This window comes from Helicoverpa zea, chromosome 6 (assembly GCF_022581195.2).
Source record: "Helicoverpa zea isolate HzStark_Cry1AcR chromosome 6, ilHelZeax1.1, whole genome shotgun sequence".
Taxonomy (NCBI): Eukaryota; Metazoa; Arthropoda; class Insecta; order Lepidoptera; family Noctuidae; genus Helicoverpa; species Helicoverpa zea.
In genome coordinates this window covers 7,847,341-8,303,426 of record NC_061457.1, presented here as the reverse complement: position 1 = coordinate 8,303,426, position 456,086 = coordinate 7,847,341, and the positions used below count along the sequence as shown (strand labels likewise).

The 456,086-nt window shown below is 36.7% G+C and overlaps 13 protein-coding genes and 1 long non-coding RNA gene across 24 annotated transcripts; 6 read left to right on the top strand and 8 right to left on the bottom strand.

Moving 5' to 3' along the window:
* Positions 1-24,105: 24,105 nt before the first annotated feature.
* Positions 24,106-51,829, bottom strand: LOC124630935 (serine/threonine-protein kinase tousled-like 2). The gene is made up of 17 exons (XM_047164978.1): positions 51,359-51,829; positions 42,743-42,828; positions 40,348-40,401; positions 31,510-31,600; positions 30,415-30,567; positions 29,979-30,139; positions 29,283-29,372; positions 29,054-29,194; positions 28,763-28,968; positions 28,207-28,450; positions 27,458-27,609; positions 26,623-26,766; positions 26,140-26,287; positions 25,730-25,980; positions 24,975-25,194; positions 24,580-24,688; positions 24,106-24,471 (listed from the first exon to the last, which is right to left on the bottom strand). The coding sequence occupies exons 1-17, from the start codon at positions 51,429-51,431 to the stop codon at positions 24,440-24,442; spliced, it is 2,355 nt and encodes a 784-aa protein (XP_047020934.1). The 5' UTR covers positions 51,432-51,829; the 3' UTR covers positions 24,106-24,439.
* A 9,414-nt stretch (positions 51,830-61,243) lies between these two features.
* Positions 61,244-69,828, top strand: LOC124631075 (late secretory pathway protein AVL9 homolog). Its single transcript, XM_047165234.1, has 8 exons — positions 61,244-61,445; positions 61,699-61,896; positions 62,098-62,314; positions 62,567-62,756; positions 67,035-67,765; positions 67,857-68,040; positions 68,174-69,013; positions 69,243-69,828. The coding sequence occupies exons 1-7, from the start codon at positions 61,377-61,379 to the stop codon at positions 68,511-68,513; spliced, it is 1,929 nt and encodes a 642-aa protein (XP_047021190.1). The 5' UTR covers positions 61,244-61,376; the 3' UTR covers positions 68,514-69,013; positions 69,243-69,828.
* LOC124631073 (kinase D-interacting substrate of 220 kDa B) lies at positions 69,817-132,933 on the bottom strand. Of its 5 annotated transcripts, XM_047165227.1 has the most exons (27): positions 132,724-132,933; positions 130,809-131,350; positions 102,610-102,747; positions 101,341-101,538; positions 98,901-99,010; positions 98,016-98,236; positions 95,356-95,513; positions 94,426-94,629; positions 93,251-93,394; positions 92,228-92,525; positions 91,126-91,333; positions 90,366-90,503; positions 89,865-90,035; positions 89,346-89,462; positions 88,688-88,895; positions 87,918-88,097; positions 86,204-86,398; positions 85,664-85,922; positions 85,043-85,208; positions 84,406-84,584; positions 77,872-77,987; positions 77,211-77,405; positions 76,837-77,001; positions 76,337-76,439; positions 76,149-76,249; positions 73,019-73,115; positions 69,817-71,230 (listed from the first exon to the last, which is right to left on the bottom strand). In XM_047165227.1, the coding sequence occupies exons 2-27, from the start codon at positions 131,115-131,117 to the stop codon at positions 70,314-70,316; spliced, it is 5,295 nt and encodes a 1,764-aa protein (XP_047021183.1). In that variant the 5' UTR covers positions 131,118-131,350; positions 132,724-132,933; the 3' UTR covers positions 69,817-70,313. The 5 variants fall into 5 exon arrangements, with proteins under 5 accessions (XP_047021183.1, XP_047021186.1, XP_047021184.1 ...); XM_047165230.1 differs by lacking the exon at positions 130,809-131,350 and having other exon boundaries at positions 132,724-132,932; XM_047165228.1 differs by lacking the exons at positions 130,809-131,350; positions 132,724-132,933 and adding an exon at positions 116,845-117,225.
* A 179-nt stretch (positions 132,934-133,112) lies between these two features.
* LOC124631076 (tRNA (guanine-N(7)-)-methyltransferase) lies at positions 133,113-134,824 on the top strand. Its single transcript, XM_047165235.1, has 6 exons — positions 133,113-133,353; positions 133,426-133,541; positions 133,842-134,026; positions 134,108-134,221; positions 134,309-134,410; positions 134,626-134,824. The coding sequence occupies exons 1-6, from the start codon at positions 133,271-133,273 to the stop codon at positions 134,740-134,742; spliced, it is 717 nt and encodes a 238-aa protein (XP_047021191.1). The 5' UTR covers positions 133,113-133,270; the 3' UTR covers positions 134,743-134,824.
* Positions 134,758-140,134, bottom strand: LOC124631074 (tetratricopeptide repeat protein 37). The gene is made up of 2 exons (XM_047165233.1): positions 139,974-140,134; positions 134,758-138,762 (listed from the first exon to the last, which is right to left on the bottom strand). Exon 2 carries the CDS (start codon positions 138,760-138,762, stop codon positions 134,944-134,946), a length of 3,819 nt encoding a protein of 1,272 aa, XP_047021189.1. The 5' UTR covers positions 139,974-140,134; the 3' UTR covers positions 134,758-134,943.
* An 869-nt stretch (positions 140,135-141,003) lies between these two features.
* On the top strand, positions 141,004-183,492 carry LOC124631082 (rotatin-like). Its single transcript, XM_047165245.1, has 33 exons — positions 141,004-141,145; positions 141,221-141,408; positions 142,034-142,230; positions 144,564-144,677; positions 145,026-145,224; positions 145,337-145,474; positions 145,738-145,968; positions 146,198-146,367; positions 146,684-146,891; positions 147,030-147,476; positions 147,786-147,930; positions 148,254-148,403; positions 148,658-148,782; positions 148,969-149,183; positions 150,220-150,356; positions 151,042-151,254; positions 152,907-153,153; positions 153,315-153,487; positions 153,743-154,012; positions 154,804-155,024; positions 155,961-156,105; positions 157,296-157,426; positions 167,055-167,163; positions 167,570-167,798; positions 169,428-169,594; positions 170,503-170,670; positions 171,003-171,275; positions 173,130-173,308; positions 178,083-178,284; positions 178,904-179,082; positions 179,328-179,574; positions 181,121-181,224; positions 182,836-183,492. The coding sequence occupies exons 1-33, from the start codon at positions 141,103-141,105 to the stop codon at positions 182,977-182,979; spliced, it is 6,108 nt and encodes a 2,035-aa protein (XP_047021201.1). The 5' UTR covers positions 141,004-141,102; the 3' UTR covers positions 182,980-183,492.
* Positions 160,223-165,652, top strand: LOC124631083 (cytochrome P450 6a2-like). The gene is made up of 4 exons (XM_047165246.1): positions 160,223-161,782; positions 162,339-162,779; positions 163,009-165,383; positions 165,613-165,652. Exons 1-2 carry the CDS (start codon positions 160,474-160,476, stop codon positions 162,503-162,505), a joined length of 1,476 nt encoding a protein of 491 aa, XP_047021202.1. The 5' UTR covers positions 160,223-160,473; the 3' UTR covers positions 162,506-162,779; positions 163,009-165,383; positions 165,613-165,652.
* Positions 167,287-185,646, bottom strand: LOC124631086. The gene is made up of 2 exons (XR_006984475.1): positions 185,511-185,646; positions 167,287-167,762 (listed from the first exon to the last, which is right to left on the bottom strand). It is a non-coding gene; the product is annotated as an uncharacterized LOC124631086 (long non-coding RNA).
* LOC124631084 (inositol-trisphosphate 3-kinase homolog) lies at positions 185,646-266,182 on the top strand. Of its 5 annotated transcripts, XM_047165247.1 has the most exons (5): positions 185,646-185,970; positions 193,777-193,878; positions 196,450-196,518; positions 264,649-264,813; positions 265,035-266,182. In XM_047165247.1, the coding sequence occupies exons 1-5, from the start codon at positions 185,893-185,895 to the stop codon at positions 265,965-265,967; spliced, it is 1,347 nt and encodes a 448-aa protein (XP_047021203.1). In that variant the 5' UTR covers positions 185,646-185,892; the 3' UTR covers positions 265,968-266,182. The 5 variants fall into 5 exon arrangements, with proteins under 5 accessions (XP_047021203.1, XP_047021204.1, XP_047021207.1 ...); XM_047165248.1 differs by lacking the exon at positions 193,777-193,878 and having other exon boundaries at positions 185,681-185,970; XM_047165251.1 differs by lacking the exons at positions 185,646-185,970; positions 193,777-193,878; positions 196,450-196,518 and adding an exon at positions 238,300-238,435.
* Positions 266,183-270,406: 4,224 nt separating this feature from the next.
* On the bottom strand, positions 270,407-273,868 carry LOC124631355 (protein claret segregational). 2 transcript variants are annotated; one of them, XM_047165718.1, is made up of 3 exons: positions 273,832-273,868; positions 273,088-273,151; positions 270,407-272,828 (listed from the first exon to the last, which is right to left on the bottom strand). In XM_047165718.1, the coding sequence occupies exons 2-3, from the start codon at positions 273,097-273,099 to the stop codon at positions 270,930-270,932; spliced, it is 1,911 nt and encodes a 636-aa protein (XP_047021674.1). In that variant the 5' UTR covers positions 273,100-273,151; positions 273,832-273,868; the 3' UTR covers positions 270,407-270,929. The 2 variants fall into 2 exon arrangements, with proteins under 2 accessions (XP_047021674.1, XP_047021673.1); XM_047165717.1 differs by lacking the exon at positions 273,832-273,868 and adding an exon at positions 273,295-273,434.
* A 924-nt stretch (positions 273,869-274,792) lies between these two features.
* Positions 274,793-278,883, top strand: LOC124631324 (7SK snRNA methylphosphate capping enzyme bin3-like). The gene is made up of 5 exons (XM_047165667.1): positions 274,793-276,267; positions 276,543-276,733; positions 277,033-277,391; positions 277,607-277,831; positions 277,950-278,883. The coding sequence occupies exons 1-5, from the start codon at positions 275,219-275,221 to the stop codon at positions 278,502-278,504; spliced, it is 2,379 nt and encodes a 792-aa protein (XP_047021623.1). The 5' UTR covers positions 274,793-275,218; the 3' UTR covers positions 278,505-278,883.
* A 60,575-nt stretch (positions 278,884-339,458) lies between these two features.
* LOC124630914 lies at positions 339,459-340,370 on the bottom strand. Its single transcript, XM_047164958.1, has one exon. It carries the CDS (start codon positions 340,368-340,370, stop codon positions 339,459-339,461), a length of 912 nt encoding a protein of 303 aa, XP_047020914.1.
* Positions 340,371-355,235: 14,865 nt separating this feature from the next.
* LOC124631422 lies at positions 355,236-356,819 on the bottom strand. Its single transcript, XM_047165803.1, has 2 exons — positions 356,639-356,819; positions 355,236-356,203 (listed from the first exon to the last, which is right to left on the bottom strand). Exons 1-2 carry the CDS (start codon positions 356,760-356,762, stop codon positions 355,236-355,238), a joined length of 1,092 nt encoding a protein of 363 aa, XP_047021759.1. The 5' UTR covers positions 356,763-356,819.
* Positions 356,820-375,594: 18,775 nt separating this feature from the next.
* On the bottom strand, positions 375,595-427,423 carry LOC124631391 (G-protein coupled receptor dmsr-1-like). Of its 2 annotated transcripts, none has more exons than XR_006984505.1 (6): positions 427,243-427,423; positions 405,680-406,549; positions 399,118-399,301; positions 392,376-392,542; positions 384,275-384,352; positions 375,595-376,277 (listed from the first exon to the last, which is right to left on the bottom strand). XR_006984505.1 is itself a non-coding variant. In XM_047165760.1 (6 exons), exons 2-6 carry the CDS (start codon positions 406,439-406,441, stop codon positions 376,228-376,230), a joined length of 1,251 nt encoding a protein of 416 aa, XP_047021716.1. In that variant the 5' UTR covers positions 406,442-406,549; positions 427,243-427,423; the 3' UTR covers positions 375,595-376,227. The 2 variants fall into 2 exon arrangements, 1 of the variants encoding a protein (XP_047021716.1); XM_047165760.1 differs by having other exon boundaries at positions 392,366-392,542.
* Positions 427,424-456,086: the final 28,663 nt, after the last annotated feature.

Sequence of the window (456,086 nt, the reverse complement as noted above, 5' to 3'; positions counted from 1 at the left end):
GTTTAGACATAAATGTGTTGCTATGTCATGTTAATCCGCTAAGGGGCTTCTCTTGGACAAACAGCACTATGTGCTGTGTACATAGGTACTGTCTCGTCATGTTAGCTTGCACAAACACAAAACCAAAATTGAGGTTTTATTATTCATAGCAAATATCACGGACATATGTACATAGGGTTATTTTTGTATGATAGGTAAGTACTTACATTGTTAGCATGCAAGAGGAAAGATTTATTGTATTGTGGTATTTATAAAAATTCGCATAAAGGATTAATCTTTTATGCGAATTTTACTATTAATAGTTAAAATGTAAAACTTTATTGTCACCTCGGCCTCGTGGGCTCAGTACAGTATAGTTAAAAGGATCACTAAACTGAACTCAGATAGGCAATAGGCATAAGCTTTGTTAGAAATTTTCTAAACAAGTACCCTTATATCGTTACTTACCCTAAAGGAACTTGTACCGTTATACCGTTCTAAATTCTGTGGCATAGTGCCGCAAATAGTTAGTTGCTAGCTTCAAATACAGGGCTAAAGAGTAATTAATACACAACTGTTCTCAACGACATCGTGCGCACGCATGTTTTCCAAGTATAACATTATTAGTTCACACTACCGCACACATTATACTCGTGGAGCACACATTTAGAGATCTCAATTTGCATAAACAAACTGTATACAAACCACCACGTGCTGTTCGCCAGTTAAGCTTATTACTTGTTCCGTATGCATTTAATTAATGGTATCATTGCACCTTAGTATCTCTGTTTATTTTCAATTTCGAAAGTGGTAAAGTGATTTCTTTAAAACCATCGAGATTACCTTTGACCTGACGGATCACTACTTTATACAGTCGCTATGGGCATACTATTGATAGAATACCTTACTTCTTTTTAAGAGACTAGTGAACTACATAGGTATGTATCTAACAAGTAGCATAGGTCATCCAGGCAAATTGAGATATAAATCTTGACGCCAGCCAGATAATTGATTAAAAATGCGTAAGATTTATGGGCAACTACCGAACTAGCTCACATTGAGGAGGCTCGAACCTTGTCCGGATATCCTCATTAATCTTTTGGGCCGTGTCCCCTACACTAGAGGACACACGTCCACGTGCGCGATCCACCTAATTGCTAATCCGGCGTCGTTTGCCCCACGAAAAGCTTTTTGGCTGAGAGTTTTATCGCCAGTCGTTAACCGATAGTTTTGTTAAATCATTGTTTCCTTAACTTTTCCTGTACGTGGATTGATTGCCAGCTATTAGTAACAGACGATGTTAAATACGCTGTTTCTAGGGTTGTTTTTCGCAAGGCTCGTATCGTAGTTATATAATCGCCAATACCTATATTTTTACGTTAACTACAGCTTCAACTAATCGACACGACACTCAGTTCTTTTTCACAGAACTATCATATTTTATGTTATAATTATATTAACATTTTCTAAAATCCTGATTCCTAGACGTATCGCAAAGGGTAAGGCTAATTCACAGATCAGATATGTCAAACGGCCAAACCCACGAACAAGATTTTAATAATTTTCATTATCACGATTTAGTTACAGCATTCACAAATAATAACTTTACGATGAAGAAAATATGGCATAAACGATAGTTGGACAGCGATGTTAGAGAAATAAGGCACCGAATATTCCATTTTGGCTTATACAGGTAGGACATGTGAAAATAAAAATACGATTCGTCCCGTAAAATGCGATGAAGACAGAATTTACATCACAAACTCTTAAAGAATCTTTTCTTCTCACACAGTAGGTAAGCTTTTGTTATCAGAAATGTATCAGAAGAATAAATAAATCTTCCAAGTAGACGTTGTTTTGTCCATCCAGGTTCTTTTGTTCCAGATAAATCAGTGGATTTAAGATACTCAAGTAGTCGGGACTGCATGTGTCTGAGCAGTGCACACGATCGATGGCGAGGCCACACTTGCTTCAAATAATACAAACACGATTGAGGAAGGTTACCGAACATTGGCACAAAACTCTCATTAAAGATACAGTATTAACGTCGACCTTGTTTCTCATGTAATAATAAAAGGTGGCTGACCTAACATTTAGGGGTGTGAACAAGGAAAATGTAATAATAACGTGCACTGACGTGGCTTTTTTGCCAGGTTCTCAATGTCAAGTTTCCATTATCGGCCTTAAATTAAACATTAAATTATTCTAACAAAATGAAGCAGGGTTACAAAATGATTTTAATATTTACAGCAGTGGTTCTTAACCGGTGGTCCGCGGACCACTGGTGGTCCCTGAAGGCATTCCAAGTGGTCCGCGAAGCTTTGCTTCGCGACGTTGCCATACGTTATCCAACTTTATTTTTATCAACTTATCTATGCGAGCGGGGGTTTTCGCATGGGCGTATATCGGGTGTGTCGTACCTAGTCCCCCCATTCATGAAAATGTATGTTTGCTATATTTTACGTAAATTTGGTTTTGAGTCTTAAAAAATAATTAAAATTTCGCGCTCGCTTCGCTCGCGTATTCAGAAAATATATGCCCTTATTTTTGCATTTGTCAACAAACAAAAAGTTAAGTATAAATTTTACGTAATATTTGGTTTAAGTCCGATAAAAATTTCGCGCTCGCTTCGCTCGCGCATTTGGAAACTACATAGGCGTGTGTTTTTCTTTCTTTGCATTTGCTTACCTACAACTGCCGACATACGTTTAGCTCGAACCAAAAGTTCAAAAATTAGTAAAGAGAATGCAGTCACAAAAATCTCACTAAATTAAAATCTGTAACTTTTAGATTTTTCCTAAATAATAAAGAAATGAGTGCTAAAATAATTATAAACGTTATAAAGTATGCTTGTATTCTTTATCAAAGAACTCTCAATTTAGGTAAACCGATGGGGTGGTCCCCGGCAAGACAAACTTTAGTTAAAGTGGTCCCTCATGTCAAAAAGGTTAAGAACCACTGATTTACAGGAATACATGTTTAATCAATGTCCTCCCACGGATCTGAAGACTGCACTGTATCATTCAGTTCGATTTCATATTATTCTTTCTGGAGCTTATTTGTAAATGTTTAACATTATTTTCTCAGACAACGTCGGATGTTTCACTCAGAGCAGCCATTTTGAATGTGCGAACTACAAACATTATTTAATATTGGAAAATTCGTAGCAATATTTTCCCATTTCAGAACGTCAGGAAACGTAATAATAGGAAAACATTGTACTTTCTAGTAAGTGGTGGTACGCCCCAAGCTCATAAACATTACGGAGGCGGATCAGATAACATTGACATTGGAGGTGTAAGGTCAGGAGGTTTCAGCCTTATGCACGCGATCAGTCAATTTTCGAGGCCACGGTGAAATGGATCTGTTCATTGCAAACATCAAGGTGAGTACATGGGCTATCTATCATACATTATGGACCATAATTCGAACATGATATAAGAGTTAGGTACCTTTATATTAAAGTTTCATTATGAAGTAACAAAGAAAATTGCAAAGTTAAAAAACAATGCACGTAGGTATTATAAACATCTCTAGGTTTACCTTACGTTATAAAAATCAAAAACTCTCATAACATAGCATAACAGAGAAAAATTATGACGCAAATGTGTTATAAAAACGTGCGCTAATTATCAGCCAGCGTTTGACTCATTTTCCATAGTGACGTAACCGTTTAGAGATGCGCTTTCATTGCGCTAACGAAGCTCTAGCTAGCGCAAGTGACAAGTCGTTATAATTATTAAGTGTCTACGTAGCGCTTGCTATAGTGGCGTAGTGCCGTAGCAAGTAGCTACGGCAGACGGACTATTATTTTTGTATTATGAAGATAAAGTGCATTTTAATTTTTCAGAAAATAAATGTATCATGTTAGGTTTGTTGTAAAGATACTCACATACTTTTTTTTTGTTGCCTTGAATAAAAAGTACTTAATTCTTTGCTAGCCTCTTGCCAGCAGTTAATTGGTAAATAATTAAACTTCTTAATGTAGTAAACGACGAATTTGACTGAAATCTTACTATGTACTTAAAAATACCTAGGTATATTATTAACTGCTCTTTACAAATTCGTATTTTTGTGAAAATTAAAAAAGTTTTTTTGTACACATGGCATATAAGTAACATGAGTACGAGAGGAATAAAGGTCAAGTTGTTGGATGAAGAGTCCGCGGCTGGCGACGAGCTCACGCTTCGCCGCATGCTATTCCAAGGCCGCTGAACATCAAAGCCCTCGGGACTCGCAAATTATCCCCTTCGCCGAGCAGGCCTCTCGTTTTATAATTATGCCTCCCTAAATCCACAGCGTTTTAGATTTTTCTGTTTAATAAAGTTATTGGGTTCATCTTAAATTATTCAAGAACCATAATATCCCTTGACAGTACCTATACAATATTTATTCAAAGTCACGAGAAAGCCTGAAAGGTTTTGTTTGAGTTAATTCAAGTATTTGTTTTGGAAAATTATGTTACGATTTTTATGTTCTTTGTTATTGGTTAGAAATTGAGTATAATAGTATTTATTGACATATGTTACCTTACTTTAGCTATGCTCATAGGTATATGTTTAAATTTTGTTTTTTTCCCATGTTTCTTATACGAAAACCTACCTGTAGATACGCAAATAACTAAATGCAGACTACTTATTATGCCTCTCCTAAATACATAGATCATATCGCATGAGTTAAAAAAACGAACTGTATATTAGGTACCTTTAAACAGAATTAATTCTAAACCTGGTCTCGTAAACCGTTCAGTGAATATGCGTAGTCAGTCATATAAACTTACCACGTTACTGCCGCCGCGGCTACGTTGCAGCTCATAGGTAGGCACTAACTCTAACTCGTGGTCCTATTAATTTATTTACGAACTTTAAACTTCTCTTACGTTAAACCGGTATAGGTAGGCTTACTACCTATACCGCGGAATAAAATTAATGAGGGTTTTCCAAACTTTGCATGCAGTCAGCGCTCCGTATGCGTCACACCCAGACAGCTGTCAGACAGCACAAATTCCTACCCAAAAGTACGTATATATTTTTTGTGAAATTCTAAGTATTTAAAGTGTTACTCATTTTATTATGGATAGCGACCAGAATATACTAAGGCAGCCTTGAAAGAACTGAGAAAATAAATTGCATCTAATAAGCTTACCATTAACAGCTTAAACGGTGTCCATTCATAGCCCATGCCAGAGGACATTAATTAATTGAATAAAACGAGTGGCGAACATTCCCATTAGCCGGCACGTTAATCATCCGTTGGCGTAGGGCACACTGGCACTAACTTTAATTACGATATGAGCAATAACTTGTCACAATGCCGGCCAAACGCTTTCAGGCAAATTGCTCGTGGACTCGTGGAACCGACCAATTAACAGTCAATCAGGAAACTAGGACGAATTTACGAATACAAAATGAGTCAGATGCTAAGCCATTGTCATATAAACTGACAGGCCCGAATTTCATTTAAATCTTGATTTCCTAATCCAGTTAGTTTGCTCTCGATAATTTCCTCTTTTCACATTCTCCCCTCTCCTCTCGTTGTAACGTTTGGCAAACAAACAAATCGAATTTCGCTACTCGTCAATTTTTTCCTCAAAACGATGTTGATTCGATTTCTTCAACAACCTACAATGAAGTTCGAGTCGCACTAAATCAAAAATAATGCCGTATTTACCCGTCGCACTTCCTCGGGTTAATTGCACGGTTGAAGAGTTTCTCGTCCGTAATTAGAACTTACAAACATTCCCACTCCAGCTTCTATTCAAATGAAACTTCGGTAAACTGTTTTGAGTAATCTTATTCGACAAACATCGTGTCCTATTTTATATCTATACAAATCGGTAAGGAGTAGAATTTCTCCGAACACAAATATTTAAAAAGCCCTATTTTATATCCAAAAGCTGTCATCTAAATAGTCAAAAATAGTACGAGATGGCAAGATTGGCGACGGCTTTTTTAATTCATAATTTAATTTTATATTACATAACTAGCTGACCCAACAAACTTCGTATCGTTTATTAAACCTTCCCTGGACCTCTACGAACATTTTAAAACCAAAATAAGCCAAATCGGTCCAGCCATTCTCGAGTTTTAGTCAGACTAACGAACATCAATTCATTTTTATATATAAGATAAGAAGAAGATTTACCTTTTCAGTTGCCTTACAGAGAACCCGTTACCTAGACATCCACATTCGCTACACATCCACATTTATTTACTTATAACGATAGTGCAATAAGCAGCTGAAGTTTGTAGCAAGTTTGTTACACAATCCTTACAACTTTGTCGGTTCTCTTGCCAACACATGTTTAATTTGAATCAGAAACTCGTGTTCAGTTGGTAAAGCGTTGGACTTGAGAGGAAAGATTCATGCCTACTTTAGATAACAGCGTCTACCGAATAGTCACTATCAATAAAGTCAATTTTAAAACGACCAGAAAAAATTGTAGATTAGTACTGGTATTGAAAGCCGATATAGCTTCTTTACCCGAAATTAACTTCAAATCCTAAACTAATGACTATTTATTACGAATGCTACCTAATTACCTGCCAGTATGTACCTATGTAGAGATTATTCATGGGAGTTTTCCTATTGTAGGTTTAGTAACGATGAAGTCATTACGGCACTGATAGTGGTTTCTCTTATCTAATCTACGAAGCTGATTTAAAAATAATGACTTAATTAACGTTTGTAATAAGTAGGTGTGCAACTAGGAAAACCTAGTTTCTACTATCGTCCGTATTTTGACCTTTCATATATCTACATAAGTCAAAACCAGCAAAATATGTCGTGTTCAATTCAAATACATGTATCAAAAGGGCCGAAAAGTTTTTCTCCATCCAAAAGTACAGTTTGTTATACAGTTATGAAAATTCCCGTTGTGAGTTAGTAACTCATGGATTGCAAACAAAGGACGTGAAATAATAGAAAAGCATCCTTTATATAATAACAAAATGTTTTCATAAAACACTTTTTTCACACTCGAGGAAGGCCGAAGTGTTAGCAACATATAACTCGCACAATAAAGGCGCTCTTCACGAGCGTTGCACAAATGCAACGAGCATTTTATCCCGCAGGGGGCGGCGCTCCCCACCGCTCTGAAGCCTTCCCACGAGGACCATTCATGCAGAGGAAAAACAAAGCTACCCTTTCTACTCCGTGTGAAACCGTAAATGCAAAACATTTTTTTTTTCTTATTGAAGAGGACCTTTTTCCAGGTCAACTTATTTTTTACGCTTTCCAGAGTTGCCAATGTAGCTATAATTTTCATCTTTTCGACATAGGTGTAATCCAAGAACATTAAAATAAAAATCAACGTAATTAGTTCTATAATAAAGTAAAATGGGTTGAAAAGAGATACAAAAGAGGAAGCTTTCAACTTGAGCTCTTCGTCCTGTAGGTACCTATTGTTGGTTGCCGATTCCATTGTCAAGGCCCAGCATGTAAAAATCTATTAATAAGTCAAACGAACTGTTATTTTACGAAAACTAACGTTTATATTGAAGGGTAACTGGAGCCTTAATAATATAGCATAGCGAGTAATCAGTAATCGGGTGTTTGACCTGTGCCCTGAGTAATTGTGAGCAGATTAAATTAAAATGTAAAAACCATGCTGAATGCTGTTATTACGTGTCACTTGGGACAGGCCAATTTCCAGCAAGTACTGCCTCATTTAATTGATTAAAAAACAATATATTGGTGGGAAGGGAGGCCAATTTGTTGCTGTGATATTATTAAGGTTAGTTAGTTCAAAAGGCACAATAAATTGGTAGGCTGTCAAGTTGTAATTTTTTTGCGGTCGTTACGGGTAGTCAGAGTCTAGAAAATCTGACAACCAGTTTTATCAAGGGGTATCGGATTGCGGGGTTACTGAGTTCAGGAGATCAGCATCAGACTAAAAATTGATACTCTCCATGCTTTCAACCTAAAAAAACAGGAACAAACTATGAACAGTTCTCGCAGGAGAAGTTGCTGCCGTTGAAACCCAGGGAAGTGGGCAAGTGGACGTGGAAGGATCCACCAATGATGAGGCAATCGATGCAGGCCGGCCAGCGAGAAGCTTCCTCCGCAGTTTCACTCGCATGTTGGTCAAGCCTTTGATTCCTCAGGTCTGCTTGGTACGGGTACGGGCACTTGCGGACAGCTACCTTCTAGCGAAGTTTTGGTTAGTGATGAGATATTCCGATATATTTTTTATATCGCACGACTGACAGCGGGCGACAAGGATATAAATTTGACAGACCAAGACAAAGGCGAAAACCCTTCGTGGCTTCGTTTATTTTTATTTAATTAGGGAGTGACCAAGAAGTTTGTACATAGTGGTTATTAATGTATTTTTAGCATCTATAAACCAAAATTTGATATCACGTTATTATTGCGAAGTTAAGCTCCGTGAAACCTTTTGATTCACCATCCTTACAAACCCAGTTTACCCAGGAAAGTTTTGAATTGAAGTTATTCCCAGCGTGAGCTTAAAAATTTCCTCTAATTAAAATCGCCAACGTCAACTAGGTCACAGTTAAAAGAATCCGTTGAAAAGAATATTGCCGACAGGTAACAAAGCGTCGAGGTATAACGCACAATTTCTTTTGTTGAAACTGTAAATGATTTAGGGATTGTTCACACCAAACGTATTGTCCGCCGCTGACTGTGAGTATACTCACTGTCTGCCCCAGTGTGAACGTCGACTCAATCTGCAGTACGCGTACTCACCAAGCCGACAATAGGCTATAGCGTACGATGCGCTACATGTGTGAACAAAAGAATAGGCTCTTGTAGGTTCACACTAGATGCGTACGCTGAGCGGCTGACTATTCTACACATAAAAGGGCTCAGTATTTGAAGTTGCACTTAGTATTTTATAAACGATAAAACTAGCGTAATTTATTTTTTCAAATCAGACGTTTTACTGATATTTCAATTAAATGATGCGCATTCAGATAGTTGCCATTTGCGAAGCTCTAGAGGAAGACGAAAATAATAAAAAGAAGAGATTGTGGGTACATCCCTTAAATTTGAAGAGATGTTTTCTTGGTCAATTTCATACTTTATATTTCGAATATAGACTTTATCCAAATAAGTTCAAGAAATATTTTCGTATGACAGTAAAACATTCGATGAGTTACTATCTTTAATACGTTTAAGTTTATATAAAAGGGACACTAATTATCGACGTGCTGTACCGAGGCGCGGCGGTGCGTACGCGGCGGAGCGGCGCTATTCGGCAACTGCGTCCGCGTAGCCAATCCGCGTCCGCCGTGCATAGTCGCGTAGTAAAATAATCGGCCACTGAGAGTCAGCTACAACAGACGACGTAACAGCGTATAGTCGGTTCGGTGTGAACGACAATTTCAATATATATGGAAAAGCAATAAACTGCGTAACGCGCGCTCACAGTCAGCGGCCGACAATACGTTTGGTCTGAACGATGCCTTATGTAGATATTTCATTACTTTTTTTATCGAGGTCGTATGGTACGTTTGCAACTGGTTAACAAGTTGATTTCTGACACTTACGCGAATATTAGACTTAAAGTAAAACTACTTTTACGGATTTTATCGCGATTAGGTATAGGTATTAATATTATTTGAATATCGAAGTTTCAGATCCTTTACAGCATCCATGGTCACGGGCAGACCAAAGTGTTGGTCGTCTTGATTTATATAGGTAAAAACAGCTATCTGCCCTACATTTTGTTGATTATTGACAATCTGCTTCACGCAGAACTGGCAGAACGAGCTCACTGTATCCTTAGGTCTCAAATCTGATGTAATACTAGGCTTTGTCAAGCGTTTTCACAAACTGCTTCTTTCTGGAACGGTGGTATTTGACATCGGCGATGTGTTCTTTTACGCGAGTATATACACTTCTTTTAGTTTGGCCTATGTATGAGAGACCACAGTCATTGTGGTCTCTTCTTCGCATCTTGTAGAGGCATGTGACAATTGACAGGTGGTAAGCTCTGAACCAAGCACCTCCGCGCATCTTTCCTTACTCCATGGAACTGCACTGCATTCCCAGTGACCGTACCGCCAGCGCCATCTGCCGGCGGTGTTCCAGGAGCCCGATTCTCCAAGTTTTTTATTCCTAAAACCGACATGTACCCGTCCACATTGGTAAAACCTAGCATGTAGGTACTGAATTGGCATGGAAAAAGCGAAAAAAAATTACATTTATAACAAATACTTACATTTACCAACTCATGTCGGTAAATCATAGGTTTTACTGAAAAATCTTTGGATTTACCGTAGTTCGAGCTTTTACAGTAACATGGGCATTGAAACATGCGCAATAGATGTCTAATAACGCCATGTCTCTTGTCCCATAATATTTCCCACACAACGATTTGGTTGTTACTCCATGCAGAAGAGTATGTACATACGCCGCGAGTGTAAATTTTCTGCGCATTCGAGTTCGTTGTACCCCACCATTGCCAGTACAAACAATGATGCCCTTAACAATATCTATAAAATGACATGAAATTTGACTTTTATTACTTGATTTGTTTGCTTTTGTGTTGATTATGAATAAAGAAATTGTAATCGATTTGTGACTTTTACTTTTATAAAGTATCCACTCTCCCTAAAAAAATAAAATGTGAATAAATTTCGAAAATGTGAAAATTCATGGACACCCTACTCTCATACAGTTTCAGACCACTGTGAATTTGTAAAAATATTCTAAAATATGAATGTTGCAGTTATATTCGCTATATTTATTCAAACTAGGTTTCGTTACCCATCGATTAGTACTCTAATTAAGCTTAAACCTGCTTTTAGTAACGAGATAAACGAAATTGTATTTTAGGCATATTGCCGTCCGAGCGGCCAACTAAAATCGACTCTAACATATTATTGAACCTACTCTCTAGTAGTTTTTGTGTTTTTTTCGCTGTAATAGATTAAATACTACATTAGCCTCCATTAATTTGATACTTATGGTGATATACCTACCTACTCATAACCTGAAAACTAAACTTTGCATAACTTTTTGTTTATTTACGTTTCGAAGTTTTATAACAAAAACAAAGTAAGACCTAACGGCCAACTATTCTTTGTCATAGTGTCGTTTTTTTGTAACAAATTCACGAAAAGATGGGTGTAAAGTAACAAATTACTACTAATTCCTGGCAAAGTTTCATCAAATATTATGAGTTGGCCGCGTGGTCGAAACGGACATTTGATTAGTAGACGTGAAGATGTGTGAAGAATTCGCAACATTTTCGTCGTAGGTATGTTCGTCGCTCGCAATAGTCGCAATTCGCTTCGTGCCTTCGTCCTCACAAGTCTAGTATTTCAATGAGTTCCTGTCTACTATTATTTTGTTTCAAAAGGATCTACCCTGATCTAGTATAGGGCTCTATTTATATACCTACCAACAACATGACTGTATTTTGACACTTTACACTCGTGATAAATACTGTTCCACCTACAAGGGAAATGAAGTCTATGAAAACATTGTTTTTACATGATTTTACAGTGTCATCATATAATTAGAGCCCAAAATAAAACGCTTGTCTAATATTTTAACTTTTTTAATAGGGATAACTTATATAATATGCAAGGGATAGTCCCAAGGATTCCTCTTTAGTGATAAAAGGATAAAACCATTCACAAATGGAGAATCACAATTTATCACCTGCTCAATAAATACAGTCAACAGTAAGCATAATCTTAAACAATTTATCTGTAAATGATATTTAGTCATTTTACAACTCTGGATATTAACTGACAAAGTTTCAAAACTAAAAAGTACGTCTACGAGAGTCGAGCGACACCGGCGTGGTGATCGCGCCGGCCCTCGCCGCGCCGGCCGCGTCCCGTCCAGCACTACACCAGTATGTACACCGCGGTCACTGCGCCGCCGGCTGGCGAGGGCGGCGGCGGCGCGGCTAGGAGGACGAGCCCGCGCCGAACATGTTGGAGCTGAAGGCGCTGGGCGCCGCCGCGCCGCCCGCGCCCGCGCCCGCGCCGCCGCCGCCCGAGCCGCCGCCCGCGCCGCGCGACTTGGGCATGGGCGGCTGCAGGTACTCGTGCCGCGCCAGCCCGAACACGTCGATGCGCTCCTCCTTGCGGTACGCCAGGCACGCGCGGATGAAGCTCTGCGGACATACAACACTCATCCGTGAAACTCCGTGAAACCTTTTGATTCACCATCCTTACAAACCCAGTTTACCCAGGAAAGTTTTGAATTGAAGTTATTCCCAGCGTGAGCTTAAAAATTTCCTCTAATTAAAATCGCCAACGTCAACTAGGTCACAGTTAAAAGAATCAGTTGAAAAGAATATTGCCGACAGGTAACAAAGCGTCGAGGTATAACGCACAATTTCTTTTGTTGAAACTGTAAATGATTTATGTAGATATTTCATTACTTTTTTTTATCGAGGTCGTATGGTACGTTTGCAACTGGTTAACAAGTTGATTTCTGACACTTACGCGAATATTAGACTTAAAGTAAAACTACTTTTACGGATTTTATCGCGATTAGGTATAGGTATTAATATTATTTGAATATCGAAGTTTCAGATCCTTTACAGCATCCATGGTCACGGGCAGACCAAAGTGTTGGTCGTCTTGATTTATATAGGTAAAAACAGCTATCTGCCCTACATTTTGTTGATTATTGACAATCTGCTTCACGCAGAACTGGCAGAACGAGCTCACTGTATCCTTAGGTCTCAAATCTGATGTAATACTAGGCTTTGTCAAGCGTTTTCACAAACTGCTTCTTTCTGGAACGGTGGTATTTGACATCGGCGATGTGTTCTTTTACGCGAGTATATACACTTCTTTTAGTTTGGCCTATGTATGAGAGACCACAGTCATTGTGGTATCTTCTTCGCATCTTGTAGAGGCATGTGAAAATTGACAGGTGGTAAGCTCTGAACCAAGCACCTCCGCGCATCTTTCCTTACTCCATGGAACTGCACTGCATTCCCAGTGACCGTACCGCCAGCGCCATCTGCCGGCGGTGTTCCAGGAGCCCGATTCTCCAAGTTTTTTATTCCTAAAACCGACATGTACCCGTCCACATTGGTAAAACCTAGCATGTAGGTACTGAATTGGCATGGAAAAAGCGAAAAAAAATTACATTTATAACAAATACTTACATTTACCAACTCATGTCGGTAAATCATAGGTTTTACTGAAAAATCTTTGGATTTACCGTAGTTCGAGCTTTTACAGTAACATGGGCATTGAAACATGCGCAATAGATGTCTAATAACGCCATGTCTCTTGTCCCATAATATTTCCCACACAACGATTTGGTTGTTACTCCATGCAGAAGAGTATGTACATACGCCGCGAGTGTAAATTTTCTGCGCATTCGAGTTCGTTGTACCCCACCATTGCCAGTACAAACAATGATGCCCTTAACAATATCTATAAAATGACATGAAATTTGACTTTTATTACTTGATTTGTTTGCTTTTGTGTTGATTATGAATAAAGAAATTGTAATCGATTTGTGACTTTTACTTTTATAAAGTATCCACTCTCCCTAAAAAAATAAAATGTGAATAAATTTCGAAAATGTGAAAATTCATGGACACCCTACTCTCATACAGTTTCAGACCACTGTGAATTTGTAAAAATATTCTAAAATATGAATGTTGCAGTTATATTCGCTATATTTATTCAAACTAGGTTTCGTTACCCATCGATTAGTACTCTAATTAAGCTTAAACCTGCTTTTAGTAACGAGATAAACGAAATTGTATTTTAGGCATATTGCCGTCCGAGCGGCCAACTAAAATCGACTCTGACATATTATTGAACCTACTCTCTAGTAGTTTTTGTGTTTTTTTCGCTGTAATAGATTAAATACTACATTAGCCTCCATTAATTTGATACTTATGGTGATATACCTACCTACTCATAACCTGAAAACTAAACTTTGCATAACTTTTTGTTTATTTACGTTTCGAAGTTTTATAACAAAAACAAAGTAAGACCTAACGGCCAACTATTCTTTGTCATAGTGTCGTTTTTTTTTAACAAAATAACGAAAAGATGGGTGTAAAGTAAAAAATTACTACTAATTACTGGCAAAGTTTCATCAAATATTATGAGTTGGCCGCGTGGTCGAAACGGACATTTGATTAGTAGACGCGAAGATGTGTGAAGAATTCGCAACATTTTCGTCGTAGGTATGTTCGTCGCTCGCAATAGTCGCAATTCGCTTCGTGCCTTCGTCCTCACAAGTCTAGTATTTCAATGAGTTCCTGTCTACTATTATTTTGTTTCAAAAGGATCTACCCTGATCTAGTATAGGGCTCTATTTATATACCTACCAACAACATGACTGTATTTTGACACTTTACACTCGTGATAAATACTGTTCCACCTACAAGGGAAATGAAGTCTATGAAAACATTGTTTTTACATGATTTTACAGTGTCATCATATAATTAGAGCCCAAAATAAAACGCTTGTCTAATATTTTAACTTTTTTAATAGGGATAACTTATATAATATGCAAGGGATAGTCCCAAGGATTCCTCTTTAGTGATAAAAGGATAAAACCATTCACAAATGGAGAATCACAATTTATCACCTGCTCAATAAATACAGTCAACAGTAAGCATAATCTTAAACAATTTATCTGTAAATGATATTTAGTCATTTTACAACTCTGGATATTAACTGACAAAGTTTCAAAACTAAAAAGTACGTCTACGAGAGTCGAGCGACACCGGCGTGGTGATCGCGCCGGCCCTCGCCGCGCCGGCCGCGTCCCGTCCAGCACTACACCAGTATGTACACCGCGGTCACTGCGCCGCCGGCTGGCGAGGGCGGCGGCGGCGCGGCGAGGAGGACGAGCCCGCGCCGAACATGTTGGAGCTGAAGGCGCTGGGCGCCGCCGCGCCGCCCGCGCCCGCGCCCGCGCCGCCGCCGCCCGAGCCGCCGCCCGCGCCGCGCGACTTGGGCATGGGCGGCTGCAGGTACTCGTGCCGCGCCAGCCCGAACACGTCGATGCGCTCCTCCTTGCGGTACGCCAGGCACGCGCGGATGAAGCTCTGCGGACATACAACACTCATCCGTGAAACTCCGTGAAACCTTTTGATTCACCATCCTTACAAACCCAGTTTACCCAGGAAAGTTTTGAATTGAAGTTATTCCCAGCGTGAGCTTAAAAATTTCCTCTAATTAAAATCGCCAACGTCAACTAGGTCACAGTTAAAAGAATCAGTTGAAAAGAATATTGCCGACAGGTAACAAAGCGTCGAGGTATAACGCACAATTTCTTTTGTTGAAACTGTAAATGATTTATGTAGATATTTCATTACTTTTTTTTATCGAGGTCGTATGGTACGTTTGCAACTGGTTAACAAGTTGATTTCTGACACTTACGCGAATATTAGACTTAAAGTAAAACTACTTTTACGTATTTTATCGCGATTAGGTATAGGTATTAATATTATTTGAATATCGAAGTTTCAGATCCTTTACAGCATCCATGGTCACGGGCAGACCAAAGTGTTGGTCGTCTTGATTTATATAGGTAAAAACAGCTATCTGCCCTACATTTTGTTGATTATTGACAATCTGCTTCACGCAGAACTGGCAGAACGAGCTCACTGTATCCTTAGGTCTCAAATCTGATGTAATACTAGGCTTTGTCAAGCGTTTTCACAAACTGCTTCTTTCTGGAACGGTGGTATTTGACATCGGCGATGTGTTCTTTTACGCGAGTATATACACTTCTTTTAGTTTGGCCTATGTATGAGAGACCACAGTCATTGTGGTATCTTCTTCGCATCTTGTAGAGGCATGTGACAATTGACAGGTGGTAAGCTCTGAACCAAGCACCTCCGCGCATCTTTCCTTACTCCATGGAACTGCACTGCATTCCCAGTGACCGTACCGCCAGCGCCATCTGCCGGCGGTGTTCCAGGAGCCCGATTCTCCAAGTTTTTTATTCCTAAAACCGACATGTACCCGTCCACATTGGTAAAACCTAGCATGTAGGTACTGAATTGGCATGGAAAAAGCGAAAAAAAATTACATTTATAACAAATACTTACATTTACCAACTCATGTCGGTAAATCATAGGTTTTACTGAAAAATCTTTGGATTTACCGTAGTTCGAGCTTTTACAGTAACATGGGCATTGAAACATGCGCAATAGATGTCTAATAACGCCATGTCTCTTGTCCCATAATATTTCCCACACAACGATTTGGTTGTTACTCCATGCAGAAGAGTATGTACATACGCCGCGAGTGTAAATTTTCTGCGCATTCGAGTTCGTTGTACCCCACCATTGCCAGTACAAACAATGATGCCCTTAACAATATCTATAAAATGACATGAAATTTGACTTTTATTACTTGATTTGTTTGCTTTTGTGTTGATTATGAATAAAGAAATTGTAATCGATTTGTGACTTTTACTTTTATAAAGTATCCACTCTCCCTAAAAAAATAAAATGTGAATAAATTTCGAAAATGTGAAAATTCATGGACACCCTACTCTCATACAGTTTCAGACCACTGTGAATTTGTAAAAATATTCTAAAATATGAATGTTGCAGTTATATTCGCTATATTTATTCAAACTAGGTTTCGTTACCCATCGATTAGTACTCTAATTAAGCTTAAACCTGCTTTTAGTAACGAGATAAACGAAATTGTATTTTAGGCATATTGCCGTCCGAGCGGCCAACTAAAATCGACTCTGACATATTATTGAACCTACTCTCTAGTAGTTTTTGTGTTTTTTTCGCTGTAATAGATTAAATACTACATTAGCCTCCATTAATTTGATACTTATGGTGATATACCTACCTACTCATAACCTGAAAACTAAACTTTGCATAACTTTTTGTTTATTTACGTTTCGAAGTTTTATAACAAAAACAAAGTAAGACCTAACGGCCAACTATTCTTTGTCATAGTGTCGTTTTTTTTTAACAAATTAAAGAAAAGATGGGTGTAAAGTAACAAATTAATACTAATTACTGGCAAAGTTTAATCAAATATTATGAGTTGGCCGCGTGGTCGAAACGGACATTTGATTAGTAGACGCGAAGATGTGTGAAGAATTCGCAACATTTTCGTCGTAGGTATGTTCGTCGCTCGCAATAGTCGCAATTCGCTTCGTGCCTTCGTCCTCACAAGTCTAGTATTTCAATGAGTTCCTGTCTACTATTATTTTGTTTCAAAAGGATCTACCCTGATCTAGTATAGGGCTCTATTTATATACCTACCAACAACATGACTGTATTTTGACACTTTACACTCGTGATAAATACTGTTCCACCTACAAGGGAAATGAAGTCTATGAAAACATTGTTTTTACATGATTTTACAGTGTCATCATATAATTAGAGCCCAAAATAAAACGCTTGTCTAATATTTTAACTTTTTTAATAGGGATAACTTATATAATATGCAAGGGATAGTCCCAAGGATTCCTCTTTAGTGATAAAAGGATAAAACCATTCACAAATGGAGAATCACAATTTATCACCTGCTCAATAAATACAGTCAACAGTAAGCATAATCTTAAACAATTTATCTGTAAATGATATTTAGTCATTTTACAACTCTGGATATTAACTGACAAAGTTTCAAAACTAAAAAGTACGTCTACGAGAGTCGAGCGACACCGGCGTGGTGATCGCGCCGGCCCTCGCCGCGCCGGCCGCGTCCCGTCCAGCACTACACCAGTATGTACACCGCGGTCACTGCGCCGCCGGCTGGCGAGAGCGGCGGCGGCGCGGCTAGGAGGACGAGCCCGCGCCGAACATGTTGGAGCTGAAGGCGCTGGGCGCCGCCGCGCCGCCCGCGCCCGCGCCCGCGCCGCCGCCGCCCGAGCCGCCGCCCGCGCCGCGCGACTTGGGCATGGGCGGCTGCAGGTAGGTACTCGTGCCGCGCCAGCCCGAACACGTCGATGCGCTCCTCCTTGCGGTACGCCAGGCACGCGCGGATGAAGCTCTGCGGACATACAACACTCATCCGTGAAACTCCGTGAAACCTTTTGATTCACCATCCTTACAAACCCAGTTTACCCAGGAAAGTTTTGAATTGAAGTTATTCCCAGCGTGAGCTTAAAAATTTCCTCTAATTAAAATCGCCAACGTCAACTAGGTCACAGTTAAAAGAATCAGTTGAAAAGAATATTGCCGACAGGTAACAAAGCGTCGAGGTATAACGCACAATTTCTTTTGTTGAAACTGTAAATGATTTATGTAGATATTTCATTACTTTTTTTTATCGAGGTCGTATGGTACGTTTGCAACTGGTTAACAAGTTGATTTCTGACACTTACGCGAATATTAGACTTAAAGTAAAACTACTTTTACGGATTTTATCGCGATTAGGTATAGGTATTAATATTATTTGAATATCGAAGTTTCAGATCCTTTACAGCATCCATGGTCACGGGCAGACCAAAGTGTTGGTCGTCTTGATTTATATAGGTAAAAACAGCTATCTGCCCTACATTTTGTTGATTATTGACAATCTGCTTCACGCAGAACTGGCAGAACGAGCTCACTGTATCCTTAGGTCTCAAATCTGATGTAATACTAGGCTTTGTCAAGCGTTTTCACAAACTGCTTCTTTCTGGAACGGTGGTATTTGACATCGGCGATGTGTTCTTTTACGCGAGTATATACACTTCTTTTAGTTTGGCCTATGTATGAGAGACCACAGTCATTGTGGTATCTTCTTCGCATCTTGTAGAGGCATGTGAAAATTGACAGGTGGTAAGCTCTGAACCAAGCACCTCCGCGCATCTTTCCTTACTCCATGGAACTGCACTGCATTCCCAGTGACCGTACCGCCAGCGCCATCTGCCGGCGGTGTTCCAGGAGCCCGATTCTCCAAGTTTTTTATTCCTAAAACCGACATGTACCCGTCCACATTGGTAAAACCTAGCATGTAGGTACTGAATTGGCATGGAAAAAGCGAAAAAAAATTACATTTATAACAAATACTTACATTTACCAACTCATGTCGGTAAATCATAGGTTTTACTGAAAAATCTTTGGATTTACCGTAGTTCGAGCTTTTACAGTAACATGGGCATTGAAACATGCGCAATAGATGTCTAATAACGCCATGTCTCTTGTCCCATAATATTTCCCACACAACGATTTGGTTGTTACTCCATGCAGAAGAGTATGTACATACGCCGCGAGTGTAAATTTTCTGCGCATTCGAGTTCGTTGTACCCCACCATTGCCAGTACAAACAATGATGCCCTTAACAATATCTATAAAATGACATGAAATTTGACTTTTATTACTTGATTTGTTTGCTTTTGTGTTGATTATGAATAAAGAAATTGTAATCGATTTGTGACTTTTACTTTTATAAAGTATCCACTCTCCCTAAAAAAATAAAATGTGAATAAATTTCGAAAATGTGAAAATTCATGGACACCCTACTCTCATACAGTTTCAGACCACTGTGAATTTGTAAAAATATTCTAAAATATGAATGTTGCAGTTATATTCGCTATATTTATTCAAACTAGGTTTCGTTACCCATCGATTAGTACTCTAATTAAGCTTAAACCTGCTTTTAGTAACGAGATAAACGAAATTGTATTTTAGGCATATTGCCGTCCGAGCGGCAAACTAAAATCGACTCTGACATATTATTGAACCTACTCTCTAGTAGTTTTTGTGTTTTTTTCGCTGTAATAGATTAAATACTACATTAGCCTCCATTAATTTGATACTTATGGTGATATACCTACCTACTCATAACCTGAAAACTAAACTTTGCATAACTTTTTGTTTATTTACGTTTCGAAGTTTTATAACAAAAACAAAGTAAGACCTAACGGCCAACTATTCTTTGTCATAGTGTCGTTTTTTTGTAACAAATTCACGAAAAGATGGGTGTAAAGTAACAAATTACTACTAATTCCTGGCAAAGTTTCATCAAATATTATGAGTTGGCCGCGTGGTCGAAACGGACATTTGATTAGTAGACGCGAAGATGTGTGAAGAATTCGCAACATTTTCGTCGTAGGTATGTTCGTCGCTCGCAATAGTCGCAATTCGCTTCGTGCCTTCGTCCTCACAAGTCTAGTATTTCAATGAGTTCCTGTCTACTATTATTTTGTTTCAAAAGGATCTACCCTGATCTAGTATAGGGCTCTATTTATATACCTACCAACAACATGACTGTATTTTGACACTTTACACTCGTGATAAATACTGTTCCACCTACAAGGGAAATGAAGTCTATGAAAACATTGTTTTTACATGATTTTACAGTGTCATCATATAATTAGAGCCCAAAATAAAACGCTTGTCTAATATTTTAACTTTTTTAATAGGGATAACTTATATAATATGCAAGGGATAGTCCCAAGGATTCCTCTTTAGTGATAAAAGGATAAAACCATTCACAAATGGAGAATCACAATTTATCACCTGCTCAATAAATACAGTCAACAGTAAGCATAATCTTAAACAATTTATCTGTAAATGATATTTAGTCATTTTACAACTCTGGATATTAACTGACAAAGTTTCAAAACTAAAAAGTACGTCTACGAGAGTCGAGCGACACCGGCGTGGTGATCGCGCCGGCCCTCGCCGCGCCGGCCGCGTCCCGTCCAGCACTACACCAGTATGTACACCGCGGTCACTGCGCCGCCGGCTGGCGAGGGCGGCGGCGGCGCGGCGAGGAGGACGAGCCCGCGCCGAACATGGTGGAGCTGAAGGCGCTGGGCGCCGCCGCGCCGCCCGCGCCCGCGCCCGCGCCGCCGCCGCCCGAGCCGCCGCCCGCGCCGCGCGACTTGGGCATGGGCGGCTGCAGGTACTCGTGCCGCGCCAGCCCGAACACGTCGATGCGCTCCTCCTTGCGGTACGCCAGGCACGCGCGGATGAAGCTCTGCGGACATACAACACTCATCCGTGAAACTCCGTGAAACCTTTTGATTCACCATCCTTACAAACCCAGTTTACCCAGGAAAGTTTTGAATTGAAGTTATTCCCAGCGTGAGCTTAAAAATTTCCTCTAATTAAAATCGCCAACGTCAACTAGGTCACAGTTAAAAGAATCAGTTGAAAAGAATATTGCCGACAGGTAACAAAATGTCGAGGTATAACGCACAATTTCTTTTGTTGAAACTGTAAATGATTTATGTAGATATTTCATTACTTTTTTTTATCGAGGTCGTATGGTACGTTTGCAACTGGTTAACAAGTTGATTTCTGACACTTACGCGAATATTAGACTTAAAGTAAAACTACTTTTACGGATTTTATCGCGATTAGGTATAGGTATTAATATTATTTGAATATCGAAGTTTCAGATCCTTTACAGCATCCATGGTCACGGGCAGACCAAAGTGTTGGTCGTCTTGATTTATATAGGTAAAAACAGCTATCTGCCCTACATTTTGTTGATTATTGACAATCTGCTTCACGCAGAACTGGCAGAACGAGCTCACTGTATCCTTAGGTCTCAAATCTGATGTAATACTAGGCTTTGTCAAGCGTTTTCACAAACTGCTTCTTTCTGGAACGGTGGTATTTGACATCGGCGATGTGTTCTTTTACGCGAGTATATACACTTCTTTTAGTTTGGCCTATGTATGAGAGACCACAGTCATTGTGGTCTCTTCTTCGCATCTTGTAGAGGCATGTGACAATTGACAGGTGGTAAGCTCTGAACCAAGCACCTCCGCGCATCTTTCCTTACTCCATGGAACTGCACTGCATTCCCAGTGACCGTACCGCCAGCGCCATCTGCCGGCGGTGTTCCAGGAGCCCGATTCTCCAAGTTTTTTATTCCTAAAACCGACATGTACCCGTCCACATTGGTAAAACCTAGCATGTAGGTACTGAATTGGCATGGAAAAAGCGAAAAAAAATTACATTTATAACAAATACTTACATTTACCAACTCATGTCGGTAAATCATAGGTTTTACTGAAAAATCTTTGGATTTACCGTAGTTCGAGCTTTTACAGTAACATGGGCATTGAAACATGCGCAATAGATGTCTAATAACGCCATGTCTCTTGTCCCATAATATTTCCCACACAACGATTTGGTTGTTACTCCATGCAGAAGAGTATGTACATACGCCGCGAGTGTAAATTTTCTGCGCATTCGAGTTCGTTGTACCCCACCATTGCCAGTACAAACAATGATGCCCTTAACAATATCTATAAAATGACATGAAATTTGACTTTTATTACTTGATTTGTTTGCTTTTGTGTTGATTATGAATAAAGAAATTGTAATCGATTTGAGACTTTTACTTTTATAAAGTATCCACTCTCCCTAAAAAAATAAAATGTGAATAAATTTCGAAAATGTGAAAATTCATGGACACCCTACTCTCATACAGTTTCAGACCACTGTGAATTTGTAAAAATATTCTAAAATATGAATGTTGCAGTTATATTCGCTATATTTATTCAAACTAGGTTTCGTTACCCATCGATTAGTACTCTAATTAAGCTTAAACCTGCTTTTAGTAACGAGATAAACGAAATTGTATTTTAGGCATATTGCCGTCCGAGCAGCCAACTAAAATCGACTCTAACATATTATTGAACCTACTCTCTAGTAGTTTTTGTGTTTTTTTCGCTGTAATAGATTAAAGACTACATTAGCCTCCATTAATTTGATACTTATGGTGATATACCTACCTACTCATAACCTGAAAACTAAACTTTGCATAACTTTTTGTTTATTTACGTTTCGAAGTTTTATAACAAAAACAAAGTAAGACCTATCTTTTGATGTATCATTCGTCTACCTGCATTGTATAGTTTCTGTGCAATCACGGGCGGTGACTACGGCAAGTGGCGGTTCTAAGGGACCCCCCACACTAGCGTCTTTCGAGCGTCGTCGTCGTGCCAGCGTCCGCGCAACGTCCACCCGACGTCGACGTCGCGGCGACGCGACGCCAGCGCTGGCCGGCTGCCGAACGCCGAGCGTGCGCGGCGCTGGCGTCGCGTATATTCAACGTTTTTTTGCGAACAAGTACAATGCTCAACGCAATCTATTTGCCCCGCTCCCCACCAGTACCTCGCCCTCTTCGTTTCCTTTTTCGTTTCCGTAATTTTTGGATCAGTAATATCAGCAGCAGTGCTTCTTCGTCGGAATCCATTTTCACACTGCTTGTACGCGACAGGAGCCGCGGCTACGCGACGCCAGCGCCGCGCACGATCGGCGTTCGGCAGCCGTCCAGGAGCCCGATTCTCCTAAGTTAACCTTTTCACCGCCACGCCATATCGGTATTCCTATGCCCTGTACGCCAAGCCCGAAAATCTTAATTAAATATCTACTAAAAAATACATAAAAGTAATGATTTAATAGGTTTATTTTGTATTTTTCTGCGACCTGTTTTTTGTCGAGTATAGCCGTCGTTGGCGCACAGGGCACGCTTGCTCATGTCGGCTATAGCCGACATTGGCGTTCAAAAGGTAATGTCAAAATCGAATCGCAATACGATCGTAATAGCAGTTTTAACCATATCGGGCATTCTGCTACTAATAAAAGACCAATCGTATTCGATTGACATTTGATTGGTATGCTATTTTGGTAATTTTGGTCTATACGGTAGTTTGCCGTGCAATCATTTTGCAATCGTAAAACATTTGCAGACAAAATGATTCATTATTGAATGACAGAAAATAATAAAAACGTTTATTTCAAAGAAAAAATAGCGGAATGCCACATACGCTTCAATAGTAATCGAGTCGGGATTGGATCTCAGTCGAATCGAGTCGAACGTCAATCGAAGTTCGCTGTAAAATTAGGAGAATCGGGCCCCAGCGCTGGCGTTGCGTCGCCGCGACGTCGACGTCGGGTGGATTTTCTATTTTATAATTGTCGTTTCATAGACATCCATCTGACGCAGGTGTCAAAATCGCTCTGATTTGCCATTTTGGGCAATGCATAGTCTGCAGTGCATTTCAGTGTGGTAAGCTTTTTGTTCGGAACGTTATATCTAGTACGTAGTACATATATATCGATGGGCTCTATTTATATACCTACCAACAACATGACTGTATTTTGACACTTTACACTCGTGATAAATACTGTTCCACCTACAAGGGAAATGAAGTCTTTGAAAACATTGTTTTTACATGATTTTACAGTGTCATCATATAATTAGAGCCCAAAATAAAACGCTTGTCTAATATTTTAACTTTTTTAATAGGGATAACTTATATAATATGCAAGGGATAGTCCCAAGGATTCCTCTTTAGTGATAAAAGGATAAAACCATTCACAAATGGAGAATCACAATTTATCACCTGCTCAATAAATACAGTCAACAGTAAGCATAATCTTAAACAATTTATCTGTAAATGATATTTAGTCATTTTACAACTCTGGATATTAACTGACAAAGTTTCAAAACTAAAAAGTACGTCTACGAGAGTCGAGCGACACCGGCGTGGTGATCGCGCCGGCCCTCGCCGCGCCGGCCGCGTCCCGTCCAGCACTACACCAGTATGTACACCGCGGTCACTGCGCCGCCGGCTGGCGAGGGCGGCGGCGGCGCGGCGAGGAGGACGAGCCCGCGCCGAACATGTTGGAGCTGAAGGCGCTGGGCGCCGCCGCGCCGCCCGCGCCCGCGCCCGCGCCGCCGCCGCCCGAGCCGCCGCCCGCGCCGCGCGACTTGGGCATGGGCGGCTGCAGGTACTCGTGCCGCGCCAGCCCGAACACGTCGATGCGCTCCTCCTTGCGGTACGCCAGGCACGCGCGGATGAAGCTCTGCGGACATACAACACTCATTACTAACATATCTTCACAGATATTGACATTGGTTGTACAAGTCGGACTTGTAAATTATTAGCATATAAGAAAGAGTGAACATATTGAGGTAGAGCTAAAACCATTTAGGAAGAGAAGCTATGAAACTTCTCAAAATTCTGTTTGTTCTTCGTATCTGGAAAAACAGACACCACAACCGATTTCACAGTCTCCTTTATGGAATTTGTTACCGAAGCATACATAATGTTTGTTACGTGATGTCCCATATGGGAAATACAATACACACCTTAGCCTCATTGCTGACCGTAGGTTTGTTAGCAAACTGCACCTCGGTAGCCTTCAGTATGGTGTTCTCCTCCAGTATGGTGGCCTGACTCTGGTTGTGGCCAAACGGCTTCTTACCGTACAGGCACTGGTAGAAGATCACTCCTACACTCCATACATCCACCTTGCTACTGATCTTTGGTGGGTTTTTACCGACAACGAAGCACTCGGGTGGCAGGTACCTGGAAGACAATGCAACTTATTAAAACCTTAGAATTATAAATTATTGTATTACTACTTATTTTCATTTCCGGTTTTGTTTTTTTGTGTTAGACTTAAGTCAATTTAAGGTATTATTTCGTATTTGTAGCTATTGTGGACACCACTATCGAATTGGTTAAACTGTGATGGTAGTGTGTATGTTTTAAATAAATAAATAAATAAAATACTTGCTAAGATGGTATAGTTATTGCATTCATTTATTTATTTTCGATTTTCTAAGACTATTGTTTGATAATCCAATAATGAGGCATATTTTTCTAAAAAACAAAAAACATTAAAGATAAACATTTCCCTATGGAGTATTCAGTCCAAAAACACTCAGCACTTGTTGTATACTATAAAGTTTATAGCATATAAGAAATTCAATAATATTTACACTCAATAAACTTAGATGTTTTGTGAAGACTATTGAGTGTAAATCATTATACAAGCCACAATAATCTACAGCTACAGCACCTATTTGTACCGAATGAAGACAATGTTCTTGCAACTTACCAATAAGTGCCTGCTCCCTGGCTCGTTAAGTCCATCCCGTGGTCGGGATTATAGTTCTCCTCGTCCATGACCTTGGAGAGGCCGAAGTCAGTGATTTTAATCTCGCCGCACACGTTGCCCTCGGTGAGCAGAATGTTTCCAGGCTTCAAGTCGTAGTGGATCACCGGCGGCTTGATCTCGTTCAAATACTTCAACGCTGACACGACTTGCATCACGATTGAACGAGCCTCGCGCTCTGGAATAGTCTTATGCTGAAATTTGACACAGCAAAATAAGAATAAGAAGATTGAATACAAAAACATTCCAGTTTAAATAGATAGTAAGATCAAAATGTTATCAGGAAAAGTCCTGATGAGTCATTTGCCCAATTTTATTATTACAGTTTTGAAAACACAAACTACATTAGTTACCTGTTTGAGATAAAAGTCGAGATCATGTCCGTTACAGTACTCAAGGACTGTACAAAAGGAGTTGCCGTCAATTTCAAATACGTCATATAACTTAACAATGCGCGGGTGATCGAGTGCTTTGTGAATGTTGTACTCCCGCAGCGCATGTCTGGAACAACCAATCAAACACAATGAGTTTTGTACAATAAATAAACGCATTTATTGTACTTCATAATGAAAATATGGGGTCGAATGTGTCGTGAAAGCACTCTTATTAGTTCATTCGTAACATCGCACAGAAAAGCAGAATAATATTTTAAAGTTCTTGCTTAGAAAGCTACAGAAGAGTGTACAAATTAACAAAAATATACAGAGCTTATTGCCCTCTGTAAGTTCTTCGTCTCCAACTAAACATTTTTTTCGAATAATAGAAGCGTTACTGTAATATATTTTAATAGAATAATAATAATAAGTAATGACTCAGGCCATCATACACAGACTCACTTGATATAGTTGGCCTTCTTGTCTTCCTTCCAGTCTTTGTTAAGTTGGTGCACCTTGCAGGCGGTGTACCGTTGCTCTCGCAGGTCGAACGCCTTGTGCACCTCACTGAAGCCGCCCTTGCCGAGTAGCATTAGCAACAGGTACCTGATACAAACATTACTTACTTAGTACTTGTACATACTGTGCATCCTGTGCTCTTAAGTACAGGAGTACGCCAAAAATATCCAGTGAAAGAATAAATCTTTCGTTGGAGATCATAAATAGCTTCAGACAATCTTTTGCAAACATAGACTTCCATATGGGTTAGGATATGTAAATCCATAAAATAATGAGATGGTAAACTGTATTTATAGGTGGTTCTAATATTATAAACGCGAGTTTCAAAACACCACTGATTGGATTTTGATGAAACCTGACAGTATACCTTATATATCAAATAACATAAAGCCTACTTTTTATTCAGTTACAGGTAGTTGTAATTTCCTATACTTAGCAAGTGAAACTGCTGGCAAAAGCTAGTATGTCATAAAAATTTAAACTGTGCACAATAATTATAATTTCTGTAAGTACATAAATTAGATCAGGGTTACATTATGTCCTTATCACATTATCTCCTACCAAAACATTTTATCTTACGGGTGACTGTTTGATTTTAGATTTCCTGGTGCTCATAACATCGCTACTTATAATCTGAAGATTTATACATATATACTGCAATGCAATTGGAAGGTTTTTGTGCTATGGGTTTACTAATCCTACAACAGAATACTTATGAAATATACATCAACACCATAGAAAATAAAATGATTTAAGTAATAATTGCTGGTTAACTCACCGATCAGAGAGCACAGGATGTTGTGAGAACCGGCTCTGATCCTCATTGTGTATCCGCTTCAGTTCCCTAATGTGAAGATTTCTTTCTCTCTCTAACTTTTCCATCTCTAGCTGCAAGTCTGCATCTTCCTTCTTAAGCGCACTCTGTCTCAACTGCAATAAATACAATTATGAGAACTACATAATAACTTTGTCCAAGCAATCAGTGTCGCTTCCTATTTATATCTTGGGGCATCTTTCACTTTAATCTCCGTTTAAAGCATAATAACTGAAAAAAATAAAATAAAAATATGGTGGTATAACTATTACAGAGTACCAAGTGAGATATTAAATGCCTTGCTTGAAGATTGCCCTGCAGCGTATTATACGAAGCTAAGAATATCCCACACTGCGCTCAGCAAATCTTAAATCCCAGAGCTTGGGGCTTTGTTCACGGTGTGGCTTTGACGACGAAGACATCCTTGACATCGCAACTTATGCCACAAGATGTAAATGTATCTGAAGAACTTTCAATCTTGACTTCTATGAGTACTAATACATAATCAAATACCTGTAGCCCAGCAATATTTGTAAAGATACAACCACAGCTAACGGTTTTTATGAAATTTTGTTTGGAGGGTTACAAGGGTGATAAAGCAAACTGATGATCAATCTACCTAAGTATTTTTGTTTAAAAACTTCATATAACTTTAATGTCGGCATAGTAACCAAACATGGGTGAGGGAGGAAAAGTAATGAAGGTGTGTGTACCTTGAGTATCTCATCAGCCTCGTAATACTCCTGGTAGGTCATGCTGGGCAGCGGGTCGGGCTTGAGGAAGGTGGGCGCGTCGGTGCCGTTGTGCAGCGGGCTGGGCTGCGGCGTGGCGGGCGCCGCCGACACCGTGCGCTTGCCGCGCCCGCCGCCGCCCTCGTTGTTCACCGGACGCTTCTTGAATAGCAACTTCTTCTGCCGGTCTATTTCCTCCTTTTCTGCTGTTATTTCTTCTTGCCGCCTGGTACCATTAGTAAATATTGTTAGTTACAATTCACTGTGTAGAAACTAGACCGAGCGATGATGATTCAAGAAACCCCAAAACGAATATTTAACAGATTGGATTGTGGAAATTGTGTTTAACAAGTGGCCAAAAACTATTTTTTCTGTCTGTGGCCGATGGCAGTTAGTTCACTCTTAGGCGATTTTCATGAAAGTAGAAGCTCTTACCCTGACAACACCTTAAAATTATTCACATTTCCTTCGATTTACTTGCTTTCATATAACTTTAAAGTACAGAGAACACCATATAGATATAAGTTGATTAACATACCTCGTTAATTCTTGAAATGCATATCCATCAGTCCAATTCTCTTGAAAGGTAGCGCCGACGCGCTGCGTCACAAACTGGCCCAGCCTCAGTCTGTTTTGCATGCACCGCTGTCGAGCCTCTTTCTTCTCAATTGTGCTTTTCTCATTTAACAGCTTTTTTACAACTTCTATACATTTATTGATGTGTGATTTATGTTGATCTATTACCTGAAACAGTACATTCTTCGTTAATTTCTGAATTAATTGAATCTAAAATATTAATTGTATGTTATCAACAAAAGCTCTGCAATACCTTGCTCTGCGCTTGCACTTGATGTTTCAATTCTTCATTAGATCTTGTTAATTCTTCTATTTTATTATTTCTTAGTTCTAAGTCAGAAGATGCTTGAGTTTCTAACTCCTGTATCCTCTGACATGTCAGTTCTGTTTGAACCTACAGACAATGATAAATGAACATGAACTTACAGTTAAAGAATATCATAATAAAAATGTATTTTTAATGATGTTTCAGTAATGGTTACCTGTTTAACAGATGTGTGTGGTCGTTGCTGCGACGCCGAACGTAAAAAATCGGCACCAGAAGGCAGTAACGATGAGGGTGACGGTGGGTACTAGACAATACGATTATTATTATTGTTACTTGTATACAAATCAACAATATCATCTGCAGTTCATACAATTACATCATTTAGAATAATAATAGTTCAATACCTATGATCTTGCAAGCAGAAAACTAGGAGGAATATTTGAATTGGCAAAAATATTGGGCACTCAATGATAAATAACACACATACTTAGTTTGTGCACGCAGAACATTATAATTTTCTATCAAGGAAAGCAAGCTGTTTGAATCTGCACTGAATGAGTCATATGATGTAATCACTTATAAACATGATTATTAACTTCTGTGGATGTATTCATAACATCTCACACATACGATTTTCATTGGTGTAAAGTTATAATTACAATGTAATATGTAGAAAATGTTTTCGCTGTACCCAGGTAACTGGGTTGAGAGAGTCAGATAGGTAGTTGCTTCATGTAAAACGCTAGTACTCCACTGTATCCGATGAGACTCTAACCCAATACAGTTGGAATAAGGCAAGGCAGATATTTTTAGATTTCTCTCTTCAAGCAAGAAGCTAATCTCTTAAGTAAACTCTCATTTGAAGATTTATGACTAAAATTAATCAAAATAGTAGTGTAAGCATATTCACCATAGGATAATTTGCGCCCTGCGGTGATGGCGACTTGGCGCCAGCATGCCTGACAGGACTTGATGAGGGGTGTTTTGAGAAGTATTCCCTAATGTTTTTGTCTGATGAGTTATGCCTCTGCTTGCCACCACCGCCCCCACCGCCGCCAACACCTTCTTCTCCTGCAAATCATAAAAAGTTACGTTAATACTTTAGCGAATCTATGGCAAAGTTAATTTTTGTTATATTGAGTCATTAACCAGCCCTTTACAGAATAAAGTTTGGTTGGGTTTGAAATACTGAAGTTATTCACAAATAATTTGAGAATCCTTTTCATGATTGTGTCAGTATGTATTAATAAAAATATGTTCTCAAAAGTTATTGGTGAAAATGTTTCAAATTTAAAATATTGTCACTAAAAAGAACTTAATATAGATGCAAGCATTCTCATAATTACCTTTCCGTTTCCTTTTCCTTTCTGGCATGGCTATAGTAGGTGTGGCACCGCTCGGGGGCACTAGAGCAGTGCCGGGTGCAACTGTTGAGCCTCGCATAGCAGCAGACTTTTCCGGAGTTAAAGCGTCAACTTCTTTATCGCTATGAGATGACCCTGAAAGTAGTTGTCCCTTTGATTACTCATTACTAGCAAGCTATATAAGGCATTCAAATAGATAAAGCCAATAATATGGAACACTTGACATAGAATAGCATTAAATGGTGAGTGATCAACAGTAACGTGCCAGCGAGTATTTCAACAAGAGACGTATTTCACTTGAAAATAGCAACTAACTATATTATGCACTTGGCTTATAAAATAACATCCCCATAAAAAGATTTAAAGCTGGATCATCACTGAGTAACTCGTAGGTAGTCACAAACCATTTGTCTTATTAAAAGTCTGATTGAAACATTGATTGCATGCATAAACACTTAAGATCAGAATTACACGAAACCAATGAAGCATTTTCAAAGCAATATCTTATATGTTTTACTGTTATTGTAGAGAATTATTGCAAGTGAACTGTGGAGGCATTATCCTCAGATATGTATAAAATGTTTTCATACAAAATTAAGCTTAACAGTAAGTCATATTATGTGGTCAGATTTTAAGTGTTTCAATCATAATATTGACCATAAAACAGGGCTGGTTTTACAGAATATGACATATGTCAAGAAGTAAACACTACAGTAGCTCTATTAAATGAACACGTCAATTAAATCATGAGCAGTTAACTCACTTTTTGACAAGGAGCTCAGTAGGCCGACGTGGTTTATGTTAGCTCCACTTTTATAGTCATGCATTGTGGCACGCAATAGTCTCGGTTGTCGAGAAGAAATACGGCACTTTCACGGTTCCTATCCGGCATCATATACACGATAATGACGTCACAATCCTTCGTTTGATGACAGTTTTTCACACAAGTGTTCTTCCCTCAAGAGTTTGTAAGAAAAGGTTAACCTTTGACGGCAACCCGGCGTGAAGTAAACACTGAGAGCACTGATCACAAATCACAAACATTTATTGCACTTTTATCACTAAATCACAATTTACCTGTGCTCATATTGGAGTCCTGATTGTGTAGAGGTTGCCCCGTGTTGACAGTGGTTTGTGGTGCCATCTGAATTTGTGACCCAGCTGACATCTGTAAAGAAAGATGGCGTCTTTACATATGACTCGCCCAGTTTCATTCGATATTACTCTTGCTCTCACTCATTTCCGACACAAAACTACCTATACTCACAAATTACGTGTAAGGTAATGTATCCATAACAATTATTTTACTATTTCTCACTTCATCCAAATAACCTAACTAGTTTGACAAGTTGTAAACGAAATGCCAGTCGCGACAATCGGATACGCATCCGCGGGGAGCGCAAGGGGGGTGGAGAGTAGAGATCGTCACGAAGTTTGCTTCGAATGTAATAATAATAACGACGGGCGAGGCGCCATTTTACAAGGATACAAGGCCAAAAGCATTGTTATATCCAGTAAATATCTGCCTGCAGTTGTGTGTTCGTATTTAACCACAAATAAATTAACATTCGTAGTCTATAATCGAATGTTTCTACTACCTCGAAGGAAAGAACGTTGTGCGTTCACTCGCATTTGCACTGCGCTAGCTACAGGTCAACAGCCCGCGATTGCGATCGTGTTGTTGTTGACTAATTGAATTTTTGCACAAAACAAAAAGTGACAATAATTTTAAATAATAGCAAACTTCAGGTTATAATGGTAAGCTAAATAAAGTATTCACTTGTATTTGAGCCTAAGCAATGTATACGAAATCCAGTTGACCGATTATTCCCGCAATGAGGTGGCGGTGGCGACCGCGGTGGCGGCGGGTGGCGGGCGGCGTGCCACCGACCGAACGAGTAGGTACGTGATATCGGCGCTCGTGCCCCACAACAAACTGCTTACTGGACGTGTTACGTAGGCGTCTGTGCCGACTGCCGCGATGTACCAACATATAAACACAGATAGGTCTACTATACAGTATCCACTTTGAATGTGCGCACCTATAGTTAGATATGTATTTTGTATTATTCAACCCAGCTCTAAGCGCGATAAACTTATGTGTCGCAAAGCAGTGTTAGATAAGCAAGCATGTATTGTATCTCTCTACCTAGATTATGTAGGAATGTAAGGTAAAAAGCAAGTTGGTAGGTACATATTTTAAATGAATATACAATATTTAAGTATATTATTATTTAAGCACGTAGGTCAGTATTTTTATTTCGCACTTAGTATTAGGTAAGTATTATATACAATTACAAAACATAGGTAATTTGTTTAGATTTAAAGATCTTACAATGTGGCGGGTTTTGAATGATGAACACACTATATAACAATAATTTATTATGCTATTTGATTCATTAATCTAATAAAATAACCAACAAAACAGTGGACAAAATTTGACCTCGATAATGACAGGTTAGCTAAGGTTGGTAAAAAAGCTCTGTGAACTTTAAGTTATTAATACTTATTTCATTATAGGTACAGTATTATTTTTTATAACGTGCGCAGAATTGGGGGAATCTATGCATAATTTTACAAAAATATAAAAAATAATCAAAAGTAGGTCATGTTTGATTTTTTTTTATATCGATCCTATTTGTGACCCATGTGTATACAAAAGAGTGTAAACTTTAAACTAATTAATCCTTCAAAATGATTGGAATTGGGCGTGTAATGACTATTTAATACCTCAGTAGGTAACGATTTGGATAGACTCTATTAATCATAAATAAAATAGTTACTGAACTGGAATGAGCTTGAAAACTATTGAAGTTAAAATGCATAGAGAAACGTCATATAAATGAACTCATATCAGCACAATGCCAACCAATGCATAATAAATATGAATGCAATATTTACATTAGAAAGTAACAAGTACTATGTAGGTACTGTACATTCAACATAAAATTGGTAATCTCATGCTGTTACAAAAGGCAATTCAAACAATGATGGTGAATGGGACAGAGCGTCTTTAAATCGCACAACGTGGCAATTTTGCAGGGCCACAGGTAAAGAAAAACGACAATAAAAGCCATAGGCATGAGCAGGGTGTCAACATGACGACAGTGCATAGTGGCAGCAGAGGGAGACACATAAAGTGTATTAGCATTGTCGCGGTAATGTTGCCGCACTGTGCGAGTATGTACTCCCTTCGGTGCCTCTTGCCCCTCCTCTCCCGTTCGCAGCGAACACCTCCTGTATTAAGCTAGCAACAAAAGTCGCCTGCGAACACAACGCAGTTTGATTGGATCAAAACGATAAGGAAAAATATAAGGGACAACACGTGACTTCGTCTCTCGGTATTAACAACACACACAATACATGTACTTTATTTTACCGATTGCCTAAGGCTAAGTGACGTGGCGTAGATAAGAATCAAAGTTCTTATTCTAATCGAATATTCCTATATAATTGAGCAAACATAAACAAAGCTAAAAACCGGAAAATACGTCAAATTTCATAATCGACGAGCAAAACTATTAGATAACGTGTCTAATCTAACTAGCAATTTGATATTCATTTTAACATAATATCCTACCCATTCAATTAGCGAAGCAAAGCATGATTTGCTTGCAGTATGCATACTGACGCCTATTTTTAGAATACAAACTACAGCAGTAGACGAATGGAAAGTTAGTGAGCTGGCAACCCGCGTGTTCTTGTATTATGTACAAATAATAATTCTGCATGGGCCATAGGCACGTAGTGCACCAATGAATTCAATTAAGATATTTATGAAATAAAAGACTACGATACTTTGGCACGCTATGTCAGCGCCGCATACGTGGCAACCAACTGATGACATTAGAATTTCATAGATAACAGAAAGTGAAGCGACGTCATTAAACATCAGGTACTGAACCTCAATCACCTCTTTCATTTGATAACTTTATACATACTTAAATTTTATCATCTGCACGGAAATGTTTATCTAATAACTATACTTAAATGTCTATTAATATTTTAAAGCTGAAATGTTGTTTTGTTTGCCGGAACCAGCAGTTTTAGATAGCCCATTTATCAAGAAAGGTTTCTTATCAACCGGGTAGCTCGGAGTAGTTCCCAAGGGACACTGGTGAAACCGCTGGTGGAAGCTAGTAAAAAATAAATCAAGATTCATCCGATACGTTACCGCATCAGTCGGATTTGCCTGACAGACATCCGTGTCTTAAACAATAATCTCTACCATACACCAGGATACTCACCCATAAGGTCGGCGAGTAATAACATCACACGTATGCAACATTTTATGGAATAGCAAATTAGCAATTAAGACTAGATATCATCAACCTACTGGATAATTGAAGTTAAACGTGCTTAAAGATTATTCTGTTTAAAGTCAGCAATCACATTTGTATCCCTATTTAGTATTACGCCGCAAAGTTGCAAAAATAAATAAAACCAGTCTTGCCACCGAAACATTCTCGATTTTTGGTACCTTTTATAAAACCATGCTTATTACAAAAAATACTAAAAAATAACTCACAGCTATAGTTGTACCTTCCTACATAGAGATTGAAGATTCAACAATGGAAGTATTTGCGAGGGGATCTTTGTTCGGTTCGTCCATATAGCTTAGGTAGCTACGTTGATAGCGTGCATTTGCGCCGCACGAAAACTGCGTCTCCAATGTGAAAGACAATCAATACTCAGTCACATCTCTGTCCCGCATTCATTGTAGAAGCGCAGTTCTGCGGACCCCAAAATCCCCTCTTCCGGTACGGGCGTTCAGCCGCGTGCTGTTTAACCCAATTTTCTAGTGCGAGGGTGTGCAGGGCGCGAGGTACGAGGGGGAGGGCGGCGCAACTTCAGCCGCAAGTGTGCAACATAGACGAAGCGCCACGAGATTCGAACCAGAGCCTGCAATATTGATTATTTCTAGTGCCGACAGCGCTGACACCCACACATTTACTAAATTCACTTTACTGCGTATCTAACTATGGCACTATGCGCGGCTGAAAGTTATTTTTTTAAGCTTGAGCTTAACGCCGTAGATATTTGTACCTGTTAAACGATTGACCAGTCATAGTTTTTGCCCAATGCTGGTGTCACTCACACAAAATAATATAATGTGTCCTGTAGCTATTGGATCGTACAGCGCAGGTCTCTTGAAGGTTATGTTTATGATTCAAACTTTCGCGTTGAACTGAACTGTTGTAGATTATCAGCGATTTTTATAAGCAGAATATCACGAATATCATTGTATATAATTTGCCAGGAGAAAGCTGGAATAGTTACAGTTTAAAAGTATAAATATGCAAATTTACATTATGATTTACATTTCTTTTTAATGTTTCTGATCGTGACTAGCTAGTTTCAGTAGATTGAGCAAGGTCCCAGCTAAAAGAAGTGGCAGGACGATTTGATCAGTGGCTAAGAGACACTAAGAACTATTTATTGACCTTTCGTTCAAAGACATGACCTTTCAGGAAGATGTTCTATGTTCAAGACCTATATTTTTCATGGATATGTGCGACTTTTCCTAAATTTTAAAACGGATATTTGATTTTTGAAAAAAAAAAACGTACTTAATAAACACCGAGTCAGGGTCTGAAGATGGGAACCGAACGAAAACGAGGCGATCTCTCGGAAACTGTTTGCAGGATTAGATTTCGAGCTTATCTGATGATGCGTATAGGCGCAATGGAACTCGAGAGAACTCTTCCTTCTTGTGTTTGGGCTTATTTTGTTTGTATTATCGAAGAGTTTATACTGTGGCATTGCGGACTCGCTGATGGAGAGGAAAAATAGTTCCTTGAGGGTTTATTTGTCATCATTTTATGAAGCCACGGGTAGGCATGTGCTGATAGGCATGAAAGTGTGAATCGACACTTTATTGAATACTAGCTTTCGCTCTGCACGGACCCGGATAAAAAGTAGCCTACAACCTTCCTCGATAAATAAGCTATGTAATGTAACACAAAATATTTTTTCAAATCGGACCTGTCAATTTCAATCGGACTTCCTGAGATTAGCGCGTTCAAACAAACAAACTCTTCAGCTTTGTAATATTGGTATAGATTCCTTGTTAGTTCCTCGATAGCAAGTGAGGGACAAATACTGTATTCTATTTTTGGACCATGTCCTGTGGTATACTTGGAGTTTGAAACTTTGTGATGAATTGAAAAAGGATAATACTGATGCTGCAGCCAGAAGTATCTTCTTTTTTTATTTTAATTTTTGAGGGAACTCCTCGGCGGCTAGAAGTACAGATACGCAGTTTTGTTTTATATTTATGGTATAACGAGTATTAGAACAATAGTTACGGAGTACGTAGATAGAGATACAAACAAAATAATTGTTTACTTCTATATTGCTTTCATTTAGGTCCAGGTAAAATTTTGCTTTTATTTACTTTTATTGTCTGCTTTTAGTTATCTAAATATATAAAACTCAAAGGTGACTGACTGACTGACTGACTGACATAGTGATCTATCAACGCACAGCTGAAACCACTGGACGGATCGGGCTGAAATTTGGCATGCAGGTAGATGTTATGACGTAGGCATCCGCTAAGAAAGGATTTTGATCAATTCTACCCCCAAGGGGATAAAATAGGGGATGAAAGTTTGTATGAAACTTTGTCAATTTTAAACCGATCGGACTGAGACTTTGCATGGATAAAGCTACTATGGCGTAGGCAACCCTTAAGAAAGGATTTTGATAAATTCCATCCCTAAGGGGATAAAATAGGGGATGAAAGTTTGTATACATCTTCTTAGATTTTATGAAGAAGTCCTGATGACGAATCCGAATTTTATGATGACGTTCGCTTAAATACGATTTTGAACCTTGATCAATGAATCTATGCGACTGCTAAGTGCTAATCCTAATTATACTGTCACGTGAAGGAATGCACCTACGGGATAAATAAGTAGTATTTTGACTATTCTATATTGCCCACGCAGACGAAGTTGCGGGCAACAGCTAGTTGTTTTATAAAACTTCAGAAGCGTTTTTTTTTAAATAAATAAATGTCCACGAAAATACATACATAGCTTGCTGACGTTTTGTCAATATTTATAAAATATCTTTTATTTACGCCAAAACCACTGAAAGGATTTAAATTAAATTTGGTATTAATGGTACATCAGAATAACATAATTATTATTATGTGGTGGCGGCGGTTCCCTGAGCAGCTGGGTGAAACCGCTGGCGGAAGCAAGTGATACTTTAGTTCTGTGCGAAAGCTCTTTTGAAATTTTGGGTTCGTAGTGCTTACTTAGTAGTAAACGAACAGGTAAAACTTTAATTTCGCTAGTAAGTCAGATGGAAACAGGTAGACCCTAGGTGGGATATGCCGGCCGGCGCGAGGCGCGGCGGCATGGCACGACGCGCGGCGCAGTGGGTCAGGCGAGGCAATACGGGCGGACCTTGCAATGTCGCGGCGTGACGCTCAGCTGACGGGCCGCCTGCCGCGCCGCCCCGCCGCGCGTTCATTGCCTCCGTGGCAGCGGACGAGAGCAGTCGCCTCTATGCCACAGTTTTATTTACTACAGTATTTACGATTCACATATTCTTAGCGACGATGATCTTAAATTTTTAATTATTAGGAAACTTGCATGTAGTTCGTTAGTAGTTATGTGCGAAAATTGTGGATATATACGAATATATTATGCAGTTGTCTATATGTGTGTGCGTCGTGAATATAAATTTTGTTAATACTGGAGTGCGGTGACGACCGGTGCGAAAGGTCGGCCTGTGTAAAAATAACTGCGGAACCGGGCGGCTAAGCGGTGGAATGAGGTTTGACGGCACATTGTAGCCGAGGCGGGGCGAGGCCGTGTGCGCCATGTTATAATTTCCCTTCGCGTCGAATGTGCAAACCAACTGACTGAACACTGCGCTGTGCCTACTTCTCTTTCTCTCAGTGCGGAATAAGCATGCTTGTTGTGCGAGACAAGCCGCAAGTCGCCCACCTCTGCTTGCCAATCTGCCTCAACTTCGACGCTCGCCATTACATTAGCCACTTAACGATTTTAAAATGAATTGTGTTAGCCAGTGAATTCTTCCACACAATGATACTGTGAGCTTGAGTGAAAGATTTATAAGAAGACACCAACTTACGTACCTAAAGACATTATTATTTGTATGGTACTACGCGATTCACATTAAAAAAAAAAGATCTGTAATTTAGTGCCAAACCTAAAGCTGATTGATATTTTTTTAAAGATGTTGTTTATTGACTACAATAAATTAAAAGAATAGGAGGAATTAAATGTGTAACAATAAAATCTAATTAGAGTAGCAACAAAACTACAACTACAAGTTACACGTACGGTGCAGAGTAGTAAGCTCCACCCGCTTCTCAAGGGAACTACATCCTGGACCCGAATAAAACGTGGCCTGTGTCTTTTCTTAGGCTGTAGCTAGACTAGGTAGGTATGTGTTCGGAATTTCATTTTAAATCGGTTCAGCAGTCTATCGCGAGAACACGACAGCACGCTATACAGACAGGACTGGACAGACCATACGAGTTACTTTGCATTTAAAATAATATTAATAAGTATTTCTATGTTAGTTGTGTCAAAAATGAAATACACTGTGAAAAAAAAAATAGTTACAAAAATTACACGGTTAGTAAATGACACACACACATTCTGACTGACATATTTAGTACTTATAAATAACTTGGTAGAGTTACGTAGACCCGTATCCATTAGGCAGAAAGAGTGGTGCGAAAACCGCGATTTCATTTGAAGCGTTCAGTGATAGGGACGCGCGGGGCTGCGGGGCGGGCAGCGGCGCGCTGCGTGTCGGTGACCCCGCGGCCCCGACTTGCCTACACTTCGAGGCCGGCATACTTCCCTGCCGCTTTATCAAGTTTATCGTATTTCCACTTTTAGGATACTCTCTACCTTTCCACGACACACAAGTTATCTATGAAAACTATGAGGATAAACTAATCGAATCGCAACACATGAAACTACCGTCGAGTTACCCCAATTTCTATACTATACATATTTAAAAATTACAAGATATATTAATTGAACAATGGGCTTGGGTATATAATATAATTCGCGTTATGATTAGCGAACTTGATAAACAGTGCCTTTGATAAAACTATTTGATCTAGTACATAAATACCTACTAGCGAATCTCTCATGAATGGAAAGTTTTTAACAATGGAGGTGTGATCATTAATAGAACCGTTAAATTCGTTATTTGAGAGTAAAATATTGTAGTGATGTTCCATTAATTGAGAACAATTGGGTTCATGAAACCATGACAGACGTATGAAAACCTGCTAGCCGCGATGCATTGTACCGCGTACCGTGGTCCGTGACATGCGAGTGGAAACTAGCTGCGTACGGTGCGCTCATACATGTACGATACGAAAATGGTCTCGCTGTTATTTTGTAAGGCTGCTATTTATAGGTGTGTTTACACTACACGCTGTTGTATGTAAGTACGAACTGAACGCGCCACGATAATAAATGTTCTTAGGCAACTGATCATGAGAATGTTTTTTGAACGCACTAAAACGTCAATTAACTGTTGAACTACTAGAGTATAATACAGTTATGCAAATACATTTAAATACTTACTCATTATACGACTAAAATCAATTGCCTACCTACATTTGATTTGAAAGCAGAAACTTGTGAAAGGATCGATATTCGCTTTGAGTCGACGAAAGCCTAATCGATATCAAGGTAACCGACTTCCTAAATGTAGCATGAAACGTAATAGACCTTCTATTAATAATGTATGCCATCATGCAATGGTTGGGCGTACGAGAGGTTGAAACAACCGTCCCACGTAAACGTGAATCGCTAATGCAGGAAATTAAAAATTTGAGTATTCTAGTACCTACATCAATGTAATGCCGGTGAATGCAAATATCTACAATGAATCCATAAAACAACTCACCGTTTTGTATTCGGGCGTCCGCCGAGTTTCTACTAGTATCTCCCTTGTGCTGACCTGTAAACACGCGATCAATGCGCTCAATGTAAACCAGCCTATTAGAAAACGTCTCCCCACTATTATAACTGTTTGCCGTTTACCTATATTGTGTATTGCATTAAATTATATTGCAAGTTAAACTACAATTTTTAGTCGTCTCTGAACGTTACTGCATACAAATCGATAAGCTTATCACAAATTCATAACGTATGCCAGTCGACATAGATACAACAGTTACCTATCAACGTATCAATACGTTTTTTTCTTGTCTGGTGTGGTCGTGCTCTAATTGCTCACAGGTAGCAAAATGTTTTTAGATCGATAAAGTCACAACCGTACATTTGCCGAGAAACTATTTGTGTCCGTCCGCCATTTTGTCGTTGAATGACGAAATGGTACATTCGTAACAAGCTAGTCTGCCACCATCAAACGCTCATTAAAGCATTTGTGCAAATAAATCTCTATTGACTTTGGATTGAAGTTGGTATGATACATCGAGTTCTCAAATTGTTGTAATATTTAATTTCTCAATTTAGTCATCAGAATGATTTTGAATAAGGTAAAGGTAAAGATTACTCACTCAGAATCTTTCCGGTGAGCAACAAAGAGAACGTGATCAATAACACAGATCATTTGAATAACAAATATAACAAACCAACGAACAAAACCGATGCCCTAGCTCGGCCAAATGACGCGTCATTAGGATGAAACAGGGGAGCGAAGTGTGAGCGGGGAACGGACGGAGACGAGACACATAATAGAATTACATATCTACAACATCACTTGGTCGGTCGAGACGACGATGTGTGCACATACATGATGTTGCCGGCGACCGCGTACAGAAAGCGGGGCGGCGGTGGCGGCTGCGGGGCAGGTGGGCATGCCTACTGGAGCTGCCACATTATCAAAGATCACGTGATCGACTCGTTGCATGTCAACATCTACTCGCCCGCTGACTGGTGCCGCACTGATATAAATACCTATCTAAGTATGGTCATATATAACACTCGGTATGACGTGCTTCCCTCCCTCCTCTGTAACGTCAGTATGTACCTCCTCTATGATTTTACGAAGCTTTGGAGTCGACCTTATTTAAGAAAAAAGGAACGGAAAATCTTCCATTAACCCATCCATGCGACTGACTAGGTGTAATGATTAATTAAGGCACCGACGTGTAAACACCTAAATAGTGAAAATTACGTGGCAATCCTGAAACCTGAACTGGTGATATTTGAAGACTTTCGGTTTTTACTATAACAATCACGAAGGATTTAGGATGATGAGAATGTGTCAACAGAACATTTCATTCTCCTATGCTCTAACTGTTATGTACGCTATTTATTCCCAGTAGTTTTAACTATCAAGTAGACAACAGTATTGTCAGTTGTATTGTAGCGTTACTATTACCAATAAACCAACTAAATGAACCTAACCAGCGCAGGAAATGTGAGAACAAAAGAATCGTTTCGAAAACAACATTGCATTCACTTCTGATTTAACAAAGACATTCCTATACAATTCGCTGATGGAATTTATACAGATGTTCACTACACTACAGTAATACCTGCTTGATTACTACCAAATACTAAGATAATTACTGAAATGTTATTCTATTATATTCCGTACTATCTATTACAGGTTTAATTTATACGGGATGAAAGTGGATGAAACTTATTTTCAGGCGTACGTAAGTTCATTTCAAATTTTAAGGTGCCAGAGCGAAATTTAACGAAATGAAAATCATTGAGCAGGGCAGAGTTCAACAATATGAAAATCGTTGAAGCGATGGAAACCTGAAGACATATCGTGTCTCACCCAACAAAACTTGTTTGTAAAGAAACTAAGAATAGCATTCAATGAACCACTTGACTAAACAATCCTATTCTTCTATTATTAGCTCAGAAACCCAAATAGATTACCTAGGGTATCCGCATCTATTCAATATCCATCAGATTATATCTTCGTTTCAAAGGGCTATAATAAACATAGGCATAGCCTGGTGTTTTACTCGAACATAATATATGGTTCGTATTCTCCCACAGTTATTGCTGTAAAATGTTGCGAAACCTATGTTTAATAAGAATAATAAATAATGAACTTGATCAAAATCTGGCAACGTAGTCATTATGGTACGTAAACAAACAATACTTTCACTAACAATATGCCCAGAAGTGTATGAAACCTCAAGAAATCTTTGTAGTTTTTCTTAAATAATGAGAACTTAATAACGACCATAGGTACTTAGTCTTGTTTAATTTTTTGACGTATCATAAGAATATGAGCCTCTCTCTAAGTTGAAAAAGTGAGAAAGTGGGCAAACAAAGTAATGGATAGGTAAATGAAGTAGGAAGAAACTGACCTTGGCGCCTAGGAAGCGCGCTTCCAGCAGCTCCTGCTTGCGAGGATCCAGCGCCGCTTGGAAGTGCTCCATCTTGACGCCAGCACCTGTTGAAGATGCATGTTACAACTCATGTCTCTATAGTATACAGGCCAGGCGTTTTATGGCACGGCGACGATGACATTGTACCGTAAAAATGGAAAACGAACTTGAAAAAAATGCTTGATTGGTAGGTGTTTGTTATGACTACGATTCGTTCCGAGATTGAAAATGGTCTTGATCATTCAGTACTTCAGAACCAAAGATTTAATCACTAACATTATAAAGGGGAAAGTTTTTTAATGTGTGTTTGTTACTTCTTCACACATCTGAAGGGTTTTGTTATGTGTAAATGTTGTAACTTTTACATACAGCAGAATAACATATAAACGAATTATTTTTTATTTGGGAGGAAGCTAATAAAATTCAAAGTCATTTCTTCAAACTTGAGTCCAAAACAACAGGAGGGATCCTGGTCACGATCTCCCGAGAGGAGTTTGGCAGTCCTTAAACAGACTCCGAACACAGGTCGGCCGGAGCAAAGACAATCGGTCCAGGTGGGGTTTCACGGACGGGGTGGAGTTTGGGTGCGACTGCGGGGCTGCTATGCAGACCATGTCCTACCTCATCGCATGTCCACTGTGCCCTGAAACTTGCTCGCGGGAGAACCTAATAAGCGCTTCCGGCCGTGCTCTCGCTGTGGCGGCATATTGAGCGGCAAACAGCATTTTGAACGTTAAAAATTACATCAGAACAGTCCCCAAAACGAATTAAATGGGTTGGCATTCCAGTTTCAAATATATTGTTTTAATTTCTGGAGCTACTTCAAGCACAGCCTCTAATTAACCTAGCATCACTAGTAGAATTTGAATTGACTACAATAGATAAGTACGGAGATGAAAGGAAACCAATAACACGTTTAAAATTAGTTTTTGGCCAAATTTTTCAAGTTACTTCTTGGGCATAATATTAATTTACTTTCTAAACGTTTCTCGGACAAAATGACTGAGTAAAATGAAGGAAAAATATCTTGAATAAACTTGGACTCTAATGTCAGAAATTACAATCCACCATGTAGCGAACGAGGTTATTAAATGGGTATAATTTAGGCGATCACCAAAAATATTTTTAAGACTCTAGGCTGAGGCACCAAATAAAATAAACAACTCCAAAAAAAATAAATTGACTTTATTAAAAGGGCACTAAAGTATATAATATTATGATCCAAAAAAAATAAAATAACATCAGAAAAATCGCAAATCTCGCACAAATATTATTTTTGGTTCCCAAAATGGATTAATGGTCACCAAATTCTATCCAACTAAAAGATTAATATTACTACCAAAATCAAAGTTAGTGACGAAAACGAATCGCTGCAAAACCGACTCCACGTAGTCTTGTCTGCCCTACCCCTAGAGTGCAATTCAAAACCGCGTAGGCGCGGAGGGGCGAGGCGCAGGTAGTTTTTAAGGCTCGCCGCCGCGGCTGAGGCTGGCCGGCGAAGCCGGCCAGCAAGCCGAAGCTGCGGTGGTGAGCGTGAAAACCATCTGCGACGATAAGCTCGCATGGGACCGCCGGAGCCCCGCAGTGCCGGAGCCGTGACAGAAGCCATGCTTGCTGCATGTTGCGTGCTTACATTTTACTACTGAGTTACACACAAATTCATATAACAATAAATAAGCGACGTACGTTTGGTAACCCCAGTATATTAATTGGTATTTGGGAAATATTCTAGCGATCGTTAGCTTTTTTAGTCTAACAAAAATGACCAAATTAGGAGTCATGGTATTACATAATTGGTAACATCTAAGTAGTGACAATATATAATATTTGGTCTAAAGTGTATTTTAAAGGCGTCCATATATTTTTTTAGTAGTCGATAATACGAAAAAATGGTTTTACCTAATAATATTTTTGGAAACGTTATTTGGTGACCATTTATCCATTTTGGTAACCGTTTAGAATTTTTTTGGTAGTAAAATAGGTACTTTTTTGGGTGGTGTTTAAACACAAGCCTTATTAAATTCTCATTCCTTCTTTGCTTGACAGGTCTGTACTCTGCCATGGGTCAATAAAAAAAGGCAGATGACGGCGATGATAATGTAATTACTCCTAAATTCGCGATAATTACAAATTACCTACGTTGTAAATAGAGGCGCATCCTAATATTTTACTAAGTGAAATAACAGATCAGTGAGTGATCAGTGAACTTTGAAACTTTGGATCTGTGTTTTCTTTGAAAGTTTTTTTTAACTTTTCACATCTAAGTGTATTTGGATGGCATTTGGTATATCAGTCTCACGTTCATGTATTCTTTGTTAGTCCAAAATAGAGCTTTCACGTATAACTAAGTTATTGTTAGTCATGTCATAAGTCATAACAAAGTAACAGTTAGGTTTTACACTAACAGGTAAGCAAGCTATCTCGTAATTATGTAGTCCTGGCCAATTCCCTAGATCTTCTTAATATTATTTTTCAGAAGCTGTACTTCTGAAATATAAGAGCACAATCTTATTTTCGGCTTTTGATGTTGTCGCGCTTACACATCCAACAACAGACAGCTACTGGTTCGAGCCATGACGCTCGTCAAAATCCGCTCGCGATTGGTGTACGCGCTCATTTATTAAATTTCAATGTATTTTAGAAGCTGTCCTTTTGAATAGTAATCTGGGCACAGATTGTATAAGGTAGGTATTCAAAATAACATAATGTGGGCTACATTCAATCAATTTAGATAATGACTAAAGGACTCTGGATGTGGTTATGTCACCACATCCTCTGAGTAAATATATAGGTACGTTATTGAGTTGCGTGAAGTACCTGTTAAGTATTGCTTTTTTTCAGAAACGAGAATTTTAGTCTAATCATTATTTCGCAGGAAGAAACAATTCAGCCGATTAAAGTAGGCGTTCGCTGATGTGTTCTCTGTTTAAAAATTGATCTTTTTGTTAAAGAATAGGCAAGGTGGGGGTAGAGGTCGGAGGGGGACAGGGTTTTGGCGCAGTATCTGGAGCAGACAGTCGAGTTGCGAGAAGTTAGGTACAGTTATTTATATAGATACGTATGTATGTTCAATGTACATATCGATCGCCTCCCCGGGCCACTCGCCACTATGATCTCACCTCCATCCTTTGCGACTCCCCTCGTCCCCCTCACCTCACCCCTACCGCATAACCCCAGAGGCCTTTAACGAATGTCGTAGCCAAGTGAAACCTGCTACTGATTCATTACCACAAACACCGGAAAAATGTTTTTTGTTATGAGATAAAACGTTATTATCTAATTTTTCAAGAATAGTTGTTAATTTAACATTCATACGTTGAATGGGAAATAAATACGTGTATGTGTAAAATGTGCGACGTGGCGGACACGCAGACAAACCTCATATACTGCCTGATCTAACGATATTGCTACACATATTTAATAAGCCAGTATTCTCATAACAAGTACCTAAAATTACTTAATTACACATGATCATACAAGATCAACCTACATTCCACTGATGGCCAGCGTTATGTTGAAGATCATTGATTCAGAGTTTATACCGTATTCATTACTAGCTTTTGCCCGCGACTTCTTTCGCGTGGAATAGTAACTTCCGGTAGATTTTTGGTTTGACCAATAGGTGGCGCTATATGTCCGGAATAAATTTTATTTTTATATTTTTTTGTAATAAAAACTATCCTATGTCCTTTCTCAAGTTTCAAACTATATCTGTACCAAATTTCACACAAATCGATTCAGTAGTTTAGGCGTGAAGAAAAGACAGACAGACAGACAGACAGACAGAAAGACAGACAGACAGAGTTACTTTCTCATTTATAATATTAGTTAGGATTAGGATTTTCAAATTTTTGTACACACACATAATAAAGGAAGATGACAGGAAAGAAAGAATTTGGAAGAAAACAGCTGTATATTGTATATTATACCGTATTGTCTATTGCATAATTATATCATTATCACACAAGTAATTGATAGCTTTTACAAAATTTTCCTAAGTGTCCACTCGCAACAGCAAAAACTTTGTAAATTAAAAGCTAAACGAATGCGCCTATTCTCTTTAATTTGGCAAGTTTTCAGTGTGAAAAACCATATGTATGTAATATTCCCTCCAATCTTCAAAAGGACTGAACGGATTTTGACAATCAGGCTAACTAAGGGTAACGCTGGAATTTTCTCGATTACCCAAGTGGAAAAACCAGCATAGCGAATGCAAGGTGCCATGATACATCATATTTAAAAAAATACTATATGACATATAATCTTTATTATCTAAACAAAGTACACGTACGCGAGGAAATGTCTAATTATTTACAAAAGAAGAAAAAGATCGATATGGGAAACCACAAACTTTGGCATGTTCTTTTTCCTGACTGCTGAAGTTTTGCATTTTCGCCAATACAAATAAAATAAGACTAAAAGCAAGGTATTTAATTTTTAGGAGCTGTCAGAAAATTTCGTCTCCATTTTCAATCCCGCAATGGCAGTTTTACCTCATCATGTTGTACAGCTCTCGTCAATATAATGAAAATAATCCCAACGAGCTGGCACATATCGTTGTGGCTTCGGTTTGTGAACTTTAAATTGACAAATGTAGGTGGACCAAAAAATCCAAAAATAGAGTAAGTTCATTATTTATTACTAGCTTCTGCCAGCTGTTTCACCCGCATCCCGTGGAACCTTCTGCACGAACCCGGATAAAATAGCCTATAGCCTTCCTCGATAAATGGGCTATCTAACACTGAAAGAATTTTTCAAATCGGACCAGTAGTTCCTGAGATTAGCGCGTTCAAACAAACAAACTCTTCAGCTTTATAATATTAGTATAGATTAAATACTTCAACAAGGAAACTAAAAAGATTCAAATAAATAAATTCCTGCCTTCATATGAAAAACGTCGACTAACGAACTGAAAAGGAAACAAGTCAAGAATTGCAGTTGCGGGACTGGTCTATGAAACTCTTTCTTATTTTATTTTCACTTCAGTCTATCAGATAATACAGATACTTAAGTAGATTTATCAAAGACTAGCTTCTGCCAGCGGTTTCCCTTGCATCCCGTGGGAACCTCGGCACGAACCCGGATAAAAAGTAGCCTATAGCCTTCCTCGATAAATGGGCTATCTAACACTGAAAGAATTTTTCAAATCGGACCAGTAGTTCCTGAGATTAGCGCGTTCAAGCAAACAAACAAACTCTTCAGCTTTATAATACACACATCAAAAGTGTCTAGGGATCAACATATATTTTTGCAATAACTTTTCTCCTGATTGATATTAATTAAAATTTTCTTTAAGGATTCATCAAATAAAGTGTTTTCGTTTGTCACAGTAACGATAAACCAAGTCACCTTTGCACTAATAAAGAAATTTGCCATTTTCCTAATAAAGGGATTTTTGACATTTGAAACACTAACACAAAAGTTCGAAAAAAAAGACTGAAATAACAGTTTTCTTTAAAAGTTTATTGGGTAACTTAAACAATTAATAATCCGTGTTTCTACCGCGAACACTAACAACACAAGAACATCGGTTTGGCATACTCAAAATGAGTTCATCCAAATCACGATGTGGAATGGCCGCCCATGTTCGTTGCAACAACAAAAAAAGGTCTTCTTGCGACTGGATACCCTCCATATTCGGCAGAGCTCTTCTCTGTAGCATATCCCATGCATGCTCAATCGGGTTCAAGTCTGGCGACTGAGCAGGCCAGGGCAGGACATTGATGTTAGCTGCCGCGAGAGTCTGTCTTACAACTCTTGCGGTGTGCGGTCGTGCATTATCATGCATTAACTGAAATAAGGGACCGATTTGCACTTGTAGAGGAACGATGACGTCTGATACAATCGTCTCAGCATAAATTTGAGCGTTGAGGTTGCTTCTGATCCAAATCAACTCAGTTCTTCCGCCGATCCAAATACCCGCCCATACCATGATGGTTCCACCACTATAAGGATGGACTTCCTGGCAGGATTTTAATCGCTGTTGGCGTCCAGGGGTTCTCCAGTGTCGTATACGTCTTGTATCCGGTCTCATACCAAAACGAGACTCATCAGAAAAGCACACGAAACGCCATTGTTCTTCTGCCCAATTTCTGTGTTCAAGAGCCCATTGATATCGAATCCTACGATTGTGCATTGCTATAGGTGGTACCCGTAGCGGTCTTCGGGAATGAAGGTTCACTTCATGCAAGCGGTTTCTGACTGTTTGGTCGCTAATTAAGTTCCCTGAAGAGTGATGAAGCCTCACGGCTAACATCATGGCGGTTATTGTTGGAGCTCTTCGAGTTAAGATTTGAATGTATCGGTCTTGTCTCCGTGTGGTGCAGCGATACCGTCCTCCATGGCGCTCAGCTACGGTACCAGTGCTTCGGTAACGTGTCCAAAGTCGACTGATAACACTCTGACTTGTATTCAGAGCTAAAGCCACAGTACGTTGCCGGGAACCAGCTTCTATCATTCCCACGGCTCTGAGCATTTCTTCCCTGCTTAAATGACGTCGCCGCTCCATAATAACGTTGGTTTTAATCAGTAGTAGGGAAACAGTAGCACTAATAATGTCTTCAATGCGTTGTATGTGTTTATAGGGAAAATATTGACAGCTGATTTTCATCTTTTACTCGAATTTGATTCACAGTTCCTGATTCAAATTATGAAATGCACCAAAAAGGATCCATATAAATTTATAAAATCATAAATTTATTACAAAGCCACATCTCAATCTCAAGAAATCCGCATAAAAATGCTTGATCCCTAGACACTTTTGATGTGTGTATTAGTATATTTTTTTATAGATCCAATGAACATCAAGGTCGGAGTTTGATGACAGGATCCTCGAAAAATTGAGCGCTCCTGAAAATTATATGTGTATCTTTGAACTAATTAAGCAATTAAGATTTAGAGTTGATCTGGTGATGAATATCAAAGAGTCGAAGGAACGCCACAACGATATGTGCCAGCTCGTTGGGATTATTTTCATTATATTGACGAGAGCTGTACAACATGATGAGGTAAAACTGCCATTGCGGGATTGAAAATGGACACGAAATTTTCTGACAGCTCCTAAAAATTAAATACCTTGCTTTTAGTCTTATTTTATTTGTATTGGCGAAAATGCAAAACTTCAGCAGTCAGGAAAAAGAACATGCCAAAGTTTGTGGTTTCCCATATCGATCTTTTAAAGGAGCTTAGCGAAGCGTTTCAATTTAGACTCAAGGTGGTGGGCACGGCTAGCTAATCCACTGTTTACAGCTGTAATTGCGGCTGTAAAGTGAAATATGAATGATGGTGCACAAATTAATATGTATTGAAAAAAGAATATCTATACCTCTACGAGTATGGAACCAAATAAAATATTACCAATAACTTTTTTTTACTTTCACTTTATTATGTAGATAATTCCAATCAATGTTTAGCATCGTCTTCTAATTTAAACATTCTAGCAATGAGTTTTACCAGTATTTTATTTTGAACCGACTAACTGAATACACGATATTTCTTGATAGTTTCTGGCTTCTGACTAGATTTCTATATCGATGACCTTTCAAATATTTTTAACTACTATCGAATCTGCGAATCACAGTCTGGCTCAAGACAGCGTGAACTTAGCTTAACCTTGGCTAATCGACCATTGCGGCTGTTCCAAGTAATGTTCTCCGAATCTATAAACAAAGCTTTACCACCTTCTGCTACATGGTTTCCTAGTCCTATCCGTCATAAATAAGCATACAGCATCAACATCATCCATAACATACAGTTACAAATTGAATTATGTATGCAAAAGAAATGTGATAATTGTACCAATAGACGTCTTAAACTAAGCTGATGACTTGTAAATCGTAGGTGTTTCGATGTGTCAAAAGAACGATGCTCCTGATCTAACAAGTAGGTAAGTGCTCCACGTGCCCTTGTTAATAAATGACCATAAATAAATGCAATCAGAAGGAGCTAAACATTGGGCAAAACTTATAAGCATTTCTATTGACACGATAAAGTAAGACGAAAAGCACCATAACTATTGTATGAATCACTGTTACAATAATTATATTCACATTGATTTCAACAATAATGTGAAAATCAGAGACATTTTGAGTATAAATAGAAAATTAGAGAGTGTGTCAAATGCACTAGAATTCAGAAAGACGCTACAGCTGATCGCTTATTGATGTCAACAGCAGAGACGACCGATAATTGAAATTGTTTCCAACCAGAATTCCTCATCGATTATAACACCCCTTTTCATTTGTAATGTAATGTATGTAATGTCGCTAGAACAGAAGTGACTGTATCATTTTAATATGTAAGTAATATCGACAAGAATGCACAAAACGTGACTGTGTTCCAATCCTGTCATTTAATTTATCAAAAGTATAAACACATCAACAACGAATGTTCTAAACATTAGCCTTCACGTCTACAAAATTCAGCTAAAAATTGTACAATCCATAGGGGTTGTGACAACTACGTGAGTGTCTTCTTAATCTCTCAGGAAGAGTTTGTAGGGACAGGCGGCAGTCCACACGTTATGTGTAATGTTATGGTGTGTTGTGATTCACGAGCGCAGACGACTCTGAGCCGTCATTGCAAGCAGACACCCACCCTTGCAGCGGGAGTTGCGCCGGCCACGCTCGTTCGGTCGATCGCTCATCGCGAACGACTCTTTGAAATGCATCTTCCAACACCACTCCGAACTCCATCCACATTCACGTGTATCATCGGCAAGCCAATACACAATCCACTCACTGTCACCAAACACGACACGATACCGACGAAATTCAAACCGCGGCCGGGCGCTCTTCACCCTCCGTGATACGCACTCGGAACGTGCCGCATTTTCAATTTCAACACATCGACGACAAACACCAAACGTTTTGTAGGCACGGACCAATGCGACAGTCGGCCTCGGGCGTGGACTGGCGCGCGATGCGAACGGCCGTCGCCGCCGCCTCCGCCGCGAGACCGGACCTCGCGTCTCGGGGGCGAGGATGCGGGAATCGGCTTCGGCGCAATACCCGTCACGAAAATAATAGGAACACCGAGTGCACCTCAGAGGCGCGACGCGACGCGGTCGGTGCGAGCGAGACGCGGATAAACACCAGACTGTTTACTTACGGTGTTCGAGCGCGGGGCTGCGTGGCGGGGCGAGGGGCAATCGCCTGCAATCCGCACGCTGCAATTACTGCTTTGTACTACACTATTTCATCCCAAGCTAAACGAGATCAAATACTATAATATTTACTTATTCAAATAATATACGACACCAACTAAAGAAAATTAAGCACCTTTACAACTTTATCAAAACATTAACTCTCAGCGTCATAATTATTATGTTCATAAAACCTAGTATACAGAAATACTATAACAAGCAGTTTTTTTTAACCATGATAAGATATAAGGAAGAAAGTCACCGCCATAGTGTGCTTTACAGTTTTCAACAGACATTTTCCCACATAATATGATTTATGTGTTGTGCCTTACACTCATATTCGTTACAATTCATGAAAGTGTGTTTTTTTTTATCATGACGAAATTAATCCAGATTATGTTAACAATACTTTCTTATACAAGATATTCACTTCACACCAATGTGATGAGCATCATGACTGATGACCTTATCACAGTAAATACTTCATTGTATTTCATAACAGCAGTAGTTTGGTAAACAAATAAATGTGTACCTAGAGTTAATTGTCAATCAATAGTCATTGGGATAGGATAGCACATTCAACTGTAACTGTGGTTTATTACCTTGTTATATCTATGTATCATGTTTATCATAGTTAATTTATAGCGCTCATTAAATACGTAGGATCCTCATAGAAAAGTACAAATTTATACGGGGTACCTATGTTAGAAAAGCGGCGAATTACGTTAGGCTGGGTAAAATTCATTTGGCCAGTGCGTGTGTAAAGTGGAGCAAGAGCTTGACTTGACGATCAATCGAGCAGCTATGCTGGGTGTGCATCGAGCGGTGGTGACTGCATTCCGACTCCCCTGCCCGCGGCCCGCGGTGCCAACCCGCACCCCCCGTCCTTCCGGCGCACGTCACGTGACGCGCCGATTAGCCGCCGAGTGCGCCTCAAACACCGAAATAGAGTCAGCACATACTAAATATCTGCTACAACTCGACTAAAGAGTCTAGATTTCCATGACCAACGCCTTCACAGTTCCGGTACCAATAATATTTAGAAGCAGAAGTTGTCCTAATCTTGCCTAACTATCTATATTCTTAGTACATTTGATAACTAAACTGGTCCATAAAAAATACATACTATTTTACTGCAGTGTATCTGCTGTAGGTAATACAAAGTGCTAGAAAATTAGTAGGATTACTAAGTTTCGCTGCGCGATGTAATCATGTTTAACAACAAGAAAAAGACGACAGGATCAATACAGGCTGCAAAATGTACACGTGATCGCGCACTATACATATAAATCCCTCCCACAACGGGCGCCCCCTAAACACCCAGTTTCTCCCTTCCGCCTATGTCGACACTAAATATTTTTTTCCTCCTTCTAATATTAGAAACGTCACTAAATTGGAGACGAATCACGACGTTGAAAAAGCATGATTACGTATAAAATATTTATTTTTAAACAGAACAAAATAAATTATATGAAATAGGTGGTAATGAAATAAAATTGAATCGAATCAAAGAGTCCACAAGTTGACAAGCGCTGCGTGAAACCAGTTCCCGTGGGCGAAAGGCGACGCGTACGTAGCCCATTACCGCCGCCGCGCAACCCGACCCGCCCCGAATAACACGGTTGCCATTTGCCCGGCTTACAACTCCAGACAGAAGCCCGACCAATACTTTCAAAAGAAAATTCTAAGTTTGATTGCTCCAAAAAAACAGGTATAAACGTTCACTGGTATTAAAAAAAGTAATAATTAAGGGTCATTCAGCTTCAAGTGACATGTAAGCACCTGTCCTCTTGCAAAAATGTTTTATTGAGCAGAGATCGATAAATCAGACCAATCGCATTTTATTACTAAATGTTTATTTTATGAAGAGGCAGTAATCGCGAGGAAACCCTGTACTGTAGTTATTTTTACGTTAATATAAAAAAATACAGTGAATGTTGAGTTGGGGTCGGGCTTTAACAAGGGGCTGATTGCCAACAGCTATCGGTCATGCGATCGATATTTTGTGTTCATGGCCAAATGTCGTGAATTTTGTTTTCGGACCTATGCACCTCGCGATTGTTAAAGTTCGAAATCTCCCAATTGTAATAATAATAACTACTGTGTCGCAAAATTAATTTTAAATCTTATTTTAAAGAGGAGAAATATTAATTAATTAATTAAATCATTTTGATTAGGTACCTATAATTTTATTGTAAAATGATGACATAATTTTATATACTGACATTAATAACATCATACATAAGCATCGTCCATCGTATTCACATGACGTTAAGCACATAATACCTACCAGCAAAATGCCCATTAACAATATGAGTATGCGACACAGCACTGTTTTTCGCACAGTAAATTATAATATCAGCTAGCAATAACAACAGTAATCATAACATTCATAACAAGAGAACGCAGTGGTTATAACGCGCGTACAACTTTCTATTGGCAAGCCAACCTCAGTTGTAGTTTCTTTGAAATCCAGACCACTTTTTACTTAGTTAAATGAAAAAGTGGTGTATTCAGTCGACAGAATTGGTGGCGGCATCGATGCGCCGCCGCGCAGTATTTGCAACGGATGCAGCAAAATGAACAGTTCGTTGACCTCAAGCGGACCGGGTTTCACTCGTAGCAGCGCCCAGTTCAGTGGCCCTATTACGAGTTACCACTTTATCATCATGGTCATGTTCTAGCCAGCTAAAGAAGGAAATCCGAGAAGACCTTCAATGCGATTCCTGTCACTTACATAACGCAAATTGAGATCCTACGGATAAAGAGAGAAAACTACAAATCTGCCAAACGTGACTAAGAGTATTAGTTTTGAGATTTGCTAAAATGTTTCAACTTTCACTCCCTCGAAAACGGGTCATGATTATAAATAGTTTTTTTGTAATGATTTAAAATAAACCACTGGTGTAGTAGTATTCCGAAACAACGAGTAGGTCGGTACCTCTGTGAAGCAATGACGTTCAAAACATAATTCTATAGTGCTGGTCGCAGTCGGCATAAATCTATTCAGTCCTTTTCATGCGTTACGTACGGGTATTGGCGTGAGCGAGTTAACAACATGAGATTTAAATTAGAATGGATTGAATAGGTTTGGCTGGTGCAACTCAGCGCCACATTCATAGCGCGAATTAATCGTAACGCGCAAAGGTAAACGTGGCAACAACGCAGACGCCATTTCGCTAATTTCGCCCAACCATTACATACAGCATAGTTTTATAATCCACTAGCTGTTGCCCGCGACTTCGTCTGTGTGGGCAATATAGAATTTCCAATTTTGTTTATTTAATCGTTCATTGCTCAACCCCCTTAGGTGATAGCGTGATAATACATAGCCTATGTGTTAAACCGGCCCCCAGGTAATAGTCATGCAAAATTTGATTTAAATCCATGCAGTACTTTTTGAGTTTATCCGGGACAAACATACAGACAAACAGACAAAAATTCTAAAAACTACATATTTGGGTTCAGAATCGATTACGGATCACCCCCCAAGTATTCTTAAAAAAAAATATTCAATGTACAGTTTTAACTTTCCTATAATTTTATTATATGTATAGATTTGTCATTTGAGCGCCATTTCTATTACGCCCAGCTTTGCTCTTATGGTTTTTTCTTTTACGGTTAATTTGATAGGTGCCTTTGTACATTATTTGAGAGCTTTTTAAACATCTAAGGCACTGTCTTCGAAAAATATTTTAAAATACTAGATAATTTCGATAATAGCTTAGGAAGACTATGGAAATAATTAATTCAGTTATAAATTTTAGACTTGGCATCTGTCTGCCGACTTTGTTCGTTTCATCACAAATCGTCAAGGTCAACAAAATGCGCATGTGCTGTGGGCAAGACTAGGTATTGTAAAGATTTTTCAAGTTACTTTTATTACAGTTTGTGTTGATTTGTTTGTTGGTGATTAAAAACCTACTTATCTCTACTCAAATCTATTAGTTTTATAATGCCGATTCCTTTAAACTTATGTTGTGCTCACAAGGCATTTACCAACCTCAAATGAATTTCTATTTTCAAAGTACCTACGTCATTAGTTTTATCATCAGTATGTGCAGTAGGAGGTGGGTGTCGGCTGCGGCATCGATCCACGTCTTATGTACACCTTTTTACATACTTCCTCGCGTCCTATGTGGGGATTCAACCGCGATGCGTCAACCGATGCAAGGCACATGCACCTCGGGCCGCACACCCCGCCTCACCTCCCCTCTTACCACGTAACTGCCTGCTATACACGGACAGATCTCACCAGAGACACGCTACTTTACTTGATACTTATTGATTCCGATCGCTTTGTAGTCTTCAACCTTGAAACGATATGACCTTTCATAAGTGTAGAAAAACGCTCTTGTTTATTTGCACACGTGCATTGATGCATTTATTATTTTATAAATTGTAATTTCATAAATTTTATTTTGCATCAGGGGTATTATTATCTGTGGACTTCTAAGATAGCCTTTGCTTACTTTAATGAAGTACGTATGTAGGTACCTGCGCTATAAGAAGTTATATCGGTAGGTACATAGTCCCTTAGTTACAAGAGGTGAATGACACCTTACGATCGCATTTGGCATCGCGTTAGGCTTTCTTAGCTGGCTAGTTCGGAGCACAGATGAGGTACTTGAGATTAGCTGAATATTTGCAGGACTGGGCGTGGCACTGATCTGTTATATATTATGTACATAGGTGTAACAGAGTAGAGTGTTAACAATGGATACCTTGCAATTGCGTTGCTCAGAGAATGAAATCAATTGGAGACACAAATAAATGTGTTTGTGTAGCACTTCTACGCCAAGGTGTGGGCAATGATCCAAAAATATTGGGGGTTAGTACCTTCTGTACCTTTGGCAAAATATGTATATGTATGGCCGGCACACCGGCAAAGGTAACACATTACAAGTAAATTCACAGGTAGGTAGGTATGCACCTATTGAATTGAATCTGCCGCAAATCGTATCTGTAAAAGGCGAGATGGCGTATTTGTCGTGCCAGACTGGAATGACCTCGAGTCCTTATTGATCTGGTGACTACTCGTCTGTGACGTCACTGTCACGTGACCCCTTGTATTCAACATTTAACAACAATCTTTAAAAAAAATTTAAATCGTAAAAAATCTGTTGCCAGTGTAATTTTTTTTATTACACTAAGTATTAATTTCAGTACGGATTAACTACTCGAAATATGCAAAATATTTAATTTCATGAATATTATTAATAATTTGGAACTCACTTGGGTGTAAAACCTTTTCCGTCATGCCTGCGGATCTAACGAGCACTCCTTCGAATCCTGTAAAATTAAAAAATACTCTTGTTTAACACCACGCGTATTCTCAAAAATAGGTTCTTATGCTCTATTTTTTAAGTAGGAGATAGGTAAGTATTTCAAGAAATGATTAATTAAGGTACTAAATTGTAGAAAAAAATCACCTGTATACTATTTAAATTATCATTAGGTTTTTCTATCGACAATTTTCACGACAGTTTGTTACTTCTTCACGAACAGACGAAATTGCAGTAATATAGGTAGTACCTACGTACTTCAAATGGGCATAGATTGCTTTTTATCAGAGTGCGTGTGGGCTATGAGGTGTCAATAGGAAGAATCTGAATATTGCTCGCTTCATCAACGTATAAAAAGATGCGTCACAAACGCTTTGTGTTGTACCTACGTCTTAAACTACCGGTGTTGTAAAATTCCATATTATGTATTATTTATTTTTATACTCCTCTAATGTCAGTCCGCTCAGTACCTATTAACAAATATTTTTCAACAGCTTCAATGCGACTGGATGAGCACTGTTTTGTTCATAGCACTCCATTTTATTACAAGAAGGCAAATCACCTATCTACCGTTTACGAATATAGGTACATATATATAAAATACCAGATCGAACCTCTCTGTCTAACTAATCCGTAAGTTAAGGCGTATAAAAGGATCATGAAGAGCAGCCAATATAATGCTGCCCACGGGGAATAACGGAATAGCGCAGGTATGGAGTACGACGGACCGGGCCGCGTGTGTGCACACCTCACTAACAAAGCACTAAGAACTCATTGGTAATGTTTTGAAGGTCATCACACAGAAGACTGCAAAATCCAGAGACAAAGGCGAATACGAGTTTGAGCAATGCGCTCGCGCCATGGAAAGATTGAAATAATAATGGGGAGCATAAAAATAATGTGATTTAATTTTGTCCTTCTGTTGCGTGAAGTAGCTGCGAGTGCGATTTATTAGATATTCTGTAACAGGCTTTAAACAGTTAGGTACTACATATTTTATTGAACTTATTAAAATGGCATGGTAATTTATTTTTTTACTACGTACCATGCTTGTGGTCGCGCGACTTTTGTTTTCATACTACGCCGATCGTCCGTTTTTATGGTTTTGGAAGTTTAAAACTGACGTATCTGCCTAACTTGTTTTTGCACATTACGTAATCGATAAGAGACGCGATAAGCGTGAAAAAAGGTGGTGTATTCTTAACTGTCTGACAAAAAAAATATCTTAAGGGATTCCTAAAAGTGGATGTGGCAGAAGGGAAATTTGACAATTGATACACCCACAACATATTACATAGGACTTTGCAGTCAGTTATGACTCACTAAGACCTTGGCAGAGAAGAGGTGATTTTTAAAATAATATTATTTCTACCAGTAATATTAAAGCAATCAAGTAAATAAGGTGTCTTATTTTGTGTTGAGATAGTTTTAAGTTAATTTGCTGCGCCCTAACAGGGTAATGTATACCTAGGATAAGGATGCATTTCTGTAACTGTATACATTTTTGCAATAAATAAATAAATAAATATTTTAACTGCACCATCAATTCGAGTTTATTCCTGCAAAGATAAGAATTAACACATTTCTATTTGCAATATGTTTTTGGACCTCAATTTTGCAGACTTTTGAAGTACTGCCCCAGATTAATTTACAAGTGAGTGTAAATTACAGGCAGTCAAAATGTTGAGTTACCTAATTTAATCAAACATACTACATAACACCAACCTAGTCCGAACCTCTAAGCAAGTTAGCCAACCTAGTCCAATCCTCTTAGCCAGTTGATGAACAAAGCTATTAGAAAAAGAAATATTTAAATAATAGTTCCAAAAACTATTGAAACTACAATGGTAGAAGCACAGAATGGTAGTAGATAAATCTAGTGTAGTTTGTGTAGTCATGTCTGTCTGCCTGCCGGGATGGCCAGGGTGAAAAGAGTTCTAAAGACATGAGCAGTGCCACAAGGTATGTTTTGAATTCTAGCAGCTGACCTTAAGAAGTTCATTTTTATACATCATTTGAGTAGCCACATAACTAAATGTAAACAATCTTTACAGGATTTTTAACACAAATACACATCAAAGAAATAAGCCACTCGTTAGTGTAATTATTCAATTCATTAAGTAATTGTTACCATTTGTATTTACATTGATTTTTAGCTGCATTTTGTTTTTAAACTGAGTTTTTGAGTAAAAATTCTTATCAAAAATGATTATCCTAGGTGAGTGTACTGGAAAGGAGTTAAGAATCAAATATAATAAAATTAAGTAAATACAGCTCAGTCATATTTTACCATTCTGCTAATGCATTTGTAAAGCCATTAATATTATTTATGAACAATTAAATTTTTAAGGATTATTGTTGTTGATGTGTTCTAGATTTCTTATTAACCGTTAAATAGATAAAAATATTTGCTACTGGCAATAGGAATACCCAACATATCCAAAGATAATTTATATTATGTGGAGTATGAATGTTTACATCTAATATTTCTTGTAAAAAAACAATAAATGAAAGTAAGTTTAGAGTATGGCTCATGACAGTTGCCTAAAATGACCCATCTATAAAAGAATGACAGTGTTTTCCATTTCAAAGTCATTATTTTTGTAATAAGGTTTTCTTGTTAATACTTGTACGTAGAACAGGAAAATTATTTTTAAACCAATTCTTTGATTAATATTCTTACACAGTTCCACAATGTCTCCTGACAACACATCGAAAGAAAAATAATGGTTGATTACCATTTATTCACAGATATTTGTATTGTGCACCAATGCAGTCTGTCATGCCAGCAAAGTAAAACATCCAAGAAACGTAATACAGCATGTAGATTAATATCATCACACAATATATCTGCCTACGATGAGTAGGTAAAGGTAAATCTTAACACAAACGAATAGATGAAGATTCTAACCTTGGATGCGAAGTAATGTCCAACCATGTTATATTAACTGTAAAAAAGTTCACTTCAAAATCCAAGCGCTATAAATTTATTGTGTTCACTATCATGCGACATTAAAGTTTTAACAAACAAATCAAAAAGTTTCACAGCACCGAGTATGAAAATGGCGACTAATTTAAACACAAATAATCTAAATATTACAAACGTAACAGTTTATACACAGTCAAAAGTTTAAAAACACTGATTCACAAACTGAATTCTTTACAATAAAATAGTAATTCGTGGTTAAAAATAAACTTTGCAGTTATGGCTAAAATATGTATATTTTTTCTTCAAATTCGCAACCATAACCCATGACCATAATGTTGTTTTTTTTTTACACCTGTTTAATTTGGTGAAGTTTATCGATATCTATGTCGCATCTCTAGCTGATGCAAATAAAGGATACGGGGAGGTCTCATACAGCCGAAAGAAAAAAAAATCATAACGTTCAAAGTTATTCACTTTTCCCATTCCGAAATCATTAATTCGATCCGAAAATAAAACTGAGTGGTTATGTCTGTAAATCTAGTCGTAAGCAACTAGTTCACTATGAAGTACTACTTTAAAAATAAAATTTTATTCTATTATATTCTAAAGGCCCTACAGACTATCAATGAAGTGCACTGGATAAGTCTCATGTAACGGAAGATTTTACTATTGTTCTGGGGTTTCACTTGATGGTAGACTTGGCGCACATTTAAGGTGAGGTATTTATTGTTTCGGAGGCCCCTAGACATACAATAATATTGTGCATAATGGGAGATTTCGAAAACAATTTTTCCAGAAAGTTTCTTGGGTCTCGGCTCAAAGCAAAGGGCTTTCGGTGCAATGCTTTTTTTTTAACTTGGCACTAACGTCGTAGGTACAATACAATACAACGCCATCTGGCACTTTCTTGGGAATTATTTTTTTAATTCTCAAAAAGAAAACCTCCCATTGTTATCCACTCACACATTCTTCACATATAAGTAATTATTACATTGAATTATTAACACCTAAATCGAATCAATATTTTTCTATGACGATGGAAATGGAGCATAGACACGATTATCGGTGCTTTACTTTATCTGTTTCAAAATTGCAAATCACAATAAAAAAACGTCAAAACCTAAATGTCACGTACGGATGTCAAATCTATGGGGTGCAGAGCAAATACCTACGTAATGTAAAATGCAAGTTATCGCTAGGAATTAAGCAAAATTAAGTTAATGTTTTATCTAACTGAAATGTAAAAGAAAAATAATCATGTCGGTCATAAATGAACCAGTGCTCAACATCATTGTGGTAGGATTCCATCACAAGAAAGGTTGCCAAGTAAGTAGGCGTCATTACTTTCATTAATCGATAACATGTTTTCCATTGGCGAGATGATACAGAAGATTTTTGTAATGCTAGTTGCTTAAAACGAAATTAAATCTTGCCGCATGGGTACTCATTGGTAGCTATATGATTCGTTTATCGAATTAAATATGCTTGATTAAGAGTGGCAGATTGCGTACTTGAATAAATAAATATGTACAACTGCAGTTCAAGATAGAATTTAACTGTTATTGCTGGTATCTTTTAGGTGGAACATTGTTATCCGGAACTAGTGCCTGGTCACCCATCAGAGCTGCCTCCCGCTTGGCGACATTTGCCAGCGCTGGCACTACCAGATGGCTCTCATAACTACTTATCTGATACAATATTCTTCAATTTGCCTGGACTGACAGAACCAGCGCACACCGTCTATGGAGTATCATGTTTCAGACAAATTCCTGTAGAGGTAATTTTTTTATGTTTTGTTAGGTATCAACTTGGGAATAGTTAAGTTGCCGAAAACAAAGTTAGCTAAACACTTCAAATTATAATAAAATAAAATGTATGCTTTTTCTTAAAAACATAAAACTTCAGAAGGTTAAATCATTTATTGTACTTATTAATAAATCTAGCTAATAAATAATTGGACAATATATTGTTTGAACAGCAAGTAGTGCAAAAGACTGATGACATGACTCGCAGCTCGGTGCAGAAGAGTGTATGTGTGGTGTGCAGAGCTCCTCTGTTTGGTCGGCTGGCTGTCAAGTTGGAGCTGGTGGTACGAGCCTGGTTTCTACAAGGAGATTTCTCACAAACGAAACTGCTAGAAGATGCATACATTCATTTAAATAGTTGCCCTGTTCAGATGGATCAAATTGTTGAAGGTATAAAAAATGTATATCTACATTGTTTTGATGCTATGTCCTTCATGACTAATAACAATTATGACTCATCTGGTACCACTTTAGTTTTCTTGTGCTACTTTAGTTTAACTTAGATAATTATTGATTATTGATCTTATCTTGGAGTCATATAAAATGAGAAATACATACCTGGCAAAGACAATTAGGTACTTGTCTTTGTTTTTATTGTATATGGTAAATTTTATATAAATAATATTATTTATTTGTTTGTAGGTTTATCAGTGCAGAGATTAGTGGAAAACTGGAGGCATAAAGCTTTGTTGCTGTTCAAACTGTTGTTGTTAAGGCGGAAAGTTCTTATCTATGGTTCACCAGCTGGGCCACTGTCAACAGCTCTATTGACACTGGTGTCATTACTACCATACTGTTTAGAAAACGGACTTGTGCGTGCTGCCAATGTTGTGTAAGTGATTACATCGCTCAGAAATTTGAATGTGTTAACCAGTGGTTCTTAACCTTTTAGTCATGAGGGACCATTTTACCAAAAGTTAGTCTTGTCGGGGACCACCCTATTGGTTTACCTAAATTGAGAGTACTTTGATAAAGAATACAAGCATACTTTATAATTAGCACTCTTTTCTACATTATTTAGCAAAAAAGAGATTTTAATTTAATGAGATTTTGTGACTGCATTCTCTTTATTAACTTCTGGTTCAGTACTACTCAAAGCTAAACGTATGTCTTCAGTGGCATCCATCAGATTTCTATGCTTGTTTTTAACAATCAGAAGTGTTGAAAACCCACGGACTTATTTATATAGTTTTGACAAGGGGGGGGTTCACTGGGTAAAGACTAAATCTTTCATTTACAAACGCAATGTTTGGTGTTTACAAAAATAAAAAATCTTATTGAAAAATAATAAAATAACTCAAAACCCCCGACTTTTACCACCATAATACATAACCGAGGAATATCCGTCGGGGGCTGCCAACCAGCTAAAGGATTTCTGGTGTCATGAATACAATTATTGAAGAATTGGAGATGTTTAACGATGACATAAAATACACTCATGAGTATGATTAATTGTTGAAATTTCATATAGAAAAGGCAGCCCCCGACGGTTATTCCTCGGTTATGTATTGTGTTGGTATAAATTGGGGGTTTTGAGTTATTTTATTATTTTTCAATAAGATTTTTACCGTCGTGGGTTTTTTCAAAATTTTTAATTTTGCTTAATTTTATTTCAGACTTTTTAAAGAGCATATATACGAATTATAGTCCATATAATATATAGGTAAGATCTCGCAAAGATACGTTTTAGTTTTAATAATATTGCAATATAATCGTTTCACACTAATACAGCAGCGCCCCCTAGTGAGTTAATATCGTAAGACTATCTTAAACCATGCACCAATCAACTACGAACCCATCGCTGAAAACCGCATTGAAATCGGACAATTCGTTATAATTAGGGCATGCAATACCGGTTAACCGGTTTCGTTTTTACCGGTAAATCGCCCATTTTTGCGAGTTTAAAATTACCGGTAAAAAATAATATGAAACCGGTAATTTACCGGTTTTTACGTTTTTTTTTTAATAAAATATAGCAATTGTTCATTTAACGTCAAATCTTTGTTATATGTAGCCTGAATATAATGTTGCATACATTACGTATTGTAAGAGTGTTAAAGTTGCTGTTTTTTAGGAAAGTAAACTTGTGTGTCGTTAACTATCTCTAGGTTAGATACAACTCTTCTTTCTCATCTTAATTTATAAAATCTAAACAAATTGTATTCATCCGGTTATTCTGTTTTTCCTGATAGCTGTCAGCTCATACTAGGTACAAATGTAGCTAATGCTTATTTTACCTACTCTATGACCTTACTGAGCAAGGGCTTTTACTTCACCACCATGCAGGACAGCTCTGAGGACACGGCGGAGCACACAGTCCAGGTGTGCACTGCCTGGGTGAAAGGGCAACACGGGGGGTGTTGTCGTCGAGGCAATAGGCAGCGGCGACCTTTCGCGTCCTTCCCTGGTTCAAGCCATGGTCCGGAGCTAGAGGGAATGGGAAGCCGTCGCCTCCTTCTGCGAAGCAGTCATGCTCGAGAAGGAGACGGCGGAGCGACTGCGAGTAGCACCTCTCATCCCAGCCGCTGTAGTGGACCAGGAAGACACCACGGGCGCCAAGGGTCGAGAGACGACTCCCGGCCACCGTAGGCGTCGGTCTGTGGGCGGTGAGTTCGGGTGGCTCATCGTTCCACCGTCTGCATAGACAACAGACCCGTGTCAGCGGCGCGCGTTGTTCCACGGGCTCCTCAGGGAGATGTCAGCAAACCTAGTGGGGCCCAGCAGGGCCAAGGTCTGCCGGGGCCGCGGGATTGTTCGAAAGAGTAACCGCGACCCTGGTCCATAAAACGTCTACTAAAAAACTATGGGTTTTAGACAGAAAGAGTCTGTCATTTGATGATTTACCATAAAAAAGGGCTTTCACTTCAATGAAAAATATATTTTTTTACGGTAATTCTTAGCGTTTATCCCGTCTTGTGACGGGGTCCGCTTTCCGTATCTTCTTTCTTCCACTTCACTCTATCCTCCTGAATAGACAGTTTCCTCTTCGAGTTCGCAGATTTTCATGACATTCATTACGACACTCAACCACCACGGTTTCGGCCTGCCTTTGCGCCTTTGACCGGGTATATTGAGATTGAGTATTACATACACACTGCCGATGTCCTCAGGTGTCACTCCATTTTACATGTCTGTACCATCGCAGCCGTTTCTCTTGCATTTTGTAGGCGACATCGCGTACGGATGGTACTGACATGTTTTTTTTTGTTACGGCCCACGTCACAAAAAACGTTTACCACCTTATACTTTGCATATTTATTTAGTTTTTGCTTTAAGACTACCCAATCTTATTGTTATAATAACACATTTTTACCGTTACCGTCCGTACAAAAATTACCGTTTTACCGGTTTACCGGTAAAAATATTTTTATTACCGAATTTTTACCGGTAATTTTTGTTTTACCGAAATTGCATGCCCTATAGTTATAACATTATTGCAATATTATTTTGCACTAATATTGTAGCGCCCTCTAGTGACTTACAGATGTAATTTTTATTATTTGGGAACATGTATTAAGCACTCACACATCGCTGATGAAAACAGAATTGTAATCGGACGTTTTGATTATATTGCAACATTGTTTTGCACTAATATTGTGGCGCCCCCCAGTAAGTTATAGCCATCACACCTATCCAAGGACATGAACTCATCGAATACAAACCCGTCATTGAAAACCGCATCAAAATCGGATCATTAGGTTAGAACAGTGGTTCCCAAACTTATTTTGTCTAATGCCCACTTTGAGAATAAATATTTTTGTAGCGCCCCCATTTTTTAGGGTTCCGTACCCAAAGGGTAAAACGGGACCCTATTGTTTTCACTCCTCTGTCCGTCCGTGCGTCCTTCCGTCTGTCACCTGAACGTATCTCATGAACCGTGATAGTTAGAGAGTGAAATTTTTACAGATGATGTATTCAGTTCCGGTTTTACTCTACCAGCGCCCTGGGCGAGATTTCTATGGCGCCCTCCAACTGCAATTCAAACCCATACGAAAAATAGAGACATATGTAGTTACGAGATTGCGCGAGCGAAGCCGAGCCCGAATTTTTTTTAATAGTTAACAAGTCAAAGCATAGTGACGTAAAATGTAGCCCAATTGTACGTAAGTTATTGCTAGTTGGTGAATGTAAAAACACGGGAACATAGCTTCTGATTGCGCGAGCGAAGCGAGCGTGAAAATTTTTGTTATATGTTAGAACTCAAAACAAAAATTAATTAAAATGTAGCTCTAACGTACATAACTTTTTGTTGGTGTTGGCGCAACTTTTTGTTGGGTTAAAGTAGTAGCGTAAATAAGGAAGTTCATATGGAAACTAGAAGATACTTTCTCTTTAATAAAAGGACTTAACAACGACGTTACCTTTTTGCTGGGGTAGACTTAAAAATTTGGAAAAATAAAATCAACTGTAATATGAAGCAAACCCGAAAATTTTTGAGTTTTGGCTCACTAAAAGTCCTAAACATATATAATAAAAGGCAACTGTGAAGTGAAGAAGCCGCGAGCAAAGGGAGCGTGAATTTTTTTGAGAAATGGGTCATTAAAAGTAGCTGTATGTGATAAAAAATTCAAGAGTATAAAGTAAATAAAGACATCGCGAGCGAAGCGAGCGCGAAAATTTTTGAGTTTTGGGACATAAAAGTAGTGTTTGTTCGAGAATTTCTCAAATTTAAAGCGGAATTAAACACAAATTAAAAGACTTGACTGGATCGACAGTCAGCTGTATGTGTCTTTGTTTCTTCGGTGCTCCAACTTTCCGAGTTTGAGCAATCTTTTTCGGACTTGGACGTACTTACCTACGAGAAAAAACCGAGGATAATGGGATGTTGTTTCTGAATACGCGAGCGAAGCGAGCGGGAAATTTTAATTATCGTTTAAGACTCAAAACCAAAATTACGTAAAATGTAGCCCAAACATACATTTTTTTCTGTTGGACAAGTAAGATGGATAGCAAAGTCGCGAAGCAAAGCTTCGCGGACCACTTGGAATGCCTCCAGGGACCACCAGTGGTCCGCGGACCACCGGTTAAGAACCACTGTGTTAAACAATCAAGATTTATTAAAATTCAATTTCAATTTTATTGTTGTTAACATGTTCTTTTACTACTTTAGGCTTTCCAGGCCACTATCACCAATCCCAGCAGCAGTAATTGATAGCAAACTACAGTTAGAGCCTGATTGTAATGCTGAAATAGCACAAGAGCCATTGGGCAATTTACATAATGGTTCTCACCATATTGAAGAGCTCTCCCCTAAAGAGACTGGGAACCTTCTGGAAGAAAAAGACAGAGTCAGTCGACAAAGTTTCGATGAGACGTTACTTGGTGATGTAGTTGACAGATCGGAGGTGTCAGGGACTAGAGAGAAGTGCCACAGCATTGGAGAGAAATATAAACCTCAGAAAAGTGTAACAGAAGCACAACAGAGCCCAACCATGGCTAGAGACATGAGTGTTGATGGATTGCACAATCTAACAGGGCAGATTGATCAAACTGAATGTGGATTTCCTTTACCATTATTTGAGGAAGGTTATCTCTGTTTACCTTATCTTTCTTTGCAGTATTTAGATCTTTTGTCAGACCCTGCTGTTCAAGGTTTTGTTGTTGGTGCATCAAATGTGCTCTTCAAACAGAAAAGGCAACTGTTTGATGTTTTGGTAGAATTAAATGAAATGAGGATTGAGACATCTGACATGATGCTTCGAAGGCAGTTAGCCCTTGGCACAGAAGATCTACGTTTTGCTGATCATGTTGTACGTCATGGTCCTACACAAGGAGATGCGTGGATAAGAGAACAATTCGCAAGTTACTTAATTTATTTGTTAAGGACATCTTTGTTACCAGGTATCTATGGCATACAAATTCATAGAGATTGACTTAATACATGCCCAGTTAACTTGAAATTAACAATAAAACAATATCCATTTCTTTACAGAAGGCAGTCGGGAGATTGATTCCTACAATTCTCAATTTATGACAGCTTTTAAGTCGACTCCTGCATACCAACAGTGGTCGCAGTCTACAAATAATGGAGAAATTGAATCTTTTATTAACCTCATACCTATGCACCCATTTTCTGGACAGCTGTCCGTTGCTGATATGAAATTAAAATTTGCGCAGTAAGTTACAGTAGATATCTTCTAATTTTGATTTCCTTTGAGTCCAATAATACATTTAGTTAGTCCTTGATTAAATTATCTGGAAAATTGATGTGTTGAAATATGCTGTAAGGTGTTTTGTATGTGTTTGCAGCACCATGTCTACGACGGAGGGCGGCAGGAAGGTGACGGCGGCGGTGGCGAGCACGGGGCGGGCGGTGGCCACCACGTCGCGGGCGGTGGGCGGCGCGCTGTCGCAGGCGCGCGGCGCGCTGTCGGGCTGGTGGAGCGCGCTCACGGCGCCCGCGCCCGGCGCCACCGACGCGCCCGACGCTCCCGACCTGCCCGACGACGCGCGCGGCTCCGACGCAGAGGACGCGGCGGAACAGCTCGACGGCGACAACCGGACGCAGCTGCGACCCGACACTCCGGAGCCGCCCGATAAGTCCATCGACGACAATACCATAAATCTCAATAAAATACAGGTCATTTAGTCGGCGCCAGTGATCGAGTATCTTGTTATGTAATGTTATTGAATCTTTCTAGTTGGTTCCATAGATTTTTTAACGATTTAGTCAAGGGATGATAGTAATCAAAATAGTAATTATTGTAAATAACTGCTTTTCTTTATAACAAAACTATTTAGGATAATAATTTACCTTTGATTTGAGGTAAATATTAATATTATATCTGTTTGTATCCAGGATATCACTGATATATTTTGGATGAAGACATTTAACTTCGTCGCATAGGTACATACCTACTTCAGATATAATGTAATTGTGTATTCACAGTAGACTTGCTTTAAAAAAATAAAAATAGCCTACAACGAAAGTCGCTACCCACAACTTCTATTATATCTTTTGATAAAACTACGCAAATTGTAAATATTTAATCAAGTATGTCTGGCCTGTTGTAATGTTTTAATTTATTGGTGCTCTAATTTATTTAATCTCGAACATTCCTACTTATTTTATATTAGCTTTTAGGTGTTATAGTTCGGCCATTCAGAGAATGCGTTCCTGACACGTCGCGATTGAACTGACGACGTAATAACATTCATTGATTATTGATATAATAATGTTGTTTTAATGCTCCTCAATTGTTAAAACGGTAAACAACCAGCAAAAATATTTTTATCGTAACTGCAACGCCATTGCAAAGTTACGTCGTCAGTTCAATCGCGACGTGTCAGGAACGCATTCTCTGAATGGCCGAACTATAGTATTGTTTCTTAAAATTCGTTATTCGACTTCCGGAAGTTCATCTATGAACATACACAGTCCAGTGATTTAACTTATGATATAATTTTATTGATGTGCATATACATATTTATCGAGGCTATTTCCGAGATTTTAATATTCAGTTAGCATCTTTTTTTGCGCTTCCGTTTGTTTGTAAGTTTAATTATGTATATTATTGTATATATTAATCTTGGCAACTGTAGATACTAGCTATGCTGGAATATATACCTAGTTTGTGATCTCTTAAACACATAATTCGTTAACGTAGTTACTACATTATTTATTAATTGATATTCGAATTAATCATGTTGTATTCAATTCGTTTTGGCACGTTTACAATATGAGAAATTATGCTCTCTGTGTTGTAATCAAACTTTGTAACTTGATAAATTATGCAAATATAAGGGAGCAACAATTACATACGATTGTAAATTTATGAAGTGATAACTTGCCACAATATCAGATATTGTAAACAAATAAAGTATTATAAATGTGACATACTCAAGTGTTTTTTGTTCTGTAAAAGTGAAAATAGATGTAAAAGGTAAATAACTTCAATAGCGAATCTTTGTTTTATTTAACATTCTGCAGACGTGGATAACAGAAATCACTGTGATGACGTATGAAAAATAACTACAAATCGTACATTAGGAACAAATAATACAAATACACTTAAGGTAATAATATTATCACAATACTGGGTCAATAATTATATAAATGCAATTTTATTCTGTCAAAGTGAAAATTGTCTTCATTTTGCTAAGGTATAGGGTAAGTACTAGGTTTTTCTATTTCTGCTACAGCCATCATAAATAATAATAACATTCGGGAAATAATTATTTTTTCTCAATTTCTTACCCATCGTCTTGCCAATTTATTTCTAGCTACGATTAAATTAAGCCGAGATTGATAAAATACAGCTTTCAAATTGAAATAAAGACTCGGCGATTTGCGACTAAACATTATCACACCCTGATCGTCTCGAACGCGGAGCCGGCGCGCGAGGCGGGCGCGAGAGGACGACTGAGCTCCGGGCACGGGCACGTCGCGTCACACGGCCGAGTCGGGCTCGTCCCAGGGCCAGGGCGGGCCCGCGTCCAGCGCGTCCTGCCGCCACAGCGCCCGCGCGCTGTCCACCGTGCCGTGCGCCAGCAGCCGCAGGTTGTAGGGCTCCACCATGTTGCCCAGCGAGCTGCTGCTGTCCGCGCGCCGCAGCCGCCCGCCCCGCGCCTCGCTGCCCGCCCCCTTGTCGCCCGGCAGCAGGTCGAACGCGGCGCCCACGTCCCGCGGCGACTCTAGCTCCGTCAAGTCGGAGCGCGGAGACAGCTCTGCGCTGCCACTCCCTGCCGCGCCCGCCAACGTGGACGCCTCAGACGGGGGTCCGGGCGAAGCGACAGCCGGCACGGCCACGGGGGCCGGGCCGCCCGGGGGCGACACGAGCGGTGCGGACTCGTCGTCGCTGACCTCGTCACGCGGCGGGCTGCGGTCGCGCGAGCCGCCGCCGCGAGACATGATCTTGTCGCGGAGGCGGGTGAGGCGCTCGGCGGAGCTGACTTTGCGCAGCATCTCGGCGGTGCGGCGCAGGCCGCGCAGCTTGAGGTCGAGGATGGGCGAGCCGGTGCGCGTGGAGTCCTCCACGGAGAGCGAGCGCGGCGGCGGCGCGGCGGGCGCGTCGTCGGCCACCAGCAGCGAGGAGGGGCGCGAGCGGGGCGGGGCGGCGGCGCGGCGCGGCACGTCCTGCACGCGCGTGCTGTGGCGCGGCCGCGCGCTGAACGTGATCTGTCCGTCGTCGTCGGAGTTGTCCTCGTTCTCGACGTTGAAGGTGACGGCGGGCGGGTCGCCGGGCGGGCGGCGCCGGAAGCTGCCGCCCTTGAGGATGGAGGGGTCGCGGCGCAGCGCCCGCGGGCTGCCGGCCGGCGTGCCGCACTGCGACGCCGGCAGCCGCAGCTGTAGAGTGCTCTCCTCGTCTGGAAGAAAAACCTTCATGTATTAAGCCGGAGCAAACAACAATTATAAAACACAGCTAGGTGCAGGAGAAGGGCGTTAGGGACGCAGGTAGAGGACGGGAATACCGACGTTTTATGCTAGATTGAATACCTGCACATGACGCGGACCCGCTGCGGTCCGACGCGAGTCGCTCGCTGTGGTGCCTAGAAAGTGACGAGGGGCCGAAATCAAACTACGGTCTGTAACTATTGTATATTTATTACACCGTAAATAGTGAAAATTTTCGCCTAATAGGAAAAGGAATGACACAACAAGTCTATAGTAGTACAGTATCTAAAAGGATCGTTTGTGACCCAATTTTAATATCACAATCCAAACATCCTATAACAATGAATTATTAGAATGCTCAAAATCCTAACTACTAGTAGTAGGCTAAAGACTCTTAGGCTAAAGATATGTTACAAATGACAACAATAATCTTAAAGAAATGTTTCAATAACAATCCAGATTTCACATTAATACCGAGTACAATAAAAGCATTAATATGTTTATTGAGTGTAAGTAACCCACCAATATAAAATTACTATAAAATTCAGAGATATTGAAAAAACTCGGGATATCAAATATTAAGTCCATAAGTGAATGTAGATGGCACAAGATATGTTTAAATTAATTAAACATATTTTAAAATCAAACAATTATTGTGGTCACTTGATTCTAAAATATGCGTGTGTTGCTTATAAGTATGGAATATATTACAATGAATGTTTAGAAAGGCACAGCCTACATTGCTAACATAAAATGGCATTATATATTGGAATGCAGAATTAATCATTAGCCAATTTCAACTAACAGAGTAGCACCTGAGCACCATTCATCACTACACTATTTGTCTAGTTTTAGTTCATATTTATATAGTTTATATTCAAATTACTACGTTATGTCATACAAAACAATATTTTAGGATCAAACTCATATTTTAACAATGTTCGTTTACAAATGATGGTCGTCGTAAACGTATGGCGTAAAAGTGACAAATAGTATAATTCTTGCTAACATCATCGATAGGTACTTAGCAAATTATGAACAAATAAATAAATTAATACATAAATTCCAAATTAATGAATAATAATACTTTTCATAAGAGATACGCATCATGTCTTTTAAAGAATAGAGTGAAATTTCTTGGATGCATATTTCTTATTTCACTACATTTAATTTTCGATTAGCTTACAGGCACTCTATTACTAAAATCACATCACAAAACATGTCTTTTTTAGTTCTCATATGCAAATACAATAAAATTCAAGTTTTACAATAACAATGCAAATCATGCATGAACCATTTTAGGGAAAGCATATTATGTTGCTAAGCAAGTGTTGTCCAGGCTTAGTATTTTGCCAGAACACTATTCTAAATACATCATTTATGTAATGGTTGCATTTGCAAATAATAATAATTATTTGATATTTAAATGCCACCGGATCAAGTATGCGTTTAAGAATAAGAAAGCACTTTTTTCCTACAACTTTACTAAAGTTATAAATGGTTTGAGTGTTATTATTCGTCGCATACTTGATAGTCGCCGCCTACCGGTCGAATCGTTCGCCTCGGGAACGGATAGGTATCGGTACAGAGTTTGTAGCATTGAAGCGTTGCGAGTATGCGAGAGGCTTATAGGAAGACATCATCGGTGAGGTTGACGACGACGTGGTCGCAGCGTGGCTCGGGCGCGGGGGACGCGGGCGGGGTGGGTGTGGCGGGGCGGGAGGCGGGGGGGTGCTCGCGGATGGTGCGGAGGGGCTCACCTGGGTGGGAGGGGGGCTCCGACTGCAGCACGTCCTCGAGCGCCTCCTCGTTTAGCGTCTGTAGTGCGCCGCAGATCATTTGCTCCTCCAACGTTACCTGCACCAAAACGGCATCATCATAATTATCACAGGTCAGTCAGCGAGTAAGATGTTCAGTTGGAAAAAATAGGAACTACGTCATGAAAGCTATACATGGCTATACCTACCGCCAGATATGGTAATTTCAACATATTAATTAATTAAGTTCTACACAAAAATCTAATCTAATACATAATATATTCATATAATATTACTTTGCTGTGTTGCACAGTGTCGCAGCACAAAAAATAACATTATCTGAGAGCAAAACTAGCAGTTGATATGAACTGCCCTGTCGGTGGGTGTATCAAATTTCCTTACGTTTATTTCAAGATTAATTTTACACACAAAGGAACTCGGACAGTTGAAAAATTATTTTCTCGAAAAAAAATCACATCTATTTGACCGATATTAACACATTTGCCCAAGCAGAATAGTAGAGGTAGGTATAAGAAAAGTTATCATAAATAATCTATTTCGTATATAAATACTGAACATATTTGGCAAATTAGAACAGTGCAAAAAATATAATTATAAATGTTCTACCAAACGCAATCGTCGTGGAGTGCAAACATACAAAAATAATAAATTACATAATGTTATTGACTAGACATTCCCAATCACCGTGTACAATTCAGCTAACACTCATTGATTTGACGTCGGAGCCAAAACCGGAGGAATGTCAACTCGAATACAATACCAGTTGCTATTTCCATGGGCGTAGCCACACTGGGGCAAGCTGGGGCACTTGCCCCACCCTGGGCCCTGGCTCTGACCTCTATGGTGTCTGATTAAACAATGTTTTTTTTACTAACTCGAGCGAGGGGGTTTTCGTATGGACGTAAATTGGGTGTGTCGTACCTAGTCTCCCCATTCATGAAAATGTATATTTGGGCGACATTTTACGTAGTTTTTGGTTTAAGTCCAATAAAAATTTCGCGCTCGCTTCGCTCGCGTATTCAGAAACTATATGCCCTTACTTTTGGCTTTTGTCCTGTGTGTGATTGTTTATTTTCTGTACCTGAAAATATAAGTCTTAAAAAATAATTAAAATTTCGCGCTCGCTTCGCTCGCGTTTTCAAAAACTGTGTTATTTTTGTATTTGTCAAGAAACAAAAAGTTAAGTACGTTTGGGCTAAATTTTACGTAATATATTATTTAAGTCCGATAAAAATTTCACGCTCGCTCCGCTCGCGTATTCAGAAACTATATGCCCTCATTTTTGCATTTGTCAACAAACAAAAAGTTAAGTACGTTTGGGCTAAATTTTACGTAATATATTATTTAAGTCCGATAAAAATTTCACGCTCGCTCCGCTCGCGTATTCAGAAACTATATGCCCTCATTTTTGCATTTGTCAACAAACAAAAAGTTAAGTACGTTTGGGCTAAATTTTACGTAATATTTGGTTTAAGTCCGATAAAAATTTCGCGCTCGCTTCGCTCGCGTATTCAGAAACTATATGCCCTTATTTTTGCATTTGCCAACGAATAAAAAGTTAAGTATATTTGGGCTAAACTTTACGTAATATTTGGTTTAAGTCTGATAAAAATTTCGCGCTCGCTTCGCTTGCGTATTCAAAAACTATGTCCTTATTTTTGCATTTCTCAACAAACAAAAAGTTAAGTACGTTTGGGCTAAATTTTACGTAATATTTGGTTTAAGTCCGATAAAAATTTCGCGCTCGCTTCGCTCGCGTATTCAGAAACTACATGCCCTTATTTTTGGCTTTTGTCCTGTGTGTGATTGTTTATTTTCTGTACCTGAAAATATAAACCTCTCAAATTAAGAGATTAACGGCTCAAGATACAAAAAATCGGAGGGCCCCCGCCCTCCCCCGGGGATAGGTTGACTGCTGCCCCACCCTGAGCCCAAAGCTGGCTACGCCCATGGCTATTTCTACGATCATAGTGACAATATATAGGGTCACTGGTAATTAGTGACCGAATGTTTAAACAAGTGATTTGACTCATGATTACCAGTACTTTTCCAAAGAAACTTTTTCTATGTTAATGAGGGTTTTCTAAAATGGCGTCCACGAGGTGGCAGCACCGAGTCGTCAGGTCCAGGTAACTGTCAAAGTGCTTATATTTACTATGAATAGTGAACGATTTTAGTGTTTTTTTTATTTTATAATTAAAGCACTGCATTATTGTTTTACTATTGCGGTTGCGGTTGCGGTTGAGTAAATAAAAAAAACTAAATCATATTGTGTTAACAAATTTTTCAACAAGCTTTTCCTTAGTACCAGTGACTTTTGCACCCTCTCTCTTAGCTCAATTTTTAGTTCGGAAACCTTATTCTGACCGTAGTCCATAATAAAATCAATAACACTTCCAATATAACAGAATTTCAATAAACAATAAGTTCGGACCCTACAATTCCATACTATTTGACAGCTGTTTGGACCAGACGCATACGTGGCGCCACCCTGTGGCAGAAAAAATTGAGAAGACCCTCATTAGTTTAATCGCAACAGTAAAACAGATATCTGAAAATTCGGGCTTTGAAAGCTCAAAGTTTGAAACAGCTGTCAAGTTATTGTGACGAAACCAATGAGCCTAAAAGAAAATATTTGCGTAAAAAGTTGCTTTTATTGAGTAGAATCACGTGTTCCTATATCGGTCACTAATGATAGTCACCCTATACAGGTACTAAAACATAGACAGAACTACAAAATATCCACCAATGAGTGAAGTTAATCCAACAGGAGGTAAACAAGATGTTTCAATGGTTGTGCTCTAAATGAAGTCTACGTATTTGTGTTAATGATACTTATAATCACCTGATATTCCGTGTATGGCTGTAAAACATACGTTGCATTAATGTTTTGATAGCTGAGAAGGCACGTAGGAGCGTTTTTTTCTTATTAGGAAAAACGAGTTGGGCATTTCAATTGGAACATGTTACAATCACTTTTTAAATATTTCTTGTGTACATATTATTTTTAACACGACTGCCCACAAAAATGACCTTTTCAGTTCTTTATCTCAAGCTAATATGGCAATATTTACGTAGCATTAGTATGAACAAACTTAAATAGTAAATTTACCTGTTTCTCAACATTTGAAGGTCGGCTGCGTTGTGTTTCCAATGTGTGTCTTGGTTTGGCTGTCGAGTCGATTTCTACTTCAGCAGATTTTTCTGACATCACTGCAAAAAAACACGAATTTATGTATAATGTTTTTTTTTTTGATATAATTAATTCGAGATTGAGATATACAAAACCACAAAACTTACCTGCAACCGCGGGAACAGTAGACGGCATATTAGCTTCCAGTTCTCGGAGATTCACTATAAGTAGCTTGAACAGTTCCCAGTCACCGAACGGCAACTCTAAAACCTGTTAAAACAATAATAAAAATAAGATTAAGGAGAAGAAAATTATGTGGCAAGCAAAAAAATAATTGGGTATGTACTGGTACATATTGAGGTAGTAAATAATCTAATAGCGTATTCTGTATTATAAGTGAGCAATAAGATTATTTGATTTTTATAGGCACATGTTGTAACCACAAAGGTTCTACCTAACTTTATTTAAAAAAATACTGTTATAGCTGTATGTAAAACTCTCTGGTCATACAGAAACACAGACAATATGTCCGTATAAATAAGGTACAAAATCCTACTGACCGGATCCAAGTCCTGCAGACAGCGAGCACGAGGCCGCAGACATTACTTCGCAAACATTCAACAAACGACCTAATCTTCCTACAAATAAGGTACATAACACTACTGACCGGTTCCAAGTCTTGCAGCTTGCAGACAGCCAGCACGAGCCCGCAGACGTTGTGCCGCTGCAGAGCTTCGGCGGCCGCCTGCCCGCCGGCGCCCAGGGCTTCGCGAACCATGCTGCATACTCGCTCCACGCTTAGAGTTGATAGTCTGATGTTTGGTACGTCCGTCTGGAATTTAGGAGGAGATTTAAGAAAACGTAGGTAGATTATATTTTTTAGGAAGAGATGGAAAATCATCTTCATTTTACCGACTCTGAACTTGTTCTTGGTTATGTTTTTATGCATCATGTCAACTCATGCACTTTTATTGCTACACTAGTACAGTTCTTTACATATTATTTAACAGAAGTTCAGTTGTCCATTTACAGTAAACTTACCATAGCTGGGAAAGCAGTCCTAATCATATGGAAGGGGTTCATAGCGGGCTGTTGTGGCGTGAACTGTGGCTGCGGGAAGTGTTGAGGGTTGAGTGGCTGCGGCACGAACCCGGTGCCCGTGTTGGCCCAGCCCACCCACATCGGCTGCGGGGGCACTGGCCCGGCGGCTGCTGGTTGAGTCGGGGGGGATGAACGCTGGGAAAAATAACATATTTTTGTTACAATTTGATGGTTTCGCTAAATCATCATCATCCTCCGAGCCTTTTTTCCACTATGTTGGCGTCGGCTTCCAGTCTAACCGATTGTAGCTGAGTACCAGTGTTTTTTGATGGTTTCGTTAAATATATACCGGTTTTATTTGGAGTAGCCTGAAAACTGGAAGTGTGAAAATTTTCCATGACGATTGTAATATACAAATGCATTATTGGACTTCCTTGCTGCATCTGCTAGGGACTTTTTCCATTATTTCCTCTTCTCAAAACATAAGAAGTGGGGCAGGACAAGCTTTTTGGAGCTTTCTGTCCTTTGTAAACTTGATTTTCAAAAGATCTGATTTTCAGAATACTTTGAAGAAATTACTTTTTATCTGCAAGCTAGTGAAAATAACAGAATACACTTCTCTTTAATAACTGATAGTACAATTGAGTTAGCTTTTACTTACGTGTTTCCTAGGGAATAGTTTAGAGTGCGGCTGTCGGGAATGCGGCTGTCCCCACATGACGCCGGCCGCGCCACCCGCTCCTGTGTCTTCTTCTACGCCACTTTGCATTTGTTCCTCTGTGGGAAAAAGTGGCAAAATGTAGTAAATGCAAACCTTTTGTCACATTTATGATTATTCTTAAGTAAGCTTTCTGTATCAGTCACTCAAAAAATAATATTTTAGTACAATCATTCTTTTACTGAAATGTTTGTTTTACGTGCATACGTATAAGTCGTACTACGTCAATTAGCCTGTAATCATCATTCTACTCTAAATCATAAGACCTAATGTAAATAGAGATCCATAAGGGTAAGACGGGAAGATACTAAATATGTACTTTTTATCTAATCCATGTTTAATTATTTATTATATTTTTAGATGTCAATCCTCCTTGCGCCCATCCTGCACCGAGCAGGCTGGCAAGAAGAAGAAGTTAAGACGTCGACTGCGATGACAGACCTTCAGAATTGACATGATTTCCAAATTATCTTGAATGCTGTATTTTTAATAACTTCGTTTTGATATCGTTAAATCATTTATAAAAGTAATGTTCGTAAGCAATAAAACTTGCACGGTTGTATGTCTATGAATTATGTGTTTTTAATGTTTGTCTACCCCTTCTGATCTGTCTTTTAAGATCAGAAGTGGGATAGCCACGCGTTCTTTACCGTTTCGTTTGCCGTCTAAATTGAGTAATTATTTGTTCTGTTATTGAAATTACATCTCAACCGTAAATAAGTTTTATTCTTACGCTCGAGAGTATTCTGAAGAAAAAGTATGAACTATACTATAGTTATAGTTCCGATACCGTTGCGATTCTATGAATGATCCCTATGTACTGTGACACAACCACGATATAACCGACAGCACATTGGAAGCCACAACATCAACATTATGGCAAAGAACTGGTCGAAGTCTTGACTAGAAATTGCAAGAGGAAAAGTGACAGCTGCTGTGTCTTGTTTGTAAAACAAAAAGCGATCGAATACTGGAGATACTGAAGATAGCCCACCAGCTGGAACTGCCTCAGTTCGATCTTACGAAGATTCCTTACAGCAGCAGATTTGTGTTTTAGAGTGAAACTCTTGGATTTCTTTTTCAGGATGAGTAAAGCACTGAAGCTCGAAGACAGTGGCTCTGAAAAGCCGTGTTGAAGTTTTACAAATTGCAGATAATAAATTTATGACCAATATTTTATGATTTGGACAGTTTTGGATTATGAATTTTGCAGATAGGGCTGAAACTTTTCAACTTATCATAATACGAGGTATAAGTATGTCTGGCGTTGAGAAGGAAAGAAGAAGCGTTGTATCGTGTCGCTACCTTTTACCACGCTTTTAGAAAATGACTTCAACAAAAAGCCCTAAAACTGCCAACTGTTAAAACAAATTGAATATTCTGTGCGATGCATGATTTGCTGTACTAAAATTTTGTTGAAAGAAGAGTATGGGTGTTGTTTTCATTATTCTTGGATACATTTTAAGAAATAATGGGAAATAATTTCTACTTATATAAAAAGGCCGGTTGTAGCTACAAAAAAAAAAACATCACCGGTTTCCATGGTGACATATCAAAGTTGTTATCCAGATATTGTGTTTTATCTTTCATGTGGTTAATTTGTCTTATGGCGAGAATAGTATCTAATACGTGAGCTGGAAACATGTATCCTGTCTGTCGAGTGAAGCAGCTCATCAAGATATCGCGAGGTCGCTCGTGCTTTTCGTGTGGAAGGAACCTCTACTCTTGTCTCGCTGTGGTGTCACATAATGTGACTCCCTGCTGATTATAAAACGCTAAGGCCTAGCGCTGTTTGCAGAGATATTACAAGAAGCATGGAGTGATAATGCTTGGTGAGATCAATCCAGTTCTTATGTATCTTATCTGTTATAAATAGTTAAGAAATTCAGTCATACGCAACTATAGTAAATCCTCTTATTGGCTTGCAGTGCGCGACGACTCGGGTTCGATTCTCGAAATGCGCCAGAAATATTCGATTAATTTTAGTTCTTAATACAAAACCTATGTTTTGAAGTTTGCGAAAGTGTTTGCATGACAGTGGAAACTGCAATAATGATGGCTAAATAGTAGAAGCAAAGAGATACATCTTCTATCTGCTTTTGAAATGTTTTGGCTTATCACATTTAACTAAATGTCTTTGCATGCAAGCTAGACTAAACAGAGCTCAATGAATTTGCTTCATATACTACCCCATTTATGACACTTTCTACTAAATACAGAAATATCAGTTTGCTGCTACCATGGTATAACTACGTTGTTTTAACCAATTGCTTACCAGTTTTGAGCAATTACTTACCTATTATTTATAACGTACACTGACTGAGTATACCTCAAATTGTGCGTCAGACTTCAGATTGTGGTGTAGAATTAATTACCTATACCTTCTCAGTACACAGTCACAATCGTACACTCACAGTCACACACTCACACACTCACAATCACTAAACAAGTTTGTTCTTACGACATCGCTTGCTAGGAAGCTCACAATTTAGCCTTACTGGTTCTTCACCGTTTAGCCACAGATTACTTTATAGTTGACAAAGGAAAATGTCAATGGCCTTAGCAGAAGTGTGCACTAAGTTGCGCGAGTTCTGGAATATTGAAATTGGGAGCTTAATTTTCTAGCAAATTTATAGGTCTCACGTCCAGTACATTACCAACTACTAATTGTTACGAGTTTTTACTTTATTAACATTTAACCTTATAAATCTACTTAACATTATGTTTTGCTGTACCTACGTTTAATTAAGGAGTGACTCGGAATATACCCCTGTAAGGCCTTTGCATTGGCATCGCGGCGACCGGGAATAGACCTAGCATTAAACAGTCAGTGCGCTTCCTCCTCTCTCCTACCATTGTATGTGCTGTGCCCGACAGGGTCCATAATTGTGACATAAATTACCTATAGAACAACAACTGTAAACATTATGGTGTGCATTAAAGAATTGAGTATTGAGTATAGAGCTGTTTCATATTTGTAATACTCTTGCTCTGATGCCTCCCGGGAAAGTCCCTGTAAGGTTTGGAGGACTGATAGCTGAGGCATGGAAGACAGCATTAATGTAAGATTTGTTTAGAGGAAGGCATTAATTGAAATGACTACTCCTAGTAAATGGCAATGATTCTTAACAATCTGGAAGCCTGACTAACAATGACAGCTTAGTTTTCGCTTTCTTATTAAAATGATTATGTTCACTTATAATCCTTACTAATAATGCATGAGAGTTCGTCAATTAATGTTTAAGTACTCAGATGTCTGAATCTAGCCCAAAGCCTACTTCTTTAACCTTCTGTCTACAGATATCGGAGACAAACTGAAACCTAAAAACACAATGAGATTAACTACGTGAGAAGCACATAATTTGACGACGTATGTGCTGCAGTTTCACACTTCTTGCGCTTGCTTTATTCCTGCATGCTGTACGGAGTGCCGACGGTCAACACATCGCACGACATTGCTCGCATGATGAGAGCGAGTGGATAGTATGCCTGGTATATCATGCATTCAGGCGATCAGGTGATCTGTTTTATTTTCCATGTGGTTCTCAAGTTGAGTTCGCATTGGCCTCATTGGTCTGGCAGACGCACAGCACGACTGCTGTCCAGTTTCGGGTTCGATCCCCGGGTCGGGCGGAAATCACTTTGTGGGGAGAAAAACTCCCAAAAGTAGCCCGAAATCTATAAGTTCGTGATAGACATCTATCCATCAGTGAGTTTATAAATGTTGATCATGCGCTTGATATCTCTCCGGTTGTATTGGTTTACCGTCTCAACGAAATGTGAGAGTAACAGTGCATCTGTGTCTGCCCAAATGCTTGTGAGCTATAGTGTGCCCTGCGCGGCTGGCTGATCTCCTTAGAGAGAATCGCTGTTATGACCAGCAACTGGTTTAGACGCTATTCAGTCATACATCCGAGACAATTTTTCTCTTAGCTGAAATAAGTATTTCAATTGTGATACCCGTGAGATGACGTCACATAATAATGCATTTACGAATAAGACTTATTGAGCCGAGCTCAATTATGGAACAGACTAAGTTAAGCCTGGTAGTTAAGTCCTCGTAATTCCTCGTGTGGCTCGTACTGGCACTGGTAAATATTGTGCGTTACATTGGATCAATGCTCAGCAGCAAGTACCCATGCGAAAACTACTGTTAGTTGCAAGTGTTACTAGTAGTTAAGCGACGACGAGTGCCTGTGTGGCTTTAAAGATAATCTCGCTACGTCCGACCTTTAGAGTTACGTTTTTGCTGACTACTTAGTGAACACCGTGTGTTTACGGTTCTTTCGAACAACTGGAAACGTACTCGTTTGTTTGTTCTAGTGTGTCCACAGAATGTGGAACTGTTGGGGACTATCAACCAATCGATATTTTTTTATGGTCAGAAGTGACCGAACGAAAAGATTTTCCTTGGTATTATTTCTGTTACAGTGCACTTACACGAGGACGTGTAGAGCGCAGAATGGCCGTGTCGGCGCGGCCCAATATTGCTGGCTAATTCCTTGTTGGTGGTCGTCATGGTGTTGTAAGGTGGCAACGTCAATTGAAATAACCTTATATGGAGTCTTAAGGGAAGTCTGATCTTATATACTTTCAATTTGTTGGTCCCATCATGACCTTTTACCATTATTTTATAAAAAAAATGATTAAAACTACATACGTGTCAATTTTAACCGTTGATCACTTATGTTTGTTGGTACGTGATTAACGATGAGTAACGATGATATTTTGGATTACTATTTTGATTTTATGTGTCAAAGTTATGTGTGTCGTGCAGCTATTGGCTTATTTAGCCATAAAAGAAAGTGCTTGCGGCACTAATAACCGCATAGACAAGCACTGCCACAATCATCTGACCAAGATGCTATGTGGCCAATGATGATGATGTCAAAGTTATAATTAAGTCATGGATTTATTTCTTTGAAAACTTAAATCGTTCAAATGAATGGTCAGCAGTGGCCGAGCGAAATGCACCTCTCATAAAAGTTTGTTAGAACGCCACTGCTTCCGCTGTGGCGAAGCAAGTGGACACCTCCTCAGCTTTCTTTGAGAGCTGCGAGGCAATTTGACAAGGACAAGGACTTTGAGGACGTTCGAATGTACATGCGTGAGTCTCTGTGTGCGTGCCATGAAAGGGTGCATGAATATTGATGTGTTGATCTAATTGGCCTACTTTCAATGACTGATTTTGACCTAGACTGTGATTTTAGCTTGGAAATGGTCTTTTCTTTGATTTTGACTTTGACGTGCTAGTTGTCTAGACCACTTTGAGAACGTATGAATGTACGGGTCTCTGTTTATACCGTGGCGGTGTTACCCTGGAGGCCGCTGAGAGAACATACGACGGTATGGGTCTCTGTTTCACGTCGTCATAGTATGCAACCTAAACGGCTTAATTGCGCGCCTATGCTATGAAGGCGTCAAATGACATGCAAACCTTTATGACGTTGAGCCTCTATCACGAATGACACGCAAACCTTTGTTGAGCCTCTGTCTCCAATGACACGCAAACTTTGGTTGAGCCTCTGTCTCCAATGACACGCAAACTTTGGTTGAGCCTCTGTCTCCAATGGCACGCAAACCTTGGTTGAGCCTCTGTCATCAATGATATGCAAACGTTGGTTGAGCCTCTGTCACCCGGCAGTGTATGGGGAGTGATGGAAATCCGGATTCTGTCATTCACTATGCACTGAATCACATTTTTCCATCCGTGATAAGTCTGAAGCTACTTTTTCTTTTTCTTTTAATATTTTTTATACATTTTTGTCTGTGGGCGCTTGAAGTGCACACATGCGCCCATGGTACGTACGAGTAACAAATAAAAGTAAAAGGAAGTTTTATTTTATTTTCTTCAAGATGTATGCTTCAGTCTTATTCACGACGCCGGGCAGAATATTGATATGTTTCCCACATATGTTTCAGAATACGAGCAACCTCATGCTGGTTCCCTTGGGGAAGATAGACCTGAGGCTAATGACGCGAATGATGGTGAAAGCGTGGATGAAGGTGCAGTCAACGACGTGGATGAAGATGCGGTCGAGGACGCCACGCCGTCAGGAACGGCCGTTTTAGATGTCAATCCTCCTTGCGCCCATCCTGCACCGAGCAGGCTGGCAAGAAGAAGAAGTTAAGACGTCGACTGCGATGACAGACCTTCAGAATTGACATGATTTCCAAATTATCTTGAATGCTGTATTTTTAATAACTTCGTTTTGATATCGTTAAATCATTTATAAAAGTAATGTTCGTAAGCAATAAAACTTGCACGGTTGTATGTCTATGAATTATGTGTTTTTAATGTTTGTCTACCCCTTCTGATCTGTCTTTTAAGAATATAGTTTTTGTGAGATATAAAAAAAAAAAAAATGTATTCTGCATAAACAAGACAGATACAGAGCACAAAAAATAGGGAAGAAAAAAGAGGGAACAAAGAAAGAATGTAAGCTTAAGATAAATCAGTGTTAAGTTCCAACTCACCTTTAATGAGCTTCTTAATATAAGGGTCGAGGTTGATAGTGAAAGGCAGGAATATCTTGAGGTCTGCAGCGGTGAGGGTGGCGCGGTGGAAGCTCAGGAACACTTCCAGTTTGCGCTCGTCGCGGTCCAACTCCATCAGAGTGCTGGCTTCGCGGAGACCGCTCATTAGGGGTTTTACTCTGGCAGGAAGAACATTCAATTTATAGATAGAGACATCTTTTGGGGAAACTTAAATTGAATGTTTTTTATTTGAATGAAACTGCAGATTCTTGGGATACTTTACGAGCAATTTTAGATAATTCTGTGTTGTTCAATTGAACAGGACAAGTTGTGGATTTAGCGAATCATATTTCTTTCAGATCTGAGAATCGGAATGGTATATAGGTTAATATGGCCCAGATTCACTGGTTACTGATAAAACATCTCAGTCTATCAGGAACATTCTAATAGATAAACTATAACTCTTGGTTAGAAAAAACTCGGATATTAAAATCTGGAAGAAAATATGAGCAGGCTTTACATGAAGAAAGCATTAAGTATCAGATAAGTAACTGACAATGTCGGTAAACAATTTAATCTCAAATCAAATCGTTTATTTATTGTACAGCCTGCACCACTAACTTGGAAATAAACTCACTTCTCATAAATATGTTTGAGCGAAGTGGAGTCGTCGATATGTTCCTCGTAAGTCTCGTGATGGTAGATGATCCACGAGGTGCGGAAGGGCCACTGTTCCGTCAGGTTCACCCACGACGCCAGCTGGTACCAGTTGAACTCGATTTGGAATGCCTTTAGAAGACGACCTGCGGGCAAAGAGGGAAATGGTTACATCACTGGCGAACGAGTTTTTGGCTCCACATAAGATAATGAAACAACTACATAACAAAAGACAACATAAATTAATTAAATATTCTGTTAAACAGATTATTCCATTCCCTTCTTTCTCAATTTCAACTGCACTCTTTTGAGTCGACGTACTATTTATTTATCTGTAACTTTGTCTTAGTACCTATGTGACCTTAAGGCAGTATGGCTCAGATCTTTTATTTAGAACTTTGTTACCACAATCTATGATTCTTTTTCTATAGCAAATACTCCGCTACTAACGATCCAATTTGAGAAAAAATTGCAACTGTCACTGTTGAGAAGCTACATTATCCCCGAGTCACATAGGCTATATTTGGACCAGTTCCATCAGGACTAGGTCTCAACCACGGGAAACAGCCAGTATTATACAAAACAAAAATCTCCAACTTACCAGTAACGTAAAGCACATTCATCAGCCTTCTCATGCTCCTAGGATTGACATCACTGAAGTAGTCGTCCGTCAGCAGCACTCTATTAAGATCAGCAGCCCCGGCGCCGGCCGCGCCCGTAGCGCCGCGGTGCAGGCCCGACGCGACGGACGATGCTACTGACTCTGACGGACGCAGGCGCCGTTCTCGGGCCGCTTGACCTTTGATCCGTTCTTGGCTTGACATGAGCTCTGATGTTGATGAAAGGCGCCGTGCTGATACCTGGATTTTGGTGAGAATGGAGTGGTATTGAATATGTTTGTTTTAGAATAAAACGTTGAAACTTATTTTTTGATAATCGAATCCAGCTAGATAAAGTTGGAGATATTAATAAAACCTACGGTCTTTTCAATAGCTATCATCTAGTTCATCATCTCCAAAAAATAAGTATATATAAATAGTTTGATAGTCCTTACACTAGATTCATTAAATTCCACTTAAAGAAAAGGTTCTTGATTCGACTGATATTTCTAAAATTGAGTTAAAAAATGATCAAAACTCACAGATCTCTGCAGCGACGTCGAGAAGTCGTCAGAAGTGATAACTTGCATCCTCCTCGCCGCAGTCTGCTGCGCAGTCTTGACTCTGCGCAGCGCAGAATTCTGTAGATAGAAGGGCAGCTGAACCATGTTGCGCAGATAGTCCCAGCCGCCGATGTTGCTCTCGCTGAACGCCCGCCGGCTGTTTATTTCCACTGCCTACTCGGAATTGAGTGTAAAATATTTAGTAATTTCTATGGCAATATAGTTTTTAACTTCGGTACAGTATTTTGAAGCAATGTTAGCACCCACGTTTCATTATTATTGAGAAATCTTACAATGAAGCTACTTAAAAAATATTAGCTCGACTATAAATCAATTTTAGAAATGCTGTGGATCAAGGACTATTGGTCAAGATTGGACAAGACAATCAGCGCCTTTTCATGTGGTCCAAATCACATGTGACAGATTTATATTAAGCTAAAAATGTACACTATACAAAGGCAATAAAGTCTCATTTTGCCTGGCAGTTCTCTCACACAACACTTGAAAACTAACATCAACCTTCAAATAACTCTATGAAACATGTATACTGTATTTATATAACAGTTGCAATGTTTTCGCGCGTAATGTATATTTATTAAAAAAAGAAATAGATGAACTTTTTTCTGACAAAGTTCAGTTATTAAGTTGAATATATTTTGTATTCTCTTTCCTTAATTTTTTTGAAGTATCCGCTGGGATTAAGAGTTTGCAATTTGATGTCTTTACTTCCACATTAAACATTAAAAAAAACATAAAGGATAACTAAGAAGAAGACACAAATAACATGACACGAATTGGTAACTCTCTAAGAATAAGAACAACGAAAACTAAAAAAATCTGACTGGCACAGAAAAATTACGCACGGACTGATATGAAAGAAACGTATAACATGAAATTATCCTAACAAAATGTCATGCAACACTTACGGCCAAGTGCATCAAATATGCAATATTCAAAATGTCTTTTATTAGTAAGTCCAGATGACACGATTATGTATTAATTTTGATGCAATCGACCGATAACAATGGCTATAATATACAAGATATACATCTGACCAATTTGTATGTATGTATAATTCGTTGAAATCATGCAGATACATGATAGAGAGGGGACACAACATCGATTTTGAAAGCTAAGGGGAAAAGGTTAACACCAAACACATGAGGGGCTTAACTGACCTCCATCCAAGCAACCTGTATGAAATGCATAATACTAGTAAGAAACCGTGGCTATAAACTTCTATACTAAGCTTACACTATGTTAATCAGTCGACATAGTAGACAAACATAACCAGGGCGGGGAATAAGTAAACGCAATACCGGCAAATCAAATTAAACAAAGCAAAAAATATATGAGGATAACCCTTCGATTGCTAGTTATAGAGCTTGGTCATTGCAGTGACAATTTAAGATGACAATAACAATATTAGCTAGATAAAAGAGCTGCATTAATCAATCACTCTTTTGCAATTATTCACGCGGTATAGTTTTATCGACATATCAATATGACATGTCGATGATTGATATTATCCAAAATATCGATACAGGCTTCAGGAAAATTAGTTTTAATTTAATGCTAGTATTTTAGTGCAGTTTTTGAGCCAAAACTCAATCTTAGAATTTCAGAGTGTTTTTTCAAGCTTTACTCAATTTAAATATGAATATTGTCATAAATTTTGAATTTCCTTTCTTACCTTGCTAATGATATGTGGGTCGATAGCTAACAGCAGTATGAAGGGGCTCTTGGGGTCTGAACACAGCGCGTAGACCGCGTTCAGTAACGCGAGCACCTTTTCTTGTTCGCAGCTGTCTAACGCGTCCACTACTACGACTAGACGAGTTTGTTGCCCGGTGAATGCGTCTAGACATGACACCTGGATAGAAATATTTGATTTTAGATATGCTGTTTTATGCACAACATATTTTAGTGAGATAAATTGATTGAGAATCCTTAATATCCATGACTGAGTCAATGGAAGAATTTATAGGATAAGATTCCATATAGTTAATGAGATTCCATTAGTAAATTTTAAACATCTTTGGCAGTCTTTACGAGTCAGTAGAAAGCAGCAAGTCTGACAACCAGTTTTACCAATGCGCATTGGGTTGCCCGGGTAACTGGGTTGTGGAGATCAGATAGGCGGTCATACCACATATTATAGTGGTACTCAGCTGCATCGGGTTAGGGCCAGGCCACAACAGTGCGTTGCGGCGTCGCATCGCAAAAATCAACGACGCATATCATATTAATCGCATAGCTGTGCAATGTTGTTTTTGCGATGCGACGCCGCAACGCACTGTTGTGGCCTGGCCCTCAGACTTAAAGCCGACCTCAACATAGTCGGTAAAAGGTTTGACGCAGATGAACTGAGTTAATGCAAGGATTTACCTACAGAAAACCAACTGATATCTCATTACATTAAATCAAAAATTATTCATCTTAAGACTTTCTTTACAAACTCACCACATGCGTAAGAGCCTGCACCTCAGGTCTCAACGCTAACGTAGGGGCATGCGCATGCGCCGGTTTCTTGGTGGCCCGGGCCAGCCTCGCGCGCGGCGGCTGCGCGAGCGCGGCGAGCACGCGGCCGCAGGTGTAGAGGTTGGCGAGCAGCGCGGCGCCGCTCACGGCACACGCGCCGATCATCAGCCCCTGCTGGATGTCGCGTCGCCTGCGGGCCGTAATCAGTGAGCCTTCGGATGGCTTCTGACTTAGGTATATCTAACTTATTTATCTACCTACTCCTTTTTAGGAACATCATGAATTTTCTATTTGTTTGTACCATGGCTTGAGCTTGATACTTTATTTGGTTGGGAAATGAAAACTTTTGGAACAATGTTATTACAAAGGTCATAAATAGTTAAAACAGTCTCTGAAGTCATAAACATTTCAAACGTTAACTAGACCCTTTATTTGGTTGAGAAATGAAAACTTTTGGACTATTTGGACCAATGTTGTTATTATTACAATAGACAGAAATAGTTAAAAACAATTTTTGAAATCATAAAATGTGAAACGTTAAATGGAACTAGTAATAAATTAATGCATTTTGGATGAGACAATAAAAAATTAATGCATTTTTAGATATTACCATAAAGTACAGGTTAAATCTAATACTCACTGCGGATCCACTTCTCGGTCAGTTAAGTACATAATAAGTACACACAATCCAACAAGTATACAAGTAAAGCACAGCTCGAATGTGACGATGTGAGGAATACAGCATACTCGGCGCCATCTGAAAAAACATATTACAATGTCTTATTCCAAACACTTTGAAAGAAAATTTTAGGACTATACTTATGAAGTCTTTGTAGGATCATTAAATTTCATAGAACATTTCATTGGCGAGCTTCTTTTTTTAAACCAGCTTTCAAAAAAGGAGGTTTTCAATTCGGATATTTGTATACAATTTTTTACTACTTTAGAGACTGGGAGTATTTTGATTTTTTAGCATCTATACTTTTTTAAATTAATGTCTTAACCAGATTCATTATAGTTGGTATAAAATGTTAAGAAGATATATGTAGCACTAATTCCACGCGAGATTCTTGATTATTCTTGATAACGCTTGATTCAATATTTTATGTTAAGTTGGTTATTTATTTTTATTTTTTATTCCACAAACAGCTTAACTTACTTCCACCCAGAAGTAGAAGACACAGGCTTAGGTCTGAAAGCCCTGGCTAGCCTCGTGCAGACCCGCCCGTACTGACACTCCAGCGCCTCGCCTAGACTGGCGATCATTTGTACAACCATCGCGTCGCCTTCTTGACCGCCACCGCTCTTCATACCTTCCGTGAAGTGGAACCTGGTAAACGATTATGATTATCACAATTTGCTAAGCCTTTTCCTTACTATTTTGGGGTCTGAAAGTACTCATTCAATAACCTATGGATTTTCTAAGCATAAACATCTCTAGATACATTTTTCCTATTTGTGATAATTATACATTGACATTTGTTGCTGTTGTTATAAAAACACATAAGAAGTGGTGAAGGGTGAGCGTTTTTGAGGCTGTCTTTTGTTTTTTTTCCGTTCGTTTAAGTAAAGTACTGATTTATCAGACTAATTTTAATAAAGATTTTGAGTTTGGAAACTAGCACAATATCTTTCAGGTTTTACAAAGTATTATTCGTACCTTATTGGAGTAGCTGGCAACGCCCTCGGATCGTTCGGTCCAGGCGGATGACAGAACACGACTTGCAGCGCCAACAGTAGAGAACTGAACTTACGACCTAACGCCGACAGAACGCCGCCGGCCCACCACCACTCATATCTGTGAACAGGTTGTAAAAGTTTTTAACAAAAATAGGTATAATACCTACGGACTTCTATAATATACCTGAAACCATCTCTTAACTCTGACAAATAATATGCTGACCGCATCAAAATCGTTACAAATGTATTGAAATTGAGAACTAATTTTTGAAGTCGGTTAAAAAATTATTAATATTAATGGATGTATTGAGATCAACAGCCAGTTGAATCCAATGAAAATAAACATAGTCGAAATCCTGCGGTTCATGTACCTACGCACATGAAAACAGATCAGAGCGTAGCGTAAAATACTTGATTTATGTATGTCGATCTGATTGTCGGATCGCCAGAGTAATACGTAAATCATTTAAATTTTATGTGCAATTGAAGATATTGTGTAAATACTATAAAACGAAAATGGTTGAGAAAAATCGTTTTTTTGTGTTTCGTTATATTAACTTATAAGATACTCAACACACAATTTATTTGTTGGTCTTTCTCAGCCCTATCTTTTTATATGGAGCAACAGCCTATCTTATTTCTTCAACTCTTGGTAAGACTACGAACCGTCTTACCAAGAGTTGAAGAAATCGACTTTTATGTCATAACATTATTGTTTTGTCGTAAGTAAAAGGACTCACTTATTCCCAGTGTACCAGAGTATATACAGGCCTATATAAATAAGCGCGAAGAGGGCGAAGCACAGGCCTACAGCGACGTAGGGCGGAGCCCCCGACACCGCTGTTATGGCGGCTACGGACAGGGCTACATGCCACGCCCCCCACGACACCGCCCACGACCACGCCCACCCCGTCTCGCTCCACTGACGAGCGAAGTTCTTCATCTCCTCTGAGGAATATAGGCAAACGGTTACAATAGTGTAGCTGTGTAAGTATTTATGAATTTGTGGTGCCAAATGACTAAAGACATCAGCAGGTCAACCTACACGAATCTGTCAAATTTTACCAATAGAACATTAACCTTCCACTATTGTGATAAGGTTGAAAATCTATTAACGAAATGTGAAAGATTGGGGTAGGTTGGTGTGCTGTCGTCTGTATTTGACACAAAGACCTAAAAACAACCAAATAATATATATAAATAATATAGCAACAATAATATGAATACCTAATGCATAAAATTCAATGTGTGAACCCTACTCAATTAGTGGAATACATATGAGTAATATCGACCGTTCAGGCTGGTCATAATATTGTCAATGAGCCGGGTAGCAATTCATTTATTTTCGGGGACACACTTATAATGAATGTATTCTAAAATTAATAAGTGTAATATAACAACATAAAGTGTGTCTATTTTGGCTTGCAACCGAGATGCGTTCCTGTGGATTCTGCGGGAAATAGTGGGAGTGACATAGTGTTGATAGATTTGTGTGGCCCTATTTCAACGTTTAGTCATTCATTATAATTTATATGAAGCGACACGCTGGGCATGTCGTGACAATGTGGGTGTGCCAAGACCACATGGTACACACAATCACGGTCCAAACTTTCAATAAACGATTGTTTATTTACTAATTTTATGACGCCATAGATCAGTCAATTGACGCACTTCATTTTTAAGCTTGTCTTCATCCTTGTTTATAGATGTCAGAACAGAATAATAATACTTCATAATATGCACTTATTATGATAATACTAGATAAAAAATGTATCCTCAATTAATTTTGATTTATTACTTTGACATCAATTATGATAAGGAAAAAAACATTGATTTTCTCACCTTTAAGTTTATTGAGCAAAAATGATTTTCCGGATCCCCACCTCGCGTAAAGTCCCACAGTGATGGGTACTGAGAGACTGGGCTCTGAGAGCATGTCAGCCAGCGCCGCGCTATACAACTCGTATCCTAACATATTCTCGTTATCTTCATTCGTGTTCAGTTTCCGGGCGCCAAAGATCTGTCCTAGTATCGTCTTGTTGTAACTCATGTCTATGTTGTAAGGAGTCTCGTTGAGTTTGTTCGGTTTGTACAGAAGTTGACTGTGCTTCGGATTGCGAAGGAGGATTTCTACAATTTGCTGCAAAAGAAATTATGAAGTATGTTGAGATCGAAAACCGATTACTGTTGTGTAATGTAGGAACTTGATAAGGAAAATGCGATGAACCGTGCATGATAGTGAATAATGACAATAATCTTATAAGACGTGAACATGATTTAATATGCCATTACTTGTTTATATATTTTGATATTTTCCTGTTCACAATCAAGTTATGCTTTAATGGGCAAAAAACTATTTATATTATAATTTTTATTGTTCTTTTATCTACTAATTTGCATTATTTTGACACAATTTTTACAAATCATTTATAGTAAATCTATTATAATTTATTTACTTTGGAGATACCTCATATTTAAATATTATCAACAACTGAATGAAAACGGGCAAAATTCTTACAACTTGATAATAGCTACATTAGAATCATATCAAATTCTACGAATGTAGCCATGGCCTAAATTCCAATAAAAGTATGACACAATTTTCTAAAAGCATCTGATCATCAAAAAATTACATTATATCATTATATATTTTTTTGTAAATACAGAAAATCATTGTCACCACAGTGGATACCACAAGACGGCCACCGCAGACGGGGTAGGCCGCGGAAATTACGCCGGAACCACCTGGACACCTACCTAGAGTCCTGATAGGTCGGATCACTCAAGGATCGATAGATGTGGAAGCTTTTCCCCAGTAGTTGGACACTTTAGGCTATGAAAAAATATATAAGTACAATGTATTACCTTAGAGCGAGCTCTCATAGCGATATGCAGCGCGGTGTCGCCCCTGACGTCGGCGACGTTGACCCGCGCCTTGCGCTCCAGCAGTAGCTGTACCATCTCCGCGTGACGCGACCGCACCGCTCGCATCAGTGGCGTGTCGCCAGTCTGTGTTATTGTTACATAAATTAATTAAACAATTGTTCTTCGTAAAATATTTTCTATGGATACACTGACTGCTTGAAGCAGACACAATTGACTGTGCAGTCGACAGCTTGAAGCTGTCGCCCCTGACTGCTTCAAGCGGTCCGTTTATTGCCGGCCTAAGATGTCTTGGACTAATTAAGAGGTTTATGTAAAGAAATTCACAAAGAAAATTGTAGATAAATTCACCTTTCACCTTTAAAGCGAATCAATTTCCCTATATGTATAACCCAATCTAGTTATTTTTGGTACTGTTTTGAGCATTGTATGTCAGATAGAGGAATATATTGCAATCGAAATAATTTAATTTTCCACAACAGTTTTAGTGTGTTTGTAGATAAAATCATTAAACTTGATCAGTTTAATAAAAGTTTCGTAACAAATCAATCGCTTGCTTCGATTATTTTTTCTAAGAAAACATGAATAAATGAATATTGGCAATGTCTACAAAGTATATTTCAAGTCAGCTGACGGTGACTCATACATAATTATAATTACGTAACACAAATCACGTTATGGTTACCAATATGGTTGTTTTTTCTTGTTGTATTCCCCGTCGTGGCATCCGTCTGCGCACCTATACATAAATACGCAGTTGAATCGTAAGAGTCAATTAGAACTGAACATTTCTTAATAGGCTGTTCCTTTTATTTTTTCATAATTGCTCAGGATACACTATTAAACAACCGTTTCTTGTTCAGAGGATGTTAGACATTACAAAGACGTTCTTAAAGTACCTTCAATAGAGTTCAAAATTGCCTGACAAAATCTGTCAAATATATTTTTACTGTTCCACCCAAGTCTGATGCGTTACCCTTTCATAAGGCATTTTCTTACCAGTTATCGCAGGTCTAAAGCTCTTTCAAGTATTATCTACCACAGGACATACTTTTGTTATATGCTATGCCCGACAGGGTTAATTGTGACATAAACTACCTGTATGCCAACAACTGTAAACATTATGGTACACACTAAAGTATTGAGAGTTTACTTACAACAGTGCTATGTTCGAGATCAGGATTGGAAGCCAGCAGCAGTTTGAGTATGGAAACATGTCCCTTCTCCGTGGCCGTGTAGACTGGAGTCTTCTTTTCTTTCCCCGGTAGGTCCACATCAACGTGTTTCTTTAGTAAAGCTTCTACTATGTTCTTGTGGCCGCCCTTTACTGCGTGGATTAGAGGCGTGTCTTTTGATTGGTCCTAGAATCGGAAGAAGTTTGTTGTGGATTGATCATATTAAAAAAAGGATACTTCACATTACTTATTAATTACTAGCGTGCTCTACATCATCCTCCGAGCCTTTTCCCAATCATGTTGGGGTCGGCTTCCAGTCTAACCGGATTCAGCTGAGTACCAGTGCTTTACAAGAAGCGACTGCCTATCTGACCTCCTCAACCCAGTTACCCGGGCAACCCGATACCCCTTGGTTAGACTAGCGTGCTCTACATACATCCAATATGAAGAACTTTGACAAAATGCAATAATTTTATGGTGTGTGGTGTAACAGTTCAAAATCTTTTTTATTGTTATAGACTTGCTGTGCTTCTATTTCATCAAGACAAGATGTGTAAAGTATGAAAACGTGCACAATAACGCTTGTTTAGACATTGCATTCATTATAGTTTAGAAAGAGAAGGATTTGAATATCACAGATAATATAATAGATCATTCGTATAAGTCTACAACAAACACGTACACAATCAAAGCTTTAATCGAACTATTAATACAAAGAATTATCGCCAGTTTCACTGGTGACTGATAAAGTCTCTGATAGCCTATCAGGAACTTGTCTAAAACTTTTGAATTTACAGCTCTCGGATAGCAATATCTGGCAGATGTTGTAAACAGACTTTATCTAACAGATAACTAAATGACACTTTATTGGTAACCAGTGAATCCGGGCCTGTGTGGCAATTTATAAATTACCTGCACGTTAATATAAGCGCCGGAGTTAATAAGTGCCAAAGCGATATCGTAGTAGCCCTCTTTACATGCGATGGCTAGAGCCGTGTAGCCGTCCTTGTCTAGCGCGTTCACGTTCGGCTTATGTTCCAACAGCATTTGTACGATCTCGAAGTGATTACCTGAAGATAAACAAAGTTAAAGTTAGTATTTTTTATTTCAAATAGGCCTATAAAAGCTCTTTCGAAACGTCAAGCTAGTTACACGGTTCCAGAGTTGGTCTCATGGAGAAGAACCGGCAAGAAACTATGGATTTTTTAAAAGAAAATTAATCACAATAGCTGTTGCAATCAAAAATTAATATTTATGATTATTTACATATAAAAAAAATATTCTGTTACATGATCTGATCATAATTGATCATAACTGCGTCATGTCCTACGGTATTTTGTTGTGGGGCAAAGCCGCTGATATAGAGAATATATTTATTATACAAAAACGTGCTATTCGTGCTATATACAAATTAGGTACCAGAACTTCCCTCAGAGAGTTGTTTAAAGAAATTGGTATTCTCACTGTAGTATCACAGTTCATCTTTGCCAACATTATGTATATTAGACAGAACCTACATTTATATACCAAAAAAAGTGAAGTCCATAGCATTAATACTAGAAATAAGCATAAACTGTGTGTACCCTATCACCGGCTTCATAAAGTGCATGACACATTTCTGGGTTTAGGTATTCGTTTTTATAATAAGCTTCCTTTGACCTTACAAGAACTGTCGTTTAATAAATTCAAAGAACAAATTAAGGCTGTTCTTATAAAAAAGGCATATTACACCATCAATGATTATTTGAATGATAAAAATAGTTGGTCGCCATGATGAACGCAAGACAGCTATATTAGCTATATTATTTAGATAATTTAAATTTCTCCCATTCAATCTCTTGACTCAATGACATTTATTTTATTTTGATTTATTATTTAATTATTATTTTTTAATGTTTTTACATTATTGACAAGATACATTCTTTGTATTAATTTTCTGTTTTGGATTTTAGTAAATAATACTACTTAGCGGGAACTGATAATTTAATCTTGATATTGAGTTGTGTAGCAGTGAGTACGTCATGCTCCCTTAGACGGCACTGCTTGCGGTAGCGTCGGCGGTCGGGTTGCCTCCCTCCCTCAAAAATGTGCGAGGGGGGCGATGGCTGATCCTCGCGTTATGCTCGTGAACGGGTGCTGCTTGTGGTGCCAGGTCGTCTTACTGACTATCTATTAGTTTTTTTGTTTTTATTTGTAAACTCTTTTTATTTTACGTATGTTCTGGCTGAGCGGTCTAATTTACTAGTTTACAAAAGAATAGCACATGTAGGTGGGCACTCCCTGATATTCTATTAAGTGTAAATATTTGGAGGCTATAATTTTCTGTTCATCAAACATATTCAATGCTTGAGTTAGTTAAGGTATGTAGGGTGAGTGCTAGCTAGCATGTGGTGTATACATTATTTTTACTGTATTGTCCTCTTTTGTAATATACAAATTAAATTGTATACAAATGTACATATCAAACAATGTTTAAGGTTCTTCTAACCGAACAGACAGACATGTGTTGCTGGGGAGTTTGTTGCGCCACTTCTTCTTCCCAGCAAAAACACATAGGAAGTGGTGAAGGGTGGGCGTTTTGGGGGCTGTCTTTTGTAATTTTTTTTTTTGACGTTCGAAAAGTGCTGTTTTGCAGCCAAGTTTGAATAAATGACTTTTGATTTGATTTGATTGCAAATATATTCCTTAGTTTATTAACCAGAGTAATCGATTAGGCTTCTATAACAATAACTATTTAACTGTGAGGCTAATACGCAGCACTTATTATATTACGTATATTTGTTTATTTTCTAATAATATGGAAAAGACTAATTATACTTAAGCTTACTAGACTTTGACTAATGAGTTATTTATACGTTTCCACCCGCAGCTCCGTTTATCAAATAACAAGTCTCTATGACATTTAAAATTATTTAGTTTCTAAATCCATCAGTAGCAATTATTTACAATTTAACAAGCTTTAGAGAAACATGAAATATATTTTCTGTTAATCTTTAGCCAAAACTTAGCAATTAATTATCTAGGTGTAATAATTTTGAGTTATAATCTACGTTCCAGCTCATAACCCAAAAACACCAATTACGATGGAAAATTAATATGACATGCGGCATCATTATAGGATGGAATGTCACTGGAATCTGGATAGACTCCAGTGTGGCAGACATGTAGGATAGCATAAATATGTTTGTAGGATCGTTGCATAACGTTTTTTTATCTAAGTAAAACACTATGTAAAACCCTATTTTTTCTGTGTATCTATGGAAAACTGTTGAAAGCCCTATATTTGTGACGAAAAGACCCTTTTTCCCATCCCAATCGGTATACTTGTCATTTGACACATAGTTGAAACTTGTTATAGAAGCTTACCAGTAAGCAGGGTAGTCAGAAGCCAGTAAGTCTGACACCAGTCTAACCAAGGGGTATCGGGTTGCCCGGGTAATTGGGTTGAGGAGGTCAGATAGGCAGTCGCTTCTTGTAAAGCACTGGTACTCAGCTGAATCCGGTTAGACTGGAAGCCGACCCCAACATAGTTGGGAATAGGCTCGGAGGATGATGATGATGATGAAGCTTACCATGTGTAGCCTGCAGCAGCGGGGTCCAGCAATACATTCCCGCAGTGTTAGCATCAGCCCCCGCTCTCAGGAGCACTGCGCACGCGGCGACGTCGCCCGCCCTTGCCGCCCACGTCAGCGCCGACGTGGCGTACTTGTCGCAGGAGTTGGGCCGAGCGCCCGCCGCCAATAAGCGTTGGACCACGCCGCTGTGCTTGCGGCCTGCAGCCCATACTAGAGAGCTGAAGTGTTTTTTGAAATAAGAACTTGTAAAGAAGTTTTAATACTTAAAAATCTCAAGTTTTTCTTTAAATAGTTCTACCAAAATGAACCATTTGATGCCTCGAGCATAAGCTGTAGTTGTTCACACATTTTGACCATCATAATCGACTCACTATCAGTAGTATCAATATTCGGAAACAAAAAAAAAACCAGCTAAGGTACACAAGAAAAGCTTGAGATTCTAAGTATCAAAACTTTTTGGTACCAAAAAATATGAACCATTCAAATAAGGTCTGTTATGTAGCAGTTGACATTTGGGAAACGTTCAAGTTGAATGTCATTTCAAATAAATGACAGCCAATGATAGTGCCTCATTGTTAAGCTAAAACATGCAATACCTTTGTAGGAATTAGACATGGAACTAACCGCAAACAGATATTCGTATGATTATTGTGTTTAACATAACAATCTTTTCTGTATTACATACTTGTACATGTTTCATGTGTTAACAATTTATCTTTCGCGGTACCAATTCCGTACACAAAGATCTTAAAACTTGTCTGTCTGTCTTGAAGCCTGTTCAATGACGAAATAGAATTGTTTTGTTCTACTATATTCGTTGGAAAACCTCAAAAGTGATTTTTGGAGTTTTAAGATTTGATAAAATGAATGTAGGAAACATACTTGATGTTATAATTGCCGTGAGCGTGAACATCAGCTCCCTTCTCTAGTAGCAACGCCACAATCTCTTCGTGGCCCTTGTACGAAGCCCATAGTAATGGCGTCCATCCACCCTGTGAAATAAAAAATATTCGATCAATATTATATTCTATATCTATATACAGAATATAATAAAAAGGAAACATTTTTTTGTTTGTTGATTGTACCATAAATACTCCAAATCTACATTGTCCCTGAATAACATAGGCTATTCTATCCCGGATAAAAGGATGGGTAGTAGTTTTCACGGGCTGCGAATAAAACCGCGGGAAAACAGCTAGCGTTAAATAAATAAAGTTTATGACAAAATATGCTACAAAACGCATGAATAGTCATTAGTGTACCTAGTACCTAGGTAACCCACTTCAAGTAATTTCTTCCTTATTGAATTTACTGCAATATTCCATTAGCATGAATCTATGTATTTTTTCTTCAAAATGCGTGACCATCAAAAACTGAAAACTAATAGATTATAACAAAATTATTGGGCCACGATTTCCGATCGTTGCAATATATTTATTTATAATGGTTCAGAAAGAATGATATATTTGTTTTTTATTGAATCAGCAGCCGTTTCTCTTGTCAGCACCTAAATCAGAAGCCCCACACATTCCCTAATTACGTAGATCTTGACCCCATTTGTATGTTTGGCCTCTAACTAAAAATATTCACGAAAAATACTATCATCATAAACTATTTGCTTTGTCACTTCAGAAACATTTGCAATAAATAACAATCTCCACTAACGTGGGATAAACACAGACTTGTTACATAACTTCTACGCGAAGTAACGATCACTCGTGGAAACCTACAACAAATAGTTTTCCACCAAAACTAAACTACATAATATTGAATGCGAAAACAGTTACTGTAATGGTTTTTATCACCCACACCGTACAAAAATATTTTTTCTACGAAAACTGAATATAGTGAAGTAGGTACACTAAATAAACTAGACAAGGCATCAAATTGTTTAATAGATATTGGTTCTGGCTGGACGAAGACATTATATTTTAGCCAGATTTTAGAATGTGCCTGCATGTCAGTGACATCTTGGCAGAGATCCACATCAAGTATAAATATACTAATTTTGAGCACACAGTCCAGAATACATTTTGGTCATTGCTCTATTATTGTTATTTGGGTTATATAATTGTGCATGTGCATCGGTGCATAATACAAAAATACTAATAAAAATAAATGAAATTGATTAAAATACACTTTGGTATTTTATCTGATGAGGGGTCTGTACAATAATTTGCATAAAAATATGTTCAATATTCCAGTCACACGCAACATAAACATCTGTCAAAATCTATGACGTCAAATACCGTCTTTGAAGAAAAAAGAAGCCCAATAAATACCTCTATAGTGTGAAGTGTTTTGTGTCCATAAATGAATCATTTTGAACATGTGCCATATGATATTGTTTATATAACATGTGCAGACGCTATCGCTATAATATATTAGAAACGTCTGTTCAGTGTAGACACTACAAAGACTTTGTAAAAGAAATTCAACAAAGTTTATAATTACCAATATTTCATCTTCACGTAAGATTTTTTCATTTTGTTTACACTTTTTTCAAGTGTCATTTTGAATCAATCAGAATTGTTTCAAATAATCTTTATTAAATACACCATCGCGGGTAACATACTGGTGAAAGAAAACTGCGTCAATATTTCGAATACTTTGACGTCTTCTTTTTAAAATATCGTAAAGTAGTATTATCGTAATTTACGATTCTTGATAGTAACTCGTATCGTAACTCTATTCTAAGAATACACAAAATAACACAATGCTTTGATACAGAAATAGATCAAAGTGGATACATTGATGATGTTAGGTCATTGACAGTTCTCCTTTATGATAACTGTTACACAAATGCGTTGGCAAACACAAGACCTATTCCTTTATTCATGATGTAAATAGTTTGCAGATTAAGAGGAGTGTCAGCTGTCTACGAAAGTTTTCATTTGTCTGATGCAGCCATTGTTATAATGGCAAGTAGTTATAGTTCGGCCATTCAGAGAATGCGTTCCTGACACGTCGCGATTGAACTGACGACGTAACTTTGCAATGGCGTTGCAGTTACGATAAAAATATTTTTGCTGGTTGTTTACCGTTTTAACAATTGAGGAGCATTAAAACAACATTATTATATCAATAATCAATGAATGTAGTTACGTCGTCAGTTCAATCGCGACGTGTCAGGAACGCATTCTCTGAATGGCCGAACTATAATATGAAATAGACGATACATACATATATGCTAGGGCACAACAATGCATGATCAAAAAGACAATGATAATTTTTTAACTTTAGGATAACCAGTTTTTCAAACAGCACACTCTTCGATTCGAAGAGATACAGTAGGTATGATTTATCTTTTGCAAATACTCACGCAATCCCTCGAGTCCACTTTAGCGCCTGCATCTAACAGCTCTTTAGCTATGGAAAGGTGTCCACCGCGGGCCGCAAACGCCAGCGGTGTCCAACCGTCTGCGTCTGCGGCTGCTGCGTCCGCGCCGGCTGCCAGCAACATTCGTACCGCAGACACCCGGCCGTTCTCACTCGCACACATGAGCGCTGTTGTGCCGTTCTGTATAGCAATAAAAAATAGGTAACATCCTGTTTTTGGGAATAGAAGATTCTGACGGTTTCTCATTCACTTCTGTCCTGAGCAACTCCTAAAAATCCTTTATAACACATACTCAATAAAAAAAACATATATGTTCAAGAATGAAGCTTCTAAAAATGTTGCTCGATAATGCTTACATCCCGAACTTTACTAGCCCTACACTAGACATAATAAATAATGACTTACTTTCGAGGATCGTTAAAAGATACTTATAAGGTTGAAATACAGTTTTCAATACGGATTTATTATGATAAAGAGTTAGCGCTTTCTATTACTTATGAAAGTTTGAATGCTGGTTCTTTGATGTATTTATAGATTTTTACGAAATATCTCCACTGCGGCGTTTACTTTTCTAGTTTTGATACTTAGTAAAGATTTATCTAGTTTCTTATAATATCAGTATGGGTAAAATTCTAAGAATATTAAAATATTTTTTATTTCGGCAGTGACTCATTGTTCCGTCTAATTTTGAGATAAGATTAAATTATGTGCTGGTACATTTCCCACTAATTGAATGACTTATATTTGGAATGCATAACCCTATTAAAATTCCAGTCCAGGAATATCTCAGATTAAGTACACCTTTTTTCTTTTTTTGTGGTACTTTGTCAGTTTCGTAATAAGTGCGTAGTTATGATTAAAAGACAACGAAAATGAAATAAATGATGTGTAAAGTTGTCGTTAAAAATTAATGCATAGTATCTAATTACTTTCAATCGAAAACATACTTTGGAGAGAGCATTGGCCTGTGACAAAAAAAAAAATCTAATCATTTAAAACTGCGTTAAGGAATATTTCCGGAATCTACTGAGACATAAGGTCTCAGTAGATTGGCCCAGACTAAACAATTAAAAAAATTAAAGCTTTTTAAACGAAGTGGGCTTACTGTCCGCCACTTTGATCTAACTCCTACCGATTATTGCCTGTGCTTTGGGCAAATCTGAAAACTTAATCGCAGTTCCACTATCCCTACACAAAAAAGAAATTCCCAGAATTGGGGTTGTAAAAACAGTTGAAAAGTGTGAGTCTAACCTCATCTTTGTCGTCGATGGTGACATTCTTGTTGTTTGCGAGGTACTGCTGTAGTTCTGCCAGGTTGTCGCTGTTGACGAGCTGAGAGAGCGTCCTGAAGCACGCCAGCGATACCATGGACTCGCTGCGGTGCAGGCTCTGCGCACAAACATCTTCATAAGACACACATCTCCCACACCTCATATTTAAAAAGATTTCATTAAACACTTTTCTTGGTATCCACTCTAACAAGGATTTTGTACTCTTCCGCGCATCCAAACCGATGCTTTTCTTTGACGTTCTTGTTTACCTTACTGATTAGCAAAGTCAATTTGTACGGACTATCAGTCATAAACGGATGCAAAAATTTTAGATGTACAAACACAATTATCTACTACTTATACAGCAATTATTGTCTAAATGAGAAATAGAGAATAATGGAATTTAATACATGAAAAAGTTTGTTACAGCGTACAGCCACTTTTTAGTTTGAACAAGCTAAAACCAGTAAGTACATAGGATAAAACCCTAGCTAAAACCACACAAATGAATGTCAAGGAAAGGATTAGCAGTATGGAACCAAAAACACGTATCTGAAGCTCTCACAATGCTACGAGATCATTTGATCATAAGGAAAGTGACAGCAAAGAACCGGTCGAATCTTGAGGCCAAGTTAGATGTTTATGTATTGAATGAGCAAAATTGATATTTATTATTATTTACACAAATAATAATAAATAGCTCACCCACTAACACATGCCTAATTAATGAAAGGAAGAAAGCTTTCAGTTGTCGCTGTTCTGTTAGCAAAGAATGGTGTATTATCGCAAACAAGCAAATCGATTAGATCAAGATGTTGGTTATTTAGACACGCAAAACTAGAAGACTGGAATAACAAAATCAATAAAAAAATATTTTATTAGACACGATAATATTAAAAGCAAGCACAAATAATATTTTTATATACCTCACTTTGATGTCCTAAACTAAATCGCATTGTAGTAACTATTGATTTTAGAAGAAAAAAAATATTGTTTTACTGTATTGCCGTAATGACGCTTTATTCAAAGGTATCACAAGAACAAGTAAACGTTTACTCGACACAGTTCGCGACTTATAGTGAACACAATTTATAGATATAGTGATAACGTCTGATATCACTAGGTAGCCCATATAATAATAAATAAACGCATCTACGTTCTGCTATTAATGTCAACAACTTATGCTAAATCCGAGTACGCAATTCTTTCAGGGAAATTGATAAGAATGTTTATTAAAATCTAACGTCACAATATTAATGTTTTGTTATGTTTATAGTCATCTAAGATTTTAATTTTTTGTTGTTGTTGCAATTACACAATGAATAGTAAGATATGTCGACTAATATAAAAGTAAAGATAAACAACGTTTAATCATTAGCAGTTAGGTAATACTCCTCAATTAATAATATTAGTGCAATAACACGACGTTTCATACCGTCTGGTATTATTCTCTATTTGCTTTTATATTTTCCGTATTTGTACAGTTACAAAGTTAATATAATTTAAAATATTTTTCGCTTTCAGGATATGCTTTATGCACTTACAAAATTTATAATTGCTTTATCATTGAACGCTAATTTATTATGCAGACATATAATCAATATTATCCTTTAACTTAAAAATAAATGCCATGCATGTAAATTGCGAAAACATACCATTCACACGGTGCATTAATTCTGAAATATCACGTGAAAACTAAACTATGTAAATAATGATATTTAGCAACAAAACAGTAGTTATGGTCACAACACTTGTTTACTCTACTTGTTATCATTGGGCAGACCGTGTTAGAATGTCTTCGTAGCGCGAAACCGGGGAATGGAAAGCCGTGGCTGAACCGGCGCTGCTCCCCCGGGGGCGCCGTAACGGTGAAGCGCGGCACGTTGAGGTGCACCCCGGCCGAGTGCGGCCCGTCGTGCTCGCCCGGCCCCACCTGCAGGTGCAGGAACGACGGCCGCCGCCGCTTATGCATCTTAGGAGGAGCCAGCATGGAGCCTGCAATGCTGTTGCTCTTGGCGCGGGGTGGCGGCGTACGCATCACATCTTCAGTGGACACAGCTTCTGATCTTTCTGACTCAGTGACACTCTGCTCTGTATCTGAGGATGTCGGTGATTCCAACACCATCTCCAGCGACGGAGTGGCAGAGGGCGGGCGCGCCACATTTTTCTGTTTGTGTATGTTTGCAATGAGGCATCGTATGTGAACGTATTCGTTATCCCCGCTGGTAGACGCATCGGGCAGCTGCGGGTGGAGCGACATGGCGTCTCGTCTCCCCGCATAATAAGACGCGCGAACCGCTCGGCTCCTGTGAGAGATTTGTGAATGTGGTGATCGAGCCGCTCTACGAACATCGTGACACGTCTCGTGTTGGGCGGTTACTATTTAGAGCGCGCCGCGGCGTGGAGATGGGCGGGCGGAGTGGAGGGCGGCTATGAATGAACTCGTCTGTCAGTGCGGCCAACGCGAATAAAGTAGACAAAACTTGCAATTCTTATCAAATAGTTATTTTTGACAGTTATAGCGCAATTATCAAAAGTTTGTTTGTAAACAGTTTTTGTTAGAAAGATTTCGAAACAAGTACGTACTTAAAATAATATGCGTGTTATTATAACTCCATATTTTTTATTCAATTTGCCTGCGGGATTCAAGAAGAGTGACAGATTTTGGGCGCTCGGAACGTGCTGCGCTTAGTATACGCTCGGTTTTACTACCCGGTGCAAAAATCCGCTGGTGTGAAAGCGCTTATACTGGTGTGTGAGCATCTGAAGGGTGTCCAATCATAACCAGCTAAAGAATTGAATTTACCTGTAACCTACCTCTACGAACATGAGTTTTTGAAGTTTTTATCAAAAGTATGTATCACGCACAACACAACGCATAATTTGTAACGTAAAAGTCTTTTTGATTTTGTTTATAAATATTATTATAAGTAAAGTTCCTAGAGCCTCAAGTCAAATAAAAAAAAAGAAAATGTGATATGTAGTTAAGCTTATAATTAGACATGTAGAAAAGATCATATAAAAGCTAATTAATGTTCTTTTTGAAGTGATGACTTCTGTTTTCTTATTTTCACATTTTTCTTATCTTCTATCAAGAGCGTAAAATAGAGCTTCTTTTCGGTTACACTGAAATGTTGCAAATATCCTGTACTTACAATAAACTCCATTTAAGATGTAGAGTTTTCATTACAAATCACAGTCGTAAACTGATGTTGGAAATTTAATTTTAAATGAAAAATATAACTATCAAAATTGTAAAAAAATAAGATAAAGATTTATAATGAAATTAAGAAATAAATATATGAAAACATAAAATGCCACCTCGATCAAAAAGATTATTAGCAAAAAAAAAACCTGGGTCAAACACTCCAGGAACTCCACTATATTGTAATTACCCTAGAATTTAAATTAATTGATCTACTATAACATTGGTACCTACGGTTTCCAATTTTAATTATAGGTACCTAATTTAAAATATCATCACCACGAGATAAACAATTAAATTATATTTACCTATACTATTTTAAAACCTCACCCACTCACCTCTGCCTTAATACAATTAACTGAAGAAAATTGAAACAAGATTGGGCAATTTTTGTAGAATAATCCAAAACAATACAAATACAATTGTCCATTTTAACTAAACGCCTGAAATGTAAGTAGTTTATTTCACGCATGCTTTACTTAAAAACGTTAGTTATAAATAATCTAATAATCCGCGCCCCATTCTCGCTTTAACATATAATCAAAGAGGGGGGAGACATGTAGGCAATGGACCGTAATATTAGTTCGTTGAAATAGAAAAAGCCTGCGGAGGCTATTTATGGCGTCGCGTATAAAAGCAAACCATTCCCGGTCAGTAGAATACATACAAGCGAGTAGGTGCTGTATGAGCGCAGCGAGATGCGCTTGAAGATCGCGGACGCTGAGCGGTGCGCGGCGCGCTCCGGGGGCAGCATGTTGCGCGGCGGCTGACCGGACTGTGGCGGCCCAAGCGCCTGCTACCCATCAACACAGCCACTCTCCCCGCCGCCGATACCCATTAAGTCAATTATCAATACAAAACTTACTGATTATCAATTAAAAAACATTGAGACCGAAAATGTTTCATTATCTTTGCTGAAACATCAGTTCAGCAATTTTCAAAAATGTTTAATATGCTTCCTATGTAAGGTATTTTTTAAGTTTTCTCCTCAGTTTGAAGGGTCCCATTATAAATATTTTCCAAAGTGCTCCAAGATGTAATCGAAGAATCATTGGCCAGAACAAATAAGGCACAACACTTAAAGCGCTACGCATGATATGAAAATCTAATTCGTCTTATCATAGTTAATAATATGTTAATAAAAACCATTTCAAGTTCCCACACGTGATTTGATGCTGTCTCAAACCACAACATTGTAAGTCACATGTCAAAAACCGGCCGAGCGCAATTTTGACTAATCTGCCGCAGTTTCCTCTCTAAAATCGCAATAGTTTAGCTAAACCAGTCAATGACGAATCAAATCAGTATTTTGAAAACTTTGCTTAGAAAAACTATTAGGTGTCTATAACCTATCAGGATGAAATTAATGTACAAGGAAAAACCAGTGTCTGTCAGCGACGCTCCACAAGCCTAGCCTACGAGCTACGGTGTGTTGGCTGCGGTTTTCATGCCTAATTTCAAACAATACAATTAAACAGAGTTCAGGTAACGTATTTCCGTTACTACTATTTAATACTGTACTTTTTTATAGACTAAACGGTACACAGCAAGAGTTCACAAAACTATGTAAAAAGGGGTACCAATCATGTCACTTTTTGGTACAGTCGACGGCAAATATCAATGAACACTTGGGTTTTTGCACGATCGACTGTCGAGGTAAAAAAGCACATGTATAAACGAGTAGGTACCTAGGTATAATTATGTTCAAGTCGATTTTCATGCGAATAGTTCACACTTTAAACTTAGGTTGAAGCCTTAATTTTAAGTCGCATGATTTGATATTAGTTTTTCTTTCCTTTAATATTTTCAAGTTTAAGTATATGTTATCTAAAACTAAGATTTAATTTAGAGTAAATCTACGTACCTACACGTTAATTTATAAGATAAAATGACGATCAATAAATAATCCATTTTCAACAGTAACCAAGCGGGTGTTTGTTATTATCTAATTACATATGTCAAATCACAGGCGATCTATTACGATTTTTTTTTACCGACGTCAAAAATCATCAAATGACCCCTCTCGCTGAGGGTTAGCAGCGGTGAGGGAGTGTCAGACTCTTACTGACTAAAAACCGTCGTGTTCCGTCATAGGCCTTTTATGTACCAGGGCCGCGGTATCTCTTTCGAACAACCCGCAGCCCCGGCAGGCCTTGGCCCTGCTGGGCCCCGCTGGGGATCTGTTACGAATGATTGATCTTTTAAAAAACGGCAAATAATAGATACAACACGTCTTCCTTCATGATAACGTAATTATGATATAAAAACAACCTTAAGATAAAAATACGTCTTTCTGTATCACAAGCGTATAATGACCCCGAAGGATTACTGTCCACATAATGCGTTTCATACTAGTTTACATACATAGGTAAATCTTAATATAGCTTAATCATATTATCTCGACTGATTGATGTGACAGTACATTATGACGCTTAGAAAATAATAACAATTAATTTTCTATCAAGACCTAGGTTGTATCGTATCTATCCAATTTAGAAAAATAAACATGTTAACATATTATGTTAATGTTGTAGTGTTCTTACATTACCTATTTGTATTATTATTGTTACATAAGAATAAGGAAGAAATCCTTCTCGCGTAACTATCTAGACATGCTATGGTACACGTCATACCTATGGCGATAAAATTGAACTCTACATGCGTAGATATTCGCTATTTAAACTTATCATAACCGGTCCGGGATCTACTCAAACGTGCATAACGTTCAGTAAACAAGAATAGTGTACTGAGGTTAAGATCCGCGGTCTAAGTAGAGTAAAAAGATTAACGGGGTTACAGGATTCCATGCAGCCAAGCGCCACACGGCTGCGCCTGCGTCGCCCGCGCCCGCGTTTCTCGAACAGATCACTTCATTTTTTGCCGCATACAAATCATACAAGAGATTAATGATTAAAAGCCTCGAAAAAAAGTTAAATACCTGTCCGTAAGCTCGTATAAAAGATGCTGCGCGAAACATCTTGATAAACGAACATTAAATATCACTCGAACTAACGAATTGAAATAATTTTCTTAAATACCAGTGAACTTTAAAAGCAATATTATTCTATATCGCCACAGTTCATCACACAAAATATACTGCAAGCAATACAGCTTCTGGTCATACTTATAGCCTCTAATGTTTTACTTAACCTTAAGTTGAGCTAATATTGGATTACAGGCGATTGTTCTCTAAACAAAAGATTAATGAGATAACGGGAAAAATAAGAATGTTAGGTATAACATAATTTGTACAGGGTCATAAATACGAGGAGATAAGGCAGATTACCGCATTTCGTAATTCTGTGGTTACATGGGATTATATCGCCTAACTGCGATTTTGGTAATAAGAATCACCGCGGTGGTAATGGTAAACATAATTAGAATTTTAGAACAATTCAACAAATTAATATCGGGAACAAATATAATGACCACCATAAATTGCTTTGATACCCTTAGTTTTGCAACCAGAAAAATCTACTGAACACCAGAAAAATAAAGTCTAAAAATGTAATAGTACCAGCTATTTTAGTCACGACTTCACTTTAAATTGTATTCGACCACCAAATTTAGTAAATGATCACCAACTCTTGACGACCAAATTAATGTATTATTTTTGCCTAAATAAGTCACTGTGATTGCCATAAAATGTAGGCTTATTATCAAATAAAGTATTATGATGCCATATTAAGTTATGTGTCCGGCTTGCAATGTATGCGTGAGTGTCAGTATGACGAGTGACAGGGGAAAATGGAAGAAAATGACATGTTGCGCCGACCCCAAGTAAAATTGGGAACAGGGCAGGAGAAAGAAGAAGAAGAATGTGTTTCTCAATACACTACCTCGAAAACACACACTTATCGCACTGTTTAGAGGCATGCAATAGACAATTTTCCACCCTAGTGCAGGAAAAGGGTCCCCATAATGTTATTACATTTATTAACAGGATAGCAAGATGTAAAAACTTTGATTATCATTTTATATTAAAACGCTGGTATAATTTTGATGATCATTCACTACTTTTGGTGATCATTTACTACTTTTGGGATAACAATGATTTATTTGGACTCATTTTGCTTAAATAGGATAGCAGAATGTAAAAACTTTGGTTATCATTTTACTTTAAAATGGTGGTTTAATTTTGGTGATCATTTACTATTTTTGGCTTGCGTATGATTTATTTTGGAGTAATTTCACTTAAATGGGATAGCAAAGTGTTAAAACTTTGGTTATCATTTTACATTAAAATGCGAGTTTCATTTTGGTGATCATTTACTATTTTTGTCTGCTATTTGTTACTATTTCTGGTGATCAGTTAAACATAAGCCATTAATATCGAACACGCCACGAAATCAAAAAACCTTAAAAACAAACGAGACATAAAATCGCATAAATTATTTCCCCTCAATAATATTTCATAGCCGGTATTTTATTATTTGTGCTTTCAGACTTCATAATCGTTATTCCCTCGATGAGTTCACACGGGGAGGTTATGTTTGTGTTGTAGAGAAAACAACGTGACAACGCATATATTCTCTTCAGGAAATGGAACGTGAATTAAATGTGTCGGTATTCGGGAGCAGGCTTTCAACGATCCATCAATTATAGATGTGCCAGCAAGGCATCCGAGTGGCGACGTTGCCAACGCAACGTTCTGGTGCATATAAACGAAAGGTGGACTAAAGACTGACTGTCATCACTTGCTATTTACGTCTTAAATGACTGATTTACACATTAGCACGTCAGTGCCTCAGGGTTTAGCAGAAACTAGAAATGAGTTAAACTAGAAATGAGTTGAATATTAGATGCAAGATGCTCGTCTTATACACAAAGGACATATCACTAAGCGGTCCCTATTCCTAACAAGAACGTACCATAAAATAGTATATTTTAAAAGGGGGACTAACATTAGCTATCTGAGAACATACAATGTATTAAACATAAGGTATATCAAATGAATAGAACGGGTTGCCATAGTGGCAGTTAGGAGCTATGATGTTTAGTATCCAACCGGTCAATACTGCGTAGGTATTAGGTATGCATAATTGCGACTTTTAAACCCTAGATGCTATAAGCTGTATACAGTTTGCTAACTTATCCTGAAGCGGTATTACCGCATTTGCCACACACGCGCGAATTTTCCTCAAAAGACAATTAAACTAAAGTAGATAACTTACACAATTCTTTACAAAAAATATTTTGTGCTGTTTATCATTTTGTGCGTTTGCAAAAAAACTTGCCGAAAATGTTCGATAAAATTAACAAGTTTTCCTTTTACTTTTTTAAATATTTTTCAATCGACGTGTCTTTGTGCTAGGTCGCGGAAAAACCAATATAGCGTTCATTTCAAATGTTTAACTTGTAAACTATAAATAAACTTGAACTAACAAAGATAGCTTGCAGGTTTATAAATATACATGCGAGTTAGCAACAGGCTTCAAAGTGACCTATAGATAGCTATGGCATTAGATAGGGTGTAACATTTATGCAAAAAGTCTTGCCGTAAAACACAAGAAGTATATATTACCTAGACTCATTTATTACTGTTTTGTTCTGGGCTATGATGTTAGAATCAATCATATAGAATATTAACTAATGTAAGGTGATAAAAGACTTTTCCAATGAAAAAATACTAATATATTTGGCGAAGAATTTGTTACACTTTTATGAAAGTGAATGTAAGTATGATTGCTGACACAGAATAATAGAAGAGGAAAATATATTACGGCGACGACAACGCAGGGTGAATTTGTTGGGCTGCGGGTTAAGAGATACCGCGGCCCTAGCACATAAAAAGGCCTACAACGGAACACGACGGTTTTTAGTCAGTAAGAGTCTGACACTCCCTCAGCGCTGCTAACCCACAGCGGGAGGGGTCATTTGATGATTTTTGACGTCGTTAAAAAAAAAAGGGCGAATTTGTTGCTTCATAAAGAATGAAGAACATATATAAGTTAATCACGTTGCCCGTAACATATACATCAACTCAAAAGTTAGAAAGTTAGAAGCTTTTGACGTTTTATAATTATTACTCCTCAAACATCCTGAACATTACTCCGCACCAAAATAAGAAGTGGAAGATGCTGTACGGACATCTCTTATAATATGTGAAAATAAAACATCTAAAGTTCTAAGTATCTAAGCCACAATTCCTTAGAAACTGCATGCCACTTTAAAGACTATTTTTATCCTTGCCAAAGAAACTAAGTGTCATCGACACTTTATAATCAATTATGTTATTTATATCATGCTCAAATGACGTCATGTGGGTTTATAGCAATCGTAAAGGGTTTATTTTTGAAGATTTATTTTTGTCACAACTTTTTACAACAGGTTATCCCAGGACCCAGACTAATTACTGATTAGGTCATCAATAAGAGGAAGTTGAAGTTATATATCTGTCTCTTTGGATAGAATATCATTATTTTTTTACAGAATATTATTTGGGGATTGGATAAATTAGCTAAAAAACAGGATTCCGAGTCACTAGGAATTATAGATCATATTGGGTACCCCAGACTATTAAGAGCACTTAAGCAAATTGTTTGTTAAGTAATGAATGGAAACGAACCTCTATTCTATGATAACTAGTGACAGCACCTAACTATGATAAACGAACACACTGTTTAATTAACAGAAATACGTATGCATTGGAGGTGCAATCATTTAAATTTTTCTTATGATTTCACTTTAGCAGTTCCCGCATTGGACTACAAAAAAAATGAAATTCCAAGAGCCGTAATAAACTCAACTTTTTAGTACAGCAATAATTTCACCTTAAAATAATTGAGTAACGAACAAACTTACGCTTGCAGTTTTCCGATAAAACAACATCTGACACATTCGAAGAAAAACTTTAATAATTTTTTATAATAAATTTAGTTATTCCCGTGGAAGATGGGTAGGTCTTTAGTATGGGACGCGACCTGTGTCGATACTCTTGCTCCATCCCACCTTCCTAGCTCGGCGCGATGTGCTGGTTCCGCTGCTGCGGCTGCAGAGAACCTCAAACGGCGCAAATATAGCACCCTGGTTGGTAACTATACCTTTGAGCCGTTTGGGGTTGAAACCCTCGGGCCGTGGGGTCCAAGTGCTCATCTGCTTTTTAAAGATCTGTCAAAGCGACTTGCTGACACTTCAAGTGACCCAAAGGCTGGTTTTTATTTTGGTCAAAAATTAAGCATTGCCATTCAACGTGGCAATGCTGCCAGTTTCTTGGGTACACTCCCGGTGGGCAGTGATGAGGAGTTTTTTGATGCCATTTTATAATTGTTTTTAGTGTATAGATTAGGTAATAAGTTAGTTGTATGTTGTACGTAAGGCTGCCTTTTAAGTTCTGTCGTTTGGTAACCTCCCGCGATTTTTAAAAATATATATATATGCTATTTGAATCTTTTTGAATTTAGAATTCGAAAACAAAAGAATGTTTTTAAATAGGTCGAATAGTTTTATTGTATCGTCCATTCAAAGGTGACAGGTCGGTTGCAAAAATGGAAATGTGTAAGGAAAATTTGAGTGCGATAATTTTCTACAACTTTAAAAGGGGATTGTCGCGACTTCAGTACTAGAAAGAGATTAATTCTGTATTTAGTGATGTAGCACCATTCCTTAGGACCGCAGAACGCTGATATTTAGAATTTCAACCTGGGCACTCTAGCTTCAGTGACAAGCCTCGTGAAGGTCGTCCAAAAACCGCCATGATGCAAGTTTATATCGAGGCTGTGCGGCAGCTAATCCTCGCAGACGGACATGTAGCATATGGTGAAATAGAGGCATCCGTGGGCATTTCAGGGACCACAGTCAAAAATATCCTACACGAAGAACTTGGCGTAAGATAGATGATCTCTCCATGGATACCACATTTTCTTAGCGACGACCAAGAAACAGCCCTAGTAAGTTGGTGACGTCAAACTCTGCAGCGATTCGACCGAGGAGAGTCAAAGCAGGTCTATGATATAGTTAGTGATAACAAGTCCTGGATATACGCTTATGATCCGGATTCTAAGCAGCAGTCAGCTGTCTAGGTCTTCCAAGACGAGCCAAAACCGACCAAAGTCGTACGCTCGCAAAGCACTTAAAAAAAAAATGGTTGTCTCGTTTTTGGCAAAGGGTGATCGTGTCGCCACTATTGTACTAAAATATCGCGACATGGTTACCGCTGACTCGTATACCATTGTTTGTTTGCCAAAAGTCATCACCGAATTTAGAAAAAACTATCCAAGACTTCGAATGATACTGCACCATGACAATGCAAGTTCGCGCACCGCCCGCCAAACACCGATGTTTTTGAGTTCCCAAAATGTTGTAATATTGGATCATCCACCTTACAGCTGTAACTTAAGCACTAATGATTTTAATACATTAACCAAAATTAAGAAAATTCTTCGTGGACTACCTTTCAGCACACCTGAAGAAGCTGTTGACGTATACAAATCGGCCGTTTTGACTACCCCCACTTTGGAATGGAATAAATATTTAAAAACTGATTTGAATGCATGCAAAAGTGCATTGAATATCGCTAAGTATTCTTAAAAAAATAATAAACGGTAATAACCTATTGGATTATCTATACTTATTTCAAACGACACAACTTAAAAGGCAGCCCTCGTATATATATTAAATTTGTATGTCTCTAACCGACCACGGGACTACGGAGTCCCGGATTTTTGGAAGGCGAACGTGGGGCCGAAGCCAACATGCTGAAGCCCTTTTGAGACAACTTTGATGATGATGATGATGTCCTCCTAGCCGATTATCGGCTACGGCGGCTGTTCTCATGTAAGGAGATTAGCCAACTACGCGGGACATATTATAGTGCACGAGCATTTGCGCAGACACAGGTGCACTCACTATTCCTTAACTCTCATAGCCCGATGGGACGGTAATCCGACACGACCGGAGAGAGATCAGACGCAGGACCGACATTTACGTGCTCTCCGATGCACGGGTGTATCAATCACCAGCTTCCAGGCTCCGGGCTGCTTTGTGAAAGTCTTCTAAAACCCACAAAGCGATTTCGGCCCGACTCGGGAATCGAACCCGAGACCTCGTGCTCAGCAGCCGCACTTGCGACAGATAGACCAACGAGGCAGTAAATGAGACAACTTTAATGAAATGGCGACACAAGTATATATATTTATTATTAAGATAAGATATTGTAAAAAGTTATTTGTAATTAAATGTTCCTTTATAAAACTTATAATTTTAGAAAAATGGTTCACAACGTCAAAAAATTTACGAGATAAGTTTAAAAATAAATAATTATTTTACGACGTTTAGTTTTAATTAAGTCAGCTGGCTTGAGCTAACTTAAGTGGTAAGTGGAAAAAGTAAAAGCGAGTATTCCCATATACACACTATGTACCTAACTCCTCGTTGCCTCGTTGGTCTAGCTGTCGCAAGTGCGGCTGCTGAGCACGAGGTCTCGGGTTCGATTCCCGAGTCGGGCCGAAATCGCTTTGTGGGTTTTAGAAGACTTTCACATAGCAGCCCGGAGCCTGGAAGGTGGTGATTGATACACCCGTGCATCGGAGAGCACGTAAATGTCGGTCCTGCGCCTGATCTCTTTCCGGTCGTGTCGGATTGCCGTCCCATCGGGCTATGAGAGTTAAGGAATAGTGAGTGCACCTGTGTCTGCGCAAATGCTCGTGCACTATAATATGTCCTGCGCAGCTGGCTAATCTCCTTACATGAGAACAGCCGCCGTAGCCGATAATCGGCTAGGAGAACATCATCATCATCATCATGTACCTAACTAGTACTATATAATACTTCCTGTGCTTTTACCCATGAAAAACATGAGGTTGGTAACAAAATGTTAATTATGTACTTGCGTACACATAATGCCTGCTTTATATAGGTACCCAGCTCGTAAGTTTTCTTTGAAATATTTAATATGCGGGATTTTTCATTTAATTTGTTCGTGGTAGTCAAGATGAGGCCGTTTTGTGGTCAAAATAACTTTATTATTCTACCGCAAAAATAAGCCTCGTTTAGTGGCCTATGTTTGTTTAAGTTATCTATATTATTTACACCCTAGGGAAAATTCGGAATTTTAGACTGTTATTTGCATTTTTTTTCTTTTATGACATTGGAGTACTTTCTCACCTGCTACCCATTGCAGGTGACATCTAACGCAAGTGAGAACCATATGCAAGCTACATCCAAATATTACCGGCCACCCTTTTTTTATGCTTATATCTTCTATTTTTCCTGGTCCAATGAAGCTTTATATTCTCTAATTAAAATAGTTTAGATTAAAAAACCACATGTTTAGTCACCAACAGGTTTTTAGGATATTGACACGAAAAATATAATAAAAGCTAAAGTTATTGCATAGATATTCATTGCTTGATTGACAAGTATTTTTAGATCGATACCTATTGGATTGTCTTGAAATGTTTAAAAAAAAATCTCCTGACTGTTCTTTTGCTGTCAAAGAAGGTCCTAAGTAATATTTTTTGTGTTTTTTTTAATGCAGATTAAAAGAAACCATGATGGCGTTTAAATTATACAATATAATCAAGAGCTGACAGCATAATTACAAAATATGTCCTTTTCTATTTTAAGTATTTTCATGACAGAAACTAACTAATGCTCCATATTATAAACCACTACTGACTAAAAAGGGCAAAGGACGGATACAGACGAGAGGAGGCGGAAAAGCAAGTATTATATATAAGCCTGTGAAATCTTTGAATGTCACTATTCCACCTACATGTAAATTATACATAGACATAAATGAAGGCCCTGCCTGAATAATTTCTCCAATTTTTTATCTTTACATAATATATTTATCTGTCTTTCATGATTAATGATTATTACACAAAATAACTAATGTAAGGAAGTAGTTGTTAAATAATTGTTATCTTGTAATCTATGCACACCTACAATAAAACAATTGATATCGAAACACATTATCATCTGCACATTAAATAGTTTTAATTACTATGAGAACAAATTTTAAAAAATATATAACGGAAAAACTGTATCATGGTAAGACTGATGAAATACCTCGCTACGGAACGTTTCAGAAGCTGTGTCTTTCACAAATTTGTAGTAAGGAAAGAGACTGCCGTAACTCCTGGGCACTCGCAGCGCCAACATGAGCGGTCGGCGCTCGGCCAGCGGTGTGGAAGGGCCAGATTCACCCCTCCAAGACATAACGTCTCAGTAAACACTAACACAACACTAGTCCGATAAATCTTAACATAAAACATTGTATGCCATCTCCACATTTGCCTCACTTGCAAAAATCTACCAACGTTTAATTTAAACACTAGTAATCACTTGAACTGAGGGTATTTTATAATTTTACAAGTCAGTCACAAACGACGACGGCGTCTCGTTAATAGTAAAAGAATGAACTATGCTTACGGACTGCGTCAAACTGAGCTCAGCAAGAATGATAAGATTTGTTTGAAGTAATAGAATTAAATTACACGAGGAGTGCTTATCAAACTTATCGGTTTATTTACCGAGTCCTGTGCTTCATATTTACCGAAGTATCGTAAACGATACATTGTAGAAATCTACGTCAGTTCGAGAACTAAGGTTGAATATTTGAAACCTACCTATATAATATTTTAATAACACATTACTGAATAGGTGAGTAATAAAGGCATGAAAGAACATCATTGAAAATGTTCAACAAATAATTTTCATTTTGTACTGCTAACGCCATCTAGCAGAGAATCACGATACTACTTAATAAAAATTGTGCAAAGATACGATGCGCATGAGCAAGCCTCGTATACTACAAAATAAAGTCGCAGTTTCAAGTTTGACAACACAGATGGCGCTGGTTGCGACCAACACAACAGCAGATAATGGTAACACAAGATAAATCTCGATTTACATTGAATAAGATGAATAGTGCATTTGTCCATTCCACCAACTTATCTAGATAAGAACAAAAATATTCATAGATGTTGTTGAAAGTTTTTCTTATCTACCACGAATACAGATTATCTTGCTTTGGTACATAAATATGTTTTATCTTGATTTGACGTGACATTTCAATTATCATCATTAATATGCTTTTTTAGGAAGTACGTACTAAATATGATATTTAATCAGAAACTGTAAAGTCATTCGGTTAGTAATAGGATGTCAAGTATGGCGCCACGACCACAGCAACTCAAATACAATGAACAATTGATTTTCCTCTCCTTGACTGATTTGAATTTTCTGTACTCACATAGGTACAATCGTTGATATATGGTACAATGCGAATAATTCATATCGAACTTGTATCTGGCTGGATAAGATTCAAATATTAAATTGATGTAGACCTGCTAACTACTGACATTAAAACATACACCTAATTGTATTATTTTGTTTTTGTTATTTTAAGTAAATAGGTTAATTTGCATAACCTCTGCTATATTAAATGTTTTTTTCATGGACCTACCTACATACATATCAATAGAATATTTGGATAAGATTCTATGATAAGAAAAACCAAATATATGTATTTACCTACTGTCATTGAAGCCTAATGATAAAGTAAGGAAAATAATGTGTAAACTTGAACATGCCATGCTTTGTTTTAAGGACAACAATTCTACGATTTGCTCTTAAATATTTACATCAATAAAACAAATATACTTGACAATAACTTTCACTCTTAGTAAAATATGTAAATAATTTATCATGATTAATTACTAACTATGCAGTATGTTTGAGTTTTTGCCAACAATTGCACCGGGCACATTTACAAGCCGGAAAAAATCCCACTCTAATAGTGTAAGCAAATTGTATCACGAAGTAATATGTCGAACAGCATTAAGGGTCTTTGAATATTCATTTAAGCTTTGGCGGCTGAAATTTCAAAAATGTATTCACCAAAAGCAACAAATTATCAAAATATTTTTTAAAAGAATCCAACACATTCTAGGACTCGGTTTGCACCTTGCAATCAGCTTTCGTCCGTATATAATTTAGCTGTTAGCCTTTCTAAAACGCCAGCCAATGGTCCTTAAATAAATGTTGACTCGTATTTACTGTTCGCTCTAATGATCCTACGTTTAACAGCTAAATTCATATTTACTACACGCGTAATTATGACTCGAGGCTATTAAAAGCGTTTACAATTCACACATTTCCCATGCAAATAACTTTGACCTAAAATGGTGACGTTTAACTAGGCAATCGAATTAACGCCGAACCAATTTACATTACTCATGTGACATGTCCTCACTAACCAATTAGTAACAAATCTGTAAGTTTACATTCGTACCGAAATAAATCTTTTTAGAGTTCTGACAATTTTGAAGGACATCGGTGCCATTATTGTACGCCGTGTAAATAAAAAATAATGAGCAACATTGCAGAACGCTGTGCATGCGCAACAATTAAAAGACGATAACCCATATATTGCTCAGTCATTATCAGTAAGTGAAATAGGATTGTACAACAATGCCATTACTTACTTATTTATAATTCTAATAGAAAATTATACTAAGTAAGTACTGCACGAATTACTATTAGGATTACGATATTAAGCAATAAAGTCAATGTTTACCGAATAGCTCCATTAAATCAAGTCAATCGCATGTATGGGGAGACGTGATGATGTCATAATCAGGAATGACACAAAGCTAGATAACGCGAAGACCTTGGACGCTTAGTAACTGTTCAAACAACCACTAAGCGCTGCTTGGGTGATTGAAGCGATCTTATTTACTCGGTTAATTACGAAACCTAGTCTGCAAAACTCCGAAGAGATACCAACCTCGCCCTAATAAAAGTAAAGGGGAAGTCATTCTACAATTCGTATTATTACCTAGTACCTTAACGTCGAAGTAAAACATAGCACTCAAAGGCAGGTGCACCTTCAAATACATTTCATATCCATACAAGTGAGCAAATCCGAGCGTAGCGAGTAGCGAGTGATTGTAGTATGAAATCCTGAGGGAGTCGAGGCATTCGAAAGCACTTTGCTCCCGTGTGACGCTTGTAATTGTTCACTTCAGTAACGAGAACAATAGTTATTCGTGATAGTAGTGTGCAAAGTTTTTATTTGCAAGTGCAGATTTCAAATCCCGAGCGAAGGGAAGGGTTCCGTTTGTATCGCGATCGCAGGGAGTGATTCCAGAGAAGAAACCTGAGCGAGTCGAGGGATTTAAAGGTACGAGATGCAAAAAAGTTTGCTGTCTTGTGACAATTTACATTTCATCAGCTAAAACCAAATTTTGTTCCCACCGAACGTGTTTTGTTTTCCTTCGGGGTTTGCTAGTGAGACAAGCTAACCATGGCCATATTGAGCCATTAGTATGGCCATGAGATTGATTGGGATGGCCATGCTTTATCTCACAAGTGAGTAAAAGTCAATTTTGCAGCAAAACTGCAAAACCTACATGTTTGGGCTACTGAGATGTAAAATATAAAGAAGGACAGGTACCTGTGGCCATCGTATAGATCTCAAGTATTCAACTTCGACCAACTTACACCAAATTAATTTAACTTTGTGGAATGTTATTAAAATAAGGAGGTCGGATTTACCCACTTAATGCATTTATGGCTTTTGCATATTATGTAAGGAATTATTTTGTAATGATTACATCGACGGTGGCGGTAGCCTGTAGCGGTTAAATGTATGCACATTTTACGTAATGATCATAAATAAAGGAATTAGAAGGAAAATAAATATAAATAAATACATACATTACACATTTTTGAAATATCTTTTAGACATTACAAGAAAAGGTAAAATACCCAAGAACCCAGATATTTCTTTTAATAACTCGGGGAGGTTGCAGGACAGATAACGACCTCGATGGCGCAATGGTCACCATGCCGGACTGCCGAACCTGAGGTCCTGGGTTCGATTTCCGGTTCGGTCGACATGTGTGTGTGATGAGCATGTTTGTTGGCCGTGGTCTGGGTGTTACAATATGTATTTATCAATATGTATACAGGGTGGCCCATCCATAGGCGTCCAAAAGAAAAATTTAGAAGCTCTATGCTATGGGGTATCCGAATCACCCCCATGTATGTTCAGCGATTTTTTGTAGTTTAGGAGCTAGAATTGTTTTTAATTTTTTTCCGTAATTTTCATTTCAACATTATTTTTTTCTATTTTACCTTTTTTTCCTAACGTTTACACATGTTTTTTTTTGTAATTAATCATCATGATAATAGCTAACACCTGAAAAAAGCAGTTTAGCTAAACATTCTAGAACTTACATAAAATTTTATCTGAAGTTCAAAATTACTGTTGGAGTTCAGTAACCAAAAATGTTAAGGGCTTAAAAAAAATAATAAGGGGTTTCTAAGCAGGTTTCTAATTTTGAACTTCAGATAAAAAAAATTTAAGTTCTAGAATGTTTAGCCAAACTGCTTTTTTTCAGGTGTTAGCTACTATCATGATGATTAATTACACAAAAAAAAAACATGTGTAAACGTTAGGAAAATAAAGATGAAATAGAAAAAACAATGTTGAAATGAAAATTACGGAAAAAAAATTAAAAACAATTCTAGCTCCTAAACTACAAAAAATCGCTGAACATACATGGGGGTGATTCGGATAGCCCATAGCATAGAGCTTCTAAATTGTTCTTTTGGACGCCTATGGATGGGCCACCCTGTATATGTAGCTATATGTAATTTATCAATTGTGTTAGCACCCATAACACAAGTTAATTAACAACTTACCATGGGGCTAACCTAACCGACCGTGTGCGAAAATGTGTCTGGACATTATTTATTTATTTAGATAAGCATTTTATCTCAATAACATACATAGAAAACCTACAACAGTAGGCAAAGGTGTTTACCCTACTTATTGGAGTTTAAATTAATATTGTTTCCATGAAACGGCTTTTTACGAATTCCTTGGCGAAGCAACGCCCTAGGGTATGGAAGAAATGTGGATTATGATACTTAACGTGTTTTACTTCCACAGGCTCCAAAAACAATAGAATTCTTTCGATTGGCTCCTTAGGAAATGTCAATAAGAACAAACGATTCAACAGGCGTTTCTGGTGTGCTCAGTCGTAAATAAACCTAAGTGGCACTCCTCGAGTCACAACCCACAATGCGTCATATTTACACGACGGCTAAGCTATGCTTAGGGATCTGCTTACGTTGCGTACGGATTGGTTTACAATTTTATTCGCCAGTGAAAGATATCCAGCGTAATCTGACGCTAAAGCAGGATTTCAAAACGAATTTGATGACGTAGTATATTTTATGTGTGAAATAAAGACTAGTCTTTATTTTCCCTGAACTTATATAATTCCATAATCAATGCCAGGATATTTATTTGTCAACGAACAATTTGGTCTGTATTTTAGGGAGTTAGTTTTCAGGAAGATTAATTGGAAAACTCGTTGAGCTGCTTCAAAATTTATTTCTGGGCAAAATGTATTACTTTTGCTATGCACTCTGAATAGCTATCCTTGCTTATAAAAATCGAATCATACTTTACTTTTTTTTAAATGGCCCTCTAATCTTAATTGATTAAGTTATCCATCGAACTATTGCCGTTATACTTTCATACTTCTACATCTCGTGCGCTAAGCTATAAACAGTATTAACTTTTATAGACAATTAAGTACAGGTACATAAATTACAATTTATGTAACTTAATGTGGCAGTTTAAAGAATTTAAGTACTTACTTCATTTACGTTTTAATAAATCATTGCACGAAACAATTGAAAAAGTCCTCAAACAATTTGCAATATCACCCAATAAAACTTGTTTGAAGTACCTATAGAACACTAATCTACATTCCATTATAGGTTTTCTGTCATGCACTCTCTTGATAATAACGAGTTAGATAGCAGTACCTTTCGATATGACAAAGGTCAGGGACTAATAACGTGGGTACGTTACAACACGCAAAACAGCTTCCTTGAAATGGATATGGTTAGGTCACGAAACCTCGAAAGAGCGGTATAACGTAAGTCTATTACACCTACTTTCTATATAACATTGAGCACAACAATATGGAGGCTACATAAGAAATTGCACGGAATCCAGGCAGCTATGCCACACACCTAATGAACCAATAAAAAGTGAAAGGTCAAGCCAAATAGGGGGTTTACGTGAAGGTTCACAAGTGACCTATTTCCCAAGGGGAACACAGTTATTTATAAATACCTAATTATAATCATGTAGTTAGTATCAAAACATGATTTAGTTGACCTAATCATAAACCTTGTTATATGCGGAAGGTGCAGATAATAGAGTAGACATGTTATATCGATCAAATCAGAGAAGTTTCAACGTGCATTTTCCAAGTTCTTCCAAACGAGGAGGAAGTCTTCATTTGATTGATTTTTATATGTTGTTAGGCAATTTCTTAAAGACGTCTGGTATAATTTGGAAAATTATTTTTCATGAAAATGTTTGTGCACTTTCCACGTACGTATCATGACGACCCTTTAATCTGACATCATTATTGAGGAATCAAGAAACCAAAGGAAAAAGTTCTTTCACTGCTTTGTGAAAATAAATATAAGGAATTATTGAAACCTTGAGGTTTATCTGAGCGACCTCCATTGATTTTTATAGTAGAATAATACCTTTTTTTAATGTCATTTGGTTTTATTTTATGCGCTAGGTAAAAGCAAGACTTACGTTTATTTATTTTCTTAGTAAGTATCTTTCTTACTAGCACTCCAAGTGAGTGCTATGAGTGCTCTCGGTAAGCAATAACGTATTATTATAAACAGTCGACAATCACTCTTCTAGAATAATCAAGCAATTATGTATTATGTGAAAATGACAGGGAAAACATCGATGTGGCAACTATCACGAATTTACGATATATTCTTACCTAGTTACCATGCTTATAATAGTTAGCTAGTCTACAAAAAATAATCCTATAGGTATATAAATTCCTGAAAAGTAATGAACTGACGACACAGTGAACAAAGTAAATACCAAGGCAAAGTACCTACACTGAAAAAAACTTTGTCGAGGATAGATCATTATCTCAGTCATTATTTTAGTTATTGTGAACATACTGCCTATTATCTGTACAATACGGAGAACAAATAACTCGATATGAATAGTTGTATTGAAAAGCTAAGTATGTCCTTGATATTGCTGCTGAAGTTATTCAATAGAATGGTTCACGTAGAGACCTGAATTTCGCATGATTAGTTTGATCGCCCAAGGCTGAAATAGATTGATGTTATTTTGCTAAAGACGTGCACAGGAATTATTTATTGAATGTCTCTTCAAAAGGTTTCACGATAAAATTATACCTTTGCCCTTTTCTTGATAAAACGCTTCCTCTCTCCATTATCAGTTTATAACTAGAATACTTATAACTTGTTCTTCAGGCGCTCCCTCGTAACCTGATATACGTGTCTACATAAACATTTTTGTTAGTCAAACACAAAAACTTGTAAAAACACTGTGTTTATGCAAAGTTGGCAACTTAGCCTTTCAATACAATATACTTGTATAATTTTGGCATTAAATAGACAACCAATTTTATCGTTTTCTAGACTTCCCTGAAGCTACAGACCTTGGAACGAAGAAAATTATGTTGATTCTAGAAAGATAATAAAACGATAGGTCCACATGAAAATATTACTCGAGATGTTATTGTTGTCCGCACCAAAATAAACAATAGTACCCAACAATTTGAAGACATTAGTTACATGCGTTCCGGGTGGCCTTACGTTAATGTGTTTGCACTAGTAAACGAATGAATGACAATCCAAATAATGCAGTTCACACATCAATCTAACAGTCTTCGTGCCAATAAAATTACAATTAAATCTGTCTGACATGGACAACAACTAGATATGCCTTATTATTATAAATTAATTTTCGGCAAATGAGACATGAACAGACAAGCACTAATCAAGAAATTGTGACTGCGATACTCATGTCAAATATCTATTTATTGATTCTCTAGTTCATCAGATTTCAACCGTACTAATTGTCTAGAATTCGTACCAACATTATTAATGTTTTATAATAGAAACTAGCTGTTGCCCGCAACTTCGTCTGCGTAGGCAATATAGAATAGTCAAAATACTACTTATCCCGTAGGTGCATTCTTTCACGTGACAGTATAATTAGGATTAGCACTTAGCAGTCGCATAGATTCATTGATCAAGGTTGTGTTGTGGATGTGACCATTTATCTAAACAAAAGAAGTAAAGTTTGTGACGTTGTGAATATCTCTGGATCTAGTCAGCCAATTTGGAAAATTATTACATATGGTGCGTAAGTAATTTTCACAGGAAACAGTTATAATCTATGTCTATATGCTTTGAGTCTGACAAAGCTGTCATTTGTAAATTTTCTGCAGCTGCTGCGACTAATCAGAAGCCAGAAAGTCTGTCAGTTTCACCACGGATATCGTCTTGTGTAGTGAGACTGGATTGAAGATAGGTAGATAGGTAGTCGCTCCAAGCAAAATATTGGTACTCAAACAGATTCGGTGACTGGAAGGCAACACCAACATAGTTGGGGAATAGCTGGATGGATGATAAAATGAGTCATCATCATCAGCAGGCGCATAGGGTAGGATAGTTACACTACTGGGGAGAAACACTTGTATGACGGGGATTTTCTGTGCACTTACTCACTATGGTAAGGCTGACCCCACATTAGGCGTGCGCGATCCTCCTGCGTGTGAGTAGCGCGGGCGTCGCGAGCACGCTGCATGAACGTCGCGTTTTGCTGCCCTGCGGCATGTGTGAAGAGTGCAAGCGACGCGCTCGTGGCGAGCACGCGGCGCTTGAGTTGCGTTCTTACCCCTTCGCCCGCTATCCCCGCCGCCCGCTAAACGCCTTAGCAGTTAAACGTCAAGGAGAGCGGCGCGTCCGCGCCGCGAGCGCGCTGTAGGTAAATGCCGCAGGGCAGCAAAACGCGACGCACGCGCGGCGCCCGCGCTACTCACACGCCCGAGGATCGCGCACGCCTAATGAGTGAGTGAGAGTCCACTTCATGTGTTCGTACTTGAAACCTGCAGCTTTGCCAAGATTTTCAAAATGTACGCTTGCAATTTGTCATTTCTTGGTGGAGCCAGCAAATCGAAAGAAACATAAGTGTTGTATACTGTGCGTCACTACCGCACACCGGGAAAATTTCGCTCTTGCGGAGGACGTTTATATACCATATTTTGTGTCACACAGGACGACAGTAAGTATCCACCGAAACACTTTCAAAGATCTGATGAACGAACAAATCAGACCTAACTTGGTCACGTGGGGCCAATCAGAGCTCTATGAAGCGATAATACGCTTTGGCTCCTACTGTTATTGTGGTTTCTGAAAATTTATTCACCTCATTCAACGATGAATGTAATTCTGATGGTACTATTAAGAACACTTGCTTAGCGCAGAAGCTGACGTTGGCAGGTCGACTCTTTTGACTTCTCGAATAGGATACCATTGGTTTTTGTGTAATGCACACCTGCAATGCATGCTGGATTAGGATAGGATACAGGTGGATAGGATTTGCAACAGAAAACAATTTTGTCTTTGTGATTGAATGACATCAAACGTAGTTTTATATAAAAGGTGTTTTTTTAGACTTGGCTCGGGTCTTACTGAGACTGTTCGTAATCGTGACCAGTGTATTTGCGATCAGAAGTTGAAAGTAAGCATGTCTCTGGTATGCGACGCGCAATTTGTACGTTTTCAGACTCATAAAGCATTTTACGTGTGTATGGTATTAAATCGAGAAAGCTCCCATTTCTTATCTGCACTTTGTATCTGGGCTTGTTCTTAAAGCTACAGAATCCTACATTACATACCTACCTCACGCTTAGCAGCGCTTGCGAGATACAGATCCTCCTTTCTTCTAGGATTAAGTTTACATATTTTGCATCAGAAAAAATAATTAAGGTCTACTTAATACTACTCACTCAAAGTAATTTGTTTTAAGGCCACCACATTAGTGGAAGATAAGCTAAGGCGATTATCACACTGCCCCGCATGATGCAGCGTAGTGCGTGGATGCGTTTTTTTCCGTTGTATGGAAATATCTCCGTTTGTATGGAAAACACGCATAGTCCAACACACTGAAAATGCATCCACGCGCGTTCATGCGGATCACGCACATACATGCGGAGAAACACGCACCCCCGCGCGTAGGTGCGGGGCGAGACGCAAGGTATGGCACACTGAGGTGATCTTCACACTGCCCCGCATCACGCTGCATCTTGCGTGTCGACGCACCTACGCGCGTTCCTGCGGGAGTGCAGATCTGCATCATCGTGCGGGTTTTTCACGCACTCACGCGCGTAGGTGCGTTTTGTAAATTCACGCACAGCGAGTTCCATTTTCAAATATACACGTCACGCCCATTCAAAATCACGCGCGGCATTGCGGGATTCAGTGTGCCATACCTTGCGTCTCGCCCCGCACCTACGCGCGGGGGTGCGTGTTTCTCCGCATGTATGTGCGTGATCCGCATGAACGCGCGTGGATGCATTTTCAGTGTGTTGGACTATGCGTGTTTTCCATACAAACGGAGATATTTCCATACAACGGAAAAAAACGCATCCACGCACTACGCTGCATCATGCGGGGCAGTGTGATAATCGCCTTAATCCCGCAATGCCGCGCGTGATTTTGAATGGGCGTGACGTGTATATTTGAAAATGGAACTCGCTGTGCGTGAATTTACAAAACGCACCTACGCGCGTGAGTGCGTGAAAAACCCGCACGATGATGCAGATCTGCACTCCCGCAGGAACGCGCGTAGGTGCGTCGACACGCAAGATGCAGCGTGATGCGGGGCAGTGTGAAGATCACCTTAACTATGTTTATGAAAACATCCTGATATGAACTCCATCTGTAACTTTAAATCATAATTAATTGTTATACTAAAGTCATCATTTTTGACATAATGTTCAAAAAATAATTTAGATGGCACCGTTTTAAATTTGGCTGAGAACTATTAATTTTCCTTTCATCAAGGTAATAATTATAATTGGATTTTGATGTGGCACGGCAAACTGACAAACACTATTGAAATGTCTATCGAAAAATTACACTACGTGTTAAAATATGGTGAATTACGGAAAATACACAACTCCATCTGTTGAAATAATAATCCTCTATAAAGAATGTATGGTAATTTATTGTCATTTACCACCTCTCTCCTTTGACAAATTTTATGTATTTTATTTAACACAGATTACCACAGATGGAGCTACTTTAACCTTGGCTAAACAAAATTTTCATATTTTTTTTTTCTTCCGAAGTTACTTATGAAGGTATGATTTTCTGTGTAAAGGTTAATCTTTAATAATAGGTCGATCAACTAATATAAGTACAACATTCAAATGTACAGTTTTGACAAACAGATTGCGTGTCGTAATATTTTACATCTTGAATTCACAAAATTAATCATATCTTTTGATAGAGTGAATCGATTTCGATGAAACAAAAACTAAGTAATACCCCAAGTTACGTAGAATGTTTGTATATAAGCATTTTCTGCATTGAATTCGTAGATTTTACGTGAATCCCGAACGAACAAACAGATAAACAGATAAACAGACAAACAGACAAACAGACAAACAGACAAAAATGACAAAAATGATGGAAATGGGTTCTGTTAGTTATCCTTTAACATGCTGGCTATTTTTTTTGTCAATTTCTTCAATGTACAAAAATTACTTTTCTACAGATTTATTATATGTATAGACTATAAAGTTGCTCCTTGGGCTCGGTCTGATAGAAAAGTTCTGAAGAAGACATGCAGTGCACAACTCAAATAAAGGGAGGACTTAGGAGAAAATCCGTATTTTTGTCGTGCAAAGCCCATTGGACCAAAAGCCAGAACTAACGGTATAACTTTCCCACGATTAGAAACATGGACTGGAGTTTCATTTTCATAAAGATATCATTTGGAATTCTCAGATGAGTGAGAACTATGTCTTAAAATATAAACTGCATGTTACGATTGCCAAAAGCGCTAAGGACCACAATTGATGGCAAATGATCATTACTTCTGAACAAATTATTTCAGGTTAGAAATAAGATTCAGCGTACACGGGTCGTGTAGTAATACCATGGGAAAATATTGTAACAACTGTCATTATGTAGTTATTCAATTATAATTTAGAAAAAGCCTTAATAACATCCGTGATGACTATGTTGTTTCAGCTACCGAATAAATAAGTTAAATCAGTGATCTGCAATACCTAAATAAATTTGAGTTTGATCTGATCCAGAATGTTTCGATTGGGTCTAGCTCGAGACGTTCACAAGTTGATATTGGAACAACAGCATACCGTTCTATGCTGCTCGGTGAGTTTCCCTCAGGGATATTTTATCTTGATTCCTCCTTTCCTATAAGTTTACTAGGTCAAGTTCTGTATCTGCAATCTATGAATTTTGCCGCATTATGAATAGGAATCCGGATTACGTAAGCTCTGAGATCTCAGCTAGTGTCTATAAGATTTTGTTTCCCTATTTTCGCTTAATTAAAACTTTTGGGTCGTTGCTTCGCGTTTTTTGAGTTGTATGCTGTCTAAATTTTGAATGTCTGTTGTCTTATTCTACGTGGCTTAGGGATTATCATTGGCTTTTTCCAGTAGTTATATTCTTCAAATATAGGTGGTGTTCTGTGGTTTTAAATGTTTTGCTTCGACGTACTTTGTACAAACGTACTTGATACAAACCATGACATGACAATATGTTTCGGTTCAATACTTTTTAACATTTAATTGAATCGTTACATAACACATCATGACACAGATGTAACCGCAGCTCTCGTGATGATAGTTGATTGTCAGAATTAAATTGAATGCACGCGCGTCGTTCTTGGTAATTTATCAGACTTACGCCTTGTATCATACGTCCGAGTGTTATTGCGTACAGCTGTAACTATCTCCGCACACTGATATCCAGATGTCTTGCGATTTAAGTAAAGCTGACGTCGAGATATCTTAGATAAATACTATTTCTACCTAAGATAAAAAGTGTCATTTCGATTTATGTTTGAGATAGTATATTTTGTTCAAAATATAGAGACTAGAAATTCAATGTTATTAAACATTGTTTTGAACAAAAGAGGAAAATTGACGAATGTTATCATTATAGCAGTACGCTAATCGGCCACGCATCCGCTAACAAAGAGTGTTGACATACATTTAAGGCTCTTGAATTAGACAAGACTCTGTTAGGTCAATGGCAATTGATTCGGGTGTAGGGCGTGCAGTTTTCTAGTTCGACATTGAAACAATTTGATATGGTAGGTGCACGGAATTTTACTCGGCTACATAACGCACAGCAGACTTAAAAATTACAAACACGTGTAACCAGAGAGTGTTCATGTGTCAATAAAGTTTGTAGGTGACTCATATGAAATTACGATCAGAAAACTTGATTTAATAAATACCAAGTTGAATGTTTTAGCCAGAAGTATATTACAGTCTAAAAGGTTGAGGTCTATAACTGCACCGACTTTATCACTAATAGCTTTTATAAATAACACCAGGCGCAATCAGACCGAGACAATGCATATTTTTTCCAGTTCACGTTTATATCGATGACCTCTTTCAACACCTAAGCTGTCACAGTGAGATAAGTGAGGAAAGACCTTTAGAAAATTAGAAACCGCAACCTTATTCTATGTTACAGGTGTGCATACAAGACAGGTTTACACGTACCTAAACACAAAAATTCTCAAAATTCATGGGCAGAAATGGCAATTTTCAAATACATAACAATAATGTTACTTTTTGCCATAATATATTTTAAAGAAATCGTAACTATGTATAATATATAATATCGTTTAAAATGAAATGATATGGCGAAATTATATTTTGCAAGAAAATAATGAGAACTGCATAGAAAGAATAGTTAGGTATGCACAATCCACATGTTATGAAACAATGGCAAGACTTTCTTGCACGGTGCGACGACTCATTGCACAAAACAACAACAAACGACAACAAACAGTGGGTAATAGACATGCGCTATTTCAAAAGTGGTTATTATTGCCGTCTAGGAGATATTATTGTATAGAATATTAACTTCTATACCTCGTGACCTTTGTTGGGCTCCCCGCTCCAGATATCCCTCCAGTGGATCAAGTGGTGCAAATGGTTCCGGTAGTTGTGCTGACGGTGGTGATGGTCTCTCTTCTTGCGGGACTCGGTGGGAGAGGGCGGCGCGGTGAGGGATTCCCGCCGTCTCGTCACCGGGTTCACCACCACCGCCTGCAGCTGCGCCGTCAGCAGACATTCCGTCTCCGGGCCCTCGTCGGATGATATACTATCCGTGAGCAACCTCGCCGACCTCGACCCGCGTACACCTTTGCTAGGTCCACACGGAGAATCTTCATTCTTCATTTTAAAACTGATCACACATCACAGATGAAGGTAACGAAATATTTCACTAAGTAGTGGTGACGGTCTCGCATTGATAGGATTTCGCAAAGAGAACGGTGGCGCATACGGCGATGTAAGTAACGTGTGGCGCGGACGGCGCCAGAGACAGACTGCGGCGCGGTGGCCGGCGGCGGCCGCACGTGGGTGACGACGCAGCGACGTCAAAACAACGGCGCCGCCGAGACTCTTCAATCCTAAAGTTTGCAAATTTCTTTCCTTATACTGTAGGCTTTGGTACAGTTCACAATGAGTATCTTTTTCGTCAATATGTTGAGTTATGTATGATTTCAGTGAGCCAACAATATTTTTTACGGTTTGAAGATGTGCTACTTATGATGAACATGGGGTACATTTGATTATTCAAATTATAATTTAGGTATGTATTTGTATGTTACTATTTATGAACCTTCGAAATTGAAACATATTTCTAGCTTGTAAATATTTTTTTTTTAATATGGGAAAGTTGTGTTAGTTACACTACTTATAACTCAAAAACAGCTGAACTTATTTGCCTGAAAATTTGTGGGGATGTAGCTTAGAATCAGGAGACGAAAATAGGACACTTATTATTCCCATCCACATTTGGGAAGTAATGAACTCGGGGGGCAGGTGAAACCACTAAATGACTTATTGTCATTCACAAAGAAGGTTAGTAGTACCTAAGTATATCAGATTCTTTATCAATAAAATTACAACCCAAAGAGTCATAATGGATTACAATACTATACAAACATTCCATTCTGGATAAAAATATATTTTTAAGTCTATATGCCTACCCAACTATTTATAAGAATAAAAAAAAACATTTCCCTGCAGACTTTTTCATGTTAATAATTTTGTTTTCAGAATCAGTATTTCTACTTATGTAGCAGATATTATGACCAATTAGGAGAATTTATAATCACAATAGGACTATTACTTTTTAAAATTATATTTTGCTGAGCAGAAGTTACCTATGTAACAGAGATAATAACAGCTTGTATATTGCTAACTATGAAACAATAGAAAATAAATTGTGTCTTGTGTTCAACAGCACAGCATACAACAAAGTAAATTAGAAGTTTTTAATTACATTTTTTCGAGCAGAAGTCACACTTTGATTTTGTAGTATGTATGTACCGTAATCAGAAGTACTTATAGTCATCAGTAAAATATTATAGACTACCTAATTTTTACACTGTGAGAACAGTAGGCCAGAGGGAGACCCACAGGGTTATCAGAAGAGATAACAAAAATTATTAACATTACAACAGGCCTAAAAGAAAAGACCATGGACCAATCTTGGACCACATTATAACAATGTCTATCGTAAAAATGTTTAATACGAATTATTAATATAACTAAATAAGTTCCATCTTATAAATTCCTCTGCCTTTTAAACCACAGAATTTCTCACGAGAATTATTTTTGGGAAACTAACGTACTATTACACTATCCTGTGTCCGTGATTGTAACATACCTAAGACGACCCATTGACCAAATAAACGCATTTTAATATTAACCAAGTGCATTTGCCATTCAATTTAATAATTAAATTAATATAGTAATAGGAAAAATCTCTACTTACTTGTCGTGTGATCAATATTAGATGGAAAGGTGACGAACTGTTACCACTACATTTACATTATTATGGCGTTAGAAGGGATTTGTTGTAAATAACACTTTTTATTACTCAAACACAACGGGAAATAAATTACTCATTCTTTGTTCTGCTGGTCAAACAATACAAATTGTTGCAGCAGTGCGCGCATGTTTTTTTTGAATTTTGACATTTATTTTTTTATTTTAGAGAAATCCCGACGATCTGTGGCATAAAAAAAAAATATCGATATTTACATTTTGGACTAGAAATGTAGAGCTTCAGGGTTTTGCGCTTTACTGGAGGAAGTTTTAGGCGATTGAGCAAAAGGCCAGGACTCTTACAGCTCTTCATAAAAAAAGCGTGTGACGTTGTCAAATCATATTTTGTCAATTGTCATACTCATATGTCCGAAGAGTTCGTCGTATTTTATTTGAGCAATTTACAGACAAATATTTGTATTTATAAATGAACATAGTCTTCTTTTAAAGTAGGTACAACGAAACTATTCAATTGTTCCTAATTATTCTTCCCAATGGCGTTGCCAGTGCTACCACAGAAAAAATATTACAGACAGCGTGCACATTCTAACCCAATCGCCGACCATTGTTTTGAGTAGTAAGTTTCAATAGTAATTGATAAATAATGATGTAGTATTCAGAAGTTAATTAAATTCTACGCATTTTACAGCCCCACTCATCCAGATGATTATGATTGGTCGGTGTTGTACCCTACAATTAACAATGAAAAAAAAGATAAACAAGTTGAGTTCCTGGATGTTGGCTGTGGTTACGGAGGTCTTTTAGGTTCGTTAAATTATATAGTTTTACTATTTCACACACATTTTTAATCGCGGTCAGTGTAACGTTCTAGGCTGATGATCCACCACGAAATAGATTGCCTTTCATACACTGTAAAGCTACAAAAAACTAAATTATACATTAAGCCGCCCAGTGTTTTAAATTAGACTGAGTAATTAATAGTATATAGTAACCAATAAGTAACTCAGGTTGCTAGTTACAGCATTACAGGTACTGCTGAAAAAAAAACAAATTGTACTCTTTGTGCCGTCATGTCTACATAATAGAATTATTATTAAATTGCAGTTACACTGTCACCAATGTATCCGGAAAACCTTATGCTGGGGTTGGAGATACGTGTGAAAGTTTCCGATTATGTAAATGACAGGATTCAAGCGCTAAGATTGCAGCACACTGACCAGTACCAAAATGTAGCTGTGTTAAGAACTAATGCTATGAAATATCTGCCAAATTTTTTTCATAAAGGACAAGTAAGGCTGTACATCAACTTGCTTATTAGTTACTGGCAAGCCATATAATATTTATAATAAGTAAATCATATTTTATTTCAGCTCAAGAAGATGTTCTTTTTATACCCAGATCCACATTTCAAGAAGGCAAAACATAAATGGAGAATTATCAATAAATGGTTGCTCTCTGAGTATGCCTACGTGCTTGCTGAGCAGGTTGATGTTTTGTCAAATTAATTGAAGTTGTAGTTCACAATACAATTGAAGCACTTGGAATTTAAATATTCATTTATTTCTTTTCAGGGTATAGTTTATACTATAACAGATGTGAAGGATTTGAATGAATGGATGGTGTTTCATTTTGAAGAACATCCATTATTTGAAAGGATTCCTGATGAAGAATTGGTATGTATTGTATAGAAAATATTGATATTTAAAAGACTAATGTACTTAATTATATGCCTACATAATTAAAATTCAACTGCACAATTTAATGCTGCATAAGTGCATATTCTTTAAATATTTGAGTATACATATAAAAAAATAATTTTAATTAATCATCACATTACTTTGTACAAAAACATTTGGGAATTAATAAATGTAAATAATTACAATTTCAGAAGTCCGATCCAATAGTTGAGAAATTATATGAGAGTACAGAAGAGGGGAAAAAAGTTACACGAAACAATGGAGATAAATTTGTAGCTGTATTCAGAAGGATTGCTGATAGAGTATGAAATGTTAAATGCTTGTTGAATGACAAAATCACTTTATTTTGTTACACTTATTACGTAATAAAGGGTTATGATAACAGAAAAATATATGGCTATATTAATGTTCTACATTCTGTATAAATTGGGTAAAGTAATTCATTAGGGATAATATGTAACATTGTAATACAAGTTAAATGCAAAAGAGTAACAAAATCCTCTCATAGATTATTTACCAAGCTTCTTTTCCATAAGGATGACCCACCTGCCAAGTGGTCGAGATATATTTAAATGTTTCCGCATATGGCCTGATGCCCCTAAAAGCCAAGTTTTATTTTCCATCCACAGTTTATGAGATAAAAGTGAGAATAATAATGCTGCCCAAATTTCTGCTTGATTTGGATACATGTGAAGGCCCTGTTTAGCCAATAAAAAGGCCTTTATGTGATCTCCTGCCAAATGCTCTGCAATACTTGCAGAAGCCAAAATATTTCCAAAATTACAATTATATTCTCCATGGTGAGCAGAACATAAGGCTTTTTGAGCACAACAACTTGCAACTTTAGCCTTGGTATTAGCAGTTCTAAGGCAATACTGGGCCATACAAAACCATAAGAGAGCATTACTTGGATGATCGTGAAGGCTATCACTCAACAGCTTTATAGCCTGGTCCATGTTGTTTTCACAGACTGAAAGATATGATTTCAAAAAGCCTATATCAAATCCATATTCACTATCTCTCTCATATTTTTTTAACTCTCCTAAAGCTAGCTTTGATAAACTTTGATCAGAATGTATCAATCCCAAAGAGCATATGGCAAATAAACTATGTGCTGTTGGCTTTTTCTGTGATATTTGTATGCTATGGAACAAAAGTGTTTTGGCATCATCTGCACCTTTGTACATGTACACAATGCCAGCCATAGCCACCAGGAGGTCTGCCTTTTCAGAATCTTCATTACTCAACCAATGGAGGGCAGTATCGTAAACTGAGTAGGACTCCTCATATAGGCCTTTTTTATAAAGTGCCAATGCTAAGCTAGTAGTAGAATCGAAGCTTGCTTCAGTTATTGCTTTGAATATTTTTATTGCCTCATCATATTCCTCCATCCTCACTAAAATTCTCCCAATATTCAAAAGTGTTTTGTTCTTGTTTTCTTCTTCTGCATATTTAAATGCTTTTTCATAAGATTGTATCGCAGAACGAAGCAGGCCATATCTTTCTTGTAAAATTCCCAGTATGTTAAAGGCACATGCATTTGAAGATTCAAAGTTGCAGTACCATTCAACCAAATCTATGCCATATGGAACTGCATGAAGACCTTCTATTTCATATTTTGCTTCTGAATTTTCTTTATATTGATTATTTTTTAAGGTCCTGCAGACCCAATCTGCATATCCTAGTGCACTCTCTGGATGGTAGCCCAAGCGTGATGCGTGTCTGAATAGATCCATGGCTTCTTCTTCACGTATTGCTTCAGCAATCAATGCTTGACCTATCCAGCTTTGTGGGTGTGATGGTAGCGCCGATTGCCCTCGTGAGAAACAGTAGTTAGACAATTTATATAGTTTTAGTTTCAAATAAAGTGTACCTAAGTTACACCATATTTTTGCGACAGACCATTTTCGAGTAACCAAGAGGGCCTTTATGAAGCAGTGTTGGGCAATTTCATATTTCTTGATGGCTAAACATATTTTTCCAAGCAAATTCCAGTTACGCCAAACAGTTGGCTTTTCTTTTATACAATTTAACGTTAAGTTGAATGATATGTGACAGTTAACGACTTTTTTGGTTTCATGATAAAAGGCCAGATATGCATATGCTAAATCATATGATGATATTTGCTGCTTCTGTTTAGCAATATGTGAATAACAAGCAATTGCTTGAGGAAATATTTCTAATTTATCTTTTTTCATGGTTTTCCCAATATTACCATCAACCTTTGTCAACTGAGGCATATAGACATAAGCATATTTATTTGGCAATTTAGTAATAAACATCAAGTTGTCTGCTAACAACTTCCAAAAACATAAATATTGATTTTGTTTGGACAGTGCTTTTGTTATGTAGTCTATGGCGTATTGTGCACAATCTCTAGCAGTTCCATATATTTTAGCTTCAACTTTTTTCTTGGCAATTCTCATCCATGTTTCGGCTATTCCCTTGAGGGCTAAGTATGAGTAAGGTTCTATTAAAAATACCTTTTCAAATGTTGATATAGCTTCTTCATATTGTGTTAATAGTGAATAAATGTGGCCAATTCTAGTAAGACAATGTTCAGACTTGCCTGGATCTAAAGTCATTACTCGGTTGTAAGCTCGCAAGGCAGATGTATATGATCCTCTTGAATAGTAAGCATCAGCTAGGCACTCAAAAGCAGTTGTATCATTGTGATTGATTTTAATAACATTCCTGAAATTCAATATGGCATTTTCCCATTCCCTTTTATTTAAATAATGCAGCCCCAATCTAAAGTAAACCCATGGTTCGGTTGTGGAAGCATTTTTTGATAATTCTTGTAGTAACTCAAAATCCGCTTCCTTTCGATGTAACTTGACATAAATTTCGCTAAGACTCTTGACAATATTGGCGTTAATTGGGTTTATACTATGAGCTTTCTCATAACATTTTCTAGCCTTCTGTAAGTCTGATTTATGATGATGGTAAAAGTGACCTAAATACAAAAATGTCTCAGCATGATCAGGGTTAAGCTTAGCAGCTTTTAGAAGATTTACCAAGCATTTATCATACTGCTTTAATTCCCAGTATGCTTTTCCCAAGTAGAATACATCAAGGGCATTATTTGAATCTTGTAGTAAATTGACCACTTCATCATACTTATTTTGCTTTTGTAGTAATAAGGCTTGAAGTGGCTTGTAATAATCAGTTTCTTCTAAATGCTTCATGATGTGTTCAGCAGGTTCATTGAGTTCCATGTAACACTCAGCAAGGCTGGCCAGCTCAAATGGTTCCATCAAATCAGTTGCTACGTCTTTGGCGCTGTTTATAGCCTGTTGCCATTTCTGTTGTTTGGTCAGAGATAAAAATAAAAATCTTTTGAGGACAATACCAAATTCTTGAGTCTTTACTTTGTTCAAAAAGTTTGTTGCAAGCTTTTGTGTAACTGACCACTTTTTTAACATAATTGTACATTTGATAATGAATGTTGCTTCTGTGACATCTGCTTCATGGTAGTTCACCAATGGTACACACTGTTTGTATGCTTCTAGATATAAACCTTTATCATAGCATATCATACTTCTCAGCAGGCTAGGATATTTGGAATTCATAATGCCTTCACTGATTGTATCAATGTGTTGCTCTATATCAAAATTACAGAATGACATTTTCTCAACATACTTTATGCATAATTGTTTGCACAGCCACTCTCTTAGCAGAACATTTGAGGAGAAAAAATTAAGATTTATTATTTCTTCAACAGCAGATGCAAAGTCTGATTTCTGGATAATAACTTTGCATTGCAATATCTCAAGTGAATCCCTTGGATCTTCATTGTAAATTTTGTGCAAAACATTTAAAATTACTGGTATGATTTCTTCATCACATGGTATATCAGCTTTTAGAAGTTCTAGGAATTGTTTTTCAGCACATTGAAATAATGCACCCCTAAGTTCTTTAGTTGTGTAATTAGCCATATTGTTTAAGCATTCTTTGCTTTTTAGTGCACATCCTAGTTGACCAAGTTTTGATATAATTTCTATAGTTTTTTCTTCTTCCATTTGTAGATTAAGCATTTCATTGTAAATGCTTATTAATTTTACTTTATCTGCATTATTTTCCTTTCTTTCATAATAGTTGGCAAGACCTTGCCAAGCAAGAGCATGATCAGGTTTACTAGCTATAGCTTTTTGATAGGCTAATGGTGCTTGGTCAGAATCTTCCAGAGCTTTTCCAAGTAACACTAGACCAAAGTAGTTTTGTTTGTCTTTACGTAATATATTTTTACAGCATTCCTGGGCTTCTTTGAAATTTTTCTCATCTATCAGTTTTCTTGCGTCTTTTAGTAAAGCTTTTATATCAGCCATCTGAAAACAATATAAGTTGCTTGTCATAAGTCAGTACAATTAAAGAGGAGCTGAAAGTTGTAACATATGAGAAACTTCAGGAGTCAGGGCTTGATAGGCAGAAATGGAAAGTATGTTAAATGTTTGTGGTGCTTAAATATAAAAGATAACAAAAAGGGTTGGCTTTAGTATCGTTTGGCAGGCGGACGGGGCTAAAAGTGGTTAAATCTGGTAGAGGGTGGGTCTCCGATTATAACGCTACCACTCTTGTTACAAGGTAATGGATATTTTTCGAGAAATTTACAAAAAATGTTTCTAACCTCAAATCAGATAAAACGCGTAATGTCAACGTTATTCGGTAAAACGGAACGTTAAAATGGGCGATCGACAACCGAATGTGTTTTAGTATATCGTCTGTGGTGTACAAATCCGGTGAAAAGGAACGCAAAAAATAAATAAATGTCTCTGGTTTTTGCGTTAAGTGTCATTTGTGATTAGCTGTCATTAGTGTCATTCCGTATCTCTTCGAGTTGCGTGAATGTACTATGATGTTATTTCAAATAACATCTTATTCCTCTTAGTATGCACGAGCGAGCGAAGCGAGCTCGCGACTTAGGGCACCCCCGACTCGGATAGGTTAGGTTCGAAGGGGATGGCGGGGTCTGCAAGACCCCGCCATCCCCTTCGTGGTTATTTTTTTATAAACCACCCAGAAGTAGCCACCCACTCCGTCGACTTTGCCTTTGTTCGTATTGACTAGAAGTACTTGCACTTAATTTTCCGACCGTAGTGGGTGATTATAGTGTTTTGAGGTTAGGTTACAAATATCTATTTTTCTCAAAAATTATGCGTTACCTTGTAACGGGAGTGGTACCAGAGGATAGGGGTGGAGCCCCCCACCACCCTCCCCCCCTTTTCCTCCCCCTCCGCCTGCCAAACGATACTAAATTTTTACCAACAAAAATAATACAGCACCAAGGGAATTAGAGATACCTACAGTATGGAGTATGTTATAGACAACGACTTATAAGTTTACAGTTTATATAGGTAATGAAATTTTTAGTAATCTGGGCATAATTAAGAAGGTATTGTGAATTTGTGATTGGATAAATTCAGATGTTGATGTAGCGAGTCAGGTCACGAAAGAGCTCGTTTTGCTCTTTTTATCTAAAAATAATTTGTGGCTATAACCAAGAGTATTTATGCAGAATAATAAAATAACGATACTTTACCGTACTTCCTTGATTATATCAGTTTTATTTAAAATATATAAACATTCCAAATATAGGTGGTGCTAAAATACACAGGGATTCTGCTCGAAAAAGTCTAAATCTGGATTTTTTTTCAAGTGTCGGCAAGTTGGAATTAATAACAAGGTGATGTCAAAAATCTGTCACTTTTATTATTTCACTGATTTCACTCTCTGACTGTCACTTCAAAACTGGTCTATAAAAATATTTAAAATCGACTAAATGCAATCCAATAATAGTTTTATGGTTCCACCGAACAGAAAAGATGCTGTATAGCATATTGCATGTGATCACTCTTGACTATAAACAAAGGGCATCAGAAGGAAGAAGGCTTCATTTGGTTTCAGTGAATAGGGTGATGGCACCTACTATAATTAATAAGATTGTACAATATTACAAAAAAAAAATTGTATAACTATATAGTCTGTTTTTTAATCTCGTAGACTAAATTGACACTTACAAAATGTCAAACTTTCTAATAATTTTGCTAGCTCTGTGGTGCAGTGTTGTACTTACGATACCGGTTCGTTGAATCGTAACTTTTTATCTATAATAGACGAATTTAATATTCATTCAAAGTTTTATATTTAAAATTCACGTACGTACACATGGCTGTACGACGTGCTACAAACTGCCAGGGATATCTGACCACGCAAAGCCATGCGTAATCATCAAGGATAAGCCCATTATTTCAGGATGACTTATTGTAAAAAGTTACGATTCAACGAACCGGTATCGTAAGTACAACACTGCACCACAGAGCTAGCAAAATTATTAGAAAGTTTGACATTTTGCAAGTGTCAATTTAGTCTACGAGATTAAAAAACAGACTATAGTCGCTGAAAAACATTGCGAAGTCTTCAATATTAACTCTGTTTAGTCAATTTATTGAGTAATTTAATTGATTGTCTGAGGAGTCCCTAAAAAGCAAAACCAAAGACAACCAAATTTTTTCACTTATTTTTATGTTGGTGGAACTGCTAATACGTCAGAGATTAAATAATGTCAATTTCTTCTTTTTCAAATCAAATCGACTTTACAGTTCAGAGTTGTAAACAAAACAATGCTTTGCATGATTACTTTCTATTCTGTTCATTAAATACGTAGAATTATGGCTAACTCTGAAATTCTTTCCATGTACATCAAAAAGCTGAGTAAGTAATTTTTTTGCTTACTTCTTTCACTGTAAAATGAGATTTAGTTACGAAACAAAGTTTTAAACTTTTCAGATCATCCTTTAAAAGAAATTCGCGAACGTTCGCTATTGTTATTGATAACCAAGTTGAAATTGGGCTGGGAGCTTGAGGATGAATTGTCGGGCACTAGAGCGTTGTTAGAATCACTCCTGGCTTGGTTCCATACCCCACAACAGAGCCTACAATGTGAGGCATTGGAGTTGTTACTGACAACTATAAAGGTACACAACATTTCAACATTTTATTTATTGGCCTTAAAACTAGGCCTGGAAAGGGTCAGTGGGTCGTCTTAGGGAAGGTTATAAACATAGGTAAAATATATCAAAGGTATGTAAACCATGAGCCCATTTAAACTCCTGCTGGTCTGCAGTATTGTTCGAAATAGTTACTGCAGCCCTGGTACATAAAGGGCTTAAGAAGGATCATGATGGGGTTTTAGTCAGTAAGAGTGTGACCCTCCCCTCATGCAAGAATAAATTGATATAAGAAACCTATGTTCTGCTCGGCTTTGTTTGTATTTTTTTGCTTTTACAAGCTATGAAACCATGTGAAATAACTGACAGTTTATTTCCATAATACAGTTAAGTTGTAAACACATACGTATAGAACTAAGCAACTATACTTGTTTTGATGTTGTTGGTTTGCCTGAATAAATAAATAAAAGTCAGGTGAATTTTGGTGTAGAGATAGTCAAAATTATAATAGGCTAATTTTTATTTAGAAGTTCCCACTTACAGTAGTTCCTTGGAGATAAAAGTAGAACAACAGAAATCATTCCTCAGTTACCTATCCTCAAACAATTTCAAACTGTATGGCATTTAAAATGTAATTTCATTTCAATTTCAGACAAAAGCAGGTGCTTACATAGTCAGAGAGTTTGGCATAGATACCATTTTGACAAATCTGAACAAAGACAAACACAGGATTTCAGAAGAAGCCACTGAGTTGTATGAGGATGTCATTGACACACTCAGATTTCTTAACACTGTTGAATCTGATGTCAATGTTGATGTACCTCGGCTGACCATACCTGATATCACAAGGTATAAGAATACATTTATTCAAATGGAAAATTAGAACTGTTTCATATCACTTAGGCACCAGTTCACCAACAACATAACTGCCAATTTGTGTCCCTTCGTCCAGCATACTCACCATGGAATCCTGATATTTCATGAATGTCAAAAAACTGTTCTGAAATAGTGCTAAATAGTGCCCAAAGGAAAAAAATAGTGCTCTTGTACTTGCGAAGTTATAGCCATAGTTCGATGAGTATGCTGGACGAAGGTTTCGCCCAGCATACTCACCTCCGTCCGGAGAATCTGTATACGCTTCAAACATAATTCATACTTCAAAAAATAGTTCCCAAATAGTGCCAAACGGTGCCCAAAAAGAAAAAACAGTGCTCGAATAACTTCGGAGTTATAGGCTTCGTTCAGTGAGTATGCTGGGCGTAGGTTCTACGCCCAGCATACTCACCTCAGTGCGCGAATATCGAACGAGCTATAGGTACAATTTACGTCTCAAAAAATTGTGCTTGAAATAGTGCCCAATATCAGTCCAATTTTTGCTTGACTTTTGACCTAGAAAACCATTAAATTTGATTGTAAACTTCTACATACTAACGTAAAATGGGGTACAGTCGTCGACACATGTTTTTGGACAAAAATATTAAACTTTCTAATTGTAGACTTCATGTTATTGGAAATAATTATGGTATTTTCTCACATGTCAAAAACTTTCGATTAAATGCATTATTATATATTTTATAAATAATAATAAATGAATGAAACTTTAAGCGTAAACGAAGTCTATTACTTCATTGCATTGTGTTTGTCTGAATAAAAACAGTCATTTGCAGCCAATAAAATTAATATCTTGAAAAATTGTAAAAAGGAAATTATACAGTTTCTTTTTGTATATATGTTGCAGGCAAAACTTATAACCAGTCAAAACTAGTACTGTGACATAGTTATACAAATTTTTAAAACTCTTTCCAATAGTTTCATCAATGAAAGGTTTAGCAATAAAAAACATTTTAATTACTTACGTTATTTATTACTATTTAAAGGGCCAAAGTAATCAGAATTCTAGTTAACTCGCGCTTCGCTTTGTGACACAAAATGGACCCTTATCACCTTCAAAATACAGATCAGTCTTGTCTAATAATCGTAAGATGTTAGGGCAGCGCCATCTAGTATTTAAACTTATACATATTCATTTGCGTCGCGGGCGCCGCGCGTCGTAATCCCCATACCTATTGACCGTACGTGCATCCATTACTGCCACACTATATTGAACTTTATCACATGAGGAATACAGGTCAATTCCGTAAACGTTGTGGTACCGTCCTTGATCCGGAAAATGATTATTTTGAATAATTTTGTCAGTTGTAATGTAAGCATTAATAACAGCAACTTTATTTTTCATGCATGATTTACTTCATTTGATATCTTAATCCTTCAAGCGCCGTGATCTAGACAAAATATATAAAATCATTGTTCCTAGCTACCGGGGTCCCATGCGACGCGCGAAGGCTTAATCATATTATTATAAAGTATTATTAAAATAATGTGTAATTAATAATATTGCGATTCTAAAGTAAATACTCCCTTACATAGACAATTAATAATTTACACAAGACAAAAATTGTTAGAAAGAAAGTTAATAATATTGTATTCGACTGTACTCAATGTAATGTATGTAGAAGTTTACAATCAAATTTAATGGTTTTCTAGGTCAAAAGTCAAGCAAAAATTGGACTGATATTGGGCACTATTTCAAGCACAATTTTTTGAGACGTAAATTGTACCTATAGCTCGTTCGATATTCGCGCACTGAGGTGAGTATGCTGGGCGTAGAACCTACGCCCAGCATACTCACTGAACGAAGCCTATAACTCCGAAGTTATTCGAGCACTGTTTTTTCTTTTTGGGCACCGTTTGGCACTATTTGGGAACTATTTTTTGAAGTATGAATTATGTTTGAAGCGTATACAGATTCTCCGGACGGAGGTGAGTATGCTGGGCGAAACCTTCGTCCAGCATACTCATCGAACTATGGCTATATCTTCGCAAGTACAAGAGCACTATTTTTTTCCTTTGGGCACTATTTAGCACTATTTCAGAACAGTTTTTTGACATTCATGAAATATCAGGATTCCATGGTGAGTATGCTGGACGAAGGGACACGCCAATTTTCTTAAAACAACTGTTTAATATGGATTTTTATGTCCAAATTTCAAAGTGAACAGTTGTTTTAAGAAAAATGGACATAAATGTTGTTTTTAAACTTGAGTCTTACTCTGAAACATTAAGAAAAAAAATCTTTAGATTTAGAGAAAGGTGTATAAATCTTTTGATTTTGTAAATTCCAGTTCGGAAAGTGATGGAGGATCATACAGTGGCTATTACAATTTGGACCCTAATGGACAGTCCTCAAAGGCTACATCAGTTTCCAATGATGACCCTGACACAAATAGGTACAGGAGGTATGTATGAAAGAAATACATATGATTTTATTGGTAAGACACAATAATGTCCGTCAGCACAAGATTTTAAGTAAATTAGAATAATATATTGTCATTGTCAAAGGAATGTTTAGTTAATATGTAATCATTTTTTTATTCTGGTAGATGATGATAATGCTTCATTTGACAAAATCACTATGAATTTTTAACGAAAAAATAAAAAGTCATTTATTCAAAGTAGGCTGATTATTTAAGCTAAGCATTTTGAAGGTCAAGTTTACAAAAACAGCTTCCAAAAATGCCCACCTATCACCAAAGAAATATTTTTTTTCCTTCTTTTAAAAGCTTTTTATTAACTATCTGTTTCAGCCTAAACACTACAGACAGTATTAGAATATTACTCTTTCCCTGGGTGGAGCTATGCCCATCTGACAAGAAGACGTTGCTCCTTGTAGAGGATGCCTTGAGATTGTTAAAGTCTACTCGAAGATGCTGCCGGTTTATAAGGGATGTATTTATTCGTGACTTTCCTGCTGAAATATTCTTAAATAGACCTGAAATTATAAAGGTACCTTAATTCAATATTTTTTTCATACATTTTGTACCTAAAAGTTAAGGTAGAATGTCATCAATGTAGTTTATAAGCCATAATTGTAATGTTTTTAACTGTTAATTTTCAGAGCCTTTTAACAATAGCAGATGGGAATCATGGCGGAAGACCTGGTGAGGCTCTATGTGTATTGCTGTACATAACACGCGCCCTTCGCATGAGACTTCTACAATTATCATCTTTGGACTTAATTCATGAAACAAATAAGGTGATAACAATAAATATTTTTTTATTTCTTCATCAATAACTAGCTTCCGCCCGCAATTTTACCCGCCTCTGGATATAACTAACTTCTTTCCATATCAGATGGTGACAAAAACTATGTCTTATCACCCCTTTAATTTTCAGCTTAAACTGTCCAGCCATTCATGAGTTATAAGCAGTATAACTTCACGACTTTTGTCAATATAGATTTAATCCAGGCGCTTTAATTCAGAAAAGAAACATAACATGTTATATTATTTATGGCAGGTTTCAGATGAACACACACATACAATAGACGACGGAGTCCACATGGAACTAACAGAGATAGCCGGAGCAAGTCAGAGGCCTCGCTCCCCAGTAGAAGAAGACGGGCTGGTACTGCTGCGGCAGCTGCCAGCACCATTGTATGCGCTGGACACCTTACATGCAGTCCAGAGCATGATGGCACGAAGCATTGTGTTGATCGACCCCTTGGATAAGGCTGAATTTTTAAATATTGTAAGTGTGATTGTTTAATTGAAAATATTAAGGCTCCAAGTTCACCAACAAGAAAAACCTAAAAAAAACTTTTTATTTTGAAAATTGAATGTAAAAATTCATACCAAACAGTAGTGTAATAAACTGAAGTTTTTGTAGTCAGTTAACTTGGGTCTTAGTTGGCTATGTCGTTCGATATTCGGAAAATAATTTTGTTATTCATAAATATTATTATTAATATTCCTTTCAGAGAGAACTAAACACCTGCCTCTGTTTGATAGAAAGTCTTGTTGAGCTGTTACTAGACTGTGTAAATGACAACTTTTGGAGTATGGACCATAATGCCAAAACTTACAGAGATATCTCACATAAGAGTTGTATGTCAATGCGTTTGATGGGAGATCTATTGATCAAATACAGGTAATATGCATAACATTACTATAATTATGTAAAACTAGCTTCTGCCCGCGGCTTTGCCCGCGTGGTGTGTTGATAAAAAGTAGCCTATGTGTTAATCCAGGGTATCACCTATATACATACCAAATTTCAATCAAATCGGTCCAGCCGTTTTTGCGTGAAAGAATAACAAACACATCCATACGTTCTCACAAACTTTCACATTTATAAGATTAGTAGGATAGTAGGAATTAGTAGCATTATCAAACTTCAGCGAAGTAATTCTGCGATTATTTTTTTAGAAAATTTATTCATTCGTAATTTCCGGCTCCCTTTTCAGAAAATCATTCCTAGATGATACAGACCGCAGTCACCACCGCGTAGCATGGCTTCGTTTAACCATGTGTGCTGTGAAGTTGCTGCACTGGGCGCGAGACTCGGCTCTGCCGCCAACGTCGCTTGTCACCGCTCTACAAGTAGCTCAGTTGGACCCCGCTGTACAACTGTTTTACCCAAGCTTGAGTAAGAAAATTGAATCGGTATTGCAGGTAAGTCCAAGAAATAGTTGTGACTCCTCCGCACCTTGTTGTGTTGTCTTGTGAAAACGAATCTGGTGTTTTTTTTTTTTCAATTTGGCTTAGGTCGAGTAACGAGTAAGGTCTGACCCTATGTTTTTCTTCTTTTAGAATTCCAGAATAACTGTTAACCAAGAATACAAAAGCAAATACAGAGAAATGAAGAAACTCTTCGCGAGCATGGATGGAGCAGTCCAATTCATGAACAATAAGGATCTGCATAAATCCAAAGAGGTTCTCATTAGCATGAAGGATTCACTCCCAGTTCTAGAGCTTTTCCAAAGTGAAAACTTTTTGGGCGATATTTCTGATATATTGCTGAAAAAGGCCAAGGAAATGGATTTTAATGATAACGACTGGTCGATAGCTCGAAGCATTGCCTTGACGTTGATGGGTCACAATGCAGAGTGGGTTCAAACTACATTTTATAAAGCTTTAGCGGAAATGGTGAAGTCTGTCCTGATGGGTGACGAGGATCAGAAATGTCTCACTATACTGTGCGATGTTGGTGTACTGACAGAAATATGCTGTCATGGACTGTCTTCTAAATTGAAAGAGGTAAATAAACCATTTGCTTATACGTTACGTTGTGATGATGACATCTTTTTACCTGTCGTAAGAGGTGTCGAAGGTTCGTAGAAGGGTTTTGCACTCGCTCTAATCTGAGCAGAAAGTTGTCTTTCGAGTCCTGAGGGTGCTACTTTTTGCAGCCGGAAAACAGCCTATCTCCATAGCACATTTTATTTCGAACTTTTAAAAGTTTCACTGTGAAATAGTATCGATTTTTACCCGTCACTTCGATTCTGGACAATGTTATTTGACTTCAGATGTGTAGTGCTGTAATATGTATTCGTCGTAACATTTCAGGTAGAAGAAAGCGCGTCAGAAATAATGGTGTTCTTACTCCGCGGCCGACTGGTGCTCAGTGAGAGCTGCTGGTGGCGACTGCTGGCCAGTCTACTGCCGGTCTTGCCACTGTTACACGTATACGCGGCACATGAGACTCTATTAGGTAACTCAATATGTTATTACTTAAAAGTATATACTTTTTATAAGGAAAGCCATAGCTCATACATAGAATTTGTCTGCAAACATTTTTAAGTAATCAGTGTCTGCTTTTTTATAGTAAACATTCACTTTTAATACTGACCATGAGAAATAAGCTGTTCAAAGCTGGTATCAAAGAACGAAGAATTTTCCAACAAAATTTGTTTTTTAAGTTTTAGTATGAGATCCATTGTTTCATGGAAATTATTGGAGATGTCTATTATTTTACATGCACTTCTAGGGAGAAATATTGATATGTGATGTTATTTCGGAATTCTATTTGTGCAGGCAAAGCAATATGCAAGTCGCTAGAACGGGACATAGCGGATTGTTTGGGCGTGTCTATAGCTGAGGTAATGTCGGGATTGGTCCGACTTCTGTTTGTAAGATGCGTCGCCGTACAACTCGACTCAGCACATAGCTTGTGTCGTATGTTAGGTAAGTCATCTGTCTAGCCTTTTCCTACCTTTTTAGCCGGGGGTCGGATCCCTGTCTCACCAGTGTTTTACATAGAGCGACTGCTTATCTGACCTCCTCAAGCAAGTTACGTGGGTAACCTGATCCCCTTCGGTAAGATTGGTTGTCAGACGATGTGGCTTCTTACTACCCGTAACGACTGTCTAAGATGTTTTATGTTAGGTAAGTAGAAGAAACCTTTACTATGTTCAGTAATATTGTTGGATATTTTTTAGATGACGAACGTTATTTGCCGCCAAAAGATTCTTTGCGAGCTGATATTTTAATGAGCGCGCTAAGAAGGGTACAGCGACAAGATTTCAACGTAGACTACACTAGTTCACCGTCTAAAGTACCACAAGTAAGTAAAGATTTTTGCTTTTTATTCTAAAGTCTTCGGAGACGGTTGGCTGTCTGTTTATTTGTGGTAAAGTCTAGAAATGCCAAGTAAATTTTCTAGTTCTTTTTATCAAGAGGATATAATGAGAGCTTTGCATAAATAATTTCTAAACTATTAAAAGTTCATATTATGCTTATGTGTTTCTAGGCAACCGGTATTACCCAGATCTTGGATGTGTTAAAACAAGACATAATTCTGGACCAACACGGTGAATACAATTTGCGTCCGACTGCGCAACCGGTGCTAGAACCTTCGTTGCGACGGAGCACGTTGCAGCAGTTGGCTGTTATGATACGACAACAGAACTTACATGATGTGTTCTTACAATATGATGGAGTGAAGATTATTGTGGCTACACTCAGGTAAATATTTAAGATATATTTTTTAAATAAGGTCTTGGATTGTATGATGACGTTAAATTATAACGATATCATACCTGTTTGTTTACTGTATAGTCTGGTTACCTTGTGCCAATGTTTCAATTTTGTGGTATCAAGTAGATGAGATGATGACATGTCGTTATTGTTTTTTATTTAAATAAGTCGGCATGAGACATAAAGCTTACAAGTATCGTAGTTTTCCACTATAAATAAATTTGTAATAGAAAATATGAGCTATTTTTGTCTTTTAAAATCGGTGATGAATAAATACATAGTTATGTTCGAAAACAAAGATTTTTCAATGTCTCATTTGGAAGTCCAAAACATTACATACCTATTCGCATTTCAGCATGAGATGGGATATCGTCTTATCACAGTTGACTTACGACACGAAACTGTAGCAAACTCATCTTAGTATTAATTAACTTTTGACCAAACTTTACATTAGCAAGTTGCGATGACTTTGTCACTGTATTGGATCATACCTTGTTTATTATTCGATACTAGCCGTTTTCCTGCGGTTTCACTCGCGTCACGTGGGAACTACTGCCTGTACCCGGATAAAATATAGCCTTAGATGTTACTCAGGAAGAGTGTAGCTTTTCAACAACACCTTTAAAAAAAAACAGATCGGTTCAGTAAGTTTGAAGCCACAGGGTACAAACAAACAACTCCTGCTACCTGCATTGCACGAGCTGCTGCTGAGATGGATCGCCAGTAGATGGAGGCGACCAGCCACTGCCGAGAGGTCACGAAAGTCGTCTTTGGTCCTCGTGGCCCCTCTCTAAAAGGCAGAAGACGGCACAAACGCTGAGGTTTTTAGTGGGTGCAAGCCCCACATAACCTCACCGTCTCCCCGGGCGGTGTGTGTATGCGTCAGGCATTTTCCTCAGCTGAAACAAAAAAAAAAAAAAAGGTACAAACAAATAATCAAATAGTTTCCTCTATATTATATTAGTGTAGAATTGTAGATGAAAATGTTGCTTTATTGTTATTTATAAAAATGTTTGTATTTCAGAATGTCGCTGGTGGTAGACGACTACCTAGCCTTCCCGGAATGCGCAATAAGTTGCGTGTCCATTCTAAACAGCGTTTGTTTCGCCAGTCGCCACAATTTGGCCAAAATAGCCGATTTACCCGCACTTCTCATTAGAGGTAATTTTTTGATGGCTGCATCACATGATTGATGTACTATAAATGGACTTTTGATGACATAATGCATTTGTTTTTTACTGCAAAAACGTACTGTTTACCCGAATTTTAAGAGCATGTTGGGTTTTTATATTTGCACACTGCTTCGAAAACGCCAGACGGTTCAAGTTTATACAAAAACATTTGCTCATGCACGTGTTTCTACAAAAATGTGAACTTATGTTTACGTAGGCTATTTAGCCGCCAAGATAGTATAGGAAACGAGGTTTTTGCCGAGTCTCGTTGTTATGATTTTTTTTTAATTTTCAAAATCATACTGATTGTTAGAAACAGGCATTTTATATTAGGTACTTGTATGGGGCTAATTCTATCTTTAGCAACCAATAGATAGAATATTGGGATTGACCCTATGGAACGGTTGGACCATTTAAACATAACGATATGAAATGAAATGAAATCGTTTATTTTGCAAGTTGGACATAAAATCACTTTTACACGTCATTTTTAAGAACGCTGAGGTGATAACTGAAACATACCCAGCCGTTAAATTGCCGATTTGACAATGGAACCCAATTTCACGGCTGATCCATATTATGGTTAAATTGTGCAGTTTAAAGAATTTTAGTAATTACTGAGGTTAATACGAATAAGTTAGGCAGAGTAATAATAATTATAAATTTTGTTTTAGTGATCCTAGTGTTTCCCGCGAACGACTCACTAGTACTAATGGCGGTGCAAGTGCTAGCACTAGTGGCGTGGTCCGGTTTCGCCCTGCAGGAGTTGGATTCATCTCGCCATAGAGTGCCGGCGTTACCTCTGAGTGTTACACAAAGAACGTCTTTGCCGTTCCCAGTGAACAGTTACTGGAATACGAGCCCTAATGCTGAACATTCGTATGTAGGTTTGTATGTTTTTATATATTTTGGGGTACTTCTAAATTGTAGCGTGGACTTAAATTATAAAGATTGTCGATTGTTAAATCAAATATTTTTAGGAACCTGACTTAAGCCGGGGATTTTTTATTTTAAAAAATCTACACGATGTTGATTCGTATTCGTATAATTTCGGGAATGTTTTGGATGGTATGTTACACTAGAATAACATGCTATCAGCAGAGGTATGTAAATAAAAAGAAAAGCACTCCTGGTTCCTCGGAATTAATCTAAAGATTATACACCGGAAATACCTAAATACATCTTAGTTTTTTCTTTTTCCTTTCTTAGGTATATTCGTAATTATTCGGTGACCTCACCTACTCGACATTGTTTTCAAAAATATAAAAATATGATAAGTGATAACTATACACACTTTCTCTCATGAATAGATTCTGCCTGAATTATTTAAATCAACCTTCCCATAGTGATTGAAACTTGAAGAATATTTGAATACATTTAGTTTTGTTGTTCGAGAACATTTTTAAATTGTTATTCGTTTCACGTGGCTGCAGTTAACGATTCTCAAGGACTAACAGAATTCCAGTTTCCTTACGTAGTTGGTAGTGGCTCTTGGATTTATAATTAGGGCTCCCAAGTATTGTAATGTGACGTCCGTCGTCATTGACGTCACGATCAAGATCAATTGCTTCCCTTGGATAATTTGCGTTGAATTTCAATTAGGTATGAACCGTTCTTCTTTTAAAATTGATGTTTTTTAATGTCATTTATTCTGAATCGCTTTACATATTATAATTGCTGCAGCTCATGCGGTATTAGTTGTATCATGATGATTTATCATAAAAAGAATCATGTATTAAAAAGTAGGTACAAGCAAAGTGATAGCTGTCAATATTATAAAGGACGTGATCCATAATTTGCGTCATAGTTATATTACCTACTAAATTTGATCCTTACGAATTTGTAATGTCTGAAACTGATTCTCTGGTTCTTCTTTCTGGTTATTTGAACCCAGAGTGGGTTTAAATAACGCATTAAGCTGGTTATTATGCTGGTATATAAGATTTGATATAAAGCTCTCATCTAATTCTCCTTGATAATAATATACAAGGCGTGTAAAGCTATGAACAAAAATAAAATCAAGAGTCATGTTTTGCACAAATACTTTGCAGTTTTTGCGCACATACTTAGTTTTTGCGACTTAGGCTTGTCAATTGACATTTGGAGAGTCATTCGTCATATTTAAGTTTTATACGCGTTAGTCTCATGTCGGAAACTCAAATGTCACTACGGTTTGAGTTAGTATCAGTGCTTTTAAGTTTTAACATACACCTTAACGATAGAATGATTCCCTAACTACGAAGTAATTGCATTTAGTGCGCAACTGATCTCATAAATTAAAAATGTATTAAATATATTATTTTACTTTTTCTACTCATACAATAATTTATTTTCTTTTGTTTGCTACACTTGGTTTTTATGATATGTACACGAATTACTATATGAGTTACACTATGTTCGAGGGGGGCCTGGTAATCTGCGTGACAGGGTTTCCTAGTACGGATACCAGTCTCCCTCAAAGGACTGGTCTGAAAAATGCAGTGAACTTAATTTTACGAACCTTTGTGAAAGAGAAATAAAGCGTTTATTGTTATTATAGAATGGCTACTATCAGACGAAGAATGGCGTACTGCAGTGAGAGTTCGTTGGTGGTACACACACTCTGGTCGTTCGCGACTCCTGACGGACCCGCCCCCGTCCGCTCCGCTCGCTCTAAGGCCCACGGCTCGAGATCTCGCGAGCTTGAGAGCATCTTGCCCACTGTTTAGCTGTACCAGAGCATTGATGGCCCTGCAAAATGCTACCACGCATAGACAAGTTACTGAGTCACTTCATTTGTTGGAATGGTTTGTTATATTTTGCTTTATTTTTTTAAATAAAATTTAAGTCAGCTTTTTAGAACTATCTAGCGTTATTTTGTCTTAAACAATGTATTAATTTAAAAGTCGACTGTAGCTTTTATTTTGCAGAAGTGTAGCATAATTTAATGTGACAATTTTTTTTCTAGCTATGTATATTTAGTGCACTCGTCGTGCGTCGATAAGAAAGAGTTCAGCTCGTTGCCATGGCAACACACGAAGAGGTTCTTAAACGCACCTCCCGCTTCGACCCGCGACACTTCCCTCCTTTCTTCCTTACTGCACTTCATAATCGCATACATGGACAATGTGCCTAATTGTGGTAAGTTTGATCCTTAAGCCTGGCATTGACGGTAATCTTGTCACGCACGTATTTATTATGTCGTGAGTACTTTGGTGATGCGTAGATATGAAATACGTGAGATAACGACTTCTTAAACTCCACCTGTCTGGTGCTAAAAATATAATATTACTATCGACCTTTTTTTTTCCTCAAAGTAAAATCGTCAAAATTATGTTAATTTGTTGATATGCTATTAAAAAAAAATATGCTATTTCTTTTATTCTCTTTTTGTAGATGATACAATGGTGTGGATAAAGTCTTCCTTCATTGGGAACGAAGCGACTATAATTTCCCTGCTCAGTCGACCCCAACTTTATCCTCAGCAAACTGTTCAGGAGAGCATAGAGGTGACCCAACTTCACATACAAATCGTCAAAGTACTGTTACGTTGCGTCATGATGTTGGAACATTGGGAAGATTACGACAGCCATAAGTTAGAGAGCTTAATCAAAATACTACTCGCATGCTTGGATAAAATTGATCTGAAGAATTTTCATATGTTGGGTAAGTTCCTCCTATCAGACGAATTCGAGTGTTCACACAGTGAACTGCAAGATAAGATTGGTTGGTTCTCAAAGTACGGCTGATTAATTTCGGCCTGCACTAAGATAACGTACTGACGGAAAAAAAACTGATGTAATGATATGCCTCTATTGTTTTACTTGAATATTATTGCACAATATTGGCACAGATGATAAGATAGAAAATGAGGTTTCAATTCTAGTTGAAATAAATGTCCTGGTTTATTTATTATATTAGCTGATTCCCGTGGTTAATGTATCTTCCTAACACTGAAAGAATTTTTCAAATCGGTTCAGTTGTTTCGGAGCCTTTAGGATCAAACAAAAAAACCTTTTCATTTTATTCGTAAGCATAGATTGAACGAACACAGGGGTCCACACAAACACCGTATAATTATGTAGAAAAATAATAAGTACATGACACTATTTTACTTTAACGAGCTGATGCGCTGTATTCGCTACTCTGTCAACTCTCGCTACTGTAAGTTATCAGAAGATACGTTGATCCAGTGTCTCCGACTGGTGGCGAGAACTTTGAGTGCATGTGCCTGGGGCGGCGGGTGTAAGGGCCAGGCTTTAAAAATCTGATCAAATGATAGGCCTCCATTGTTTTACTTAAATATAAACACAGGTGATAAAATAGAAAAAGTAGGTGTCAATACAAGTGAAAACAAATACCCAGGTTTTTTTTATTAAAATAGACGAAATAAGTCTTCCTAAGTTTATGTGAGGTCCATATAAATGTTTAAAAATAATAATAATGCTCCTTTTTAGGCTACCTAAACGAGCTGATGCGCTGTATTCGCTATTGCGTCAACTCTCGCTACTGCAAGCTATCAGAAGATACATTGATTCAGTGTCTGAGACTGGTAGCGAGAACTTTGAGTGCTTGTGCCTCGGGCGGCGGGTGCAAGGGCCAGGCTTGTAGGCTCGATGCCATGCTAACCCTGCTCGCGTTGATGAGGCAGATACACCATGAAGCTATCCCTGTTCAGGTAACTGAGAATGATTTGACATAATTATTTTTTAGCTATCGATAGCTAACAATTTTGTGGTTTTCTGATGATCTGCGAGATGGTAGTGCTATTTATTACATGGTCATCAATATAGAAAGGCTTACAGAGATTCTCTGCCAACTAACACACCCATAATCCACTTTTAAGTCTCAAACATAGGGTTTCGAAATGTGAGCCAGGAGAAAATGTGGGAAATCACATTTACACATATCGATACTTGATGTGAAGTACGCAGGAGCATAAACAAATTATTCTAGAAAGTTCTTTAATGATGCTGTCATTAATTAAACTACATAAATGAATTAAAAATATAATAAAATAACATTGGGAGTTTCCGCATGACTTTGATGAAGTCATTTATTGTCAGGTGCTATGCAGTAGATAAGTCTTTAATCGAATTACGATTATCCAGATGATAAAATAAAAAAAATCTCTGTCATGTCGGTTTGCCTTATCATATGAATGAGTCCGTATGTGGTGGGCGTTGAGTAATTCTTCATATCAATGGAATGTTACCAAATCCGTCTTATCCTGTTTTCTTGCTATGAAAGCTTTCGGAGAATAGTGTCGCGAGGCTAAGGGAATGCTGCACAGCCAATAACATGCGTCCATATTATTCAACCAAAAACCTTAATCTTGATGAATACCAAGTATGTAGTCATAAAAGGGTACCTACATATTTATAGGTACTGCCAGATCGCTAGGGAATGTTGTCTTATAAAGGATGGCACTTGGCAGCTAAGAGCTGGTCCCATATGTGGTGTGGTAGCTAGGTCAGTCTTGTTTAATTTGTCATATCAATTTAAAAAAATATTGTAAGGACAGTAGTTGGTTCTGTGAACAGCATAATCTGTAAAGAAACATTTGTTCCTTTATTATACATCACTTAATTGTATTTCTTTTGCTTCCCATCAGAGATGGAGCGAGATGTTCAACAGTGAAGTAGTGCGGGTGATAGTGAAGGGTAGTGGCGGCGCTCGCGTGGTGCTGAGAGCGGCCGCAGTGCACGTGGTCGCCGCGCTCGCGTACTACGCGCAAATGATGCCGCACTTGATGCAAGGTAACACTCTATCAGAGATGGAGCGAGATGTTCAACAGTGAAGTAGTGCGGGTGATAGTGAAGGGTAGTGGCGGCGCTGGCGTGGTGCTGAGAGCGGCCGCAGTGCATGTGGTCGCCGCGCTCGCGTACTTCGCGCAAATGATGCCGCACTTGATGCAAGGTAACACTCTATCAGAGATGGAGCGAGATCTGCCATTTATTTTATTGGATCGATCCTCTATTTATTTTCTTGGTGGAGAAAATAAAGGGGTTTTCAGATTCTTACTGACTAAAACCATTACCTAAGTTATTTGTGCTAAAACTTCTGCCATTTTCTTTCCTTTCTGTGTTACCTGGCCGCGTTCTTTCTTCTGGATAACGCTGTACGTACGACGCATATTTTTGAACGTACTTATCTTTTTTATTTTATATCTGGTAATTAATAGCATGTTAGTAATGGTGCTCCCACATTGCCGTTATAAAATGTTTGTAAACATTTTATAACACCAAAACATTTACTAACAAATGTTAACAATTGTTGCACTTTGTTAGAAACTGTTACATGTTATAGGTGCTCCTACATTGATGGAAAATGTTTAAACATTTTATAACATCTAGTATTGGCTCGCAGTTTGGTTTCGCCTTCTGAGGGCCGAGGACGTCTACACGGAAATGGAAGAAGATTTGCTCATTGGAATAGCTTTTATTTTTTGTTTAAAAAAGAAGAAAAAGCGCTCTTATTGGATGCGTTAAACGCTAAAAGCTAGAGGAAAATATAGTGCCACAGACTATCTCAAGGATTTGGGTATTGACGGTTGCTTAAAAGATTTTATAAGAATGAACAGTTCCGAATTTGAATATCTACAAAATTTGATTGGGGCAAAAATAGGCAAACGAGACACTACATTTAGAAAATCTTTAAGTGTGACGGAAAGACTTGCGGTAACGTTAAGATTTTTGGCAACTCTAACCCCCACCGCACCGCACCGCCTATCTCGCCATCACCCTTATAAAATGTTTACTATAATAACATTACTAAACATTTTCTAACATGAAAATTTATTTGTGATTAAATGTTTGCTTACAAATGTTTACTAACGTTATTAAACATTTTCTAACGGCAATGTGGGAGCACCATAATAAATAAATAGGTTTATTACTTATTCTTCAGATACGACTTATTAACTAACATTTGACTGTTTTTCCTCAAGCGATTGAAGAGTCATCGCTCACACAATTTGCTGCCAATATATTTGCTCAACGGAACGAAGCGAACGCGGTGCGTGCAGCTGCAGCCGATCTCCTTGCATCTATAGCGTCGCGGGCATCACCACGGTCCGATGTAAGTGAACAATATTATATTTACATCATCTGCCTAGCCATTCCCAACTATGTTGGGGTCGCCTTCCAGTCTAATCGGATGCAGCTGAGAACCAGTGTCTTACGTGGAGTGACTGCCTATCTGACCTCCTCAACCCAGTTACCTGGGCATCCCGACCACCCCCTGGTAGGACTGACTGTCGGACTTTCTGGCTTCTGATTATCCGAACGAAAATATTATAAAAGTTTGTCAAACCTTCCCTGCTCTTGAAAAACATTGAGGAAAAGAGTTCTTTTGTTTTCGGCATTGTAAATTGTCCTCTATACGTTTTTTACTCATTACATTAGCACACAAATGTAAATCATTTTTGAAATATGCCTACACACGGGGAAATCCAGATTGATGACACGCTCGTATTCGTGTTTATTGTCAGGTATGCCATATAACCTTAGAAATTGGTTATTCTAAGACCCACTCATTTTATTATGTATCTATCTTTTACTATCAGCTTGATCCATTTCGCACAATTCAAATGTCGTAAAGAGATGGACTGATAGTACTCGCTTATTCATTCATTTCTCCTTACCTAATCATTATCAATTCGAGAAGAAATATTAAATAGTTCCCTACTTATAACATCCGTGTTTTTGAGATTTCTGGAAATTATACGCAGGTATCTATTTTATCTGTCATGTACACTGTACAGTCACAACTTATCGTGTTTCCATCATTTTCTATAGACTTTTCGAATGAAAATATCAAGTACGGATTTTTGTAACAAAGATAATTATTTATAGTATGTTGATGATCAGTGGGTTCCAGTGGGTAAGTTGTCAGAACAGTGTCATGTCCGATAAAAAGACCACACACCGCGATAAGTAAGAAACGTTGCGTCGGGTTTTGTTAGGCCTTTTTTTATTTTCGCCCTCTTTATGTCAGATAGAGAGAATTTGTTGTTCTAAATATGTGTCAGTGAATTTTGCAAAATTACTGGCTATCTATGTCGAGTCATAAGTATTTCTTATTTGCAATTATAATTGAGGATGCACCGTAGAATGTATTCCTGTACATTACTCACCAATTATTAATATAAAATTATTATCAGATCGCCGTTTTAAATAAAGTAATCTATTGCCTCCACACAAGGTGTGCCAAACAAGCTTAGGGCCATTGAGCACGTGCTACAACGAGCTATAAATTACTTATAGCAACTCGCGAATACGAATGGGACCACACGCGGCCGCCTATCTACTCCGTGGTGGAAATAGCATCATGTTACTACTTAAGCTATGTTGCGTTAATAGTTAACTGCTCGCTGGAAAACACGCACTTTATCCTTATATCTTTCCAACTATTTTGCATAGAAATTCATATGTATGTGAGTCATTGTAATTAACTGCCAACTATTTTACCGTTGATTATTTGTAGCTGTATCTGAATTCAAACGACTATGACGCAATAACTGGATTCGTATTTTGTGATAGTTTGTATGTCAGTAACATGAGCGTTTTTGCGAAATATTCTCTAGCGCTACCTTCACGGGAATAAACAAGATCTTTGCAATAAATCTAAAATCTAATTTCGTCATGCTTACGGCTGTTACAATCATAGGTGGTTGATGAATCAATCTCACGTAAACTATGTGCAGAATCTTTTCAATAACAAGTGATTATATATTACCTTATTCACTGTAAAATATAACGCATTGTTAGAAGAAAACAAAATATAAAAACACATGATTGATGGCCAGTTGTTAATTCAAAGTGTCATTCAATTATTTCCCCCATCATAATATAACCCCTAAGGCCTCTGCCTCGAATTTTGCGGGCAGCGGGGCGGCAGCGGCGGCGGCGCGGGAGCGGGGCGGGCAACGCATACCTGTTCTCGAAACTAGCGGGCAGATCGCGCGGCAATATAGCAGTGTAGTGTTGTGTTCTGTTGTGTTTGCTGTTCCATATGGGTGTCCTCTCAAAGATGGCCGAAATAATTAGCTCTTGCACGTCCGAAGACATTTTGATACGTCGCAAAAAAAATGTATAACACTATGCCTACAATGCAGACGCCCAACGCGGGCGGTCACCGCTTGACTGGAGCGCACCGCTCGTTGCCCGCCGCCGCGCCGCTCCCGCGCCGCTATATTCGAGGGCCGGTCCATTTGATTATACGCGTAAGATCCTGCCGCTCCCGCGCCGCCGCCGCCGCCGCCGCCGCCCCGCTGCCCGCAAAATTCGAGGCAGAGGCCTAATGGACTTGTTCTACTTGGCCAATGAGGGCGATAGAGACTAAACTAGAACATGGGTAATGGTACCTTAAGTGATATACGACTATGTATATTATGTTACATGTCGTGTACAGAAATTGACTCGAATTTATTTATGCATTCTCTTCAATTGTCTTGGAGAAATTGAATTGAATGTGGTCATGGAAGTACTCGCCCTGACCCTTAAAACTTATAAATATTCATGAAACTATAATTATTTATTTATTACACTAACAATGGATATTCTACATTTTTGTTCTATTCCATCTAGTTTTGTGAAATTGAACTATTATTAGGCGGAACATGGTTATTATTATAATTTACCACGAGGCTATTATGGGCACCGGCCGACTATGGGGTTAGAGACCGAGGTCAAGTTTGTTGTTTTTTCAGATTTATTGAACCTAAGCGGTTGAAGACCGGTTAAGTTTGTTTTTTTTTGGTTTGATGTGACTGCGTAAAAGCGTAAAAGGTGTTTCTTATTACAATCGACGTTTCGGAATACAATGGTTATCGTAAGCAATCGATATGTGGATACATTCGAGTCACGGCCGCAGTACATCAACACGCATGGCCTTGAGTGCATGGCGTCGTGCGAGCTGCTCTAAGTGCGGCGCGTAGGGCTTATCTTAGCTCGCGCGGCCGATACGCCTCACTTGATCACTGACCGCCGCCGCCTCCGCAGGCGCTGCCGGCTCTATCGCACACCGCGTTGTTTACATACGTACGAAATGCCGGCTCATTAAATACACCACTCTAAACAAACACTTTGATTCAACTTCTAACAGTACAGTGAACAATTTTAAAAATGTGGCTCAGTGGTATTTTACTAGTGGTTTTACTATTCCTAACAGCTTTGTTAGCTGTTTTTCACTATACGTCCAGAGGAAGAAAGTATTGGTTAAACAGAAATGTGCCTTACAGGGAACCTTGTCCCTTATTCGGGAACTTTGGTGCGACGTTTACGATGAGAAGGAGTTACACGCGAATGTTAAAGTTTTTTTATGATAACTACAGAGGCTATAAATTTGTTGGACTGTTTCAAGCTCGTAGACCAACCTTAATGGTGTTAGATTTAGATGTGGCTAAAACCGTATTCTCTAAGGAGTTCCAGTGCTTCAGCGATCGCGTGTCGGTGTCAACAGATACACAGCGTGAGCCGCTGCTTCGTAACCTGGCCAACATGAGCGGAGCTGAGTGGAAGGCAATGCGACACATCGTAACACCAACCTTCTCGTCTGCTAAGATGAAGGCTATGTTTCCTTTGATAGCTGAATGTGCTCAAACATTGAAAACCATCATGTTGAAAGAAGCTGTAGAAGATATGAATGTACCCAGTGTCATGATGCGATTTACTACCGATGTTATTGGCAGCTGCGCTTTTGGCGTAGATCCTGGAGCCCTCAAAGATCCAGAATCACCATTCCTCAAGATGTCGCAGAAGATGTTTAAGCTCGATCGTAAAACAATCCTCAAACGATACTGCCGCGCGTTCTTCCCCAGATTATTCAAATTATTGAATCTGCGATCTTACGAACCTAGTGTAGAGACTTTCTTCACCTCTATCATTAACCAGGTTTTGTCAGAGAGAAGGTCTGGAGTTCAAAGACACGACTTTCTGCAACTTATGTTAAACGAACAAAAGACAGATTCAGGATTCTTAATGACGGATGCCTTAATAACGTCTAACTCATTCATATTTATGCTTGCGGGATTGGAAACGTCGGCGACCACTTTGTCTTTCTGTTTGTACGAATTAGCAAAGGACAAAGAAATACAAGATAATTTAAGAAAGGAGATATTGGAATGTTTGGAAGAGCACGACGGGCTGAACTATGAAGCTGTGACTGCGATGCGGTTGGCATACCAGGTGGTGGCGGAGACGCTGCGGCTGCACCCGCCCACGCCGATGACCACGAGGCTCTGCACGGCGCCCTGCACGCTCGACGGAGAACTCACGCTCAAAGTCAGGGACCCCGTGTTAATACCCATACATTGCATTCAAAGGGACGCTAGATATTTCCCAGACCCAGACAAATTCGATCCAGAGCGGTTTAAAGATGATTTAAATCCTCCTGGATTTATGGCCTATGGAGAAGGACCAAGGAGTTGTCCCGGTAAGCAAACTTTTAAGATATATTATATGCAATTACAATACTACATGCATTGCATACATACATTAGGCATCACTATTTAAAAGAATGTTAATAATATTCTTACGTCTGATATTATAGTTTAGTCGCGGGAACGTAACTTTTAGCCTAAACATTCTTTTGTTCCCATTGTGCAGGTAGAATACTAATATTTAAAAATCTTGTCATTGTTTCGTTAGTATCTCTATGTTTACAAAACTTTAGTCTGCGTTCACATAAACAGGTAACAGACAAAAATATCGGTTGGTAAAATAGTCCCACAGGCATGTTCCAAGTTCCTATTAGCTAAATTTCGCTTACATATTGTGTAGAATCATCATAAGTCACGCTGATTAAAAAGTTGACTTAAAGTAATTATCGTGGATGTGTATATTAAACACCGCATTCCATGTCCTATTTTAACATGACGCGTCTTTGATACTTACCTAATTATTATTGTTTGATAAGGTAATTTAATTTAGTAGCGAAGGAAGTGACTGAATATAATAATGTGATGTATTGATAAATGTTTGCTTTGCAGGTGCACGCTTCGCGCAGCTGACGGTGGTGGCCGGCTTAGCTTCAATCCTCAGTACCTTCGCGGTGGTTCCCTGCGAGCGAACCACTCCTCGAATCCAGTACGACCCAAGAAGTGTCATGCTGAAGAACAAAGGAGGAATATGGCTGAAATTTGAAGCTTTGCAATAACAAATATGACTAAACTAAAACTAAAACTTTTGGTATAAGCTCTAAGAAGTGCAAAATGATAATTGCACTGGTGAATGTGTATGCGAATGTCAGAAACATTCTTTATGCCACATAAATGTTGCAAAAGCTGTATGATACATCTTCTAGTAAGTTGCTGACCCAGAAAAAGACGAGGAAAATTGAAATATAACTATTTGTCTCTATTTAAATACGGTCAATGATCTAATTGTAGTTACACAAAAAAACCCAACGTTCCTCCAATAAATATGTATGTATAGTTCGGCCATTCAGAGAATGCGTTCCTGACACGTCGCGATTGAACTGACGACGTAACTACATTCATTGATTATTGATATAATAATGTTGTTTTAATGCTCCTCAATTGTTAAAACGGTAAACAACCAGCAAAAATATTTTTATCGTAACTGCAACGCCATTGCAAAGTTACGTCGTCAGTTCAATCGCGACGTGTCAGGAACGCATTCTCTGAATGGCCGAACTATAGTGAGTTAGAACCTTACAGTTTTAAAGTAAAGAAGATCGTGTATTTTGTTCTAGGCGCTGTATGTGGTCCGATTGTAAGCCAAGTCGTGATTTATATTTTAAACAAAATTATGTTGTTGTTGGGTTCTAACTGATTAGATTAGAAAACTACTCTCCCCGTTAGAGATATGAGTTAAAGTTTAGTTATATCATAAAAGTCATGTGATATTATCAACTCACAGTTACTTAACCAGACGCATTGCTCTGATTCATCACTACGCTCCAGGGTAGCTTTAATGTACATATTCATTTCATAAAAATGGATATTGTATTTCAATTCCCAAGTAATATTGTCTTACTGAAAAGTCCAGAATATTGCACTTGGTACCTGATGCTTGTGGGATGCTAAAAGTTATATCACGGAACACTAACCACGAGGCGTGGCTCCCACCTGGCTGGGATTTTTCTACGCCATAAGACTTAACAATAACTATATAGTGTTAATTAACACAACTTTATTATTTGTGGTTTGAGAGCGTGTAAATTGTTTGCTAAGAATTCTCTTATTTATTTTATTTTAGGTGTGACTTGTAAGTCTATTATATAACTCGGATAGAATAAAATATAATTCGGTTTTTCAGCTAAGGTGTTAAGTTGATAATGGTTATAAACTTGCAATAGTTATATATTGCAGTGGAAGTTCGTTCAAGATTACCTATGTAGCTACTATTATCGTTTATTTCTGTTTACTGAACTGAGTCCAATAGAAAGCTTCGCTAAATTGTTTCTAACTGCTAGGTTCTTCAGTAAGAAACTGTCGAAGACGACGCCGCAGGCTCAAGCCTGAGGTATTGAACTTAACTCCAGGAAAACATTGACGTGACAATTAGAAATCACGTTCATATATTATGAATACTCAATAATTCATCATATCATTGTCTTTCTCTTTGAACTGTGTGAATCATCCGGAAGCAGTTATCGTAAACTATAATACTTATATTCTATTGTTTTAGTTACAAACTACATTCTTGTATGCAGAATAGCATTTGAGTCTACTGTGACATGTGAATAATCATGTTTTTAATCGATTTGTCATCGTGCAATACAAACCCATTTTTAATTTCTAGTTTATTTTTCCTCGAGTTAAAATTTTGATTGACAAGGATAAGATAACATATTTCAGCTGGAAAATACTTTGAGATTGAGAGAACAACACTTTTCTGACATGGAATGATGAAATGAAATGCTTAAATAAGTTATAGCTAATGTAACAATCTATAAATATTGTCTGGATATTGTCTGATGTTGTCTGCAAAAATAATAAAATGCTTCATTAAACATTCAGACAGAAAGCTGTAAATTATATAAATAGATTAGAAAACGTAATCACGCTTTAAACTATCTTCATTTAATGTTATCTAGCTAAATTGAATTTTTTTTTTAAAACAATGGACTATAAAGTTTACCACATAATTTATTTGATGAATAAAATATGAAGCGGATCTTCTGCTATTGATTATGTGTTTGCCGAACCGCAGAGCCGATATTTATCGATCAGCTGCATCAGTAAGCAATCACTGAACACACGCTGCGGCTAATTGCTCATGTAATTGCACTAAATATCGACCGACAGCAGAAGGGTCTTTTTATTAGTCTTTATCGTGGTTAAACGACGACTCAAATATAGAGTGCGCTCCGTGTCTATTTTTAAGTTACTTTGTTTTTTTACACTAGCTATTGTATGTACCAGATATCTTCGAACCCATCGCTTTCTGCCGTATCTGATACAGAAAACTGGTTTATAATGTTTAAAATATTACACTACGTTTTATGGTTGGCATTATTTTTTAATGAACTCCGTTTTATTCATAGTTTATAAGCGTGTTGTTAGTGTATCTAGTTTATGTTCTCTATAATGAAAGCATCTGGCAATCTAAATGCAAAGGTATTATTGAATATCCAGGCTACAACAGCTCTGCGGGGCTTGATGACAAGTCTGATAGCCGCCTTCTTTATCTAACATCAGATAAGTATTTCTGAACGAACGAAACACAACAGACAGTGACCTTTTGTTAGCAACTAGCTATTTATTAACTGCTAATGAAATAAATAAAACAACTTTTGTAAATTATGGACTCGACCGTTTAACAAATAGACACAATAATTTTGCACCTTGTGTTGAATGTTTACTGTGAGAATGATTAAATGTATAAGTTTTACGTCATTAATTAAAAGTACTGTAGATAGTCTCAAATGCCTAAAACTTATTTAAATTAATGCTACTTAATTAATCCTTATGTGTATAAATAGACTTGAATTTCTAAGCTAGATAGTATTAAACTATTTTGTCAACTTATGTTTAATTTTGTACCTGCGTCTTATAGTGTATAGTATTATAGTTCGGCCATTCAGAGAATGCGTTCCTGACACGTCGCGATTGAACTGACGACGTAACTTTGCAATGGCGTTGCAGTTACGATAAAAATATTTTTGCTGGTTGTTTACCGTTTTAACAATTGAGGAGCATTAAAACAACATTATTATATCAATAATCAATGAATGTAGTTACGTCGTCAGTTCAATCGCGACGTGTCAGGAACGCATTCTCTGAATGGCCGAACTATAGGTATGATGTACTTTATCAATATACGCATCAAAGCACAATAATGTTTCTTTTTATTCCTTATCAGTTTCCTACACTTGTGTGGCCTAAAAATACCTACTTGTTTACGTTAACTTTTCACTTGTATTATCTGCGTCTGAATTACGCATCAGTCTATTGTTCAAAAACAAGTAGATACATAAAGCGGTATACAAGCTGGTTATTTTTATTATTTTCCAGGTCATAGTCACAAATGGGACTTTATACATATTATAGCAATCGTAGTTAAAACTGGATATTTTTTATGAAAAAAATAATACGATATGAAAACAGACACAAAAGTTATAGTATATACTACGGTAACGGCTGATCAAATAGCAATAACAGTTGATTTATCGTGGGGATGACAAACGTGCTTTATCCACCGTGCACTTTAGAAAACTAACAAAGAATGGCGGTTGTCTATCTCCCGTGTTACCTACCCCAGGGGACAGCTTTAGTTCAGTCCGTTAAAATAAATCTGTTTCTGATAAGTACCTACATAAGTAAACAGTAGGTATACGACAGTTTTATCAATAAGTTTTATAAGGCCTTTTAGTACATATTGAAAGGTCTGACATCTGAAAACACACTACGCATTTTTTACAATATGTTTACATCTCATGTTTGATTCATAACTATACACAAACATTTTGCAAAATAGTTTATGTAAAATCTTTTGTTTTGAATTTGCCTGAATATTGACATGTATAACGAGATATTTAACCAAACTCAGTACTCTCACAGCTCCACGAATTACATATGTTTTAATGTTTATTCTCATCTCTATTTGGTAGGGTGAATTTATAATGCAAATCCTATTAAAATTCCCTTATCCAATACAAATACTTGATTTGCTTGGTCGCAGTTGTGTTAATTAAAATGCAAAGTGCTAATTAGTCTTCGTACATGGTATTATCTACATACATTTATTACACTTACTCACGACTTGTCAGCTGGGAACACAAGTATTTACGTGCTATTTTAACTTGAACAATACAAACTAGTTGAGTGATTCCTATTGTATGCAGAAGCAGTGTCGAAACCGACTCGCACCATTTTTGATAACCCACTCGAATAAAAAACAACACACCCACTGCATATTTGCAGTTTTATCTGTATGTGTAATAAAATTTTATGTCTCCCGATTAAAATATCTGGGCTTTTATTGAGGTATTGTTTTTTTTGTACACATTCATAGTATTGAATTTGTATGCAAGTGGCAGTGCAGCTGGTTTAAAGTACAGTGCGCTTATAAGTTCTCACGTTACAATTTAACGCTGCATACTGCAATAAAATACCATTTCAGATAGTTAAATGGTGGATTAATTTAAACTCTATTAAGATAACATGAATTTACTATTTTAGATTTTAACATCTTTGTTATCAAATATGAGGTTTGCATGAATTAATTTAATTTTCCAGGTGTTGGAGTCCGATGTGCTGGAACAGCTGCAAGACATCCATTTCGTGGAAAATTGTATAGACATTCTAGTAGACTTCTGCAATGTGAAAGATTATAAACAATCCTTCGGTGAGTGACTATCATCCGAGCGGCTTGAGTTCATCCTTGTAAGATAAAGTGAACCAAACACATGCGTAACGTATTGATTCGCAATTTATTTATCAATGATAATAAATAATAACAACGTTAAGATTAGATTATGTACCTTTTATGTAAGTATAACTGTAAGACGAGTAAATGTTAAGATCCGGAACATTGGCTTGCCTTGTTTCTTAATAGATAAGCATGCCAGTAAATGCAAACGGGAAAGCTATGCTAAATCTAAATCATATTCATGTTTCAAATATTTTAATCACTATAAATATTTAATCACTAGCGTCCTGTTATCAATTAAGTGCCTACTGATGTATAGATAGGGAACTATATTGATTATCAGTATTGTGTTTACCTAATATAGTTGAATGTTATGTTCTAGAAGCGAATGTGTCGTTAACTCTATTGGAGCGTCGGGCGGAGCTAGAGGTTCGCGCGCAGAAGGGTGTTGATGAGTACGTGTCGCCGTCGCAAGAGTTGCTGAAAGCGCGGCCGCCGCCCACCGGCGCGCTCGTCACGGCGCTCGCCAACGCACTGCACAATGTTAGCGCGTTCACACACTGCCCCGTACAAGCCTGGAACGAACGAGGATTATACAGACTCTTGTTCAGGTACCAACATTCTCAGAACACGAATGAAACCATTACAGCTTCCAAGCACCCGTTAAACAGCGGATGCACTGCAAAACTTTAGTGTTACAACTACAACGGAAATAGTTCGAAGAAATTGTGTGAAATCCTGTTGAAATTACGACTATGCACTTGTTCTCAGAAATTACCTATGTTTTATCAAAGATATTGTTATGAGAAGTGCTATAGATAGCAAGCTTCTGAGTAGCACAGGTTTAGAGAATATTTTCAAGTGGTTCCTGAAGAAGAGGGACTTCCCCAATAGTTACTCGCCTCTATGAATCTACCTACATTTTTGTTGAGTAGTAAACAAAGAAAACTATTCAAACAATACAAGACATGAGTAAGAGTTATTTATGCACTAACCACAAACATGTACTTGCCTAGCACAGAAATAGTGTTCACAAACGACAACAATAGCACAAATTGTTTTAGCGAATTAGTGTTTTTTGCAAAGAAAAAAATTGTATTAATGTTATGAGCCTGTAACATGCAATGGGCTCGGAACAAAAACATGTCTAAAGGATAAGTCTGCAGGCTTACATGATTCTGCTATCTACAGCTCAATACTTTGTGATTTGCACTCGTTAATATAATTTGATGATTGATAAAAAAAGTGGATAAAAGAAATTTTATTATTTTTTCTGTGACATTCTTGTATAATGAATTTACGTCCCTTAGGTCTATGACCAATCGTTACAAGCAGGCGAGTACAAGCTAATTAGATACGCCGTCGATCATCAAGCGTCTAAGTCGCAAAGCCATTAGAAGGTACTAATACTTCCGCCCTTTTATCGTTTGCCGCAGGTTCTATTTCTAGTAACTGCAAAGATCGCATTACAACGGTACTGAAATAATTTTAAATAGTTTATTTTTAAAACTGATATTTAATGACATATTTCTGCAATCTTGAAATCATACGATACTCTTTTTTCTGTAAAATTGTAAACATAAAGCTAACTATAAGTATTTCATATTGAAAGTAGCGGAGGATTACAATTATAATAAAGGAATAATAAATTCTTTAATAGGTACCTACGTGCAACTTGGTGCAACGTACGTCTTAACATTGTTGACTAATGAGTCGCAAGTACTAAGTAATGATAAACATTAGCCCGTGCGAATATTCGCACTTGATCGCAGGTATACATATTATGTGGTCGGTCTTAAAACCGAATTAAAATTTGTTGTTTGTCAAATTAAATACGCAGTATATAAATATTTGTCTCTTACAAATACCTATTCATTTTTCCTGAAGTAAGTCAACTGTCGCCGTAAATGGTGACGAAAATACAAAGGGTCCTTTTCCCTCACAGTAGTGGTATGTTGAAAGATGATAAAATAGTTATTGTTCAATTTCTTATATGAATGATCGATCATTCTGGTGAGGTATAATTATTCTCTAGATCTCTCTTTTGTGTTGTTTTGAGCACCATTAGTTAGACTACGAGGAAAGTGAAGGAATGTAGAAAGGCTATGAGTTTTGCGCACACACTTGGGCGCTTATTAAAAATTCTTCCTATTGATCACCCAATCAATCTATCTGATTGGCGAAAATGTACCTACTAGTATAAGGCAGCCGCTTTAATACTTTTGATATAATCTCGACAGATGTGTTTCGTGGACCGGTGATGACAATAAAGAAACATACGAAGTTCGTGGCGCGACTAGTCGGTGTCTCTTGGCTGTGACGGACTACAAATGTGTCCGTCTATCGCTCGCCATCACTAAGGACTGTCTTCACAACTTGCTAATGACTTTAACACCTCTTGGAGAAGGTGAGTTACTTTCTTTAATGAGGTGTGTTGTTCGTAATTATCTTGGGACACGAATGATGTGAGAGGAAAAGTTAAAACACCTACCTAATAGGTATCATTATTGTAACTTATCTACCCCTACCGGATACTGAACTGTGCCGGTATATGGACCCCGGTGTTTACGATTTATTCGTATTATTTACATGCAATAAGTGGTAGAAGAATTGTACAAAGTTGAATAAATCCTGTATCTATCGACTATCCTCGGAAATGTACATAAATGTTATCAGAATCTTTCCGGAATTATGACGGACTGTTTAAATATGCTGAGTTTTATCAATGTAGTCTTAGGTTTTAAAAAGAACACTTAAGGGATAGATTTCAAGGAAAACACTTAACTTTATCGTGTACTTTGGAGGAGGGATATTAATCCTCTTTGGCAAATAACGTGTGCCTTCAACAAAGAAAATATTGTTGTCTTAGGTCTTAGTTTATTGACTTGTGAATCAAGACATGAAGTTGACTTAGCAGTCGTGTATTTACCTTGATAAGCAGCATTTTTTTATAATGCTGAGTTTGATGTAGTTGGTTACTATGGGAACAAGGAACCTACATAGATATTTTATGCTATATCATTTTAATTTTCAACTCAAATTATTCGAAGAGATCTAATATGAAGCAGTTCACCCATCGATATCGTGCTCAATTATAATAATCCTTTCAGTTTTTTTCTATTGCACAATATATAATTAGTAACTGCGTCAAACAAGTCAATTAAATCGGAATGGCAAACAAGTCAATTAAGCTTTTTGATTCTATTCAAAATAAAAGCATAGAATATAACCAAATCCTATTTTAGATACAAAATTATTAGAAGACTTATTATTATTTTTGCTTAGTTACTAAAAATATATCGGTCTCTTTTGCAGGTGAGAAGGAAGAGGACTGCTTAGTTGCGCGTGCGCAGGGCATGTCACTGCTGGCCTCGTTATTGGAGGAGAAGGCAGCAGTTGACACCGTGTGGCAATTCCTCAAAGACATGCATTCCACAGACTTCTTCCATTTACTGCTGCAGTGCTTGGAAAGTGATGAAATTGGTAATTTGATGAAAATACATTGTCGTATAAAAAATGAGCTTAAGCTTTTTCTACGCGGTGCCGGTCCCAAAACCAGAAAAATATAAATAGCTTATAAAAGTATAGTTACGGCACTATTTCTATAACTGGGATTTCATCAGATTTTTTTTCTCTACGGCTGTACAGTCTGTCTTCACGATGGCGCATTTGTTGTGAAACCAACCAATACATATAAAAAAATATTTTTCCGTATACATAGGTACAACAACATCCAATTCTGTAATTGGACTTCTGTATCGTATGCCTATCAAACAATATCATACCTTCTATATATAATATCTCTAACATTACAGAACTACAAGACGCAGCACTCTACTGCCTCACTCACCTAGCACAGTCCATGTCACAAAAGAAACACGCAGACAGAACAAACGACGACACATGTTCAGAATTCTACGATAACCTAAAGTCCCCCTATTGGGAGGGACCGCAGAACCGCGGTGATGGGGACAGTGTGAGATCCAATGAATGTCAACCCGAGTACTTGGCAGAGGAAATGTTCAAAGCTTTGATAGTGCTGTACCAGAAGTTGTCGACGGAGAATAAGACGTATGAGTCTAGTGAAGGTATGGTATTTTGAATTTTAATTTGGATATATTTTAAAGAATTTATGCAGTGAGCCAGTAAGCATGAAGTGTCACCGTCATGTGAGATGGCATTTGACGGGTTCCATTTACGTATCTGGCCGAAATATGGACTCGGGACCATGAGTTTGAGGAAATAGAGACCACCTGTGTAGACAAACGTTTGTGCACTATAATATGTCCTACGTGGCTGGCTCAACTTGTTTCAGAACATCCATTGTTCCCTAATATCATTCGGATTATAATTCATCACTTCATCAGGCACTTAATTATTACACACTAGCTGATCCCGCGAACTTCGTTATCGTTTAAACCTTCCCTGGCCCTCTACAAACATTTTAAAACCAAAATGAGCCAAATCGGTTCAGCCATTCTCGAATTTTAGTAAGACTAACGAACAACAATTCATTTTTATATATAAGACTAGCTTTTGCCCGCAACTTCGTTCGCGTGGAATAGTGACTACCAGCAGATTTTTGATTTGACCAATAGATGGCGCTATATGTCCGGAATATATGTATATATATATATATTTTTTTTGTAATAAAAACTATCCTATGTCCTTTCTCAAGTTTCAAACTATGTCTGTACCAAATTTCACACAAATCGGTTCAGTAGTTTAGGCGTGAAGAAAAGACAGACAGACAGACAGACAGACAGACAGACAGACAGAGTTACTTTCGCATTTATAATATTAGTTTGGATTAAAAAAACTACTAATTTAACTGGATATATGTAGGTATAGTAGATTTAATCAACAGCACATTCCTTATACAGCTTTTGTCTTACGAAATAATAGGAACTTCATCAAAACGTAGATAAGAATAAATGAATTGCGTGTTTATTTAGTCTATTGTTGTTTATGTCCGTGTTCTAAATGATATCGGCATGCTAATTGAATCTAACATAATTCAAAATAAACTGATGTGCGCATGGACATCAACGAGTCTTGTTAGTGTTCCATTTACGTAGTACTCTAGAAATATTAATTGATAGACATCGGTAACTTACAGCTATTACATGGCAGCGACAGAATGGATCTTCTTTATGTAACGATAAATAATAAATAATCGTAGTATTTAATCTGATTTATACTGTCTGCTTACGTTCATGTTGTTGAATGACTGTAATTATATTTTCTTATGGACAAAGCTATCTATTTATAATGATGGTTATCATGTTTCATTGGTCAGTTACGTTTGACGTCTACATGTATTGGGTATACGATTTGTATTAGACTGAAAAAGGCTTTGCAGATCTTGTTATATAATTTAACTAAATAACATGGTGTTCTTAAAAATATGTATTTGTGAATCATATTCCAAAAAGAAAATAAAACGTTTTATAGTTTTGTATGAAATTAGAGCCTAGCTGTGTGGGATCATTTACCTATTTCGATAACTTTTACCTAGCCAACCATGGGTATTTAAAAACATTCTTTAAAAAATGGAATGCATCTTATGGTTATACAAAAAGTTAAACAGACGTTTGACACTTGATTAAGAAAAAAAAACCCATTCCATTCAGAATGCTCCTACACATACATGCTCTTATAATTTGATTTTAGAAACATAACTTTTTGGAACTGCACTGGCCGCCAATTTGCTGATATGATGATGGTGATGAAGATGAACTGACTCTGTAATCTGTATATACAAAAATGAAACCCGCTTTTCGTTGTCACGACATAACATGAAAACGGCTTGACTGATTTGGCTGAAAATTAGAGGGGAGGTAACTTAGACCCGGGAGAAGGTTCTAGGATAGTTTTTGTCACCATCCGGCTACGGACCGCGGGCGAAAGCTAGTATAAAGAAATAAAATTGCTCTCCACAGACGAGCGCTGGGTGCGGGTATGTTCGTGCATGGCATCCGTGCTGTCTGTGAGCGGGCGCAGCCGTCAGTATGCGGTGCACAGACGCCTGCCCGAGATGCTACTCGCTACTCTACAGGCCGTGAGGGACCATCTCACCATGCTGGGCAAGCCGCTCGATGTTATCAAGAATGCTAATCATGTTAGTGGTGTTTGTATTAATAAAAAAAAACCGGCCAAGTGCGAGTCGGACTCGTGCACGAAGGGTTCCGTAAATTACAGTTAAATCAACCTATCTCAAAAACTATAAGAGATACTTTGATCAAACCAAAAATCGTTGAAAGAGTTAATTAGCATGCATCACCTCTATTTTTTTTAGAATTTTATACCCCGTAGTTATAAAAATAGAGGGGGGGGGACATACTTTTTACGACTTTGAGAGCTGATATCTCAAAAACCGTTCACTTTAAGAAAAATGTTTTTTAGAAAACTTTATATCATTTTAAAAGACCTTTCCATTGATACCCCACACGGGTATGTACATCGAAAAAAAAAATTTCATCCCTCAGTTACATGTATGGGGGGCCCCACCCCCAATTCTTTTTTTTACTATTTAGTGTCATATTTTTGTAGCGGTTCATACAACACATATTCCCATCAAATTTCATCACTGTAGTACTTATAGTTTCCGAGTAAATCGGCTGTGACAGACGGACAGACGGACAGACGGACATGACGAAACTATAAGGGTTCCGTTTTTGCCATTTTGGCTACGGAACCCTAAAAATGGGAGCTTATGAGAGAGAATCTTCTATGAATATTTAGCTTTTTAAATGGTTAGCCAGACATCAATTTAGGTAGGTACTCCAAGTGTCCTTTTACCAAATATGTGTAAATTTTCAAAAATGTTTTGATGTAACAGAAAGGTCAAACTAATTAGTAATTAAAACTTCTTAAAATAATAATCTATACATATAATAAATCTGGAAAAAAACTGTGTCTGTACATTGAATATATTAAAAAAATAATAATTGGGTGGGGTTTAGAAACAGTAATGGAGCACAAATCCAAAAAAAAAATTCTGTCTGTATGTCTGTATGTCTGTTTGTTTGTACACGCTAATCTTCCGAACTACTGAACGGATTTCAATGATTTTTTCTTTGTTGTGTCAGTATTAAGCCTGGTCAACATATAGGCTATAATTTATCTTCGAAACTTGAAGACCTGATGCAGAACACCAACAGACCAACAAAACTATAAGAGATACAAAAATGGTGCCATGGCAAAAATTGTTTCATGTGATGAGCATTTTCAGCTGAGATAATAAATTTGAAGATCTGGAACACCTGATGTGGAACCCCAAGAGCCCAGCTTCTCTGTACCATATACAGGTATGCCGTTTTAGCAAAAGTTGTTCAATTTGATAAGCACTTTCTATTGACTTATACAAATTGAAGATCTAAAACACCTGATGTGGAACTCCAGGGGCCCAGCTAGACTATAGCATATAGAGGTACCTATGACGTTTTAGCAAAAGTTGTTCAATCTGATAAGCACTCTCTGTTGACTTATAAAAATTGAAGATGTAAAACACCTGATGTGGAAACCCAGGAGCCCAGCTAGACTATAGCTTATAAAGATATGACGTTTTAGCAAAAGCGGTTCAATCTGATAAGCACTCTCTATTTTGACGTATAAACATCGAAGATCTGGAACACCTGATGTGGAACTTCAAAAGCAATACTACACTTGAAATGTATAGAAATGAATGTTATGAAATAGGTATGGTGAATCAAAAAAAGTAATTAGTCCGTCTTTTAGATAACCCTAAAATAATGGACACGTATTTTTTCTTTTTTCCTTCTCACAAACAAATAATAACGAAGATATAACACGCTTGAATTTTGTGTTAAGTCACTGCTTAGTACAAATTTTACATACCTAGACGTGGCGTCACGAGCCCCCACTCTCCGAATTTTTTGCGTTATATATATCTCATTATTATTTTGTATGTCTCTTCCAGACCTCGGGACTACAGATTTCCGAATTTTTGGGAGGCAAACGTGAGGCCAAAGCCAACACGCTGAAGCCCTTTTGAGACAACTTTAATGAAATGGTGACACAAAACCGACAATTATCCCTTTATACACTATAGAAATGAACCCAAGGACAATCCCCGGCGAACGTCGTTAAAAAAAAGATAATCTGTGCTGTACCATTGCTAACTGTGGATGAATACTACTTGGGCTATTGTGATGGGATGCTAATGGACTAGGAATGGGGAAACTACGGGAACTATGGCACCTGCCGATGACAATGTATTAGATACATGTAAAAATGGCAGGTGGAGACTCGCCAGCTCACTTACTGGGCCCCCGGGAATCTGTAACTGAATAGCAACAAAAGGGCAACAGGGAATGAGCGGCTGAAGTGTGAGGATACCTCGGCGGATTTTAAACGCAGATTACGCGCTCCCTGTGGGTCACTTACCACGAGGCACCTATCCTCCGAGCAGGGCTACTAACCCTGCTCAAGCGACTCCACTCTGGATGGTCAAGCCAAGCCAGAGGCGTGAGACCTACCCCCGTCATGGTTCACTCCGACCGGCCGGAGATGGGGGACAGTATACTCTCCCTGGAGAACTCAGTATATATGCCCCGCGGGGTCGCTACTCCCCGTCATCAGCCTCAGATGTCCGGCGATGCTTATATCTCATTATTATTGTCGTTATTATCTCAAGAGCCTTTGTCCCAATTATGTTAGGGTCGACTTCCAGTCACGATGCAACTGAGTACCAGTGTTTTAAAAGGAGCGACTGCCTATTTGACCTCCACAACCCGGTTAACCGCTCAACCCAACACCCCTCAGTAAAACTGGTCAGACTTACTGGCTTCTGACTACCCATAACGACTGCCAAGAATGTTCAATGACAGCCGGAACCTACAGTTTAACATCCCCTCCAAATAACGGTCATTGGTATCCAAAATATACGTACTGCTTCAAGCATTCTTATGTATTACTATATGCTGACGACATGAAGGTTCATAAAATTATACGTGGCATCTCTGATACTCAGCAGTTGCAAGCTGATCTTAATAGATTTGAGGAGTACTGCGCACGTAATCTGCTACAGCTAAACGTGTCTAAATGCTTCCATATGACCTTCACGCGTCAGAAGTCTACGGTGAATGCAACCTATACTCTTAACCAACACGCTTTATGTAAAGTTGACAGTATCAGGGATTTAGGCATTATACAAGATAGCAAATTACTATTTGATCAACACATTGAGGGTATTGTAAAAAAAGCTGCGAAAGCATTAGGGTTTATAATTAGAGCCTCAGCCTGTTTCCGTTCTCTGAAACCAATCAAGGTTTTATATTGTTCGTTCGTACGCAGTCACTTGGAGTATGCATCTCAAGTCTGGAACCCTCAATATGAGATCTATAAGCTGCGTATTGAGGGTATCCAGAAAAAGTTCCTTAGATATCTCGATTACAAAGCGCACCGAATATCTATAGGTTATGTGCAACGATGTAAGAAATACCATTTTTTACCACTAGATTACAGGCGGCTCATCAATGATATATGTTTCTTAACGAAGATAGCGAATGGATCGATTGACTGCTCTGAGCTCGTTTCAAAACTTGAATTTAAAGCTAACCTTATTGGGTTGCGATGGAGGCCATTACTGAGTGTGCCTTCCACCTCCACTAATTATAGGCGTAATGCTTACCTTATTAGAAGCGCTCGTTGCTTTAATGAATTATCTCGTGAGCATGATATTGACTTATTTTGCACTAAAACGAAAGTAGCAAGGAAACTTTTAGCTAAATCATTTTTTGGGAATGAAGCACTGTCTGGTGGTACTCAAATACACACGTAGCAAATAAATAATATTAATAATTAAAAAAAAAAAGAAAAAACACATTCAGGCATTACAATAGTTCATCGTTAATATTATATATCTGTGGAGGCTTGTTATTAGCAACTGGAAAATATATTTTTGTTACATATTATGTTATTAGTCTGTAAGCCTTCTTAAAATAAAATAAAATAAAATAAAATAAAAAGTATATACGAACTTAGAAAAGTTGCATTGGCAGGTACTTGCCAGACCTGGAATCAAAGACGCACGCTCATACTTGAGAGATTGGTTCTCTACCCACTAAACCACCACGACTTCCACTAAGTCATCACGACTTTGTCATCTCAGTAACATGTAATGTTTTTTTACGTAATAATGCGTGTAATATTTTTGCCACACACAATTTAAATGCGGACTAATAAGAATCACTACTTTTATCCCTATGGTCACGTCCATTGCGGTTCAGTTCTCAGCGTTTTGTTTAGTCTGCTGTGCTTTTGCCGTTAAAGTACAAAAATTAAATATATGGAACATTTCTAATGGCTATGCGTATTCCGTTGTTTTCAAGTCAATTTTTCAAGTTCAAGTGATTTTCCTGACCCCGTAGTCGCTGGCATAAAGGACAGGATCCGCGTACGAAGTCGCGGGCAGAAGCTAGTAATAAATAAAACAGCTAAACTTTTCATGAAACTATTTAGCATGAAACTAAACCTTTCAAACTAAAAATATGCAATGTAAAAACTACATTTATAATTATTTTTGTGCTTTCTTAGAGATCAATTTATGGTGAGTTAATTATTCTTATAAAATCAGACCAGTTCAATGAACTTATATATTTTCATCTTGTGAATAAGCAATGGACATATGTTGACAATGACCCTTATAAAAATCATTACCATACCCCGCACGTCATACAACAAAACAAGTGTAAATTTTGGTCCACTTTCGCCTTCTTTAACTGCTTAATAATTTTAGTTCACATAAATATTTCCCTTGAGACCATTTAAAGGAAAAACATTATTTCATATATTTAATTCATTTAACGTGCGATTTAATCATACATAATGCAGGTATGTGTTCGAAATACATAATGTTTTGTTTTATTCAGAACCCTGTGCTGCGTACATTGGCCTGGCTCTTGATCGTCATTGATTGCCTGATGCTGGAGTGTCAACCGGCTAAGGAAAACTTCGTGGACAACAACTTGACGGTCTCATTGAATAGACTGTGGCCCTGGTGTATGATGACCGATCAACTGCGACATGCTGTCATGCATCTCATCTATACGTTCACTAACGATTGTCCGAAAGGTATTTTGTTTTTTTTTTTTTTTAATTACTAGAACTGTACTAATATTATAAAGAGGTAAAATTTGTAAGTTTGGGATGAGGAGGTAATCTTTGGAATTGCTGGACGGATTTCAAAAATTCTTTCACTGAATATACAATGTTCCTAAGTGCTACAGGCAATATTTTATCCCGGTACATGCAGTAGTTCCCACGGGATGCACACGAACCCGTGGAAAAACGTCTAGTAATATATAAAAGGGAACATTGTTTCGTTTGTTTGTACCTGAGGCCGCAAATTCAGTATGGTGGGGCGTGCAACAGGGCGTGATGTGACGTGATGTCATTTACTTTTGAATGACGGCCTCTGATTGGTCCACAAACCTGGCCGCCCCGCTGGAACTCAGGCTCCAACGAAAACTGGTAGCGTGCTCACTCAAACGCTCTGTTCGAATTTAGAACGGTGGTCCCGAATTTGCCGCTCTCTAAGCTCCGAAACTACTGAAAACGGATTTGTGAATTTAATGTGGCCTAGAATGGTTATGGATTTACCGGCTACCTCGTACTAGGTTTTAGATCGGAAAAAATATTCTAGACCTAGGTAACAAATTGAATGTAACATTGTTGCTATCGTTGTTATCAGCATGGGGCGCGATGTGCGCGTGTGTGGGCACACGCACGCTGGCGGCGGAGGTGTGTGCGCTGTGCGCGCGCGAGGCGGCGCTGTGCTCGCCGTCGCGCTCGCCCGCGCTGCTGCTGCTGTGTCTGCACGCGCTGCGCCGCCTCGTGCCGCACCACCACTGCAGGACTATACTGCTCAAGGTACCACTTTGACTGCAGAAAACCTTATATTCCTGACAAAAAAATTGCGTCAAAATTATAATATTTTTTTTTCTATCTAAAAATAAAAATAACGATGTTATGTCCACAGAGAGTACAGGATTATTTTACTATATTGCCCATGCGCAAGGCGGTAATTACTAGCTTCGGAGAGGAAAACGAGAACTGAACCTGCCCCAACAGTGGTCTATAAACGAAGCCATCTAAAATATGTGCGATGTGTCCAGAGCGAGGTGATATCGGGCATGTACCGGCTCTGCATCCGCGCTCGCGTGCGCGGCGCGGGCGCGGCGGCGGCGGGCTGGGCGCGCCTCATGGAGCGCGCGGCGCGCCACGCGGAGGGCGGCGCGGCGCTGCTGGCGCTGGCGCCCGCGTCGGCGCCGCTGTGCGCGCTGCCGGGGGCTGCTCGCGCCAAGCTCATGCCGGCCCTCGCGCATGCCGCGCACCACCATCGCAACACCTTCCTGCAGTCTGGTATAGATAGTTCAACTCAGATTTGCGCGCGGCCCTATGTGTGCGTCGGCTTGTAAATATACAACTTTCATTCGTGTGACAGTGACGTCGTCCGAGCATGACGTGTTCTTATCGCTTTTTGTTATGGGTACAGTCGTTTACGAAAATGTCTAGTTCTTCACGGAGAAAATGTTTAAGGAGTCAGGTAGCGTTTCAAAAAATGAAACAACATTCAAAGCTTTTTATTATTACATTTTACAGTTTTTCATTATTTTCTCATAAGTTTTTTCAAATTGACGTTGACAGTATCTAAGAAATAAATGAGGTGAAATATCTAAGATGAATTAAATACTCCTTACATATTTTCTAGATCTCGGGGTACGCGGACAATAAATAAAAGTGGACTAAGAATGTAAAAAGACGTATAATCTAGTATAATAATGTAAACAAAATGTGTGGGGAATTTTAAAAAATAATATTGCTTCGCACAATGTCGACCAAAATAAGACGGAAATAATGAAACTCATAAATGAACGTTTAAGTCATATTGATGAAGGGATGTTGGGTAATACTTGTCGACATGTACAAAAGAAAAAAGAAAAATACTATAGACATTTTGACATGGAGTCAAAATTTATAATTTACCTCGGTGAGAGTAGCGAATCCGAAAATTCATCATTTGATTTTTCAAGTAGCGATTCAGAATCATTATAAATAAATAAACATTAAATTACGTAATAACTGATTTTCTTTAAACAGCCGTAACCCCTAAATAACTGTATTTGTACCCGACTGTACCTCTTGTCACGCACACAAAGTCACTGTGTATGTACAAGGGTTACCCACACATAAGGCCGCGCGCAAGACTGAGTTGAACTTACTATAACTATATATCTCAACCACGGAGAACGATGACGAGCGGGGAAACTCTTCTAAGTAACGCGCCAAAATGCGGCTGTTCGCTTGAAGAGGAACGGTACTAGTTCCGCCCACATAAACCTTCTGTGGAACCCTCCAATTTTTTATTAAATAAAATCAACAATCAATCAAGACCCATCTTTGACAGATTGGTTTTGACTTGAAAAGAAGCCCCAAACGCCTCATTATAGTTCGGCCATTCAGAGAATGCGTTCCTGACACGTCGCGATTGAACTGACGACGTAACTACATTCATTGATTATTGATATAATAATGTTGTTTTAATGCTCCTCAATTGTTAAAACGGTAAACAACCAGCAAAAATATTTTTATCGTAACTGCAACGCCATTGCAAAGTTACGTCGTCAGTTCAATCGCGACGTGTCAGGAACGCATTCTCTGAATGGCCGAACTATAGTTCCAGTAAGTGCTCGTTTTGGTCACTTTTAAAGCAAGTAGGGTTACCTGCTTTATGACATCTCCACTCATCTTTTTACGGCAAGTTTTTGTAACTTTTCCAATAAGCAATGTCAATGCATGAATTCAACGTGGTTAAACCCTAGAAATATAAATATTACCAGTACGAAATAGTAGGCCCTCTTCCACATTCATTACAGAGATGAGTTACAATTTGATCATTATATTACAGCGGAATTACTAGAACTGATGGCGGGCACACTCCTGGCTGGTGATACTGCGGAGGTGGTGTCGGCCGCCCGCGCCGTCTGGGCTTTGGCTGCTAATAATCACAAAGTAAGATTTTTATAGTTGTTTTTAGTGTATTACTACTTGTTTCAAAGTATAGTCCTGCTGTATGATCTGTATTATAAGCTGTGTCTGCGCAAATGCTTGTGCACTATAATATGTTCTGCGCAGCTGGCTGATCTCCTTGAATGGGTACAGCCGCCGTGGCCGAAATCGGCCGTGAACGCCATTATTATCTGCTGTATTGTAAATCTGGCTTCTGAAGGAAGACTAAAATTATGTCTCAGACAGGATATACTCAAAATTTTTTGTCGACTATGAAATAAAAACTGGCTAGGAAGTAAAATTTTACCTCACTTCACTGTACAGCTGTTGCACACTAGCGTGTACTGCTTGGGATGATTACGCTTTTACAAGCGCGTTTTATACCCCAACACCTTTATAGCCAAGGATTTGTATGCCGCCACTACGGGTGCAATTCGCCTTCCAAAATTAAAATTAGTAGCATGCCATTAACCTGGTAAGGCGAAGAAGCACGTTTTGAGGGTTATCACTACAAATGGTACTTGTCTATTGAAAACGTTGATACAAAAAGTGAATTCGAAAAATGTCGAATGTAGATGCACGTATGACAATACAACGTATACAAATTGTATGCTGGCGCATGCAGGTAACCGCTCATGCAATTACGTGTCTACTTAAAGTGTAATATTTTTGCATAACGAATATTAGACCAAAGGGGGCTGATATAATACGTCAGTTTCTTTTGCAATAACATAAATCTTCTGCAACGAATAAAACTAAAAAGTTCATAATTTGAATAAAAATTACTAGTGTTTTCTAAATTCCATTCTGTCTAATGTTCATAAATCTTACTGATATTAAAATAAATGTATCGTACATTCACATCACGTCATTATATAACTTAAATATTTGAGAGGTCATAAAATATATTTTTATGATTTCAAATGTAAAGATCTTCTGATAAGATAATTTTTGCGTCTACATAGATTCTAGATTTTGATTAATTTACATTGCTTCGAAGGATCAATTACATTATATATGCGGATTATTATCAGTTTATTTATCTCCAGTTTCAAATTGTATAATATTTATTTGACTCCTTAATAGTTTATATGTTAATTTGATTATGAAAGTGTTTATCTGAGAGATATCATAAACAGATAAGTGACCAAAGTCACAATGTTTCATAACGTGTTCCACTTGTTGTAATGAGTTATCTGATCAGGAATAATTTCCCCGTTAATCCATTGCCTTTTAAATGTCATCTGAATATGTATTGGATAAACATAAAATTGGATATAAATCAATAAGTAGCCTCAATTACAAAATCATTTTTTTTATTACCAAGTCCTGGGTTTATCGGGTGTTTCAATGTTTAAAAATATCTTTTGGATTGAACTATCGCAATTTCAAGTTTATAGCCTCAGATTTTGAAAGTCAATAATGAATAGAAGAATATTAAACATGGCGACAAAGTATGTGCAGATTATTAAATATTTACTTCTTTCGAATCGTTTTGTACCATAATTCCCATATATACACACATATTTCGGACAAATGAACGTTACATTTCACTGATCAATTGTTTTCACATTATGTCAGTGCTCAATTGTTTACATATCTTTATTTCTGTAGGCCAAGCTGGTGTTGCGGAGTGCTGGAGTGGCATCAGCGGTGCATACGACCCTGCAGCGGTTGCAGCGCTCACAGAAAGACCTCGCCACACAGCAGGCGTTGCAGCTGCTTACTTATACAAATACCGTGCTGCAAACCACTTGACTGATTCCTGTTCTCAACAGAAATATTTATTTGTCGTCATGCCTTATCAGATCTGAGAAAATATGGTTCCAGCATATCCCACCGCATATTGTAATATAAATTACTTCATACAGGTTAAAAAAATACAGTTATTAATATCGCATTTATGACCAGACCATCACCCCAAAATACCTTCTTAAGGTGGCTTAAGATGGCAAACATAAGCCAAAATTATATTCGCTTGTAATGCTGTAACTTACCCAAGTCATATGATTCTGATAATAGAGTTTGTGAATTTTACTATGTTTTTATACGTTAATCTCGTGTTTGCATTTAATGATTTGGTTGTTATGTTAAGTCATATGACTCGATCGAGTCTAAGTTGTTCTACTGATACAGTCAAATGAAATGAAGTATGTGTTAATTAACAAAACAGTATTAGGAAATTGTTTGTGATAATTAGTGGGACCCGCATTTGGAAACATTGAATGTATTTAAATGGTAAGTATGTTGAAATAAATGGTTTTGAATTTATTTTGTTTTTTAAATGTGTTCAAAGGATCATCCATGATTATTTGTTTATGTTATGACCTGCATAACTGCATCTCTAACGAGTTATTATGTTAACACCACAATATTTGCATCCGGCTATACTGGAAGCCAATACAAAAAGTTAGAAAAGGCGAGACAAATGATGAAGTGAAGAACGTATTTCCCCTTGTATAAAAAGAACTATAAGAGACGTTATTAGAATTCCATGAAGATAAAAGGGTTGTGTAAGAGGCGTCTCCATTCGTTTATATTCGAGGCTTTTGTATTATGGCGGCTAGTTTGGGTACTTTATTGACTTGGATTGAATAAATCCTAACTAATATTATAAATGAGAAAGTAACTCTGTCTGTCTGTCTGTCTGTCTTTCTGTCTGTCTGTCCGTCTGTCTTTTCTTCACGCCTAAACTACTGAATCGATTTGTGTGAAATTTGGTACAGATATAGTTTGAAACTTGAGAAAGGACATAGGATAGTTTTTATTACAAAAAAATATAAAAATAAAATTTATTCCGGACATATAGCGCTACCTATTGGTCAAACCAAAAATCTACCGGAAGTTACTATTCCACGCGAAAGGAGTCGCGGGCAAAAGCTAGTATGCAATAAATAATAACCTAAACTGTTATTATAGTGAAAGCAGATTACTATCTTTAAATTATGTCCGTCTGCTTTCTCTAAATAATTTACAACCGCAAACATTCTAATAATAGCTTTTCATTAATTAGAAAAACAAATCATATATGTATAAGAATATATACCTAAGAATAAACAAAATGGTGCGTGGTAAGTACAGTTGATATCTACCTCGATTCGATTGATTTGTATATCGTTATAAAACGATAACACATGAGAGATAGATAAGATATTGAATTAATTAAGTACCTCCGGTTAATCACCTAAACGGCTCATTAGATATGCAAGTAAACAATACAAGTACATGAATTGAACTACATTGATGATTAATTAGTAAAGCATGACATTCGTTTAACACTAAAATGGTAATTAATATTTTGTGTTGCGTAGGTAGTTCATTTATTTATTTGCATTATTTAACGAAAAATATAAGATTCATATAAACAAAAAAGTGTTGTTGGTTTCGCTTCCCTCGCTCCTCAGTTTCGCCCATTGCTTACGCATTGTTCATACCGGAACAAAATTCATACACCCTTGACGTACTTATTATTAGATTTGGGATACTCAGTCTCAGTACTGTTCTTTTTAACAATGAAGGGGTGAATGCGATTTTCTTTCTGAAACCATGATATAATATGCAGATAGTCGTTTCCATTCCCTGTCAGTTAATTTCAAAATTTGGCCAAAGCACCCTAGCAAAATTCGCTTTATTTGAATGATATAAGGTGCAGTTGGTTGTGCATAACTGGCCGGCAGGTGCGGCATATCATACTATGTGGAGGGGCTTCATGCCGACATGGGTTTAAGGCGACGTCTGTGTAGGCCTAGTTGTGTCGTAGGCTTTGAACTCAAACTGACCTTTGTAGCCAACGCTCGCGGCCGAAAGTGTTATTTTGTATGCCATAGAGAAATAATCAGCTCGTGACCAAACAAGAAGTGAACAATTAAACAAACATCTACCATTTTTCCTGTTTATAGCTTTAGTACCTACCTACCCATGATAGTGATAATTGAACTGCTACAGTGCTTTATATGGGTGCGAATAATGTTATTGTGTCTTCCTATTATTCGGTTGAGTTAAAATTATTTGTATTTAGTACTCAGTCAGTAAGTGTGACAGAAGCATTAAAAGCGTTCGTTAAATATCAAAAACTTTACAAAAGCCGGAAATTGATTCATAAAATCATTCTCAATGATAATAGCTAATTTTTCGGTAGCTTAAACGTATAAAGTTGAATCAGAAGATAATATATTAACAATGTCCATTGTGTACTTGCAGCACTAAGTCCATGTGCAGCGACTTCAATTGTTTATTTATTGAACATTGTGTAGGTACTAAAGTTTAATAATGGAATGAGGAGCGCTTACCCGCAGTCTCCAGTGTTAAAACTGACAACAAATACACACGTCTCGTATAACCAGTCACAACGCGGCCGGTTCCGCGATAAGGTTCGCTGTCGATAGCGCACAATCGGCGCACACGGTGACCAACACTAATTTTACGGGAAGTTTACGTTATTCATTATCGGCATAAGGAGCGATAATCCGCGTTTGTTAGGCGCCGGCTTCGTGCCGATGCGTTCACGCGGCCTCCCTCCGTGTCTGCGCTCATGTCGCACTCCGCATCCGCCACGCGCTGATCAATAAGGAATAATGAGTCAACGGGACCCCCGGCGCCGGACATATCGCGTCATAGTTCATAGTGTTTGTGTGCTCCAGCCCAGTGTCAGTGTAGTGAAAACGCGAGGAGATGTCATCGGTGCAGTTCAACTTTCCGCCGGAGAGTTACTCAGCAGTTTACACCTCTGATGGAACAACGAATGCCAATGTGAGTACCGGTGAGTGGCGAGAGGCGTCGTTATCACAGGGCGACGCTGCGGCGTGCGTGTGCACACTGACAAGGCCGCGACGGCGCACACTGGTGCATTCAACTCGTTTTGCAAAACACAATCTATATTTCTAGTTCTGCGAGCGTCGTATCACGCGGGCTCTTGTCAGGGCGAGCCACCTAACTAGCCGTGCAGCGTCTCGCAGGTGCTGCGAAGCCGTGTGATCATTTAACAACGACACATTTACATTGTAATATGGTTTATGAGGGCATTTATCCTTTTATACGCGTCTATACCATTGAACTAATTACATCTTGTTAAAATCGAGACCTAAATTCACATTGGTCTGAGGAATTTACTTATTTCTGGTGCACCCACTAGAAAACACTAAATGAAATTACTGAATTTGAACTTGTCTACCCTCACATGATTTAGTATCAAGTTGTACATTGTTGTTACTAAAAGCTTGATAAGTTACTTTGTTGCAGGCTTTGTTGTCTCGTCTTCGCTGTCGGCTTGGAACTGAACTTTGATTTAGCCTTACGTTTCTAAATTACGTTTTGTGTAATAAATGAATGGCAAGAGCAGAAACATCTTTAAGTTAATTTTAGGAAGAGGTCAAAAACGCCTTTATAAAATTGCTCCTGGTTGGCTGCTTTTGGGTTGGTTAATCCGTTCCGTTTGAATATTTCATAACAAGGCAAAAAATAAATGAGCTATTTAAAGTTAAGAACCGTAACACACGTAAAATTTTGTTAACGGTACGTCACCCAAATCGATCAGTGTGTGTAACACAATAATGCATAGATATCAATATTAATGTATTGACTACACATGGATATAAAGCTACCTAGCTATACTGAGTAAGTTTTAAGGCGCAATAAAACGTACGTTTAATCCTAACATTCCCAACATTGGCCGCTCGCGTTCAGTTAGAGCACGCACTTGTAAGACATCTGCTTTGTTCTTTGTCCTGCCAAGGTTATCGCACTGTTTGAGTATGTACAATTTGAACATACGATTCTCAAAAGTATTACTTTATAATCTTTTTTTTTTACATTTACGTCGGGACATTAATATTTATGATCTGATTAACGCTTGTTTATTTTAAGTTGAAATACGTCGATAAAGGTATGTAGGTATGTACAGTACATACAGTAGGTAATATTGCTAAGTTGGATAACTTTAGCGAGTTAAGTAAGGCTCAAGTTCACCGACAGCAACAACGTGTCAAATCAAATTATGATATTATCTGAGTGCATTATAATTAATGTTCTCCGAGTGAAATTGTTCGAAACAACTGGACAACACAACAGGACTCGTAAAAGCTATTCTTGGAAGTAGTTTTGCACTGATCCCGTTATATAATTATTCTTTGGTTACAATAGGCACGTGTAATAGGATATTAACTTGTATGCCATACACACAATCCACATTTGTTTTGAAACCTAAGTACGTAAATAATGTGGAATTAATACATGCAGTTATCGCACTTCACAAGTAAATAATGTAACATCTATTTACGTAAGTATATAGTATTGAATACGAAAGAAATTAAAATACATAGGTACAAGAACAGCTTATAATTGGAAACTGGTATTTTAATTTTCTTCATGGACGTCAGAAATTGCCAACTGGTTATAACAATTATTAATAAGTATTAAATAATGCGATTCTTTCAAGTAGGTCCGTAGGTGTATAATTTCCGATCCCAAGGAATAATAAATTATTGCGTAGATTCTTGTCGACGACCTGGGACGAGTAGGATAGGCTAGCATTACTGAAGGAAGATATTAAAGTGTTCTTTTTATTATGCTCGTATTTTACATAGAATCACGAGGGTACCACTCATCCGATTTTATAACACTAAGTTTGTTCTAAGACCATTTTTTGACACTTTTTGATAGAAATATATTTTTTTTACAATACAACCCATCATCATCATCATCATCCTCCTGCCCTTATCCCAATTTTATTTGGGGTCGGCGCAGCATGTTTTCTTCTTCCATACTCTTCTATCTGCCGTCATCTCACAAGTAACATTCTTTCTTACCATATCTACTTTCACGACTTTACTTTGACGACCTCGATGGCGCAATGGTCATCATGCCGGACCGCCGAACCTGAGGTCCCGGGTTCAATTCCCGGTTCGGTCAACATTTGTGTGATGAGCATGCTTGTTGGCCGTGGTCTGGGTGTTAAGATATGTATTTATAAATATGTATATATGTAGCTATATGTAGTTTATCAGTTGTGTTAGCACCCATAACACAAGTTAATAAATAACTTACCATGGCGCTAACCGACCGTGTGTGAAAAAGGTGTCCCAACAATATTTATTATTATTATTTTGTATGTCTCTAACCGACCTCGGGACTATAGAGTCCCGGATTTTTGGGAGGCGAACGTGGGGCCGAAGCCAACACGCTGAAGCCCTTTTGAGACAACTTTAATGAAATGGCGACACAAAACCGACGATTATCTCTGTATACACTATAGAAACGTACCCAAGGACAATCCCCGGTTCTGTGCTAAACTATTGCTAACTATGGATGAAAACTACTTGGGCTATTGTGATGGGATGCTAATGGACTGGGAAAGGGGATAACTATGGGAACTATGGCACCTGCCGATAACAATGTTTGCACACGTAAAAATGGCAGGTGGAGACTCGCCAACTCACTTACTGGGCCCCCGGGAATCAGTCGCTAAATCGCAACAAGGGGGCAACAGGTACATGAGCGGCTGAAGGGTGAGGATACCTCGGCGGACTTTAAACGCAGATCACGCGCTCCCTGTGGGTCCAGCATCACCGGCCCACTCGCCACTTACCACGAGGCACCTACCCTCCGAGCGGGCTGCTAACCCTACTCTAGCGACTCCACTCTGACCGGCCGGTGAAGGCAAGCCAAGAGGCGGGAGACCTATCCCCCGTCATGCTTCACTCCGGCAGGCCGGAGATGGGGGACAGTATACTCTCCCTGGAGCACTCGGATATATAGCCCCGCGGGGTCGCTACTCCCCGTCATCCGCCTCAGATGCCCTGCGGGGCTATTATTATTATTATTATCTACTTTCACACAATCCATCCATCGTTTCTTTGGTCTTCCTCTTCCACTATAGCCGTCCACGTTCATACTCATCACCTTCCTCACAACATGACTCTCATTCCTCCGCATGACATGCCCATACCACGACAGCCGGTTTCCACGCAGTTTTTCTGATACCGGCGCTACTTTCAAACTTCCTCTTATATACTCATTCCTCACTCTATCCATTCGCGTAACTCCACACATACCTCTTAACATTCTCATCTCTGCCGCATGCAATTGTCTTTCATTCGTCGCTTTTGTGGGCCAGCACTCTGATCCATACAAGACAGCAGGCCTGACCATGCTCTTGTAAATTTTCCCCTTAAGTTTAAGGGGAATACGAGGGTCACAAGTTGTTCCCGTTACCTGCCGCCATTTCATCCATCCTGCGTTAATTCTGTGCGTAACTGTCCGATCTATTTCGCCATCGCCCTGAATATGCGAACCGAGATACCGGAAATCGGAGCAGACTGGAAGAAGTGCGTTATCCAGCGCTATGGCTTCAGGACTGGAGAGACCGCCGAAATCGCAGAACATGTATTCGGTCTTGGTTCTGCTGATTTTTAAGCCAACATTCTCCAGTCTCTGTTGCCAACTCCCCAATCTGCTCTGGATTTTACAATACAACCCGTACTAATATTATAAATGCGAAAGTAACTAGCTAGAACCTGAGAAATTACATTAACCCTTAAATGCATGATGATGTATATATACATCGGTGTTTTCGTCCTTAAATAATTTCAAAACGGTAACTCAAATACAGTATTTTTTACTTTTAATAGGTGTTAAAAATATTTATCTTAGTTTTTGAATTCAAGCTTTCACAATATGACAGTTCACTTTCACATTGTGAAAGAAATTCACACACACGAATCGATTACGGTGCAAGATGCCCAATTGTAAGGGCACGACACAATGGTCGTGTACCAAATGTAATGTAGGTACCGTTGTGTCTAAATCAGAGAAACAACTGTTTCAAAGATTTTCATTCACTGCAGTAAGCCTAATTCCATAATTAGGCTATTTCTAATAGCATAGTACTTAGGCTACATTATTATTATTAACTGTAATGCATACTGATGTAGATCTACATCAGTAAGTTTTTTTTAATAAAAATATACTTTTTGGAAAATAAATATTTTATATTTCATACTTGTGCTACTCCTACCTAGGCTTAACCAGTAGCGGCGTAATGGGCGGTCCGCCCCGGGTGCCACATCTCAGGGGGTGCCATCTTGGTCGACACATATCTGCACGACCAGGATGGCGCGGGCAGAAGGGACAAGTCACTAAGGGTGACATTCTTATCTGCGAAGCCTAGGTTCACTACCATTTACTGTTTCATTTTATTTTTATTCAAATTTTAAACAAAACTACGACAGTGCATGCGCGAGACATCGAGGCGGTCACCCCTCTCAGTCCGAGTGTCACCCCTCTCTTATATTCTTGCTTTATCTGATTACTTAAATTAATTTCTCAAAGTTAGAAAAAAAAAATCCGCTCGCTTCGCTCGCGGTTCCTTCTTAATTTCTATTTTGTTCTGCCCTTGCTTTTTGAGTCCTCAATCTAACAAAAATGTAAAGCACCGAAGTTGCAAAAACAACTGACGCTCGCTTCAGTCACGGTTTCTTTTTATTTGTGCTTAATTCAGAGTTAAATTAGAGTCCTCAAAAATAACAATTAAAAAAATTCACTTTACAGTGGTTATTTTTAAGTTTTTTAGGCGCTATTTGTGACCGGAGGTGGAGGACTTTTGTGTCCCACATCTTAAACGATTTTGAGCTCGCTACGCTCGCAGCTGATTCACTTTCCGGTGGTTTTTTCTCAAACTTATTTGAGTACTTTTGTGTTCCAAAACTCAAAAATTTCGCGCTCGCTGCGCTCGCGCCTTACTCTTTATGATAGTTTTCTCTCCTTTCTTTAGATATCTTTTTGCGTCCCAAAATTCAAAAATTTCGCGCTTGCCACGCTCGCGGCTTCTTCACTGTACAGTGCTTGTTTCAAACTTGTTTGGGTAATTTTGTGTTAACAAACTCAAAAATTTCGCGCTCGCTATGCTCGCGGATTAATTTACCATTTTTTTGTTTGGATTCTTTTGTGTCATAAATCTCGAAAATTTCTGGGCTCATTGTAGGATTTTTTTAACACGTGATTATATGGTCGTTTTTTTTTGGGGAGGTGGGGGGTGCTCAATAAGTAGTCCGCCCCGGGTGCCACCCGATGCTACGCCGCGACTGGGCTTAACCATCGAGACGCGAAACGTGGAACCGCGGAATACAGCTTCTAGAGAAATATTTTATCTCTCAACTAGTGAAACTGATGGTTCATTTCCATTTTAATTAAAAGCTATGCAATTTTAATTCCTTGTTATGTTTCTTTTTAGTTTATGACATACCTAGTATTCGTGCCAATGTTTGATGTCTATGTACCTCAACTACAGACTACACCCGATAAAAGTTATGGCTAACAAATGCACGTGTAACGTAAACGTAATAAACGGTTATAGCGTTTTCATTTCAGAACAAGAAATATTTCCTCTTTTGTTAGTGTAACGTATGAAATAACGTAAGCTTTTATTTACGTTGACTTTTTTAGGTCTCGTTCAACACGAAATATTCGCATGTTTTGTTTAATATTTTTGTGCGATCATTTGTTTTGTGGCTATTTATGTAATAAATGTCTATGTACTAGATACGTAACAATTTCTTTAAGACGGCTTTATCAGTATAGAGAGATTGTGAAATTGGGTATCTCCGATAGTTTAGATGGCATGATATCGTCTAAAAATACAGTACAGTTTCTTACATAAATATATCACAATGTTTGGAACTTAGGTAGTCTATTCCTACGTAAAAAATCACAAAAAGACCTGCCTGTATTGCCATACTTTTTGCCATAAACCTAGGTATTTAGAAACTCTATATAGAATAACCCAAAGTCACTCTATTCGAATATTACCTAGTGCGTCCAGTCACCTCATTGGTGAATGATTAAGAACCGGAGACTAACGGCCTTGGCTGCCGCACCGGACACGGCGTGCCATACCGGAGACCGGCCAATTCTGACACTGACCAAATCAGGCGAGGTGTCGCTAATATAGTGATTACCTGCGTCATAGGAACTAGCGAATTTGCAAAACAACTGAAAAAAAAAGATAATTTTGACTCTGAGAGTATATCTAAGGTGTTGATCCGGAATTAGAGATTGAGGAAGAGGCAATAAGCTCTAAGGTGTGAAGAGGATCTTTGTAGAACTGACTCCGTCACATCCCAAAAAAATATAGATATTCACGTTACGCTCTTACCGAGCATAGGTCAGGTAAGCGCAATCACTACGTTTTTCGTGTAACTTAGGTGAATTCATGGGTCATGAACCCGGATGAGGGATTCCTTAAAACTCCGTCGGGTGATCGAATTCCATTTTAAACGGTTCAAATGATCTTCCGGTTATGGTGCAGTTTTCAGTCTCTAACTATGGTGTATATGGTATAACAGGGTATGACTTTGTTAGTGTTAGGTTGTTTCAGAAGGCACGTAAATTGGTAGATTGACAAGGCAACCAATATTACCAAGGCGGTCTCGGGTTGTCTGGATAGGCACTTAGTTGAGTTGGGGAGTTCTGATAGGCATTCTTCCATGTAAAACACTGATACCTACTCAGTTGCCTAGAATTCGACACCAACATATTGGGAAAAGATTAGGCAGACGATGAGACGACTCAGAAAATAGATGGGAAGGCACCGTTATCTATGCTAAATTATTATTTAGTTGAATTTGGCGAGGTTTTTTGCCTGCCTCAAGAGGTACTTAATTTGGAATTTTATCTTTTTTCCTTGGTAACGTAGGTCATACATTGGCATGAATTTCGTATAATTTGAAATTAATGTTTTTCGATAGATTCGCATTCGTTAACAGGAATAACTAGTTTGAGCTCGGTGAAACTAGTTTTGAATTGGTTTCTGACCCTAATTATGGTCTAGCTAGTCTAAACAGGTTATACGGGGTAGATTTATCTGTAAAGAAAAAGGAATTTCTATATACATATACACCGGCTTTTGTCCATTATATCGTCGTCCCTCCTAAAATATCATGCGTTTGTTCAGGCCCCTAAGTCTGCAACTGCAAATAAAATGGTCAATTTTTGCACTTCATTGATTTTCGAATTACCATACTATGTAGGTACCTACATCAACTATTATGACGTTCATGGTTTAACAATAGGTGACTTGGGCACCGTTAAAATAGCAGACTTGAACAAAAAATGTGTCTGTCAATCGTTTGCATCCAGTGTTTCTAGATGTTTCTAGGTGTTTCTAGATTGTAACTGCAACTCCGGCAGTCTAGCTTTCTGGAAGTGCAATGATTATGTTCACCTAAAAAATAAGGTTGATAACACCTAATTGAATTTAAATACATAGGCCCTACATGTTCAAACGGAAAGGAACTGTAGGGATCGACGTAAGGAGAGAAGTGAAACCATCGGAGGATGATACAGAACTACTGTTTATTGTAAATTACACACGATTATATGCGAATAATATAGACTTAAATATAACAAAGACATTCTACCACTACAGAACGTTATTGGTCTTCAAAGATAAGCCCTCTACGGAGTCAATTCAAAATTATAAGCGGGCTTTACAAAGCTTTCCTATCCATACTAAACAACAATTTTATATTTATTTACCTTTGACGATGATATTAATTCGTACAGGTGGTGGGGAAATGCAACCTCACGGATTCCTGTGAAGTGTCGGGTTCGCCGCCGGGGCTTCAAACTCCGCCTTCTTCGTTATTCAGCTGTTTTCACTGTGCAGTAAGTAGTTGCTTATTTAACTACGGATTTTATTAACTGATCCATCTGTTGTTTTTCGATTAGAGATTGTTTGACATGATGAAGCTTATGTCAATATTCAATCTCCAATCGCAAATCTCAAATTGGATAGATCAGTTATAAATCTGCAGTCAATCTTATTACGCTTATGCGCTTGGTGTTACTCGCTCAATGTTCTTCTTGTCAGTTGTCTAGCTTGCGGTTGACGCTCGTATACACAAACCAAGCGGATAACTGGTTACTTTGAAAGCGCTCTAACATCTTAGATACACTTGATAATATTGTCATTCATTAGACTTCGTAAATTGGGATAAGGGCAGGAGGATGATGATGATTAGAACTTCGTAATGGCGTGACAATGAAATGACTTATCTCAAAATATGAAGAAGTTGTTTTATTTATTACTATTACATAACAATGCATACTCTGAAGATAACTAGATTTTTGTACCTAGCCAACAAAGTTTTCACAAATAATTAAGTAATCGGTCTATTACAATACTTGTGCGCTACTTTCAAATGACGTGTACGATTATTTACTTACTTTATATATGAATTAAATTGACTAACCATTGTGTTTAAATTATCACTCATTTGCTTTTTACGTAAAATGGGTTACAGTTTACGCAAACCCGACAGTAAAATAAAGGGCTAACCATTTTAAATTTAATCTGAGACACAATCCACCTTATTATAAAATTGGTCTTAAAAAGCATCAGCTTTAGTACAGCGTTTAAATCATCTTCCCAAGCAAAGTTAAGGAGTTCCCACTAAAGCTATAGTACTTTTTAAGACCACTATTTATAATACGGTGGTAGCGGTGGTACAGGTTTTTTAAACGTTTAATTTTGGATTCCCAGAGATGTGGCATTCTTAACTGTATGTACACCAGTCTTAAGAAACTGCAATTTATGGATACATACCTTCCTACCTATATATAACTCATACTAAGGTCATTGTACAAAGACAGGTTTTGCACCGATTTAAAAATAAGAACTTCTAAAATTACATTTTGATTACATATCTAATTTTAGTGCGGCAGGGGAGAGCGATAAAGTTTTCTTGACATGACATGACAGCTTAAACAATTATTGTAAACTTAACTTAATAGAACCTATAATAGTAAGTCAATAGTTTAGAAATCTGATCCAACAGATAAACTGTGTATACAGTTTTGTTGGACATTTTATATTTTTTATAATGTAAAATGTACCTTCTAAGCAATAAATAAAATAAAAATAATTAAAGATAAAGAATAAGTAGATATAATATTAAAATCAGGGTCAAGATGGTCCTCTAAAATGTGGATGGTTCAGTCGCGATTATGTCATATGTCATAGGTATTTGGATAGAACATTAAGCTAAGCTCTCAGAATTAAGTTTCTAAAATAGGTATTTCAATCACGTGATGAAATATTTCAGAACTATTCAGGGCAATGTATTGCCAATTAAATTATATTGCTTTCTGTCTTTTTATTATTTAACAGGATAAAAAGTACTTGCATACTTTGTAATCAAAATAAAAAATCTTTTCTACGTTCGTAGCACGTCTACGCCGTAGCACTCTACTGAATAATAATTCCAAATAACTGTATTATTATTATATTATATAAAGATATATAAGATATGTATTTATTATTATATACTAAGATAAGCTTAAGATTACCCACCCATAATATCAAGCTAGTTTTATGCACAAAATAGGCTGAGAAGCGAACCTAAATTCAGGTTCAAATTGCATGACGAATTTCCGATGGTAAATATTAGTTTTTAATTTAATTGTAAAATAAATTGAACCTATCTATACTGAAACCAAGGAAGGAGTTGGAGGAGGCTTTTACCCTAGAGGGACTACATAACAGTAACAAATAAATGATTGAAATGTGAAATTCTATAAACAAATGTACTGTTATGAAAACAAATAAAGCTTAATAAATAATAAATAAATAAATCCTGAAACCAACTAGACAGTTAGAAAGATTAAATTTTATGTTTTTTAAATGTTTATGGTTTGTTAAGTAAACTCTACGGCGACATGTAACATGTTACTGAACAGATATCTACCTATTTGAAATTCGCATCAGTAGTAACAAACGATGTGTGTAATTAACACCATGTTCTTGTGTCGAATTATGCATAAAACGGGTTTGATAAACTGATAAAATGAAACCAATTATTTACGCTTCAAGGTTGTCGAGAAGTTTTTAGATTATTCGTTATAGATTGTTTTCAACATACAATTAACATTTAAATCAACACCTATGATTTTCATCAGGCATAGTATTAGGTCTTTGCACGCCGCACTTAAGTAGTTTTTATACACACTGCCGACAGTTAACCCGATGGTTGGCAAGAAAATTTTGTTTCCATTAAAAGTTTTCATCTGGTCTAACTAATCTTTGTAATGTGCGTACTACTACTTACATACATCTTCATACTTGTTTATGAGCTCAAACGAACTGTCGGCCGACTAAATGTCTGCAGTGTGCAGCTACTCTAAGTACTTAGTAAATTGTACGTAATTTTCTGAATTTAATTCCGTTTACACTTTCAGTTCCACAATGGAATCAACTTTACCCGGAAGGAGAAACGCCGAAAAGAGAATCACACAGTCAATCATAAGGTATGAAACAATTTTATTATTATTTTACGCATAGATTACATGTTTTCATTAGATTGGTTTTCATTTCTATTAATACTTTATTTCAATGTAACTGAATAGGGTTACTGACTGACTGAAACAAGGCGACCGAAGCAAACGCACTCAATGTTTAGGATAGTTTTCTTAATAAGCATGTTTGGTAACAAATGATCAAACATTTCACAACAGGAGCATTAACTCATTGTTAAAGATTCCTTATTTTAATTCCTTTAATAAGATAAAATATGAGTGTGCATGTGCCCACTTATAAAACCTAAAGTACGAATCTTTGCATAGGTGCAAGTAAATGTAGATTTATGCTCTAAAACATTTAATAGGTATTTGTCGTGATCTGCGTAAACGTTATGTGCATTATGTATTATTCATACATATCTTAAAATTTGCCTATGAAGTATGTAGGTACGATACTTTGGTATGTTTAAATAGTAGGCACAAATACAAGATATTTGGTAAACACGGGCCGCGGCTGGGGTTTTCCCACTTAGGAATAATATTTAACTACGATATGCTTGTTTAGATGCGTAATAGTGGCATCTATTTGCCTTTAAGCGATTTAATAAAATATTTTCGTTATAACTCATTTATTTATTGGTTCAGAGTAAACCTTTACCGAAATTGCGAATAGTAATGGTCAGCTGGCCGGGCTGGTCATGACCTTAGGTTTGGTTAGCAGAATTTCTTAGCCAGTGGTTAAATTCTCTTAATAAAAGTCCATCATTTACTTTTTTTTTACGACTAACCTAGGGGTAGTAAACAATCTACTTTTTGGCAATATGAAACCAAGTGTTTACTGTGTACAAGGAAAATTATAACTGGAATAATATTATGAACATACATACGTACTCTACGCAATTAAAAATGTGCGCTACATAGCGGAAATAACAAAATAAAAACTAAGGAAGTGTTACATCTCATCATTGTTTTTACAATTACAATTTACGTCAATCTTTATCAGCAGTATTTGTGACCTGAAAAACATTGCGAGGATTCCATTACAACATCAAACATATATAACTGGCGAGGAAAATAAATAACTCACCAGTGAATTTTAAAATAGACTTTAATTTGTACTCAGTACATATTATATACCACATTACATCAAAATGCGCAAAGACCGTAGACTCCTAACAAAAAGTCCTTGATATGTTTGAAAGTATTTCGTCGTCACTTGTCTATACATTATGGTAAGGCTCGCAGCATGCGTATGCGGCACGGACGGTGGTGAGTGACCGCGTACATTCCCCACTCACGTTTTCTCAGTCCAGGGAACTCTTTACAGTAAAGTTTCCTTTCTTCTATTTGTTTGAATTACACGTGACGGAATAATAGAAGCTTACATTATGCCTGAGTTTGCACGAGTACCTACTCTCTGTATTAGAATTGGTAAGCGTATTATCAATTACACTTTTTATCAAAAAGTGAAATCATTTACGTGGTTCGTGACTTATGAATTCTAGAAGTATATGGTTTTTGTTACATTGGAAAAACATTTCTTTACCTATTCAATTCAGGTGAAAAAAAGTGTTTTTTTCGGAATTTTCTCATTTTCTGTTTGGTGTGCAAAACGGTTGGATCTGAATTCTGTTAACGTTAGCTTATTAATAAAACAAGGTATACAGGTACCTTGTTTAGGGCAAAAAACTTCGGTTAAAGTTATGGTCTTAAAATAGTCCGTACGAGTTAAGGTTCTTTGAATTATATGTAATTAAAGTGACTACTATATAAATTTAGATAAGAAGGTAGGTATTAGTTGCAAGGTAAATAGCCCGACTGCAGAATCAGAAAGAACCAAGTTTTCTAGTTTTTGCAAATAACTCGTGAATTTTCCAATGTTATTTACCTTACATGATTGCCATTTTGTAAAACTCGAAAAGAAATGCCTCGCAGATTATGCTTTGTTTTTTTAGGTCATTTAATTGAATTATTTATTACACATAAAATATGCGGTGAAAGTGATTGACATGTCTCAAACTGATTACTAAATAATTTGTTTTCACAACACTAGCGTATCACCTAATATCAATACCACACATATTTGTATATCGTTGTTAGGTACTTTGTAGGAACACTTAATGGCGACATTTAATGGCGTACTCATCGATCTGTGACCGGTCAAAGTTAATAAAATAAAGATCTCAGTAAAGATACAGTTTAATATCCTTAGGTACCTGATTAATCAAAAACCCCATCTAACGTCAGTCTATTGTGGCACTTTGTATTTTTTGTTGCAAATCACGTCCGATCCTTTCTATGACATGTTGATTAGGTGATCTGTCCGGTCATTAGGTGCTTGACTAAGGCGGCGGCGCCCGGACTCCTTGCTGCGCCTAGGGTGATGCACTTACAAACAACGTCACACGTGATATAGCACTCTATCGATGTATTCATTTACATTCATTATCCCATAAGTCCATACCAGCCAGCACAGGGCCTTTGTACAACGCAGCGCTTTAATGATTAATTATTTTGTTAAGTTCGTGCATCACATGTAACCACACGAAAGAAAAGAGGCATGTTTAATGTATCTTCACTTTAAATTCATGATATTTTAATGTCACTTGACAATACCACAATACCCACCAAAATATATTTACCGTTTCTGGGTCGTTCACAAAAAAAGGGTCACGTGTTGCTGAGATAGTTGTTTATGTGAAATTTTACGGGCCTTACGAAATTATACATCACGAGCACATAACATATTGTAAGTAAGTGCAGCATTAGAATGCTTCATACCAATTGTTCATGCAGAAATTTTCTGGAACCCCTGTAACAACGAACTTTACAGGTCTTCGTCGATAGCTGTACAAGTTTACATTATCAATTCTTTGAGAAATGTAGGTACCTACTGTTACATACCGTCTACTTGATGATTTTCTTTTACTTGTGCTCATATGTGGAACGGAATAAGGTGGAACCAAGGTAACATAGGTGGTAGGCATGTCCAGCTACATATTGGCAGAGGTCTAGGTCCACGGGAAGAAGTTGCGATCCCAGAATCGCAGTTGTTATATCAACGAACTGATTCTGTCTAAGTTCCAATTTGGTTTTTATTTTAAAAAGTCATGAAATCCTGAAATCAGGAATTGCCCTGTAATAATTTGTGAGTATGTAGGTGTCTCGTATTTATTATCTACTGAAAGTTAAAAAGATCCACAGTTTACACTGGTACCAAAGGTCTGAAAGTGCAATTGGTACAGAATAGCAACAGAGAGAGAATCTGCCGTGGTGATTAAAATGAAAATTCTGAGAAGGAAAATTAAAATTAAGTAATATAATTGAGTAAAATTAATTCTTAGGTACGACTTCCCAGTGCCTAGTATTTTAAGGAGACGTACTAAATGATTTTTCATAGAGATTTTCCTTACTTATTTTTCGGCTTCCACTGAAAATCAGCCTTGGGTATAGGTCTCGCACAGATAGATTCACAGTATTGTGATGAGTGATGGCCATTTAGCGATTAAGACGTATGTTTGCCCACATCTATCTTATTCTAATTTGGACTAATATTCAAGTTGATTTCTTTCTTCTTTCAACAGTTATTACAGTTCAATTTATTGAGTTTTACCTCATGATTATTTGATTGTGAAAAGTCCAACTATCTGAAAGTACACGTGCAGTCAGCCAAACGTGAAGACCCGAAAATATATTGAAAGAGTTTAGGTATATCGCATTTAAAATTTCAACGAAATTTTGTTTAGAATAAAAAGGAAAACTACGTTTGGCATGATATGAATAGCAAGTGAACGCAGATCACGTGGAGTTGGCTGCTTTTTTCCGAAAGTAAGTGGGCACTTTGAATTGCTATCACTCGCTGAAAAAACGTGTTAGAAATTCATTATAGTGTTTGGGATACTTACCTACTTAATTTCGGTGTTGTCCTGAATTCAGAATTACCTTATGTTTTTCGAGCAGGTACAATTGCAATTTAATTATATACTTCTCTCCTTTTTGACGGAACAATATCAATAATTAAATGTCTTCCTATTAAAAATGATTTCAGTTTGTTTTTATTTTATTGAGGATATATTTTTGATGGCTACTAGTGGTTTGATTGCTTTACATAATTTTTAAGAAACGATTGAATCAGGTTCTTTGACTCGAACGTAGGCGGGCGATTAATAGTTGGCGCATTCTGCTAAATTACATTACTGGGAAAAGCATAATTGAAGAAGGATATTTTATATTTTTACATGGTTAGACATATTCTTTCACTGTTTACCTTATTACGTTGCGAATCCTAATACACTCATCAAAACAGAAAAGGTAACGGTAATAAGCGAATTCTGTTGTTGAAATAATATGATACCTGTGTTATTAGTAGGTATTGTAGCACTTTACATACCAGGACGTCAACAATTTGGGGAAAAACAAGTAAGTAAATAATTTCAGGAACGTGACTTTTATTAACGGTGCCTGTTGAAGGCCGAGACAGTTCGAAATATTTTTGGTGTTTGTTAATCTTACATGCGCATCTATGAAACATTATGCCACAGCAAGACTTGCATGTGGCTTCACCTGCATCTAGAAATTACTCAATTTTTAGACGAAAAGTTTTCTTCATATTACGAAGATTTATTTTTAGTATGTCTACCAAGCCCTGGCTTGCTTTTGAGCTAAGTCATTGATCTTCGATGTTGACCACCCGTGTTCTAATGTTCAGGTGTTGTATTTGACATACATCGTTCGACTGGAAAAGAATATAACGAGAAGACAGATTGTTTGATCATGCGCAATTATCATAGCGATTGTTAACTCTACTATGTACTGACTATCTACTTCTCAAATTCTTCAAATAATTTTGATAATGTACTCTGTAACTAACTACAAAACATACAAGCTCATGATTAGCGATATTTTTTGTGAATACGGTTTAGTATAATACAAGGACTCTAGTTGTTTATGTGCAATGCCTCTTTCTTTAACGTCTCATTTTTTATTCATTCATTATCACTATCTTTTTTTGTAAGTCGTTGGTAAATAAGTTAGTATTATGTAGACAGACACATATTTTCACTGTGTTCGTCTAAAAAAAAATATTTGAACAAAATACTCCATGGCGTTTGCAAAATGCGATAATTCTGAATCGGTGCATCAGCACCTATTTTTTAATTAAGTCTTCATTGAATTAATATGAGGAATACCTTGTTATAATTGTTCGTTTTATATGTATATGTAGGTTATTCGAAGTGAGATAAGCAGGCTGGAGGCAGGCACGCTGCCGCCGTTGGCAGAGGTCAGTATTGACGTCAATGCTGTCACGTGACCGCATTGTACCAGTACTCGGTACCTACGCGCCGCGGAGCGCCCGCGCGCGCCGCATTCATGCCCGGCATGCCTCCGTGCGCAGGCGCATACGCTGTTCCATCCCATTGTCGGAGATTACGATTTTATTTTTGTATTTTTTATAATTTTCTGTAAACTGCAATATAAATGTCTATGACTTTAACCACCATTTTGTTTACAGTTAAATTCATAGCTAGAAAATATGATTTTTCCGGATAATACATCTTGGAAATATTGGCAACAGGATGCGCAGGATGTTAATGACTTAAAACCGATATAAAATCAATTTATTCGAAATTAGATTTGGTATATTATTTTTGTCTTTTACAAAAAAATAATATAATAATTGCCCAGCTTTGATCTTTAAATCTCCACCAAAAAAGTAGCTCAGAATTCAAATAGGGGTTGTTTATACCTACGTGCTTGAATACATATAGGTATATGGGGAATTTAATTAAGAGGTCCGAATTATTTCTATCATTAAATTAAACAGAACTCTGTTCACGTTACCCCAAAATACTGCTTTGACTTGCGTTCATTTTCACTGACTACATACATAATGTTTTTCTTAAAATTATCTTGTATTTACTTTGAAAATTTACACCTGAAAATTCTATGAACTATACTAACTAAAGAACAAAAGAAGTTGTTTTAAAGAAAAAACAACTTTTTACTATGGATACTCAATAGTTCTGGAGAGTTATGTTGACACAGCGCGCCTTTGGATGTAACATAGGCAACAATGTTTCATTCATATCAATCTGTTCAATGTTTGAACAGGCGCTGCCTTGAAACCTTAAAATTAATCGAACATTCAACATTTATTTGCAAGGCGCACTTATTAGATTTTAAAGTGCATAGGAATCCTCAGCTTCAAAAGTACCTGAATAATTTAAAAAAATTAAAACTGCTGAACTACATACATGTCGTCGATAACTTACTAGATTTTTCATCAACTTTTTTGAAGTTTAGGTAAAGTTTTTGACTGTTTGGTACTATTTATGTTGTTTTGTAATATTGATATGTTCAGATACTTTTGACACCAACCGAACCTAGGTTACATGAATGCACGCACAGAATCGACTGGCAATAAATAGATTGGTGACTATGAAACTGCTGCTGCTGCATGAGATTCAGAATATCACGAACAGAATTCCTTCAAAATCATTGGTAGTTGCAATCGCAACTGTTATTGTTTAGCAGGCTGAAAACTTGTAGAAGTGACAATTTAAGACTCAAGAAAATTATTGATTATTTCTCAAAGAGTTTTTTTTTACTTACCTAATAATAATCTATAAGGCATCAAGTAAATACTTGTGACGTTGATGCTTATGCAACAGTAATATGACGATGATGATGTTGATGGTTTTTCACATATATTTAGTTATGTGGTTATTGATTTCCATGCGTCAGGGTTGAAGTCGAACACCTGTAGATAGTTCGAGAAAATGCTAATGAATCCTGATATTTTCAGAGATTTAAGTTGTTGTGATGTTGTTTTTGGCATTCACTCATTTAGAATATTTTGAAAGGCCTGTCAACAACCTTTTGTTTTCATATAAACTGCATGGATATAATATAATAGAAAATAGTGAAATAAACGTTCTACGTAGAAAGCTAAAGTTTAATAGGAGTACCTATATTTCGATTCAATAGTTTTGGCTTCAAAGCGCGGCAGGCAGACTGTTACACTTTTACTAGGTATACAGTTTTCAGGCATTGGCATGTAACACGCTAAACCCCCTTTTAGAGAATTCAGATTGACGTGCTCTACGCCTGTATACTTTGTAAACGACAAAATTATTATATAAGTATCTCAGTACCTGTGTAATACATAGCAAATAAATGTTTGTGTTTAGGTACTACAACCTTTAGTAAATTACCGAATTTTTAGATAAAGTACAGAACCCCTGGTCTCATTCTGCGTTCGTGTCCGTATTCCAAACTAAAATGCAGTCAATTTATATGTATGAATGAATAAAAACTGAGGTTAGTTAGTAATATGATATTATTGGTAATAAAAAACTTGATTTTCATAAATCCGTTGTTTATAACATTTTACATTTATAATTCTCATCGGCAATGACGTCAATGATAGTATTTATCAATCTCGTAAACATTAGCTTCGGTTAGATTTTATTGTGGTATTTGTTTTATTACAATATCATTTATTTATGCAATATTATTGCGTAATATGCAACAAGTTTAAATATAGAAGGCTTAGCTGGACTACCAACTTACGTTTAAAAGCATTCAGGAAAAATAATAACTGTTTCGCCATCTTGGATGTTCTGCCATATTGGATTTAGAATGACATCATATAACATATCCTGCATTGTCATCCAAACTTAACGTGTACCTATACAGCTCAATCGGTTGAAGATATCTAGAATAAGAATAAGAATAAGAATAATTTATTTGCCATAAACATGTATATACATACATACACACGCAGGTGCATGTATGTAATATGGTACAATTAAATATGTGCTTAAAAACATGTTTGCCATTTGCCATGGCATGCAAATATTTGCAAAATTAATTATAAACTAAAAATCATAACACTAATACTATAAACATTTTCTACTTAAAATCTAATATTTTTTCATCGAGAAACTCTTTAATATTATAGTATGCTCTTTGTACTAAAAATAATTTGAGCCGGCGTTTCAGAGCTTCGGTATTGAGTTCTCTCCAGATCTTAGGCAATTTGTTATACGCGATAGGTGCCATACAAAATATACTTCTGCGCATAAGTGCAGTTTTACACGGATGAAGACAGAGTTTGTTATTATCACGTCTATTTCGATGTGCTACATCCTCGAGACGCGGAAATAAATGAGGATTGCATTTGACGAACATGACAACTTCGAGAATGTATAGAGATGGCAATGTAAGGATCTTATACTGTCTATCTACTTCTCTTATCTACTTCAAAATTGCTATTCAATGCTACGCAAAAAAGTACGCATTTTTGTACAGCTTAGAAAATAGCAATGAAAAGTAGGAAAAGCGCATCAAAACAAAATATGATAAACTGTAGGTCAGTTCAATGAAGTTGACATGTTGAAGGTGTTATTACCATCTCGTATGAATAACGTGTTTATGCATAAAATAGTAACGCAAGTAATTTATTCAAAAAGAAACAGGTTAACCTTAGTATTCATAATTTTGAAAAATTGTGTTCATTAAATATCCAATGTTTAAAGATGAACTTAGCTGTCAAAACTCCAAATAGTAAACAAACTGGCAATGATATGTCTTTGAACGTATAATAAATAATAATAATGCGTCGATAATTATTTAGTGTTAAGCATAATGTTGTTGTCGCATGAAGAGTAGGTATAACGTTAACTATTTCGAACAAAATATTGAGGTAACAATCGTTTTACCATTGGATAAAACACCAAGTTACTACCAGCAAGAAGGATTTGGCACGTCCAAAATGTATTCAGACCAGTAACTGTTACGATTTTAAGCAACTATTACAATGGAGCTCTTTTTCAGAACACATGTTCTTTCTGATTGGTCAGAGCATTGCAGAAAGTTTGAAATCCACTATGAAGTCTCGTCAATTTAATGAATCAAGATTTGCATAAAATTATTGGTCAAGCAATATGAGCGTGACCCGTCATAAATGTGGAATCTCGTATGAAAATGATTGACTAAGATGTTTATTTTATACGAAATAAAATAAATAATATTATACTTTATAAATAGCATTCATTTTAAAACCTTTCGCTGCGACGAATATTTCACAACATTTCATCAATCTGTTTCTAAATAGTTTTCTTTATCTATCTATTTATTTAAAACTTAAATCGTCAAGAAGTTACACAAACGTAAACATTTGAACTCATGTAGTTAGTCATGATAATTAAGAATCCGGTCATCAAATTGATTCTGAATGTGAATCGATTAGGGCTAGGTAGGTGCGAGAGCTACGTGCCCTGCCAGAAGTCACGTAGGCCTTAGGCCATGTAACCGAAGGCGCGTGCCCTAACTTAATTACGGATCGAATTATGCAACAGCCAGCCAGCGTTGTGATAAGCTTTTTCATTCATCACAGCTGGGGTTAATTTTCCACGAAACTGTTCATAACTCACTATCGTAAAACAAGACAGAACTAAAATTAAAGGCAAGCCTTCAAAGGGACGATGATCCGAGAAATTTCATGTGGGAACACAACACTTATAGATACTGTGGTACGTTACATTACGGGCAAGCAGCTTTGTGCTCTTCTGCTAATGTTGACTATTCATTCTAAGAAAAAGTTACAAGAATTTAGTGTTTATTCCATATGTCTGCTGTCTAAGCTTTGGTTGTGTTTCATGTTCAGTTGGCATTTGTTTTGTTTTTACTTCAAAGAGATTTTCCAGCCACTTTAAATCCATTAAATGCAGTCGTTGATGTCTTCCATACTTCAGGATTCTACAGAATACGCAAATGTTTGTGCTGGAACCAATCGCACTGGCTTTTGATCATAAAAGAGATTATTTAGGTATATTTCTACAATTCCTTTGTTAGTTATTACTATTGGAAATATGCTAAATGTAGTCAGATTAACGAATTGATATTAAATTCACAAGTCAACGTCCGACTTAAACATCTAGTGTTTTATATGAATGTTTGCATTTATTTCCATCACAAGATCGAAAGAAAAGATTTTATTTTAGGTTTGATGTATTCTTCACCTCGCATGCAATTAAGAACTCTCGATTTAGTTTTGCGTATGTTTTGAGTAAACAAAGTTTTTGCTGTCTTGCATAAATTGACCATATCGAGTAAATACGTCACACATACTTAATGATAGGTAATGGCATTAATTTCGTTTGCGGTTATTAATTTATTGCCGATGGACATTAGGGCCACTGAGATTTTTATATGATTGTTGCTCCCATTAACAAGTGATAGGATATTTTTAAAAATCAATTTACTTGGAGCGTACGTGACAAAAGCCAACTGTGTCAGTTCATTAGTTTCAGTAGGCGGGGATCTGTTGATCAATTTTTAATTGATTATTAATAATCTACTTGGAATTCTGTTAAAGATTTTCCTCATCCCTTTTTCTTTGCGAGATAGAAACAACGCAGCCGCTACACTTGACGTCACTGACGAAATCACACGGTTTTCCCATAGCTACTAACCGCAACAACTTGAGAAAGACTTTTATGGAAGTCCTGAACACAATCACAACTAATCTCATAAACACTTAGTTCTAGTGACGTAGTTTATGTTAAAGGTATTATTTATACATTAGGTAGATATAACAGTAGAACATTCTGTGTACATCTAAAAGCCGATTGTTCACAATGCCTTCCTTGTCTCCTATCTGTTCCTGTAAAACCTCCGAAGGATAGTTCATCTCGGAGTGTAGGGCAAAGGGCAATGCGCCTCTGGGGATCAGATCAGAAATGCAGACGTTTCGGGGTAAACGCACTTCTCACCGGACCATGCATTATGCAGAAGATGCATTATTGATCCCGACCAATGGACCGTGTTTGCTTTCATCAACGTTGACAGCGGTCCCTTTTGCAAAAACAGCAATAACTACAAGGAAAATATGCTACGAGGAAAAATATGCTGATACCGACTGCTTTTACATACCTCGGTAACAAAGACTAGTGGTAAAAATATTCAGGACCTTTCCCAGTACTTTGTAATGCCTCATTTGAATTGAAAGTTGATAATCAGAAATCGTATTGCTAGTAATCTATTATTGCTAGGATGCTGTTCCCTGTGGTTTTACCCGCGTTCCGAGTGAGTTCTTTTTATTAAATAAAAAGTATCCTATGTTAATTCTAGTACCGCCAAGAATATGTGTACAAAGTTTCATGATGATCGGTTTTAAATCGTTTTTGAGTGGAGGCGTAACAAACAAAAGGACTTTCACATTTATAATATTAGTCGGATCATAGAAGTTGAGTTATCCATCAGGGATTTTCCATCGATCATAGGATTGTTCGAAAAATAAATGTAAAATTCAAAATGTTAATGGTTTAAGTTCTTTTGCCAAACCTCTGTTGTAAGACAAAGTCCCAAACTCATTTTATATCTGTGTGAACAAGCTAACAGAACCTGTAGAAAGTTTCCCTGCAGGCAGTAATTACCCCATCCATTTTCCAATTCAAGATTTTATTTTGTGGATCTGGAAAACTTTTTTCCTGTTTATAACCGTTCATACATATTGTTGTTCTGTAAAATTAGAAAGTTAAGGAAAAAAGAATTGCAAAATAATTTTCGGTTTTATCCTTTGAGGAAAACTGTCTCTTTGAAGAACACTTTTTGGGAACTTTAAATAGATGCCTAAAGTTTTTAAAATCTTTCAGGTGTATCTGTCCACGAATATGCATAATTCACTCGTATATTTCTTGCCGACAAGACAATACATAAAGAATACCTCACTTACAAGGAACATATACATGAATGTATGATCATTATTATAATCGGAAACGTCTGATGTCATTCACATCCTCTATACGGAGAGCCGAGATGCATCACCTCAGAAATAAGAGGGGAGTTATTCATTCTGTTTTTGATCCTGAGGGTTTTGAACTTTCCTCCTCCTGCTTAGGCCCTCGAGGGTTCTTTTGTTTCGGGAAAATACATTATAGAGGGTATAAACATTCACAGAGGTTATTTCAGGTTAAGTTATTACCGTAGATGGTCATTGGGGCACAAGTATTGTTCATGTAAACGTAGAAGATATAAATAAAATGATTTAAATAGAAATAAAATGTTTTTGCGGTTCGAAAGAAAATGACGTTTAACCCGTCAATGATTGGACTTGTTTCGTTATTACTAATATCTAAGATGGCGTTAGCTGCCCGCATTGCAGTGTAAAACAATAGCCGATAAATTGTTATATGATTGGAATCAGTATACACGTTTATGAAAAGACATAAAATCGCGTCAGACCCGTGATTATCGGCACATAGTACGGAGTTCACGTGATATTTAAATGGGAAATTAACGGCCGATGTAAAAGTTGTCATATCGCTAATTAATTGCAGCTCAAACTAGTAAACTGCATTGTAGGATCTAGGTCATAGTTATCGGTTAATAAATACATACCTAGATATTATAGGTACTTAACTAAATAGTTTTCAGGAATTTCAAGCTCAAACTGAATGATGAAACTTATATTTGTTAAAAAACAATGTAAGTGGTAAGACCCTACTTTTATAATACGCTGTTTTTATGAGATTCATTTCTTGTTATCACATTATGTTCTTCATCATCTGGGTCAGTGGCATGGGTTTACCTTTAAATCAAAGATTTTTTTTTTTCTCAGGTCATTCTAAATTTTTCAATGTAGAAATTTCTCAACAAAATGATATACATATATCTACAGTAATTAACTATGAATTAGATTAAATAATTAAATATTATTTTATTGGCCATAAAAGAGCACAAAAGCCTGATAGGACACTGACATAGATAGATGCGCTCTCGATTTCAGTAAATAGTTTCCACTATATTAAGATAGGTGGCGCTAGCTACACGAGTTTTCAAGGCATATTGTTATTCTGTATTTCGCACTCGGGGATTGAACTCTACAACTCTACCTACTGTATATTTTATTGCCTGTTTTTCTCATTCTTTTTTACGTCAAAGATGAAAACTAGTGCGAACACCTATAAAGATTATTTACATGCAGGGATAGCGACAAACTTACATTAATATTAAGACTATGCTCAATTAGGCAACTATGCTTAATTAATGCAAACCACAGAGTCAGTACGTTTACTGTGTCGGTTGGGGTCGGGATATATTTTTACACGAAACTTATTTAATCTGAAGACAAGCATGCAGTTGCTGGTCATTTTCAAGAACCATGGACAATATTCTATTCTCAGTCAAAACTGTTTAACAAGAATTCTTCATGTAGGTAGATAACAGACTTATGATTAATTTACATAATGTGCGTGCTTACATTACGGATCCTCGTAAAAAAGTGCCTTGTCTAATTTCTTTACTACCGTTTTTTATAAACAAATCTGTACCACGAGGTGTTCATGTAGCGTTGCGTGAAAATGAGTGATTGTTAACCAATTGAGGTTAAACATGGGTTAAATCATAATTGGGCGTGACAGGCTCTCGGTTTTAATATGAAACGATGTGTGGAGTCTGTGGAGCACGGCTGCGGCGCGTGTTGAGGTAGGCGGCTCGCACACTCTCCGGGCCGATCAACTAAACTACCTGACGACCGGCTCACTTTGATGCTAAACTACAATAACATGTAATCATCATGTGTTAATTTATTAAATTCACAAGGGTCTACATGATATCATTACTTTATTTGCTTCTTATCAAATTAAGGAGGATTTTATTTTTTTGTATTGAGTACTTAATTAGTTAATTTCGTTTAATTTTCACATTAAAGCTTTAACGACATGTTTATTTGAAATATCCGTTTTTCGTGTAGTATGTCAAAAAAAAATGTGTACCTTCTTTACGTTGAGAGTAACTACCTCTAGAGACATTATGTATGATAAAGTCGCGTGCGCGCTCGTGGGCGGTGAGCGGATGGTCGAATCAATCACTGCGCAATGAGTCCGCACGCCGCCCGCGCATCGTGCGCACTCGCTTCAATCACAACACAATCATGGACCTCTTAACAATACACGCCAGACTTATACTCTAAAGGGAATCGCATGCCATAAATAGAACTGCTTACGATACTGTTATAACTGCTCAGACTGTTCTGCTATGTCATGTGTGGGTGTGTGGCAGATAGACCGCGACAAACTTCTGCTGGACTTGATCATAATCATAACAACGGTTAGTATTGAGCATATTGGCTTGTGGCTTTACCTCTGTCCAAGCTTCAGTCACGCAGCGCCCTAGCAGCGCCTCTCGCCATGCTGTAACCATACGAGAATTATTCAATGTTCATTCAATGACCAAGCGGCAGTGGGCGGAATGCCCACTGCCGCTTGGTCCAATAATTTCTCTAAGCGTTGTATTAAATCTCATTTTGATTGATAACCTTGTAAATCTTCGAGAACTTAAAGCGTTTATAAATATACATCCGATAATAGATATCTATGTACCTATAATGAGCGTATATTTTCGGGAGTACCTAGCTTGCGTCGGGTGTTCAAAATATCGGTTGCAATGTGACAAATGGATGCCAAAATGAGCAAGTGACGTAAGATATGGGTATGGATAAGGAAGTAAGGAAGCGCCACTAATATGTAGGTGACATTGGAGATAATTGTGGCATAACATCATTGCTGCAGGGTCATCACAAAATAAATAACCTTCTGATAGACTACACACTTTTAAAAATGAAAATATTTTGACTCTGCCAAACATTATCTGTGTGTTGAGTATCAACATTGTAAAAATTACTGAAATGTTATAGTATTTACAGGTTATGTCTTGTTTGTGTTCGTTTTATTCCTGCGCTAATAAAGAACGCTTTTCTAGAAAGATCAAGCCATAAATTAATTGAAGACGCGTCTTGGTTACAAGAAGGTTTCATTAAACACGTAAAGCAAAGCAAAGTATCATAAGAATGTAATAGTTCTCACAAAGTTTCAGCCAAAAGTATCAAGTTCGATAAATTGAAGTTTTATTTTCGCATTTGTATTTTCCTTCAATATGTTTAAGCTACTCAGTGTTCAAAGAAACCAAATCATTTAGGCAGCTGATTTGCAATTTATAAAATCCCATACTCATGAAAATAGTATGAGCTTGCAAATGTCTAATTTGAATTAGTTTAATCTTTCATGTTTGACGTAGTTTAGTGTATTTGGCGTCATAGATATGTAAAAAAACTCATTTTGTACTGCGTATAGGCATTTATTTGCAAACGATCTTGACATATCAGTTGAAAACACATTGATCTTGTGAAATATGCAAAAATAATTGGCGAAGATGCTGACACACTACAAGTTAAATGTAAATTAAATTGTTAAAACATTGAAGCTTGAGTACTACAGATTTATTCAGCATCTAGCAAGTATCTACCAACGTTTATTTCCGAGTACTAGAGACCATGTGTAAGTATATACGTTCACAGTGGTGTCTGAACACTGAATTTAGCCATCCATGACCTGTCGACCGCGGACGGAAGGACTAGTAGATATGTAGTACCTACTGCCCGGTCACCACTAAATATTGTATTGTGCCTGCTTGTACATTTAAATATATTCTTAAAAGAAATCCGTAGTTTCTTGAACTCTTATAAACTCGGGTCAGTACTTATCATTCAAAATTACATGGATCAAGAGATATATTACCATGGAATGTTTGTTAATGTTGCCTACAAATTTAACCGATACACAAAATATTTCTCAGGACTTAGAACCTACCCCGGGGTGAATAACCTCTGCGGAACTTTCTCTGAAAGTGGAAGTTTTGATCAGTATTCTGTGGTCGCCCTCATTCCGCCACTCAACTAGTAAAATAGAACGTTATTATTTAATACTTACTACTACAAAATATCTGAAAAGTTGCTATTTTAATTTTTCAACAAATAACTTAATATCTGTAGCAGTCTGTACAAAACTACTCACTTTACACTAAAATTTAGGTTTAATGAGACATTGAATATTCCAAAAAACATTAATAATGGCTAATGAATGTCGTGTTTGTAATTTAAAAAGAAAATATAAGAAAAAAGTTTAAAAGGTACCATAAATTGCAAATTGCAATAAGGTATGTCACCTTTGAATCACAAAAAAATATATCTAAATAAGTATACAATTCATGCAATTATTTTTGAACCACAAAATATACCTTGTTTAAAAAAAACATAATTATCATAATACAACAAACTTGGTTTCAGCTCGTCACAACAATTGATACCAAAGTCAAAATTACTGTAAAATTGTGTTCGAGAGCTTATGGACAAAGTTCAAGCTGCACTTATCTTCTATATCTACAGAATTCGAACAAATACACACTCTCGTATGATCAGATGTTATAAAAACTGCAGTTTACAGTCAATCGAAAGTGTCGCTAGGATAGGTATTCGACCGTATATTTGTTTAAATTCAGCAAACATAGTGACCACTTAAACTTTGGTCACTCTACTTCACCTGAATATTGTCTTTACGAAAACACGAGCGGTTTTCCCCGAGTTCTTCAATATCAAGAACGGATTTAAACCTAGCTCGCGAAATCTTGGTATAAGTAGGTACTTAAACTAACGAGGAGGCTTCTGAATTGCCTTTTGCGAATGAAGGAAAAACTTATGAAGTTATGAGGTTATTTCCCACAGAATCCTAAAATACGTAGATCGGTGCGCCAGCGCAGAGCAGGCAGGTCAACCGCCCCATCTACATACATTCACATATAATATCTACATTTGATTATCGCTCTGATTGTCCCCCAGGTAATATTTTAAGAAGCTCCTATTAATATTAAACGCGGTTCGTGGTGCTGCATATTCAATGCGACCTCGGCCATGGACCGGTCATCCAGCGAGTCAAGTCCCCTGCCTACGCGTGCTCACGGCTCTGAGGTTGTCTGATTACCACGCTGTCACTACTAGACTCCGCTGGGCTCAGATGCGACTTTTGTCGCCGACATTTGCGACTAAGCTTTGACGCTTCTATACCTGAGACAAATACAAACGAGGATGTAGATTAAATGTTATGTAGCGATTTTATGAATCAAATATTTTTTTCTTTAATTTGATGTTGATACCTGGCAGAATAGAGCACGTGGGTACGTTGTCGTGTCACATCTCACTTTTATGTCTTGTTCGGATGTGCATGTCAGTCCTTAAATCGACGGGGTCAATCAGAGTACGCCCGGGTTCAATGTATTCCAAAAAAAATATTAAGACAATATATTCCAACTACACGTTGTCTACATCCGTTGTCGCACTATACTCGTTCTAGGAAGATAATTTAAAGCATTTTTTTCAGAACTCTGACTTGTAATTCTTGTCTGCTTTAGTTCCGCCCAATGCTGCTTCGCCTATCGAGATTTTCAATTCTTATTAGGTACGGGGTGCGGCGACCCGGCCGCAAACCCGGAGTAATCTATTTAAATAAGTGTTGATATAATACAAAAATTGGAAGTTCTAGAATTCTCTACGATAATGGACACGCACCAGTAGCAGCCAAAAACTTTGGTCTCACTTTCAATTTATATCTAGACTTCGCGATTTCAGTATCAAATAGTTTTGACCCTCTAGAAGCAGGTTACATGTGTTGTACTTTTAAGAGTTAGGAAGGTTCTATATTGCGCAACATTTTATAGAACTACCATAAATTGTCATTTTTTAAACATCTATATCCGATAAGCTTTAACTTTTTTTATTGGACATTTAAATTAAAATTCGTAAATTGTAGATAAAACAATAAATATTTACATATTTTATATCCTTTTTGACATTGTGGTAGGTGTAGCGTTTGGCTAGCGTGTTACAAAATGTTTTTCAAAAATAGGTGTAGTTTATTTCTCAGCATTCCAATTTAGTCACGTGGCAGTCACGTTTTTTGTAAATGATTATTTAATTTGTATTAGCTAGGTATCTACTGGCGTTCATTCACTAACACAATTACACAATCAGCCCCACAGGATTTTCCTTATATGCATATGGTAACCCTCCCGTTGGGTTTATCCAAATCAGTTTCATGGACGCCTTCACCCGTATTTTCCAAGAATATTAACAAAAGATGCATAAAACGCGTATAGTCATTAGACTATTGTTCTGTAAAAGGATTCATATCGTCACATTCTTAGCTAACAATACCTACTTGGATTTTCAGTTTGTTCAACGGGCATAGGTTAATCTGTAGGGGCAATTATAATTCTAAATATATATGGTGCGTCTACGGTTTAAAGCACTGAAAAATGAATTAAGTTTTTCTTATGTCATCCTATCACATTTGACAATGCAATTGACCCTTAGTAACAACGAGCCAACTACAACTAGCTTAATCAAATTAGTTTGCTTAAGTCGAAGTTGTCATTTATCACATTGTTTCAGAAGAGTACTGTTTTCAAAACAATGTTCGTGCGAACCATCAGGCCCAATTAATTCACTTCACATCTTACAGGCGTGAATCTGTCATGAGGTCATCGCAACATGACAGTGGGACAACAATCATTTGTTTTGACAATTGTGTATTATATAGTCACTGCTGAAACCATTTTGAGAAATGACACTCCTTTCAAGCGGTACTGATAATTATCAGCTCATGGCAAAACCCCTTCGTGTGCGTACCTACCATATGTGGGGTATTACGACCTGGCAGCTTAACAATCGAAAGCCATCAAATTTAAGCGGAAAGTCAAAGGGTTTACGGTTAGGCAGGTGTTAAGACGCAACTTTCTATACGTTCTTTGTCGCGTAAGAATGGCTAAAATGATATGAATAATATTAATTCTTTCTTCATCACAATTTAAAGAAAATTGTATTCTCCCTATGATTGACATTAAATTTAGGTACATGTTTTTTTGCAAATTCTTAGCAGGGTTTTTTAAAAGAGAGTTTGTCCTTAATTAAATTATAATAACTTCTTCCAGGCTGATTATTTATCAGTAACGGCGGCAATTCTCGTCGGTAATCAGCCAGCTCCGCAGGATTTATTATAGTGAACAAGCGCGCACACAGGTGCATTTACTACTTACTCCCTCATTGTCATAGCCCGATGGGACAGTAATCCGACACGACGTAGAGATCAGACCATAAACGTAAAGTCTAAGTACGTCCTTACAGTATAAATAGGAATGACATAGTTCTCCTGGAATTGCTAACAACGAGTAATAGACAATCGCGGCTAAATCAGTGAGCTCGCACTTACCGCAAGTGACGCAGTTTATAACACAGGTATACCTAAAACATTTTATGTGTATATTGTTCTAATTCAGAGGAAACGTTGTGACTAATTTTCTTTTCTTTTCCTTTTGTTTTTTCTAGGCTCTTTTATTAGGCCGGATGCTACCGCATTTGGAAAGCGTAACGCTCTATTTGTACCGGAAATAATAACTAAGTGTGTTAACTATAAGTAGTTTATGAATTTAGAATATATTGATTGATTGACTAAGACAGTAATAATATTGAAAAATCCAATCGTGCACAGATTTTCCTGTCTGACATTATGCTTAGTTACTGAAACATTGCGAGGTTATAGAATGCAATGAGATTATTAACGTTATTAGCAAAGACCCTTCGAGAAGCGATGATAAACTCGAATTTCTATTCTGAATATGTATGAAGTCAGGGAGGTCCAACTATCGTACTGAGGCTTTAGCTGTTTTCTCGGTAGTCAAGGACCCGCACAATACCTCGGGCTACTATTCGCATATTGATCACGTATTTAATTTGCTATGGAGCATAAACAGTTACAATGTAATTTTATCATCTCGCCCACCTAAGTAGACTATAAAAACGAACCGCAAATAGCTCTTGGTAACTATTGTTGAATATGTCGTAAATAATTAGAAACTAATTTTATTTGTATTTTGCATAATAACACGATACTATTTTAAGTTATGTTTTATTCTATTCTCTTTAAAACTGCCAGTCTGTTGTGATTGAAGCCTTTAGACCGGCGAGACTTTCAATTGTCATTTGTTTAAAAGTAGAACGGAACGGTCATTTATAAGACTGATTCACAAACGCCCCTTTCGCAGTTGTCAGCACATCCTGCTTTCTTTCTTAAAATATGATTCATTACTTGATTCTGATGATTGCTCATTTATTGGTGTCAGAGTTGTAAGAGTGTCCCTACATGCCATTGTGAATGAAGATCCGCCTCTCTCAAACGTGGACCTACTTCGTACCTGATTGTCATTCATGGTCGATATGGAGTCAGGCCATGTATTTGTGAATGCTCGTTACCTGTAAAGGTCACATACGTCAGTTGACCGTCTAGGGCAACAGTCTATATTTTAAGGAAAAAGCTCCTCAAATTAAGGCACCGGTTTAGCATTGAATTTGATCGTCTTTGCTCTTATGTAAATCGTTTGTAAGTTTTACCACCTTAGTAGAAATACTTGGGCTTTGCATTTTGTTTTTTGTTGACCTAGTATTAATAGTATTCAATCTAAATCGTGTAATATCTAACCATCTTTACCTATAAAATATTTGCTTATAACAAGCAAAATACGGAAGAAAAACTTTCAATCTATTTTCGTCACTAAGAAGCAATTTTCTTTGGGAAAATGTTTCAGTATCTCAACATAGGTGAACAAGTTTTATTAAATATCCTTCGAATATTTATTATATGCTATAAGTGATGGGTAATAATAGCTTATTTATTATTTAATAGCCCACGCATTAATATCTCATTTGAATTTATATTATGTTAGGTTAAGTTAAGTTTTTTATATTTTTCAAAACAACCGTCAGCCGTCTTCTTAGTAGTAGGTTATATCGTTTATACCCACTGTAGGTTAGATGTACACACGAAGTTTCAGCCTATTTAAGGTTACGAAGGCCTGGCAGCCGCTGGCTCTCAGGATAGTATATTTAAATTATTTGCAGACACCTCATCGAAACGCAGCAGGAATTGCGCGCTCAGTTAGCATAGCACTAAATTGTGTTTTGTTTAAAAGCAATAATAATTTAATTTGTTTTCGCGTTGATTACTTTTTTTACTTCTAAATATAATTATAATAAAATCAAACCACATTTTTAGTGTCTTTTTTTAAATTTCGCGATGAAAATAATATACTAAAAACAAAAACATTAGGTAGACGGTATTTTAATTTGGAACCAGCTTCTTGGGCATTGACGTCAGTAACTGGTTCCATACAGTTAATAATGTGAAACTGGCCATAAAAGTAATTTTGCAACTCTCGCGATATTTATATGCGTCGCCATTAAATTCTTGAATCACAACAGTACCTTATATGGTCATTTCAGAAATAGATGATACGCAAAATATGTTCGTATGGGACCCGCAATTAGTGTATGAATCAGGACTGTCAATGGCCCCGTCGTTGAATATGATTTACCAAATCACTAAACATAAATATGCAAATGGGTACATAATTATGAATATTTTTTGCAGCAAGCCACATAAACGTTCGTATATTACTTCTTCCTTGCTTATTTTACTTTGTAATAAGTAAAACTTGGTATTTGTATGAAGGTACCTACTTATCCTCCCTCAATTTCCTATCTACGTAAATGAATTTTCCCCATGGTTAATACGCGATATGAGGAAACTCAATTGTTTATAGTTTTTAACTAGGTTTTTTTAGTAGATAGATAGGGAAAACTTTCAAAACTAAAATTCACGTATTTTAGGAAGCTTTAGAGTGGACAAAAATGAAACATATCGTTCAATCAAGATTACGATCACGGTGTGAATTTCCGTCCAAACGCACGTTTCCCACGCATTGTAATGTTCGTGTTTGAGTGCACATCAGTGGCGCGGTTTCGTGGAGAAAGTGCAGGGTTGCGGCCGCCATTACTCGCCATTGACGTCAAACTAAGTGCTATGTTTCATAAGAGCACACGTTGCGCGTGCGCCGTGCGCATGACCCGATCGAAATCGCTGATGGAAACGCGATAGCCGAAGACACCTAACGATATCTTTTATTATCTCTATTTTCAGTTAATGACGTCAATGACACAGTATATAGGTATAATATGTCAATCAAGGCAGGTTTGTTTATTAATATTATTTAAATAATTTAATCGACGTCGTTAAACCGAGATGTCGCTCGGTTATTTTTTATAGAGTAATATTTGTCACTCTAATTTGTGTGACATTTTCAGATTATCTTAACTGTTTTAATGGCATTTTGTGTACAAACTACTATATACCGCTATTACGTAAAGATTTTGCATCATATGCATATTAACTTGTTTCTAATAAAGTGCATTTGTATAAATAAATAAATTAGAGATAACAATATAATAAATTGAATTATTATTTTATTTTATCATAATTTTAAAATATTGTTTATGCAAGGATTTCTTCATAATTAAATTAACTGCCATAAATATTTTAGTTTGATAAATATTATGTTTGCTTCCTATTCTATTTAGTTCTTGCGAAATAAGGTCAGGTTAAAGTCGATGCATGCGTCAATGGCAGTAGGGTTAAAAATGTTTTTTAGATCGGTTTCTTGTATGGCAATATACCTTTATTAAAAGTTAATCAAAACATCATATAAAAGTTAGCTAATATGTCTCAAAACCTTAATGACTTGACAAGATATTGAAAAAAAATTACAGCTCTGTGTGTAAGTTTGGGCATTATTGGTAAGTATGTGACATTATGTCTACTTATGGATTTGAAAGTATTCAATTAATTGACTGATTGTTTCCTGCGTAATCTTGAAATTATACTTATAAAACAAATTGTATTATATATTCCAAGTAGCCTGCCAATATATAACCATTGCAGTAATCATTTGAATAAGACAGGATGCAAGTTAAATAAAATATAAGCTGCGCTTCATTATCTGTGTTTACGGAATTGCTTCTCATGTTATGACGGTGGTGCGGTAATGTAAGCGGCTGGACAGAATCCCTTCCTCCTTGGCACGGAGTACCGGAGTACCACTTGCATCGGTTACGTAGAGAGGTTCACTAGTATGCTGGTCACGTCGCCTTCCTTGCTCCTCGGTCTATAAGACGTCGCATCTTTCATGCCGCACTCCGCGTGCGCTCCTAATGACGTGCAGCGACACTCTCACAGCATAATTGATCAGCTACCATTATCCTATTGTTCATTATTAGCCTCGAGATTCTAAATTCCACTGCCAAAAGCTGACAAATTGATGTTAACTTTTTATAATTTGCACAAATGACGGATGAAAAATAAATCAATAAATAATAATCATTTTGTTATTTTAATTTTATTCGATATTTATAAAATAATATTATTATGTCTTTATGCTTAGTCATACTCATTTTATTTGCAAAAATCGTGTTTTCAATTCAGGCTATTTTTTTATTTTTGTCGTTTTTGCGTCGTAACTCTGTCGGTCGGTGTACGCACTGATATGTATCTGATTTTCTCTTATTTATTGTTATTAGAGTGATATTTTTATTAAATGCACGTTAAACGAACACATTAACCGTTAATGTGATTTCTAAACACCTACTTAAATACATATTTAACTATGTGACGTACAAAGGAACTACTTTTAAAGACTTTCCAAAATGATTTTATCGCAAAAGTCCACTTTTTTATCGTGTATGTAAATGTTAAAAAAAAACTTGCATATCCTTGATTAGCTACACCCATACTTAGACTTATATTTCTTTGAAAAAATAAAACTGAAAATAATTATCTGCTACCTGTTGCCAACTACGTTATAAGCAGGAACAGTCGAAGAAAGCTTCAAGATTTTTTTCGGCAAAAGAAGTGCGGGGATTTCATCAAAGCATGTAACTTAACTTTAGAAACGTACTACTGTGGAACCTAAACATACCTCTACTAAAAGTTTAAGAGGACGAATTGGAATTTTTGGCGCCAAGGATGTCAATTTTTCTCAGTAAATACAAAACGGATCAAAATACAACTTGGTTACCTGAAAGTTCATGATATAAGCCTTATTTTGTTAGTTGTAGAAACATGATTAGGTACCTTTTATAACAGAGAAAAATATATCAAACATACCTCTTTTTAAAAAGAGATTCACATATTATGGGCAAACGGGACCGATTTAAGCCTCTTAACTTTTTTAGTAGTTGAGTATATACATACTCTTTAAAATGGTAGTAGGAATTTTTATTAAATTATCATTTCTAAATATTAAAATTACAAAACCATTTTGTCGCTTACGACTTTTAGTTATAAGCTAGCGCGCGTATTGTTATCCTCGCCCCGCTCAGACGCTCCGACCCCTTTTGGCGCCTTAGATGCGCGTGCCGGTTATGGAATTATTGTTGACCACTTCCTCGCCTTAATGTATTTCATAAAGCAAGACTGCTCCTAGAATGGAGTAACAATAATTGCGGTGTAGGCTACTACTCTGATAAAATCAAATATTAACTTAAATCCATGTAGTGACTTATTTTTGCCAAATAATAGTTGCACTTGTTCCAATTTTACGAGACACTAAACTCCATATTAGGAATTTTATTGAAATAAAATGCTTTACGTAATAAATAATGACCATCGATCGCAAGTAAACGGTTTATGTTTGTTTATTTTTCGTTTACCTTCCGTTGAATGCATTCTGTTCTCACCTTGATCCACGTAAGTTGGCCCAATACTATTTTTCCCACTGTCGTGCACTCGCAAACAAAAGCGTTTGTTTTCTTTGTAAATCAACATTGTCGATTGTTTTGTGCCATAATCACTCATTGAGCATCAGCCACGGTTCAGTTCTCATAACAATTCTATTTATTTACCAAATGCTGAAATCTGTGGGAATGGGATTTATTAATGACAGTTTAATTGTTATGAGCAGTATCTAAGCGTATTCTAGTGGTTTCATCGATTTGACTGAGATAGCGTCTGTCGGCACAAATCACGCAGGCTTTGGATGTTGAGTTTTATTGTAGAATTCATTATTTAATTTTTTTAAATTTCGTTATTTAAGATTTTAACACTCGCTGATGATACACGTGTAGACATTTTCGTTTTTTCATGGTTTTTAGTCGAGGTATATCTCGATGGGTACCATACCAAGTTTCAATTTTGCAGCAACTGTAGTAAGTAAAATATGTAATTTTATCTACTAGTTTATGATTATAAATAATTACATCTATGTAGTTTTGATAAATACTAGTTCGTAATAGATTTTGACTTTGATAATTTTCACAATGATAGAGCACAATGCATAATAGATTGTTTATCTGGTTTTCCACAGGAACTTTACATAAATTTTGCATTGCTTATTACAGGGAATTTGACAACAAATTTTTCGTCTCCCTAAGACTTATCAAAACTATGAATTAACCATGGACTATTAAATTGTATTTATGTTGAATAGTCTCGAAGTATGCTCCACATTAAGAGGTAAATGTCCGTTCATGGATTGTCAGCATAAACGACGCCTGCGCAGCTACCAACCGCCGCGTCCCCCTCCTGCGCGGAGGCCGTTGACGTCAATCGGATACCTCGCATACATAATAAAATTTTATCGACACGCATTAGTAATTATTCATTTTAGTCGCAAAATGTAGCGTAGTATTGTTAGGTCTAGTCGAAATAAATTATATGCAATGTAGGTGGCTTCAATTGTAAAAATAGATCATAAAGATTATAAAGATCACGTGTATAAACTTGAAAAGAATTCGAGAATGTCTCGTTGGAAACGAAAAGCTTAACATGTTTCTAGTTACACCCAGTTCCAAAAATAGACAACCTGCTTTTGTGAGTCTAGTCGTTAGATAGAGCTAGCCTACCTACCTAGCTGTAGATATTTAAAGTCAGGAAGCAAAATATTCCAATTTTTTTTTCGCTGATAGCATCTTAGGCATTAGGTAAGGTGTGATACGATCAGATGACCTGCATGTTATGCACATTTCGGAGATAAGATCAAAGTTTAGTTAGCATTTAAAATCCAGATTACTAAAACGGACATAAAATCTTAATCCTAATAGCTATGTAAATGACTAACATTGAAACTCGAGATGGATGTCTAGCCTATTTAAGTATGTAAATTTTAACTTTGTTGTTATTTTTAATATCAATAACTTAACAGTAAGGACATTGTCAGAACATGCAGAGGTCCAATAAAAAGTAAGGTAAATTATACTAATCTGCTATATAATAATTTATTCTTAAATCTATGCAATATTTAAAAATTATCAAAGATTTGCTGAAAATGAATGCGGAACCGAGACAGTAGTCGGTGCATTATAGCAATCATGCATATTTAATGAATCACACAGGTTACCATGTTATCTGTTATGTACCTATATTTTTTGGTCACATATACCTGACCTACAGACGTAATGAATTAATTGACTTTGAACATCACAGCATGGGGTACGGTTAATCTAATTTGTCTGATTTTATAATTTTACGTCTATATTAAAAAAAAAATGAATAAAAACGCAGTTATTGTTAACAATACGTTTAAAGAGTTCCGGTCTGCGAAGGTTGTCTGTATTACTCCTTAACATGAATTACACTATTGGTCCAGGCACCTAATGTACGTAACATTTCTTAAGAAAAAAGAATATATTTCTGTAAACTGATATTACTAGCGATATTTTGACGTGCTGTGGTTTTAGGTACGCATATCTTGGACACTCATGACTACTTTACGGTGAATGAAAATATCGTTGAAGTCTGAAATAAGTAAATATGGAGTAATGAGTTTTTAATTGATATTACTTTGAAAAAAAAGAAGACGCCACCGTAGTGAAGCTGGCAACTTGTTGCCTCGTTTCAAAAATATTTTATGCTATCATTGTCTTGTCTAGAAACGTAGTACGTATACATCTATGTCTAGAAACCTATAAAGATTGACTACGCTATTACAGCGAAAAACCTGGGTGTTATTCTAGATTCTAACTTATCGTGGTCAGCTCAGGTCAATGAAGTTAGTCGCAAAGTTCACTACACTTTTCATACGCTGAAATGTCTTCAACACTTTTTGCCCTTGAAAACCGAAATATCACTTGCTCAGACTCTCATCCAACCCATTATAGATTACGCCGATGCTTGTTATCTGGATGCCACAGAGGAGCTTTTAAATAAACTTGAGCGCTTGCAAAATCTTTGTATTTGCGTTTTGTCTTCAATCTTAAAAAGTATGGTCATGTTTCACAATTTCGCAAGGATCTCAAGTGGCTCCCTATTCGTCTTCGCAGGAACACGCGCATTTTATGTCTTCCATTTAATATCCTCTTCAATCCCAAATCTCCTTCATACCTGCGGGAACGTTTCTCCTTTCTCCGCTCACCTGATGCGTCCTGCAGGACACATCTCAAATCCCTACTTAAAATCCCTTCTCACTCCACTGATTTCTATTCCTACTCCTTCACCGTGCACGCTGTACGGCTGTGGAATAAGTTGCCGCCTGAGCTGAGGAGCTGCCAGACTGTTGTTTTATTTAAACGTAAGTTGAAAGAACACTATCTTTCCTTATCATCATAGATGCTTATAGTATTTATTGTATTTATATATTTTTATACATATATATATTTTGATATATATTTTATATACCTATATATATTTAGGTTAAGTTATTGATTATTGTATTTTAGTTACAGCTTCTTTTCTTTCTACGCACTCTATCTGCAACTCTTTCTATTCTAACTCTCTCATAACGGGCCAGCTGGAAGAAATTTCTTATGAAATAAGCTGTGCCTTTGTACTATCTGTTCTATTTTTCTTCTTGTCTGTATTCTGTGTGTGAACATAAACTGTTAAATAAATAAATAAATAAGATGAAAACTGGTTTTGTGATTATAAAAATAATAATCAACATGCAACTTTAACTAGATTGAGAATGTTTAGTATTTAAGAACACACTAAGAAAATTAAAATTATATAGTTTATGGACGTGAGGGGATTTTTTAGAAGCCTGTTTGCTGAAAGCCTGTTTTAAATGAAAACTCTTGACAACTCGGAACAAAATAACAGAATAAAGGATTCTGTTCATTATTTTATATCATTAAAAATGTACCTAACACAGATCTAAAAAGTTAAGGCAATTAATTCATTATTTATTTTTCAGTCACATGTAATACGCGCACTAGGCACCGTATACATTTTCTCAAGATATTCACTAAAATCATTAAATTGATAATAAAATTATCAAACAATTACATTAACTTAAAAAGGAATGAAAGCCTAGATCAAGTCTAAACTGAATTAATGATAACCTTTTGCAGATTAACATAGCCCGCAATGCCATTAAACATAAAATTATAAATAGACGAACGTGAACGTCATACAACATTGATTATTATCTAATGAAGTAAGGAACCGGCATAATTATGATGACCTTATTTTTGGAACAATTACGTCACATTGGGTCAAGTGAGCAGGTACGTCAATGCCTCATGATGGATAACTTGATTTCCTGATTGTTAGATATGCATTGCTTATCGCTTCTTTATTAATTAATTCATTGAGCTAATTAATTGATTTATTTGGTATTTGACCATGGAGAGAGAATAGAGAAACTTCTCCTTTAAAGCCTTTCTTTCATTTTCTACATGTGAAATTAAATTAACGTCAGAGAATATTTAAACTAAAATATTTAGAAGTAAATTAAGTTCAATGATAATTATTCAAACCACTCTCACTGAATATATGTATAGAAAGTACATAAAACATCAGTCTTTAGCTAATATTTCATTAGCTTCACGCTCTAGCTCAGTTAGACACTTGTAAGGACATCGGCGCGTGCGTCAATGTTTAAGTATTGTCAGCACTTGAATGAAAAGAATTTCGATTAAATTATGTTAACTAGCCATTCAACACTTTAATTTTAGTTATTTAAACATCGTATAGTTAAACAAACTATTGTTTGCCAGTTTTCCGAATTCGTATTTGTCACTTGTTTGTAAATGAGTCATACTAAATAATGCAGACGTAACGAATTAAAATGGTAAAAATACCTTACGTGAGAGTATTGTATTTTGCTTATTTTTAATGGTAACAGCTGCATTACATAATTATATTCATATATTTACGCAAAAGGATAGGATACGTGCGTCATAATCGGTAAACACTCTTGTCTTGACACACTGTTTGTTTCATGTTTTATTATGTTCTAATGTTATTGATAATTAGAAATTATGTGTTCCAAAAGTTGTGTTTAATGAAGCGTGTCACGGCCGCGAGACGGCGCGGACGCATTAAGCGCGCGCGCAGATAAAGGGTCGCGGCCTGTCTAGGAACGCGTCTGACACTGTAATCACGCGGAATGTTCCTCTAAATGACACGACTCCCCAAACTCTAATCTTTTACTGGAGCATGGAATATTTTTACGTTTTTGTTTGCTTCAAGTTGGGTTGAATGTAGTTACAACTAACATTTTTGTGGTATTCCACTTGCTATCTGAGCAAACTGCAAAAGTTTATAAAGTATAAGCTTTTCCTTATCCTTCGTTTTATGTACTAAAGTAAGAGTCCTAAAACGGATAAACAGTTGGGATTACTCGGAATCAATTTATGTCAAATACGTCTTCGTGCAGGGGTCAAACTCGAAAGCGCATTTACAGCATTTCCAAGGATTATACCACTTAGTTATTCTTAACGATCTGATTGACAGAGATTAATGGCGACAACTGTTGATACCTATCATCGCAGCTATTATTTTGTACGGATCGTTAACTGTCACGTCAGTGTCACGTGCCTCGGTGTGGTCTCTACGTCAGTGCCACAGGTAATTAGCTCCAGTTTATCAGACTGAAGTTATATTAACTGCATGCTATATTTAGCAGGTCAAATGTAGCCAGGTCGGGTCATGATAACTTGGTTTTATGAATTCTGCACTATACTTATTTGACAGACAGGTCGTTGCTTTATCTTTGTGATATTTGATCCGAATTTTGTAAAATAAATAAGGCTTTGGTTTGGTCGTAAGTACTTACCTATGGGTTTGAAATCAATATTAAGTAATATTTTTACTCAGCCTTTACATCATCCAACGTGAGTATGGAAAGAGTGCGTCTTACCATCACGTACGTTTAATAATATAATCAGCAGCCTCACAAGTCGCGCTCTCATTCCCACCTGCGTAACATCCGTCACGCTCAAAATCTACACGAGGCCTACTGACAACCTAGTGTAACATGTGCAGTTAACGGTATACTGTATCCATGCTCTGTAATGCATACCTGTAGTATCTCCACGCTATGATTATCTGAGTTAAACGACCAGCCGAGTCACGGCGGCGACACCCGGCTACATGGCAGGCCACGTGAACAACCCCTGATGTATCATGTGCGATGATAACATGACATTTTTCTGCTGATTGCATACAATTAACATTTTGAACTGCAATACAATTTTATAGAGACTTTCTACTTTGTAAGAAAAATAAATAAAAAATATACATATTGTTAAGGGGAAGTACCTACATTTGTCACATGCCTGACATGCACTATCTCATAAAATTCCGTCAAAAATACTTAATTTCGATGTATCTATCTCCTAAAGCAGTTTAGACAGGTTTTATACGTGACACATTTCGTCAAGTCTTCTTTTGAAATCACATTTTATCGTTGTTTTATGGCAGTAGTTTCATTGCAATCGTGACCATCAACGTGGGAAACAAAAACCAAGATATCGATCTAACACTTTTTGTATGATATTATAATAAATCAAAGAATTCAAGAGGAAATTGATGATTTGTTACTAAATATTCATAATCATATAATCCGGCGGAAACGCTAATTTGTACGCTGACATCCGTCTGCGTCAGTCAATCAACAGCATTGAGTGGGCAAATCATTGTAACTGCGCTCTTTGTATTTTTTATTCAATTGTTTTTGTCGGATCGAATCTTCCTACAGTTTTTTACGGAATTCCTGTACAAGACTTACTTGAAAACTTTTTTTTGGTACGGAAAAGATAAGTATCCAACCAAAGTTTTAGTAATTTCATTATCTATATAGAAGTATTATACTTATTCATATATGTACCTACTTATATAAGTAGTATACTTAAGTATATAATAAAGATAATGTTTGTTTGTGCCCTAAAGGAACAACTGAACTATCTGAAAAAATATTTTACTGTTGGAAAGCGAAAGCTTTAGTCTGTGATTTTATACCGGTACCGGTAGTAGTGATGAAACCGCGGGAAAATAGCTAGTTTCAATATAAAGCTGGATTAATAGCCCGTGTGTGTATAAGGCCCTTTTGTCGGTCTAGTTGCGGCGATAGCGCCAAGTGGAAAGAGCCGGCTGTCAGATAACCCTTCTATTACGATGCACGCGCAGCCGGCGCCCACGCATTATGACATTTTTTATTCGATTTACATCATACAGGAACCCAAATAGTTAAATAAACTGTAGCTAAGATAGTATTTTTTTATTGTGATAAGGGGTGCGAAGTCTGTTGTTGATATGCGAGAGAACGGTCAGGTAACAATGTCGTGCTTTGGAAAAGTATTATTTCATCACCTCTTTAAGACATGTCATCGACACGAAAGAAGGAACTCTGTTATTCTTTGCAATAAAAGTATTACAATTGGGGCTACGCATTGAGTAGTAGTTACATTTTTAAAATAATGCGTCACTCTACTTCAGTGAATATTTAGGGATTTACCGGAAAATTATACCCGATGCTGATTGCCTACCGGGTATGTTTCTAAGAATATTTTCAGCTGAAAAATTTAACATTTTGTGAAACCTTATTCGATATTCGAAAATTGGTGCTTAACTAGGGAATTGCTTTCCATACATACATGGCCGAATGAAAAAGTAACCTACATAAACCATGTCCGGAGCTCTGAAACTCCCTCGGTCCTTATATGCGTACATAACATAGTTTGTTTCTATTACTTCGATAGTCTTATCATAAAAAAACATAATAAATGAACAAACAAATCAGCATTTAAATTAAAAGGAGTAGATAATTTATGTTAAAGTAAATTTTCAACCAAATACGTGATACGTGAAGTGCATCCTAAATTCCCAACACTTGTTTCTTTTTAAGTTCAGATGAATCAACTTTCAATGTTAATTAATGTGTTACTGTTGTTTACATTCCAACACAATAATTGTTTTTACCTTTATCGGCAATTAAAAGGTTATCGGTAACAAAACGAACAATTAAGGAAGAATGATTTTGACACTGGTCCAATTAATTTGCGACACGATTATGTTAAACATACAATAAGATGACATTTATAAACAACAGTGATTATCACGACATAATAACATGCACTGTTTTCACATAGTAACTTAATCTGTTTATCTATATAAATTAAGTATAAGTGGTTACGGAAAATAACTGTCTCAGTAGGATTTACCTGCATGGCAAATTTCTATTTCAAATATTAGCACCGAAGTCAATGTTATTTATAGGTCCATTTTGAAAGGTCCTAATGATCTACAAATATAGGTAAGCGGCATTGTCATGGCAATGTATTGTGAATTTGTCACGACCTGACAAATATAATGTCACCGGCTTTGACTGACGTAGGTATTGGAATAAAAATAGAATAGTGAATTAGTGATAATTGGTTTGATATTTTTAGTGATATTTTATTGTCAGTTGTGGAAAATTTCGGAAGTGCTAACTAGGAACAGCCCATTGATGTAAGATCCGTAAATTGTTAACACTTGCGAGCACAGGAGTGAATGCTCTTAGTGGGTGTAGCCTAATATTCAGGCAACAAAATATTGATCCGGCCTTTTAACCTTCTCATGAGCTCATTTCATAAATGACTGGTTAGTTTAAACTGAAATTTAGGACAAATTGGTTGCTTCCTGACCGTTTAATACCTCTGCAATATTAGTATGAAACAACTTAACAACCTTGGGATATTTTGTTTAACTTTTTCTCGATTGGATGAAAATTGCGTGAAAATTTTTCATGAAATTACTAACAGGCTTAAGAAGCCTCCCTACACTGAAATGGTACTGATAAAAAAATACATATCCAAGTAATTTTTAAGACTTGCTTCTATTTGTTGTTTTGCTGGAAATAAATTTTTGTGTTTAACGCACAAGCGAATGGTCCACATAAGACTTGAACCATCAATATAAAAAATCGAACGTTTAAAATCGTTTAATAATTGCGGCTATAATTACCGTTTACGATCGATCGCAGTTTAACTGTTACATCTGTAATAGTGACGTTGTTACTTTGAACTTTGAGCTTCTTCGTGTCGGGGTTTTTAGAGACTTCAGTAATCGTAATGGAGATAAAGGATGTCGGCTGGCTAGTGGACAAGGTTCATGAAGCCGCGACCTGTTTGTATGGCTGACCGAGGGCGGCGCCATGTTCTTGATATCACTTTAAACCGGATCAAACTGCATTCGAACTGATAAATAATCTGTTTTATAGGTTGTCACGTCATTCATTTGTTATTTGTTCCTAGATTATAATCGTGGCGCAATTACGTTCGTAATGTAAAATCATGCCACTTTAGCTTTTCGGGCGTATATAGTGCATGTCACCCGGAGAGCATGTCACCCGGAGAGCAATGATGTGAAAAATAACTTAGTTTTTGTACATATGATACAATTTACGATTATGGTTTTATGATGTTCGGTAAAAACATGACATAAATCTTAGATAAATCTAATTTAAGAATTCGATTACTGTTTTATTTTGATAAACTAATTATAATGGGTATTAAAATTTCGCTGAGTCATTTGTTGACATAGGTATCATGGGTATGCGAAAGTACTTTTTTGTCAAAGAGAGGATTTTAAGTGAACATCCTAGAAACTTCGAAATACTTCGTTGCTAATTTAGGTTTCAAATACAGGTTTATTAATATTATGTGTTTTGCAAACATCGTAAAACGAACGGTCCGTTTTTAGAACTTGCTTTATAAAATAAAAGTCCTGTTTACGAACGAGGTGACTTTTTGAACAAAATTAACATAAATAAATATGTAAGTATCATCTTTTTTTCAATTAATAGCTGGTACAAATTAATTATGCAACTATCTGTCATTTCACGTGATCATAATGTGCCTAATTGAGCCTTCAGTGCTTAAACAAGATATTGTTGTCCAAGCTCATGTAGGTAATAAATAGTGATAAAGCACTTTTCTTCGGAACATTATCATCATATTTTCGTAAAAACTTATTTGAATAAATTCAAGGCTACAAGATATTATATTTAAATCTCTGTTTATTGTATTTAAAGTTCTAATATTTGCAATTCCTAATGTGAGCTATAATAAGTAGGACTATTCATATACGATCTTGATTAGTCATAATTGCATGTATTATGTGTAATTAAATAAGCAGTTGCATTGAATAACTTTAAAATTAATTAATTGATTAGTTCATCCCTAAATGTCGGAGTAATTGTGTAGGTACCTACTGGTCACGAACCCTTTACCTAAAGTCAGTTTTGAAATTAAAATTGTAGGCAATAAAAATTCGGAGAAATGTTATATTAATGGCGTGGTACTCATAGATAAAACGTTGACCTGTCGCATGAGTCGAATCTCGAATTACCTATTATGTAAACGTATATCGAATGTGTGCGTGATCGTGACATCTTATCTCATGTATCGGGGTCAAGGCTTATATCTGCTTCTACTACAGTTTAGCTAGGGTATCCCACCTGAGCTAGCGACAAGATTAATGTTTGTTGATCTGTCACAGTCATGTACCGTTAGTTCTACGTTACTGACTTTTCGTAGGCAGTTATCAGATGGTTCACAAGTAAGTTACTGTGCTTCCCGTTAAGCAAAATTGATTGAGTTTCATCATTAGATAAGACACAATGTTCATAACTTACAACGATGAACTCAAATGTGTGATCCATATTCGAATGTTTAAAATAGCAGTGTCGTCGAGAGTAATTTCCGGCTAAGGCTACTGTTTTCGAAAGAAATCAGCCAGCTGCACAGGATATTGTTGTGCATAAGCGTACGAATCGATACAGCTAGATGCACTATCAATTCGTCACGATCGGACTACCGGAGAGAAATCAAACTCAGGACCAAGGGCCACAGCTTAACGTGCTCTCCAAAGTAGATTGTTTTGATTCTTGTACAATTATGCAACTCTGTAAAGACGCACGAAGTTTCTCAATTTATGTAATACTCAAGGGCCTCAAAAGTGATATATGGACTGTGAGAGGTGCTTATGGATTGTTACAAAAGCAGTTTGGCGAGAAGTTAGGCCATAAAAATACCAGTATCAGTGAGCAATAAAGTTACGTAGGCCGTTAAAGACGTCACTTATAATTTACCAATGCAAGTAATTAAATTAATAGACTGGCTTTTATTTTTTCGGTTTGGTTTCCTTGATCCTCTACAATAGGTACATATGAAGACCAGGTAGCCCAACGAAATGATTAAAAAAATGCATCTTTAAAAACTACTTACTCGTACGTATCTAAGTACTCCTTGCGATATGATGACTTGGTGATGACCATGTACCCCGAAAAAAAGAGTCATCTGGAATATGGGTACTAGAATACTCATACAGCACAGTTTGAGGAATAACAACCTTTTTCATTGCTGGACGAGGCTCGTAGCAGCAGTGTTCGTATTGTGTCTTCCAATGCCATGCGTGGCGCATGTTAAGAGCTCTCAGCTCGCCTCGCTATGGCCTCGGCAGTATTTTTTAGGGCAGTAACATTTTGTCAAGACTCTTAAGAATCGACTTAAGCATCTGTTCACACTGTTTGTTGATTGTTCAATTTTATCACCATGTCTGTTTCATGTTAATTTCGACCGTCTAAAAAAAAAAGTTCGGCCATTCAGAGAATGCGTTCCTGACACGTCGCGATTGAACTGACGACGTAACTACATTCATTGATTATTGATATAATAATGTTGTTTTAATGCTCCTCAATTGTTAAAACGGTAAACAACCAGCAAAAATATTTTTATCGTAACTGCAACGCCATTGCAAAGTTACGTCGTCAGTTCAATCGCGACGTGTCAGGAACGCATTCTCTGAATGGCCGAACTATAATCTCATTAACTCAGTAGTTGTTTTGTAGTTTCGGTCATACGATGACTAATTTGAACCAGTTGTTTAATCATTTTGTTTCAAATTAAAATTCTGATACAATTCATTGATTATAGTTCGGCCATTCAGAGAATGCGTTCCTGACACGTCGCGATTGAACTGACGACGTAACTTTGCAATGGCGTTGCAGTTACGATAAAAATATTTTTGCTGGTTGTTTACCGTTTTAACAATTGAGGAGCATTAAAACAACATTATTATATCAATAATCAATGAATGTTATTACGTCGTCAGTTCAATCGCGACGTGTCAGGAACGCATTCTCTGAATGGCCGAACTATAATAGTAACTAGTTCGCAATTTAAACTACCTACTACCGTTAACAACAACCTTAACTTAATTGATTGACCATTGAATTGAATCATTCGAATTGTTAGTAAATTGTATTATTGTTTCTTTATTTATAATTTAGTCGGTTCACGTGCGTGCGCGCTTATCTTGAAGGTGGATCATGGCAAGCCATTGACGTCAGCGCCTACAGGGTCGGGCTACTATATAACCGAACCTATAACTTAACTGCCTACAAATAAATCTTCAATATTGCGACAAACTATTGTATTTCACCAATTTAAATAAGATTTATTAAGCATTTATGCAGAATATTTTAATATTTCAAAATACTTGAGTATCTCATATTACCACCTACCTTCATTCCTAGTTCACGAAAATATCATAATTTTGAACATAATAAAATATGTAATTGCGTCAGTAAAGACTAAAAAATCGATTGTTAATATGAATACAGGCATTATTAAAAACGTATTCTTCTTGTTTTTGTGAAAATTTTAGCATACATAAGTTGTTTCGATTTTTTATAATCATGTGAACGAAAAACGTGTTTTTCGCGTTATGTACTTAAATCTAATGAAGCGAACGCCTTCATAAATATTCTGAATACATACCGACATATATACATACTTACACAGTTTCACACAACAATAATAACTAACACACACACACACATACTTAACTTATAAAAAAAGCGATTTTAATGACAATGATGAACCGTTGTTTAGATTTATTTACAAAACGGCATGCGCTAAGTCCTTTGTAAGGAAACAGAAGATGTTCTCACTGATACAGTTATGGCTCAGATAAAATCAATCCTTACATTGTAAGTACAAAGGCATATCTATTTTTCATAATTCACGTCAATGTAAAACGCAAACGTGAAAGGTTCCATTCAGAAACGCAACAAAATTGCACTAGGAAGTACTTAATACTAGAATAGGATACGATAATCTTTGTTTGACGTACGTTAATATATCTAAAATTTTTAATGTTGATAGACAGGCAGTCTTTTTAAGCCAAGATCCATGGATTCAGAGATACTTAACGCAGCTAAATGTCGAAGTCGTGACTCAATCTACACACATTCAGGCCTCGGATAATAGATAGATTGAGTTCCAATCACCTCGCCTCGTGTATTTACTATTGTCTGATTTCAATCGACACAGGATTTATTCTACGTCACTGACGCTAACTAGTTATGCCAATTGATACAAGCAAACATAGTTTATCGTTATTTGTACGAATGACCATGCAAACGCTTTTCTTTAACATGAAAACAAGTTGTAAACCAAATTCTTTACCTGACTTGTTGAAAAAAAAAAACAACATTTTAATGTGATTGTGACTGTAATTCAGCCATGGTCGATGTTTCATATTTTATTTATTATATAGGTACAGATACAGAAAAATGAATAAATGAACCTGAGATCCAATGAGGGTTTTCGATACTTTTTCTGCCGCCAGGCGGCGCTTCGTATGCGTCAGGTCCAAACAGCTGTCAAATAGTATGGAATTGTAGGGTCCGAACTTATTGTTTATTGAAATTCTGTTATATTGGAAGTGTTATTGATTTTATTATGGACTACGGTCAGAATAAGGTTTCCGAACTAAAAATTGAGCTAAGAGAGAGGGTGCAAAAGTCACTGGTACTACGGAAAAGCTTGTTGAAAAATTTGTTAACACAATATGATTTAGTTTTTTTTATTTACTCAACCTCAATAGTAAAACAATAATGCAGTGCTTTAATTATAAAATAATAAAAAAAACACTAAAATCGTTCACTATTCATAGTAAAGATAAGCACTTTGACAGTTACCTGGACCTGACGACTCGGTGCCGCCACCTCGTGGACGCCATTTTAGAAAACCCTCATTACAACTGTACACAGCCTACAGAAGGAACAACATTGCGTTCATATGTCAGATAGCTTCTTCATTTCATAAATAAAAAATATAGAAGCAAAAATTATTAAATTACTAATTGATTTTTCTACAGCCTACCTAATTTATTTCTTATGATTTATACTACTGAACTGCCGATATCTAATTGATAGCGAAAATAAATTATACTAATATGTGGTTTGGGTGATTTGTTGGAAACATAGTGGCATAAATACCTTTATTTATTCGAGGCCTACGCAAATACGGGGTTAATAGACTATTGCATAAAGTCTGTTTGCTTGACTGTTGCGCAAGCAATGCGGCGAAGCTTGAAGTCGTTATGATGTACTTATGTGCCAATTTGTAATCATCTGTCAGGGTTCACCTATATGCTTAGCTGTCGACATTAGTTAATGTGCAATATGAAGCTTTAAAGAGTGATTAATATGATCATTTGATTTCAGTATTCAGTGTTGCAAAATAAAAGCCAAAGTGCTTAGAGTTGAAAGTATTACCTATACCTTTGTAGTATTTTATTATGACTTAACTCTTAATGACATGAAAATAATCTGATTGAAGATGAAGTTAGTACATGCTAAGCTTGCCCTCTTCACGTGTGCCTAGTGTGATAAATTTCGTTTAAGTATTACAATTTATTTGATGCATTTAACTATTTGAAAAGGCATCATAATAAATTATTTCTTATCAGTCTTAAGCGTACGTTTCGCCAAAATTACTTACTGTGCCATTGGCGCCAATTTATTTGCAAATCGACATGATAAATTATTTTCGGTCATTATCGTCTCTTTACTCGATGACTAACCAAAATCACAAATATTTGTTCAATCGAACATTCTTCTAGTGTAATAAGTATTGTTTACACTTTGGACCTCTGTCTGAGTTCGGAGGATGTAACACTTTACTCTTTGCCTTTTTATTTACCTTACAAATGCTATGTTAATGCTGGTCAAGTTATTTAACCTTCGTAAATTTTAGCACAAGCATATTATAATATAAAAACTGGTCAAATGCGTATCTATCGGAAGAGCAATGTTATCTGTGGTATTTGGTATGACCACATGAAAATACCCACTACGTACTTATCTATTCCTATAGTTGTTAAGGTTCAGATATATGTTTTATTTTTAACGTGCTACACTTAATTTTCCCTTGCCTGTTGAATTTATAATCATTTATGTCACTGATCCCCAGGGAAGACCCATACCCGATGACTAAATCATTAAAATGTATAAGTGCATTATTCAAGTTCATCGAACATTCACAAGGGCTTCAGAACTTTCCAGAATTCGACGAAAAGCAACAAACAAAGTTTTTTGTAAGTAGTGTAAGTGACAGTTAAATAAAACTAATTTCCCTTTAAATCATTCGTGCATTTTAATTTTTTTTGTCTGGTTTACTCTTTTGTAGATCGTCTATACTATATTTTACGTCTATGAGCATAGCAACCACTTCATTTGTTTTGACGAAGATCTTTGCATAGTATGTTTACTATATAGTATGCAAAGTCAGAGTCGAATCCGACTCTTATATGCTTACTTACAATGAAAATTCTTATTTGATATTACAATTAGTCGACAGATAATACGTGTTTTTGTATTGCAATGTGCACAGGTACGTTATTCACTAATCGTTTGTGCTAATTTATAAAATCATTAAAAGGCTCTAATTAAATAAATCATCGTTTTGCATGAGTTATTTGAACATTTTGAATACAAAGTTTAAGTTTTAGTAATGCAGAATATTTTTCTATGTATTTTTGGTGCTCGCCAGTTGCTATGTCATAAACTTGCTCTGCACCATCTTGCAGAACAATGTTCTAATTGTCTAAATCATAATACATTCTTTTTATACCTTTTTTTTGGGTCTTTAATAAAATACATCGGTAGTTTTCTTCTGAAGAAGTTAATTCTTCGAGGTAGATAGTTTATACCGTTCCATTGTTCAGTTACCTACTTACCGTGCACTCATAACTGCATAGGCAACCTATACTTATTCTTCGAAGCTTCTAGAAGCTGTTCCCTTATAAATAATATACTTCCATCTTCGACGCCTGGCGGTCTTTTTTTATAAAAGGATGTGTAAGTCACACAATGGGTCGAACTGGGTGGTCATCCATATAAAATCTCATTAAACACAAATAGCTCTATGACGCTATCAGTAAATAAATATATTTTATGAGTTATTACATTGTGGTACGGATTCGGCATACATTATTAAAACAATGGGTGTGAATAGAATTATTTTATGTTTGGTTACTATCTAATGCATATTAAAGGTACAGCATAAACAAATTTTTCTAAAAACTCCAAGTATTACCATTATTAGGTACTATCAAATGGACGCATTTCATGCATTAGCTGACTGCGGTAGCCGTTTTTCACCTGAAATTGAGTTACGCTGAAGTCTCTCAGAGCTTATAAAAAGGTTCAGCTGGTAGATATTGCCATGAAATGAAACGCAACAATTACTATTATTGTACCTAATTACGTATATTTTACGGACCAATAATAACCAAACGTTTGTAAAATATATTTTTCATAAGTACCAAAAGTTTACCATGCCCCGTTCCATTGCTGCCAATCTGCATGCCATTCCCATTTCTATAAAGAACAAATCTTATAAAGTAAAGCTTACCAGAGTTTCTCTCTAATTATCGCCTATACATACATTTTCTTGAATAGGTACATACCGAATATACCAGATGATCGTTTGACCAACCAGATAACTTACGCCTAGTAGGCAAGTGCGGTAGGAACGGCTCTCTCAACAGAGTCTTTGTTATCTATGGATAATTACTTTTACTTTCATAGCTTCTTCCATTTTTATCTGACGCTGACTTTCTCCTAATCACCTCTAAGTTTTGACGTCAGCCGGTAACCATGACCTAATACAACTTAAAAGCATTTATGTACATAGATAATGAATGAAAGTAAACATAAAGAACAAGTAAGGTGCGATAAGTAAAACCTATTAGGTACACTCGGTCATATCATTTTATTTTACATAAATGTCACTTTACAATGTATTCAGTTACTTACAATGGGGGTCAGTCATATTTAATTGAAACTAATGAATTATTGAAAAGCGGATATTCCACGTGACTTTGTTTTTTAACTGCGAAAATAAACTGTAGGTCTACAGCGATCAAATTAAAAACAGATAACTTTTTTACTGATGAATTCGTTAGACAGACGATATATTCTACATCTGACTACCAGGTGCCTAAGTATATTATAGTTCGGCCATTCAGAGAATGCGTTCCTGACACGTCGCGATTGAACTGACGACGTAACTTTGCAATGGCGTTGCAGTTACGATAAAAATATTTTTGCTGGTTGTTTACCGTTTTAACAATTGAGGAGCATTAAAACAACATTATTATATCAATAATCAATGAATGTAGTTACGTCGTCAGTTCAATCGCGACGTGTCAGGAACGCATTCTCTGAATGGCCGAACTATAATCAATCAATACGGCATAAGTTCTTACTCACACACTTAATGTATCTATGACTAAACATTTGGTTCTCAAAATGCTAACCCGCCAAATGTTCGTGTTCGAGAACGCAGAGCTTTGTCGGATAAAATAAGAATCACCGTTACACTGAACGGGAGTTCGGGATGGTTCTTAGAAGCGGCGGGGGGCGGCGGGGGTGAAGAGGGGTGTTCCCGTGTGCAGGCGTACCATAGACGCGCTGCAAACATCATGCAAAGCCCCAAAATATATTAAATCTTCCTCAAACCACGTCAATATATTAAAATATTCAATACGAAAGTGATATCTATAGAACCGACATTTTTTTTCATGATTTCATGTGTTAATTGTGCACGCTTTTGTGAAAAGAGGTTATGTTGACAGAAGAGATATGGTCACAGGTTAGTAAACAGTTGTTTATTAATTGTTTCCGCTATTTTGTGTTTTAACATAACTAGAAATTGTAATTATGTCAAACTAGTAACAGTTAATTTGTCTTATAAATGTTGTTTGTGCTCTGTGGGCTGAGTTATCGACATCGAAGCGTCTACTTATTACGGGCGATTCCCATTGGTGAGACAGCTTTTAAAAACTGTTTTAATGGATTAAGTAAAATGTTTACAAATGTACTTCCTTTGACATAATAAACATTTAAAACATACAGTGAATAATTAAATAAATAACAGCTGATTGATAAAGGTTGTTCTCTTAATGTTGTTTACATTAAAGATAAACAAACTATCGGTTAGGGATATACCTTTAACATAGTATCACGTAGACCATGTTCAATTAACATAATTAAGTTAATCGCGTAATTATCTAAACAGTTAAAGTCCAATTATTATCGTCAATATTTATTTAATTAGTAACATTTACTTAGGACTTTAGTACAAAGAACATGATTTCAGCTAAGTATGTATCTAGATGAAATTATTCTGAAAGGTGAAACATGTGTAACTTGTAGAAGTTTTACAGTCTCATGAACTACAACTCTTTGGGCAATTAGCGGCAATTTAACTTATATTTTAACCTATTATTTAAAGTAAACCCATGTAGACTTATTCAAGTGAAAAGTTAACGTACCTAAGCTTCATAAGTTACGGTCTGTCATGTTATGAATGACGTGTTGATACAATGTACAACTGAACTCGTTAACTACCGGTATCTTTGACGTTGCTTGCTGTAAGTCGAAATTGTAAACACAGTAGCTAAAAGCTTGCGAAGGTAAACTTTGTTCAGTAATCTCAACGATTTTCAATGAAGCTTTTCTGTTTGAAAATGTGATTGAACTACCTATTATTATTGATAAAATACCCTACAAAATACACAAATACATAATAAAAATACTGTTTTACGCGTACCGTTTACTTAGGCAAAGATAAATGTGTTTCAACCTAATTACCTACTATGGGAACACTGGATAATATATAATCAGTGAAAAATGGGTATGTCTGATAACATTACGATATAAATTTTAGATATGGGATATAGGTAAATTGTTTAAATATAGATTTGTTTGTTTTAATATTGTTCATAAACTTCATTGTTCTCATTACGTCTTTTATAACTATTAATATATATCTACATTAATTCCATTCATTAATCGATTTTACGACTGCATTCAAACAATTTAGATGATTCTAGGCTCTGCCTACTATTGATCTTACGACTAATTTAGTTTCATAAAAGACAAACAAAATTCGTGAAATCATTCCTCTATGCAATTTTTGATAATTTTTCCAATGAGAAAATTGTTCTTGAAATACCTAGGTACCTACGTAAAATTACTTGAATGACAAAATCTCTGTTTGTATTTATACTAGTCGTAGTTGCATCACTGCTATTCATGGTCATTCCATAATAGTAACTTAACCTTTACAAATGTCAAGTTTTGATAAGTAAAGTGGAATCATTCATATTTTTTATTCAATCTATTGATGTCGAACGATACGAACTCAACGCTACGTAGTCGACATAAAAAGAATGATTGTTCCCACAGTCCCAAGGTATACTAGTTAATATAAATGAGCGTAGGTACTTATACGCGTATCGTCATAGTTCCGTCCTATTACAATGCATAATCAATTCAATTATCCGGTGCTGTGGCGTGACACCATCCCTATTACTGAACATTGACAGCTCTGACCAGCCTTTTTGTAAACAACACGTATTTAACATCATTTAAAATAAAAACATTAATATTTATTTTTCTATCTCGTCCTATTGTTGTTGAGTGTTAAATGGAAAAGTTATTTCAAGAATAAAGGAAAATATCATCCCATGTAATAATAGTATATCTATGAGTTATGATTAACTTTGTTCTCATTGTGTGCAAAAATAATTTTGATAAACTTAAATTCAGTTAAATGCACTAAAATTCACTAAATGATACACATAGGTGTGTATATTCACAGACAAGGAGTCGGAAAGCTATGTTAACATTAAATAAATACATTTATATATTTCATGTACAACTTATTTTACACTTTTTCATAACGTAACAATTTGCAGCGTTTGTCCTCGACGTCAACTCATTTCGGATGTTCCGTTGTTTATATATCATCGTGGCGACACATTTAAACATGTTTATCGTATGTTTTCATTGATAACAGTAGTATACATTGGCGAATCGCTGTCGGGTATTTACACAGCATGATAAGACGTATGTATTATATCTAATTCCATACTTGCGTAGTTCGAAACAGCGAACTTTGGAAAGCTGTACGTTTTACTGTACAGTTCTAGATTAGTTTCTGTTATTGCTTGTTTTTCCAGTTAAATCTTTATCAAGATTAGGTCTTCATTGGAAATCACTGTTTCATACTTAATCAATTTATAATTAATTAGGTTTTAAGAATATACCAATTCCTTGTTTATCTTATGAAAATACGATGCCTTTACCAATTAGAACTTCTGGCAGTTTAATACCCTTTAATTAACAATATAAAATTACTCTGAAAATAAATCAGTTTATTCTCATAAACTTAAACATACATATTAATTATCTAAAGACATATATATATATATATAGACGTAAATATAAATGTATTGATATATAAATGTATTGATTATTTGTTCAGCTTCGTTATTCAGCTAGTCGAAAAGCTCTGAGTTTGACGTGTTCTCTTGGTGTAGGTCGGTGTCGACGGGGCATATCACCACAAAGGTCATTTGAATTACACAATTAGGGTAAATATTATTTAACTACCGAAGCAGTAGAGAGTCAAACTAAGGAGGAACCTTCCTCATCAGTTATTATAAGAAACAAGTAAGTAGGTACTCCTATTAAAAATAGTTTTTAATATAAAGATTCCAAGAAATGAGATAAACAAATTTTGATTCCTAATAATTTATATTTATCAACTTAGGCATATGCCTTGTTATACCTACCAAAAACGAATAAATCAAACCAAATCCTATCTTACTTGCACAGAAACAAAGTCTTTTAGAATAATAATTAGAATTATCAATCAGTTGATATCGCAATACCAGTTACATTTTTTTTATATTCAAAATGTCAACCTTCTAATAAAAATAATGATACTTAATACAAAAATGTCACGAGAAAACTTAACGGAAAGCTCTCGAACAATCTACAACGGAGAGTATCTGTCATCTTTATCAAGTACTGGTCATCAAATGCCGTGGTCGCAGTAAAAGCAGGTCATGTTCGTGGGCAGCAGCCGCCGGATGGAACAGGGAAAGTCACTCGAGCGTGGATAAACTTGTAGTTTCTTTTTTGCAAACGTAGCTTGCTGGGTACGCATGCGCGAGGCGCGCGATACGTCAGTGTTGCATGGAACCAACGTTCACTTCGGACGCGCGACTGGCGCTCGTGTCTATGACGCCGTTTGGTGCTTATGAATAAAGAACAAGTGTTGTGTGTTGCTCGTGTTGGATTGCGATGAGCGGGGCAGGGGTGGCGTCCCGGACGGCGGCCGAGTCCGTAACCCTGCCGGCAGAGTTCCCGGTCCGGCTCTACATGCGGGCACTCCGCCAGTATCAAAAGCTCCTTGACCTAAGACGCCTATCATCCAAAGACAAAGTAAGCATTGTCGTCACTACATCGATATTATTGTTCGACAGAAATGTTTTGTCAACTATTTACTTAAGTTAATGTTATGCATGGTCTTACACATTCTTGTGTTTGACCTGTCAGCTACGCATAAACAGGGCTTTTTTTGTGTCTTTTTTTGACACATAGTAATTGAATTTGAGTACCTACACAAGCAAGTTTTATGTAGTGCCGTTAAGTAAGCATAATCTTTTGTGTGCTTTGATTGTTTTTTTTTTTATAGTACGTCACTCACACGAAATATTATACTTGTGTATGTTGTCTGCACCAAGTTAAAAAACATTTTCTGAGAATCGGGGAATCATGGTTTCCCGTTTTTGATGCGTTAATATGGATCACCTTGACTTACAGGAACTATTAGAATATTTCAGTCTGGTTTTTACATTTTGATCACTTTATAAGGAAAATTTTAATGCGTTGATGAATAGTTTTGCTGACGTCCGTAGCTTGCATGAGTCAATGTTCAATATTCAATATAAACCGTAATAATGTATCCTTTAGTTAGCAGTGGTAGGTAACTGCTTAAATTAGCTGAAGGACTTGATTCATGTCCGTCAAGTTCACGATTTTGTTTTGCGTTTCTTTCAACTACAACATTCTACTCTACGTGCCTCTTTCCTCATCAAAGGACCGTTCACTTCTCAAAATAGGCGGGTTCGACCTGACTGGCCACTGCTATTAATATAGTAACGAAAACTAGTTAACGTGGCCGCATAACTCAAACTTTTCTAAAGTCGAAGCACACTATTTATATGAACATTTATAAATGTGCTAAAACACTACTGATTCTTTGTAGATTTGTATGTTAATTTCTATATTGTGATTATTCGCATTAAGCAGTTGACGATTGGAGGCGGAGCTTTTTAAGCTTATCGCGTAGTTTGATCGTGGGACAAATGATCTGTTGTATCGTTTAGCGAGTCGTTTAACGACTGAGGTAATCTCGGCCGGCCACTCGGCAGAGGGTTTTATCAGTTTCAAGGTTGTGCGCCGGCGCCGCCCACTGCCTCTAATGAATTAATTCGAAGCCAACGATTGAATATTTACGTCATTCAAACATTTGCATTTTAGTTTACTTAGTGCATGATGTTCGAGATTGCACCAGGTACCTATTGTATTCAATTATTTGGTTTCAATAACAGAACTCAACATGTATAATCATTAACCTCTTTCAAGACTGTCATGTGCTTCTGTGTTTGAGTTATTTCGAAGTTCTACGTTTAGTTTTAATTAAGTCAAAAACGTCTAATCTTTAGAATCAATTTGAATAATATTTTGATATTCGATTCCACGGATGTCGAATTTCCTACTGTCGGCAACTTCTATGAGCTAGTCTTTCTATTCCGTTGCTACTTCAAACCAGTTCTTTGACCTCTTATCAAGCACCGTATTTAAATACCACGTGTTTAAAAACTATCGTGGTAGGTATTAATATTAGTATTCAGTGATTATGCTCTATTATGCAATTGCACTTCAAACACGTCTTTATAATTACAGTAGCACGTGCACATAATATTACGTGCATGACCTTGCTCATAATTATTATTAATTAATTTAATTGGACCATAATATTATGTAATGAAGAACATCAATCTCTATTATTGAAAACTCAGTTCAACATTGTTTACCTCTCGATACGAATAAATTATATATCAATTGATTAATCTGTCTGTTCTTTATTGATACCAACGTGAATATTATCTGGTTCTGTTTTAAATAGGTAGGTACTTGAGAGAGTCTAAATTCTTCAGATCTATTCGTGCCACTTCATAAGTGACTAGGTTTAAGAGGCATACGTTAAGTAAGTTCATATGCAAGGGTTTATTTTTATTTATACACAGACTACACCTCCTAACCCGACCAGTAGGATTGAGACCCTATGATTGGATACCAATGTTTTTCACAAAATGCACAAAAATATGTAAAAAAATTAGGTACAATAGTTTAGCTTAAAGTTGTCAAATGTCTCTGTCTCGTTTTATTTTTAGAACAATCTGTAATTCTAGTGAAGTTTAATTTGAAGGACCGTCAATGTTGAACCTCCTTCCTGCAGGTTCCATCATCCAATCAGCTTCTCGATACTAAATTATAATACCTAATGTACCTAATACTGTTGTTCGACATCAGAAATACATTTACATACAAAGTTTAATTTAAATACGATTAAAAGTAGGTTAATTAGTATAAAATGCAAAAGTTATTACATTTCATATCCGAATTTGCAGATGCATCTCTGAAATGCTACTTAAATGTCTTGATAAAAGTTGTCCGGCCTTTTGATGAGATACACGTGTAGAGATGTCCAACACCTACATGCAGAGTACTGCATAAAATAACTACCGAAAATGGACACTTTTAATTTCGAAACTACCGGTTTGGACTCTACTTACCTACGTCAAAGCTACTTAAAAAGTAGCGCACGGTTTTTAAATGGATCGATTTCGTGACCACGTTTGGAACGGATTGTCGTCATTGTAGATAAGCTTTTGTCAACTGTCAATAAATGACAGATCGATAGAGTGGGCTCGGACAGGCCTGTGACGGAGCGGAGGCATCACCCGATGTGGCGGTATAGCATAACAAACAATAGTGACCATGAACACCAGTAGGTAAGTGTCGGACATGAATTCGAACATTTGAAATTGAGGTTCCAAATTCGATGTTGTGGCAGATATGCTAACCGCACACCATAGTGTACGAATGTTGATAGCTGGCGGGCACGTCACGTCGCCTTTCCGCGTCCGGCAACTTCCTGCCGCCCGCGTGCCGCAGCGGGCCGCTTGCGCCCCGCACCAACAACACCGACAGTCTGCATTCTGCTGATTAGACACTTCCGTACACAAGTGACGAACTCGATTGAACAACGGTTCTGTTGCCTTTTATACCCCTATAAAAGAGCAGCTTAAGTACCAGAAAAGTTGCCAGAATTAATTTTCACATTGTCTTATCTCATTGTCCACTTAGAGAAAGTGTTATACAACGTTTGCTTTATCAATGGAAGTATAGCCAAGGATTTACTTAGCACAATAAATTCCTCAAGAAATGATGTTTGTCGTCGTTGTAGATGTTTGACTAATGCAAACGTAGAGCATTCTAGATGGTCTCTGCACGACCTGAGTTTTGTTAGCAGTACCTAACCCACGGAAAATTATAAAATTGCTGCAGTAAAAAATAACTGTAACGACGAGTTTCACGAGGAATCAAAAACTGTGGACAGTTAAAGCTTTCGATTTACAGTACCGGTCCCATAATAAAACGAATCCTGTTCCGAAATGCACATAAAGTTAAAATTAAAGTTTGATGATAAACACAAAGTATTTTTAAGGTTATTCTTGCGGGTATCCTACTTCACCAGATTAGAACACTAATTTGTCTTCATTTAGTCAGACGGTAGGTATATTTATGGCATCGTAATCCATTTATTGGATTTCTTTTTATCGCAGAATAAACTCGCTTTTATTTGGATTGTAAAGTGCCTCCTGTGCTCGAAATAGGTATTGCGATATCTTTAGAACCCTTCCAAACTTGTTTGTAGCTATAAACTTTAGCAGTCAATATGGCTTGGAACGGAACTACTTTTTTATTATATTTTTTACTACATGTTATAGACCCGAATGGTTATTATTAGAAAATATATATAACATGTTTTGATGTATGGTCAAGCATAATCGTATTAGTAGCTGTAGCACAAAAAATCACATTGATTGAAACAGTTCTGGCATGCCAAAAATATCACATTGATGTTTATACACCTACTTTAATCGCGTGACAGCTAGAATGAAATAATTACTATGTAATTTATGCTGGTCTATTTGTTTCTTAAAATAGAAAAATTCGTCACAAAAGTTAACATTTGTCTGTACTCGGACTGACTGTAAACTTGTTAAGTAATACAAGTAAAATTAAAAGAAATATTTAGTTTAAGGTTAGTTCATTGTGAAAATGTAGGTGCCTAGATAAAATTGTCATTCTAAGACAACACATAAACAATTGTGATTTATTAATTAACCTGCTCTAGAACCAAACATTTATTTTGGGGTCTTGAGGTACTTTTGAAAAATCTGTAACATAGAGCTATCTCAAATAGTTTGACTGTCCTTAAAATGTATAGTACAATAAGGATTTGTCTATTTTCTTTTATTTTAATTTGTTGTATAAAAAACCACTACTTGCTCATAACGGCAGACAATTAGAGTAACAGATGTCGTCTATTTTAAGGTTTTCGTCATTATTCCAATTACGTCTATTCTGAACGTGGCCGGTATTGTTACTATTCGCGGGAGTAACTAACAATGTATTTAGGTAATGTAAACTGTTCCACTAAACGCGTTTTTAACAATTTTATAAAAACCTGCTAAAGAAAATTTTCCTTGAAAATATTAAAATTAATAATTTTAAAACTTTCCGTACTACTACGGTCATTTTACGCTGGTTAAACTTTTTACGACACGAAATGGAAACCATTTCTTTCTCTACTCTCTTACTATGTTCTCGTCACACACGAAGCTTAAAGCTGATCACAAACGAAGTAAATCTCATGGAGATCAAATTATCCACTTGACACTTAACAAACGCACCCTTAGCTGATCACATTAAGGCACCGACAATATCGTTCATTAGTTCAAATATCATAATGATCTATATTATTCAGCCAGTTGAGGTAACAATGATGAAGAAAAAATGATCTTAGTGTCCTTAAAAGGTCAATCCAAAGATATTACCTGGATTTAACATATGGATATAAAGGAAAAGGTGATTGACTGGCTGACACAGGTCAAACAGTTAACGTTAGACATTTGAATTATTTATTAATGTATTCTGCATTGTACAATTTGTTCATACATCAGACAACAAAACAGATACAACGATTACATAAGACACCCACAATTAATGGTTCTTCTCTACTGAAATTCAATATTATGTTTCATCATGACACATGTTAAACTGAATGGCAAGAAACAAAATAAATAAATATCAGCATTAAAGTCAGGCCATTATTTAACGTTGCGAGATAATACATTCATTATCCTATAAAAATAGTACTGCAATGCTACTTGTGCGTATATTTAAACATAAGATAACCCCTATGTGATACGTATTAATGTCATTGTTGAATAAGCCGTCTGAGCAGCAAACGGCCGACGGTCTGGGATATGACGAGCATTGACGCACACGCAACCGATTAAAGTACGGGTCAAAATCTTGTGCCGACGCTTTTATAAATAATATTTATGGGTCATTTACGGGGGAGAACAAAAAGGTTTATTGACTGTCTTAATGTTTAATACCGAATGCCCCTTGAGTTCCTGTTTGTGAAGACCAGCTGCTTTTGAGGTTCATCTCAAATTTTGGCATGTCATTCCTAGCATCAGCATTATTTATGGGTCAAATAACTTCTTCATTTGCAAATCATATTTGAAAACAGCCTAGAAAATTGAAACAAAGAGCAAGGCTAATAATATCCTGCAAAACTTTTGATTAAATAGAACGACGTATTTATAGGTCAAATAGGTAAGTATTTTGCAGATCTTTTAATGCTGTGTAATCAAACAGTTTTTCTCTTTATGTTTTCAAAGCTAAAAACAAACACATAAGCTGACCACACAGACTAAAAAACACATGGACACTGTTCTAATCTTCCTAATCTCATGTAAACGAGTAAAGCTGAAGACAAACACAGGGTGTCTAATATTCCTACTGTGCTATGCTTAAAAATAGAGGTGAACGGTCTTGCGAATGATATCCTATCCATAAGCAAATAGAATTAAAATAAATTCACTTAATTATTCACATAAGTTGCAAGCTCATCTGGCTCCTGGTGACTAAGGCCTGCCCCATAAGGGCGAGATTATCATATTTCGTGGTGAGGTTATTGTGCCCGTGACGTCAGCATCGTACGACATCATAAAAAATGCTTTGTCGTCAGATAGCGTATCACTCACGTTGTTTAAAAAAAAATATTGTTTGATATTAAAGGAAAATACGTGAACTCATTATCTAATTTTGTTATGAAACTTTAGATAATTCAACTGATACGCAAAGCGTAGGAGGCGCTATGCCGATGTCGTTGTGATGTTTAATGCCTTCATTATTATTTACATATTTCAACTTGCTTACTTTTAGAATCTTTATATGTATCTAGTCATAGAAAATCATTTATAAGCAACAATTTTCAGAAAGCTGCAGAACCTGTTTGACTAGATGCAGCTGGATTTAAAACTTACTAAAATTTTACATTTTAGTTAAAAATAACCGTTTTATTTCTTTATATTTTCAACTTACAAACGCCACGTGACGTCTGATGATACCTGCACCTGTTTTTTGGTACTGACGTAGTTCCATACAAGGCAACCACCTTTTATACTTTGCATCTCATTTGAGAACAAAAGATAGAATAATATCAAGTTTTTACTCCGCATCACGACGAAGTACGTCAGTAAAAACTAGATTAACTCTATGAAGACTACATTAATTTAAGTTTAGCTATTTAAAATACATTCGCGGCACAAGTATTCGCTACTTATCTCTAAAATGTTTGAATCCATTTCGATTAAAATAGCTCAGATATCGTCATTCGCCACCCATTAACATAATTTATGCAAGTAGTTTTTTCGCAATAAAGTATCAAGTTTATTTGCTAGTTTCTATTTACTGGGTTATTATGAGCGGGAGTAATTTCTATATTTATTTAATGTTTGGTTTGTAATGAATTACAAAGCAGTTGACATGTTAGTCGAGTACCTTTTACATCGTTGTGGATAATACCGGAACTGATGGCGCGCCTGCACACTTCCGAGTTGGCACCTTTAACCTGAAGCGTTAACTGCAATGCCGTAAACGTGTAACACTCGATTATTTTATGCAATTTTACATAAAATAAACATGAATACAAATTGATATTACTACCACCTGCAACTTTATTTAGATTATAGCTTCAGGCATTCATAAACAAATTACATATTAAAAGGCTACAAGTTGTTACTAACTAAACTAGACTAAAAATAGGTCTCTAATGATACTTGTTAGCGCAGTTATTAAATATTTTGGCTTTGAAATATATCAAGCTGTTACAAAATCGTGTAACTTCATGCATTTACATTTATATTGGGTGATTTATCTTATGTTATGCAGTCGATTAACTGGTTAGATAATTCGTTTCAAGTGATATTTCTGATTTGTATGTCCTTTAGTGAAATATGTACGAAACAAATTACACATTAAATACATTAGCACCCATTCGTAGATAATAAATTTAATGAATGAGAAACATGTTTTATTTTTAATATTTTTTATGAAATAATTAAGCCTCACATTTGCTAATTGTATTATTTATTCTATTCATTAATATTTTGAGCGGTTGCTAAGCCGAGATTCAACCAGTATGCGGCACTCTGAGACACAAATCTTTCCTCTAGTCTACTTGCTCAAGCAAACTGTAACAAATAGTCATTATAACAAATAAATTCGTACAACAAAGTTTTTTTATGAACTTTATGAGTTAATCCCCTTGCGTAGTAATTATGTGGTCAACGGTAATCAATTATCGAACTTTTGTATATTGTTGTTTTTGAGGGAAAATGCTACATTTTGTAAAAATCGCTAAGAATATTGTTGAATTTATCTGTCCACATTAATGGATATTGTGTGAATGTTTACAAATGGGATGATGTTAAATAAACATTTCTTACGTAATAAATTATTATTTTATGTAAATGAGAACAGTACCTAATCTAAACTATGTAATTCTGCAAAACCCGTCATTCGCGAAGGGACTACAATTTTCGATATTAACATATGATTAATGTTAGTTGACCCTATTGTACAAAAACAAGATTATTTAATGACGTCAAAATCTCAAGTCTTTTAATTAAGGGATAAGGGCAGACAGTTAATTTATTTTGGTGTAAAATAAAAACTACGTATGTTGGTAGGTACGTATATGGTGCCAGGATTCAGCAACGTGCAAAAAGATGTAAAAGGAACCATATATTTTTCAACATCTTATTCTAAAGAGTCTGCATTGCTGTTTTATAATCAACACGGATAGATACTCATTAGATTAACAGTAGCACGCATCACAATTACGCTATCTGCCATTCGGAAAAATAATACAACATACACTACATATTTTTCTTTCTATTTACGAACAAAATACTTAATTTTTCACCGCATTATGTCATTTAGCTCTCCTTGCGTAGCAAGATCTCCTTGGGCAAAAACGAGTACATTTGTTAATTGTTTTTTTTTTCTAAGCGTAGACGGCGTAGTAGGCACTGGTATGCAGTGATCATACAGGCTGGTATAATACTTATGTGTGATAACATCTGTTTGTTTAGCTACCAATGTTATTGTGCTTGCTAACTGGCAAATGTCTGCAGACTTTGCCCCGGTTGTTTTTATTATTGTTACAGTTTTAGGCAAGTATTTAGCGCTATGAATGAGTACAATGCTCGCGATTATGAATCTACTGCATTCATAATTTATTTTGTTTTCCTCCATTTTAATCTTAATTATACTTCTTGCAGTTTCTATCTTTATAACATCGGGAGTATGAATATGAAACTTTGGGTTACTTGAAATTCCTACCGATGTAATATATCTTAAAAATAAATAAAACTGCTCATGAAAAATATCAACCAAAAATACCTAATAAATCCTACTTCAAATTGTATAAGCAGCCTACCATTGTTTATTCGTACAGAAGGCATGTATTATTAATTTGATGTGTTGTAATGCTTGGCCGTCTGTTACCCCATTACGTAACGGGTTTACTCGAAGGACATGCCAAGAGTACGTGCTCCGACGAATAAACATCATCTCCGTACTGAAACTAAAAAAACACATACATTTTACAGTAGGGATAATAAAGTTACTCGTATTTGTACAATGCCATAATTCAAATAGTTCTGCGTCAGTGGAATAAAACAATATGGCGATAATTTCATAGGTACACTCACAAATACAAGAAAATTATTGTTTGGAAGTATTTGCAGGAAATAATTTTGACATGAACGGTAAATTGTGCATTAATATTTTCATTTCAAAGAATATTTATTATACATTTTGATTTTCGTTTTGTTTTAATTCAAGTTATGGAATGCTATGTCATAGTATGTTAGACAACAGCTACAAACTTGCATTTATACAGGTGCCCTTATTTCAAACTATTTTCCTTTTATTATCAGCCCATGAACGTCATTATGGCTCTCATCCTGAAATATGTTGACGCACTAAGGGCTTACTCATACTGAACCTAAAAACACGGGTAATTACGATTTATTTCCAAATGTACATTTTACCTCAACGATAGTACTGTTCAATGCAGTGTTGGCTACGAGTAGAATCGATTATAACTTTTTTTATGTACTCAGGTACCGGTAATCGATTTTACTTCCCATTTAATTCATAGAGGAGCAAAGTCAATGCTGTAATATGTATCTCACGACCGGTTTTACATCGACACCTGACTTGCCGAATACTGATAGTTGATAAACTCTGTCTTATTATGCAGTTGGCATGTTTACTAGCTTCCAAATATTTTACAGTATGAAACGTGTACGCCTGAAGATAAGAAACAATTTTAGGGACAAAAAATGCGAATAAATATTTATGGGCTTCAAGTCAATAAATTTGAGACTGAGTTTCGAAATGTTTTGTGAATAATGTGGATGAGGTGACGCAAGCTCTAGCCTTGTGGATGCGCCCCATTTCACAAGCTCTCCGGTGCACACACGGCGAGCCGCACCTTTGTCATATACTTATCAATGTACTCGCTATTACTTTACAAACACATGATACTTAATATTCATGCATGCTTATCTCCGCATCGCTTCTTAACTACTTCATTATCTTCAACAAAACATCACGATGTTAACTCTTAATAAAGGCATTTGCCGCCTCCTGCATTCTAATGCTGGGTGCACTAACTCACATAACTAGAGGTCGGATTATATGCGAACGTTTTGAAATCTCTTAGTTTTCCGATCACGTTGATGTGCCATATAATTAGAATAACAATACACAAAAATCTGAACATATTAATGAAGTCCTTGAAATAAATTCCAGCCTCCGCACACCGGAATGGTACCTACAATGGTCATTATTATCAAAACTTAAAATACGGAAATTCGTTTTTTTACCTATTATCTTATAAATTAAACTAGTTACACAGACCATAAACTGTTATAATAGTCTTAATGTTTTTGTAACTTAAGTAAGTAAATGGAATTCATACAAACATATACATATTGTGATAAAGAAGGTAATTTGAATGTGAAGATAACAATAACATCCCTTTGAATTAGCAAGGGTTCGAATCCGTAAAGCGGATCGAAGGAACAAAATAATAATCGTACCACCCAATCGTTTATGTACTACTTATCCATTGAAATCACAACCGCATTGGCACACCATCGTATTTTTTATTCCACAAGGTTCGCGAACCTCTTCTATGGCTTTGAAAAAATATTACAATTTGGAGTGAGTGAACTTTGATTCACAAGGTTGTATAGTTTTAGTAGTACTTGACATGAAAATATAAAATTTAAAATGGGAGCGTGCGAGGTTAAAGTAGCGCACGGGTACGGTAAAATAGAAAAAAAAACGAATTTAAATGAGAGAATTAGTATTTCTCAATCAAGTTATCTATAATCGTTAATCGCAGATAACGTGTTTGTAAATATCACTATATATATAACTGCGTATAACTGCGTATCTACTCACTAGCAATGTTGGCACGCGTGTTAATTTTCAACAGAATAATCTTGGTTTAGGTCGAGACAAACTAGCCGCTAGACAAACCGATGAATACTGAGTCTGAAGGCATTCTGAACACATTTATCTTTGTATGAGCTCGTCAACAGGATATCTTGCAAGGATACGAAGGTACGAGGATGTCAGGATATTCGCAGTTTCCCCCTTCCGCGATGTACCCTGAATTTTGATATACTGTATGAGCAAAGTTTGTTGTCATATTGAATTAATTATTTTACATTTTGACAAGCGTAGCTTCTTTGTCCATTGGTAAGGAAGATTTTTTTAATGATTTAATAGCGGTCGGAACCGGAGCTAAGAAAATTGTTCAGGGTTTTCTTATCCGTTCATGTCGAAATAAAATAAAGTTGAATAGTATGTTTATACTTTAAAAACAGAACCTTTAAGTATGAAGATAGGTACCTACCTAGCTACACCAAACCGGTGGATAACGCAAAATAATAACGGTACTAAATGGTATGGCCTTCAAAACAAAACAGTCAACAGTAAGGATACCTCGAAATTGTAAGCAAATACAACCTCCAAAGTTTTACACGGCGAAACATTATAATGACGTAGTACTTGAGTACTTACTGACTCTCAAGATTTCTAAAGAAGAAAAATATCTATTACATAATACCTTGTTCTTATAGTATTTACATAGGGAAATGAGCAAACGATATTGTCATGATAAGTAACTTAAACGTCACTGTGTTTTTCCCATATAATTGTAAACTTTTCAAAAGAGTTTTGTCTCAAAGTGCATTTAGCGATGAGTGGTACATGACGAACTCTTTTATCTTAATCGTCTATGAATTAAGTTGTGTATGCTTTTGCTTATGATCTTGATGTAACCCTTAATGATCTGTTATGACACCCTCGAGCAATAACATCTATTTTTAGCGGCGGTTCACACGTGATGATTATAGTAACTCGTAATAACAAATGTGTTTAGGGTCTTTGTTACAATGGACAGTCAAAGAAAATTTGAGACAATTTCAGAATGGAACTGTTCCGCTAGCAATTTCACCCGCATCCCGGGTGGATTTTTCGACTTAGAAATGTACAGCATACTTATAGCCATATGCGACAAATGTCCAGGAGTTCCTATGCTTAAGCACTTGAAAGCAATAAAAACTGTTCAGCTTCATAATTGAAATGAGAAACTTTGACAGCATTATTAATTCATATTTAATGAAATATAGATTCGAAAGATTGCAGATCACTAGAGTAGAGATCATTCGCATCCTCAAGTACCACTACCTCATTTAGTTCTTGAGCGACTAATTATAAATCGAGCAGAGGAGTTATTAAGCAAGGTGTAAAAGGTACTCCACTTTGTCATTCGCATGACTAATAACTAATAATTCTCGTAGTTACGTCCCCGTGCGTAATAATTAATAAGACTGGTCTGACGGCTCGCATTCATTACTCAGAGTAAACGTAGCGGTTTTACAATTAAACTGCTACTCAACTACGTACAGGTATGGAAACGTTTGCTTGTATAAGAAAAACTGTGAAATTACTGATCGAATATCTGACCCACATTTATAGATCTATGTAGGTAGATAGGCTAGTAAAATGAGATAATGAACAGTTAAATTCAAAAGATATGATTGTGCGTCCACAAATAAATATTCATATTTTTATTACATTACTAAATTATGTTTTCTTAACTGTTCCACTGATAGTTACTGACCAGTTCAACATCAAATACATAACAAAAAACCTTGGAGCAAAGAATTCATATTTTTAGAACTTAATTAATATAAGCTCCAATAATAATATAATCGAAGGCTATAACTATAATTATTATATTAATAATAGACGTTAACATTTTTATTGTTGTTATTTATTGTTCTTCATAGTTTTCTCACGAACTTAACGTCAAAAACTATCGTGAATAATGATACAAAATTACAGCAATTGTTTAACAGATTAAGATGAAAATTATCATTATTTTTATTGGACATAAATATTCAAATTGCGCAAATTTAACTAGTATACTAGAAACGTTATTGAATAAAATAAGGTAAGTATAGGTACCGATTAATAAGTGAATACTTACTTAAATACTATTACCGCAAATAAAATTGGGATAAGGGCAGTGTTTTGTTTTATTACGTACCAAGTGGTCCTACCCAAGTAGCCAACAATATAGTTCTATTGAAAACAACAGCTAGTTGTGTTTCGCAGAATAATAGTAAACTACATATCTGCAAAATGATTCATCGTCCCGCACACGTACGTACTCTCATAAAATTCAATGCTTCCTCTATAAGTCAACAACAATGTTTGGCAAGCAAACAGGCACCCTTCTATCGATTAAAACCCGTTGGATCCAACTTTACAAACAAATTAAATATATTATTTTCATTAATATTTGTACCATAAACATTTCGCAACGCAGAAGCAGATTATTAAACCCATTAAATAAATTTTAACTACAAAAAAACTACATCAATGTTTTTTTACGCGGATAAAAAAACGTATTTGTGAAACTAGAATAGTACGCACAAGGTGAAACAAATATGTAAATTAAGTATAAATTCTATATAAATAACGTTAAACAAAGCAATTACGTTCCATCCTGAAAACATGGAATTCTAGGGATTAGTCAATGTCATGAATATTCAGTGATAAGAGGACTATTTATTCGCCCGAGTGTTTTCAATAGCAAAGAGATATTTCATACAGTACTTGCGCCTGCGTGGTAGATACTGAGAGATGCTCATGAATATTTATAGTTCAATGCTGATGTCCTTTGACTTTCATCTGCCTAAGAAAAAAGTCTATGAATAAATTAGTGTGATGAATTGATGCTTGGTAAGGGGTAACTGGCTTAATGCTCAATCCTTCTCCGCGTGAGAGGAGGCCTCCCAGCAGTGGGACGATAAAATGACTAAACACAGTAGCGGTGTAGTACTATTATTCAGAAAGGATTCAATAAATAAAGTGACAGGACTGTCTTGAACTTAATTTCATTCTCATAAGAATAAACTTAAATATTATGACTAGATACTTTAGTTAAGTTATTATTAAAATTTAAAGGTAACTTGAACAGCACTAAGTAGTGTATTTGATGGTTGGTGTAATTAACTTGACAAGGAAAAATTCTTCATGTTTTAGTCATACCTGAGTATAAAACGTGCGGAAAATAAGCTACATTCAGTCGGGACCATTATTTGCGTCATTTACAAACTGCAGTTTTGAAGACTCATGCATTCATTTACAATTTTAGATCCAATAGATAGATTAGTGTAAAACTCTAGTTTCTATGATAGTGTGTAACAGCGCCTTGGCCCTATTAGCCGGCCTCATTTATCCTCAAGCCATGGTGAGCTTATCTTCCGCTACAGACCACACTTGGCCTGTTATTTTGTATTCGCAAGCACAGATTTCCGCTTGCCGATATTATTAACATTTGACCCCGAATTTGTTGAGTATTGTCCAACGTTTTGTGCTAACCGGCTGCACAATATGCTTTTAGACATACTAATTTAATGTTCGGTATCAATTAGTTTATATATTTAGAGAATAATTATGGTAATTTTTTAAATGGTTGAGACATAGGCCAATTAAATAATTAAGGAATAATTAATGCAATAGAAAAGCACTTTGGCACTAGGATAATGGCTGACCAACTTGTGAAATCTACACATAAGTACATTCAAAGAGATTTAAGCTTGAAAGGCCGATGCAATGTTAAACTCACGACTTCATAGAACCCAACACAGCTAAGGCAAGGCTGCGCATGAAGCGACGAAACTCATTTAGTAATTATCGAAACAAAACAAATAATAAAGAGACAATTACGCAACTAAATTTAGCTCGCGGCATATGAGCTTCTAGTCGTTCGTACATATATGATATGATTATGGTAATTCGTTAGCTGTGGACCATGCCGCCAGGCTCGTATGGTATGCGGCGTGCCTGCACGGCCGTTTCCTATGGCTAACGGCCTATTGTGAAACTTTTGGGACATCTGTTTACTGTCTGTCTGTCTTCATAACATTACGAAAGATTTACTTAGCATTGACACGTACGTATACGTAAGTAGAATATTTACTTAGAAAGGGACTTGTATGTGCGTACAACACACAGGTGTTTTATGGCCTGCGCTTAGAAACACGTTATGTGGCAGCTAAACACATAGGTTTGTTAATTACAGTTACAAATAAAAAACAGAAAACGTCATTACTCAATATGGATGTACTTATGTAATTGAGTCATTATATGTTAATACAATATTAAGTGGTTACGTAAATAATTTAATTTGACACTTCACTTCAAAGAATCAAAAACGCATTTTGGTAGTCTGTGGGCCATTAACAAAACTGTAGTGCAAGTAAAGATGAGTCATAATGATGCGTTACAGTTCTTAAACATAAGTATTGGTAAGACAGGCGAGCAGCTGAAACAACAACCACACCTGCGCAGAACCAAACACCATCCTGCGTCATGTGGTTAATTTGGACAGCCAACGACGCCTGCCGCGTTCACTAACATTATGTTCATTCAGCTAAATATTCATAAATGCTACACATAGACGCTGCTTACATGGGTGGACACCTCACGTGTCACACGCTTCAATGAAATTCTTTGTACATCTGTAATTTGCATATTCATAATATTTATTTTCTTCTAAATATTGAACTGAAAATTAAAATAAGTACTTCTTTTACTGTAAAGTTACTGTCGTAGATCTGTTCATACGATCTTACACTCGTTATAAAATTTTAATGCTTAATTAAATCTTCCCTCCTTTAAAAAAAATCTTCCTTAAAAGCCATTTGTGTAATTAGAATAACGTTTTTTCTATTTTATTTGTTTAAAACGTGTGGAAACACAGGAACAGCGATAAAACGGGTTTGTTTGTCACGTGACTTACCTGAACAAAGAGAGTATTATGCATTGCGATAATTACTAACGCTCGATTAGGATAAGGGAACACGAGACTTAGTAAATGGTAATGAGCAAGCAAAACAATAACTAGGTACATGTTATTACAAACTTTAAATCTTGTAATTTATTTGTCCTCTACTGGTACACCAACACTAAACATTTAGTATTGACGTTGGTTCTCTTGAAATTCCGAACCTAAAAAAAACTAAATTGTAGAAAAATAAACGTTGCATAAACAGACACGTTGCCATATGTAGGTAAGTACATAAAATATGCCATGAAGTGCGTATACGCGTAAACCAGCGGCATTTCGAATCCATTAAACATCATAACAATTTCATAAAGGTTAACGTACTACAATGAACTACTTTCAACGATTTACTCGATTTATTTATAAACCTGTTTAACTGAGAATTTTATTCATGGGAAGTTTATTAATAGTCAAAGTAGAACCTCACATAATATCTTTATAATTGTTATTACAGGACAGAACACAACGGCAAATATGTTGCTTAAACATTATCTTATCGTTTACTATGATGAAATTGTATTGAGCGTGTCTAAGCTAGAGCAAACCAATGTTCTATTAGCTGCTGTTAAACATATTTGATTTGGACATAACGAGCGCTAACGCCACGACTAGACTGCGGGCGCTTCGCAAACATCGGAAAAGTACGGGAGAAGGCTGGCTCGACTCGTGCACTACTTAACGCACTACGTACTAGGCATAGGTACCTAGACTGGAAAGCTCGGTTCAAACTGGATTACAAATATATAAATACCTGATAACATTTGCAGTTAAAACAAGTTTACACATAAACCATGATTAGATAAAAACTGGTTTCGTTTTATTTTTGGCAAACAATGACAGTAAACAAATTGTGACTTACAAAACATGCTCGACTTGTTTAACTTTTTACCCAAAAGAAATAAAGTCTACCAGAGTATAAACGGTAACTGAAAACCTTGCGTAATTGCACGTATGTATATCAATCAATAGTCGTGGTTGCACGGAGGTTTTCAATTCATATCTTCGAGACCATGAAGGCGATATCCTTGACTTAGCCAGTGCGAAAATAGGTCTATGCTCAACATTAGGCTAGCAATAAATACTTACATAAAAAAAAAAAAAACAAAAAAGAATGACTTATCGACTGCAAGCAAGCAATACCTCCTATCTGACATTTTTGTTTCAAAAAACTTGTATCTACCAAAAAGGTTTAAGGTAGCTTAAGATTCAAAATAAAAACAAAAAACTTTATTAATCAATACTATGCGTAAATAAAGAAAACTTGGATTTTCAGTATCTCATTATACCTACCTCGGAATAAGGATTTTATTAAGTTTTATTGTTCCCCTTTAAAATCCACCCGGAGTCAGATAGGAGGTATTGCTTGCTTGCAGTCGTTATGGATTATTTGTTGACTACGTCAATGAGAAGCACATCAGGGGGCCGATTTTCCTAAGTTAATAATGTCAAAATCGAATAGCAATATGATCGCAATAGCAGTTTTAACCATATCGGGCATTCTGCTACTAATAAAAGACCAATCGTATTCTATTTACATTTGATTGGTGTGCGATTGGTCTGCTATTTTGGTGATTTTGGTTTATACGGTAGTTTGCTGTACAATAATTTTGCAATCGTAAATCATTTGCAGACAAAATGATTCATTATTGAATGACAGAAAAGGATAAAAACGTCTAAAACGTTTATTTCAAAGAAAAAATAGCGGAATGCCACATACGCTTCAATCGTAATCGAGTCGGGATTGGATCTCAGTCGAATCGAGTCGAACGTGAATCGTATGTCGCTTAAGTAAAATTAGGAGAATCGGGCCCCTGTACAGTAAACTGTTATTGGTTATACGTTTACTTCCATGGACATTCTTCTAGAACGAATAATGAATAAAAATTTCGACATACCTATATTGCACTGTACCTTCCTAGTGCTTTAAATGATAATTTATTATTTTAAGTTCAAACCCTGCAGGAATTTTCAAAGAATAAAACAGACGTAGGTATACATATAGGTACCTACGTACGATTCTCTTATAGGTATAACCTTTACCTTATCTCGCGTTCGGTAACAGGTATACGAAGTCAATGAACAGACCTTTTCAATAATTATTATAATAAATTTATTTCGTTCAGGTTTTTCTTCTTAAAACAAAAAATAGCACATCCGTGTTCTTCACCTCTGTGGTCACTGATTAAATAATGAAAGGAATTATTGGAGGGCAGGGATGAACATAATAATTATTGTTGGTAAAAACTCTTTCTAGTTTTCTATAATTTGTTCATATTTATAGATCATTAAGAAATATGTTCGGCCTAAATTAGTCGCATCTCCTGTATTAATTATTGCTCTTGCTTTGGTCCATAAGAGGTAAACATCCAAAAAATCATTTTTAAAGTCAAATTAAGTTATTTTAAATCAAGAGCAAATTCTGTTCTGCATAAAATCATCTTGAAATAACTTTGCAAGCCAATTTGTTTACCATTTTGCACAAGAGTTAATAACCGAGTGACAGATACAACATTTTGTGTAACTGGAAGATGAAATGTAGCTCTATGGTAATTTCTGACAATTACTGAATCGTTGTCTAATAATAGAGTAACTATCTTACTTTTATTTTACGTTTATGGCGTTGTTTTTAACGTTCTACCTTTTAGAACCAGCCAGTGACGTAGATTCGTAGTTCTATTTTTGTTAATAGAGCCATTAAAACTTTGTTTTTGTCTATATTTATATTCTTAAATTGCTGAATACCAAGGCCACACCCTCTTGCTAAAGAATTCTGCGTATGACATTAAAAATTAAGTGCCTCTGTCGACAGATTTCTTTTGCGTGCTAGTTGTTTTTCATCATGCCCAGTAAAATGTAATATTTCAAAATATTCGTAGTACTTTTTTTTGGTGGCACACTTCTAACTATTTTTTTAGAAGCTTGTGCCACTGCGCTACGCACGTAACTATGCACTGCTGCGCGGCTACGCATGAGTATGTATCAAGTGTTTAGCAAATATTTTCTCAAAAAAAAATATGTTTTTACCAGATGAAATAATACTCCTTATGCAAGATTTTTACAATGCATTCATGTTGTGTGGTCAAACGTAGCTTAAGTGAATACTTAATATTTTTCTTGTTCTGCTTTAACGTACCTAACAAAAGAGTGCAATATGAGATCTATGTAAACGGACGACCTCGAGACATGCCTACATAAGAGCGCATTACAAGTCCACGCGCCGTCTATGCACTTTAATGCATCCAGGGATGCCGTACTAGGAACTAGGATAGAATCATAGATCCTCAATGTTCTAAGAAACATTGGATAGATGCTAGATTTTTTTACGTAGTCAAATTTTCTTACCATTTAAATTTGTTTAAAGTACAATCCTCTGCAATTGTGCTGTAGTGCGACCAAATGTGGCCGTTTTACAAAGCACATTCATTTTTTTCTCCTGTTTGCGATTTCTAATACGTGTAAACCCTAAGTGCGGTGCAGTGGAACAGCGCAGTAACTAGCAATACTTTCATGCAGCGACCCTGACCTGACCTCTGGTAGGGCAAGGTGGCCTGTTGTTGTTTCTTATTCATCTCACCCGTGTTATTTATTTCAAGTGTTTTTCACCCAGTATTTTTCAACAATTTTAACCATCTGTTCACATTTTGTATTCATGTCTTAAGTGAAAATCAACTCTTAAATTACGTACGTACAGAGAAATAATTCGATGAACCGTGTACGTTCAAAACTATTGAAACAATGCGCGTAAAATCTAACCCGGCGACCCGGACATAGCTAAACTTCTTTGACATAAGTATATGAGTGACATGGAAATACCATAAATCTCGTGAAAAATACTTCATTATCCGTATACGTCAAGCAATGTACTGTAATTTCTGAGCTTGTTATAAAATTATTTGATTTCCAATTTTATTTTCAAGCGAGTAGGTAGGTAATATACTAGATATTACTGATTTAACGTAGAACATGGTTCGACTTGTACTACTACTGGGAAATATCTTAGCTAAACAAAAGTGTTTGTATACACCGAGGCTATTGACTTTTGAAACTATATCATCTTCGGACATCGTGGCATTTAGATTGCAGTTGATTCGCTTGACGTAAACAATATTTTGATAACAATCTATGATCAGATTTTGTCAGTTGTTGCTCTATTAATAATGTACCATTTCGTTCTAGTATCGATCTCATCTATAGCACTCACGCAGCCATAGCGTGTATAATGCGATATTACAGCAGCATTATGTCACCTTTGGGCAGGTAGTTCTCTCCTCATCAGTGTATTTATTTTAATGCAATACTTTATGGATCAGTAAATAATATACACACCTGTTCATTTTTTCTGACGCACACAATTAAAAAATATTTACATAAGACATGCGCTCTTGTATCAAGATCGATATAAATAAGTATTACGGGCCTTACAGCGTTTTAGCGACATATTTTTTGTTGCGTATTTACAAATTTTATACAGACTAACAGAATATATTAATATATCAATTAGTAGGTATATATTTAGGTACACTGATGAGTAAAGGACTTGACAGTAATTAATGTTGAACGTCATTGAATTCCTAACAATAATATCTGTCCATTAGCATTAAGAGAAAGTCGATCCACTCTTTAAGCGCACGATGTCAAGTCTCTCTTTCAAGAATTACTTGTACCTATTAGAGTTAAAATCGTACTTTATCCATAGTATTTAATTTTTCAAAGCAATTGTGATTTGACAGAAAAAAATAGGATTGGCGTGTGTCTTGAGAGAAATAAAGAATACTTTCACGTCTAACGTAAGTGGTTACAATGATATTTTAGAGAAATCTGCTTAATGTCAGACGCAAGCGTAGGTCATAGGTTTAGAACATTTAAAAGCAAGCATGCTCGATAGTTATCATGTCATGATTATCTCTACGATGTACTAAATGCGTACAATATGCACTAACACGCGTTCGTCGAGGTCCTCTGCACTTTCAATGTTCCGTAACTTTCATCACTTTGATTCAATTTCTTCATTGTTCTATTTACGCTATTATATAGGTCATCGGTCTACCTTAATACATATTGCACGTAATTAGTGAACATGAATTGTTGATGCTACGTCACAATTTGGAGCTAGGCGGGTCGTGCGCCTGCGCAGAGCGCGGTCGTGCCTGCCTGGATCGCTGTCGTCATTTGTTTGCCCGACATGCGCGTCTTCCTTCCCGCTGCGTCACACACTAAGGACATTCATCATGACGTCATCGCTTCAGGCTTACTTTTCATGACTATTTCGCATTTCGTGTAACATAGGCAGTTCGTTTTATGTTTAAGAAATGAGCCATTTATGACAAACAAGATTTGGTTCTCACGGAATGTTTATGTATCAATAGGAAGCCGATAAAAAATGTTTGAATAATTTGTCGAGGTTTTATAAGGTTCATTTTCTATTTTTTGTGGGAACTAGTTTGTTTTGTCGTTTTAGTCCAAGAAAACGTCAAACTAAACTAGAAGTCAGTGTATGATCATGCAGTTAGTTTAGGTACCTACCGTTATACATGTAAAATTAATATTAATTATTCCATAATTCGTTCGAAACATAGAGATAACTCAAACTTCACGTGCATTTCTAACATGATATTTTTCCTGATGCAAAAATACATAACATAACATGCCTTGGAGACACAGTTGTGGGAAAACATAACATTTAATACAAATGAGCTGAATTATCCTAATATAAAATATTGACAAGTAGATCTGAAAAATACATAATTTATATGGAGAATATACTTAGATTGTCTGGAAGCTAGGCGTAGGATTTATGGCGCCATTGACGCCAAGATGTATTTTTTATTATATCTTAATATAAGTACCTCTATATTATAGTCAAAATTTTACGGTTACTGCTATCGTACACTTGTCGAGTGTGAGATAAGCTGGTGCTATATGCAACCACTGGCACTTATTTGAAGATAAGTTTCATTTATTCTTACTAAGTACCTACAAGAAGTCAGCATGGTCACCCAAAGAATATAAGCAAAGGATGTACCTAATTAGTTAAAGCTACTTACATTTCTAACGAATTTTTGTACCCAAGAATATTTTTAAGTGATCATATCATTACCTAAGTACTTAATGACCGACTTTCAGGACTCAAGCAGTCAACACCCGTAATAAATTAACAACCTTGACACCAATATTTTAATAGTTACTTATTCTGAGATTCGCAACTATTAGGCTCAATTACACGTCTCTTACAGTATTATGAAAACTAGTGTTATAAAATTTAAAGGTAGGTATTAGGTAGGTACATACATGTAAGTATTGAAACATTTTAGGTAGATACTAGGCGTAACAATATTTGAATTGCATGCACCTTTCTCAGAGTTCGATAAATCAATGCAGTTCAGATTTTGTGAAAAATAGAGGCGCTAGGAAAACTCAGAGAGGCTGGGAAGCGCGGGCGGTGCGGCGAGCGGGCCGCGGCGGGGCCGACGTCACGAGAAAGCCGAGGTCTCTATAAAACCGACGTCGTCCCTCCCACTTACATCACACGCTGGCTAGCAGCAGTCGATAGCTTACGCTCGTTCGCTCGCTACCCGCGCTCTAATTGTTTTATCGCTCATTCGTGTTTGCGCCTTCTACGCACACACTCGTACGTCATGACCGTCACCAGCAAGATGAATAGTGTCTCCCGCCAATCTGTGCTGAGTCGCCTCGGCCCTGGCGGGCTACTCTACGCTGCCAATAAGATTTTAGCGGTACGTCATCGAAATGTGCTCAGTGCTCGAATATTTCGTTTATGTGAAAGTGAATATTTCGTCAGTGTTCCATGGTGTGTGACAAGGTGTTTAAACGTGTGTTTTCGTTGTTCTCAGGTCGCAGTGCCTGGTAAAGAGGAGGAGCGCTGGCGCAGCAAAGATGAAGGTGCGCTGTTCAAACGTTGGCGGCGTACCCCGTCCGCTGTCGAAGCGCCCACCTCCACTCCAGCACCCACTGCACCCACCCCTCAACCCTCCGAACTACTCAAGTTCCTAGCTATTGTGAGTACTTATTTAAACTTTTTATCAACTATAAATATACCTAGTTTTGATAAATCCAAATAGGTAGTAAAAAAAGGTTCAAACCACAAAAAATCACTAGTTTTTATTAAAAGAATTTGTTTTACTCTAAAAGAAGTTGTTTGAAAATACGATACCTATCAAACCCAAGCTACATGTCTAATTTTGGATAAGTTGATAATAGTTTATTTCTTTTGTTACAGAATGCATTGGAATTATCAGCACCCGCATCTGATGCGTTGCTGAAATCTCGCTCTTCGGAATGGTTCCAACTGGCTGGCCATCCCGGGTCCCTGGCACCCGCAGGCCCAGGGACCGTCTGGAAGCGGCGCGCGGCCGGGGACCACCCCAACCACAACCCCGAGCGCGACGCCTACGAAGCGCTCGCCGCCTGCCCTCACATGCGGTCCGCTATCCCGCGATACTACCGCGAACTGGAGTATGGTGGCGAACGATTCATAGAACTGCAGGACCTATTGCACGGCTTCAGAGATCCTCATGTTATGGATGTCAAGATGGGCACACGCACTTTCCTTGAAGATGAAGTTAGCAATGCTCGTGCTCGTACCGACCTTTATGAGAAAATGGTGCGATTGGACCCGAAAGCACCCACCGAAGCTGAGCATGCGGCTCACGCTGTCACTAAACTACGTTATATGCAATTTCGTGAACAGCGGTCTTCTTCAGCTGAACAAGGCTTCCGTATCGAAGCAGTGAAGGTCCCAGGAGAACCACCCCTCACCGACTTACAAAAAGTGCGCGAACCTCAGCAAATCGCAAACACAGTGGCGAGGTTCCTTGGCAATAATGAAAAGGCACGACGTGCCATTATTACACGGCTCCGCGAAATCAGAGAACTTTTTGAAAACTCAGATTTCTTCAAAACTCATGAAATTGTCGGCAGCAGTATATTCATAATTTACGATGATGAACGTGTCGGCGCGTGGTTGATCGACTTCGCTAAAACTAGAAGCGTACCAGAAGGTCTTCGCGTTGATCATCGCGCGGAGTGGCAACAGGGCAACCACGAAGAAGGTTTTCTTTACGGCTTAGATAGACTCATAGACACTATAGAAACTGCAAAACTTCCTACGCCAGGCGATGCAGCAACGACAGAACCGGATGTATCACGTTGAACGCAACTGGCGAGAGACCCTGGACTCGCCCCTCGGTCGTTGTCACCGTTCGCCTGGCCTTGCGCCCCAGTACCGCTCCACTAGCGCCCGAAATGACGCCCGGAGAGATGTATCATAAAACTATGTATATTATTGCATATGAAAGAGAATTGCGATGTATCGCTTGATGTTTCGATCTAGTCCTTAATTATTTAAATAAACTCGTCATGATTTTATAAAACTTGTTTTTTTTCCTCCTTACAAATCGCAAATATGCAATATGGATGCGTCCAGAAGGAACAGAGGTTTTTTTCAGTTAGAAAAGTCCAACACTCCCTCACGCTGAACCACAGAGGGAGGGGTCATCTGACGTTTTCCCAAGTCAAAAAAATGCAATACGTTAAACACAAATAGATATTTGCAGAATCAACGTATACTTAGATAAAATTGTAAAGCACCCTTATGCATTTACAAGTATATGCCTGGCAGGAACAGGTTAGTAAATAATAAATATGTAAGTAAGTATACCACAATAATAGCCATAGAATGAAAAACTTCCAACTTTCCAACGTGTTTTTTATACATGTAACACTACAACCAGCGCCATCTATCGCTTACACAGAAGACTTCAGACACATTAAAAGGAAAACGCAAAAGTAACGTACAGGACGCAAGTGATACCGCGGAAAACGGTAGGTAAAGATTTTTCTGTTTAGGTATTTCATGGTGTTTCAACTGTTCGAAATTTCTATGGTTGAGTAGGCAATTTACCTACATATAGCGACGAAGTCAACTTCTAGAATCTAGAATGTTAATGTTCTTGTTAACTTAGTCCGTTACATATTCGGTTTTTTTATGAGTGAAAAGAACATAATGTGGCAAGTAAATATTGATAAAAGCCTTTTAACTTAAATATATATTAGTGGAATAGTAAATGTGTGTTTTATTCTACCTAAGTAGGTAGGTACCTATTTTTTAGTCTTGTCTTCTGCAAAAGCAATATAAGAATGGTTAACTTCAACTTGTGTAAAATTTTCGAAAAATAGTGTTCAAACTATTAAAGAAAGTGCCAATTTTCTAAAGCATTAACGATACCCATCTATGGTAGGTACCTTTAGGTTCTGTAGGATAATCTAGGTACCTACTTATTTACCAAAACTGTGTCTAAATTGCAGTTTACGCTATGTTCATTACTAAGAAGAGATAGCTATTTGTTTGCTGGTCGGGGCCCGATTCTCCTAAGGTAATAATGTCAAAATCGAATAGGAATCGAATCGCAATATGATCGCAATAGTAGTTTTAACCATATCGGGCATTCTGCTACTAATTTAAGACCAATCGTATTCCAACGACATTCGATTGGTTTGCGATTGGTCTGCTATTTTGGTGATTTTGGTCTATACGGTAGTTTGCTCTACAATCATATTGCAATAGTTAATCATTTGCAGACAAAATGATTCATTATTGAATGACAGAAAAGGATAAAAACGTTTATTTCAAAGAATAAATAGCGGAATGCCACATACGTGTCAATCGTAGGTAATTGAGTCGGGATTGGATCGCAGTCGAACGTGAATCATATGTTGCTTAAGTAAAATTAGGAGAATCGGGCCCCTGGTCGCATAGGGTCTCGAGTTCGATGCCCGGGTCGAGCGAGCCGAAATCGGGTGCTCTACAGGGCCTTGATGCGTCCGTGAAGCCATTTGTGTCGCTTGGATCGGCCCGGGCTGTTGTGATCACAGAGGATCCCAAAACCTTTTAAAAAATCGACAATGCCTGACTGGCAGATATAATATTTTGGTGAGTCCAAAAACGAGCAAGCAAGTCTAGAGGCCAGGCCCGCCGTAAGCGGGCGTGCAAGGCGTGCACCGCACGCGGGCGGCACGTCCTAGGGGGCGGCAAATCGGGTGACTTATCACGTAATATTAAAAAAATACAATATCTTTTTACCAATTATTTGATTTCAATATTTCCGAACACAGCAATAGCCGCCCTCGCTTTGGTCGTCCCCTATCAATTTTGACGGGTTCACCCTTTGCATCCCCAAAAAAATTCGCGCTCGCTGCGCTCGCGCCTCCATGTCAGATATCGCAGTTAGTAGCGGTAGGGCGCGGTTGGGCGACGGCCCAGGGCGCCGGATATAAGGGGCACCGCAGGCGCCCCCACCAATCCTTGATCAGAATGTTACTCCTATTTTTGTTTTAAATTTCATCAAAGATTGCAACTTACAAGAACTGTATCCAAATGAATGGATAGCATCAGGGCCATCTTAACTTATGGTGCAGCGTATGCGAATAACCCGGGCGCCGCGGGCTCAGGGGCGCCGAAGCGAATTTGTGTTTAATTCCGCGTTAAATTTGAGAAATTCTCGAACAAACACTACTTTTATGTCCCAAAACTCAAAAATTTTCGCGATCGCTCCGCTCGCGGTTTCCTTACTTTACGCTTCAATTTTTTATCACATATAGCTACTTTTAATGTCCCAATACTCAAAAAAAATCACGCTCCCTTCGCTCGCGGCTTCTTCACTTCACAGTCGTTTTTTATTATATATGTTTAGGACTTTTAGTGATCCAAAACTCAAAAATTTTCGGGCTTGCTTCACTTTACAGTTGTTTTATTTTTCAACAATATTTTAGTCTACCCTAGCAAAAAGGTAGCGTCGTTTTTGAGTTATTTTATTAATAAGAAAGTAACTTCTAGTTTCCATATGAACTTTCTTATTTACGGTACTACTTTAAGTCCCAAAAATATAATACATAGGCGCCAACACCAACAAAGAGTTATGTACGTTTGGGCAAAATTTTAAGTAATTTTTGTTTTGAGTTCTAAAATATAACAAAAAATTCGCGCTCGCTTCGCTCGCGCAATCAGAAGACATGTTCCGGTGTTTTTGCATTCACCAACCAGCAATAACTTATGTACGATTGGGCTACATTTTACGTAATTTTTGCTTCGACTTGTTAACTATAAAAAAATATATTCGCGCTCGCTTCGCTCGCGCAATCGGTAACTACACACACCTCTGTTTTTCGTATGGGTTTGAATTGCAGTTGAAGGGCGCCGTAGAAATCTCGCCCAGGGCGCTGGTAGAGTTAAAACCGGCACTGATCGCAATTTATCTTTGTTTAATTGTTGAGGCATTCTATTCCGAAAAATCATTTTTCGCGCACGTCCGTTATAGCTTTTTGTTCACTTTGGCTTTTTATGATATGTTTACTTCATGAAAACTCTAAGGAAAAAATCGCGCTCGCTTCGCTCGCGGCTTCATGTACATTAGCACTTCATTTCTGTGCATATCTTACTTTTTGACTTTGCTTTGTTAATTTACAGTGGTTTTTATTTGTTTTGTGTCCTTAGACTAAAAAAATTTCGCGCTCGCTTCGCTCGCGCTTCCTTACATATGAAATGTGTCTCATGCGTCGACTTTTTCAACGGGAAACCCACCAAAAACCATTAATAACATATTTTACTGAAATTAAACATTGCTATAGATATTTAATTTCGTTAGTTTAAGTTACCCATAATCTGTTCTAAGCACTTTGATATACATTATGTTGGTACCTACCCATTAATCACAATCTTTCAATACATAGGGGCCACTTGGGTAATGATTGCACTGTATTGATGCCCTAAGCAATTGCTTAGTCTGCTTATGGGCTAACCCAGGACTTCTTAGGTTACTCTAAGACTTAGAGCATTTCAAGTAAATAAAAAGTTATGTGTAATGTTATGTATCTATTGCAATATTTATGTATCCAAAAGGAAGTGCGTTTTTTGCAATCAGAGCGGTGCATGTACATATTTTTTTCTGTTGGACAAGTAAAATGGATATGAATGGGCGGGGGGGTCCGGTCCCCCTGGACCCCACCCCTTATATATTTTTTGACAAAACCCAGTATAATATGTAGTCGTAGGGCGGCATAATCGGTTTTGCACGCGGGCGAACAAACAGCTAGCGGCGGGCCTGCTAGAGGCATGTAGCCTGCCCTGTAAGTATTAAACGCAAATTATATCAACAAATCCAGTGATATTTTGCACACATTTTTATTGAATTATAAGTTCAGAAATCAGCACATTACACTGTACAACAAAAAGTTACTCAACTGAGGTATCTCATTCTACAATCTACGATCCATCTACCTACTATTCTATCTGTGGTTGTGATCAACAAAAGAGGAACACCGTGAAGACATGGCAGAGGCACAGGGCAGAGGATGTGCCACTGGCAATCAATCAGCGAATGTTCAACATTACATAACTAGCCCCATAACAATCACCCACATTTTATTTCGCTGGAATGCGTGTTAAGTACCCACTAAGATTATTTCGAGGGATTTTTCACTCTAACTGGTAGCGCCATCTAGTGGTTTAAGTATCATTAGCCCGAAGAGAATTAAATGGGTTTTTGTGTGAAGTTCGTTGAAGATTTGACGAACTTCTTGAAAAAAAACTATATATTTTTGGGTATATTATATTTAATAAACAATACAGTTACACATGAAAACTAATAATAACATAATTGTTTGACATACAACTATTGAAATTAAATTAATAAAACAAAAGCTAATATTATTAAAATTCCTGATCAAAGCAGTGTGCAAACACACCTCTAAAATATATAACTATAGCAATTAAGTTGCAAGAAAAAGATAAACATGATATTTAGTTTTGTAACGTTATGTACAGGGTCATCTAAATACATTAGAAAACATATATTAGGAGTATTTTGACCTTATCCCATCTTGGATTCCAAAAGGGTGTGATCAAAACACAAGAAACTGAGGAAATGAGTAGTCAAAAAATCTCAAGTAGCAAGAATAATAGTTACATGATAGTTAACAACCATAGTTAACTTCAGTCTGGTCTAATTTCCAAACTGTTTAAAAAGCAAGCATTTTCCTATTCTATTTTAAAAGTAGGTACATATTAACTGTTATATAACATTATCATGTCAATAAAATAAAAAATAATTCATTCATATTATGTGTCAAACATAGTGATATTTTTCTTTGCTTTGACTACCCTGCAATTGTTAACTTGTGTGGCAAAGCGTAAGGAGTTCAGAGTCTCATTAAAGCATTCATCAAATTGGTTGATATTGACCAACATAAGTGTTTTTGAATTACCTCCCAAACTAGGCATCAGTAGGTGGGTCAGCTTAGAATTTCTGTATGGGATATGTGACTGGTTGGTCTGTAGTGATAAAATAACTTTGGACAACTCTGATAAAGATCTGTTAATGTGCTTCGTTTCATCCATGCGCTGTGTGGTTTTACCACTCTCTGATCCAGCCAGATCTACCAAATTCAAATTACTTGTATATTTCTCCTTGCGTTTTTCGTGTATTGCCGATATTTTAATCTGGGCGACCGAGTGAGATCGGGAGCTGCGCTCATTGTTCAGGGTTGCAGCAGTTTGTCTGTTACGTTGGGCAAATATCATCAGCCTGATGAAGTCATGAGAGTTCTTCACTTCCTCTTCCTTTAAATTAGACACATACACATCTGTTCCTTTAGAATTAGACATTTTTATCTCATGAGTTACCTGGTCCTTACTAGAGTTCAGCAGGTCATAGATTATTTCATTGTATATTTCCAAAAATGATGCTTTTATTGTCAACTCCCAACCCATGCGTTTTAAATCTTCCATACATGTGAAAATCATGTTGAATGCCCTTGGTATGATACCATACTGCTCAGTTCCACAACCTCCCTCCATGGTATAGGTTTTACCGGAGCCGGTTTGGCCATAGGCAAAAATACACACATTGTACCCATCTAATGCAGACTGGACCATAGTTGAAACTTCAGCAAACACATCTTCCTGAGATGCATGGGGAGTGAATATACCATCAAATGTAAAACCATGTTGTGGCTTTCCTTTTCTAACTGAATTCAACAATTCAACTTTTTCAACCTCAATAGAACAAGCATCAAGAACATTGAGATTGAATCTTGGCTTTGTTTGTTCGGACTCCAAAGGTGGCCTTATCCTACAGTACACTCTGATATTGCCTTTCAAATCTTGAATTGTATTTCGTAAGTCTCTTTGCTCTTTATGCATTGCAGCCAAGATGTTCTGCAATATTTCTGATTCAGATTTATATTTAGCAATAACTTCTTGTGCTTCTTTGTAGTCAAGTTGCAACTTATCATACTGGATTGATATTTTCTTAAGATGATCTGTTAACACTCTCAAGGCTTCTGTTTCTTCTTTAAGACTTTTATGTTGCCTGGAGAGTTCAGTAAACTCTGATTGCACTTTATCCAGTTCAGCAGTTTTTTGCTTCAAACTGTTGGTTATCTCATCTAACAATACAGTTTTACGCTGTAGATTTTCATTTTCCATTTTCTGGATGTCAAAATCAATTTTCATTTTGTCAAACTCTACAGTCTTTTCTCTTAGTTCAGTAAGAGACTTCAATAAGTTTTCTTTCAATTTGTCTCTTTCATCAATACAGCATTGAACTGAATCTTTAGTCTTCTCATAATTGTCAGATACTTCAATGTGTTTTTCTTTCAAGTCATCAAATTCACTTTTCATATTTTTATGCTTTCCAAGCAAGTCATTGAACCTTGCTTTATAGTCATACGGTGCAATTTTTGGTGCAACTGCTGTCTTTTTTTCCACTTTAGTTACTTTAGGTGGAGGCACATTGACAGATGAGGGTGCAGTAGCCGATCTCTTGAGGCGTTGAGCTGGCATTGTAGCCGACGGTCCACCTCGCAGGGCAGGCTTGGTATGATTCATGATCAAATCCTTTTTATCAGCATCACTGAGAGTGCTCACTAGGGTTCTAGGGATTGGACGACGATTTAACAAACTTGGTTTGTTTTCTTTAGTTGCTGTTACTGGTGGCATTTTAGGTATTCGGGACATCTGAAATTAAAAATATACAACATAAATAAAAAACTGGTGATAGAGAACCTCCTCTTTCCATATTCGCATGTTCGACATTTTATTCCAACGTATTTAATCGCTTAAATCGCCACACACTAAACAAAAATACTACTTTTGTCATTAATAGATAGTTAACTAATAATATGCTACGGATAAGTACATGAATACACACGTCCGGACAAAAAGTAGAGAAACAAAAATAAACACTAAGGAGTATCTATTAATTAGATTTATATACCTTATTATTCATCACAAATTAAACGCCAGTTTGTTCGTAGTACACCACAAAAAACGATCCTGTCCTGAAACACGAAATTACTGGTAAGTCAACGCACTCCTTAAAATATTTGAACTGGCTTGGGCTTAATGTACCAATATAAAAGACGGATGCATTACATCAATATAAGTATTTTATGACTTGGTTTCACAATATTCACTGAATTACCTTTATTATTCTATTTAAAATGATTGTTTTCCGTTGAATTTGTATCGCTTTGTCTGTCAACATGAACCACAACGGATAATTTTCAATTCAAAATTCAAAAATGACGCTTGGGTCACACAATGTTGCATGAATAAAATTTTGTTACTTATTTTTTTAGCCTCTGTATTTTCAGTTTATCAAATAATATTTTTCTACTTCTCCATAATATACTCCATTTGGTAAACAATCTAAATACTACTGCTTAAAATAATGTTTCAGTTGATTAAAAAAGTTATCTCAACATAAATGTAGTAAAGTGTCTAGCGATTATAATTTTAACATACGTAGTCAAAATCTGTCATAATTATGTTTATTTAATTATTGTACGTTTTTCTCGAGATAATAATAAAAAAGAGCAAAACAATGGTCGGAAAGTCTCCATATTAAAAAATGGGAACAAATATAATGACCACCATAAAATGCTTTGATACCCTAAGTTTTGCAACCAGAAATATCTACTGAACACCAGAAAAATAAAGTCTAAAAATGTAATAGTACCAGCTATTTTAGTCACGACTTCACTTTAAATTGTATTCGACCACCAAATTTAGTAAATGATCACCAACTCTTGACGACCAAATTAATGTATTATTTTTGCCTAAATAAGTCACTGTGATTGCCATAAAATGTAGGCTTATTACCAAATAAAGTATTATGATGCCGTATTAAGTTATATGTCCGGCTTGCAATGCATGCGTGAGTGTCAGTATGACGAGTGACAGGGGAAAATGGAAGAAAATGACATATTGCGCCGACCCCAAGTAAAATTGGGAACAGTACTTGGCTACAGGAGAAAGAAGAAGAAGAATGTGTTTCTCAATACACTCTTATCGCACTGTTTAGAGGCATGCAATAGACAATTTTCCACGCTAGTGCAGGAAAAGGGTCCCCATAATGTTATTACATTTATTTTATCAGGCCGAACTTATTTTTTTGGAGTCAGTTTACTTAAACAGGATAGCAAGATGTAAAAACTTTTTTGATGATCATTTACTACTTTTGGTGATCATTTACTACTTTTGGGATAACAATGATTTTTTTGGACTCATTTTGCTTAAATAGGATAGCAGAATTTAAACACTTTGGTTATAATCTGACTTTAAAATGGTGGTTTAATTTTGGTGATCATTTACTATTTTTGGCTTACGCATGATTTATTTTGGAGTAATTTCACTTAAATAGGATAGCAAAGTGTTAAAACTTTGGTGATAGTTTTACATTAAAATGCGAGTTTCATTTTGGTGATCATTTACTATTTTTGTCTGCTGTTTGTTACTATATCTGGTGATCAGTTAAACATAAGCCTTAAAAAATTATTATAACAATCCAAGAATACATAAGTCAGATTTGCGAGAATATAACCGAATTATATTTTTTTAATGACATTTTGTATTTTTTTGCATTGGTAACTCTGCGCCAGTCTCCAGTTCTTCACGAAAGCGGAAGAATAATCAGTACCGTTCCTTGTTCCTATTGGCTATTAGATGGAACAGTATGGTTATCAACCAATAATATATTTAGGTTAGAGTCATTACGCAGTTGTACTTGTGTGTGAAAACTTAAACAAATGAAATCAAATTGCCATTGCTATCCTATCAAAGTATTGCACGAAGTGCTGTGTATAATTTTGAAAAGTGGATAGTTATCTTAATGTGTTTAAGTGTAAAGTGAAATATTTCTTTTAAATCGATTCACGGCATTCTTATAAAGTTAAAGTGTACGTCTAAGCGGCAAGTTATATTAAAAACAAACCGCATTGTTAAACTGTTTATCACCATTGACGGATGTCCTTGTAGATTTTGCAAGAAGTGAAGTGGCGGCAAATTTGACTTTTTAAATGATTTATGATTTTATAATGTAGTTGTCGTTGTGGTAAACATACGTAATGGGTAGCCCAGAAGAAAATGTAATCGCTTGTGAAAGCAACGTGGTAGACAATGCTGACAATGAAACAGCTGGTGAAATATCGGAGAACGAAATCTGTGACTCTACTGATACATCATTAAACGTTAGTGAGTCTAATGCACTTAACTCGTGTGATGCGAACACTTCCAAGGAAGGGGATGCATCTGGTGTGGGTAATTCGAAAAAGACCAAGAAGAAATTTCGGCATGGCAAGAAGGGACACACTCCTGCTAAGGATAACCCGGACAGGAGCGCTATACGCCGAGTGAATTATATTGGTACCAAGTTTAAACAAGGCAGAAAAAGAGCACAGAGCTTTCCATCAATTTCTAAGTTTTTCTTACCCCACAAGAGACCACGTAAGGAGGTTTTCATTCCACCAACAAAGTTTTTACTTGGTGGAAACATATCAGATCCTCTTAATTTGAACAGTTTGCAAGACGAAGATATAAATAGAGCTATGAATGCAGTAACACCAGAATCTTCACCTTTACCTACACCTCCTCGACATAAGGCAAAGATTGATGTTATTATTCCTCCAAATATAAGGGACCCATTGAATTTGATGGAACCATTGGACAATGAGGAGTATGAGAAGAGACTTGAGATGCAGCAACGCAAGCCTCGCAAGAAGGCAAGGCTGAGGAGGCGCACAACAGACAATGCTTCTCCTACTGCAGAAGAGCCTCCTGAGGTGGTGGTGGAAGGTATCAAGGAGCCGCCACCACCAGAGCCCTCTACATCAGCATGTAAATCACGGAAAAGGTCCTGTAGTGATAGTGATAATGCATCACAAAAAGGAAAAGATCCCAAAAAGTTACGCCGGATGGACTCATTAGATAAAATTGTAAGTCCTGTAGTGCCTCAGCCGGGAGCATGGATGCGGGCGCGGCCGCAGCAGCGGACAGCGCCACCGGAGCGCCCTGCGTCCCCGCACCGCACTAAAGTCAAGAGTACCACTGACGAAGAGCAAAAGTTGCCCACGTTTCACCCCAAAAATTCAAGATACCAGTATGGAAATTATGACAGGTAACCATGTTCTTTCTATACCAAATGCTTGGGGAAGGGGAAGATTATTATTTCAAGCAAATGCTGTTTAAGTAGTTCACTTATTTTGCCAGCTGCTAGTATTTGCATTATAACTGCTTGACCTCTAAAGTAAATCTTTTGTCATTTGCTATTATTGTGTAAAGTATGAATAAATCCTTCTTAATGATTATTATTAACTGTAGAGTTTCAAGGAGAGCAACAAAACATGTATAGATCAAGAACCAATTGTAATATATTTATTTTTTAAATTTCAGATATTATGGCTACAGAAACTTAAATGCCATGATGGATATTAGATTGCAAGTATTCGAGATGCACCGGCATCTATTTCAGAACAAAGATGTGTTGGACATTGGATGCAACGTGGGACATATTTCAATAGCAGTTGCCCGGACACTTGGGGCCCGGTCTGTGGTTGGCATGGATATAGACCCCATGCTAATAGGTAGGTACTAATCATCTAGCTTGAACCAAGTAGGTCTAAAATTGCACTATAATTTGAATTATGTAGGTCACTGACTCAACCTGATTAGGAGCTATTGACTTTTGGCTGGCATCCAATTACAGAAAAAGTTGTGATTTGAAGAAAGTACCTAAATATTTCAAGAAAGTTTTACTTCTACTATTATGTATATTTTTGTTCCATGCAATTATCAATTAGTTTATTACAGGTATTACGCCCATTATTATATAAGTCATGTGATTGAGAACAATATTGATCATAAAAAATATTTAAATTTTCAGGACAAGCTAGGAAGAATCTGAAATCGTTCATTCCAGTTCCAACTGAACCAAAGCGGGATGATGATAAAAAAGCTGATTTAGAAGACGATAAGAAAGGAGACTGCGATAAGTGTAAGGAAGATAAATGCGATGATTGTAACATCGATCAAAAGCTCGATAAACACGAAGATTTGAAGAAAGTTTTGCCTCTAACGGGGAGGAAACTACGGCGGCCTCGGAAGAACAGGAAGGCGGTTCACAAGCTGGAACAAGGCCAGTGCTTCTTCCCAATGTCCATGACCATGTTGTATGGACCTCTGGGTGACTCAACAGCTGAGGTGACGCCGCCCGTCTTCCCCGGCAACGTCACGTTCAAGCAGGTACGTCTTCTACTTCATCCAATTATGAAATATTCTATTCTCATCTTGGAATATTCCATGATGTGTTCTTATGATGCAATATTTATATTTTACGAAGTGCAGTTTAATTGCACAATATAAATGGTATAATACTGTCATGAAAATTTGTTTTTGACTCGTAAACTCTGCCAGAGTAAGAGTGAATTTACTTCTAACATTGAGATCGTGTTTTCCAGGGCAACTACGTCCCTCGCGAGGAGGTGGCGGTGGGAAGTGGCCCCGAAAGTCCTCAGTTCGATCTGATCCTGTGCCTGTCCACCACCAAGTGGATGCATTTAAACTGGGGCGATGCGGGCCTGAAGCGTGCCTTTCGGCGAATGTTCGCCGATCTACGTCCCGGCGGGAAATTGGTGCTAGAAGCTCAAAACTGGGCTAGCTATAAGAAAAAGAAGCGTCTAACGGTACGTATTCTTAATGCTTTCTCTAGTATGTATTCATATATTTTATTATATTATTTGTATAACAAATATTTGAATGTAGGGTGTACATTATTAATTTGATTGTTTTTATTAATTTCAGCCGACAATTTATGAAAACTTCAATTCGATTGAACTGTTCCCGAACAAATTTCGTGACTACTTGCTGTCGCCTGAAGTCGGATTCAGCAAATGTTGCATATTGGGCGTTCCGCAGCATGCGAGCAAGGGTTTCCGGCGGCCGATACAACTGTACGTGAAGGGCGACTTCACCCCTAGCAAGGCGTGCTGGTCGGACGCGTACGCGCCGTCGTCGCACCACCGGCCCGAGGCCGAGCAGCCGCGCCGCACCGTGTACGCGCCCGTGGCGCCCGCCTACCGGCCCAGCGACGACGCGCCCTCCTGCGGCGCCGCCACGCCTTATTCGCCTAATCTGGATTGCTGCGCTGATGATTCTCCCTTCTACAATCCGCGCAGTGATTCGTACGCTCCGTCGTACCAACCTCCGCGGCCTACCGTGTACGCGACGCTGCCGTCCCCGCTGGGCAGCGCGTCGCCGGCGGCGTCGCCAGCTGCCTCGCCCGCACCGCATGCGTCGCCGGCACCGGACCCGATGTCCGCGCGCGGCTTCCCGGAGCCTCGCCCCCATGATGATTAGACGCCGCAGAGCGGTGCGATTGTTTTAAGTTTAGAAGTGACCGGAACTTATAAATTGTGATATTAATCACTAAATTCGAGGTTAGGACTGTCTGAACTCTAAAGAGTATATAAAAATTCATGCACCAGCTCGGGACCTGGTTTGCACGAACTTAACCTGAGCACGCGAGCCTTTACTGACTGTTTTCACGATATCATGCATAATAAGTAACCGGTGTAAAAAGAGCGCCGGCAGGCACGGGATATTGCCGGCACTTGTTTCTAGATTTGTAATGTCCTCCCGCCTTTCATATTTCTATGTAAATATCGATTAGAACCCATAGGATTATGTTTCGATAGGCTGAAAGTATTTTATAATATTATAACCGCACATTAATCTATTCTGGTGTTTTTATTTAACCCTTTTCATAACCATAACTTTCTGTACATTTTTCTACTTAGGTATCACGTATACAAACAAGTGACTCATTCTTGTAAAGCAAAATAATTCTGTCTCTTCAGTAAGCATTTTAACTTGTAAGCATAAGTAGCTGTAACCAAAAACGAGTGGACAATAAAGATCAATCTATGCCAATCTTGGAATACTGTATTGTTTAAAGTCTGTGTTTTATTTCTGTAATGTTGTAAAACTGTTTTATTTAATTACTAGAATGTGTTTCATATATGGGTAAACACAACAGTGTACGTTGGGAACTGCGGTGTTGATAAGAGTCGGTCCTGATAAGCGGTTAGGCCCCTTACAAACAATTCTTGGGAGTTATTTGATTGCGGTCCGATATGTGTACGGACGTGGTTATTCTGTGGGACAACTGTTGTTACGTTACGTTACGTTGATTTCGTTCGTCATATTTTGGTGCATTAAAAAAATTACCATTGCTATAGTCAATTTATTACAATTATAGCCTTATAGCGATACCTACTTATGTGTCATAGATTTCTTAAAAAAATGCATTGTACTTGGGAGATGGTACCTACATTATAGGTATGTAAGTAGGTACCTGATAATTTAATAATTAATGACGTCAATTATTGCAGAAGCTTTTGTTTTGGGCGTTTTCAGAATAGCCTCAGATTGTCGCGCGGCTTCTACTCTAACGACTTAAGGCGACGAATTGGTCAACAATAATTCCATAACCGGCACGCGCATCTAAGGCGCCAAAAGGGGTCGGAGCGTCTGAGCGGGGCGAGGATAACAATACGCGCGCTAGCTTATAACTAAAAGTCGTAAGCGACAATAGTTATTTGTTATACAAGAGTGCAAAGTTGCTTTTTAACCGCGGGCTCAATTTTGATGACCGAGCAAGCGAAGGATTCTAAAATTGAAACACGAGCGTAGCGAGTGTTTAAATAATTAGAATCCTGAGCGATAGCGAGGGAATCAAAAGAGCACAAGGTGAAAAATCTTTGCACTCGAGTGCAACACGTAACTTTTCATCCCACCTCATCGAGGAAATTACTAAATGCAAAAAAACAAAATGGCGCGCACATACGAGTATCAAATTAAAAAGATGTACCTATTAAAGTTAACATATTTGAAAACTCACTTTAAAAATGAAACGACGTTAAAAATCTGTGTAAAAACAATAATAAAAAATACTTAATTAATTGAATAATTATTTTAAGCAGTATTTTATTTATTTAATATGTATTTGTTTGAAAAGTCTTATCAAGATTGTCACAAATGGAGTATTGCACACGATGTTCTAAATTCAAATCACTTTGCCGCTCTAGAGGATAAAAACGACTTTTGCGCTCAGATATCAAAGGGTAAAACTACTCTTTCCGAGATGGTGGGATGAAAAATGTTTTTGTAATTTTATTATTTAGAAATGATAATTTAATAAAAAATCCTTCTACAATTTTAAAGAGTATGTATATACTCAACTACTAAAAAAGTTAAGAGGCTTAAATCGGTCCCGTTTGCCCATAATATGTGAATCTCTTTTTAAAAAGAGGTATGTTTGATATATTTTTCTCTGTTATAAAAGTTACCTAATCATGTTTCTACGTCTAACAAAATAAGGTTTATATCATGAACTTTCAGGTAACCAAGTTGTATTTTGATCCGTTTTGTATTTACTGAGAAAAATTGAGATCCTTGGCGCCAAACATTCCAATTCGTCCTCTTAATGATTTTGATTGAAAAATTAATAAAAAGGAACTTAGGAAAAAAGTAGCCTGGGTTTTTTTCAAATTGCGTAGTAGTTCTTCGTTCTTGAGAACTTGAACGGTCTAAGTTCAAGCAAAAAAACACTTCAGCTTTTTCTGGCTGGTGCCTACATAAGTGAAATCTAATGTAAAGGATTATCTACTTCTTTTGCTACGAACAAAATATTTAATACATACCTATGTTGGCTTTGGCAAGACTTGTCTTACTTCACGAGGAACTAGGAAGGTAGGTAGGTAAAATACCTAGTTTGCTGCTATCTATTTAGCGCCACACATGCCTACCTACTTAAATGCCAGTAGTCTGCTGAACCTAGATAATTAGTCCCGTAAGTTATTTCGGTTTCAGTCAATTTACCGTAACGTGGGTAAACCGAGCAAGCTTATGAAAGCAATCGTGCGTGCCTTTAGAGTTAATTTCATAACAAATTGGGATTAGCCTTCCTACGCCCGCGAACATTAACTTGATAACTAGGTCCTCGTTTTTGTCTAAACATGCTACACCGAGCAAGTGGGTACCTACTCTACTTAGTTCGCTTTAATTTCAAGATACAATAAAAATTCACATATTTTATTTAATTTCTAAAATAGTGCCTAATTTTAAAATTTCTAAGAGAAATTTCGTTATGCAAGTATAGGTAACTAATATATTATAGTAATCTGTGGTATAGGTACCGAACCAAATCAAAATCTTTTTAAGTAAGCGCCTAGACCTACCTACCTTTTATTTTTGGGTGTTGTTTGATTTGAATTGAGATGGGTACTGGGTTCTGTCTAATAATACGACTGAAACTGAACGGAAAAAGCACCTAAAAGCTTCCTTGTGGGACTACCTAAAAATATCTACCAAAAGGTCTAAAAAGCTTTCAAAATGCTACCCAAGGTAAGCAGGAACAGCAATATTGACATAAAAAGAGGCAGAGATGAGGGCAACGTTTGTTAATGATGAGCAGGCTGGTAATAGCGGAACTATTAACAATTTCCTTATAAACTACGCAACTAACAACTAGCTTTCACTTCAATTACTGCAAATTGCGAGTATCGGCACGAGATTGATTCGTGTGACAAACATCCATAGATTTAGTATCCCGTTACCGCAAACAATGGATCGAAATTGCGTAGGATCATTGTAGGTGCCTAGGTACATAGAATATTACCTGAAAAGCTACACAATATGGCAATGTTTAATTTTGAAATACATTTCTAAATTATGGTACGTAGAATTGTAGAACTTTCGTTGTTTTCAAGCGTGATAGATAGGACGGACAAGTTGTGTAGGACGATATTTCTGACCCTTTTTCATAATGAATGAAGCAACCCCTTTTTATGTTGGTATAACGGCTTTTAATTTGTGATACCTACATAGTTACATCGTCTAGGCACTAAAACTATTTTTTCCAGGCTTTCTTTGTTCATATTAGGTACCTGTAGGTAGGTACCAAAAAGCCTGAAAAAAGTTGTCAGTTGATTCCGGCTATGGTGGTACCTAGCGTATACTTAACCTTTGTTTAAAATCAGGGTATGCCAATATAAAGGTGCTAGGTACCTTCTCATCCTTTCCATTTCTACTTGCAAATAATTATCTTGAAGCTTTTTCTAAAGTGAGTTAGGTATAATAGAAAACAAAAACATCGAATGCTGAGCCTATTACGAGGTAAACAATCGTTTCCTTGTTTTAATCGAGATATTGAGGAAGAACTTTACGAAAAATATAATACCTTTTATTATTTTACTTTTACTTTACCTACCCATTAAAAATGGATCATTCGCTAAAAATACATAAGTATCCACTTCTAGCTAGAATATTCAATCATTTATTTAGTTTGCTTGGAGAGAGAACAAGAAAATGTATAAAGTTCCGAATAATATAATATCAAAGTTTTACAAATGAGTTCCAAGCGATAGGTACTCGGTTCTGATTTATGTAATACTTATCATAAAAGTGCACCAGTGGTGGTGAGGGCATCGACCTCGCGAGTGAGCTGAGATGCAATATTTGCGGACGATAATCCCGGGACACAGCGCAGCAATTGGACGGGCAAAGTATTGCAATATCGCTTGTCCTGAATAGAATACAATTTGTATGTGGGTGGATAACAACCTACCTGATTATTCAAGCACTCCGGTTTACTTAGGTTACTGAAGATTCACCAAGAGTTAAAGTGGAGTACGGTACGATACATAAGTATCCATTTGATACATCATTGCTGTTGACTTATTAAAATACCTTATTAATGAATCACGTGAATTTTTATTTTTAGCTGATCACCACGGTTGAACACGTGTCCCGAGAAAACTACTTCTTGCACTCGGACAAAAAATAAGTAGGTATAGCCTATGCCCTATTTTTTTTTTACTTTGCCTGCTTACAAGTTTTTAATGATTTACCAACGAATCGTCATTCTTTACTGAAATTAATGTTGGAAAATCAAACCTGATGTACAATAATATTATCAAATCAAATGCCAAGTAGCTGTTTAAGTCAGTTTGAGTGTAAAGCCGAGTGTCAAATGGAATGGAAGTAGCCACTTAACCCAGATAGCGTGGAAGAAATCGCTACAAGTATCGGTCCCTGCATGTAAATACATGCTTACGCGCCATTATGCGTGTTGTTTAAGCGTTCTTATTACTATAAAGTACTAACACACATGTGAGTAGGTACTAGGTATCTAGTGATCAACATTACTATGATATCTGCGGTGAATAGATTTACCTACCTACCTATCATGCTTAATACGGGTTTTTGTATATCAAAGCTTAATACCTATACTTAGGTCCTTATTTTCACGTTTTCACACAAAGTTTTTGCCGAAAAAATATGTAGATTTTTGAATTGTATCTACATTTTCACATACTTACCGTCTTCTAGATAAAAATATAATTTAAGTAATACAATATCAATTATACACTCAGTACCTAGGTATACCTAATAGTCAGCGGTTACCTAGCTCATTAGCATAGATATTATATACCTACCTATTCTGATTCTGTATGAAGATGAGGACGTACATAAGCACGTCCCACAGATCAATTTGTTGCCTGTTTCAATTAGTTTCACCATTTAAGTGTGAACTGAGAACTATAAATAGACACTACTTGCTTGCACTGCATTTGTCCCACGTATTTATCTTAGCGGGGGTCTCAGTGTGTTTGAATAGGCAAGCAGCCAAGACCTGTCGGCAGCAAGTGCGCCTATAATTCCAAGTTTGTGTCATGTTTCATTATAAATAGACTTGTACTTTAACAGCCAGTTTCTTCATCAAAAGTTAAAGCCAAAGTAAAAGTCAAAGTAATGTCTAAAGTAAAAGTAACGGTCAAATTCAATTTTTCTATTAGTTACCGTTAACGCGGGGCACTCCGGGAGTGACGGCCAAGGTGGAGGCTTGAATATTAAAATCTACACTGATACGGCTAAGATAACATGTAGGTATAACTTAATATTGGTGTAACAATCACTTAGGTTAACTCAAAATGCATAAAAAATATGCCTCTGTAAATAAATCTTAATTCTAAAACATGATCATACCAGAGGCAGTCATAGATGATCTAGATGATACACTATTAATTTAGCTAGAGGCAGCATAAGCTTACTTACGGCCAGTTTCTTCATCAAACACAAAAGTCAAAGTAATGTCTAAAGTAAAAGTAACGGTCAAATTCGTTTTTTCAAGGCTAAAGTGACAGCAAAACTAATAGAAAAAGCGAATTTGACCGTTACTTTTACTTTAGACATTACTTTGATTTTCACTTTGGATTTTACTTTTGATGAAGAAATTGGCTGTTAGACTACCCAAACGAGTGCTGCTTTTTTATGACGTGTCTTTTGTTTCATTAAACATTTGTTTAGTCTTTCTAAATATTAATCTATCCCTTTCATTTCGTGCGTGACGTCATTGACGTGTGTTTTGTTTTATTTTAAACATTTGCTTACTCTTTCTAAATATCAATCTATCCCTTTCATTTCGTGCGTGACGTCATTGGCGTGTGTTTTGTTTCGATATAAAATTTTGTTTACTGTTTCTTACAAATCAATCAACGCTGTTTCGAATTAAAATACTTGGAAAATAGAAAACATTTTTCAAATATTATTCTAGTGCTTGGTACCTATAGCTTCTAGTCCGTAGAAATCTTTTAATTAATTTTGAAATTCGAATGTTCTATTGTTTCTAAATGTTCAGCATGAGGTTAATGACATGTCTTGTGTTTGGATTTATAAGTTCGAATCGAAAAAATCGAAAAATAGAAGCTTGCTACTAAGCTTATACGTTATTTTTTTAAATTAAATTATGTGTTTTTTTTGTGTTATAAACCAAAACATTAGAATATATATGGTTTCGTATCTTCCAAATAAAAATCAACACTGACAACTGAAAGTAGTTACACATTTCTAACACTCCTCTATTGCAGCGATTCTCTGGAGACTAACGTAGGGAACTTTTTATGACCGCTTTTCCAATTACCGATTTACACACAAGTCATTGATGACTTTTTCTGGTTCACTGAGCAAAGAAAAATGAAAGTGTTGACTTCATAATTGAAAACAATATTTTAATCAAAGCTATTCTGCCATAACTATTAAGTATAGTATCTGTGATTCTACCCTTGTGGCTTGCAATAAATACAAAGAAATATACTTAGTTTTCTTTCCACTTCAAGCCTTATGAATGCCATTTTAAATAGGTATCGATAAAATTACTGACACGTTCTAGAAATGCAATAAGATAATAATGAATTTATTAATAAATATTGTTTACTCGAGAAGGGCGTTAGGGTCGAACTTTCGAGACAAAATTTACACAATATGAATAAGAAAATTATTTCAATTGTTGGGAATAAAATACTCGTGAAATGATGAACTAAGTTCGAACTGATTTCACTTTGTCGAGTTCAATAGTATTTATTTCTTTTATTGGAGGAATAGAGTCGTTCACAGTGGGGACTTTTTTATGTAAACAGATAGATAGGTTTCAGTGGTGGGCTTAGCTTCAATGATGTGCAACTAACATTATCAATGCTTTATGTGACGCATCAATAAATGTGATTCGTGAATACAATCCCTGTTGGCACTCTTACTCAACTAGGTGATAGTTTAGCTATCATGTTATTAAATACATTGTATTATTTATTCAATTTTAAGTGCTATTATAATATTACATTTTTGTTGTTAAGTTTGTTTTATACAACTACATGTACCTATATTAGTTTTATTCGACGAACATTGAAGAAAGAAGCCGTTGATTATACTTGATCAAAGTTCACAAATGCCGAATACCTGTAATAAAAGCGATAAGATACCTACTATTGTGTAGTGGCCCATCAATTGCAGATCCTACTGATCGTAGAGACCACTGAACATAAGCAATCATGAAATGTAGCTACTGCATCATAGTGGCACGCAGTCGGTTGTGGTATCGACAGACTATCCATTCTGATATTGGATTATTTCCACTTAACATAGGTTCTATTTTAGGGAAGATAACAGGAAATAGTGAAGGAGAAAACCACGAAATGCTATTTGAATTCGCGTCCATTTTTGCGACCCCTAGTATCATGAAACTTGGTACATTTTTCTATCTTTATTTTTTCCACATCCATTCAAGAAAGCAAATGGAATTTCTCGGTAAGTTTATTTTACACTGTATTGAGTTGGTTGTATTCGGGAATTTGCATAGTGATGTCGGTCAGGCTTTCACCTAGCATCGTTGTCTGTGGTTCGGAGACAATGGCTGTCCCGCAACTATTGTGTCCACGAAGTTAATAGCCATTATGTAGCTTACTGACTAAGCAATTCCGCACAGGCCGTAGTTTATTAGTGCAATTGGAACGTAGATAAGATGCCTACCAATATACAACTAAATATATTACATGGAACTGCCATTTTCGAAATACATGCATCACTTTTGTGATACCTAGTAGCTGAAAGTAGGTAAACATTGCATGAAAAAGTAAAAATCAAAACAAATTACACAAAATCTTTTTGCCACTATAGACAGGCGTAAAAATATGTGACAGGCCCTGGTTTATATCTATTCTAGTCTTCCTTTTACTATCAGAACTTTCGGAGAAAAACAATAGCCTGTTTAGTTTTTGTACCAGTTAGAAGCATTTGCGTGTGGGTGACTTGATACATTTTATATGAAATGTGATACATCAAGAAGCTGTCGTGTTTTGTTTTCCTAACATTATGTTGTTTATATATCTAATTCGTGACGTAGCCATACTTCTTGTCCATTAATCTGTCAGTACATAACAAAGAGATTACAAATCTGCGTTCAACAAAGATCTTGTTGTGTACCGAGATGACCGGGAACGTTGACTCCGGATTGTGATCCATGTTGTTACTGAAAATAAAATGTTTTTGTTATTGGAAAAGTTCAATAGCATAAATTGATAGTTAGTACCTACCATTTGGTTAGTAAGTACCTACTCAATCAAGTGTCCGCTCGGACTAAGTGTAGCTTTTTCATCTTTCCTATTTTATTTTCTGTTTTCGTAGTACGGAGTAAATGAAACCGTTTGTCTTTGGACTGCAGTTATGTAGCTATCTAAACTGTTTACGCATTGTTCTGAGCATTTAGCATTAGGGCCTATGCACACCACGGTTTTTAAACGCGCCGTCGACGCGCGTTTTTAGCGATACAGACGCGATACGCACGCAAGTCAGGACTGCTCTGCAGGATAAAAACGCGCCGGTGACGCGCGTTCCCAAAACGCGTGGTGTGCATAGGCCCTAAGATGGTCCAGCTGAATTTATTGGGTTTGTTTGAAATTCTACTTTATCCGAACAGCGCTGAATATGTTACTGAATCGAAGTACATGCAGTTTCTACACTGTTGAAGTTCGTGACCTAAAGCTTCGTTAGCCTTTGTTCAAATGTATTAGAAACTTTTCAGATACGAGTATCTGACTCTTTTGTAAATATATCTAAACAAGTAAGATTGTCGACTACGCCGAATCTACATTTGCATCGCAGACAGTTCTAACAACGAACTATACTTAAACTATTCTCCGTCTATACATAATTATGCAAAACTCCTTTAGATAGGACGCTGTCAACACATACAAGTATTGTAATATCGGTCTACTTGCGTGTATAGAATAATTAATATTTTCAAGCGTCCTGAGGAATTTCTATTAAACTGTTACGGATTAATTGTACTACTATTGGTATTTTATAGTACCTATATCTATTTAGCATTTACAAGTCTATGCTATTGAATATAGGTAAAATAAACTACTTACTTAAATATACGTATAGTTACCGGCACGGATATTGAGCTCTCGGTGGAAGAGTGGGGATCGCTTTGTGCATTGTACACATAAGGCAATAAAACAATAAATCGCTTCTGCGCAGGTGAAGGTCAGGGCTCAATATCCGTGCCGATAACTATACGTGACCAAAAAATTACAATAACACCTCTTATACCAGCTATTACTAGACCGTATCGAATTTTTGATAGTTACTGCTCAAAGAAGTAAACATAAAAAAAAAATTAACTCACAGCAAATCAAACACGCAACTCTTTCTAGCGACCATCTAATCATAAATAAAGTCTACATAATAATTGGGGAAATTACTTGAAATTACCTTTAGATATGCTTATACATTTAGAACAGGTAAATTATGTTCCACGGCTTAATAAATCTGTAGTCAAATTAAATAGGCCACTCAAACACACTCGTACATACTAAATGACTTTTATATTTTTATCACTATTGATTCCCATGACAAAATGGACCGGGTACTGCAAGCATGATACCAAATTATAGTACACAAGCATAAACTATATTTCTTTCTAGTATGAATAGCTGTCGCTTTCATGTGGTTTACATCTGAAATAAAATGTTGTACTTAGGTTGAGGCTTGACTATTATATATAGTATGGTTAATGAGTTAGGGTGCTTACATAAAGAAACAGGTTGCCGGTACAGACAAACCTGTACGGGTAGGTACCGATCAGTGCAGGTATAATATTCTAAAGAAACAGGTAAAACAGGTAACCTGTTTCTTTATAAGTGAGTCAATAGGATTGTATTGAAATATTACCGGTAACCTGTTTCTTTATGTAAGCACCCTTATATTAGTGTCTCGTAAACAAAAATTTCGTGATAAATACAATAGTTACAGGCTTAGTGTGCAATTTATGGCGCGATTCAGATAAGACAAAAGAAAGGCAAGTAGTAGGACCTATGTATGTAACAAAAATGACTGACACTACTTTAAATACGAACAAAATCACAGCAGTAATTGGTTTCTAGTCTTATCAGTATTAAATATAGGTACCCATTCCTCATTGAACCTTAAAAACCGTTTAAAAAAAAGTGAAACAATCCATCTGCGTGATATATTGTCTATGAGTGTGTTTTGGTTTACGCAAAAGGTTTGTTTACGGTGAACGATGTGCCCTGCAGCGGGATAGCTATGGTTTGCTAATGATGATTTATTATGACGCCTGACCGTACGTTTATGGTCGTATAATTTGTAGTAAAATATTTGCTTTACAGATAAGTTTGCGCTATAAAACAAGATTTGACTGTAGGTAATGACTATCGTTAGTCAGAAAAAAAATATTGGGGAATCGGCATGTGGTTCAAATTGTTGTCTTTATGGATTTGACAAAACATAGAATATTAAATAAAAGCTTGTAAAAATTACTTTGTCCAATTAAACTAGCTTTAATAGTATTTTTTGTTATGATGATCTATTATCCCACGTTATAATGAATCTTCTCAAAAATACAGCTCCTTAGACGGCGGTACTTCAAATTTTTCTTTTACAAATTAATCACAAGATAATTTTTCTTTTTCAATTTGCTGCCCCGTAAATGTCTGGGAAATTAGAGCAGAATTTATCGTAGTAACTTTGTTCGACGTATTTCGGGTGTCGTTAATTGGTATCTGCAGCCAAATAAATGACTCTTTAAAGTACCTATTATAAAATTATCTTAAGTGGTTAGAATTTACCATGGCTTGAGTATTCTGATATAGTAAAGTTTTAGTTCAATGAGTCCATAGTATTATCCAGTCCATAAGTCATTTTCAAGCCGCAAAGAATCTTTGCAAATATTTTTTATTAAATTATTAATAACAGTGAAGTGTCATTAGTGTCCTCTCCGACGAGGTGAATAGCCAAAAAGGTTTCTTTATTTTTATACTCCATTAGCACGTAATAGGAAAAGTCTGGTCTAGGAATTCATGACGACATTTGCACTTCAAATAAACTCGAGGTCGTAGTCAAAGTTAGACGCAGGTCGAGATTTGAGTCCATTATTTATAAATAGTCCAGTAAGTAATCATTAAAAAGTTAGGATAGTTAGTTACAAAGGAAAGTTTCAGTATCAATGTGGTTAAGACTATCTACTTGTATATTTATAAAATAGAAAAAAAAAATCATTTTTATACGGAATAATAACATCAATTCATATAAAAGTATCCTCACATTTCACTGTTTCAGGCTTAATTTAAACCAAACACGAGGAAATGTTTTTGCACAATACGAATCGAACGTATTGTACGAAATGCTGAAGTAGGTACCTATACTTGATTATTAAGCATGCAAAATCTGATTCGTACAGTATCTGAATAAATAATCAACTTAATCTCCACATCTGGAAGTGGGTCTTGTCTCTAAACTTAGATTTTAATAAGTGGTTCTATATTTATACGAGGTCACGGGTTGACAGGTCAACATCTTGCTGACAAATAACAATTTCATGGAGTAGCTCGCACACCAAGCTATATACAGTATATTTATCTACCGCTTCTACACATCTATAGTATGTAACAAGATAAGTAGGAAAAGCCAAAACCTGAATCGCTTTATAAAACGTTGAATGCTGTTAGAACAGCTTCTGCCAGCGGTTTCCGTAGGATGAGGTACTTCGCACACCTGATTAAAAAAGTAGCTTCTTCTATAAATGGCTGTCTAACATTGAGAGATTTTATCTGCTTGGATCATAGTTCTTTTGTCTTAGTGCATTCAATAAACCAAACAAACAGGGGAATTCTTCGGCTTTATAGTATTCTAGTATTGGTCTTGTATTTGTAGATATTTTTTTTGTGCTGACTCACTGAATGGAGAACCACCGCAGTTACAGTACACAGAAGAATAAGACCCAAAAACGTAATTCTAAAAACAAGAGGACAAAGTCGCGGGCAAAGCGCTAGTACCTACCTACTTACAAATAATGGTTTAATTAGTTCAACTTCAGGCAAACATCTGCTGCAACTGAATTTAAATATTTCAATAAATATTGAAAGTAGAAGAGCACTCATTTGCATTATCTTTAATTAAAGTGAAAACTTTAAGCCGCACCATTTACTCACAATTTTCTGCACTTTTAGCTCAAAGTCGCGAAATAGAGCAAAAAGTTGTTAAAGTACTCGCGAGTTAGTGGCACTGAAAGAACATAAATTGGCATGCATTTAAAGTGCACCTAACCCAGATTTGTGAAAGTTTTCCTTTTTAAAATAAAAAGTGTAGTTGTCGAATATTCGAGATTGGGTTCGAAGTAGGTAAAGTCGCTGTTATAGAATCCCACGCAGAAGTAATACAAACGAATCCTTATTTAAGCCTATTGCTTTACTGGCTTACTGAAAGCCAACCTTACCATTCCCATAAACCAACAGCTTTACCTTTATAAAGCAGCTATTCTTATGCGCTTCCTGCCTTCGCACCTATTTAGAAAGAAGGCATAAATAAGTAGCTTTTCTCAACATTTTCTGCTAATTTAAATAATAAGTAGCTATAGATAACTCGTGATATTAAGGTGGGTGAAAATACCGCCTTCAATTTATAATGCTCAAAGGGCAGTAGCTTCGTATCTATAAAATATCTTCTGTAATCCCTTTTGGTTTAACCACCACTACCAGACGGACCCCCCGTCTAGCTAAGCTTCTGAATATTTTACATAGCTAGTGTTCATGTTTTTCTTCTGTTAATGCTAAATACATTGGCTTTAATTCTATATTTAGATATTCTAATAATGCCTTAAGAAAGTGCTGAATAGATTTTTAATAGACGTTTTTAGGTACTTTGAATTAGATTATAATTGGGGGTGGCAAACCTTTCTTGATCGAGACGTTCAAGAACCTGAGTGATGAGGGCGAGATAAAATTAATATTAAGAAATAATCAATATTAACGTACAGTCTTATCGCCGTATTTCGTTTTATTTTCGCACTGCCACCTGCCATCAGGCCAACGATACGCGTTGTAATTGATTATTACAAACATTATAAGTGATTGTGAAGTTATCACAACTTATAGAGTACATAATTGCCTAACATTCAGGTACTTACACACACAATATACCTATATGTATTTTATTTCTAGTAACTAATTAATTAAAAATCTAATGCTTGAATGATTTACAGCTTTAGCAGAAAACGGAGACGAACATACAATTAGGAAGATCCATTAAAGTTGTGAACTAACAAATTATTCTTATCTCGAGTGACTTTTGAGCGAAGGCTGAGGCGTGAGGTAGTCATCCGTTACCCAAAATGAGCCTCTTGGTACTAAAGCCAGCCTCTATACAAACTTCGGAATCTAAACTCCGACCAGATTTAATGAGATTGAAACCGTACGCTTGTCACGAATCCTCATTATAATTGGAATTTGTGCTATTTGCATTTTATATATTTCTTTACGAAATTATCCTGATAATGCTGAATTAGATATCAGTGAGCAGACTGTCATTTCGGCTATTGTTTAAGAACAGATTTTAGATAGAATTCAGAATATAACTTTCTTTATCTTTGATTTTTGTGTTTTGCTGTAGAAATTGTGTTGCTACTCATTCATCATCCTCGTTTTAGCTTTGATGTTGAGGACAAAAAGACTATTCTTTTTTCTGTACCATCAAAATGTAAACAGTTCGTTATGTTTTCCGAGATCGGACGAAGCAAGATTTTTGGAAGTTGGTCCGAGATTAAAAATGTTTTCTTTATTATTATTTTTATATTGTTCGTATTAATTTATATGGTCATAGCTATGCCTGCGGCAACAAAGGATCCATTTGGCGTAAACAAGTCCTTCAGACTACATTTTGTTTTGTTAGAGTTAAGTGAGAGGGGGAAAGACAGTGTTGATGAAAACAATAAAAACAGTATTCTGTACAAATATTGAGACTGTGTGTAGCTTTCAGATACATACATATGTACATACATAGATATCCAATTATATATTATATAAATCGTTTATGTATAAATATTGATAGCCATGAAGGAGATCATTCTATAACTCATCAGTTTCGAGCGAACACAAATCAATTAAAGAACTGCTCCTAACAATGGGCGGTTTCGTCGCAATCAGCCATCTCTTTCAGAAAACATTCTGCGGATCTTTTTATGTAGGTAAGTTATTTCAGACGGTTTTAAGATTTCAGAAAAATTACATTTAAAGTAAAAGGTAGCTTTCAAAAGTATTCTAAATGTTTCATCTTGCTTTCTTTTGGTTATTTCTTATAAAAGCCAAGCTAAAGTAAAACTTTTGTGGGTTTATAAGTACGTAGTTGGTATAGTATCACGCAGGTTTAATGTAGTTCCATTGAAATTTATAGTACTGTTACATAAATATATTACTTAAGTCTTTTACAAAAAGACTGAAGTATGAAGTCTCAGAAACACGTAATTTCTCCTAATTAAGTATTTCTACACATGCCGCTGTTTAATTTTGTTTTCTAAGAAACAGGGTGTAATGTAGCAGTAGTTTTACGTGCTTGAGAATGCGTATCACGCAGAAACTCTCAGATCGGACGTAAATATTTGCGCAGTAATTCATTCTGGAAAGCTTCAGTGTCTTGTAGACATGATGGTGTCATAACAATGTGAAAGCTTCTGCTTTAAAATATTTAAGAGATAAATTAATCTTTTTTCAACCATATTTTTCTCCCTGGATTTAGAATATTTGAGAGTGCATATAACGCCGTCATGATGATCAGGTAATAAGGTATCTATGTAGATTTACAATTGTTGGACTATTTAGACAAACCCAGCTGTGGTTTTGGGTTTTGCTTTAGCTTTTTGCTTTAGCTATAGATATATTAAACTGTTGTTATTTGTTACGAACAAGTTAATCTCTTAATTACATGCCAACCTTCATCCGACCGCAATTTGAGGTTCAATCGGTTGCTGACATTTTATAATGAAGCTTGTTAGGTTGAGGCCAGACGAACGTAACCCTATGTAATATTTTCCGACGTGAGATTGAGTCGAGTTAGGTAAAAAGTTATACATTATTTTACGTTTTTGAACACTACTTCTGGTCTGATCTTGCCTTTATGGCGGTTAAGTTATTTTGGACTCAATCTACTTTCTGTCGACTGCATGTTGTGATTTGTTTCTAATGTCAGACAATGGTCGGACATTTGATTAACTAGGTTTTGGGAGGAAATTATATTTGTTACAGTGAGTGGTTAGATTCATGCTTCAAGACCATTTCATGAGATACAAAACAGACAGACAGACAAGACACTAAAATTTATGCGTAAAATATTGCTTAAACGGAGAATAAAAATTATACTTTCACAGATGTTAATTCATGGTTACTACTACTATTAACAAAATTAGCTAATATCATCAATATCCTGAAGTCTGTTCAAGTACTTGACTTTAAAGTATAAATAACTTGAGTTTACATGCAAGTGTTACAAAGTAAATGGTAAAAATGAATCCTGTTACGAGCATTTCTCGTTAGTTTTCCTTAACCTTTAAAAGAAATCCCGGAGCTATAACCGTTAGACAGAAATAAGTGCGACCCCAATCTCGGAAAATAAATGTTCTGAGAAACTTACAACAACGTCTCGATGTTCCAAAAGAATTTAATTAGAAGGGATTCTTAAAAGTGTCACGTATTTTGTCTTATTACGTAGTTCTTTGTTACTGTGGCTATTACGAATAGAAGAGTTGGTATATTAGCTACTCAATCATGCGAAGGGGTTGGCCGTATTAAGATGAAATTTGGCACGTATTTGGCAAGACCTAGTATGAAGATTTCTGTGGACAAGGCATATTCGCGTTGGATAGACACACATATTTATTTATGTCAGGATGTTCCCCGCGGTTCCACCAGCGGCCTTAAGAACTTCTTTCCGTATCCTCATAAAAAGTAGCTTATGTCCTTTCCCAGGCTTTACCGAGTTTTATTTAAGTGGGTTCAGCAGTTTTGGCATGAAGGCCGGACGTTCAGAGTTACAGTCACATTGGTACGGATTAGACGAGTTACAGAATTTTCCGTAAATCATCTTTCAGTTTTACAAAGCTCTACAGATAGAAACGGAGTAAGTAATTAGTAACAGTGAAGTACGACGCTTAATTGAATTTGTAAATTTTATGAGCACGTCTAAGAACCGCTAAATTAACATTCCTGTAGATTTGTTAAAGAACCCTTTCTTTTTTAAGGTTTCTCGTTTAAACAATGAACACTGTATTTTTTTATCTAAATATCTTCATTTACGGACCAGTATTACGTTACATTGTTCTTTATTTTGTTATGAAAACATTATAAAAATAATTATGTAAAATAGAAGATGATAACAAAGTCGCAAGTATAGAAACTTAAAATCTATTTAGGTTTACACTTAACGACTTCCAAGATTTCTTTGGATGTGTATCTTTGATATACTCAGATTCCTTTTATTGATAGGCATTAAGACAAGTAAAAGAAAGCGCTTGACGCGTCGACAGAACATGCTACGCGATCAGCCCTACGTACAAAGTATGAAGTGTTACGTCAATAAAAAGTTGCGAACGAGGGCTTTCGACTTAAGAATCCTCTCCCAAATTTTTAACTTCCACCTCGAGGAGGAACGAATAAGATCCCTTCTTGCATTCGTATTTCGTTATTTATTACTTTTTCATAACTTCTCAGAGGCCCTTGAGGTTTCTGTCAACAGATTGTGAAAGATTGTTATGTCGAAGGGCTCGTAGATGGCTCTCGAAGTGCGAACGGTTCAATGAAAGTGCGTTCACAGCTTGTCCGAAAGCCACGTAGAGGCTTTAGACCTTTTCCAAGTACCTGTTAAGTGCTCGTTTTTAAATGTCTCCTTTTGTATCGTTTCTTCACGGAGTGTTGCACGTACAGGCGGAATATTCTGATTGATATTGTTGCGTGTTCTCTGCACCGAATTCTGAAAAAAAATACAAAATCGAATGAATACCTACTTTCAATTTATCTGCAAAAGTTTAATATTCATTGCCATATTCTAAAAGAGAAGCAGTTAAGCAGTACCTAGTTCATTCTGAATGTATTCGCAATATAAAGGCGTCATAAAGAAAATCTCCGTCTGACAGTATTTATAGTCTGGATCTCAATATACGGGGGATTTCAGATCAAAGGTTCCAAGACGTTATGATGTAGTTGACACTTAACTTCAGTGGAAGTCGGTGGGTTTAAAATTTTCAATCTACGATCTAGGATATAAATAAGATTTAAAAATGCTCAGTCATATAAACGATACGATACCTAAGTATATGGCATACATACAAATATTTTTTTGAATCTTTAAATGATTTTAAATTCTCCTAGCAAAGTATGGTTTCGAACCTTTATTTGGCTATTGTTATAGTTATTCACTGAGTCGAGGACATTTGACTTATAATTCGAAGTCAGCAAGCCCGACCCAAGGCAAATATAAACAAGGATAACTTCCAAGGTTTACTTTGTCAAGTTATACAAGATCAACGGTATTTTGTTACTATTGGCCAGCTATCTTGCTTGAGCTGGACAATAAAAGGAATGGGTGAGCTTAGTGGCCAAAGTTCTTTCCTTATCCGTTCTAAGACGATTTGGCTGGTTTCTGCTTAGATATTTTTGAAATGAGCTATTAATACAATGAAAAGAAATATTTTTGCATCATGTGCACACAATATTAGATTAAGACTATTGAGTCCGAGTTTTTAGATATTTTCTAGTGCTGAACTAAATCTATGCCTGCAATACTTTTGACAACATTATTAAGAGCAGCTTTTTTACGCAATAGTTCCCAAGTTTAACTTAAAGAATACTCAAAAGAGTTGAGTAGCTCTTATTTTCAACCGACTTCAAAAAAAGGAGAAGGTTCTCAATTCGGCTGTATTTTTTTTTATGTTTGTTACTCGATTTCTCAAAGACGCCTGGACCGATTTCAAAACTTCTTTTTTTATTTGAAAGGGTATGCTTGTCATTTGGTCCCATCGTCATCAGATCAGGATCTGATGGTGGAAACTTTGAGAAATCGAGGGCATCTCTTGAAAATTGTAGGCGAGCATGGGGTAAAAACTTTATATTTATATGTATATCTGATGAGACTACAATACTATGGAGGTTTAGGGCAGATCTGATGATGGAGACGACAGAGGATCGAGGGAACTCCTGAACGGCACATCTTAACTACCTCGTGATTGGGCTTATTTTATTAGTGTTGACCATAGACATAATATAGTAAACAGGACTGCGCACTTTTAACCAAAAAACGAGCCGAGTGAAACAGTTAGTACGGAGGCCGTCTGTCCCTTTCTAATAGGGTGACTATGAGACTAAGCTATGTGAGACCAATCCGAGTTTGCTAAGATTATTAAACACAGATTAGTACTGAAGTTTTAACTTACGCAGTTTGTGACCTTATAATACTAATATAGGCTTTTAATAATTAGCGGGAATTAGCAGTAATAAAAACAGGAAGATTCGAAGTGCAGACTGATTTTTTGTATTTTTGCTTCACATATAGACTGCTGAGCCATTTATATCGCCTTTCTACATTTTTTTGGAAAGCTATAACAATAGTACAACGGTTAAAATCCATCACCTATATTTTGACTCATTACGAGAATTCATGGGCAACCTAGTTGTTTGATTTACGAAAGTGTTATTATTAGCTTACCTGTGCAACGATATATTGCAACCATCATAGGATTCACTTTCACAAGTATAAAAGCAACACTTTTTCACCATTTTCATAGTTTAAATTGATTTAATACAAAAAAATATAAACGAAATTTTAAATGCTGATTACGCGCCAAGAATGTTCAGGGTTACCGCTAGAAAATAAAAAAAAGCAAAATAAAAATTTATGTTGTTTATGTTTTAAGAATAAATACAAATAAATTAATGCGATTGTTATTAATGTGTTGATTTACAATTATTAAAATAAGATAAATATATAAGTAAATATAAACTGTTGATCACAACATTTTTTTATGCTGGCAGGGTGTTAGGAAGAGACAAACGGCCTCCGTTCTAACTATCCCTCTCGGCTCGGATTTGCCTCTGTGTATTATGCAACCAATTTTGTACCTTATTGCGTTGGAATAGAGTTCATTTTCGTAAATATATATTTTGAGAGTGCGCAATCTTGTTTTAGTATATTACATCTATGGTGTTGACAAGATCTCATCTACATAATGTTTGGGTTTATTTTATTCGTGGTGACAAGATCTTTAAGCTGAGATGGGTTATGACTGCCACAGCAAGGTCAGTGATGCAGGTGCAGTACAGTTTAGGGAACTCCTTAATGGTCGATAGCAGCTACATAGTGTTTGGACGTACGTATTTTTGTATGATTGTTACGCGATTACTCAGCCATTTATTAATCGATTTTGATGATTCTTTTTTTGTTAGATAGCGTATACTTCCGAAGTAGTCCCATTGTCATCAGGTCAGGATCTGATGATGGAAACCCTGAGAAATCGAGGGCAACTTTCGAAAGTTGTAGGAATACATAGGGTAAAAATTGGACACTCAGGTGTTTTCCTGATAGCACTCTTCAACAGTGACGATTTTGAGCTGACCTGATGATGGAGACTAGAGAAGGTCGAGGGAACTCGACAACTGAATAAGTAAACTTCTTCATGTTTGGGCTTATAGTATTTGTATTGACGAGACCTTTGCAACAGTGAAGGTTTGGAGCTGACCTGATGATGGAGACCAGAGAAGGTCGAGGGAACTCGACAACCGAATGTGTAAACTACCTCGTGTTTGGGCTTATATTATTCTTATTGATGAGAACTTTCCAGTTATGCAGATAATGTCAACTATTCGTATCACTGAATAAAAAAACTTTTTACAAAAAAATAAAACCGACTTCCAAAAACACTAAAAAGCCAAAAAAAAATAATTTTAGGTGCATCGGCCTAGAGGTCGGTGTCTAATGGATGTCCTTAAGTTAATTTCGCCACCGACTTCTAGGCCGATGCACCTAAAATTATTTTTTTTTTGGCTTTTTGTGTTTTTGGAAGTCGGTTTTATTTTTTTGTAAAAAGTTTTTTATTTAGTTAAAACAAAACATATAAATAAAAGAGTCTTAGCATAATACCGAAATAATACGAACGCTTTTACAAACCGAGTTTCATACACATTTAGATACAAAGAAAGGCTTTTATAAAGTTAATATTTCGCCTGCGTGGCTTACAGGCCTAACCCTAGTAAAACGCAGACAGTCGTTCCGAATCAAGGATAAACCCAAACCAAGCAGACATTTGTTCGTACACACTAGTACATATAAATGTATATTCGTGGCTGTTTGATAATACGCAGTCACCGTGAGCCTCCACTTAAAGGAATACAATTCGGGTTATTTTCATATTTAAATGAAACTAAAACTATTTTCGTCAAATAATGTCTATCTACCTAAGTTCCACGTTCCACAAGTTAGTGTCTTTAAGTTCGAGTTTAAAATTCACTCAAAGCTATGAAGCTTTCGAATTTTGCAATTCATTTCAGTGATTAATTTTGCTTCCTACGCAATAAGCTTTACTTCTAAGAACTACTGTTTCCTTATTATAGAATAGCAAATAGAAGAACAAGTTAACATTTATTTTTTACATAATTGCAACTAGTAGAATTCATTTCATTGCAACTGTCTATATTTATCATAGTGCTAAATGGAATAGCTAACAGTTATGATATCAAAAGTCATTACACCACACTATTAGATAATACTGAATAAACTATTTGAATATAAATATGTTGACCCTAATCGGCTGCACTCGCGTGCACATGTAAATAATACGCATCAATGACGTATCCAATTACGACTGGCGATATCCTCTCATTAACGGAATTTAAGGCAGATGACGCGATATATTAAGGCAACATTTGGTTATGACTAATCAATAATTTCACATACATTCATCATGAAAAGTCACATGTTATATGGGCCAATATATCTTATTTAGACTATGTGACTACATTTTGCAGACTGTCATTCTTTTCATTAAACTATTATAATATATAACAATAATTTCAACAATCCTTCAACAATTCCGGTTATAATATATTCGGTCAATAATTACGTAATTGAATTTATGTGTGTTGGAATATACGCACCACGAAGGAGAAAAGACTAGCGGAGATGCCCTAACGCAGGTAGGTCACGCGCCTTCAGGTAGGTCAAATACGTCACGACTACGTCACGGCAGGCGTGGCTGGACACCGCCCATATACCGTCCTTTACATCAAACTGACATCTTGTCATGGTTGTATTTTTACCACAATTTCAACAGATTTTATTTGTTACTCGATTAAAACGATGAAATGCGCTATCATTAATTGTAGAAATTGCTCAGGATCCAAACTCAAACATACCATAGGATAACATTTCACGTGTAAGTAATATTTTAGCTTTAAAACATATTTTTTGCTAGAGACATCTGTCGTCGAATAGCTGCATTTCTAGAACCTCTAAGTGAATTTGTATTATTTTCGTATCAATCTTGTATCAATGTATATTATTGGTACCAATTTTTGCCTTAAAAAGCAGCTTCATTTTTCCTTGCATCCTACAAGTTTTTTATAGATTATTTACAAACCAAAACATATGATATATTATCATGAAAATTTAATATTATAAAAACACCATCTTTCGGTAAGTAGTCGACTTACGTATATTTGAAGTAAAATTGTGTTCATCAAGACATAGAGACCCGTTACAAAATTAAGTGCTACCAGACATCGAAAATGCAATCACCCATTCTTAAAAAAGATCTTATTTAAAAAAGCTGCAATTATCTTAAAATTAATCATAACTCTAACTATGTAGATTTATTTATATTCATCACTAGCCGTTTTCCTGCGGTTTCACCCGCGTACCGTGGGAGCTACTGCCCGCACCGGGATAAAATATAGCCTATGTTACTTGCATATAATATAGCTTTCTAATGGTGAAAGAATATTTAAAATCGGTCCAGTAGTTTTTGAGTTTATCCATTACAACCAAACAAACAAACAAAGTTTTCCTCTTTATAATATTAGAATAGATCAGCAATGTTTTACATAGGTATATCTGTCTTGCCGTACATACTTTTTGAATGTACCTTTACTCAGAGCAACATCCGACTCACATAAAGTCTGCTACTTATTTAGTGGATGCGCCGTTATGATACAGTTGTGAAAACTCTAATTTGATAAACACTGTCCCTATAATTTTAATTCCCATTTTTCTTGGTGAATTTCGTAATGTGGCAACATCGAAAATAACTACAGTCATCGCAGCACGGTTCTAGAACAAATAGAACGAATTTTCGTGCTTGTGATGCCATAGTGGCTAGTAGACGAACTAACACAATGCCATAAGTTGATACTTAAATTACACCATGGGGGTATTTTAGACCCGTGGTGAATAAAAATGATTTTTCATCGAGTCTCCGTTTAATGGTTCCTAGATACCTATTTCATTTCTGGAGGAGTAAATAAATTGTTGTGGGGCAAGTTCTCTGCACAAAATAATACTTATATAACAATTAATTTTCTAACTTTTTTATCTCTCTCTTTTTCTACGTTTATTTCAAATGAATGCTTCTTTAAACTTTCTAATTGAATTACTATTTTAAAAGAATTATTAATTTTGAATATTTACTTTACTTTTGAGTATGTCACTGTGTGATGTGGTCGATGTTAGTTTAGGGTTAGATATTATTCATCCTATTTCACGCTAGATGGATTTACAAAAAATGGGTGGCTTCCCATAAAAGGCGTATAAGGGTGGAGCACGGGTGGAGACAGTAACGTTCCTCGTCCCCCGCTCACCCGAATTTTGGCGCGCTGCTTTGTTAGGAGATTTTTCGTTAGGGCATCTCCGCTAGTCTTTTCTCCTCCGTGATACGCACGATGTACGTATAATACCTCCTTTACAAATATCCAAGATTATATAAAGCATACCTACTTCAATCATTCGTCAAACATTCAATCATTCAATGTTCACTTTAATCGTACGTTCTTACATTCGAAATATAACAGTCGTTCAGGATACATGTGTTTTCTTTGTCTCACCTGCACCCATATCCAACAGGTTATGGGCCCAGGCCGTTTTCTGTAGTTAAAAGTAATACAACAAAATTTTAAATTCAGTGAAAGAGTGTAAATTAAAATTGCATTAACAATGAACAAAATATCACATCTTATGACGGTGTGATTTCTGCGTTGCTAGGTGATGAGCAACTCAATATGGTTTCTGTGAAGACTACGCCTACTCGAACATGAATTGTATAATAATAATGAGACCCACACTCAAAATAAAAATAATTAGTGCTCTCGCTGTGGCGGCATATTGGGCTGACAAAGTGTAGTCTCACTATAAGACATGTCATCGACACGAAAGAAGAAGAATAAAAATAATTATCAACCCGGAAATTCAATGCATATAATATCAAAAAAAAATGTATTGTGATCATTGCGGACGTCGGAATAATTTCAAAAAGGACTGCCGTTACTTAAAGGGACTGCAGCAAAATAATCAATGGGTGAACTTCAAAAGTCTGCCAATAACATTGAATACTGCAACAATGACCAGGACGGTTTCATTTTTATGATTTCATAATGTAAATTGTCTGCTAATTATGTAGAAAATAATACTGTTTATTTTCTTTTAGATTCTGGTGTGACAGATCATGATGACATATATCATATTAAAAAAAAAATAAAAAAAAAAATTAAAAGATTGACAATGTAAAAAGGTTTTAACCTCGTACGTCGAATTATCCACACCATTGAAGATCGGTGTTGCTAGGAAAGGAGTTTCAATCCTGGAGTTAGGTAAAGGGTAAATCGAGGTAACATCATAAATTCAAGGATCAATTGATGACGTTTTATATTCACCGGAGGTACGTTATAATATGCCAAAAGACTGGTATGTCGGTAATTTTTTTTTTTTTTAACATTTATGGTAAAAATAATAAATGTTTTATGACAGGTGAGAACATCAATCACTATATAATGTTTTTTTTTAGTATTACTTTTAAACAGTAATAATTCTCTGAGTAATTTAAATTTTGTTGAAGAGAATCACCAAGACTGTGTAAAAGAGTATAAATAATACGGCATAGTACTCACTTAAATAAACAGAAAAATCAAATGTTCAAATATGGAGTTGATGAAAATAATGTTTTTATTTGATAATTCTGATGAATTATGTGAACCTTGCATATTTGGTAAAAACCATGTACTGTAGATGATAAGAACTATTTTGCTACGTTTATAGACAATTTTATACATTACAGTGCAATATCACACTGTTATATATTTGATGTACCTACGCTAAGTCAGAAGTGCTGACATGTTTTCAAGATTTTGTTGCTAAAAGTGAAAATTTATTTAACCATAAAGTAAACTAATTTATATTGCGATAGTGGGCGAGAATATCTTTCTAATGAATTGTAACGTTTAGGTTTAGTGGTAGGTAGACTAGTAGGTAGAAAATAAAAAGAGGAATTTAGAAAATTTGTATAAACTATATTTTACAAAAAGATCGGCAGAGCCGGAAGTGGGTTTAGAATAATCGAGCTCGCGTTAAGTTCTGGCCCGCTATAGAACACTACTACCCTGTATAGTCAGGCAGCTCGGCAGCGGTCAGGCGGGGTAAGTGTGCAGCGCGCTAGTAGATGCCGGACGCGCAGGTAGATGCAGGACACGTAGATAGGCGCGGCACGTAGGTAGGCACAGGCACGTAGGTAGGCACAGGCACGTAGGTAGGCACAGGCACGTAGGTAGGCACAGTCACTAGACTAGACTAGTAGACTGGAGGTAGTCAGGTACTTGAACCCTGGAATGTCCGTTATGTTCCGTCTTAGTTACGGTCCGGTTATATTCCAGCCACGACTGCAACATCCCGATTTCCACTTACTCACTACCTAACTAAATGGAAAGCAGTGATCAAGCACTAAATAGCATCGAGATGAGGCAGCCTAGGCAGCGTGACAAATTATAATACAGCTAACCAAAATGTAATCTGACTGCAAGTGATGAGGGTGAAAGTATGTGAATGATTTAAAAAGCAAAGCACTAGTTTAAATGAAGAATTAATAAATAGGTAGACACTATAAGAGATTATTTGAAAAGAAGAATATGGAAAAATAATTGTAGGGCGTGGCCCTCATGACACGGTCTAAGTGCACCGGTCATGTAAGGTCAAATACCACATGATAATTTTTTAACAAGCGTTATGGCAATACATAGGCTATAATATTCCATAAGAACAGCAACAAAGGCGTGATCGTAGCATGATATAACATAATGAATGCACAATGAAATTAGCAAGTCATCCTACGACACGTCACGTACTCACGTATAACTTTTCTAGATGCACATAATAAGCAATATTTTGCAACACTCACCCGATCTGGGGTATACACTGACTTTAAAAGTTATTTTAAAAGCACAATAGTTTATTAACGGTTAAATTATTTGCAATAAAATCGCGAGTTAAAAATGTACATAGACCAGTAGTAGTAGTAGACTGTATCGGCTCGCGGCGTCGTGCTAGTCCCCGTCTCGCGATTCACCGCCGGCTCTGCTCCCGTCGCCTCATAGGAGGGATAGTTCGCCGAACCGGTTTCCGTCACCCGTCAACGGCGCACGGCTCGCGGCGCGCGGCTGAGATATAGCAAGTCTAGTATTTTTAAATATTCAAAATATAACGTACAACGTTACAGTACCCCCCTTTTTAGCGTAGGATTTTTCCTAGGAAAAATCCTCTGCTTTCGCTCTTGCTAACAACTGATCTGAGTTTCTCTTTCATTCGTCTTCATTCATAATGTAATCATCCCTCACCTTTCATTCTTCCTTACATTAAATAGCCGACATCACACTAGACATCTGTGCGTGAGCGTCCTTTCGACCTGAGTATTCTGCCTGTAGTGCACAGAACACTCACCCAGTTCAGTCATGGCTGGAAGAGGATAAGGCTGAAACCGAGCGATTACTAACTACACATAACTATTAATTGATAGATTGAATATTAGAAAAGATAAATACATAAGTTATATTTGTGATTAAGGCTTACTTATAGAGTAATCAACCGCTCTTGCAAAGGCTTATTTAAGGAGTTGCACCGCTCCGAAGAATACCAAAGGTGTAGGGCCTTTAGCATACAGAAGGGATCTATGGGGTAGAACCACGATCAAAAGTTTCGTTTATAACCATCGGTGTAGGGCCGATAGTCATAATATATTTAATATGGTAGGAATACGATGTATGGGGTAGACCATCATCATACAACTATTGGGGTAGACCAATAATTGAAAAATAGAAAAGCAATAGTAATGGGTAGTAGTAGTAAGTGGGTGTAGTTTACGTTATTTAGTTTAGTTTTTAGTTTATATTATTTAGTTTAGTTTATATTATGTATTTGTTTTAGTAGGTAACATTTAGGTAGAGCATTTAGTTTTAGTTGATTTTTTAAAATTGTTTAAATTTAAATATATTTAGCTAAAATCAACGAAGTTTAAGTATTAACAATTTTAATTATTTTACCTAGCCGTAGTAACATTCTGATAAAATTAGTTTAAGTTATTCTTTATAGTTAATTAATTTAATAGTTTAAAATACTTTATGTACCATTTCATTAAAGTATAAATTGTGACTTTCTTGTAGGGTTCTATTAGAAGTAATTTTAGGTTTAGTGTAGTGATTTTAATGTTTGCAATAGATATGATTAAAAATTATAAGTTTGTTATTTGTACTATAGAAGATAATTTAACCATCTGTTTCTGAAGTTCGCTAACCGAATCTCCCCCAGTACCATCACGAACAGTAACTTCATAGTCTAGTTCAGCTTTTTGTAGCGATAAAAACTTAATAGGGTAAGACATGATAAAAATTAAAACCGCAGAGAAGGAGTGTGTTGCAAAATAAAGACAAAAATAATAAAGACAAAACAATTCGGATGCAAAATCAGCACGTTTGTGGTCAGTCTAACCATATGTGAAAATATATTTAAGGTATGTAAACTTTGAATTTAAATGTGAAGAAAAAAAATAAAATTTGGGGGTAGAAAAATATTGACGGTAGGTCAAGTAAAAATGGACGGTTGAATTTAAATATTAGAGAAAAAAAAAAAATATTAAAAAGATGTGGGTAGATTCACATTTGGTAGGCTGTGATTAAATTCAACACAACTGACAGACAACCAACACCAGGACAACTACAAAATGCTTAGCAAACAAGAACTAAACACGGCTCGATATATTCTACCTTTATTGGGCGCCACTGTAACGTTTGGATTAGTGGTAGGTAGACTAGTAGGTAGAAAATAAAAAGAGGAATTTAGAAAATTTGTATAAACTATATTTTACAAAAAGATCGGCAGAGCCGGAAGTGGGTTTAGAATAATCGAGCTCGCGTTAAGTTCTGGCCCGCTATAGAACACTACTACCCTGTATAGTCAGGCAGCTCGGCAGCGGTCAGGCGGGGTAAGTGTGCAGCGCGCTAGTAGATGCCGGACGCGCAGGTAGATGCAGGACACGTAGATAGGCGCGGCACGTAGGTAGGCACAGGCACGTAGGTAGGCACAGGCACGTAGGTAGGCACAGGCACGTAGGTAGGCACAGTCACTAGACTAGACTAGTAGACTGGAGGTAGTCAGGTACTTGAACCCTGGAATGTCCGTTATGTTCCGTCTTAGTTACGGTCCGGTTATATTCCAGCCACGACTGCAACATCCCGATTTCCACTTACTCACTACCTAACTAAATGGAAAGCAGTGATCAAGCACTAAATAGCATCGAGATGAGGCAGCCTAGGCAGCGTGACAAATTATAATACAGCTAACCAAAATGTAATCTGACTGCAAGTGATGAGGGTGAAAGTATGTGAATGATTTAAAAAGCAAAGCACTAGTTTAAATGAAGAATTAATAAATAGGTAGACACTATAAGAGATTATTTGAAAAGAAGAATATGGAAAAATAATTGTAGGGCGTGGCCCTCATGACACGGTCTAAGTGCACCGGTCATGTAAGGTCAAATACCACATGATAATTTTTTAACAAGCGTTATGGCAATACATAGGCTATAATATTCCATAAGAACAGCAACAAAGGCGTGATCGTAGCATGATATAACATAATGAATGCACAATGAAATTAGCAAGTCATCCTACGACACGTCACGTACTCACGTATAACTTTTCTAGATGCACATAATAAGCAATATTTTGCAACACTCACCCGATCTGGGGTATACACTGACTTTAAAAGTTATTTTAAAAGCACAATAGTTTATTAACGGTTAAATTATTTGCAATAAAATCGCGAGTTAAAAATGTACATAGACCAGTAGTAGTAGTAGACTGTATCGGCTCGCGGCGTCGTGCTAGTCCCCGTCTCGCGATTCACCGCCGGCTCTGCTCCCGTCGCCTCATAGGAGGGATAGTTCGCCGAACCGGTTTCCGTCACCCGTCAACGGCGCACGGCTCGCGGCGCGCGGCTGAGATATAGCAAGTCTAGTATTTTTAAATATTCAAAATATAACGTACAACGTTACAGAATTTAAAGATTATTATTGTGTTTGTAAGGAATAACTTAGGTACTGTTTAACAGTATCGAATAGCCACAACAAAATGGTGTCGAGGAGCGTATGAATCGTACGTTAACCGAAATGGCTCGACCATTGGTTACAAATTTAGTTACAAATTGGTTAGAAATTATATAAAATATTCTGGGATGAAGCTATATTAATATACATATTTAACAAATAGACTACCCACAACAGCGCTCGCCAATAATAAAACACCATACGAAACATGACACAATCAATACCGAAAATACGAAACCAAAAATAAGTCATTCAAGACATTTAAAATAATGATGATGATTCGGTTCAACATGTTCATGATAAAACTAAAGCCTCGAAATTTGACGAAAAGTCATTTAAAGCCATATTAGTTGGTTACGACCAAAATGGTTACAAACTATTTACCTAATACAGAAAATAACCAATTCCCTATTGCGAGGGATGTTGATTTGATGAAAGAAAGTGCTTGCGGCACTAATAACCGCGTAGACAAGCACTGCCACAATCATCTGTCCAAGATGCTCTGTGGCCAATGATGATGATGATTTGATGAGTTGTATTTCTATAATACCTGTTCAAATTCCCGCCTAAATTAACAAGCACGATAACGACGATAAATCGGCAAAGTTAATAGGCAACAAACACAAACATAATCATTCCCCTGATAATAGCTCAGAAGCTGGACCTTCATCTAGCAAACTGAGACGTAATACAAATAATTCTCAAAGTACCCCAATAGATTATAAAAGGATTGATGACCCATTTTTGCTTATCGCTCACAACTGTTCAATCACTACCATGCACCTATTGTGACATTTTTAGTGGGGATGATTCTAGTATACATATGTTGAAAACCACAAAAAGTGAAATAGAGTCTAATCATAGAAATAATACTTGGACTCTCATAGCAAGACCTAAAAATTTTAACATAAAAAGCTCAAATTGGGTATGTACAATTAAAAATAACGAGTTGGGTAAACCTACATGGTATAAAGCCCGATTAGTAGCTCGTGGTGTCACTCAACAATGCTTACAAGATTATAACGAAACGTTGACTCCAGTAGCTCAAATATAATCTTTCCAATTTATTTTAACTCTTGCAAATCAGTTTGATTTACATGCCCATCTTATGGATGTAAAAACCGCCGTTTAGAAAGGCATTCTCAAGGAAGATATCTATATGGAAGTGCCTTATGTACGCAATGCGCATGCAATGCTTAGTACATGACCAAATATTGGTGCTGCTATAGGTATTATAAGTCAGTATCAAAGTAAAATTAATGAAGTTATGGAAGTGGTTAAAACATCTTTTGAGATACATAAAAGGAACTCTTAAATTAAAGCTCACCTATGTGAAATGTGATTACAAACAACTGATGGCAGGGTATGCAGATTCTGATTGGTTGAGGCGACGTTATTGACCGCATAAGTACAACAGATCACATATTTAAAGTGTTTGATAATTGTACAATTTCGTGGAATACACGGAAACAAAATAGTCGCCGGTTCCTCAACAGAAGCTGAATATATGCTTATTTGAAGGTATAAGAGAAGCTATTTGGATAAAATCATTATAACATAGTTCTATTCTGATAAAACAGACAATGATGATATATGAAGTTAATAACAGTTGTATTAGCATCGCTAATAATCCTACAAATCACAAACGATATTGTGACGAATTTAGTTAAGTTTTTATGAGTTGATTTGTGTGATGTGATGTGATGTGTTATTTATATGTTTTTAGTTTAGTTTAGAATTAATAAGAACCCATCTGCCGCATTAGGCACGTCCTGTAAGGGTAGATGTAAGGTTGTATATGTAAATAAATAAGTAAATGTAATAACAAAATACCAGGCAACCAGGCAACAGTCTGGAACTGAATGACATGAGGTTTAAAACTCATATATAAAAAAAAAAGCCACACTTTTTAAGAAAGCATATTATAAGTTAGAACATTAAGTTCAAGATAAAAATGCTTAGAAATGTGGTGGTCCTGCTCCATAGGACATAACAATATCTAATTAATAACCAAATTAAAATTTTACCAGCTAGTAAAATTGTATTTTTCCTTTGACTATTTGTCTGGTGACAAAATATGTAAAATATGTGAATGTTTATACTTATTACAAGATAAGTTACAAAGTACATTAAAAGATTCATATCATGTTTAATAATTATTCTTATAAATGGTATTTGACTCATGCATTTTCGTGAAACATGAAAATTTGAAGCATGAAGCATTTTAATGGTAATTTAATTCTCATTTTTTGTTTGTGATTCTACATGACCTTCGCATGCTGTTATTGTATGTATCAATACATATAAACTGTAATACCATACTATGTATTTAAAAAAAAAAGTAACCATGGAGTTACTTGCCTGTTCTTCTCCATAGGAAGCTACTGTTGGAATGAGCAACTAGAATCAAACTTATTTATGTTTTTGACTTTCATAAGTGCTTGTTATGGTCTAAATGAAGTAAATGTTTTGACTTTGACTTATGATGCAAAGTTTTTAGAATTAAGTTGAACTTAATGTAAATTTTTGAATAATTTCAGTTCAATGATTTTATTTAGAATGCTATTATGTTTATAATCTAAGCTGTTGATCAAAGTTATTGTAATTTGATATGCAGCAGGTACTATTTATGACTGTATAAAGTGTATGTAAATATTGCATATTGTCCTATACTGCAATGTACAAATTGTATTGTATACTTTATATATCAAACAATGTTTAAGGTTCTTCTAACCTACAGACAGACATGTGTTGCTGGGGAGTTTGTTGCGCCACTTCTTCTTCCCAGTAAAAACACATAGGAAGTGGTGAAAGGTGGGCGTTTTGGGGACTGTCTTTTATAAATTCCTGACGTTCAAAAGGTGCTGTTTTGCAGCCAAGTTTGGGTAAACGATTTTTGACTTATGATTGTATAAAATGCTTGTACATTTGAGGGGGGCTGTTGGAATATACGCACGATGTACGTATAATACCTCCTTTACAAATATCCAAGATTATATAAAGCATACCTACTTCAATCATTCGTCAAACATTCAATCATTCAATGTTCACTTTAATCGTACGTTCTTACATTCGAAATATAACAGTCGTTCAGGATACATGTGTTTTCTTTGTCTCACCTGCACCCATATCCAACAATGTGTTTTAACCTACTTATGAAGCAAAAAAGGGGTCAGCACACAAAAGCCTGATCCGTAGTCAGTAGTGCAAAAGTTCTCCCGCAAATAAAGTGGTTACGCTACAAACTTTCCGTAGCGGTTTCGTAGCGGTCGCGTAGTAGGCAATGACCGTTTATTTTCTACAGCGAAGTATAGTCACCGTTAACTGTAGACTAGTTTACACTGTCGACTTTTACTTACTGTTGTGGAGCAATAAATACATTCATTGTACTCGCAGCTACACAGTTTATATAGGTATCATTTAAAGGGATTCATGGAAGTTATCTTTATTATTTGCAAACTTGTTCTCCAAAATACCGTTACCCACTCAAGCGAGATAAGCTTGTCAATTACAAATTAAGTGAACTTCAAAACATTCTAGTCATTCTACACGGTCCACTGGTTTCTCAATTAATTTTGCAAGTATCCGTGCAGTCAAAGAGTTTTGTATTCTGATTAAGAAAATGGAAGAAATTACTTACAAATCATTAATTTCATTTTTAATTTCTCATATATTATTAATCCACATTAATATTAATAATAGACCAGCACATGCATAACGTGTGATCACAGACGTATCAATCTATTTTTATGTCAAAACTGGACTATGACAGGTGAAAATGACCAGAACCACCCATCGCGTTCAGCGTTCGCGCCCTCATAGTGACTACACAATGAATTTTCGACGTAACAGCCTCAAACACATCACAAATCACTCTGTGTTCATCAAAAACTGACAGTTGGCGAAGCCTCACCGTCACCGCGCACCAGTCATCTCTTTGTAGCCTTTTTCAAAAAATTGTTTTTCAGACCTTGTTTTAAAAACAGGCCATTTTCTCGAAGCATTGCACAGTCAGCGACTGTAGCTGTAAGAAAGCCATAAACCAAGTTAATATGAACGCTTGCTGTCTGTAACTTGATTCATCTTAGTGCCTCTTCTATTGAACCGTTAAAGGGAAGCAATTAGATATTTTACGACAAATAAATTCTGTTCTAAAAGAATGTACCACAATTTTCACCTCAAACGCAACCGGAACCGATTACACGCCTTTAAGGGATAACAATAAAAAGGGATTTAATAACACATGCTCCAAAATATAACCTCTTTCCCTTCTAAGCTAAGGGACTGGAAATATTCCGTCCCCGTTTCCGAGTAGCAACCTCTACCTATTGAATACTAATTAATTATACTTCGGTTGCCATTTCTTTTACCATTTCGGTTAGCCACTTTAGTAATATCGTTTGACCTATTTTATAAATACGTTTTTTACAGCGGCGCGTGCCGATTTACATTTTGCACACGATGTGAAATTAATAACGGCCGTGCGGTGCATAGTGTGAGCGGGCATTTTAGTGTCTTAAGTCACGTATTGGAATCGTTCCGGCGAACTGATATTGGCATTCCTTTAGACCCTATTATAATGTTTGATGTTGTGTAAAAGTTCGGAGGGTCCACCTTCTCTATATAAGAAATAAGGACGTACCCAAGTTTTGATGACAAAATAGAGAGCGTGAAATCCAAAATTATCAACGAACTACTAGAGAGTTGGTGAAAATAGGTTTTAGGTATTTACATACAGACGCTTTCTCTATTCATCATTTTGTAGTATCAATAGGATTGAATATCTCATCTCATATTGGCAGCTTCACGCGATACCCTATACGTCTGACTGAATATTCAGTACCCTAGATAACTTGGCACGAATTTCGTAACTTCGTCGAATCACTTGTTTCATAGGCTTAGTTCAAATGAGTCTAGGTTAATTGGCAAGGCGTAAGTCTGTTCTATTCTTTAACGGATAATATGCTCTTGATTAACCGCGCCCACGACTGTTGCTATTTCACGTGGGTGTGCATTAATCCAATTTTGTAGGTCTTATAAACGTAGGTTTAATTGAGATTAAACGGAATTTCATTTCTATTAAAAATTATAAATTTTAAAATTATTTCAATGGCAAACAGCCTATTATATTATTACAAAGGTCCGGTAATCTAAGTCTAATCTCAAGCCTATCTTTACAGTCTATCTTAGTGCAGATATAATTTAATTAACGACGAAGACCCGAAACTTATTGTGATAAGTTGTGTAAGGGAACATTCGATTTAGGTAAGTTCGATGTTCTATTGTCAGAGAATTCTATTTAGGTCCCAACGTCTGGGTTCGGAGTAAGTACCCGTTTGATGTTCAGAAACCATAGTTTAAAACACACCTCACTAAGCTACACTAATGCCTAGGAGACGTAGTTTAGAAAATCATTTCTAACACAATTTGCTTTGTAAAATAATGCCTAGTGACTGACTGACTGGTTCAAGGACTGATCGATCAGCATTAAGGCTTAAACTTTGTTTGCACAGACAGCGTTTCCCGCTTTTGCCCCTACGCAGAAACTTTTAATGAGTACATAAACTCATAACAAACGAATTAAGCATTTAGTTTATAGTTACGCTAATTAGGTCTTGCAAAAATTTTACCGAAAAAAGACAGTAGCAGTTCCTATCCTTAAAAATAAAATCTGGTACGAAGTCAACCGAATAATTTAAGTCCTTTAAGGTAGTAGTGAGTCTGCAACGTCATTATGGAACACCGGTTCCAATATATGACTTTACGTAACCGCCCGAACGATAGCCATAAATTACGTCACAGGTTCCACTGATAAAAATAGACTTTATAAAAAGCTAAGACGTGAATTGATCGTGAGGTCTTGGAGGTGGACAGCACCGTCCCTGGCTGAGTAAGTGCCGCTTAATAAACGCGAGCTTGCGGGTCGTTGGATAAATGGCGACGCTGTCCACGTCTCCGTTGAAGGATAACTCTTATATTGCAGGTTCAGTCACCTGAGCCCCGCGACCGACAAACTCGTTTATTCCTCAACCTCTATCCAACTAAGAAAAAGGACTAACGAAATTAATTAGCAGCGTAATTCTTATGAAAGTCGCGCAATTGACCTAATTTGTCTTGTCAAAATAAGATTAAGCTAAAATGTACGTAGATAATAAATGGATGGTGTACTATAATTCTTTGTATTATTTTTTTAATTTTATAAAAAAATCTAATGAAGCCGTAAATGGTACAGTTTATCTCTCGCATACATTATTTTCTGAGTGAAAAGTAAAATTCGTTTCAGAATAAATGAGAATGCGCGTATCTGCCTCCGTACTTTATCTCCGCGTTATTTTGTGTGTAAATGTAAATTGCTGTCGGCCATTTGTTTACATCGTGTTACTGACTCGGGAAGGTATAATGAATTTAGAAAATGACGAGATTTTGAATGAATGATGGCTAAAGGTTTATCGATCTCTGCGTGACGTCATAACGGAAATGAAATGGGATCTCGGATAACGTATATCGTCATTTACTTTTTCTGAAATATAGAAATAACTTTATCTACAACATAAAAATATACCTACATACTTACCTACAACAATATAAAAAAAAATAGCCTGACCTACTTACCTACTTATTTTCTGTTTTATTTTACTGTTACGAATTGAAATAGAATTAAAGAAGAAAACAGGTTTACTAAATGGTTCAGGAACGTAATTGAAATCGGTTTATCGTTTCCATTTTGTTGAGATGAATCTTGACAGAATTATCTTGCCTTTGGAAATTGAGTTTAAAATAGAGCAATCACAATGCTTCCTTGTTATAAATTCAATTTAGAAGAAGAGGTATTGAGAAAGGTTCAATTGAAACTGAAATTAAATCAACAGTTCGATTGGTCTAGATATTACACTGAAGAGACCTTTAATGCAAGTATTGTAAAGGTAATACCGTTAATTAGTGACATAAATAAAAAGTATAAAACAATCAACACATGGTCCTCAAAACAGTAGAAATATTAAGGTAATCATTTTTGAAACGCTACTTGAAAATGTTACTTTTTGCACTCGGTTCTGCCAGGTTATATTGAAGTTATTGAACCATGCATTGTTCCTGCGTATGGAGGGGGCGTTGCAAACATATTTTTTTAATAACGTAGTCCGCGCCAGCAATAACCCAATTTTCACAAACGACATAGTACTTCGTTGCAACGCAAGGTGAAAATGAGGTAACATTTTCACTGATTTCAAAAAGTGGTAAAGTTTTGTGGAAAGGACCGGCAAAAGCCTGCGTCGATTTTCATGCGCTTTTAGCGTGCTTTGAACCGCTCCAGTTGAGGTTTTCATTAAAGTCGCAACTCGCCGTGAGCTGCCTGCTGAAATAACCGTTTCCTCTTTTTTGTGCGTCTGATTTTCAAAGGTTTGTATGTAACTTAGTATATACATTCATATTTATATGCTGCTGTATAATTTACGATTGCTTTTGACTATAAATCTCATTTCGTTTTAAATCCGATTGAACAAGAGCTTCGCTAAACCGTAGCCGAAGCTTACAAAGCCGGTTCTAGTTACCAAACTAGGACCGGCTTAGTAAACGACAAGCAACACGCGAAGAACTAAAATTGAGTCAGTATAGGATTTATTTATTTATTTATTTAATAAGTACAGTGACAGACTACAGGTTAAGACAATCAAGAAAAACAATAGTTAGCATAAAGTACATAAATCTGAAGTCCAATTATTCCTGTACATAACATTCAAGTATTAATATGCTTCGTTAGAGACAGTAAAGTTGAAGTACTTAATATTAAGAAGCTAATACATGACTAAAACAATTAATTACAATTTATTTAAGCAATTTCTAAATTCGTTGAAACTGTTCAAGAACAAGTCTACCTTAGGGCATATTGTATTATATTGATTGCACATTCTGGATAACGGGTTATTCTGTGAAACATTATTGTTACTAGAGGGAATACTGAATAATTGTGGAATGCGTACAGATCGAGTGGGTATCTTAAATCTTAACTGGTCAAGTAAGTTAATATCAAAAGAACCATTGGCAATTTTATGCAATACACTTAAATCACTAATCCATCTCCTTCTCTCAAGACTCTTCATGTGAAAGTGTGTGAGGCGCTGTTTGTAATTGGGGAGTTTACGTCTTAGACCACATTTTGCGCTTAAGTTTCTGACAAATCTTCTCTGTATAGATTCTATGCGATCTATGTGGTTATTGTATATCGGAGACCACACAGAGGAGCAGTACTCCAATATAGATCTAACTAGGGAATAGTATAATATTAAGTGTGTTTGCGGATTTTTAAATGGCTTGGAATTTCGTAACACAAAAGATAGTAAACGATTGGCCTTATTGCAAATGTGGTCGTAATGGGGTCTAAATGACAACACCGAATCAAACATAACACCCAGGTCGCGTACCACTTTTACCCTATCCACTACTACTCCTTTAATTGTGTACTTATAATTAATAATATTTTTACTGTTTTTTGAAAAGGTTATTATCTGACATTTTTTGATGTTAAGTGACATCGAGTTCTCATCACACCATTTAACAATTGAAGCAATATCTGATTGAAGGATCTCACAGTCTTGGTTATTTGAGATACGCCTGTAAATTTTTATATCGTCTGCATAAGCTAAACATTCGCTATTAATTTTACTCAGTAGGTCATTAACAAATACCAAAAATAACAAAGGACCCAAATTTGATCCTTGGGGCACTCCAGATGTTGCTTCAAATGGTATAGAGTCATATCCGCTTAGTGCGACCAACTGTGTACGATTTAACAGATAGGATGAGAGCCATCTATAGAGAGTCCCGTGAATCCCGACGTGATACATCTTTGCAAGTAGTATAAAATGATCCACCCGATCAAAGGCTTTCGAAAAATCCGTGTATATTGAGTCAACCTGACGTTTACAATTAAATGAATCACATAGGTATGTCGTGTAGCACAGCAAATTAGAATTCGTTGATCTACCAGTGATAAATCCATGTTGTCGTGTATCTAATATGTGCTTAAGATGAGTATACATGTGTTCGTACACAAAACCCTCAAATAATTTGGCAAACAAGTTCAATATGCAGATTGGTCTGTAGTTTGTGACGTCACGCCTATCACCAGATTTGTAGATAGGTGTGACTTTTGCTATCTTCCATAAACTCGGAAATGTACCCTCCTGTAGGGATTTCTCAAATATAATTTATAGGGGAGTAACCAGGGCAGTAGCGCATAACCGAATAAAAATAGGTGGTATACCGTCAAAGCCCCCATTCTTTGATAGATCGATATCCTCCTTTTTTTGATATATATAGATTGCCTATGGGGTAATTGGATGGCTGGAAATTGGGAGTATAGTTATCAGTTTTACTAGCGCTGTATACAGAGGAGAAGTAACTCGCGAACAGATCAACTATATCTTTACCCGTATTGCCCACACTATCGTTATAATACATACAGCTAGGAATGTTATTTGTTACGCGTTTATTCTTGGTGTAACGCCAGAAGGCTTTTATATTGAACTTAAGACCTTCTTCGATCCGCTTAATGTACTCTTTAAAGCAGTCATTTGTGACAATTTTAGCCCTTGCTCTCAGTAGAGAGAAAGTGTCGTAGTCTCTGGGATTACCAAAACGTTTATACTTAGAGTGAGCTTTAGATTTAGATAAAAGTAATCTTACTAAACTCTTTGAAAACCATACCGGGTACTTACTACTTCCGATTCTAACTTTAGGAGTATACTTTTCAATGATCTCATATATTTTATTATAAAAGAACTGCGTAAAGTCGTCACAACTCATACTCAAGGCATGTTGCGTCCAATTTATTAGTGATATGTCTCTTTTACAACTGTCATAGTCCGTTTTACGAAAACACAGTTTTTCAACATAGTTGTGCAATATGGAAGATGCCGCTTCGCTGCTGAGTACGAGCTCAAATGGGGGATGATGCACGTCAAGGCGACTTATAGGTATGGAAGGCGTTAAGGTGAACAGGTCTGGACAATTAGTGATAGCCAAATCCAATATTCTACCATTTAAGTTTACTATGTGATTGAGTTGACTAATAGCGGTCGATTGGAACAAGTTAAATAGAGACGTAGATTTTTCACAGTTGTGATTTAGAGGACATCCCGTCTCTATTGACCACTTGATATTACCCAAGTTTACATCGCCCAGGATACACGTCATGTGATCTGATGGATTAGTGATTATGTTACCGCATTTGCTGAAAAAGTCACAGACAGTTGTGACTGGAATATAGTCTGGAAGATAAACAACACATAAATTTATTGTAAGGGACCGGTTAACTACAATTTGAACCCATAGATCTTCTAACAACTCAGATTTCCAGTCTTCTTTAATAGAAATATGGATCTAGGACCATACGCAACTTAGTTTCGCGTTGTTAGGGTACAAGGCCGTTCATGCTCCGCTCACATTATTATAATAAAAACAAAATAAAATTACAAGTGTGTTCTAAATAAAACAAAATTCACGTGGAAGGTAAAAACATTACAATTTTAATGCATACTTAGATGCTCAGAAACTTTAGCTTCCGTGTAAAACAGTTAAAGTCCTTCGCTAAAAGTTTTCTCTATGTTAACAACGCTGTGTACACTTAACATTTATTTAACTTGCCAAAACATTAAGCAGCTCAACATTGTTATAGTTGCTTTGTTAAGGCCATTACAAATATATGATACCCGAACCCGAATACTTTTGTTTACTTCTAAAGGAAAATTGTTCACAAAGCTAAGTTTCCGCATCGAAAACAGTACATTATTATACTTGAAAGCCGTGTGAAGTTGTAACCAAGTTGAAAAATAGACTCAAATAATCAATTCAACGCAAGTTTGAGGAAATGACGGTTGCGAAATTGGCAATTTATTCTAAAAAAGGAAAAATATCGCTTGGCTTTGGGTCACGAAAACTATCAATCAGCCACTTAGAAATATCCCTTAGCAGATGTATATTTATTCACAAAATGTTGAGGCAAGCACGTGCGGTGTATTACATTGCCACAATATTTCCTCAGGAATTGGGTCACTACGTGCATGTCAGTCCTATGTACGTTCCTGGTTGAAAATAATAAGATCTAAGAATAGCTTCTACTTTACTAAGAAACTTTAAAATGTTTTGTATTAAAGGAATTCCATTAAACCGTAAATTATTTATTTTATCTGCATATAAATAAACGTAATTTCACCGATATATTCAGTAGCAGTCTTAATTATTATTACAAATCATAGGCCGTCCTTTCGTCAGGTAGATTTGAGAAACTAGGCTGGCTTGTTAGGTGATCAATTAATATCGTTGTATTAATACAACTCATTATATAAGAAGACTGAGGTATTCCATGCCGCTACTGAACTGATAATGAAAATACTTTCACTTTGAAGCTACACTTCTTCACTCCTCCCGAACTGCCAGTGGCTCACAAGTGATGTGCCTTTGTTTACAAGTGCTCCATCCTTCGTACGGCAGGTACTCGTCACATGATAAGTAGCAGGCAACAGCTTGTCTTACATGAGAGCAAACTTGAACAACGAATAATTTACAAACGTTCAATTCTCTTTGCTAAACACCTGGAAGCTTCTACAAGTAAAACAATGGAATAACGACTATACCGGCCCTAGTAAAGTTCCAACACAAGTACCCAAACTCAATAAAATAATAAAGATACAATTTTCTTAAGCTTATACGCCTTTTTACAGTGTCTATTTATCCAACCTCTTTTATGTTCTTCGTTATTTAAATCAAAATTCGTTTACTTTCTGATGTTGCCTTTTTAGATAAGAGAAAATGTATTTTTAATATTTCTCGTAACTAGACTTATTACGGTAAGGATAATGTTGTTTTAAGTTTTTTGAAAAGATGAAATACAAGAAAGAACTAGACAATTATTCTATAAATGTTAAAGTTTTGAAGTGTACCGAGAGCTTGCAATCAGTTACCTAAGCAAAGTCTCAGGAGGGCTGAAGTAATTCTTTTGAGGCTCGTCTAAATTAATTTTAAAACAAAGAAAACTTTGAATTTGTTTTATCTTAACTTTGAGATGTAAGTACACCCGCATTAACTTGTTTTAATTAAGTTACTTAGGCTTATAATTATAATGTAAAATGCGGTAATTACATGTATTATGCATACGTAGCCTGTTCATTGTTCAGCTTCTTAAGGAACAAAAGCCTTATAAATGCCGTCTTCATTAAGTCGAACCGGGGCGCAAACTTCAAGGAAAATACTTATGTATCTATCTACATTCTAGTACTTATGGATAAATTCAATGTTTCCAAAGATGTTTTAGAAATAAAACATTTTAACATGAAAATAATTTCAATTTGAGGACAAAGAAAAAACCAGTCGTCACAAAACAATTATTTCGTGATTCAAATTGGAATTTGATATACTACAGGGAGTTTAACGGAACGGTAGCGACATTTATACAAAAACATTGTTATTTCACTGGTTCATAAATGATTCATTATATTTTCGACGTACTTGTAACAATAGATTTTTGTGTGTTAGAGTTTTATTTATGCAATGACATTTATACGATTCCACAACAAATGTTACTGGCCCTGAAAATTGAAATTATCCTTTTTTCAATAAAATCCTTTGTAAAAAAAAGTCGAAATTGAAAAAATATATTGATTAATGCACCAATAGCAGCTTAATTGATGGTCATTATCTAAATCAGCATCGGCTCTTCCTAAACATCAATTATTCCCGAATCTAACGATTTGTTTCGTAATGCTGTAAATAGGACTTGCGTATAACCATTTCGCAATAAAGTAGGACAATAAACTAGGAACTCACCGACGCTCGAAGTGGCGAAATCCAATAAAGTGAAATCGTTCCCCGTAGTTCTACTCTATAGCCAGTTAATACTAGACAAAATAAAAGCTATTTTAGTGAATTTATTTGTGTCCTAGTGTAGCCACAGAGTAATGTTTATCACGCTCTTGTTAGCTTTCGCGGTACTAATCAAACTTCTATAATTTTGTTAGTATGTTTACGAAATGAAAGTCACCTTCGGCCAAGCTTGGAGTGTTGTTTATGTTCAGCCGGAACTTATTTGTAGTGGTCATGTACTCTAATTCAATTAGAAAATAGCCAAGTCATAGGTAAGGGTTTTGAGATGTATAAAACATCAAAATAGTCTTCGAAATTGTTATGTTTCGAGATTAAAGCCGTTGGAAGGATTATTAAAAAAATACAGCGTGTGTAAAAGTCTGGAAAATTACATCACATTTTTTCCCACGAACTCACGACTGACATTCGTTTTTTGTTTCTATATTTCGAAGATTATATAGAACAATATTTTGAACAAAACAAATATTTTTGTGCCATTTTTCAAGCAACTAAATTGAAATTTAGGCAAGGACAGCTCTTCAGACAGCCAGTAAATAAGCATTCATCACGACAAAACCATATGGAGGAAAATTGGTAAACGTAACGTGGATAAGTACATAATCTCTGAATCAATTACGAATTAAGATACAATTTCAGTTTGTTTCGTATATATCGGACTTGTGGGCTGTGGCATTAGGCTTTCAAGCATTAATACTGAAGCGTGCTTCCTCGTTGCCAGCAGTGTCAGTTGAGGACCAACTTGTTAAACTTGATCGGTTACACCAAACTATTAGGTACTATTCACCACTCTATGTCTTCCAACAAAGGCTTCTAATTTTTTTGAATGACTACTTAGTACTCTAGTTAATTTCAGATTGATTCTTGTAAAATACTGTGTTAACATTACCTATAACTTTATACTAAACTTAGGTCTACTTGTGTACGTTTAGAAGTGTGTTTTTGTATGCGTGAATTTCCTAAGATGTCTATAATGCAGTACCCATGCGAAATTCAGAAACCTTCTTGGGAATGTATTTATGTACAAACCGAGTTTCAGGAACATTTCACCTTTTGGTTTTTCAGGTTAATATAATTTTATTTTTGGGTCAATTGCATGATAAGCTCCTGTTTTAAAACGAATGTTTTGAAAGAAAATTGTATGTAAACTAGCGAAGGAACTTATTTCGCTAAAATATTCCGAAAGTTTCTATATGCAAAAATGTAAGAATTTACCGTGGCTTGGTTTCCAATCAAAATCCTAGTCTGGACTGTGTTCAATGAATATTTGATTCTGAGCAGTCGTTGTACAAGATCGTGTTATAAGCAGAAATCGTAGAAAAAACGGACGTATTTCATGCTAAGAACATTTTGATTCCATTTGTAATTCCACAATATTCCTATGAATTAAGAATAACGTGAAACTCGTTGTTCTAACATGTAAAGAAACATGTAACGTGTAAAGAACAACTCTTTGATTACAGCCAGAATTTTCTAGATTTAGATAGTTTCGTTTGCCAAAAATGTTAATAAATTCTATCTTTGTTTAAAGCTTCTTAGAAAATGAGTGCAATGTTTAAGAAATATGAAAATAATTGATACCTAAGTGCTAAGAAATATAATTTTTGTTTTTAAAATAAATAAAGTAAAGAAGAATTTTTTTTTGAGTGAATTCGATCACAACTTATAATAACATTTTCTGCAAACTAACCTTTGTTCGTTTACATATCAAAAACTAGCAAAACATAATATTAATTTAGATGCTCATTCATTATCGCTAACGAAACCTACGCAATCGTATCTTACATAATTAATTTCACCGCAGTAGGTACACGTAATAACGAAATGAAATAGGAATACTTGTTAATTCTCAAAATAGAGAGGGACCACAAAGGGAATATTTAATAAACTTTAGTGCCTAAATGAATTCGTGTTTCTGAAAAACGTATAATGTCTCTTTAGAAAGTTCCCTCTCTAATAGTATTCCGGGCTGCTGGGTTTGAAAGCCGTCGCGTGTAAACATTAATGTTCCGGGACATAGCTAGTGAAAAGCCACCCCATGCGCTCGTTTATCGGGACAAACCTATTGGGGTTGCGTCCGGCTTCACACACTTATAGATAAACGATGTTCAAAAATATATCGAAAACATTGAGTGGAGCTATTGAAATACGCTCGACATTTATGCGTTGGATGTAGCAACTCGCGTTTGTAATTCCGTGTATGTATAATCCTGGAATTTGGAATTATTTATTCATAGACCATATGACATGGAAATTCAGTTCTGTATATGGGCCAAATATGGCGGTTTAATTACATTTGTTTACTTTCAACATAACATAATTAAGTATTTCCAATAGGTACTTACCTAATTACTTGAGATGGCAATTTGTATTTGTTAGCTATACTCAGGATGCTGACTTTAGTAGTCGGAGTTCAGTGTTAGGTTACTGGTAAACGGTGAAATTAATTTATGCCATAGACTTTTATCTAAACTCCTAAAACACAGTGATTTTACGCAAAAAAAAATGGTCATTAAAGTTAAAATTCATCAAGACTAGATCGAAACTAGGTAAAACAATGTACAAAGTTAAATACGTCAGAAAGTAACATGACCTATTTATTTCTACCACTCTTAAGACCGGTAAATGAAGGATATTGTACTAGGAAACTTCCTCTTAAGAGAGTTCCGTACACGCTCATTCACAAATGGATTGTTCTGGAAACTTTTGAACTTAAATATTGTCTTCTACGAAGTATTTGTGTTCATTAACGAAGCTGCGTCTTTCATATTACTGTCCTCTTGTATAACCCCGGGTGGCCGAGACAAAACTTGAAACTCAAACCTTTAAATTTAACTTATCTTTGTGTTGTAATAGACTCGCTCACTGAGTCTCGAAATATTTATGAAAGCGGAAAAATTGCTGTTTTGTTTTGTGAAATACGCTTATGTAGTAAGTACTTACTTAGAGACTACGTATAAATCAACTAGGATTGGATTGGCACAGAGTTCTATTTAGTTTCGTTAATATAATTATGTTCTCAGGTTTTCTTTCGAAAGCAATTGTTCATCGGTCTAATAATTAATAATCCACCGAAGTACAAATAATCAGCCATAACTGCTCAGAATAACGAAATAATTATGTTAGCAGACGGCATGAAATAATCAAAATAGCAACCAGTACCAGGAAAATGTGAAGGTATGGGTATATTTAAGGGCTCCGCGGAGGCCATATTCAAATATTTGTTAATGATGCCAATTTACTTTTTCAATTAGCTTCAATTTGCGAAAAAAAGAAAATTATTTTCCTTCTGCGAATATCGCGGGTTTCAACAAGCTGCCTTCAGTATTATAAAAGTGATGACTTTGTGGACTGTTAATGAAAGTAAGAAATAGCAGTGCACGGTTATAGAATAAGAAAATGCTAATTATACTCAATTCATATATCATTTTAAATCGATTCTTCCTTGTGAAATTGTGTCTAATGGCTTGCCACGAAACTTTACGAAGGAAAAATAAAACTATTAAACTATTAGTAAAATGTTTTATTTCTGGTTTTAGTAAGATTTTAAACTAAACTCATCTTTCAGTTTTAGTTGAAATAACAGCTACTTTTTTAGCTCTTAAAAAGAACACGCAATAACGATTACAAACTTCTGTCCTAAAATACATCCAGCTACATCCTTTTGTGTATGTTTTTTAACAGGGGTTAAAACATCCAACGTCAAAATACACAATTCTGTTTACATTATAAATATTCATCTTTTACCTTCATTTTTAATACAGCCCATATTTCCCGGAGTACGTAATCCAAATGATTTTGGCATAACACGGCCTTTTGAGTAGGCACCTATTGAGTTTTATTTCAACATGTTTTCACGATTATGTATATCGCGAATGTCTCTGTTTTTATGAGTTTACCTAAGAGTAGCCGCACACTATAGACTAAACAGTCGGCAGAGAGTTGGTTAAGTTAATTTTTTAAGAAAATCGTGAAATCAATCAAGTTTTTAGTACTCCTTTTGTCGGCCAAATATTTGTTCGTTATAATGTGCGTCTCCAAAAATTCGTGCGAAATAAATGAAAGTCAATCTATCCCCGAACAATATATCTGCCGACAAAAAGTTTGCAGTGTGCTACTCTTAGTCTATGGAATATATTTAAATGTATCCGAGACAACAATTTGTACGTGTTTCTCACGTTACCATTTTATTCTCCCTTGTGTTATGTAATAAAAAATATATGCCTTCCATTCTGTCTTATTGTAGTTGGGCAAAAATATGATATCATGTTAAGCAAAGTGGTTTATGCTGGGATGTGAAGTCATTTATCCGTGGAACCCGCCGTTATTTATACGTCTCTTTTTAAGGCCGCGAAGCTACATTATAACATAAGAGATACCATGTCCACTTATATACATGTGTGTTATAATAGATTTGGAATCGCTTTAACAAGTTCTAAATGACACTAAGTCTTATTTTACTACAGTCACCTAGGAAAATTGAATCTTTCCAGAAGAAAGGTCACTAAGTCTACTATCTAGGTTATTTTGAAGACACAAGAGTTTATTCTCAAGTCTGGTCGACCACGACTATATTATAGGCATCTTATTAAAGTTTTAAAATATTGTCGTTACATTTAATGATATATCTCTAATCAAAACATAGCATAATAATTTAATTTAGGCAACTGTCAGTCCAATGTGCAGGGCGCAAGTGCCATTAGCTACACCCACGGGCTACACCTCAGTCCCATGCAATACGATTGAATTGGTTCTAGTACCGGCTAAACTAACGTTTTTAGATACCAAGGTACACATGCTAAGTCCTAAAATGTTCTTGGATCACTAATAGTTGCAAATGTCTACCGATCAAGTCGTGCTTGAGTTTCTTTTCATTTCGGAAAGTGCGACTTGTAACGACAGTCATTTATTTGTCTTTTATGGCGATAAAAAGTAACAAAACTGGTAGCTGACTTAATATACACTTAGTTGAGAAAGACCGCAAATGGGAAACTAAATAGTTAGCAGTAAATCAATGAGCAAACTTTTACTGCAAGCACCGAAAACTTTATGCGCCCTCAGAAACGTTCTATGATAGCTTTTTCGTTCGCTAATCGGCTCATATTTCTTACATTTTACGGTTAGTGCCCTGAACTCCAGCTGCACAATGCTATATTTTCATTCCGTGTCTACGTGACTTCATAAAAACTTCACTGTCTCAAACGATAAAAGTAAAAGATGCACTTAGCTTCTTTCACCGCCAGCAATATTCTTCAAGTTTTGTGGGTTCGTGATAAATTACAGGAGTTTTATTAGAGCGAAGTAATATTTTAAATGCCTTATGTTGTAGCTGCGGTCTCGAAGGAAATCTCTCTTAACATAACCTCGTTTGCGTGATAGAGAGGGGGTCCAAAGGGACAGGCTGGCGTGCTTGCAATCCCGACACTATCATTTTAATAGGTGATATTTGAACTTATTCTTTTTTATAATTGTACATTATAGTTTGAATTCTACCAAAAACCTATTTGTGCTGCTAGTCCCCAATACGGTTCTCATCATAAGATCTTATTACAAATGGAAAACGACTTTATGTAGGTTTTCCAACTTCGAACTTTTGACACGGCGGAAACCAAAGAATTTCCGCAAAATTTCGATAGAATAATATAATTATGCTCAACTTTCTTTTACGTATCTCATCAAAAATCTGTAAACTTTGGTTTCAATAATGGGGAATCAATTTTAATTAACATTTCATAATTATCTTGCGATCGACAAGGAGGGAAGGAAAAACTTTTCTCCCTAACTACTTATTGAATAACTGAGTACTCGAGCACGGTTAATTAGACTGTCCAGCGGTCGTGGTACTTATCCTCTTGATTACGTGCTTTTTGTGTACCCCTCTTACTATACCTTATTATTTGATCTGTAGGTATGTGATAACAACCATGCTTTGTAATTAGAAATATCCCAGGTCTAGTGGCCGCCACGACAGTGCTTCAATGAGGGTCTTCTCAATTTTTTCTGCCACAGGGTGGCGCCACGTATGCGTCTGGTCCAAACAGCTGTCAAATAGTATGGAATTGTAGGGTCCGAACTTATTGTTTATTGAAATTCTGTTATATTGAAAGTGTTATTGATTTTATTTTGGACTACGGTCAGAATAAGGTTTCCGAACTAAAAATTGAGCTAAGAGAGAGGGTGCAAAAGTCATTGGTACTAAGGAAAAGCTTGTTGAAAAATTTGTTAACACAATATGATTTAGTTTTTTTTATTTACTCAACCGCAATAGTAAAACAATAATGCAGTGCTTAATTATAAAATAAAAAAAACACTAAAATCGTTCACTATTCATAGTAAAGATAAGCACTTTGACAGTTATCTGGACCTGACGACTCGGTGCTGCCACCTCGTGGACGCCATTTTAGAAAACCCTCATTACATGCGTGTTTTTGAATATTTTAGATTTTACGGTGGATGTCAGCCTAATGTCGGACCTAATGTCAGCAATAGTTTTGTGAGAATCATTTTTGTTTTTAGAAAACAAAAAACGGGTCTGGCTTATAATCTTTTCATTGAAAGTAATTTGATTCCGCCCTTTGTCCGTATCGAAGGAAGGTCGGAGCATATTATTAGCTGTTGTTATATTTCAAGCGTGGGCAGTAATTTTGTTACAAAAATTACCTGCTTTTTCTCAGAATGTATTTTTTTGACGCTATGATTTTTTGATAGAAAATCGGTTTATCTAAAGATAGCCCGACAGCTTATTTAAAGAAGTTCCTAAGTGGTCTTCAGCTTATATTGAAAGCAAAGATTTTATCGGTGTTAAGTACCTACATTGATAAAATCTCAATCAAAGTGAATAAATCGTTGAAGGTAAGTTAAATGTAAAAGGTTAGGTACAATTTATGATATCGGACTAATAATAATGTTCCTACTTACATGCAAGAGGGTTTTGATGTTGACGTATTAAAACTAGCGCTGAATGGTCATTTACCTTTAATTTCTCGCAAAAAGTGAATTGGAATTTTCATAGGACCATTCCGAGTCAAAAACGAGTATTTCAATTGTATATTGCACGAATGGGTTCTAAACATTTAAGCAACTCTACAAGTTTCCTTGTAACGCTTTCTTAGTATGAAGAGCAATAAGCCACGCATAGAACGTGGAATATTGACTCCGTGACCCCTGCTTCTTTGAATAAGGAGCTAGCTTACAAACATTTCATACCGTCACTTGACACACGGGCTTGTCGAACGTGATCGCTGATACATGTATTTGTATATTTATACAATATTTATACTACTAAAATGTCTGAGTACTTAAGTGTAAGGCTTTTAAAATTTCGAGATGTTGTTGTTGATGTGATCGAGTTTCGCAGCTTGTGTTATTTCAGTATTGTCGTTATTAAGATATCAAGAACATGTTCGTTACTGTAAACATACAAAGTTCAAGGTTACAAATTAAATAAAACAGCATAATTGCAGTTTATTTTATTTGTCATTGAACTTTTCATGAGTAAAAGATAAAACAATACGAGTATCAGAGCTTTCCTACAATGAAAACTGAATTTCAAAGGTACAGACATACCCCTATACTAACATTGTATCCGGAGGGCAAAGTTGTTCCTGACAGCAAAATAACAGAAAAAGTCCGAGAGAGTTCTCAGAAATTGGCTAATGAGAATCCATTGATTTTTTCAATTTTATGTTCAAGTAGGCCCTGACTTCATGTATTAAGTTCTTATTCCATCGAATTACAGAATACATACACGTATAAAGGGTATGTCTGATTAGGGTGAGTAAGAAAAAAGTTTAGGGTGGGTTAAGCCACTTTTGTTTCAGTGGGCGCGAAGGGAAAATTGTACCCAGATTTTTGTGACTATTCCCGTGGCCGACTTCCCTCGTCTGACTTTAATCCACTCAAACGTCACACTGTCACATCGTACACTTTAGTACGACACGTCGACGTGACAGTAAGAATAAGATAATGTTACATTTTAACGTCATGTCAGTAATAAATCCCACTAATAGGATGAATCGTAAAATATACGTTTTACATTGTCATCTTAGCTGATAGTGCATTTTACGACGTCATTATATTTCACGATTTTACAACCGGTTACATAAAATGTTATTATTTCACTAGTTCTCACTCACAAAAGATCAAAATTACATAAAGCAGTGAAAGATTTGACACCTAGCATAGCCTAATTTTATCTTCATAGCTAAATTTCAATGCCTATTTTGCGGTGTACCGACGTTCACTAGAAAGCAGTGCAAAACCAACGTAGCAAAAGGTCACAAAAACTGGTCTGGGTGCGTAATGGGCCTCAAAATGTCTTTGAACTTTTCTTTTGTTGCCTAGAATCTACATAGTTTGTTCCCATCGAAACAAAAAATAAAACAAAATAAATTGGTACGTATTTTGCGGAAGACTTTTACTAGGGAGTAAATGGTTTTTACGGCCGTTTTATGTTTAAAGAAGACCAACAACTATTAAATAAAGCAATTAATAAATTCCCGATAAGCCTAAAAGGTCTTTAAAGTCACAAAAAAATCTCTAACGGCTAGGTAAAATGATTTAAAATAAACCTATTCATATAGCTGCTTATAATAAGTTACGGTGAGCGTTTAACCTTCGTTAAATTCATTTTCCACAGGGATAACCACTTATAAAAGTATGAATCATGTATGTGCGTGGATAAATAAGGAATTCTGCGTGAACGTTAAAAGCAATTTGTAACGAAGGACGCCTTTCCCTATTTGAAATTAGATGTCGGGCTAAGATGTGGCATCCTTTTAAAGGCGCATTTTTCACACATAGATAAAAAAAATATCTCATAAAATTAAATGTAAGTCTAAGAAAAATATTCTTTATGCGTGAGGGGCGGATCCAGCCGATATAGCAAAAAAATGATGTCCATCAGGATTGAGGAGCCACTTTTTGTATCTTAATGAAATTTTGTACTTATTTAGTAGTAAGTTAAAAAGTATTGTAGGCTCAATCTTGGAATTTGTAGTATAATAGTTCAAAAGTTATATGAACACAAAGGTGGCTCCTCAATCTAAATATTTGAACTGAGGAGCCACGTTGGAACACAGAAAGTATACGATGTACATTCTTGAAAATTTTGTATGATTTAGTAGTAATTGAGCGCAATGAGTACTAAAAATTTAATTCCAGTACCTTTAATATTTAAGAAGATACAATACTTTTAATGTGGCACCTTAACCCATACAATGAAAGTGTGAATTCCCATGAATCGTAAGTGGCAAATTCAAATTACACCCCATAAACATTTAGTAGTAAGTGTGTCTGAATTTGTAATACATAAACAAAGTAGTAAAACTGAGTGAATTTTGTAAAAAAACGTATTTTAAGTGGCTCCTCAATCCTGACGTTTCTGAAAAGAGAAAATGCTTGAGTTACCTGAAATCGGAATGAAATAAAAAAAATAAAGACACTAACATTTAGTATAAATTTCTACTAAATATACATGCACAAATGAAAATTGTATGTATTCAATATCTGATAAAAAATCATCTTTTCCATATTCCTTAGGACGTCGCCATCAAGGTTGACCATGTAATATGAATAAAAATCAGGATAAATAGGTAGTTCTCAGCTTTGCCGCTATTTTTTTATTAAACCTCTGTTGGCATACACATTTATGGCTATTCCGCCTCTTGAATGACAAAATATTATTAAATACAAAAGTATTTAATAACCTTACTTAATAAAGTATTTAATAAACTTGCTTTGTCATTCAACATTGCTGGAGCGATGTAGCAGGCTAAAGTGTTACGACCATACTGCCATTTTTTAAAATAATGACAGCATTACATATGAAACAGATATTTGCTGCGTTGTTGTAACCGACTTTAAAAAAAGGAGCGGGTTCTCAAGCCACTTGTTATTTTCTTTGTTACTCGCTACCTCGAAGACGCTTGGACTGATATGATTTTTTTTTCTTTCTACTCGCAGTTTTGTCCCATAGCTAACAGGTTATTCGTGATATGATTATGAAGGTTTGGATCTTACCTGATGACGGAGGCGACAGAAAATCAACGGAACTCCGTATCGGTATTTAGCAACTGCCAAGTGTTTGGGCTCATTGGCTTCGTATTGACGAGATCTTTACACCGAAATATGTTATGAGTACCATATCAGACCTGACAATAAAGACAAAGTGCGTTTAGGGAACTCCTTAACGGTTTATAGCAGCCATATTTAACGGTGTTAGGCCGTATTTTATTTATATTGGTAAAGAGTTTCCACAACTGCCACTGAGGGTACTTAAAATACACTCTTTTGCAAAAAAGCGGGCACCTATGTTAAATCTTGGTTTTAAGGACTTTATGTGTTTGAAAAGGTTTTGATGACTGGAATATATTACTAGCATCAAAAGGCTTTGCCAAGCATGCGTATCCATTCTTAATTTTAATTTTGGAGAATTGCTAAGTAAGTCGTTAAAACCTTGTTCTGGACTAATTCCTAGTAGAAACTTTGTCAGTGTATTGAATAGCAAGTTTTCTAAGTGATGTTCAGGAAACTGATACTGCAGTTTTAATAACTGATTGATGAACATTTTTGCTACATCAAAACATTTTAGAAAAATCATGCACATTTAGTAAAATTGTCAGCTGTACTAAATGAAAATAAGATCATACAGAGGAACTCAGAACGACAAATTATTAGAGATAAAAAATAATAAAGAATATAATAAAAATTTACGGCAAAGATTCTTCTTCTTCTTCTTTCGTGTCGATGACATGTCATATATTGAGACTACACTACATATGTCAGCCCAATATGCGGCCACAGCGAGAGCACGGCGGCAAAGCTGAGAACTATTTATCCTGATGTTATTCATATTACATGGTCACCCTTGATGGCGACGTCCTAAGGAATATGGAAAAGATGATTTTTTATCAGATATTGAATACATACAATTTTCATTTGTGCATGTATATTTAGTAGAAATTTATACTAAATGTTAGTGTCTTAATTTTTTTTATTTCATTCCGATTTCAGGTAACTCAAGCATTTTCTCATTTCAGAAACGTCAGGATTGAGGAGCCACTTAAAATACGTTCTTTAACAAAATTCACTCAGTTTTACTACTTTGTTTATGTATTACAAATTCAGACACACTTACTACTAAATGTTTATGGGGTGTAATTTGAATTTGCCACTTACGATTCATGGGAATTCACACTTTCATTGTATGGGTTAAGGTGCCACATTAAAAGTATTGTATCTTCTTAAATATTAAAGGTACTGGAATTAAATTTTTAGTACTCATTGCGCTCAATTACTACTAAATCATACAAAATTTTCAAGAATGTACATCGTATACTTTCTGTGTTCCAACGTGGCTCCTCAGTTCAAATATTTAGATTGAGGAGCCACCTTTGTGTTCATATAACTTTTGAACTATTATACTACAAATTCCAAGATTGAGCCTACAATACTTTTTAACTTACTACTAAATAAGTACAAAATTTCATTAAGATACAAAAAGTGGCTCCTCAATCCTGATGGACATAAAAAATGACATACATTCGCACAACCCCCATGACCCCTGCAACCGCGCCTAATACGCTGTATTTACGCACTTTTTTCCTCTTCGCCTCTCAGTCAGATTTCATATTGAAACAGTCGTAAAGATTTTTTTAGAATTTGGTAAAGATGTGATGTGATGTGAAGAGGTGAATACCTGCAGGACATAAAACCCAAAATAAATATTTCGTCCCACTGCCCAACTTAAGGGGGAGGAAACCCGGCAATAAAAGGAGCGAACACTACACGTGTGACATAAACCATGTGTTATGATAATATGACCTTTAACGGCTTCACAGTCCGTATAAAACAATAAACAGGTTTTTATGGGATACCAAGAATTCAGTAGGATGTGTTTACGTAATACGATCAGAATAAAATGTGTGGGACCCACATGTTTTGAAATCTGCGTGATCTGATTAGTTTATGATTTCCTGGTAGTAAAGTTGTTGTTTTGAAGGATATTGAGCCTTCCAGATTTAACCCATTCTTCTTAGGCACCAACCTACAAATAATGTATACCGATAGCAAAGTACTTAAGTTATTATGTCACGTGTTATTTTTGGCGCAGATCTTCCAAGGATCAATTTGGTAGATTAGTAGTAAAAAACAGTATACTACTAGAAGAACTAATAAAGAGTCACTTATAAACCTGTTAATGAGCGGAACAGCTTCACCTAGCTCATACAAATGGTGTCGATAATGGACCTTCTTCCTATACGTGGATCCTATACACAGAAAGTGGTTGGCTAATGGACGGATACTGATTGAGCCCATTGTCTACAAGTACCTTTATAACGGCCTCCCCTCAATCGGCTCTTACAACTTGGGAATGAGCGGTACTGTATAGCATGTCTTTATCCCGGGTAATGTGTTCTGTACCTGCGTTGCATGTTAAAACATATTTGGAGAAAATTGAGGAAATAAAAGGCTAAGGTCTTAGTGTTCCAAATATCGAAATTATCCTCAGCTGTGTCAATATCAGCCGCCTGAAAGCTGTTGGCATACTGTTTGGCCGACTGTATATAATGTAGGCTATATTACATTAGCATGTCCTGGGAATTGGGATGTATACGAAGCGATGATCCAAAGTGTTTTACTTGGATCAAACCATTTGTTACCACAAGCAGTATTCAAATAAGGAAACCAGAAGTTAGGCACAGATTAAAAAGAGTAGGTGATAACAATATAATATTAAAAACTTTTTTATTAGTCGGCACATGTTTCATTGTAACTGCGAAGTTTAATTTGATCCGGCCTGGCGGTTTTTGCGGAAACCTTTCCAACAACTTTTGGAAATGCTTTTTTAAGATCTGTTTTATAACGACACTTTCTCACGTCGATCGTTTGGGCGTGCTTTTAATGAAAATTGTGTAATTTTAATATACAGTTATAGCCTTTTTATCGTCCCACTGCTGGGCACAGACCTCCTGTCGTGTAGAAGGAAGAAAGAGAACTTTATTTTTGTCATGACGTCTAGAACAAGCATGTCACCGAATGCCAGGGGATTGGTAATATCATACATAGCGCCGAATTGTTTTTGGTTTTATAATTTGCGACAAAAGTTGTCTATTACTTTCTGTAGAGTGTTGGATTGAAAAACTACATTATTATATTTTAATGGAAAGTTAACACCGTCCGAAAATGACTACTTACACAGAGCAAGTTAAATATTTGATTAATAATTCTAATTCAAGATGGAGTAACGCAAACATATTTGACAAGAGCCTGAAAAGTGAATTTAGTTTGAGTTGTACACAGTTGGTTTGTTTCTTTTGTTTGTGTCTGCAGTAACTTGTGTCTGGACTCGGAATAATATATTGTTGTTAAAAGATAATTATCTGCCATGTGGACGAAAATAACTAACGCAGTAGTACTTAGTGAGTTTTATTTATTACTGACTTATACCTACAGAAATATGTGCCCCAATGTCCTTTCAACAAAACAGTAGGTAGGTAACATTTATCTTAATGGGTCTTACGAGGAATCAACCTATTATTTTTTAATTGCTTCTAAGTAATCTATTTAAATATTCGAAATAAAAAGACTCAGTATTTTCGACATAGCAACGATATGATTCGATTGATTTAATTTAGGGCCGCGAATTTGATTGGTTTCATACTACCCACTCTGTTACTCAGTAAAGTTCTTGATGCTTGTAAGTAGTCGAGCGATTGATGTAAAAGTTTCTAAATCGCGGTTTGTGCGTGATCGGGAATTTCGAATAAACTTGGTTTGTTGGTCAATCAGAATGGGAAGTAGTTAAAGCTCTTCTAGACTCGCTGGTATGACCCTTTCGGGAAAGATTTGTTAGAACGAAACACAACACCTACCTTTATACTGTACATATCTTGTCATTTACCTTTCACAATCTTGCCCACCTACGCTGAAGTATTGTTGTGGTTTTTATACGTTCTGTGCGTATGTTTTTAGTCTAGTGACTAGGCTAGACTGTAGTCTAACAAAGTCTGACGGTCTTACTAATTAGGTAGGTTAATTCAAAAAGATAAATTGGGGGAACTTGACAAAGCTGGAATACCTTCCCACGCGTCTGTCAGTTTTAAAGATGTGGTCTGACTTTCGTTGAAAGTTTAGACGTTTAATAACAAATTCAAGAAAGACAATATTTGTGCTTGCTACAGTTAGGTATATCATATTATATTATTTGTATTTGATATCACTTCGGGCGGTTGTCATCAACACAGCGTGCCTCTGGCGATCCCGTCGTTTCATATTTTGCTTTTGGTTTTCTAAGTAGGGAATTTAAATGAATTGAGCTTACTAACAGCAACAAAGTTGGCAATTGGCTTTTCTATTAAAGATAAAATAAGTAGTAATTATAACTATTAAAAATATGATGCTTTAATCAATAGTTTACAAAAATCTTATCAATAAATTGGACTTCCTATAATTATTAAACTTAATCAAACACCAGTATAATCTTCTTTCAGAAAGTAAGTCTTCCTTCTGAATAATGTTTTACGATTCATGCTCTGACAATTCTCACATACAGATTTAAAGGCATTCCCATGCTTGATTGAATCGGCATGCGGCAGTACTTAATACGTTTAAAGGATTTATGTAAAGACTCACAAGACGCAGGTATTTGCTCTTCACATTTATGTAACGTCAATCTGTATAATGTATAAATCCTTTTTTCTTTCTTGCCAGCAGCAATTTCATTGTTATTTTCGTAAATCAGCAGCATCTTCTTAATTCATTGATCATTGATCAATATAAACAATATGAATACGAGATACAGGAGTTAAGTTATTAAATAAAATAAAAATACACTTACAAATAACTAAGGAACAAACCTTCATTTGTTTCAAACGGTTAAGAACAGAATCTAAAATGTTAATACCAAAAATAAATAAAGACAATTTATTATCTCTTAGTCAAGGAATAGAAAGCGCCGACTGGCAGAATTTTGAAGGAAAATCCCGACTTCAGTTTGATACCCTTTGTAATTAGTATTATCTTGAGGCATATTTTAGCGGAGTCAGGAAGGCTTATAACAATATCTGCTCATTCAAGTGTTTGTGGATTAATAATGAAAAGTATTTTAGATTTTATTTTTGTATATAATTTTGTTTTGTTTCCGTGGCAAACTGGCAAGCGTAGGAGTGAAGAAACGAAAATGTTTAATTTATTTATTGGAAATTCCCGTTCTTTAAAAAACATTGATAGATGAATTGACGATTGACGTGATAGCTGTTAAAATGTTAAGAAAAATGATCTTTAAATCTTTATTGAATAATAAAAAATATTTGTTTACAATATCATATGACACTGGATCTCACACTAGGATTCCCTGTGTCGCAAGATCCAGTCTCTTCCGACAAGCAGGTTATCACAATACAAAAATAAAAATACAAATACAAGAAAAGTTAAGGAACAGAACAATTTTAGCCATTGCATGTAAGTGTATGTACACATACATTAATGTGTGTAATGACTGTGTGTGTGTGTGTGTGTGTGTGTGTGTGTGTGTGTGTGTGTGTGTGTGTGTGTGTGTGTGTGTGTGTGTGTGCGTGTGTGTGTGTGTGTGTGTGTGTGTGTGTGTGTGTGTGTGCGTGTGTGTGTGTGTGTGTGTGTGTGTAGGTGTATGAGGATGTGGGTGTGTGCAAGTGAGTAGTTTGCATAAACATGTGCTGCCAAGTTGCAGAGTGAGTTTTATTGAAGTCCTTTTAGTGTAGAGAACCACGCAAAAGGTCTTCGGTTTGTGCATACTCAAGAGTAACCAGCCATTCGCATACACATTTTTTACAGCGGGATCTAGTCAAATCTACAATGTTTAGTTTCTTGTTGATCTTTTGGTACAGGTGTGGCCCTTGATTCATGAAAGCTTTATTCCCAAATTTAAGTTTACTGGTGCTACGATTCCATATCCGATGTCTGCGTGTGCGGTGATCTGTCCTCTCAGTGGCTTTCGCCGTTTTATGAAATTTAAGTATGACAGATAGGATGTATAATTGGCGCACCGTTAATAATTTAGTTTCTCGATATAGTAAATTCGTGGGATATCGAAACTATAACTTGTTGGACACTTTCAAAATGGCTCTTTGTGCACGTTCGACCTTTATTAGGTGACATTTGGCGGCTGCACCCCAACATAATATGCAGTAGCAGAGTATCGACTGACATAGAGTGAGGTATGTCATTTTGAGAGTTTTAGAGTCAGCGATTGCTCGTAGTTTTTTAAATATATAGAGTAGTTTCCTAACTCGGTTATTTACTGATGCTACCTGATTGCACCATGTCAAGTGTTGATCGATGATTACTCCAAGGTACTTAATATGATCAACCTGCTCAAAAACAGCGCATTGGCAGCTGCCTCTTATGTTATCTTTGCAAGTGTGTAATTTTACTGCGTACTGTGTAGGTGCAGTCGTCTTTTTAGTAACAGAGAAATTTACCGTTTTCGTTTTGGTGACATTCAAGGTGAGTAGATTTTGTTGCAACCATTTAAAAACTTCAGCCATTCCAACGTCAGCCGCATCGTAAGCCTCTTTCCAGGACTTACCATGGAAGATGATACAGGTGTCATCAGCGTACGCAAATACTTGCGCATTTTCTAGTTGGAGGGAGCAGAGTTCATTAACATACATAATGAATAACGTGGGTCCCAACACACTGCCTTGGGGTACGCCATAAGATACGCAAGCTGGATCACTTTCATACTCCCCTAAGCAGACCTTTTGATAACGTTCAGAGAGATAGGATATAAACCATTCCAAGGCAATGCCCCTTATACCCAGACGTTCCATTTTCTTCAGAAGTATTGGCCTTGAAACGGTATCGAAGGCTTTGGCAAGGTCAAGAAAGACGCCAACACACCTTTTCCCGTTATCTAGCTCGCTGACAATGTGATCCACAACGTTTGAGACAGCATCCTCCGTAGATCTGCCATTACGAAACCCATACTGATTCGTAGACAGTAATTGATGTTTCTCCAGGTATGATAGTAACCTCTTGTTGACCAATTTTTCTAATATTTTAGATAGTGATGAAAGCAGGGATATCGGTCTATAATTAGATGGCACCGTCGCATCACCAGCCTTGTAAATTGGGCAAATATTTGCACTCTTTAATTGCGCTGGAACTATCCCTGATGACAGACTTAAATTGCACAAATGTGTGATGGGACCAGTTAAACATTGTACAGAAAGTTTCAGAACCCGGTTTGTAATTCCGTCCCACCCAGGAGCAGACGCATTCTTTAAACTCATAATAATGGCTTTTACTTCTTCAGTATCGGTTGGTGCCATATAGAACGATTCCACAGGGGAAGGAGTTGTATTATCCAGTGTAGTCGTCAGATTAGCAAGTTCTGCCTCCGTTTTGTCCATTTGGGTCAAAGATTGATTGGCAAGTTGCACGCCAACATCTGCAAAATATCTATTTACCATGTTCAAGGAAGTTACCGGATCAGTATTTGTGTGCAACAACTTTAAGTTAGTAGATTTGCTTTTACGTAGATCGCATATTTTTTTTATAGCTTCCCAAGTTCCTTTGCAGTCTCCTTTTGATTTGTCAAGCATTTCCTTATCATAGGCATTTTTAAGGTTCTGAATGATATTGTTGCAATAGTTTCTGTAGTTTTTATATTTTTGTTGTAGAGAGTAGTTGTCCTTATTTTCTTCTTTTTTAGCTTTATAATGTAGTTCATCTCTTTTACGTACACATTTGAGTAGATTTTCAGTCATCCAGGGTTTTCTGATAGTTTTTGAATTTCGCAACAGGTCTTTTTTACAGTGCTGATTAATGATGTCTTGCAATGTGTGTATGAAATTATTTACGGCAGTAATAACATCACAAGAATTGAATATTGGTCCCCAATCTGTATTTTCAATATCTTTATGTATGCTGTCGTAATCCAGTCTTATTTTATATTTGTGTTGTACTGAAATAGGTACAGGACTAATGTTGTTATTAATACCAACCAGAAGGATATCATGGTCAGTCAATGCTGACTGACAGATGACAATTTTAGTAGCTTTTTTGGTCCTTATTAGCGCGTGGTCAAGGCAAGATTGCTCACGTGTCGGAAGTTGGTGACCAGGGTAAAAGCCATGGTACCCTATGGTATCAAGATATTCACTAGCACGTTTATCTTCAGAACCCAGACTAATATCGATATTCATATCGCCTGTAATAACCATGGAATGTGAGTTAGAGGTTCGTAGTAGGAGATTTAAAGAGTCACAAAAGCGAGTGATGTTGTATATAGAGGGCGATCTATAGATAGCGATAATTGTTAGTTCCGAACCAACTGTAATGACTAAACAGTTTGCATCATTAAAGGACGGTTCTTGAATCGCGACATTTAGTTCAGATTTGTAAAGTACTGCCAGACCATCATTCTGGTTTATATATTTTTGGGAGTAGTGGCATTCATAACCATCAAGTTGAACTTTAGGAGTGGTTTCGCTTAGTCTGCATTCAGTCAGTATGATAATGTCGGGCAAGAAATTAAGCCTTCTTAGAAATACAGAAAAGTGTATAAAGTTTTTCATTATGCTTCTTATATTTTGATTGACAATGGTGATCTGATTTTTAACGGTACCAAGATCATGCACACATTGTTCTGGGCGATTGTGTCTAGTACTAACAAATAATTCTGTGCTGTCAATGTCTCCTATTAAGTCTATTTGATTAGCCATTTTCAATTAGAATTGTGTACGTGATGCTATCATTAGCTCTTGTGTAATACAGATATATATTGAGATTTAGTGACAGAATATGTGGGAACATTGTTGCAGCCTTGTATATGAACGATGGGTATATGCAAAATTTTTTTTTTTTCATACACTAAGGAAGTTAATAGTGCGTAGTAGATAGAAGAAAATTCAGTTATATTGAGCTCAAGTGTTATTATAACGTTGTAAGTGTATAAGGTGTTGTTGAGTAATGTGTGTTTTGTCATGGTAGTATGTGTCGTATGTTGTGCGTGATTTAATCTAATTTTATTATTATGATTCATTATACTTAAATTAAGAAACAGTTTAATACAAATGTAGATTTCATACAAGCATTGTTTTTTAACAATATATAATAAATGGTAGTTGACAAAAGAGGGCGACAATTTAGTTGCCACGTAGTTGCGCGATAGTGTTATCATTCTTGACAAGTATGTACTTTGCCCCTTCTTCTTTACGTAGGTATATTCTCCCATTTGCGATCCAGCAGAAACGATATTTTTCAGTTGCGGCGAAGTCTCGAGCAAGAAAGTGCAGGCGCCTTGATTTTGGTGTTAAGTGGTCCGAGAAATATAGTGGAGTAGGAGTGCCGGTGATGCCCAAATGGGTGGAGTTTAGTTTACACGCTTGATTTTCTGAATTATACTGTTTTGTGAACCGTAGAAATTTTTCTTTGGCGAAAATATTTGTAAACTCCACCACAACAGTAGTGGTTATGGAACTCGATTTATAAGGTAGACGATATATATCTTTTATTTCATTACATGAGTTTATGCCTATAAACTTCATAAGGTTGGAAATTTGGTTCAGTAAATCTTCCTTCGATTCCTTTTTGGTGGCCGGGACACCCCTGATCTCGATGGAAGTCTTTCTAATAAAACGCTCAATATTCTCAGATTTTTCTTCAATTTCCGCTATTGAGATCTGAGTAGTGTTGATCTTTTCCTCCAGGTTACGTATTTTGGTTTCAGATTCACTAATTTGATTCATTAAGAAGTCGAGAGACTTTTCAATTTCAACATTTGATGATCTGATGTCATTGTTTTGCTGAGTAATATTACATAAACTTTTTTCAACACTATCCAAACGCGTTATCAGGGGTGCTAACATTGCGGTAAACTGTTCCATTAAATCCAGCTTGAATTGCTCAAATTTGTCAGTAACGACACTATCCTCCATGCACACTCTTTTTGCGTTACTTCTAACTGTAATATTCATGCCGGGGATTAGTGGTTCAGATTCCGCTCTGTTTAAATTAGTGTCTGAGACTGATAGCAATTTCGGCGGAGTGCGCTCCATTTTTTGTGGGTAGAAAAATATTTGTAAACAGTTAGAGTATAAACTCACAGTGGGTAGATGCGGCGCTATATATCCGTTGCTTGTTGTCGGGCCAGCGCAGGTGATAGCGATGCGCGAGCAGGATGGCAATTATTAGAGTTGTCCCTTTTTCGCGGGTCGAGGTGCGGGGAGTTTGCACGGTAGCTCACACGGCGATATCACGAACGATTCTCGTTACCAAACTATGCACTTGGCAACTCAATAGGGCTATAATAGCTTGTAGAAAAATATTGTTTTTATTTTAAATGCAATGCAATGACTCGTGCGATGCGTGTGCACTGGTCAGTGGTTCGGACGGAAGAGAGGAAGGATGATTTCAGATATACATACGTTTGAGGTCAAGATGATGTTCAATAACAACTGGAGTACATTGTATTGTGATATTTCAGAATTACAGTCAATATAGAACTACGTTTAATTCTGTAAAATCTTTCAATATATTATTCAAATAAATTCTTGAAGCTCCTGAAAATTTAATATATTTCCGTTATGGATCATAAAAACCTTAAAATCGCAATTTTTCCTCTATAGAATCGCTTAATTATTTTTCCAGGAACGGATCTTACAATGTATACAATACTTATTTTATAAGAGACCACTTTATGTAAGCTTCGGATGTTTATAAATAAATAATTATTTTTGCCTTTTCAGTAAACCCTTATTCCCAGAGAATTTTAATTTAAAGATAAAAGAAATGCATGAGATCCTTTTGAACCAGTGCCTATATAATTAATTTGAGAGACATTTTATCCTTTTATGGTGAAAATTTTATGTAAAAAATATAACCATATTTCGATTTCAATAAATAAATAATCCGCTTGTTCAATAAAGCCACAGAAAGCTTTATATTCAATCTGTTAAATAATTATCCCATTTTATACCGCATTGGTTATAAAGTAAGGTTTTAATTTTTATTGTTATTTGAAGTATTTACATAATATTTACATTAATTTTAAAAATTAAAAAAAACTAATACATTGCATCAAAAAATTGCTCCCCATCGCTGTCACTGGGTAATGTACCCAGAAGGCTAGCAGCATTGCCACGTTGGATGGCAATGCTCAACCTCTGATAGGTTCACAAATATGAAATTTAATTAACAATTTTAGTTTCACCACCATTGTTGAGCAAACAATGAAGATTGTTCATATTGCTTAACAAACATACGGTAAACATTGTTTGATTTTAGTAATTTGATTGCCGAAACTCAATGACTGTGAAGATTACAAGTACCTATACAAAATTCTTAAGAAACATTCGCTTACCTATAAAAAAATGAATACGACAGAGAGGTCTTGATTTTTCGCAAACTCAAAGAAACGCTTTCGTCAGGAAATTTGATTTGGAAGATGTCAGTGAACATGCTAATTTACAATTGAAATTCACCGTGTTTCTGTTCAGTGTTTAGTCACAAGAAAATACTTCGCGTATCAACTTTGTAAATTGTTTTGAGAGCAATCATTTTCGATGACTTCATGAATAAGTTACGTAGAGTACCTGCAAACTGCAGACTAAACAGTCGGCCGACAGTTGGCCCAACAGTCAGCAAAAATTTCAATCAAGTTTTTAGTGGGTGTAAGGGTGCGTCCACATCTGGCGAATGCGCCGCGAATGCGCAGCACGCGAGCCGATCGCGAGCTGTCCGCGAGCTGCGCGCTAATTGCCTGATCGCTGTTATGTGCGCTCGCCCATATTTTTCCAAACTTGTCAAGCGCCCGATTGTCGGCTGATTAAAAAGTCTGCACTGTGATGGTACTTTAAAGGTTATGGCACATTATAGCGGCACCGCAACAGCATGGCTCCACACCAGCATTTAAGGTGTCATTCAATTTAGAGCATTAAATCGTGTATATTATAAGATATTTCGTAATGTCAATATAAAAAAGCCAACGGCGAGCAGTCAGCGTGCTTGCCGCTTCCACAAAACTCGACTCGCCGCCCGCGTGCTGCAAGCGAGCGGTCCTCATGCGTACAGCGCGCCGACGGCGTGCTAATTGCGCGCCGACTCCGAGCCGGCAGCGAAACAACGTCATTGCGTCGTGTTCAATCATAACATCAATCATAATCGTCTTAAAATAATATTGAGTTTGCGGTGACAGCAAGCTTACACCTCGCGGCCGGCGCGCGGTCGGCGCGCCGACGGCGAGCGGCCAGCGCGTGGTTGGCGCGCTGGCAGCTAGCCGTAGTCTTAATTCGAGGCGACGCCGTGCTGCAGCCGTGCTGTTGCCGTGCTGCTACAATGTGCCACAAGCTTTAGTATCTACGGCAAGTAACTTTGTTGAATGCAAAATCAAGTACATTTTCAAAAGGATTCATGATCAAAACAAGTTAAGTACCTGCTTTCAGTGGTTACTGAAGAAGTTATTTATTCAGTGGTTTAACGGTTATGTTACTCACTTTCCTATGGAGACTAAAAGTTTCCTGACTGTCATAAATTCACGTGCTGTAAATTGTAGTAATATATAAGTACCTGGTCTACATTTTAATGTTTCAAATTTTTTTATTAAGTAACCTTTTTATAAATCTTTTCGATTCTAAAAAGTACCAAACCCATTATAATTAAATTCCTTAAACCCCTTATGGCAAGTGTTGTTTGGAACCAAATATTATACATGAAAAGATGATACACCTAGGCTCTCTTATGAAGGCAACTTTGTGGATAGAAACAGGTTGGTACCAGATATTAATTTTAATATAATAACAGTACGTATAATAGTATAGTACAGTCACATATTAAACTAGCACAGTTGGTAATAAAACTGGCACTAAAACTAGTCTAATATAAACTTTGAAGATTCATAATTTCTCATAAAACTATGAAAATATTATGTGCTACGCGTGGCTATGAAAACTCTATTTCGTTTGAATTGTCTGATTTTAATACATGGTTACTTTTTTATGATTTTGGATGTAGTATACTTGCTTTATTTTTTGAGATGCATTTTCTGCAATGAAATGTAGATAAAATTAGTTAAAGTATATTAAAAATAAATAAATATATTGTTTCAGTTGATAATTAAGGTATACCAAAACGGCTGCGGGATTGATGGAAAGAGTTACCGCGGCCCTGGTACATAAAAGGCCTACGAAGGAACACGACAGTTTTTAGTCAGTAAGAGTCTGACACTCTCACCGCTGCTGCTAACCCACAGCGGCTGGGGACATTTGATGATTTTTGAGGTCGTTAAAAAAAAAGGTATACCAAAACAATACATACACGTTTAATGATTACAATAATTCTATTATATTTTTTGTTTCGTAACTGTAAATGAAACTTGTAGCTTTACCCGTAAATCACAGTACTTAGTAAATTAAATTGCGTGTGAAGATTACACAAGGCATTAAAGACTCCACGCTTCGCTTTACACGATTCTGTTGAAGCTACAGCACCTACATTAATTTAATTAAGACACATATCGTTCACACAGGGTTCTGCAATAAAGTTATGTTACCATACTTTGACTTCAAGTCTGTTAAAGCACGTCAAAGTTAAAACTTTGACGTTGTTGTTTTTGAGTGACTCGATGTTGACAGATTCTTCCGTGTATCATATTTATCGCCTTAGCCAGAATATTAAGCTCCATAAATAGAGGCTATTTTGTATTTCTTCTTTCATTTAGTTAATGGAACCAGATAACAAGCTAACTACACACATAAGAATAACTATATGAATGAATGTAAAAAGTGTATGTAGGTATACCATTATATTCATGAATGTTGTTAATACTTACATGTTATTCATTAGTTAGTAGTCCAAAACATTCCAAGCGAATGTGACATTTAATTGTTCTACCCTTCACAGAAACAGCAGGGTTTCATAAAATGTTACAATCCAACAGGCTTTGTTCCTATTTCATTTTGTATTTTATTTGCCAACATGTCCGCAACTAATGCCCGGTTTACACTTTGTTAAGTTAACACTGCAGGTGATTAGTGCAGGTGTTTAGTAATCAAGGTGTGAACGGAAGCGTAAAGTGATTAGTGTTAAGTGATACGTGCGATTAGTACTTATTGATTAGTGCGAGTGAATAGAATCAAGGTCTATTTTTGTTGTTAAGTGACTACCCCCTCTCAACTTTTCTACTACCCTCTCTCGCAATTTGCCTATACTAATCAGTGTGTAAATACGTGTGTGTTAAGTGCGCAGTGTCAAGTTCAAAGCGAAAATGAAGTGAACGGAACAACATACTTTAAAATTCGTACAAGAATACATAAAGTTTGAATGCCTATACAATGTAAAGTGCGCAGAATTTAAAAACAAACAGTTGAGAGATGCGGCCCTATTGAAACTGAGTGAAGCGATGGGAATTCCCGATTTCAAAATTGAGTTCATTTTCTATATCAGATACCACAACAGATACTATCTCCTTAATTATTTGTCTCAATATTAGGCTCTGTTCATCTTCCATTTCTAGAGACACTATGCACAACGGACAGTAGCACTATGAGCTTCTTCCTAAACACTGTGTAAACGGAGATGGAAAAGACTACTTAACACTTGAGACTTATCGCGTAAAGTTAACGCTTAACACTTATCACTTCACACTTCGCAAAGTGTAAACCGGCCTTTAGGTTTAATCAGACTAATTAGTACAAAAGCTGGGTGAAAGTTTAGATCGAGATCCACGTTTTGCAGTACCGTTTATAACTGTGATGCCGTAAATATTTAACTAAGATCGCGGCGCCTATAGTCTGTTCTACAGTGCTTTACAGAGAAGAAGCTAATAACTTTAAAAAATAAAAATTAGGTCTTATGTACTCTCTTATATATTCTCTTATGTACTCTCTTATGTACTCCCTTATTTACCCTCTTATCTTATGTACTCTCTTATATACTCTCTTATATACTCTCTTATGTACTCTCTTATGTACTCCCTTATTTACCCTCTTATGTCCTCTCTTATGTACTCTCTTATATACTCTCTTATGTACTCTTTTATGTACTCTCTTATGTACTCTCTTATGTATTCTCTTATGTACTCTCTTATGTACTCCCTTATGTACCCTCTTATGTACTCTCTTATGTACTCTTTTATGTACTCTCTTATGTACTCCCTTATGTACCCTCTTATGTACTCTCTTATATACTCTCTTATATACTTTCTTATGTACTCTCTTATATACTCTCTTATAAACTTTCTTATGTACTCTCTTATGTACTCTCTTATGTACCCTCTTATATACTTTCTTATGTACTCTCTTATGTACTCCCTTATGTACCCTCTTATGTACTCTCTTATATACTCTCTTATGTACTCTCTTATGTACTCCCTTATTTACCCTCTTATGTCCTCTCTTATGTACTCTCTTATATACTCTCTTATGTATTCTCTTATGTACTCTCTTATGTACTCTCTTATGTACTCTCTTATGTACTCTCTTATGTACTCCCTTATGTACCCTCTTATGTACTCTCTTATGTACTCTTTTATGTACTCTCTTATATACTCTCTTATATACTTTCTTATGTACTCTCTTATATACTCTCTTATATACTTTCTTATGTACTCTCTTATATACTCTCTTATAAACTTTCTTATGTACTCTCTTATGTACTCTCTTATGTACTCCCTTATGTACCCTCTTATATACTGTCTTATGTACTCTCTTATGTACTCCCTTATGTACCCTCTCATGTACTCTCTTATGTACTCTTTTATGTACTCTCTTATATACTCTCTTATATACTTTCTTATGTACTCTCTTATATACTCTCTTATAAACTTTCTTATGTACTCTCTTATGTACTCTCTTATGTACTCCCTTATGTACCCTCTTATGTACTCTCTTATGTACTCTCTTATGTACTCTCTTATATACTCTCTTATGTACTCTTTTATGTACTCTCTTATGTACTCTCTTATATACTCTCTTATGTACTCTTTTATGTACCCTCTTATGTACTCTCTTATGTATTCTCTTATGTACTCTCTTATGTACTCTCTTATGTACTCTCTTATATACTGTCTTATGTACTCTCTTATGTACTCCCTTATGTACCCTCTCATGTACTCTCTTATGTATTCTCTTATGTACTCTCTTATGTACTCTCTTATGTACTCTCTTATGTACTCTCTTATGTACTCCCTTATGTACCCTCTTATGTACTCTCTTATGTACTCTTTTATGTACTCTCTTATATACTCTCTTATGTACTCTTTTATGTACTCTCTTATGTACTCTCTTATATACTGTCTTATGTACTCTCTTATGTACTCTCTTATATACTGTCTTATGTACTCTCTTATGTACTCCCTTATGTACCCTCTCATGTACTCTCTTATGTATTCTCTTATGTACTCTCTTATGTACTCTCTTATGTACTCTCTTATGTACTCTCTTATGTACTCCCTTATGTACCCTCTTATGTACTCTCTTATGTACTCTTTTATGTACTCTCTTATATACTCTCTTATGTACTCTTTTATGTACTCTTTTATGTCCTCTCTTATGTACTCTCTTAGGTACTCTCTTATGTACTCTCTTATATACTCTCTTATGTACTCCCTTATGTACCCTCTCATGTACTCTCTTATGTACTCTCTTATGTACTCCCTTATTTACCCTCTTATGTCCTCTCTTAAGTACTCTCTTATATACTCTCTTATGTACTCTTTTATGTACCCTCTTATGTACTCTCTTATGTATTCTCTTATGTCCTCTCTTATGTACTCTCTTATATACTGTCTTATGTACTATCTTATGTACTCCCTTATGTACCCTCTCATGTACTCTCTTATGTACTCTTTTATGTACTCTCTTATATACTCTCTTATATACTTTCTTATGTACTCTCTTATATACTCTCTTATAAACTTTCTTATGTACTCTCTTACGTACTCTCTTATGTACCCTCTTATGTACCCTCTTATGTACTCTCTTATGTACTCTTTTATGTACTCTCTTATGTACTCTCTTATATACTTTCTTATGTACTCTCTTATGTATTCTCTTATGTGCTCTCTTATGTACTCTCTTATATACTCTCTTATATACTTTCTTATGTACTCTCTTATGTACTCCCTTATGTACCCTCTTATGTACTCTCTTATGTACTCTCTTATATACTCTCTTATATACTTTCTTATGTACTCTCTTATGTACTCTCTTATGTACTCCCTTATGTACCCTCTTATGTAGGTACTCCTCTTATGAACTCTCTATTGCACACTCTTGTGAAAAAAAAAAAAAAATAACATCATATCATATAAATTCAGACATCAGAAACATAATCTCCGATTGTATGCCTTACTCGATAAAGGAAATGGCTTTTCCATATAAAACTAAATCCAGAATCATTAGCATGGAAATATTTACCAATGGGTTCATTATGATAGACCTTTGATGGTGCCAAAAAGACCGGCCTGAAATCCATGGGGTATAGAAGCTATATTATATTATCAGGAAAATAGGTTAATATTGAATTTATGTTGATTTTAAAGATTATTTACATCAAAGACCATAAAAACAAGGTACACTAACAGTATACAAGCCAATAGTAATATCCCTTAGTTACAGAGTTGGCCTGGCCATTAATAGGTCTTGTATTTAAGCACTCCAGATACGATTAAGCACCGACCTTACCTACTTGGAGAGGTTTCGCAGTTATATGCAACCTTCACAACTGGCTATGAAACGTTTTTGGAGAAATTGTCTATGAAAATCGCGCGATGTGACATTGTCAAATATAACAAATAACTTAGCGATTCAAAACGGTCCAATCACGAGTCTGCATTCAACTTCTCATGAACATGAATCAGTAAAAGTAAACATTTCTGTGAACTAAAATCATGATCGAAAAAACATTATAAAAAGATAACTCCATGGTTTTTAGGCGATATGATTTTTTTTTAATCCTCATATTATACTGAATTCAATCACACATATGAAGTTTCTGTTGACTCTGGGTATTTTTTTGGCCATCTTCTTTGTTAAAAATAATTTTAAATTACTGTATAATTAAATATAATCCTAAGTGCCTATTGTAACATAGTACCTAAAGGTTAGGCTATCTTGTTAATTACAAGTTCTACAAAAAGCCTAGCAAGTACAATAAGAAATGATAAACGATGCCAGTAACAACTGTTGGCGTGAACACACCAGTGACATGGACGTACGTAAAAAAATAATAAAACAAAATCTACCAATTAGTTGTAGAGTTCGATAGTCCAGCTTTCATTACTTGGCTGTCAGGCTGCATCATACGCTTGACCAGCCAACGTAATAGCAATGTTCCATCACAACACACCGAATAACGGAATCGTTATAAAAAAAAAAAAACAATTTTTCAAATACGTAATTGAAATTATAAAGCTCTAGGTTACCCTCCAGGTCAATGAGTTTTATGTGTTTTGTTCTCTAGAAAGAACAAAGGCGAAATATATTATTCTTCTATGTACCTATATCATTTAATCAATAGCAAAAAAGTTACGCAAAGACAAGGAAAAGTTATTTTTCCATTAGGTACTGTTTAATTTCAACGGAATGATTTACAAAGTTTATAAAAGAAAGAAAAGTTCAAAGAATAAAGAATTCGTTTTGAAAACATCGGTTTCCTTCGCTCATCGTAATGTTTTATATGACCGAAAATCGATCGAACTCAGGAAGGAAGTATGATATTTTTCGAATCGAATCATGCTATCCAGCCACTTACCGATCGGATATCTTCAAATCGATTTATTTATGCCCAATTCGAATATCGATTACTGATTCTATCGCTGAAATCAATCACTCCTGTCTGACGCGGACGATCGTCCGTTTTCTTGTTTTCTTGTCCGCAAATGGTAAGGATACTAGACCCAATTATGTACAATATTGTACTACTGGTTAATTAAGGAACTAGGATTTATATTGATGCTCGAAATAGCTTGTCCCATTCATATTGAAAATTGTCCCCCCATTTCAATAAGTTCATAAAATATATTTGGTGTTTATATTCCTACATAGTTTTTCCAGAAATATTTTCGATAGATTTTGTTGTTTGTGTTTTTCTAATTTCATTGTGATTATATACGGGGCACAAGAATAATCATAAAATGTAACAAATGAACGTCATGAAAGTAACACAAAAAGGTAAAAATACGAAAAGTTATTAGAAATTGTATCTACACGTTGCCAGAAAAGAAGGGACATTTTAACGAGAAAAAATATATGAATCCCGGACTAAATTGACTCATTATTTTAAATAATAATTATTTGTTGTTTTGCATAAATAAAAATCTGGAATCTTTTAAGACAGTAATTTATTTTAGTTATTTATTACCTACTGTATATATGTATTATCTATTACATTAAATATAGGTTCATTGAACTAAGCATGACTAATCAACGTAGATATTGGAGTAACAGGGACTATTATGAACGTTTTATTCGGTTTTTAAGGTTTTACTAATTCTATTGTTAAACGTCACCCGTAATAATTAATTTAACGGTTAGTGGATATGAAGAATAAACCAGTTCTTCAGGACACAGTACCTGATTGAAAGAACGTGAGAAAATAACAATTATAAGAAGACGGCCATTTTATTTCTCATTTGAAAAAAAGTCGCAGTCAACATCTGTACCGTTTAAGTTATCTAATTAAAAAGTTCCTACACTTGGAGAAAAGTTTAGATCTCGTGCGAACAATGTGTCTGGCGCGTTTTTTAAATAAAATATGTATGTACAAGTAGTGAAAATCAAGTCTGTAGTATGGATGGGGCTGCGTGATTGTTCGAAAGAGTTACCGAGGCTCTGGTACATAAAAGGCCTACGACGGAACACGACGGTTTTAGGTCAGTAAGAGTCTGACACTCCCTCACCGCTGCTAACCCACAGCGGGATCATTTGATGATTTTTAGCGTCGTTAAAAAAAAGTCTGTAGTATGGATGTTTTATTTCACTGCGTGTGTATACTTGCAAATTGTCTTTGTAGGACTCTGTACTCGGCCACTACTGAGTGCTCCCAAGCTTACGCATACAAAGATAATGTGCATGCATTTACACACACAAGTAATACTCACCCAAATTGTGAATAAAGTATATACAGCATCTATACTATACAATAGACATTTTTCATTTATTTCAAAACAGCAACTGTGTCTTATTTCCAATCATGCTACAACGTACCTAGTAAATGGTTATTTTCGATAACTGTTTGTCTGCAAAAATATTAATACACAGCCCAGGGTCAACGAACTTTCTTTTCACAGAACAAACTCAAATGATTTATTTAGTCCGCCATATCATTACCATCTTATTATTATGAGTTTAACGTACTGTAAAACCAGATTCTGATGAATAATAGAAAAAATAAAGTGGAAAGTTTAATACGTAAAGCTATTATTTTGAACCAATTTCAGTGAGGGCAGAGCTCATTAGTTCTGAAAGGATGTTTTTCTCATACAATTACTGAATGCGAACAGTTTCAAAAACTACAATTAAGTAAGTTTTAGGTAAAAGGTCAGAGGTCCCAAGGGGATCTTACAAAAAGTTATATTTTAGTTAGCAAAACTTAGAATAATTTAGCGAATTCATTATCTACAGGTAAGTACGCAACAATCACCATTAATTAATAGCAACTTTTGCTCAATTTTATTAAGTGTATTACATTTACCGTATCAGAGTACCTCACTGATGCGACTTTAAAATTCTCACGGTAATGGTTAGCCATTTCAATGCCCTTCTTTACATTTATTTGAAATCAGTAAGCGATTAGTGGAGTCCACTCGTGACCAAAGGGCTGGCCTATACTTCGGTCAAAGGATATGCATTGCCATCCAGCGTGGTATTGCAGCCAGCCTTTTGGGCACGATCCCAGCTGACAGCGATGTGGATGAATATTTTGATACTTAGTTTTAATATTTCCCTATCATAAGATCATTTGTAAAATTTGAATAAAGTATTTACGGGTAATTGAAGAGATTATCCCTTATTTATGAAGTAAAATAGATGCAAACATTCAGATAAATACTTTGTACCATAGATTATACACTTATATACTTTGTACTTTAGGAACAGTTTAATTCAGCCAACTGGAATACTTTCTTTCATCTTTTGCCGTTTCTTTGTGTATAAAAGAAAAGCTATAGCGGTATTATTGTTTATTTTTTTTACGAACGCATTGTTTTCAAGACAATAGAATCCTAGTGAGTATGTTTTCTTTGAACTACCTCAGTTTGAACTTTGCAGTAACAAAGGATAATTTTGTAATCACCTATCTTATGTACAAGTTTAAAGAATGAAAAAAAAAAAACACACATAAAGCTTGTTTGATCATCTAAGCCAAAAATAAAACTGAACTGAATAAAATAATACCTATCTCCTTTTTCCTTGTACAAAATGACCTTAAATTTTTTACCATAACATTGTATGGAGTTTGCTAAAGTTGTGGAGTTATGCGGCATAAACGATAAAGTTTATTCACTTGCTAAACAATGTATTGCTTCGAACTTTTTCCAACAAACCCTGATTAAAAAAAATACTTTGACTAAAATTTTACTCTAAAATCTTAATTGTGAAATGATCAAAAATTAGTGGTTAAACGAACTTACCTGTAAGTGAAGTTCTATCACAATTATGCGAAGGCTTCGTCAGAAGGGATTAGCAAATAATACTTGTAGTACCGCCTAGTGTAGCCATTCACGCACTTTATTTGAGGGTAGATAAAAAAATAAATAAAAAGTCACTTCTGTCACCGAGGTGGGAGTTCTCCTGTCACGCGTCATTTAGTTTAGAGAGGAAGCAAATAATTATTTCACGACTATGGGGGGTCCCTGGACAACTGGGAGGGAGGGTTGCTAATCCCTTCTGACGAAGCCTTCGCATAATTGTGATATAACTTCACTTACAGGTAAGTTCGTTTAACCACTAATTATACTCAGGCTTCGTCCTCGGGATTAGCAAATAATACTTGTAGACTTTTAGAGATTTAAGTGAAAAAATTAATTTGCTTTATTTAGACTTCTATAATCAATATTAACAACAATCAACTTTTATATGAGCAACAATCAAAGTTATTGATTAAGTGTTCTATTAACAATCGTCCTTGCAAAGGAATCATCTTCTATGGTATTAACATTACTTATGGTTCTATTATAGAACTGATAGAATGTATTGGAAGAACCGCTCCAACCGGCGGTCTTCCTAATAAGATCTAGATTTATTCCTAAATTGTGCGCCGCAGACGTAGCTGCATGTCTTGTACTGTGCGCTGTAAATATGGTTACATCGATCCCACTATCACCTAAGGTCTCTTTGATCCATCGACTCAAAGTTTGAGGACCTACAGCCCTATATGGCTTTTTAAGACTTATGAAGAGGGAGTCAACATCTTTCCGAAGTAGTCTGGTCTTCTCCAGATATGCTAGTAAGGCTTTTCCTGGGCATATTTCAGGCTGTTGCTCAAAAAATGGTAAAACTAAAATTGGTTGCATGAAACCTATGCGTGTTGTTTTTATAAAGTCAGGAATTTTAATTATTATTTTTGAAGGAAATGTCTCGATGTTTTTTATATTAATTTTAGAAAAGGTTTGTACCCTGTGTGCAGTTAATAATGCTAAAAGAGTTACTAACTTCTTTGAAATTTTATCAAGATGTAATGATTCATTTGGATATAGTAAACTTACGTAATTAATAACTATTGAAGTGTCCCATGTTACGGAATACTTGGGTAAGGGGGGACGCAAACGAAATATGCCTTTAAAAAATCTTCTAATCCTGTCATCTGCTCCTAGGTTACTACTAATTATTAGAGCTAAAGCAGATCTACAAGAATTCAGCGTTCCATATTGGGATCCCTCTTCATAAAGCTTAGTTAGAAAATAGATAATTTGTGGGACTGATGCATTGTACAAATCATAACCGTTTTCATTACAATAGTAGAACCAGCGCTTAAGATAGACATCATATTGTCTGAATGAACTGTCGGCAAGGGAGGCCATCATGACATTAATCGCTGAAGGTGGTATACTTCTCCTCAACCACGCTGTCCGCACAATATCCCTGCCACCAGGGTAATCTTGGTGTGGATGTTGTGGTTGCTAGAATGGAAAGATACAATTGGATTACAATCGGCTTCAAAATATATTAAGTCTGATACTAGAAGATTCTTAAAAAGAGGATACCAGGGTTGTGTGGGCCACAAGGGAACAACAACAACACCTTTAGCCTTGTCAGATAAAATTTTTCTTAACATTTTTAAAATAACAGAAAAGGGTGGAAATGCATAAAAGAAATATTCGGCCCAATTGATTGTAAATGCGTTGATTGTCATCGCATCTGGGTCTCTATGCCATGAAACATAATCAGCACACTTATTATTTATTCGACTAGCGAACAAATCTAATTGAGGTGTACCAAAATTTAATACTATTTTCTGAAAGGCCCAATCAGCTAATTCCCATTCTATATCGGGGTGTACGCGCCTAGATTCTGCATCCGCCGTTTTGTTATCTAAGGAACTAATATAAGAAGCTGTAACAAATAATGCACGAGCCTCACACCACTGCCATAATTGTTTTGTTATATCCGTGAGGTGAGGGAACTGAACTCCGCCCATTCTATTAATATAAGAGATGGCCGTCGTGTTGTCAACGCGAAGCAGAATTTGACAATTACTTAGTTCTTTAGCAAAGACTTTTAAACCAAAAAAGGCAGCTTGAATCTCTAAAAAGTTTATGTGCTGTGTTCTATCTTGTGCACTCCACAACCCACTGGCCCTATCTTCTCCGCAGGCAGCCCCCCACCCCGTATTTGAGGCATCTAAGAAAATTTCCAGACTATAACAATCTTCTCTAATTCTACTGAAAGGTTTATGTAATGCAGCATACCACCACTTCAGATCAGGTTGCAGTATTACTGGTAAATTCATGTATCTATCATAATTATCATCTGATTTTAAATTTAAGTATTTTATACGTTCAAAAAGCTTAGTATATAACCAGCCGTATTCCACAGCTGGACAAACTGAAACCAATGTTCCAACGAGTCGATTCACGAATTTTACATCTATTCATGTTAGAAAATTTCTGAATTTCAGACTTAAGACGAGTAATCTTTTCAGTAGGTAAGGTAATCTGGAAATTTTCAGAATCTAACACAAATCCTAAAAACGTGCATATCTTGCTAGGTATCATAGAACTTTTTTCCTAATTTATTAGGAAACCAAGGGAGGTTATTAATTTCTTAGTCTGTGTTGTATTATATAAACATTGTTCATAAGACTGTCCCATCAACCAGTAATCATCTAAGTAATTAGTTGATATAAGTCCGGCGGAGCGCAGTAAACGGACAATAGGTTTCATCACCTTTGTAAAAATATAAGGTGCAGTACTTAATCCAAATGGTAAAACATTAAATTCGTATAAATTTTCTTCAAATTGAAACCTTAAATATTTTTTTTAATTACGATGTTTTTTATGAAATAATAAGCATCTTTCAAAGCAATCTTTGTCATATAACAATCTTGTGTTATTAGTTTTAGTACTGTACGTAAGTCTTCAATTTTGAAATGATTAGTATTAATAAATTTGTTTAAATTTTTCAGGTTCAAAATAAAACGAAATTTACCATTTGGTTTAGGTACCAAAAACACACTGGATAAGAACTGGCCTTTTACAGGTTGGCATTTTGAAATAGCTCCATTAGCTAATAAATTGTTTATAGCTTGATAAAAGGCACGTTTTTCCGTCTCTGAATATGATTTAGTAATCGGAGGAGATAATTGGTTAACTGGACACGCAAAAGGAATTTCATAGCCTCTGATACAAGATAATACCAAAGGATTATTAGTAATGAGTGACCATTGTTTATAAAATAAAGGCAACCTGCCTGCCTAATTTACCACGTCTAGCGGCGGCTGCGCTTCGGCGGTTGCTGCGAGTGTCTCGATGAGCTCGATGGCCGACTGCTCGGAGGTGGCCCCTTCGCCTTCGGTTGATTCGGCTGTTTCCGTGGGGGGAAGGGGCCCTTCCAGTTTAAATTCCTGGGTGTCGATGTCGATGCCGGTGGCTTCTTATTACTTGCCTGAGGCTTCTGCACTGGCGTCTTCAAATCGGCGCCTGATCTAGTAATGGCTTTAGCCGTCTTTATCGTTTCGGACAGGTTTTGACCAAACAATAAATTATCCGGCTTGGTGTTAAGCAGTTGGTCCTTCATATCCTTATTCAATGAAGATAAAATGAAATTCCTTCTGATAACTGAATCATTGTATTGCAAATCGCATAATATACGTTCCGAGTCCATTAACATTTTTGTTAATTCTGGATCTGCGTTATTTTTAGAAATAAGTTTATTTATTGCTTGACTCAGACATGCTATAGCTGTAGCAGTCTGTTTTTGTCTAAATTCGATGTTTCTATCCCGTTTGATGTTAACATCGGAAACAGCGGCTTTTATTTCAGCGTTCAGGCCGGGCGCGTTAATTAATCTGCAGTTGTTCGGCAACAGATACTTGTCTTGTAGATCCTTGCGGAGCTCCTTAGTCAGTCCATGCGTGGCAATATGCTCCAATCTGACTGCTAAGTCCTTTTGTACTTCGGGTCCGTAAGTATTCGATATGGTAGGATCTTCACCTAGTATATCAAGTATCACGCTCTCTGGTATTGCATCCGCGGATTCTGCACAAGAAAGCGCATTGTCAGTAGGCGTCGCGCTGGTACCAGCGGCTACGACGGGCTCCGCAGCTTGGCTCGCGGTGCACTCCGGAAGCGGGTCGGCATCGCCGCCGCTGACAGCTTCCACATTAGACAGGTTGCTTCCGTCGAGCAATTCAACAATGTTATTCTCGCAGTCCTCGCTATAAGCCACATGTTCTTCTGTAACCGATATACGATATTTATTAGTTAAGAAACAGACCAAAGTACTGTTCGCAAAACTAATTTATTGGGTAGTACAGCTCCAAAGAGAAGTACGCAAACCCGAATCGGTAACATTAAAGACCATGTACTGTACATACACTCTAATAAATAATAGGTATGTAGGTATTTAGAAAATGTCATTGTCTGCTTATTAGTTAAGAAACAGTCCTACAATACTGTCCGCAAAACTAATTAAACGGGTAGTATCATCTCCAAAGAGAAGCACGCAAACCCAGCAGAAAAAAACAGTTAGAAATAAAAAAAAATAAGTTCCAGGGGGTATAACAATTTTTTGTCGATTATGATTTTACAAAGATCATTTGCAACATTTAAATTAACACTCATTCACAATAGGCACATGATACCTGATAATATAATTAATTGTGAACTGACCTTGAATACCGGACCTTGATGAACTCGAAGATCGGCTGCGACAACGTCGTCGTAGTTTTTTCTCCAATTTCTTGAGTTTCTTAAATAATTTATCACAACTTTCTTCACTTTTACGTTTCGGCATGTTATTTATTAACACTTTTTAACACTATTTAACAGTGGGAAGACACGATGTGCGATCGTGGCGAGCACTAAAAAGCGAATGACGCGTGACAGGAGAACTCCCACCTCGGTGACAGAAGTGACTTTTTATTTATTTTTTTATCTACCCTCAAATAAAGTGCGTGAATGGCTACACTAGGCGGTACTACAAGTATTATTTGCTAATCCCGAGGACGAAGCCTGAGTATAATTAATAACTTAAATGTCTTTTTTCATTTACGAAAGTTTTTATCTAACCTTATTTTTCAATCGATGATCATCAGCGCAAAGGTGTTTGGGCATTTCGGTAAATTACATAAGCATTTTGTTGTTAGAGTACTCCAAATCTAAAAAAAAAAAACAAAGATTCTCTAAAGAGACATTTAGGGTAAAAATCAAAAATGTACCAAAATACATGGGTAAGTGACAAAGATATCTAGCGATTGTGCAATGTGCAGTGTCTGTGAGATCTGCTGACTGCAGCTTTAGATAATGTCTTCTTTGGAAATGTCGTAAAAGAGATATCTCTATGTCTCATCTGAGAGGAAATCGAATAGTGTGATCATAATATAAGTTTGTGAGATCTGGGTTTGAAGGAACAAACTGGGAGTCTTAAAAATGTAATGTAAAAATCTTTGGAACCGTTCCAGAAATTCTTACACTAATACCTTCGGAAGGTTAAGTTACATCTTTGGGTACCTTAAAAGCATGAGTATTACACAAGTCATCCACTGATTATTAATTTTATGTGCAAACCAAAATTAATTTTGGAAGTAATCAGAATCGTATCTTTCGATGATGAATCTCGCTACAATATTGCATTTATGTATGTGCCGGTTGCGATGAAATTATTTTATATTTAAAACCAGATGAAATTTGGAGAAGTAATGAAGAGCTTTATTGTAGGTACATTGGGAAAGAAGATAATTCGAACTATTATTTTCATCGGCCAAGACAAATCATAAAATAACGGTGGTATTTCAAGGGTTCGATGCGATATAATTAATTTAGGTAAAGGTGTGGCTGAACAATAATTAATGTATAATATTATGTTGAACACAGATACTCTTGTTACGAAAGGTGTTGTAGGCACGTACATTACCGTTCCCTTTTAAAGTAATTCCGGGAGTATTCATTGCGTGAATAATGGGAAATTTGATTTTCCTGCATCATTATAATTTTGGATCACTCCCATATTATTTTTAATAACATCCTGGTTAACATATTCTTTTCAATAATTTTACATTTTGTTTGATACATTATACAGGGTGTTTGGCGCATGGACCGACAAAAATTTTTGGGGGATTCGTGAGGCCATGTACTAGTTTTCACTCATAGACCCAATGTCCTATATGTCACTGTATTCGAGATACGATTTTTTTTGTTTGTTTTTAAAAATTACCGGAACTATCACCTTTAAAACGCTATAACTTTTCAGTCTGTTGTCGAATTTACACCAAATCACTTTCATTGCGTTCTCTGATGTATTATTATTCCAAATAAAACATAAATTCATAGCACTAGATGGAAAAAAAATACTTGTTGAGCTTCCAAACTCTTAAAAATGAAAAAACGTATGAAAAATGTCAAATTCAAAATTAATTATAAAAAAAAGTAAAAGCTTTTATGAACTTCGTTTAATAAAAAAAAATTGCCTACTTAATACCCTTTCCAACGATATGCCACATGGGTGTGAAATCATTAATAATGTCGTCAAAATCAGAGCAGGAACGAACACGCACTCTAACGTCTCTAACAACGAACCCGTTTGATAGAACAATGGTAAGCAGGTAATTGGCAGGTAAACTGCCTGTCTCTTTCTTACGCATGAAAAATATCTCTTGTCTTTGTCTATCATTGGGTTGGAGTTTGTTATGTGATCCTTGTTTAGTCGAGATTTGACTATCTCTGCTATCGGAAGTGTCCGTGTATTTCACGTTTTCCTATTTCGTTGTTTTTTGTTAAAGTTTGTTTTTGTTAAGTTTTGTTTGTTGAACTTTTCTGTTAAACTGTTGGTGTATTCACCGTGCTTGTTACAATGCCTAACTTCAGCAACGAAGAGTATGCTGACATGTTGTTGGCATATGGCAGCGCTAATTGTAACGCTCGTGAAGCGCGTAGAATTTACCAGCAGCGTTATCCTAACCGGCGTATACCACACCACGAGACGTTTGCTACAACCTATCGACGTCTGAGGGAGACTGGAAACATAAATTTCCAAGAGCCTCGCGTTAATGTGAGGCAACATAATGTTGTAATTGATGAAAGCATTTTGCAAGCTTTTGATGAGGATCCAACGACAAGTATTCGAGTTGTAGCTGAAAGACTTCACTTGTCGGTTTGGAAAGTTTGGTCAGTTCTTCGGGAAAATGGAAAGCATGCGTATCACTACACTTCTGTTCAAGGTACGTTAAGTACTTTATTTATTTTATCAGGCGAAATCGTAAAACTAAATTTTGAACCAGTTATCTTCGACCTTATTGTGCTGAAATTTTGCACCCAAAAAACTTGTATTTTAAAATGGTTTTAACCATACACTTATTTTAAACGTTTACAAATATCCTTGTAGCTTTACTGGTTCGTTTTTCAAATAAATACCTAGTAACTTTTATTTTTTCTAATTTTATCTTTTAAATTTATGTTAGTTTTTGCCATTCAAAAAGTGAATTTTTACCAGTCTTTAATGGATTGTTCTAGGTCTCATAGATGATGATCACAGGAGACGGCTCGATTTTTGCCGATTTATGATGCATACGGACGTAGATGATACAAATTTTTTAAAAAGAATTTTGTGGACTGATGAATCCAATTTTAATCACGAGGGAATTGTGAATCTCCACAACCTTCACCATTGGGCGCAAAAAAGACAAAATCCCCGCAAGAAAAGACAAAGTTCCTTTCAAACTAAGTTTAGTGTAAACGTTTGGGCGGGGGTTATTGGAAGACACCTGATCGGTCCACATTTCTTACCAGAGCGCCTGACCGGAGAAAATTATTTGAATTTTTTACTCGAAGATTTACCTGAATTGGTATTACCAGTATTAGATGGAGAACCAATTATTTTCCAAAATGATGGCTGTCCAGCACATTACCAGCGAGACGTGCGAGAACATTTGGACAACTGTTTTCCAAATTCATGGATCGGAAGAGGCGGCCCAATTCCTTGGCCTGCACGTTCACCAGACCTGACGCCCTTGGATTTTTATGTCTGGGGCCGTGCAAAAGAAATTGTGTATGCGACTGAAGTACCCACAAGAGAAATTTTAATCGAAAGAATAAATTGCGCCTTTGAAATTATGAAAGCAGAAATGCGACTGAGGACGACGACTGTAGAAATTAGAAAAAGATGCCGTGCATGCATTCGCAACAGAGGCAGTCATTTTGAACATAATTTATAACTTAAATTTAATTAAAACATTTTAAAACATTTTTGTGTTTTCATTACCCTGGCACTGGTTAATGTGTACCTTTAGGTTTGTGACGACATTATTAATGATTTCACACCCATGTGGCATATCGTTGGAAAGGGTATTAAGTAGGCATTTTTTTTTTATTAAATGAAGTTCATAAAAGCTTTTACTTTTTTTTATAATTAATTTTGAATTTGACATTTTTCATACGTTTTTTCATTTTTAAGACTTTGGAAGCTCAACAAGTATTTTTTTTCCATCTAGTGCTATGAATTTATGTTTTATTTGGAATAATAATACATCAGAGAACGCAATGAAAGTGATTTGGTGTAAATTCGACAACAGACTGAAAAGTTATAGCGTTTTAAAGGTGATAGTTCCGGTAATTTTTAAAAACAAACAAAAAAAATCGTATCTCGAATACAGTGACATATAGGACATTGGGTCTATGAGTGAAAACTAGTACATGGCCTCACGAATCCCCCAAAAAATTGTGTCGGTCCATGCGCCAAACACCCTGTATAGAAGGAGGTTTAGGATTCATGTAGTAGTGCTTTAATTAAATAAGTAAAATATGTAAAAAATATTTCAAATACCTATAGAATTGAAAAAGTTTTGTGTGAATATTTTTTTACTTTAACGAAGCTATATGGGACCTACTCTAACTAAACGAAAGAAAAAAGTACAATCGTCTTATAAATATGATGACCCGCGGGTACTTTTCAAGCCCAAGATCCTTTTGACTAATGCTTTTTGTTTACGATCCATTGTTCAATTTAAATTCTGTTTTCGGGGCATATATGTGCGACCCTTGTGCACACAAGACATTTCATCTGAAAAGATTACATCATGTATTTTAAAAGCCGCATTGTGATTTATAAATACCCCAGCTTCGGGATATTTAAAGCATTTAGGTAAACTGACCTCTGAATATATTAAGACTAGTAATTGTTTTATTTAGAATCAATGTAATATTTTTTGAAGAATAAACAATGCGTAAATATGCAAATAAATTGTATGTAAACCTAATTAGGTTACCGAAGCATTGAATAATTATTTGTGGTTGAACATACGAAGGTATTAATTTTAGCACATGCGGTAATTACATAAAGGCGCGGCTCCACCGCGGTGCACGGAGAGGCTACGCACGTGTATTAAGCTTCGCTTTGTAAGAAAATGTATGTGGTTGTGTCCACTGCAACCCACGGAGAGGCTACGCATGAACTGACGTCATTGATACACGCGTGGCTTGCTCGAATAGGCGGTTACATAGCTCAACGCTGTCAACGTGGGTCTACGTTTCCACTGGAGTACACGAATAAGACCCGCGACTATGTACAGCTCGGTTATCGCAGAGCAGTTGTTGTAAGCGGTTACGTAGCTCAACGCTGTCAGCGTGGGTCTACCCGTGCGCCGTGCCACGCTATACATAGTCGTGGGTTATATTCGTGTACTTCAGTGGAAACGTAGACCCACGTTGTCAAACAAATGAATACACGCAGCTAAAATGCGCCGCGTGTCCGTGCACAGCGTGCACTGCGGTGGAGCCGCGCCTTTATGCGGGCCCGGATGAAATGTGTTCCATTAGACGTTTATTTACTTCGAACAATAGAAAATGTTGCCAACATTTTTGCACAAAATTATTCAACAATCCTTTTATAAAATTTTAGATTTAATTTTAACATACATTATTAATCTTGGAAACACCTTCATTTAACTTATTACACGTTTTTGTTTCAGTACAAAAATATTGTAATATTCGGTTCTCTCGTATTATGGATGTCGTTCTTAGATGTCGGGTTCCTTCATCATCGGGCTCATTTGCTTAATCTCACTCAGCAGCTGAAATACGGCATGCTTTTACACAAGTAGGTAACCTACAAAGGTACTAAGTTCCTCCGTGTTGTCTGCTTAAGCTCTGAAAGCCTAACTAACGTATTTACTTCAAAGTTTTTATTTAATAAAACTGTTATTTTTTACTGTCGATTGCAACTTAGATAAAACCTAAAAGTGGCGGACGTAAAATTATGGATTTTTAAATTCAATAACTGGTGCTGTCGAGTGCATGTTTACCAGAACGTTAGATAAATGCATTAGGTGAACTAAGTTACGTCTATGTTGCCACAGTAAATAAATGTGTATTTTTTATCTCAGAGACCATACGTGGCGGTTCTGCTCATGCCAATATTTGAAACCTACAGGCTTCGGTACTTTAAGCAAGTTAAACATTTCCTTGCAAATATCAAGTCCAACTAAAAATTCATAAAAATGTAAGTTATTTATGTACATTGTTGATGATAATGAGGTAAGTTTTCACTGTCTACTTTGACAAGGCAGTCATAAATCTAAAATGGAAGATACTCAAATCTTCCAACGAAAATGTCTGAAATTAATATTCTGATAGCAAAAGTAGTCCCACTTAGTCAAAGCTGAGAATTTGGTTTCAGATAGCGCGTGACTGAACTGACATGGCTCTTTCTAAAACGCGAGCCAAAGACTAAAAGCTAATTTGCTTCTCATTGTTATAGGAATTTAACTATATAATAGAATAGTATTTAACACTGTGATATTTTTGCTCGCTCTATAAATAAATGTACCTAGTAAGAATAGAAAATAATTTTTTTGGATGACAAGCCCATATTTATAAGTGATACGTTAAATACGCCAATATAAACACATAATGTAGCTTAGGTTAGCCTGAAACTGCTCCCGAATTTATTCACTATCACTTAATAAACAGGCAAATACCAATTTAACAGTACATTGAATAACAATAGGCAATTCATCAGTCGATATCATTCGCCCGACTACCCAGAACAAACAAAAAACGTGAAGAATATTTCCTTTCGAGATATTCCCACAGGATCGCGAAAAAGCGAATGAAAAAGGGTTCTCAATTCGAGAACCGACTCTTAATATACCGAATTCTATAGCTAGGATTTACTACTCGAGGGTTTTCTTAAACAAGCTCCTTCAGTGACGTAGATTAGTCTACGACAAAATACGGGTAGTATCTTGGGTCTTATTCGTCTATCAAGAATGTACCTACTGCTTATTTACGTAAAGTGTATTAACTTTGCGAGAAAACTGTAAGGAGACCATGACGAAATATCATGCTTTGGTAAAATATTTTCAGTAGGATATTAAGGAGGCTGGAATAATGTAAATAAATGTATTTTTTAATACATATTTGTATTTTTTTACTACGTCTTTTTTGTTAGTTGGAGTACATATTATATTATATTATGATACAGCTATTCGTGATTAGGGTCTCTTTTGATTGAAAGATTTACGCAGTATTAAACTTATGGCCCACGAGATTTATAGATTTGTCTGAAACCTTACTGAGGTGAAGCCTAGCTAGGCTAGCTAGGCCTAGCTAGGCATCTAAAATAAAAAGTGGATGAATTAAAAAAGCACCTGGGTTAAGGTTAAAGGGGATTTATTCTGATTGGTACGCCGACCCACCTTTTTGCCTTTTGTTTTTTTCATTATTCAGCAAAACATAGGCGAAATGTGTACCTAATGGAAAATACATGTTTTAGAAAACGGCACTTAAAGACTTAGAAGGCCTGACCTTAGCGCCGAAAACAATTCAGGAGCACTAGATTTTTTATGAAGTTCAATGACATTAGAGACATGCAAGTAGGTATGTTAAGGTATTCGCCTGTATATATCGGTCGAGTGACTGTCCGACTTCTTTGTAGACCGGATAACTACCCGAGTCCCTAAGTACGGCTCACGGTTCGGAAATTGTTGTTGCATGATAATAGCCACCGACCACTTAGTGTTGGCATTATTAGACGTTAAACCGTAAATGGGATGTTGCTGATTTTGGTCCATTGTTATTTTTTTCTTTTCTTCCTATTTATATACAGCTTTCTTAGCGATGAATTATAATGATTTCTTTATAATGTCAGAAGGAAAAATAGCTATTGTGTACTTTATTAGGAGTGACAGGTTTAAGATGTTATTTTTGGCGGGTGTTGAATAGCTCTATTTTAATCAAAAGATATATTTAGGTAGGTACCTACTTATCAATCGCAATTTTATAACAAAAAATAAAATTACAAGATTAGATAAATTAACTACGGACTAGCAAGCGCAGCGTAGGACGTCCACCAACGAGGTGGACAGACGACCTTATAAAGGTCGCCGGAAGACGCTGGATGCAGGTCGCTTCCAACAGGTAGGTATCTGTGGAAATCAAAGGGGGAGGCCTATGTTCAGCAGTGGACGTCCTATGGCTGAGATGATGATGATGATGATGATGATGAGATAAATTAACTTGTACCCAAAATACCTGCTAGTTTAGAAAGTCAGTAACGAGTGAATCATATGAAAATTGATTTTGAACTTGATATGCTCAATCTTCTCGTGAGCTCAGTGGACAATTCGCGGAACCCCAAGTACCTTTGAAATTGAAACTACTTGAGGAGCTTCACACGATTCCTCGCTTCATGTTTCCACTCGACGATATTAACTGATACCGTGGAATATATTATTATGCATAACTGTACACACTATTTTATAAAATATTATTATGTATAATAATATATTTTATATGTTGTGTGTGTATGAAGCTTTTTAGTAGACATGAACCGATTTTTTATAGATTTTTTATATGAAAATACCTATATTTTTTAATAGATTCTTAGTATTTATTCTTATTTATTCTTATATATGTCTAATGTTAGTAGCCTTTTTAATGATGTAGTGAAACGTAATATTGAAATCAAACAATTTGTTTAAAGTTCAAATATTATTTTTATACCTACATATAGTTTTAAATGTAGTCAATTGCTACGCTAAATAAAGCGTTCTTGAAGCAGTAGTCACGTAAAGAAGGAATGAATGAACTCTTATTTGCTGTGAAAACGGCTTGGCTATCAAATTTTTTATATTTTCTTCACTTTTTTTGCTACGGCGTAGCAACTCGTTCAGCCAACTAAACTTGCTACGTGTAATAATTTGGTTGCAACTGATATACCGCAAAAGTAAACTATAATACTATTATTTAGAAGCTATTGGTTTTAGTTATCTATCGATATAGCAATTTCGAACATAGTTTACATTTCCAAACGAGTTGTGAAACTTCAACGGGATATTCTGTAAATTTGACCCGCACAAAACCTAACATGCCCCAGTTTTGCGGTTTATTGTTGCACGGTAGTCTGTGGTGCAAGCTTAACATGAACACATATTAAACATAAACTGAACACAAGCAAAGCAGAAATTTAATTTTAATAGACATTGTCATCTAACATGCTACAACTTTCTGGTGAATTTTCGAAATAATTTTCAATTACAATACCAAGCTGAGCTGTCTTTTAATGAAAACAAAAACGTTAAATTTTGTTTGTGAGTCACTTACCCATGGGTATTAGGTTGGGTATATAACTGAGTTGAAGAGGACAGATAAGCAGTCGTTCCTTGTAAAACAATGGTACTTAGCTGCATTTGGTTAGAGTGGGAGCCGACCCCAACATAGTCGGGGAAAGGCTAGCCTGATGATGTGTCTGTGAGACAGCTTGGGTTAGAGTAAAGTGTTGGATTGTAAAACTATAAGGAATAGACGATGATAATCACACGTACATTGAGATTTAAACAGATCTTAAGTAGACACTATTTCGTCCTGAATCTTGAATAAGTACGTTGACCTTCATCATAATTAATTCTCAATTCTTCCTGACTACGTGGAAATATTCAAGAAACATTATAAAGATTCAGTAATCACGTCAATTTGGAGCGTGTCAGACACGTGACATGTTAATATGTCTATTTATAACAGGTTTACTGGATCCGATAAGCGTTGGCAACAAGATGGTCTTGTACGTTACCTCGAGGTCGGGTAATATAGTAAAATCAATTAAGGGCACATCGGGAACCGTTTGAAGCAGGTAGTTGGTTTATGGTAAAATTAACTTGATTTGTGGGTATTATAAAGTATTTCGTAATACTTAACATTGAGTGTGCTTACAATTTAATCTGAGTTGTATTAAGTACTTTAAGAATGTGATGGGAATCACATTTCTCAGTTAGACAGATTAGTGCACTAACTCGCTATATAGTATTATACCTATAGGTCCATCTCATATCAAGATAACTATTTCGTCTAACATTATCAAAAGTAACCTCCCTCCCTTTGGGATCCCATCTACTTTCATTACAAAGTAAAAGTATTTGACTTTGAAAGTTTAACCAAACAAACTTATTCACGCAATAATGGTATAAGTTGGAATTATGGCAATAAATTCAATCGTTGTGTGGGTGTTAAACTACAACTAACTAACGCACTATGGGAGCACTATAGAGTTTAATGGTGTTTCCAACTTCCTGAAATAACACTCGTATTAGTTTATTAGTATTTACCACTGTATCCGCAATCCCACGCATTGTTTGTATGCTTCATCAATGAACCCGAAACACTACGAGATCCCTATAATATGATAATTTAATTTAAAACCAATCACTACCGCGTTACAGCGATCGCAAGTCAACTGTTACTAGTCAATTTGCCAATCAATATTTTGAGTGTTACCGACTGATTGAAAATTACATAACAAACTTCAATCATATTGTATCCTACGGTTTCCCATCATGTGTTAATATTTCAACGTCAGTAATGTTTTTTTCAAAATGTTTTGTGCCAATGCGAAAATAGACTATATTTAGCCTACCAAGAGTGCAGTATTTCAGCATTCGAGTATTCATGAAGAGTATTTCGTTTATTGCCCATCTCTAAAAGCTCTTCAACCAAACCTATTGCAGCTTGATGTGTTCTGATTTGAGAAGCAGGTACGTTCATAGAATAAGAATTGTATAGAGCCGAAAAACAAGTTTACTTTTGTATCTTACTCCATTGTATAAAGAGGTGTGTATAGCAAGATAGAAGAGAGAGAAGAAGTAAGCATAACCCTTCTTAGGCGTCGTATGAGAAGTGGTATAGTCAAAATACCGCATTAAGCGGAAATGTTTACCTACAATTTTATATTAGGACTAGGTATCTAAGCTGGTTAGCTTCTTTAAAATAATTTATATATCTATATAGTAAGAAATAAGGCTATCTGCAACAGACTGTATATTAATTCTATATCTATTCTTTCTTACTCTATGGTGCACATGTTGCCAGAAATGAGACATTTCAATTTTACGTGCTGCAAGCATAGATTGGCTATGTTTACCAACTGCTACCAAACATAGTGTTTGAGTCCAATATCCTTCTCTAGAGTGCCACACGTGTGTGGGAGTGTCTAGTGGCGCTTCATAGGACAAGCATTTTTGGCCAAAAGGTTATCAATAAACTGCAGTAAATAACTAAAGATATCTTACAATATCAGTTGTGGTTGTTGTTGTTTATATTTGAATTTATAGAACGTGGATATCAATATTTCAATTGGGCTTAGGTAAACTGACAACACTTACCTAAATGTTAAGGGCCGGTTTTCAATTGCAAGAAATCCTTATTTTTTCTGAAGAATATATTTGAGATTTTGACAGCTTTTGTATAGAAAATATGTCAAACCGCTATATTTTTTCATAAGATAGAAGTTTCTGATGATTGAAAAACCGACTATAAAGGCGCGGCTCCACCGCGGTGCACGGAGAGGCTACGCACGTGTATTAAGCTTCGCTTTGTAAGAAAATGTATGTGGTTGTGTCCACTGCAACCCACGGAGAGGCTACGCATGAATTGACGTCATTGATACACGCGTGGCTTGTTCGAATAGGCGGTTACATAGCTCAACGCTGTCAACGTGGGTCTACGTTTCCACTGGAGTACACGAATAAGACCCACGACTATGTACAGCTCGGTTATCGCAGAGCAGTTTTCAGTCATTCACGTTGTGGAACGGACGCGTTTCGTGTTTCTCGTATACATATATCGTATCGAGGTACTCATAGAATGGCATTGGTACTGACTTTGCTAGACAGTTCTTCTGACGATGAATCCGAAAGTGAGATTGATAAGCGGTTACGTAACTCAACGCTGTCAGCGTGGGTCTACCCGTGCGCCGTGCCACGCTATACATAGTCGTGGGTCATATTCGTGTACTTCAGTGGAAACGTAGACCCACGTTGTCAAACAAATGAATACACGCAGCTAAAATGCGCCGCGTGTCCGTGCACAGCGTGCACTGCGGTGGAGCCGCGCCTTTAGTATAGAAGAAAATATTATGTTTTATATGAAACTCATAAAAGAACTCAATAGGTCCCAAACGTTTAATAGGACGTGAGTAAACATGCAGCGTAATCAAAGTTTCATGAAAGCGACGCCATATTTTTCCACACCTCGCAATTTGGACTCGTTGAAAACCTTCATTATGTACCTCTTATTTACTTGAGAAGAAATAACTTAGAACCAGGTGCAACTTAATGCACACTTGAAAACTAAGTGACTTTGGTAGTTTTCTTCGCAATATTATTAAAGCACTTAGCTTGATTTAAGTTGGTATTTGATCAAAGCGCATAAGTAATAGCAAACCAAGTTTATAGAACTATTGAATAGTGTCTTTAACTAAATGTTTTAATAATGAAGCTTCGATAATCAATATCTAAGCAATTAATCATGTCAATACTTTTTTATATTATTTATCTTCGCATTTATTTATCTATTTAGATAAACTCAAGTACTAGTTTTTCGATTCGAGACAAGGTTTATATTATTTAATCTGTACAGAAATTCACCATGCATTCTACAATTTAGGTTTGAACATCTCCATTAGTAAACATATGTTAAAAATTATCATATCGACTATATTCTAGGAAATGCCGGCATCATTTTTAAAATATTCCAACAAGCTTACATAGTTTATCATCAAGCGAAAATATTACAACGTTTTCCCATTAAAATACTCTCGAAAACAATACATTTTTGATACTTAAATATTATTTCATCAACCAGAACCTGCTTCGCTTAGTAACAATACAATATAGATCACATATAAATTATTTGAAGTAGGTATAAATACAATATACTTCATCAAGATTATACCTACTCAAGATTTCCACTAATATTGTACACGGTTGTCCAGGCCACACTTTTATTATGTACATAACGTATTTATTTATGAGAACGTAATTGGATTCCGGAAGAACAATCCGAGGGATGATGTCAGAATGAGTATTTGTTGGTACATTTGTATTTAATGTTGTAAATATTTGTTGTCATATGTACGTGTAGCTATCTATGAATTTATGGAATTGGAAGACGATAGGCTTTTCTATTTAATTTTCAATGTGATAATGTATTCTTGTTATTATAGATCGAGTATATAAAATTGTAGGAAGTACCTTGACTTAAGTACTAACTAGACATGTTATAATTCATATTTATTATTATACAGAAGAAAAAAAAACTGCGATTAATAAAATTTAAGAACTTAAATGAAATGAAAAACTTTAGCATTCGGTAACCTAACATAAAATAAAGAAGTTTAGATTATGACCAAAATAAGTTCTTCGTAGTATCAAACTTAGTCCAACTAAACTTGCCACTACTGGAACATGCAGTAATCTGACCACGCGGATCCATTGCGAGTTAGATATTATGACCGGTGGAGAGCAAACAGCGGGTCGTGGCCAAAATCCTCTCGCTCGGCAAATACATTGGTATTTGCAGTGTTGCATCTGCCAACTTCACAGTGCGGCTTCATTTCAATGTTCTGCTCAAATATTCCAAGTGTTTCTGCTTGGATTTTAGCAGCAAGCCTAAAAACTTACGCTTTTTAATCATGGAGTGTCGGGCAACATGCAAACCTCAAAAGCATGATGTCATCTGCAACGATTCGTAAATATACTGCTTTATATGTACAAGTAAATTCAGACATCTGTTCAGGAACGCTCGTATCTATATTTCAAATACATAATAGTTTAATTAGAATTTAGAATTCATGCACTAAATTGAGCTAATTAACTACACAGTACAGCTGGTACGTTTTAGGTGGTACCTATTGGTTCGTCCTTGTAACGTTAATCACATTTGTCGCCCACATTCCGAATTAATTTAATCAGATTTATCGAAGCGTTTGCCTGGAAATTAAGGCTGAAAAGTAGATAAAGAACCGAATTAAGGGCATACCCGTAATATGGTTTGATAAAAGCCAGAACCCCACATGGGAAATGTCGCGTAAAAGCAACGTATCCAGATTAGTTTTTGTAATTTACTGATAAGGTATTTCGACTGAAAGCCCACAGACACAGAGCTATTTCTGCGAATCCGGGTATGCAATATGCATGTTATATAGATATGTAAGTTATTGCGTTTTCGAACGTGTAGGTACGTGCGACAAAGCCCGTACGAGCCTAACGCGGAACCGAGCGGAAGATTCGCCAGTGTGAAAGCCTTGTTGGGTGAAATTATTTAATCTGCCCTTGATATTTGAATAGACTTGACGTTTCAGGGTTTAATTATGATGCGAGTTTATGTGCTTTCAAATGTGCACACGACAATTTCGACGTGCACAAATGTCTAGATTAAATTGTTATTTGTCTTGTGTCGTGTTAAACATAGCCTAAGCAGAAGATAAGCAGGCAACAAACCGTTGTACTTTTTAGAGCTGTTAAATATACAACTTCCAATGTTTTGATTATTTGCGATTAAAAGTGAAATTCATCATTTGAGGATATCTTAATCCTTGATTGTGGAGTAGTCAAGCATCTAATTGTAACGCTTTAACAGCTTAATAACACTAATTATTTAGACTCTCTCGGGGAACTGTTACATTAAGTACAATAATTCTAAGGGCGGTACAATTGTTCGTTAAACAGTCCTGACCTTTTTAAAAACAAAGACACGTCCCATATTAAGTAATATATTTTTGTAAATCTTCGTCGTTAATCTTGTATATAAATATTCTTATTATTTTGCAATTTGAAGTAAATCACTGAGATTAAGATAAAACTTAATCTTGTTTTAAAATATTTTATCTATTTAGTATTTTTTAAAGGAGAATGAATAAATTAATTGCATAACAGCATCGTATTAAGTTTAAGCTGTGATTACTTTTGCAGGCATACATGCCATCAGAGAAGAAGATCCGTAAGTTTAAAAGGTTTTTTTATTATTTTAATACAAATTTAGCAATCGTAGCAAACTCGTAGCAACTACGAATTGCTACGCGGCTACGTAATTGATTTAATCACAATCATTGTCTGGCTGTCTGTCACTGTGAAATATTAAACTATATTAAATGAAATTGTAACATCAGTATTTTTTTACCAACTTTAAGAAAAAGTTCAGGGGCCCGATTCTCCTAAGTTAATAATGTCAAAATCGAATAGAAATCGAATCGCAATATGATCGCAATAGCAGTTTTAACCATATCGGGCATTCTGCTACTAATAAAAGACCAATCGTATTCGATTGACATTTGATTGGTGTGCGATTGGTCTGCTATTTTGGTGATTTTGGTCTATACGGTAGTTTGCTCTACAATCATATTGCAATCGTAAATCATTTGCAGACAAAATGATTCATTATTGAATGACAGAAAAGGATAAAAACGTTTATTTCAAAGAAAAAATAGCGGAATGCCACATACGCTTCAATCGTAATCGAGTCGGGATTGGATCTCAGTCGAATCGAGTCGAACGTGAATCGTATGCCGCTTAAGTAAAATTAGGAGAATCGGGCCCCAGTATTACCTGTATCTATGTGGGTAAGATTGTGTGCGTTTATTTATTGTTTCAGGGGTTTTTATTTTTTTATTTAAACTCTCATTATGTTTTTATTTATTTTCCAGGGTCATCAATTTTACATGCTAATTTATATGATACCGTGTTATGAATACAACAGAAATATTATTAGAAATTGTATAAACAAACGAAGTGGTGCCGATAATAGCTACAATATCCAGTTCAATTAATATTATTATCAGAACGTAAATATCAGCTTGATATATTAAGTCATAAGTGAACATAACCAAATAAAATTTTTATTTATTAAATAAAGTTTTGCGCAAATACTTCAAACTCTAACTCTCTAACCAAACAGACAAATAATATGTATAGATGAGTGTCTCGTAAGATTGTTATGAATTCCTATGATTAAAATAGATGAAAAGAAGATCCTAACACGATATTAGAGAGTGTGCTTAGGGATCCTGTGGCAATTTGCGAGATGTCTTTTGGTTGTACCGTTGAAAGCCAGCTATAATATGTCAAAATTACAAATAAAATATTCCTTTTATTAATTTTCTCATTGTTAATTGTTATCTGACCTGTAATACTTATGCGCCCGCGAATTCAATTAAGGATCGCACATATATTGGGTCCAGTTCCATAATTACATAACCTTTTATTAAAGCCATAGCAATGATTGATTTACTCGTTCGTTTTACGCATGCAAATCGCCTGAACCCGACAATTTAAATTTATGAGGGACAATTTATCGATGTTTTTATCGGCTTTTTTAAAATTCGTGTTCTACCAAATTATTTTGCACCTGATACGGAAACGATGATCATGGAGGCCAGATCTGAATATTTCGTTTGCATACAAATACGCTTACAATAGAAAATTTGATTATAGTTCAATTCATGATTCACACATTGGTTTACATTTTTAACGGGCTCTATCCCTATTTGATCCGTGTAATGAAGAAACTACTTTGCACAACTACATCTAAGGAAGAAGTAAGCAATAATAGCAATCTAGCTTAAACGATAATACACCCAGACCCGTAAACAATAAAGTTTAAAATTCAAGATACTTTGTCAAAACAAGTTCCACATATTGCCATCGCCACTCTGCTTAATGAAGTTGTAAAGTAATCTGGGCGTTACATCCAAAATTCGGACGTTCTCGGAATTGATTCACAAGGGTTCCTAGTAAACGGAGAATATGGTAATCGAAAATTTCAAACCTTTTTTGAAGTTTCCAGTAATTCATGGCAGGAATATTTCATAAGAAGTCCAGCTATATTGTAGTATTCTGCCTTTTAAATAAAGAGTATTGTTCAGAGTCAGTTTAAGGATAAAATTCCATATGTTAGTCTTGTCACTTATTATTAATTTATATTTTAATTTGAAAATTGCCTCGTAAAAACACAGCTACGTATTCCTACAAAAGTAAACACAGCATATCATTAATACGAATCTGTTATGCAGTTAATTTAACCGCGAGTGGTTTCAATTCAGATTCCGGATACAGTTATGTATATGTAAAATCAACAATGTTAAATGCAGTAAAGCCATGGAGATCAAAATGACTAACGAAGAGTTCATTACGCAAAATTTTCTAAGACGTAGCACCCTAAAATGAGGGTGTTCTTGGGACGAGAAATGTTATTAACTAGCTCTTACACACCTTCTATGAAATCCTCCCATTTTTATCGAAATAAAATCACCAATAATCAAGACCAATCTTTGACAGATAGGTTTTGATTTGGCACGGCACCCGAACACGCGTTAGTTCTATGTAGTAACTGATCACGCCTGGTACGATGTTGACCTACAAGAAGGTGCCTGACCTACCTTCTTTATGGTATCTCCGTTATCTTTCCTTCTTTATTCCAGTTATAAAACCAACAATGTTAAATAGGGCAAAGTAATATACTCTCCATGCAGACTATTTGCTCACTAGTGTAAGTCCTAACTGAAACGTTCGATGTACTATTTTATGTTCTTAGTTTTATCCGATAAATACGGTTATACCTTGAAGCTACTTGTATAAGCTTCGTTCTAATTAAAATTCTAGACTAAAATCAATTAAAATTCAGCTAAGTTTAGCTCGAGTATATTGAAGAGTTATTTTTATTTTTTATTACTCTTTTTTTTTAATAAATAATTTACGAAGGGATAGCGTGTTTTTACTTATTTTGTTTACTTATTTATAGGAATATTTTGTTAATTTAATTTATGGCTTAAAAACTAATTATTTCAGTTATCTTGCTTGGGTTCAGTGTACACGTGTATTGGTTTATATTTTATTAAAAAGTTAATTTTACTCGATCATATTAATATAGATACCCAACAAAAATGAAACAATCTCTGACTTAAATAACTTTTAGATAATATCATTAAAACTTTTCTCGAGAAAGTAGAGAAGTTTGGTATTGATTTCAGTTCCATAATTGGAATATGATAGTTTATTTTTAAGTGAATCTAAAGGTTATGACTATTTTAAATTATCATGAATATGTACCAATAGGTATTATATATATATTTATATATATTGTATTGTTATATTCGCCTACGCCTTTGTGTGATTCAATCCTTTTGTATCTGGGTCTTTGACTTCCAAAGCCGATGTACCCTAGCTAGACAAAGTTAACCACGTAAATGAATTTCGAGTATTTGGATTGGCAAAACCATTATCTGAACAGCAAAGAGAAACAATGATCAAAGTGAGTTTGATTGATCTCAAGCGTTGTATTCGTGAGCGGCAGAACAGTGGGCATATTCCCTTTGTCTCCAACTGATGTACCTCGTAAATAAGTACCAGTGGGTACGTACGTTTAATGATGGATTAGTTTTACTCGCGTGGGATTCAATGAGTGGCATGTAGTGTAAAATGATTGTAATAAGTAACTTGGGCTATTGCCTATTTTCTGTAATTTTAAGTCAAAATAGACTATGAAACTTACCCGGATTCCCACGAAGGGTTAGATAAAGGTGTACCTGTGGTACTGACGGGATTTTTTTGCTAGTCATAAGGTGTATTCCTCACATGCCAGCTATTGGTGTCTGTAAGAAAATTGTAACCAATCTATAGGTAACTTAGAATTACTTACCTATCTAGGCTCGGATTTGAAGGCCCCTTTTGAGCTCACGCTTTCTTGGGTTGCGCTGATGATATACACCGAAAGAATATTTCTCAAGCAAATTGTCTACTTGTTTTATGAAGTGTAAGGGCTCACATTTAGATGAGAGAACTGTTACCTTTAATCAAAGTGAACAGTTGATTTGACGCTTGAGTGACATTAAACCCCTACGTTGCTACTTGCTAACCCTCATGTTACCAAACCAATTCATTTAATCTTTACATATTTTATCCGTGTGTTCCGAGGCATCTATTTTTTGTGCAGTTAAACTTACAATCGACTTATTCAATTTTCATGCGATATTCACCAATCAAAAATTGATTTCCCTGCGAAGGATAAAAAGAAAAACTTATGTTCTTATCGTATTATACTAAGTATGTATTTATTTACGACGTACGTTGAGTAGTTATGTCTAATCTATTTAATAATATTTTGTGTTGGTTGCTGCATTACAAGCAGAAAGCGGGGGATTGTCAGTGATTGATCGAAGTGTCGACTAACTTAACAACTTTTAGTTTTATCGTAACATTCCGACACTTTGAGGGACTTCCGACATTTTACTCGATCCCTTTTTTGTCCTGCTTCTCTTGTTGTCCTAATTAGTTTTGAGTTATAAAGGGAGGGTAAAATAAACAAATTAATAGAAAATTAATCGGTTTAATATGATAATAATGGTGCGCACAATGAACACGTAGGTTTTACCTTTTACATTCAACTTTGGTACATGCTTTGGTGACTAAGCTGTTAGGTACATTACACTAAAATGTTCGATAAGAGCAGATCAGCATACATCGAAAGAAACACCTTAATTTTTTACATTATTTATAAAAAAATGCAATTGTATTTGACAATTATAATATAAATTCGTTACAATATTCACAAACAACATAATTGTCTATCAGAGAAATTCGATATAAATGCAAATGTTCACAAAAGTAATAAAGTATTTACATTTAATGTTTAAAAATTATGCATATCATTGGACCCTAAGTAAAACTACATTAATCCGTTCTACAACAGTTTTAATAATTAAAAAATAACGTTGTAAAAATATTTACAGTTTAAATTGTAACAGTTTGAAGAAGTTAGTTTTTGTGTCACGGCTCATAAGACACAAAAACTAAGTTACAAATCTATTTAATTAAGATACAAATTACAATGTTATTCCTAGCTTTGGCTTAAAATATTTACACAATTATTATCTAGTAACGTGTGACTACGGCTTAAAATGGTAATTATTAGAATTCTTATGATAGCTACCTATAAAATAAATGCTACTTAGGCTTGTGAATTACGCTGTCGAAGTTGTAGAGAGCAATTGTACCTGAAACAAAAAACACTATTAGCAAGTATAAATAATTAATCTTTTAATAATATGCACGAACTAATACTAGGTACCTACTATTTAACAAGAATTACGTTTCATTCAAAAACATATTTTTATAATCGAATCATGTTAGGTATGCTCCATATTTTGCATTTTTATTTTTAAATTAACGAGTACGTGATTTTCCTCACTCTCTCGTGTGTATTTTATTCTGGATAACGTATTTCTGACTGAAAACAAACGTTTTTGAGCATACAATACTGGCAGATCTGAAAGCTGTACAAAATAGCAATTCTGCAAAAGCATGTAGGCTTAAATCTGCAGTAGGCACTATGAATATAAACGCGGTTACTATTGAAAATATTGACAGATGTAAACGGGCAAACGTATGCCTTTGTGTTATTTTTGTATGTGTCAGTCGTTATTTGTAAAGAGTAAGTTAAAATTATATCCTTTCATCTAAAGTTAGTCGTCATAACCAAAATATTATCCTAACCTAACCTAACCTACCTTATGTATTTAATCTGAATATTGTCTACATACTTTGTATATTTACACACTTACACGTGTAGGGACCGCTGAAGATAAAATTCCTTCACTATCCTAGATTACAGTCTACATTTTTAAAAGAATAGGCTTCAAAATATCAGAGCTACGAAGACAAGATAACATAATACCTAAGTTAGAGCCAGAAAGGAACCTAGAGGAACAGTTTTCTTTTTAACTAAACAAAAAATGAAAATGACAATAAAACAAGAACATGATGTAGCTATAAATACAAGCTTATCTCGGACAACTATCGTAGGTACAGTTTGTATTGATCGCAACGACCCACAGTTTTGATCCACTTTAATCTCCTTATTGAATAGAATCACAACCAAAACACGATCCATCTTTGTCACCAAAATATACATTTTACGTAAAGATATAAATAGAGAGAATTTTTCATCTAACACTTTTGATCGAGTGGTTTCAGATTATAGAGAGACTAAATCAATGTCCTTTCGTTTAAACGAGACTAACTACTACTAGACTAATTTCTGTTCTAGTATTACTCAGACCGTTAAGAGAGAGTAAATACTTGGATAGAATGTTAAATGGTTTTGCTACATAATTAATAGGTTTTCTGTATCGTTTAAATTAAAACGTTAATATAGTTAAGGATAGCTTGTAGTGCCTACACTCGTGTAAGTGTATATTATCTAGTGAATTCTAGTGTTTAATTTAATATGGAATAGTAAATCTGCCTATGTCTTTGTCTCGAGTAAGTGGTACTGTCACACATTTAAAACATAAAGTATAATAAAGTACTGTGTCGTTTTGTATACTAAGTTATAATGTTTAGTTTCAAAACAAGCCTTGAATTAACAAATAGCTTTATACATTTAAAATTAATGACTTTAAAATGTCCTTTATTACTTTAATACAAAACTAACAAACATGCCATAAGTCATGTAGCACAAAACTAATAATGCAAATGTCTGTCCTCGGTGAGTAATCAACATACAAGGACTCGTATTTCCTAAAGCTTATTTTAATGTAATTACTCCCCATAGTGTACCTTTGCTAGCCAATTCCACTATAAATTAAAACAATGGGTACAAGGCTACTGCAAACTCTATTAACGAACCTTTTTGTCTCGCTGTGTTATCTTAAAAAAACACGATTCATTAAAAGGGTGAAATCTCAGAAGGCAGTGACAAGCGATGCGCAAAGGCTTAAAAAGCATTCCCGCTCCGAATTATCACCTTACAATTCTGTACCTTATCGCTAAAGGAAATGTTTTCCTTATTGCCGTAAACTTTTGTCAGCTGTAAAACAAAATGCTATCCCTCCATTTATAAATAATTTGAAGTTTATTCTTTGGAAGATAGGATTAAAATGCTCAATTGTTATCTAATACTCGTCAGACGTCTGCGCCTTTAATTTGATACGTCTTTTCAGTGTTGTGATTAAAAGATTAGACAGCAGGTCTTTTTGAACACATTATTTTCGCAATAGGCAATACGTGATAAAACAGCTTAAAATGAAAGTCTATTTTCTTTCGAAGCACTTATATTTTCTGAAAAGAATGAGAAAATAGCCTTTGCAATAAAAATGAACATGCTTCCTATTATAAATTGATGTTTCACATTAAAATATAAATTGCTATATTTATGAGTAAAGGATACTGGAGAAAATGCATCAAATTCAACGGAATTTAATTTCTTCAGAAAATTGCATCGTTACCATAACGTTCAGTTATTGAAGCATTGAATTTTCAAGTTTTATTTTTCGTTTATTGCCGTCGATAGAAGTTACTTACAGATTTTTCTTTTATTTACCTAGCTACTTGAAACTTGTATACTTAGGTAAATTTTTTGCAAGAACAAAATCGTCCGTTCTTTTCAAGGGAATTTGTCTTATAAAAATACCAATAGTTTATTTCATTCTCAATAAGTTATTTTATAGTCAATCGTCTATGTCTTTGGTTTATATTGAAATGTGGATGTATTTTAAGTCCCAGAAAATAAAACAATTAAGTGCCTATAAGTAATCCAGATTGAAGTACCTACCTATCGTAGGTAGTTGCTCAAACTTAAAATATATTTCATTATTTTTCATCAAAATACATTTTGATAATGCTGTAGTGAAACGATAATATATTCGAAAAAAAAAGGATTGAAAAACAATATTCTCTTTAGTAAGTCTTCACGTGTCTGCAAAGCGTTTTCATTAGAAACCTCACTTGAGTGCCAATAACTTTGATATTAAATGGTGAGTTATACTTATATCAACACTATGCTTTATCCTACTAACATTATAAATGATAGTCTGTAAAGAAGTTTAGCATGCACGTGGGTTTGTGTAAACCTATTGGATGGATTTTGACCTATCAGTAAAAGAGCCAGATTCATATTATGTATCAAAATAACTAGAAAGCTTCTTTTGTGAGATTATCCATGTATAAGAAATAGTTCCCAAGGGACTCGTGTGAATCCGTGAACGTAAGCTAGTTTCTTATAATCTTGCAGTCTATCTTAATAAATAATTTATTAATATTCTTCACTATAGTGAAGAAACACGCACGTCAGAAAATTTCCAACACACCATTTCTCATCATGAAGACGTTCGTTATAATAATACGCTTTCCTAAAAATCTTAACAGCTTGGTAAAACCAAAAAGAGACCAGGTTTGTGCGCCTAGTAATAACATTAGATTAACCCTTATTTTATTAGGCGTGGGTCCGTCGCATAAATTGTTTTTAGCACTTAGGACCTTAATGGCGTGACTTATTTTTATTTTCGACTATATTTTTGTGTTATGGCTCATAGCTGTAAAAGTGGGTTGCGGAAAATATTGCTCGCGTCCACCACAAGTGTCACGTAACGTGCAATCACGTTGGAAAGCTTACAGGTTTAAGTGACTTTAGACGTTGCAATCAGGATCCAATAAGTAAAGAGAAGTACAGTAACGTGTTATTAGATCTGTGGAACAGGAGATAAAAATATCACAGATTGTTAAAATCCTAAATAAGGTACTTTTGTGCCATTCGTTATTAATCATCATTTTCATGCCTGTATTCTTCTTCCATACCTCTTTATATTGCACATCGTCTCACACTCAATGGTATATTTCTTTCTTATCCTATCTTTTCATTGAAACTCACAGATTAATCTTGCTCCAAAACCATTTGAGCGATGTCGATTCGATTTTGAAGCCAACAGATTACAAATCACAACGTAATTGGAACACCTAAATAATGCAATATGCAGGTCGAAAATGACCGAAGTAATGCGGATGTACTGCGGTAGCTAATTACGTTCGTATCTAATCCACAGAGGAAAACAGAGTACAATACATTATTAATGTTTTCGAAAGCAATCTCAGTGAACTATTTCCAAATAGCATAGCTATGTTATTGGATTTTGCATTCTATCACATTACATAGGTATTAGATTTGCACTATAAACTAATTTATCTCATTTCTAGTAGGTAGTCAATACATATTTCCAATATAGCCTAAAAAGCCTATTGGCTCGTTGTTTTGGAAATACGCAATTCATGTAATGAACTAGAGAGAATGGAATTTAGATAAGATGGATTAGTTTATGTATACCTACTAGGTATTGGTTATTTTTAATGACGACGAAGTTTAAGGATCTGATAAATTATGAAACTTTTCTATACATATTTCATACTTTTAAAAAAAAATCTATACTTTGATTCGAGAAAACTTTAACTTGTTACAATTTGTAATGCTCCTGAAATATATTTTATGCCTAACTGATGAACTAGAATGCCTGTGATGCATAATCATTGTATTATCAATGTGAAATACTGAAATCCTATGAATGAAGGTGGTTTATTACAACTACTAAGTTACCAATTATATAATATATGGTTTCATACCCAAGCCATAAACTCAATATGGTCTTTGATTATCTACTATTTCGGAAGACAAACACCTTAGTTATAATAGTGTTTGTCTTTGAAACTTGAGGCATGGTTCCCAGAAATTAATTATACATTAAGATCAAGATAGAGAGGAGAAACAATAATATACTAACTCAATATAATTATGAACCTAATTTTTAAGATATTCAAAACATCACTTTATATATTTTCTTAAAAGAAGTATAACATCAAAATACACATACATAGGTAAAACGGCTTATTTCTTAAGCATCATTGAGATGATATCTCACATCAGCAATTAAAATTAACTATCCTTACTGCAACCACATCTCAACTTATTGCGGTTTAGCACAGATATTCTCGTCTACTTCAAATATCATAGAAATGAGAAGATGAAGTTTTTGATAAAGTTGGCTGAAAATTTCTCTAGATTAAACGCACAAGTTATACGGGAAATAGCTGCAACTTTTCCAATGTGCATGGTGCATACTGTCAATGACATGCATATAAAATAAGCACGGAACAGCATACGATCTCATAAAATAGACTTTTATTATTTTCTATTTAATATAAAAATGCTTTGTGAGGGACACAGATGCTTTTGATGAAAGATCAACAAATAGTTTCGGAGTTTCTGTATTTTATTGACATGTATGGGATAAATCTACAAAGTATTTTCTATTCACAAAGTGAATCTATTTTTACCGTATCGTAACTTTTATACATATATTGTTAGTATCTTTTACATTGTTTCATTTCACATTTTATGGACAACTCAGAGTTACAAATTAACTGTTTTTTTTTTTTCATGCTGATACGTAATTCTATTCACAAGAGTGCTACTTCAGTTAGTTTGTAGTATTTTCTTTATATTTTGCTCAATAACAATGAATGCCTTATTGTGTTGCGTAGTTGCCAACCATTCAATCATAAACTATCAATGATCTACCTACACAATATTTTCATGAGAACTCTCCATCATCCGTTTACTACGATTTCTTTTACTTTTATTTATTTTAATTATGAAAAATAATTTGCGAACCTTTTATAAAAATAAATTATCAACTCAAGTGTTTTTCTCTTATAAGTAATGATAATATCGATACCAATAAAATACAAAATGGCGTACCTATTTGTACTAAATGGATTATAGCAAGACCCTGTGCGTCGATTTCACGTAGCCGAGCAATAAAGCCGGGCGTAACGCGAGGGACTTGTAAACCATCGACAACCAGTAAATATTAGGTACGAGTCTAGCACTAAGTAAAGGAGGCCGTATACTTGCGATAGTTTATAAAGGTACCGAGTAATTTTCTCCAAATAGTTTCGCTAAAATACGAATATTGTATGAAAGAAAAATCTAAGAATAAAAATATTCTAGAAAAGGTGGCCGCGCCGTGATCAGAAAACTTTTTTCAGAGATCAATAACCTACTATTTCTTTATTTTGCTCAATATAGGTATGTTTGTTTGAACGTCACAAACTACTGATATGTAGCAAATGTACAACACAAGAACTGAGTAGGTATTTTTTAAACTTTGAGGTTATTAAATAGAATATTCAAAAAAGTCCAACTTAAACTAAAAATCAAGTTGACTTCGAAGAAACTTCGAGGAATGCATTAAGAATTATTCGATAAATGATGGCCAGGAAAACTTTCTTCGAATAAGAAAAAGAAGTTTTAAGAAAATCAGGGCAATGTTTTTGGACCGAAGATTCTCTTAAATGTTGGAATATTAATTAACTAGTTATCTTAGGTAAAATCATCACGTGCACTCAGATAACTCTTTCTGCCTGAAAAGTATTTCAACCATCAGGTTAAAACTGAGAAAAACTACTTAACTACTACTGAACTAACAGTATCAACTGAGGAAAAAATGGGAGCTTTTTTTTAACGACGCGACGTCTAAAATCATCAAATGAGTGGGTCAGCAGCGGTGAGGGAGTGTCAGACTCTTACTGACTAAAAACCGTCGTTTTCCGTCGTATGCCTTTTATGTACCAGGGCCGCGGTAACTCTTTCGAACAATACCGCAGCCAAAAAAAAACAAACGGGAGCTAAGGAAGCTTTTATGGTTACGTCCCAAAGCAAGGAGACATCTCGACATATTATGACAGACACCTATCCAAGAATGATAACAAGCTACTGACGATTGACACTTAGCAACTATCATACTGGAGTCATCACTAAACTACATATGGTGATTGAAATATGATTACCAGAGTAACCACGTCATTCAAACAACCATGTATAGCAAAGCTTTGGATCATTGTTTGTCGAACACACATGATAACTGACGTTCGAGCCATCGGTGCACATAAACGTATAAACATCAATTATGCAAATGCTTTGAATTACTATTCCGTGTAACTAGATTATGTATTAGGTGTAATTATTATCGATATATTCAATATAGTGTCGGAAACCACTGGACTGCATACCAATACAGCTTGATTTCACTGAAGATTATACATAGTATATCTATATATTTTTATATCGGATATCAGGTGTTTATTTGAAAACTGAGACCAACAAAATATTGTTAACTACTAAACTAGATAAACTAAAATTCTATCTACATCCGGTAAATAATAAATACCTAGTCATCCTGCCATCGATTCAGACACGACGATCGAGGCAGTTATTTCCTTTACTACATTGTTTTCGCTAATTAAAGAACAATAAAAATAAATGGTTCAATTCAGCAAGAGACCTATTCAAGACAATAACATAGGCAGAATACAATTTTCAGAATGAAATTACGAAAACAATGTTTTCTAACGTATTGGTACTCACAGGTACTCACGCGTATTATTTCTTAGAAGCACTTAGTAAAATATTGCTTGAAACAAAGTTACTGCTCTGCTAACTATGTGTGGGTGTATATCCTTCGTGCTTACTTTAAGACAAAAAATATTCAATGTATTTACAGTTCATTATATAAATATGTAATAGATGGATAATATGCTCCATTTATTTCCTTACACTTTTTTCCCATTAGCTTCCATAACTTAACAAGTTATATGAATATTCAGTTAAATAAAACTGCTCTAAATTATTACGAGTAAAAATCGGTGCTTTTTCGCTCTGTTTTTCGTCTGTCCACCACACGAGAATACTTTAATAATTGGCATTTGTGAAAGTTCTGGGTTAACATTAAGGATTAAAATACTAAGTTTTCCTTGTAACAGTACTAAAAACAAGTGACACTATTGGGACCTAATTAAGTTGAACACTAATGAAGTAACTGCACAAATAGGACAATAAAAATCCATTACACTGCGACTATCGACTGAATAACTCATGTTTTGTTAATATTTACTTTCTCTGAATTTTATGATTTTATTTAAAGAGGTACAATCACGACTACCTCAAGAGTTTCAACTACATCAAACGTAACCACTTCTCTGTTGAAGAAGCAGACACAATGGTTAAACAATCGGTGTGCATCACAATGATATGACTCTTGGGACAGGGAAGCTATTTAAAAAGTCTTACTAATATAAACGTAAGAGCATCTGGAGCAACTAATGCCATAAATTCACACAAAAATAAACCATTAAACATTAACTAATCTAATGAACTTTCACTCACCTGTATCGTTATTTATATAATACTCTCTTCTACCACCCTTATGAGGGTGGGAATTTGGCGCTATAGCGGCCCGGTGACCTGCGAACCAAATACAATTCAGTTAATGGACACCGGCCATTGTGACGTCATCACCTAATCCCACAGATGGATGTTACAACTATATAATTATAATCCCATCATCCTTTGAACAATATGGATCACAGGAGCGAGATCCTTCGCTGATATCCGACTGAGAGTCGAATGGGATGGCTTAGCGGTTCTCAATCAATTTAATGTGTATGTCTCAAGGATGATGTTCTGTAATGTACCTATACGACACGTGATGTTCTAATTAATGAAATTAGTACTTCATGTGTCATATTAGTATTGGTACTCTTATCTTTTTAATAACACCGCAGGACTAAAAAAAAAGTTATCAGTGAAGTACTAAAATTCATATTTCATGTAAATTTTTCATGTAATCCATAATGGTGGAAAAAACCTTTATGACGTGATATATTTAAGTATCGTTCTTCCTGTAACAGATACCGATACTTTTATAAAACGATAATCTTTTAATCTCTTTATGTTTAAAGCTGAACGTGTTTTGATTGCTCATACCTATATGGCGCTATCTCTGAACAAATATTTATTAAAACGATTCATTTATGTGTCATACATGTTGCTTCCTTTTTGAGCCTTGAGCCTTAATTGGTTAAGTTATTTAATTACTGGTGAAGGATTTATTTCATCTTTTTCATATAAGCTTACCCTTAAAGCTTTTTATTTTCGCTCATTTTAAAAGCCACATTCGACTCTCGTTTACTTCAGATCATAATTTTTTGTACCTTCATAATTATTTTTTGTTATTTTGCGTTCATCGACTTCAAGACTTTATTTCAATATATCTTAAAAATCCTTTTTAGTTTACGGGCCCTGAGTTTCGTCGTAACAAATTATTCGGACAAAGGTTTTCATAAATTATCAAGTTCATTAAGCAAATACAGCCTTTGAAGAGAACATTAATTCTGCTATCTTGATAGCACTTGTGAAATCAAACAACTTGAAAGTCTGACAACTATGATTCGAATATAAGTTTCAGATTTCATGAGTAAGAGCTAGACCAAATCGTGCTTTTATGTTACATGTAGTGACCCAACGTCATTAAAACTATTTTCAGAACAAGGGTAAGAAAATGTTTTCAGTACAAAACATGAAACAACTTGATTATTTCGATCCCACAAGTCTGGTAAACAATTTCAAGTACGTATTTCTTTTACATTCTGGCCCTCATGAAATCCCTTAGGTGTATTATTTTGTAAAGATACCACATGGAAACACACGATGTCAAAACGAATTAAAAGTTGGTACAACTCCTTTGCTTGTATTCCAAGAGTATTGTTTGTACACTGACTCACCAATCATTGGAGTGCAGTTCGGCCTGAGTTCTGAGTGTTGACCAAAGAATAGACAATCCGTTCAAAGTGACTGATCAATGTTCAACCTCAAAGGCAGAGGTATTTGGTTGCCTGAAGGCGTGCAAGCATTGTTTTGGAAACTATAGCTTCACAGCTTTCATTCGCCGTTTAATTGATTCAGATTCTATCTAGAATCATCTATTCAGTTACAAACGCTATAGCAGCATAAAGGATTAGTCAAAAGCTTTGAGCACAACAGTGGTTACCTTTCACAAAATTTATCGCCAGTGGATCTTAATCGCGTTTGGAATGCACTGAGCAATGAATCCGGTTCATTTTACGTGGGAAGTGAATAACAAAATAATAGGAAAACAAATATGTAATCACATTTGTGTAGATATAACTCAACTATATTCTGTATTCTCTACTCAACAAACTATGTTACTATCGGATTATTTAAAAAATACTTTTCCTAACTGACCCAGATTCAATGCCATCCATTAGGTACAATAAAACAAATTCCATCACCCTTGACATTACTATATACCAAGCCCATGTTACATCCCCACCGAGGGGGTCCCCACGTTGTCGTCGTGGTGGGGCTTGCGTGCCTCAATGATCCTGAAGCTCTGCCGGTAGAGATACTCATGCCGGAAAGGTTCAGGGGAGAGGCCAGACAAAGAGGGACCCAGGGTGGGGGCCGCTCCTGACCAGTCGACGCTAGTGGACATGGCAAGGATGCGGCCATACCCGCGGAGGTGCAGGCGCACTAAAGCGGCGGTCGTTTGCTCTTCGTACAACGAAGAGCAAACCTTTCGGCGGGTTTGCTGAGCCGGGTTGGCCGGACAGCAGACGGAGGCATGTATAATGCCGCCGCCGAGGGCTTGGCTTAATCGCCCGGCCCAGAGGAAGGACACCTCATGATAAAAAACCACCCAATCCCAAGTTTCGGGAGCGCGGCGAGGGGATGAATGGCCGTGGGGGACACGGTCGTTAGCGCTCCCCCCTGTTGGGGCCAGCCGCCCCCAACAGTATGTAGGCTTGCCCCGGTATGAGGCCACTGCCGGGGTCGACGTTTAGTTGCTCTCATTCTCGTGGGACGTACATGGATTCACAAACTACAAACACAAACAAACAAAACAAAAAAGACGAAAAGGAGTGGGACGAGGACTCGGAATCCGAGTCCGTGTCCAGCGAGGGGGATGCGGGGGGTTTTAAGCTCCCCCGCAACAAGAAGGACCACCGGGCCGACGCCTTCCTCAAGAGGAGGAGGGAAGACCCCGGGTCCTCCTCTGGTGGTCGCGGGGCCTCGGCCAAAAAGGTCGCCAGGAGGCCCGTCAGCGAAGGGTCCGCTGGGGCTTCTGTGGGTGGCGGAGGAGCGGCTCATCTGAGCTCCTCCTCCGAGGAGGAGTCGGCCATCGGCTCCGACCGGGAGCGGAGGGCGGACTTCGAGAAGACGGTGGAGTCCGCCATCAGGCAGGTGGCCCTAAAAAGGAAAAAGGCCAGCAAAGACGGCGCCATTGAGGCCGCCACCGCCTCCATCACCGCCGCAGCGGTGAGCAACTTTGGCCGGGCTCCCGTGAGCGAGCTGGCCAAACTGCAGCAGGAGGTGGCTCGTCTGACGGCCGCCCTGGAGTCTCTCGTGGACGAGAACAGGAGTCTCCGGGCGGAGCTCGCTAAGATGCGCGAGCAGGAGGCGGAGCGCGGCGGGGCCAGACAACAGGCGCAGACTGCGCCGGCTGAGAGCCAGATCCTGGCCCTAGTCCGTCAGGAGATGGCGGCCTTCCAGGCTCGCTTCTCAGTCCTGGAGGGCAGGGTTCTGCGCCCCCCCCTCGCGACGTCGAAGCCCCCAGCGGCCCAAAGGGCCTCCTATGCGGCTGCGGTTGCAGCGGCACCCCCACCCAGAAGGGGACCGCCGAGCAAGCCCCCTGTCGCGGCGCCGAACGGACCGACCAGGAGGGCGCCCGCTCAGCCAAAGCCCAAGACCGCAAGGGCGGTCCAGGCGCAGAGGCCCCCGGTGCCACCGTCAGCACCGGCTCCGTCGTCGGCACCAGTGGCGAAACGCCCTCCAAAGCCGACACCGTCTGCGGCCCCTACCTCTTCTGCCATTGAGTCAGAGTGGCAGGTGGTGGGGGAAAAGAAAAAGAAACGGAGGGCGGCCAAAGCGGCCAAAAAGAAGGCCCAGAAACGGCGGCGCAGGGAGCGAGCCGCCGCGGCGCAACTCCGCGCCCCCAAAACCGCGGCTGTAGTAGTCACACTACAGCCGGACGCGGTCAAAAGGGGCGTGTCGTACCGCGACGTGCTCGCCCAAGCGAAGGAGGCGGTGAACCTGCAGGAGCTGGGTATCGCCTCCGGCCTCCGGCTCAGGGTGACCGCAACGGGCGCCCGAATGCTGGAGGTCCCAGGAGCGGCCGGTGGGCCCGCCGCAGACGCTCTAGCCGAGAGGCTTAGGGCGTCCATAAGTGCGGACGACGCCCGAGTCTCCAGGCCCCACAAGTGCGCGGATCTGCGCATCATGGGCCTGGACGACTCAGCTACTGCGGAGGAGGTAGTGGCCGCCGTCGCTAGGACGGGTGGGTGCTCCGCCGACGAAGTCAAGGCGGGCACCATACGTCCTGACTTCAGGGGCACGTGCACCATCACGGTGAGCTGCCCCGTGACGGCGGCCAAGAACATTGTGGACGGCCGAAGATTGCTGGTCGGCTGGGTGTCGGCGCAGGTTAAGCTGCTTGACCCCAGACCGCTGAGGTGCTTCCGATGCCACGTCGGGCATCATGTGGGTGTCCGTTGCACCTCGGAGGTCGACCGCAGCGCCCTCTGTTTCCGCTGCGGTCAGCCCGGTCACAAGGCCGTGGAATGCAGCGCCACGCCGCACTGCTCTGCATGTGCGGCTGCTGGCAAGCCGGCCGAACACCGGGCGGGGAGCAAGACCTGTGCCCCACCCGCCAAGCCGAGTAAGGGCAAGGGTCGGCCGTCCGTCGTTGCCACCGCTGTCACCTCCGCAGTGGCCACCACCGCAGCTCCTGCGGCCGCCGCCGCCCCCAACGCTGCCGCCGCTGTCGCCGTCGCCACTGCTGCTGCCGCAGCGCCCGTCCTTGGGCCTCAAGAGGAGGAAGACGTGATGGAGTGCTAGCCTGGCTCCACTACGCTTCCTCCAGGCGAACATCAACCACTGCGCCCGTGCCCAGGATCTGTTGCTCCAAAGCATGGCGCAGTGGTCGATCAACATCGCCGTGGTCGCTGAGCCGTACTTTGTCCTTCCCAGGGATGACTGGGTCAAGGACCTTAGCGGCTCAGTGACCATCATATCGTCGGCCGCCGCTGGTACTCCTTCCCTCGAAGGGGTGAAGAGTGGAAGGGGTTGCGTCGCAGCACGGTTCGGGGAGATAGTCGTCGTGGGGGTGTACTTCTCCCCGAGCCGAACTCTCGCCGAGTTCCACAACTCCCTCCTGGAGTTGTCCGTCGTCGTCGGAAGTTATTCCCTCCCCGTGATAGTGTTAGGGGACTTCAACGCCAAGAACTTGGCCTGGGGTTCCCGACGCACAGATGCACGGGGTAGGATGGTGGAGGACTGGGCGCTGGAAGCAGGCCTGGTCGTCCTCAATCGGGGTTCTGTCCCCACGTGCGTACGGATGCGGGGCGAGTCAGTGGTGGACATCTCGTTCGCCAGCCCCGCTCTGCTGCCGCGTGTCTTTGACTGGCGCGTGGAGGAGAGGGTGGAGACCTACTCCGATCACCGGTACATCCGGTTTGACGTCTCCGCCCAGAACCCTAGCGCGCCGGTCCTGCAGACCCCGAGTGGTCCACGTTGGGCGCTGAGGCACCTGGACCGGGAGCTTCTCCTGGAAGCCTCAGTCGTGCAGGCCTGGGTGTCATCACCGGACAGGCCCGCCGACATCAACGACGAGGCGGAGTGGTTCCGGGAGACCATGTCCGAGATCTGTGACGTGGCCATGCCCCGAGCCCCGCCAGGACGCGCCCGACGCCAGGTGTACTGGTGGTCTTGCGAGATCGCCGCCCTTCGAGAGGCGTGCGTCGCTGCGAGGCACCTGTACACCAGACACCGCAGGCTGCGCATCCGCCCTCCGGATGCAGAAGCCAGGGAAGCAGAGCTGTACGAGGGTTACAGAGCTGCGAAGACCGCCCTCCAATTGGCCATCGTCCAGGCCAAGGAGGTGGCCAATGCGGAGCTGCTGGGGTCTCTGGACAGGGACCCGTGGGGGCGCCCGTACAAAATGGTGCGGGGCAAGCTCCGCCCATGGGCCCCCCCGCTGACCCAGAGCCTTCGGCCTCAGCTGGTGGAGGAGGTGGTGAGCGCTCTGTTCCCTTCGCGCGGGGAACACTCTCCCCCGCCCATGTCTCTGCAACCCGCGGTGTCAAGTACGGACCACACTTCCGACGACGACGATGTCCCCGAGGTGACTGGGGTGGACCTGAGAGTGGCGGTGGCTAGGCTGAAAGCCAAAAACACCGCCCCAGGGCCTGATGGCCTGCCTGGCAAGGCCTGGGTCCTGGCCCTTGAGGCTCTCGGGCCTCGACTTAGGGGGCTTCTCAGCGCATGTTTGGAGAGGGGCCAGTTCCCACTTCGTTGGAAGACAGGGAAACTGGTCCTCATACGGAAGCCGGGGCGCCCTGCGGACTCTCCGTCCGCATACCGGCCTATCGTGTTGCTCGACGAGGTGGGCAAGCTCTTTGAGCGAGTTGTCGCACACCGCCTCGTCGCGCACCTTGGGGGGATAGGGCCGGACCTTGCGGACCACCAGTTCGGTTTCCGCAAGGGGCGCTCAACGGTGGACGCCATCATGCGCGTGAGAGCTCTCACGACGGGGGATGCTGTGTCCCGGGGGGGGGTCGTCTTGGCGGTGTCTCTTGACATCGCCAACGCCTTCAACACCCTTCCCTGGAGTTGCATCAGGGAGGCACTCCGGTATCACCGGGTGCCGACTTACCTTCGTCGCGTGGTCGAGGCCTATCTGTCGGATAGGTCCATCATTTACCCTGGTCACAACGGGGAATGGAACCGGCGAGAGATGTCGTGCGGTGTTCCGCAGGGGTCGGTACTGGGGCCGCTCTTGTGGAACATCGGCTACGACTGGGTGCTGCGCGCCGACCTCCCTAGCGGCGTCAGCGTGGTCTGCTACGCTGACGACACGCTGGTTCTGGCACAAGGGAGGTCGCACCAGGAGGCGGCCGACATAATGACGCGCGGGGTTGCGATAGTCATCGAGAGGATCCAGCTGCTGGGACTGGAGGTGGCCTTGCACAAATCCGAGGCCATGTGCTTTCATGGGCTTCGGAACGCGCCACCTTCAGGCTCCCAAGTCACGGTGGGGGGGGCTACCATCGGCGTCGAGAGGGCGATGAAGTACCTGGGACTCGTCCTCGACGGCCGGTGGAGCTTCGTCGAGCACTTCCGACGCCCCAAACTGGAGAAGGCAGGTGCTGCATTCAAGCGGCTCCTGCCCAACCTGGGAGGCCCAAACGCCCCCTGCCGTAAACTCTACGCGGGGGTCATGCGGTCCATGGCCCTTTACGGGGCCCCGGTATGGGCACGTTCGGCACGGCCGCGGGCTGTGCACTACCTGAACGTGCCCCAAAGGGTGATAGCCATTAGGCTAATCCGGGGGTACCGCACGATCTCCCGCGAAGCAGCTGGCCTACTCGCTGGACTGCCACCGTGGGATCTGGAGGCGAGGGTCTTCTTGCGCCTGTACGACTGGCGCGAGGAGGCTCAGCGCCGGGGAGAAACCCCGTTGCCGCGGCAAGTTGTCGCGCAGCGGGCGGAGCTCCGGCGCGATCTCATGGTGGCCTGGAGGGAGCGACTATCGCAACCCAGTGCAGGGCACGCCACCATCGTGGCGGTAAGTCCCCTCTTTGAGGAGTGGCTCGGGAGGAGTCACGGCGCCCTCACGTACCGCATGACGCAGGTCCTCACCGGACACGGTTGTTTCGGGAGGTACCTGCACCGCATCGGTCGTGAGGAGGCGCCCGGGTGTCACCATTGTGCGGACAGCCCCGAGGACACGGTGGACCACACAGTCCAGGTGTGCCCCGCATGGGAAGGGCACCGCCGGGTCCTCGTCGAGGCTTTGGGCGGCGGCGACCTCTCGCGTCCGGCCCTGGTTCAGGCCATGGTCCGGGGCGAGAGGGAATGGGATGCCGTCGCCTCCTTCTGCGAAGCGGTCATGCTCGAGAAGGAGGAGGCGGAACGCCAGAGAGTTCGCACCTCTCATCCCGGCCGCCGCGCTGGACCAGGTAGACACCATGGGCGCCGGGTGTCGCGAGATGACTCCCGGCCACCGTAGGCGTGGGTCTGTGGGCGGTGAGTTCGGGTGGCTCATCGTCCCTCTGTCTTCCTAGACGACAGACCCGTGTCGACGGCGCGCGTTGTTCCACGCGCTCCTCAAAGAGACGTCAGCAACCCCAGCGGGGCCCAGCAGGGCCAAGGCCTGCCGGGGCTGCGGGTTGTTCGAAAGAGATACCGCGGCCCTGGTACATAAAAGGCCTATGACGGAACACGACGATTTTAGTCAGTAAGAGTCTGACACTCCCTCACCGCTGCTAACCCACAGCGGGAGGGGTCATTTGATGATTTTACGTCGATAAAAAAAAAAAAAAAAAAAAAAAAAGCCCATGTTACATCACACACAGATTCACGAACATGTAACATTGATAACAAACTATGTGTCCTAACATTGTGATACCTGCGTGGTCGGTTCTAACTTATTAGCTAGTTTGGCTGGCTCCTCGGCGGCTGACAGCATGCGTCTGGCCAGCCGAGCGAAGGTGCAGCGGAACTGCCGACTCATGCTGCAGTAGAGGACGAAGTTCACTGATGACGTGAACAGTGCTAGCACATCCATCAGGTCACCTGTGGAAGAAGTAAGGAAAAATATTTATTTAGTCACTGGCATAGCTTAACAGATTTTTAATTTTCAGTTACTAATCGCAAGGGGAAAAGCTCACCAACATAATTATTGCATTCAATACCTGTTTATGAATAATATACAAAATACACACAGTAAATATATTTAAAGAATCGAAGCGGATTGCTATCATCGATAAATTAAAAAGACGAAATATCTCGTCAGGCAGGTCCCACTCTTCATCTGAGACGCAAAAGGGGGATTATTGTTATTATAACAAAATATTTTGAAGGAGATTATGTCTGCTATCGAAAATATACAGACAAGAATAACAAGATAAGTCGGATTACCTACATCTTGTAACCAAAAGCGGTGGGAAGATTTCATAGGACAAAGATCCTATTTAAGTTTTTCATTGCATAGTTTTATTTCAAAAATAATGTGAAAAACTAATGCGAAACAAAAACAGGCCAACGAAGTGACGTTAGTTCGTAACTATTTCGGTAACAAAAAGATAAAAGTAAAACAAAGTAAAAAAATATCGGTCATAATATTAATCTTTATTTTATTTTCAGACTGGCTTTAGGAAGGTGCTTTGTTACGAAAACAGTGAAAATTCCTTAGGATCTCCTTAGAGCCTGAAAAACTAAATTGGATTCCAGTTATTTGGAATTGGAATGCCATTTTTTCAAGCTAGGATTCTTTTCTTGAATGTTTCTTCGTGCCTTCATTTTAACCTTGAGAGAAACAGGTGTGTTTTTCTTTATGAATCCTTTAGAATTATTATCATAACATAGGTAACGGTAGGTTGTGTCATCGAATCTATTTGTGGCGTATATTTTTCAGGAAAATATGCCTATCCGTTCGGTTGATTGGCTCTTTTGGTTCACTGAGCTCTGTTTTGCACGAAAAAACTGCTGCTCCACGAATATTTTTGCCGGAAACTGAGCTATTGAGCAATATACGACAGGTAGGACCTATTATAGCACTCACGAGCCTTTGAGTATTATACTAGCTTAGTTTACTTCGAACCTAATTTGTAGATAGTGCGTAGTAGGTATTATCTTAGTTTTCTTTAACGAACAAGAATAAAAAAGGCTAAGCCCCAAAAATTCCCGAGACTCACGCCTTTTAATCCAGGGCACGTAGATTTATTCTCAACAGATACGCAACAGTGGGATCATGTAGGTTACATTAAGCCCTACGCTTCCAGTGATTGTCTTTTATTTTACGACCTAAGAACATGACGCACAAGTATTTCCTTCGTAATAGTATGAAAGCACCCAGAAGACCCATACAACACGCAATTAGTTTGAAAACTCATAATTGATCTAAATTCGGGATGTTTCTTTCATGAAAGAAAACATCAATAAGTACATTATGACATAAAATTTAATTTAACGCGTTGGCGGTGCCAAACAAACTTTACTGGCATCGACTTACCCGTCAATTCTCAGTAAACTTTTTATATCGCTGAAAAGCTTTTTTTACTTTATAAGACCTTTTTCAATCAGTGAGTTGGAAATTAAAGTCTTGACTTCGACTTTGTTAATTAGGTTAATAATCAAATTTGTTGATGGGAGCGTGGTTGGCTCATCAATGTAATGTATCGTACCTACTCCAGAACTTTACGACACACAAGTACAAGAGATACCATTTCCTTAGGAACGTGTTTTGAATAACAAACAAAGAATATTTTTTCTATTTGCCTAGCGGGCACTAGCTTCCTATCTGTAATAGAATTTATGTGTCGTGTGTGGCCAACACTCGACTCCTTGAGTTATCCTTATTCACAGTGTTATGTATTATATCCGCACGACTTATGTAATGCTTTCTTTTTCGACAATCCGATAAGGGAAAGTTATTTACGTTTATTCTCGGATAGCGTTGTTAATATACAATACGAAACACAACGAAAATAAGCTCTGGGCTAGATTTTCCGAAAGTATAACTCCATGTATTTTAAGACCTTTTGTGACAGTTTTACTTTTGAAACATTTATAGCGAACTCTTTTGCAGTCAGTGATGATAAACCGATCTTGGGTACGTACTTTAATCCGCTTATTTGTTGAATATATTCGATTTCTTTGCAAGAGGATTTAAAAAATACAGTGACGAGATACTTAAGCAAATCTTTTTGTTATTCACTGGCGCAGAAATTCAATGCAGAATCTGTTTTCGTATAGCGAGCGAGGATTTTTTCAAACATTTTTTATTTTGTGTTTGTCGGCGTTTGTAGAATTTGACAACAAAATCCTTTGAAATCGCGGACAATGTACATTTACACGAACATGATATTCATTAAAACGATACCTCATTAATTCATCATTGCGCTACCAAAAAGCACATTTATTTTCATTCGGCTTCAGAGAGGTCTGTATCATAAATTCATGTGCTATAAGATACAGAACCGTTGAACCGAGAGCACATTTATTCAGTCATTCACGAATGTCCGCTCTGTAGTTGAAGGTAATTGCATCGTTAAAATAATGCGCTAAAGCTGATGTTGATCCGGCAGAAGTTGTATGAGCGAGGCCGGCTTACGACACGATCCCTTTCAGACTTGAATGAGCACGTTGTGGCATGCCATGACTGACTAGATACTAAACAACTTTTTAAGGATAAAAATAAATTCTTACAGTATAAACATAACTGTTAGACGCAGATATGTTAGTGTGTTTCAGAAACTGAAAATAAAATCAATAACTACGCAATTTGGAATGGCGATATACCTAAATGCTCATATACCTTTCCATATCATTATTATATGGTTTTAACAGGTATTCGCGCCATTCAAACACGCACTGAGCCAAAAAATATGAATGCAGTGAAAAGAAAAAGTACGTGAAAGATGTAAAGAGGTTTTTCAATCCGCTCGGCCGAATCTTCCATTCAAAAACAAAATGGTTCACGAGTTGAATAAGACTGAACTAATGGAAATTAGTTCGGATAAATTGAAAGCTCGTAAATAAGAATCTATTGCTCTCTGAATAACAACAATTTTTAATCAAGAGACGAAAGAAATAAATTAGTTTTACGTGAACGAAATTTTTAGTGGAATAGTGGTATTTTACATGCCTATATACAAGGTACTTATATAAAAATATCAAGTTGCAGGTAACATGATTTTTTTTTATAAACACACCCTATACATCTTTGCTGTGAGTATTGAGTGACCATTTTCTCTGGCACTGTTTTTCACAAATTAATTTTGCCTGAGAGTGGCAAAGAGCCATAAATTCAACAGTAAAATTGTCACAGTTTAATAAACGGTAGCAAGACGTAGGCATTGGCTTTATTATATAATTAGGCGCCACATAGGTTCCATGTAATGTTTCTGGATTGCGTCTGGATGAACAACTTCATACCAGCTATAGTTTCGAGGTCCATAGACCATGAGTGTAGAAGCTATATTTAGTTTAGGGAATGCACTGACGTTATTAATATTTTAAACTACACACTGATCCCGCGAACTTCGTATCGTTCAAACCTTCTCTGGACCTCTACAAACATTTTAAAACCAAAATCAGCTCAATCGGCCCAGCCGTTCTCGAGTTTTAATCAGACTAACGAACAACAATTCGTTTTTATTTATATAGATAGATAAACGAGTATTCCCTTGTTTACATACTGACCTTATGCTAATTAATTGGTTTTATTCAAAGAGCTCAAATTATGTTTGAACATTTGTGTAGTTCTATTTTCATACTCATTTGCAAGAAGATAAAAATATGTGGCGCTACTTTTTTTAGAAAATCTTTGTATTCATTTTTGTCAATTATCTTAATTGCTCGTTGCCAAGTCCAACTGGGTAGGCGCCAAAACACTCAGGCCTTACTTGCATAACTCTATAAATTACTAAATTACCAACCGTTTTCCCGCGGTTTCACCCGCGTCCCTTACGAATTACTGTCCGTACCCTGATAAAATATAACCTACATTACTCGGGAAGCTGTCCAAAAATTTATCAAATCGGTTAGGTGGTTTCGGGGCTATTGTTAAATGTTTCTTCTTTATTATATAGGTATAGATTTGCAAACCATATGCATGAAACAAGAGGGAAACACTTTATATTTCGTAAACTTTCGTCTTCTTGGTCAGAACTAACAAGCTTACTAGACGAGGCATCATGAGTTATGCAGCATGTTCCTGTTCCCTCTTATTTATTGCAAAACTTTACCCTAAATAACGTGTGATATATTGCGACGGACTGCGAAACAGCTGTTCTTATATGTAGTTTGTGATACATAGATATATTATGCATCTTCTATTTATAATATTAATGCAGATATGGGTCGTATGAGAGATTCTTAATACGATTGTGATGAAGAATACATGAAGAAGATGTTCCTGGTCCAAAAAGGCAAGGTAACTCTTTGGTAAGTAATTGTATGAAAGTACAGAAAAAAAAATTGTTTATAAAATTTCAGAAGCCAATAATTTGGTGAAGAGCCTATCCAGTGGAATTTTATTTGAAAAAATACGCAAATTAAATGAATACGTTTAATTCATGTGACCTTAATATCATTAAGTAATGAAGGCATAAGTACCTACTTTACCCATCCATATCATATTCGAGCGACGGATAATTCTTCCATCTCTTGGGAAATTAGTTAATTTAGGTAACAGGCTTATTTTTCAACCGATGTGAAAGTTGAGACGTTTAATATTTACGAGGACAGCCCTGAAATTTGCAAACACGTCTGTCTGTCATTCAGTATTCTATCATAAACTATAGATACAGAAACTACTCTTTGAGAGAAACCGATCCATAATTTACTAGATCCAATTAAACTATGTTGTACTTGTATATCTCACTAACATTACACAAAATGCATATCTTGGTACTATAAGTATTCACATGTATATATAGTGAAAATATTCCAAAATTAATGTCGCAGAAAGAACTCACCCAACTGAAAACATGTGATATTCTGTTTTATTTTTAACCGAAACAACACTAAATGAAATGCTTTGTTATTCTGTAAGCAACGTTTCGTTTTTCAACGATCAGACAGCTGACTGATTTTACTTCGCATTTTTTACGTTTTAAAAGATTTAAGAATATCATGGGTATTCATGGAAATGAGTCAAATAACTTTTTGACTGAACAAAGAAGACCTTAGTAAGTTATTCCCGACACTACATTTGGGATTTAACAACTAGCAACAATAAACGAGGTCTTGCTCAATAAAAAAACATTTTATTGCCAATTCAGTTTTTATTTGAGGTTTGAAACATAAACAAATTTACGAACAATCGTAACTGTTAAACCAAACCTGTGTGAAGAAACGGGTACCTACTTATATAGTTTTAATGCGAAAGGTGATTACATACAGAAGGAATGCCGAGCCAGAATCGAGCTAAAACTAGCACATTTACCCAAATGTTTATATGTTACGGACAATAAATCGGTGTTACACACTTTACAGTTGGAGTCAAGTACCCAATAAAACTAAATTGTATGCGGGCACGCCCAGAATGTATTAGATTTAAATACCTACCCAAAAAATTACACCTGGATAATAGAAAAACATGACTATAAGTCTACTACAAATGCGTTTTTGATTAAGAACATCATGAATAAGTATATAAAATTCCAGTATTCATACAAGTAAAAATACTTTTTATTATTATTTTATTTGCATAGATATGATAGAAAATAAATGTATGCTCATCGGCATTCGGCAAAAAACTGTCGATAAAATGTCGCTCGCCATTGTGCTACGATTTATTACTTGTTTTCATTAACATACTTCAGCGGAGACATGTTATGAACTACAGCGATAAGCTTTACGACTTTAATAAACAAATTAAACTAGCGAAATGGATGTTTATACTTTACATTTTACACTTTAACCTATTCCTACGGGAATACAAGCGTAATGACATGGTATGATGTGTTGTATGAAAACACAAGTTATTTACAAACTTGCAGAATAAGACTCTTGTCTGTTGTTTAACAGAGAACACAAGGCAATAAAACCGAAAGTAAGACCTTATCAGTATCCTGGGCATTGAGAATTGCAGTCGAGCTATAGAAACAAAATAATTTGACTTGCCTAAAAGGGCAAACGAAAGACTTCAGGTATATTTTGAAGTGCAAAAACACGATTATTACCGTGCTTTATACTTACATACATTATATCTAAAGAGTTTAGTTTCTACATCTCTGTACTCTGACAGCCAATTTCTTCATCAAAAGTAAAATCCAAAGTAAAAATCAAAGTAATGTCTAAAGTAAAAGTAACGGTCAAATTCCCTTTTTCTATTAGTTTTGCTGTCACTTTAGCCTTGAAAAAACGAATTTAACCGTTACTTTTACTTTAGACATTACTTTGACTTTTATGTTTGATGAAGAAACTGGCCGTAAGTCTCTTAGTAAGGGCCTGCCTGAAGAAATTTGATAAGACGTAAGCAATTAGTGCTGGATTATTATATTACTTCTACTTTCATGTATTTTCCGTGCAATAAATGGTTAAATTATTTTGGAAAGAAGTTGATTGTTTTAGTATAATGCAAATAAATTGTAAGATTTGATAGGACATCGAAGGCTTATTTAAGTTAAGTTTTTACTTACCGAACATGCTATAACAGCTCTGAAAGAAGTCTGGAGCGAGGGCGCTGGCCAGCCCCAGCAGACCTTGAGGCACCTCTGTGGATAGGAACAGCCCTAGCACAGCTAGGAGCATGCGCGTCGTGCGATCCGTGCGACTGGCTCGCCGCGCGCACGCCTCCTCCGTCGCTAGGCACTGTTTCTCAGGCTGGAAAATGGAAAGGCGTTTAGGATAGTGACATGGTAGTTACTAATCAGTTGTGGCTTCGCGTAAAAGGTAGTTCACTACGATGCGTGAATTATCCCTGTACCTACTGATTTTCATGACCTCATTTTATTAATACAATGACCGGTTAATACATATCTAAAAGTCCCCTTTTTGAACGATTGACTACGATATTTGTTTTGATACATTTACTTAACGCCATTAAATCAGCAGTAACACAATTTTGTTACATTTAGAGAAGTTTGTACCAAAATACGTCTCGTTCATTTCATTACTACCGACAAGAACATGTAAGGTGATGCAAATGGCAATTAGTTTCAACATTAACGAGCTTACGGTCGAAGCACAACTTGACACGCGGGCTTTGTGAATGACTTGGAGACTCTGTGCACTTCGCTACCGCTACTTACACTATTTTAATTTCATTTAATGCAAGTCTTGCAAACCGAAATACAATAATAGATAGACCCACCCATATAGACACACACCCACATACACCATATACACACCCATATACACCCATATAAATATATAGAAATATAGACACCCATATAGACAGGTCATTGGATAATAAAATATGCCAAAGAAAAAACTCTCAGCGTTTCTCCAAATTTGATTAGAAACCCACTTAAGCTTTTATTAGGCCAAACTAAACTTTTGTTAAATTATCATGAGGAACAAAGCAAGACAGGTACCTCTACCCTTTCGGAAACAAACACGAACTTACGTAAATATAAACCACCTTGATCTTTACCAACAATAACAATTGAGCAAAAGCGATTGTTTGTTTCGAATTGAAAAGCCAATCAAAATCTTGTACAGAGGAAAAGTTCTGTGAAGATCACGCCAGTCGGTAAGTGAAGATGGAAATTAGTCTCCCTCGACCCCTATGCTTGAATCAATGGTTGATTGTCGGTCGCTATTGTTCAACAAGCAATATTGTGAAGTGATAGCAACCGTAATGGTTCGGCTATTGTAGTCTAGAACAGTAGCGAGTAAGTTGCAAGGTGCCGTGAACGTGCGCGCAAAGTCGCAAGCCGTTCGTGCAATCTATGCCTACATACAGCACACTGAAAACGTGGAAGTTGCATCTCACTAAGCTTAATCTTTTAGTCCTATAAATGCAATATGCATTAAAAACATTATTGTTTGTCAAACTGAAAACTAAATTCAATAACTATATTCACCTTAATTGCAAATACCGCACAATTTTATGTAAATGTAGCGATGGATATCAAACGTTCAGATTTATTATTCAAATAATAATTAATTCGTATAATGTAAGTAGGTAGGCAGAATTAAGCGATATTATTTTATGGAATTATACCTACGCTGAGGCCATGAAAGTTTAAACAGATTTTGTGTTTCACCTGTATATTTGATTATCACATGATGACAAAACTCGCAAATCACAAGCGTATTAATAAAATCGATTTTAATTTGTTTCGAAATTGAGTACAGTTTTCAGTTGGAAGTTATATTTAGTTTGAATCTCTTGGGAGAGCCCAGAATTATCGGCTTGTAGATGATTAGAAACATGCTGGGATCCCACTAATGAGAATCGGGTAGGTTCAGCCGGAAATATGCGACGGCATTAGGCCGGAAAGTTAGTGGGATTAAAGGCTATTTCGTCCGACAACCGCACGAAAACCGTTGAGTTAGAATGGACATTTTCGGGGTAATGTCCCGTTTAATCGTTCGATATGGATGTCTACGTGGGTCGCTCGTTTGATTGATTAGTTTATACACGTTTAATATTTTCTAGACTTCGCCAGACATGCTCGGCTATTATCATTGACCCATATTAAAGTGGGCTTGGATAACAAATGGCTAATAGAGGGTGAGGTAGCTAAAATACACCGATTACGTCAAAAAATTACAGGCCATAATAAATTAAGAGATACGCTCATGTCGCTCATCCTTGCTGGCCAATCACTTTCTATAATAATACTCTACGTTAATGTCTCAATTATGGACAAAACGGACAAGTAAAAAAATAGAAGAGTTCTTCTTCGGTTCTTTGAACTGGAGAAATTTGAGAGTGAACTCTTATGAACTTAATTACGGTGCCTAGGGATTAGCGTTTGAAACGTCTGCCAAACGTGTTACAAACATGCCCGTTAAAATCATGAGATATAAAATGTAATAAAAACCATTGCACTTAAACAGAAATATGTAGGTAGTACTAGATTCTACTAGATGTTCTTCACAATCTCCTATTTTTCTCTATTCCAGTTTCATTCAGAGATAGTGCATTTTCTTTAAGTCATTCGTTTAAGCACTTACTTCACGAGTACAATCTTAGATACTTACGTCTCCTTATTTTCTGTTTTTTACCAGACTCCAAAAAAAGTAGGTTCTCGGTTTGATCTCAATGTATTTTTGTGCATTATTTCATTCAGACTTAGGGCAAGGCTTAAGTTATATTCAATCAATACACTACCTAAGTATCCATACAATTATCCTTTCCTTTTCGAGAAGTTTGATGGAGACTCCTTCCGAAGGTTACACTAGTTAGCTACAATACTCGGGCTTTTGTTCAGAGGTTCTATTAACTTCATTAAGCCACGTTGCTGTGAGACCGCTGTCTTGGCGACGCTAACGATATTACACTGTCATACCGAAATCTAATTTATGTGCATGTGATGTGTTATGCTATTGTCTTTTATAATGTGTTATAAATAAGATGTTCCCCAAGTACCCCAAGTGTGTAGGTACTTAGTATGAACCAGGATAGATAACAATGTACTTTGAAAAGTAAATCAATATTTGTCATGTAAAAATATAGTCATAGGATAATAGATTTCGTAGTTTTCCGTAAAGAGAGATGATTGATGCAAATATACTTAGTAGTGCTGTCCTAAAACACACACAATTTATATTGAAAAGTGGACGCAGACCTTTTTATTTAAGAGCACGTGTTATTGATCAGGCCCGCCGTAAGCGGGCGTGCAATGCGTGCACCGCACGCGGGCGGCACGTCCTAGGGGGCGGCAAATCGAGCGACCTATATATACCTATATACGTAATATTAAAAAAATACAATATCTTTTTAAAAATTATTTGATTTCAATATTTCCGAACACAGCAATAGCGCTAAGAATATTACTTACACTGCCGGTTTCAGTTACATCTGTTGATCATTTTCAAAATTAAAAATTATTAAAAACGATTTAAGATCAACCATTAGCGTAGCGTGGGGGGAGAGAGCAGGGGGGCAAATGCCCTGGGCGGCACTATTTAGGGGGCGGCAAAATTAACCCATACGGCAAAATTAAACCATAATTACGTAATAAAAATATTTTTACTAAAAATAGATGAGTAGATTAGCAATAAAATTTCAGAAAAAGCCGCCCTCGCTTTGGTCGTCCCCTATCAATTTTGACGGGTTCATCCTTTGCATCCCCAAAAAAATTCGCTCTCGCTGCGCTCGCGCCTTCATGTCAGATATCGCAATCGCAATTTATCTTTGTTTAATTGTTCAGGCATTCAATTCCGAAAAATCATTTTTCGCGCACTTCCGTTATAGCTTTTTGTTCACTTTGGCTTTTTATGATATGTTTACTTCATGAAAACTCTAAGGAAAAAATGGCGCTCGCTTCGCTCGCGGCTTCATGTACATTTGCACTTCATTTCTGAGCATATCTTACTTTTTGACTTTGCTTTGTTAATTTACAGTGGTTTTTATTTGTTTTGTGTCCTTAGACTAAAAAAATTTCGCGCTCGCTTCGCTCGCGCTTCCTTACATATGAACTATGTCTCATGCGTTGACTTTTTCAACGGGAAACCCACCAAAAACCATTAATAACATATTTTACTGAAATTAAACATTGCTATAGATATTTAAGTTCGTTAGTTTAAGTTACCCATAATCTGTTCTAAGCACTTTGATATACATTATGTTGGTACCTACCCATTTATCACAATCTTTCAATACATAGGGGCCACTTGGGTAATGATTGCACTGCATTGATGCCCTAAGCAATTGCTTAGTCTGCTTATGGGCTAACCCAGGACTTCTTAGGTTACTCTAAGACTTAGAGCATTTCAAGTAAATAAAAAGTTATGTGTAATATATGTTATGTACCTAATGTACCTATTGCAATATTTATGAATCCAAAAGGAAGTGCGTTTTCTGCAATCAGAGCGGTGCATGTACATATTTTTTTCTGTTGGACAAGTAAAATGGATATAAATGGGCGGGGGGGTCCGGACCCCCTGGACCGCCCCCCCTTATATATTTTTTGACAAAACCCAGTATAATATGTAGTCGTAGGGCGGCATACTCGGTTTTGCACGCGGGCGAACAAACAGCTAGCGGCGGGCCTGTTATTGATATAGAAATGATACACCTATCTCAAATGAAAAACATCGAGACAAAAAGTACTTTAAATCCGAACAGCTATGTCGAATATAAAATGCGCAATAAAATACAATACACAAGTCACAAACAAGAATTGTACTCTTACAAAGAACCTAATTTATTCATTCAATCGTAGAACTCCTTTATTGAAGGGTCAATGAACTCTTTCATATCCTGACTCAACTAAATTGGTTCCGTCTAATAGAAAAAATAACGTCTGTACATTGACTCCACATAGTCTATCATCTTTTGGAAATATAATATTCAATCACTAATATCAAAAGTCAATGTATGATAACGCAGTTTCTTTTGAAAGCACACAGAGTTTAAATATTAAGTACAAAGAATTATTCATCAATGGATTCGCCGTTTCTGATCAGAACGTTTAATATTTAAATGAACCAATAATGTGTTTTGGAAGTTCACAGGTGGAATATCCATTCTAAAGTTATGGCTAACTTATATTACCTGCTAAGCGATTTGCTAACTTTCATCCCATATGATTCCCTAATGTAGCGAGGTATAATTTATGGAAAATTATCGAATTCAGAAAGCGATAAGTGCTATTCGTCGGTCATGCTATGTTTAGGTGGCCGTACCTATATCTACGGTAAAACATGGGCCTTTTTAGATTCAAGATAACAACATAAAAACCCAGACTTGGTGACTCAAGTTTTCAAGTAGTCATCCACTTTGAAACTTTCCCCCTCACGTAACTCTTTAAGGTAACAATTTCTGGTGCCTATGTTTTAATCGGTAGTTAACAGTTAGTGGCATAACCTGTACCTTCAAATTACAGCTGTTAGAGAAAATTACAAGGTCTCTTAATTACACCATTACCCCTTTTCTCTATTTTATTTAAGTTTCAATAACAGCGCATATTTACGCTATTAAATAACATTTAAATTTCAGGGTTTTGAAGCCCTTTGCCCATCAACAGTTAGGCTCGGTGGACAAAGGGTTACTTAATTACAATCAATTTGATTTTATGTCATTTTATATTGACATTGTGAGAGGAAAGGTCCCGTTTGGTCCCTTATTAATAGGCTGATCTAATTTGGGACAGAGGTAATTAGTAGGCAACTGATGACTTTGAATTTCGCCTTTTATTTCCAAGTATTATTTTAAAGGGTGGTTATTTGGCTCATGTAATAACATGTGATTGATGATGAACGTTGCAAACCCTAGCATCGATTGGATTAATCCTAAAATTAACAATGATTCATCGCCAACGTCAGTCCTATATCATCCCAAATTTCATTGAAAGCTCTACATATAATCTAATTAAGTAGATATGTATAGAAACAATATTGATGAATGTGGGTTGCATTAAAATATTATACGTACGCACGCACGTATTAATCATTAGCTACTCATGATTAATAGTAAGTCTCGTACTTTCCCTACATTTGTCAGAATTTTATGTATCAGTTTTACCCGACACACCTTGTTATTTTCTTCATAAAATAACCACTTATTTACTCTTCGGTAGATAAGTTCTGAAGTGTCTCCGAGAGGACGCGGCCAAATAACACTTCACGTTCCCAAAATGAGTCTCCAGCGAAAATAAAAGTAAAGCAGCGGTATCAAGTATCACCGCTAATTATTATGGAGTACTTAGATACTTCAGACGACTTTTCTTCATACTCAAAATACTGATTATCCGATACTAACAAGTGGATCTTACTTCTTTCAAAGAAAAAGTAACCTATACTATCAAATGTAACTTTAGTAACTGAAAGAATTGTTTTCGTGAAAATTGTCTTCGTCTTAATTGTAGAACGTCTAATGTTATTGCAAACAGTTTACAAATACACACATTATGCAATCATAACAGTTCGTGTAGCGGTTCATGTAATGGTATTAACAGTCATTTCGTATGTATATTGAAAGTACGAATAGCTCAGCTCGTTTGTTTTGAAAACATGTTTTGTTACAACACGAAAATAGGATAGAAGCCATACCTAGACTTGTAATGTAATTTTCATTGAACTTACCTCATTCGGCCCGATTGTTGAACGCTTCAGAAGTTTTTGCCTCTTTCGCTCCGTTGTCGTCAACTTTGATATTAAACAAGTACTCAATATCGACAGCGCTATACTCGGAACTAGTTTTAATATTACACTATAAATCCACATGATTGCTGTCACTAATTGTACGTTTTTGGACATTTCTAAAACATAAACGGTCCGATTGTCCGGCAGGGAAAGGTCCTCTGCGAATTCTGAATTGTTTTGAGCAGTCACTTCACTGGGCACTATATTCATCGCGAAATAGATAGGAAGACACAAAAAAGGACATATCACATAAGCGCTCACGATAGCGAGAGTCGTGTTTTTCTTGCTACACCAGGTGCTATTCCGCTGGGGAAACGCGATCGCAACGTATCTCCACACAGCCAGAGTCACCGCCAACCAAATAGAAATTGTATGAAACGTTTGACTGAATATTGAATGAAAATAAACAAACACCGCCCAAGCGTAAGTGTTCTTGTTAACTTGGGGTCCAATTTTGATGTTCATGTGTAGTGCGTAGGGTATGTATTCGAGCATGACTAGTAGGTCTGCGACGGCGAGGCCGGTGAGGATGGAGTTGGTGGAGCTGGTCATCTCGCGGCGGCTGAGCACCGCGATGTTGATAGAGTTGGTGGCGGAGCCGACGATGCATATCACCAGCGCGATGTAGCCGTGCAGGCGGCTGTACGCCTTGTTGAAGTTGGTGGCGCCAGGCACGCAGTACGCGTCGGTCGCGTTCGACATGCTCGCGGTGCGCTCGCGTCCCGCACCGGCTGGTCATCGGCACTGCAGTGACGGTAGCCTTGTCGCGAACAACTTCAACTACCTCTTCAACTAGTCTGTCGTCATAACCTGAAACAAATGACATTCATGTTTAATACGTCCGAAATAATTCACAGAATATTTGAGCGGTCGAATATTGTTCAATGAAAGTCAACAAGATTGGTTTCATGTTACGTCTAGAAGTCGTCATACATATTTCAGCAGTAACCGTGTAACTGTATTGAAATACAATTTTCGTAGAGTCGGTAAATAGTACACAATAGCCACAAGGTCATGGTCGTCGCGGTGAGCTGAGACCGAATTGTTTGTGATCATCGTGTTATACACGTACGTCACACGTGTGTAATCCCACGTTAATTCGAGTAAAAAATGTTTATTGAACTGCTGTAAATGATTACTTCAAAATTATGAACTTAAAACAGTATCTCTTTGCTATTATAAAAAAATATTTTTGCAATTTTAGGTGCCCTTTTACTCGTACATCTAAAAGTTGTATGAAATCTATATTATCTGGTATAATCTGTAACAAACTGTTAAAGAGGGGTACATAAATTAGCTATCGCCATTTATTTCTAAACCCTATTGCTGTAACAATTTATTGGCTCTGTGCTTTAACATTTTATTCTCGCACATTCACAATGCTAACAGGTCTGACGCGGAGCCAATTGAAAATTTATTTGCACAGGAAACAGCGAAATGTAACAATTAATTTATTGATATTGCACGTTAATGTTTTCCAACCAGCAACATTGACCATTCCCTCTATCATTAATTATTCTGGTACAAGTATCAATTTATATAAAATGTGAAAAAAGCTGTGTATGTCCCTACTATTTCCTAGCTTTGGGATCTTTATTCAACCACTTTACGGAAACCAAAATAGTCGCAAATTGTATTGTTGAAACTACGCTTGTTTGTAAGGTCTGGCACCTTCTTGGATAGTAAGTAATGGCATACAAACTCAACCAACCTACACGAAGTCCTGAGCATTATCCCCATTCATTTGAATGTGATCTACATAATTTTCGGTCGGAAACCCCAGAAATACATATCAATCTGGCGATGAACCCCTAATGCATTATTGAACGTTGAACGCCGAATAATACCTTTAGTTTGTAATCCTTCAACATTTCTGCAACTTGTCGTCGTCAACAAGATTGCATTTACAAGATTGAATTGTCTTGGCAAATGTATTTCGTTAGCGTATAAAACCACTTGGCTTCATAAATTAATAGGTAATGTTTACCTACCGTAGATACTTGAGGGTATAACATTTATCTCAGTTACCTTCACAACACTCTTCGACTAACATTCTAATCTGCAACGATGCATAAACTCGAGGCTAAAATGCACTTTAAACGAAAGTAGCAACGATCGAGTAAAATTTATGTTGAGAACGCCAGCGTGCATAAACTACTGTAAGAATACGTATAAAGTCCCATATTATTATGCAGCAAGAAATGTTTGCCGTTGCAGGTACAGTAAAGCTGCTCATGTAAGTGACATGAAGCCCCGGGTGACACATTCAAGATCCCTCTTTACTCCTACCTAGCGCGTTGAGTAGATACCCTATGGGCACCTCGTTGTACTAACGTGTGTCATTTTTGCGTGGGTAGTCCTTGACATAAAACCGCAAAGGATTTCTCTTCTACGTTATTTTGTGCTATGCGAATTTAACAGAAGCGAAGTTTCATATGTCTAGTATATTAAAGCTCAGTTTGTTCACTGCATATGCTACAGGCAACTTTTAAAAATCATATAGAGTCGTTCTCAATTCCAAATTGTATTGAGTCAGAATAATGTTTGTACTACACTTTTTAAACGACTTAAAAATACGAGGTTCTCAGTTTGACCTGTTTGTATATGTATGTATGTTTATCCGCTATCTAGGCGGCTGGTTGACGCTTCTCGTGACCAGAAGGCTGGCTATTACTTCGGACAAAGAATCATCTAAATATCTATGTAAATAAATCCGCTATTATGTAGAATATGTTTTACTTAATTTTGTTCAATAACTTGAGATTCAATGAATATCTAGTGATTTTTAGCTAGAAATCAAAATTAGCAAACTAGATGCCTCATTTTAATTTAGACTACAGCATTTTTATGTAAATTGCATTGCAACTTATACATCACTCAACACTAATCTGCGTATCAAATAGGTACCGCGAAAATATACGATCTAAAGCTTTATAAGATATGCACTTACATATATTATCTGTAAGTTTGACTTTCATAACTTTGCAAAAGTATGATGCACCCACTCACGCGGTATGAAATTACAGACAATTTCTCACTTCTGTAGGTAAGTATATATAAAGTATCGTTACTTACTACACTTAAACTTATCTTGACCTGCGAAGACATACACAGAGTTATAGTAATAAACTAAAATAAACAGATTTTTAATTCAACTTGTCACTTCGTTTTTTCAGTGATTAGAATTGTTTTAATTTGCAATACGAACGCTTTTGAACGACTGTAAAAGTTAGATATATTTCAGTGATAATATTCTTTATAGATAATATTTATAGACGAGTGCCTAATTTTCTAGTGTTATTTTTTACCTAATTTGTATCTAATATCTCCGAAAATAGTTATGATATGATTATGATGCTTGTCTTTTTTTAGTAACTGGAATTTCTTGATAAACAGTAACTGCCCTGGTCACGTAGTAAAACCTTATTTGTTCGAAAAAATAATATTGTGATAACATATCAGCCAAAACTTTGTGTATATTATTAGTTCATCATATTCATAGCTAGAGCGGGCTTATTAGATGAGACTGGATATTCAGAGTTATTTTTTGCCACTAAGAAAAATATATACTAGTTTTTAGAGGCCTAGACGATACTTTAACATTATGAGTAGAATATTTCGACAGGCCAATGGCACTGTAAATACAGTAAGGATTCTTTATGCCTCAATAAATAAGACGCTCATGATTTTAATTAAATAGCTTTTAAAAATATTAGTTGCAAAAGAGGATAGATCTAACTCGTCGATTTTCTATGTGTCCAAAATTTATGGTTATAACTCTTTCTGAAGGTATAAAAATCACTTAAAATCGTAGCTATTTGAAGTACCTAGGTGATTACTAAGTAAGTATGTAAGTAACTAAATGTAAAAATACTCAGCAATTTTAGTAGGTATTAAAAAGTAGACATAACCTTACAAGAAGTAAAAACATTAAGATTTAATTTAATAAACAGAAACTTTACAAAGCAACTAATACTTAATATCGGAGGAATTTCAAGTTTCTTGACTGTCAAGTCTGACTTGAAGATACGATGTTACTTTGAGCGTAAAGTAATAGTCTTTGGTAATACTTCTAAAGATTCAGCCTGAAAATCCGGAGGGGAAACAATGAAATATTAATATTGTCTAAAATAATAGACATTATAGCTTATTTATACAAGGTGTTGATTTGCATTTGTGCCATAGTTCAGGAGGAGGACATACAATACGTAAATAATCGATTGGAATTACAGTAGATGGGAAATAACTAATATGCACTGCTTTTTTTGTCACTGTAATGTCGTGGTATTTCCGAAGTAATCCAATTTTATGAATGAAATTTATGAGTGATCGTTGCGTATGCTTTGTATTAGCGTTTGTGTGAGGGTGCAGCACTGTTTTAACGCCAGTAACATACGCGCCAAGTTTAAATAAGGCTAGATGACATTTACGGAATTCCGAAAAAAAATTAAAGAAAAAAAATTACGTACCAATTTTTTTATTGATTTGGGTCGAGAATCATTAGCATAATTACCTCCTTGAATATGGCACGGATGCAAATCAACAGCTTGTAGAATCATTATTCATTTTAACTAGTTCTTGAGTTATGAATACTGCGATATTTTCTTGTGATTCATTTGACAGTTTATTTATTGGCTAAGTTTGATTTGTGTTCCAAAACAGTAGTTTTTTATCCCCTCTTTATATTGTAGTTAACTGAACGAGAAAATTTTGACGCGTCCTCTCACAGTTTGCTAATGAAATAAGCATGAGCTGTGTATGGCATAATTAGGTCTAACAACAATTTTTTAATGACTAAATAGACCTTTGTAAATCTCAACCACATCATCTGTCGATAAAACCGGGATTTCACAACAAATAGGTGTCTAGATTACACATTACTCAGTACGAATAACATCTTAGAATCCATAAACATGTTAGTATTTGCATCGCATACCGAACATAAAAAGACTATGAATGTTTGCACAAATCTGCCACTCATCGCAGAACACTTTCGAATACACTGTAGGAAGAAATATAAATGGGTTTGGTATTTACATCGATATATTTACATAATATTTACAAGATAAATTGAGACAATAAAAATATACATTTTCTTCCTACCAAAGAGAAAAAACCGACTGCCGACTGGTTTGACAAGTCTTCATTTTTACGAACGTAGCTGCCAAACCAGCCGGCCAGTACCAATAAGTGGCGAAAGAGGTAGGTCACCACATCACCCCCCCCCAGAGACCTTCAAGGGCGATAATAAGCTGGGAAGTGGACGCGACGTCCTGACCGCGTCGTTCTGATGACGCCATCGTCAGCCGAAGGTAAGCCTCGGTTATCCGCGTCAGGTGAGTAGTGATGAGTGTTATTGTCGAGTGGTGACTGTGGTGAGTTATGTGCGATAGTGTTGTGTGGTGAGTGTGCTGTGGTGTCAGGGTCACGCAGTATGAAGGCCGGCTTGATGCGGTCTATCGATACTGTGACCTGTTTACCGTTCACCAGTAGTTTGAACACCTTGTCACCTCGTTCGAGCACCTTGTGAGGTCCAGAGTATGCCGGTTTCAGACCACCACCAGCAGTGCAGTCCCTAAGGAACACGTGCGTGGCTGTAGCCAGCTCCTTGAAGACAAATGTCTTGAAGCGGCTGTTGTGTCTGACTGCTGGTGCTGGCTGCAAACTCCGGACAATACTCCGAAGCCTAGAAAGGTAATCGGTCATGTCGACCGTTTCCTCGACCCGCGGGTCGAAGAACTCGCCTGGAAGGCGCAGTGGCTGGCCGAACACTAACTCGGCAGCGGAAGCCTGTACGTCTTCCTTGAAGGCACTGCGCACTCCTAACAGCACAAGTGGAAGAGATTCCACCCAACTGCTGCCTGCGTGGCAGGTGATTGCAGCCTTCAGCTGACGGTGGAATCGCTCCACCAGTCCGTTGCAGGCTGGATGGTAGGCAGTGGTCCTACGATGCTGAAAGCCAGCAATGCCGGATAGGCACTTAAAGAGGGCCGATTCGAACTGCCTACCTCTATCGGTAACGATATCCGATGGGCAGCCGAATCGGGCAATCCATCCACCCAGTAAGGCCTTTGCCACGGTTTCTGCAGTGATGTCTGCCAGGGGTATTGCCTCAGGCCATCGCGTAAAGCGATCGACGGCGGTGAGACAATACCGGAAACCTTGACACAGCGGCAAAGGTCCTATGAGGTCAATGTGGATGAAGGCAAATCTCGCCTGGGGCAACTTAAAGGTCTGCAGTGGTGCAGAGACGTGCCGTGTGGTTTTAGAGCGCTGGCAAGCCAGACAACTCTGAGCCCAGTTACGACAGTCCTTCCTAACCCCAGGCCACACATAGCGGGCTGCAATCAGCCTGGCAGACGCCTTAGTACCAGGGTGACTCAAGGAGTGCAGGCTGAGAAAAATTGACCTGCGCAGCTCCTTGGGTACAAAAGGTCTAGGCGTGCCGCTGCTGAGGTCGCAGTACAGCTGCTGTTGTGAACCTGGGACGCTAACCAACTGCAGACGCAGCGAGTTGTCCCCGGCGAGCAGCTACTGCAGCTCCTGGTCATCTTCTTGTGCTGCAGCGATCCTCTCGACAGGCACAGGTTGAGTAATCTCCTCAACCCGCGAAAGGGTATCCGCCACGACATTATCCTTCCCGGAGATGTGCCTGATGTCAGTAGTGAACTGAGCAATCAGGTCCAGGTGACGGAACTGTCGTGGGGAACAGTTTTCTTTACGAGAGGTGAAGGCGAATGTGAGAGGTTTGTGGTCCGTGTAGATCACGAAGTCACGAGCCTCCAGCATATGCCTGAAGTACTTCACGCTCTCGTAAATAGCGAGCAGTTCACGGTCGTAAGGAGAGTACTTAACCTGCGCGTCGCTCAGCTTCCTGGAAAAGAATGCCAGAGGCTCCCATGCTCCTCCGGTACGCTGCTGTAGAACTGCACCTATAGCCTTGTCAGACGCATCCGTGACCAGCGCCATCTTGGCGGTGCAGTCAGGATGCGCCAACAGTGCTGCTCGACACAGACTGTCCTTGCAGCCCTGGAACGCCTCACGTTGGTCCGCTGTGAAATTGACAGGGTGCGAACCCTTCACGGAGTCGGAGAGCAGGCTGTTGAGAGGTGCTTGACAGGCTGCGGCATTCGGGATGAACCTGCGGTAGAAATTTAGCATCCCGAGGAATCTGCGCAGCTCCCTGACCGTTTTTGGCTCAGGAAAATTCTGGACAGCCTCAACTTTGGCAGGCAACGGTCTCGTCCCTTTGGAAGAGATGTGATACCCTAAAAAATTAACCTCCGACGCACCAAAGACGCACTTAGCACTGTTGATGACCATACCATACTCTCGCAGTCTGGTGAACAGCTGACGCAGGTGCAGCTCGTGCGTCTTTTGGTCTTTCGAGAACACCAAAAAATCGTCAAGATATGCGTATGTAAAGTCCAAACCCCTGAGCATCTCATCCACGAAGCGCTGAAACGTCTGTGCGGCATTTCGAAGCCCGAACGTCATGAACGGAAATTCGAAAAGCCCGAACGGAGTCGTGATCGCAGTCTTCGGGATGTCATCCGGATGCACTGGAATCTGGTTATAAGCCTTAACTAGGTCAATCTGCGAGAAGATGGTACAGCCAGACAAGCTGTGCGCGAAGTCCTGGATGTGCCGGATAGGGTATTGATCCGGGACAGTGCGTGCGTTCAGCATCCTGTAGTCGCCACAAGGGCGCCATCTATTGCCCTTTTTAGGAACGAGGTGAAGAGGCGACGACCACGGTGACTCGGATAAACGGCAGATACCGGACCGCAACATGTCATCAAACTCAGCCTTCGCAATTTTTAATTTGTCCGGTGCTAATCTGCGTGGGGATGAAGATACTGGTGGCCCTGGCGTAGTACGAATGTGGTGTACTGTATTGTGTTTGGATGTGTCGTGTATGCCGCGAGGTCGAGTGATGTCGGGATATTCCCGCAGTATGTGTGTAAACGCGGAATCACCGAGACTCACCCTCACCGAAGACACATCATCAGAGCGGCGGACAGGCGACGCCGGGGTGGAGAGCGTATTTCGGGTCGAGGTGACCCGTGACGTAGAAGTATTTCGTCTCGTCGGTTTTGATGTTCGCCAGCGCGAATTGCGCGTCCATCTGCGCGAACCAAAGCGCCGGCTTCTCAGGTTAAAACGGTGGAACTCGCACGCCCACGCGGCATGCCTCCGCAGCGTCGATGCCGACTTTGCTAGACTCAGCACCGTCAACGTCGGCTTTGCTGATCGACATTGTTGTCGTGCTCAGACGGGGTCACCAAATGTAGGAAGAAATATAAATGGGTTTGGTATTTACATCGATATATTTACATAATATTTACAAGATAAATTGAGACAATAAAAATATACATTTTCTTCCTACCAAAGAGAAAAAACCGACTGCCGACTGGTTTGACAAGTCTTCATTTTTACGAACGTAGCTGCCAAACCAGCCGGCCAGTACCAATAAGTGGCGAAAGAGGTAGGTCACCACAACACTATTAATTCACTATTGGAAGCTGTTAACAGATTTGTGGTGTGACTAATGCGTGCTAAATTAACGAACATCATTGTACATAGTTTCAGAATTCGCTTACATTCAGCCCAGTCGAAACCACCAATAGTTGGACTAAAATATAATTTATTTAACAGTTTGTAATGTAAATGAACTGCTCAGTATTTTAGTTTGTTGATTTACGCTTCAAAGTTTAATTAAGTTTTGTTTGTTTTCGCTTCGGAATAGATTGTGTTTTATTTTTCCTCTAAAAAAAAATAGATATCAAGTACTCAAATATTCGCCTGTCGGGGCTGTGGGATAGTTCTAAAGAGTTACCGCGGTCTTTGTACATAAGAGGCTTAAGGCAGTACATGATGGGTTTTAGCCAATAAAAGTCTGATACTCCCGCTCTCTAATACTCACGCTGTGTGATTGATGATTGTGTATGTGATGATTTCTCATAAAAAAGTACAAATATTCAAGCTTGCATACTTATCATACTTATTTTGAACTTCGAATTGAAATTCAATGTCTATAATGATCATACATTAGATTATAATTTATGCTGAGGATTGAGGCCCTCGCAGATACTTGATCTAAAACAATGAACTTCGTTGAATGATTTTGCTTCGGATTTAACACATTAAGGTCTAAGTTTGTACTGTGTAACTACTTTGTCTCGCTCTAATTTACGAGCCCATTACGGTTATTGTCTTTATTCTCTCATTACGATGTGAATCCTGGGTAAAAAATATGGATAAGAAGCATATCTCCATCAAATAATATCAGGCGTGTTCTTGAAGTGAATAAAAGTTCCATATTTTACCAGTTATCATCCCAATTTTTCGAGTAGCGCTATTGCCAAATTGACAATCGCCATCAACCTAATGCAATTCCATAGGTACTCTGTGAAATCGTACTTACACGTACGTACTTGTGGATTGGTTTCAGATCAAAGAAATAACGTGACGAGCGGTTTACTAATATGACAATTTAACTTTTACATAATTTATGTCATAATTTGTGATCAGTTGTGTAATACCACAGATGAGATAGAAAGAAAAAGGTTTTGTAGAACAGAAACGAAAGAAAATCAATTAGATCAGGGTTATTTCGGGATAGATTGGCCTGACAGATCTTCCGGATGAATAAGTCTATTCAGATATTCTGTAAAGTTCAAGATAGCACTTATCGAATTTTTGTGAGGCGACCCAAATCACTTGTTAATACGAAGTTCGGAAAGGAATCACTCAATCGAATAATTATTTCGTCAGATTTAGGTAGGTAAATCAATAAAGAAAATGAAAAAAGAAAACGATTAAAATGATGTAATTATTTTTTAAGCACAAGCAATTTTCCACTCATTGTTAGATACAAAAATATGGTCAGTAGTCAAAAAGTTGTTTATTCCGGAATCGTCACTAAAGGATGGGTAATCGTCAAATGAATCAGAGTAGCAAGGAGTGTCAAACTTTTACTGACCAAAACCCTTTATTTTGGCGTTGTCCTTTAGAACTTTTTCTCTTACCAACAAATCCGCAGCCTCGTTAGAGGATACCTAGACTATCCTAAGTAACAACTCAATAAGAATGCATTTTTAAAGGAACTTATCAACCTTCTTAACAAATAGTTAAGCACTAAAGACTAACAACAAGTAACTGGATCCCGAATACAAAGTTCCATCAACAGTATCGATTGAACAGAACCGAGTTTCCATATAAAAATTGTTCTAGAATCGTCGGAAGCTGAAAAGTGTCACCGCATTATAAAGTTGGGTAAACTCGTGTAAGCAAAAGTTGCGGAATTTTACAGCGACGGCCATGCTAATGCGGATCAGACTACTTTCGATCGGCGGACTTTGTGCGCGAATTTCCATATTACGGTAAAGCACCTTCGCAACGTATATACTTGGATTATACCACGCGTTTCATGGCATGTTAACACTGCAATGGCTCTTAAATTATTAGCATAAAATGGAATTGCAATTTGCTCAAAGAAAAACTTGGCACTTATCTCTCTCGAAACGGTCTTAATTTGAGAGCTCTGCAATTAATTACAACCCGCACCGTTAACTTTCTTCTCAAAGATCGCGATTGCGAACCTAATTTTCGATGCAACTCTGCGCTCAGAATTTCGACTGCAGTTGGGAAAGCCACAAACAAACTGGAAATGAACTTAATTGCCATGCGACTGCACTTCTAAGGCTTATCCATTACAGGCGTCGTACTCGTTTCCCATGAACAAATTGCAGAAGCGTCTAGTTGGAACAATAAATCACCCATAGTTTACCATAGGTCGTAGACTGTTTGCTATTCACGCCATTAGCTCCCAAGTGTCGTTTACACTGCAAATAAATGGTGATAGCTATTAATTTATCGACAGTTTGTGACATTCAAAGCCATTTTATTTGCCTAACTCGTTTTGTGGATCCTTGAATAAGTCGATTATATTAGAACAGATAACTAGCAAGCGTCCTCCCAGTTCAATTTACGTTATTAAATTATAATATTCCATTATCATATTTTCTTTGTAATACATTCGATATTGGTCGTTGGTTTTTTTAATAAAATTCCCTTTGTGATATTAATTATTGAACACTTTATCGTAACGACGCTTTGATAACGGTTTTATTGAAATCTGTTGGTACCTATTACAAAATCCCAATATTGGAGCAAAGCTCTCTACTTGGCTCCGGCTCAAAATTAGGGTCAATTTGTCTCGGAACACTGGGGAGGGCCATCAGGCTATCTACTTTGCATGCATGATTTATGTTATACTAGCTTCTGCCCGCGACTTCGTACGCGGATCCTGTCCCTTATGCCAGCGACTACGGGGTCAGCAAAATCAAAGATCGTCTGATATAGAATTTTAAGGGCCCGATGACTTGAAAACAACGGAATACGCATAGCCATTACAACAGAAACGTACCATAAATTTAATTTTTGTACTTCAACGGCAAAAGCACAGCAGACTACCTAAACGCTGAGAACTGAACAGCAATAGACGTGACCATAGGGATAAAAGTAGTGATTCTAATTAGTCCGCATTTAAGATGTGTGTGGCAAAAATATTACACGTATTAATTACGTAAAAAAACATTAAATGTTACTGAGATGACAAAGTCGTGATGACTTAGTGGAAGTCGTGGTGGTTTAGTGGGTAGAGAACCAATCTCTCAAGTATGAGCGTGCGTCTTTGATTCCAGATCTGGCAAGTACCTGCCAATGCAAATTTTCTAAGTTCGTATTTTCTTTCTACGTACATTTTGGATACCAATGACCGTTATTTGGAGGGGATTTTAAACTGTAGGTTCCGGCTGTCATTGAACATTCTTGGCAGTCGTTATGGGTAGTCAGAAGCCAGTAAGTCTGACCAGTTTTACCAAGGGGTGTTGGGTTGAGCGGGTAACCGGGTTGTGGAGGTCAGATGGGCAGTCGCTCCTTGTAAAACACTGGTACTCAGTTGCATCGTGACTGGAAGTCGACCCTAACATAATTGGGACAAAGGCTCTTGAGATAATAACGACAATAATAATGATATATAAGCACCGCAGGACATCTGAGGCTGATGACGGGGAGTAGCGACCCCGCGGGGCTATATATACTGAGTCCTCCAAGGAGAGTATACTGTCCCCAATCTCCGGCCGGTCGGAGTGAACCATGACGGTGGTAGGTCTCACGCCTCTGGCTTGGCTTGGCCGTCCAGAGTGGAGTCGCTGGAGCAGGGTAAGTAGCCCTGCTCGGAGGATAGGTGCCTCGTGGTAAGTGACCCACAGGGAGCGCGTAATCTGCGTTTAAAATCCGCCGAGGTATCCTCGCCCTTCAGTCGTTCATGATGTCCCTGTTGCCCTCTTGTTGCTATTCAGTGACTGATTCCCGGGGGTCTGAGTCCGAGTCTCCACCTGCCATTTTTACATGTATCTAATACATTGTCATCAGCAGGTATCCTTAGTTCGCGTAGTTTCCCCATTCCTAGTCCATTAGCATCTCATCACAATAGCCCAAGTAGTTTTCATCCATAGTTAGCAATAGTTTAGCACTGAAACGGGGATAGTCCTTGGGTACATTCCTATAGTGTATAAAGGGATAATCGTCGGTTTTGTGTCACCATTTCATTAAAGTTGTCTCAAAAGGGCTTCAGCGTGTTGGCTTCGGCCCCACGTTTTCCTGCCGAAAATTCGGAACTCTGTCTGGTCGGTCGGTGGTCGGTCTGGAAGAGACATACAAAATAATAATGAGATATAACGCAACAAATTCGGAGAGTGGGGGCTCGTGACGCCACGTCTAGGTATATAAAATTTGTATTAAGCATGACTTAAAACAAAATTTAAGCGTGTTATATCTTCGTTATTATTTATTTGTGAGAAGAAGAAAAGAAAAAATACGTGCCCATTATTTCAGGGTTATCTAAAAGACGGACTAATTACTTTTTTTAATTCACCATACCTATTTCATAACATTCATTTCTATACATTTTAAGACAGTGTAGTATTGCTCTTGAAGTTCCACATCAGGTGTTCCAGATCTTCGATGTTTATTCGTCAATAGAGAGTGCTTATCAGATTGAACCACTTTTGCTAAAACGTCATATTTTTGTATGCTATAGTCTAGCTGGGCATCTAGGGTTCCACATCAGGTGTTTTACATCTTCAATTCTTATAAGTCAACAGAGAGTGCTTATCAGATTGAACAACTTTTGCTGAAACGTCATACCTCTATATGCTTTAGTCTAGCTGGGCCCCTGGACTTCCACATCAGGTGTTTTAGATCTTCAATTTGTATAAGTCAATAGAAAGTGCTTATCAAATTGAACAACTTTTGCTAAAACGTCATACCTGTATATGGTACAGAGAAGCTGGGCTCTTGGGGTTCCACATCAGGTGTTCCAGATCTTCAAATTTATTATCTCAGCTGAAAATGCTCATCACATGAAACAATTTTTGCCATGGCACCATTTTTGTATCTCTTATAGTTTTGTTGGTCTGTTGGTGTTCTGCATCAGGTCTTCAAGTTTCGAAGATAAATTATAGCCTATATGTTGACCAGGCTTAATACTGATACAACAAAGAAAAAATCATTGAAATCCGTTCAGTAGTTCCGAAGATTAGCGTGTACAAACAAACAGACATACAGACATACAGACATACAGACATACAGACATTTTTTTTTTTTGGATTTGTGCTCCATTACTGTTTCTAAACCCCACCCAATTATTATTTTTTTAATATATTCAATGTACAGACACAGTTTTTTTACAGATTTATTATATGTATAGATAACTCGATAGATATATGAATCTATATTCCCCTTCTATATTTATTTGATGAGTGAGCGAAAACGGTGACGCTTCAGTGACCGATGCTGAGTAGTTTCCCAAACATCAAGCGGGTCACTACTAATATCATACAGCAATTTTTAAAGAATGGCATACAACAATATTAGGATAATTTTAATGCACCTGCAGTTATATGAATGACTTTGGTAGCAAATCCTTTGAATAAACATTACCGACATTATACAGACTCGCAGCTCTTATGAGCTAATCATGTTTTCTATTGGTAACTACGAAACCAAAGGACGTGTCTACACAATACGTTAGCTTCGATAGATATTGCAATTCTGACACATATTCCGTCTCAAGCTTTAAGCCTCAATAAACTTACATATGCGAAAAGGACGAATTTCAATAGCGACTAGAAACTTAGAGAGATTATATCTCCTGGAACTAATATTTGATAGATATTATTATATTCTGTGTGAATTCACATACATACATACACCGAATTCGTCTTTTCTACCGTGAAGTCGGTGTTTGCAGAAACCTAATTAGGAACACACATGGCAGGAATGTGTGATGAGTAGGTAAATAACAAATATAATATTGTCACATATTACGGAGTGAGATATGAGGTTACCTAAATATTATATTTATTGAGAAAGTTCTTGAAGACGTAATTTGTATCCTAAAATACGCCTTACTAACTACTACGTCCAAGAAAAAATTGTTTCATATTATTTGATCAATCTTATGAAGGCTTTAGTGAAGATTATGAGCCCCTTGACAGTATCCAAATAAAATAATCTTTTCGGTCCTTTATTTGAGTCAAGAATCACTATACAAAAATATGTATGTACGACGGAGGGTCTAACGGGATAAAGGTGACGTTTTGTTTACCTTGAACAATACCCTCGTTAGCGAGACACGATCTGCCGTCCAAGCACACTTCAGAATATCAACTTTATGCTTAAATGCAGTTTCTGACGCAAATACCCAAAGGCTCAAAATCTTTTATTTATCCATGAATGTGTTTTTCAAATTGCTCGTCTGTCTTGCTTGGTTTGTTTGCACTTGCGTGCGTCACTTGTTATCAATATTTATAATCCAGTGTGTATCGCGAAAGTCAGTATTGCAAGGTAAATGTAAGTACACTTTATACGTATATAATGTGTACGCTTAATTCTCCTCGGTCTACATTTTCTCCACCACATGTTTTCTAACAGCCTTGGAATAAAAGTAGATGAAAATAATTGTTTTGCTTACATCAATGTACATCATAAATCTTGATGCCGTGTTATACTTGGCCATGAGTTGTGAAATGTACTGAGCCTCCGCAGTTTCTTTTAACAATTTTAGCACTGGAATGCAGCTGCTTGAAGATTAACTATTTTCGGCACGATAATAAACTGGTTTTGCACTTCATTGTAAAATGTAATAATTTAACCACATATTAATGTGCAATAAACCTTTCACATGCAAAATAGCATTTTGACAATTAATTAGGTACAGCGAATCATAAATTATTACGAATATTTATTACAGTACCAACAGTTTATCTTTTTCATTGTTTGAAATTAAAACTAATATCTGTATAACTCGATTGTTTTAATGAAAACCACGATGTGAAACCTGAGTACCTACCCAGTTAGTGGAGCATTTTATTGTAATAAGAGTGCTAAATTAAACAAATATCACATGTACAAATATTAATTTTGTTAATTGAATCTTTGTAGATCGCAATGAGGCATTGAAGGGTCTCTCTGAATCCCAGCAGCGATAAACAGACCTTTGAAAAGATATAATTTTGTACCTACTAGATTTTATAAGGAAGCCGAGATCTATTTTGAATGAAAATTAAAGTAGGTATTTTTATTCAAATTGATGGACAAAAGGTTTTTTCGTTAATTGATTCCTCGTTTGAATTATTAACAGTAAATTGAAAATTCTAGTACTTCGTTATATTAAAATTTTCCAGAAAATCCCAAAGTACCTTTGGAAGTCTCTAAGGTTCTGATTATCATAATCCAGTCCTAAGGGTATGAAATTAAAGAAAGAAGCTTTAAAAAATTCTTTGCATGCCTCCTTGTTAGTGAGCGCCCGCTTTTATCCTTGGCTTTGTATGAATTCCTCTGAAAGTAACATCTAAACAGGTTTTATTTCGACAACAGAATTTTCCTTACTCTTCTTTTCTATGAAAATTTGACCTGCTAACCTTCTTACGACTTTTGGATTTTGCCGCCTAAAGTTGCCATTTAATATATACCAATATTTACTTAAGTGTTATTACTGTAACATTGTTGAACTTAAGCCGGAACATGTAAGCCCTTAAGACCCGTACGTTTTCTTAAGTGTGAGCACAGAACGTTTGTTTTGTGCCCATAACCTTCCGCTTATACTGCCGCAACACTTTAAGTTGTATCAGATAACTTTATCAATTAAGTAATGGATGAAATCCTAATTGAAATTGAAAGCTTGAGGGTTTAAATGATTTGAAGTTTATTCTTATAGATCATACTTAATTCTGGAAATAACTTTATCTTTATCTCAGCTTTAATATAAATAAGGTAGACTTGAGATTGCGCTGCGTTATTATTCCTAGAACTATAAATATTTATTTATATAATTAATAATCGAAGAGTTACGGGAATAACATAAAACATGTATGAAGGTAGAAAATAATGCTACCGGTGTTTATAGTCAACCTTAACGGGAAACGTAAAACGACCGTGAAAGTTGATAAGCCTGATTTGTGCTGCTCAGATATCATTATGTAACTTATAATTAAAATTGTTTACGTATATTCTATTGATATAATTAACTACCTACTGCATACCTAGCATTTAACAAAACATGGTAGCCAGAACTAACCTCTCTAGAGGTAGGCTTGTGACAAAATAAACGACCCTGTAGAAGGCAAAACAAACATTTACGTTATATTTATACAACATAGGTACGCAAAAACATACATGTCATGCACGCAATTTAGCCCCAAGCCTTGTTATAACGTACTGTGGAATAAAACACAACTTGCAATAAAAATAATTGTGCCATGTCGGTCCTTAAAATGTTATGATAGGATGTTTAATGAAAAACTGTAATTTACACATTTTAAATATGTGTTGTTGTTATTTTGACCAATACCTTTATTTATTTATGGTGCTTAATGAAATTCGGTTTTGTATAGGTAAATGGGCTTGTTTTTTGGAAAAATAAATTCGAGTAAAGTCAAATAAAAAGCAGTATTGATTTCTGTATTTTCAGAAATTTTACTGGCTGGTGTTCCCGTGAATTCCACACCTTTTGCTCTTTTTGCCACTACTCACATTCCTCAAAAGATGGAGGTTCATCAAATGATATTACTTATATAGTTTTTTATTTGACTTTTTCACTCACTGTTGATTTTATTTTACAAGGAATGGAATTAGCTTTCTTATCCAATTCATATCAGAAACGAATCAATACCAATATTCATTTTGATATGTATTTATCATCCATAAAAATATTGCATCAACTTCAAATAAAAACAGACATTTTTAAAATGTATATTATTCTTGAGTGGTAGATGCTATATTCTATGAGTATGTCCTTTACATATATAGGTAAGTATACATATTCAGCTCTGCCCTCGGTGTTACTATTCGCGGCGCTTGGAACTCAAGGGCGTCGCGTAACTTTTTATCGAGTAAAAGCATTTAGAATTATTCCAAAATCTTTAGTAGTTGAAGAAATTATCCTTTGAATCCTCAAAGAATGCAAAGTTTTAGTCGGCCCATAATCTGACTGACCTCTTAATCAGTATTAAGCTATAGTGCGTATTTAATAATAACGATTAGGCATGGGCCGACTGAAAAGTTTGATAGGATTCACAAATATCTTTCAACTAATCTACTAACTACAACATTCTATGGTCTGTGAACATAAGAAAGCTCTTGGGCCCTAACAAAAAGATGAAAATATAAACACGTGAAATGAAAAATGTTAATCCTATTTACAGAGCCGTAATATATTTCATGTTTTAAACTTCCTCTTTAGTCAGAATATTTAGAACAATGTTTATGAACATAAAATGTTTTACAGCTTTCTTTGTTCCATAGGTAAACCGATATATGTCACGCAGTATATATCCAGATGCTAGTTGTAAACTCGAGTTTTAAAAATAAATGTGTATTTTGGTTTTTACATTAACGTTGTTAGACAGGGCTCCGCTGAAGAAAAAAAGAAATACTCATAATGGCCACGTGTATAATGAGGATCATGTGAATATCTCGTTTTTGTACAACTCAATATTTTAATTATGAATTCATATGTTAGAATGGAATAATTTATGTGTTTTGTTATTTTCTTTGATTTTAAAAATGTTTATTTTCATTCCATAAATTGCTGAAGTTCGATGCGTGATTTAAATACTTGTGTGTTAAAAATAAATTTATATGTTACATCAAAGTATTTCTTCACTGTGGCACTCAAAATATGCTGTTATTCTGAATAAGTGGTATATTATTATTGTGAAAAAAAAAAACAGAAGTACTTGGCGCCTTCGACTTCAATTTTTTTTTTGTATAATGTCGTTTATAAATACTTACTTTACACCATATCATACTGAATGAATGAATACGGAAAAAATATTAAGCGAATTAATATTCAAGGTTTTATGTATAACTATTGAATAATAGTGCGATATCTGTAGTGACATGTCACGGAAGCAGCTGTGGGACACTAAATTATCTTCTATTAAAATAGTACAAAACATTTTTAATCCAATTCGATAAATTAATTCAAAGTTTGACTCAACACGTGCTTTGAAAACAAAATGTTTTTCACTTTGCGTCTAGAAAACATCATTCAATGGTAACATAAACCATTTCTAAATCATAAATCACTTCTACACTGATAAATTACATTTTCTTCGTCTATATTGTTTAAAATGGTTGGTAAAAACAAACGCAAGTCGGCTTTTGTACAAAATGCCATTGGCATTCTATCCTAGTGGACCCTAGGAAGTAGAACGAAATATAGTAGGTGGTATATGCATTGAAACACCATAATACCTTCATAAAAATACTAGATGCAGTAATGGTTCACAATCTGTATTATATCTATGGATCTGTATTATATCATTGGATTCATGTTCATGATACAAAATTTTGTATAACTTAAATGAAATTTCGGAAATAATTTCAGGGTTATGTGTAATTTTATGTTTATCAATAGGAAACAAGCTTAAACCAATACCTGCTTATTACATCTGAATCCGTGCTTATTACATTTCTTTATAAAAAAATATTTAAACCCACCTGTTTTTTTTTATATTCTAGCTAGATTATCAGACGGGTAAAATAACATCCTACGCCGTCTCAGAGGCTTTGGAAACGAGAACAAATTAAAATTAATGGTGTAAAAGACGATAGTTCTTTAAAATAAATATTAATGACTATGAAGATATAAAAAAATTTCTTAACGCAAACATTATAACCTACTTTAAACTGAAGCAAGTCAGCTGCAGGAGCTATGCTAAATATCCAATTAAAAAGAGCAATTACTGCAACAACAAATGAACATAACGGTACCTAACTCATTTGAATAGTTAGCTGCAACATTCAAATACCTGGAACTAACATTATTACATAAAGGACGGCATAATTATGGAACTTACTACACAATCCATACTAATATTGAAGAGTTTGTTTGTTGTTTTGCTTAAACGCGCTAATCTCAGGAACTACTGGTCTGATTTGATCAATTCTTCCAGTGTTAGATAGCCCATTTATCGAGGAAGCTACTTTACTACTTTTATCCGGGTTCGTAAAGAACGGTTCAAACGGAAGGTGGGCAGAAGCCAGCGGTTTTACCCTAGCTAGCCCTAGCTAGTATTATAAATCGCTCACTAAATTATAGGTAGGCTTTTTGCAATTTCATACAAAAGAACTGACTGAAGTGAAGGTATCCTTGATTTCCCTATGGTACTGTAAAATATCGATGACGTTTTGTTTCTTATTTTTATTTAAACAATGTAGGTAATGCAGCTCTTTATAGATATTAAAATGATCTATTTAACATAATCACATCATTTGTTGTGTTGGTGTTGGTTTGTGTGTTGGTTGTTTAATTTAATTTAAATTAAACTTTATCCATTATGTGTATGTACCATATACAGACGCACCCATTGTCCTGGCTGAGTGTTCCGTCTCTTTACTGAATCCAAAATAAATAAGAGATTTTAAAATTATCAGATACCAAAGCATGGTGTTCTTGATAAGATTGAGACACAATATAAAGAAAGATATATCCCATTAATTTTGCAATTTGGAAAAAGTCTCAAGTAATAGGATAGCTATAACAGAATTCCTTTAACACATTCTGATAAACTTTTACTCGATCAAAATGAATGTTCGTACTTTATCTTCGTATCCCGGATTTATTCGCCATAGCTCATAATGATATTCAGCTAAAACGCGTGCCTGTAAAACCTTCAGAAATGTTGTTAATTCACCGAAGTAATTATTAATTACTTTCGCACCTATTCATGTACCAATACCATCAACACGAGTGCGTTAATGACAACAGGGCTGTACACTAATTGCTACTTTGTCTGATTAAAAGCATTTTTTAAATATTTGAGCTGAGCATGCGCAAAAACTACTTATGCAGAAACCAATAATAAACAAATAAATAATGAAGACAAATTGTTCTAGATTATTTGCTATTACATAATTCGCAAAGAATAAGGCAGACATTGTCTTCATCGTTTAATTGTCATAGAGAGGATTTTTTTTTTTAATTAAAACTATTATCATTTAATACAAAAGAAAAAATATAGCGTAACATTGAACTCTTACACGAAGGTAAATAAATATGAAAGGTACAATATAATATGATATTACTTGATATCTGTCTTCATTGGCAGTCCCTTGCAAATCTAATTCAATATCGAATCCGTAGATATTGTACTGTAAAAAATTCAGGTTCTTTTTCACCGTACCAGAGGAAAAAATGTCACAATATACGTGATCTTTTCGCATTCTGTATTGGCTTTCATAGAAAAGGGATGTTCAATCTACCTATGTAGTGCTTAGACATTAATATGCTAATTTGGTTATGATTATTATATTAAGTTATGATGGTTATAGGACTATAATTGACATCCTAAACAGGATATATATTTTTTACTTATTTGATGCATCAAAACCACAAATTAATTGATTGGATTGAAAGTCAACGAAGATCTTTATCAAGGTCTTAGTATTTTATATTTTTTGCACAATTACATTAATTAGTATAAGCTGTTATGATCGTTTTCAGTTAGTTCGTCAAAAATTATTGCCTCTAAACACGCATCCAAATTGCAAAAGTTAATTAGGTAAAACATGGATAACCACTTAAATTATTGTATGGTAGTTTCAATAAAAAATTGTGAGAAAATAAAGATAAAGTACCTAGCCATATAATTACCGGCTAATAAAGAAATGTAAAATGTATGCTCCATAATAAGATGTGTAAATCATCCAGTATCGTGTACTTAATTAATCTACTCATTTTTCTACTTATTCAATAATTGTTATAATTATATAATTATCCAGCCATAGATTTATAAATCAATTTACTCACCAACAAGAAATGTATAAATCAAATCCAAATATACTTTCGTAATTTTAAAGCCAAAACTTTAACGTGTTCAACAAGTTGTTTACAAATAAATCGTTTAAATTATTCTAAAACAACTTACCGAGTGTTGTACTCGATAAAACACGATTTCATGGTTGTCGGTTCATACACAAATATAAGGCGCGCTACAGAAGCGTGAGCGCTCGCGTCGGAAAATGTGGGGAACTGAAAGAGTAGCGCGCGATGCGTGTGACGGCCACGGGCACGAGAATCGCACTGCTGGGCGCCCAATGCCCCACAGACGCGCGTCTAGCCGCGAACATATCCTCGGTAAACAACCTCTTTCAATGCGCATTTTTTAAAAACTACAAATTAATTTAATACCAAGGAGGTTTTGTATCAATTCCATGAGAGTAACTTGAAAATAAATAAACATGTTTCTATGTGTAGGCCGGCAACACTAATACGCGTAGGTTGGCAAAATTTTGTTGAAGTTGAAATTGTCTGAAAATGTAAAGTAATTAACAATGTATGATTGACATGTACAGTAATAACTACTTATCGTTAAAAGTAAGATTGACAGTGTAACCAGTTTCTCCATCAAACGTAATTAGTGGCCTTGTGTAGATAATAAATACATGGAATAATATTCATTCAGAACTATTGTTTTGTTTGTTTGTATTGAAATGCGTGAGAACGTCGCTAAGTAGATACATTCTCACGTATTCTATCTTATCGGAGGTTTTAAAGTCATAAGCGTAGATTGCAATTTTCTTGTAACTACAACATTATTTGGCAAAAAGAACTAGGTAGTCTTAACAAAGATTTTCAATGTTTTATCCATTCTTCAAATAATAACAAAATTATGATAACACATTAATCTTATTTTAGCCATAAATACAGACTCATATTCGTATGTTTGAAAAAGGTTAAAATAATAATTGTTTAATGCTGCCATCATCTTGACCTCCATACGAGCTAAAATAATCTCATTTGAAAACCTAACACAAAGAATTGAACAAACTGTAATACATTTTTTATCGCCAAAAGGAACACAAATGTGTGCCAAATAAAGTGTGTTGATGATAAAGCAGTTAAATATTCCATCTGTTTGAGTTTAAAGAAACCCTGTGAAAGTGCATATTATTTAGCATTATTACCTACCTAATATGATTTTATTAATTTCATTGATTAATTTCTTGAATTTTGAAATAAAATTATCGATAAACCCTCTCTCTACGCCTCCAACGTAGTAAGGTGTTAATCTTACTAGTATTTTCATTTTACTGTAGAAAAATAAAAACATTAACTTTGATATCATGTTACAGTTATAACGGATAAAGACATCCTATATGAAAGAAGTGGGCTGACGGATGGGCAACGCGTTGAAGTGACAATAATAGGTTTAATAATAGATACATTGGCTTCATATTGACAGTCTTGTCCACCTACGTTTTAATGCTAACAATATTAGGGGCACGATAAAATGAGTCATCATAATATCAGACACACACGTTTTGAAAAAGAAATCTCTGAATAATGGTTTTTAAATATTTCTCAATAAAGTACTGAAATGAAATCTCCGTATTCTACTTCTTTTAATATAGAATGTCTGTACCTAAATGTCTTTGTTTTTGACATCGCAGACTTTCTGAGCCCTAATCTAATGATTTAATTTATCTTCGCAATAAATTTTCGTGAAAGTTATTACTGAAATTATACTCCATACTTTATGACGCCACTATATTACATCACATAAACAAGTCATTTTTCTATTAACCCACGCGACACTGAAAGCTGCGACAAAACATCGCAATTATACAACTAAAAATAAATTAAACCTTTTTTCTTTCATTTTGTGCCAAACTACTAATAATATTTGTATACGTTCACGTATAATTTTACGCAAACTTTTCAATGAAAAACACTTTTAACGTAGTATACTTAAAATCAAATTAAATTGATCACAGATACGAGTCACCGACGGAGTACCATTTGTGTATTTATTTCTATAACAAATCACACGACAAGACTCTCATAACCTGTTTTAATAACTTGACCTGCCTTCACAAAAATATGATTCCTAAGCATATAAATTACAGTCTATCTAAGAGTCTCTTGAGCAATAAAATATTGTCTATTGCAAATCTGTAAGACGGAAGAGAGGACTAGTCACTTAAAGTTTGGCACTCCCTCCCTCACTGGGAAATGATCCAATGATTTCTTATTTCTAAAAAAAGACATATACCTACTATAATTTATGTATGTTATTGCGATTAATGTAACGCGCATATTCACTTGCTAATTAGCGCATAACCCTGCCAATTAAACGTGGTATCACCAGACGGCAAGCCTTGGCAGAATGCCCGGGAAACGCAAAAATTTCAAGCGCCCTCGAAGTATCGTATCAATTTCATAGGCGAATATTTTCTTCACATTATTGGAAAAATATTGATGAGCGGAATATCATATAATTTTAACACAAGGTTGTATATCTTCTTAGCAACAGAAGTATGTTTCCTTTAAGAAAATTCTTGGGATTTAATGATGTAGTATATTTAAATAATTTCATATTTATTAATATTACTGTTTACGCGAGCCATAAACTAGATGTTTATTTGTTAACAATTTCTTTCGATTTAATACACAAAGAAAGATGATTATTAAATATCGCTCAAAAGTTAGAAAGTATCACATTCATGACTAACGGCCAGTTTCTTCATCAAAAGTTAAAGTTAAAGTAATGTCTAAAGTAAAAGTAACGCTCAAATTCGTTTTTTCAAGGCTAAAGTGACAGCAAAACTAATAGAAAAATTGAATTTGACCGTTATTTTTACTTTAGACATTACTTTGACTTTTACTTTGGCTTTAACTTTTGATGAAGAAACTGGCTGTTAGTAACTAAAACGAACTGTCAATTAAGCTAAGCGCTTTTATAGAACTTGAGTTTTTCGACTAAAGTTCTGACAGTGTGACAAATCGTAATTACTTACGGCAACGAATATTCGCAAATGTTGCGTTACTCCTAATGACTCGTACGCCCACATATCATATCAAAGATTAGGTAAAAACAAAAAGATCACGCGATCCATTCATAAAACTATTGTTATAAAGACCTTACAAACTTAAAGCTTTATTTCTGTTCATCAAAAACTTTTGCCAACTTGCATTATTTTTAATCCTCTCATATACTTTGTACAAACTCATTTTAATAAAAAGTTTGATCTACTTCAAATTAACAGTATTCTTTGACTGAACAAAGAAAGAAGCATTTAAAACCAAATCCCGTGGGTTATAAATCAGCTAGATATTTATAACTAGCAATCTCCAGCGATTCAGTCTGACTAAAATTACGACGCAAATTGGATAGTAACGTGATTTTTTCGTAAACAATCTGATCGGTATTAAGTAGATCATCGATATCATGAAAATCGTCTATCTAGTAAACGGATTTTGAGAAAATCTGGGCAATCTTTCGTACTGTTGCCGAGAGATAGGATAAATAACATAGATTCAAACATGGAGTGTGTAGGAATATCAACAATCCTCAGATTCGAATTGATGATATCAAATATTAGTCTGAATATTACTGTAGGTCTGCAAATCAGCAACCAAACACGCGAAAACTTCAGACTGGCATCGAATATAGATATAATGTACACGCACACAAAAAAAAAATCCTTGCAAGATACCACAAAATGCTTTTCTTCATAAAGCCAGATTTAAAATCATTATTCACGTGGCTCATTCTCAGAATCATTACTGAATTTATAAGACAATAAACGCGCGTACTCTGTGCAATGTACATTCCGCACCCTTGCTACGAGCTACGAGGCTACGCTTGCCCCCGCCTACGAAACAACGCCTACGAATAATAATATCGCGCTTTATTAAGCTTAAAATAATTATGCAGGGGTTGATAACACAGATTTTGGTCTATGCAATTTCTATTTTAGGCAAACTGACCGCATCTGTGTATAAAGATAACAAGTTATAATAGTTATTAAAATGAACTGTTGTGCTCTAATTTTAGCATCAAATAGCTAAACAGTTTTGATTATAATAGAACATTAAATATAACGAGCTTTGGCTCTCTCATCGTGTAGTATTTTGTTCAATTTTATTTATATCTTATTTCAATTTATAATGCGGTTTTGCCGAGTCCCGAAGTGAAGTAAGAAAGAAGGAAGTTTTCAATTAACTAATAATTAAGTAATTCATTTATTTATTATTATAGATACAGGTACATACTTACAATTTAAATACATTTATTTATTTACAAATTTTGTACACACAAATATAAGATATTTAATAACTTCAGATGGGTACAATTATGACAATTGCAGAGATTTTACAATTCATCTATTTATCTAAATCAGAAGACTGAAATTATGTAAGTAAAGCCAATGTTCCCAACCAATTGTTATTATAAAAAATCAATCACCATTACACCGAGTAACTCCTGTACACACTTTAATAACAACAAAAAAAAAAGAAGGCCGCAGTCTCATAAGTGCACTTATTTGCCTACATGATTAAAGTAAACAAGCATGTGCCAATAGGGACGTATAATGCGGAAAAGCCAAGAACACGAGAACACGGTATTCCGCACCAGGTATGTACGTAAGAGATTGTTTGCGTTATAAGTCGGGTCTGTAGCGGAGTGGAATATTTTTGCGGTCGAAAGAAGTGGCGGATCTGTTTGTAGGAAAAGAGTTTTTAGTAAACAATGCATAGATCCAGTTCAAAGTTCTCTCTCACTCACTCTCACTCAGCTACTTCAAATACTTTTTGAACGTAGGTACAGTTAAATTATATTATAAATGTTATGCTCTGCCTAAAGCACACAAAAGTAGAAAAAATAAAAAAGTAACAATATATTTTAGGAGCAACAAACCTCTCCATTATCATATCTATTGCAAACACTTACATAAGAACATTGGCTGATAATAAATACATGTATTTAAAACCATAATCAACTAGACAGAGAATGCTCGATGTACTAGAATAATAAAATATGAAGGTATTTCTAGATAAGCACTACAAAGGAGGGACGACCGAGCGAGTGTTGGCTGAGGTTCATTTTCGCCTAACCGATAGCAAATATAATTTCATCACTGAAACCTGGGATGGTACGAGTACCTACCTACCTATAGAAATACTCTATGTAGGTAAATGGATACCTAGATTGTATGAGACAGGACTAAGTACACTCAATACGCCCCAAATATAGCTAAATTAAAAAGGATAACCTCTTTTCTACCACTATCGTTTCTGTAACTACCGTAATTTACCCATGATTAAAGCTAAGATACATATGAATAACCAAAAAAAATAAGAATGTGTCTAGATAAAATAAAAGGCAGATATGATGAACAGCATAAAATAAATTGGTTTCTGTTTGTTACGTTTGGATACCTACGTATTTGAAATAAATAACTGAAATGTGTACAGTTTTGTTTTATATTGTTTGTAAATTAACGATACATTTTCGTCCTTAAGTTTATATACAATTTTTCGCAAGCATTGCAATCAGTCAACGCCGCAGGCTAATAACAAAAATAACATGATTTAGGTATTCTCCTGTTTTCCTTAATACAAAAGTCATTCAGTTACCTCCTACACAGTGCTACTCACGGTCATTGGCACTCCTGTTTAGTAAGTATCAAGAGTCAAACTAATGCATACTCTTACCCTTTTACGTTATTAATGTCAAGAAAGACCGCGGCCATTTATATTGGCTCGATTATATTTAGCAATGATTGATAAATTACTTTAGAAATTCGTGTGAAACTATTAGTGATTGATACCAATAAAAGCGAATTATGCCCATCGTGCGCATCATACAATTTCTAAGATCCAATTTCATACAGTTTATTTGTGTAAGTGACGATAGGCAAAAACGTGACGAGGCTTTTAGATATATTTTTTTATATTCAGTATTTGATTGGGTATATTGAATTTTCGTTTCAAATTCGAAAGTTCGAACTTTAAATTGTTAACCACGTGTCACACAATTTTTTTTTTCATTTTATATTCTATGAAAGAACATTTAGCTACATATAAAAAAAAAACAGTTATAAAAAGCACCACGGCATTAGAAACAACTTTAGAAAAAATATACCATCCGACGATCAACCACAGCTATCGGTATATAAATAAAATATCCAAAATACTTCACTTTTGACATCTACTTAATAAAATTAAAGCAATTGAACTACATAAAATAGTGCGTAAATCACTCATCACGCAACATTTCCAAAGTAGAATTTATTGCTTGATCTATTGAAAGTGGTATCAAATCGGAGACGCAATATATTTATTGCTTATGAATGATGACGGCTAAAGTAAAAGTATATCTGAACACATAAATATCACACACTTCATAAAATCAAACTGGGTGTCAGGTCGGTTATAGAACAGAAAAATCTAGAGCTTTCAGATAAAACTGGAAGGATTTATAGCCCAATGTTTTTCTTTTCCACTAGATTTTTACTATAAGTACAATATTTTATCATCAAGCCAGATTTCGTTCGCGCATCGTTGAATTGTAAATAGAGTACATACCCGCTTTTTCTACCCTGATTTCCATTTGTTTTCCTTTTCTTCGAAGAGCCTTTATAAACAAAAGAACAAATTGTTACAATAATACTGTAATTGAGGAATTCAATACAACGATACGATAACTTTTGTACTTAGAAAAGAAGAATAACAAAAGCTAGGCCACCTGAATCGCCTGCACAGGTGACTCGGTAGGTCATGTATAGAACAGAAGGAGCGGTAATAAGAGGGATCCCACACTGGCACGTGTTGAACTCTGAGAGAGTTAGTTGAACGGAAATTGAATGTAAAGAAGCATTAAACTGCAATATATCTACGAACTACATACCAAAGTGTGGAGCATAGTAGTGTGGGATCCGCCAAAGCTAGTTGCACAAACCTATTATAGTTTATCTGTATCAGACAACCTGTAGACACATCGCATGATAAGCATATACCCACATAATGTTAATTGGTTTGGCGGTAACTGCTAATTCAATGACGACATACCCATTGATAAGCGTAAATGTACGGCCCATTGGTGGGGGCAATCGTTCGAGACATTACGTACGTACCGACAGAGGCCTAACGTTTAGAAGACATGTACATATCTTCATGGGTCGGAACCCATTTCAAAGTTTATGAACTATAATTTCCTGGGAATTAACCGAATTGTCTTGACAAAATTATTTATGTTGTTAATTTCCCAATAAACTTTTGTAGCCATCTAAATGGTTTATTTGCGAACCATAAACTGCAGCCATTTCTCTATAAAAAATCTTTACCACATTTTTGCAAAAATACTATCAAATATTTCGCTAAAGTTTCTATAAATAGGCGAGGACCTCCAACGCCTAAAAACGTGTCTGACACGAAAGAAAATCCATTTTAATATAGTGTGAAAGTTACAAGTGACTAGAGTATTGCTGAAACATTCGGCTGACATTTATTCGGGCGTGTGAAACGACACAAAAACATTTTATTATATTGCTATTGCGGGACGTCGGCCGACCGCATGCCTACGTATTCGGAGAGCCGCGCCTTCGTATCTTGAAATACCTATATTGCGTAGAGGTGTGCTCTTTACAAATGTCATTTGTAAATTAATCATCTTTTTCAGACAGAGTTACTGTCGCGATGAAAAAAATGTGTGTGGACACAAATGATTTTTCTGCAATGTTGTTTTTGACAATTGGAATTGTAATAACAGCGCTTTTGAATGGTAATGGTTTGATGAAAGAGCACTTATTTGTAATTTTAAAAGTGGGTGATGCTCTCGCCGCTTGTATTGACCGGCCATAGACACAAACTCTTTACCTATCTAATAGATATATGCAAATTGATTTATCTGTTGGCCACACAGCTATAACCTTAGTATTTTATTTTTGAGTAAAAGGATTAATGCTCAATCCTTCTCCATGTGAGAGGAGGCCTGTGCCCAGCAGTGGGACGGTAAAAAGGCTGTAACAAAAGGAATATAAAGTTTACCGGATACAGAATTACCTACTTTTTAAATCGAATAAACCAGTGATTGTATCTGCTCAAATAAATAGCAACATTGTTGAATTTCGATACAAAATGCTTTGGATAAAAGGTTTTACTTTAACCCAGATATATAGCAATTTAAACTGACAGGTACCGAAATATTATTATTGCCTATATACTATCTAGAGTATTATATATCGGTACGTATAAAGTTAGTTACATAACATGTGTGCGATTGGATTCGCGTGGGTGAACTTGGTACCACGAGCCTTGCACGAGGGCTGCTAAGCTATGAGATCATTAAAAATATTGCTGTAAATAACTATTCCTTAAAGGCAATGGATGAACGTTAACACGTGTTTGATCATTATTAAGAAACGAAGAAATTTTGTCGTGGTTTTAAGCTTGTTTTTACAATATTGTTTTCATCAAATCATTCAATAAATATCATTCAGTAGTAGTCAACGTAGGTATACAAACTTAATGTACCATGTAAGTAGATAATGTTTCAGTTTTGAACAAATTCTTGTGCAATATTATCATCATTTTCTGGCTATATACTCCCATTACAGGGCAAAGGCCTCTTCTTATACAGACAAACATGATAAGGAAACCATTCAGGGTTCCTCTGTATGTTTTCTTTCTTCGTTAGAGAGACGCCTGTGGCGGCCAAGACAAACAATAATAAAAAAGTACATATATTGTAAATGGAATTTTAAATACGAATATATTTCCATTTAGGAGACAACTTCATGATTTTTGTTGACGTTCTTGTAATAGTAATATAGTGTAAATAATTCAATTTGATTATTGAATACCAAAACATTGTTTATCCTAAAACCTATATTGGCGTGAAAATAAAGCTCTATATGCACGTCCACGTATTCTTTGTAAATTGGAGACAATTTGCATAGTTACGGGTGCAGTTTAATGCGGGCGATTTTTGGAACTATGCCAAGAACACAGAAATAAATTGCTTCATTTTTGCAAGTGAACAAGTTAGTGCTCATGAATTCCCTTAAAAAAATATATTTATTTTTCAAAATTATCGTTACTGCAACGCTTTATTCTGAAGCCACCGCAAAAAAAATCTATGAATCAAATAGGTGCATGAAATCATAATGACCTAATGATGCAGTATTCGAATTGTTAATACGCATTTTAAGTTAATCATAATATAATTTGTGGAAAATTAGTACCGCAAATGAAAAACCAATTGCAAATGTTTACCACAATTCACAACCACACGTTTCATTAAATAAGCAGCATTAAATGAGCAGAATTTAAAGTCCCCCTTTTCCTTCCGTCTGCTTCCATGCTGAGGGACTGACTCACCACGCTTTGCTAGTGTACCTAACCCTGATTTTCAAACGTAACACCTACACAGGTACGTAATTACGTTTAGATAAATTGCGCGATACACAGCAGTCTAAACGCACCTTTATAAAGTGACAGTCGACAACAGAATGATACAATGTTTACTGCTTCCTCACTATAGTAGCTTTATCCATCTCGATAGCCATTTAGAGTATTTTATGGCATAGCAAAGGCCAATGGGAACGAATTCCAAATATCGGTGCCATTGAACGCGAATCTTTTATTGAATACCATCAAAAATTCACAAACAACAAATCCCATTTTCACGATGACATGGGTATCAAAGAAAATACCGTTGTATGAATATCGTACCTACCAATGTACGTACCTAATTCATTTTTATTTTTTATTATATCCGTGCTCTTTGTAAAAGCTTCTAGTAAAATTGGCCGTTTAATGGAGTACCCTGGAGGTACAGCCAAAAAGGTACCGACGTATAATATTATGTGATTAGGTACCTACTCCAAATTTAAATTGTACGGGCTTTGCTTTTAGTAGGTATAGTAACTGGAACATTTCCAACAATAACCAGTCAATTTATATTTTGTCCATCGGACAGATAGATAAATACGATACGACCTTATTACAAAAGCTTTGGATTACAATGAGGAAAATAAGCTACTAAAGTTTGACCTTGAGGATACCTAGGTATATAGTTACTATATAGGTAGGTATGCAAATTAATTAATATCGTGATTGACAGTCATACATAATATACAATTTTGGACCAAATTAGTAACCAATAACAAACATTAAATTCAAAACCAAATTAATCCGGCTTCGGAATTATAAGCTTATATTATCGTCTGTGCCTACAATATTCAGTTGGTAATGAAGAGCTTCAAACAGTGAATAACATTGTATTTACTAACGAAATAGATCACGTCCGTCAAACGCCAAATAAATCTGTACCCATATTGCATAGATAGCCAAGGGAAATTTGCCTAAAATTGAGATTGACAACCGACTATGCCCGAAACTTTATCTAAATATCTAACGTGCCGTTTTCCAGTTCACAATACCCATGGAGAACAAAATGACTAGTGGAGGCGCTATAGTGAGAAATCTCCTAAGTAACGCGCTAAACTGCGCGGGTGCGAGGAACGTTATTGTTTTCGCCCTTATACGTCTTCTTGGGTCTCGACCATTTCTTGTAATACCATAAATCGTTCATAGATATTCCAAAAAACCTTCCGCCGAAAAACCGAACGCCTCGTTAGTTCACTCGTAACTGATCGTTTTGTTCATGCCCACCGAACCTATTTGACCTAGAAGAAGACTCTAGGCCTACTTGCATTATGGCATCTAAACTCAAGTTTCTTTACTCCGTGATAATACCCGACCAAGTCTCAGAGATTGCAACTGCAAAATTGCTTAGGTAGTAATAGTCTCATGTTTCCCCTTGAGAACACTCCGTAAGAAGCTTTTCAATTTCACAGGATGAATTAACTCTCTCATTACTATTGTAAAGACCAGTTCGTCTTGTGGTCTACCTTTGTGGCTTTTCATTTTATTGAACTTAACAAAAAAACTGATGTAACTTTTACCTTTTGTTACATTTATAGATGTTCCTTATTCAAAAACAGTGATCATACACACTCGCGCATGTTGTTTCATTGTTAAAAACTGATCCGGATAATTGGTCACAAGTGTATGCAAAACAATGCGAAGAATTTCTCCGTCGTAATTCCATGCCAATATTCTCCGCTCGTTGATAAGACAATTAACATCCGAGAAACAGTTTACTATTGAAATTTAGTCAGCCTATTCGCATTGTTAATTCGAACATGCCAACTGGAGTGTTGTTTGTGAAAATATGTCCCATCTTGCGTCCCAGTTTGGGGCCCCCTATATTTGCTGTCGTATTTCGGTCTCGCCCGTATCCATACAAATAGATCGATAAAATATTGGTCAAGTGCGCGTTCGACTAGATAAAGGCCGTGAAATTTTATTCGAGTAATTGATTTTTATTAAGCCATCCGTTGACAATAGTTGCTCGTATTTAGGTATGTTACGATGTGCTTATAGTAGATAGGTATATCAAATGCAACTGTGTTTTTTCACAAAACATTTTCCGCAGAGTTGGTTTTCGTTATAAAAAAATAATCCATAAATAATGTTTCATATCAATATGGTGATTCAGAGCTAATGGAGAATACATAAGTCATAATTCAGTCTGGAGATGCCTGCCACTCCAAAGTGACTTCACAAAACTCAATGTCGGCCCATACACTCAATACCGATACGTAAAATCATACACTTAAGTTTAAGGTTACATCAACATTAGTTTAAGGTCGATCCGGTTCATCTTGACCCAGTACAACGAACCATATCTCCAAGAATTTGCTAAAGCCTTTTCACGTCAATCACGTGATAAAAAATGTGTTTCGCTCCATCAATCAATTACCTACTTGAGGCTGCTTTTTGTGTACTCAACATTACATTGTTTAAGTAAAATCATTTCAGACTTGTATGTTTTGCTGGTTCGCAATGTTATCTAGCCAGACATAATTTAATATAACGGGTGTGTCGTTCACAATCACATTAAGTCCTATCGCATATACTTTATGATATTCTATGGTGAATTGTAACAAAAATAACCTAATCCATTCAGTGGTTTAACCACAGGATTCATTTTTCGTTTTTATAATTTACAACATCATGTGTAAAGCAGAGATAAAGTTAGGAGTATCGAATGTTTTGATCAGTTGACAGCTGTCAGTTTTCAAGGGAGAATTTCAGTTGTTTGTAGTGACTGACTTTTATATGGTGTTCTAATTTTCGCACATTTTTATTGTATTTACTTTGTTTGAAAAAATCATTATTTTATTTTTACGTATTTTTCTTTTTTCTTTGTGTTAATCGTCATATTTTAACCAGTACATTAACGCATTTAATTTAATGTGATTGTGAACGACACACCCGATATAGAGAAAAGGAACTATATACTGACTTATATAGAACTATAAAATAAAAAGTGTCCATATCTTACTCCGTAGGTATGTTACGAAGCTACTCAATAATAGTTTATGCTGTCGTAACTTTCGGTCAGCTGATCGGTATTGAAGATGAATACCCGAGATGCGACGGATGTTCAAATAGCTTTGCTCGTTTGGAGTTTTCATGTTATTTATACCACTCACTCATCGTTTTCTATTCATTCCTTTACAGTATTGGCTGGGCGTCTAGACTTTCTTTTTTTCTATTCATCCACTTCGTTTTTCGCTAAAAAGGATAGTCTGCGTCTATAAAACACGTAGCTTTATACCGATTACGAGGATAATCTGCTGTGCAGACGCATTGTCATAAAATCCAACTATTTAATTAAACTAAACAGAGAACAGCTGAAAGGATGAAAGCAAGTTTGATAATGAAAGAGTTGTTATTTTAGTATTATTTTCTCAAAGCAGTCTTTATGTTCTATGGGAACATAGATAATTAATTTAAAGTTTAGATCAGACGAGTCCGAAACACAGTCGTGTTATGCAATAGATTTAGTCTGCTGAGAGCTTTTTCCATTTTAATGGGTTTTAACGGGCTCTCTCAGCAACTAAGCCCTTAAAAGGTCGTAGGAATGTTGACAATTTAAAACGAACTGCAACACGTGTCTGCGCTCTTGAAATTAATTGCATTTCCAGTGAAGCACTTGATTTTTAACTAAGTTTATAAGAAAATATGGTTACGTTATAAGGTAACGTTTTCCTTATTGTGGTCGGTGCTAAAATAATAACCTATTTGTAAGAAATGTTATATTTCACTGTGATAGTGTTTTAGATTACAACACTTTTTGTAATGCTGGATATTTGTTTATCATCTATTTTTAAATGCTTGGTAGAATAACACTTATATCTTACCTCGAATTAATCCTCAAATCTCTACGTGGATGATAAATTGCTTAGAATAATAATAAAATAGTAGTTGTAGTCTACGAAAGACACGAGGGTCATTAGAGATTAAGAAAAACTAAGAGCATAAACTAAATATCTGAAGAAGAACTTTGATTAATTAAAATTACAGAAATAAATATCATTTAATGAAGAAACTTCAAGAAAAATCTAGTGATAGTCCTCAGCTATGGATTTACGAAGAACTAAAGTATATTTGATTCACTAATGGATGGCCCAACTTAAACGACAAAGTCACAATTAATAGAGGTCACCCTGATTGGATTCAATTAATAGTTACAACTAATTTATAACTAGGTAAATCCTATATTTAGTTTAGTTGTAATTAGAAGGTTCTACAACTTACAAAGAATATCTTTAAGAAAGTCATTATCTGTTCACTCTACTTTCACAGAGTAAAAAATAACTTATTATATTTCAGAAGTTCCGAACTCGGTAGAACTGTTTTTTCATAACTTTGTTTGTTTTGTATTTTCAATACTGAATTAAATTGCCCCATATTATATTTCTGACGGAGGCGAATTGAAAACTATAAAAACTGATTTCAATGAATGGCACTCTTCACTGGAAATACGCTTATTTAATAAAATTCTTTATCATGTCAAGTGATGTAAAGTTTTAGCTAGTGTTATTGGGTTGCACAGGTAACGGAGTTATACAGGTCAGATTGGCAGTCGCTGACCCCAACATAGATGGGAAAAGGCTAAGCAGATGATGATGTCAAGTGATGTAATTGTTCATTTGGAATATCGGCAAGAGCAAATCACTGTCAATATTTTTCGCAAATCTTGTTTACAGTCAGACGCACAGACTGATGAGCAAATAAGCAGAAACCACTCGAGTCTATCGATTATACTGTTATACTGTGATATGCTAATGGTGCAACTGTCATTATATAGCAGTCGAAACTGGAGATAAGTTGCCACAACTCAAGCACCATTGAGCATAGACTACAGATACCAGGAACCGTCATAAACAATTCACTTAAGTATGATTTAGGTATTGAAGACATGATCTTAGACTGTGGTAGCTAAGTATTACCAGTTTCAAACAAAATATGAGAAAGCTACCAGTCAAATGATGTCATAAAAATGAATTTTCAGAAAATATGTCATTACACAAGTAGATACGTGTTCCGTGTAAAAAGCTGGTAAAACACATCCATTACTTTTTAAGTCAGAGTCATTAAGTCATAATCATTGGCAAGTACGAGCCCCCCACTAGCGTACGGAAATTCAAAATGTCGGTGTTGCTATCCAGCTTTGTGTTGCCAGCCTTCAATAATATTGTTGGTTATATACTTATCAGCCCGTACAGTCCCATTAACAAAAGCTTTTGTTTCCGAGAAGCCTATGAATGAATTTGTTATTTGTAACTAATGGCGTGCTTCCCACGGGCCTCCTCCTGTGTTGTTTCAACGCCTCGTTTGCTAAATTCTCTTCACCCCTTTGACGGCGCTGACAATCGATCTTTCAGATATTCAGCGGGAACGCGTAAATGATGTTTATTTATACCCAACAAAATGTACACAATATATAATAAGTATGTTTATATTGAACGCCTTAAGGTGACCGAGTGACCGGTAGTAATTTCGGCTGTTATTTCTAATGTTGGGGTGACTTTTCGGAATGTTTATTTGTATTTTATTTCAAGAATTGAAACAAACTTACCAGAAACCAAGCAGGATATCAAATTGGAACACACGATTAGAATAGAATGGAAATTCTACTTATTGTTCAATTTTCTATTTCACGATTTAACGAATCACAACAGAACAAAATATAATATTTTTCTATTAAGTAAGATTCACATAACAACAACATCGTAGACGCTATCACACAGCAAAGTACTAAAGATAACTGTTAGGTATAATAAAAAAACTCACGCGACCAAAAACAAGCTACACTTATTTTTCTATTGTGTAATTGAGATAACAGAGTTATTAACCAAGGCCGGAGTTATTTGATAATTGTTTGAGAGTACTTTGTCCGACGCCATATGGGAGGTCTGCTCGAAGATAATAAAATTAACGAGTTATTATGAAAGCCTCTTTCATTAAGTACTTGAAAAAACAGCCGTATATGGGTATAAAGATTGGTACTGAAAGAAAATTTCTCGTTAAAAATCATGAAGAATCATGAAATTTTACATAACAATAAGTACCTAGTTAAAATAGTTAGAAACTTTTTGCGTTAAGTTCCTACCATAGATTTCCACGCAAAGATTAACCTGTAGGTATATCCGTTGATTAATATTAAACATTCTCTCTTTCTAAAACTACGTTTAAGAAAAAATACGTATCAAGAATTATCAAGTAAAGTATTTTTTTAAGATCATACTATATTTTTCATGGCTAGGTGCACTCTGCTACTTCTGTTATCATAAAACTTGTGCTATGTACTAAACTTGTAATATATGACACAGTTATCAAACAGAGCTAAATACTCAAAGTTAATAGCCGTCACACACAAAAGGCTTTCTAACCATTTTTTACCCGACAGACAAAAGGAGCCTAATGCTTTTCGAGAGTATCTCTGTATGTTTTAGGTTTGAAATGAGAGGCTTTGTGAAGTAATGAGTATTAGACCCATAGAGGGTTTCCGCTAAGGTCGTAAATTATCTGATGTAACTAGAAGCCTTTTCCATGATTCTATGGCAAGAGAACACTACATGTAATAAGAAATTGTGGGTAGTATACAATTTATGAGAGTAATTACAGTTGTAATTTACCTCACAGACTTTTTCTAAACTCGGTACCTTCCTCTTTCAGCTTTAGTAGGCACTGCGAGTAACTAAAATAACTTCTTTAGAGTGTCATAATATCAGAAAACCATATTCCGAGGTCCTCATCATATCTTACATACTTTAACTATTTATTATATGTACAAGTGCGTATTCAAATAAGTACCTAACGTAAAACAGTCTTAAAAGTGTGGCCTTTTTTTTTGGAAATGTAGGTCTCTAAAACCGCGAATATAATGTTTTACGAACATAGTATAAACTTGATGGTATACTTTTTATTTTAACAGGTCTCATTTTATAAGAAAGGACGTACTAAGTTTGTCGAACAGAGATGTAACTCTTACGGTCTGTAGTTACTCTCCCTGTCTATACATAGTTTATAGGTAGGTACCTACTCACGAATAAAATCCTTTTGTTATAAAGAGGTACTAATGTTTCTACGAAATTAAGTATCCTGTTTAGTACCCACCTATTTATTCAGCTATAAAAGCATTACAACAATAACGATATTACTGCCTATTATTTGCTTTTGACAATTTCCAGAACTGTCTATTTTCGGCTAGACCTTAATGTGACCTTTGTTGTGTAGACTAAAATTATTGTAAATTGGTTAAATTTTAACGCAAAAATTAACAAGCTACAAAACAGAGTCTTTAAGAAGTAATTACTACCAAAACCAAACCGCATTCCCGTTATGCAGCTTGTAAGCACGCAAGTATGACAATAATTCAGTGTCAGATATATCAGCTAAAACCTGTGTAAAATATTGCCCCTATTCTGCTAGCTCGCGTGCTACCCAATGTACCTAACTATTCGCCTAAATACATAAAAATGAAAGCAGAAATATTATCTAGCGAAATATTTTCCGCGATAGTACACAACGCTCCCGGGTTGTCCCAACTTTTAAAAAGCCTTTTTATGTTCTACAGCCACTAGTGATGGAACATTAAGCTTTATTAAAAGCTCTGATGGCAGCAGATTCACAGCGTAGGTATGAAGGTAGAAACTAGGTATAAAATCCACATTCAAGCAGCACATTTGCATATTAGGAAGGCGAAATTTTGCACCTGTGAAAACAGTTTACGTGATTTTGGTCCTCGAACACTTTGAACACACAATAATATGTGAATATCTAACTTAGTAGGCATGTCAAAAATAAGTCCCGTTTCACTAGGTTAACTTAAGATAAAAATATATCTAGGTACGCTGGTAATTGAGTAGGTATGATAGATAGTGCAAGATCATTCCCGAGATAACAAAAATGGTTTAAAATAAAACAATTCCAAACACGTAACAAGTGTCCTCACAAACGATCGCAGATGCGTATCAATCCTACTAAAGTGGACAGCAGCTAGAGGTCACTTCTACCAATTGGCATTAAATTGAGCATCCAAATCAAATTACATAATACTTAAACGCGGTTTCACCTGCCCTAGGCCCCTGACCCGCCGCATCATATCGCGTACCTACTTGAAATTGAAAAGGTTTTTGATTGCTAAGTTAAAGACCCTATAAAAAGGCTCAATGCTTGCGATGGGACAATCAGAAAAACAAACAAACTCTTCATATTTCAATACTTTATATATTCATGTAGACACATGATCAAGAGATTTTCTTAATGGCATGTAAAACAGAATGTGTCTACTACAATGTGTAATGTGACGACTAATCTGTTCACAAACGTGGTAAATCCCGGATCAATTGTAATGGCTGACAATAGCAATACAAGATACAATGTTCTGTTTATAAATTAATACTAAAGTAGGTACCATTTGATTCTATTCATTTATTTATTCATTAATTCACGTTAACAAAACATGAAAATAAAAACGCATGAACAAAGGTTCGCTTATTTTATTAGGCGAGTTCGAATTTAATGTAGATTTTGGTGAAGAGTGTAAATACTACACCAGACTATAATTATTAAAATTAAAATAAATATTTGAGAAACAGATTGGATTTAATTAACGAACAAAACATCAAACATACTTCAATATTAAATATAAAAAATACTAATCCAATTTTCCCCATAGAAAATTATTTACGTTTCACTTGAAAAAATGGTTTTCCCGGCAATTGGTTCCATTTCCGCCATTGTACTAATAGATAAAAAGCAGATCAGTAAGTCGAAACTGGAAGTGGTCCAGGAAGCGACTATGTTCTGGATCGAGTAACAAATTAATGATCTTTGACGGTCATTATTTTAGATTTTTTATCGTAAGCAATGAACAGCCAAATGAACAACAAGCATTTAGCGTAAAAATCAGGTTAATTCATGTGAATCGAGATCTCATCTCATTGAGGGTTGCTACTACTACAATTTTGTTTTGCAAATACATTTTGAATATAACATGTAAACAAGAATACAACGAAGCAATACCACATGCTAAGTAAAGCAAACCAAGGTAAACCTATCTAGTTATGGCACACGTCATTAAATTTTCAATGAGTTTCTAGTTGTCTATTCCCAAACCGCTATCCGAAATGCTGCGCAAGTCGCGACAAGATATTAATATTTCATTGCAGTTGCACTGCACATGCGTTAGCGGCATGTTAGATTAATGTGTTTCTGTATTTCGAATACGTATGATAAAGTGGTTAGCTTTATATGGAAGAATGTCTACGAAGAAAAATGAACACTGAGTCTCTTTGGCAATAGAACACTATCTTCAGGTTCCCACAGGGTTATTTTGCTTATGTAAGAAAGAGCATTCATGTATTAGGTGTACACATGATAAATTATGTAATAGACCACGATACATAACAAGCTATAGCTTTAATTCTGTTTATGGTTCTACAATACTTACTAGGTGGCACTTTTAAAAGCGCTATATGAAATCACGTGGCTGAATTTTCTACAAATTACAAAAGTACGAAGTATTAAAGGAGTAATAAAATTGGAGATAAATTAATAAGATTAAAGTTAAAAGCACAAAATAAACTCTGCCAACCAAGAAATATGCGAAATTACTCTTTAATTCTCTGTTAATTGAAATTAGTTTAGTTTCAGAATATTTTAATTAAGTTTCAGTAACAAAGTTACAACAGGTATCTCATATTATGAGGACCTTTCAAGTCTACAATATCCTTTGACTATAAATATCTAAGTATTTCAAATTAACTTAAAATGGTTATCTTAAAAAAAAAGTCGTGGTGGCCTAGTGGGCAAAGAACCAACCTCTCGAGTATGAGGGCGCGGGTTCGATTCCAGGTTTTCTAAGTTTGTATGTACTTTCTAAGTATATCTTAGACACCAATGACTGTGTTTCGGATGGCACGTTAAACTGTAGGTCCCGGCTGTCATTGAACATCCTTGGAAGTCGTTACGGGTTGTCTGAAGCCAGTAAGTCTGACATCAGTCTAACCAAGGGGTATTGGGTTGCCCGGGTAACTGGGTTGAGGGGGTCGGATAGGGCAGTCGCTCCTTGTAAAGCACTGGTATTCAGCTACATCCGGTTAGACTGGAAGCCGACCCCAACATAGTTGGGAAAAAGGCTCGGAGGTTGAGGTTATCTTAAAAGGTGCTTTAGAATAGTAAGGTATGTATGTGATGGTTCAAAGCGTTTTACGTTAAGTTGTACAACATTCAATCTTACTTTTGAATATTGAAGGGGAATTTTAAAGATTAAACAGTATAAGAATACTTATACTAAAGATGGAATTTATCTCAATGAAATATAGAATAGGCAACTTCGTGTACAATAATACCAAAAGCGCAAAATAGCGCCGATGTTCACATTATCCTAAATCACATCAATGGGCGTTGTATGAAAAGCCTACCCATTTGGCGAAATCTGTGTAATATGGAGGTAATCCCGGTGCGAAGTAGTGGCCTACCCCACGTCATGTCGCCACAGCTGTCGAACCTGACACTTTCCGAGGATTGTAATAGGTGTTAACGACCCGGGTATATCGGACCTATGTAAATCTTGCATCACACACGTTGCAAAAAGGGTCAACATTGGGTGAAATGTGTTGAGCATTATATAGTGTCACTGTATCCATTGGAGCGAAGTGTTGCCATTTGCCAGTATATTGCTTAATTTTACGGGAATCGTGACCCATTTAACAGTGGAAGCCTTTTTAAATTATCTTTTAAATTCGTAATGATTTCCAGGATTATTTTAATTTAGTCTATCAATGTTAGTGATGCCATGGTCTACTACCTAAAATACAAGGTACTTATGATACAAAAAATAGTACGACAAAATCCTGCTATGAATACCGTAATGTTCCAGAAAACTCAAACCCATTTTCGTGGATTCCCAAAATTTGTTTATGTATATTCTGACCTCTATTTTCGGGGCTTTTTCCTTAGAAATTCAATCAACTCGGTCCCATATGGTAGCCGTAGAAACTGAAAAGCAGACATGTCTAGAACTTACGCTAGTATATCTAAGATTAATTTATTTTCTTTATAGTATTTTATCTAAAAGCCTTGTTGTACCTAAAACAAGAGAAAACAATGGAGGTCAACCAACTAATTACTTAGGTAGGTACAGTCAACTTCAGGTCAGTGGTAACAGTTTTATAGAAAAATCGTACTTATTACTATTGTGTTAAGGTGCATGACAGTTACCAGTGATGTGCGGTCTACCGTACCTAAATGAAAACATCTCTTAATGAAATTGTCACAAAGCTTTACAGGTGTTTACCTCCCGATCTCTATAATTTAGTTTTATTTTGTTTTGGTTTAATTAATTAAGATCCTTGTCACCTACATTATTGCGTGTGCAATACACCTTTAGACCTCCACTCTAGACTTTTAATGTTATTAACGTTAACTTATCTTCTAATTCATTTGACGTCCAATTCGCAACTTTTTATTTTGTTATTATTTTCCAATTGTTTCTTCAAGTGCCTTTCATATTAAAAACGAATTATTTTATTGCAAGTGTTTAGGACCAATAAAATAATTGAATGACATTGAATTTTATCAATCCAAGGTTGCATGAAGATTGTGAAAGTTCAAGTGACTCAATAATTACTGCGACATTAAGTGGGGCGTGATCAAGTCAACGCAAAGATGAATGAGCAATCAATGGAGTTGATAATACATAATTGTTTTTTTTTGCAATCTATCTTTTTTAATCATCATCAAAATCATTCAAGCCCTACTTCGAGAGAGTTCATTAAAAAAAACTATAAAATAAAACACACATGAAGAATTACCCCGTAAACGTTAGGTGGTCATAAAAAGAAACTAAACGACAGAGGTCGATTACGTTGGCGTCAAGACCCGTGTAATTATGTAAACAAGAACAAAAATGTTTGCGTCAATGTACCAGAACAGTTTGTTTCCGCTGAAGGCATTTAAATACTGGTGTATCCGAGGGAAGTCGTTTTTATCTCGAGTGCGCCAGCCAAGGCTATTTCCTTTGGAATTTCAAAGTACCAACAGTTTTCAATCTGCTTAACTGAGCTTTAAAGCTTTGCTTAACCACTTAGCCTTTACTTCATACTTTCCTTCACGATTTAATACTTCTTAAGTTGCCAGATTGCACCCTTTACCTATACCCATTTTGTGCAGTGATTTACTATGAACTATTCAATCATGTTTAGATAGAGTAATAATGTCTAGAGGACCTCGTGCATTCCAGTATGTTAGTCCTAGATAAAACCTCGTACTTAGGAACAAAGCATTCGGACCTACTTTGTTTCCTAACGATTATATAAACAAGCTATGGAATTCTATTGGGAATGATATCCCGCCCCAAAATTAGGGCTAAATATAAACCCTAATTTGAGTTAACCCACAGTTGGTATCTTATTGGTACATACGCAGTTTGTCTGTAGATGTATCGCAGCACATTTCGTCCTAACTCGGGTTATCCGCAGAGATATTATGGTCGCCGGGGGCTAAACAAAATTTACATAATTTTGTTGTAATCGTTAGCATTGCTGATCCTTCTGAAGAAAGCGTTTTAGATAACCAGATTACAGTTACGAACGTGCTGGGACCGAAAAGTTGTTACGAGTTTACTCTCGTACTTTATTGTAGGTATCTGACTAAACATCCCCGGTATTAAAACCACAGCCATTTTATTTTTGCTGATAACAAACAAAGAAAAGTACATTTTTCATTGTAATATTAATAAAATATGCGCCATTATTTGTTCAACAAATATTTGTATACATTTCCCCGTGATTGATGAGCAGTTGAAAAAACAAAAATAAATCGCATATGATACATACTATTGTTATTTTTGAACGAGAAAATTCAGAGGAATCAATATACGAGTACTTGCGCTTATACTATGTAGATATAGGTCATCAAAACGCTTCCAAATTATTTGATGTTTCATAATATATACAAGTGTTTCTCCCCTGTAGTGAAAGTATCCTACCCTATGCGCCTGCTGTTGATGATGACTCATTCCAGTCAACTACACGAGACGATATCCATGGTAAGACTGACAGACTTTCTGGCTTCTGATTAGTCGCAGCAGCTGCAGAAAATGTACAAATGACAGCTTTGTCAGACTCAAAGCATATATACATAGATTATAGCTGATTCCTGTGAAAATTACTTACGCACCATACGTAATAATTTTCCAAATTGGCTGACTAGATCCAGAGATATTCACAACGTCACAAACTTTACTTCTTTTGTTTAGATAAATGGTCACATCCACAACACAACCTTGATCAATGAATCTATGCGACTGCTAAGTGGTAATCCTAATTATACTGTCACTTGAAAGAATGCACCTACGGGATAAGTAGTATTTTGACGATTCTATATTGCCCACGCAGACGAAGTTGCGGGCAACAGCTAGTATATACATAAAAAAACAAATGTCTTAAGTAGGTTCAGAGCTTATTGATGCAGACAAACAATCAAATCCGATCCGTATGTCATTTGTAAGTCAGAAAAGACATGTACATAAGTATTTGTTTAGTCCACGTTCAAAAAATAACATACTTATTAAAAAAATAGGTTTTAAGACTGTATCTATTTATTATTCTTAGCAAACTTTTCCAGGCTGCAGGTTCTGTAAAAATACTTTTAATTAAATCAATAAGTACCGTAAAATACTTTTTACTGGCGTCTGATAGACTTTTTATATCTTTTTAAAATATTCAATGATAAGCTATAATCTGGACCTTTTTATTTTGACACCGGCTCGAAAAGTTTCAAATTGCTTGTGGCTTCAAAGAACAATAACTTTTTAAGAAGGTGGTTCGTAAAGAATGCAGGCCTACTTATCGATTAGTAGGTAAGTTTTCGCAAGAAGTAGGAATAGTAGGAGTAGTTAATAATGATTTTTTAGATCATTAGGCATATTTTTCCACTACTGACTGCAACATTTTTCCAAGCTTTTGAGCCCGAACAAGCTGGTAACCCATTTTTTGGTAGATGTAGCAGACATTGTGTTTTACAATACTCACCACTCACGTTCATTATATGAATGGCTTTGTATGCCTATAGGTTTCTGAAAAATATTTTTTACGGGAGCGGATGATGATTTCGGAAGCATTAGGTTGCTTGTAAATCTGCGTCACTGAATTTTGATTTTCCAGAATGTCTAACACACATGAGCAAACCATCAAATGAAATATGTACAAAAAGCACATTTGCAGTAGTTAAAAGGTACCAACAAATGTAAAATATTTCTGTTCATTTTTATAATTTTTTTATTGTTAGAACAAACATTGCTTGCCAATTTTGACTTGGAACTATTGTTGCATTGATTTAATTTCATGCTTTTAAATGCCATGATATTATCAACACAAGCTTATACAAAGTTACAGTGAGTGCTATCATATTGCGAGATTCCGGCAAATTCTGATATCTCTCAGATGTGCTTAACTTGTCGTTTTAAAGCAAATCTTAGAATACTTAATTAGGTTCTTATAAATTCACTAATTGTAAATACATAGACTAGACTACATACGTTTTTTAGCAAATTAATCTATTATAAATGAAGAGCTATAATAATCATTTGGAACATAGTAGTAACTCATCTTTAGATACGAATTACGAATACGTATGTAAATGTATCTTAAGTGATCCGATGTTATAAAACGTATTTTTTTCAAAATATGTCAATCTTCCTTAAGCCTCGCGACATTGACAAAATTAAAAAGTGAAGACCATTTATAAAACATGGTTCGAGATTTATGACTTTCCATTTTTTTCCTTAATCTGAAGGCTCGAGAATTTTTCTCACCGGATTTTTTTACAGGGATTGCCTATTAGTTTGAGATAACAAACTGTTATTGAATCTTTTCAGGCTGGAATTCCTGATATTCTTAACGTAGGTATCATCATGTTGGGAATCCTGACAATCTATGTACCTACGTAGGTATCGTTACCATCATCTTATCAGCCAATTGCCGTCCACAGTTGAACGTAGTAAAAGTAGTTCCCCCAAGGAACGCCAACCATCCCGGTCATCGGCAGCCCGCATCCATCCACTGCCTACGTATATTTTAGGCAGATATAGTAACATTTTAAAAGCTTTTAAAATGTTTTCAACAGTCACCTTGTTGTTTCGTGATACATAATGCAAATTCAATTGTATATCAATATATCAATCAATCTGTCATTAAAACAAGTTAATGAAATCCAGTTTCAAAATCCATCCATATTTTTTATTTTTTATTTTTTCCCTCGTTCATTAACCAATTTACATAAATTATAAAGTTTTTGTAAAAAAATATTCTGTTTCAAACTACGTAGACATAGTTACTGAACATTGATATTCGACGCTTCATTAAATAACGAATTAAATGGCATTCAATTAATCATGGCAGAAGTTAATCGAAAAATTGTTAAGCTGGGTACATAGTGCCACAAATTAATTTGAAACCCATTTATGTATTATATCATCCAAGTTTGTGAACGCGAGGATATTTCACTACTACTAGTTACCTACGTATTCTTTTTTACCACGTGTTGCGATCTACTAATGCCTACACAATATGACATAATGCCTACACAATACACAATATGAAATCAATTTTGAATATCTCTAATTTACGGCCAATAGGCCAAAACATTTTACGTTATATAAGCTTCAATTGGTGCTTCACTCGGGACGAAAATTTTAGAACCACCGCTATAATCTCATAAATTACTCTTTTTACAAACAAATTGCTATTAACCCATTCATCACTTTTTTCCAATTACGTACAGGGGCTGGGTGTTGCCATTACGAGTTATTGAAACGTCCCCTAGCATAAATATATAGGTACAGCATGAAGCAAGCGGTTGAAAGGGAAATACAGCGTCATGCTTGTTGCTGGCAAGCTAATAAATGTTAATGGGCCGTAAAATAAAGCTATTACCTAACAAAATGGCGATAGCACTAGGTGACGCAGATTAGCGTTTTGTTCACACGTATGACACTCTAATACTTTGAAAAGCTTCATGGCAATTTCGTCCTAAAAAATGTTAAATTGTTAGATACACAGAGACCAATATTTTTTACGAGTTCTTACTACGAATAGCTACGGGCTACAATTGTTACGTAGCAGTAGGTACCTTTTGCTTATTTCTATGCGCTACGAAACGTCTCTTACGTAGCTGAAACCACCTTTGTTACCTCCTTCCTTTCATAAGCTTTGTTCAACATTCCATTCCGACATTAAAGTCTTGATATTCAAAATGCACACAAAGTCTTTGCATTTGCGGTTCTAGGATTTTTTTCTTTATTCTTTATCGCAATAGTTTTAAACGCAACTATGGTAAGAAGGCGTCATTTATTTTTGATAATTTATTCCATTAATAGCCGTTTTGCGTAACTTGGTGCTATATTGCCGAAAAGTAATTAACTTCACCGTTATTAATCTTCTCAGTTTGTTGGGAACGCGTCACTTCAACTTTCTGACTCGACCAACTTTAGGCAGATGATTTACATTCAACAATAATTATATGCGTGTTTTCCGTGCTATTAGCAAGCATTTAATATAAGTTTGAATACAATTTTATAAAATGCGAGTACCTCCACAAAGCGGGTCAATTTAACGAGTATGCTGTCATTGTAAACCTTTGAAGGCAATTCAATGTAGGTTTACCGCAGACAAAACTATTATGTAGTGTATTGTTATTAAAAATAGAGCACTTCATATTTACCACATCACAAATAAAACAAACATTTGATAATATAGATCTACATAGAGTACAGGCAATGCGTTTTACTTTTCCACAGCAAATTCTATAACATCTCAAACTTACCATTATTAATTATTTAACCTATCATTATTAACCAAAGTATTTTCGTTTTGCAACATTATCAAAGCATCTCTGATTTGGTTGGCTGTCGTCTCGCCAAAGCTCAACGTGGCATATTTTACCTAGCCGACCGACGTGTGAGTGACAGCGATCCGACATTTTACATTCTTGCTCCTTACTTGATATTCTGAAGACGGCCCGTGAAATACAACCTGCTAATTATTTTAGAAGTCTAGGTTGAATATCTAGACATGCGTGAAAGTTATGGTTTTGACATTAATTAGATACCCATATTACATGCTTCGCGGCGCATAAGCTGATTTCAATGTATCTCCTTTGACTGCAGCGTATGCCATTACCTACCTATAGGAATATGTTTATGGGTATGACTGTCTATGAAATGAATCGTAGTAGCTTTGTAATATATTTTAAGGCACTTTCTTACACATTGAAACAACCGAAGAATTTTACCTTTGAAGAAAGGAAACACACGTCTTAGAGAGTAGAACCATCTCATTATGTTTTATATCCCTATTATATTTACTTTATTCTCTTTGAGATAATCCAAACGCCATCGTTTATGGTACGCATAAGTTATATTTATTACACCATAAAACGATTATAAGTTATGGGAAAGTAGTAAGAGTTGATACCTTGTGGTAAAACTGATGATTCTTTGCAACCACCACCTCGTACCACTTTCCCCTAGCGCATACTGCAGATGGGATAACAAAGATGAACATGTAATTAAGTTTATCGTTCTATTCATATATTTTATTTATATAACGACCGAGTTATGCCCACATAACTGGTTCTAAATACTAAAGTACACTTAAACCTATATTTAGCAATAAATAAAAGGGTCCCAGAAGTATGAAAACGTGAATCTTTGAAGTGCCCTTATTTACAAAACATCTCAACAATACACAAAAGAGGAAGGAAACTGTCTTGTTTATTAAGTGCTTGCTTTTTATTTGTTTTATTTTACATGAATCTTTCATTCATAGCTTCATATTGCTTGGGGAAATAAAGGAGAAAGCATGTAATATACTCACTTATCTACTCATTCTTACGATACGTAAAATATATACTTTTTATACATGTTACAAGCATTTTTCTTGCAGTGGTTGTTAAGTGACATAGATCAGATATAAGATTTGTTTGCAAGCAGAGAATGTAGTTTTTCTTGAAATTGATACTAATCATGTTGTTGTCACCAATAATAATTACCTATATTTTCAGTTTGCAAGGTATTCATAGCCACACATCAATGGCATCACTTTTTATGAATAAAATATTCTTCGTTTTTTTATGTCTGCGTTAAAGTAGCAATCTTACCACCGTTAGATAAGTATCTTAATTTAAAGAAGTAGTCTGTATGTACAAAAATCACATAGTTATTGGGGAACATCTATACCGCGAAACTCGAAATATCGTAATAACCCTGCAGATTTCATAGGGCTATGAAGACGGCACGGCAATCTCACGTATCTGCAATGAAACGAAAACACATAAAATCGATAACCATAGGAGAAGTGGATATTGCTCGTTTAAATTAATTTAGTGCCGATTTCAAACAGGAGCATCTCTATTATTGAACTTATTACATTATAATTTATTTATTCTTGGACATATTTATTACATTTTTAAATATTAAATATAAAAGTAAAAAACATTTAAAAATATGAAAAATAGGTTGCCACCGATATCGGGCACAGGGTCCAAGGTACCGGTGGTTAGGGTCCCAGAGACAGAAACCTCCTCACAATACGTGCCGTATCAAGGAGTACTTCCAAGGAGCCTTCTGAATCAGTCCCTTGATCCAGCCGCCTAACGAGAGCCTCCTGAGGTGTTCGTCGAGGCTCTTGGCTATTAAACCATTGGCCGTAACGACAATCGGCACAATAACAGCCGTGTCGACACTCCACATGGCGACAACCTCGTGCGCTAAGTCGAGATACTTTATTTGTTTCTCTTTTTCTGCTTTCACGAGGTTCTCGTCATGCGGAACGGCGACATCGATTATCATCGCGCGGCGCGCTAATCGATCTATCACCACTATATCAGGCTTATTGGCTACTTATTGAACTTATTACATATTATTATCTTCTGCCATGGGTTTGTTATGGCTTGTAAACACTTACATACACTACATAGCAAGTATGGATATAAACTTGTTGTATTATGAAGTTAGTGAGTTGGAAAATAGGGATAAAAGGAAATTAAACCTGCACTAAAAAATAACATAGAAAAAAAATTGTCTCATGTTATTGTTGTGTAGTTAGTATTGCAGCATAGGATGCATCTAATGTACTACCCAAAATATTCCTTTAACAGTGAAATAACTAGGTATAGAGTAAAGTAAGTGTTTAGGTACCAAACTATTTACATCCATAAGGATTGCACCGCGTGGGTGGGAACGTGGTTATTACAGGGTAGTTAGTGTGTTTATTTTGAGACTAGTCTACAAATAGTAGTACTCTCAAAGGAATATAAAGAGAAACATTTTTACGCTAACGTCTAGTGTAATTTAATAAGTAAGGATAATGTAGCATTTTCTCATAAGAGTTTATTTTGATACAGAGCTTTTATTTTTAAGCGTTTTCTATAAAAATAAATTCATAAAATACATTGTTGGTACATACTTAAAATATCGATGATGTATAAAGAACTAGCTTCTGCCAGCGCATCACCCGCATCCCGTGGGAACTACTTCCCGTACCGGGAAAAAAAAGT

Coding starts and splice junctions, on each gene's coding strand:
- LOC124630935 (XM_047164978.1), bottom strand. CDS start 51,431: ATGCATTTCAAAGAGTCGTTCGCGATGAGCGATCGACCGAACGAGCGT. Junction 31,601..40,347: donor GGACGCCCGAATACAAAACG/GTGAGTTGTTTT, acceptor CTTTCTTTACAG/ATGTCAGCTGGGTCACAAAT. Junction 26,288..26,622: donor AAGAAGGCCAACTATATCAA/GTGAGTCTGTGT, acceptor TGGTTGTTCCAG/ACATGCGCTGCGGGAGTACA.
- LOC124631075 (XM_047165234.1), top strand. CDS start 61,377: ATGTCGGTCATAAATGAACCAGTGCTCAACATCATTGTGGTAGGATTC. Junction 61,897..62,097: donor TCAGACAAATTCCTGTAGAG/GTAATTTTTTTA, acceptor TTGTTTGAACAG/CAAGTAGTGCAAAAGACTGA. Junction 68,041..68,173: donor ATGAAATTAAAATTTGCGCA/GTAAGTTACAGT, acceptor ATGTGTTTGCAG/CACCATGTCTACGACGGAGG.
- LOC124631073 (XM_047165227.1), bottom strand. CDS start 131,117: ATGAAGAATGAAGATTCTCCGTGTGGACCTAGCAAAGGTGTACGCGGG. Junction 99,011..101,340: donor AAGTGGACTCGAGGGATTGC/GTGAGTATTTGC, acceptor TTTATTTCACAG/GGTGGATGGACGCCATTACT. Junction 85,923..86,203: donor CGACGTCGCTGCAGAGATCT/GTGAGTTTTGAT, acceptor ACCAAAATCCAG/GTATCAGCACGGCGCCTTTC.
- LOC124631076 (XM_047165235.1), top strand. CDS start 133,271: ATGGCGTTGCCAGTGCTACCACAGAAAAAATATTACAGACAGCGTGCA. Junction 134,222..134,308: donor CCTACGTGCTTGCTGAGCAG/GTTGATGTTTTG, acceptor ATTTCTTTTCAG/GGTATAGTTTATACTATAAC. Junction 134,411..134,625: donor GGATTCCTGATGAAGAATTG/GTATGTATTGTA, acceptor TTACAATTTCAG/AAGTCCGATCCAATAGTTGA.
- LOC124631074 (XM_047165233.1), bottom strand. CDS start 138,762: ATGGCTGATATAAAAGCTTTACTAAAAGACGCAAGAAAACTGATAGAT.
- LOC124631082 (XM_047165245.1), top strand. CDS start 141,103: ATGGCTAACTCTGAAATTCTTTCCATGTACATCAAAAAGCTGA. Junction 151,255..152,906: donor TGCTGAACATTCGTATGTAG/GTTTGTATGTTT, acceptor TTGTTATTATAG/AATGGCTACTATCAGACGAA. Junction 167,164..167,569: donor AGATTATAAACAATCCTTCG/GTGAGTGACTAT, acceptor GTTATGTTCTAG/AAGCGAATGTGTCGTTAACT.
- LOC124631083 (XM_047165246.1), top strand. CDS start 160,474: ATGTGGCTCAGTGGTATTTTACTAGTGGTTTTACTATTCCTAACAGCT. Junction 161,783..162,338: donor AGGACCAAGGAGTTGTCCCG/GTAAGCAAACTT, acceptor TTTGCTTTGCAG/GTGCACGCTTCGCGCAGCTG.
- LOC124631084 (XM_047165247.1), top strand. CDS start 185,893: ATGTCATCGGTGCAGTTCAACTTTCCGCCGGAGAGTTACTCAGCAGTT. Junction 185,971..193,776: donor ATGGAACAACGAATGCCAAT/GTGAGTACCGGT, acceptor TAATTCGTACAG/GTGGTGGGGAAATGCAACCT. Junction 264,814..265,034: donor TACTCAAGTTCCTAGCTATT/GTGAGTACTTAT, acceptor CTTTTGTTACAG/AATGCATTGGAATTATCAGC.
- LOC124631324 (XM_047165667.1), top strand. CDS start 275,219: ATGGGTAGCCCAGAAGAAAATGTAATCGCTTGTGAAAGCAACGTGGTA. Junction 276,734..277,032: donor TATAGACCCCATGCTAATAG/GTAGGTACTAAT, acceptor TTAAATTTTCAG/GACAAGCTAGGAAGAATCTG. Junction 277,832..277,949: donor AGAAAAAGAAGCGTCTAACG/GTACGTATTCTT, acceptor TATTAATTTCAG/CCGACAATTTATGAAAACTT.
- LOC124630914 (XM_047164958.1), bottom strand. CDS start 340,370: ATGGAGCGCACTCCGCCGAAATTGCTATCAGTCTCAGACACTAATTTA.
- LOC124631422 (XM_047165803.1), bottom strand. CDS start 356,762: ATGCCGAAACGTAAAAGTGAAGAAAGTTGTGATAAATTATTTAAGAAA. Junction 356,204..356,638: donor ATCAAGGTCCGGTATTCAAG/GTCAGTTCACAA, acceptor TATCGGTTACAG/AAGAACATGTGGCTTATAGC.
- LOC124631391 (XM_047165760.1), bottom strand. CDS start 406,441: ATGTCGAACGCGACCGACGCGTACTGCGTGCCTGGCGCCACCAACTTC. Junction 399,302..405,679: donor CAACAATCGGGCCGAATGAG/GTAAGTTCAATG, acceptor TCCATTTTCCAG/CCTGAGAAACAGTGCCTAGC. Junction 384,353..392,365: donor GACCACGCAGGTATCACAAT/GTTAGGACACAT, acceptor TTTGGTTCGCAG/GTCACCGGGCCGCTATAGCG.